This window comes from Cygnus olor, chromosome 7 (assembly GCF_009769625.2).
Source record: "Cygnus olor isolate bCygOlo1 chromosome 7, bCygOlo1.pri.v2, whole genome shotgun sequence".
Classification (NCBI taxonomy): Eukaryota; Metazoa; Chordata; class Aves; order Anseriformes; family Anatidae; genus Cygnus; species Cygnus olor.
The window spans coordinates 64,904-516,471 of record NC_049175.1 but is presented as its reverse complement, the minus strand read 5'-3'; the positions used below and the strand labels follow the sequence as shown (position 1 = coordinate 516,471).

The window sequence follows — 451,568 nt, the reverse complement described above, 5'->3', positions numbered from 1 at the left end:
GAGAAAAACACTTTAATTAATCACAGGCTCAAACTGAAACCCTAGCACAGAATATCCCCAAACTGCACTTGCAGTTTTCACAGATTAATGACACTCCTTGACAGGAGCCTTGCCTACCTTGCCTCAAGTTCAAGTACCCTTAAAATGGGAACAAGAAGCAGAAAGGAGTTCAAAAATCCATATCTGAATTATGCTAGGGCATGAGAGGGAAGGTAGTAAACAAAAAAGGAACTACTTAAGAAAGACCCTCTTTCTTGTTATTTTACCATAATCACATCATCTAATTAGGGCACACAGAATACATATCCCAAATAAGAGTAAAGAAAGCATATAAAGACACGCACTTTTTCATCTAACTCTAGTCCTGCCTGCTAGGCATGTCACATCATCAGATGACAGCTCCAACTCAGGTTGTTCACTGGCTATAAAGACACTGAAGTCCAAAGGCAAGTAATGTTCTGCTAACTCACATTCCTGGAAAGGGCTTCCAAGGGAAAACTTTCACAGGCAAGAAAGATGGTTGAAGGTGACTATGTCCTCCATGTTCCCCTACAGTGGGAAGGAGGCTCTCACAGAGGCTGGTGTACCTACCTGAGTCATACAGAAAAAAGGCATATCTGTAGCAAGACATGGACCAAGCACAATTTTATCCACTGTGTAAGAGCAAAATATCACACCCTTCGTTCTTGATGAGCCAAATAGCTAGAAGTCCAGCTGTAGTGGCACATTTACCAAGTCAATAAAGCCAAGATGTTACCCCCTAAAGACTCAGAAATTATGCAGGGCTCAAAAGATTAAGTTCTAGATATGCTACTGTCCTAGATACAGCTTTATTTTTAAGGACAAGACCACATACAGGTAAGGGGAAAAGACACTAAATGGACACTAACTTCTTCAGGGAAGGGAAGCGGAAAAACATTTCCTACGGTCACATGAGAAAAATAAATCTGGCAAGGAAGAGAAAGTCATCGTAAACAAAGGACAAAGGAAGACATACAATCTAAAGACCTCATTCCGCCTACCTTCAAGGAATGGATCATGAATTAGACTTCAGCAAACGAGACAATAACCCATTGCAAGGTCACCTGTCACAGAATTTCATCCATCTTCACGTAAGTGGGGATAAATACCCGTCGCTATTAATGCTGACTAAATTCAGCATTTGTTGCCAAGCCTGAGAAGTAGCAGTAGCCAATCCCCCCAAAAAATAAAACAGCATCTCAGCTACATAAAAGACATTTCTACACTGGAAGAACTCTAGAGTAGGCAGCTGCCTGGCAGATAGTCTAAACTGCACTGAGCATGTGTTGCTGGTGAGGGTTTGGACCCTAGAGACCATGTACTCAGAGTGAAAAAAACACAATGGTTAACTGAAAGTCAAAGGGAAGTTGAGGTGGCTGTGACCTCTGCTCTTTCACAGGTTTTCTGCTGAAGCGTCTTCAGAATTTCTGAGCCTACATTTCCCCACACCTGGAATAGTAACCAAACTAACAAGATTGCACTGGGAATTAATTTTTCTAACTTAATGGTAAATTAACACATCTGGGGCCACCAATGCTCACTTAATCTCATATAAGGGAAAGACTACTTCAAAAGCCTACCCACCACATGGCAGGAAAAAAAAAAAATCATCTCCTTTCTCACTGTCTTCCTGTCCTTGCTCAGATACATTTCCATAGGCTACAGCTCAGGAACAACAAAAGATAAATAGATCCAGAGACCCAGGGTGGAGCGTGTTCAGACAGATGTGAATAAATGAGAAGGCAGCATCTCCACACAGCTCTTCTTTCTCACAGCTGCATCTGAGTACTCTCTTTTTTCAGAGAAAAGACTGGAAACTTCTGAAACTACTGACCTGTAGCTCATACCACTAAGCTGCTTGTTTGGTCGATGTCAGTCTGAGGTGAGATTCCCTGGCTCTTCCTGCATGGGCTCTGCAGCTGCTGGAAGACAACTCTGACAGGGTCTGTCAAATGGAAGCAGTGCAATCTCTGTATAAGAACTAGAGCAGGTAAAACAATCAAAGAGAAAGTTTTGAGCACAGTGGAAGAAAATGGGTATTGCTATTTCTTTTCTCTTATACACTTATGGGGACTACACAAAAAAGCAAGCATGTACACTTCCCTATAAATTCCATTCTAATCTCACTGTAAGCAGTTCCACTGTTTCCTCAAACCAAAGATACTGGTGACAATGTTCTCATGCTCCTGATGTATTTTAATTGCAAGAGTGTGAAAACTTGCCCATTCAGGGTCTAAGTGTAAGTGGAAAGGAAAAGGTTAGACTTTAGTAGAAAACTCATTTTTTCCTCCAAGCTACTTTCCCAGTTCTGAACATACAAGAACCAGAGAAAGTGCTCCAGGAACCTAGACTTTCCAGAGATGGGGCTGTCCTTTCAAAAGCTTGGACTTTTGCTCAATAACAGGCAGCTCACAACCAACACAGAATTAGTTTAAAAAACACAAAATTTAACACATTCTTACAAGCATCAGCATTTATAATTAGCATGTAACTAGACAGCAGAACACCCTATGGAGGTATACAAAGGGCTCTAAGGAGATATTTAAATAGTTACTGTTGTACAATCAAAAGCACAACTTTGATTACACTTGCTGGCCTGTGTAGTACAGGAAGAAAACCAAAGGAGCCTGTTCATCTGCTTTGCCCTATTTAGTTAGTTAGTTAACTTGTTTCTTAAGAGCATCATTGAAAAGATCACACAGGCATAAATTTTTATCTTGCAGAAACTAAAAGCTCCCTATTGCCATTGCTTAAATCCAAGTAAGAAGCAAAATATATTACTATTGAGACATTAAGATTCTTAACATCCATCAATTCTCTGATTACCAATTTAAAAAACCCTGAAATTTCTGTGCTTGTATGCTTACAGACGGCAGTAGCCTTTTAAATTTCCTTGGCACAAAAATAAAAGCTTTCTAAAATTAATTTTCTGCAACACTGTCCCTATTGGATCTCTGAGATAGTCCACCAAGTACCTCTTAAAACTCATGGGAGCACACCACTAGTCCTTAACAATTACATCAAGTGCGAGCAACTACTGTTTTGCATAAGGTTTTGGAAATACAGAGCTGCCCATCACCACACGGTATTGCTGCAGTCCACACTGGAAGAGGAACCCAGAGGCTGGCAGAAGCGTAGACGCTGCACCAGGACGCCCCAGGCCACCAGCTTCGCTCACGCCCCTCACCCACCCACTCAGCACATACCTCAGCCTCTGCAGAGATACGTCATTCTCAGAGCAGTACCAGGCAAGAAACTTTTGGCTCTGGCCACCTGCCTCGTGCTGGCTGCTATTTCTCAAGGCAAGACAGCTATCTATCAGCTCACAGGAGCTCCTACTGACACACAGCTGGCCAGTTCCATCACTGTCAACATCACAGCAGAGAGAAGAGAGAGTCAGTCTAAGAAAACGAGTGTTTAATCAGGAAACGAGAAGAGACAAGGGATAAGAAACTGATTACAGGAGAGTAATACCCCAGCCAAAAGAAACACGATTGTACAACTCTGAACAACCAGGATCAAAACATCCTAAGTCCCAGTGAGGGACACTCTTGAAAAAGAGCCTGAGCACTTCTGGCAGTCTCCAGGCAGCTCAGGGCAGTCTTAGACTTGGACTGCCCAAGCTCCAGCCTCTGCCATCAGCAGCTGCTGCAGAAAGCTGCAGAGGTGGCTCTGGCCCTGCTACTCCAGTCTCAGCTTCTCTCAGCAGGAGGTGCTGAAAGGAATGGAGGGAGCACTGGCTGTGCACAGCAGTCCCAGCCTCTCCCAACAGGAGATGGTGTGTGGAGTAAGAGAAGCCCATACAAAAAAAAAAGTTTACATATTTATAAATGCCAAAATAAATATTTAAGACAAGACTTCCCCACCCCTCAAACACGTGCGTAATCACACTGCAAACTGCTCGCAGGACAGCCTCCAGGGCTCAGGGAAAAAAGCAGTGACTACACCACAGGGCAGCCAGCTCGACTTCCTTCTCATTACCTGACGCCTCTGAAGCCTGCAGCCCACTGGGAAGGTGGAGGAAGAGCGAGCAAAGCAGAGCGCCAACACGCAACAGTGCTGGAGAGGAATGTCATGGTATAAATACATCAAATCAGTGGTTTCCAACAAGTTAAAACTAAAATAAAAAAGACACCAGAAGGAAGGATTGTGTAAATGAAACTACAACTATGCGGGGCAAAGGGTTGTGTGTCCGTGGAGCTCCGCCTGCTGTCATGGTGAGAAGGTGGTCATTTCCAGAGACACCCTTTGCCACAGTTCCTTTGTCTGCTTGCTGCGCTTTAGGTTCTGGAGAATATCATTAAACTGCATCATGCCCACGGGAGTCAGGCAGAAGGCGCTTCTGGCGCTGCGGATGGCATTCACAAAGTCATCGTAGTCAGCTGGAATTAGATGGATCAGCCGGTGATGGATGTACTGGATGGGAACAGGGAAAAAGCCTTAAGGTATTTGCTCACCACCCGCAAGCTGGTGACATTCTTAGCAGGACTCAAGAGCTCCAAAGGTGATACGTCACGCGATCATGTTACCCCATGAGAGGTCCCAAGACCCATAGGCTCTGACAGAGAGGAGAGTTAGCTCAAAAGACAGTAGTGTTGTATCTTACATCCTAACGTGGCCAAGGCAACTGCCCCCCTCAGAGTACCAAAATGTATTACACAGCATCAGCAGGCATTCTCTTCTTCGTGAGCACCATTTGGTGGCATAGTACAGAGCAAAAGGGTCAGCTTCTCCATTGCCCACCAGCATCCAGCCCTCACACCATTCATTCTGCAGGTTAAACATGGGGACCCGGCACAGTCACTAGACATCATCTACACTGAGGGGTATGGCAAGAGTAAGGTTTGCACTAAGTTGCTACAAAATACCTCTAGGGCTAGCACTCTGTTGTCATCTGCTACTTCCATCAGTTTATTAACTAAGGCCCCAAAATTGCCAGTCCAGCCTTTGAGAAATCTGTTTCCCTAATGGAGCTCAGAAAAACAGCTCAAGTGAAGAAGCTGTCACTTCCCAGAAATACCATCCAGGTGATAGGACAGCTAACCAAACCTGGACAGTATGTCTACAGAACCATCCTTACGGTCACTTACTCAGAGAAGTAGGTGTATGTAGGGCGTCCTGTTTACACTGTTTTAAGGAACAGACAGCTGGCTCACGGAAACACATTTATCCTGGTACAAACCTTGTAAAACCTTTGTAAAACCTGAGATATCATCTGTACTGGTAGGTGACCAAGCCACTTCCCCTATTAATGCCAGCACTGGCACACCAGCCAGCCATGCCAGGGCTTTGTGATGTGGTGAAGACAGACTACAAAAGAGGAAAGAATAAAAAGGCTAGAAAGAGTTGGATAGGTGGCTTGAAAACAAAGCAAGGAAAAAGTTAAGAGACCTGTGTAGCACTTGGAGTGAGAAAGAAAGAGGACAGGGAACATAAAACCACTCCATCCAGTGTGGTGAGCACAGGAGACAAGAGGCCTTAGAAGAATCAGCACAGTGTGGTCCTCTGTATGCAGCCTCCACACAGGCAAGCTGTGCCTGCTGCAGTCCCTGCTGAGGGCGAGGCATGCATCACGCAGCGCACCAGTTCAGCTACCCAAGCTACCCAAGGCCCCTTCCCCTCTCTGCACGTGCACACGCAGGCAGTTCCTGCAGGGCTGGCAGCGGCCAGGCAGGAAGACAGACCACAGATTACCTGCAAGTAGGCCTGCTGGCACCTCTGCACCAGCTGGTGGAAGGCTGGGGTGCGCAGGTGGTTGTGCACATGGGCAGGGTTGAGCCGCTGTAGAGCTTCCATGATGATCTCCTGCAGCACAAAAGGGCTCAGCACCCCTTTGGCTGCACCAACACAAAACTGATGCACGTAGTTTACACCTGCACAGGAAGGAGAGGTCAGAACAACAGTGTTAAGGGAAGAGACACTCAAAAAATCAGGCATTTCCCAGCAAGAACCTGGACTTGGAGCAACTTCTTCTCAGGGTAATGTATCCTCCAGCAGGCTTAGGGAAGAGAGTCTAGCAAACTCATGGGTATAAGAGATTATTCTGATATATCCATCAGGTCTGAGTAGAGTCCAAGTACCACTCAGTCACTGATATTCCCAGTTCACCTGTCTTTAAAAGAGATATGAAAGAAAACTGGTGTGGCAAGGTAACTACAGAGAAAAAAATACACCGCACCTCCTCCTAGCTCTTCCAGCCTGCCCATCTAGGAAGCACCTGCAGCACCAGCACCCATGTCTTGTGGATGCTGGAAGGAGATTCAAGCTTCCCCACTGCAGTCTGCAGTGGAGCTCCCCTGACAGCAGCAGAAGTCATGCCACTGGGCAGGCTGTTTGTAGAGTTGCTTTTAAGTTCTTACTGCTGATGAAAGAATTAAGAACATAAGATGAAAAAAAAAAAAAAGACCCAAGATCAAAGTGTAAGTAAAACAAATCCCCCCAAAAAAGGAAAAGAAAACCCAAATGTTTGGTGGGTTAAACATCTGCTCCTATAAAAGGTCTTCACAGAAGGCATAAATGCACACAAAGAAGAGAAGAATACCTATGAGATAGTGGAAAGGGAAAAGAAAAAGTTACTGTTACAGAATGGAAGTTCTGAGCCCTGTCCAACCCCATGCGTTTCCAGTGCCTCAAAATTCAATAGCATGCCTACAGAACCCAGAAAAGGGATGACTGCCTGGGTGAAAGAGCAGCAGGGATCAGAAATGGAATCAGATACCAGGCTCACCCAGTCTTTGAAGTTTCACTCTTAGGAGAGCTTTTTTTCCCCCCATAGTCCAAATCCCAAGAAGTGGATTTCTGCTGAAGTACTGCTCTGAGCCTTACCTAACTTTGCAGCTAACCCAAGGAGCCATTTTACATCCTCCGTGTAGGGTGGGCTGCGGGAGAAGTTGTTGGGATGGTCGTTGTGAGCTCTTCGGCCAAGCATCTCCAGAGCCAGCATCCCTGTGAGAGAGGGGCAGCCAGTCAAGCAGCACTTCTGCCCTGTAAGACTTAGTCTAGCACTTCACTCACTGCAACACCACCTCATTGGCCTGCCCTTCTCCAGCATCAAATTCCCTGGCTGCAAAAAGTCCACAGAGAAACAGAAGGCCCACCTTGGAGACTGTCACCAAAGGAAGCAGCTGGGTCTGCTCCAGGCTGGGGAATGTGCGCAGCCAGCACACCTCACTAGAGCTGCCAAGAGACACTCCACTAGGATCTACAGCAGGGTCCAGCCCCAAAGGCTACACTATAAAAGTTGTCCTGAGAGCAACAGATTTGTTCCAAGTTTTGCAACAGAGAGGCTACCCAAATCAAGCTACTTAGCTGCAAAGACAACAGGCCAACAGTGAACTGCGGTAGTGTCAATCTGCAAACTTTTCACTCATTCTGTTACAGTTCCTCACACAAACTCCCATTTAACGAGCTTTAAAATACTAGCAGGTGCTATGTAATGCAAAAGCCTGTCTTGATCTTCCAGATCCTCTTCCCCCATCCCCTTTTTCTGTTATTCGGGCTACTAAACGCCTTTCATGGCTTACTACTTACCGCTATGATGCTTCCCATGATATCTACACCCCTTTCTGATTGACAAGTACTTTCTTCTCTAGCTTTCAACAAAAACTCAGGCAATATCCAGACAGTTTTTCTTCCATTTTCTTGCTGTTTCACTTCTTTTGCTGTCCTGTGCTGGCTTTGCTTATCCTAGGAGGCTTCCTCCACCCTCCCCAAGTACCTGCTGGGTTGGACGGTGACCATATCTGAGTAGCTCCCTGCAGTCTACGCTCAATCACAAACCCCACGACTGACTGACATCCCTGTACCAGCGGCAGTGTAAGGCAGAGACTATTTCCTCATAACCAGTGTGGCTGGGAAAGGAACACTATTACATCCCCACACTCTGTGTCAGTCTTCAACAACCTAGTTGGAGAGGCACAGGTCACATCCCTCTGTGCCTCTGAAGACTCAACTGGTATTAAACTAGAGGTGTGCCTGCACCATCTGTGAGCAGCAGGAACTGAACTCCACTGTTTCTAACTGTCACAACTTCCACAATCCCATCCTCAGAACACTCTCCGGACTCCTTTACAATACACCAGCTGAAAGGCAAGACTCTTCCCTGTTCTAACCCACTGAGCTTTCTCTTCTACTCTCATAGCTCTCAGCAGCAACTTTTCAACCTTCATAGCAAAGGAGGAAGGATTGCTATGCCTCCATTTTTGGCCTCCACATATGACTGATTATAAACTGGCTTTCCCCAGGTAGCTAGGATGCCATCGCCCCCAACAGGTGCAGTAGCAAATTGCCAAACAACAGTGAAAACCTGCAGCCCTGCCCTGAATCCCTCTCAAGAGGGCCATAGAAACCCACTTGGCTGTCCTTACCAACTCGGTATGCGGAGTGGAGGTAGTGCAGACCCTGGGGGCTCACAGGCTGACTGTGCTGCTCATCCTCGGCAGGAAAACCCCCTGTAACAAGGGAGTTGGGCTGTGAGGACAGAGTTGTCAAGGAAGCCCCCTGAATCGCTGGGAACGTTGATCCTGCATGGACACTTCCTACTGAATAGAGCAAAACAGCAGCATTAGGACCCACCACCAAGCCTAAGAGAAGGTTTACTTGGGCCGTCATCTCCCTCAACTGACTGCCCCCTGCCAATGTACTGTTCTGTTCCCCTAAACAGAACAACAGAGCAACCAAAAACCACAGACTTACAACTGAAATACAATGGGCTAAGAATATCTCTATTTTATTTGCAAGCAGGGCCTAAAGGGAGTTGATTACAGACTTGCCCATCTCTTCTGCAGTATACCATGGACATGCATATCATCCATGTTTTACATGTAAATATAGGTATTGACTCCAAGGCCTTTGCTATTACTAAATGATGTTTGGTTCTGATTTCTTGTCTAAGGAAACACACGTGCACATCTACATCTGATGTGAAACTGCTGAGGAAAATCACTGAGCCAGAACAGTATTAAGTCTTTCAAAGAAAGTCCAACATTGCAAAGTTCTTCCACTCCTGTTTAAGTCAGCTATGACTCCATCCAGATACTATGTGGGAAGAACGTTACTGGAGGCTAGCTTCCAATCAAACCTCGTAAAGAACAGCTGTTGCATACACTGGCAGCAGATATCTACAGTAAAAACTGCAAGTAAACTTGAGACGGTTCTGTCACGTTCAGACACTACACTAATATGGGCAAATTCAAGGGAAATCACTGGAAAACCCATTACACATTGTACCACATAAGCTTGTATAGACAGCAGCTAACTCTGAGCCAGTAAGCTGTATTCTGACAAGGGACTCGAGTTAATCTCTCTCAAGAAAGGCATGGAGAAGGAAAAACAAGGTTTTCTTGAGCATTTCCGAGCAGAGATGCCATTAGGTAGGTGCACATTGCTACCTGTTTTTCACAGGTTCTCTGTGGTGCTACTACACCATGCTTGGGCAATGCTCCAAATTCTGATTTTTTTTCTTCCTCTGACACCTCCAACATTTTTTTTTAATGTTTACTAGTGAACAGCTGAATAACTGAGAACATTGTGCCTCCCAGGACAGATCTGTCCGACCTCCTCAGCCAAGCAGACACGTAGTGCCAAACAACCGACAAAGTGGGGCAAAATCCATGCTACATTTGACGGCTGGCCGAGGAGAAAAACTCACAAGAATGAGCAAAGCTGAACTGTTGCCAGAACCTGAGCGTCACCATGTGCCTATGTACTCCAGGAACAGCAAAACAGTATTTTAAGAACTGAAAACAAGTTTCTGAAAACCATAAACAATGGCAAGTGGGAAGGGTGGGGTTGTTTTATCCTTTTAAGTGCTCTAGGATTAGTTAACGGTTCTAGAAGATTCATAACTCTTACAGAAATGGTTTCTCATTGTTAAGAGTCACAGCATCAGCCTAGGACTAAGGCTGTCAGCAAAAGATGCTCTTCATATCTTGAGGCCTTCAGGACTCTTCTATTTCCTTTTGCGGTGTCGTTCAGCATTGAAATTAAAGATAGCACACTTTAAAATAACTGAAAAGGAATCCCCTTTCTCCTGATAATCTGGATATGAAGGAGGCTAGCACATCTCTTGTGTTTTCCCACATGCCAAGTTTCCAGAACCTAGTGAGTTGCAACACACTGATAGATAAGCAAATTCATAAACAGACAGACATTATAGCCTCTTCAGTTAGGAAATAACAGAGCCTGGGTCCAACCACAACTTACTAGTGCAGAACCCCGTGGCAGTGAGAACACGTTCACAACTCAGTCAACATCTGCTGTTCCAGTGCTGCTCACTACCTGATGGATCTCCACCACCACTCAAGCCCCAACACAACATGTGAGAGCAGTCATTCAGACTGCCATTGACATGACTGCCAAAACATCTGTCCTCTCTACAGAAGTTCCACATTTCAGGTACCAGCTGTCTCAAATTCCTCAGGGCATGAAAGACACCTATTAGTGCTACTGTCTGCTTCTTGCACTCTCTGTTCATCTGACCCAAAGGAATCACAAGTCTGCTCAAGGTCATCTATGCTCACCTTGTCCTGAGGAGAGGCTGCTGAGGGAAAAAAAAAAAAAGGAAGAAGGCTAAAGCTCTAGCAAGTTAGAGGTCAGAAAGGCCAGGACATCTCCAAACAGAGAGGACAAAATCTCAATACTGGAAATGTATCTACACAGAAATTAAAGTTCCACTAGCTGAATCAGGCCCCATAATGAACCCCAGTGCCCCTGAGCATGCGCATCTTTAGGCTGGGGTGGATTTGTTCAGAACTTCTCAGAGCAAGAACTCTGGTCCCAACCAACCGATGTTGGTGAGGAGCAGGACTTGGCTGGGGTACAGCTGTGAGGCTGTACCTCCCATGCTACACCCACCAGCCCAGGGCTGTAACACTTACTCGCTACATTGGAAGACAGTGACAGTCCCGTCTCGCTGTGATAGGGATGCACCGCAATCTGCGTCATGGATGGGACTGGCACACCAGGGAATGACACTGCTGTAGCTGCCAATGATGGCGTTGTTACCGAGTAAGGGTACTGAGCTCCTATGAACGCTGGATGGACACCCTAAGAAAGAAGACAAGCAACAGTCATGTCTACTTTATTTGACCATTTAGAAGTTCAAAACATGATGTCCCCACACAAAACCCAGAGCATGGGACATCCAATCTTACAAGAAGGAGGAAGCTCAGTAAGCAGCACAGTAACTAACTTGCACCACATGACTATTACATCTGCTTGCTCTTCCTCCATTTATATTTAATCACTTTGCACAGAAACATTCCAAGAACTTTCAAAAACAGGCAGAAGTTAAAATAACTTTTGTTAATTTTCCCTCTGTAGTCTCTATTTAGTGTCAAGATGACAAACTTTCTGTCAAGTGCCTTGCATATTCTGAGAAACTATAGGGCAATTAAAATTAAAAACTAGTGATATATTATCTTTTGTATTCTCTTGAGACATTACACGCACCCACAGAAGGCTCCTTATCAGCTCAAAAGCTGAGCTGGGAAGTCTAACTAGGTATCACAAATCAGCAAGTAAGTGAGCACAGAAGCCATATCTCAAGACACAGCAGGTCCTGCCCCACACTCTCCCCAGCCACAGATACTTCTTCTGGCAGCAGTCACACAAAATTATTGTAAATAAACAAGCTACAGACAAAACTCACCTGCGGGTATGCTGAGCCAGGCACTGGGAAGACAGCTGGACGTGGCATGTGCTGGATAGTGTGTCCGATATACTGGGGATTACAGGGAATGTGAGTCTGAAGGGTGGTGTAAGGGTGGAGGCCCTGCGTGTGTGTGTGCGCCATCGCTGGCCCTGCCATTGTGTGCTGCTGGTACATGGTTGATCCCACAGAGATCACTGGCATGACCGTTGCTGCTGCAGTCACCGCAGCTGCTACTGTTACAGTGGTTGGCTCAGTGGTCACCCGGTTGTCTGCCAACCCTCGTGTTGCTTCGGAGGCAGCCCGTGCACCGCTGGCGCTGCAGCCCGTGGCACCTTCTCTCTGGGCCGGAGTCCCACCAACAGTCTGTTCATAAAGCCAGTACCACTGGTGAGCTACTTCAAAGAGGACTTCTGGATACACACCGCCTCCCTTTGCTGCCTCTTCTACTGCCATACAGGCCTTTTCCAGCATCAGATTGTCCTGAGGGTGGTGAGAAAAAAGAAAAACTAGAGGTGAAGTGAAGAATGCAAAACCAGAAACAGAAGGCAAAACTACAACCAGAGAGAAGTACAAGGCACTCTAAAATGACTGATGCTAAGGGGAGCAGCTAGATCACAACTATGCAGCAAAATAACCTCAGCTATTTATTAAGACAAACCTACAGAATTAAGACTAGGGCTATCCAGTAGCAGAGAGGAGCCAAGCCCCCAAGTAACGGTACGTCCCTGATGCTGGCAGTCAGCTTGTGCTAGTCAGCCCTGACGCAATGTTCACCTGTTCTTTGCACTGCACCAGAGCCCTCTGGATCTCATTTGGGTTCAGGGCGTGGGCGTGGGGCAGGCAGCTGAGCGCCAGTTCAGCAGCTGCCCGCACCATGTTGGAGTCTCTGGCCCGCGAGGCTCTGTCTGCCAACGATGCCACCTCCGGGGGCGTCAGATGTCCATCCCAACACTCCACCAAGATGTTCAAGGCTGCGCTACCAATCTCCATAGCCTGCCCTAAGAGTAAAAGAGAAGACTCTCACACTACTGACCATGCCCAACAGAGTTCCTGTCAGCTCTCCCTCAAAAGGAGATACACTCATTACTTCCTTCAGTAGCAGCAACAGAGCCCAGTTGCTCTTCTTACACTTCAAGTCAAATGTAGGTTCATCCTCCCAAAACACAGGGCAGGGAAGAGCCCTTGATAAGCCAGCAGTGAGTGAGGGTGCCATTATCAAAGTTAAGCTAAAGATGCATTTCACACAGTGAGAGGAACTTGCTACAGTTGATTTTAGTACCCAAAAACCACAGCCTGGACTGTTGCTCTATTTCTGTCATGTCAGGAAAACATGAATTTTCAAAGATGTGTTTTTCAGGCTCTGGAAACCATGTGGGTAGAAAGCAGGCAGTAGGTCTGGGTACAAACAAGGAGGAGGAAAGTGAAACACTGAACACAGCCAAAGAGCACATTCAAACTTGACAAATGTCTATCTCTTTGGCAGACCACCAAAGGATAGGTTAAAACCAGTCTGTGTACCTCCTTTTCCCAAAACCTTCTGAGAAAGGTCTGTGGCTCAGAGGACTGAAGCAAAACACTGTGTAAATCACCAGTGCTCAGCCTGTGCTGCCAGTTGTGCCAGCAGCTTACTTGACTACCATAGCACATCACCATCATCACATTTGGGAATAAGCTCACCCCCCGCCCCTTCCTGCCCAAAAGCAAGCTTCCCGATGAAGTTCTGCTGTAACCTGTGATCCAGGAGACATGGGAGGAGTAAGTTCGAGAAAGCCAGTTGGGGGACACAAAGTTGTGCAGCCCTAGTGCATACAGCCCGATCTCAAAGGCGCAGAGGTGAAGGTTGCGGTGTGGTCCCTGGTGCCCACCACTGGAGGAAGGGTGGGTGAAGATGGAGGTACTACTGTTTCCACCAGCTTTGATGAGGACGGTCTTGGCCAATTCAAAGTAGAAGTGAGCAGCTGCCTCTGACGGCTGGTTTGGAACATGAGGAGCATGGCTCTCCAGCCGCCTCCCTTTATACCTAGGGGAAACACACAGAGGAAACTTTCAGATAGCAACAATATTCCAAGTTCACTAACTTGGGTGCAGAGTTCCTATTTCAGGGTCCAGAGGAGACAAAGCAAACTCTCCCAACAAGTACTTCCTGACGCACACATGCCAGTTCCCTGACATCAGGCCTAGAGGTTGACTCTGTGCAGTGACACTATTCATTACCTGCCAACTTCCACAGTCTTTGCACGGGCTCCCCCGTTGGCTCTCCTACTGCCACTGGAAGAGGAAGATCCCAGCGAATCACTCGAAGAACTGCTGATGCTGTCACTGTCCTGTCCTCTGCCCCACGATGTTGTTGCCCACCCCCCGCGTAGTGGTCGCCGACTGAGCGTTGGAGAACTGTCAGAGGTGGTTTCAGGAGCACTGCTGTCAATGCTAGCCATGCCTACAACACCAGAACAAACACAGTACAGTCAGCAGGTAAACTTCTAGCCATGTCACCTACACTCCTAACTAAGATCAGTCATGTCAGCGAGCATTTAACTTTGCAAACTAAAAGAGATTAAGTCAGCCAGTTTGGCCACAGATAGCACTGACGTTTTACAGTTCTTGGACTAAAAAGCAGAACAATCCAAGAACAATGTGTTTGTCTTTATTTCCTCCTTCGCATCGTCCCAGCCCCTCACTCCATCTGCCAAGCTTTATGGCAGAGTATAACAAGAAACAAATATACATACAAAGTTAGGTTCTATAGGTACCCTTCTGGTAGAGGCTGCACAATTTATACAAAGATTTTTCATATCCTCAAGCCTCTAACTTAAACCCTTCTGAAGAGGGGTGTGAGAGGCAGCAGCTCCTCTGAATTTGTTTCTGTACCCAGGAGCACAGTGCTGTGCTCCCAGAGCCCAACAAACATTCCATTCCAGATAACTAATCCATCACCCAGAACACAGCTGCTGTGAGAAAAGTATGCACATGGCAAACTGCAATTCAGAAGAAGGTGGGGAGGAAATCTATTGGATCAAAACCTGTTTTGCCGTGCCAAACACCTCAGAGACAATCAACTGTTCCTGTAGTACAGGAAAGGCTGACAAGTGGAATGAAGGAGCAAGGGAACAACTGAAACCCCAGAGCAATGCCTAAGCACAGCCCTAGATGCTGTACAAACTAGTCAGTTCCTACCTGTGTGTTTCTTCTTCTGTCTAACAGGTGAACCCCAGCATCTCCCATTGTATCCACCTCGGTTTCCAAGGGCCAGACGACTGGGCACCTTTCCCTCTTGCTTCAGGACAGTGGGCTCACCAGCTGGCTCACAGGGGGACCTCTGAGAGCTCTCTGCATAAACAGGATGGTGACACAGTAAACATTCTGGTTTATTTCTGCATCTCTAAAACCAGATGTGGTCACTTCAGAAGTATAAATATTAAAAGATGCAAAGTGTTTATAAAATGAGTGGTATTTATGAGTACGATTATCTCAGTTTTCTTTCTGTATTAAGCATTTCATCAGATACCAGGCCAAGAACACTTAAGCTTAACTCAAGATTTGGAAAATTTGCTGCAACTGTGGGCGAAGTTTTACAAGAAAAATGCTCCAGCAACCCTAACCTTATTGCATTTATCCTCAGTTATGACTGATCTTTTTGGGAACAGTTAAGAGAGCATCCGCTTTCCAACAGATGTAATGCTTGCCACCGAAGAGCAAGCACAGCTTGAAGAAAATCACACCCCGTTTATCTCTAATGACCTTCAGCAATCTTAGTTATTTATCTTGCATGAAGGCACCTGACTCAGTATGTGACTTTTTGAACACTGCACCTCTGATACAAACCTAAAAGATGGAAACACAGTAGTTTCATGGTAACTGGCTAACACAGCTGTGTCAAGATAGGAAAGCCTGAAAATTAGCTTGAATTCCTACACAACAATGATGTGTACAGAAATGGATTCAGCCAAACAACAGAGGAATGACAGTCTAGACCAAGCAGCCAGATGGTAATATAAAGTCACTCTGACTACTTCTCAATACAGACAAGAACATAGCATAGCCCTTATAAATCACATCTTACCCTGTGCACTCTTCTCCACAAAGTTCTCAGGACTGCTCTGGACTGCTGGGCTTACACCAGGTTGCTGAGTGACAGAAGTCCCTGGAAGCTGCTGGATAGCTGCAGTGGACTGGGCTGCGTGTTTGGAAGGAGATTTTTGATTTGCTACTGTAGGCTTGCTGGAGGAGTAGAAGGAACTCAGAGTCTGTGGCTTGTGAGTCTGGCTCTCTCTGTCCAGGAGTTTGTCTAAAATCTTTAACAGCAAGGAAAAAACAAAGAAGAGCTTTCCAGACAGGTAAGAGAACAGGCATCACACTACGAAACAGTGGGAAAGTACTAAACCAACTTCCTGGTGGACAACAAATTCCATTTGGTTGGATAAAAATGTTTATTCTCTTGAAAGCAGGCATCATCTTCTTGCACTGAAGATTAGCTATGCACAGTTGACGGCCATGTGGCCTGCACTGCTGAGAAAGCAATGCTTCATTTGTACTCAGTATTATCTCCCTTTTCACTTCAAAAAGTCATTTACTTGGAAAGCATCCAGAACTCACAATACAGAAGTAATTCTGGCACATCAAGGACAGAACAGAGGACTCTATATTTAGTGCCAGTTATTATATGTTCTCGTTTAAGTCACTAAAATTCTGTGCTCATCATCCAAAAAATCCTGTCATACCATTACTGAGAAACTGGCAAAGCCTTTTGAGATTTTCAGACACTAGAGAAATTGTCTTTTACTAATCTACAGTAACACTTTCTTATCCTTATTTATTATAGAATTGAGGAACAAGGCATGACCACGTATTTTAGGTTTGTCCATTTCTACTGTTCACTTTCTACATGAAATGAACACCATGAGTGTGACAGAGCACTTATTTTTAATATTTAATATCACAGACTCCCTGTTATTCCCTATAGCAGAGAAGACTAGCAAAAGAGCTTCTCCTTTAGAAGACAGAAAGACACTAATCATATTCTTGCTATACTCTGAGTATAAAACAAAAAAAAAAACCTTCCTGAAGCTTCAGCAGTTTTGATATTTTTTTTCCTTTGGGGCACGGGGCGGGGAAGAGGGGCAGAACTGTACTCTCTCTTGTATGGAAAATTAAGGCACAGGTGGATTGAACTTGTAAATAGAAGAGGTGAGAAATTAACATAAACAAAGGTTTTGCTAGATGCACTGTTCAGCAAGCCAACATTCCTGCAGCAAAACAGAATCAATCCCCATACAACACACAGAGTGCACATGGAAAACCCCTGGGACAAAGGACTTGTTTAGCAGGTAAGCAAAAGCATTAGATACAGTCAGAAAGCATCCCTCAGCTGGAGCTTAAGAAACCTTTGGTAAGAGTGCCTCTTCCAGGCCAGTGCATACTGTGCATTCAGATTTTGCATCAGTGAGACAAGAGAAACACAACATAGCTTGTAAATCATCAGTACATGACATAGTGACTTAGGCTCACTGGAAAAACACTGAGATCCATCAAAACCCAAACATGGTTTGCTCTGCACCTCCCTCTCCCCTTTTAAAGGGAGGCTCACCTTCTTCAGCTTAGACTGATCATCCTTGTAAGTAATCATCAGGGCTAGTGCCAGATCACCCTTCTCCCTTCGGGTGCCTTCACACAACAGAGGATGTTCTGCTTCACTGACAGTTGTCTTCATGCCTACAGGCCAGAAAAGAGAGGGATGAAAAGACAAGTGAGCCCATGGGACTACACTACATCCTTAGCGCTATATATACACCTCAGACTATTTTATTAATCTCACTGTCAGGCAAAAGAAGAATTTTACCTATTATACTGTTAACTTCAAAAACAGGTCATGAATAAACAGGAGCTGCTGTCTGTCCCCAGAACACTAAGCTTGCTACAACCATCAGAGCAACCTGATCATAATACGCCATGAAAAAAGAGCCCAGGCAAGTCCGCTTCATCTTGAAACAAACTTTTCCAGTTTCTGCAGATGCTACAAGCCAGCATTCCTACACCATACAGAACTCATCTTTGCCCTCCCAAAGACGAGGCAACAGAGGGACAGGCCTTGTTTAATCCATTCTATTTCTTCTTTTGCAGGCAGCTTTAAAACAGGCATATACTATTATCAACATAATGCATATAACCACCACTTTGTTGCTGAAGCTGCTAAATGAGAGGCAGGAATCCAGTACATGATAATACTCGAGAGTACTTCTGCTAGTCTTTCACCATCTTTGTCTAATCTCTTCTGAAATGACTGCCTTTTGTTCTCTGAAACTACCCATCTCCATCAAAGCCTAGGCAATACCTCTTCCACAACAAAAGAGTAAGAAGAAAGCTAAACTACACTTACTACATTAACATTCAAGTTCCTGTCCCATATCACCCTTCCATTTTTTACAGCTTTGCAAAGACACCTCAGATCCGATGTACAGAATTTTTCTGCATCTTGCTCTGATAAACTGTGCAAGCCCTTTAATTTTTGTACCAAACTGGAATCGGCTATCATCTCTCACCATCCAAAATGAGGCAGGATGCAGAACATGGATGAGGAAAAACTTATATTGTAAAAGATTCTTACCAAGAGCAGCCACAGCTGCTTCAAAACCAAGCTCTTCATCTCCAGGCATTTCATTATTCCAATTACGACTTGGGGGTCTACAACCTGTAGGAGAAACCACTGAAAGAAGACAAGAGAATTAATGCTCAGCTTTCAGAACTAGGGCCTCAGGGCAAAAGTTGTTTCTGAGCTCTCTGAATTTGCAGAGCTTCCGGTGGTCCTATTCCTAATCCTTTTATCAGTTCCAGGATCACATCACTGCCTTGTTCCCCCACCCCCCCACACACACACACACTTTCTCTCTCTAAACTCAGAAGCCTCCAAACCAGCTAGGTATATGCCAAGTAAGTCATCTAATCCCACATTGTTGGGTTCTTTTTTTCTAAATACTAGATTTATGTTATCTTCCTCTGAATATAACCAGCATAAGAGCAGAAAAGTTAATCATTTTAACTATTTTACAAAAGCACACAAACAGTGCTGTAATATGGTAAGGTTCAAATGTAGGCAGAAGAAGAGAGAATTCTATCTCCAGAACAACATGGAAGGAAGAACAAGCAACGGTGTGGGAAGAATCAAGATTAGGTTGTCTTATCCTGACGACAGGTTCTCTTTGAAACCCTCTCAAGACCAGGAATCTCAGAAAGTTCCCTTTGCACATTCAAACCAATGCAGACAGTACCTGGAGCGCACAGGACATCAAATATGAAGCTAGCCAACATAAGAGGCAGGACTGGACGATAATCACATAATGTTCCTTCTCGAAGTTCTTCAGCTCTTCCTCGAATAGTATTCATCTCATTAGTGACCAAGGGAATCTTCTTCAAGAGGGCTACAATCTCAGACTCCTGATAAGCCAGCTTCACCTGGTTAGTATCCACAGAGAAAGAGAAGAAGGTGCCATCAGCACCATTTTTCCCTATGCATATGTTGAAGTAAAGCAACGTTTTTTATTGGATTATTAAATTACAGTAGCTCTTAGCTCCCAGGCCACCTTTACCATTCCCTCCACAGTGAACACAGACATTCAAGTTTAATGCAAGTCTTGCCTCAGATTTATGCTTTTACTCATATTACCAGTTTTACCAGCAGTTTTACCATATTACCAGCAGTTTTTACTCATATTACCATTCTTGAGCTGCATACAGAAAAACGCATCAGCTTTCATAGGAACATCAGGAGAAGTGTTTGACTGGCTAAGTCCCTGGAAAAGATGGCTCACAATCGTAGGAAAAAGCATGATAAGTAATACGCCCATTAGAGACGAGGGACTGATTAGCAGCTGAATGGCATGGGGTGACATCCATGTGTGTTAGCACACCAGGATGAAGACCTACCACATTTCACTACTGTGTCACTCCTGCATTCTCTCCATTTTTAACGTGTGAAAGTGATTGTTTTCCCTGGAACAGCTTAGGTAGCTAGTGACTGCCAATCTCACACTTAATCTTCTAATCAGACTGTAAGAAGTACAGATAATCAGTGGAACAAGTGGACTTGGTGGATTACTAGCAATAATACTCATCTCCAGGGACTGCTCAATCCTGCAGTGAAAGCAAGGTGGCTGCAAATCACACAGACAAGGTCTTAATTGGACACTTCTCTTTTCTAAACAGGAAGCCTAGCAGTAATCAGACAGTGTCCAAAACAATATGCCTGTGCTGTGCATGTGCTCACAGGCCAACAAATGAAATATCAGGTAAAGCAACAATTTTCAAACATGAAACAATTGCTCCAGTTCACCCTAAGGAATACACTTCAAACCACTTCACCAACACAAATACATACAATTCAGTTTACAAATGGCTTTTCCTTCCCTAGATTAGCTAAGCAAACTGGAAACATATTTGAGATAAGAACTAAACTGCTCCAGTTGTAATAAAATATTCATAAAAGATATTGCCCTCATTTATTGTTCTCACGTCTGTAGCTTCATTGAAATCATAGGCCATTTGGCACTGAGGTCTGATCTTCCTTTCAATGGAGATAAACCCAGATGAAATGATACTTCTAATCAAGTTTCTGGCAGATCAATGTGTGCTTGGGATTTGTGAACACCCCCTTTTGTCCCAGTGTAATCAGTCTTAAGGAAACATATAAAAGAAAAGCATAACCAAGCTTCAAGAGTTTAAATGGGAACCATATAAACATAAGCATTTAAGCAGCACGATATTTCTTATGGATACTGCCTTTTCAAAATGTTTTGTACCTCCAGAGCCTTGGTAGAAGCAGGTGGTCTCTGCAGCTCCAGAGCAAACATTCCTATTCGAAAGGCCAGGTTGTGGTACTCCAGCCGCTCACTCAACACAGTCAGCAGGAAAGCAGCTTTGGACAAGGTGTTGGTTGCCATCCACGTCTGCTTGCTGGTTGATACTTTGTTCTTTTTGCCCTGTTTGAGGAGGAATTTGTAATCAAAATCAGGCACATGAACGACACCCAGAGAAGTTCAACCCAAAACCAGCATCAATGAAGGGCCCGGAATCACAGTAAATGCAAAATGCCTGGGAATGCTGTTGTATCCATCCTACACCTTCCTTCTACATTACCCTCCACCCTTGAAACTAGACAACTCTCTACCTTAGTTGGTGGCTGTTCCACTTTGAGATCTGGAGGGTTGGCTAACAGGTCCCTGGCAAGCTCTACAGTTAAGCGACATGCTTCATTGCTGTATCCATGTGCATACAGGGCCTCTGCACAGGCAAACAGGATCTGCGAGAAAGAACAGATGGTAATATTCAAATCACATTCCCCCAGGCTGGAGCCAGCCTACTCAAACCACTTGTCTCAAAGCCTTTGCAAACATAATTCACAATTAACCTCAGCAGCAGGTGCTCTCAGAGAACTCCTTCCTCAGTCTTCACCTCTATCCCTTTAAGTGCTCCCCTAAAAAGCATTATCTCACATGATTAGGTCCCACCTTCCCTCCAAGTACTACGAGATCAGAGAATAACTCAAAGGAAACTAAAACTCAAATTGACTGACAATAACTATTTCCATGCATCTCCATTTTGGCTGCTTGCTTATATGGGTGTAAGCCCTAAACTTATTTTGAGGTTATTACAGGAATGTGACACCATCTATTTACATCTTCTCTGGCCTTCCAGAGAACTCCTGCTTACATAGCTGGATTTATTTTTTTCCTGCTGGGCATGCCTCAATCTTACTTATTATGAATTTCAGCTCAGTTTTCACAGAATCACAGAATGGCTGAGATTGGAAAGGTTCCCTGGAGGTCATCTGCTCCAAGCCCCCTGCTCAAGCAGGGGACACCTAGACCAGGTTGCCCAGAACCAGGTCCAGGCAGGTTTTGAAGATCTCCAAGGAGGGAGACTCCACCACCTCTCCAGACAACCTGCACCACCACTCAGTCACCCACACACTAAAGTGCTTCCTGATGTTTAGATGGAACCTCCTGTGTTCCAGTTCATGCCCACTGCCTCCTGTCCTAGCACTGGGCACCACTGAAAAGAGCCTGGCTCCATCTTCTTTGCACCTGCCTTCAGGTATTTACGGACATGGATGAGATCCCTCCTGAGCCTCCTCTTCTGCAGGCTGAACAGTCCCAGCTCTCTCAGCCTCTCCTCAGAGGAAAGGTGCTGCAGTCCGTTCATCTTGGTGGCCCTCCACTACACTCTTTCCAGCATGTCCAGGTCTCTCTAATACTGGAGGGGTCCCCAAGCCAGACACAGGTGTGGGCTCACCAACGCTGAATAGAGGGGAAGGATCACCTCTCTTGACCTGCTGGCAATACTTTGCTTAACACAGCCAAGAATATTGTTAGTCTTCTTAGTGACAAGGGCACATTGCTGACTTGTGTTCAACTTCATGTCCCCCAAGACTCCTCAATCATATTCTATAAAGCTGCTTTCCAGCTGGGTAGCCCCCAGCACGTACTAGTGCCCCGGGTTGTTCCTCCCCAGCTGCAGGACTTTGCAGTTCTCCTTGCTAAATTTTGTGAGATTCTTGTCAGCCCACCTCTCCAGTCGTTCAAGGTCCCTCTGGATGGCAGCACGATCCTCTGGTTTACCCAGCATTCCCCTGGTTTCACGTCATCTGTGAATTTACTAGGGATGCACACTGCCCCATCATCCAGATCATCAATGAAGATGTTGAACAGGACTGGACCCAATACTGGCCTGTGGAGTATTATTCTACCATTTCCAAAAGGCTAGAGGAATAAGCAAGCACTGTTTTGCATACATTTCTAAGTTCTGGAGTGCGAGACAGACCAGCTAAAACTGAACACATTTGGAGTGAGCACAGCAAAAGGGAATCAAAGTTGTGAGAAGCAGAGAAGTGTGATACTAATACATTAAGACTGTAGATACCTTATGATATAATGGGTTATGATGACTTTATAGTTAAGCACCTGCCATAACAACATACTAGGTTAAGTGTGACAGTTGGGAGGATGTCAAGAACATGATGTAATCAATACATAAAAAAAAAAAGCAAAACAACATTTTGAACTAGACTCAGCTCACCTCCATCCGGTTTTCCTGCTCCAGAGGCTTTATACCAGCAAATATATCCTGCTCCTCTTCATTCCCCCCTTCAGCTTTGTCATCATCTTCCTTGGCTACCTCTTGTGCATTCAGATAGTACACCTGGTAATCGTCTTCCTCTTCTCCATCGTCCCCTCCCCCTGCTGCACCATTCTCTCCTACTTCTTCTGGCTTCAGGCTCACACCGCCGCTGTTCTCGTCTGCAGAAGGCAGATCATCATCACCACTACCCATTTCCCCCACAGGATCCTTGGATGATTTCTTGGCCGTGGAACTGCTCCTGACACTTGGCTCAGGTCCCTCGGAGAAGTACACCCCACCATCCTCCTCAAAGGTATCTCTGTAGCTCCTGCTCAGTGGGCTTTCTGTAAAACTAAACGTGTTGCTGGCTTCTGCCCCCAGGGCCAAGCTGCTGTCATCCAGGCTCATCTCTGCTAAGTCTGGCTCTAGGGAGCTGTCTTCACTGCTCATGCGCCGTTTCCCACTATGTTTACTGGTCAAGCCTTTGCTCACTGGCAATTTGGCTTTGCCCACTGCAGTCTTATACACAGCTTTATCACCTTCTGCTGAAAGTCGTCTCAGAACTCTCTGTGGCATTTCAGACACAACTTTCCGCTTTCCAGTGAGTTCCTTCGGGCGAACCGCTGGCTCCTGGGGAGAGGGACGCAGCCTGTCCCCAGGCTGCAGACATGATCCCCCAGGCTCCTGTCCATGGGCTCTACCAGCCTCGCAAGCAGTTTCTGCACACTGCAACCGGCAGCTCCTCTGCTGGATGGCCTTTACCCAACAGAAAGAGTTCTTCTTGTCAGAGCTGCTATAGGTGATCCCAGGAATGGGATAAGCTTCCTCCCAGTTGAAGTAACAGGCTTCCACAGCTGGCTTGAAACCCTGGAATAGCTTCTCCAGTGATTTCTTGTGCTGACCCCTCTTAACGTTATCTATGACTTTCAGCTGCCACTGTCTGAGCTGTGAGCAAAGGTCCCTGCGCCTAAGAGAAGAAGTAAGAGGACAGGTTAGAAAGCAGACACAAAATGCACCACCAACAAACTACCTCTTAACCCACAAAACACCTCCTCCTTTTGATCAGAAAACTCTTCTGCTGAATTAACTATAAACAACATTAATAAGAAGACAGGCTAGAAAAAGGAAACAGGTCTACTAACAACGAAGTCCTGAATAGGCCCATGACATAGAAACAAAATGCAGATAGTGCCATCATGAAAATATGATACAAACTGGGAGGTTTAAAATGAAATGCCATCTGCCCTCTTTATCTGCCTCAGATAAAGCATTAGCCATGTGAGCCTCAGCAGTCTCAGACCAGCAAGTGCCATGAGGAACTGCTGTAGGAATCATTCACTGAACTCAGCACTGGTGTGGCCTCACCTCAAGTACAGCATACAGTTTTGAGCACCACAATATAAAAAGGACATAAAACTATTAGAGAGCATCCAAAGGAGGGCTACAAATATGGTGAAGGGTCGAAAGGGCAAGACATACGAGGAGCAGCTGAGGTCCCTTGGTTTGTTCAGCCCTGAGCAGAGCAGGCTGAGGGGAGGCCTCATGGCGGCCTGCAGCTCCCTCACGAGGCAGGCGCTGAGCTCTGCTCTCTGGGGACAGCGACAGGACCCGAGGGAACGGCATGGAGCTGGGACAAGGGAGGGTCAGGCTGGGTGTTAGGGAAAGGTTCTGCACCGAGAGGGTGGTTGGGCACTGGGACAGGCTCCCCAGGGCAGTGGTCATGGCACCGAGCCTGACAGAGTTCAAGCAGCGTTTGGACATTGCTCTCAGACACGTGGTTTGGTTTTGGGGTAGTGCTGTGTGGAGCCAGGAGTTGCACTTCATGATCCTTGTGGCTCCCTTCCAACTCAGGATATTCTATGGTTCTGTGATAAAACAGTTTGCAGCAGCTGTGAAATGGCACTGTGAACAACTCCAGTCAAGACTTTCAGTACAACCTATATAGCCTGCCCAGAGAAGTATTATGTCAGATAAGATCACGTAATCTACCTCCTAGGCATGTATCTTTCTTCCCCGATATGCCTATCTAGAGCTCAGCAATTTAATTTAGGCTGTAGCAGGCTGTCCTCTGGAGACTAAACTATTGCAAACCATAGGCACAAAACAAGCAAAACAAATATATAATTGATGTTTAAGCAACTGAGGAAGAAGCAAGCTAGAAGGCTTAAATTCACTTAAATTACACAGCAGGTAGTCCCATGTTCCACATTATCACACGAAGAACAAAGCATTTCTGCATTTCACAGCTCTGAATCTCCCATACGGCCTAAGCATGCAAACAAGATAGTCTGAATGGATAACAATGTTTAGACAAACTAATTCAAGAAGTTTCTAGAAAGTCTTTTAGCTCTGCACCAAGTGTCTCGATCAACTGCCATCTTGTTTCTGCCACAAATCTAAGAGATTTGAGGTACAAATCCAACACTTCAATCCCCTCGGATTACCTATCAAAAGCTAAAGAAAACCAAACAAAATCAAAATGGGGTGACCCAAATAAGGTGAAAAGGGTATTAGAACAAAATAAGCTCAACAGAATAGACTGCTTCTATTTATCTAAAAAAATTAATTCGCAAGAGAGCAAGCCAGTGGGACTTAACTGAGGAGAGGGTTTTCAGAAGGAAAAAGAAGGAGGGGGAATTACTCAGGAAAGGTAACTTAAGGGTGAGTGCCCACAATGAATTTGGACTTAGGTAGCAAGTCTGCTTATGGTTCACTGGAAAGAATAGCAAGGATGGACAGAAGAAGGTTCTTCTGGTGACTATTCAAATCCCAAGAGAATAGGAAATCAAGCAGAAGTATTTCAATTATACATGAACTCAAGTAGATCTGAGCAAATTTGAACTGCACCAGATAACTGGAATGTGAATATATGTAGCACTATTACATACTTTATTAAAAGCCAAAACCTTTTATGTTTTTTTCTATATGATTTGATTGATGTTTGTGTTTATTTTAAACCTCATTCCCAGTTTCCTACAGTTTTTGACTTGTCTTCATCTGCTGTATTTACCTACTTCATACCATAAACTTTACAAGACAGAAACTGCACACATTTAGTGTCCCTGGTGTACCTTACAAGGATATGGCACTGTAGTAACGTTACGCAACAATTCACTGAAAGCAAATGCTGTTCATGTGTAATTGTATTTAAAATACCATCCTGTTTTCATCTGTTCTGAAAAACTTTTTCTGACTATATATTTCACATTAGACGTTTTCAATATATTTAGCACCTTACACTTCATAGACTGCATGTACTAAAAATATCACAATGCTGACCACAGTATTTCAATGTGAGCCATTAATATCTCAACTGCTATTCAAGTTGTGCTCCATAAAGATGGCAGTGATTTACCAAGGCACACTCTGGTTCAGAAACCTGCATAAGCTTCTCGGTATTTCCTCAGACAATTGAAAACACTGACAGAAAAATAATATACCAGTGACACTGTTTGCCAATACGTTGTACAGAATAAGCTCTATAAGTACACACAAAGCAAGAAATGGTTCATCTTGAAATAGACAACAGTAAATGATTGCACTAAACAGAAATACATTAAATTGCCAAACAGTTAAATTCAAAAAGCATTAAAATTTATTAGAAGCCTGTATTACCACTCAAATAAATGTTCTCAACTGGGACACTGAAATGCAGACATACACTCACGTGTAAAGCAAAACTCCCAGAAAACAAATTATTCACACTACATGATGTTGCTAAAGGTAAGCAGCAAAAGCAATTAAAGTTAAAGGCAATTACAATGCTCTTCAGCCTTACATAGCACACGCTCCAAACGGACTGAGTAATGGTTGAACAGTCAATGAGGTAATGATATAAACACAGGTCATCTACAGGAAAACACTCCTGAGTGTGTTTGCACATGACAAAAATAAACGAGAGGTTTCTGTCCATTGGTTAAAGAGTTCTAGCTCCCATTAGATTATCTGACTTTGGTACTCACCTCTGTGGACTAATAGTTGGGTCTAGGACAGCTAGCCTCCAAAGAACCACCATCTCATCACACATACTCGCACAGGCATGAGCAGCTACTTCTGACTGGCCATTGCTGCGCCCGGTGTGGCCGCTAGCACTGCTGTGTGATGCAGATGTTCTCACACTGTACCACCAGCCTGTTATCTGCAGAAGAAAACATTCAGTGGAGCTGTGTTGTGGTTAACATCCCACTCCTTGCTCTCACTTAACTACAATACCCACAAGGAAACAGAAGCTGAAGTTAGTACCATGTTTTGATTTGACTTCAAAATAGCTGAGAGCATTAAAGCTGTATTGGTTTGTGAGAACTACGGGCCTCAATTTTTTTTCTGTTTGGAAGGCACATGCCCACAGAACAAAACAAAACACTCGCAGGAGGTTCTCTTGCTAGAGGCCTTCACATCTAGAGGGAAAAAGTGAACAAATGTGATAAATGAAGCATTTCCTTTCTCCTGCTCGAAGTTGAAGTATGTGATAAGGTAATAAGGAAATGTGCACTGCATTTTATCTTAGAGTGAGATCAGTGTCCTAAACTGCCAAGGAAAACATTTTTCCTAATATTAATTAAAAAATTCTCAAAAAATCACTACTTAGACCCATCAAAATATATTTTCTACAACAATAACCAAAGAACCTGAGGTTCTATCACCCAACACATTTCTTTAGGCTTTATAAAAATGACAGCTCATATGTGATGTACTTGTTTAGGAAAAAAATCATTACAATAAATCACCTTGACTGGCCGGAAATCAAAACAAATTTGCTGAACAAAACAGTTCAGACTCCATATATTCATGTTAAAAGGGTTGACGTATTTCGGGGATACAATGTTGCTGGGACAACACTGAATCAGCACAAGAGCAAGCTACAACATAAGTTTAGCGTGGAGCAACATATGCCCATAATGAACATAGGCTGTTAACAAAAAAGTTATTTAGAGATGGATTGTACAGACATGTGGGATCAGTCACTGACTCAGCCTGGTTCCCCAGAATTTTTTCCTCCATAGCAAAGAGGCTCAGATACCTGTTCATAGTTGAGACACTGGTCAGTCAGAATCTCCAGCAAAGGAGCAGCATTGCTGTCCCGTCTCTTAAACATCTCCCGCACGATAGAAAGCAGGTTCCAGATTCCCTCGGGCTCTCTTCCTCGCAGGGGACGCAGGAGACAGGCCCACTCAGCAGCAGCTGGTGGCTCCGTGGAAGAGAGATACATCGAATTCACATCACTGTGGATAAAACAGAAGTGCAGGGATGAGAAAAAAGTGAAATCAAGCAAAGCCACACAAAATCCTGAGTATATGCTATATCCAAAAGTATATTTGCATCTTAAATGGGACAGCCATGCATAACTTAGAAGAGAGGACACATAATGAGACTGAGAAAACCACACAAGTAAGGTACTGTGCAAATACAATGTGCTCTACTGAAGTAACATTGGACAAGCAATGCAAAAATACAATCCAGGAAAGTTACCTTGAAACTAAGCATCATTCATGCCATGGAATCGCGTAACGGTACATACTATACAGTGAATAAGCTTACAGATTACATGAACATTACATTTTCCCTTCAGTAGGAAACAATTTACCTGAAAACAACAGGCGAGGGTCCACAGAATTTATGAAGGGTTTTCTTTATGTTGTCACTCAGAGTAGATTCATCTAAGTACCAAGTGCTTTGATCTGATGCAGAGGGTCCAGCAGTGGGATCTTGACACAAGAACACATACACAGGTTTTGCAGATTTTGAAGAGATTTTCCTCTGGTGCCCAACCACAGAGATTACGGGGAGCATGCAAGCAGTGTTACCCAGTTTATTTCACCCCTTGCAGAACTCACTATTCAGAAATATCTCAAAATGTTATCATTACATTACCTGAACAACTGGCAACACTTAAACAGGAGACATGACTCCCATTTAAGAAAAGCAGAGCTAGCCAATTCAATGAACTTATTTTATCCCCCTCTGTTTGTCACTGCTAAAGTTACGCCTGAAATACTGTATCCAGTTTTGAATCTTCCAGTCCAGGAATGATACTGAGAAACCAGACAGGATATAGCAGAGGGATACAAAAACAGTGAGGGGAATGGAACACTGATCTATGAGGAATGGCTTGGGAGTGTTTTGACTAAGAAAAAAAGGGTGAAGGATTATCATTGACAGCCTACAACTACTTGGAGTCACAAACACACACAAACTCTTATTAGCAGTGCATGACAATAAAAATGGGGTACTTATACTGGATATCAGGAAAAAAATCTTGACTATAAGGGTAATGCAGTACTAAAACAGCAATACTCTATAACTTCCCTGGTAACCAAGACTTGGCTAAATTAGCCCAAGACACAGCTAACCCATTTGAGGGTTGCCAATAATCTTGTTTCAAGTAGCAGGTTGGAGAGGTTCACTCCAACCAGCATTAAACAGAAAAATCTTCTGTTAGAAAAGGTGCATTGCCTGATGCTCCCTTCCCCTGAATATACCCCAAGGAGTCCATCATACTAACAATTTCTGGTAGCTGCACCACATGCATGCTTGTACTTACCCCTTTTACTTTGACCTCCACCTGCAATCCCAGATACTTTGTAACCTATCATTTCAAAAACTCAAAGCAATGGAAATATATCTGCTTCCTGTCTTTGACATAGATTACTGAAATAACATATATCAAGGTTACCTGGGGCTCCACACACTGTGTTGATGGCAGTGGACTGAGAAGATAACAGCTCATCGAGCAAGCGCTGAGCAGTTGGAAGAATCTGCAAACATGAAGGAAACTTTAAATATACACAATATACATAGTGTTTCTTACCCCAATATATGCAGCCAAATATTTGCCTGGATTTTCCTAACTGAAGGATTCACACATCAGAGGTATCAAATACACAGTCATGTTTTCAGAAAGCACGGTAGAGGGTGCTAAAGATAATCCAACAGCAAACTAGCTGTTAGAATTCCTTCTCTCCTTTCTCAAAGCAAACCTGTTTGCAAGACTTCCTTTCTATGCTCACACCCTAAGAAGTAAACAAAAGCATTGTAGGTTATTAGTTCCTTTCTCATTTCTTGAGGAGGAGACAACAGACTGTGCTACTGCAGCCAGTTTTGGGAGATATGGAAGTGACTGTAGTCACGGTCACCATTTTCCTGCACTTTGAATGTTCTGTATTTCTTGTTCCAAAATTCATTTCACTAAAAATAATTATTCCACTATTTCCACTATTAGGAACAGAGGAACAAACTGTAAGTTACATCTATACATAACTTTTCAGACAGACTTTAGCTCATTTACCATGCCTTTAGCACAGAGACTATATATATTTTAACTCTGGCTCAGCAGTAAACTAATAAAATCTCAGCACTAAATTAATGCTGTCATAGATTCCGGCCAGTTCATAGCATAAGCAGAGAAAGGTCACACCTGACAGCAAAATCTTGAGTAGACATACACATAATTTGGCCTTTTTGAAAGAAAAATGCATAGCAGAAAACTGTTCTTCCCTCACTTTCAGTCTAAGTCTGGGCTGAGAGACCTTAGATCCGTTTAGTCCTTATCATGCACACTAACAACAGGTTGGGCATATAAAATAGTTAGGATTTAAATGACTTGCAGTAGAACATCTGATAATCCCCCACCTCTCTCTGCACAACAACTGTGGTTAAAGATCACACTTATTGTAAAGCCAGGAATATTCAGTACACCTTTATATTTGCAAATAACATGGACTCATCCAAACAGACAGAAGAAAACATTTCAGAAGGACATTTTACATTTCTACAAAATAGAATATAGGCCTTCCAATACCCAAAGGGGGCCTACAGGAAAGTTGGGGTGGTACTCTTTGTCAGGGAGTGTAGTGATAGGACAAGGAGTAATGGCTTTAAACTAAATGAGGGTAGATTTAGTTTAGATATAAGGAAGAAATCCTTTACTCAGAGGGTGGTGAGGCACTGGAACAGGTTGCCCAGAGAAGTTGTAGATGCCCCATCCCTGGAGGTGTTCAAGGTCGGTTTGGATGGGGCCCTTGCCAACCTGACCTAGTGGGTGGCATCCCTGCCTAAGATAGAAGGATTGGAAATAGATGATCTTTAAGGTCCCTTTCAACTCAAGCCATTCTACGATGGCTATGATGATCCTATGGTCATCTGGAAAGATAGAAATAATTAAATTGTCCAGATGTTCCTGGATGCACAGCTGGTACACATGAAAGGAGAAATAAACCTTGCAAAAAGGAGCAGACAGAATATATGAAAGCATTATATCACACAAGTAATTCACATGATACTCAGGAATCTAGTAGTACCACTACTGACCTTTTAAAACCCTCCTTTTCAAACAGACTAGTGACATATGACTTTCAGATCTTAAGGAGGGAAGAAAAGCTTTGTCTTTTATGTAACAAAGCAAGAAGCGCACACTGTTGGTGTTTAAATTTCAGCAACAAAAAACAGTTTGTTTGGGTTTTTTAATCATTTTCACATTATATGATCTCTCTATTTCCTCTCATAAGAAGATTACTATTCCTGTAGGAAAGTTAGGGGATGTTTTAGCAGTAGAATATCTTAGTGTCCCAGGCACACCATCATAATATAAATTTTAGGCACACACTGACAGTATTGTAAGTCTTAGACCTAATTAATAACACACACTACTGAAATGTGACAGATACTCATGTAGGCCAGTGTTTCTCATTTGGTTGAGCCATCATAAAAAGTTGCCAAATACTTATATTCTTCATCTTAAAGCAAACATTTTGCAGTTACTTGGGTATTTTTATGCAATTTGAGCTAGCATTTTAGGCAGATTATGGAAGTGACCTGACCTTGAATGGCATAGATATTTAAGGAATAATAAAGCAGATTTTATCTTTGACTAATAAAACGTCATGTCTATTACTTTGCATAACCCAAATGATTCTTTTGAATCAACAAGAGGCTGCATTGGGCAAAGTCAAAAGGTCACCAGTTGGGTACATTAGAAAGTACCTACCTAGGGTATGTATATACAGTGCATCCCCTATGTAGTCTTCTCCATTTATCCAACCACAAAACACAACAAGGAATAACCTGTTTTATTCTGACCAAAGTTTTTCACAACTTTGCTTTATTTTACTGGGTTTGAACTTTGCTTCCACAAGCTAAGTGCATATTTATGCTAATACGAATAGATATCGCTCTTCGTTCTTCTTTTAACACACTTTTAATCTTTTACTTGACAACAGACAATTGTCAAATAATAGAATGGCAAGCTTGAAAAGGGCAAGAACTAAAAGCTTTTCCAGCAACTCACAATCAAATAGCATAACTGGTGATCTTGCAACACAAGACATCACATAAATTCACCCAAAATAATGATAACTGAATTTAACAAAAAAAAACAGTCCTATTGATCGTCCCCATTTACCTGTTGTGGAAGTTCACTGATTAGGTACTGAGCAAATTTTTGCAATTGGTCTCTTTGTAGCCGAGACAAGGACTCAGAAACAGGTGCTCGTAAGCATACCGCAGATGCCTGAAGAAAGAAAAGGAGATATAAACTGTCATTACCAGGTCAGACATAATGAACCTGTGCCCAGTGAGTGGATAAAGTGTCATGAACAGTGGCTATGTTGATGCATATCATGCTTGGTCTTGATGGACAATTTTTTTCCCCCTGTAATTATGTGAAGTGTTGCAGAAAAGATGCAAATAAGCTGTCTAGGTTTTATGAAAACTGTTTTTAAGAGCTTCTTGTCAAGGAAACTGCTTTAACAGCTGTGCTTAAGATCTGTTGTTGCTAGCAATTGCACAAATACCGGCAGGGATTTCACAAACAAACCTCTAAAATAGGACATTATTCTTTAAGCTTCTGGCAAAGCAACCAGTTCCTCAGGGGACTGTTTCACAGAATCACAACTGCCTCATTTATCTCATTTGAGATTTTGACTTCAATCTTAAAATCACTTCTTCTCCATGTCTTAAAACAATAGATCATAAAATGAATACTACTTTCTTAACCTTTTTCAATATACAGAATAAAAAGTACCCAAATGAAACCCACATAACATTTAAGCTGGAAGCAGGAGAGAGCACTTTGATAATAAAGATGCTTCTGATATTGATTTGTCTACCCAGAGCAATATCCCTTGGCTTGTATCTCACTAGTGTCAGCAGTCAGTATACACAAACATGAAAATGATTTCACTGTCACTTTCAGGTGGAAGAAAGGACAGGGGGGAAAGGGTGATTTCTGTCTTACAGAAGATCCAAACTTTCTGAATGTAGATAGTGTAATTTAGAATTTGTTTCCTATCCTCACTTTTAATATCCACTTTTTACAATGAAAGTCTTTCAAAGCAGAACTTATTTTTTGCTAATTCTCCTGCTCTAAGTACAAAAAGTATATTGATATTTGAATGAGACTACATCCGAGTATTAATTTAATCCTATTATGATTGGCCAGTGTGAAATGTAAACAAGCTTCAGGAGGTTATCAGCACTCATTTAAGAATCTGGAATTAATCATAAATAACCATGTTAGCTATAAAAGGTTCCGTGACAGCAGAGAATCTTCTGTTTCCTTCAATCATCCAAGCTTAATCCTTCCTTAAGATATATTTCTCATTGCTTCCTAAAGACTGAAGAAATAAATCTGCATGCAAGTCTGAACCCTCAACTTGTATGTCTCATGTTGATTCCACCTGTTTTCACCTGGAGTCCCTGGGACAAGAAGTACCTACTTTTCACTCTATACAAGGCCGTGCAGAATGCTAGTAGTCAAGCAAAATTATAAACGTACTGTTTGAAATCTACAAGTAAAAATGACACTTATCTGTCTCACTATGTGTTTAAGTGAACTGGTGAACATAAAGGCCAACTGTGATCAAAATGACTTTTCTTCTGCACTCTCAATGATCAAACAACCTCAAGAAAGAGCTTTCAAATCCCACATTTACCAAGACTTTTAATAAAAAATTAAGTATTGGTGACCTTTCACTCCTGCAGAACTGAAGAAAGAATGAGTAATTGTTGCATTTAAATGAGAAACAGGAAGGGTCCAAAAAGGACTCTGCATCTACTCTTAGCAATTTGCACATTATCAAAGGACGTTCTGCAGTTTAGAGCCCCAGTCAATTCACACTGCAGACTGCAACTGTGAGTGCACATTTGCACAATCTGTAACCAAAAGGAGTGCCAAAAACAATTTCCCTAAAGAGGGTGCATGCTGCATAAAATGGTAATGACAAGAGACTCATAGAAGAGGATGCCTAGGGGAGAGCAGAAGTGTATTTAAAGGCCTACATTGTGTATCCGGAAGAGGCAGAGCGCCACGACATGAGCACACCACTTGGCCCCAGCTCCGCAGGTACAGCTGCATGACGTGATCCTGCATCGGTCAAACATAACTGCCACGTTGTATGCACCTTTGGGCGGCACCATCTGTGGGGGTATCACAGTGGCGCTCAGATGGAAACCTGTTAAAATTCAGAAGTCCAAAGTTACTATGCTGGTGCCTGGAAGACAGATTCATATAGCATGGAAATTTAGGTATGTGGCATTTAAACAGCAAAACTCCATGTCTAGCAATGATACCTACAAGTTAGAATCTCTAGCACTTCTTTCTTACCAATCAGCTGTGGCAGAGTATTAGCAAAGAGGCACAACACATTGTAAAAGGTTTAAAATTACCAGATTTTAATATATTAAATTTATATTTTACAAAGAAAAGCAGGACTGGATAAAGCCAGCACTGAAAAGTGGGACTTTTTGATCACGGGGTCAAAGTCAGACTATACATATTTTAGGCATGATTTCTACATTAACGAACTCTAGCAACAGTGCAAAAGAACAGGTTAAGTGACTTCTTCAGAATTAGTTCCCACTCTATTAATTTTCACAATTCTGCAGTGAACTAAAGAAGGCAGCACTTATATCTGAACACTTACTATCAAGTTGTGGCTTCACGGGCTACCAATTTCTCACAAATTATATACCTATTTGAAATTTTGCAAAATCCCACTTTTATAAACCCTGTACTCAGAAAACAAACACACACTCGCTTAGACTAAAATCACTGAAAAAGGAAATTCTCAAAAATAACACTTAAAAGAATCCAGCCTCATTTGTTTGTGATCAAACACACAAATTATGAATCTCCTCTCAGGCAGGATAACAAAACACTTTTAACAAGACTTGGCTTCACATAACCTCATGTACAGTGCCTACCAGTTGTACTCAAAATGAGGCTTCCTCTGCAGACAATGATTATTCAAAGGCACACATATTACAACCAGGAAAAGGCCATCAGGAGCATGAATATTCTGTTTGTCTTTAAGGTTCCAATCACCAGTTAATCATCATTTATAGCAACAAATTTCAGGCTCAGAACCTTTTTGCTAGTCTTAAATTCAGTTTTAATGCAGCATGGAAAGCACAAAGGGTATCAAAGCCGCAACCAAAATTCAGTTCAACAATCTACTTTAAGTGAAAAAATATGGCTTGTGACAGATGATTGAAACAGTTTCTCCATCATCAGCACAGGCAAGTACATTATAAACCCACACTACTAAACTTCTATTATGATATTGTGAGATTATTATAACGATGGTGTTCAAGAGTGCATGTGACCTACTGAATCTCATTTAAAACAATGTGCAGTATTTCCTCCTCAAAATACAATCCCCATGCCAATACAAACTTGTTCTTACCTTACTTAACATTTCTATTTCTCCTGTTCACCAGAATTAAAATCCTCTTCCTGATGTGGGTGATTATTTTGATTAGTACACATAATGCCATCCAAATTCTTCAGCCATTTTAGCAATTGGAACAAAATCAAAACAAAAGAAGGCATTCACCACAAAATTACTGCACTGCTTATTACTAGCTACAGTTCTATTTTATATTCCACACTTGGATAATAGAACCCAAACAGTTCAGCTAGTCCTTCTGGTATACTAGAAGCATCTCAGACTAATGCCAAAATGCCCTAATTTTCACAAAAGCAAATTAGGCACTTCACAAATTGTAATTGAAGCAATTCTATTTCACCGAGAAAAAGAAGTATTCTAAAGGTGTTAGAGGAGAGTGGGTCACAGTTATGCGCTCTTCTCAAGCTCCTACCGTGACTTTTTTTATTTGTATATGAAGACAGTTAACTGATTAAAGGCAAAGAGGGAAGAACTAGTATAACGAGAGACAAAGAAAACTTAAGGGCTTCAGCATGACATATCACAAGCTTCAACTCAAACTGTAGCTTAATGAACACATCCGCTACTGGCACTGCCAATTCAAGCAAATCCGTCTGATTCCTCTGCACTGCCATCTTGCTGTACTGAACAACTGCTTGTGGGATGGTACAGGAAACTAATACCACAATTCAGTTCACTGCACAGCTTATAAAAGTCTGAACCTGCAGAGACTGAAACAGTGACAGTACAGGGAGACCATTCTGGACTCCCTAGCCCAAAACTCCTGTTTAAAGAAATGGCCATCAAACTGTACTTGTTTACAGTCAAACTGCAACTATTTGCAGATTGCAGCTGTTACTTGCCTGCTTAAACGTGAAGACAAGAATCACACTCACTGCACCATGAGCTTACTGACCCAGTTACCCCACGGAGGTCACAAGACCAAGGAGTGTTCTTCCCTCCCATTCACCCCCTGCACTCACTACCTGGTACCAGCTTATCTACTCCATGCATAGCCATACATTTTTTAAAACTGTCTAAATGTACCAGTAGCACTCATTCTACAACTGCATGTAGCCCACCAAAAAAAAATGAGATGTATTTATTTCTATTCTTGGCTAGCTCCGCTCCAGGAGACCTCACAAACGGGCTGCAGGCCAGAGGAATTGCTTTGTCACAAGTCTCGCTACCATTTTTCTTAAATTCTCTGCACAGAGCAAGATTAGCGCTTCTGTGAAAGCATTTAGGCTTCTGCACATAAAGTGCATCTTAGACTTCTTACAAGCACGAGATTTACTACTTATAGAATCATTTGGGTTGGAAAAGACCTCTGAGATCATCAAGTCCAACAGTTAACCTATGATAGACCAAATTTGTCAAGCAGCCAGTACCAACACTTCAGAGGATATTTGGCTAGGATGCACTACACAACATGCCGGGAGCAATCTACTGCACTCATGAAGCAGGTCTTATCACAGTGAAGAAGAGGTAGCAGCATACTATCGTCCGTGATACTCAATTAAGACACATGGTTTGATCAAACAGAAATGCTAAAAAAAAAAACCAACTGCTGCCCAGACTAGGTCCCATGAAACACAGATGCCTTGTTTTTGCTCCCCAGCTCCCTGGGCCGGAGCTGCAGCCTGTGGAGAGGAGCCCACGCATGAGCAGGGGATCTGGTAGGAGTTGTTGAATTGACAGCTCTATGGGAGCTGGGAAGACTCTTTCTGGAGCAATCTGTTCCCAAAAGATGGACCCCATGGTATGGACCCATATTAGAGCAGCTCTTGAAGAGCTGCAGCCTGTGGGAAGCCCACACAGGATCAGTTTGGAAAGGATGACATCCCATGGGAGGGACCCCATGCTGGAGCAGGGGCAGAGAGTGACCATGAAGGAGCAGCAGATGAAGTGTTATAGACTGACTGCAGCCCCATTCATCTGCACGGCTTGGGATAGGAGATAGAAGAGGGTAGATATGGGGGGGAAGGTGTTTTTAGCTTGCTTTTAGTTATTGCCTATTAAGAATTATCTCCTTACATGTAGTCTGTTTTGCCTGTGACAGTAACTGGTGAGCAATCTCCCTGTCTTTATCGCAGTCCTTGAGCCCTCTCCTATCATATTTTCTCCCTCTCTTCCTTTGAGGAAGGGGAGCAAGAGAGCAGTTGTGGTGAAGGTTAGCTGCCCATCAGAGTGAAACCACCACAGACAGAAGAGCACAAAGCACATTTCAACCTTTGTCCTACTGATCATAATGTCACAATACACTGCTGACTCCCCCCAAAATCAAATCCCCTCTCAAAAGGTTGCTTCATTTCTTACATTTATTTTCATGTGTGTCAGTATATGGAACTCAAAACTGCAACCACACACTGTAAAATCATTTAGAGTAAACAAGTGAACTGACATCCACCCCACATGCACTGCCCCTCTTCTGAGCTGCTATTCAGAGAAAAAAATTCTTCCTTAGACAAAGTTCCCCTCCCAAGGAGGAAACAATGCTACTATTTAAACAAAGTTACTTCCTTCCCTTCCACACACAATCCTTTGTTAAGAAGTTCAGTTGCTGTATGCGTGGTCAAGAAGTTCCTCCCCTGTGTCGTTCACCACCTCCTCTTTTTCTTACTACTTTCCTCCTCCCGCAAGCATAGGTTTTAAACTAACATTCCCAGACTTTGTTCATTTAAGTTTTTCTATACCTCCTTTCAATTTTAATTTATTACTGAAACAGGTTTTAACCACAGTCTTAGCAATGTGTATTAAATATTTTGCTCTTTTCCACTATTAAAGTCCCAGGAATTACTGAATTTCTGCCAGTTTCATTGTAACTCATTTTGTCTCTCTTAAACATTTGTCTTCCTGAACTTCAGCCTTAAAGGCCTCTAGCAGCATCTCAGTCTTGACATCGGAGGTCTATGTAGGCAAAATTCAAGTTTATTCTGTTTAGCTCAGTTTTGTTGATGATCCAAAATTACTATCTGGTCTCACCGACAACTTCAATATACCTTATGTATGAGGAAGTACTTCGCTTCCATTCCCAAGATGCCTACTATCATTATTAGAGTAGGCAACAGCCTAGACAAAATCCTTTCAGAAGCTTTACTCCATATTCAGAAAACTGTTTATAAATCTCTTGCAATTTGCATGTACCAATGACTGCCTCCTTCTCCCCCAACTTTTATAGCATGAGTCCCTTTTATACCTTTTAAGGGTTCTTTACCAAATTTATTCATTCCATTGATCACCAAGATTTAGGTATTACTGGTACCAGAGATCGAATAGGCCCATAGAAGTCTCCATCTCTTATCACAGGAAAATACAGGGACTTCCATCCTTAACATTATGCATCTTTTTATATTATCATTTTTCTTAATATAACCAATTCCTACATGATAATTAATAACCTAATTTTGAAGCTTATACTTGCAGAAAAACAACACATCTGCATTGAGTTGGCATGACCCACCTTGATACACTAATGTCCTTATTTCACATAAGCCCTTCCTGTCTTACAGCTGACACTACAAAAACTAACTCAACATTATTCCTCACTTCAAAGGATTTCATGAAAAATCCAGAGTCCAGTTACTTGTTTAAGATAAAATTAGTTTTCATAACTGTAAAATGTAAAATGAGCAAGGTAAGTGAGAAGGGATAAAACCCATTATCCAGCAACAGGGTTTTCCTTCTGCCTTAGTGCTACAAGAGTAGCTGTATTATAAATACAATTCTTTTGCTATAAGAATAATATTTAAGACTTGCAAACTTCACCTCTGCCATACATACATGTTAGGCAAGGCATTAATTGGATCAGACTACCAGAAAGCCAAGATCTCTTTGTTAATGAGAAATTTAAGCATTATAGAGACAAAAGCATTCTATAAAGTTTTTCCCAAAATGCTGAGACAGATTAAGGATCTAATTTTTAAGGCATTTCTGTCTTTTCGCTCAATTTTACAGTTGAGTTGATTGATGCTGAAATAAACATACTATTTAGCTCAAGACATTACAAAAATACATGTAGCACAGGGTCTAGGATACCAAAAAAGCTAGTTTTGAGACATGGTCATATCACTGCAGATATGGTTTGGGGAATCTTAAATATATTGAGACATGGAGCTGCAGAGTTCTCACCTATCTGGAGAGGGTCTTTGACTGCCCTCACCCGGAAAAGCTGTTCCCCTCGCTGGAACTCATCTGCACTGCCATTTGCCAAACATGAGTACAATCTGTAAGAGATAAACATAACATACAAAGATCAACTGTTTTTGAGAAGCTTCACATTACTATCCTTTTGCATTTCTAACCTAGCTTTAGACAAATACTTACTATCTTCATCTTTAAGATGAAATCTAGCTCTTTTCTGCCATTTCTCCATTACACTTCAACCATAAAAATCATTAGTCTCTTCCTAAGTGGGTTTGCATACAGCGACTGACATTTCTAGTAATTTCAGCCTAAAGACTCTGGAATACAGATACATTCACAACCTAAAATCACTTCAAGGTCCAATGTTAGCAAGCAAAAGTAAAAAAGTAAAATTCCTACTTCTAGATGAGTTACCCACATGATCATGTGAGAGTTTCACACCTGTGCTCATCAGAATAACAAGCATGTACAACCAACACCTGGCTTGCTCTAGTCTGTCACAAGTGATCTTTATAACTCTTTATGTATCAGCACTTCTGACACCACCTCCCCCACCTGATACCAGAATGTTAGGCGAAAGAATCTAAGAATTATCAGGATGATTCTTTCTAAAAGACTATAATACCATACTTCCCCACAGAATTATGGACATTATGCACGTTTACACAGGTACGCATCCTATAGTAAAAAAAAAAAAAAAAAAAAAAACACAAACAAACAAAAAATAAACTTCGGGCAAAATACATTGCTAAAAGATCTAAAAGATCTAATAACAGAGTTTTTGACTACATGCTCAACCAATTTATGTGGAAACATAAGAAATATGGTCATCTCCCTGGCTATATTCACTCTAACCACTGACGTACTCAGCAAATTCCTATTCTCCTACTTACACCAATAAAAAGCTTGCACAGCATATTGAGATAGCCCTCCCCAACCATTTCTGAGCTCAGTTAAGTTCTAATTCAAGAAACAGATTCAAACTGGACAGAACACTACATAAGACTTAGGAAAGGACAAAACTTTACAAACAGGTTTTTGTCAAGCAAACTGAAGTGTGCATTTAAACTGCTGTCGTTTACACACAGAACATGCACATGCATATTTTCTTCCTGGGAGACAGGCAGAGCAGCTCACCCCACAGTAAAAATCCGTATCATGGCATATCCCACATTAACCCATCCACATTTTACAAAATGCATATACCAACAGCAGGAGCCGTGATTATACAGGACATTAAATGGACAGTAATTCTCCTCTAGTGAACAGAATTTTTCCATAAGACAATGAAGCAGAAACAGTATGCATTACCTAATATCTTCCTCATTTTCAGGGAAACTCCAGAAGGCGATCCGAAGCTGCAGTTGCTCAGGCACTGGTGGATAAACTTTCTCCACGACCTCGAATGGAATGTGAAATGCAACCTGTTTTGCAGACAGTTCCACCAATGGGATCACCAGCCCATCTGGCAAGACAAGAAACAAAATGCAATTAACCATTGAGGGAACTAAACTCAACAGAGGCTAAAGAGATCAGAGCAGGCAGCTCTTCCACTTCCTCTCTTATCTCACCAAATACCGATTTTGATAATACAGTAAAATGCAGCACAGAAGTTTTCTGAAGAACTGCCTGCCAACTCTGTGTTTGTTTTCAGCCCCTAGAAGGCATAGGTAGGAACCCATTCCTGAATATCCAGTCCTTCATCAGGAGAGCTGCACTAGCCTATACAGTGGATGTTTGTAACTCAAACTTTCTCTCTTGACAAAGCTAAAACCATTTAGTAAGACTTGTGGTAAGCAAATACTTCATATATTTTACAATATGGCAGCCAACATCCTGTGAACACCACGTGATTACACAGAGAAGAACTAGTACAATGTATATGCACAAGAGAGCAATGGAAAGATTGTCCGGGAACCTTAGTATTGACTTTTTGGTTACCTTCAGGATTTTGCAATTTGCAAGGCTTTCATTTAAAAAAAAAAAAATTGTTTTCTTCCCCTCTCCTCTACCTTTCATCTATCTGTCTTTATATTTCAAGTTCTTTACAAAAGCAACTGGGAATTCATGTTTGTACACTGCTGACTACAGTGAACTTCTGAGGATCTTAACTAAGGGCATAAGAGCCTTCTATAAATAAAATTCATCATGCTCTTTCTACCAAATTACTTTTCACATTTTTAAGCACAGATAAAGATTTCTTATCATGAGGCTAAGGGAACACTATGTTTCTGCTTTGCTCTGAGCTACATTACACTCTATAATGAAACACTAGGCTTATGTTCATAGGATCATAGAGTATCCTGAGTTGGAAGGGAGCCACAAGGATCATGAAGTGCAACTCCTGGCTCCACACAGCACCACCCAAAAATCAAACCATGTGTTTGAGAGTAATGTCCAAATGCTGCTTGAACTCTGTCAGGCTCGGTGCCATGACCACTGCCCTGGGGAGCCTGTCCCAGTGCCTGACCACCCTCTCGGTGCAGAACCTTTCCCTAACACCCAGCCTGACCCTCCCCTGTCCCAGCTCCATGCCGTTCCCTCGGGTCCTGTCGCTGTCCCCAGAGAGCAGAACTCAGTGCCTTCCCCTCCACTCCCCTCATGAGGGAGCTGCAGGCCACCATGAGGCCTCCCCTCAGCCTGCTCTGCTCAGGGCTGAACAAACCAAGGGCCCTCAGCTGCTCCTCATACGTCTTGCCCTCTAGGTACTATATGGGTAACCTTATCTTAAAGGAAATTAAGAAACGTGAAGGAAATTTAGTTCATTAAACAGGACTTTTCCCCTCATGAACACATGTTGGCTGTGACCAATGACTGCATTGTCTTTCAGGCATTTTTTAGTAACTTCCAGAATAACTTTCTCCATAACTTTACCAGGCACAGAAGTGATACTGACAGGCCTGTAATTATCGGGGTCTTCTTTCATGCCCTTCTTGTAAACTGGAACAATGTTTGCCAGCTTCCAGTTGACTGGGACCTCTCCAGATTCCCAAAACACGACATCAGCCAGCTCTCTGAGTAAACTGGGATGAGTCCCATCGGGCTCCATAGACTTACGTGCATCCACCTAGAGCAGCAAATTCCCCACAAGTTTAGTGTTGCCTGGGAGTTTACTGTTCCCATAGTCACGGTCCTCCAGCTCAGGGCTCTGCCTCGTATCACCAAAGATTTTACACTCAACTACTGCATGGTCACTATGGACAAGATGGCTGCCAATTGCCACTTCACCCACCAGACCCTCTCTGTTAACAAGCAACAGATCTAGGAGGGCCCCTTTCCTAGTCAGCTCCCTTAGTACCTGTACCAAGAAGCTATCACCAAGGTGTTTTAAGAATCTCCTGGACCTGTTTTTATCATCTGTGTGATATTCCCAGTTCACATCTGGCCAGCTGAAGTCATCCATAAGAACAAGGGTGGTAAATCTAGAGGTATCTCATCTTTTAGTTCCTTTATGATTAATTTATTGGCATCATCAGCCTGGCTGGGCGGCCTATAGAAGACTCCCACAACAACATCCACTTTATTTGCTTGTCCCTTAATCCTTTCCCACAGGCTTTCAACCGTGCCATTGCCAGCTGCAAGCCCCTCCATTACACACAGCGCCAGCCCTGCCTCGCCTGCCCTGCCTGTCCCTTCTGAAAAGTCTGTAACCACGCATCGTAACAAACCAGTCACAGGACTCTTCCCACTAAGTTTTCCTTATGCCAATAACATCATAGCTCTGAGACTGAGACAAGGATTATATCTCCTCTTGTTTGTTCCTCGTGCTGCTTGAATTGGTGTTACTGGTTATTGAACTACCTGCAAGGACCTCACTGCTTTACTGCGATCACCTCCTGTCCTACAGCAGCCTTGGTTCCCTGGCTTCCCAACCCTGTTGCCAAAAGCCTAATTGAGTTTCAGGTATTCAGTGTTACGTCTCTTCACCTCCCTAACCAGCTTCTTACCCACCCCTAGAAGCCAGCATGTAAACCAATCTGTCCCTCAGCTTCCCCTCTCCACTCGCCTCCAAGCAACATATCCAGGGGGAGCTGCAGCCCTGATGTCGGCAATGCTTTCTCGCCCACTGCCCAGAGACGCCCTCCAGCCAGAGCAGCTGTGAACCAGAGAGGAAGGGAGAAGGCTTTGCAAATGCATACACACAGCAAAACAGTCAGCATCTCCCCCAGTACTGAACAGACCTGTCAAATAGTAGGATTACATAAATATGGAAAGAACATACAGTTTTCAAAAATCCACTTTTATGATTTTCTGATTGCAGTGAAATTAGATTCATTAGACAGCATTCCCTTCTCACAGATAGAGTCAGTCTTTTACCTTCACAGCATTGTTTCTCCATTGCCAGTGATTTTTATTCTACATTATAGATGGAGCCTCTGTTTTACCGTGCTATAATCCCATCCACAAATGTGAGAGCAGCAGATTGTAAAATGAACAGTGATGGTAAAGTGGATTATTCCTTTCTTTGCAGCAAGGAGGTAAACAAGATCTGGTGGAAAAGTCATCTCATTTCCACTTTTGACAGCCAACGCAGGTCAGTAAAATAATTACTATTTTTAATTAGTACAACACAATCACCTTAAATATCATTGCTGTTACTGCAGTAGTAGTAGATACAACAGAAGGTGCAAACTGAGGCACATTAATACTTGAAATAACTCCGAGCAATGAAAGGAGAGGTAGTTTTTGTGGGTTTAACCACACTTTTTGTATAGAGGCACTTTATCCAAGTCTTTCATTACACAGTACTAAAAAATAGATAACGCCTACATGACCTCTGTCCACAAAGGTATAACAATTGCAAAAAAAAAGACTTCAGTATCAGGCGAAATGCCTGTGCATTTTTTCAAAGAGTTGTATGACTACAAGTGGATGGTGTTCCTTTTTACAGCTATCTGCTCTAGATTGTGAAGGTCAGATTAGAAATGCTAAAGTCATACTGGGTTGACAGAAAAACAGCAAAGCAAAAGCATTCTGCTTATTATTCTATCAGTATGCCTTACTCTTAAAAATACTTTTCTTTATAGTTGCAATGGACTAGGACCTGCATACAATCAGTTACTAGGTCTCAGTAGTGCTAGCAGAGGAACAGTAGTACTAGGAGCACTAGTACAATCACTGCAATTACCCTCCACTCGCTTCATTACACAGCATGACTGTTCTCTTTCAATCTAAACTAGCTCAAGAAAAATACTTTGACAACCATTACTGAAATTACCTCTCCTGAAAAAACATCTGTATTCCAAGTGAGAAAGAGAGATTGCTACTACACATAAGAAACACATGCTTTCTGATGAATCAGACAACTTTGTAGCCCCTGATCTAACAATTTTCAGGACCTTTCTGTCAATAAGGCAGTAGTACCCAACCTCATCACGAGAACCCCACAGTGATTTCTTGCTGTTGCAGGCTATGTCCATTCCCTGCCCACAGGGTACCTCACCCCAAAAAGGGAAGTCAAGAGTGAATAACCATCATTAGAGCAATTTATGTACTACATGGTGTACTTCCAACCCTCATCTTTTCTCAAGTGCTTTTCAGACACCAGCAGGGAGTAGGCTGGATAAATAGTCCTGACACCAGCAGGACCCTGCTTCCAGCTGCCACTTTTCCCCACAGATCCCTGCCTCCCTCTCACAATCACATGATATATTAGCAAAAGGCTCCTTTGGAGGAAATAACTTCCCAGGAACCACTCTAGTCAGTGTCCCCTGTTCTTCTGCATCGTCTACCAAGATTTCATACTATGAGAAGAAATTGCAGTTTTATTGACAAGGATGAGTCACTTCAGCAGCGTTGTGTCAGCTCACAAACTTACATGGCTGCAAAACCCCTTGCCATTGTAGTCTTAAATTGATCATGGATGACAATGACTTTGGGACAAAAAAAATCCACCATAACTGTATGGAAGTCGGCCCTATTTGAGGAGTCTGTTGAATTTACTCTGTAAGAAAGATACTGGGGGTGGTACCAGACATCCCGGCACAGGTAGCACATGACTTTCAGAGCTTTTCTCTTCCTTGTCAAACACTTGTGCTATATTAAGTGAAAAGGACAAGTGGGAAAAGAAGACGGAGTGTAGGAAATACAATGACTTAAGAGTTGTGTGTGAAAATACAGAATATTGAAGCATTTTGGAACAAATCGTAATGCTGGAATATAACCATTTATAAACATAGCAGAGAATGGATTTGAAATAAAATATTTTAGAGTGCTATGATGGGTAGACTCAGTCACAAACAGTAAGACCAAAACAGATGAGACAATGTAGACTATACCAGATGCCAAACACACTTAAGTATTAATCTTTTAGAAACGTAATCAGGAAGAAAAATTCAGATGCCGTCATCAAAATCAACAGTGGGAAAAAAAAAAAGAAAAAAGAACTAAAATCTAAGCAAGCCCCTTTTCTTCTAAGGATGGCCTTGCATATGACCAAAGAATTAAACATTGTGCTTTGGGAGGTGAAGATCATGATTTTCACAGAAGAGTCAATGGACCAGACAACAAGAGACCTCCTCATCTGCTCCAGTGCGAGTCAGCCCGTGACTTTAACAGATTTACACAGAGAACTAAGATAACTGGTTGACTTTGCATTGACCTCAGCTTTGTCAGCTGTACTGTGTTAGTAGTAATCTGCAGAAGACAGCAGTCAATTAACCGTCATAACTATTGCTTCATTGTGCTTTCAGACATTCAGAGCACACAATTTAGACCTCTTCAGAAACAGGTGAAAGCAGTAACACCTGTTGGGGAAAAATAATCTAAAAAGCAATAGTCTTATATGTAAGACCATGAATCTGTCTAAAACGGTTAATTTTCTATAAGGAAAAGAGCCATGGAAAACAAAGGGTAGGAGATAACTGAAAAGTAGAAAATAAATTTTCAATGATACTTTAAGGATGGCCGAATTCACAGTAGCTAAGCTGGCACATAAGGTCAATACTAAAATTACAAAGTTAAACTGCCCTAAGTTTCAAGGGGGGAGTCCCTAAGGTGAGAGAGACACTTATCTAGCACATGATTAGGCCTCCTGTGAAGTCAGCTGGACAGCCCCAGCTAAGTGCTTAAATTAGACTCTGACTTTCTTTTGAGTCCTAAACAAAATGTTTTCCAAAAGTTTATCTCTAGATACACAAATCTACTACTGGTGAATTCACACCTGCTTGTATCAAAAGGTATTATCAATAAGACAGACAAAAGGTACTCTCAAGTACTACATAAGTACATTTTGGGCAAGAACAAAAAATTAAAGTCTGCTAGCAAAGAAAAGGAGAAAGCATGCACTCAGAATACAATGATAAAGACATCAAAGAAGATTGCAAACAACGTAAAAAATGATACAGTAATGAAATCAAAGATGTAACAGAACGTTGACAAACTTGAACAACAGATCTGAGGGAGAAGACTATTTTAAACTGTGAAGCACAACAGCAAGAATCTCTGCTTCCTCTTGGGAAGCAAACATGATCACCCAAGCAGAACAAAAGAAACTCTTCAAGTCTTGGAAACATAGGCAACCCTCATCAATTCTGACCTACACATTAAACGACTAGCAAAACCCAAAGCCCAGGTCTAGAAGAGAACTTGAGAAATCATCTAATCTGTACATCCTATCTGAGAGGCAGAACCAAACACATCTAAACCATTTCTGAATAAATTACGTCCCACCCATCTATTGTCACGTGAAACACACAGCTTAGGAGAACCATCCCACCCTTTTTGCTACTGTTTCATGTGAATTACAGGTTTGATTTTTATCACAGTTTTATAATAGCTATAATTATTCCTGCAGGGTAAATAACAGCAACAACAAAACAAAACCAACAACAAAACACACAACAAACCAAACCAAACCAAACCCAGCCCCAAAACAGCTAATGCAAGCTATTCACACACATGCATTTTCACCAGTGGAAGCAAATTCTGTGCCAGCAGGACTTACTGACATAGGTGTGCTACATTGCTTAACCTTTCCTAGTATAGGGTAGGCCGTAGGAATTGCAGCCAACACTTCTTCATAAAAACAGATCATGTTCCAACTAAGCTATGTTTTCTTCAGTACAATAATAGAGTTTGCATGACAGACAAAGAGAGAGAGAATAAACTGCTTGAATAATCAGCAAAATAGGGCCAAAGAGAATACAAAAGAGTTATCAAATGGAACTGAAACAAATCCAACTTGGCCAAGCACTGAATGTTATCTAATTACATTATTTCCATTGGGTTACTTCCAGTTGACACATGACCCTAAAAATAAACTATACATACAAGTTAATAAATACAAACACAAGTGAACAAATCTCACAGTATGACATAAGACAGTGCAAACACAAGACTCATTGTCTTTTTACATATACCTTAAAGAAAATGGGGTGGCATTTCTTAGCAGAACAAGTAAACTACATCGTAAGACATCTTAGGCTGCATTATCTTTTGACAGATCAGTCTACAGCTTTGATTTTATAGCTATCCCTAGCCCACATCTCACATTTCCTCTCACCTCTACCATTGGCCTCAGTCCAAAATGTAACAGAGTGGAACAAAGTAATCCAACTATAGATAGAACAAGGAGATGGGGAAAATGTAGTGAGGCACTTCTGTTATCAAAAGTGAAAATGAGAAGAACAGAAAAACTATCAGGAAAAAAGCAGAGTGCAATATTGACCAGTGAAGGAGGTGTGTGCAGGGCTGTCACAAAACTTGTTTTACAAATCTCATTTAAAAAAATGGTAAACATTACATTCCTTTTTACAGGATTTGCTATGTAGAAAGAGAAATCTGCCACTGTGGAATGCCACTTAGGCATTTAACTAAAATAAATCAAGCAGATATACCTATCAATAAAGTGCCCCTTGACTTAAGGCAGTTTCATATTCTCTCTTATACCCCTTGAAACCAAAAAAAGTGCTGAGAACTCTCAAATACAGGCCAGCAGAACAAGCCTTGCATTTAACTATAACATACCTAAATCAAACCTCTTCAAAAATGTTTATTTTCTTACTGTTTTCTGTACATTTCTTTCCAAAATTCTGCTGTTGGTTTTACTTTAATCTCCCTTTTTTCCTTTCTAAAAATTTATTCTCAGTGTTGATATCTTTAAGAAGTACATGTGAAATCAATATATTCCTTTCTGTCTCCAACTTTGCAACAAATATCAGAAAACTCTGCCTGTCTTGAACTCTGTAATACTCTAAGGTGAATGCTTTGCACAGTTTCCCAAGGTGAACACTGCAGAATGAAACATGACCATTGAAATTAAAAATTTACTCTTCATTTTGAATAAAGATTAGACCCAAGGTATTTAGGCCACTACTTATACTTCTTTCCCTATTATTCTTCCATGTTGCTGCATAATCAATATCCTACAAAAAGCAGGATATATGTTTTTTTAAAAATAATCAAAATTCACCTCTGAACTGAGGATAAAACACACGGTACACTGCAAATGCCTGAAAATAGGATATATTCTCTTCCTTCAAAAGCATGTCTCATCCAAAGCTCCTTCCACAAGGCCCCGTTACTTTAGTTCTCTTTCCAAAGAAGACGCATTCAGTTATGAGCAGAACAATCTCAATGAGTCACAAACACACCACCACCACTCAGTTTTCTGTCACATTAGCATTGTGCCCAGGCAGATCCCAGCCCTGTAAAGTCATCAGAAAGGGAAGATCTTCGGAAGTCTTGAACTAATGTACTTGCAGCCCACGGAAGCAGTAAGGGTACATTTCTGTCAGCTTGCTGGTTGGTGGCTTTCAAGCACAGACTTGTGACACAGGAAGCCAATACCTGTCCTGTACAATTTCCCAAACTTCAGGTCACACTATTAAAAAATACAGCACATCCATAATACAGTAGTACAGCATACATACAAATGGTGGAATATTAAGAGCATCCTGGAATAGTCTTGGGATAATGATCTTTGGAGTAAATTACCTAAGCACAGTTAAATGGGAGCTTCATGACGCAGTCACAAACGTAGCAGCTATGTTTTCAAAGACATAAAGGAAGAGTTCTCCATCAGAGTTGCAGAGGTATTGCAGCCACTACTCTTCGCCAGCAAGACTTTGTGAAATATCAAATACTCTACCACAACCACCAAGCTCCAAAAAAGAAACTAAGTACTTACAACACGATGCAGACAAAATAACTAACAGTTTTAAACATACAGAAGAGAGAGAGATAACAAACAAGCACTTTAAACAATAGCATTATTCACCTTTAAAAACCTATGCCAAAAGGTGCCAAAGCTGGGGGAGAGAGGATTTAAGATAAAAGAGTTTAAACTAAATTGAACCGCTTGAGAAAATTCCATTGTAAAGGCTCACAGGCAAACTGCTGGAGCAGCTATAAAGCTATAATATGTAGTAAAAGAAATATTAGCTAGACCTGTGCTTAGAATAGACTATCTAATAAAGCACATTGGATTAAAAAGAAAAATCTCACTCAAGATGCCCTCCTTCAGGCTTGTATGGTGATTCTTACAATTAGGAAGTCATTTCCCCCAAAAAATCACCACGCTCTGCATTATAATGACCTTTTGGAACCAGACAGCTGGTCTCTGGGCAGTTCATAGTGGACACGCACACACACACATCACAGATTGCTCCAGCACAATTGGAGCAAATTGGTGTTCTCATGGCAGCTCAGCAGACATGCCCAAGACTGAACAAGCACAAAGAGTGTAACTTCTTGCCCCAAATACCAGAGAAGAAACACAAACTGGCAAGCCAAGGGGTGATGAAGCTGTGCTATATAGTCAACCCACAGATGGAGCAATTCAGACCCCAAGACTGAACCAAGACCCTGCAATGTCAGACCTGGACAATTGAATGGACACAAGAAGCTCCCACACACACACCTCCCCACCCTAATCCAGGTCTTGCTTGACTACCTATGGCATGACGCAACCTGAGAGCTGAAGATTCAGCGTAATACTCAAATACAGAGTCCCTGCTGCCTTCAACTGGCATTCCTCTGTTTCAGATTAACAATCCCATGCCACCTTACGCCAAGGGGAAAAGGCAATGTCGTTCCTTGTCAAAGCCAAGCAAACCACAGTATTGCTAAAAAGTAGGGGGTTCTTTTATTTTACAGATTAAGAAACAAATGTGAAGATGCATGTTCCTGGCTCCTAAACCAGTCAAACAGTGTCAATCTTCAGAAAATAAGCACCTCCATTACACTGGAACAGCTTCTCTATCAAGTCAAAATAAGGTTTCAGCAATTTGTTTCTCAGATACTACTTCAAACCAATTCTTCTGCAAAACACCTCAGCGTTAACAATACGGCTGCAGTAACAGAGAGCAGCAGACTCTGGAAGAAACTCTTCAGTGGAACTCATCTATGCAAGTTGTTCAGATGCTGAGACAGAACAATAAGGTTAGATGAAAAAAAAAGGTATTAAGTGAGAAAGTATGCTACAAACGCTGCTGCTGATTGTTAATCAAGCTTGCTCAGAAAAGATGACTGAAAGGAACAGTCTCATCTTAGTGCTCTTTTTGTTTTGTTTCCTTTGAAAATGTTTTTGTTCTTGTTAAAATGTCCACATACTCAGAACAGGCTAGCAAGCGCAGCTAAAGTTTTAAAACCTTAACGGGATCAGTGTTCACAAGACTTTCTTATACCTCTTATTTCCCCCAGCTAGAGTTATACAGCTCTGTCTGGTTTTCATAACCATTTTTCAGCAGTGAAATTACACTGAGAATAATGTGGTAGGGTAGCAAATGCAGAGATATATAACACCATGTTGAAAGCAAAAAGGAGAATTTGGGTGAGCCTACATCAGACTGAAGCCACAGAATGACATTTTAATGTACAAAATATTCGAGAAGTGGAACGAGTAACAGAATTTTTTCATTAGGGTATACTACATAACCATCAAGAGATTCATAGCTTTTAAAAATACAAATAAATCCCAGATGGGCAGATTGTGGTCAACAACTGGAAACCTCACATTTAACTGACAAACTGCAGCAACTATTACTATACTAATTCCATTGCAACCACAATAAAATTTTAAGAATAGCTATTTATTATTTTATCCAATGCAGAGGCTAATTTTATCACAAGAGAGTGTCCAATTCATCCTTAAAGTCTCTGTTATCTGCAACAAAAGCCATAGCACAAAGTCAAATCACAGCTCAATTTGGTTTCTGAAAATTGCTTAACACTGTCACAAAAAGCTCATATAGGTAGCAAATATGCTACAAATATAAAAAATACTTGGTTGCTCAAACTACCTTTTTGTTCCTGTATTCACACCTCATTTCAAAATCAAGTAAGTATATAATTTGGCTAAATGTATAGACATATCCTGACACCATGACTTCTGTCTCCATGATTAGGAAGCAAGAAAGTATTTTTTCTTTAATGCAGGTCTTAAAATACACCCAAACACCAAAAATTAATACTTTTGTTTGTTTGTTTTGCACATTAAGTCCTAATAGGTTTGCAAAATACAATACTCAATTACACTCTGGATTTGTGGTGGATAAGCATTTTGTTTTGTTTTCAAGTGTCAGTAAGTTTACACCTGTTAAGTCCTGCAGGTCTCCTTCTGGTCATCTGTATTATTTAAAAAAAGAAAAAATCTGAGAAACTTATTTCACAGTCATTTTCTATACTCACTCTGCATGCATACAGAGCTAAAAAAAATAAATAAATAAAACAGCTGACTTAACTTTGCTGTTAGAGAAATAACATCACCACTGCCCTAATATCAAGCATAGAGACTGCAACCCAGAACAATTTTTGTTAAAGAAGCCAAGCACCTAACAGAGTAGGGATTCTACATGCTCAATTCCTACTCATATTTGGAATCCTACATATTCAACTCCTACTCGTATCTAACTCCTACGGGTGGCTGTTTCAGTATTAGAGTGAGTTAAAAAGTATTTTATCTTGAGGTTATTGTTTTTAAAGTTACATCTTTGAAATCATAGTGTTGAAGTATTAGGCCAACTTCTCATAATCCTTCCACAAGATTTCACAAAGCACAAAAAAAGCTGGTGAGTCTTTATAATCCTATCCCACACCTGATAAGAGAACTAAACCTTAGAAGATGCATGATGTTTGTGTAAGGCCCAAGAGTCTGAACCTACTTCATTTCTAAATCAGTTAAGAGTATACCAAAAATCCCAAAGCCATGTCTCAGCTTCCTCTATAGGAAGGAATATATTCCTCTATATTTCTCCCTGTTCTACACAACCATCAGCCACCATCCACTGCTATATAAAATGGTTGTGACTTACCTTCAGAGAAGCATTCTTCTGAGATGCTCTAGTTAGCAGTACCCCTGCTTTTAATGCTAAAACAATGCTGAAAAGAACAAGCAACCACAGATGAATGCAGCAACTACTTAGAATTGAACAGAACAAAATAGTTCAGTTGGAAGGGACATAAAAAGGTCATCGAGTCCAACTGCCTGACCACTTCAAGGCTAACCAGAAGTTAAAGCATTTTATTGAGGGCATTATCTACATGCCTTTGGAACATTGACAGGCACAGGGCATCAGCCACCTCATTAGAAAGCCTGGGCCAGTGTTTAACCATCCTCAAATTTCTGTTGAATTTCTAGAGATTAGTGTGAAAATGGCTTTTTCTTCCCGCACTCTTTTCAAATTAGCCTTCTCCCTTGAGAATCAGAACCCTTACCTCTGTGTCACACAGATGAGAGGAGAACTGGAGAGACACGGACAGCAGGTTTAACATCCTCTGCCAGATCAGCTACTCAAATCATGTTATCAGACATTCCAAGCACAAGTTTGTTTGAAACTTCCACGAAATGATTCAGAAACATTATTTCATCCCACAAAATATAGTGTCTACTATAATCCTACTGCAACAACAACCAGAGCAGTGACTGTTACTTTTATCACAACTTAATCGATAAGAAGAAATTACAATTTAATCCAATTCATGCAGATACTGGCATGTATCACAGAATCGTCTAGGTTGGAAGAGACCTCCAAGATCACCCAGTCCAACCTCTGACCTAACACTAACAAGTCCTACACTAAACCGTATCACTAAGGTCTACATCTAAACGTCTTTTAAAGACCTCCAGGGATGGTGACTCAACCACTTCCCTGGGCAGCCTATTCCAATGCCTAACAACCCTTTCAGTAAAGAAGTTCTTCCTAATATCCAACCTAAACCTCCCCTGGTGCAACTTTAGCCCATTCCCCCTTGTCCTGTCACCAGGCACATGGGAGAATAGACCAACCCCTACCTCGCTACAACTTCCTTTAAGGTACCTATAGAGAGTGATAAGGTCGCCCCTGAGCCTCCTCTTCTCCAGGCTGAACAATCCCAGCTCCCTCAGCCGCTCCTCCTAAGACTTGTTCTCCAGACCCCTCACCAGCTTCGTCGCCCTTCTCTGGTCTCTCTCGAGCACCTCGACGTCCTTCTTGTAGCAAGGGGCCCAAAACTGAACACAGTACTCGAGGTGCGGCCTCACCAGAGCCGAGTACAGGGGGACAATCACCTCCCTAGACCTGCTGGCCACACTGCTTCTTATACAAGCCAGGATGCTGTTGGCCTTCTTGGCCACCTGAGCACACTGCTGGCTCATATTCAGCTGCCTACCAACCAGTACTCCCAGGTCCTTCTCGGCCAGGCAGCTTTCTAACCACTCATCTCCCAGCCTGTAGCGCTGCTTGGGGTTGTTACACCCCAGGTGCAGGACCCGGCACTTGGCCTTGTTGAACTTCATACAGTTGACCTCAGCCCATCGGTCCAGCCTATCCAGATCCTCCTGCAGAGCCTTCCTACCCTCGAGCGGATCGACACACGCACCTAACTTGGTGTCATCTGCAAACTTACTGAGGGTGCACTCAATCCCCTCGTCCAGATCATCGATAAAGATATTGAAGAGGACTGGCCCCAGTACTGAGCCCTGGGGGACTCCACCAGTGACCGGCCTCTAACTGGATTTGACTCCATTCACCACAACTCTTTGGGCCCAGCCATCCAGCCAGTTTCTAACCCAACGAAGCGTACGCCAGTCCAAGCCACGAGCAGCCAGTTTCTTGAGGAGAATGTTGTGGGAAACGGTGTCAAAAGCCTTACTGAAGTCAAGGTAGATCACATCCACAGCCTTTCCGACATCCACTAAGCATGTCACTTGGTCATAGAAGGAGATCAAGTTCGTCAAGCAGGACCTGCCCTTCATAAACCCATGCTGACTGGGCCTGATCGCCTGGTTGCCCTGCAAGTGCCGCGTGATGACACTCAAGATAATCTGCTCCATGAACTTCCCTGGCACTGAGGTCAAACTAACAGGCCTATAGTTCCCCGGGTCTACCCTCCGGCCCTTCTTGTAGATGGGCGTCACATTTGCTAGCCGCCAGTCGACTGGGACCTCTCCTGATAGCCAGGACTGCTGATAAATGATGGAAAGCGGCTTGGCCAGCTCCTCCGCCAGTTCTCTCAGTACCCTCGGGTGGATCCCATCCGGCCCCATCGACTTGCGTACATCCAAGTGCTGTAGCAGGTCGCCAACCATTTCCTTGTGGATAGTGAGGGCCACATCCTTCTCCCCATCCCCTTCCACCAGCTCAGGGTACCGGGTATCCAGAGAACAACTGGTCTTGCCGCTAAAGACTGAGGCAAAGAAGGCATTAAGCACCTCAGCTTTTTCCTCATCCCTTGTAACTAAGTTTCCCCCCGCATCCAGTAAAGGATGGAGATTCTCCTTAATCCTCCTTTTGGTGTTGATGTATTTGTAAAAACATTTTTTGTTATCTTTAACAGCAGTAGCCAGATTGAGCTCCAGATGAGCTTTGGCCCTTCTAATTTTGTCCCTGCACAGCCTCGCAACAGCCTTATAGTCCTCGTGAGTGGCCCACCCTCTTTTCCAAAGATTATAAACCCTCTTTTTTCTCCTAAGCTCGAGCCACAACTCTCTGTTCAGCCAGGCCGGTCTTCTTCCACGCCGGCTCGTCTTTGGGCACGTGGGAACACACCGCTCCTGAGCCATTAAGATTTCCTTCTTGAGGAGCGCCCAGCCTTCCTGGACTCCCTCCCAAGGGACTCTGCCAACCAGTGTCCTGAACAGCTCAAAGTCAGCCCTCCGGAAGTCCAAGACAGCGGTTTTACTGGTCCCCTTCCTGGCTTCGCCAAGAATAGAGAATTCTACCATTTTGTGGTCACTCCGCCCAAGACAGCTCCCGACCACCACATCTCCCACCAGTCCGTCACTGTTTGTGAACAGAAGATCTAGCGGGGCACCTCCCCTGGTAGGCTCTCTAACCAGCTGCATCAGGAAGCTATCTTCCACGCTCTCCAGAAACCTCCTAGACTGCTTTCTCTGGGCTGTGTTGTGCTTCCAGGATATGTCTGGGAAGTTGAAGTCCCCCATGAGAACAAGCGCTGACGATTTTGCAACTTCTGCCAGCTGCCTGTAGAACTCCTCATCTGTCTCCTCATCCTGGTTCGGCGGTCTATAACAGACCCCCACCAGTATGCTTGCCTTGTTGGCCTTCCCTCTGATCCTAACCCACAGAGACTCAACCTTATCATTCCCAGCCTCAAGTTCCTCAACATCAAAACACTCTCTAATATAGAGAGCCACAGCACCACCCTTTCTGTGCTGCCTGTCCCTTCTGAAGGGCCTATAGCCAGGCATTGCAGCACTCCAGTCATGAGAGTGGTCCCACCACGTTTCCGTGATGGCAACCAAGTCATAGCCTGCCTGCTGCACGATGGCTTCCAGTTCCTCTTGTTTGTTACCCATGCTGCGTGCATTAGTGTAGATGCACTTCAGCTGGGCAATTGCCTTCTCCCCCAGCCTTGCCATTGTTCCCCCTGGCACAGCTCCAACAGGCCTTATTTCAGCCCCGTCCCCCTTCTTACCTAGTTTAAAGCCCTCTCAATAAGCCCTGCCAGCTCCTGGGCTAGGATCCGTTTTCCCCTTAGAGATAGGGACCCGTCTGCGGCCATCAGGCCGGATGCCGAGTAAAGCGCCCCATGGTCAAAAAAAAACAACATTTCTGTGTTGGCACCAGCCTCTGAGCCACGTGTTAATCAGGTGGGCTTTCCGTGTCCAGGGAAGATCTGGGGCAGTCTTAGGACTGCTGAACAGACCTAAACCAGAAGAAAAAGGCTGATGCTTTCTGCTACAGGACTTTTTAGAAAATGATGCAAGAAGCAGCTCCTCACAAGAAGAAGCTACAATGTGCATGAAGATGGAGGCAAGCTTCTCAATACACTGTTTTGGAGCAGCTGTTCACTTCTACCCCTCCCAACTTCATCTGTAGTTTCCTATGTCAGGAAGAATACTTTCAGAGACAAAATATCTGAAGGAATCCTCTCTTCAGGGCACTATGACATGTTAATAAGAAAAATAATCACTTCTGTTCTGTTACTCCTTTTTTCACCACTGGTGACCATGACTAAAGAGTTTCAGTATGTCCAAGTAACCTTTAATTGCTGAGTAGATAACCCTCAAAGGTCCTCTTGCACTTTCTAGGCTGAAGAAGAGCCACACATATGAAAACTTTTTCTGCACTCCAAAGGTCAGCTGGCTGAAGAAGAGAGATTTACTTTCCTTCCTTACTAACTTGTCCTCATGTCCTTAAAGCATCATAGTTAACATACTCTTCACATATTGGAAACCAGATCTCTAGAAAGAATACTTGATTCAATCATCAGAACCACTGGACAAGGCAAAGGTGTAAAGCTACACATTATATTTAATAACCAAAAAGATGTTTGATAGAGAAAGGGGGGGAGATAAAGGTGAAACCAAAATCCATGACTTCTAAACTCCAGGACAAAAAAACCTGAACTTTCCTCCATCACTAAACTCGAACTCCTAAGATTCTAGTCACTTAAGTTCTGCCTCACAGTTCACATAAAATTTTGTTGCAAAAACATACAAAGTACCTAGTGAAAGCATCTGCTCTCAGCATGTTAGAATCTCTCCAAACGCAAGTCAAAACCAGATCAGAACGGAAAGCTGTATTTTCCATTTAACTCTATTACTTCACCTGTGCAATGACTGTGAAAATCTTGTGCACAGAGCTGCACTGATGAAATTGGAGTATCTGATGTTATGCTGATGCCTTATGTGAGATGAGATCTGTTTGTCTCTCCATAAGCTCTGAATCTCAAGAACAAAATATCAGCAAGCTCTTCTCTCAACTCTCACCTACTCTAACATGACTGAGGTCCAAAAACTGTAATACCAGCATTAGGCAGGCAATGCAGCATTCACAACTTGACAACCTCCTCTGGAAATGCAGACAAGAAAGTTCTTAATCCAATCACCCTTCGCCCTTCTGTTTCCCTCCCTGAAAAAAAAAAATAGAACTCATTTCAAAAAAAGAGCAGCCTGAGCAAGCAACTGACAGCTGTTAGAAAACCTAAAATGAACAGCAGATTTTTGTAAAGAAAGACAGACAGTGCTACAAAACACTGTATTCATGCCAGTGCTGGCCAAGGTTTCACAACAAATTGGGCAGCTCGTATTCAGAATAACTCCACAGCTGATGAAGCAGATCAGCTGCAGGCTACGTCATTTTCCCGGCGCTGTTACCCCTCGCACTCCATGCAGAAGCACACTGCATAACCTGCATTGTGCATTCAGAGCACAGAGATCAAACAGCCTCTGTTTCCTGAAAGGAAGGCTCAGTGCCACCACTTATTTCCACTTCTACCCCGCACAAAGTATTTTATAATCTCAGATTTCAGAATTAACCAGTGTGGCCGACAACAAACAAGCAAGTTACAAAGACCACCAGGGACCAGATATTATTCTGAACACAGACAGTGGAAGACAAACACAAATCAAAAACCCAGACTGCATCCCAGCTGAGCATCTGTATCAAGAAGTATTGATATGTTTTCTAATGCTGAAAGGATGTCACACAAAACACCATGCAACACACAGTATTTAATGTGTTGCTCTCTACCATTAGTATCTATCCTTAAGTATTACATGCAAAATTAATCTCTAACCAGCTTTTTCCTATGCCTAAATATCGCTTGGCCTCCAAACAAATGCACTGGCAAACACTGAAGTGCTGCATTACTGAGCATTATCAGAATGAGATCAGGCCAATTTTATTAGGCTTATGGGAAAGTTATTGGCTGAAAAGAACAGATCAAGGATGAGGCATTCTCATTTCTAGGGTGAAAAAAATTAATTAAACATCTGTCAGAACCTAAAAGAAGATACCACCTTTTAGTATCACCAATGCAAAACCATTACAGGTTTAAAAAACTGTTTCCACAGATAGGAGTCAAAAGAAGTTTGATACCTAAATGTTTCAGAAAAACTCTCACCTGACTCCTATTTTTACTTCCTTTGGTTTTGTTAAAACCTCCCCCAAATCTAACCTTGGGTCTACAGCTTTATGGGAGGTTACAAAGCCCACTCAATGCTATCCCTCAACTCTAGGGTCTCCCACTGCAGTTGAGAGGTGCAGCACAGCAGCCTGTGACTGGTGCGAAGTGCTGCCGCAGGACACAAGCTCCCAAAGACAGCAGTCCCCAGCCTTCCTCAAGCTCTCCATCCCTCAGCAATTACATTTCCTCTCACTAGAAGTAAGGCATCTGTCTGATCATTCCTTGGTATCCTGCAGTTGGAAAAAGTTCCCCCTCTAACAAGAAATGACTTCTCTTCCACTTCCCTCCCTCCCCTCCCCTGGAGAGGGAACAAAAGGGCAGAGAAGCCGCCTCGACACAAAGCTGAGTCTCGAGGAATACAGGAGCAAGCCAGCTGCTACACAATGTTCACAGAGGAGGAACTAATTACAAGTACATCTATCATTTTCAGTGCACAAAAATAATGACAAATGCAACACAAGAAAGCTGTGAGGCACTGATTAAATACAATCCACTGCATGAATTTGCTTAGTCAGATGGGCAATACCTTCCAAGATATTTCCAACATCACAAGACTGAAGCAAAGTCAACCATCTTCTGAAAATATCTGCAGAAGTCTTGAAGCATTTGCTGCTCATAACCAGTAAGGGAACACTAACTCCCTGTCCTTGAGAAGGTTAAGCAGCTTAGCTGACCCCGTACACGACTGCTTTAAAAGCAATCCATTAGTCAATGAAAACTTCCAAAAGCATTCAGGGTCAAATACAACTAACTTATCTGTGTCAGATCACCTTCCCTTCAAACCATGCACGAAAGTTATATGCAAGTGTAAGTTGCAAATATTTTCACACCTGGCCCATCCAGCTAGCTCCAGCAAATGCATTTACAGCTGCTTTTCCCTTTTTCTCCCGTCTCAGCATCAACTGACCTAAATATGAGGTAGCAAATGTAATTACACATAATATGCAGAAGAAACTGTAAACAGCTCAAGAGAATTATTAAATGATGCCCTACAGACTTCACCAAGGTATTAGATTCTCATAACAAGTAGTCATTTCATTTTTAGAGCTATTAATTACATCTTAACTTAGCAGCAGGACTACAATGAAGCTTAAATGTCAAATACTTAACAATAATTTTTACAACAGCCATCAGCGCTTCCTAAAAGCACCGAAGTTAGGCATTCAAGCCATCATCAAGCTCTTGATTTAGCCTCTAACACAGATTAACAAGGATTCGTGTTTGTACATTCTCCAGAGGATGGGCCAGATGCAAATTTATCAAGTAAGAATTCTAGTACAGGGATATTACAAAGGAAAAATAAATAAATAAAGGTTAAGTCTCAAGAATAACATTTTGTTAATACATGAAGTCAGACAAATTTGAACATATATCAAGACCTGTAAAAGCTGAAGCCCTTCAAACACAAGAAACAGGACATGGACAGATTCCGTAAGGTCACACAACATTCAATGTTCAGAGCTTCAGCAAATTTTTTTGTATGTCAAAGAGGAATCTGTCACATACATTGACAAGATGCCAGTAATAACGGTTCGGCTACACGTAGGCATGTTTTAATGAACCTATCTACAAAAGAGTCCAGATGGTAACTTGGCTACATTCATTTTAAGGCCACCTCACTTTTTCCATTCTTGAATTCTGGCTGGGGAGACATGCTCAAAGCTGGATCTTTAACAATCTTTAGCCTAATGAACAAAAAAGCGGCAATTAACTTTTTGCACCAGTTTATATGGAAAAAAAAAAAGGGGGGTGGGAACAAAAAACTATACTAATTAGATTTTAAAACATCAGTGTTTTCATTTTCAGAGCTCCACCAGTGCATTACTCCTGTTTACCAGTACTTCTGGGTGGCAAAGAATGATCATCACCTACTTCCATTTTTCTCCTCTCTAAATGAAGAGGAAGCCAGAATTGGTGGCGCAGGTGCTCACCAGCCCACCTCAGTAAATGTCTTAACTCGTGAGGTCTAAATATGGCTGGATGCCCTCCTGTAAATATTCTCATTGCTTGCAGACAAATTCTGTGTAATACTTCTTTTAGCACACGATTTACATTTTTGTAAAAAATGTGGACTTTTCTCCTGTTTTTTGGGAGGGTGTCTCTGACCTCCTCTTTCATTTTGTTGAATCTATTCTCCCTTCTCCTGCATGACATCATCCAACTTCTCTCCCATGGACAAACAGGATTTCTTCTGAAGACAGATTTTTTCATCCTCCCTCTATCTTATCCTTTCCTTTTCTTGTACATGCCAATCTCATACAAAAAAAGGAGCTTGAAAGCTCTACTATTTGTCTCACAGCCACAAACTAAACCTAGTGGACCAAAGAAAGGCATAAAAGTCATCGAGGCATCAGGAAATAACACTCGGGTCTACTGCCTGCAGCAGCCAAATGAGGATGTTATGAATTTCTTTAAAGACACTATTCCTGCAACCTTTTCAGGTTTCCCTCTTCTGTGAAAAGAGAATGTCTTAATTTCCAATTTTTTTCAGTGCTGCCGATTTAACAACAGAGTTTTATTTAAATACAGAAAAATCAGCACAAAGATTTGCTCGCTGAATATAATGCATCTTAAACATGTTTGACCTAGTTTATACTGTTCAATACTTACATTTTCTCCTTTTTTATGTTTTGTTGGAGCAACCTAGAAACACTAATAATTCATAGCAATACTATTTCATTAAAAACATATTTTTCACAGCATTATTTTTCTCAAAATATGCAATTCCAGAAGACTTTATGTAACAAGTATAGCCTGAGACAGTTCCTTTGTTTCATTCTTTTAGAAGACATTATGTTTCCAGATGTATGTAAGCAAATATAAATGAATTAAACATACTAAAAATGACAGACTTTCCATAAGCCATGCCCTTAACTTTTAAAGCACCGTCAAAAAATGTGTTCAAAGATTCCAGTTTCAGTGTTTTCTGATAAAAATGTTGGAAAACTAGTGAGGCACAATCCATAGCCTTGCCAGAATGTTACTGCCATTCCACAGATGAAGAAACCAAAAAGGACGCATCAAAAAACACACAAATTCAAAGGAGTATGAGAATCTTCTGGTTGGTAACCCTATGCTTCTGGCCCCAGACTACAGGATCAGAAGAGGAAACTTAGAAAAGTGTGATATGGTATTTTAAAATTAGAACTAACATTTTAAATATTTTGTATATTATGCATCACTGTTCTTTAATCTTAAAAAAAAAATCCTAATGTTTTAAACAGTTGATATATATGTGCTTTCAATTTTACTTTTGAAGTGTTTAGAAAGGGGTCGCAAAAGAGAAGGAGGGAGGAAAGAGCTTAATACAAATAAAGTGCGTTAAAATAAAGTTGAAAATTAACATTTAGCCATGACACCGTTTTAAATTACCTTTACAACTGCTTTTTAGTCTTACAATTGGATAGGTGACAGAAAAAAGCTGTTGGTAAAGAAAAAAATCTTAAAGAGATGTCTACACTTTAAGAGCTAAAGAATAAATTTGTTTTGACTCTCTGACTTTTTACTTAACGATATGAAAAAAAACATATCAAAACTAATTATAGATATTTTAATCAGACAAACATTTACTCCAAAACTTCAATAAAGTATGTAAAACATCTTTTGAAGCTGTACATTCCTTTCTTCCCCTGGAACAAAGTACTGTATAATAACTAGGACACCAGACAATTAAAAGGAGATGGTTTCTGTTCCCAGTTTTATAACTGGTGTACAAGATATTGGTCAATCACTGACGTCCATTTCTATTCCCTCAAAGGTATACTGCAGGGAGGAAGAGGGGTTTTTTATCTGTTTGTTTAAAAGACCACCCTATGATCCTTGCCATTTACTTTTATTTATTTATTTCTGGTTCATATTTCTTAACATTCAACCGTGTTATCTTTTTCTCAACATACTGGAATAAGTTGTATCACTCAGCAACCACTGAGTATCAATAACTTGCTACGGACAAGAAACCACTCTCCCACTCACTAAACCAAGTTACAGTAATATGTACACATTTCCCTTCAATTCTGTGCAAGTTTAAAACATGTAAGGGCACCTTTGTTACACTTGGGAGCTTGTAGAGTAACTTAACTCTTTTAAAAAACTGGGCATCAAAACCAAGCAAAGGTTCATAAAGTATGCTGTACAAAAAGCAGCTTTCTCAGTTACTCTGAAAATGAATATCCATTTAAGTACTTAAACCATTCCTAATCTTCTACCAAACTTTCATAGCTGTAATTACTGAATTTATATTTGCTTAAAAATGAACTTTACCATAGTTACTACACAAGTTCACTTCTTTTCTCACTTCTTCTTTTCTCACCAAAGACACAAGAAATTTATACTGCACAAAAGGTGCTATTTTTCCATACACAGGTTATGTTATGACTTTACTGCTGTTCCTCAAACAGAACTGCAATTCCAGACTTGTAAACCTGCATATTAAACTGCATTTAACCGGTGCCTCTTCAAACACAAAGATCATGCCACTATATTAAGCAACACCACTACAGAGTAAGAGGTGTATGAAGCTGACGATAGCCGAATGCAATTTATGAAGCTACCAGGCCACTTCTGCATAGTGAACAAGCCTGCCTGGCTTCTGAAAGCTCCCATCACTTTCTGAACTCAGCAACTTGCAGAAAGATCTCCAATGGTCAAGTGAAGAGTCGCAAAGATTCACCCCCATTGTAGGATGTTAACTCTTCAAAAGCAGACACAGAAAATGCAGGTTTTGAAATTGAGTGATCTGCCTACAAATGAAGATGCATCTTGTGAGTAGCCAAGCTCTAATTTTAAATCTCCCAAGGTTTACACTAGGGCAGAAATTACATCTTCTCCTGTACTTTTTAAGAATTATCAGGGGAAAAAGAAAAATCTGGTCTCTTTTGCTCCTGACATAATCAGCAACACTGCAGAAGCAGCACCAACATTTTCAGTTTCATTCCCCATGGCTTCTCTAATGGGTGACCCCAGACACGCAGGGGGGGCACGGCTCAAAGCACAAGGCTCTCTGCAGTGGCTGTAAGGCACACATAATTAGTCTCCCACTTGTTCTTCCTGCTTGCAGCACCAGATCATACAAATATTCAAACACATTAATTTAATGGAGAAAACAACTTTTGCTGTCAGCATTCAAAGAAGTGACTTATGCAAGAAACACATGTATAAGCATTAAAAGAAAATGCTGTTTTAACTGTGTTATCCTGAGTAAAATAATCAATGAAAGACATTTGCATTTCATTGTCAAATGAATTTGTCCAGATAACCACATACTTCAAGCATGAAGTGTAGCTTGAGGTGCTTTTGTCTTCACTTTGTTTTTTACCTCAGGAAAGAGTTAGTTAACTACATGAAAAAAAAAAAAAAAAAAAAAAACTTTAGCAATAACGGACAGGTCAAAGAAAAATAAAATGGTGGGAAGGATGGTGGATATAAAGACATGGATAAGAAACAAAGGAAGAGAGCTTGATCCAGAGCCTAGAATCAAAGCTGAATCCTTGTCATTGCTTCCCTGGAGGTGAGCATGTCACAGAGAAGAACCACTATAGCTTCAGTCTACCTGAAATTCAAAGAGAGGACCTGTGATCTCTGGTCATTCAGCAACACAAGGTGAAAGGAGAGAGAAAACAAACACAAAAAGAAAAATCCCTGGGAATCAGGAAGGCCTCCCCGTACAACGATGAGACATTAAAATATGGAAAGAACGTGCAAGATTTCTCATGAGGAGAAGCTTGTTTAAAGGAAGAGGTCAGAAGACAGCCACAGAGTGACACCAGTTAAATTTGGCCATTTAAAATTGCAGTAGTAAAGGTACATCTTTTCCTGATAGCTTCTTTACGTGGTTTCCCCAATTCCATCCCTGAAGAGAAGGGTACACACTTGCAGTTATCTCAAAAAGGCTCAGGAAAATGCAAAAGAAGTGGCAAATGTGTGAGAGTCATTCAGCTTGTCATCCTCCCAAAAGACAGAGGTATCACTGCTTTATGAAACAAATTTTTGTTTAGTAGAAACTTCTAGACAGCTTCTGAAATCTGCATCCCTGCTCTGAAGCGGTGCATTTAATTACGCCAATCAGTCTTGATAAATGGCAGTCTCCAGAGTTTCTTCAGTACCTTCAGCTCTAATGAACTGACATCACTTTTGCACCTTGCACAACCTCTGCACAACCCTCAACTTGTACTTTTGCTGCTGCTATACAGTTAGTCAACACTACCAATCACTATGCATAATGGGATAGAGTACAAAAACAGGAGAAATCCACTTACTAGAGTGAGAAAATATAGAGAAACCTATTTTCTACTAGGAGCTAAGCCTTCACTTTCATGTTACCTTTCCTCTTTGGACAGCTAATCTCCACTCATTTCATAAGCATTTGCAATATCTTCTCACTAACATTCAGATTTTTAATTCCTATGAAGAAACTCATTGGGCAGCTATACAATACTCTTGTTTAACGGTTATTGTTTTTTTTAATGTTATCAGCGAACTTGGACATATTATAATAGATATTTGAGCTAAAACAGATTTGTCACATTATATTACATTAAAAAACACACACAAATAAGATGCATTACATCTGTATCTCCCAGAAGTACAAGCTGATTACATAAGCTCCTTCTCAATACCAGAGGCACAAATAAAGTAGAAAAAAATCAATTGCAGCCATAATACTCAGTAACAGTCAGCAACAAAACTGCAGCAAACCATGGAGTGTTCATTTCCAGATTCCTCAGGCTCTGAGTGGATACTTTGGATGACACCAACACTCTTCTCAACAAAGAACAAGAGTCTGAAGAGCACAGTATAAATTTGAAAGGGAGTATGGGTTTTTCTTGTTTTGTTGTTGGGTTTAGTCTTTTGGTTTGTTTTTGATTTTGAATTGCTCTTTGAGCAAGGGTTAATTTTAACTTAAGTTGTTACTGGCAATCCTGAGAAAGAAGTGTTGCTCTCTAAGCTATTTATTCTTTGTCCTTATAAATGAATGAAAATCAGTCACTGCCATTTTTCCAGTGTAGACACTGTTCCAGCTTTGATCAGGTTGTCTCTCTAAACTGATCACATCCATACCTCAGGCTCTGCCTATTCTCTGCCAACCTTTCCCTCACTATGGCTTGTATTTTTGAGGCACTGTGCCCGGTACTTAACATTGTGGGCATTCCTAACAGTTTGGAAGTACACAAATTTTCTGGGGCTGGATAACAAGAATATTTTGTAAGAGATTACTGCCTGCATCAGTTCTTAGTTTAGTTTAAGGGGTTTTTGCCATATGGTAGGCAGCGGTTAAAGGAAAGAAAAAAAGATCAAGCTTTAGCACTATAATCACTATTGATTACAGTTTCAATGCAACTCATTATTACACTTCCAATATAAGCAGTGTGAATGAATAAATGCAAACTGAGCAGAAAGTATTGTGAACACATTATTTAGCAATCCTACAGTATTTACAGCAACTTCTTAAGTGGTAAACACTGATGCTTCAGAAACTGTAAAAGACTATGGGTGGGAAAAAGCTTAGACACTTTCAAGAAGAAACAAAGGCGTGGTGGGTTTGGAGCATACTTCAACACGCACTCTAAGACCTCTGTTGCAAAAAATACTCATATATTGTCATCATAACTGATGACAAAACCTTTGCAGGTATACCAGGCTGATTTCAATTGCCAATAAAAAAAAATGCAGCTATTTTTAAAAGTGAGAAGGGAAATCAGACAACCATACTGCCTCTCAGAATGGTTTCCAGGGAACAAAAGACTATCTAGAAAGTTGGGGAAATGGCAAAATCATTGGTAGAAAGGTGATAAATTGGTGAAATGTAGCTTGATATAGAAGAAAGTGAGTTAGAGCCATAAACCAACTTGGGGAAGCAGGTGGTTCTTAAAACACTGCAAAGACATTGTTCTTCAAAACGTCTGTTCACATAAACTTCAGCAATTAATTCAGCCTGCCTGTTACATTCTTCAGGTAGTACAACTGCAAGCTTCTCATCAATGATGTGTATAGTCAAATATATTACTAGGATTATCTCACTCAAAATGAAAAAAGACGGGTGAAAACAAGTAATCAAGGAAGCCTAGTGTGAGAAGAAGCCGTTTCTAAAACAGAGGTACAAAATTATTTAGTAAGTTCTAAACGACTCTTGGTTTTCCCAGAACTGACATGTTTTGCTGAAATTTTGTCTGGAATTTCAGTGCAGGCGAATCCATGGAAATTGTGAGGAGTCTCAAAATCCAAGGACATTAAGTGGACACAATGCATTCATCCTTTACATTATCAATCCTACATTTAAAAAGAAAACTCCTCTATAGAAAGTAACATATGAGGAATTTATCATAAACCAGTAAAAATCAAGTTGAAGGAAAACAATCAGCTACAGTCCTGTTTTTCTGATGCAACTACTCAAGATACTTGATTTTACAAAGAATTCAGTTCCAAGGATCATATTAGAAAAAATTAGACATTTTTCATTATTTTCATTATAAGACCTTTCATTATTTTTTCTAGCACCTTGACAGAGTGACTAACAAATAAGTAAATAGCTCAGTAGTGAACGCTGTCTCTATTTGCAACAAGACTTATTGTTAAATTTGCAGTAAGCATAACCATAATACAGAAAACTCCCAAGCACAAAGTAAAATGTTGCAAAAAGTAAAAAAGCTGCAAGTGGTGGGGATGGTGGTTTGTTAGTTTGTTTAAGAAGAAGAATCCTCAGCCAGCAGCACTTCCCTCAGTCTCAAGGGGATTCTCTTTGAACTAATTAAAGAAGAATTGGACTCTCACAAGGACAAACTCGAAACAATTGAAAAAGCTAGAAATCATTTCTATTACATAACTTGTCTGACTGATTACAAATCAAAACACAGGCTGAGTTCCAAACTGGAGGAAAATGCTAACAGATTATAGTTCCTCTTATTTTCCTGTAGATTTTAAAATCGAAGCTCTCTGTGTCTAACCTCATTTCATGTTTGCACAGGCAGCTACATCACAGGCCACTGCAAAATGGTAAACTGTGGAATTAAAAAACACACAAGCTGTACTTAGAATTATCACATTTTAGAAGACTCACTACAACTGACAACCCTAGGATCCAGCAAGTTCTTAACAGAAATTATTATTCTGACTGCAAAAAAAAAAAAAAAAAAAACAACTCAAAAAGAGGTGTTAAAAATAGTTAGATTTGTACAGGCTTTCTGGAATCCACGCAGATCCCAGATGATGAAAGATTCCAAGTCAGACCAGACTCACTGGCAACATGCTGTGTATAGTAAAGTACCTGCAAGTGTTCCATGTTAGTAATACCATACGTGAACCCATAGAGTGGATAAATAATTATTAAGTTAGCAATCCATGTTCACACACCTCTCAAAATAACCCTGACCAGAGCCTGGGTCCGCCAGCAAATGCCTCAATAGCAGGCAACAGCATCCCTTCAGAATGTCTCTCTTGTTAAAGCAAAACTTTAGCACAAAGGAATTAAGTCTCCCTACAGATAAAACCTAAAAAGTATGAATCAAATACAAAAACTGCAACCTTTGCCTACACAGGTCTGCAAAACCTGGAACAGCAACATCTCCATATGGTGTAAATAATGACAATTATCACAAATATGATGTTAGCTGCTTAGTTTCCCATGTCAGGAAAGAGACCAAAGATTGCAATTATCTGCAATCTATTGAAGCAATTTTTCATTTTAATGCAACAACTGGATGACAGTAGAGAGAGCAATTGCTGCTTGCTTTTAATTCGGTCAAGAGAGCTAAAGGAACTAGGCCAGGACCCAGAAAAACACAAAATCATACACTGAACCACTGGAGAGCAGACAACTAAAGCACCACCACCTTTCCAAGTATCATTCTGACCTGCTGATCTCATACAAACCAGTTTCATACACCACTGTTGAACTACAGATTTTCCACAGCAGCATGTTGTCAAAACTTCAGCTCTTTTCAAACAAGTTAATATACACAACAAGACTTAAAGCAACGTGAAGTTTACTGTGCCCATCCCTTACTTCTGCATCTCAGGATTTACACCCTTAAGAAAACAAACACAATTCCGACACTGCTCACCCTCTTTACACCGTCAGGATGTTCCATATGAAAACCAGTGCATCCCACCAGCAGGAGCAGGATACAGAGTGCTATCCACCTTGGGTGTGTATTCAGCATTTCTCTCTCTCTCTCTCTTTTTTTTTTTTTTTAAAGTTTCCGTCCCACCCTGAACTCTACTGACTTGTTGACAGATGCAGACTGTTTCATATCTAGGAGTAGGGACAGTTCTAATCTTTATTAAAAATTTAGAACTTCATCTACTCTGGAAAGCCTATGGTTAATGCAAAGTGTACTTTCTGGTCCTAATCCAGTGACAAGTGAACGTTTGTCCATAGCATAGCACTGCCAGATTTCAGCACAATTCATTATAAATTGCACTCTCTGTACATGGAAGGCCAACATTCAGAAGAGAATGAAGCTTTGCAGTTCAGATAGGGAGATATTAACAAGGCAGCTGATGGTCACGAAGGTCAGCAGTAACAGGAAAAGTACTGACGCTGGACTGAAAAAAAGAAAGAAGATAAAAGGAAGAGCAGAAAAGGCTTGTGTAACTTCTGTTAACTGTATGTCTGGCTCTTCTGAGTGTAAACGCCACCTGAATTCTAGGGTCATGATGCATCACGATAAAAGACAAATTACATTTCAATTAAAAAAAAAATCAAAGATTTAGTAGCTATACCATAAAGATTTTTTTTTAATTTCTAATGCTGTCTATTTTTGTCTGCTATTAAAAAGACAAGACTTATCAAAGGAAAAGAAATAAAACAACCGTTTTGAAGCAGACACACTGCAGTTTTCTCATTCTTTTGTCACAGACGTAAGGCCCTCTTGCTTTACTACTACAAAAGAAAGTTTGTTATTTTAATAGAAAAGAGAAAATTAAAGAAAAGAATGAGAAAAATAGATAGCTCTATACAGAGATGCCTGTACATGAGTAGTTTTACAGCAATTATAAAGACCTCTGTGAAACCTTTGAGTAATGCAATCAGTGCAGCTGGGAACCGACCTATGTATAATTATTTCCAAATAAGTTTGTGGTTTTTTTACAGAAGGTTGTTTTTGGATTTCCAAGAGCAAGCCAGAAAATCAACTCAGAAAACCAGAACTACAATAATACAGAGAACAGGCAGATGAAAAGTCACACAAAAGACTACTTTTTCTTAAGAACCCCAGTAAATTCTCAGTTTCAGTCTTTGTTCAAAAGTTATCCTCACAACTAGCCTGCATTTGACTTCTCTTTGCACTGTTGGTACTTCTGCAGATCTCCTAACCCAGCAACGCCCCCTCACCCCACAACTCCCACACGTCCAGAGAACAGCCCGAGGGAACCGTGTGATCTAACCTTTCATTTTGACAGTGGGAGAATTGGGTCCAGCTGATTGCTTCCTCCATCCTCTCCAGTTCTGGCAAAGGCTCTCTGCCTCAGAGATGAAGGAACAAAGAGAGTCCTCTTCAAAGTGATCAGAGTCTTCAAAGGAAAACCTCTCCCCGTCCTCCCACTCGGCAAACATGAGTTCCATCACATCCGACAAGCAACGTGGGGGGAAAAAAAAGAAACAGAACTGCTCGCTTTAACAGGTGGAGGGACTTGAGGACTCGTGTAATGCTTAAAATCTCGATTCCGTTCAGGTCCCCATACTACGGTACCAGGAGAAACAGAGCAAGTGTTGTCTTGAAGTGTGAGAAGCAGGAAACCATCGCAAACTAACGGGCGCTTGTAAAAAATCCCAGGAGACAAGTTTCGCTTTGTTTAAAAAAAGTTTAAAAAAAAACAACGTGTATGTCCGCAACGTGTATCGGAGCCTGGAGATGGGGTTGGGGTGTGCAGAGGTGCTTCCAGCGCGTGTGACACGCGGAGCCCGGCCACTTCCAGGGCCGGGCGCCCCCGAGCCGGCCGGGCGGGGCGCGGAGCCGCTGTCCCTGAGCTCGTGCTTTGCTCACTCTCAGTACACCAAAACCCACCCGGCGGCCCGGGTCCGGGGGAGCGACGCCTGCGGGGCGGGGGCCAACTTCCCCCCGGCTGCCCGGCGCCGTAAAAACTCCCCCGGGGCGGAGGCAGCGCGGCCTCCCGGCGGCTCGGCACCGCCACCGTCACCGTCGGCCAGCGGACAGCGGCTCCAGCCTCATGGGGGCGCGGGCGGCGGGCGGGGAGAGCCCGGCGATAGGCGATGGGCGCCGGAGACGGCCGCCGCCGCCGCGGCTGGAGCCCGCGCTCCTAGGGGCCCATGGTCGCCGGGGCCCCGTGCGCGGATGCCCCCTCCCGTGCCCGGCCCAGCGGCGGTTCGCGGTCCTGGCGCGGTAACGGCAGCGGCGGCGAGTAGGTGCCCGGTGCGGGCACCAAGATGGCTCCGCGCTTCCCAGCTTCACCTGCGACACCCCCCCACCAGCTGAGCCCCGCTTCCGCCGCCGCGCTTCCGGCTTCCGCCGCCAGGCAGCCGCGCGGGGCACGACGGGGTGGGGGTGCATGACTCGCTGAGGGGCTGCCCCGGGCGAAGCGCCCGTGAGGGGATCCCCACGGTGAAGGGGAGTCTCCTTCTTTTTCCTGTTTTCCCCCTTTTTAAGATAACCATTGGCAGTGGGGGAGCACAGCTTGTGCTAAAACACACCTCTTGTCCCCAGCATATACCACAAATATTTCACCCGAGATAGAAATAACTGCTACGCTCACCTAAACAGGGATCAAGGAAACATTAAGCTGCCCAACACCATTTTCACTTGGTGTTCTGTTTTGTTTTTGTTTTAAATGCATCTTTTAAGAAAGAAAACTGAGATTAAAAAATAAAAAAATAAAACATGAGGGGAATACTGCTCGTACAGGAATAAGTAGAAGGAGCTGTATTCAAAAGTAAGAGTCCAACAGCACCGGCCTCTTGTCTCAGGCCAAAAAATCTCCTTTCTCTCCACGAGAGCCTGGAGGGAAGGAGGCAGGTGCCTGGGGAGTTGGAGGAGTCTGTACAACTCTGAAATTAAAAATAAGAAAGTACCTCCCATCCCAGTTACATGAGGAGTTACGTTAGGTTTACACAATATACCTACTCTGAAAACAGAAGGCTTTATTTTGAGCTTTTTCTAGAATTCTGTTTTATTTTGGAGACCTATTTAATTGTTTCATTGTGAGAGTAGGCTGGTGTAAAACCTAATGGCAAATTTTCTCTATAAGTTGAGTAAGCATCAGCTGAGCAACCACAGGCTGGACCTGCATCTTCCTTCCTGTATTTGTACAGAGGAAAAAAAAACTCATAGGAAAAAGAAGAGCTAAAGAAAACAGAATGAAGTATTAGGAAACTATTCCTAGAGCTGAGAGAAACTGAAGTGCTCTGTCTGAGAACACTTAGCATGTTACTCATCTTAATTCACCATAGTCCTCAATCAAAAAAAAAAAAAAAAGAAAAAAAGAAGAGATAATTGATGAAACCTCATAGTGGGTCTCAAGCGATATCCCTTGGACCTTAAGGGAAACTATAATGCTTACCAGTATAGTGTTTAAGATCTCAAACACAGAAATGTGCATTAATAAAATGTCCATCAACTGTAAAAAGTATGTTTACCTGTATAAATGTCAGATCCTTCAGTGCTTCCTACCAGTAAGGAAAAAGGGAGCAGTCCACAGCTTCTTAATCCTCAAATCTTTCTCCTAGACTTCATCTAACTTAATATGTTGCTTGTCCAAAGTGGCTGTTCTAAAAATACTTGTACAATTTCTTTAAGGGATCTTCTTGAGGAGATATCTGAGGTAACAGATACATGATAAATGTAGTCTCTGCATGTCTTTTTACATAAATCATTTTTTTGCTAAATAAACTCTCACAACACTAGTAGGCTTCCCGTGCTTTTTTCTCAGATATTTTTTTGCCAACAGGCTGCCTGTATACATTTTTATTTCACAGGAAGAGCTCATTGATAGTCATGCATACATGCATATGGCATATCTGAAGGGTGGTACTATCCCTAATAGTCTGTTATACAAGAATGTATGTATTAAAACCTCTTAAAATCAATTCAGGACCTATGAAATTCACACTCTTCCTTTTGGGAGCGGAAGGGGCGTGGAGCCTAGAACCTGTTTTTCAGCTAGCCAGAAATGCTATTAATTAACAATAGTTGCTGTAATTACCGTGTGAGCTAATGACAGTCAGTCAGGTAGTTAGGTAACTACTGTCCCTTTTTACGGTGTGCAGGGGCAAGCAGAAAATGATATTCTTTAGAACCTGGTGATTTAGAGCTTCAAGCAGAGTAAAATTCTGTACCCCTAGTTCTACAAAGTCAAAACGTTTAGACCTTGGCTCCATAAAGATAACAATGACAGGATACTTAACATCCTCAAAAACACAACAGCAGGGTGTCAAATGCTGACTCTACTGATAAAAAGTTGTCTGAAGGAGTATCTTCATCAGTGTGACCCTAGCTTGTACTCTGTTCTTCTCCACACTTGGTACCTCACCGTCCTGCCCAGGGGTTCCTTTCCATTTTCAATGATATGAGGTTTAGGAACCTGAATATCACTTCTCTCTCTCCCCGCCTCCTGCCCTCCCCCCCCGCCCCTTGAAAGAGTAGATTCAGAGGTACTCTCTCACTCAAGAATTTACCAGAGTTGGGGGTTTGTTAATCTCCTACCAAATGACTTCAATTAAGACTAGCTATCTCAAAATGCAATACAATAACTAGCCATTAAAAAAAAAAAAAAAAAAAAAAAAAAAAAAAATAATCAACCCAAATCTGGCCTAAAGTCATAGCCAGGCTTGAAACAACAGTAGGTCACAGTGCAGAGTGCAGCTCTGAAGATTTTCTTCAACTTTCTGATGAAGGACAATTTTCCTCAGATATAGCCCACAACAATATTACTAGATAGAGGTACCAGAGCTGTTTGGTTTGGGGAGGAAGGAATTCCCATGCATGGTCCAATATGAGAATTTGAGGAAAGATGTAGTTTGACACAAAATCCATGCTCAGATGTTCATGTAGACACCTTAGGGACCTGAACCAATGCAGAGTACTGGTTCTAAGCTGGGCTCACAAGAGGACTGTCAGTAATGAATTATTCTGTTTCATGGCATGAGGAGGATTATCACTTCTTAAACTAAGATGCAGGAATAATTCCTAAATTCAACAGCATGTGGGTTTCCCCAAGTCCAAGGACAATTTGCATCCTCCATTGGGAAGAAAGAAGACAAGAATACAATGACAGAAGACTATGGAGGAGCAGGATCATACTTCCAATGTCAAGTATCTGAATCAGATGCTACAAGAAGATGCCTAGCTTCTAGAAAGTATGCATACCACTACTCCAAGCATAAAAGCCTTGCTTAGTGGGTCCCTTCATTGATTTGGAAATTTGGAATAGTTCTGTTTTGTCTTGGTTTGTTTCTAGGTGTTCTGCCAAGCACCAGGCTCTTTGCCAAGGAGCAGCTCTCAGGCTCTTCACTCCCACCACTTCTGTCCAAGTGTGTACTTCTACTGCATGCCATGCTCCCAGGCTGGTGTCACGGCCATGGCTCCCCAGCCTGTCCACCTCGGCAGGGTATGCCCACCATGCTCTCTCTTCAGCCTTAGTATGGCATCCAGTGCTGCCCTGCCCCAGGTATTTCACATACTTTCTGCTGAACTTCCTGTGGCTGGTGCAGCTGACAACTCTTAAACAGATGAACAGACACATGCACAGAAAGGACAAATTGAATTTCTACAGTGGTCACAAAATTTCATATAACAAAGCAATGCCCTTTTACCACAGAGTTGCTGCCTGTTCCTCAGTGCTGAATACAGACAGAAAACAAAGAGGTAAAAATGGCTTTTCCTGTTTTCACCATGTTACTGGCTGGTCAGTGCCTGGATGTAAATAGCATCCTGACAGTTTTGGTGTTTCTCCCAAGACTTGTCCCCATGTTGCAGCTAACATTGGTAGCAGATTCTTCTTCCAAGGGACCTACTATACACATCCCCACAATGCAACAAAGTCAACGTCCTGTAGAGCACTTGGCAGATGGGCAGAGGCAGGACACCATGCAAGCCAGGTACCAGGCAATATGCTGTACCACATAACAGCAAGTTCTGTCTCATATGCTCTTGCTAATCTGACAGAAAAGTAGTCTTGCACTGATACACAGATGGATAAAATTTGTACTGCCAAATGAGCTGTTAGTGCACAGCACCAGCAGTAATTAGAGACACACCTTACTGATAATGGAAGTTCTGATGGTTTACATCAATAGCAGTCTGGGTCATGAGCTTTGATACATTGCAGAGAATCTCTGCCCTATGAGAAATCAGAAATACCTGAAGGTATCACAATATTTTATGAAATGTTGCATGAAAGAAGGGTTTGACCTGCAGGAACAGTGCTTTGCTGGTGAGGAAAAATGATTCAGAAGATGGTGGGAGTCAAATAGAATCTAAAAATACAGCTGAAATTTTGAACCATGTTTTGACAGTTAAAAGGAGATGAAAGTAGAGCAAACTAAGAAACTAAAGATTTTGTCCACAGAATGAAGAGAGAACTAGGGGTGAGATTCTGCACCCTGCCATGACCTGTTGTAGGACTTGAAATAGCATTAAGAGGCAGGTAGATACTTATGGCATAAGCCTAGTGCTGCTCACTGATATCTTCTGTCAACATTATATGCAACACAACACTATTAGCTCTTAGCTGAATCCAGTAGAAAACACAAGTTGCAACAAGAAAAGACAGGACAGAAGAAATGGTAGAGAGCTTTACTAATGTGACGTGCTTCATATTATAAGGGGGCTTCAGCACATTATATTTACCTATATTAAACTGGAGCAATCCTCATTCACATTCCTTCTCCTTCCAGCTTTCATGTATCACAAGTTGCAGAAATTTCCAAATAAATCTTGCTTCCACTTTCTCAAACATCACAGGCTGAAAGCATGAAAGAGGTGATGAAAGTAGTGAGGCAAGCAAAGCAGGCAAACAAATTTGCACTTCTACCTTAAAATGCACATCAGGAGACTGAAAAAAAAAAATGTCTTCTGGCCTGTGCAGACCAGATTTGGGTGTGTTCTTTCTCTGGCCAACATGAGGGAATGCAGGGGTGATTGCTAGCTTCTCCTTGTCCTCAGGGCTATGGCTTGGAAAGGCACAGTTCATAAACACTCATTCATCTTTTTCCAGTCAATGTATTGCATGAGACAGGCATGCATTTTCCCTTGTGGATCTCCCAAAAGACAGAAGCCATAGTGACTGCTGAGGAGGCTGTGAAAAATAGTATCTGATGATTTCATCAGTGCTCTGCTAGGAGGACAGAAATTCAATAAGAAATTCTGCAGAGATGACAAAATTGCAACTAGGATGTTTTTTTCTTTACAGGGATGTACTTTTTTTTTTTTTATCTTTCTCTTTCATTTCAGAGGAGTGAAATTACTGTTCAAAATTCTTTTGCATCTATTACATGGAATTTTCAGAATGCAGCATCTCATATTAGAAAGACAAGCAGTCACACATACCCTGAAACAGAATTGCAGCACATACATTTCTTTCTTGTCTTAAGGTCTCACCAGGGACTGAAAATCAAAGAGAGTCTGTGTTGCACCCCAGAAGTGTCTGCTTTTCACTGATGAGTCATGTGGTACTCTGTCAGTCACATCCAGCATGTTTTTATTTCTCAACGCACAGAAAGTAAAACACATCCTTGGTATGGCTGGAATCTAACAGACTCAATAACAAATAAAGCACTCTTGAGATTTTATCGCTGCTAATGCAATGAGACCCAGCTGTTCAGCTACATTCTGAATCTGCAAGATTTCATTGTCTTTCCACATGCAGTCATGCAATCAGAAATTACAAGTAAAGGCAAATTTTTAAAGCACACGTATGGCTTTGTTTCCAGGTAAAACACTGGTTGTGCAGAATTGTGGTTCTTGTGCTCTGGCATCATGACATTATGGAAAACTGCAGACGATTTTTGTATCTTAAGTTCCTGTTCCTTGGAAAGTGATGGTGATAGGACAGCAGTCTGTTTTGAAAAATCGCTTCTCCTAGAAGACCACTGCTTCATGATATATCAACCACTGTTAATAATAAATATCAAATATCTCCAGAGAAATCACAACCAACCACCATTGTTATTTATTTCAAAGCACTGGGACTGGAGAACAGACAGAGCAAATATTGTTATAACACAAAATAAGGGACAGCACATAGCCCATTCTCATTTGATCTGCGTTTAACTACACAAGTGCCTGTGCAAGAAGGACAGAGCTTTCTCAGACACTGAATACAACGAAGCTGAAAGCAAAACTACCCTGAGGAATCAGAAGCTCTGGAAAACAAGTTTCCTCCATTTGGATTGAGCAGTTTCCAATCTTTAGTTAATCCTATTCACAGAAGAGTTTGATCTGATAGTGTCAGAGGTTCTCTTTTTGAAATTCTATATAATGGGAACATATGCCTAATATTAAAGCCTTATTAAAAATGAATTCACTATTTGTGAGATGAGTTACTGTTACATACATGGAAAATGGAGTCATTAGGGGATACTTTGCAACAGCTGTTAAAATTATTGTTATAATGCAGACTACAATTGTGGCCGAGGTCTCATGTATGAACTATTATGCTTCAGAAAGCATAAGATGCTGTTTATAGATAATGATGTCTGTAGGGATTACTGAGCATATTTAGTCTGGCCTCTTGTATTTCAAAGGTTAGAAGTATATATTCCTCTTTGCCTTACAGTAAACTATAGGAGCATTTGTTTTCTTTTTCACACTTTGTTCATTCTTCTGCCACTGCCAAAACTGTCTGGCAGGATCTAATATGCAATGTAAATTCACAGATAAATTAAAGAAGTAGCATCAAGCTAAAAGGAACTGCAAAGAGATGTTCCACATTTCTCAAAGAAAAACAACTGTTAAACTGCTAGTTTGGTTTTTGTTTGAGACCACATTTGGATGTTTCCTCAACTAAAGTGAAAAAAATGTGAAAGCAATAATATCTCTGTCTTTTGTGCTTAACACATTTGATACCCCGTTTATAGAAACTTAGGAATTGATAATTCAGTTTGTCTAGAGAAAGTATTACCCTAGCTAGTAGCATTACATACTTGAAAGCTTCCTAAGTACTCTGAAAAGCAGGCATTAAGTCCCTAGCTTATTTTGGTTTCAGTCTGCTGAGAAATAATCAAAGTTCCTAAACGTGATATTCCTTCTCTATCAATCTACAGTGTTAGAAATGAAAAATGATAGTCAAAGGAAGAGCTGCTATATTAGATGATTCTCAACATGCCTTTGCAGCAGAAGTCACGTTTCTACATTTGTTGTTGAGGGTACGGGCAGTTGACTAGTAAGTAAAGAATTACTGTTAGGGAGACAAAGGATGTCCATTTATTCATGTCAAGCCCAATATTCACTATTCTGCTATATGTGTAAGCAAATCTTGGCTAGAAGAAATGATCCAGCAAACTTAGAGTAATCTTGCTCTACTTTATTTATGTGCTTCTTACATACTCAGGAGAGGAAGCTTTCCACATGCTATGAAACCTGCTACTTCAGATAAAAGTGGCCATAGCAAAATTTGCACTGTGGGTGTCTCTCAGCACTTCAGTCTTTCAAAATATAAAGATTAGACACCTTAACACTTAAATATTAGAATAACAGATGATTCTGAAGTGCAAGAACAGCACTATACAACATTAAATGGATAGTAGTCTGTCCATTTCTGCACAGATATTCCTCAGGAAAATAATCTAACCTCAGAGTTAGTGATGTGACTTTTTTTTAATTTAAAAAATGTAATTAATGTTATACCCCATCAGAAGTTTAAGCCACGTCAATTCAGTGTAAGGTTTTCTCTTACTAAAAATGTTGTCTCTACAACCACACACCAGTACTCCATTTAAGAAAACATACTTTGAGTTTTGTATTCACAAGCACGGGTGAGGGTCAGTGCTTTCTACGCTATATGTTTAACTAGCCTCTTTTATGCAACATGTTTGGGGGAGACATTAATACAAATACTATGCAGTACACAATGACTGAAAATTACCTGGGCTTCTGTACACTGGACCTCAGTCACTGTTCTGTTTCTGTAAAAAGTGAGGGAGAAAACATGTTCTTTTTCTTAGACCTACTTGACAAAGCAGGATCTACTATAGGGTGCTCTGTAAATACAAATTGGTTGACCTTTAAAATCATGTGGATTCTTATAAGTAGAGTGCTTTTCTTTCTTTTTTACCTGCAAATGTCATAGACCAGATTCATTCAGGAAGCAAGCTCTTTGAACTAGATTTCTCCTCCTTTAAGGGACTTAGGGAGCCTAGATTACATCAGCTACTTCTATTTTCAGCTTTCTTCTCCAGGTAGCTGACCAGTCTGTAGAAGGTGCCGAAGGCTGTTTTGTGAGCTGACTCAGACTCTACTATCTTTTTTAGGCAGATCTTCCTTTCCAGCCATGTACCTGCAAAATGTTGTGACAAATTCCTGTAAAATTCTGTCCAATACTTTAATGCATTTCCCAAAGTAATTTCACATCTTCTTGGGGTAATAAAAGTAGATTTGTATAATTCTATTATCGCAATTGTCCTCTCAATTGGTGTTAAATCTAGCAACCTATATTTATTGAGGATAAATAGTAGGAATTTAATGAATAGAAGCATGTGCTTTGTTTATTTCACCAGGTATCTTGTGTGAGTAGACACTCCTGTTTCAACTGAGCAGGATGCCCCCAACTGAAACAGCACATTCTGCACCCCTCCACCAATTGTCGGCAACAAAATTGCATCAATTTAAACAAATTGGTAAACCCCTGTAACTGCAAAGACAAACCCTGTATGACAATAAAGATTTCTCAAGTTTTAATCAACCTAGCTGTGGTTTAAATATTTGGAGAGTTGAAAGGGGTTCTGTTGAGACCTCAGTATTTGTGCTGAATCACAGGACCCCCCCCTTTCCTTAGTATTGCTGGAGATAATGAAACGGTCAGCCTAAAGTAAGAGAGCTTTCCTAAAGTAAGAGAGCTTTCCTCTGGTGCACTTGGTTACTGGTTCTATAAAAAATAATCAAACGCCAAGCGTGCAGACATCTGAATAGTACCCTTGACCTCTCTTAAACAGGTCTCTATCCCATGATTGGAGGTTGTAATCCTACTTGATCTCCAGCAAGCCTGTGCATGCAAGGGGGAGTGGAAAAATAGCAAGGAAGAAATAATCTTTAGAAGTACATTTTCTTCTTTGCAGCCAGCTCAATTTTATACAGGGTAGATTAATTAAACCACAAAGAAGAAAGTGTTTATTTTTGTTGTTGTTCAAAGGGCTTTTTGTTCTACTTTTGAGTAGGAAATATCACAGAAATGTAAACTTTTTAAATGGTTTCTGCTGAGCTGTCCAGCTACATTTGCATAAAATCTCTCATTTCCAAAAATCTCTCCCAAACTCTCTGCCATGACAGTGAGGGGCCTCACCACCCAGGCTAGCATACCACGCAAATGGGACAACAAGTCACTGCTTGACCCCTTCTCATGGAAACACCTGACAGCTACCCACTGCTGGCCTGGGAGCCACAGGGCTGGCATGGGCTTGGGTTGTCAACATGTTAGCTAGGACTTCACAGCAGAATTAATTTGTTGCAATTTTAATTCCTGCCAGTTTGTTTCTCCTGTGGGGCACCAAGTTTGTGTGAGCCCAGCATTGAGCTACACCTGTTTCCAGCTCAGCCCTTTGAGCCAAAGCTGCCATGATGACTGTGTGAAGGCCAGCACAGGTATAAACAGACAGAAGAAACAAGGCTTTTTGTTTGGCTGACATCAGAGCAGCACAGCTTCTCTTCTGGTAAAGCTGATTCACAGCAGCTGCCTCTTCCTTTCAGAAGACAGGGTAGTTTTGAAAATCTGTAAATACAAAGATGCCTTTTAGTTTTTGGCAGAATGTGATGGATTTGAAAAGTGGGGAGGGGAAGATCAGGTGGTGGCATCAGGGTTTCACCACATTGTTTGAATTTGTCTGTCCTATTCCTGTCCCCATCAGCACCTCTTAAATCCAAGGTTTTTCTAAACTTAAGTGATTCTAGATGGACCATCCACTACTTAAAGACCCATGTTGCCAGCTCTGCTTCCTCTTTTCGCTTTCACACAAACACAATCCTACTGCAAATCCAATTCTGTTACCAATGCTAGGTATCCCCCTGTGGAAATGCCAGGTTTGTTAAAGAGTGGCACAGCATCCAGCCCAGCAGTCCAAGGTTGCCTGAGCAGCATGCCATCTTCCTCCATTAGAAAGAGGAATTTGTGTTCAAGATTTTTTTTTTTTTATATTATTATTATTTTAATGTCAGTGGTAAAACCTGAATTCTTGTCTTCCTCCCTTAATAACTCTGGTAGCTATGGTAGCTATCCTAGTTCGAAAACTGCATGGACTAAAGCCCTGTTTTCTCCTGATTTCTTACACCAGTTTTGAAATCCGAAGTACCTTATAGCTGACAATCTGAAATGAGTATCCTCCTCCCAAGCCTTTGTACAACCTGAAGGCAGAAGTCAAGTTCTTTAATACAAAATATGAGACCTGACAGACTTGTAACCTTAGCTTTGGTTTTGACATTGTTTCTTTCCCAAACAGTGACTATGTGCTTTGGAACTTACTTGGTGAAACAGTGCTTACTGATGTTTGAAAGGCCATCTAAAATGCACACGACTCTGCTTCACCACTGGTACGCGTCGGCTATTCTCACAAAGCCTCAGCCATGAGCTCTCAGCTTCTCACAGGGAAAAGAGTAAATACAAGTAGGTGTACAAAAACCCTAAGTAAAAAATGAAGAAAGGGAGGTGTTAACCACAAACAGCTCTCACTTCAGTGAGTGCATGCTGGTTCCCAACAGCAAGCTAGAGACGGTATGCACAAAAAATTATGTGCTATAATACTTAGAGTCTTCACCAAGCCCCAATCTAATCATAATGACTTGGGAAAGTCACTGCAGTAGTCGGTGAGTTACTTTTCAAAGCAGGCGTTTTACACAACAATACAGATTTCAGCTTTGGAGGGTGGCAGGGGGAGAACAGTGTACTTGCATCAGTGTTTCATTCAAATTGCATTTTGCTTCCACTTTTCCAAAGTTTGGCTTTGATCCTTCAATTGGTGATATACAAATCCTACCCTGGAAGGTGACAAAATCATTTCTGAACAAGTTTGTTCAAAACTAGTATGTAAAGATAACAATAGCAATGAATTATGAAGCTGATACATAAAACCCTGTGTTGAGTTTTAAGTGCAATTAGTTGATTTGCAGATACCCTTCACCTGTTCCAAAAGGCCATAAAACATGGCATTCAAAGAGCTGTTGCATTTCATTTTTATGGTAGCTAATATGATACTGACTTTATAACATTCTTTCACACATTAAAACTGTTCCAAAAATAACATTAACACAAATATTTAATTAGCATAAATCAGTGCTGGGAAAAAGAGAAAAAAAACACCAAAAAAAACGCAAACTAAAACATGCCCTTGGAACAGGTTCCTTTATTAAAAATAAGACAGAGCCCCACACAGTCACTGTATAATCCATTTATTAACATATCTTGTGAGCCACTAGTGTTGATCCAAGGGAGATGACAGTTTTGGCAACAGTCTGATTTTAGAGGTACTCAGCCCCCAGTTAGTAGAAAGGGGTTTTAATAGGACTGAGTGGGCTGAGTGTTCCTCCTTGATGTAGGGAATTAAACATTTTCTTGAACAATTAAAAACAAAGCCCAAGACATTGGTCCAGGTCAAAATGCCTCATTCCACAGGGAGCTGTCCCCAGCTGGTAACCATCAGGGGCTCTTCTGTTCTTGTGTCCACATCCTCTAGGTGCAAGAAACTCCCAGCAAATCTATCAATATGGTGTCACTTAAATACAGTTCATCTGCCAAAAGCTTTCCTCTGATGGTTGAATATACACATAAAAAGTTGTCTTCAAGTGGTTTATAGATCATCACAGCTTCAGGATACTGGTTTCAGAAAGGAAGGCAGATAGACAAAATCAAGCCTAGTTCTCCTACCTCTGAAAATGCAAATATCCATGTTCCTGTATCCTAGCCAATCACTCCACTAATACCTTTGAGGAATTGATCTGCTACTCTTTGCTATAAAGGTACAAGGATTACAACAGTAATTGACATCCTGTCCAGGTTCATAAACAGCTGGCTGATTAATTACAGCATAGAACAACTCCTAGAAATCCTCTGAACAGCATTCAACTGCAGGAATAGGTTAAAACTTTACCCCAGCTTCAGCCGGCCAAAGCCTGGGTTGGTGTCAAGACAGGGCAGAGGAGGGTACCCAGGCAGGCACTACAGGTCAGAACAACACCAGCACTGGGTCAGCCTTTGCAGAGCACCAGGGTATTCTCTTAGGAAGAGGGATAACTGGAGCATTAATAGCTGCACCTTAGACACTTAACGTAGACACCACCTAGTCAACTGTGTCTTTCTCACACAGCCAGCGTGTACCACACTGCTATAGGAACTTATCTCACAAAGCGTTCCCATGGCACAGTGCAGTTGCCAGCAAGAGTAACTGAGCTGTCAGCTCCTAGAAGTGCTGTAAGGGCATCAGCCTCATTCCACTGACTAATGCTGCTAAGACAGACTGTCTCAGTCCTATAGGTATGTCAGCCAGGGCAACACTCCACACAAATCATCAGGTATTCTCTGCCCAGAGCTGCATTATACTTCACAGACATACCTACAGCAATTGCTCTGAGCTTAGAGGTGCTGCTGCACATGCCAGAGACAGGGTAAATTGACCTTGGCTGGTTTTCTCCCCATTGTAGCTGCCACCAAAATTACACCAGCAAGGTTAAAGCTATCTCCAGTATACATACGTAATATACATACAGTGCTGAAATCACTTACAGCATTGCCTACTATAGAAAATAGTACTGAAAACAATCAGTAGATTATTTTCTCAAACTGCATTCAGTTTAGGCTCAGAGCTTAAACACCAGCAGAAAGAGAAGGCATGGAGAGAGAGTTAGCATCTTATCAGACAGCTAGACAGTTTGAGTTGCAGAGAGACAGAGAAGCCACAGTTCTAGGAACGGAACTATCTGTAAAGGATGACAATATAAAGCAAGGCCCCTTATTTCCTCTTACAGCTGAGAACACAAGGATAGATGGGATTCAATGAAAACAAAAGGCAACTCATTCTGGAACTATAAAAAGAAACAATGTACTACAGAGTATAAAATGATATTGGTTATCATTGCCAGAAAATATTGAGGCTTAGTTGGATTAAATAAGAGATTAAACTTTTATATGGACGATGAAGTTTGGTTAGGTTAAACAATTTTTTAAAAGTTAGGGAGATGAACTCTGACATTAAGGAAAATTAAAAAAAAATAGTGCATAGTGTTTGTGCAATACCTAGAAGTCTGAGTACTTGTACTTTTATTTTAATCATGATAGCAATGCAAGTAATTAACTTAAATGGGCCAGGAACAAAATTTCCCAAAAGAGAAGGCTGTTAAAACTTGCTCAATACAAATGCACATGCACTGTCCTTTGAAACGTCTGCTGCTGGGCAACATTAGGTACAAAATACAAGCTAGAGTGGCTGAGTGCTGCTCATCCAATCAGACAATTCCAGTAAGCCCAGTGGCAAAGCATGTGAGTTTGGCTTGGACCACAAAGAGCAATAGTGGTGTTCTGAAACAGGTTGGGACAACGGAGGAGAGTATTTGCAGGCTTGCATACAGTACAAGTAAGGTGCAAAATTAGATGAAGATAATTCCTTCCCTCCTCCTGGCTCCTGGAGGACTCACAGAACATTAACTACAATGATTCTCACAGCTTCCACAGTGACAAAATCCAAGAGAAATATTTTGAGCTGGAACATGGGAATCTCAGAATACACTGCCAGGCCTGTGTCTCATACATGTTACACGGTCATTTTTAATAACTCCTGAAGGGCAACCAGTAGGCTTAAGGAAATAACCTTACAGTTTCAATCCTTTCTATATTTCTATGCCTCTTTGGATTATAGGTATGAGCTGAAAGATCAAACCAGGTTAAACTAGAGGTGTGACAGCACTCAAGGCACCTGCAGCATTCCAGTTTGGGAGGCTGAAGGTTAAAGCCAAATCCCTCTCTATTCCCAAACAGGTACTGCTTCTGCCAGAATGGAACTTGGGATTTAACCCCCTGCAAGACAAGAGGTCTGTAACATAATTGTCCTCGGTTCTCCTGTTATTTTAATTCCTGGGTGATAAGGAACAGTCATCAGTTTGTTTCATAGGGACTCTCTGCCAGTAGGTGTAGGACAACCTAGCCAGCACGGAGCCAAGCACGGCACTACTGAAGGACCAAACCCGGCTCTTCAAACAGGGTTATCAGCACAAGCTGACTGCAGACATTCAGCCCCGCAAGAAGAGGCACTAACAGATCAGATCAGTCTCAAATGCCAATTTGCAGAGGTTCTTACACTGCATGTTTTAGAGATTCCTACAATTCTTTTTTAAAATAAAGTTTCCAAGCAGGATATTTAAACAGCTCATTGCAGCAGTTGTAACCCAACTGTCTCGTAATCTACTGGAGAGAGTAAATGCAACTGTTTGGTTTAACATTCACACACAAAAAACAGACACCTCGCCAGGTCAGCACCTTTAGACTAAGCTGCTTTATAGGTGACAAATTAAAACTTTAGGCAATCACTGCTAGTTGAATCCAAGACAATTTCTAGGGCGCTGTCACCACTTGTCCTGTGAGATGACATGGTTAATCCGCAGGCCGTACTCTGTCTTCCGTTCTCGCCTTGCTAATCCCTAGGTATTGAACATTTCGGTGCCTTGAGTACACACCTCCCGGACAGCAGACCAGTGTCTGACCCAGTCAGTGCCTACACCACAGTGCATGAGTGAACCCAAAACATGCACATTTGGCACAAGTTCCACATGTCCCATACCATTTTATTACTCCATGTTTGGATCATCAGTTATGCAGCAAAGCTGCTCCTGAACAGACCTTTCTTCATTCTGGCTTGGCCACACAGCTAGAACACGCTGTTGTGCACTGCACAATTGTTAACACACTTAGCCCCTCTATTTGTATATTTTTCTACACACTCAAAAAAATTAGCTTTCAAAAGTAAGGAAGGCCTAAGAGTAGGAAACTGTTCACTTGTTTGATAAGAGGGAAGGAAGAAATTGAAGTATTCAACAACCCCTGCTTTCTCTCAGTATTTTTTCTGTTCAGGCTGAAAGGTCTGAGCCTAAACTATAGCCTGATGGCACTGCTGTCATACTCTTAAGCCAGTTTACTTCCACTGAGAGGAATGAAAAGAGAAATAGTGCAGAGAGAAGAGAGGAAGCACAGTCCAAAGGTTGCAAGAATAGTACACACTTCAGAAAAGCAGGAAGCTGCTTTGCAGCACACTTCCTGTTTTACACCTCAAGCAAATTACTCAGTCCTTGTGTTTATTTTGTATCTATACCCCAGAGTATTTCCATGTTTCATGGGAGAACTGCGAACATGGAGATGTTAAAGACTAAGACCACAAATAAAGGGCAGTTAATAACTATGATAAATAAGGTACCAAGAGAAAGTCCCTGCCATGCTGTTAAATTGTCTCAACACCTGTTTGAGATTAACATTACATTTGGATTTAAAGAAAAATAACATGTCTATTCAGCCTTTTGGAGTCACATTTTTAAATTACTCACAGTAATCATGAGGGCAAGAAAGCTGTTGTCTCTTAAAAATGAAGATTTACTCTCACACAAACAACTGATTCCAGGAGATGCTACTTCATGGAAAACAAACAAACAAACACCAAAGAATCACTATATGGAGAAAGCAGCAACAAAACCACAGCGTCTGACAACCAGAAATGTGTGGCACAGGATTACAGCTTGAGGGATAAGCACCTCTTAGGAGGAACAGACACTAAAGGGATCATGTTGCAGAGGATCTACTACTCAGAAGTGAAAAGGTTCCCCCTAGAGATCTAACAAGGAAGGAAAAAGAACACAACTGTTAGCCTGTTGATCAGCTCAGTCAAATCTTCTGATTCCTGCAACTGATGAGAGACACATTAGGAAAAAATATCTGAAGATTTCCACTATGCCAGAGCCTGTTGCCATCTCCGAGCATCTCACCTCTCCTTTCAGTGTTTTTCAAACGTCAAACATACAAAAATTGGGTAATAGATTTACAGAGACAGGCATCTCCAATTCTACCTTTTCTGTGTGCCAGGGCAAAGAAATAACTGTGACTGCCTTACAGGACTTGGATGGTCAGAGCAACACAGACTTATTTGTCCTACCAGTGTACACCTGCTTTCACTGCTCAGATATTTGGGACTAAAACGAAACTAAAGAAAGAATCAGCCATAACTGGTTTTCTCCCAGTTCTATATTAAAGTCTTTTCCCAGTGTCCAAATGACAACATAAACCTCCACCAGTCACAGGCCGGAAGCCACAGCCTTCAGCTGCTGCAGGGCAAAAGGACAGTACGTTGAAGTTCCTAGGGCTCGGACATTTTCATTTTAGCTTGGTCACTTTCTTGATCCAGGGTACATATTTGCTGACCTTTGTGTACACACCAGGGGAATCCTTTCGACCACAGCCATAACCCCAGGAAGTGATTCCCAAAATGATCCAACGTCCATTTGACCTCTGACACATGAGTGGGCCTCCACTGTCACCCTGGCAGCTGTCCACCCGTTTATCTTCAGAGAGGTTCCCAGCACAAATCATACGGTTAGTGAACTTCTGTCCATAGCGGGCCTCACAATCTTCCCGGGGTAGAAGAGGCACCACCCCCTGCAGTAGTGTTCTCGAATAGGACTTCCCTGGAACAGAACAGATCAGCCAAACCAATTCACACATAGACAACAGACGCAACCTAGAGCAACAGTTCTCAGCACAAAACCAGATATTTGTACATTTCATCTCAGGAACGTGGCACAGAAATAGGCCAAACTCAGCATCTCTAAACCATCAGAACTTCAGAAAATAGTACTGCAAAGCCAGACCACAAAAAAAGAAATGTAAGATCAAAGAAATAGGAAAGAGGTTAGAGAAAGAGGTTAGATCAAAGGATGAGTCTTACTCCTGGTTTTGCCAACAAGTAACTTGAACCTTGTGCAATCTATTTCACCTCTCTGAGCCTCCATTTCCTTCGCTATAAAACAAGGACAGTGTTTTCACAAGGGAATAAATGCAGTAACATTTGTGATGCACTCAATCCTCAGAGAAGTTTTGGAACATGTTTCAGAGGCATCCAAATATTATTCAAAGGGAGCTTACTTCATCTTTGGCCAGACTCGTCTCTATTTGCTCAGATCTCTTTATTACCACAGACTTGGTCAGAACATAAGGATCATGTGCAATATTATAGTATAAACTTTCTATGCCCAAGATTTACAGTAATTTACAGACTTACTGTAGGTTCACAGGGCAGTAGGTAACTCATTTGGAAAGCTGGTTTTGGTGTGTGGGAGGGATTCTAGCCATTAAATCCCACTACAGCTTAAGGGAGTCACATGGCTAAGTTGCTCCTTGATCCTTCCCAGACACCCCAAAATGACTCCAAAGGCAAATGTATGCTCTCAGTTGAGTAACTGAGTAACACTTGAGTAACAGCTAGAGAAACAGCTGGAAAGGAGGGGTAAGGCCAAAATCAACATACAAGCCCCTGGGGCTATTTGTTTTTTGGCAGCAAGTCCTTCTAAACATATGGATTTTCTCCAGTCACAGCAGCCCTAGAAAGGCCTCCTTTCCTAAATCCATGTTTTGCATCTATGAACCCCAAATGTGGAAGGACTGGTCAGCCAGTCACAAAGCTTCATTTAGTGTTTAAAGCTGTCTCCAAACTAGTGGATCCATGTAGGGACACCACCGAGCCCAGCATTTTAAAACATCACATTGAGAGAGTTAAGGATTTAGTAATTAATACATTTTAGAATATTTCCTGCTACCTTTTACCTAGGAAGCGTCATAGCAATGCAAGATGGCAGGCACAGGCTGTCTCAAACCTAGTGCAGAAACCAATGTCAGAGCCCAACTGTCCCTGGAGCAACATCTGGGGAGATTCATCAGTGACCTGACTTCCAAGAAAGGTCAGCTACTTCACAGGAAGAACACTGTCTCAGGTCTCTCCCCCTGCACAAGCTCTTTATAAACAACATAGTCTGAGAAAGACACTTTCCATTGCTAAGCTCCCACTACCACAGCAGGAGGTCATGGAAACACGAGGGCCTCCCTGAACAGTAGATAGGCTTTGTGCACCAGCTCTGCACAGGTTGTTGCCTAAGGGTTTTGCTGTGGGTAAAAATGCACATAGAAGGGGAGAAGCAAGAGTACTATGACCAGGTGGCAGCATTCCTCTCTCCCACATCCTCAGAAGGATGCTATGGCTACTAAAACTTCCATCATGGGCAGACCCAAAACAGCTTCAAAAATCAGAAAACAGTGATCAGTGCCACAAAAATCACCTTATTTCCTGCTCCTTGACACCACGTGCTTGGCACAGACAATAGGAGCATTAAGAACATGGCCTTGAGTTGGGCAGACATAAATTAATAGTGCATATAGACTCCTCAGTCCAGAATCCCCCATCCATCTTGCTCCTCAAAGTCCTGTCACTTACCTGTGTCTCCCCAACCAGAGATGATGCAAGCTTGCCTGTTGATGTCAGACTTCTCTTTCCTATCAGGAAGGCAGACAGGCAGAACGTGGTAATTGAAGTAGAGACAGTGACCTTCTCTGCCCCGCATTCGGACCAGGGCAATGTCATTATCATTGCTGCCAGCCCAGTAGTTTCTGTGGAGGACAATCCTCTCCACAGGCAGCTCCCTCTCAAACTCATCCTTCACACCTGTGTGGTAATCGCCTACCCGCAGCAGGTAGCGTCGTACATCAACACCAAACCTAGAGAAAAAGACAGGTAAGACCTTGACATTCCTACTCACAGAAACAGACTGATGCAAGCCTCAGTTGCTTTGAGACTGAACCACCTCCTCACAAACTCATAAAATAGTGCCAGGTTCAGAACTGTGGGATCTCTTTAGCAGATGTGATAATGCCAGCTGTTGCAATCACTGTCTAAGACGCACGAGACTTTTTTCCATAAAAAGGGCTACAGCAGTTGCAATAGGCCTATGATCTCATCTTTTCACAGTTCCTTAAACCACAGGAAGAATGACAAAATGCTGGTTCCCTTTAAGTGTAAAACCTCAAAGTTAAGAAGGCAGGTGTAAGCAGTGAGGGATAAAGCAAGCCTATCATGAGTCATCACTGTAAGAGCTCCAAGATCACACACAACATAACCTGAAGGTTTTGGTTTAGAAACTTTTCTCATGTAGTTCCACTGCACTGGGAGAATCACCTTTTATGAGGTTATCTTGTTTGTCTTTAACAATCCCTTAGGGCTCCCAGCTCTCAGACACACCTTTTGAAGCAGTGGGCTGCAGTCACTACCCAGCAGCTGCTGATCAGTGTTGCTCCACACAGCAGTCGGGTATCTCTATGAAAACCCTTCAGCCGTAGTGAGACCTGCCATGGCCAACCACCTCTGGAGAAGAGACAGAAGAATAACAAACATCACATACACAGGAGCTGTTTCCTTTTCCCATTTGCTCTGCCCTATCTGGGCTCAGCTGGCATGCATTCTCCTCTAGATGGGCACATTGGTACAAATGAAGTTCAAAAATCACAAGGGAAAATGTTTTAATAAATTCACCATCTGCCAGGCTATTTCCAGAGTCCTTAGGAAAGCTGGAACCAGTTCCGGCTTTTTCAGCAATTACCTGAGAGCCTTGTTTCCACCTATGATCCTTTTCTTGCGACGGTGAAGCAGGCGCATGCCACACACACCAGACTCTGGACCTGTACAGCAAAGTTAGGACAGCTGGGTAGATACCTTCAGCTTAAATATCAACTGCTGTCAAAGAGCCAAGATATCATTCCCCTTCCCTGAGGGCATTAATCTTCCTGGTAGCTGACTGCATTGTGTTGTGCAAAGGAATTTACAGAAGATTTGTTCCCAAGGCTTTCCTCAGTTTTAGTGGAGGTGCTTACCTCCAGTATTTGTAGTCTTATGCCAGGAATAGGACATCTACAGCTATTTCCTCGGTGCTCTAAAACCCAAAACTTGCTCATAGTTACTGCTCTAAGAAGGGTGTAATGACATGGCTCAAGGGAAGTTCTGAAGGGTCAAAGACCTGACACAAGTAGAGCTCCTGAGACTAGGCTGGAGCACCCTGTGCTCCTAAGAAGAGACAATGAAAACAAAACAAAACAAACAAAAACAAACAAAAAACAACAACTAGGAGGTGCAGGAGACTACATGCTTGTTTTGTAGCTAAAGCTTCAGCAAAAAAAAGAGAAGAAACACAGTGCAAAAGCATGCAGAGATCCTACAGCTCAAGCTCCAGACTTCTCCGTAGAAAAAATGGGCATATCACCTGTTCTCCTGATATCTTGGACCTTCTCTTCAACATAGTCACAGATCACACCAGCATCTCCACTGTGCCAGCAGCTGTGAATCCCAGTGTCAGGCCTGACACACTGCCCCAGGGTGTGCTCCACACCACTACATTCTACGTTGTTCAGATGGATGGGCCCTTGGCCTTCACCAAAATAAGCCATTGCCCTGGCTTTTGCTGTACCACTGCAATGAGAGAGAGGGTGGCTAACCTGCAATAAGCAGGAGGCAAGTGAAACTCAGTACGTTTTAAGAGAGATGATATTTATCGATCACTCCACACACAGACAGTAGGCTAGTACCTGCTGAAGGCAGCATGAGAAAAGGATTCTAATTCCTCAAGCATACACAGGTCTGCCAGAACTATGAAATGAAGCTCCCAGCAACAGGCCCAGAAAGACACCATTCCCCCCAAGAGCTATTTCTATTTGTAAGATGTATCAATCAGATCTCTTACCTGAAACCAAGTTGCCTGCAAACTACTGCAGCATCTCTGTCTGTCCAGCCATCATCACAGACGCTGCCCCACTGCCCATTCACAAATACTTCAACCCGTCCCTCCTTGGTGCTTTCTCCATCCACTAGCCGCACAGGAGGCCCTGCAGGAGAAAACACACGGGTTGCTGCAACCAAAAGTACCAAAGGGCATGAGGTGTCCAGAACTTGGGTTCTATAGGAAAAACTGAACCCTAGAGATCAATAAGCTTAAAAAAAAGGGTGGAGATCATATATGAAAACTATATCCCTCATTTCACCTTCTTGCTAAATCAGTAGACTGCATGCATATTAATTTATTTAATACACACTGTAATTCATATTCTGAAAGCTGAGTAAAGACAAGAACAAAAACAGAAGGAAAAGTATTAAGTGCTTAGGCAAGAATGGACAAGCTTAAACATGCCTTGGAAATAAATCCGTTAAGTGTTAAAACTACTGCATTATTCTAGGCAAGAAAAGAGTTCTATGTCCAGGAAAAACAATAACAAAAAATTAGATGCTGTATATTTCAATTAAAAACAGCTGACAAATTGCAAAGTCTCCTGCAGTAGAGAAGGCAGAGTCTATCAGCCCTCATATAAACAAAAAGTATGATGCTAACTTAAGATACATTTACAATTTGAATTAAGAGGGTGCCATCCAAAGAGGAGAGTGCCAATAACCACACAACAGCCCCTAACATCTGAAGTCCTCTTGTCTTGACAAGGTGTGATGCTAGTGTAACTACATCAGTTGCCTGATGTGTCTAGTTAAAGGGGGTTCCCATGTTTCCATAGACATGGGGCTGAGGCATTTCATCAGTGAGCAATGGCACAGTAAGGCAGCCACCATCCCTCAGATTCTCAGGTTTGTTTTAGAGACTGCCAACATAATTCTCTCCAGTTTCCATTTCTCTACAGGTCTGGCTGTACATCTGGTAGCAGAGCCACAGCTCTGTGGTTCTGCCCCCAAACAGCCAGGGCTCATTCCTCTGAATTCTTCCCAGAAAGCAGTCTTCTCATTCAGACAGCACAGGGAAAACTCCCATATCTGCCATAGTTTCCAAAGGAACAAACCAGCACGAGATACTTTCTCACTGCCCAGAGCAAGATGCAAGACAAGTTACCCAGGCTGCCATCAGTGACGGTGTTGCTCTCAGGGGAACAGCGGACCCCCACATCCTCCGCGTGCGAGCAGTCGTGCTGCCCCCAGTTGCTATGGGGACAGTCCAGGAGGGAGAGCTCTGTCCCCACACAAGCCACATCATCCAGCAAGATTAAGCCTTGGCCAGCAGTGTAATCTCCTTCAGAGGCCAGGGTAGCAGAACCACTAGAGGAAAGAAACAGAACACAACATCAGATTCATTAAAACTAGCTAATCCCACAGAGGGGCCCAAATTCAGACCCAAAGGGAAACCGGGCAACTCCCCTGCAGACGTCAGATCTGGTATTGGTGCCCTCCCTACCTAAGCTACTCAGTGACACACCGGATATCAGCCAAGTAGCTTGCACATCTCACCAGCTTCAGCTTTCAGGAAGGCCCAATCAGACCATTAAGAAAACCCTTAATACTACACTTTTTTGTCCTGATGGTCTTCATTCAAGCACTGAAGCAGTTGGTATAGTTTAGCTACAGAGCAAATGGGTAATAAAGTTTAGTTGACAGAGTAAACAGGCTGGTAGTGCTGAGCTGATATATCTGGAAATTTAAGGAGCCATAAAACATTATCAAGCCTGTTATCTGTTTTCAAAACAGGTCAAAGCAAGAGGTAACAATGATATCTTTTTCTTGGAAAAGTATGTGGACACCTAATAATTTTTCCTGAGTAAAAATTGCATAATGATAATAACCCTTCCAACAAAGACAGAATTCAAGGAAGTAATGTCTAGCCAAACCTGTTAAAGAGACATGGAATCTAATCCTTGAAATTAGGAAGCACAGATACTACAAACACTCATTCCTACCTGAAGCCCAGCTGCCTGCAGACCACCTGGGCACCAAGGTCTGTCCAGCCATCATCACATACTGTGCCCCAGTCTCCATTGTAATAAACTTCTACCCTGCCTTCGCTGGAGCTGCGACTACCAGCCAGTCTGACAGTGCCCTCTGCAAGACGTGGGAGAACGAAAGACCAGAACTCAGTAAGGGAGAAAAATAGGCTGAACCCCACTTGTGAAAACCCTCTACAGCCCACAAGAGGAAGAAACCAAAGGCACAGACAGTTGTGGGTACTCAAAAAACAAACATCCCTCAGCCTTTCCATGCCACCTGTGGAAAGCAATGAGACCACCACCTAGGCTGGCTCTGATTCATTTCCACCTGTGTAATATGGCAGTAAGGCTGCATCTGGATGGCATAGAGCTGTAGGTATGTACCTGTGAAAGGGTCACAGGAGACCCCAGCATCTTCAATGTGGTCACAATTTTGTTGTCCCCAGTCACTTTTCTTGCACTGGTCAAGTGAGAGTTCATTGCCTGAGCACTCCACTTCATCCAGCAGGATTGGGCCAGATCCTTGCCCATAGTGAGCCCATGACAAGGCTTTTGGGTTCCCACTGCAAATGATATATACACATGCTCAGTAAGGAAGGTCACAGTCTTGTTCACTTGTATTCTGCCTTGCACAAGGACTCTCCTACACTAGACTGACATCCTTCCATAGGTAATGTGTATTCCTGGCACAGTGGTGTTGTCAATTGTTAACCAAAATGCCTTAATAGGAAGTCCTGTAACAAGACCTCCTCTCCCAATACATAAAAAACATGTCCGTACCAAGAATGGTTCAGGTACTTGAGAAATTCTGAGGACAACAACGCCTCGATCTCAATGACAGGCAAAACTCTCAAAGTTGGAAGGATTTCAAATTTGACTTATCTATTTTTAAGCAATCCTGTGCCAATTTGTTTTTCAAGATTGCTCAGTATACAACAGCTCCCATGTTAAATGCTGGATGGCACAAAGAATGATGTGCTCTCTTGCTTTCCCTGACCGAAGAGGATAGGGGCAGTCACTGAAACTGAAGGTATTTAAATTTAAACAAATGACTGCCATTCACCTATGGAAATCACTATGACAAGTTATCAATGAGGCCAAGAAGATATGCATTAGAACATGTATGTAAAACTAATGAACAGGGATCAACACAAACAAGCCTTGGATAGGGATACACCATCTCTTTTTTATACAGCATAAACCCATAAAACTGACTGATTTTATACTGAATTAAGTACAAAATCCCTTTATAGGATGATCAGGGTTCTGTCCCTTTCCATAGAAAGGACTGGTATTATAGTGAAAGGAGATGCTCTCACATTCTTTATTCAAACTACTTCTGTTACCGCTCCATGATGAACAGCAGGGAAATTACCTGAGTCCCAGCTGCCTACAAACCACTTCAGCATCCCGGTCATCCCACTGGTCATCACAGATGGTACCCCACTTGCCATCATGGTAAACCTCCACTCGCCCTTCAAAGCTCTCCTTTCCTCCAACTAAACGCAACGGGACACCTACACCTGTGTTGCAAAAAAGAAAGAGATCAAAGCAGAGCAAGACAGAGACAAAGCACATCCAGCAGTTGAGGGTGTAGAACTATTCACAAGCCAGAGGATCTGTTAGGATGCTCTCATCCCACCCTACCACATCCTCCCCTCCAACCCCCCCCAGAAGCATCCATGACTGCATGCCACAGCATGGGGTGCAACTGGTCCACAGATGGCTCTTTTACTGGCTCCTACAGTGACAAGGACTTTACTATCTGCGAAAAACCCATCTTTAATAAAAGGGGATGTGCTCATAAGCAACTGCCATCTTGCAATAATTTTAGAAGTACGCCCACTCTGAGTATTTGGGATTGGGAAAAGATAGATCATTTTTCACTGGAAGGAAATAATCTGCACAGCAGGTGAAAGTAGGACATGCTCCAATGATTTCCTCTTTTCAGCTTCCTGACCTCAGATTTAGCATCTGATCAGTAACACTGGATTTCAGGTAACATACACACAAGAAATAGGTAACGAACCACCCCTGGAGATTTACCTTCTGGAGGGACGCACATTACCATGGCGCTTCCCTGGTTACAAGTTCCTGACACAGCTTCCTGATAGCTACACTGCAGCAGGGCTTTCTCATCCCCATGGCAGTTTGCTGACTGCAGGTGCAGGGGAATAGGCCACAGTCCAGGATGACTCTTCTTTCCAGCTGTGCCAATCTCACTGGAATGGAAAATGCAACAGAATGATGAAACACTGTTATATTGCTTAACTCACACTTGTTTTCCAGCCCAGTTGTGGCATTTCACATGAGCCCAGTTGACTGGGAGTACATAATGGAGTGTCCATTTTCAGTCCAGTGGAAAAATTCAAACAAGCACAAAGCAATTCCCCCTCTCCCTCCCCATGTAATCCATTCTGTTTTCCCACTTACAGCTGTGGAGTTGAACTAGTCAGAAATGGTACCCTCATTTGAGGGTGAAGGAATGAACCAACCCATCAACAGATTGTAATATGTCAGCACATCTAAGTATCTGAATAACCTTTTTCTTTCTCTGTTAATCTCATCTCCTTGCTGTTTGTAAGTTTGAATAAGTCCAAATAAGAGATTCCCTTAGAAGGTTCATAGTCTCAAAATCTCTAATAGATCAGTACAGTAATTCCAGCTGTTAATACTGAAAAGGGAATATAGTCACTCATCACAGACTTGAACACCAAGTTTTAGACACTGTTGTTTTGAAAAGTTCTTGCAAATGCTGATTGGGGTTGGACATAATCATGGGGGGAAAAAAAGGAAAAAAAAATCCGGTAAAGGACCCTGGTAAGTGGGCAATCAGCCCACAAAACAAATTCTTCTCTCCCAGCCAAGGTATTATGCCAGAGGAACAGTAACCAGAGAGGCTGTTCTCTCAGAGACCATATGAGCATGTAACACTTGCAACCACAACAAGGTTCTCACCTGAGACCTAGTTGCCTGCAGACAACACTGGCATCCCAGTCAGTCCAGTGGTCAGCACAGATGGTGCCCCAGAGTCCACCAAAGTAGAGCTCCACACTACTATCTTCAGCCAAGCGCACAGCACCTTCCAAAAAAAAAAAAAGAAGTCTTGGACTTGGGTGTAGCTGAGCTGGACCTGACTTCTCTCATCCCTGTTTTGGAGTGCTGTTACTGAAATGACCTGTATGAAGGCATGCAGAATGTGGCACCTCGACACAGGCACACAGCACACCTATACCTGTATCCTTCACTTTAACGAAGCCATCTTTGAAAGCACTTACACTGGTGAGGGAAGAGACTTTGCTATTTCATTTATTATCTGTTCTGCAAAATGCAGCTAAAAGGAGCATCAAAAAACAGGAGGACAAACAGAAGCGTTGCTCGTGAGTTGGTATATTGAGAGAGCTCAGCTCCTTTGCATGCCTCAAGATAAGCAGCTATCCTTGTATTGGCACTGCCAGGACTTCTATAGTAAGTCTAGGACCCACGTTGCTGCAGAAGATTACAAATCTATCCACAGAATATTTGTCCTTGTTTTATTTGAACTACTGCAATTATATGAGGAGAGCTCAGATATGGCTACTTAAGGAGTTGGAGAAGGTTGTTTTCCACATAACTTAAACTGCTTTCAAAATGGCATGTTAACAATAAGAAAAAGAAGTCTCTTTATATGAGAATTAAAACATTTATACAAGGCATTATAGCAGCTTAAATCAAATCCATACTATACAGACGTTCTTCTCTCACACAGATTAGTTTTTAGTCCTAATTCTTTTGACAATTTGGGACACTTAGTGTACTGTGCTTCTTTCATAGGGTATTATTGTATCTGCTACTTGCAAGTCTGTGCAGCACCTGTTTCTGGCCTGAACCCCTTGAGACAGTGTAGCCCACGCTCTGGCAGAGATACTAAGCAGCTCTTACCTTGGTTACAGTCGCAGTTAGCCCAGCCTATGGTCCCTGATGCAAGCCGGTAGAAGCACCAGGGTGTAGTTCCCCCTTCTGGGTTCCTGCAGTGGTTGTGGTCCCCTAAGCCACGGTCTGGGTACTGCTGCACATAATCAGGGAAATCTGCCCAGTTCAGGCACTCTGCCCCGGCCTCAGTGACCGCCAGCGAGCCGTTGTAATACCCAAGAGGTCCGATGCCACACACGCTAGACACTGGGCACAGAAAGGAAGCTGTTAGCATAACCTAAGGCACCTCACATGGAGGCACAAACAATACTGGACATATCGGCTGATTTTCTGAACCGCTTTTGTGTTTACAGTCTTGATTGCTACTTGCTTGTTTGATTTTAGTTACATCAGTCTTTAAGGCAGATGCTACAAGAATGTTTATACATACTATCTAAAAACCAAGTTGATCTGTAAAAAACAAAACGCATAGACCTTTAAAACATGTTAACTCTGGGCCCAAACGTGGACTATTTGAACTAGTTCCCATTAATGATTATTTCAATAGAGGCATTCCCTTTCTCTGGGCCAGCAGATGAGCCTGGCAGACTCTTCTCCTCTACCTGTTTTGGTACCTGAATATGATACTCTTAAGTTTGATCCTAGGCTCTTCAAAAGATTAACTGCCTGTCTAAACTGATTGTGACTGAGAAGAGTTTAAAATTACCCGTCATTTCTATAAAACAGGAAGGTGGGAAATAGTACCATACTTCACTGTATGTATGTTCCTTATACATATTAGCATATAACCTGGCTTGTCTGAACTTATAGGAAAGGAAAGGGAACCACTTTCATGGGGGAGTGTAGATGCCAATATTCCAGGCCAGTGCCTACACATGCAAAGAAACCCCAACAAATAATTAAATATGGGGGGAGGGGGGGGGTTGGGAGACAGAGAGAAAAAGAGAAAATTCACCTTTCATGACCCTGAAATAAGAAATAGGGAAACCAGAATAAGATTATGCGTGAAGGTGTGCTTTTTAAGTGTGCATAAAACGGGAAAAGACAATTCAGAAGTGGGTAACAGCTGTAGTTCTATTCACTGAATAAACAAAAAATATTTCAGAAAATCCTTCTGCTGTAAAGACATGTAAGGTAAACAGCAGGGGTAAGTGACAGCTAAAGGTTAGCTACAAGGTACAAAAGTGAGAGTTACAGTAAGCTGTCTGGAAAACACACTGTGCTCCTTGGATTGACTGGGACCCTAAAAGGGGGGCATATGACAAGACAGTACTTACTAGGAGGAGCAAGCGTGCAGAAAAGACTGAACAGAAAAACAGATGAAAGGAAAAGAACACAGTAAAGGAAGAGAATTGCAAGAGTATTAGACATGAAGAAGAGAAAGTAGTCTGAGCATATTGGTGAAAGAGATAAACAGACACTGAGGCACAAAGGAGAAAAGAAATGGTGGAAAGAAAGCAAAGAAGCCAGACAGCAGTGGTTCATCGTACCTGTAGTCTCAGATCACCACTGCAGAAAAAGAGTCTGCTTGATGACTGAATTAATAACTTCGTGTTCTTACCTGCACTCTGCAAATGGTTTTGGCTGGGCTGGGATCCCAGAAGAGCCTGGGAAAAGAAACAGAGCAAAAGCAGAGAGATGATTATCCGATGAAATAAACATGGGCATGTTCTGAAAGCATCTCGGCCTTTTGCTGCTTTAGGCAAACACACCTTGGTAACCAGCCTCTTCCCTGTTCTCCCTATTGCTCTTCTTCAAATCCAATCACAGCTCTGCCCACTGACAAAAAAAATGAATAATTACTGACCTGCAGAGATTTACCCTTGATCTAAGCACTACATTACAGGGCTCTGCTTGTTCTTTCCAGGGTTTCAGCCCCAATGCTCTGAGCAAACAGAAATGTAAGTCAGAGTGAGATGTCTACCGAAAGAAAAGCTGGAAGAAAATCATTGTTACCAGTAAGAAAAAATGAACAGCCACTCATTCTCTGTCCATGTAAAGGGTAAGCCTTCTATGATCACACGAGTAAACAGATATATCTACCTGATGGGATGACGCTCCCAGGGATCCCTGTTAAAATAGCAATAAACATCCACATATGAAGCAGGAAGCATGTAAAGAAGAAAATCCAACATGGCTTTTTGAGTATTTTGTTTTTACTACATCAAAGTACGATATGTCCTATGATATTATTATCCAAGTGTAATAATATAGCTAAAAACAAAGAATATGGAACAAAGAATTCGAGCATCCTGTCCAGTGCCAAAACTGCATTTCCTCTTGTAGGCAGTGTTTTGGGTGATTATAACTTGACTGCTGGTTGAGAGATAGGGATCTCCACTTCAACACCATTACATGGTATGCAGGCAGGTGCAAGACCTTCACAGACCCAGAGTGAAAAGAAGAAACTGTACGTGCTTCTGCTAGCTCCATGTAGTTTAACTCTTTTCTAAATACAGCTGCTTATGAACAAAGGCTTCTACTTCACAGAGCAGAGGTGCGCATATAAAGAAAACTAGCTATTGCAAATAGTTCTGTTTTTCTTCAAAATGCAGTAATTTTGCTTCTCTCAGCTTCACCTCTCCTTGGAAAAAGGTAAGAGTAAACTTTGGGAATTAAACCAAATCCACCTCTGGAGTAAGCCAGGAGAATCCCCATAGATGCCACACACCTCCTCATGGCTGATTTCATTTACAGATTGAGCTTATGAATAACGGTCCAACAGGTGTTGAGAACCACAGCCAAGCTTCACCATCATCCTCCAGAACTCAGAACGTGATACAGCATATTGAAAATGAATTCCTTACATGGTTCAGGAACTGTGCGTCAGACCTCAGGTGCATATGCGCAAGGGGATGCACAGATAAAACAGTAATTAACTGTCAAAACCCTATTCAGCCAAAAATCCATTTGTCTTCACATATCCAGCTGTTCTGAACTCACATAATGTTCTGTAAAACAGCAATGCTGAAGGACTCATCTGAGGATCTCAAAGCTCTCTGTAAAGAGAGGAAAGTGAGCTAAACTATGCTTTTCTGACTGTCCAAAATCGCACACAAGACAGGTGATCAAGGCATAATCCAGGTACCCTGACTTCTGGTTTCTAGTGTGCACTTGTACACACATATAAGCCTGCAAGAGATAGAGGGATTAATAACTGGCTGTATGAACGACCAAACACGCTCTTCCTGGAGACTGACCATAAATAAAAGAACCGCATTCTAAGTAATATGCTTCCCTTTTAATGAAAAACTAGTTGCCAGTTTCTGTAGCAGTTTCCAAAATCCTTCAATAGTCATCATCACCAAATTTTAGTGCAAACAACCTGTGCTGCAGTCACTGCCCCAGGTCTGTGTGGCTATAGATCATCAGTCCACAACAGCAATAGGGATAATCAGTCCATCAGTGAAGAACAGAAACAAAGGATCCCTCCTGCCAGGGTCACTGCAGTGCTTGAGTAACGTGGGAAACCTGAGCCAAAGCATCTGCAAGCCCTTGTGCATCTGCTTCGCTGCTTTGTTTCCTTTCCTGAGTTTCATATGCAGAATGAAATAAATCCCTCCCCAAGCCCCCAACCCTTCCCAGAGACCACAGCTGCCTAGATACTTGAGAAAACATATTCAATGAGAACATGATCCACTTACAGTGATGATATTAAAAAAAAAAAAAAAAAGCAATGTGACTTTTTACAAGCAGATAGAACAATAATTTCTTACCTCCCTGCTTCTGAGACAGGATAACAGACTCAAGAGCTCTACCAAGAGTGTGAGTACTTTGGGGATCTTCATCCTTCCTGTACAAAGTGAACAGAAGCTTTTTCAAGCTTCACAGTCTCATTTTGCTGCTGGGCTCAGCTGCTGCCTCCTCTTCTTGCTCTCCAGCTCAGTTTCCCCAGGTGCAGGGCACTAGCTGCTACACATTGGAGGTAGTGGGATGCCTCTTTCATTTCTGCATGGGGAAAGCACCCCTTTCCCTTCCACCCGAAGGGAAGGAATCAAAGTTCCCAAGAGCATCTTAAAATTTCACTTTCCTCTTCCTCTCCCCATCTCTTCTGCTTGACTCTTCTCCTCAGAAAGGGAAAAAGAAGGGAGAGAAATAAGGGAGGAGAACATGCCCCAGAATTTCTCTATCACCTTTAAAAACAGCAGGAGGCAAGCGCAGACGGGTAGGGCACAGCCCTCAGCTTGCTCCCACACCTCAGCTATCCCCTCCCTTTCCCTTGCTGTCCCAGCCTCTCATTTTGCTGTGGGTATGCATTTCTCCAGAGTGCCAGCCTCCGCCTCTCCACCACTGTCTGCCCAGCAGCCCGGCCAGCCGCTCTCTCTTCTCTTGAAATTCCTTCTTTCCACAGCTGACTCTTCCTTCCCTCCCGTAAGCACAAAGGCTGTAGCGGCAGCAGGGATCTGGGGCTTCCTACTGCAACAGCTCCAGCAGCGAAACTGAAAAAGGAAATGGCTTGTACAAGCACATTTGCCAGAGATTATACTTGTTGGAAGGAATCTGGACTTTATCCCCCCTCTGCTGCCTCCTTGATTAGCTGCTTGCAGCTTCCTGAGGTCAGACTTTCCTCAGGCTTGAACACAGATAAACGGGTCCCAGAAAATTATTTTAAGAATCTTCCAGATTTCCCCAGGAAAAAAAAAAAAAAAAAAAAAGAAAGTGGCACAGCCCTCTCTAGGACGCTTTCCCACTTTTCAGCTCTGCATCTTGTCATTAAGGATATTGCCTCCAGAGATCTTTTCCATCAAGTGTCTTCTTGACCTTGGACTGTAACGTGATTTTTCATTTGATTGGCTAGGGCGATTTCTAGAGGACTGATCATTATTTTATTGCTATGAATAATCTTATTTTTTCCAGTGTTTTCAGCTTACTGCTCCTTCATATAAATTAGGGCTAGAGGCTATAACAAAAGTTTTAAACATTATTAAATCTAAGAAGGCTATTGCTCATTTTGAAGCTGTTCAATTTTGGATTTTTTTTAACATGTTCCCCATGCTGCTCCTCAGCTCAGTCTAATGGACATTTCCTACTTTTGTATTTGGATTATGGAGGGATTAACTCTTAGTGTTCTGCAGCATAAATCATGAAGGTCACCTTAAGAAATGAGCTCACTTCTGGCCAAACCTGCTGAGAAGCATTTCCAAAGACACCTTCAGCATAAAAACAAGAAACAGGCTGATACAAATCCATTGGCTTGATGAAAAGGCTCTTTTTTTCTTTTCCCACTTATTGCCCATTACTCTCTTCACATGACAGTTTTGTGTTGCCTCATCTTTAGTTACTCATCAAATGCAATGAAGTTGCACTACAGCTGGATCTTTTACAGGAGGACTGAGTGAGTGGTAGGAGGGAGCAGTTTCTTGAGTGGCTTTGTACCACAGTGCATTCTGGACACAGTGGATTTGGCCAATAATTACACTCAGTTAATTAGAAGAAAATCTCCTATATCCTATGATCCTCGTAGCTCAGGAGGCAGATGATCAGGTCAACAGAAGATGGAAATAGCTTAGATGCTATAGCATTCTGTAACTCTCAGGCAGCATTGGTAAAAAGGAGCAAAATGAAAAGCAAAGATGAGAATGTGTTGGAATTTTAGAACCACTTACTCCAGTGAAAACACGAGGAAAGGACGTACTACAAACAATAACAGAAAATCCACCAACACTTAAAGAACTCTGCTCCTTAGCCAGGAGTTGAGAGGTTGTTGATGCCACTTCAAAACTCCCAAGATGATGGTCACCTATCTAACCCTTTAGAACCAGAAAGGAACAGATGCATTCAATCTCTATCTGACATGTACTAATTGAGTTTAGAACCTACAGCAAAAGACTGTACTGGATTTCTCTCACAGTAGCTTGCTTCCCTCTTAAGTAAAGGCTTTTCTAGGTATTTTAAAGTGATTTACTCAAAAGGAAAACACAGACCAGTGCACCAAAAGCAAGAGAAGTCCAAGTTTGTTATTCAGCTTCCTGATGAACAACAAACCATGTCAAGATATACTGGTCTTTGCAGTAGTCTCCTCTATGGCGGGTCCTCTTTTGAAACTATTTCCTTCTTGCAAAGACCTCCCCCTGGTTTTCTTGCACATGTAACGACATTTCCTTGAGATGGATTTCAGATACAAAAAGAGCTTCTCATGGCTATGCATCTCTTCTTCCTTCCCTTATTTGCTTATACTCTGCTACGAGTCAAACAGTATCAAAAGATTTGCCTACACAGAAGGGTTTTGCTATTTAAGTGACCACAATTTTACATCTAGTTACACTGGCATCAGTTCTTCTCTGGACTCTCTCAGCTTAAACAACTTGCAAGAAACCACAAACTAAATTAGCCTTGTCTGTGTCTAAGACTGACCAAGCAGGAAATCATGCCAATATAACTATGGTACTTTAAACATGTTTTACTTCATCTCTAGATACATTACTTAGTTAGAACTTTCCTGTGCGTGCAAGTTTGAAGTAGCTGTGATTACCTAAGTCCACTATTTAACATAAATCACCTTCTCACCCTGATTAAAAATAATAAAAAAAAAAACCACACCTGCCTTCTAAAACAAATGTACACCTCAGGAATTAAACCTATTACTCCTGAACTGGCAGGACTACTATTCATAAAACCCAGCTGAACACCAAGTTTTCCCATTAAAGGTATATATTCATCTCTCTAAGTTAAGAAGCAAGAAAGTAATTTTGCTTGCCACAATAGGAATAAGAACAGGTTCAAGTCAGTGACAAGACTGACTTGGTGCCAGGAACTGGGCCTTAGTGTTTTTGCTAGTCTCATAGCTGCATGTCAACAGAGAAGGTAGGGCAAATACAGTTAAAGATTACAAACTGATGCAAGTGCATATCCTTCAACAGAGGTGGTTCTTTGCTTTCTCAAGTGACCATTTTAGTGCAAACATCATTTATACAGAGGTGCTATAGGTCATTCTCTTGTGCATCTACTGAATACTTTTTGGTAGCCAGTAGAAATCATTAATCCTTAGCAGCTTTGTTTGCAGACTACTAATTACAAAAGCACAGTAAGCCTGCTTCTAATTGATAACTAAGGTGCAAGTGGAGAAAGAAAAGTATTTAAAAAATGTAAAAGTACAAATCTTATTCTGACCCTCTAAGGACATCAGGCATGCAGATGCTGAAGGCTATCTGCTCAACAGAAAAACTAATCAATAGCAAATTTCCAACAGGAGTACTAGGGAGCAAAGGATATTTTAAAAAGTTGGAATAATCACAGCTATTTTGCAAATCTAAACAAACAAAACAAAACAAAACGTCAATAAATCTCCCTCTGGTTCTGGGCCTAGATGCCGGTCAGGCTAAAAAGAAATTGGCCAGCAGGGCTAGGGAAGTGATTGTCCTCCTGTACTCAGCTCTGGTGAGGCCACACCTCGAGTACTGTGTTCAGTTTTGGGTCCCTCGTTACGAGAAGGACATCAAGGTGCTCAAACGACTCCAGAGAAGGGCAACGAAGCTGGTGAGGGGTCTGGAGAACAAGTCTTATGAGGAGTGGCTGATGGAGCTGGGATTGTTCAGTCTGGAAAAGAGGCTCAGGAGCGACCTTATCGCACTCTACAGTTAACATTAAAGGAGGCTGTAGCGAGGTAGGGGTTGGTCTATTCTCCCATGTGCCTGGTGACAGGACAAGAGGGAATGGGCTAAAGTTGCACCAGGGGAGGTTTAGGTTGGATATTAGGAAGAAATTCTTTACTGAAAGGGTTGTTAGTTAGCCATTGGAATAGGCTGCCCAGGGAAGTGGTTGAGTCACCATCCCTGGAGGTCTTTAAAAGACGTTTAGATGTAGAGCTTAGTGATAATGGTTTAGTGGAGGGCTTGTTAGTGTTAGGTCAGAGGTTGGACTTGGTGATCTTGGAGGTCTCTTCCAACCTAGATGATTCTGTGAAATAGACAATGGTATTAAATCATCTTTTTTAACTTCTTTGAATGTTAGTCCAAAATGACAAATCATTTGGATGAAATGTAACTCTTCCCTTTACATCTATGTGTTTGTCAAAAAATTCTGAGAATTTCCTACCCTCAAGCAGAGACTGAGTTCTGAAGTTCAGGAAAATCAAGAAAAAAAATAATCAGTGTTTCCTCCCTAAGAGATCTTCAGTGAAACCCTAAGAAACATAGAAACAAGAAGCATAGTTAACAGCAATCATACACAGAGCTGGTAAAATATTCAGGCTATAAGGAACAAGAATAATATTAAGGAATTCCAGCAGATTTGCTTCAATCCTGTAAATCCTACTTAGGAGGGTAGGACAGCTAGTCAGCTTTTGCATAATTCTTTCCCCACCATGCAATCACGTACAGGTCTCTGCAGCAATTTTCTTAACCAGTGAGCTCAGCACCAGGAGCAACAGAACCCAGTTTTCTGTTATGCCCCAGCAACAGTACAAGCCCTGAACTCAGAGCAGATGCTGTCACGTACTGCAGTTACACATATTAACTATTAATGGAACAATCCTAAATGTAAGCATGTCATGAAACATGCTTATACACACGATATAAGCTTTACATGAGATATGGGGAAACTGCAGCAACTCAAATGACAATCAGTAACATAAGTCTTTTTGATTACTGCATAGGTTTTCTCAGCCAAAAGAGCTGCTAGAGTACTTTTTAAAGAAACTGTAAAACCTGGTTGCATCTGAAAAGCATTCCCTTTCCTCCCTTCTTCCTCCAAATATACACATTCCTTTACTGACTGGAAAACAGCATGGTAATTTTAAGCTTACAGTAAGTATATAAAGAGTCAGGGAAAACAAGAACTGAACTTGGGAAGCTCACTGTGAAGCAGTAAAAAACAAGAATAGCTGTCTCAATTAGTGAGAACTGAGCAAAATTTCAGAATACAACAAAAAAGTATTACTTTCTCTGTTACAGCCTCTTATATAATGATGTGGTTCTTAACAGACACTAGAATTTGGTACATTTAGCATAGCTGCTAGCTTAAGAGGTGCAAAACTATACTTTATATTGTATTTTAATATAAAGAAAAAACATAATAGAAGTGAATTTAGAATTAATCTGTTCCTCATTACCACCTTAGCTTGTCTCCTGCAGAAAAAAAAAGAATTAGCAGGTAGCTCTCCTTCTCAGAGAGCATCTTACAGACTGAAAATGCAATGTCATATAACAGAAGCGTTTTCCCAAACTAAGATGTGAATGTAATGTTCTTAGTGACCCCGAGTCCTCTGAAGGCCCCATCTATGCCGTAATAGCAACAGCACAGTAAATTACCCTCTGGGATAACCCACTAATGAACATTTAAGTAATACTTACTGACAACTGCTTCAAAAACTTGAAAGCATACGCTTGAGCAAGATTTATGTGATGAGGAGGTGTAGACCTGGGGCTCTACAGAAGCCAGCTCCAAACAAACTACACGTTCATACAGTCTGCATGTACCATCCCCCATCTTGATCATTACTTTTTCTTTACGCTCCAAAGACTTAATAACATAAATGGTTATATTGCTAGTTCTCTGAGGAACTGTTGTTTTTTTTTTTAAATACCAATTAGGTACTGGTCCTTGAACTAGGACCTGATCGCAGTTTTCCGTCACCCTAATGAAAAATAACAAAATTAAGTTAATTATACAATTTCAGTACCAGAACATGCTCGAACTTTCTTTCCACCTTTTAGCCATGCTGCCCCCCAAATAAGCAATGGAACATTTTGCTGTAGACCCACACCAACCAACAGTCTTTTATTATTTTATTACAGTACAGACAACATAATCAACGTACATGACACTGTACCTGCAAATCATAGGGTCTAAGTCACAAGCTTCTATATTAAAGTTATATTTCATCCTTACCAATGTATTGTGTATTAGCAAGGCATTTTGGTGAAGATTTCTTTCTCATTCTGCAGCCTTCTTGTACATCAGCAGGAATTCAAAAAATTTCAAGAACCAAATTGTGTATAAATACAAGTATGAATATGAATCACGGTGTTACTATCCATTTTAAGTTGGCCAAATCTCTGGGCCTGAACACTTACTGATAGCAGCTCCTAAGTTAGGCAAAAAATGTATATACAAAGAGAGATCACCCCTTAACTGAGAAAATATGTTTACACACATTCCTAGAAGATTTTATTTCACAGTGAGCACCTGCCTCCACACTGCTGTTGGTTGGACAACTCACTGCACAAATCCTTAAGACTGCAAGACCCAAGAACTTCATTCCAACGAACTCAGCCAATGGTCAAGAAGGCTGTTCTTCCAGCCTGGAAACAAAGATGCTGTTGAGATCGACACAGCACTTGGCATCAAACACTCACAGAACTGTATTTTTCACTTATTTTCTGAAGACCCCAACTTTAATTGCTTGTCTGCAGTCCCTTTAACAAAGCACGTTATACATAACGTGTAATATTAGGAAACCTCCTCAGGAGCTTGTTCACTTTGCTTGAAGTTAAGTTTCTCTGGGGCGACAGTGTCTCCTCATCCTCTTTCTCCCTGCGCTCCTTCTGAAACAGGAAAAGAAAGCTCAGAATATTATCTGTTTATTTGCCACCTTAACCCTCACCCTCAAACACTACTAATAATTGTATGGGAATGTTTATTTCAGAAGAACACTATTTCTTTAAGGAAAACTCAGAATAGCACTTGGCTAAATAATCACAAGGCTTTTAAAAACTAGTCTTCTTTAAATTGTGAAATTAATGAATAACTGACACTTCGTGAAGATATCTTTCCATATTCTTAATTAACAATATTATAAGCTTATAATAGCAATACAAATGTTTTACCTTTTACTTTCCGTTTTTCAATTTGTTTTTATTGTAATCTACCAAATAATTGGAGGACAATTTTTCATTTATGATGTCAAACCGCAGCAATAAAAAGATGCTTATTAAATTGTGATACTATTACTAAAAACATAAAAACTTGAAATCAGTTTAAGGACAAGTTTTGTACCTGTATCAACCTTTAGACTTTGCTTCAACAGTGCTGAAATTTTAGAGGTTAAAAACTGGAACATATTAAGAGAAATTAAGAGAGTTGGCCAACAGCATCTTAACTCCAAGAATTTGACAACACAAAAAGGACTGGTTGTGACTACTGTTTTATCCCTAGTTATACCATACAAAACATCTGGTGCCCTCCTATGCTCCTTTAAGGAAATTCCAAATTCAAAAAGGAAGGGCTGTGTACCTGACGTACATCATCCTGCATCTCTCCTACAGTTCAGACAGCTTTAGCTCAAATCGAATTGTTCATGGAACACTTATTGGCACACAAATATGACTGAGGGCTTCTCTTCCTTTCCTACCACTAGCCTTAAAGAAGACAAAATTGGCTTTAATTACTTCTGCCCTTGCCACACAGTCATAAAACATCTGGATCTCCTTGGCGCAAGCTATATCATTGAAGTCATTCTGCTTCCAGCAGGCCATCATTACTGACATCTCTGTAATGCACGTTGCCTCTAGAAGGGAAAAACAGAACAATGAAAGCTTAGGTAGCCAGGATTTCATTCTAACATCCTCCACAGTACATAAATCTCCAAAGAGGAGTTTAAAATGAGGTAGAGGAAGATGAGAAAAAACAACAGTGAAGTAAACAGCAGTATCTCATCATTGCTTCAATTAGAGAAGAAGCTCCTAGCACAAGGATTAGCACAATCAGAGCCACCTGGTTGTTACATTTTGATACAGCATGTATGTTAACAATTCAAAGAGCTTTATATGCAGGACTTGCACATGGAATATTGTAAAATACAGACTGGGGGTTGGAGTATGGGAAATTACTCTTTTAAAAACTCCTCGTGCACTAATTCCATGGCACAAACCGGACCCCCTTGCCTGTTGGAATGCTTCTGGTCTTTTGTCCGACTTCCCAAGGAGCTGCTGAACAGCTACCACAGATGTTTTGTTTTGCGTTTTTTCTCTGTATTTCCTGAACGTTCAGAAAACGCTGTTACACCACAGCTTTTCAGCTGCAACATTTAGAAACTTTACAGAAACGTCCCTCAGAGCACAAGGCGCTCCCGAGCAGGAATTAGAGCACGCCCTGACACCACGACGACCCTTTCCGGGGTGAAGCAGCAGGGCCAGCTACCAGGGACGAGGCTCGGGAACACCGCGTTTACCGGCCCGCCGGGAACTCACCCCCTGCCGTCTCCCTGCGGTTCGCCACCTTGTCGGCCAGCACCAGCGACCGGGTGGGGCGGACGATCGGGGGCCGCTTCTTCTGCCGCCACTGCCCGGTAAGCCAGCGGCCCACCCAGGCCGGGTACGCGGGCGCCGCCATCTTATGTGCGAGCGGCCGCCCACGTGAGGCGGCGCGCAGGCGGGCGGGCGGCGCAAGCCGGGCCCCTCACGGTGCCCTGAGGCAGGGCGAGTGAAGCCGCTTGTGGTGTGACCTCGCTTTTCTGCCCTCAGTCTGCTTCCCAAAGTCCGTATAAAATTCATTACCTCTTCGCAGCTTCTGTGCTACACGCTAACAGCTCCCCCAGTTCACACCTCTAAACCTTTTCTATGCAAACCCACTGGTCGAAGGGGCATGCACACTTTAACCCGAGTGGACGAAATCGCCATCGTTTCAAATAATCCAAACGCACCTTAAGGAAGTCTTTTGCAATTGCGTGGAAACTTTCATAGTGCCTGAAATTCAGCATCACCTCACACTCTCAGCCCCACATTTCTCTCCCCTACCTCTTAAAAGCTGCAGCGCCCCTGCCTTATCTACTGGTGCCCCTACTGTGACTCCCAAGAGCATACTGACACCGCTCCTTCCGAAATGGCATCGCTGTTCTCACAGCCCCGTACTCGGTAACGGAGAGAATCCAGATATTCCCAAAAGTTTCTTAGTGTTGCATTTAAATCCCTGAAGTTGCCAATGCCACTGGCTGGTTCTAGAACCCTGTGCCCGCAGCTGAAAAGACAGACACTGTAACAGGGAGCACGGCCACATTTCAAGAGCTAGGGTACCGAGGTCTGCACAGCATGAGGGGCGAGGCAGAAATAGAGAGGTGAGGAGCAGACACTGCGGACCTAAAATACTCAGTTCTCATCATACAGTAGTCACTGAACTGCACCATTTTACCACTGTATCACAGCCCTTCTATGTTGTAGAACGTCAGAGGAAACAGTTTTCTTCCACAGGAATGATTGTATCATTTTGGGTTTCTCTGACCATATACAGAATGTCAAACCAAAGAAACTTGGGAGGTGGGTTTTGTTTTTTTTTTTTCCGTAGGATATTGGTTTGGATAAAAGGAAAACATTCAACCTCCTAGCTATTGATATAAAATTTAAAGCATTCCCCTTGCCTCTGCCTAGACAAGGAAGTTAAGACATTGGACTTTTGTTACTTTGAGTTAAATACAACCAGACCTATACCAGAATATTTTCAGCACCATTACTAAAATTTGCTGCATCTGCAGACTTAATATATTCTGGTATGTGTGACTATAATTATTTTTTGTTTTATTTTTAAAATAGTATTTTCTTAGAGTCCAATTTTTAAAATATGAGAACACATTTCCAAGTAAACAAAAGTGATTTTGTTTTGTCCTCTTCAGAACCAAAGTGGCATTTCTTCAGATCCAAATTCAAACATTCTGACTGGAAGTTCTGGAGCATTTTGGTAAAGGATATTTATATTTCTCTGCTTCCACTTTTTTTTCCTGATGGGATGGGAAATTAGCTATATTTCTAGCTTGGCTACCAGTGGAGAAGAAAAACAAGCTGACACCTTCAAAATAGAGAGCTTGCATCCTGAAACTCTAAATGTTATAAGTCTTTCAGCTCAACATAGAGATGTCACTTCAGTGTTCAACATTCCCATTCTTGTGAGGTTGAGCTGTTCATATTTTGCCTCTTCTATTTACACCCCCTGATAAACACTTTTCTCTGCTGCATTTGACTGCTGTAATTACTAGCAAGGCTTGCACAAGAACAAAAGGGAAGCAGCAAATGTTAGGACATAAGAGAAGTTGAGCTGCATTCACTGTAAATCAACCTCCCTTTTTCCAAATTACATTAGCTAATGGTGGCAGCACCTTCAGGTACATTCACCTTCAAAAGCTGATCTCTCTTTTAAACAATTTCAAGAAAAATGGGGGGGGGGAAGCTGGGAAAGAGAAAGGCAAGCTACACAAGGAGAATTTTAATAGCTTCCTGTCAGTTACTCTGCATTATAAACCTTTTTTCTTCTTTTTTGGCATTCAGCCTGGGATTGGAGCATCAGCCTAAGAAATTCCCAAGATGCCAAAAAATGTATGCAATTGTCTGCACACCCCACGCGTCTGAAGTGTGGCATAAACGTTGGTTTCAAAGGGAGAATGTGGAACCACAAAAGAGATTTGATACCCAATAGCCAGGTCTCCCTATAGCCTGTATTCTTCACAACTGTTATCACAGAGTCACAAATGGATGAGGCTGAAGTCCTGACTTTTCAGGAAAAGTCAGAAAAGCAGTTCCCTCAACAAACTGAACAGTGAACCCCACAGAAGTTTCACTGTGCGTCCTGAGCATACACCTATGAAGAACATGTGAAATTCTAACTTCGTTTGCAGCTTCTTTACTTGAACGAGTATCATTAAAAGATGAATCCTAGGCTGTGATCCAGCTGAATTCAGTATCAAAAACAAAATGAACCAGAGACGAAACTATTAGCACTAGATTTGAAAAGAAAACCTACAACACAACTAGAATAAGGGGCAGGTATGATGCTGCAATAAATGCATGCTAACAATGCTGTCCTAAAATATATTCCAGATTGCTGTCTTAAATACTTCTTTAAGAGATGAAAAATTACACCACAGATTCCTTCTTCTTCTTGAGTAACTATCCAAAACCTCCAGGGCTTTTCCAAAAAACAATTAGGGTCTAAGAAATCCTGTTTATTGGGAAAAATGAAGAGAGTTCATAACCACGTCTTTCTGAACCGTTTGGATCCATCTTTCTTCAGGTAAATTCCAACGTATTCACCCAAGTTTACCTTTCCCATACAACCTCATAAAACCCTTAACTATCACTATTTATTCTCAGTTGTCTCACCCTGACCTCTCTCCTTAACCTCAATGTGAGCTGCCCTAGGGCATCTCAATTTAATTGGAGGTGCCTTGACTTTTAACTAGCCCCCCCACTAAGAGGTGCCCCACTTTAACTAGCAGTAAGATTAACCAGTTTGCTAGGATTCCAGTCAGTTCAGACTTACTCCTGTCTGCTGAGCTATTGTGTTTGGATGGTACTAGCACTTAATGCATTCATTAGCACAATGACAGAGGCAATTTCTTTCCTCATGTCACTCTCCCCACACTCCAATGCTAGCCTACCTTATCCTGAGCTATCTCAATCAGATCAGCCTCCCTGAACTATTTTGCTCACCTGATTAGATCTGAGCTGCTATCCCTAATCCCTGACTCCCAGACCTGTTTTATTCCAGTCTGTGCTACTATAAGTTACCTGATGTCTCCTTATTTGCTCAGAGATGTCTTTAAGTGTCATGGTCTGCTTTGATCCATTCCAAGATCCCCCAAGCCATCTCTAGTTGAGCCACTTCAGTATTAGATTGGTCTTTTCTGCAGGAAAGAACGTATATAACAATAGAAATTAAGATGCCAGTCATGTCAGGGTTCTGGAACAACTGCAGTTCCATTCCTCTCCACCCTTCCTAATCCTTTTGCAGGGCCATGTATCTCTCACTGCCAGCTCTGAGACACTGAATCAAAAGAGAAGTGCACTTTGTTAAAGCTTGACATAGGCTTTGGCTCAGCTGGTCATATCACTAAAAGGATTTTGTCTCTGATTAATTCCAACTTGTCAGTAGAGGTCTCTGAGCAGAATGAAGGAAGTGGCCACCCTGTATGTTTCTGATATACATGTTTCAGACATTTCTGAAATACAACTTCTCAGAAGGTGCCTGGAGACCCATCAACAACCTTAATTAAATCCAACCAAATTGAAGACAGCTAATCATTAAGAGAGTGGCACTCTTGGGACAATGGGTGAAGAATGGGTATGCAAGGACGGTATGAGGGACAGATGGCTGCTTGTCTAACACAGCAAAGCCTGTTTAAACAGTTATGTCCCCAATGGCAGTGTTCCAATGCAGTTTGTACTGTTCCTAGCCCTTGAGGAGTTATTTGTTCTTCCACCATCTACTGTTTCACAAGCCAGTTAAAACTACCCTCTGTCAAGGTACGACAGGAGAATTTTTGCTCTGATTCTCCAAGCAGCTACACTTTGGAGACCATTTCCAGGAAAAACATTTCATTCCTTTTTCTCCCCAAACATATACTTCCATTGTTGCTTGGCTCTTAAATTGTTTCATTCTACTTACCATCAAAAATGACCCATAGATCGGTTCAGTTTGAAAATTACTACAGTGACAGAAATAAGTTTTTTTTTGTTTCTGAAATGGATTGCTGAATTTTTAACCTTCAGTTGGACATTTATTTCTCCTCCCTCAAATCTCAAGATGCCATAAACTTATCGTATTTTTTCAAGTCAATTTTGAGACACAGCATCAACAGAATCTACTACTGTTTCATGTAAGCAGTTATGAGAAGACAGCTATTTTTAGAACATTAATGCTAGCGAATCAAGCTGTCTTGACGGTTTTGAAATCCTCCCTCTAGTCACATAGTAAACATGCAAAATGCATGATAAGCAGTGAAGTGACTCACCCTGGTTGGTAGAGGCTTGCCAATGGGTTTACAAGGGTAATCTCTTTGTCACCTTAGTATTTGATACCTTTGCTAAAATTCCTGATTAGTCTCAGTTGTGTTTTCATAAATATGGGCACCTGCACAGTAAGAACAGGATTAACATAGGGGGTTGTATACACCACTCAGTCTGAATATCATATAATCCTCCTAGTAGTCACAATATGAGTGATAACATGTAGCCACTATCAAGCTGGTTTGGATTTAAAGCAGTGAAACGAGAAATCCACAAATAGCAGTCAAGAACTTGCACAATACCTTTCTCCAAAATATTAATAGTTGCTGCAGTGACCTTCCTCCTTTACCGAATCCAGGTATTTGCATTAGTAGAAAGACGATTAGGATCATAAACTGAATTCACTTCAGCTAATGCCGGCAGTAGTCTTTGAATGTTACAGAGCAATCCTTTCAAATGAATGATTATGTAAATCAATCTCAAATTCTTTATTCCTGATAGAATTCAGTCTTAAAGACATGCATTCTCAGAAAGAATGCTTTGACAAGATAGAAAGAAGAAAAAAAAACAGAAGAAATTATATCAAAATTAGAATCTAAGGTTATAAAACAGTTGCAAATACTGCACTTATAAGGGAGTATTTGTAAGGTAGCGTATATTCTTATTACAGTACTGGTGTAAGCTACAAGCAAAGTGAACAGTAACAAAATGCATATGCCCTTCAAGGCCATGAAACCCAGCTTCTCCTTCTGCTTCCTCCAAAAAAAAAGGAGAGAGATGAAAGCAGAGTCCTGGTGGGAAGAACTACCATTATTCAACATTTTGTAGTCCTTGATGTCCAGAGAAGCAGAGGTTGTGAAGGTCAGTCAGCACCCCGGAAAAGAACTGCAACCACAACTCTTTAGCCAGCTGGGAAGATTAGCGCTTCTCCTGCCACAGAAGGGTTTCCCTGGCAGGTACAGAAGTTATTCATACTACAAACTGGAAGAAGCATTTTAACCTTAATACTTGTCCACCACTTAAAACAAGTAAAATGCATTTAGTATACTAGCATACACAAAAAAACACTTTATAAATCACAAACATTAATTGTGACATATAGGCGAAGATACAGGTAGTACGATCTATTATATTATTTCAGTAAAAACTCTGCAGGTACAAGAGAAACACAGTTTGGGTGAATGTCACTGCTGTAGATTGGTACCTGATATTCATTACCTTCTGGGAAGTTCACCAGTTGTGAGACTGCAAAAACAGTTAAATCTATGAAGATGGTGATTAAGAACTCAGAAGAGAAAGCTGTTGAAGTTGGCTTATGACTGACTAACAAGTTATAAGTGGCATTTTGAAAGCTTTAGACAAAATATAAATAAACATTTGTGACAAAGTTAGTTTCATATCTGTGCTACTTTTATAACAGCGTTAGGAAGGAATGTTGCAATTAGAAATACTCATGTTTGGCAACAGTCACAAAGCTCAAAGCAACAGCCTTCTGTAGTATATACATACAGTGGAAAAAAGACTGTAGAACAAAGAAACAAGCTTGTTGGACTGGGGGATACAATATACTGAATACAGATAATAAACAGTGGTGAAGGAATACTGGTGGTGAAGGTTTTGAACTAATTCATGAATAAGAGTCTCAAAGAGCCTCTGATTTTTATCCAGGTTGCTAGCTACTCTTAAGTTTGTACACCGTATCTTCAATTCTATTGTTAGTTGATAATAATATGCTCATTTTGCTGTGAAGAAAGGTGAAGTGAGGGTATAGGACCTCGTTAATCAAGAACTAAACAAGTGCTATGATACACAGATGGTTGCTATTGATACCTACTCCTGTTAGTCCTGCAAGGACAACACATTAAATTCATTATGTCTAATTCTGGTAACAGCAGAAAAAAAAAATTTAAGAACAAACTGGACTTGGTTGTTCATCCCCCCCTTCCAGAAAATCTGCTTAAATTATTGGATAAAATAGCAAAAAGCAGAATGTGCTAGTACCTGGATTTGTTATTTTTATGTTTATTACAAAAAGCAAGATCAGAATTTCTCCTCCTGCCTATCTCAACAAAACTTGGATAAAAAAGGGTTTTGAGATATAGCTAATTAAAAAGACAGTCAAAGGGACCTGAATGATTTTCTGTACAGATATGTGAAACAAAGAGAATCTGAAGTAACTCAAGACAAATTCAAACAATTTATTTAGATCTCATTAAGCTGTTCAGTAGAAATTCCTGTTCAGAACTAAAGCAGCCTTAACTTGTTCTATCTTAATTTACTTCTCAAGCCCTGTGACCACTTTAATCCTGAATACACCTATCTATAATCTTAATCTGATTTGAGTAATCTACTTTAAAAATTAATTCAGATATATTCACTTAAGTATTCCTATACCCTGAATACCTGAAAAAAGGAATATAAACTGGTGAAGGCATTTTGGCTGAAGAGACATTTCTTACTATTATAGAAGGGAGATTTTAAAAAAAAGCAAATTTCTCCTTATTCTATACAAAAAAGTCAGGTGCACATTTTATACAAAAGTCATGCATTTTCCACATCCACATGAATGCAGCAATAGTTGTAGGTCTGCTCTGTCCCAGTGCCCACATTTTAACAATGCAACATTGTGGTATCACCTGAGAAGCACACACTGGGATGTATGTCATTACCTATGCTAGTATTGTATCTATACCTAGAATATTATGAATTTGAGAAAAAAAATGAGATTAAGTGATCCATACACAGATAAGCAGCAGATAATGACTTAATTAGGGACAGAATGTGGATGCAGCCTGGTTCTCTACTTTTACTAATAGGCTTCAGGCTTGCCCTAGCAATGCATGAACTACCTTACAAAATCAAATAACACCATGGATTCTACACTTTCGTTACCAAAATTCTAACATAGGCATGGATAAACTCTGGCTATTTAGTCAGTAGTTACTTCTGAGGAGGAAGGAGAAATGGGAAAAAAATACTATTGTATCATTAGAAACATCACTGCAGTGTGACCTGCGATTTGAAACCCCTCACACTAAGGCAACTAGTCTCACTTCAATGCAAAATCAATTTTTTTCAGAAAGGTACCAGCATGCCAGGGAACAGGGGATTTTATTTATTTTTGTAAGAGATACAGGCTATGCAGCAAAGAAGATTTACGTGTCATCACTTACTTTTAGGAATTCCAGTCACAGGCCAGGATCATAATGTTTTAAGATTAAGTATAGATGCAAAAACAATCTCACTGCTCTTGATTCTGATCATCCACCTCAGCACAGGAAGACTGCATGGTTTGTATCCAGACTGTAGAGACTACTGGAAAGGCACTATCATTAAAATGTTTTTGTCTTTGCAGAAAGCTGCAGATACCGAAAAAGAACGAATCAAAGGCCCCCAAATTGCTGGCATTAAGGAGAGAACAAGAAGTCAAGACTATAGCTGGGATGTCAGATTTTATGGAAACTTAAAAGAATCAAAGCATACTAATTCTACTGTGGTTCTGCACAATACCTTTCAAATACTTGGTTGAAAGTTGTGAGTTAAATAATTTAGTCTCTCATCCCATTTGTGTCACCTGGAAAGTTGGCAAAATAGGAAAATTAGCAAAATTATCAGAGAGAAAGTGACCTGCCTGTAGGTATCCAGTTACCCTGAAAAAGTAGGAACATTTGAGGCACATCTACTTGGAGAGAAAAGACTATTGCTGCAATTTCATGAGGCACAGCTGCTCTCCAAGGACATCAGTCTTTCATAATTCCTTCAATAGAAAAGGTATTTGTTAGTAGCAGGTAATAGTACACCTTTACTGAGGAGAGTAAGTGGTGAAATATTTATTAAAAAAATATGAGTATTTTGGATATAAAAAAGTCCCTGAAATAAGTTAGGGTATTTGAGCAGAGTCTGAAAACGTTCCTCCGTAGTCACAGAAGCCACAAACTATACCAAACACAAATGAGAGTAAATTCTTCTTTTGCCTCTTATGTTGACACCTGTACATCAAGAGCACCTTCACACCACCAAGCTGAAATTCAAATAAAAGCAGTTGCTAACATCTCCAGAGATGAAATCCAATGACTACAGCGAACTACTCACTTCATGCACCAGAAAAATAGTGTCTGCAGGAGGCTTTTCTCCTACTTCAAGGCAAACATTTGGAGCGAAGTAAGAATTCTCAGTCTCAAATTTCAATGTAATTTTCAGATCAAGCTCTTACAAAGGTGGGTCAGTGTTGCCTGGTCCTCTTGAGAAAAATCTCATGCATATAATCCCAAAATCTTCCCTGATGCGACTCATTGCGATGAATCATAGCAGTGAGGGCCTCACCCTGATCCAGGCTTTGCCAATAATCCTGCAGCCACATCTCTTTCCAACTGAAACAAAAAAAAGAGACATCACCATAAACCATTAAAAAAACAAATGGGTCTGCAGATGTAATAGCAGTAAAACTTTTTTTTTTTCCTCTTTCACCTAGGAGGAAAATAGGTCCAGGGAAGCTCATGACAAAGTATGTTGTTTCTGTGCCATTTCACTCCAACTCATTTAAAGGAGCTTGCCAAGAGAATTCACTATGGAATACAAAGTTAATATTAGCTTCAGAGTATTTTAGAAATATCAGCATGTGACTGTAGAGTTAGCCAAAGAAACTAAATTATTAATTATTGAGAATAAAACTTTCTATTAAAATAAAAACTTAAAGAGTCCTCATATGATTTTAAGAGTAGCTTTCCATGGTCAGTACGCATATTGCAGCAGTTAGACTAGGAATCAATCCTTTCAGACAAACCATTTAACAACTACAGAATTACAGCTAGTCACTACAAGTTCAGGTAATGCATGACAGAGAGAAAAATCTCCATGTCCCTCAGCTGACTCTGTTCTTTATCTCCAGACCACGTGGCCAAGTACATGCTTTCTTTATCAATACACATATTTTTAAACTTTTCATAGCACAGACAATGTCACAATTCCCGTCCCATTCATGATCTGGTGGACTACTACTCTCATTTGTATTACATCAAGGTATAACAATAATTTAGCTAATAATTAATAACCTTCCTTCTCATGATTAACTGATTATCTTTTCTCCATTACAGCTGCTATCCAGCCCTATCAAACCATCACACATTCCAGCAAGAAGGATCAAAGGTCATGTTCTTTTTAATCTGCCCATGTGAGTTGCCCAATACTTGCTAATTTATCTACAGAACTTTTTCTTCTCCCCCCAGTCACAGAAAAAAGTACAGTGCCTTCCACATTCACTCTAGACACCATATATTAAAGCAAGCATGACTGCACTGCCCAGAAGCAGATCTCACCCTTTATCCCAGGAATAGCAAACGAAATGCACAACGCACATCATAGGTACTTTCTTTGTGAAGCAGCACACAACATGTATGCCATGGGAATTAGTTTTTGGGAGTCAACAGTGTCATCTACAGTGGGACATTTCTGCAGAGTACACCAACAAAAACCTCAAAATAAAGCTTTTAACATCGATTACAATGTGAAGGATCACAGACTGAGGCTTACTTCTGCATACAAAAATGTCTGCCTACAGGTTCTTTTGTAAAATGAATCACTTGGACATACCATGAGATCACACTACTTAACAACTAAATTCATTAACCTTTGTTCAAGGATTGCCAATATGAGTTACATGTTTTTTTACAGCATTGAATAAAAGCACACATTAGGAGAGTGAGTATAGTAGCATAAGTCCTAGACACAAGGATAAGAGGCAGCAGGTAACAGAAAATGTTCTGCAGATGAATTCTATGGCAACAACACGGAAAGAAATTCCCATATCCAAGTGAACACTTGGTCAAAAACATTAAATGAACACTTGACATTTTTCTTTTTACACTGCTGTTATTGTTTTTTTAAGAAACAAATTTTACTCTGATTCTGTAGCGTGGAAAAAAAAAAAGTATACCAGGATGAACAGGACTGCACAAATATTCTTAAATTATCAACTACGTCCACTGAAATACTATGACCATGAGCTAAGGATCTATCTTTAATAGTGGTTGTTTTTTAAATTCTATTGCAAGGGACACCTTACACTGGCAAAGGTGATACCCTTCTAAGCTGTTTTTCTCTCATCCTAAATAAACTGTGACATCAGCATAAAATAGAACTAGCAAAACTATGATGGTTTCAAAATATTTCAAAGGCACACTGGCTTCTCTTTTCTTGAGAGGAGAAAAAAGAAGAACGTGCTACTGCAGATTAAAACTGCTTAGGTAACTAGAAAGGTGCTGTGACTTAGCGTTCTTATATTTACCTTTGCAAATTCTCCACCTTTGGAAAATTAATCCATAACACTGAAACAAACAAAACATTTCTCTTCACAAAGGTGACGAGAAACCATTATCCAGTCCAAGAATAATTGCAGATTCCAGTTCCTATTAAACAGATGTTCCAATCACAAGGAGCACCAGAACTCACTGTTTTTTTTTGTACAAAGCAGCCAAGAATTCAACAGATTATAGTTACCAATCTGTATCCTACCACATACAAATGGTTATTCCACAACTTTTTTTACATTTCTTTTGGTGTGAAGCCCAGAAGTCCAAACACAAATGAGGCTGAAAGCATAGGGATCTAGGGAGCACATCTCCACACTCAGAGCTAAGGACAGCAAGGTGAAGATCATAATTTGCTCTGCCTACATACACTCAAGAGAGAGATTCTGTTAATTCAGAATATTTGTCAACACTAGAAACGTATTACATCTGTAAATAAGAGTTAAAGCACATGCAGATGTGCAGGGTAACCATATTGTAATTAGGTACTAGTTCTAAAAATATATAGACTTTAATTGCCTCTGTTATTTTCTGTTCCAGAAGCCTCCAGAACCCAAAGTCACACTGTATGATTATAGTCAGACTTTATATATTGCAAATATTGTCACTTATACCCCCATGAGGCCTGCAACATTTTTCCACAAGAACGTCTGGTAAAGTAACAAAATAAACAACTGACTGGCTAAGTAGACATTTGTTTGAATTTATCAAGCTGTTGCTTGATAATATTATTGTCAAACTCTGACAAAAAGTGAACATGTTTAGCTAATGTTTTGGTGGCAATTTTGTATTTCGGTCATGCCATTTAAAATTTTTAGTGATCATGTTCCATTTTGGAGATTAAAATGGTGAAATCTCAGATGGTTATCAGACAGAAACCACCATACTTTGCTGGAGATCCTCTTAATCGTACCTCCGAAGGTACATAAACATTTACTTTTTTTGGAGACACCTTATGTCTACAAACAGTGGGAAAATAACATACTATGTTTCAGCGAGACACGGAAACCTCCATGGCATGCAGCTGTAGCTTCAGTTATGGACCAACTGTACAGAACTCCTTGCTGATAACACCTACACAGAACGATGGAGTATCTTAATTTGTAAGTCACATAGACACCCAAGCTATGTCTTCTAAGGTATTTCTCTACTGCCATCTGCTGCTCAAGTAAAAGAAAAGTTATGAAAAAGTAGAGAATACTCCCTTTTATAGGGCAGGACACTGTATAGAACATTATAAGAGAAAAGCATATTTTGCTATCAAGACTGAGAAAAAGCATTACTATATAAAAGCTCCAATAAATAAATCAGCCAACAGAAAACAACAGATTACAAAGGCATTCATCATATAATCATAGAATTTTCAGGCCCTTTTTACTTACAAGTATAACTTATCAATTACTCAATATGATAATTATTTCTATTGTGAAAAATGCTTTTTATTGAAAGACATCACATGTTTTGTGAAGTAGGAATTTCCTAAAAAAAAAAAAAAAAATACCACCTGAATTACCTCAGGCTTATTTTCCTTTTTTTCATTTCAGCTGGCCATTTTTGAAAGCATCCAAACATATGAAGAAGCAGTTCCCTGCCCTTTCTTTCAATTACAAAATTCTTCAGAATTTTGTGGATGGATAACCTAACAAAAACTTTTTTAGAGCTTCATATCCGCGTAGAATTCATTTCTAGGTTACAGAAATTATGGAGTCTACACTTCCATCATCTCTCTAACATTTTAACGCTCTTAAGTGGCTCAATACCTTAGTCTAGGAAATTATTAACAAAGTTCTCAACTGATATAAGCTATGATAGAATATATTAACAACTTCTTTCAGGACAGCGCATCAGATTTTTCCAGTATTTTCAAAAAGTCATTAATACTACAGTGGCACTAACATCAGAACATTAAAGTCTTTGGTGACAGATCAGTAGCTATTGAACATACTGCAAGAAAGCTACAGCTGAGGGTTTAGCTTTATGATGGCTCAGAGAAAGTGACTTGCATACGTTTGCATAATAGTCTAAAAAGACAGAAATCATTGCAGTTAAAGTGGAGAAAAATGACAAACCTGGGGGATCTAGACGTGTTATGCTAGTAATATGAACTATGAAAATCAAGTGCACTGTACTGGAAAACACTCAACCTCCAAACAAATGAAAAAAGAAAAAGAAAAGGAAAGGCAAAGGCAGACAAAGGATAACCAAATTGCCCAAGGTCACAGAGCATTTGAACATATTATTAAGGGTCTCTCACGTTCATTATTAAGCCACTAACCAACATTACTGTTCAAGCCTCTTTTTAAACTTCAGTGTCACACAACATTAGAAGAACAACCATACCACCCACAAGGCATAATATGAATTGTAACTGGAGATGTATTAAGAGATCCTTCAAGTGCCAAGCATCATTGAAAATTACAGCTGCTATTATTTACAGCTTTTTTCTTCAAAAAGCTTAGTACTGGTACATTACCTGTCTCCTCCAGAGAGGTCTTCAACACTTCCAAACCCAGGAGTTGGCATAGGGCATCCCATGTGCTGGAAATGGGCTACATGAGGTCTAGGAGCTGGAACTTTCCCACGATACTTTTTGTGTTCCTGTTCCTCTTTAATCCGGGCGTTCTCCCTGTCACAGATGAAACACTCGAAGCCGTTCAGGTAGTTGGGCAAGGTCATGTCATTCACACCCCACTCCCGCCTCTCCAACGTCTCTAACAAGAACTGGTTTTTGATTCCCCCAGGGTTTTTATACTCTAGATACTTCATGTATTCCTCTCCATTCTCATCCAGGAAATGAAGATACTTAGCCAGCTCTTGAGGGCTTTCAAAGTCATCTATAAGAATGATGGAGAGGTTGTTTGGCATCCAGTCCCGTACAGCCGGGGAGCCTCGATATACTGGGACAGCTCCCAAATGCATTGGACGCCACAGCTTTTCTGTCATGTAGTCATTACATATGGCATTCTCCAAGGCCAGGTGAAACTTGTACCTGGCAATAAAAGCCATGAATTCGGAATCTTCTGTAGTGGCTGTAGAAGTGTCTTTCAGTCGCTCACTGGGAAGCTCACGGTTATGCAGGCACTTCCCATAAGAGTCAACCTAAAATAACAAGTCATCTTTACAAAGGGATTTTTTGCCTAGAGATTGTAGTCCTTATAAAATTCCTAATTTTGATCAGTTCCTAGCTACTTAGTTTAGCCACACTTTCACTCCAACTTCTTTCCATTTTGAGTACTCTAGAGTCACAGTTGTCCTTTAACAGCTGTAGAAGAAAATGAATGCTGAGCTCCAAAAGTAGCACAAACTACACCACAGATAAGGCAGGGGGAAATGCAGAGAAAAGAGATTTTAGAGAAAAACTGTACTTAGAGGATAGATCAAAAACTGAGTGATAAGAAAAGACATCCAGCTTGCTCCATATTAAATTTAAAAGTCATCTTTCTACTTAGCAGAGAGCCAGGACTTTTCCAAACAGTGAATTCACACAGCTCCCTCAAATCCCAGAAAGCTGGCAAAAATATTTTCAATTTGTTAGACTGAAAAAATTTGATGCAGGGAGCTAGAAGAATAGTGTCTAAAAATGAAATACAGGATGCTTGATCTGGAGTCTGCTTTATACTTTGACAATACAGTTACGTTTTAAAAATGTTTTTGTCTTTTCTTAATTTCTGAGCCAACAATGGTAAAAAATGAATCACTACCATTGGAAACAGCAGAAATAGCTAGGAAAAGGACGTTTCAGGTAAGGAGTAAAACCAGATGCTTTTTCCTTTACCTATTATCCTTCAGAATTTTTAAGAAAAAAGCATTAGATTGTTTTTCTACTCAAAAGAAACTGCATTATTTCAGTTCATGAAGCTATTTCATTATTTCAATACATGAAGGTACTCTCCATCAGCTGTGCCACAGCAGTACAAATCACCATAGAAATAACATGGTTCTACCAATGCAGATAAGAAGCAGACTCTCAAAACACAGCAAACTTTTCATTACGTGCCGATATTGTTAAATGGGAGCAAGGCTTGTAAACAGACAGCCTTCCTTTACGCTAACTTCAAGCTCCTGGGCTCTCAGGAACTTCTAACAAGACCGATCTTATTCAGGCTTAGTACAACTTGCGACTGATGCCAAGTCTGGCCAACTCCATGACTAACAACTACCATCAGGCCTACCTACTGCCATGCGGTGCAGTCTAGACCATGCTTTTGGAAGGAACACAACTAGTTTTTCTGTCCAGCTTGCAGTCGGCATGCTTTCCGTTACGAGTTGCATCTCGGCTAGAAACGAGGACAAACAACCCCCCTTAAAACTAGAACCTGAAGGCGGAGGAGGGCAGCCAGGCGCCACAGCCTCCCCACACACGGCACCCACCTGGATGTACTTCATGAGCTCCCGCACGTAGCGGTCCCTGTCCGAGGGCACGTCGCAGTGGGACTGCATGTACAGCACCGGCCCGTAGCCCCGCCGCCGCCACATGTCCTTCTCGGCCAGGGCCACCGGTGGGCCATGCAGGTAGCCGACGCTGGGCAGCCACTGCAGCGTGAGCGGGTAGTCGGACTCCCTGCGGAAGGTGGCCGTGTAGTTGAAGAGCTGGATACCGGGCGAGTGCGAGAGGAGGTAGTTGTTCATGGGGGACTCCTCGTGGAAGAGGGCCCACGTCTGGTGGGGCAGGCGGGGCAGCGGCGCCTCGTAGGCCCTGAAGTCGGTGCCGTAGAAGATGAGCGCCTTGGTGCGGCGGTGCCGCGCCACCCGGCGGCTGCGGGTGGCCAAGCAGGAGCCCCGCGGGCAGTCGATGCGCTCCGTCTCCCCGGGGAAGTGCGGGAAGAGGCTGCCGCTCCACCACAGCACGATGGGCAGCGCCTTGTTGCCCCGCGTGTCGTTGTTGCCCGGGCCGCGGTACGACGCCGCGGCCACGAAGGCCGGGCCCGGGGTGCCGGCGGCCTGCGGCCACCCCTCGGCCCCGCACGGCCTCTCAGCGCCCGCCTCCCCCTCCGCCGCTAGCACCCACGGGCCCCGGGGGCCGCCCCACGCCAGCGCCAGCGCCAGCCAGAGGCAGGCGGACCCTCGCCGCGCCCCGCAGCCCCCCATCACCGCCTGCCTGGGCACGGCCGGGCCGCCCCTCCGCCAGGAAACGGACGCCGCGGCCCCGCCCGGGGCCGGCCTTCCGCCGGGAGCGGCGCGGGGAGCAGCCGCCAGGGGCGCGAGGGGCCCGGCGGGGCCCTGAGGGGAAATCCCGGCCCCCGCCGCCCGGCCCTGCAAGGGGCGAGCTCTGCTCTTCAGAAGGGGATAGGGGCAGCGAAACGTAACGCGAACCTGCTGAACCCAAAGCTGCTCTCGCTGCTGAGGCTGTCTTACTTCAAGCTGATGTAAATCCTCCCTGTCTCTAACGCACCTGCACTCCGCAGCGGGCCGCTATTTCACCGAGGGATAGCAAAAACAAATCCAGCTGCAGGTACAGGGCTCCGGCACCAAGCAGACATGCAGACACTGCGAGAAAGTACAGCGAGTTTTATCTCCAGCTAGCAAACAAAACATCTGGTAACAGAACGGGTGGTTTTGAGTAGCTACACCTCAGTTTAAAGTTCACTTAAGCTGCTCTTCCGTACCAACCTGGAATAACTTTTGATATTAAAATATTATTTAAGTGGTAAATTGATATTTGCAAAGTTGACTTAGGACTACATTATAAAAATCTAACAGAAGAATGCTAGATTTGCTAGTAATAGAAGTGATATAGGCTTCAAATTCATTCCCCATAAGAGATAGGTGCAAGTATTGTGGGATCAGGTTATGATGTAGGCAATAAAGGACACCTGTTAGTACAGACCCAAGCAAAGAAGCACTCCCTTTAAGGAACAGGCTAAAACACCTGGAATATTCATGTTTTCACTGGGGAAGTTTGGTCTTAACACTGCTCAGTCTTGATTCAGAAGCATGATAGTCAGTGCAGAAAGACTACCCTGCGTGCCACCCCCATCAGCGCCATCACTCGCTCAATCCCAGCAGAACAGGGGCTCAATCCCAGTAGACATTGGCTCAGCAAGGCAATCTCCATACACATTGTACTACCACAAAGATTCCTGCAAGCACAATTTACTCCAAAATTAATGTACAAGATGCACAAGGCCCATCATTATTGCAATGTTATCTCTCCAGTAGTGGATTCTGAACATAATGCACATTCTGTAGAAGAGACTAATCTGAGAAATATTCCATAGCAAACCAAATAATTGGATGTTCATAGCAATGACTGTCTTGTGCTTTCATACACGCTGTTTTAAGGTTATCAATAAAGCGTACAGTATCAATGCTCTAGGCTACAGTCCAGCTGCACTGCCAGTTCAGTCTGAACTTCATTTTTGCAATTAGACAAAAAAAGAAAAAAAATCAAACCCCAAGAAACAGGAGAAAAAAGAAAAACAGCTTCCCTGTTATCTTGACTCTGAAGTAGGAAATCTGTTTCTCTGAAAAATGAAGACTGCAGAAGTCTTCAAGCTGGCATTGTCACAAGGTAACACTAATACTTTTCCAATTAGACAAAAAAACAGAAAAAGGAAGTCTTTGCAAAATGAAAGTTCAGAAGGGGCAGAAAGTTAAAACTCTTCATCTAAGCAAAGCAACACTGAGATTAAACAGCACACCTTTTATCTGTTGGCTCTTGTTGAATTTCTTACCGCCCTTCACTGTGAATAAGAAAAAAAAGACTGAACCTGGTCAGCAAAAGATTGGATTGTAAAGGACCACTTAGCTAGACTTCAGCCCTTCCCATTTCCTCCCTCCCGCAAAATACAGGGTTTGGAAAAATAAGCAGTGTTTATTTACTAACAATGACATAAAATACATCTTAATATATTTTTATTTCTTTACAAATTAAATGATGCATTGGAAAAAATAAGTGAAGAAAACAAAAGGTTCATTTATGATCTCATTTCCACCCCCACACCCCCCAATATTAATACTAGAAATTAGTATTTGTGGAAGTCTGTGGTTGTTGAGCCTTATATTCCTGGGAAGTTGTTCCCCCCCACCCCTGGTTAAAAATCCTCTAGATTTTGTGCTGGAGGCAATACATGGAGTAAAAAGTCAGCCACACTCATACAAAAATGAGGAAGGTTCTGTCATTGTGAAAGTTTCTCCATTACAATTTTCATACTCCCCTTTCTCTGTAGTGATGGGAGGGAAGACAAACTAGCAGCATTAGAAGAAAAATGGATTTATATACATGCTACAGTATATGGAACTAAAACCACAGTCAAGTATTTTTCTGATCTAAACAAGGGCTCTCCCTTGAGATGTCAAGCCCAGGTCGTATCTCCTTTAATCCACCCACACTTTTAGTACTATTGGTGGCTCAAACTCCTGGGTATTTTAGGAACACTCGTTAAGTGTTCAAGCTAAAATATACAAGCCCCCTTTCAAAAGCGAATAATCAAAGCCCTTAGGATTCTGAATTTGATTTACACTTGCTCCCTTTTTATAGGAGTCTACTCATTCACCCTTGCAGAATGGAGTGATAGAGTGGCCAAAATGGATGGACTAATCTGAGGTATTTCAGTTTAACAAACAGGCTTATAAAAAGGTTTTGTGCAAGCTGATCGCTAGGCTGAATAGGGGAGGGCATAAACATCCAGTGATGAAACTCTTCACTACGGCCCCAATCCTGTCCAGTAACTGAAATCAGGTACTTGCAATACTTAATACAGTGCAGTCTAAAGCTGTTTTTGTATCCCCTTCCTTGTAATACAGGGTCCAAAGCATGCTCAAATTTGCATCAGTAAAACTCATATTCCTGCTTGTTTGCTACGATTCAGAATAGTGTGGTTGAAAATGGCCACTTCCTTTTCATCCAGTTCCCACACATCACCTTGTTTAGAAGTATTTTCTGCTTAAGCTTAAGAGGCTTTTGTTCCCATCACCATCTGGATAGACAAGTAAGCTCTGCAGAAGAAGAGAGGCCATGGAACATGCATCAAGTAGGACATCACGGAGCTGTGCAATGAGAAGGAAAGGAGTCACCACTCACACCAACAGGAAGCTCTGACTCTACCCCTATGCTGTTCAGAAGCTAGTTATTGTTGTTCACTGAACTATTAATTCCTCCAGTACAGATCTGCTCAGAAACTTATAGTACAGGTAAGATTGTGGAAAGAAATTTGCCCTCCTGCCTCCTGGCTTACCACTTATTTCTTTTTTCAAGGATTTCTGGTTCAGACAGCCACGATACATTTGTGCTCTGCAATGTCACGTTTCCCTCTAAAAAGAGAAAGAGGCAAAATGTTTGACTGCTTTATCTACCATGACCTGACGTGCCTCTTGTCCTCCCAACCTGGGCACCCTCTTCACACTTAGAGCATGCACACGCGCCCATACAAACACACAGCAACTACCAGAAATTTTGAAGAGTTATCACTTTTTCACCCAATGTTGAATCATGTACAGTGAACTGAAAAAAAACTACATTCATTACAACAGGATTAGCGAGCATGGGGGGGGGGGTGAACTCCTGCCAAGCACAGGAAACAATTTAGATACAAGTAAAAGACCTGGTATCAAAGGCCTTTTTGTTTGTTTGTTTGTTTTTTAGCCCTCACCAGGAAAAAAAAAATTCTCCCTCATATGGGACTGGGAGAGGTTGAACGGATTTCTGCTTACGCAATGTGTATTAAAAACTATGGAATTGTACAGATTTCTACGTTGTCCTTTTTAAGGGCACTGGGCCTTCTGATCACGTCATTAGTGGAGGCTGAAATGTCACTGCTGAGTTCCAGCACCACTCCCTCCTCTAGCTCAGTAGCTGCCGAATCTCCTTGTGCATGTGACACAGGAAGTCCACATATGAAGCTCCCCCAGTCAGGCTCTTATCCTCCACCAAAAACTGTTTGAAGAGCATTTCCAGCTTATCTTCTTGCTTCACAATTATTAACTACAAACAAAAGCAATAGTGGATAGTTAGCAGAATTAATGTTCCAGAGGAAAGAAAAAGAGAAAAAAGGCTAAAAAACCAACGAAGATAGCTAGAACCACTGCATATATTGTTTATGTGCTTTCACTTCTATAATTAAGTTGGATTAAGGCTCAGTCATATTTAGAAGGAAAATAACACATGGTATGTGGTTTGTGCAGTAGCATATTAAGTCTGAAATAATTCTAGTTTTAGAACTATGTTAAACACAGAACTCCAAAACTAATATCTGAAGTTTTTTTAAATGCTTGAAAACTTATGTTTGACACACAGTTTTAAGAGTAAGCTCAGCGTTAGGCTTTACATGAATAAGGCTGGTATCACCTGCTCTAGTAAGAGTAAAAGAAGGGGACTTAGAGCTATGAACGAGGGACAACATTTTTACCTTCATGTAGCGGGATCTTTGCACTTGAAGCATGTCAATAATAGATCGTACTTTCTTTGAAAAGGGATTTTCCAAGACAGGCAGGGTATTCTGAAATTGAAGACATTCAATTCCCATTAGACAAAGAAGTAGAGTGCAACTTAAAAAAATCTCAGCAGTTCATCATATTATATAACGTTACAAATATATTTACCACCACTAGCTTAAAATTTCTTTGACCTCAGCTAATCAAAAGAAAATAAAACATAACATGAGAAATGAAGGTCAATTCTTAGTCCCATTTATGTATCACCTGTTCTCCTTACTGTCAGTGGAAATGTGGCTTGTCAAATAAAGCCAGCCAAAACAATGTCAACATGCCCAGATGAGGGATGTCTCCACTAGTTTCACATATCTGTGCTTCTCGTTGTTAGTAATAAGAACCTATCTTTAAATTTTTCCCAACTTTCCTTCCCGTTGTTTTAACTATTGAGTGATTATCATAGACAGCATCTCCCGCACTGCCACCCAGCTCACCAAAGCGCTGCTAATCTGACTGAAGGATGACACTCCGAAGAGGTTCTGGATTAGGCCTTGCTGCACGTTCACTCCCACCCACACAAAGATGTTCAGCCCATTCTCAAGCAGGTATATGTCACCCTTGGAGAGACGTTCCTCTGAGTTGCGGATTGCTGCTGGTAAGGAGTCACTGTCAACATCTGCTTTGGTCTGTTTTAGAGTGAAGTAAAAAAAAAATCAAGGTAAAAAAAATAAGACCATATTAAGTTCTGAAAATTTCTGCCACTAAGACCCCAGTGGTTTACCGATTGCTAGGACTCGTAATACTGCAATAGCTCAGACTGAAGTATTGATTGTCTTAGCTTAGCTTTCTAACTGAACATGACACAGAAGCAGATGAGAAACTCTTGGTTAGCAAAAGAGAACAGAAGATTGCTGTGAAAGTATTCTGTAGTTCCAATATTGCTTCCTGGAGCAGTAATTGGTATTTACTGTTATTCCAGCAACTATGTTACCGAAAAGTGAGAATAGTAGGTAGATTTTCCCTGCAACAATTAAAATTACTACATAAAATTAGAAGATGGCTTAGGATTTTTGAAAGACTACCAAAGAATCAAAAGGTTCTTGTCACATGCTCACACCTCAGAGAAGATCTCAGCAAATTCACAAGAGGCAGTAATGTACCTATCACTGAAAAGAATTAAATGAAGTATCCCAACAGATGGCAGATCCCAAATACTTCTCAAATTACTTTTCATTGATAAAATACAAATGCCAGTCCTTAAGGTAAGTCAAGACAACAGCAAGTCTCCAGTGTTAAGAACCTGAATTACTCACCAGGGGCAAAAGCCTGGGGTAAAAGAAAACGTTTGTTTCTGCCACATCCATGGATGTGACTAACTGGCGAATATAGGCACGGTCATCTGTCGTGACCTCTGGACCAGGCTGAAGGACATCACTCTTCAACACACAATTCAAGTACACAGGAAGCAGCTTCATGCATTCAGGGAGGATCAGCTACAAGTCACAAGCAGACAAAAGTTGGCCAGCTCTGTTGCTGAATAAGTTTATGCTCGACAAAACAAGGCTTACGTGAGCCAACAGTGTAGTTCATAGGTGAGAAGTGAAAACTGACAGTCTAGTTATAATGTGGACCTGCAACAATAGTGCAAAACTTTTCTCTGGAAGAAGCTCACAGCCCCTTTTAATACCTGAGCCCCTGATTCAAATTTAAAGCATTAGTGCTTACCTGGCCAGCAGAAGATGGACTAGCACAGTTCTTTCGATAGCAAGCTAGAATCTGGGCACACTGGTTAATCAGTGCATCTCGGACAGTCTTTACTGGGCTGTTCAGAACTCCACGATATGCTGCACGGAAAGAAAGGACAGAAATGGACAGCTATCAAGAGATTGCTCATGAACAGTACAAAAACACTACTTCCACAAAATACTATAAAAAAAACAACAACTTAGATTTAGTGAAAGAGATGAATTCCTACTGAAAGTCTAAAGAAGCTCAATTACCCCCCTCTTATTACATATACTTCTACTCTCCATCTCTCATATGCTTTAAAACACACTTAGAATCATAGGTACAAATAAGGTTAAGTAGAGTACAATACATACAAGTATTATATTTAACCCATATTCATAAACGGAGGCCACCGTTTCCTATTCCTGGAGGAAAAATTGGGAAGTCAAAAGAACTACTTAAACCAGTCCAAAAATAAATATGAGTTCAGACAGCTTTCAATACAAACCTCTTAAAAAAATATAGATAAGATTTTGTAGGATGGATAAGCCTACATCCTCTATCTATACCTCTTGCCCTAAACAACAATACTATAGGAAAGAGCACAAAGCTGCGATAAGTGACTGAAACATCAGGATTGCCACCTGACACTTGATGCAAAAAGACTAAATAGGTGTCACTGAATGACAACAGGCATTTTAACACAGTTAGAGGTTATGATTCTTGTTGCCATATTTAGCCTTACCGTATTTAGCCAAGTAATTGATGAGTGTGTCCGTCTCACAGTTTCGATAGAGGTCAGCAAGCTGCGTGCAGCAGTTTAGCGAGAGGTTGTGAATGCGGAGTCGTCGCTGTCCAGCACAACTTGTATATAGCAGAGCACACTGCAAAAGACAAAAATGCCAAGATATAGGAAAGTGAGGTCCTGCTACAGTAAGAAATGCAGGGTTTGAATATACCTCATTAAAAATCAGGATTCAGATGTCCGGACAAGAAAATTATGTAGAGGACTTGCACAGTAAGTTAAAAGAATATGCTAAGAATGAGTCAATGAAAGGTAACAGGCAGCAAATGTTAGCAGTCTGTATCACAGAAAGTTGTCTTTGAAAACAGATTGTGGATCGAAGCTTTCTAGGTCACCCTGAGACCATGTATTCTGAAAGGTTAGGGATATAGTAAATGACATAAAGAATGCACAGTTCCTTGAGTGTCTAATAATTCAGCTTTAGAGCGATAATCATCCTGTTCTGCAACTGGCACACCCCTGCAGTTTGTCTTTGGTTCTTGTTTTGATACATTTTTGTAGACAGTTTTCAATTGTTAACTGCCTTCCTTTTTCTATGAAAGCCTTCACCCTTCCCTGCCTCACCTGAAGGAGTGCACCACTGTCTTCACTCAGTTTGTCATCATGCTTGAATTCCACTGTGATGGTTTTATCACAGTCCAAACCTGCCATCTCTACGTCAGTTGTGTTGCTCATATAGAAAGCTCCAAAAAAGTCAGTTGCTCGAATGCCTACAAAACAAGGATACATGATAAATGAGCTGCACTTTTCAATAGAATAACAAGACAGCCTTTAGCACCCTGAAAATCCTGTCACTAGGGACACTAATTATCTTGACAGATTTCAACAGGAATTTTTGTTCACTCTTGACAAAGTGCTTAAAAGTTCAAAGCTGTAAGAGAGCTTTTTGCATAGCCTAATCTCAAAAGTTTTAAATTAGGGAAAAAATCTGTTACATCCCATGTGATATACTTAAAATAGTGAATTTATTAAGACTCATTCATGCTAACACCCACCTGTGCTTGTGCGTACTCTCATCACAGCATCAAATCCCACTTCTTTCTGGACATCTCTTCTCAAGTCATTCAGGAACCTATCCTGGTCTGTCTCCAGCTAAAACACAATCAATAATTCATGTTTCACTATAAATCAGAGCTGCTCCATAAATCACAATTAAAAAAAAAAAGACACCACCTGCAGTTTTAATCTAAAAATCAGCTCAGTGCCATATTAATATAATGTCATGCTAAAAGTTAACAGCATAGCTTGTTGTTCTTGTTCACAGAGATTGTGTAAAGACAAAGCTAACAAAATCATTTTGGTGAAAAACTTGAAGTAGCATTTTTATCTCCCAAGAAGTACTTGTTTGCTATGATTTACACAACAAAAAAAGAACTGGCAACTAAAGAGTAACTTTTACTCAAATCAAATACCAGCCTGACTCAATGGAGCTCTTACCTGGAAATATGCATACTTATAAATGGAGCCTCCTGTCTGGTAAGTTACTATGCCTAGCGTTGCCACATCCAAATACTGGTTTGGAAATAGGAACAGATCCACACAGCAGCCCTGGGCCACACAGTCCTTAGCCAAGTTGTTGTAGAAGCTTGTCTGAGGTTGAAACAAAGTCTAAGAAAGGAAGTCAGAGATGAGATCAAAAATTTGTGCTAAGAGAAGGAAAGCGAGAGGCAGATTATAATCACAGGAAAAAAACACATATAACACTTCAAGTCTCTATTCTGCGAAATTCAGATTATACGACATTTCTTCCTGACCCTGCCTTTGAAAATGACCGTAATGCCATAAAAATTACTACACATCTTGCATTAATCCTAAATTCTGCATGTTTACTTTAACACATCATCTATAGTACTTTATCCTGTGTAAGAATATAGATCTACTTCCTCTTCTTATACCAGAGCTATTCTTATGATGTCAACTCTACACAGCTGTGCCTGAGAACAGCCAATGAAGTGTAATGTTAAAAGATATTAGCTGTGATGGTTACACTGCATGCTACCCTTCTCATTCTTTCAATGGTACTTCAGAGCTATTTTATCCCATAAGGAGCATAATGTAGAAATGAATCATAAGCATCGTTATTACCTTCTCCTTATCTGTGTTGATCAGTTTCTTATCGTCCCTGTTCTTTAACTTCCCTGGGGCCTCTGCAATGGGCAGAGAGGTATGGAAAATGAAGAGCTTGCCAGCACACTCAGCTGCCTACAGAAAAGAGGGGTGAAATTGCTCAAGTTAGAAACATTTAATAAAAACCTTCAGGACAAAATGTGATTCAAGAACACACATCCACGCATCTTTATTACTTCATTTCTTTATGTCAAGAAGGTACTACACAGGCTCAGTAATCACTCGGCTACATTAGTGGTACCCATCACAGGGAGCACAGCTTGATGATCTGTTACAGAAAAGGAAGTTTCAGTTCTACTGGACCTGTGCTAACTCCATGACAGGGAGAGAAGGTCTGGCTTTAAGGAGACAAAAAGCAGTAAATTCTCTAAAAGCAGGACTCAGCTACAACAAGTTTTGCACAAATGAGTTAGATTGCTTTCTCTGATTTACAGCTACTGAATTTGTGGGAATAAGGCAAGTCACAGAAATGGAAAAGGATGTCAATCTGACTTTCAAAAGATCATTAATTTTAAATCAATAGTCTACATAAACTCCAGCCAATGTCTAGTAGGTTATTTTCTCTGATACATACAGTAAGCAATCAATTCGTAGTTTGAATTGCTTCTTGACTGAAGTAGTTACCAAACCTGAGTTTAAGGGAGACTTCTAAGGACTTATATGACAGACAAATTAAGTTATAAGAACAGATTTGGGTGGAATCATACAGGAAATCCATTTGATCAATACATACAAGTCTGAGTTAGGTCACACATGCAATTACCTGAAGTACTGGAATGGAAGAACTTTTGGAAAATTTTACTGGTATGTAATAAAATTTTACACATTGGTATGGACAACTTCAACAGATTGCATTCTCTCCTTTTATTTAAATTTATACCAGAGCTTCCAGCACAGGATTAGAAAGACACCGTGTTACAGAACTCCTTCTAAATGACATATGAAGGAGTTCAGCACCTGGTTTTAACACTGGAAGGTCTTTTCTGTAGGTTCTGGAAACTGTTCAAAGCAAAAATGCTGCCAGGTCACCAAGATTAAGCCTCATTTCTTGTACTCTGAGCAAAAATGCTTTAAAAAAATTACGTAGAGAAGAGAGAGCTGGCTACAAAGAACTGGAGGTACCTGCACTTTAACAGGCCAAGTACTCCCTATATGTAGCACATCTACCACAAGGAGACTTACTAAAAGCTTTAGAACTCTTAGTAGAGAATAATGGAACATGAACTTCAGAGTACTCAGCAGACTGAAAGTTTGCTATGACATTGCATTTACCAACCTTCAGCGCTTCCAGTCCTGCTTGAATCACAGGTCCAAAAACAGTTTCTGTTTCTCTGGTGTCTGCAAACATTTCTGGAATCTGGTCCAGCAAACTAGCAAAGAAAAAGGAGGAATTCAGGAAGATTCTATAGAAGTGGTAAAGCCACAGTTTTAGTTTAATTAGTTGTTGACCTATGAGACTGAGGTGGTTTAAACAGAAGTCCCTAACATGTCTATGTTTTCAGAAGATACATTTTTTTGTTTGTGTTTTTTTTTTTTTTTAAACACAGTATTTGCCATCCCATTGCTTATGTGTGAGAAAACTCATACTTCAATAGCTGTTCGTGCTCTTTTAATATATTCCCATGCATATTACTAGGTAAACTCTTATGAAAGACTAGCAACACTTCGCCTCTGTTTGCCAAACATCCTATGTGCTATTCAAAGATTAATAGACTTAATTCACAGATTTGTACTTGCTCTTGTTAATGCACTACAGAACAGGCAGGTAATTTTCGTTCACAACATGAACTGTGTCTAGTTCCCAAAACCTACTTACCTACACACCATAGTTCAATTGCAATTCAAGTATAGTGTTAGATAGCTTGCCAAAATTTTGTTAATTTCTTTCTTTCCTTCTAGATTTTACCTTCTCTATCCTGCTCATTCAATTTTTTCCATTGAACCAAAATCAGACACCATTGTTGTTTTAGTTTATAATTTACCTGGGCATCTGTCTTAAAGATAATGATTCAGTATTCCTACAACTTTCACTCTCCACCATTTTATTTTTTTTTTCCTCCCCTAGAAAGACACTTCTGCACTAAATCCCATTACATATAGCCTCTGCCAAGCTGGTCTGGAAGCCAAATAAACCCTTACACCCCATGAATTTTCCCATCCTCCTTTGTCAGTTTCATCTCAAAGAGTATAGGAAAACACTAAGAAGTCACTGTAGTGACTTCTAGGCGCATAACACAACAAATAAGCAGTGAACACGACACTTTTAAATGAAACACTTGAGTCTACCAAACAAAATGTTTACTCTACACAACATAATTCAGTTTCTGTTACCTGATAATAACTGTCCTGGACTCGTTCACATTCACCAGGAAACCATCAAGGAGTGGCACAAACATGTCTGCCACATCTGAGACAACCATCATTTGTGGCTGCGCCAATGAGCTCTTCACGTTATAGAAGTGTAATACCTTGTTGTAAGTGACAAAGCCTACTCGAATGGCTGATTCTTCCACGTTTCCTTCTCTGTAAGAGACATACTTCTAAGTAGATGGCAAAATCATTACACAGAATCCAACACAATAAGGGGTAAAGGAGAAAACAAAAGGAAGGAAAAACCTTTCAGCTAGAAAGGTACTCAGATGTCCTGCTTGATCTCTTTGCAAACAAAAGCTTGACAGGATTTTTTTTTTTTTTAAACCCCTGGCTTTTTTAAAAAGGAGAAAGTGAGTTTCCCCCGTTTCAACTGGCTACAATAGTACACGTACATACCTGGGCAGGTAATCTAGGAGTGACTTCAATTCTTCACATATTAGCCTCACTAAGCCACTCTTCACAGCATTGTAAGACACATCAATCATGAAAATGAAAGCAGGTGGACTAGGAAATTTGTTATTCTGTGGAAGAGGGCGAAGAAGTCACATTAAGGCCATGTAACGCAAACCACAACAGCTCTATAACATGGACAAACAAATGCTGGTCAAAACTCTAACAGTATTCATGTACTTTTCACTCATGAGAAGTGATTGTTTCTTCAGATTACTTTCACATTCCTGCCCATCTAACAGAAATTTAAGTGCACTGCGCTTGAAGTAGAGCACTGCTATGTACCCTGACAAATTTTGGTATCGCTCAACAAACAGCAGATGACTTTTTTTTTTTTCAGAAAATGTTTGGTTTTTATTTAAAAGCAAAACATAGTAATTAACACATACTACTGTACCTTGCAGTAGTCAACTGTTGCCAGAAACTCATAGGACCCCAATGATAACTCAGGTCTATCATAGAAGTCTACTCGCTTTCCAGTGTGATCCAAATGCTGGAAGTAGTGAGATGGCACTGGGGAAGGAAAAAACATGAAGTTCAGTGACAAACCATAATAAGCACTGTCACAGATGGTTCAAATAGAACTCCTGGAAAAATAGCTAGCTAGACCTCTGTGCTACCATGCACGTATTACAAGAAATATTGATGCAATTGAAAGTATCATTAAATCCAAGAAATACAAATGAACTGCTTCCAATTTGTCTTATGCACCAGGTGACATTACAGTCACTATTGTATTTTTCTTGAATCTTTTACATTCTGATTTTTTATTTCATATCAGAAAGGTCGCTGCAACATGCACGTTGAGTTTTCTGAGTGATTTAGTCCAAAGGAAAAAAAAATTGTTGCTACTTGTAAAAGTAGTAACAAATGACTTGCAATAGAATTTGCTACAAGCTACAGGCTTCACTATTACTGAGACAGTTCAGACATACCAAAAAACTGAGCCCCTCCTTTTATTATGAGTTATTCAAAACAATCAAAGTTTCAACAGTTCTGAAGAACACTGTGATACCATTAACACTGTATATGTAAGCAGATATCACTCTCTACTCTCTAAGTACATATCCAGTACAAGCTAATTACTTGATTTCCTTTTCACAGAAAACAGGAATTGCTCTGAAGCATTAGGTACAACTACATTAGATTTTCACAACATCTCGTATTATCCCTCCCTTTTATACACCTGCTCAGTTGTTGCAGGTACAGCCATTCATACAGCTGCTGAGTGAATGTTTACGGAACGCATGCAGACCGAAAAAAAAAAATCAAGGAGTTTTTGGTTTTTTTAGAACTGACCACTTTTAGCCCTGGTCAGCTTCCTATTTTGGTTTGCCATGGACCTATACAAACAGTTGTATAGCATAACTGAGGTGATAAGATCAAACAGTCCATTAAAAGCCATCAGTGCTACCAAATGAAACACTCAAAAACAAGTTCCTTGTACCCCGCATTTCCACAGTACATACAAACCAGATCTACAGACATCATGTTATAAGCAGCATACAATGACTTCTGCTTAAGAGGGAGCATGTTTTGTATTGATTTAGAAGAGCAGTGAAGATAAACTGGCATATATTGAATACTCCTATTCAACTGTAGCAGATCTACCTACAATCTCATCTCTAAGCAGTGTCCAAACAGGCTTTGTGAGGAAGAAAAAAATCCTAACTCATGCTACTAACTAGATATTCATCTCAATAACAAATAATTTCTCAGAACACTATACATCATGCAACAAGTACCTCACATTAAAACATTTGGTATGATAAAACTACAAAACATAAGCACCTGCTTAATTTGAACATAATTTAATAACTGAGCAGTGAACACGTTTTAATCATTTTTTTCCAACAGTAAACACATTACAGCATAGTATACATTAGATATGACCGTAACATGATTAAGATTCATTTCTTCACATCTTTTTTTTTGAAGATCCCTACAGTAGTGCCTATAGGCTAGTTTTCAGAAGAAGCCTTACCCTCAGTGACACAGCTGCAGAAACAGCACTGGAACCTCCTTCCACCCTCAATAAACTGCATAAAAGGGCACATGTAGGCCTTGCACCTATTACATCGGACAGGACCAGATTCTCCATGATCTACTAAATAAGGAAGGGTCTGTGGAAACAAAAAAAAAAAGAAAAAGGTCACGTGATGATGAGAAATAAGTGACCACATATACTGCAAAGCTTAAAACTATTTCCTTGTAAATTGTATAGAATTTAGCATTTTTGGCAGCTGTGGGAGAGAGTGCAGGGGAAGCCTGAACAAGTATTTTACAAGTATTTTTCAGCTCAAGCTCTTAACACAGTAGTTCCTTTCTGGGCTGCAGTCATTAATGGGCTATCCCACTTACACACAAAGAAGTACTTGGGCATGGTGCTGCACCACCTTATATAGTAGCCTGCTTGACGAGCATGAGCTCTAGCAGGAAAGCCATGCTGCACAGCACAGATGGATCCCAAGTGAACACTGAAGACCGAAGCCATGCTAACAATGGCTGTGATAACATCATGGGAGCGAACACACAAAATTTCCACCTCACTCCAGGTTGATTTTTTTTTAAAAGCAATTCTTTACCTCCCATGTTTTTCCCTTGTAAAAAAAACATTTTTTTTTGACAAAATAGAAGCCAGTCACTACATTCCACAAATTCAAGAATTTAAAGCATCCAGATTATCTTAAAAATTTTAAATGGTTAAAACTTATTTTTGAAGTTCTCCATGAAATACAACATATCCTTATGTTCTGCTTGTCTTCACACCACTGTGTAATTTTAAAGGACTTGTTATCATGTAGTGATACCATTTTTCAACTATTACTGGCAATATAGTCTATTTGCAGCCAAACCAGAGTAAGATGCTTGGCAACTTCTTCAGCTTTTTAACCTCAGAATGAGCAAAAGCACTTTAAAATGATTAAGACAGAGCTTTTGCAAGCTACATTCACAGTTCAAGACACCTTTCAGTAACTAAGAATCTATAGCTCAAGATGTTTAATTACTTTTAAACTATGACATTTAAGGTGTTCAATTTTAATTCTTCCAGGCACCGTAAACCTCTGATCATTTTTAAGAAAGAATGTATTCCTTGAGCGTAAGTTGAACAAATGCCCTTGACGCTTCTTTCTTCTTCATGCTGCAGATGTATCAGATTTCTCATTCACCCCCACTAGTCATTTATTGACAATACAATGGCTTTGCTGCCTGTGTGTCTCAGTTCCTACCCACCAGGCTGACCTCCTCCGAGGAAACAAAATTTCAAGTTTTCTGATTGCTAGGCAATATTAGTATTAAGTTTCCACACAATAAGCCTCTCCCCCCCCAGCCCCCCGCCAAAATAAGCAGTACTGTACATAACTTGCTAATTACCACTTACTACCAGAAGGCACACAGATACTTCTTACTAAAACTCCCAAGTTTTCCTTTCTGAACTGTGTATTAACATAGGGCAAAGGCCCTGTATCTTGCAACCAGATGCTGAATTTTCATAGGTTCTAGATTTATCCACATGTTGCATTTTCACCATTCCTATTTATCCTCTTACTACTGATATGTTAAACGTTAGCTCTATTTACAGTCCTATTGCTCTCAACAGCTGAGCCTACATCTATCAGAAGGGCTCCTCCACAGGGAGTTTGCCCTTGCCATAAAGATCTTCCTAATACTGGAAGCTCACCAATCTCCAGGACAATTTTCCCATCCTAGACATGTTTTTTCTGGATATCCTAAGTGTCTGTTCAAAGCATAAACACACTATGAGAGCTAATAGCTAGTTTGTGAAACTTGTCTGAAAACGCGCCCCCAGGTTTCTCAAGAAAGATCACATTTGCCTATTGCTCTCCTTTTAAACTCCAGCCAAATACAGAAATTAATTTCAGAACTCAGTTTTATCACAAACTAATTTTCAGAATCCAAATCATAGTTTAGGAACATTAGTCAAATGAAACAAAAACCACCCTTAAACACCAGAAAACATTCCTTTCTTCATGAGAAAGTTCAGTTTAACAAGGCAGAGAACACTGCAAACATATTAAAATTTCACAAGCGTATTTGTCTTTATGTCACTGCTCTAAGTAAACTAATGCTACACAGTAACCAGAGTATTTGCCATACTTTTAATACAGTTTCCAGCTCTCATATTCTCAAAGCTTTTATCTTCTCAGCAACCAGATAGAGTAGGTTAAAAGGCTGGCTAGCTAGCCACATATGACACCTAGAAGGAAACAAGAGGTGCACAGAGCAAGTGCAGAAACTCAAGTGCAGTTCAGCAGAGCCTGGAACTCAGTCTCACGCTGTCAGTTATCCCACACAGTGCTGTGCACGGAGACAACATTAGGCAGCTTAACCAGCACTGCTTGATACATTCTCATCCCATTCCACAACTTGATGTCCTAGAAAACAATATCAGTGATTTGTTACCATTTCAATACTGCAGACCAAGAGAGAAATTGAGATCAACTCTAAGTGCACACATTTATTAGCATCCTAGTATTTTGGTCATTTGGTCAGAATGATGCTTGACAGTTACTGCAAAAAAGAAAGCTGAGATTCTCATAGCAATCAAAATATTAAACGTTTTGAACACAATGTTCTTTTGCCTTACAGATCTCTACCACACACTTGTGAGAGAACCAACATTTACCTAGGCTTTGTTACTTAAACATGCCTACTGTTGAAAGTCAAACAAGGTTATCTGTAAAATACGAACATCTAATAGCATTCTCCTGATGAGTTCAGATTGCATACAGTGCGTGTGTGACTTCACATACAGTTCTCACCTCATCTGGGGGTAGGGTAGCCAGTGGTTTTATGACAGCAGCTAGAGGAACTTGGGACTGTTTGGCCATATCTGATGTGCAGGGAATATTGTACGATGTACATCTTATATAGCGGGGGCTTGCGTTACCTGGAGAACAAAGGAAAAAATGCCAACAAATTTCAGTAAAGTTTATATTAAGAACAGAAATCAAGATAGCTTCAGTTTTGCTGAAGAGTCACAGAATAAGAATGTATCTAAAAAAAAAGACATAAAACTTAATTCCCAACCAAAAGCCTCTTTACAACTAACTATGCATAATAAAAGCCCTTAACTCAAAACAAGTTAATTTGACTCCATATCAACTTCACCTCTAAAGTATTCCCATTCCACTCTTTTTGCAGACTAAATCATACTATGGGCAAAGATCTCAACTCAGACATTTCTGATGTTTGATTTTGTAAGTCTGGCTGAAGAGCAAAGCACTTGATTACAGAACTGGATTCTGAAGTTTTAAGGAAGCTTAAAATCTCCAAATAAATTCATGGGAAATAAAAAGATTAAATTCTTTCTCTATAAAATCCATAAACCAAATGGCATCCCGATCATACTTAAAGACAGTGTTTCCAGTCCAATTCAAATGATATTACTAGTAAATTTCAGTTCTGACCTGAACGATTAAAGACAATTCTGCCACTTTTTTAGGCTTGCGTTCATTGTTTTAATTCATTGTTAAAAATATTTTACCTTGATCCTTGACCAAGAAATTGGTAGTAACGAGCGGTGGGACCTGTCCTCTTACTCCAGTGACAAATGGTTCTGATCCACGGTTACTTCTGTCATCTTCAATCACTTGAATCTATGATCGAATAAAACATCACATTAATCTTTGGAGGCTTGGTTTCAAAGTACTATAAAATATAAAACTTGCATCTGTAAGACAGTGAAAAGGGAACCTGAGGCAAACACCACTAGCTCTAAAAATAAAAGGTCTACGGCAAGCAGGTTTTGTCAAGCAGTCACCTCTCAGCTGGATTTCAATTATTACTGAATGACTAACAATAAAATACAAATGGTATTTTCCCCAAGTATTGAGTAGTAGCATACTTTGTGTTTTAAGGCCTAATCTGAACTCATAAAAAACAAACTTAGGTCAAGAAAGGATTTTTTTGCTAGTGTTTCCATTTACTAGTCCTAGCCAAATTAAAATCAGAAGCTTCTTTAAGCCTCAGGGTGAAGTTCTATACATGACCTGACTTTTCCTTTCTGTTGTGCTCCCACTGCTTTCATAGCATGCATTTATTTTCATCCACTACAGCTCTGACCTAAGGACATGCTTGCCAGCTCAACTGTAAATCTTTATTGCACTGTAGTGCTCAAGAATTTATGATTTGAATTCTGGGGATGAGGAAAGTGAAGTTTCACTAGAGCTGAAAATGATTCAAGCTTAAACTTCACAAAAGCGGAAAACAGCCAAAAATTGTAAATTTCTTACAATTTCAATTTCTTCATTAATGCAAATGTACTTAAGAAAACAGAAACGCATCAGTTTTACTTGACTAAAATATCCATAAGAACAGAAGATTGTTCTTACACGTTTTTAACTACCTTTACCATTCCAGTGCTTGAATCTAAGCATTAAAGCCAGCAGCTGTTTTGCCACCAAACACACATACCTTTGTTTAGAGTCAAATCGCAAAATGCGGAATTTTGCACAGCAAAACTTCTACCCTCTCACTATGGCTTCCAAGGAGCCAGCAAAAACACCACCCATAGCATCAGACAGTGACTTCTAGGATAAATCTAGTTCTATCTCAAAAGCCTACAGACTGATTGACATTTGTGACTTCACTGCTTGTAGCTGTTGTATGACCAAATTTGGTTAAACAACGAAGAATTGATACAAGGGTCATTGCTTTTTTTTTTCCTTCCAATGCAAAAGGTAGCTGCTTTTTCTTTAGGTAGAGTTCTCTAGACATAACCATTCTATTTTCAAAATCAAAATGTAATGGTTATGTATGAGCACAGACAATGAAAGAATGTTTATGGCTCCCCGGACCTCATATTAGTCAACTAAGAGATTTACAGGAATTAACATACAAACAAAAATAGTTTCTCCTCAGTTTTAGAGTTTCGAAGCACTAGCCCAGTACCGGTATCAACAAGAACTGTAATCAAATTCTGCTTAGAACTGGTAGAAGACATGGCTACAAAGGCTCATGCTGTATGTATGTTAACATGGGATGTGCTATACGGACAATTATACCGATGGCTTACACTGAAAATGCCAGTTGGAACCTGACGGAGATATTTTAAGGATCAGAAAAGTAAAGGGGAGACATTCTTCATGATCTGTTTCTGCAACGATCTGCTTTCTATTGCCTCACCAGTCATCACAGAAGAGAAGATTTTGAACAACCTCTTGTGGTGTTATGCTACTCATTTTGATAAGGCAAACAGAAGACAGCAAGGAAAGGATAAAGGATTAATGATGGAGGGTTAGTGAGGTGAAGGTCAGCTATCAGGCATGCACAGATAGATGGTCACCAACACACAGACAACAATTGACATAGATACAGCACTTACTGGACTAGGAATTGCATCTGGGTCTATTCTGTGCCTGGGTTTCTGCTGGGGTGGCAGCTCATTAAGTTGCTTTATTATTTTTTGTTTTTTAAATAAAGAGTGCCACAAAAAAAAAGAACAGAAAAAAAGAAGAGAAGAGAATAATAAAACAAAGAGTAACAGTGTTACTTCTCTCTACCCAAACTTGTAGCACTGGAATTAGGTATTTGGACATTGGTTCATGCAACAAGAAATACCAGCTTCTGCAGCATACACTGAACCTAAAAATCAGTCTTGAGGTTGTATCGGGCCTGGGCACCGAACACATTACTAACAGACGTAGTGGCTCACGTGCTCATTTCGGTTAGAAATTGGGGATTTACGTTTTAAGAACATGCTGAAATGAAGATAACTGATACAAGCCATTTGAGATTTCATTTAGTGGGAGAGAAGAGAAGCAGACAAGCAATTACAAGTTTTTATATTCCACGTAAAAAAATTTGCAGTCCCAGGCCTTGCATAAACCTGGAGTCTAAACAGCTCACCATTTCTGAATAGCAATAATTTTGAATAGCAACAGTCAAGACCTCAGCTGTAACTCAAAACTAATTTTTTTTTTTTTATAGTTTTTAAGTAAACTCATTTTAAGCACTGTCCTGGAAATGCTTCCTGTTATCAAATGATTGTAGCCTTCTGAGACAACAGAACAATATCAGGAGCAGTGGAAGGAACAGCACAGCAGACTAGGGGCAACAATGCTCCCAGGCTTAGTATTACTCATCATTGTCAACCATCACACATCATTGCTCCTCTTTTCTGAGACTCCATTCTAAAAGATAATTCTAATTTGAGAAGTTGCCCATATTTGACTGAAGTAGTGTCCTGACTTAATGACCCAAAGAAAGCTAACCAGCTCTTTGACAAAGTAGAGGAAAAAGGAAAAGAAAAGCACTACAACCATCTCCTATGAACCATGCTTTAAACCTGGAACATACAGTTCATAGCTTGCCACCTCAAAACCAGCAATTAGTTCACCTTGGAAAGTAGTTGAGCAGGAATTCAGAAATGGTCAAGCAAGTATAATCAAAGCCCTCCAGGACCTCCAAAACGTAAACCATAACATGGTACAGAAGACCACCTGAGAAATTAGAGCAGTGATTTACATATGCAATGCCTTTCTTTAGTCTTCTGGGCTTATTCACAAGAAATGACTGAAGCTTGGATATACTAGGGAAAAGCAAGCAGGAAAATATACTGCTGTTCTTTGAAAGAAGAAACCTGCTTTCAGCTCTGGACTTTGTCAGTTCTGTTTAACATAAAGACACTATGGGAGAGTTCACACTAAAGAACAAAGTAGGCTTACAGGGCTAGGAATGGAATCTGGATCCAAGCGCTTTGGTGGAGGTGGTGGTCCAGGCTGACTTCCATAATTTGGTGTTCCTGGATAAGCTCCTCCATAGTTTGGTTGGGGGCCCCTCACCTGTTCAAAGGAACCTTACAAGAAAGAAACAATGGAATCAAACATTAGCTAACATGAGGCAATTCCTCATCAAGCACCTCCCATTTTTCCTTTCTTCAAAAAAAAAAACCAAGAAGTTGCAACAGGAAACTACACGCTTTTCAGTCAATTAGGTTTAAACACATTTATCAATGTTTCAACTCAGTACATCTCTAACAATGATCCAACAAACAGACACAGTCTTCCTTAAAACCAGATTTAAAGAAACATTGTGTTTTAAGACTAATGTAACTAGTTTTAAAATATATGATTAAACCATGCATTAAGATGATGTACTATGAATATTCAGGTTGAGCTGCAGAACTGCCTAATAGAAAGCGCACACAGAACAGCCAAATAGCCAGCAGATGACCCATAATGCCTCAAACTCAAGTTATGCAAGGATTTCTCTCAGGCAGTTTTGTACTGCCTGAAAACACAGTAATAAGTTAGCACATGACAACTTCTTTTGTTTTGTAACTCATGGAAGTAATTTCACATCACATTACACAATTCCAGTCAATTACGGAATAACATTGTGATTCACCCCACGAGTGTTTTTACAGTTCATAGCAATTTGGACAGATGTTTAAACAAGTAATTTACCTGGCTACTTTTGCAAGGCTGCATGTGGGGGACAGGATTTTCAATCCTGACACTTGCACATGATTACTTTATCCTAGCTATCTGCAAACGTTATTGATTAAAAATCAGCCAAAACTGTTTTATAATCCAGAAAGTTCAAGTGATATTACTTCTGAGCACACATGAAATGTGAAGGGTTTTACAAGGAGAAAAATCCAGCTTTGTGAATTAAAGAAGAAAAAGTTGCAACTCCTTTTCAATGTATAACACTCCTCTAATACACAGTCTATATTCATACCCAGTGTGCATATTGTTAAAAACTATAATAATGATTTTCAGGATTTCAAATCTCTACTTTTGAAAGACAAGGTTGCAGACATCAAATTTAAGTTTGTATTACAATTTGACCACAATTTTTTGTACTATTATAGCACTAAGCATTGAACGCTTTTGGCCAAGTAAGCTAGGCTTCTTTTAATTACATTAACCTGATTAAAACCTGCATGACAAATAGCTTAGAATGATAAATCCTACTCTTTGTCTTAGATTTGTCCTTCACACCAGGGAAACAAGAGGGAAGCTCTGAAGTGATGCCAGAAGCTTGCAAGTTACAAACCTGAAAGCTGTTTCTCAGTTTGCAGCACGCAGAGAATACACCTAGCTTACAATTCCTACGCTAGGAATACTCACCGTTCTGCTGCATTTGGTAACCTGGCTGAGGAGGATGAGTGGGAGGAGGTGGTCCACGGAGGCCACTCATGGGAGGCCCTGGGTGAGGCCCTGACAAAGTTGATGGAGGCGGTGGTGGTGAGGATACATGATGAGGCTGTGATGTTGGCGGTCCAGCAGCTGTCTGCACAGGCAGCGGCGGGCCTGGCATGGTAGGTGGCCTTGGGGCACCTGTGGTAGGAGGATAAGAGGAAGGTCCAATCCCTGTAGAAGACGGAGGTGGAGCAAAACCAGGGACTTGAGTAGGTAGGCGCTGAGTTGATACTGGTTGACCAGAAAAGGGAGGCTGTGCCAAAGGAAGACCCTGAGACACACTGGGAGGAGGGGGTCCTTGGCTCGCAGTGTAAGGTGTGTAGAGACCAGATCCTGTTGCACTAAAGCTCCCTGAGACTGGGGGAACCGATGTTGGGGGACCTTTTAAGAAGAAAAGAGGACGTTACCATCATTTTTTTCTATCCTCAAAACATTTAATTCCAAATAGATCACAGAAGACTCAAAACCCCTTCACTCTAGAGCATCTGAACTGGTGTGTGTGTATATATATATATATATATACACACACATATACACACACACATACACACACACTTTTTTTATATATATATATACACACACATACACATATATATATTTATATATATATATAAATATAAATATATGTGTATGTATATATATATATATATATATAAATAAAATTTTCTCATCTTCAGATGGACATTCCAGTACTAACAGAGACAAACCTTAAGTGATCATACTCTTAAATTCAAACAGCTAAGGGATACGAAACTTGACAGTTCCTTCAGTGCCTTCTTTTCCCCCCCGCCCTGTCCCCTGCCTCAAAGCCTAAGCTGCTTATTTTCTACAACCAGAATACATTTCAGGATTCAGGGACAGGAAACCTTACCATAGCCCAGTCCAGCTGGGGGAGGAGCAGAGGTTGAAGTACTGCCAATTGTCATCCCTGCCATGTGATTGCTGAGTTGCTGTACACTGGCTGGAGGTGGACCATATTGCTGGAACATAGATGTCTGGCTGACAGGCACGGGTGCTGAGCCTGGCAGAAACGGCTGAGAAGCAGGCGGCCTGAGAGGGGAGATGAGAATCTTCACTGGGTCCTCCATTATGCAAGCAGTTACAATTCCCCATGCCTTTATAAATTGTTCTACCATATAAACACCAGCTAGGTGTCAATAATATACATGAACTAAAAACTAAGCACTGTAGCTACGTTTCTGAAAAATAATTACATATCCTGCACAGGTCCAAACCCCTTTCATCATAAAAATCTGCTGCTTCTTAAAAACACAAATTTTATGTTCAAAATGTTTTTTGTTAATTCCATTTTAGTTATCATAATAAATCAAATACTGCAAGGGAGTCTACAGGGTAAGAAACAATACTGCCTGCACAGGTATCTAAGAAGGCTCCGTTGTTCAAAGGATTTGGACTCTCCAGCTTATCCAGAAAGCAGCAAAAACCAACCACCTTCCCCCCAACTAGTAATCAGGAGGTAGGACTGCTGCCCCTTTCACCCCACAGGTAATGGCAATATTTAAGATGCCAAGAACTTAAGATGGAGACAACTCAGGGATCCACAACAGGAAAAAAAAACAACAAAAAACAGAACCAATACTAAGGAATTACTCAGTAGTAACAGGTAGCAACATGCTCCAGAAAGGCTAGTTTACATTGCCAGGGAACCAAATACAGCTACTGTGTGGATGCAATTGTTTCCAAACAAGACAGATCATGGGAATCAGGAAATTCCTTATGGGAAAATGACTACCACAAAAAAAAGGTCTTTGGAGGAGAAGTGGTTTTGATCAACCAGTCACTGACCCATACCCTTCCATAACCTTTTTATCTAAAGATATTCCTATTTTCTAACAAATACCCTTCCTTACGGTAAAATGTTGATTCAAAACAATAAGGAAAAAAAAGTCAATGCCCACCACAGCAAAAACAATGCATTTAGTTTGTTTTATATCCTAAAAGGTCTAGACATAGCCTAGGTCTACCAAGTTAGGCCTTTGTTACAACCTTCTTTTCTTGTGTATACCTCTGCATTGGTGCTGTTGAAGCTGGAATCCCATTCTGCACATCTCCTTGTCCAAATGGACTGTACCCGAGGTGACCAGAAGAAAGAGATGTTCCAGAGGTTGCAGGGGCTCTTACCGAACCTGCAGACATAAAAAAAATCACAAATTATTCACAGAAACAAGGGCTTCAAACAGCTACCATGAAAAATCAAAGGAGGAAAAGGAGTTTAGTGATGGCCAAATTGATGTATCAACACTACTCCAGCAGCAAATCATTTATACAACCATATTAGTAGCAAAACTGAAAATAAGTATTTTTAGCCATTGTCACCAGTCACACCCCCACACACATCAAGTACAAAATATGCACCATGGAGACTTCTTTTAAAAAGGACTTCATCTTTTGACGAAGAACCAACAGTGTTCCTGTCAGAAAGGTATTAGGTTCCTCCCCCTCCAAGTCCAATTATTTTTTATCCAGAGTATGAAGAGTATTTAAGTGGTACCTAATGGTCATTACAGGTCAGTTTTCTCTACTTAAGGGGTAAGTGTGTCATGCAAATAGGTTCAGTTTTGAAAAACTGAGTTCTACCAGCTGCTTTTATACACAACATAGCAGAGGCCACCACAGAGGGCCAGTCCCAACCTCTTAAGGTTGCAGGGTAACAGGAATACTTTCTCATTTTTCAAAGTGAACTGGTTCAGTCACAGACCAAACCTATTTGCTTCAAAATTAAGTCTTGTCACTTTCCAGACCACACAATGCTGGATACAATGCCAACAGATCAACAGCAGCATTTACTTCCAAAAAAAAGAGAATATAAACTTCTATTTTAATAATATTACATTAAAAAATGCTGTTAAATAGAACAGACATGTGACCACGCCTGCTAACCACAATGGAACATATTTCATATATGGGGTACAGTTCAACACAGATGACTCAAACACCTTAAACTGCGAGAAGACCAGAGCAGCACATAGACAATGCTGTGTCTTGCGACAGCGTGACAAGTTCAGAAGGGATTCTGAAGCCTTCCTGTGAGGAACCATTACGAAATAGAAAACATATAAGAGAAGCCACTTCTCAATTCTATCGCATAATTTACTCACCAAAGCATGAGGTTTCAACTCACATTTTTATCTTACCTGTTACATGTACATTTTAGGAAGCTTGTGGGAGTAAATTCAAGGAGTTAGCTAGACCTTTTATGAATGACCAGTAGCTTTTGATTTTTTTTCCCCTTTGGTTTTAAGTTTTACTAAACCTCGTCCTGCTCTTCATTTTGAGATTCAGAACTCAATTTCCAGATAAATTTATTATTTTTATATACCTTTATCTCATTAAACATTTTCTTTATAGCACCTCTGTCTTACTGCTCCTCTGGCCAAGCATCTCCTGATCCCTAACCATTTTTACGTTGTCACTTTCTGTGGTATTTCTATTTCTGAATGTCTTTTGTAACATTTTTCATGTTAATTTGATATACTTTCATTTGTTTGGGAATATTTCATTTCACGGTACATCTAAACTGTTTGGCATTGTCATCTTTTGTCTTTGAAAGCATACGCTTTTTTTCCCATTTTTTTTTTTTTTACATTGATTACATATTTTTTCAGCTTTAACATGCATACAATTTGACAAATGCATGTTTAATTCAGAAAAAGCTTCAAAAGTCTTCTTTTCTAGTCCTTGTCACAAACATACTTCTCTAACCATTAGCACAGACTGCTCAAATAACCACTGGAAAAAAATCACTTAAAGGAGTATGAATATCTAGTGGTTTATCATCTTAAGGTTCACTGCTCTTGAGAAATCTTGAAGTTCCTCTTCAATACCTTTGAGATACTGTCCTTACTCATCACAGACCTCAAAACAGAGGCAGATGACAGCAAAATGGGAAATGCCTGTGATTTTACTCAAAGCCCTGAGATTATATGGACTTGGCCTAGTTCTGCCTCCCTATTCTTCTAAACAAATAGACACTGCTGGAATAGCTCTTTCAAAATACCACTAGTTAGAAAGAAGGAAAAATAATATGATTTCTTGCAATGTTTCTTATTCTTGTATTTTCATTGCTACCTCTGCAAAAACATTACGTTCTTCAACCCACAGCTTTTGAATCATAATTATTCCTAGCTTCTATGCTATATCTAAAAAACTAAACACTTTTTTTTCCCTTAAATTAAAACCCAAGCTATAAAGATCCCACGACTTTTAAGACCAAATTCCCCGTAGCTGTGGAGATTCTTCATTTCTGCATTACAATGTTTTTATTTCAGACCTCTCATTTTAGTTCTTTCCCAAGCAGGACACTACATTCTTTTAAACTAAGGCTTCTTGACAAAACCTGCAAGGACCAGTTCAGGTTTTGAAATCAACCTCTAAAAACCGACTTGTGACTGCTTTCTATCTGTGAATCTGCAGGCATAAGGGATTTCTACTAGAATTATTTCTTCATATCCTATTCATGTTTCTGGAGTGCTGCCTACAAATAGAGTTGGAGGTGTCCCATCCACCTCTGCCTGTATAATCAGGTACCCACACCTTTGAGATAAACACCCATGTTGAAAGGAACCTCGGCACAGAAGATGGTTAAGAGAACCACCCCTTCCCCACAGTAGGAGTGGCACACCACAAACGCTCCCACAGAAAGGACACCATTTACCTATGAAATTAGGTGCAAGAGAAGTGTCAGAGCTGAGAGAAACAGGAGAGCCCTTCGAAGGGAACCCCAAGGAAGGAAAATAACCTGAAAAGACAGAATACACCAGTAAATCAAGCCAGAGAGAAAGCACCAAGAGACAGTGTTTTCAATGCTGAGGACAGTCTGTTGTGCAGAAATTATCGGGTACATAAAATCCGTATCACATTTACTATTTATCCCATACTCTATACTGCTCACTGTTCTACCACATACACTACCAACACAGTTTATATATTAACGTGAACACAAGTGTAAAAAGTGTCATAAACTGAGTCTATGCATGGTAATCCAGCAGCAACCTAATTGTCACTAGTAATCAGACAACCGTATTTGCACTGTCAACTGTACAGTCTCATCAAAAGCACAACTGATAGACTGAATGAAAAATTTGTGCAAAGTTGTCCTGGTTCTTTCAACTTTCTCATAGCAGGAAGCTGCTGTTCTCAGCTAGCAGTGCAGTACTCCGCTTCTGCTCCTGAGCAACGCTAGCATCACTGGCACAACATTTCCATGTTTCCATCAGTTAGAGCTAGGGTTTGTCATGTAACTCAGACATGAAGACTCCCTGACTGAGGATGGCACCTGCTGCCAACACTTCTCCATTCAGTCCCTCCAAGCACTTCTTAAGGTGTTTTTTCTCAAATACCTCCTTAAGACAAATACTTTGAGATCACAAAGTAGCATTAGCAGTTCTTCTACCCCTCAGTGTTCTCTAAATTCCTGTCACCCTAGCGCTTCTGAAATGAATTCTCTCCCCTCTACATTATGTAGTTACAACCAATCTTGCTGCAAAGACCTACAATGAACATAACATGATAAAGATGGGAGTAGAAACTGTCACTATCACCTGTCTGCTCTTTTTGTTAATGCATTGTTTGTTTGCCTCTTGTTTCTAGCTGGATCTCATATTCAGCAGCTAACAAAAGGTCAACTTCTGGTTATTGTGTTAGTGCTCTGAATTTTACATTCCTTCCTTCTAAACACAGCAATCCTGAATTTACAAGAGCAGGTACGAAATGTGCAACCTTACAACTGAGATTTGAGAGTCCAGCTTCTCCCCATTCCTTCCATGGGGCAGGAAACACTACTTGGTCAATATCTACACCGAGTGGCCAAACAGAGTGCTCAAAGCTCTGCCTGTGTCTTTCCAGGAAGCAGGATTTCTTTCTTCTGCCCAGCTCTGATTTTCATCACTTTTATAGGAATTTAAACCCTCTTTGAAACTAGTTCAAAACCCATGGATTAAGAGTGCTGTTGGAAGAGATTCACTGGGAGAAGGGGAGGAATAGAATTAAAGAAAGAAGAGGAAGATGGAGCAAAACTGAATAACCCCAGTCCTTAAGCATACCATATTTTTAGCTCCAACAAAAAAAAAAATCCAGGGTAACCACTTAGCTCCCCTTGAAGTCTCCTTCTTAGTACGCAAATTTTAGTCTCCCGCTTGAGTTAGTTTCACTTCAGCAGTAGGCACTTTGGTTGTTCTGTCCTTCTCATTGACTGACACAGAGACCATTAGCACACACCTCCTTTCCTTAGAAAATCAGTGCAAAAATTGAGTATTTTCTCTTCTACATTTCTGATGTTAAAGTCACTGTTCATCTCTCAGTACAATTTAGGTACTCAAACCCAAAAAATCTAAACAAGTGACATGATCCTGCAGAACTAAGAAAGTTCTGGAACACATTAGCATGCCCACGTGTCTAGAAGCTTTCTATTGGTTTTAAAGATACTAGAGAAACTAGCTCCAAACATGCTTTATATCTAGAGATGTACATCTTAATCCTTCAGGATAGAGCACTAATCCTTCTACACAGTAATGTAACGAGGACTCTATTATAAATACGTAACAGTCATCAACCACTGCCCCTCAACATGACCTCTTCAGGAATACTGTTCTATTCAAGAGCTTCAGTACCATGGGGCAAGGGCATACAGAAAAAACCTAGGCCATGTTTCTCAACACATTAATTTTATGAGTTATTAGGCAAAGAGCAAGCCCTACTGAAACAGACAAGTGACAGATCAATAACCTGAGCATATACAGAAAGAACATGACTTTTAACATCATGCAAGCTACATACAGAAGATAATTGCTACCATAAAAGCAAACAATAGGAAGTATAAAGAAAAAAATCCACACGCAACAATTCACAGGTTATCATTCATTAAGTTTTGACTGAGAAGTACCTTGTGGAGGAACTGGCTGTTGGTATCCTGGTATCGGACCATTATAAGCTCCATATTGCGAGTGAGGAACCCCTGGCAATGGCTGTCCTCCGTAGGCAGGCTGCTGGTATCCCTGATATCCAGGCTGAGGTTGCCCGTAAGGAGGCCCTGTGTGAGTTTGCTGGTTTACACTCATTGTATTCACATCCCCAAACTAATCTCACCTGCAAAAAGGGGGGGAAAAACGGCTTTTAGCAGACATAAAACCAAACTGGCCAACTTCTCTACTGTTTTCACAGAAATGAGAGATCCTGAGACACTAGCAATGTTAAAATGTTAACAGTAATTTACTCTTGCACAGCACTTTTTCAAGTAAGATAAATGCTTTACAAGAGCTAGAGAACAATATTTTCAGAAATTTTCCAATCAACTTACTCACTGTTCTGTACTGGTTAGACTTCTGATCAGCTTCTTAGAAAAAAAAGATTTTGTCACTACATATCAGATATCAAGCTTCCTGAGACACCTTACAAACTACTTCTGCCTCTAAAATCACCAGACCAATGAAAACCCATTTCACGACTTAGACGAAAGATTCCTTAACGTAAGACTTCACTAACACTCCACGAGTTCATCTTTCAGCTCTACGCTACCCTCCTAGATCATGCTTTCTAGCTATAAGACAGTATCCACACAGGCTGCTTCTTGAAGTGTTTGAAAGTATCTTGAACAGGGACAACATAGAATTTTGAGAGTTTTCAAACAGCAAATGATTTAAAGTCCTTGTATACATAATTTTCAGAAACCTAGCATATTCCACAAGCAGCATGCTCATCTAGGAAAGATACTCGAAATAGAAAAGCAGCACAGGCTAAGATGTCACTAAGGAAGTTAGACAAAAGTGTAAGACTGGAAATAGAGCGTCAGAAACAGAAGAAAAGTTTCTTAGCAAAGCTATGCAAGAGATCTTAATAGATGTATTCCCAAGCCCTCTAGCTTTATAAAGAGAAAAATAGAAATGACATTAGGAGACCCCAAACCAAGTAGGCAGTTCCTACAGCCATGGTACCAAGCAGACAGATAAACCACAGATCCCTTCAGTTGGAAAGGGCCACACAAATGACTTCACTGGCAGGAGATTCCCTTGCAGTCTCAAGGACATTTTTGCATCCCCTGTTCTGCTTTGGATGCTCCATGTGTCACTGTTACCCCCTTCAGCTAACACTGTATCTGCAGTAACAGCGTAAACATACCTGTGTTGGGAGAGCAATTTGATTTATTAAAAAAGACTTCAGTTTATATAAAAATGCAAGCTTAAGTGAGTAACTATATTTACCCCCAACCCCACGACGAACTTACACATTAAAGATAAATAGTAAATCTTAACACAGAGGAGACAAATACATCTGCAACAGCCATCAGCCAATTGAGGTAAATCCCAGTGAGGAGTCTACAGCTTAACTCAACTGGATAACAGATATCCGAGCTGTTTTGCCTATTCCTTGATTACAGGATGCCAACTAATGCTAAGGTTGACTTTTTACATTATCAAAAATATGATGCCAAAGAATAATTTCAACAACTGGCACAACAATTGTACGCAAAGGGTACTAAAATAACTACAGACCTGTAAGAACCATCCATGTACAAATGAATTCTTTCAGGTGCACATATATTATATGAAAGGAAAACACATCTTACACCACACATCTACTTCTTTACAGAAGACAGCTAACGTAATACCATACATTCAACATTTAACCTCCTAGAGCTAGTAAACACAATAAGTCTTAATGCTAAGCATGCCAATGCTTACTCTGAAAATCAGATATTTATTTCCTTTCATATGAAGTTTTATATCTCTATTTTTCAAGCTGCACAGAGGCAGTGAGAAGGCTTTTGTTTAGAAAAACTTTTCTTTAATATTTAAGGGTAATTTACTGTTGAGAGTAACATATAACGCCATTTACAACAGCTTACAGCGAATTTTGATCAGCTTGCAGAGTTTCTAAACATGATTACAGCAAGCAAGACAGTCACTGCTAAAGATTCAGGTTTCCCACTCCACCTTTGACTTAGTTCTGCAGAACAGTCTAACCTGAGCAGCCACGGGGCCAGGAAATCTGGACTTTGGGACCAGCACCCTTCCCCAGCACCCCGAAGGTTAACCTCTTCCTCCCCAAACAGGCAACTAGTACCACATTGCAATCACACACCTACCCACATCCTTTTTCTGTCCAGTGCAACCAGACAAGCAGCACAGCTCCTCCTCCAAAGCTGGGGGTTAAAGAAAGGGAGAACTCCTCTACCTGAGTGGCTCAGAACATACGGGCAGCACTTGGAGTTGAGGAAGGAGGGAGGGCTGCTTTCTCTTCTTCCTGCCCCTCACTATCACTTTTTGGATTGCCTGTGAGGAATTTGGCTTCCAGTCACTGTTCCTACAAACAGGTCCTTCTTCCAGGAAAAGCTGCAGGATAAGCAGCAGCCTCCTGCAAGACACCTCCTGAGCTATAATCATTAAGACACTCTTTACACATCACACCTACAAAACTCTGCAGGACTCAGTGTGAATATTCCTGAACGTATCTCAGGTTTGCCCAAGCAATTACAACAGTGCTAGAAAAGATCAATCTTTCATTCTATTTCTCTCCAAAGCACAACGGGGCAAAACCTCAAGGGTGTCCCTAGCAAACAACTTCTGACTTAATGGTCTGAGTGTATATTCAGTAGGTGACCCCACCCGATGACCTTTTACTATTCTCCTGTTAGCTTTTCTCCCCTTCCCTCCTGTGAACATCAGCATTTCCCACTTGGGTTGAAAGTATTCTCTGCTTCCTGCTCTCTTCTCAGTAATACTGAAACCAACAGGCAAGCTCATTTAATACAAATTTTCCAGAGAAAAATGTTTTGAGATAGACTCTATGTAAAATAGAACTAGGTAATTATCTCCTTTGTGTGGTTCCAAAGCGCCCCAACTGAGAGAAAGGCAGATACACCTCAAACCTTTAGCTGGCCACGTGACAGCCAGCACAGGCCAACCTCCACCACAACACAAACTGACACTTGCTCTGTAGCAGCAGAGGGTCAAAGAGGGAGCTGAAAGGAAGAGGAAGACTCGAGAATTAGCTTGGTGTTGAAACTGCGGACAAGGCTGCTTCATTTATCTTGGCTGCTCAACCTGCTCTAAATGTAAGGCTTGTGGCATGCTTGCTCATAACCGACGTGGAATATCATGAAGGGCAGGGCCAGGAGTATCCACTTCTGAGAAGGCGGAAAAGAGTTGTCACTGAATGAATCCATTTTCCCTCTCCCCCAGTACAAGTCATTTTTATCAAACAGCTTTCATTTTGCCTGCATCCAAAAAAAAGTGTACATAAATTAGAAGCTGGTCACTCGAAGAGAAGTGGGAAAAGGGAAGATTTTATGCTCTATTTCTTATGACATGAAGAAAGACGACAAAGAATGAAATACGTACACCATACAGTAAGAAATAGAGAAAGAAAGCTGTTCCACTTGACAGAAGTACCGAGGACGTTCATTTGTACATGGTAACACATTACTGTAACTAAGCCAAACGTAATATTTTAAGATGCTATCGAACATCATATTACTACTCGCAAGTTACAATACACAGAGCTCCAATAACCAGGACTGATGCTAGTGGTAAATACTATGACAACAAGTCGATGTTACTACAAATAACTCAATTTTCTTGCAGAATATACAGCCATCACTGTCATTTTCTTTTATTCCTCTGTACAAAGGCAGTTGACCATGGATGTTTTGGTCAAAATAGTGTCAGTGCACACAGTTAAAATTTATACTGGGATACTGTTCAATAAGACTGACAACCAAAGCTGGTAAGCAACAAACTGATGGTAGAAAAATACACAGTAATACTGGGAACAGATCTTTAACTTTTGTAATGGTTTCTGGATTCCTTAGTTTCCAAACAAAGACTACAGTTCAGTTTTTATGGCCTATTTAAAAAAAAACAACTGGTGATTCATATGAGTGTTTCAATCAGCAAGCCTCCCCAGTCTTTGCAAACTGCAAGCTCATAATTTTTTTTTGGTTTGCATTCACTTAGTTCCCTTTTGAAACTGAGAAGCTTGATCTCATCAGTTCTTGATTGCTTCCTAAACCAAGTGTGTACAGCAAAATTATTTTTCTTCAGAAAGATGCTAGCCCTTTTTTCACTGGTCCCAGAGAAATAAAAGCCTTGTTGGTTTCAACTTCTGGAGAGACTTGATCCTTGTTCAAAAAAAATAATAAAAAAAGAGGATAGCACAGCCTGTTATATTTTCCTGGAACTGAAGGAAATATGCCAACTTGATTTCTGACCACAGATAACAAAACCCCTTCCAAAAGATGGGACAGAAGGGAACAATTAGCATCTCCACAGATCAATTCAGATTATCTACAGGGCTTCTAAAGCATCTAGGCTGTAACTTTCTGGAGAAGTAGCAAAGTTACACCATTCTCAGATCACTCTCCTGAAAAAGACATCCTTGCTTTTTTTCTTCAGTTACAACTTTATGATGTCCTCTACAAGCACTCACTGAATACCTGACTTTCTTCAGATCCAAGAAGCTCCTGTCTTGTTTTTCGACAGAGAAGTCTGGAAAAAAAGCTCATATCCTGGAAACCAAAGACTGGCAATTGATCTGGAAGTGCTTGGGCCGTTACAGCAGCATGCATCCCATACATTTGTCCAAATCAACCCAAGTGACACTACGGGAATTGAATCTCTGAGCCAAAAACATCTGTTTTGACAGCTCACAAGAGGTGTAAGACATCCACTTTTAAAAATGAAACTTCACAACGTAATTACACCAGTGAAAGTCCAGAAGCCTCAGTATTTTCACCAAAGACTTTCAGGAAAACAAAAGATAGATTAGCTGCTAGAACTTCTTGACATAACAGGTCCTGGTGCAGAATTTCAGAGGCCAGTCCTTCCTGGACTGTTTTGAAAAGGTCTTTCAATCTATCATTCACTTCTCAGGTATGATCACTCCATGTTCTTCTAAATAAGAGCCACTTCAAACCCTATTTTGTTAGGTTGTTTCATCATCTTTGGCAAGGTCCAAGACAAAATTTAAGTTACAAGATTGCAGAAGTGGTTGAATATGGAATTTAAAAGTCTTAGTCTTTACCTGACTTTAAGCCTACCACTATTTCCAATCCCTATCATCATCACTAGAATTTTAAGTCAAAAAAAAAAAAGGATAAAACTGAGAGAAGTTGAATGGTAGGACTGATTTACATCTCTACCTCTGGAATAAAGCTCTAAAAAAAAAATAAATCACAAACACTCAGTCATGGGCATTGCTCCTAAAAAGCAGTCCTGTAGGGGCAAAAGTCATTCGAAATAACACATCAAAAAAATGACAGCGAAAGATTTACCTCCTTCCTTAGCTTTAACTCCATGTACACGTTACAATGTGTGAAGTCATCTGACTACACTTTGGTGAACTCTGCACAAGTATAATTGATTAGGAAAAGTTGAAAGTCATTTAAAGTTTATAGACAAAGCCAGAAGGAAGAACAAACAAACAGGTAAGTAACTAGTAAGGCCAAAGGGGTATTATAATGGTACACAACCTTTCTGCACATACATTGTAACACTGCCCATTTTTCACCCAAAGCATCTATACTCTGACTTCCTCTACGCAAATATGCGTTACACAATTCCTATCACTCACAGGAAACCAGGAAATCTCACAATTAGCTTTTCCTGGTGCATGACTGCCCGGTTCATAGTTTAACGATCTCTGTGCTAACCATGAACCTCACTGAACATGTAAAAAACAAGCTTTATCTTCACAACTCATTGCTAATGAAGATCAAACCTAAATAACAAGAAACATCCACCTTGTCTGTTCTGTGAGACCTTATTGTTGATTATTTTCAGTCACTCTTTGTACTTTGCCCTTCCTTAACCAACTACCAATTCTTTCTTGGATTTTTGACCCTTCTGATAATAAATGTTACAGGAAGAAAATGTAGTCCTACAGTAAGTAGCTGGAGAAAACATTCAAAAAGGTACAAGCATTAAACAACTCATTAAATAAATAGTCCTTTAGACATCTGCTCTCTGTCAGAATTCAGCTTTTTGCCATGAAATTAGAACCTGTAGTGACTGTCCCAGCAAATTAAAAAGCAATATTGCCTTCATCACTTTCCACTTCACACTATCTATAGCAATAAAGGATTCTTCTGAATGGTACAGCTTTAAGCAGAAAGAAACAGTTCCAGATGTGAGAACCTCTCCCACACAAAATAGGAGATGCTTATACTTCTGCTGACAGTGTACAGCAAGTCTCCTCTAAGGGAGAATTTTAGGCTAAGTGTATTTCTAACAATCCCATAACCAGATTACCTATTCTATGACAGGGAAAAAAACCATCAACACCAAAGATCTGCAGATCCACTCTGAACAACTCCACATTATAAAGGCTAAAGCCTACGACAGCACCTGCAACAAGCCACCTCGCTCTAGGGATGTGACTTGGCACATAAACGAAGACTGGCATTGTGTGTTGTATGTCAGATGGCAGCTTCTCCCCCTCTAACATTTTCCCTGAACCTTTAGTACCGTTTACTCAGGAGCCTTTTAACAGAAAGAAACTAGAAATGTTTTCTATGAAACTATTGCATTAACAGCTGAAAATTAATGCTGTGCACCAAACTGAAAATCTCTATTCTTTACGTTATCATAAGAAATGTTAACAACTCTAGCGGACACTTGTGATGTTGGTGTAAACAGTTCACCTGTGTTCCTGCCACAACTTTTGCCTGCTGCAGCATGGGGAAGTTTAGACAGGGCTCTAGGCACAGCGTAACAGCTGCCAATGAAGCCCTGCGGATGTTGAGTGAAATCGCCACGCGCACACAGTGGACGCTGAGCTATGGCCCAAGACCAGGTAGAACTGAAACCGACCTGCATCCCACTGCAGAGGGCAGCGCTCACAAAACCCAAAGCGGGCTGCAGCGACACAACACCAGCGAACTTGAAGGCGCACGGAGGCGGCCAGCAAGAGCCTACCTCACGCCGCCTCCGTTCCGAGGCCCCGCCGGGCTGCCGGCCGGGCCGCCTCCCTCCCCTTCCCCTCGCCTCCCCGAGGCCGCGCGCTGCCCGCCGCCGAGCTCCGGTCCCGCAGCGCAGGGGGGCCCCGCAGGGCTGCCCAGCCCCCGGGAAGGAGCCCAGGGGCCACCACGGGAGCACGGCGCGGCGGGGCCGGGCGGGGCCGGGCGCGGAGGCAGAGCGGGCCCCGCGCAGCGCCCGGCAGGCCCCGGCCCCGCGGCGCGGAAGGGAGCTGCGGCCGCACCTCGGGGCGCGGCGGCGGGCGCGGCGGCCGGCCCCACAGCCTCCCCCCGCCCGCCCCCCACTCACCGCCAGTGCCGGTGCCGCTGCCGGGCCCGCTTCCGGCCGCCGAGCCCGCCGCCCGTCGCCTGCCACGTCCGCACTCCCCGCCAACCCTCAGCTACCGCCTCGCCCCGCCCGCTAGGGCCCGGATGCCGCGCACGCGCACTGACGCCGGCGGCGCTCGAGCGCTCGCCCCGCCCGCGGTCACGGCGCTGACGTCACGGCGGGGGGCCAGGCCCGGAGGGCGCCCCGTGATAGCGGTGGGCGTCGGGGGCCTCAGGGGGAGCCCAGTCCCGGAGCCGCTCCCCTGGCTACGGGGCAGTGAAGGGGACCTCAGCGGGGAGCCTGCCGCCTGCCCCGCTTTGGTCTCAGGGTCAGGTGCTGTCACCTGAACCTGCACAAAGGTGTCCCCGAGGCGTGTCCCTGCCCCAAACCGTCCTGTCAACGAGTGCTGCGCGGCTCTGGGATTTGTATTTGGGGTGGAACGGGGAAATAAAAGTGCTGACTGAACAACCCCCAGTGTGAGCCCGAGCTGTGCAGGGCCAGGGGTGAGCTATTTTCAGCCCCGCTCCGGTGAAGGATCCGAGGGGCATGGGGGGAGATTGACGGGACACGTGTGCGGGACGGCGCTGGCCCCTTCCCAGGAGCAGAATCAAATGTCTAATCATAGGCTGGGCAGCAGCTGGGAGCGCAGAAGAGTGGGGAAGGCTGGGCTTGATGGTCTCTACTCTCCTCTGGTGTGCGTGAAGTTGAAGGAAGAAGTGAGGAGAGGGCCTTTGGGGGACTGGGGAGTCGTGACGTGAATGGTGAAGATGGGAAGGGGAAATACTGCCTGTTAAAAACCGGAGTCTGTTTTGGCGTTGGGAAGACAAAATATCCGAAGCGCAGAAGTCATGGGAGCTGAGGAAGAAATGCTCATCACACTGTCTGGAGGTGCCCCCTGGGGCTTCCGGCTGCAAGGGGGCTCTGAGCAGAAAAAACCCCTTCAGGTGTCCAAGGTAGGACCTCAAGATGTGAACTGAGAGGGCAGGGTTGTTCTGCTCAAGTCAGGTGTCTCTACTGAGGCAGGCATCTTTCACTGCCAGTAAGGACCACAGGAACTCCTTACTGTGACAGCAGGTCTGAAAAGGAAAACTTGGGTGGAATGGTCAGGCAGGGTGCGGGGTGGGATACGGGTCCTGAAACGGATGCTACTGAGGCAGAAATAGACAAGTGTCTGGTGAAGATCTGCTTGCTTTCTCAGTGCAAGTTGGATAGCTCACACAGTTTACATATAACCTGTGCAATACCCCGCAGTTGTCTGCAGAGGTAGAACAGCAGTGAAAATCCAAGAAAAAGGGCTCACATTCACATATGGAGGCTTCGGTGTTTGTGTAAGGCATCCAACGAAATTAAAAGCAACCGAAGTCAAAGCAGCAGAAGCCGTATTTGTAATTCAATTAAACTGTCTCTAACACTTCATTATTTTCCAGCTTTCAAAATAGATGCGCTTTTCTTAGGGTCTCTTACATTGGCAAAGCTTTCTCAATACTGTCTGAAGTATTTTTGATGCTCTAAGCAGCAAATACGGGTTCAATTTCAAGGACTGAAGAAAAACAGTTGTTTGGAAGAGAGGTGAAATAATAAAAAGGAACAAATATGAGCTTTGTGTTACACTAATTTTGATCAACAGCTGTCCCTGTTTTCTTTACATAAAGACAACTGAGTAGGTTAAAAATTAAGAAAAAAAGGGCCTCTGTTTATTAAGCTTGTAACAGCTGCATTAGCTTTGACACAATGATATCTTGGGATGTCTCGCTGGAAGGCACCCAGTAGCAGGTGTGAAAAAATGCTTTGCCCAACCTTTTCTGTTTCCTTAAATAGATTGTGGGTCTGACAGAGAATTTTAAAATGAAGTGTTCTGTGCCCCTAGGTTAGGGAGTGTTTATCTGTAACTTCTATCAAGTTGTTTGGAACTCTGTAGCTTGGCCCTGAAGTAGACATTTCTTACATAAAGAAACATTATCTGTAGGAAAACTAACATTCAGAAAGCTTCAGGTGCTGAAGAGAAGGAATATCCTTGAAACAGGTATCTGGAATCGGTGGTTATTAGCAAAATGGGATTTTCATTGGCCACATAAATTTTGCAGAATTGTTTTGACTCGTTGTTTTCCTTCAATAGACAAGAAACTGGAATTGAAGAGGAAGGAGGTACTGAGTGTCTTTATAAAGAGTACTTGGGAAAGAACAGCAGCAAGAACTAGCCAGTGCCCAGACCAAGTTGCACTTTAAGGTGACTGGAATATTGCTCCAGGATTAGTAGCACTTACAGAAAGATATTAACTAAAACTAGCTTTCATCCCAAACTTGGTGTTGTACCTTAAGTCTAACAATGCAAATATATATATATTTTCAATGTGAGGAAAAAAAATATGGAAAATATAATTGATACAAATCCATTTGAGCATAAATCATTCTTCATGCAGGACTGCTTTTACAATTATTGTTTGGGGCTATTATTATCCAGAATTTATTGGCATCCCGGTGACCATAAACACTAACTGTCATAGAGGCAACACTGTTTAATCAGTCTCCAAAGAAAGGCTTTATGGATCCTTACTGGGAACCTAGTAAGGTCCTATCTGAATGTAGAATGCTTAGAAGAGAATAAACCCCCAGAATTCAGGGAGTAACCTGACTCCTCTGTTACCAGGCAGAGAGCAGAAGTTTGAATCTCAGGTTTTGGCTCTTTGAGTTGAAAGATCAACTCCTCATTCTTCTGCAGTTAGGATTCTGCTATTGACACACCTGTAGAATGAAGTCTGGACCAAAATGTTGACTGCAAAGCATCTGCCAAACCTCTAACAGCATCTGGATCTTCTGGGAGCCAAAGATGGGAATGGTCCCAACACTAAGGAATCCTGACCAGGGATTGTGGCCGTATGATATCACACAGAGAAAGAGGGCAGTATTGTGTTTGTTAGAGCTGTATTGGTTTGTTAGAGCTCCACTGGTTTATTAGAGCTGGGACCCTTGAGTTGTGGATGTGCAGTTTACTTTGTTCAGCCTCCACTCCATGATATCAGAGCCACTGCACAGCACTGGGACATGTGGTCAGAGGGAGGTGTCACTGAGACTGAGCCTGCCTCGTGGAGGTAAGGTCAAATAACAGAGTGTTTGTTAGCATGGTGAAGAACATGTTGTGCATGCATGGAAAGACAGGTTAGATAAATGAGAAGGGTCTATTAGTAAGCTAGTTGCTGTCAAAGAAAGGACTCTTGGGGAAAAAGAGAAGTTCTAAGCCAAGAAAATTTTGTCTTATCAGAACAGAAATTGTTACTAGTGCTTTGGTTCTTAGAGCAAAATCTATTTGGACAGAATGGGGAAGGACAGAACAGGAACATGGATGAATCTGTAGAAAATACGGAAGAAGATACAGACACGAATATCCTGGAGGTACCAGAAAATACTTGAGTGGATACAGTTGGGTTTCCCTGGGGATTCCAGTGCTGTCGTTTAAGGCAATTTCAACTTCTAGACTAGAAAAATCATAGGAGTAGCACTAAGGAAAGATGCTTGCCCTTGGATGTTGAATCAAATTGTTTCTCTATACCATTCTGGCTGAAGAAGAGCTAAGCAGATAAAAAACTTATTTGGGCTGAATGAGTGGAAATTAATCAGATATAACAAATAAGTTATATATAAATGGTTTACACTGTAGTTATGTAGAAATGCTGGAATTGCTATACCAGACGAGGTTAATGGTCAGTCCACCTCCTGCTTCCTGTCTCCTTTGTGTTTCTTGCAACACAGGTGTGTCAGAGGAAATTGTAAACTTCAACAATGCATCTAATTTTCTAGTAATGCAATGCCGAGGGAAATTTTCACCCCAGCTGATTATGAGCATACCCTATGAAGTACATGAGAATTGACAGTCCTGGTGTTTTACCCTATACATAAACAGATAATTACTTGTGAACAACTAGTTTTACCTGTCTGATTAAATCTCAACTGTTTCCCAATGAAGATCCAATAACATCATGCAGTCAGACATTCCAAAGACTAAATATTGCACAAAGTAGGATTTCCCGTTTTGAGTCACTCTTTGTTGTATTACAAATCCATGGAAAATTCATTGTCTTAAATGATCATTTTACACAGTCACAGTTCCTCTTGCCTTTCTTCTTTCTAATGTTTACATCATCATCTTTTTATTGTTTTTCTATATGGAAGATTATTCTCAATCTGATTGATATCAATCAAATGATCAATCACTTTAATTCCTGTTCTTGATATCTGTTATTTCTGAAAACTCTTTAGGCCTGTTGTATCCCTTCCCTTCCCTTCTCCCTCCCAGTGGGTATTGACGAAAAAGCTCAAGTTTAAATAACATAAGCAAGATTGAAATGCTAATATTAATTTCTACTGATTACATGGTTCCAGATCTGTAACTGCATATGTCTATTCTTTTTGTCTTAAACTTTCCTATGAAAGCACACACTGAATATTTTGTTCCACCCTAACAATCATTTGCAGTGTCTGTGTGCTAAAAAATGTCTGATGTGTATATGAAGGATTGGTGGTACCATAACAATTCAGTCTCGTAAAAACAGATATGGTAGGAGTGGAGGGTGAGGCAAAAGAAGAAGCAAAAGAGAATTTATTAGTGTCTGGGGAACCCTCAGTGGAAAAGAGTAGATGATTTTTAAATTAGGGTTATATTAAAATATCAACTTGGTAATGAGTAAGCTGAAAAAACAACAGACATTAATATGCTCAGCAGGCAGATACACAGCAGGATAAAGGATCAACAGAGGACATGAATAATTCTGCAGAAATTAGGAAGGATTGAAATATGGGGAACTAGAGAAACAAATATAGGGAAAATATAAGATTAAAGAACCCAAAAAGGAAAACAAAACCTCTATCTGTTCTTAGTTACAGCAATGTCCTTATAACTGAAATCAGTTGAACTACTGTGCTTTCACATTTAGCTTATTATCATTTGTAATGAATCTTTTAACTCTTACCCAGTGAAGCAGATAGAGGATAATGAGAATTCACACTACCCCTTACCAAACCAAAGGTGACTTTGTATAGCTCAGTGGCTGTGTGGTAGCAACGCAACAACACAGCAACACGACACAACAGATCTTTGGCCAGAAACAGCAGGAAAGAGAAAATAAGCTCAGAAGTAAGAAACAAAAAGTGTCCACAGATGGCAAGATTTTTATTTTAGAAAGGCTGAAGCAAAAGCACATTTTCCTGACATGTACAGCATACCTTGCAAGGGGAAGCTATAATGATGAGAAGGTTCACCCACTCCGAAAAGAGCATACAGTAATGGAGAATAATACCATCAGATCCTGGAGGATTTCTTTGCACTAACGGTATGTGCATCAAATGCACTTGAAACTAAATAAAATGTGAAATAGCTAGTCTGAGAAAAGTCGTAAGATAGGACATAAGCATTAAATCCATCATCAGCCAAAGCAGAAACATAACATGGAGCTATATTAGGGAAATCATTTTTAGGATCAACAGGGCAGCTTTAAGATGGTACAAGTACATGTACTGCCTTTAGGGAGTCTTCTACAAAACAAGATTTATTCCATTAGAGGGAAACCCAGTTAGTTACTATAAAAAGCACAGAAGACACTTGTACCTCCAGCTTAGTCTGGTCCACAAGTACTACTGAAGAAATTAGTGGAAACAAGAAGCTTTCCAAGAGGTACTGATGGTAGAGGAGAGAGATCTGGGCATATTAGTGCATCACAAGAGGATAATGAGCCAGCAAAATGATGCATTTCTGAAAAAAAGGCAAACAAATGAGCGTCAGCTGAGCTACATTTAACCAAAACAGGAAGGCATTGATGTTGCTGTCTGATGTACAAGTGAGAATTCACTGGAATTACCACACCTATGGTGCCAGCCACTTTGAAAAAAAATTGATTTCAGGTAGAGCAGCCATAGAAAAGGACAGGAGAGAAGGCTTCTTTCATCTAGCACAAAGGTTGAGAGATATGATTGCTGTCTACAAATAGATGTTGGGCAAACACCAGCAGCACTGTTCAAATATAGGACAGCATTGTCAACGATCAAGTGTGCACAGAAAGACCAGAGGTAACTAACCAGGGAGATTTGGCAACAACTTTCCAATCCAGGCAAACAACTGAAAACCTCTTAAAATCAGGTTATGAGCTGGAGTAAACAGCCTGGCATGTGAAACAACAGAGGATTGGCCCTTTTAACTCAGGAGGCTCCTTTCAGTTCCCACTTTTGCACAAATGCTCTGCAGCAATGGAGTGAATCGTTAGGGGAAGCAGTGACCACAGGACTGGATAGCTATTAAAAGCAACAACTGTTTTGTTGTTTAAGAGCAGTTCACGACAACCTCCCTTTTACCTCTTTCTTACCTATCTCTACTTTCTTGTGTGTTTCTCTGCTGCAAATCCTCTGTTTCTACTGTCTCCTCTGCCAGATAACAGAGAGCCCTGCTGCCGTATGCCATGCCACTGGTCCCTGTGACCCATGGCCTGGCTGCTCTGTCCTGTTCGCCTTTGCTCATGTGACATTATTCCTGCTGAAGGCTGCCAGCTCCAACCCAAATAGGGCTGATGGCTTGCAGGTTTGCAAGCACTCTCTCTGCCTCTCCTCTGTACAGTGAAAGGTGGACAGGCAGGTCTGTACCTGTTCCTGCAGACATTTAACGTCACATCTAAGGTGTGACTGGCAGCCTTCTCTATAGCAGTCACTAACGCTGGCTTTGGAGGGCTGCGTATGTCTGGCAGCGCTGTGGAAGGAGTTACTCAGGCAGTTTTGGGAGTGCTCCTGGGCATGTTTTATGGCCTGTCAGTGCCTAGACAGGTGCCACCACTGGCTGCCAGTGAAGGAGAGCTGGCTGCGGTGCCGGTGGGACTTTCAGAGGAGCCCGGCAGTCACCATGTACTGTGAGGGCACAGGGGCTCCAGGGCTGCGCTGTGGCCGAGGAGCTGCAAGTTCAGCGCAGCGCTGGGACGGCAGTGAGCGAGGTGCAGAGCTTGGAAGGAGAGCTCTGCTCTTCCCAGCAGAGATGAGGGGATAGCACCTCCAAGATAATCATAGGAAGGTGGCCAAAAGAGAAAACCGTGTTATTGCAGCTGCAAATCACCATTGCTGATTTGTATCAGCCAAGGATCTGGTTCACAATTCCTTCTATCACCAGGGGCTTGGAGCTACCTGCAAGGGAAGTAGCTTTATACAGGCGCTCCCTGTCAAGCACGGAGAGCAGGCTGTGTGGATGGAAGGGATCACTGGTTATGCCATTCCCTGCAAACTGTCTTTACTGTGGAGTACAGGGTTGTGGTTTAGACCAAAAAGAGCTTTTATTCAGTGAAATGACACAGGAAATGCTAAGTGGCAGTATCTACTTATTTCAAAACAAGACTAGAAGGACTTCACAAATTCATCAACTTCACCCTAATGTAGGGTACTAGATGTATCTTCTTCCCTCCAGAACACTGAAAGATTGCTCTCCAGTCTGATTGGGAAGTCTGTGATAGTTAGAAAACAATTAGGAAGTTGATTTCTAGTCTACACTTGCTCTCAGCTAATCTTTAACCCTTGGTATAGTACTCCTCTCTCACTCCTCAAGCCATTTCACTCGGTTAAATCTTTTCTTTCCCCTGCCTACCTTCGTGTTCCAAGGGACATGATGAAGTCACGCCTATGAAAAAATTGGATGTTGTCTTCTGGTCCTCCACACATTACTGTCCTGAATCATTTCTCCTCTGCTGTGTGACCACAGCTGTGCTGCCTCATGCTTTTTGCTTTCACGGCTCATCTAAGACTTCTGCTTGAAGGACACTGTGAGAAAAGCTTCCAGTCTTCTCCTTGCAGAGGTGAAGAGACTGGACAGTTATGTCTTTGCATCCTATTTATGCTTTAGCAGGCAGGAAGCATGTCTGTCAGGTGACTATCAGCAGCTGTGGGGAAACCACACCAGCTACATCTGTACGTGGTGCGTTAAATGTGCCTGGGACCACTCTGGCATGGAGGCCATGGAGCCATACAGCATGGAGCAATGCCCAGCAGTTAAAACTCTTCTGTTCTCCTGAGCAGGGTGGCCACATGCAATCTGCTCATGGGCAATGTTCTAGCTCCCAAACTGTGCCTGGGAATTGTTCAGGAGAGCACTAGCTGGCCGGAGCCAAAGGTGGGACAAGGACCATTTCAATGGTTTGACACTAACAAGCATTTTGCTGGCATTATTCAACCTGCTACAGGTACGATTCTGTGCCAAAGTCTCTCTGAATCCTTCAGGTGAAAGGGCTGTTTGTCTAATCCCTTCCTGTCCTGGCTGGTCCTGTCCTGGCCACAGAGCTGCAGAAGTGTGGTGCTCATCCGTCTCAGACAATTTCAGAGAGGCTCTATTAAGGTTAATGAGTGCTGTCTTTTGGTGCGGTAGCCCACACTTGCAAATATGATGAATGTTGTGTACAATAACTTCTTACAGACATGGTTTTTGACTTGGATTGTATCCTAATTCTATCAAAATAATAGTAGGTATGTCATCTTCTAGTTGGCCCTGCCTAAGTGTAATGCTTTGGAGGCATATTATACTTGAGACTGCATCTGTTCAATAATAGATAGTAACTAAAAAGAGTCCTCTGTTCTGAATAAGGGTTTTGTTCAAAATTTTTTTATCCTCACTGCACAGCACCAGCACATAGTGCTAAGGTTGAGAGCATCTTGTTCTGGAGGACTGAAGCCATGTCTCTGGATGACTCTGCCCTGTGCTCAAGGCCCTCTCACTCCTGTCCTGGCTCAGTGCCTGACACTGTAAAATGTTGGTAGCTGGATTTGCTTGTGAGCTCTAATTCCCTTAGATCTAAAATCTTTTATCTCATGAGGAAGAAGGCTGAACATCTAGAAAGAGATCTACATGAAATAGGTGAGCATGTTTCTTCTGAACACTCCCATCTCTTGTCCCAGCAGCTAGATGTGGGCACCAGGACTCCTGCTTTTTGATATACCTATCTGTTCTTTCTGAATCCTTGCTTCATATGAAAAACCCTTGATATCCTGCTGGTTCACTCTGTTGAAACCAAAATGCTTACCAAATACTTTTAGTATCTATTGCAGTACATGTGGCATTATTCTTTGTCAGTGGTATAACACTTCACTCACTTTTCAGCCACTCTCCTATCAAGTAACAAAAGGCCATGGAGATAAAGCCTCTTTTTGTCTACCTGCAGTCAACTTTGGCTAGGCACTTGTTCCCAACAGCAAGCTCCATGCTAAACTTTGCTTAGGCAAAGAAGGTAGATTGTTTGGGGTTGTTTTCTGTTTTTCTCCCTTGTAATATCAGCACAAAATACATTTTTAAGGTGCTTGGTTTCAACAGACAGGCAAAACTAACAGCCCCTGCTTGCCTGTGTTTGTTTTACATCGGTTGTACCCACTGGTACAAATCAGAATTAGGCCCAGTGCACTGAAGATGTCTTCTCTGTCCAACACTGGGATAGCTATATCCCTCTCACCAGTGCACTCTAGGTGGTAACAGACTAGAGGAATCTTGTACACACTTAGTGGATTGTCTAGCACCAGCATCTTCTGCCACCACCAGGTTTCATCTCCAAATCCGTTGCCCAAAAACCACCCAATCTGTCCTTGTGTTCAAGATACATTCTTTTACCACCCTCTCTTGATATGTTCATTTATTATTCCAGAAAATGTCTGTTCTCTTCCTTAAACAGGGAGTTACAATACCCTCTGCTTAAGCTTCACTGTGGATGACCTTTGAAGTAGGTCTGCAGGGACACAGGACCTGCTTTAGCAAGATGCAAGTCATCCAGTGCCACCTCTTAACCTGCAACAAGGTGTTTGGGCAGTTATTGGAAGTTATTGGCACAAAATAAAGTGTAATTGTAATGGATAGTGTAGTTATAATAGGTTAGAGTAAATATTCTCCTCTAATAAAAATACAGCATTACCACAAAGATATGATGCTATGTGTATCCTTAACAGGCAAGGCATAGAAATAGTATCTTACTGGATCTTTATGTTCACATGGGCAGCTGAGACAAAGAAAATCTAAGAGTCAGAGCAAATGATTATTGAAAAACTTCTTGATTTCTAGGCTCCTGTCATTTACAGTTCACAGTGTGAGTGTTTTCTCCAAGGTCACACAAAAACTCATCCAGGCCTCCTGGATGCCAGTCTAGTGCTTTAACCACAGGGGTGTATTTTTCCTTGCTCAAATAAAGATTCGGCCCTGGCCCCGTAGGAAAACCAAACTGTTCCAGTAACCAAAATAATGTCAATACAGATGTGCTGAAAGAAGAGGTGGAGGGTGTTTGCTTCTTCTCTTGCAGCTATCAGCTGCTGTGTTTGTGGTTCAGCTGAGCAGGAAGTTCTGGGAGGAGCAGACCCTGATGTTGGTTGGCTCTTCAGATCTTGCCTGAGTTCATTCCCCTTTGGTAATGCTTTATATTGCTTCATACTACAACAAGGCAGCTCTTACCCCTCCTTGGGGACCCTGTGACACGACTACATTTCACTGAAGACTGGAAATAAAATATAAATGCTGCCGAATTGCCATGGGGTGCAACTACTCCACTGTAGCTGCGGTGGGAAAGGAGGACAGCTGTACGATGTGAGATGCAATCAGAGAGGGGAAGGAGAAAGACCACTTGTAGTCAACATACAACTCTTACTTGGCCTGAGCTTGCTCAGTTGCTGCTGGGCAGATTTTAGGATAATGTAATTTGTCTTCCTGCTGTACAGATTGAGCTCTGCTGATGAGAGAGGTGTTAAGTGCCTTGGGGAGGCAAGGGTGAAGATGGCATGTACCTGTTAGAGCTGATTCCTGAAAGGCTCTGCAAACCACTTCTGATTACCCACAGCATCTTTCTTTTTTTATGAGGAAGGGGTTGTGGCCAGCAGGGAGGGTGGTTGCAGAGTTTCAAGACAGGTTCCATGGGCTGTACTCAGGCAAGATGGGAAGCCACTGAGTTACTATCAGGATTGCTCTATTCTTAGCATCCCAGCGTGTGTTCACCCCCCACATACCACTACCTAAATATAGACCATACTGAAGGACAGATGCTGCCGAGTTGTATCTGACCCCCTCCTCCCATGCATTCCCGAAAGCTAGGCTGAATTCGCCCAAAACATGTCCAGTGAGCAGCATGTCCTTTTGTCTCTTCAAGGCTGTGCTGAGAAAATTCTGCTAGAGCCTCACCCCAGTCCTAGCCTTCTCAGCCTCTCCTAGCACTGGCCTTCCCTTCAACACCTTTTCTTCTTACTTTCTTTGTCATTTGTTGCTTTCACTCTTCCTTTTTTGACCTCAGCTGCTTCTGTCCCTTCCCTCCCATCTGATTCAATATGATCAATTAGAGAAACAGGGCGATGTCATAAAGGAAAACAGGCATAAAGGAAAACAGGCATATATACGTGCACGTACGTAGGTGCTGTAGAAAACCAAACCTCTCTGACAAGAGCTCTTTTGTCACAACAGAAGTCTTGGTGTGAGTGCAGTGAGAGGGACAATCTTCTGTGTCAGTGTATTTCATTACTTTATCGTTCCAGTATTCCATACTGATTTGTATTTTGAGGAGCATGGATCAGTAAGGCCCTGATACTGGGATTCCCTAAACCCAGCTGAAAAGTAAGCAGGACGTTTCTCCCAAGTGAGCCAAAGTGTGCAATGGGGAGGGGGTGGTGTCTACTGAGGCAAGGAGTGGAAAGTATACCAGATAGGTAGTTAGAAGAGAATTTGTGGGGTTTTCCCCTCCAAAAGGAGAGGCCAATCCTTGCAGATTGGGTAGTGTAATCCCCTGGAGCTACCCCTGGCTTTCTCAGAGTCCCTCACTGCTGCCTCTAACTTGCACAAGAAAGTGCTCGAGGGATCTGCTTCAGAAAGCAGAGAGGATTTCTCTTTGAAATCCCACTTGTCCCATCCCTACAGAAGGATTCCTTTTCCATCCTTTCCCCATCCTCTTCCAAAGAGCTGCTGGGTGACACCGTCCTCCCTGTCTGCAGCCTGTGCAGAGCTCCATTAGTGCCGCTTCCTGAGGCTGCTGGGCGCCCAGGAGAGGGCATCTTTCCGACATGGGCAGCAAATGGCCGAGCTGGAGGGCAGCCTGACCTTCAGGGTGGGCAGTGAGCCTGGCCTGGCACGCCGAGGGCTCAGTGCTGCCCCCCCTGCGAGTGAGAGGTGAGACGTGCAGGCTCCCGGTTGTCATTAAAGGGCTCCACAGCACTGTGCTGGCACTCGTGAAGTAATGAAGCAGGACTGCAGCCTGCGGACGTGGTTGTGCATTAAGTCCTGTCCTTTCTGCGGGGTGTGCTGTCTCCCTGCAGATTCATTCCCCTTCTGCCTTTAACCCCTTTGCTCTCCTCTCTGGCAAATGCAGTGGGGTGGGAGTTGTCATTAAAATGAAGCTGTGAGCAGGATGTTTCCCTCTGCCCCAGGGAAGCAGATTTGCAAAGTTCTGGGGAAGGATTTATAAACCTGTGGGGGACTGACAGCCAGGAACACTTACATGCTATTTTCAGACTCTATAGGTCTCTTCCTGGGCTGGACACTGTGCATGTTTTCCCAAGGAGGAATGGAGACGGGGAGACCTCTCCTCCTGGATTACAGAGCTAGCTCGCAGCTCCCACAGCAGCACTGGAGTAACTAGAGCAGCTTTTGCCTGCGGACCTCCTGCCACCCTGGGAAAGTCCGAGCACAGACCAAGCCAGAGCCGATGGGCCGGCATGTGTGCTAACCATAAAATACATGCACTGCCTACCCACCTTGCTCAGCCCACACGGGGCAGCTGACATCCCATCAGCCTGCTCTGATCTAAGCGTGCTGAAGCAGCAGCAGGCTGTGCGTGAGTGCAGCTTGACCTGGGAGTGCCAAGTGCTCGCTGGCAGGTTCCTGCGGTGCTGAGGGACCAGAGGCTGGTGAGATGCTGGTGAGGCCGAACGCCTCTGGGCTGGGTGGTCAGCAGCCCACGACCAGCTGGTTTCAGTGAGCATGGAGGAGTATGATGGGATGTGAAGAATGCTCTCAGCACCTGCTGACAGTTTTAACCCTCACTTCCCACACTCCAAAATTGGGAGAGGTACTCAGCAAGTGTGTTCCCATCCAGTGCTGGGCACAATGCACTTGGCATGGAGCAGCAGTTGGCCTTCTGAGGAATACCAGGGGGACATCTTCCTTCTCCCCTCCCTGCAGCCCCCTAACCCTCTGCATTAGCTGCAGTCTCAGTAGGCAGCACTGGAAAACGAGTCTGCTATTTCTTCTCAGTTAACAGCTGCACCTTGAGGGAGTATCAGGACGCAATATTTGTACTGTAACAGCAGAAAAGTAGCTCTTCAGCAGTGGTTCATTACAGACCCACATGTTTTCATTCCTGGCTTTTATTAACAAGGAGGAAGATAAAGGCCTAAAATGACAGAGGCTGATGGATATGGCAGCTGGGATGAGAGAGTCCCTATTTTAAGCACAGAGGCAAAATTTGGGGTCAAGCTGGAGAGGCTACAGGGTGATAAAGTGCCAGTGAACACACAGAAAACTCAGAGTGTATCCCCCCTCTTTCCATCTTCATCCCCAGTACCTTCCAGTTCTGCTGACAGGCTGACCCGCAAGGACTGCTGCTCTTGCCCCTCAGAGGATTATGGCTGAGTCTGGTTGCTCAAGCAGCAAACCCTAAGATATGGGAGAAGGTGCCGTGCTGCACATTACCTCTCTTCAGGGATCGCTGCACCCTCTGTTAAACAGCTCTGCACTGATTTGTCTCTCACTTAACTGCAAGATCTGAATAAAATTTCTAGAAGAATTTACAAATTTAGTGCATTTAGGCACGATTTGCTCTCATGAAGTGTTTTTGTCTGGCAATTCCTCTACGTGCAAAATGAGTGCATTATGGGTGCCAAGCTGTCCTACAAGAAAACTGTCCCATTGCTTACCTACATGGGAGAGCTCTGTGTTTTCAGGCCGAGTGGGCACTTGGTTTGCTTGCTTGCTCTAACAGAAATGCTAGACTGTGTTGTGGGTTTCAGTGAGAAGTTTAACTGAGATACAGAAGATAACTCGGATAACTGAGAACAGAAGGAAGAGGAAACATTTGGTGTGGCCACCACATAAGATGGCCACGAGAGGCCAGGTTAGGGACTAGTCTGGAACTAGAGCCCCAGACTCCCTTCTCAGACAAAGCAACGCATATCTCGCACAGCTCCTGTTAAGGCTAAAGATTTACTCCACGTTTACGCTTGTGTAACAGGACACCATACGGCATGATGCAGATGTCCAGAAATACATTGGCCAAAGCTGTTCGAGCAGGAATACTTGACAGCAGGAAGTGCCAGAGAGCCCCCAACTCTTCCCGATGTCAGCTTCCTCGAGGGCTGACATCTGCATCCCATCTGCAGGGGCTCAGTGTGTGTCAGGGATCACACCACAGAATCACAGGAGTGGGTACAGCTGGAAATGCTGACACGCAGCCACATACAGGGAGAGCTGGGAATAAGGAACTACCACAAATGCAAATGCCAAAAGGCACAGGGGACTGGTCCATCACAGTGGCAGCACAGTAGTCTTAGGCCTTATTTTATTCTTTCAGGGACGGAGCAATAAAAGGGTCAGCAGGAGACAAGCAACTGCACTAAAGAGCTGCTGTTCTGACTTTCATCCCTATCCTCTCTGTTCTGTTTTTTTCAGATCCGAAAGAGAAGCAAAGCATGCCGTGGAGGCCTGTGGGAAAATGATGTGCTAGTATCTATCAATGGAAAGTCGTGTGCTGGCCTCTCCCATGCTACTGCCATGCAGATCATTGACTCCTCCAACGGCATGCTCAACATCCGGGTGAAAAGGTAACCTGTTCCCCAGCACCATGCTGAGACAGTGCAGGCAGCATAGCAGCTTCACCCAGCACAGCAGCTATCTACACCTGGCAGGAAGAAGGCAGGCAGGGAGCCTTTGGTTTCTCTATTCTGTGAGCCATCCTAGAAGGAGTTCTGCATGGCTAACATGTGGTCATCCATTCTCTGTGCTGCTCTCCAGAGTGCCTAGCACTGGGCTTGAACTCACCCCAGATTTCCATGTCCCAGCCCCTTAGGCTGGAGGGTAATACTTGCAGTGTGAGGACTGTGCTGCTAAGAGTGAGCAATTTAGGCTACAACCAAACAGTTGACATAGGACAATTCAAGTCAGGAATTAACAGAGACCCAGTTCATTCTGTAGAAATGGATTTGATGATGCATTGGATAACTGAGCCAGGACAAAGAGTGACACAAAAATTACCTCAGTGTTTGCTACGGCAGACCACTATAGTCCAACAGGGACTTCTACAAAGCTCAGAGGTATGTAGGTGAGTCCGTTTCTCCAGGAAGAACAATCTCCGGTGAGAGCTCCAGTCTCCAGAATACTAGAAATCAGGCTCAAATTTAAGCACACAAATGGTCCCAATAACTTCACTGTTTCTACCTGTGCTAAAGCCAGCCCAGTGCCTCAGTGTACGTTAGATAAGGCACAAGCTGTAAATGAATCAGGTAAAGACAACGGCAGCAAAGCTGTGTGAGGTCCCAGCTAGTCCACACCACTGCCAACTCAGAAACTGCCCTCAGGAAATAAGGCCCTGTTGAAGGTGTTTGAGAAATGGGATTTTCTGCAGCCCTGAGAAGGCAGAGGGGAGGGACAGCCACCCTGGTTGCTGGCATCTGTAGATTGGGGGTGGAGGTGGGCAGTGCTCAGAGAAGGAAGAAAAGCAAGAACATGTAGGCTCCTTCCCTTGGCTTTGGGGAAGGCTACAGTGCCTTCTGATGTGCTCCCCCTGTACTGCTGTGATTAAGTGGGATGAGTGAGCCCTGAACAAGGTGGCCGGAATAGCGCCTGGCTCCTTGCCAAGGCCTTATCTCACCCCACTGGAGCCCATCTGCAGCCAACAGGTGCCCAGGCAAATTCCTCTGGACCAAAATTAGCACTCTTTGAATTAGCAATGTGACAACAGCAGGCTTCTCGCAGGGCTCACAGATCAGCCCTCTGAGAGCCAACATCAGATGGCTTGGGAATAACGTAACTAATCAATGAAGTTGGCTTCCTTTTGGGGTACTGGAGAATCATGAAATAGTGCCTTCTCATCACATCTCTATTCCCAATCTATATCTATATTCCCAAGGAAAACACCAATTAGCTCTTTTCAGAGAGGAGAGGTGGCTGGATGACTGCAGTATGCAGGGCTGTATGTATTTCTGTTGAAAAAGAAAGTATCTCTGTTGGTGTGGAATGCGTGTGAAGAGAAAAAGGAAGATTGTGACCTGAATGTACAGTGCAGAACCACAGAAATTGGCTTATAAGCAGCAATGATTTTCAGCTATCTGATCAAGTGTTTAAAGATGAGGAAGGACTTCTTTGTTTTGCTTAGGGAGGTTTGTGTTTGCTCCCCAGTAAGAGTTCATAATACAAATATTATTAGAAAAAATAAATAGAGAAATTGTCCCACCCTTAGCTTACAACAAGTCTTACATTTGACATGTATATATATTTTTCACAGTTCAGAAGCTGGATAAAAAAGAACTGGGATTCAAGTCATGAACTCCACAGCTTTACAGAGGCCATACTCTACCTGACTTCCCAGTATGCATGCTCAAAAGGCAAATATGTGAGGCTCCTTTATAAATCCAACAAGCCCTGGTGACTCTGGCAAGGGAAGGAGGATTTTCCCCACCCCATCTGTGTGGTCCAGAATCAAACTGCCTTTGAACTCTGGGCTTGCTCCTGAGGAGAGGGAGGACAGAGCTGGCTTGTTTCCCATCAGCAGAGCCAGTTCTCCCTCTGGCAGTCAGCAGTCGGACTGACTGTCCCAGTCTGTCCTGTTCCTACCCCAGTCATCCTTCCAGCTGACTCACAGGTTGGAATTGCCATGTCTAAGCCAAAGGCAAATGCCAGCATGGATTGGGCTGGCATGTCTGCAATGCAGTCGTCAAAATCCAGACACTGGCAGCTAGCTTGTGAAGCAGCCTGCAGCGAGCTGGCCACAGATCTTCTCACCTACCTCCACAGAGTGCTTGGGTCCTTTTCTTCTAAGTATTTGCTATTTACTCCCGTCTAGAAGGCTGTGCAAGCAAACAGCACCGACTTCTTCCTTCAGAGAACTAAACTGCTGGAGCAGTTTGGGGGATGCCCTGGTGTGCAGAGCTGGCACAGGTCTGAGATGCAGTTCCAGCTGCAGGAGCAGCTGGAGAGCAGCGTGACAGCCAGGGCACCACCTCGCAGCCCTGCCCGGCAGGCTGAGTGGGCACGGCCAGCTGTGCTGAGGAATGCTTGCTGGGCAGGAATTTACCTCCCAAAGAGAAATGCCTGGGAGCTGATTAAGCAAGCTGAGTAGATTTTTATGCTTTCAGGACATTCTGATTTTCGAGTGTTTAAAACCTGGTTTTCAAAGAGGTCATGAAGCAGAAAATCAGGATGAGAGCAAGTAGCTGATGTCAGAGATGTGCCTGCCCTGTAGGTATCTATCTGTGCCACATGAAAGACACCTGAAACACCAGCTCAGCCCTCAGCCCTCCCTCTCCAGTGTGCTCACTCCTCACAGGGGGGTTCCTTGCAGCTCCCCCCACCTCGCTCACTGCTTTTCCTTCTCCTGCAGAATAGTTGGTGGGGACCAGACTGGCCCGTGGCTGCAGCGCTCCCCTTCCCCGGGGCAGCGAGTGCTCTCCCCGCCGTCCCCACTCAGCCCCCCAGCGCAGCTGCTGAGCTCCAGGCCGGCAGGAGCCCCGGCCACCATGCAGCCTCCGCCTCCGCAGCCCCGGAAGGCACAGAGGCACCTGGAGAGCCTCACCTCCCCGCCTGACAGCGAGGCCTACTACGGTGAGACTGACAGCGATGCCGACAACATGGCCCAGGAGAAGCACCGCCGGGCCCGCAAGAAGAGCCCGCGCTCCCCACCTGGCAGCACCAACAGCAAGGTGGACGTGACCCAGGACGAGGTGTCCCTATCCGAACAGAGTGGCTATGAGAGCACGCCAGAGGCCACTGCGCAGGGGGGAGCCGAGGTGGCCAGCTCCAGTGGGGTGGCCAAGAGGGAGATTGCCTGCCCGCCCAGCAGCCGCACGGACACGCCGTTCTCGGAGAGCGAAGGAGCGCTGTGGCCACCCTCAGCAGAGGGGCGGGAGCCTTCCCCGGAGGCGATGCTCCTACCCCACGCCACCAAGGCTATCCGAGCGGAGCGCCACCTCATCCCCATGGTGGGGCCCGTGGAGCACCCAGTTGATGAAGACCTGACCACCACATACGCAGAGAAAGCCAAGCAGGCCAGTAAGTCCTCTGCACCCTGCCACTGCCCCACGTCCTTTTCCTGCGCTTGAGCTCCTTTCCAAAGCCGCACACCTGCAAAGTGGCTTAGCTCCTCTAGCTTGGGAAGAAGCAAGAGTCGAGTCAGCCCTGCAGAGACAGGGGTCTCTTATTGCAGCTTTGGCACTGGGGTCTACATCACCCAAGTTGTCCCAAGCAATAGATGAGAGAAAGGGCCGGGGGTGTAGGAGTCACTTCTAGGAGCTGCAGCCACACAACTGTGCAGCAGCAGTAGCTGGTGAGCCCTGGTAGAGCTGATGTCTTTTTAGAGGGGAACCAGCAAGGGCAGGTGGGAGCTGGTCGATCAGTTAATTCCAACAGGTCCCTGTAGGAACTCGAGACCTTTCCAGGTGGAATAAAGCACTGAAAAGTGTCATGTAGTACTTGGGTCATAGACCTGAAGTGACCTTAACAGTGGATATCTTTCCTAGTTTCTGCTACACATTGTATTTCAAACCCAGACACGAAGGCAGGGTAAGATGTTATTCGACTTCACAGTTGTGATCTACCCAACAATATTAAATAAAAAGTAATCAATAGCTTTTTTCATATGAGTATCTCAGTGCACAGTATGAGTGGCTAACTGACTTCTCTGAGCCTAGAAATTAAGCAGGTTTCAAACAGCTGACTTAACTGAGGGACAGACTGGGAAACTTAGAAAAGTTATCAGAATGATTCAGATAAACCACCCAGATTCTCACTTCTAATTCTCTGCTCCAAGTGCAAGGCATCTTTTCCCCAGACCAGCTAATATTGCAAGGCAGTTGTTAAGCCACTCCCCTCTCTTTTTCTTGGTCCTTTAGAGGTAACTTTCAAATCCAGGCTGCATCCTTCAGGCAGGGCACTGGCTTCCTGCTCTGCCCTGTACTGAGGGCACGGACTCAGTTGGGTGCCTTGCGTCAGGCCCTGCTAGGCAATGCAACCAACCTGGTGCCTTGCAGGATTTCTTTCTAGTCTTTAGCACTCACTTTCCTTAGAAGAGCAAAGAAAGCAGCAATTTCAGCCTCTCTGAGGATGAAGCTATTTTTTCCCCCTTTGAATAATGTACAAGCATGAGGTGAATGGTGAGAAAGGCATGTTCAGCTGCTCCCTGCCACCTGATAGTCCCAGCAGTGGATAAGCAATTGCTTTACATCAAGGCCTATTTCCATGGATAGCGTCAGTCCAGAAGGCTCCCAGAAAAGCCACGTATTTAATGCAGAGCATTTCTGATGGCAAAATAATACCCCATGGCAGAAGGTGATGCAACTCTATTGTCAGCTAGAGGTAGGGTTCCTAGAAGCATTACACACTGAGATAATATTTTATTCTCCTATTACCACTCCACCCCTCACCCCCCTTCTGGATTAGGTTTGGCCATGGGTGTCCTTAAGTAAGAGCTGCTCTGCCATGGATGGCAATTCACATGGCCAGCTTGGCCTTTTCTTGGATTAGGAATCTTGGCAGGAATTACAAAGGCAAAACTCTATGTTCTGATTGTGCTGGAGCAGCGTACCCATTAAAAAAAAATGTGATCAGCAGCCAGCAACTCTAGGAAGGATGAAAGCAAGGAGGGAAGAAGGATGGGAGGTGCTCATTACGTGGGGAGCAGAGCTAAGGAGCACCTACACCTGCAATAAACCCAGGAGGGTGCATGACCGCAGAGCTGCACTGGCTCCTGGGGGGAGGCTGCCTGCAGAGACACTGGAGGTACCCGGCACTGCACGTATTGCCAGAAACAATTGGCCTTGCAAGGGTGTTTGGACACACAGTGGTTTAGCTCCTACAGTTGCCCCAGGCTCCCATGGAACCAGAGGAGTTTAAAGCTCTGTTTCTCTGACCCCCTTAGCAGTACCCAAAGCACAACAGCCTTCTCAGGACAGGGGTACTCCTGGGTTTTGCTAAGCAGGAATGCAAAGTCAAGGTCACGGTTCAGAAGTGAAACAAGTTTTTAAAAACTGAGTCAAGTATGGTAGGTGACTTGGACAATCGGTCATAGGAGCCTAGGACCTGATGTAGACACAGTAGACAGGTGAGAACCATTATGGCACCTAATCAGATATCTGCCTTTTGGAGCACCACCTCTCTAAATATAATCCCAGTGCACCTGTGCAGCACACCCTCCTTGCCTTGCCCTGACCTCCTCTTTGTCATGGCTCCCACCACTGCACCATAATGTGAATAACTCCTTCCTTTTGTTTGTTTGTTTGTTGGGAGCGTTAACAGGTTCCTCAACCCTCTTCTTTCTATAATGTACTCCTGCAGCTTTCTCTGCCTGCTATGATGTTTTCTCCAATTCCAGTGTTGGGGGTATTTCTCTTGTACTTTGTAGTCACTCTTTTTAACTTTTCATTGTCATTCTTAAGCTACAGAAACATTTTCCCTTTCCTACCTGTCCCTGCACCTCAGGCAAACAGAATTGCAGGTAAATTTCTGATCTGGGCTGATTGCCTACCATCCTCAAGAACATTAATCAAACTACAAAATGCCCCCCATATTCCCCTCTTCTTTTTCATGCCTTCACTATAAAGGACGATCAGTCTTTTATAGTCCGATTGTTACTGATTCCTTTTCTGTTAATTTGTGTCTGACTGACAATTCTCCAGCGCACATCTTTTTCATCAAATCCACCAACTTTTGACAGCTACAGTTACTTTCCCTGCTTTTGCTAAGAGGATATAAATCACGTGGCCATTGCCGGAGGTGACACTGCTGTCTGACACCTGCTTTGGCAGCAGTGCCACAGGAACACATGGAGCTCACTTACTCACACGAGCCCGGGGGTTGAACCTGGGAGCAGAACACAGTGTGGTGGTGAGTACAGACAGCAAAAGAGGATTTGGCAGTGGATGGGATGGAACAAAAGAAGCTCAGGGAGGAGGGGACAGCAGCTGATGGTGCCACCTTAGGATGCCCTGTGTGTAGGCAGCTGCTGTGCTATGGCTCTCCTACCCTGGAAAGGGTGCAAGGGCTTAGAGCTCCTTCAGGCAACAGCCGGTGCAGTGAGGTGTGGGCCTGCCTCTTTCCAGAGTTCCTGCCGTCTCACAGTTTGCACGTTTTTGTTGACTCATTTTTTTCCATCATGTGCAATAAGCCCCTACATCATCCCAGCTTCCCACAGGATGCACGACTCAAACATGCCTGCTCAAAACCCACTTGGAGCATTGCTGATGCAGACTAGTGGGGCAGCGTGGAGAGCCACACACCAAAGCGCGGGGAATCTGAATGAGTTCCTGAAAGTCAGCAAAAAGCAGGGGGTTGTGGCAGGGAGATTCACACTACAGATGTTACAAGCAATTGCTAGTGAGGACCCTTGGTTCCCCACAGCTCCTGCAGTGTCCCCCTCTGCACAAATGCTCACCCCACTCTCAGAGGCTTGGGATCCTTCTGTAGCCAGGACCTCCTCTCCTCATCCACCTGTGCTCCTTGAGGTGCACTGTATTTTCACCCCCATCCCCAATTGTCTGCAATAGGCTCAGGCTTTCTCCCAACTGGCAATACCAACTGCTGGCAGAAGACAGGCATACCACGACAGTGGTCTAGTCCTAACTTGCTATCACACTGTAGGAATTTGTGTCAGTGCAAGAAGTGCTTCAAAATATCTCAATTTAAACTTATCCACTGGACTATTTTTAGTTCCTAGGACTCAAGAGTCTTTCCATGTATGGCAAGGAAAGGGAGGGAAAAATGGGTGGGGAAATTTCCTCTTCTGCTTTATAAGGGCCTGGCTGTGGGTACACATTCATCAAAGTTACTACATTCCATATCAGAAAAGGAAATCCTTCTTGTTCAAAGCGGATGTACAACAGCATCACTTGCTGAGATAGGATGCTTATAAATAAGTGGGCTATTCATTGGAGGGCTACACAGATTACCTCTTCTAACAGTGCAGTCACATTTCTCCGCAGAGAGTGTGTGAGCAACAAGCCAGCTACCAGCCGATTACAATGCATACAGGCCACAGGAGTTGTGAAGAAGATAAAGTATCTGAATGGCAGTTTGAATTTACTGCACCATGTTTTCTACTTGGCTTTCACCTTTGACAACTGTGTCTAATAATTGTATCGTTGGTAGGCTAGCTTAATAGTTTTGCAATTCTCTGCAATCTAGAAGACCAAAAAGATTCCCATTCTACCTGCATAAAAGAAGAACAGAACAACATTCTGCTCAGATCAGGAGATTAAGATTAATCACCTGAACTATTGATCTGACAGGAGGTCTGTTGCTCGCAGTATGAAACAATGCTGAATAACCCTTGGTCTTTGCTACTCAGTAAGTAGCCAGCCACTAGGAAAACAAGGACAACAGCCTCCATGGTTGAATCACTGATGGAGAGTCTGACCTCACTTCAGCATGCGTTGAACTAGAAATTGCCTCCACTTGGGAAATCAGTTTACATACACCGGTGTATGCAATCTAGCTGAATGCCTTTCTGCCTTTGCTTATGAATCTACCACTTAGTATTAACATTCAGTTTTGAATTCTCTGCAGCTTGGAATGCTTTTATTAAAGAAAACAGCAGTGAGATAAACAGTGTGCATCTGGAGCCCTCTCCATCTAGTTTTAGGCTTGAGTATGTCATTTGAGCTTACACCTTTGGTTTATGTTTTCTACCAAAAGCACAGAGGTGATATTTTCAGGCTGATGTATTAGTTGCTTGAGCAGGGATTGTCTGACAATTTCTAGGTTCCAGGATTTTTAGAGCTGAGTTGAAAGAAATTGTAATGCAAACAGGCAACAAGAATTCCTCTTCCTGTCTAATTTTATTTCCATCATGTCTGAAAGTGATATGGGACTTGCTGAAAAGGTTGGGACAAGTAGGCAAAGCTACTCAGAGACAACACTGAAATGAGAAAAAATGATAGTGATGGGGGAGGGAGAGACATAAAAGGGCGAGGCGTAAAAGGACTTTGACAAGGGGTAATTAAGCCATAGGTCATTGCTCAAAAAGAGTGAGAGAAAATTATAGTTAGGAAGGAGAAAACTGTGAACCTGACAAATATAATTCGGCAGTTTCCCTTAAATCCATCACAGGAAGGGAGATCAGTTTGTTGTGAAATCCATACAGCTTCGCAGTCATCAGCGTATCTACCGCTCATGTTAACCAACGATCTGGCCCTCAGTGTAGAAGAAAGAAGAGCAGAAATGAGGGGGAGAAGGTTCAGCATATCTTGACACACTGAGTATACTGAAAAGGGCAAGGCTGAATCATATCCTCTGTGCAGGTGAAATGTAAGGTCTTAGCGAAGATTGTATTAGGACAACCCTCAGGTCTTTGTTAATATCCTGGGATAATGGGGAGGGACTCAGAAAAAGGGACCAAGAATTACACCCTTCTTACAGGCATGGGCTCTGGAGATGACAAAAAAAAAGAGAAAAAGTTTAGCAATTTAGCTTCAGTGAGATGAATGAAGTAGTTCTTTTGAGCACACTTTGTGAAAAACAAAATGATCAGTAAAAAAAACATGGACTAAAGTAAAAACAACAAAAAGACACCGATCAGTGACCTGTTCAACAAGGCAACATACTTTGTGGCTTAAAAAATAAGGTGGACACAGTGTATGTTGACTTCTGCAAGATATCTGATACGGTTCCACATGACTTTTCCAACTAGAGAAATATGGGAGAGAAGGGGCTACTGTAAGGTGACTACACAATTGGCTAAGTATAGAGCAGAAAACGTACCTATTAATGCCTCATGATGTCAGGGTAGCTAATTGACTAAGTTGGTAGTGGTGTTTCACTAGGCTTCTGAATCCAGTGGGACTACCTCTATATTTTCATCCATGGAGCTTTAAACACTAACGTATGTCAGTCAAATGTCCTCTCCACCTCAATGTTATATGACTGGCAAAAAGACAGATGATTAAAAATCCCAACCCTCCCCTCTTCTGCCAGTGGATCTTGTCCTCTGGCTGCACCCAGACAGACCAGGCAGCGTGTGCTGTGGGGCACCCCAGAGCCCCTAAACTGCTGTTGCTCAGAACTGGGACCTGGCTCGGACACCTTGCAGCTTTTTTCTGGTCTTTCTTCCGACAGAAACCCAGGTGTGTGGGGAACAGGGGGAGGGAGGTGGGGTGTCTGGACTGAGGAGCTCAGAAGCGTTCCCAGGTCCACCACCATTGTCTTTCTATCTGCTTTTTCAACTGCAAATTCTTCCTAGTGAATCTTTTTAAATATTGTTGCTTCTCTTGAGTGTGTTGTACCTAGCAAGCAGTAACAGCAAATGGCAGTAATACCATTTTTAATGGATGGCCTGAGGATTCAGTGAGATTGCAGTGTGTTAATCAGCAGATGACATAAAGCGTGGCAAGTACGTACAGTTGTCTTGTGGAAGGCTGGATTTTTAGAATGAGGTGGGAGCTTGACAGGTCGCAGAAAGGGACTAAAATCAATTAGACAACAAAATATATGACAAGTGCTACAGGACTAATCAAGTGCACAGACCCAGATGGTGAACATATGCTTGCCAGAGAGTGGATGCTGGAAACACTGAAGGACAAAGGGAAGATGAGTCAGTAATATCCTGCTGTCAGACATCAAGCAAATCTGTGAGCAGCAGAATGAACAGATCCTGGTGTCCTTTTAATTTATGTCTCATATTTGATATCTCATTCTCTCATGTCTACTAAATGCAAATCTGCCTGATGTTTCTCATATTCAAAATGGGAACTTAGAATCTTTTCTGTGTGTTCTTCAGTTTTTGGTGCCTAATGAAGACCACACTCAGGCTTTCTGCTTCCTATGGTGGGGTCTATCTCCTCTGTCCAGCCACCTATTTTCACGTAACTCATAGGAGGCTTCATATCTTTGTGACTTCAGACTGAAATTAACAAATGAGCTCATAAGCTTCTAGGGTGAATCACATAAATCAAAAAAAAAAGAGACAAAAACAACAACACAAAACCTGCAGTGTGACCACATAAACCCTTCTTAGGAAATCAGGCTAAAAATGCAAAAGACGGATTCACTAGTACTTTCAACTTGCTGTCCTGGCAAAAAGAAAGCTCTTCTTTGGCAGTGTTGTTGTAGAAGGCTATGTAGGGGCCTATCCAGGCTATCCAGGGCCCAAGTGTGAGAGGGAAGCCGGCCATGTGTGCTGCCTTTTGCTCTGAGGACACATTTCACTCCAGCTCAGGAAAAAAAGTCAAACTCTCAATCAACCAAGGGAGATTTTTGAGTGAACAAGCAGGATACCATGAGACTAACACAGAGACAAATTGCTGCCATGCATAGCAATGTCTCTGAACCTTCTTAGCCTAGCAGGGTTCTTCAGTAGCAGTATGGGAGTCAAAGAATGGCAAAGAATGGTCAAAAATCTACTAAGGTACTGAGCGCATTTTTTCTCACGGCTGTTGATTCCCCTGTAAAGAAGCTTGATTTCTGTCTTTCTAACACCAGCAGATTGTAGTGGGGCAGTGTCTCACTAGTAACTCTTAAAATCACTAGCCATTTAAGAAAATGCACTGGTTTAACAAGTACTTAACTGTACATTTAACTCTAGCTACATGCTTAAGCATTGCAGACTTCAGTACGACCACAGCATTTGTCTGTACCATGCTAAGCTGGAGGTGAAGCCAGTATTAATCTTTTATATTATGCACAGTTTATGTGATGGAAGTGTGCAAACATCCAAGAATGAGAAATAAGTTTACTGTCCCCAGAGTTACACCACTTCTTTTAAGTAAAAGAATATACAGTCCTCTGCCATATTCTGCAATTCAAACATTAGTTGTAGCTCGAAAGGCTGGCTTTCAACAGGGAAATACTTGGAAGGCCAGTATAACCTATTCAAATCTTATTTTGAAAGGACTCCAGATATGAAGAGCATGAGATGTCTATATCCTCTAATGACTTACTGAGATATTTGCAACATTAGCCATGGAAAAATGACCTTGCCCAACATAAATAGCTGGAAAAACAAAATTGAAGTTGATCCCATATGAAAAAATAGTAGACAAAGTAGTATTTCATCACACAGGAATAATTTTTTTATATCTGAAATTAGCAACACGCTTATTTTCTGTAGTATTGGCTTTTCTAGAATTTGGTCTTTAGTGATAAAATTTACCAGCTTTATTTCCTAGTGAACATGAACAGTATCTGACATTGTGTAAACCTGCTTATTCAATAGTTTTCTTGAGTATACAATGCTTTCTTGTAGTGGGTCCTAATCTTAAAAAGATCTACAGTTTTTGCACTTCTCTTTACTGTAATTAGTAATTTAATTTAATCCACTTCAGTGAAATTTAGTTAAATCAGTACATAGAAAAGTCTTTGAAGGCTTTGCCTAATAGATTTTTTTTTTGTATTATTGCAGCAGAATTTAATGGGGACAAAATTTGAGTGCTCTACAAATTAGCAAAAAGTTTTCTATAGAAATTGTCCACCACACCAGCAGAATGTATGAGTTTTATAACCCTTCTCTTAACTCTCTTATCCATTCCATTTGAATGTTCTTAACAGAGATTTTTTCAGCACTGCAGAGCTATATTTTCATTTCCAATTGCATATTGCATGTATCAGATTTGACAAGGCTTTTTCAAAGAGACTGTATCCCTGTATGTGTAAGTATTAATCAGAGAAGAAGCGACTGAGCCACTTTCATTGCTCTTGCTGTAAAAACCTCTGTATGAGGCCTCTCTTACAGCAACACTGCCTGTGGAAATTGGCTTTCTTGGCATTCAGCAATGGTTAATGGATTTTAGGAGGCATGATCAGACCTTCCTTCTTCTAGACTCACTAACACCTGAGATGGTGTGCTCAAGTCCTGGGCTAAGGTACTGCTAGGGCTGTACGTCTGCTGTATGGGAGAATCACAGGGCAGTGTCTCACAGCTACAGCTCTGGCATTCTCTCCTAGGCCCTATTGCTCGTGTACAGAAAGAGGCAGTAGGACAAGACCTAGCCAAAGCATGGGAGATGCTGAGCAGCTCACAGGGTTACAGCTGTGGAGATCTGTAGACTCCCAGCACCCTCTGTTCCCTTCCTCTGTCCACCACAGTCCTTATTATCATCAACTCATCTTTCATCACCCCTCAGTCTCCAGTGCTGGAGCACTGCATGGTGCTCCCAAAACAGCACTCTTTGGCCTCCAAACCCTCTGTCGCCCTCCCTGGGCACAGCCACACTCTTCATTATTGTAGGTAACAGCCTTTGCCATTTTAATTCAACTAAACCAATTCACTACCAGGCACTCAGGATTCTAATGCTCCTCTGTTAAATATTCCTCAGTCCTGACGCACAACAGGAATCAGTGACATGGACTGGTACTCCTCAGACACGAAGCACAATTGATATACATAGGAAAAGAAAACCTCTCCTCCAAACTCTTTTGTTCTTTATATTTGCCTGGAGCTGGGCGCTCTCTGAGGGTTTCAGAGAAGGCAAGCTGCTTTCCTCTTGGGTGGGTTTCTCTGCCTTGCCACATTGGACATAAGCACTGTGTTAGCCTTGTCTGTTTGCAGGACATTGAGGCACTGCTTAGAAACACAGCTTCTAACCTGAAGCTTGCACCACAGAAGCAGTAAGAGTAGAGATTTATTTTAAGAAAAAAGAAGAGTTTCTCCTCCCAGGGAGTGGAGGAAAGAAGGAGGCTGTTTAAGTGCCAGGTGACAATGTCCATCACACTGCTCAATGATGAAGCTAAGAAGACAAAAATAGACCAAGTGACCTCATGGCCTTAGGCAGCAATGCCTATGAGACAAAAGAGAGGCTTTAAAAGGCTTGTGAAGCTGATAGCAAAGGGCTTGGACACCTCAGAGTTTTGGTTCTGCTCCAGCAGGGAACTGCTTTGCTTCTCTCTCATTGCCTCTCTCTGTTTATGGGGAGTTGTGAATTAAATGGGCTTTGTGACATGCCCAGCTCTCCAGGTCTGGACTCTGCCTTCTCAAGCTTGGATCAGCCTTATGCAGGTACAGATGTCTCCTCTTTCCTTTTTCTTTCCTTTTTATTTCTTTCCTTTTTCTTTTCTTTTTTTTTTCATTTTTCTTTTTCCTTTTACTTCTTTTTCTTTTCTTTTCTTTACTTTTTCTTTTCTTTTTCTTTTTTCTTTTCTTTTCTTTTCTTTTCTTTTCTTTTCTTTTCTTTTCTTTTCTTTTCTTTTCTTTTCTTTTCTTTTCTTTTCTTTTCTTTCTTCTCTTCTCTTCTCTCTTCTCTTTTCTCTTCTTTTCTCTTCTTCTCTCTTCTCTTCTCTTCTCTCTCTCTTCTCCTCTTCCTTCTCTTCTCTTCTCTCTCTTCTCTTCTCTTCTCTTCTCTTCTCTTCTCTCTCTTCCTTTTCACTTTCCTCTCCTCTCTTTTCCTCTTCTGTTTCCACTCCTCCCTTTTCCCAATTCATTTCCCTATTCTGCTTTCACTCTTGTTCTTTTTCTTCAGCAAGTCATTTTGGGAAGATTTCTCTTTTCCTTTTTTTTCTTAAACCATTGTGGGAGACTGTAGTTTGAATACCATGATCATTTTTTCTGCTGGGAGAATGGGCGTAATTTGTTATGTGCTTTAGCCTTTATAAGAAGGGATGTAAGAAGAACAGAACAGGGAGGCAAGCTGCAGGTCCCAGAGGGCCTCAGTTTCCAGCTGCTTCAGAGCACAGAGTAGTTCAGAACAACTTGCTAAGGAAGCTGTACGTGGACATTAGTGCTGGGCCTGGCCCAAGAGTTGGTTGAGGCATAAACAAGACTGTCTACTGTTCTATTTTCTCTAACTATATTTGCTAGAGTTGGGCCCTTTCATGGTGCTCTGCTGCCAGAAAGGCTGCACAGACACTCCCTTTGGACGGTGTAGCTCCCTGGATGTTAGCTCCTGATGCCAGAAATCTTCCTCTGAGTCACTCACACAGAGTTGACATAGTCTGGACTTGATGTAGATTCTATAGTGATGCTCTTCCTCCTTGTAAATTTAGAAGCAAAATACGAGCCTGGTGAGGTGTAGTGACTGGATCCTTGTAGAAAGAAAGAAATCTGTCTTATTTCCTCCACTGTGAAAACCCCCAGACACATGCATGCAGACTTCTAAGTGGAGTGGACAGACCTTCAGGGACTGTAACTGGTTTCCATCATGGGCAAGCAGATCTTTGAGGGCAAATCCACAACTGTGCTGAAGAGCACTACATCGCCACAAAATCCTGGACACTACATTAGTCTTGGTTCAGCTAAAAGTCAGTATGTAAGGAAAGTTTTTCACACAGCCTTCACTCTCCAAGTGTAAATACAAATGGTGGGCCATTTTTTCAGGTCAGCACTGATTTTGCTTTTTCTTGTTTTCTGGGTGCAAAGGGGAAGAGTGGACTGAGCACCCAAGTAAGGTGATTTCAAACCAGAGAAGTCCCCTTGCTGAAATCACAAGGCAGCAGCATGTGCTCTGGAATTGCTGCAGACCTTGAGATGAGTCTTTCTTTGTTTTTACCTTAAGCTTTGTGGAAGAATGACTGCTCTGCAGAGCAACTCCTTATTTTTAGCATGGGTAAGAGAGGGAGGCCATTTCTGCTGTGGTTAAACTGGTGCAGTACAGAACAATGACATCTGCCACAACTGTGCAGCCTAGCCAGGTTTTGGGGGACATCTGCAGCCCCCAGGAAAACTAGTGTCCTTCCTAGCTAAGCTCCCTCTCCCCTGCTGTCCCCCAGTGCAAATAACTGCCACATTAGCTGGTCCCCATTGAATGAATGCTCTGTGATGAAACAAAGTGAGATCCCAAGAGGACTGAGCAGCTTCCATCCTTTCCTGACTTAACACCATCCGTCAGCACTGCCTGCAGCTCTCCTGTCCTGTCCTGTCCTATCCTGTCCTGCCCTCTCTTCCCCCCACCTTCAGCAGGGCCTAATTTTTTTCAGTGCAAGTTTAGTGCAAATTTCTCACTTGAACACCAATTCTAGGCAAGTCCATGCTTTCCATAGGGCAGCTGAGTTTGGTTTTCTGTTGAATCTTGATCACCCCGACTTCCCTGCATGCCAGGCAAAGAACTCAACGTTCCTCCCTGGGGCTTTACTGTCCATTGGACTGGCAGAACAGGTGGAAGATGATTATCCCACCCTTTCATGCCAGTGTCCCAACAGGTGTTGGCTTTTCCAGGCAAGCCTGTGTAAGTGGATTCCTTCTGGCCTGGCTGATCGGTCGTGGAGGTCTGGGATTCTTGCTCGGGAGCAAATGCTCTGTTTCCTTGCTGGGCATGGGGCACAGGCAAGGGACTGCAGCAAGGGTGAAAACATGCCTCCTGCTGCTGTGGGGCTGCTGCAGGGAGCAGCGAACAGCCCTACGCACAGTGTTGCTGCAAGGTACTCTGACTAGAGCTGGCACTGCAGGGCTCAGGCCCCAATTGTGCCTCTTGAGCTCTTTGTGACTCTAGTATCTTTGGAGTAAGGAGAGTTCACCTGTATGAACTTTTTTGATTGTGTTTGCAGGGAAAGAGAAAACTGAACATGGGTTTGTATCAGTAGGTCCTAAAGATGCTATCAGCAAAGGTTGGAAAGAAAAGGAAGGGCAGGGGGTGACAGTGTGTCTTCTTGTACAAGCACTCGAATACCTATAGCCATATCACTCTCCATCTCTGCCCATCCAGCCTCTTGTTGAGCTCTGAGCTTGCCTCTCTTTGTCTCTTGCAGAGCTCCACCGCCACGAGAGCATCCAAGAGAAGAATGTGAAAGAAGCCAAAACCAAGTGCAGAACCATTGCATCCCTGCTGACAGACGCACCGAACCCCCACTCCAAGGGGGTGCTGATGTTCAAGAAGCGTAGGCAGAGGGCCAAGAAGTACACATTGGTAAGCTTTGGGAGTGTCGACGAAGACCGCTCTTACGAGGAGGAAGACGGAGTTTTTCCAACCAGTGAATCTGAATTTGACGAGGAAGGTTTCTCTGATGCCCGAAGCTTAACAAATAACTCAGACTGGGACAACACTTACCTGGACATTGAAAAGTCCAAGTCAGACTCTGAGCAGAAAGAAGAGAAGCAAAAAGGTTTGAGTGAGGCCTCAGGTAAAGGAGCCCGCTTATTTGAGCAGCAGAGGGAACGTGCTGGAAAGTACACAGTAGAGAAAGTCCCTGCAGAGAAGAGCCCCCAGCTTGCCCCAGCTGTGCAGCCGCAGCCAGGCATGCTGAATGGAGAGATGCTTGTGCCACAGAAGACAAGCAGTGTGCCCCTCAGCATCCACCTGGAAGGTGTGCAAGTGCCCAGCAAGCAGCCAGCCACTCTGCCCGCTCCGCTCCTGGCTCCCTCCAGCCCCACTGTCTTCCAGCCACCCCCCGGCACCCCTGACCCCTTCTCTGCAAGCACGGCCAGTATGTTCAACAGATCTGCACGGCCTTTCACTCCTGGCTTTTCTGGCCAATGCCCAGCGACATCCTCTGTCATCTTCAGGCCGTCTGTACCCAAAAAAAACACTGAAATCCTGGGTGGGCAAAGCACGGCAGTTCCCCCTTTCTCACCTCAGGCTCCAGGATCACCTGCCAGTGCCCCAGTGCCAGCACACCACGGTCCAGTGAGCTCCTCCACATCTCTGTATATTCCTGCACCAGGAAGGCCAACGCCACTGCTAGAATCACAGCCAAGAGTGGGAGGAAGCGCTCCAGAGGCTAAGCCTTCCACCAACACTGCCCGGACATCCACTGCCTCTATATTTCTGTCAACTCCCTCAAAGCCAGGAGGGGAGGTGGCCTCTGCAGCATCCCAGCCACAAGCCCCTGGAACAGCCTCTTCGTCTTTGTATATCAGCCCAGCACCATCGCAGCACCCCAGCTCCCCACTGCCAGTGCAGCCTTCTCCTGCCACCTCACCAGCAACGCCACGGCCTCCTTCCGAGCCCTTAATCTCCAGGGAGCAGAGGATTGCTGTGCCGGCTCCCCGCACAGGCATCCTGCAGGAGGCTCGCCGGCGGGGCAACAAGAAGCCCATGTTCAGTAAGATTGAGGAGAAGAAGAAGAACTCACCCAACCCCGAGCTCCTGTCTCTGGTGCAGAACCTGGATGAGAAGCCAAAAGGTGACCACCCTGGGGCAGGCTTTGAGTCTGGGCCTGAAGAGGACTTCCTCAGCCTGGGTGCCGAGGCCTGCAACTTCATGCAGTCCTCTGGCCGCAAGTTCAAAACCCCACCTCCAGTGGCTCCGAAGCCTCAGCAGCAAGATGCTGGACTGGTAAATGGGGCCCACGACATGCCTCAGCTTAAAGGGAAGGGGGCAGAGCTCTTTGCCAAACGCCAGAGCCGCATGGACAAATTTGTGGTGGAGACAACGCCAAAGCCGGAGTCCAAGCCCAGGACCCCTTCTCCTTCCCCTTCTCTACCTTCATCCTGGAAATATTCACCCAACATCCGGGCTCCCCCTCCAATAGCTTACAACCCAATGCATTCCCCTTTCTATCCTCTGGCAGCCAGCAAGTCTCAGGCTAGCAAAGCAGAGAGCAAAGTGAAAAAGGCACCTGGCCAGAAATCAGGGCTCAAGGTCATCAATTTCATGTGCCATCAGCCCTATCAATTAAAGTCAGCCATGTTCTGTTTTGGAGATCCCCCAAGCCCTAGCACGCAGGAGTCTCCTGCTCAGCCAGCCCAGCAGGCCGGCTCATCCTTTACCGTGGCCAAGCAGGTCCCAGTGAAAACAGCCAAGACCCAGGAGGTTCGTCGCTTCTCCACCCCGGCTCCCACGCCAGCCTCAGGCAGCATGGCACCCACTGTGCTTGTGCCCCGCTCAGCCACCATGTTGGATGAACCAGTGTGGAGAACAGAAATGGCCTCTTCTGCCCCTGCTACCCCAGCGCCCTTCCAGGTGGAGCTCAGCCAGTCCCCTAAGCCATACCAGAGCTCCCCTGAGCTTGGTCAGGCAAGCCTGCGGCCCTCCCCAAACCCTGCCTCAGCCTCTCGGTTTCAGGTGGCCAGGCCCAAATTCTCAGCAGCTAGAACGGGGATGCAGGCCAACGTGTGGAGGCCGAGCTTTGGCCACCACTGAGGCAGGCACCACTACCATCCCATCCATGGCCCCACAGAGATAGTGCTCATTTTGTCTTTCATGTCAGCTCAGTACATTGGGGTGAGTGATGTAAAATGAAGAAAAGAGAAAAAAAATTACTCCCCTTCTGCACCACCCTCTCCCCCAACCTCCCCTTGGTCTCAGATGGGCAGCTTCATGGCAAGGCTTATGGCTGTGTCTACAGATGGAGGAAGAATGTGGAGAGAGGGCATGTGTGGTACACAGGGACTGGGAACTTGACTGCATCAGCAAAACCCATGTCTGGAGAGGGCAAATGGCGGGTGTTGTCTCAACGAGGACATGCAGTGGTTTCCTCCCAAGGTCTTTGGAGTCAACACTGAATGAGGGGCCTTGGTGGACAAGAGCCTTCCAGGAAGGAAGGGTTAGAGACAGGATTACAAAACAGAAGTCCTACCTTTCCCATTAGACTGCTTTTTTGAGAGCCTGTGAGTCTGTGTATAGGCACACCCATACACACACACAGCAGCAGTCAGCAGGGAGAGAAAGGAGAAGTGGGGCTCTGCCTTGGACACTTCTGCCAGATCTCCCTCCATTGCAAAGGAGGCAAGAGAGCAGAGTGGGGGGTTTGCACGTGCACATGTAGGCAGTGTGTCCTGTTCCTCTGGTTGCCAGGTGGGGATTGAAAGAAACAGTCATCCTAGCTGGTGAGAAACTCAGCCATCAGATCTGGGAGCAGCATGCCAGAGGGGTGTTGAATGGACTTGGTGGGGCTACCACAAGTCCCCCACAGAAGGAGCTATTAATTTTTGGAGATATACAAGGAGCAAAGCTAAGCTCAGGCAGTGGCTGGTTGGCTCCAAGCAGTCCCTACAGCATTAGTCTTACTGGAACAGGATACAGATGCTGTACGTATAAAGAAGGATTGTGTGGGAGAAGGTAAAGTTGGCTTTAAAAGGAGGCAGGATTGAATAAGCATTTCCATTTCAGCTTTTTGTTTAGTGGACAGAAGAGTGGCTAGATTGGAAATGGGTCTTGACGTAAAACTTCCTGAAAACACTCTGTTGAGCTGGAAGATGGAGCCCCTTAACAGACAGTCTCAGCAGGAGAGTGGAGTACAGGGAAACAGAGTCACAAATGGAATTTCATACTAAATGATTTAAGTATCCTCAGGACTGATTGATAAAAACTGAAGTGTTCTGAGATTCCCAGAGGAACTGCATTCTCACACACACATACAGAGCTCAGTTTGCTGGCAGTGCTGGGGAAATAGGACTGGTTATTCTTTGATTGCCTCAGGCTAACCTCAGACCTAATCCCTACACCAAAAGTATACAAGAAGAAAGCATTCCCTCTCCCAAGAAAGAATTCAGGTTATCAGTAGGGTCTGTGCATGTGTATGTGCCCATCACCTATGCTCTAGTCTGTACAACCCCCTGACATTTGTTTTTCTGCCCTTGCTCCCTCTTTTGTGGCAGCCTCACAAAGTGGGCTGGAGAACCCAGCTAGCAACTCTAGTCCTGGACAACCCTGAGAGGGAGGGAATGAGAGAAAAGGAAAAGCAATACACAACCCTGCAAGGTCCCTTTGAATCCTTCATGTCTGGCTGGCCTCGCTCTGCAGGCCTGTGTTTGCAGTGCACATCGCTGGGAGCCCTGGAATGTAGGATGAGCATGCTGGGGAGGAAGGAGGACAGCAGTTACAACTCTCTTGGAAGACTTTCAGCCATGGGAGAGGTTGGAGAAAAAAAACTTAGGACATGCCCCGAGTTAATAATAAAAGGGGAGGTGCTGCACCTGGTTGTATAACAGAGGAGCAGTCAACCTCAAGTGATGAGGTGACGGTCCATGTTCCTGGAAAGCCCTAAAGCGGAGGTCTTAGGAGAAGTCATCACTGCAGAGTTAACTCAGATCACCAGAATCCATTTCACTGTGAGGGGGAGCAGCCACGCTACAAAACCTGACTTGGATGATTGCTTTCTCACTCATCCTGTGCTGCACTGTATTGCCATTGTTGCTGCACATATTGCCATGTGCTCTAGCAAGATAAATGTCTGTAATTCTTCCCACAGAAAGAAGAAGGAGTCTTCCATTTTTCTAGGAAACCTGTGGGGAGGAACTAAAGGACTGGTAGTGCTGCAAAAGCTTTGTCTGTAATCTCCATGTGGAGTGCTGGCTGGATGTCACTGACAGACCAGCTTGCCCAGGCTGAAAGCATCACTGAACTCAGGTGTAGAGAGGAGTTATGTTGACCAGAGAAAGGGTGTTCAGGATAATTCTGCAGTGAATAAATAACCTCAGAAAGTTTGAATCTTACTCCAGTGTTCCTGTCCCTCATGGACCTAAAGATCAAGTGCATTCAGGACCTGAGTGTCTCAGGAACTTCCTTCTGCCACTGGGAAGAAAAAATAAATAAATAAATAAAAGAGAGAAGTCTGTTTTTAATATGTTCAGGAGATTGCATCTGGCCTGTATTTGGGTGGTGCTGCTCCAGATTTCTAGGAGACACTGATGCAAGTCAAACAATGATGGCCAAACACTGTGGAATGTTACATGGCAGGACCTGAGTGCAATAACTGGATTTGGCCCATAATTTCTGATAATGTAGTGGGAAGGAGATGAAAAAAAAAACATTAGGTCTGATAGGAGAACTAATACTAAACATCAGGGAGATCCTGCATTTCACCTCTACCATCCTTCGTTCAAAGCTAGGTTTGGAAGGAACGCTAGTTTGATGGTATCAGCCTCTCCCAGTCTTTTCTGGGTCCTGTGCTGAGGACAGAATGGGATCTGCAGAAGCAGAGGGTGCTGCAGATGAGGCCTACAGTGCTTGTGGAGTATCCCAAATAAGGCCTGTGGCTGCAAGTAGCATGAGATGAGAACTAATACTGAGATGCATCTGCTAAGCTATAGGAAAGAAACTTGCACAACTGCTGCCTTCAAGCAGCTCTACTAGTGTCTGCTCATGAAAATCATGTGGCTGCCTGTTAGAAAGGTCACAGCTGAGGTTACAAGGAATACTTTTGAACCATATAAGATTGTCTTGAGCCTCTCCAAATTCCTAATTCCTCAGCTGTTGAACAAGCACACATGTAAACAGTTGTTGGACAAGTTTTAGCTCCCACCTGCTAAGTTATGAGCTGCAGTGGTAGGCCAAACCCCAGTATCCCTTAGGTAAGAATTTGAAGACGTCTACATGGGCTCTGATTTAAAACTGCCTCCTCTCTAGCATGCTGCTGGTTATACATTGCAGCTATGGCAATTCTGGTGGGTTATCTTGGCTTCCCTTCCCTCTGAATATATGGCAACACTTGCCAGAGATAACCTCAAGTTCCTGCAGCAGCTGAGAGGAAGAATCTCAGAAGAGACTGGTGTGACGAGGAGTCACTGTTCACCAGACGCAGCACAGAATAACCCAAGATTGTTCCTCTGACAGAATTCACTCCCTTTCTGCTATACCATCCAGCATACTCTACCACACCCTCTTCTTAAAGGAGACTTGTCAGTGCTCTGAAGATGGGAGCCTCACAGCAGTGCTCTGTCTGGTGGAAGATGTGACCCCAGAAAGAGAACAGAGGTGGCGTCTCTGTTTATGGAAATACCTTTTTCCTTTTCTGTTTTGTCGTTTTTGCAGTTTACAGTCACTTTCTATTTGTTTGTGCAGAAGAATAAACTTGTGATATGCACTTTACACGTGGCATTTTGTCACCTTCTTTGCTTAGCACCAAGAAAGGACTGCTGTGTACATCACATGCAGTTAAGCACCACCACAAACTACTACTACTGCTAAGGCCAAGAGAATATGAGTCCAAAAAAAGATGGGATGTCTTGGTAATAAAAACACCTAAGCAAAACAATCAAAAATTAAGTGAGATGTAAACTTTGGTACAAAGGGTTATAAACCACTCACATACTGATAGGGCAAAGAAGAAATTTCTTTAGGGGCGGTGTCACAGCCTGGTGCTACAATCAGCTCTGCCTGTACCTGTTCACCCTCAGCATAACCGTTCATAGCCCTGCTCTGCTCTAGCCCAGTGATCTATGCCTACAACAGAACAAAATCCAGACAGGAGTTTACAGAGATGCCAGCTATAAACCTATCCCAACCACCTCTTCTTCTCTCAGTTATCGTGCAGATAGGACGTGTCAGTGTGAAATCTAGCCCAGCAACCTCCTCTTGTCCTAGGCTGTCCCTGCCATAACAGTCCCTGTCCTAGCAAAAGATGAGTCCAAATTTTAACAGTGAAGGGATGGGACAAAACACCTAGAGAAACCTAAAATTAATTTAGTCACCTTTTCCAGACTTAGCCTAAATCCTCATTTGTTAGCTCCTGAATCCTTGTTAGGGGATTCCGCTACTCTCCTCTGCTTATAAATCCGGTATTAACAGTTTGTCAGCTCCACTAAGTCCACATACAAACCCCCATTGTACTACTACTCAATGTATTCTTAACATAAACTGAGAAATCAGGAAACCCAATCAGTCAGAAAAACAAATATATCCCACTACATCCTCAGGCTGCAGCCCTAACTCAATTCATGTTAAAGTCTATTCAGTTTCTGGGTCTTGAGAGGTTCATTGTCCTCAGTTTAGGACAAGTGTTGGCAGGCGTTACTTTCCCAGATGTATGTCACTCACATATAGCAACTCCTGAGCATTGCAGGAGCTGCTGGGGTCAGCTGTAGGATTAGACTGCAGACTGGACACTTGTCCATGTATCATTTTGGGGATGTTTCTCAGATTAACTGCTAAGAAGCATCCCTTACACAGTGTCTGGGGGTGGGTCTTGGGACTATCCAGCCTATTTCTGATTGATTTTTGGACAGTAAAAAACACAAAGGGGCAGCAATGTCTGCTGATGCCAAACCTGGGCTTCAAGTCCAGCCAGAAGTGCAGTTCCCAAAGAGATAAGACTACAGATGCACAAGCTGCAGATTAGGACTGCATCTTGTTTTGCTTAATAAAGCTGACAAAGTAGGATTACGAGCTACTCCAGATGGTTTGACACATTGCAGGACAGTTTCTGTGTCCAGGGCTCTCATTAAATTCCATGTTAACCTCTACAACCTTCTCAAGTGAGAGTCACTTCTTCTCACAACAGACCGTGTCAGAACGATCAGACAAACACTTTCAAACGTGGGGGGGGAGCCAACCCTGAGACTACTGGCCCAAAGCAAAGCCAAAGGATTACTGAACAGTTATGTGGCAGGCTAGGGATGAACTTGGACTCCAGTGTGCTCCTCAGAGAATATTTTAAAACTAGAAAATAGTAAGGTGCCTGGGGGGGTACCTACCCCCAAACACTCCTACTAGATGGAAGGAGAAGTGTCCAGCAAAGTGCAAAGCTAGGCAGGTATGTGGCATATGTGAAGAATAAGGATATTCCCAGGCACTACATACCTATAGCTTCAATGGCCACTAGATGTTGCCACTGTTCTCTAAATTATCTGGAGTTTTGGCATTCACCTGATGTGGTGTTAAACCTGGAGGCTTTAAAATCTTAGGGAATCCTTCCCTCCTAATCAACCTCTTTTGGCATTCACATATGGTGTTTCTTAATGCCACATACCAGAGGAGAAGACCAGCCTCATGCCGGGAAGTTTTGGCAGTGGGAGGCTTGCTGCAACTTGGAGGGGATTCCTGGGTGGCAGCACGTGGGGCATGCAGGCAAACAGGCTGCCCGGCGAGTAACACACCATGGGTACCCAGCTATTCCAACACACAGATCTGTGATCAAATCCTACATATTTCTGTCCCAGACCTACGTCTCATCATGCACTAAGCCCATTTAATGGCAGGAGAGAGCCGGGTGTTAACTATTTCTCCTATTGTGTTGCTACAAGCTACTGACAAGTCTTCCAGCTGTCTGTGTAGAAGTGGAAGAGATTAGGCATATATGAAATATTTTAAAAGATCAATATACATATATATATGCATTTCAAAATGGAAAGCAACCTCCCCCACAAAAGCCAACCCAAGAGCTTTGCATGTTCTTTTCAGAACACATCAAGTTGTGTTGAAATCTGCTGCTTATGAATATTTTCAGCACATAACAGTCCTGGGCTCCAAGGAGAAAGGGGAGCAAGGTCAATATTTAACTCCATATCTTTGGAAAACTAAAATGGTGAAGACTCTTTGCCAGACTGACTCTGCTTGCCAGATTTTCACATGATAAAAACGTGCTCAGGAGACAGCCCTGCTGATGACTTTTGTCTTGGCTACTACTTATGTCCATCTAGCACTATGGAACAAGACAGGTCTCATCTGCTGCGCTTGAAATGATTTTACAGGTATCAATATTCTGAAGTTGCCCGTTTGAAATTAGGTGCATGGGAATTCAGCACAAAAATAAACAACTTTTGAAGATACAGGTCAGACAAAGCAAAGCTTTGTGCAGGCTGCTCTTAAAGCCACTTAAGCAAAGCATATATTTGGAAAGAAGGAGGTAGTCACAGTGAAATACAGACAGTCCCTTGTATGATTAAAATCTCCTCTCTGAAGTGCTGAAATGTCCTGAAGGCAGGACAGGTACTATTACCACTGACCTAAGTGGAAGCTCCACACTCAAGCAAGGACTGAATTTAGCCCCCATATCTCACCACAATCCAGGAAAAAAAAAAAAAAGGTAACTCATCAACCAAGTCTTGTAATGATTTATAAGTCTGAGCCTTGAGCATGAGTGGGTTATAAGATAAGAGTAAGAGTCCTACATTACTTCTTAGCTATGCTGTTTTCATCCTATTACTTCAGGCAGGGCTATCAGATTGGGACAACACTACCTATGGAAAAAGCCACTGAGCTGCTGAACCTGGCATCGTGGCAGGGCACAAGTGCAGTTTCTGCTAGGCCCACCAAAGACATTTCTAGACTAGTGAACTACGTATTTCTACCTCTCAGAGAAACTGTGCAGAGAGAGGAGAATGAGCAGCATTTAGTTCTCAGCCTGGCAACTGAAAATGGAGCCATACCATTTTATTTGAAGCTAGAGTAGGAGGTGAGAATCTCAGTTAAAGATGTGCCTTGGTGCTTAAGTGTCAGACACAAGACTGCCTTATCCAAATCACCCTGTAAATCCTGGTGCCATGCTAATAGAATAAACCATCTCTTACACTCCCTCTGGGATCAAGGCTCCAGCTCCGTGCGGTACACACCAACAGCACCATTAGGTCCTGCACCTCACCCTGCGTATGGATACATGCCTTCCCTTCACCCCACTTGTTTCTTACTCTTTGGGATGGGGATCCTCAGAGGAATCTGGTCTTCTGGAGGCATCTCACCCCAAATTGTCATCAGTGCCCAGTCCTTTCTGCTGGGCATGCCTGCCTGTATCCTGTCTGAGATCCACAGACACTGCACTAGGCACACCTTCCCTTCATCTCCTTCCTATTGCTTTTCCCTACTTTCTCTAGAGTTTTGTAAGAGGGTTTCCATTGATCTCCCACTAGTCTTGAGGCCCTCTTCTCCCTTCCATCCTGCACAGCTCTTCTGCCTGCATCAGGACCATCCCTCCACTGGGATGGGAGGAAGCAGAGGAGCAGCAGGTCGTGCTTTGTGGTAGGGAAGAATAAACACATATTTCCCTGCTACAACATCTTCTAGAGCTACACCATGCCTCAAAACCCAACAGATTTCCCTATGATATCCATCTAGCACAGATTGTTCACCTAAGGTGTAATTTGTGCTCATGAAGGTGCTGGAGATGACTGGAGAAATAATATAGCAGCTATAAAATGGTCTGAAAACAGCTGCTGGAAGCAAGTACAGAGGAGGCAGAGTTTAGCATCATTCTAGTGACTGCAGGAAGGCGCCATATAATAGTAGCTGCACTTCTCAGCTTCCTACCTCATAATATAGATCACATTAATTCTTAGTTGATTATCAAAATGGAGACAGAAACTTCTTAAATCTATGAGGCAACTGTATCTCATGCCTTTGAGAAAGGAGAGGCAAAGGGCTGCTGATTTTGAGCAATCATCAGCACATTGTGCCTGCTCACCCTGGGCAAGCCCGACACGGTGCCAAATCCAAGGGAAATATATGTGGTGACAAAATATTCCTCTTTGTACAACCTGCAGTGAGCAGAGAGAGACCTGCTCCTCTGTGGCCACCTGCACTGTGGTGGGTGTGAGGTACAGCAGTGGGACGGCTGGGACAGTAGTATTTGACCAGCTCCGGCCTTGTGCAGATGTAATGGCCTTCTCCAGGCATGCAGCTCTGTCTTGGTGTCTGCAGCAGGCAGAGGGTATTTACAGTTCGGTTGTGCTAACCCATTTTCACACTGGCACAGCTCCATGGGGCTACTCCCAGATCTCCAGCATAGGAGTGTAGGGGCACAAACTGGGTCCCCCAGCCCCATGGGTCATTCTGGTGTGTCTGCTGGATTCAGTGAAGGATGCAGCGCTCTTCTGGACAGTGGAAAGCTTATAGTAAGGTGTTACAGTGGATGTGACCAGGGGAGAACAAGTACTGTGCTACAGGCACAATGTGAGGTATACATAGTAGTTATATGGATACAAGTGAGGGGAAAACAGGAAACTTTAGGCTAGGAGATTGCCATATGTGCCCTGATTCCAAGCTGGGTATAAAGGCTGTTTATTGCCCATAGGTCTCTACTTCCTATTCACAGACAAAGGAGCTAAAGCAGAGGCATCGTTGGCACGCACAGAGCTACACAAAATGCAGGCAATCAACCCCATTTCTGCCATGAATCAGGAAATGAGTTTCCTTGCTGTCTGATTCTTCTGGGCTTGCCATACGCATTGCACAGCTACTTCCTAAGACTCTCTAAATAGCTTTCTAGACTTTGTGGTTTTGCCACTACTTCTTGGTTAATGCATACGATCACTTTACTTCTCTGCCTTCTGATGCATTACTTGAATGCCTGGCATTTTAGGAATTGTGTATGAAGCCTAGAGAAGGCCAAGCTGAATGATGGAGTGAGGAGGGGGCAGAAGAAACATGTAAATAAGAGCAAAACCCCAGAGAGTTTTTGAGGCATTGCTGAGAAACACGATATTGAGAAAGGATTACTAAAATGCAATAGGAGGAGGAAGAGGAATGGCATATTGATTTGAGTGAGGCACCTACAGGGTGCCTGGTCTTCCTGGGCACTGAGACAGTGACTGCAGGAGGCCCAAGGAGCAACCTTTTCCTTTCCCCTCTCCTCGGGGCTGGTGGCAGTGCTATCTGAGACTCTACGCTCTGGACTGTCAGCTATTAATAACCGCAGGATGCCTGTGCAAGCAGACTTCAGGAGTCAAATTCACAGCACTCTGCATCAGCACTTTGTGCTGGGCAGAGCTTGCCTGCACCCAGGCCCCCTGGGCAAGCGGGGCTGCCGGACAAGCCTCCCCAGCAGCACCCAAGGACGGGCTGGGAGGAAGCAGCCCCTTGCCGAGCTGTGGGGCAAGCGCATGAGCTGATCTGAGCGGGGCACTGCAAGCCTGAGGTGAGTTGACCTCGAAGCAAAATAGTTTAGGGCAGGGGCTGGAGGGGGTAAAAACTAGGTCACTTTGAAACAAAACCAAGAATGACTGCTGCAAAGACTCATGCAGGGAAAGACAGAGGAATTGCACTGAGGGATAAGGCTCAGGGGAGAAAAGGATAATTGTGGCCCTGGCTTTATGCATGGGACAGTGGGGAGGCTGGGGACTGAGGCTTCAGCAGCCTCCCCTGTGGTAGAGTAGCAGGAAGAGCCACAGTGTGGCTCTCAGCCCTGTCCATACGGAAGACTTGCCCTTTTCCTTACGTTAAACCAGTTCCATGGAGCAGGTTTTCCACTTCCCAGTCCCGATGGATTGGTGAAGGACAGCAGAATGGGACAGCCTTGCCGTCACTGCTCCTCGGTAACGGGTGTGCTGGAAGGGCACGGCTCCCTAACAGTGCCAGCCCTTCCTGTCTTGCCCCAAGGAGACCACATTTGGGGCACGCAGATGGTTTTCCCTCTGTTTTGCCAGTCTTGTGACCCATCAGACGCGCCATAACCTTCCAACCCCCCTGCCTCCTGGCAGCATTGCCCCTTTCCTGTCAAGCAGGGCCCGCTTCTTTTAAATAGCCAAGCAGATGTCTGTCTGCTCGAGGAGAATGTGCAGTGCATGCTTTATGACTGCACCTGCTTACACTTGCTTTGGGAATACACCAGGATGGGCTCGTCTGCGATGTGAACTACATAGGCAGCATCTCAGGAAAAAGAAAAGCTTGGAAATCAGAAAGTAAAAATAATCCAAGAGAATATCTGCCAGTGTGATTGAAGCTGGTTTGATGGGGCTGGGCTGCCTTAGCAGTTATCATCACCTCATCACATGAAAATCATGTTGCAAAAGGAGCAACAGTGGAATAAAACTGCAAAATACACAGAAGATAAAAATGTCTTGATCACATCAAGGGCAGTGCACAAACTCCCAGAGCTAGTTGTTTGCTTGCTAGTTTATATATATATATGTGCTCATAGTTACATAAATATAACTCATAGTTCAGTCTATTCAGTTCTGAAGTGTGAAGCAACTAAAGATGCAAAGAGGCACAAGGATGGAGATGATCAGTTACTGTATTCTATTGAGGAAGCCAATGGACCTTTGCTCTTTTTCATCTGCATTGCACTGTATTAGGTGAGGATCTGTCCCCCTATATGCTGCTGTTTGGGCACTGACAGTGCTAAAGTGAAGGCAAGACTTTGGCCCTACTCATGTTATGTGTGATAAACCCCAGAGGGACTGCGAAAAGCTGCCCGAAGTGAAATTGCTGAGATTTCTCCTAACTTTCCCTGACTTTGAAGCTCACATCTTTTATCCTATTTGGGTACAAAGATGGAAAACAGTGTACCGGAAGAAATCTCCCTCTTCCTCTCCCCCACTCTCCAAAATGATATGTGATAAGATCAGTATATGAGATACAGGTGCAAGTGACTTCAGACAACTTGGGTGAACAACTCTTCCTTCAACAAGCTTGCCTGTGCCTTCTTTCTTCAGCCCTTCTGTAACAAATTAGAATTACACAGGGTTTCTTTTTTTTTTTAGGACTTGCAGTATGGTGGGGTTCCGAATAAATATTCTAATTTCAATAGAACTATCTAAACATCTAAACCAAACTAATACGTTATTCAAAATGCTCCCAGATAACTCATGGACAGACTCAACATCTTAACACAAAAACATATACCACCACTGAATGATAACTGCATGCTATTAGAGTATGTTATGGTAGCAAATTTTCAAACTGACCTTTACTTACTCCAGCACAAGGTAACAGAGTACCACTGTGGCACGCACAGGTGCTGGGAGACTGCTATGTTGCAATTATAATGTGTATTTTGGATGGCAATGCTTCTTCTGTGACCAGTTGTCATATTTTGTGTCATAATACTATGTCTCCAAAGAACACCAGGATATTTTGCATAGGATGATACCATTTGCTACCTCTTCCACATGGAAGGGATAGAAAAGAACCTGTGTGTGAAACAAAGACCAGGTGTCTCTTAACTGTAGATGGCAACTAAAAGAGAGGCAAGAGATAACTTTCCAGTGTTTCATTCTCCATTTCCTTGTGTGTTTAGAGCAAAGCACAGAACACTTTGTGGGAATGCCCCTTGCAGGGACTCCTGCTCCTGTTAAAAGGAAAAAGTCCACTAAACTCATTGGGAAGCTGACACACGAAGGTAAGATATACAAAACTGCACACATGAGAATTGTTTGGATTTCAACCTAAATTTCAGCTTTCAAAATTTCACACCATATCTGACTGAACTCCTACAGCAAGATATGCATTGAACATACCAGGAGGTCGCAAATATTACTAAAGCTCAGCCTTCAGCCACATCGCATTCTGTAATGTTCTATTAAATGTGTTGTATATACTGTATCAGCGTGAATGGAAAGAGAATATGATCACTTCTGGGCATCAATATTGCAGTGCCTAGTTATATTCTACATTAATCTCTCTCTTGCAATCTTTGCCTCTATTTTCTTTTTCCTCTTTGTGAGAGAATTCCTTTGATTCCAACACTCATTAGTGGAAAAAGTCAAAATCTCTCAGTGGGGTTAACACAGCAGGAAGAATATGACTTGGGACACTTCTCTTTCTACAGAATACATGTGTATTGGGTAGGGTGACTTTTAATTAACAGTGATATTCTTCTCTACTTTTAACAGCATGGGAAATGTTTTCAGAGGTTTTGTAAAGTAGTAATTCAGCGCTGGCCCTTTCTTCAGCTCCCAAAAAGGACTACTGAAACTTCTTTATTAGGGTACATGTATTTATTTTTCTATTCATCCCTAATTCTGCATTCATGTAAATGAGCAAGTAAAAATCCAATTTTCCATTAAAGGGCATTTCCTTTTGCTCTAGGAAGTAGTGTCAGATACGATTGGCTTGCTAAAAAAAAAAAAAAAAAAAGATAATTTCTTCAAAGAATGTCTATTAAAATTAATGGCCTTATACCAATTTTATACCAGTTTAAGGAGGGAGATTTATTCTCTGTTGTAAATTACAAGTAAAGGCAGATAAGTGGTCTTATCCTTACTTAATACAGACACGCACACAATAAAAAAAGTAGAAAAGTTGCTTGTTTCAGGATGAAAAGCTTTAACCACATTTCTGCAAGATTTTTACATTGAAAATATTTGAATCCATTGCTCTGATAGAGAATTGGTGGTACCAAATTATATGGAAAGGGACTTATCCAGTAACCAGCCTATTGTCTTGAAGAGAAGTTCAACCACTTTACCTTCCAAAAGTTCACCTTAAAACAAACAAACATAATATAACATCATTAAATCTTGCCATGGTTACAGGATAATGTTTAAACCAAAGCATGCCAGAGTTGTCTTTGTTCATTGTGTGACAGCACTATCTGAAGAGCTGACTGCCACTCATTTCACTCCAGAGGAGGGGAGTATAGGACAGTAACTGGACAAGCCAGGGGCACATTTTGAGGCAATACTAATAAATTCTGCTGCACTGAAATGCTTCAGATGTGGGATACATGTGGAATGCATGCACCTTTATGTCTTGATTGCAATCCACAGTAAAAATAATAATAATAAAAAAGCATAGGTTATTTCCTAAAAACTTCATTTAGAAGAGAATTTGGCTACTTTGAAGTCCCTGATGCTGGGAAGCAATGGACAAGAGAGCTGGACTAAAGTACTTCCTAAAGTGTCCCATTTCATATGTTTTGTAGACATGCCACAAGAGGTATCCAAGCTGAACCTGGGGAAGAAGATCAGCATCCCCAGAGATGTGATGCTAGAAGAGCTTTCTCTCCTCACTAACAAAGGATCCAAGATGTTCAAATTACGACAGCTGAGGGTGGAGAAGTTCATTTATGAGAATAACCCTGATGCCTTCACCAACAATTCTGTGGTAGGTTGGAAATTAAAACTGCTCTATACACCCAGGGGAAATAGGAATAGAAAGTGCCTGAACTCTTCTCTGTCTGAATGTATGTGCAAGGGCAAGGGAGGGATCCACTGGCAAAGGAGTCCAGAAAAAAAGTTATATATATATATATATACGAACACACAAATTTTATTTCCTTTTGGCAGTAGCATTAATTTCCTTTGGCAAATACTTTGGTATCACGCAAAAGCATGAGAAAAGCCAGTACTGAGTGAAGAGGGAGGACTGTGTGTACAGCAGGTGTTCACAGCTGCACAGGGCAGGAGTAATTGTTGTTTTGCCCATTCCCTTATTTTTCTTTGCAAGATGGAAATGATCCAGTCAGGTCTGACTTCAGCACCAGTGGGTACAGTTTTATTTTTAGCCTAGGATACACTTCTATTCTTCCTACTGTGCAGAGTCCTCTGCTCATTTCAGCAAGAAGCTCTGCACCTGAAAATTCAGACAGAAAGCTCTAAGATGATACTGCAGTACACTTGCTAGAATCTATGGTTGTTTTTTTTCTAGAGTATCTCCCTATAAGATATGGCATCTTGTTTTCCCCTTTCCCATGAGATAGTTCTGTTAGTTAACCTTTGAACTTTCTTCAGTAAGGTCTTCTGAAGATACTTAAACTTTTACAAATGGAAACTTCCCTTTCATGTGATTGTCAGGAGTTCAGTAAAACAAATAGAAAATATTTCAGGTTCATACACATTGTGATGCAGCATCTCATCTTCTGATGCTCTTTAAACTTTATTTGGTGTCGTTTTATCCCTTTATGGCATCTGTTTTCCAGTCCAGGGAAACTCAAGCGAAATAATAAAAGTCAAGCTGAAGATAATGTTCTGTCAAATGAAAACACACTATTTTTTAGCTCTCTGATGTTTTAAAAAGCAGCAAGTAGACCTTTGTAGCTGACTTATAAAAATGACAATTTGGGAAGCAGGATGTGGAAAGATGCCTGAAATAAAAGAAATCATTAAAATTGTCACAGTAGGTCAGATTGCAGATCAGGGGTGACACACCAGAGATACAGCAAGCATATCTGGTGTTGTTGGACTTCATGCAGTTTCTTCATCTCTTTGTGCCTTAGGCAGTTTCTCTCTTCAATCAGCTCTCTCCTAGAAGGAATGTCAGAATGACTGGTGTGTTGAACTTTGAACTCTCTGAATGAAAACCTTAGAGAAATGCAAGCTGTTTTTATAAATACTCAGCAATCTCAGAGCTCCTAAAATGTATGAGGGCCAACTTCATATGTCAGAGTCTGAAGACTGCAGTGAGGATCACAGGAGGAATGAGAAAATAATAATGTAAGGGAATAAAAAGGCTGAAGTCCAAATTTCCAAAAAAGTGAGGGTGCCACTTAGGGGTGTCCAGTCAGAGAAATACGAAGTCAATGAGTTGTGACAAACGAGCTCACTGGATATGCAAACCTGAATATGAATAACTGGATATGCAAAAACAAAGAGGCACTGAAGTATTAACAGAGACACTGGGTCCCTCCAAGACTTAGATTACAAAGGCTGAAGATGACCACTTTCTCTGTTCACTGTTTTTCCTATTTCATTCTGTTTATTCACCCACACCTGACATTCACTCCATACCCTTTCTGTAGTGAACCTCTACATTTTTTCTGCAAGAAAACCCCTTCTCTCCTGCACTTTGAGCAATACTGTTAAGACATTTTGCTGTGGAGAAATGTATTTGGGGGTTAGACAATACCCTAGCAAGCCTAGGATTTTTTTCATGGCTTTGCTATATGACAGCAATGGCAAAGGCTCCAAAGAGGAGCTGGTACTCTGCTTTAGAATCCTCCATGACTCACCTTCAGGGCTCTCTTTTCTCCACGCTCATAGTACAGGTAATGAATCTCTGTCAGTCAGTGCAGGAAGACTTCAGTCTGCCGTACTGCCCTTACTCAGGGCCATTTTAGCAGGATTACAAACATGATTGTTACCATTTGCTGGTTGCCCTGTGCGCTCTGAGCAAGGGCTCTGCCAGGCTGCACCCACTGTTTCTGTGGATAACTGTTCTCATCATCACAGCTAGCATGAATTAGCACCTTTGCTGGCAGCCAGAGCAGCAAGAATAAAAGCTGAGAGATCTCAGCAAGGAAGCAATCCCCTCAGAGGGACTGGTTGCTAACAGGCAGCTAATGGCAGCAGATCTATGGCCTCACTGTTATCTTCCAAACCATCAGGACAATGCCTGACCTTAGTACCCAATCACTTTATCAAAAAGCCCTTTTGATTGCAATTTTTGATTAGTTCTCTGTTCCTTTCCTTCCTTGCTCATGGCTCTGCTCAAAGGATGATACAGAAAAGAAGGCTTAAACAAAAAGGAACTGTGAGAGGAAGCTAATGGCAGAGCAGAGAATTCCTACTGCTTCTTCCAGTCACTTCCTCCTCTCAGTTAATTTTTATGTGCTTTGCTACTTGTCCCAAAGAAGTCCTTGTGCCTTCAAGGCTGTGGGACAGTGAAGGGATTTAAAGCTGGTGGTTTGTTTCTTGTTTTTATACCATGGATTTGTTAACTGTCTGAAAAAGTTCTGAGGACAAAGCAGAGCAAGAAAGGGCTGGGATGGAGTACAGATTGTTTCTTCCCCCCAGGAAAAGTTTAACAGCAAGGTAATGTAATATAAAAACAGGACAAAGAGAAAGGTTATTAAAAATAAATCCAAACCATATAAGGGGTCCCAGAATAGCCTGTGCTATAGCCATAAACCTTCCACACATGGGAAAAGATCTCAGCAGTCATGTGTCATTGATCCACCCTCCTGCTTCCCTCCTCCACTTCCTTCTTCTCCTCCACCCAAACAACCACACCAGGCAACCAGGTCACTCTCCTTACTTCTAGCAGAGAAAACATATGCATTGCATGTGCATAAATGCCAGACAGACCCATGCAGAGGTGAGAACCTGCCACTCCCTCTCTTATCACTGCTGTGGACCAATGCATCCAGTTAAAGGCAGACTGTAGCTAAACTCCCAGTCAAAACAATTGAACGTTACCAACATGAGCACAACGAAATGCACTACCTACTGTGTAGCAATTTTCAATATTGTCCCTTTTCTCTTGCAAGTATGCAGTGCAAGGGGATGTTTTTAGGGAGGACTGAGTCTGACACTTACAGCACAGTGGTATCTTGTCAAACAGGGAGAGTTCTTGTGAAGTTCTACTTGTTTGGTACCATGCTGGATGATCTGGGCTCTGCCTGGCCCTGGCTAATAATTAAAAGAAGGACTTCTTCTCCCTACCCCATGTTGTGCTACTATGTTGAAGGAACTGTGATTCACTCCGTGCCTCTGAGGACATTATCAACCGCATTGTGGAGTTACAAGATGCAGTTTGTTACTGACTAAAGACCATTACAAAATCCTAGCTAGCTGTGGCTCCATTACTGTAGCATCTGACCGACCACAGCAGGAAGAAAATTACTACACCCATTTTTTAAAGGTCAAACTGAGACATGGGGTATATTAATGAATCACCCAGTATCACAGAGAGGGTCTCATCTTACCTCTGGGTCTCCTAAATCCCACTTTACTGTTCAGAAATTAGATCAGCAGTTCATAGGCCTTTATTCCACTTCATAACGCTAATTTATTTGTTGTCAAATACATCAACATCATGTGAAACTGCATTTCTTAGCCTTGCAGCTCCACTTGTTATTGCCATAATTCATCTCAAGATCCCACTTGTGCTTTGGGAACCTCTGTCTAAGACCTTCCTGCTATCAATTGGTAGAAACTGTTTGAAAACAAAACCACAGTTATTCTTTTTGGATGTTGCTGGTATGATGTTTATCCTCTAATGAGGATCCTTAAAAATAGTCTTTCTGATAGTCAAAATCTGTGGCCTGATTTGGGCTACATGCAGCAAACATCTTACAGAAAGACTTGATTTGTCTGTACTTTTTTTCTGTCTGCTTTACCTACCGTATCTTAAATTTAAAGCACTACGAAGGTAACATAATATGTGAGGAGGCAATTATCAGCAGTAGTACATCAAAAAAAAATCAACAACCACAAACAAAAAACCCACCTTGATACATTCTCAGAGTAGCCCACCAGTTAAACAGAGGCAGTTGCCGTATCTTGGCAATGCTTGTATGAAAACAAGCTGAGCAATATGTTGGTAGGTAATTTCTGCTGGACTTCAGGTCAGGAGGTCTCTTCAGATCAGTTAAGATACCCAATGTGACACAAAACATAGGAAGTAAAAAAGGATTAACGAATTGGATTCCTGTTCTTCTGGATAATGGCAGGAGCTACCCTGCATGTTTTTTGCTGCTGAACAAGAACCCAGAGGAGTAAGCAGAAGTGGCAGGTAGAAAATGGAAGTGCTGAGGTTACAACGCCAAAAGTTGTGCATCACAGCAGACAAAAGTACACAAACAACCTGCATCACAGATCTTACATGTTAAATAGCCAGACATGATACAGTATGTGAATGAAAGCATCCTCCATCCTTAGATGGAGGAACAGAAAAGTTATCATGGAGTTATTATACTCAGTTTAAGGTACAAGCATGAACCAATGACAGTTTGCCGCTGAATGTACTTATCAGAAAGCCAAACAAAATCACTGGAGGTAGGCTTATGGAGAAAATATTAGGAAAAGCACTGTTTCTAGAAGTCTGTTCTGCAGGGAATATTAAATCTCTTGAACAAACCTTACAGAATAAGTACACGCTGAGATATGAGAGACCTCCCATGTTGTGACTTAAGTGGAGTGAGCCAGTCGAGGTGTAACTTTTCTATCTAATAAAATGAGCCTTGCTGTGTTGGAGTTGAATTAGTGCAGAAGACCTAGAGGTCCCAACTACACCCCAAACTATGTAAGAATGAACATGAAGTCTGATGGCTTCTTGCTCAAGAAGTGACTGGTGTGGAAAAAGCAGAATGACAGAGAGGAGGAGCCATTGTTTCTCCACCTATTTGTTGGAGCACTGTGAGAAAACTTTGGAGTGAAATTCAGAAATTTAGAAACACGATTACTTTCATCAACAATGTGACAAGGATGATACAAAATATATAAACTAGATATAAATAATTTTCTGTAGCATTAGGTAAGAATTATCGTTATTTAGACGGGTAAATTCAGGCACAGAGATGAAAAATTCTTTGCCTAAGATTAAACAGCGAGTCAGAAGTAGAGCTGGAAATAGAAAGCAGCTCAACCAACTAAACTATGCCTCTTGGGGGAATGTGATTAAAAAATAGCTTAAGATACTTTAACAGTTGAGATTACTTTTTATGTTCACACTTTTTGAAAAAGTGAATCACAGGTTTAAGGTTGTGCAATGCCAAATTAAAGTCTGATGGGCACCTCATTACCTTATTTTTGATAAAAACAGCAGGCAGTCTTATGCAGTCATCCCTACTCTCATATTCAAGTGTCTGAATTTTAAACCACCCATCCCACCACTAAGGAACGTTTGAGTGGCTGCTACTGAGAGGACGCGGTCATGGTAACTTCAGAAGTGTTAGTAACCACATAGGCATCAAGCCTTTGGGAAGCTCTTTATCAGTGAGGCGGAAATAGAAACACATTTGGTGGCCTCAATCATTCTCTTTAGGGCACAGCGAGGAGCTGATGGGGAGCACACAGTGTCTCCTCCTGGGGACTGCCTGCAGTGACGTCAGGGCCTTGAGATACTTAGAGATCTCAGCTCTATTAGTTGGATCATCTTTCATCATCTGTTTTTCATGAGACACATGGAGCAGCCCTAGAGAATTCAGAATTCATCTGATCCAGGCACTCAGCCTGCAGGATCAGGCTCTTGCTAGTGATAACTTAAAAGACAAGAGCCCAAAATTTTTAGGCAAGCCAGTATTAGATGAACTTGCCACGACTGTTCTTTTCTTTGAGTGGGTTTTGAGATGTCCAGAGATGACTGATACTGTCCGCTTCCTCCAGAAACACACAGACAAGGCAGACCTTACCACAGAGGGACAGTGATCTGTCCCCTGGGCCAAGTGGAGAGGGTTATCAGCCTTCTCAGTTGACACTCCTGGGCTTCTCTTCTGGGACTTCCACCAACAGGCTCAGTCAACCCTAACTGAGAAGTCGCTTTTGTGATGTGAATATGCATATATGTAAACTTCCACAGCTTGTTACCAATGGCATGAGCCATGCATTCCACCCAAGTAAAATCTCTCTTCACTCCAAACACCCTGACCAGAGGCATGCTGCAAATACCAAAGACAAAGCTGCACTTACCCAGCTTTGACTGCATTAAGACTCCTGTTTGAGGCACAGCTCCTGAGCAATGCTGTCTTGGAGTGAGCTTGTTTGAAGCCAGCAAGGATCAAGATTTCAAAAAGATGAATTTGCTGTTGCCTCCTGTTATATAAAAAGAGGATTTCTATGTAAATTTGAGTTAAGATAATCCATTGTGATAGCCAAAAGTAAAGAAAACAAGACTTTTATTCTAGCAGGTGTGTAGACTTGGGGTGTTGCATGGAAAACACATGTTCCATGGGTCTTTCCTATCTGAATGGAGATGTCTCCTGAACAGAGATCCAGTAGGTCCATGAAGAATCATGAACTAGGCTGAAGACTCAGCAAAATGATTTCATTTGCATCTAAATAGTATTTAAGTGTGGCTTTGCTGAGGCACACTTTGTGTTTCAGAAAAACTTCACTCCTGCTTAGTGATAATATTGCAATTTAAAATAACACAAGATGACAATGATGCCCCTTCCTGGTCACATCAAATACTGCCATTGCACACAAGATCAAACCAGCCCATTTTTCTGTAGCTCATGTTATGCTTATGCTTTGTGATTTTTATTTATTTTTTTTCTGTGAGAGTGAATGTAAGTTAGCAGAAGAAAAAAGAAATAAGTATTTAATTCTGAGGAATGGCACATAGCATGGGTGAAACTTGAAGGAAAATAGATGCAAACCCTGCTTTGAAATTACTGAGCAAATCAGTAGAAGCATTAACCTTCCATATATATTAAGCTTTGAGAATAACCTCATGCTGACCCCTACACGACAACAACAACAAAATCCTTGTTTCAGTTTGCCTTTTTACAGTTACATAGCTCCCACGCATAACTGAACAGATTGCCCTGCTAGATCCTGTGTACAGCTTAAGCTTTGTGCTCACAATCCTCTCCCTTCTCAGTGCTTCTTGACATTCAGGGAAACATTATCTCCACTGTTCCTAAAAAGGGAATTCCTTAGGCTAGGAGAAGGACAGGCAGTCCCTAAAGGCCCTGGAGGCACCAGCTCTGCCACTTCAGCCTGCAGCTGGCTCCTTGCCTGGGTTGCAGCCTGGTGACCTGCTGTGAAACCCTGGACACTGTTGCTCGAGACACAAGGAGCAGAGGGTTAGATAATTCTGCCTAGAGCCTTGTGGGGTTTTCACTTCTCATCTATTTTTAGCCGACTGAACAGCTGGCCTTGGAAGCCTGTTTACAGCCTGGAAAGCTTGATTTTGCTGAACTGTACTAGGTGTAAGAGCCCGGAGAAAGCCTTAACCCTTTGGGAGCCCTGAGGTTGGCACTTCCCATAGACTGCCTGAGAGGAATTTACACAAGCAGAATTGCTGCATGAGGAAAGACAAATTCAGTCAGCTTCAGCTTTATTTCTGTTACATTTGTGTACCTATAGCCAATGCCCTAGTCCAACAGAAAAGACATAAACCAGGCTGCTATCTCTTTAGTGTAAATCTCAATGTGTAAATACCTCTCTCTATGCAGACCTTCATATGTATGGAAAACAGACCTATTGGCAGTTACCTGGCAGGCTTGTATGTTTTCACAGGTATCCTGTTGTTCTGGTGCCTTCTAACACTTAGCTCCCACAAGAAAACATTTTCTATTTCTTGTCCAGCTTGCTTTCCCACAGCTTGACCAATGTGCTTGGACCTTCAGCTGCTGTAGCAAATAATGCATTTCCTTCTCCTGTATTTCATACTGATCATTGCTGGGTACAGTACGCAGAACCCCCTCTTCTCACCCCGTTCATATAAAATGACTATGAGGTGCCCATGAAAAGGTGTCCTTCCTTCAGTTGCCTTTGCTGATGTTCTGAAAGTGCTCCTATACTGAATAACGGGAATAACTCACACAAAGTTATGCCACTGGTTTTGTAATCAGGACAAGGCTAGTCAGACCGCAGGGACTCAGAAGTACCCAAGCCTGTAAGTGTGAACAGACTATGCCCCGTAACAGGGACCTCTACTCTCTTTCTTCCTGCCCTAGGATCACTTTCAGAAGTTTATCCCACCGGGCGGGCATTATGGGGAAGATGCTGATGGCTATGCCCACGGGCGGATGGTAGGAGGAGTGACGGCAGGGCAGCATGGCTCTGGTAAGCAGCAGTATTCCGCCGTTCCTCCTAGGCCTGGAAGCAAAGGAGGTCCTGGGGATGGCGAAGGGGAGCATGCAGGGAAATCAGCTGGAAGTGGTGGAGAAGGAGGTGATGGTACTGAGAAAGGCAAGTATCTCTCTGAAATAGATAGCAAGAAATAGATAAAGCTATCAGGCCCTTGTGGCAGCCTTAATTTTAGGGACCAGTAAATGAATTTGAATAATATCTCAATTCTTCCAAATTAAATTGCATTGCGAAGTCTGAAAAGTTGAATTGCCTTTAGCTTGACAATTTTGATTGCATGCTTCTGTGTTGCTCATTCATAAGCAAGAAGCAGAAATACCTGCTTTGGCTGAACAAAAGAAATGATGGGAAGCTCCTGATTTGAAGTTGAGACAGCAGTACACATAATAGGGGGCTCTACATTCCCTTTGAAGGGTTTCATACTGACCAGTACTGGAGACAGTAGCCATAGCTCTTTAGCTCAGTAGTCTGACCTGACACATCAGTTGTGCATATATCAACCTTAATTTCAAATCAAAGTTTTAATTTTAATGAACAGCACTTTGTAGATAATAGTAAGAAAGAAACAGCAATATTTCTAAATGTTATCTGCTGATCATCACTAGTGAACTGAAGCAATATCTTTACAAGGCAGAGTATCTTTCACTGATTTTAGTCCTTGCGTAATTTTACCCTCCATTTAGTTTGGCCAGAAGCCCCTGCAATCAAATCTCTTGTATGAAAATCAGCAGGTGAAATTGTTATTTTAACAGTTCCTGTGGCATTTTAACAACAAAAAGCAAATTTGCTTGGGAACTGTGAACAGCTTCTGTAAGTGACTTTGAGTGACTTGTAAAATCCAAGGTTTTTCATTTACATTCTGGAAGAGTGTGCATTTTATATGAAAGTCTGCTTTGATATTTCTGGATATCCCCATGAAATATAAATCTGTGAAATGAAGTTAGCATTTTGCCTTGCATAAAAATTTCCCCTAAGGTAGTAGAAGAGATGATGTACCTAAGACATTTGTTCTTAGGGGAAGAGGTTTCTACCTGAGCAACCAGAGGGAACAATGAAAAACTAGCTTTCAAGTATATGCTTTAATGCAAGTTCCTGGATGAGTGGCTCTTAGACTGTGGTACTTCTACTTTTGTGGATAATGATGGATGTGGCCCACAACAGTCTCTTTTAAGAGAAATCTAACCATACATTCTAGGACTTGATCTAAGAGTTACAAAGGATCTAGAAAGACAAAGCTGGTCCCCCAGTTTCAGTAGTAGAGTATAGAAAGGTGTTATATTTGGAGTACCTGTCATCTAACTTGAGTGTTTTACTTTCCTCTGTTTACAGATGGAAAGTCAGGAGGCAAAAAAGTCGCTATATTTAAAACTTACATCTCCCCCTGGGAACGAGCAATGGGTATTAGCCCTGAGGATAAAAGTCAGTTGACCATTGACTTACTGTCCTACAGTCCCAAAGCTGATTTCCCCCATTACAAATCTTTTAACAGGTAAGTGTTCTGGGATATTGAATTCCATTTACTTTGCATGAAGAAAAACCACAATAGCCCTGGATATAGCTCTCCTGTCTTGTGCAATGTAAATAAGTATTAGTTTCATGTCATTTTGCTTATTACAATCTCCTGTGGGTGAAAAGCTTGGAGGTCTACAAAGAGAAGACACATTAAGAGCTAGAGCTTTGAATTCACCTTATGGACAGGAAACCTATGTAGCCGGATAAGACAACTTTAATCCTATTTCCCTTTCTTTCTCCCCACATTTGACCAGGGAGATTTGGCATGTCACTACTTACTACTGCAACCATTTAAATTTCAAGAGTTCATGAAAAATACTTAACATCAGAAGCCATCAGTACCTCCAGTACTTGACATAAGAATAAGGATCTTCCTGCTGCTTCTGATAAGACTGAAAACTTTGATAGATTTTCTAGTGCAGCATCAACTTTCTGTTAGCCTTTCTATTTTGCCACCTACTTACATAGCCTCAGGACATCAGTGCCCAGGACAAACTAAATCCCACTCAATTCTGCAATAACACAGCCTTTGCCTCCAACATGTATGGGATACCAACAGGTGTGAAAGGTGTATAGTTGTACAGAGATTGATGCAGCAGGGATTAAAGAAGTACACAGGAGCATTGAGGATTTGTTCGTTTTTTTTTTTGTTGTTGTTTGTTTGTTTTTAGTCTTTTTTAGCACATAGGCAATGGTTATGTATGTATTTGGGTAGGATTTGTTGGCCAGTTAACTGCAGCAGTTGTAAAATTTACATTCTCAATAAATTTATTTTCTAAGTCTCGTTGTTTACCTACGTTTTGTGCGCTAACTCCATTTGTTCTCCTATGCCAGGACCGCCATGCCTTACGGGGGTTATGAGAAAGCAGCCAAACGGATGACTTTCAAGGTGCCTCAGTTTGATATTTGCCCTCTGCTTCCGGAATCTATCATGTTATATAATCAAAATTTCAGAAACAGACCCTCCTTCAACAGAACCCCAATACCTTGGATGCCTTCAGGAGAGTCCTCTGAGTGTCATACTGAGGTCAATGTGCCGAGAAGTGGTGAAACAGAAGAGCTGTAAATCCCTGCCCCCAAAGTCTTTCTGTTTTTTCTTTTCAGCCCTTTCTATTTGCAAGTTGATAGTAAGGAGGTGAAAAGTGCAAATCTAGTCCTGTGAGTCCTTCGTTTCTTTTGCCCTTAACCCTGACAAGCTCCTGGTAGCTTCTAAACTTAATCTTTGCTGTGATGTTAATCTGTATCAGAAACAGTTTGAGGGAAAGGAGCTTTTTATTCACCAGGGCATAAAAGGGCAAAATTAGGAACAGTTTTTCTGTTTAGCAATGCTAAATGCTTCCTGTCTGCTTCATAATAAATTTGTTTTGTCATATATTAACAAGTAATAAAACATGAAGATGAAAAAAAAACTTTTTTCTCTTGAAAATACTGCTGTATCTATTTGGGGATTAGCAATAACAAAAGATTCAGTCTCACAACAAGTCTGCTATCATGGGAATAAGGATATGGGACTAACGGGCATGGTCATAAGATAGGCAGGTATATATCAAGGTGGCTTGGATAAAGACCTCAAAACTGATGAAGAGTGATTACTTTGTAAGGAAATGATAGGGGTAATCATAATATCATCAGAGATAAAGTAGCAAGTTGGTCTGTAAATGTAACAGAGATTAAAGTATTTCAGCGTCGCCTGAAATTCCCCAGTTCTCCAGAGTATAACGCAGGTGATAGCTCAAGCAGTTGCTTTTCATATAGATGGAACAAGAATGCAATGGGCTGGGAGGAAACAGAGGCACACCCAAGTGAGATGCCTAAAGTTCCAGAGCAAGCAGTAAGAAGTCTTAACTACACCAGAAATACTTTGACACCCACCACAATCAATACTTACTCAAATATGCAGCCTCAAAATCTATTCCATTTCTTCTAATAGTTGTATCAATGCCACACATACAGGAAGAAAGCCAGGCACTGTGGAAAACAAATGAAGAACATTGTTCTTCTTCACAAAATGCTTTGTTTCATGGATATTTGCACTCTGACACATAACATACAGACAACCATTTTACCACTGTACCCTGGCTCAACCTGCAGAGACTGGTTGGAATTTCCTGTCTGGATGTCTTCTTTGACTAAACAGCTGAACAGGACTAAACAGCTTATTTGCAAGGACAGTTTCTATTGAAGTAGTTTTAATTTAGGAGTTTTACCTCCTTGTTTAGAAATCCCTACAATTGGATATTTGATATTTATTGTTTGTATAGGTATGAGGTTGGCATTATTACACCCCTCTAAAAGGGCCAGTCTGCCAGGGATACCCTGAGATTTCTTAAAAATCATGCTAATGGCATTGAGCTGCAGAAGTCATGATTGAGTACTTCCCCAATCATTCTGCTGAAATAGTTAGAGAACATTTATTATATGTCCAATTTAATTATTAAGACATTCCCAGAACTCAGTGTTGTGATTAAATTTAAAAACATGAAGGTCGTATTTTGATCCTCTGAAGAAGACTTCAAGAAAAACAAAAATGTACTTTTACCACACAGTACTTGAAGTCTGAGTTGAAAACAAATCCTCAAACCTGTTTTGTTTCTTTGGATAAAATGGATCCAGGAATTAGCTGAAAATACATTTCCCACAATTATTTTCTTTCTGAATCAGACACTGGGGCCATCCAAGGATCATGGTCAGGAGCAAAAGCATAAAAGCATAGAATCTCCTGAGTTGGAAGGGACCCACAAGGATGGTTGTGTCCAACTCCTGCCTTTACACAGGACCACCCAAAACTCAAACCATGTGTCTGAGAGCGCTGTCCAAACACTTCTTGAACTCTGGCAGGTTTGGTGCTGTGATGACTGCCCTGTGGAGCCTGTTCCAGTGCCTAGTTAAGAACAAAAAAAAGAGAGGGCTGGACACAAGCTACACTGTGGGTCCAAAGTCCATCTAGAAGGCTAGCTAAGCTACAGCACAGGTCTCACGTCCACCCAAAAGATAAGAATACAGACCAGGACACCTACAACATAGCTCAGACAGACCAAAGACCCAGGCCTAAGCTTAAATGGGGTTTCTGGATCATAGGTAGGGTGGAGGTTGCAGGTCAGGCTGGTCAGGGCATTGTGGGCTGTTGGTGGATACAGAGCAATGATACCAAAATGTTTGGGAATTCCAATTTAATCACAACATGTGTGTTTAAGTTCCCCTTAAAAAAAATAAATAAAAGACTAAAACCAAATGACTAAATTAAAAATAAGTAAATAAATAAGAAAGACTAAATAAAATAGGTCCTCAAACATGCAGGAAAAGGTAATTGCGGAAATAGGACAGTGCTCTCTGGTGGTGTAGTTTCAAAGTTTCTGCATACAAGGGAGGCAGCATCATTCAGCAAGTAGGTCAAAGGACTGGGTGTATTCCCAGAGCACTCTCTGGTTCATAAGGTATTGTTGCACAAGAATCTTTGTCTGTGTGCCTCTTTATCTCAAAGCCTAAATGGGGATAGGAAGTGGCAATGTGCTTGGAATAAGTATTGTATCATTACAAATTATTACTAATATTGCTGTAGTTCATACTTGTAAGCTAAGAGGATCCTTCATTTTTGGTAAATCTGCTTAATGAGGCATATAGCTCTTCTTTTGCCAGCACACTTTCAATCTTAAACCCTGTAAAGCAGGTTTTATGTGCTTTTGCTTCTAGTACAAAATGGGAAATCCAACACTTCACTTTGTAAAACAATTCAGACAACTACTGTCTTGCTGTTTATATAGTTCAAAATATACGCTAGTTTAGTCATTGCTCAAACTAATGTTAAAAGTGAGAAAAATCAATAATCCAAATTCAGTCACAAAAATCATTGGTACCACTGTTAATTTCAGTGAGGCTTGCAACTAATGTAATCAGTGCAGAAATTTGTCCAAAATGATAAAATATTTAAGAGAATGTAAGTAACTGCTTCTGCTCTTTGTTTTCCTTGGGCTATGATGTAGACTCAGGGGAATCTCCTATGTCAGAGAATTATTTATATGGGGAATAAGAGGATTTTATAAGATTTAATTACAGTGGATTTCCGCAACATACTGGAAGCTGTAGAATGGAAGCTCAGTCATCTGATTTTAAGCAGGATCATAGTAGTCACAGACAAAAAAGACCTAATAAATTATTAAGCCCATCCTCTTGTACAGGCAGCATACAGTCCCCTCATGGACGATGTACTGAATTTATTTTATCTTAAACTTATATTCCATGGAACAGCAGCCAAAAATGCGTTTAATAGAAAGGGGCTGACCCATGAAAAAAAGATTGGATAGAATTTTGTGACATTCAGATCTTCCATTCAGAACAAAAAGTCCTGACATTTGTAGTTATTTACAGTGTCATTTTTAGGAATATTATCTTGAAGTTTCCAGGCTCTGAAATGTTTCTCTCATGTAACGCAACTTGTATGATCAAGAATTCAAGTCATACTGAAAACATGTAAAAAAAGTAGTGCATACTTTTAATGTTGAAGAAAGGTGTTCAACAGATCTCAATGTTACTATCCATAAATATGCACTGATGTGTTTTAAAATCTATCTGAAGTTATATCTGATGGCATAAATTGTAAGGCAGGTAGTGGCACAGTTGGCATGCTTTTCTGTGTTGTGCAGATCTTCCATTTGACTGTAATGTATTCCCTAATCAAAGGTTTTGCATCTCATAATAGACTGTCTCATGTGAGCCGCTTGCCATTAGTGGTAATGATGAAATTATTTATACAACTAACATCTGGGAATTACATTTGATGCTGTTATTGACAGAGCATTTAGAGGAGATGGCTTTGTCATTAGGCTTAGGGATTCTCAGATAAAATCTCAAACAGTTTCAGGCTGTTAGTAGAATATGGCTTTGTCTTGTTTGGCTTTTTAAAATCATCCTGTGAATACATAGTATGTATTCATTTTGCATTTATGTGAATACAAAATGTTACACATTCATTTTACACACATACAAAATGTATGTATGCATTTTATGCATTTGCACCTCTTCTACACCATGCGGGCATCAGACAGTGAGCCTGAAAACAATTGTTCTGCTATGGAGCGAAGAGGTTTACACGCGGCTGTCCCTGCACAGGGAGCACTGATCTGTGGTGCAAGGCTTGAACATTCATGGCACAAAGGCTTTTTTCTTCCTACATAGCTTGTCCCGCCAAAAGTATATGCTCTCTTCCACAGAAGACTGATTGCCACAGGTGTGATCATCTGGCAAACATCCCACTTCCAAAGGACTGTCCCTTGGCACACCAAGCTGGTGTGAGCACTTCTCTGGCAACTTACGGGGTACACAGTTGCTCATCAGCAGCTTGTACGCTAACTCCTCTTGGATGCATATTAGAAAAGTTTGCAAGCCAAACTGCTGGCTCAGAGCACATTAATACATTTAAATGCAATCTCCTCCAGGCCAAAATCCTCAAATTGTGACTTACAAACTAGCTTAGACAAGTTGTGCGGTCTGTCTTGGAGGTGTGCCTGACTAGGACCACAGATAAGCAGAATTTGCAGATGCATGCAGAAGCAAGATTGCACACATTTTGTGGAACCCTACAACTTTTTTGAACTGCTGAGTATATGGGATTCAAGACACTTAATTATATTCATGGCATCATATATCTACTAGTAGAAGTATCTTCAGCTAGCATAATAAATTAGTAGTGCCTTTGCACTGCACCTCTTACTCTCTATGTATTTAACATAGAGGGATTGTCATCTCTCTGATGATCATCTTCTGCTTACATTAGACCATAAATGATGCTCTGATGAGTCCAAGTACTTGCTCAGATATATATTGTGTTAATTAACATATGCAGCAAAGGGGAGAGAACCACATAAATCACCCTGAAGGAATGCTTCTAAAGGCAACCTAAACTCCAGTCAGACTAAAAAAAAATCTCAGACATAAACTCTCCCTTTAATTTTCAATTAAATGTTTTAGAAACATTACTTATTTTATATCAAAACTTAAAATGTGTATTTTCTAATTTTTAAAGAAAACATGCAGGCTCTTCTTTTTTTGTTCTGATTAACTATAAAAAAATGTGCAAAGAGTTTTAGTTTTAAAAATCTGTTTTTCATTTAAAGCAAATTCCATCTGGTCTAATTTCAGAGAGAATTGGCACAGATAAATTTGCAGACAATGACCACTCTCCTTTAAAAACAAGAAAAGGTTAGAGGTATAGCTCCAGCCAGAGTTATAACGAACATTTCCGAAAGTCCACAGTGAACAAATAAATGCATAAAATAATGAGAGATTAATTTATGGTCATAAACTCTTATTTTAGCATCAAGCCAAAAGAGTTTTTCTTCTTCGCTTTTCTAACAGGACTTACTGGGAATGCTTATTTTTTGGAAATCTGGACAGGGAAGACATGACATTATGAAAGGCTGATAAATGTCTGAACTCTTCCCTGGTGCAGATATGAGCCAAGGGAAGCACCGCTGTTTCACTCCAGGTCCCTACATTCCAAGCTGGGGAGAAGAAACAATACAAAGAGGGCACTGAGGAATGAAAAAGGCTACCCACTAAGCAATGCTTTGTTTGTACCGCAAAGCATTTTTTGCATAACATCCCTCTACACAAAAGGGTAAATAAGGACTCTCCAGACTTTCCCTTCTCACCGGGGGAAGGAAGTTCCTGCCTTGAGCAGCAATCTCATTATGCATCACTCACCACAGGGAAAATAAAGTGGCCCCTGGAAGGAGAATGAACAGAAAAATGAGAAACTGCCTGTTGGCCAGCCTAAGGACAATCTGTGGGCCATATCACACAGGACCTCCCCTGCTCATAGATGCTGTACAAATTCAATTACACTGAAGAGTGCTTTAGTCTAACTCCACGGTGCCTGGCTCAGATGAATAATTACTTCCATATTCTATTATAAAAACAGCCATATTTTAATGGGCTAGAAGCTAGCATGGATTCAGGGCTTCATTATATCTGCTCTCTCTAAATGTTTCTCTTAATTATCTTTGGTCCCCAAGAGAGGGTTGAGGCCTTCCTTATTTGCTCTCTCTACCAATATGCTTGGCTTGATTCCCAAAGCAAAAAACTGAAATGGGGTATGAAGTCACAACAAATAAACAAGTATCTTTCCAAATGCACAAATATTTTTTGTATTATTTCAGTAGTGCTAGAGATGTCATATTACCAACAGCAGACACCCGTACACACCGTTCTAGTACACTCTTAAGTGCAGAACAAAAAGGAGTTCCAGTCCTCCAGGCACACCTTATGCACCTGGTACACTATTGAAGGTATACCTGAATTACCTGAAGTTGGAAATTCTGACATACAGAAATACATCTTTTAAATATATCATAGAATCATAGAATCATAGAATATCCCAAGTTGGAAGGGACCCATAGGGATCATCAAGTCCAACTCCTGGCATATAACATTATGCATCAACTCACTTCTTATATGTAAAACGGGGCTCAACAACTCATTAGAAAGAACTTCTTCCAGAACTTACAGAATTGGCGGCATGGCTCTAAGGACTGTTACAGTATCTCTGAGACCTTGAGAGCACTGAAATACAAGAGCACAAAAGAAAGTGCATTAGCCCTTGTGTCTTTATGCTTCTTTTTGAGTAATTAATTACAGTTTATCCAGGTGGTTGTAATACTAGCATGAAGATACCAATTACTTGTGGAAACATGGACATTTCAGGGACTGTCCACTCAGTCATCTTCAGTCTCTCTTTACATGCATGATCCCAAATTGATAGGAAATGAATTTGCTCCAGTGGGCTTGGAATGTATTTCTTGGGTATCCCCAGAACTACTGCTGCCTGAGGGGTAGCATTTTACCGGTACGCTGTGGTGGTAACAAGAAAATCACATACTGCACAGTGCTGCTAATGCAATTTGGGGAATGTGAGCTTCATATTAATTTTATACATTGTCTAGTACTTAGAAAGTAAAACCACAAATTTATACAAGAATTTATTTAAATTCTCCCGGACCATGTGAAAATCTAATTTATGCTTGCATCACTTGAATGGATGCTGCTGATGCTATGGCTCTAACCTGTGAATAAATCCAGCTCTACTACGGACTACACCCAAAGTTTTAGTAGCAGTGAACGTGGTGGCCTGCTCCCTTTGGCCTCAAGCACGTCCCACAGCGCTCACACACCACGCTTTGCAATCCTTCGGAATTACACACGCTCTGAGAGCACACTTATTTTCCCTCCGGCGAGAAAAAGACGTTTGTATCCAGGCAGCTCTATACTTATATATAAGTGCTTATATATATATATATAAGCTTATAATATAATATATATTATATATATATATAATATAATATATATATAAGCTTATAATATATAGCTTATATATATATATATATATAGCTTATATATATAAGCTTATAATATAATATATATAATATAATATATATATAAGCTTATATATATATATAAGCACTACTAAAGGCCCAGCTGTGAGGTGGGACTGGCTAGGTCAGGCTGACCCTGGACATAACAATACACGACAGGAGGGGACCCACTGAGGGGAAACGCGGCCGCCGCCCCGTCCTGAGAGAAGGCGTCCGCTCCCCACCACCCTTCAGCGCTCTCGCGAGAGGAGGCGCCCGCCGACGGCGCGGCCTGGGGCCGTGGCAGGAAAATGGCGGTTCTCGCGAGAGCGCGGCCGCGGCGGCTGCCCGTAGCTATAGCAGCGGGAGGAGGGCGGCCGGCGGCGGGGATGTGGTGGTGTTAGGTGGGGACCGACTGTCCTGGGGTGCCGCTCGTCGCCCCTCAGTGGTTCTCGGAGGAGAGGTGCCGTACGTTCTCCTTTCGGAGATACGCGGGGTTTGCTGCCTCCTCCCCCCTCATCCCGTCCCCTCGGGGTACCGCGGAGCTGCGGGGAGCAGTCCCACAGCGGGGGGTGACGGGTCCCCTGGGAAATCGGCACCCCGAGAGCGCCCTAAAACAAAACGGGTCCTGACCGGCGGCTGTCTGCTCTTACGGCCTGAGCTCACGGGGAAGTTCTCGGCTGGAAGGCGCTGCTGAGCTCCGGTGCCGCGGTCACTGCAACGCAGCCCGAGGAAGGCAAAGTATGTATGATTTTTTTTCTTTTAAAACCAGAAGCTGCTCGCTTTTCCAGGATCTCATTTCATTTGAAACCCTCGGTTCAGTAGGAGGATTACGGGTAGGGATTCGTGGGGATTACCGCCCTAACTATAAGCCGTACCAGTGCACACCTCCTGTTCCGAGGCGTTGCAGGCACAGGGGCTTTTTGCTGGCTTTTCGGCAGAGTGCTGGTACTGAGCCTGTGCCAGCGGCTGCTTGCACATGTGGAAGGGATCCAGGGAGACTTTCGGGTTTTGGAACGAATTCTCTGTGTTACAATCCGTGGAGAAAGCATACATGCCAAATTCAGGGAAAAATAACTATGCAGTCTCACAAGCAGTTTGAAATAATGAAGTATGTAATGAGAACAAACCTCTCTAGGTTTGTGCTGTTCTTCAGGCTTTGAAAAGTAAATCCAAGACTGAAAGGTGTTGTATTGCAATTTACGTGAAGTTCAATAGCAGTTTTGGAAATCAATAGCAATGTAGATAAGCATGCTTATTTCTAGAGTGAAAGAAAATGTTGCTGTGCAGAGTACTAATCTGGTGAGTTAATATGTAACTGGAACATGATAGCTTTTAAAAATAATGACCAAAATGTATTATGGACTTTAAAAAAAATTAAAATAAAGAATGAGTCTTTAAAATCTATTCTTATTTAGAAAGTGGTAGAAATAATAATACTTTCAGTAGACAGGATACTCCTTAAATTCTGTTCCAGCACTTAATCAGGAGTATATCTAATCAAGCATTGTGCATATCATTCATACTGAATGAAACAGGAGAGTTTTTTTTTTTTCCTCAGCTCTGTGGTGCCAGTCAGGAGGCCTTTTGCCACAGTGTTCTTGGGGTGGGGTATGGGAAAAGGGTGCTCTTCATTTGTCCGGTACAGACAAACTTGCAGTTATCTTAGAGAATTTAGAAATTTTACTGCTGATGACTGTGAAAGCATTTCAGTTGATCTCTTTCAGTCAGTGCAGGTAGGATTATATTGGTTCTTCTCTCTGTTTTGGGTTAATAATCTATTTTAGTACTGTACTCACTAGTTCATTTAAACAAGGGTAATGGGAATTTAAATCCTTCTTTATCCAGTCCTGATGTTGTTATTAGGCATTAAGCCTTCTTATGTGAATTTTCATGGAGAGTACATAAAAGAGAAAGTATTCTTATTTTTCAGTTTTTGGAGCTTCATAAACAGCGTTACTTAAAGATAGGTTGTATCCACACCAATCAGAATTTAGTTTCCATTGTATCTGACAGCTAGATATGCATCAATATGAAGGACTGCTGTCCCAAATGAGGTGCAGTGCAACTATGCAAAGTGCAGCAGATGATACAAAATGCAAACTGAGGCAGGAGGATGAAAGAGTAATAAAAAGCCACAGCTTTTTTTTTGTGTGTGCATAACTTACTGTTCATAACGAATAGAAGTGTGTCCTGTAATTGACATGCTTATTAACACTTGCAAAACTTATTAGTTGTTTCATTTTTTCATGTAACATTCTGAAATGTAAATTACTTAAATGTTCTTTGGTTTCCTAACATATATTCTCCTCACATTTATTCAGTTTTTTGTTCACTGATATTCCACTTCTTGCCTTTGTCTAAATTTGGCATTTTAATTTCTTTCTTTTCATCAGTAAGAGCTGCAGTCACCCTTCCAGCATTACTGTGTATTTTCATCACTGAAGTTCGTTTCCTGGCACAGATACACAGTGCTTGATGGCAGAGAGGAGCAGCAAGAATCTTGCTACTGACTGTCAAGGAATTTTGATTTTTGTACAAAAATCTTTCTATTGTTCCTGTTAACTGCAAGTGAAACAATAGGCTTAGTCTTTAAGATCTGGTCTTTATCTGTAGGGAGCCCCCTTTCCAAGGCTTGCACCCTGTATGTGAGACTTCTATGAGAAATGTCTCTTGGCTGCAGCCTGGACAGTTTTTAAGTCATATTACACAATATGTAGGTCTCTTTGTGTGTCTTGACAAGCAAGTTGAGCAAGCAGTTTATTCCTGTTCCATCTCTTCTCTGTGTTATATCACTTGATGCGTGGGATTTCTTGTGCTGTGTCCTGATGAAGTTAAATTGTTAGGGGGATCTCACCAGGCCTTGTCTGTGGGACACGGGAGAAGTGCTTGTCTGAAATAGGGTCTCGCTTAGTTACATGATTTTGATTTTGTAGCAGTGGACCACATGCCATCTTGATGATTCCTGTGGGTCCCTTCCACCTCGGGATATTCAGCTTGCTGAACTTAGGTGCAGTCATTCAGTTGGGAAGTGAACTTCTCGTGGCTTTCTTAAAGTTAGTGTAAATGTTCTGTTTCTGAAGGTGTTGGAAAAAAAGAAGGAAAAACTTCAGTATGTTAGCAACAACTTAGTAGAAAACAAGAAAGCTGCCAGAAACAGAGGAGACTCTTTCATATGTTGATTTTTCAGCACTTTACAAGATTTGTGAGCTGCGTGTATTCTGTTGTGGTCTTTAATGTACAGGTAATGTTTTGTGTTCACAGAATGTAAAAAATCCAGTAGACTTTGTTGTCTGATACCCTAAATATTTGAAGTAAAGGCGATCATAAAGGTGCTACGTTAAAACTTCGTGTCTCTATTCACCTCTGTAGCAGTTATCATCCAGTAAACCTGCAGAGCGCTTGCTGTGACTGTTGTCAAACTATTAAGAGGCAAAGGAAGAAGGGTTTTGAGGCTGAAAGCTTGTTTGTTTTTCGTTTTGTTTTGTTTTTTCAAATTATGAAAGCATGTGGAAAGTTATGCACTGTTCTGGACTAATCCGTAAATTTACTAACAAAGCTGTGAAGAAATACCTTAAAAACTGAAGTCCCTGTTGTTCTTACAAACGTTGTTTAAATGTTTTGGCTACAAATGCATCATAACAAAGTGGATGTTAAAGTTGTGATGTTCCTTTCAGAGAGCACTCTGACCATTTTCTTTGTAATCTTTAGACTTAGGAAATACATCTTTGAATGAGATGTCCAAAGAAATCTTTATGCAACACTGTGAAATTTTAGTTTCAAAACCTCCATGTTGGTGTGTCTTCTTACTTGCATTCTTTAGTATTAAAAGCCCTGAACACTGTAGTAGTAAAGAGGCAGTTATATTTGGGTGTCTGAGAGGCAGGTCATCTTTATCCATATAATGATGTGCTGCGTTGTGGGCGGTGTAATTTTCACCGTTCCTCTGGCACTCCCTGGTCTGGAGATGGGGCCAGAGGAAAAAAGGTTACTTTTCTCTCTGTTCAAGTTTCAGTTACTTTGCTGGGGTGAAACTATTTGCAGGAATGCAAATTACAGTGGTGAATTTTGAATTTGGTGAGAGCTGCACTAAGCCTGACAAATCAATTTATAAAAGCCAGAGCTGTCGGATAGTAATAGCTTCCTTTGTTACCAACCAGTTAAGTTTTGAACCAGTGACCTAGAGGTGAAAAGCTCATCATTCTATTACCCGCCCTTTGATCTATCCATGTGTTCTCTTGTTTAAACTCCCTGTAGTCCTCTTAAACACAATGTGCAGTAAATATCGAGCATCCTTTGCACTTGTAAATGCTGGAACACTGTCCGTTCCAATTGTCTGCTGTGCATGTGAGGACACTGAAGTTAAATATAGCCACAATTTCTTACACTCTCTGGCTTTTCATGAGAAACCCTCGTACAAACCCAACCATATGGTAAAATCCAGCATTATCTTAAAACTATTAACAAGGAACCCATTGCTACCATTAACAGGAAAATGAATCCACAGTGCTAAGTAGCATCCTGGGAGTTATTAATAACCTCAGGCTGCTGCGAAGAAAATGAACGTAAATGAAATACATTAGCAGCTGAGTCATCACACCAACACTTCTGCATGCTGTATACAGGTTTGTATTTATCTGTGGAGGCTTTTTTCAGGATGTTTTATTGTTATTGTTGTATATCAACTTTTTTTATTCTCCATTGAGTATCTACAGTGTGCTCAATGCTGTAAAAGCATAATGGGGAAATGACTTCTATTCCATAGATCTCGTGAAATAAATTCTACAAAATGTTTGAAATATGCGGATAGGAGAACATAATTCATTTCTCCATTCATTCTGAGGTAAGATGTTTCTAGGCAACCTACTTAACAGGAGGAGGTCAATAAATTTAATACTCGTCCATGTTATTCTCAATTTTTAAAGCTATTAAAACAAGTTACTGTTTGTGGGTCAGTTTCAGTGAACTGCAGAAAGAATGATATTACATTCCTGTGTATTTCAATTGTCTCTTTATCTCCTTATCCCTTTTCCTCCAGTGTTTAACCCCATTGTCTTCCATAACAAGAAACGTTGTGGACATTATGTATTGATTGAACTGCTGAAAAACCAAATATGCAAGGGGTGAATTCTTCTACTTCCCCCTCACCAAAATTGCAAATTGGTTGTTTTTCCTTTACCTGATCATCAATTTTCATGTAATCTGTAGGAATGTAATTACTTTTGCTATCTCTTGTTTCTTATTTCAAAATGTTGGAAATTGGATAATGGATTAAAAAGGTGTTGGAAGAAAACTGATACTGGTCAGATGTTTCTGCAGGCGAGAAAAATGTAATTTGCTGCCTCATTTATTACTGAAATGAGGCTTATATGATCATGCTGTCTAACATTTCCTTTGTCCCATTTGTTTCCTCCCTCTTTTTTTGGTTAGAGCACCCCACTTAGAGCAACATCTTCCTCTTTTGCACAGCATTTCTGGTCCACAGGCTGTGATTAGTATCTGTTCTGCCGTTTTTGCCACTCCTTTGCATTTCACTGATTTTTCAAGGCTTCTGTCATTAAAAGCAAAATGTCGGATGTCCTTTTTTTTTTTTTTCAATCAGAAGAATAGGGTTTTTAAACCTTAGACTTAAAATTATGAATGGTTCCTTCTTCTGAACGTCTCTCCAAGCCTGAAATGATACCATTTTATGTTGTGAATGAAACTTCACTGAATTGTAGGTGGCTGTAAAAGTGTGACAGGACATGAACCACAGTGATCTTTTCTTTAATTATTGTGCAGTATGCCCTGGCTTGTTATATTCTGCCAGAATTCATTTGATGTGTGGATTTGGTCAAGCTTGCAGTCCTCAAATTTGAAGGCTGGAATTACTTTCCTGCTTTTGGAATTACTTTCTCCTGTCATCTCTAACAGTCTGAATTTTTGGAGCTATAAAGCTCAGCTGCTTTCCCAGCCTGCTTAAATCGGGACAGTGAATGTGGGTTTATTGTAGGCATCTATTTTTAAAAAGTAGTTAAGCTCACAAAATGGTATAAACACCTCTTAGCACAAAGACTGTTGTTTTTTTTTTTATGAGTGTGTACATTGCAAATAAGCAGTATGTAACTGCTGTTCCAAAGGTTAATTATACTAACGGCAGAAGCAGGTAGGATGATCTGTAATAAATAAAAAATGATCACGGATTAGTGTCTTGTCTAGAATTGTCTTTTATGGTACAGTTTGGCTCATTCACATTTATACAGAAGCACGCGTTGCATACTATGTGGGGGCAACAATTTGCAGATGAGATGTCTTTGGGAAGGAGGAAACTGGCTTTTATTTTTTTTTTTTCTGTGTGCATGAAACTTGATTTGGCGTTTTACACTCTTGAGCAGAGACCAGCTAGCTTGCTAATTCTAGCAGTTGGTAAAATGTAAACTGGTATTTGTAGTAGACAATGTAATTCTTGTATGTTATGCTTGTATGTGATTTATTACAATTTGACTTTTGAAAGTAATGAATGGGCTAAAAATATGAGTGATTCAGATGTGGGAGACTGAAGAGGAGGATTCTCCTGTAAGTATTTCCACAAAATGTTAAAATATATTCTGGTTATATATATTACGGTTAACCAATGGAGTGTCGCAAAGCATAGCATAGCAAAGTACTTTATAATCCTCCTGGTGGTATTCCCAGTGGAATGAATTCATAAATGGATCAATAAACAAGCTAATGCACATTGGTACACAAGCTTTGCTATGACATGGAAACAGGTTAATGTCCTTACTAGATCTGCATGTTATTCAAGAAAATAGGTCATGGAAGGGAAAGAAAATAGGAATAAAAGATGTTAATTGTATATTTTGCCTGTTCTCTAAAGCTTTTTGGTTATACTCTACCTGAGATGTGCAAATAAACACACAGCAAAGTTTCATAAAACTTGGAATTAATAAAGTATAATGCTCACTGTACTTTGTGTTCTCTATTATGAATATTATTATTGTTAGTAGCAAATCTATGCAGTCCTTATATCTTATATATAATAGATGATACCTGGAGAATTAATGTAAATATTTTTGAAGTATTTTTTTTCTAATAAAAAACTTAGGTCCTTTTGATTATGGATACTGTGTAGATTTGAAATACAGATTTAATTACTTTTTTTTTAAAAAGGGAAACAGTGAAGAATGTTGCAGTGTGAGCCTGACAGTGCTGCAGGATGAACAGTTTTCACTGAAATTGCTGTTTTTAAGGTCCTCCTAATTTGTTTAAATTCTCTAGACTAGACACTAATTTTTATGGAAAGGCTTTTTAAAGCGTTGTTTTAGATGCTTCTCTTAAAAATGCATCGGTTTAGGAAAGAATGGGCAGGTAGAGAATGTAACCTTCCTGTTAGCAGAAAGGTATTTATATCGTCTACTCCTTTCAGATTGGTAGGTTTCGGACTGTGGGTTTGATCTGGAAATAGTCATCTTTTGAGAAGAAATACATTTTGGTGTGTAAGTGCATTTTCTTAAAGCAAAGGACTTCCTTTCTGGGAGATATAGAAAGGTAGTTAAACTTGGTAATTTAGTTCTGCAATCAGTCCATTTACTGTTATTAATTTTTAGTTGTATTCAGCAATATCATTATCACATAAATCAACCTGTGCTACTTCTCCATTGCCTTTCTTTGCTTGCCTTTTGCTTGTAGTTAGTTCGCCTCTGCCTGTCTGTCAGGTGTCACAGAAGCAGGCTGAAAAGATACCTGGGCAATTTCACTGTATGCATTCCCCTTTCTGGTAGGAACTGGCGGTGTTCAGAGACAAAAGATGGTTGAATCCTGTCAGCTCTACCAAAACTGAGAGCTTTTCTATGCTAAGGGTAAAGAGTGACGTTTTCAAGTTGAAGTTGCTTTGTCTGACTGTGTAGCACTGGGAATGCTTCTACGTAGAAGCAGCAGTACTGGCAAGATCTTGTTCAGGAAAGGTATACGTGAGGTTTTGGGGGAGAAAAGGTGGAAAATATGACTCCTGCAGTGTCATGCCCAACTGAATTGCTTCACTCTGCTGTAAAAAATACAGCAGAATTTTCAGCATCAGGTAATTTCAAGCATCAGTTACACATTTATATCACCTTTTTCCTCTGATAAAGGAGTTTGCGTACTGTTTGTACAGGAGTTAATCCATTGATAATGACATATCAATCCTTTAACCTTTGAGATACTTTATCTCATGTACGCACAGTAAATCAAAAAGTACGTAAGATTGTTTGAACAGCAATCCAAGGCTTAAATACGATTTCTAGTTAAACGTAAAATCTTTAAACAGCCGTGGATGCTTTTGTCATTTGGATTTTCATAGTAGTAAACATGAAATATCAGTCTATATTGTTTTACCTCAGACTTAGCTATGTCTGGTTGGTTTGAAAATGGCTATGCTAGTTGTGGTGCTTTTTCCTCATGTCTCTACCCTTCCAGTTTATTTTGATGGTATCATTATAAAAGTATAACAATATTGCAGGTTGTTTGTGGGCTTCCCTTCCTCTTCTTATTCCTGCTTGTCTGGAATTAGTTTGAATAACAACATGAATGCTAAATGCCAGGGCCCATATTGTCATGCTAAGATGAGAATTAATGACTATATACATGTTGTGTGGAATTGCTAATGGTTGTGAATGACCTTAAGTATTTAATACACCCAAATTCCAACACTTACTTCAATATAACAATGGTAATGCAGTTCTTGCTGAGTTCTGAGAGTTTTCAAAGGCAATTCCTGGTTTTCTGCATATCACATTGTCACTACTGTGTGATCCCTGCCTCTAGAGCTGATATGGGAGTGCCAATAGGTCTCTATCCTAACTAGGACACAGCAGTGTCTTCATTTGTCCAGTCACAGTGATAACCTCATTTGGTTTGAGAAAATCACTCCTAATTAGGCAGTAGGAACTTGTATCAGGAAGCTTGTGAAATATTTTACAAATTTATGGGCATAAACTAAAGCATGAGACGTTCCAACTGGTTGTAAGACACTTTTTTTTTTTCTCTTTTAAGACAATCTTGCATTTTACTGAGAGGTGGTACAGTCTCCATCCTTAGAGGATTTCAGGAACCAACTGGGTACAGCCCTGAGGAGCTTGATCTGATCTAATGGTCTGAGCATGAGCTTACACTAGACACTTCCTCTGAAGTCCTTTGTAGCCTTAATTGTTCTGTGATTGTGATTTACTTGTTCATCACATTCTTCTTTAGCTTTCTTATTACCGAACAGCATGAGCTGGTCAGTTTGAGCGCTTGTTAAATTCTTTCCTGAAGAACAGAATCATGTGAGACTGAAGAATTAGAGGCACTGGCTCGGGAAGAACAGAAGTGCTGAGAAAGTGCTGTCCAACTGTCCTGAGTGGTGGCTGAGGCCACAGACAGGTTAACTCCTGCCTTGAAGAATATTTCTGCGAGGATTTAATGTAGATTAAGCTGTTTTGCACACAGGATTTAACCAAACTATGAAGTTTCATGCTGTAGTTTTTAATAAATTACAGAGGAACCTGAGTGAGCAAACCATTTCTGTACAAGAACTGGAGGTTTCTGACACTTAGAACAAAATACTATTCAGAATAAATTCCATCTGTTGGTAGGATGTACCACAACGTTGATATAGTGCACACAAAAATTAGAGTAAGAGACTTGGCACAACACTTCTCCTAATAAAACTGAGACACAACTTCAGACCTATCTTAGGAGTTCAGCACAGCTTTTAAGCAGGGAGTCACCAAAGTACTATAAATATGTGCCTGTTGCTGAGCTTGTTCCTTTCACTAACTTTTTTTGGTGTTACTGTTATAAACAAAGGCAAAAAGAGGCTAAAGATAATTTTTGTTTAATTGCAACGAGTTTATGGGGAGACTTAACTGTTCTGAACTGTTCAGAACTATGTTCTGAAAGCATAGCACTAGCAGTTGCTTTGCACACCTTTTCAGATGAAAGAATTTAGATTCGCATTTAGAAACTAACATAATTCGTGTCTTTATAGTGTAAGTATTATAGCTTTATGAAGAGGTTAATTCCAGCTGAAAGTTACAGAAGGGGTTTGGAAGGAAGAAATCTTACTTCTCCAGTAGTGATATTTTTCTTAATGAAACTTGTCCTAGACTCACCTGAGGTCAGTTTTGTTTTAAGTACCCATTTTATGTTTCAGTGTTACCTGTTAGTGCTGGAGGCAGATCAGATAGTTGGTTTTCACTTGGGCATTTTTAAGGACACCTCCAGGTTCGGGGCCTGTCTTAGCAGAGCTTTCGGTGCTGTGTGGCAGTATTCTGGGTGTGCACTGCCAAGCGCATTGCTCTGAGGTCGGAGCTGGTGAGGCTTCCTGCTGGGAATGCTTGGAACAGATCCTGTTGCTTGTTTTGGACTGCACCCAGTTGGTGACAATTATGAAGTCGTTCAAGGAATAGTTTGCCCCTCACTTCCCCTCCCGATGTCTGTATCTACAACTCCCCTCCCTGTTGTGGACAGTGGTCAGGTAGGCAATAAATGGAATTTTAGTGTAGAAATTGTTGTTAGAAAGTTCCTGACTCTGCCTTTTCCTATTACTTAGGTGTGTAGTCACGTGGTTTTAATATTTCTGCCAATATTCTTTTTTCTTAAAATAAATAAAAAAAAAAAAAATACAACAACCTAATGAATGTGGAGGAGAGTATCATCAAACTAAATGATGACAACCTGTAAAGAGAATTTGGAAAAACTCCTGGTCTTTTTCAGAAGGACGATAAACCCTCAGTCCATTTAATGAAAGACAGGATTTTACTTTGTCATAGGTTCCCTAGCTCAGGACTTGAAGGCTGTCTGTTACGCTGAGCAGATCTGTCTGTAATCTTTCATCTCACAAGCAGTTGTACTTTCTCGGAAGGAGCGCCATGTGCCACAAGCTCCTCCATGAGCAAGGAACCTGTTTGCAGCAGTAGCAGGAGATAGGTAGCACTTCCCATTGCCCTACAGAGGGATTTTCTGTCCACACGCTTCCTGAAAGCTGTTCTTTGTTTTTTCCAATCAGCTTCCAGAGATGATTTTATTATTGATCTAGTAAAAAAATAATAATATTAATGGAGCACTGCACATGTAAGTCTAGACAGAACTAATACTTCGTCACTTGAATTCTGGCTTTTGAAACATGGGCAGTTGTACATTTCTATAGCAGGATTTTCCTGAAGAAGCTAATGGTGAAATAGGTGCATGCATCAATTTTTTTCTCATGTCTTTGCTTTTCAGAATAAATTATACCTGCAAAATCTAATTACTTAGTAGTTCTTGAAGTGCTCAGCACTATTTGCATGCTATAATTATCCAAATCACTTTAGAGAGGGAAAACAATATTCTTTTGTCTCAACAGCATTTACTTATGTCTTGATTTCTGAATTTGAAGGGAGAGGGGGGAATTTGAGCATCTGTGTCTGTTTGCCTGTTATCTGCATTTTTCTTGGAAAAAACAATGTTAAATTCAGTGCCTTTCTCCAAGCTTACTTGGACTTAATGTCACAACTTGTTTATCTTCTTGCCCTGTTGGCAGATTGTTATCTTTGAAGTCATGGTTTTGTAAGTTGGAGAAAGAAAACTATACCAGTGCCAAAAACCTGTGACATTTTAGTAAAGAAACATGTCTTCCTGGAGGAAATACCAGTATCTTCATGTAGTTTCAAGGCAAAATGGTTTTGGAAATTCTTTTGTCATCAGGGATACTTTTCCTCTGTTGCTCTAGGATTTCATCAGTATATACTGGTACTGGAGAAATTATTTGGATTTTAGAGAAGGATGATGCAGAACAGCACTTGTTGTCTTAATGATGTCTGTTCTTCTGCTTGCACAGCTGGAGTAGTCTCTCTTGCAGCCAGAAGTTTCTCTGTAGAGAATTCCTGTGACATCAGTGGCTGTTGCAGCCTCAGACTACAACACAAGACTGGAGAAAAGGGCATTTTTATATCTGCAATCAGTCCTGTTTTCTTGTGCTTTGTGAGCTTCTGACTTGTGAATTGCCCACTGAATGAAGTAACAGGAAAATGTGTTTGCTGGTACCTTCTGATTTCTGGATGCAGCCAGGATGCCAGCATTGAAAGCTTTGTGTTCTGAGTGTTGTGGGTTTTATATGTCACTCAGCTGCATATGTAGCTGTTATGTTTTGGTCAGAAATATAACTCTGCCTAGTAGCAGACCAAATCAGGTAGAATTGCTAGGCAAAGTATTAGCATGCATCTTTGAAATGGCATAAATTTGCAAGATGTACTAATAAAAAGCAACAATACCTGTTACTTAAGTAATTGGGAGATAAATTTCCACACCTTGTGCGTTTGCACTTCATACAGGGTCTGCCTCTTTTATGAAGCACGATGACATAGCTTGCTTACTCAGCTCCTCCAGATTCTTTGAAGTGAGGTGAAGAAAAATGCAGGGAAAAACATAGAACAACTTGTGTGGTATTCTTATTCTGTATTCTTATTCTGGTAGTAATCAATAAGGGGTTTGGGATTCTCTTTCAGCTCACTTATTTTACATTTCTGAAGCTTTGAACTTTTACCATGCCATTTTTTTCCCACTGGCTGCCTTCCAGTATCACTTCATTTTCTGCTTTTATGGGGTTCTGTCCTCCTCGCCCTTGGTTTTATGACAGAGTTGTAGCTGATTGTTCTCTTAGTTTAGGTTTATGCCTGTTGCTACCAGGGTCCATATACTTGAACTTCATTTCATACTTCCTTTATTGTCTTTCTGCATTGGTAGGCTGCTAGTTGGCAACAGGAAGAATGGTTAATAAAGGCAGAAACTTTGCTTGGGGTCCCTGTCTGGTTGCCTCATTAAAAAATTTGTTCTTCACCTGAGTCAACTCTTTCTTATTCTTCGTCCCCAGAAATCAATTGACAATTAATTCGTTGTCTTAGCTTTTATGCCTTTTTGTTTGCTAGTTAGTTGTTTTTGTTTGTTTGTTTGGTGTTTTTTTGTTTTTGTTTTTGTTTTTTTTTCCAAGAAGGGCTTTTGGCTAGAGTTGCCTCATTCCTACTGGCCAAGCTGTATCAACTGTGACCTAAAGAAGTGCCTAGAGAAAGATTATAAAAACCAAGGCAAGTCTGGAACGTGTCTTCCATTGTGTTTTGTTGTTGTTTGACTTCTAATCTTTTCAATGGGCAGTAGTTTAGGGATATCCTGAACTGAAACCTGCATCTAGACAATAACTTGCAGTTGTTTCTGATGGGCCTGTGCTACATTAACAAGTCTAATCTTTTTGATCCAAATTGTGTTTTGACTTAGTCAACTTTCTGTGGTACAGAATTCCACAATTTGTGATGTATTGTAAAGCCGTTTCTCTATACTTGTTTTTAAACCTGTTACCTCATGACTTCTTTACTTTCCAGATTATTGTGAAATAATGCAGAATCGCTTGCAATTTCATAGGAAGGGAATCAGGAAAACAGGTCTAACTGTCTATTCTTTTCATTTTCTTTTGCTATGTATTTTTTGTCTCTACTTTAATATTTCTGGGCTGTGGTGGCAAGAATTACAAGAGAGCCAACCTTTAGAAGGATAATGGCTTTATGCACAAAACACTTGTTAATTTTCTGTGCTCCAGGAAGGTATCCGTAAGGTCTGTATACAGGACCGTGTGATCTACAGTCTTTGCATACAAATTTTCGCATGTTTATCAGAAGTGTTCGACTGCAGCCTTGTTCTGTGTGGGGGAGGCCAGCCCTTACTGGGAGTAAATTTGTGCCTAATGATCCTGCAGCGCTCTGTGGGTGGCACAGCTTTTTAGGTTGCTGGTGGAAGGTGGTTTTAGTGAGACAGTATGTTGTCTAAGTTCTTCTGTCTTTGCCCGGGTTCCAGATTAATTCTTGCTGTGCCCAGTTAAGCAGGGATAACGAACATCTGTGTCTGCAGAAGTAATAACATTGGCAAAAGTTGTTTACTCAGTAAAATATAAGCACATTTTTCAATAGAGCTATGGACATGATCTAATTTTCATAAATGTAATCAGTTTAAACTTTGCAGTTTCAAAGTATCCAGCTTTTAAGTTGCCAAACTGTTGACCCATCTAAGGGGAAGTAAATACAAATGAGAGCAGGTTGGCATCTTCGGTTCATTGGTAAGTGCAGGCTCTTGCATAAGACAGGAGTATGCACTTTTTTATTTTGCTTCGTAACGCCTTTAGGTTCAGCTTATCTGTTGAAAGAGCAAGTATGGGTGGGTTGATATTATGGAAAAGATGACAGCGCTTAAAATTTTAGAGGAATGAGAACTGGGCCACTACAGCATTAGTTTTCCACTGTGTCTTTATTACCACAGCTTCCATTCCAGCCTTCACCGTAAAATTGTACGTTGCTGTTATGCAGGCTGAAATTTGATGGAATGAGAATCGGCTACTTTATATGGCACAGCAACGTTGTTTGTTGGGATGGATGTCCAAAAACAAGGCTTTCCCTGGTGAGCAAGTGTCTGAGGATTTATTCATCATCTTTGCTATGTAAGTAGGCAGTGTTCCTTTTACTGTTTGAAATTTCAAAGTAATTGAGATGAGCTAATTTCTCAGCATATTTTTCACCTTTTGTTTTTTTTACTGTAATGCTGTTTTGAGTCTTTCAGTCCAGTGATTACAACAAATTTTCCCTTAGTACGGTGTTACAGGTAGGCAGAATGGATGGACACAGAGGCTTGTCGGAGGATGTTAGTGCTGAACCAGGAATAGAATTCAGGTGTTCTGGCTGTTCCAGTGCTGTCGCATCGCTGGTTCAGTGAGAACAGCAACCAGATCTTGCGCTGTCTGCCTTCTTACAGAAATAGTTCTAAAATCTGTTAATTTCTTCTTGTGGGGAAGAAAGAAGTTCTTGGAGGATGTGCGAAGTAACATAATGAAACTGCATTACAATGAGTTCTTATGAGTTAGCAGATAATTCTGCTAATGTTTCTTAAGAGCATATCTATACACAAGACAAAATTAGATTTAATTCAGAAGCTGACCTGTATATTTCAGTCTTTTCAAGATTAATTTCAAGACTAATTTTCATAGATTAATTAGCAGTGACTACTCCTTGTGATGTGTTCTGACTGCATAGACAGAATGAAACTGAGCTACAACCAAGTGTAATCAAGCATTGTGAATACAGCTGAATACAGATAGTAGTGCCCATTCCATTCCTGTTAGAGAATTGTTAAACTAAATGTGTATTTGGACTGAATTCCATTGTGGTTATGAATACAGCAGAGAAGCTAATCATGAAGTAGGTAGTGAACTAGATAGGAAAGAGCTCTTATGTTTTTCCAAGTTTAAAGATAATGTTAGGAGCCTCCATCAGTGTCTTTTTTAATATTGTTATTTTTAATGGATGGAAATAGGTGTGACATGAAGCAGCAGTGGAACTCAAATCTGCAAGGTATGCCACTTACCATGTTAATTTGCCTCAACACATTAAGTTCTTGAGTTCCTGGTTGAAATTATTATGTTATGGAAATAAGAGAAATTCATCTATTTCATTTAAAAGAAAATCTAAACCAGTTGTTATTTAGTGTCACTTTCAAAATGTACTGAATGACAGCCTAGTGCAAATTGGCCAGTACAGTGCTATCTAATAGTGATTAGTGTTCAGTGTTGCTAGCAGGATCCATAAAAAGAACTGTTTCATTTGTAACATTCCCACCGGTTTCCAATACATTCATCTTTTTTTTGTAGTGTGCCTCTAGCACAAAAGAAAAAAAAAAAACACCAAATACCTCTAAAATCCTATCAGCTAAAGCCTGAATACTTGTCCTTATAACCTTGTCCTTATAACTTAAAGCTTCATTTGTCAAAATATGGTTAGCTGTAAATCAGTGAACTGTTGCAATGTAAATTGTCTTTGGTTAGTATATTATCCAAAACTTCCCTTGAGCATCTATGCTCAGTTCACTAGTAGTTTATACTAACACGTTTTACTTCTCAGCATAATTGGACTAGAACTGCGTTAGTCAGTTCATACACTTCAGCTGATGGTCAGTGTCATGTTAAGTCATGATAAATCACTGTTTTAGCATCATTCTTCTGTGGTGGGCAAAACAGTATGTCTGGAATGTCTTTTTCCTCTTTAAAAGCATCAGTATTTGTACTATTAACTAGATTCAATGAGATAATTCTCAAAAGTTAAAGACTAAACTACTATCTTAGCCTACACAGGTAGTTTTTTCAGTCTTTTTCCTTTAATGTTAAACTTGTCAGATTTTTCTCTGCTTTTTATGAATTATTATTATAAAATTATACAGTGTGCCAGATGAACTTTGGACACACTTTAGGGGAACTAATTAATTTTGAGATGCTTTTGTTATCCTAACCATTTTTATTAATTTACAACTGTGTGAAGCTGTCGTACTTGTTTTGGTACATATGGCTAGATATGAGATTTTTTTTTCAGTAAGGGAAAGAACTAGAAGGTTATGAGTATGCTTAATGTACACAGAAGGTAAAAAACAGTTTTCTGTTTTGTGTAATCGTTGTATAATTCTTGTGAGAAGGAAATAAACAATTTGGGTGTATGATAAATATCCTACAGTACGCTGAGGAGAACGTAGGTATTAGTCTTCCGGCAAAAATCAGCAGAGCTGCACCAGAGCTGCTGCCATCTTTAAACTTTTTTTCTTCTTGCTCTGTTGCTATTTTAAAATAATGAAATCAAACATGTAAATCTTAAGTTGCCACATACCCATGTTCTATAATAAGACTCTATTATTATGTAGTTAGATTTTGGGCAATGACAGCAAGTAACATTTCTAAATGCAGTGGTGTAACAATGTAGGAATGTACTGAAGGCTCTCTGGTTTTGTGCACTGTGCTGTCAGAATAAATACATTGCTACAGCCAGAGTATCTGAAGTATCATCGGTGTCGGGTTGTAATCTGGTTTGTATTAGCAATCCTTGCTTTAGTATGTGTGTATGTGAAGAAAGTGTGCCCACACTGGCACATCCAACCCGGCTGTGGGTGCCTAGTTGGGTGTACAGGCATGTTATAATGGACACAAGCTATGCTGCAAATGGTCTGCTAATTGGTCTGCCCTGTAATTGGGCTGATGTGATTGCAGCTCTGGATTGCAGAGCTCTGGTTCTGTTAGTTTTACTGTCTTAATACAGACTTTCTCTGTATGGCCTTTGAACTAGCAATTGCTAGTGGTTTTGCATGGGTTAGAAGTACCTGCTGCTTGTTCAACCTTTGCGTGGGGCCCGCGCTGCCTGCAGACAGCTGTACAGCACTGGTGCTTTGTGAGCAATCCTTGCCACTCGGTGTTCCTAGCTGCCTATATATGCATGCCTCCAATGTGACTTTTATTATTATTTTTTTGATAGGCAGCATAGTCATGTAAGATGAATTTGAAGCATGTACTATGAAAATGTTCTCAAAACATTAGCTGAAGAGGAACAGAAGTGAACGGCAGTTAGCACACGGAGAAAATAAAAAGCACGGAGTACTTTTAAGATGGATGGCAAGTCTGAAGCTAGCCTTCTGCATACTTCCTAGTAGTTGGGTAGTTTATTAGGTTGTACCTGATGAAATTCATCCTTTGACATATTAAAAAACAAACAAAAAAAACCACACCACCCACCACCACCACCAAAACCATCTTCCCCCCTCAGTGCCCAGAGCTCCGTTAGTACCACTAGCTGTTATCTGAGATGCTGGAAGATTTGAAAATGAACAGGACAGGCAGGGAAGGAGGAGACAGGAGATCATAGATTATTCTGTCTTCAGTGTTTTGAACAAATCCTTGTACAGAATTCTTGCACACATTATCAGGCTTTGAGAGACAGCAAGAACACGAATCACAACCACCACAAATTTAGGAGGAGTAGATAGTTGTGCCAGTTTAGTTTTCTTCTGTAATGTGATGATAAGATCTGTGAATTGACGAGAAAAGAGCAAACATTAGTATTTTAATGTTTGTGAGGTCTCTGACATTGTTTCATGCAATAATCTTATAAAGAAGTGAAGAAACATGTCCTGAAAGAACGTATGGTAGGGTAGGTGCGAGACGTGGATGACTGTGCCCAGTGGGTGGTTATTAATGATCGTCTGTCGGAATGAAATGGCTGTATTGAATGCGGATCCAGCACGGTCTGCTGGATCTGTTCTCATTCTGGTTCACTTCAGTGTTTTTGTTAATGACCTTGGTGATAGGATGGAGAGCGATTGTGCTTAAAAAATTCTTTCATTAAAAATGCCCCCTGAACTTGGAGGGAGTACAGATGTATAGGATACAAGTTTCTGAGTCAAAAATTGTTTGGAGAAAGTTGAGAAAATCTTAGGAAATAGATAGAGGCAATTTGAAATTCTACAGAAATTGTGAAATATGCAAAAACAGAGCAAGGAATAAGTAAATAGAAGACAACTCTCCACAATTTCTACTTATATAAGAGGACAAATGTTATATGAGGAGGGCTAAAAATAAGTACAGCCTGTAAAACATAGGAAATAAGCTTTTTATCTCAGAGAAGACCTCAGTTGAAGTATTGCATCTAGTTTGGGCAAACCCTTCAAGAAAATTCAGTTCAGCTTAACAGAAGCTGAGTAGTCAAATGATTTGAGGTTTGGAAAATGGGGCCTGATAGGAAAGACAGAAATAATTAGAGTGAGGGAGAGAGAGGTGTGCAAGCCCCAGGAAGAGAACTGCAAAGTGTTATTGTGTGTGTGTGTGTGTATAACATTATTTTTAAACCGATGCACACTAGATATGGATGCTTCTTGACTATTTTTTCATATCAGTGATTTAAAAAAATATTTTGTAAGTGGAGATGACGTACCCTGAGTCAATATCCACCAGGGAAAGCTGTGGTGCAGCCAGCCTGCCTGCTGCCAGTCCTAACGCTTTGAAAGTCTCCCAAGTCAGTAGCCTTCATCTTGTTTGTGTTGGTACTCATTCCATAAGTACAAGATATACCATACAAGATTTTCAGCTCACTATTCCTACATTATGCCCTTGACAGGCATAGTTAATAGTTTTGGTTTTTTTTCTTCCTCATTTTCATAATGACTTCAGTTGTCAGTCCAGCACTCTGGGGACTCAATGTGTTATTATCATAAGAAAACAGGGAGTGTACTGTAGGTAATTGTTTTGTTTATGACATCTTTCCCAATATCCATTGTATATTTCTCCACGGAGAAATGAGCACAGCCTCAGTTACCTGAGGCTGTAACACGTGTTGTTAGCATCCTTCAAGTCTGTATTTGCATTATTATACCCTAGAACACACTTCTTTAATCATCACGGTTGGAAATTACCTTGCTTTGCAATTTTAGTCCCTATTTTCTCAGAGAGGAATAAGCGATTGCATGAGTCAAAGCCAACAGCCTGTGTGCAGTGTAGCAAGCCAAACCTGAATTCTGTGCCTGAGAATGGAATTTGTCAGCTTCAAGCAATCTTTAATGGAGGTTTTTGTTTAAGTAAGTATGAAGGAAATTCCATCATTTCAATGTTTCTTCTGTCTAATAACTTACTATGTGCTGCTTTCAGTTTACATTTTTGCCATTTTCATTTGTACTATTATTACTACATTGCCATTTTGAGATGTTTCTGTGTGGGAACGTGGAAGTTCAGACAGCTGGACAAGAGGTGATGAGCAGCCTTTAAATCACAGAATCGCAGAACCATCTAGGTTGGAAGAGACCTCCAAGATCACAGAGTCCAACCTCTGACCTAACACTAACAAGTCCTCCGCTCAACCATATCACTAAGGACTACATCTAAACATCTTTTAAAGACCTCCAGGGATGGTGACTCAACCACTTCCCTGGGCAGCCCATTCCAATGCCTAACAACAAGGGAGGTGTCTGACAGGGAAGCTTTAGGGGCCCAGCATCTTGCAACATCCTCTAATATTTTTCCTTATTCCCATATCTTGCTTTTCAAGCTGGATGTTTGTGTTCATGTTATCTACAAAGGAAGTTATAGGTAGTATTGATTATTTAAATATGTTCATCACTAGCTTTCAAATTTCCAGACATACGTGGGGAAAAACTCACAAGTTTGTACTTGTCCAGGTTCTGGTCGCATTGAAATGGTATGCTTTTGAACCATGAAAACCAGCTTACTTTTAAGTCTTACTTTAAAAGTCTAACTTTAAATTAAAAATTTAGAGCTGGTTGTATGAATCTAGCAAGTGATGTAGATACTTGGAGTATGTGTGATCATTACTGTGATGGAATGCAAGGTAACACTGTTTATTGCTAATGAACACTCGGTGATAAAAATTATCTTTGAAAAGTAAGCCAAAAAATGCTTAAGTCTCTGAGAATGCCAATAGTGTGTGCTGCTGGTACTGGAAGGATGAGACAGCTATGTAGGAGGAGGAATGTATAATAAGGATATACCATACTGCAGAAAATGCAAGATGTTGCAACCTCATTAACCAGCTCTAAGCAGCGCCGATGCTTCTGGGTGTGCAATGGAAAAACATGGCTAATGGAGGGGCTTGCAACAGCAGCGAAGGGTTGGTGGTGTGGCAAAGTTGTTCCCTATGTTTCTGCCTCCCAAGCACATAAACCTAAGGGTAGGTTTCCATGGTTAATGTGTATTTTGGTGGATCAGTGAGGATATTAGACTGACAGAAAGGCTAGTTGGTCAGAAAAAATGTAACACTTTTTTTTTCTAATTAAAAAAAAAAGGACTTAATGAGCAAATTCTTCTCCAGAACTCAGAATCCTTGCCAGTGTGAAAGAACAAATACAGTATTAATTGGATCCCAGCCTCTAGTTCATTAAGCTGTATTTTGGAGACAGGACAAAAAATAATTTAAGCGTTCGAGTAGTGTGGGACACACATGGGAAAACCCAAGCTTTTATGTTACCGTGAAGATCTAAATGAGAAACATAATAATTTCATGTTGCATCTCACCTATTGCTTTTGAAAGCAGGAAGAAATGTTTGTTTTAGTAATAAGTAGGTCAGAAAACTCAGGGCTTTCTTTTCTCTTAAAGAGCTGGAATGCGGGTGCCTTAAATCATTTAGTTTTTCATGGATTTGGACTTGTACCTCGCTTTGCTGCTTTAGAAAATCTCCTGAGCAAACACAGACCATCTGCCTTATTGTTTGTGGTACATCATGTTGCACTTTCTGTGTTTAACTTAAGGAAAAGAAGGTAATTATTAACTTATGATTGACCAACTAAAGTTCCTTGCATCTCTCTTTGTTTGGTACAGGCAGGATGCTGCCCACAATGGGGTGCTGGGTTAGGCTGTTGGAGGTCCTTTTCAAGTGCCTAGCATTTTCCTTTCTCTTTGTAGAATTACAGCATTAAGATATGTAATAGAAGCTTTATTTGTAAGGGTAAGTTAAAGTATGGTGTTATGAAGTCTCTGTTAGTACAATTATAATCCAAAACCACAATGTGGTGATGGCACAAAAAAATCTCCTGGTCGAGCAATGAACTTGACTTATGAATAAAATAGAGGAAGGTCAATGCTTAGCAGAGCAGTGGGCGCTGATACACTTCCAAAATGAGTTGTAACTCACCTTTGTTGTAAGATCATTGTTGTTTGGAAACACTATAGGTGATTGATGTGAAAAATGAAGGCTAATGAGCAAGTCCTGTGCAAATTGTTTAAATACTTGGAGTTTTCTAGTGCTGCCTGCTTCCTTGAGTACAGACCACCATGCTAACCTGTACTGCTCTGTTACTCCTCAGCAGCATTTCCATGCAAGGATTTTTATGTGCATAAGCATGGACTATGAAACAGATACACCCATTTTCACTGTAAAGTGGAGTTTGAACTGTCTCCTTGCAATAAAAGTAAATGGAACGTCTTATGTTAGAAACCTAGTAGCTAGCACTCTGAAATGGCATCTACTTTATTTAGGCTACTGAAAGGTGGGGGAAAAAATCCAACGTTATTTACATAAAATTAGAATAAGGTCTATCTAGAAGTGATTTTGTTGTGATCTTGCTGTGCAAAACAGAGCTGAACTGTAATTTTAATTATTAAGATTTTAATATTAACATTGCCAGTGGAAAGCTGTGTTGGATTAGAATATGTGTAATGTTGGTTTAATTTAATAGCTGGTTCTAGGGGAAAGCAACAGGAAGGCAACACAATAGTCTGGATAAGCAAGAGCACTGCAAACATGCTGAAGACAATAGCTGAGCTGTCAGCTGTGAAGAGCCGACTTCCAGGCTCCAGCTCGACCTGCACAGCCGACTGGGAGGGTGGGAGCTTGGTGATCAAAAGGACACCAGACAGGATGGGTAGCAATCAACTGAGGTGGTGGTGGTGGTTGTTTTTTTTTTATGTGACATTTTAAAGTGATTAAAATGTATTCTCATTGAGGGTGAAAAATACATTGATGTATTTAAATACGTTTTGGACTATATGATCTTCAGGGGTCCCTTCCAACCTTGGCCATTCTGTGTATATTCCACATTGAATGCTATCAATAATTAAGATAACTTGTTCTAAATATTCTTTAAAATAAAACCTCACTGGTTGTTTGCCACTAGTATTTTAGACAGTGAGATGCTGAATTGAAACTAGCACTATCAAATTACTAGCCTAGCTTTTGATAAGTGTTGTTTCTTGTAATTGCAGCATAGATAAAACAGTTTGTTCCATGCTGTTTCTCAGTTTAGAATGAAAGATGGAAAAGCAACTAAGGAAACTTTCTTTACTGTTTGAGTAATAGCTTAGAGAGCTGAGGATGATCTCCTAGTTCTAAAGGTGTTTAACATTCGGTGTTTACAAACACTATTTAATTCAGATGCTGTAACTACTTAAAAAAAATAATAGAGCATTATCATATGACTTCTGTCCATGTACAGTTTGAAATTAGTATGTATGTGAAATTCTAGTGTAGAAAGCGTCATATCACATTCACCATTTTCAGAAAGATAGTCCTGATCGTTTAGTATAGTGGGCTTAGCTTTAGTATAGTGACCTTTGTAAAGCAGGAACACAGATATTACAAATACTGTGAAATGAGGAAAAAAATAGGAAGAATCTGAGCAAGAAAAAATGTTTAGACCTCTAAATGCCTAAAAATGTCAGGGAAAAAATGAATAATATTTGAGGGGGGGAAGAGAGTTGAATGTAATTGAGATATTTTAATAGATGTATCTCTTTACCTTCCCTATTACCAAGGCAAGAAGCCAAGTTTCAATGTGAGGCTCTAATACAGTGTCTCAAAGTGTAACTCTGCGTGTACCCGCCTGTCTTCTGCTCTGCAAGCCTTCCAAAGGCCAGCACCGATCTTGATGAGTGCTGGTGTAATTGGTGGTGGAACCCAAGCATAGAAACAAATTAAGATGTGGGATGTCTGCAGAACCAAGTAATTGCTTGGAAATACCTGCAGAAGGCTAAGTAAAGCCTTTGTGAGATTAGTTGGACGGTGAGTGGCGCTTTGTTCTGTTACGATTTCACCTTTGATACCTAAGTGTAAGGGCTGGCACTGAGAGCATGGGTGCGAATGGCGAAAGGAAGGCTGGACAGCTGATGTTTTACAGGTGAGGGGCTGCAGCAGACAGGGAGGAACTGATCTGTGCAAAGTTGCCCTGGAAGCTGGAGGACGTGGTGATTAATCCTGCTAGCCAGTATAGACCAGTGAGTCTGTGCTAGTGGTAACGGGGAGAAAGAGAAGCGCCGCAGTGGCTGCAGTTAGGGCCCCCAGCATCCCCTCTGAGCTTGCGAGGCTGGTGTGTTTCGGTGGCGCGGTGCTTGCCGCGCGGTTGGGGTGCTGGCAGGAAGGTGGCGGAGCCCAACGGCGCCGGGACGCGATCGGCCGCGGCTCCCCGGGCTCGGCACGCAGCGCCCCGCTCCCCCCCGCCGCCCCTTTAAGGCGCGACCTGCCCACGCCGGTCAGGTGCGCGGCGGTGACGTCACGGGGCAGGAGGCGGGGCTTGGGCTGCTGCTCCCGCGCTCAGCGCGCCGCGGGAAACGGCGGCGGCTGCGCACGTGGGTGCGGGGCGGCCCGGCCCGGCCCGGCCCGGCCGCGGTGAGTGCGGGGCGACCGGGGCGGCACCGGGACGGGAAGCCCGGCTGGGGGCTGCTGGCGGCAGGGCGCGGGAGGTCCCCGTATAGCTGCGGGTCCGCTGCAGCCTGGGTGGGTTTTCTCTGCGGCGTTACAGCGCCGTGCTTGCTGCCGTATCGCCACGCGAAGGATATGCTCCTTAGAACCACGCTTTATTATTTGCAAACATTTATTTATTTTTTTTTTAGCATTTTGCCTTCTACCCGCACCTCTACCTGTTTCTCTGTAATGCGCCGCTTACATATATTTGTTTAAGCTGTTGCTGAGTTAGCAGGTGTACGCCAGGCACTGCCTTCACGGCTGCTGTTTCTCCGGGTGATGAATCGTGCTGTGTACCTGCTGTCCTTGGTAGAGCTGCTGTTTTAAATACAGCTCAAGGTACTTCGGTGAGTGAAGGAAAATGCAGGAGTTTGGAGCATGAGGAGGGCTGTGAGGTGTTTTACAGCTGCCTTCCCCCCGTTGCCGATGGGAAGCTGGTAGGCTGTCTCTAGAGGAGGGTGACCCCTGTGCCCTCCACCAGCTAGGTGGGAATGCACAAGCTCATGCAGAATTCCCACCAAGGAAATCTTCCCGTGCTCAGGAGCTGCATTTGCTAGTTAAAGGCAAAGAATTGACAATGGCCTTTTTTGTGGTGTTTGCTTTTTCAATAAGGGTAGCAGGGACATTGAAATCTTTATTTTTAAAGATTCATTTAATCTCCACGCTAATCAGACTTCCATATTTGCAGTTTTCATTTCTGACCTCATGTGTTCACTTTTCACTAGATATGTTTAAATTGTTGGAAAGGAATACTAGAAAAAAATCTGCTCAGGGAAATAATGAAGATAAGGTTGGCAGAAGGACCTCTCATTGTCTTGTGTAGCAGAAGGATGTGACAAAGTAAAGCAAGGCTTTCACAGGTTTGTCTCTTGGCTAGCTGAAGGTATCTCTGGTATTCTTATGCTAAAAATGTAGGCTAAGACTTCTCTTTAAATCTTAAATGGGAAAGGCACAGGTCAGGTCCTAATCTCTTACCACATCTAATTTATTCCAAAGCAGACTTAATGGCTAAATCTGCAGAGCAGGATTCTGGAGCAAGCCCTTATTAAAAAAAAAAAAAAATACTTCAATGTATGGCCATATCTAATTGTTGTGATACCTGCTATTTTTAGCTTTGGATATATACCTAGGAATTCATCTTTTCTGCAGGTTTCTTTCAGTAGCTGCCTTGCCAGTGTTTCAATCTAATCAGTATGCAACAGAAAATGTTTTTAGTGTCTATGTTTAGCTGCTGATGTTCATACTCTGCTTGGTATTGTGTATTGCTCTTTGCAGTGGGCATCCTGCATGGATAGATCAGCCTCATCCTGAGATCTACATTGTCCCAGTTGACTTGTATCAATAGTGGGCTTTTTAAGGGGCTAAGCGTGTTAATCTGTCATGGTTTAAGACCAATGGAGTCTTTTTATTTAGATACATTAATGCATACTTGTGATTTGTGTGCTCCTCACATATGGGGGAGAGGAACCTCTGAGTGTCACGTTGCTTTAGTGTTTAATTAATAATAATTTTTTTACTCTACCTATGTAGAGAATACCAGTGTTCTGTCAGAAGCAGATTTGCAGTCTGAAGAGGTGATGTAATTTAGGTTGCCAGGCAAAGGTGAACAAATAAGTCATGCAGGACATGGGAGGATTAGCCTACAGAGTGAAATCTGGTCAATTACTTTTCTACCTGAAAATCTCCTTAACTGTTAAGTATATTTTTTTTCACTACAGCACCTATTACTGTGATAGATGTGACTTTCCGTAGAAATTTTGCAAGTGGCACATTGTTTTTTCTGGAAGCCCTTAGCCATTTCCCACCCTCCTTGAAAATGTTACTTTAAAGCTTGTTGATATTTCAGCATCTTAAGCCAATTTCATTTCACTAGCTGTGAAACAAACAGTAAAACTCATATGTGTGGTTGTATATGCAATTGGAAAAATCACTGGATTTTAAGCATCTGCAGAAGCTTTTGTAGGTACATACAAATTTATGAGGTAATGGCTGTTCTAATGAAACACACAAAGTATTTCAAGATGGAAAGAAAGGGAACTTAAGAAATGCTGTTATTCCCCCTCTTTATAATAGCTGATTTTTTTTTATAGAGGAATTTTATGAGTTGCAAATTACAATTTGTTTTAAAATATTTATTCAGTGATTGGAGTGATTTCTGGAGTTGTATGTGTCATTGACTTTTGTTTTCAGCCCTTCAAATGTCGCGTTATGGATTTGAATGCTTTTGGGAGTTCTGTGCCATACATCCTGACTGTGTGTCAGTCTGCCAAGGTTCAATTATAGGACAAACACTAAAAATAAGACACAAAGGAAAATAATTAGGGCAGGAAATGTAAAACAATCTAAGATAAAATTTTATGAGTCTGATTGCCTTCTTTGCTGCCATGTCTTTGTGATCTTTTTTTGTTGTTAAATTAAGTGATACAAAAGTAAACTAATAAAGCCGAGGAACTAAAATATCAAAGGGAACAAACAAGGAGGGTTTGCTGGAGAGCTTACTTTCTTTTTTGGTGTCATACGGATGTAAGTAAGTTCCCAAAGTGAATCTTCCACCTCCAATCAGTCATCTCCTTTTTTTGTGTCAGAAAAGAGCCTGAAAAGCATCAGTTTGAGTTGATGGAAGTGCTGAAACAATCTTGCACAGTCGTCTTTCATAAGACATTTTTGCAAGCCTCAGTCAAGGACCACACCGTTGCAGAGATCCTGGTGTATCAAAGTCGGGTGCCTCAATTTCGGGTCACAAACATATCTAAGAACTTGATGCTGGGAAAAGCAGATACGGCTTTATTGCTCCATTTACACTGAACCAATGCCATGTGCGTGTTTTATGTGAGGAAAGGTATTTTCTGATTCCAGACCTGGTTAAACTGTAAATTAGTTCCTCTGTGTCTCAGGGTCTTATCTAAACCACGGGAAATTCCTTTTCCTATGAGGTAACAAGTTTTGTGCCATGTCTTTTAGGTTGTAAAACAGTGGTTCTTGTCTGCTCCACCTGTGCAGGTGACAGGAAGCTTGTCTGTGGCTTTGGCGTGGCAGAGAATCACACTCACTGAAATGATTTGCTTGTGTTTTGACAAAAAATAAAAGTAAATGGTTTGTTTGGTTAACAGGCATCTGTGAGCTAGTGTGTTGCTTGTTGTCAAGAAGACCTTTTACCATCCCTTCTTGACAGGATATTTATAAAATACTCTTTTGGCTCTGGTCCACATACTGAAGTGGAAATCACAAAACCCAGGGTGGATTAAATGTAGCACACTGCATTTTGCAGTCACTTAAGTGTGCAATGCAGCTGCTTTTTTTTTGGTTTGGATTTGTTTTTGAGTGTAGTAGCAAGAAGAATGTAGTTATTTGTAGTATTTGTGGGGGTTCATCGGTATCATAAAGAGTGGTATTTTGGTTCCTGCATGTGTTTCTTTAATCTTTGAACCGTGGCTGTTTCGTGGCCTCCCATACCTCCCAGCGCTGTAGTTTGAATTACTGTGGAGCACTGGGTAGGAGTTCCTAGACCTAAGGAGTCAAAGGATCTGCCAGCAGGGTCTGTTTGCTCACAATGAAGTGCTCAGGCTTTGCTGCTTTCTCCTGGTATTTCTTTTTTCTTGAGTCATCTGCCAAAAGGAAGACTGGTCTCAATGAGGAGCTCTCTGCCTTCAAAACATACATAAGAAAGATGAGAAGAGGAAAATACTAAGTATATACAGACTGTTTTTACGTTTAAAGTTGTAAATGGGCCAGATTCATTAATCAAACCATAAGGATCTGACAAGGAGTTGCAGTGATAGTGCTCTTGGTAGCCAAGGATTGGACTTGAGATATTAAGGAATCTTTCCGACTTCAGTGCTCCCAAGTAGATTTTTAAAGCTAGTTTAGGTTTTGCCTTAGACTGCAGACCACAGTTTCTCAAACAATTCAGCTGGTACTACCTCTTTGAGGCATCCTACACAGATACTTGTGGGGCAACATAGGGAGTGCTGAAGAACAGATGCGACTTAAAACAGCCGTGGCCTGTATTTCCACCCACTCAGTGCTTTCCCTGACCTGGTTGACTCTGGCCGCTGGAATGCTTGTGTTGCCACATGGGAATGGCTTGTGCAAGGATCAGAATGAATGCTTGGGAGGCTGAGGGAAAGTGGAGGGCATAAAAAGTACAGCCACACCTTCGCCAGTCTCTGTATAACATGGTAGTCTTGAAAACTTTGATTGTTGATAACTAGCAAGGCAATAGTATGTTTGATTATTCTTTAGAAATACTGAGAAACAGCAGAAAAGCTTTTTGCTCATCTTGCAATTTACAAGTGACTTTAATAGCTCTAGGTAACCTGTTCTTAATAAAAGAATTGCTAAAATGGCAAGGCAGAAAGCCATATGGGTTTTTATCAGTGGCTCCATTTGGCTTTAAGGCTATCTAACAGAGTAAACCATGCTTTTTTTTTCCCCCCTCAGACAGTATTGAAACAGTTGTCCTGCCATGTGGAGAAGGTCAGCTGAGTACAGCTTATGTGTTTGCCTAATATTTTTGAACACATTGCCCTGAAGTTTGTTCGATTGCTGTAGATTTTTCATTGGCTTTTTTCCCTCCTCTTGAAAAATGTACCGCTGATGTGGCAACACCAGCTTCCCTGCCTCAACCAGCCCTCCTCCCACCCCAAATAAATAAATAAAGAATTCTTGGTGGTTGCTGCTTTGTGTCCACTTCACCGAATTAACCTTCTTGACCTCAACATTTTTCAATGAAGGGGGCAATCAGATTTCTTAAAATTCCAGGGGATGTGTCCTGGAAGTCAACAAAATGTTGGCTTGCTTACAACAAGGAGGCTAGATAAGATTAACCAGGGGTTTCATTTACAGCAGTATTTTTGAACTGATTTTTCCTCAAGAGCGGCTTGTTGCTAACCTGATGCAGTTTTGCTGTGGCTGCTTTGGGAAGGGGCTGGGCTGAGTGCTCCCCTCCCTGCTTAGCTGGTGCCAGGCTTCTTGCCCTGCAGGTGGCTCACAGCACAGCTCCCTGATGGTGCTGTGCTGGGAAGCAGTGGGAGTGAGAGGCTGGGGAAGGTAAACAGGCTGACACTGCCTGGTGTTTCCTACATTGCATGAAACCACCACACCTGTTGTCCATGTCGCTGACTGCTGTGCAGGCATCTGAAGGCAGATTGAGGGGCACCTTTGTTATCTGGGTAAGGGAATTTGACTTCAGGCCATTGCTTCCCAGGTCTGCTTTCTGAATTCTGAGTGGGCTAGCTGATGGAGGGGAAAATAAAAAACCTATCATTCCTTTGGTAGTTATTTTTTTCCCAGATTTTCTCTATACTAGCTTGTTCTGTGGACTGCTTAGTCCGAGTGTAAGGGGAGCAGAAGGGTCACGTGATGGGAATGGATCCATCCTGGTAGCAGCTGTGGGGTTGGCACAGCTGTATCATGAAAACATGCTGTGAGTTACCTATGCAAGAAATTAGCACATCTCTGCAGTATCTTGACTTTGGTAGCAAAGATGATATGAGAAGCTGCACTAACTCTTCTTTCTCTGTCTCTGTTGGGTTAGTTAAAGCTGCTTACTGTAGGGCTGCTCTGTGTTGTGAATAACAGAGATCATAAAAGTAGACCCCTTCAACGTTTTATTTTCTAGTTATTTTTAACCCAGAGTGTTCTCATGAAGCAATTTGTAATGTGGTCCTACACAGGTTGCCGTCTGCAGAACAGCAATGCATGAGACCAGGAATGAGAGCTGTGAAAGGTGGTCAGGAACTTCTGGAACCAGCTCGTTGAAACCAGTCAGAAACTACATCTGCATGGTGGTGTAGAGTTCGCCCCTTATCGTTTGTTCCTGACAAAAGTCTCAATGTAGACAAACTTATACTAAATGTGCTGACATTTATAGCTCTACGAGTGGGAGTGCTACGGTGGAAAATTTTTCAGGGGTAAAGGGAATGGCTACCGTAGTCTTTGCTCGGTAGGAAGCTCCGTGATCTGCAATGGCAGAAGGGAGCTGAAATCCAGAGAGTTTGCAGACATTGGGAAGAGGACTGTTGTCAGTATTCAAAATGAAAGCACATGCAGCTCTGTCATCTATACCTCATTTCTAAAGACTTTTTTTTAACATATGCTTTTGTCATTTTCTTAGACAATATCTGTTTATCTTGCCAACTGTGAATGGATGCTGTAGGCACATACGCATTTAATAGATGAAATTGTCTGCAAATATGTTTGCTTCTCAGCTTATTGATCTTTAAAACAAACAGAAAAGCAAGGAATGGGGAGAGAGATTCCATGCTTGTTTCTGTTGCTTTATCTTCACTCGTTTTCCTGCCTTATTTCAGTCTGAGGCAACTATGTGATTGACTGCATAATAGCTAGCATTGCTATCAGGTCTTAATAGTCCTAGGGTCTGCACTTGACTAGAGCTGTTTGAGGGTTGCTGTACTGTCCTAATTTAGGTGAAATGACATTGGAAGAGTGGGAACACTTTTTTCCCCCCCCCCCCTGTTCTGTGCAGAAATACGATAATTGCTATGAGTTCTTTCTTCGTTTGGTGGCAGTGAGTCAGATGCTTAGATAGTGTGTTTGGCAGAGCTCTTTTGTAAGCTCAGAGAGCTCTTGCACTCCAGCGAGGGAAGTGTCCCTTGGCTTCTGGTGGGGCGTGGAACCCTGCTTGCTGCCTTAACTGTTTGGCCTTTGGCGGTAGGGAGTGAAGTCCTGGTTTCTGCCTGATGCAGAGGGATTTGTTTTAGCAGGAAAAGTCTTACCTGTTCCTTGCTGCTGTGTGATTTTTCAAGTTTGAGTTTTAGGTGTGACGGAAGCAGAAAGCAGGACCAGTTCTAGAAGTACTTCTCGTGCTTTCTTTAGTCACTGAAATATTGAAGAACCGGATATTGTTCAGATGGTAACTGCAAGTTTCTGTGTAAAATGGCATAAAAGTGGGTGTTTGAAAAGGTCCTCAGTTTGATCCTTACTTCTAGTTGTTACTCAAGTATGTCTGGTTGCCTGAAGCATTTTAGGAGGAGCTGAGAAGGGAGTTCTGAAATGATGGAAACTGAGGCTGAAGCAAACTTGTAAAGATTGGTACTGCAAATCCTTTGGTATTATAGATTTAGGTGCTCCTGCCATGCTTTTTCGCCCACACCACCTCAGCGAGGAAATGAGTGGAGTCACATGAGGCTCTCTGTGGTCCCTGCGTGTCTGAGGAGGAATAGGCAAATGCTTCCTTCTGTGGGATAAGGAGGAGGAAGGGAACATGGAGACCAGTGTTTTCTCTGCAAGGGTGCTTGCCAACTGAAGGTCATTGAGCCCTCGACATAATGCTGCTTAAATGGATGGACTTCAAACCCTTAGTAAGGAAACCTGCAGATCCAAGTAATGGTGCAAGACACCAGGGAGGCTCAGTTGTTCTTCCTGTGTGATAAAAATGAGGATTTCTGGCTGGAAAAGGTCTGTGTTGATATTATAATCTGTACTTTTAAGTGGTTTGGCTTCTTTGAAACAAGCTGTTTGAGGAACAAGTGCTATTGAGTTAACATGACGTATGCAACTGTAGAACATATTCAGTAATCATGCTGGGCTCAAAATATTGTACTAGGTTTTGTTCACAGTTGTGCCACTATTAGGACACTTCAAAAATGATTTGAGATTTGCGTGGGCAAATCTAAAATCTGGGGTTAAGGGGAGTATACAGAAGTATCACAAGATAAAACACTGCTTAGAGTATTGTGCTTTGCCACATATTTTTCCTTTCTTGCTCTTAATCCTGTTTTTGTTAGACCAAAACTGCATCGTTATGGAAAGACATGGTTAAAACTTGGCTGAGCCTCTTCTACCCTGCAAGACTGGATTGTTTTTAAGGTGAAATGACTGAATTGTATTCCAACTGCTTCCTTTGTACATTTTTTGTTTTTGTTAGGTAAATGGTCCCGGTGGGGATAGTATCTTCAATATCTTGTATGGTCCAAGGCGTTATTATATTTGAATCTGATTCTGTTTGTTAGCATTATATTGTGCTAGGACAGAAAGACAATGGGGTGCATTGTTTTTTTGTAACACAACCAAAGTTTTCTTTTAAGTTATTTTGGTCTTGGATATGCACTGTAACTCCTCTTATCTGTGCTGTGAATGTGACCATGTTAGAAGAAGAAATGGATGCTGAATGTGGATGGCATCAGTGTCCCAGGAGCTGCACTGTAAGAGTTTGAGAATAATCATGTAGTAATGCTGATTCAAAGCTTAAATAACTGAGTCTGTGGTAGGTTTCTGGGATAGAAAGCTGATAGGAAGCTGGACAAGCTTCCTTTTTTTTCTTGATTAACATCACTAGTTTTGAAACATATGAGATGGTTCCAGGAATTCTACTGCAATAATTGTTCTTTAAAAGACTGATTTTACGTTTGCATTGGAACCACGGTGCTCTAAACCGAGGGAACAAAACTGATGCAACCTTTGAGTCCTCTCATTTGTTCTGTTCAGTGGTTTCATGTCAATCCTGGTTATCAACCCTTCCTATGAGAAGTCATCCTTCGTGTTTAACTAAACAATTTGCAGGAACTTTGCCAGTTCACTTGTCACACTTGGTTGAGGTGAGCCCTGCTTTGCAGAGGGTGCTGTAAATAGAAGTAATCCATTACAGCCCAGTCTCCTCTGCCTTCTCCCAGCCACATCTCTTTTATGAAGGGGGTTGTAAAACTTTACTCCCTCTTTCATGGCCCTGTTTCCAAAGTGAATTGTTAGTAAGCAGGCTCTGGTCTTATCTCTGTTGGCAGAGCTGCCTGCCTGGTAGGTGGCAGCGGGGGGCAATGCTTTTCAAATGGGACTTTCCTGTGTTGACGGAGGCCCTTGGGTTTTTGTTTTGTTTTAACAGCTTCCTATTGTTTGAATCTGCAGGTTGTCCCCTCCCACACTCTTCTAGCTCTTTCCTCCTCCCTTAAATAATTTTTCCTTGTAAGTATTACTCAGAGCAGTTACTCTAACAGAATGTCCTCTGAGAGTTTTTTCAGCCTGCTCTGATCTCCAGTTTTTGTTGCAATACCAATGTGGAGTTTACACAATAGAAACTGACTTCTAAAGGTAGGTCTTACTAATTTTGAAATCTGTTGTTTAAATTCAGTGTCGCCACTGTTGTGACTACTTTTTCTGATTAAATCTAAGTTGTCACAGGAATGCTCATCTATATATGGTACTGAAAAGTAGAAAATGCTGCTTTTCAGTGTGGATTGTCTTATTTCTGAGATGCGAAGAAGTAGTGTTACTTCAGTTTGTCATTAATTTGCATTTGAATGTTCAGGCCCTACTTCCTAATGCTGTTTCGTATGTGTAAATTTTATATATCTTCTTATGTGTGCGTGTCTGAAATGCACTTTCTAAGCCATAAGCTGCCTTGGGTCCATCGTACCAGAGCTTCTGCTGACTAGTACTATCCATAATAAATGCGAAGATGAAGCCAGTCAAAATCTCTCTGCACCTCAATGTTTGTGACAACTGGAAGGGATATTGGCAATTTGTTTCCCATAGTTATTATATAGTATAACTATACGTAGTCAGAAGCTCTTAAGACTGCTTTTTTCATAATATGGATGCAGTTTTGTTTCCCACTACTTGTTAGCTTGAATTCTGTTTGAAAGAAAATTGGTAATAAAATGAGGTATTAAATATAGGTAGGGCTCTTAAAATTATTTTTAATGTGTTGATTTGTGAAAGTAAGGACTTACTTTGGCAGCTTTCCTGATTCCCTGCCTTTTATAGAAGTGCCTCGTTTCCAAAATAAACAGTAATTATTATGTGAATTTTGGAACTCTACCATGACTGTTCCATACTTCTCATTGCTGCAGCTTTTAGCATGAGATGCATCTTTGTTCAAATCTGTAGATTTGGAAAATACACAAACCATTTTCATAAATTTGGTGACAGTAAACAGGCTTTAATTCCACCAAATGATAAATCCAGTTCTAAAATCTGTCACTGGAGGTGGGGGGAACAGGGAAAAAAAGCTATATATCATTTCCACTGCTCATCATTCTTTATAATAAAAAAAAATTCTGCTTGTTCAAATGCATCCCAGACTTTTTTGAAGGAATACCTTTTGTATAATCCCTGCATGTTTTAGGCTGCCAGACATCGATTGTAGCTGCCGCGGTGGCTCTCAGTTGGGTGGGCTGAGCTGATGCGGAGCCAAGCATGGAAGCCTGCGCTCCTGCACACTGCATCTTCCCTTGTCCCCAGCTCCAACTTCTTGGCAAGTTAATTCACCTCATGAAACTCGTAGGAAATAAAACAAGCCCTTCTCCTCTTTTCCCATTCTCCTCAAAGTGCTAATTCTTTGAGCTGAATTTGTTCTTGCGATCCAGAGGGCAGGGATGTGGCCTGCCTGCCCACAAGCACTGGGATGGAGAGGGAAGTGCCCTCCCCGCTTTGGTGGCAGTGGGATTTCTGGTTCATTTGTCGATAGACAATGTCACCCCCAGAAATCGCCTGTCGTCCCACAGATAGCAAGAACGCTGTATCACAACCTCTGGCTAATTGTACAGGAAGACAAGCATGAACTTGCGTTTGATACAATGTCAGATTTCCATTGCGTGATGAGCTGGTGAATGTGGAATTAGCCTGAAAGGACAGAGGCCAGCCCATCTGACAATTTGCAAACTGAAGCACATCAGGGAGCTACTTGCATTCATCTGCATTATTAGAAAGTTCAGTGGGTATTTCTTCCTAGCATGTTGTACTTCATGAGAGTTACAGAAGCCTTAGGAACGTCGTCATCGCTAATTATGCTTTTTTGTTAAAACAAAACAACAAAACTCCCCAAAAATTCAGTTCAATAATTTTGTGCTTTAATGGAAAAGCATTCTGGACATAGTGTTTTATGTGTTTTGTGTTCATTTGTAATGTAGTTACACCTACAGGCTCAAGTCTCTGATTTAGGTGCCTTACAAAACAGAACAGGCTGATTCCAGCTTAGAGAGTTCCCACTCTAAGGCCAGAGAAACATGATAAACAGCTAGAGAAGTAAAGGAAACAGACTGTGGTGGCTGTCAGGATGAACAATGGCTTTGGCACACCTGCTGCCTAACTACTGAGCTTTTCTATGCTTTGCAGGAAAGGAATGATTTGGAGGATAACAGAATAGCTTTGTAGATGTTTTTGGTATGTTTCCATCTTCTCCGGGGGAGAGAAAACAGAAGCACTTGCTTTAAAGTCTAACAAATGGCTAGTGAAGGCTGGCATCATCAAATATGGGGGCAGAATTTAATCATGCACTTAAAAATTGAGAAGTCAAGATTATGCTAGATCCAAAGGCCCTTAGAAGTGAATGCAGGGAGTGGTGTACCAAATACTGGAATATAGTCAGAGCAATGCAATGGAGAAAACTGTACTCTTACGGCACTTCTGAATAGATATATACAGAAGCAAATTACTTTTATGTGAAAAAAAAAGAGTAGGTTTTCTTAGTAATTGGGAAGCAAAATGAAGAGAGCTGGAACAAATATATACGTGGGAAAGTTTTTCAGTATGGCAGTTTTCAACTCCACCAAGAGCTAAGTGATGTTATTCAGTTGCTGTTAACTCCTGGGAGTTGTCACAGATGTGAGCTCTGGGACGAGATGTGTCACAGCCATGGCATTTCACCCATTTTCCAGTTGCATCTTTTCAGGTTTGGATGTTTTGAATCACAATAACGATCTTTTAATTGAAGAATTAATACATGTATATTTCCACAAGTCTTCTTGAAGTTTATAATGTACTTGGTTCCATAAGAGGATGTATATTTCAATTCCTGTCCTAATCAGTGAGTACCTGCGTCACCATAGTATATTAGAATTGGGGAACTTGAGGGGACTGGGAAGAAATGAATGCTAAAAAGACAGAAGGATTTCTTTCTAGGCTAACGGACAGAATGTACCCAACATCACACGTTTTGAATCAAGCTCAGAGTAGTTTAGCTTCAAATGGAGTGCCTTTAGGCCTGATTGGCCAGAAGTGTAAGATTTTTCCAGGTCAGCCACTTGGTTGTGTGTGCGCGTGCATATGTATGTGTGATTTATTAATCACAGAGGAAGGATGCACAAGCTCTTAATCTGGATAGAATATTCGTATTTTTTCCTGTCTCCCTTACAGGTGTGCATAAGGAAGCGGGATATGTTGTAATGCTGGTTAAGCAATGCCTAATAAGAATAATGTTAAGTAACAGCGCATGTTAATGCTTTCTTCTAGTACTGAAGGGCAATTTAGTAGTTGTGATTTCTCAACACAGCATTTATTGTGGTGTAATGTGGTGACTGAAAATACCATCATGGCGTGCTAACTCCTTGATAAGGATAGCTTTTAGTGATGTTGCTTTTCCAGATGTCAGGTGATTGTTCTGTGAAGGCTGGTTATTCTGAGGGAGAGGACTTGTAACAGAACAGTATTTGTTTTTGCCTTTTCGCTGTCTCGCTGGTGTTCTGGATCTGCATTTGTTGTTGTATCGAGTTGCTAATCTTCCTCACACCCTGTTCTGGCAAGTGCGGGAGCTTCGTCCCCTCAGCAGCTTTTCCTGTTGGCAGCGTATTGTCTGGGGAATCATGGGGAAACAAAGTTGCATTGTGTGGGTTACAATGCTTGGAGACCCGGGCCTGGAGCGTATTGACGGGTCTTGTCTTAACAGGATTTGGCAAGAGTAGGTGTGGGCAACGTGAGGCTGAGCTGTTTGTGCAGTTGTGACTGGAAGGAGAAGGCTGCGCCCCATGCTGGCTGCAGGCCGTGGGGCTGCGGGGCTGCTGTGGGCCGCAGCGAGCCCCAGAGACCACCATTGGTAGCTGTAGCAGCACGTGGAGTCCTCCACAGGTTTGAGGGGCCTAAGCCTTCTGTGAAGAGCCCCCAAAAGGATTTTAAGATTGACAAGGCCAAATTTTATTTAAATAAGAACTAGAAATTTAGCTTTTTTAAAAGAGAAAATTCTGGGGAACTACAGGGTGTAGAACAGAGCTGTGCTTGTTGTATACAACTTCCTTGTTGCCCACTGGCTCTGTTTCCCAGTCTGTCAGTCACCGAGTAGCCCCATATGCCTGTAAGAAATGCTGTGCTATGTCTGAGGCCAGCTCAGGCATCTCTGTGCCGTGTGGTACCTGCAGCCCCTGGAACCCCCTCTCCTCTGAGCATCCTTGGTACCTCTCTCAGGGGGACAGGGCAGGATGGGGCTCTGCCCCTGCCCCAAAGGGTGCTGCATGGCACAGCCGTACTCTTCAAAGATCACAGGCACAGTTAGAAGCAAAAAAGTGAACACTTACATAAACGGTGTCATCCTGAGACCAGCCACATCCGTGCCCCTTGCTGTGTGTGGTGGAGCAGAAGAGCCCTTAGAGCTGCTGTCATGTCTTGCCTGAGCCCTTTCCCCAAAGCGTCTCATTCCCTGGGGTGCTCTGAAGGAATGAGATGCCGGTTTAGGCTGGGTACTTCACTCTACAGGGGAGAAAAAAGATAAACCTAGCACATAGAATAACATAGGAAGGCACAGAGCTTTAAACTTTATATTTCACCCATTCTGGGGTGCACGAAGTTGGAAACTGCAATCCTCTGTGCTTAACTTTACAGCAAGGATAGTGGTCACTGGAAAGTTAGGAGGTTTCAGCCAGGGGTGTTTCGTTTTCAGTTTGAAAGTGATTTCATCAGTTGGTGTGAGATCAGTCTGAGGATATAACAGAAGTAACTGTTTGCTTTTCACGAAAAAACCTGCAGCAGCGTTGAAATGCTCTAACCTCTGCTGAAAGAAGTTAAACTATAACTCTTAAGGTCAGCATCCTTTTGTTTATAGTCCAGGCTGCAATCTTGCCTGAAGTTCAGCAAGGCTGCAGTTCACTCTAGCTACTTCTTCAGTGTTGAATTCAGTGGCTTAAAAACTTGTTGCCTGGGTACTTTGCAGGCCTGTTGGGCCAGGCCTCCCTTCTTTGTATCGGGGGACATAATGTATCCTCAAGCTTGTTCTTTCTCAGTCTGTTTTAAAATAACAATGACAAAGTTATTTAAGGGTGTCTTTCCACACCTGTTGGTTGGTTAAAAGTATAACTTCTCAGGGTACCCACAGAATTCTGTTTAAATTTCATATTTAACAGTTGTCTTTTAATTGCAAATGCAGGAACTTTTTAAACTGCCTCTTCACTTTCTTCTACCAGTGAGCAATCCACAAATAATGTGCAGAGATTCCTTTTGTGGTATCTACCTCCTCTTGAGCCCTTTATGTTTTTCTGTAGAGAGCTTCTGGTGCCGCTCAGCAGTGTCATTTCGTTGCCAGGCAGAGCAAAAATAAATCAAAGCTGTTGACATCATTCTTCTTTTTCTTACCCCAACACCCAACTAGTCTGTTCAGCTTGTGTTATAGTGCATTTGCACAGCTTCTGCGATCCATTAGGACAGAGCCTGCTTGTATTTTACAAGAGTCTCTTTCATGCTTTGTGGATCTCTCCAGGCCACAGCAGGACACAGAATAATCCCTTTTGCATTTGGTAGTCACAGTATTTCTCTGGTAAAGATGAAATAATCTTTCCAAATGAAAACAATAACAACATCTTCATGAGTCTGTATTTGACGCAAGGTAATTCTCTCATGGTTTTTGTGTTTTAGAGAATGAACAGCTGCTTTTTTTTTTCCCCCAGCAGATCCCAAGATTTTAAGATGTTAAAATCTACAAGGAAAGAGTTGTATAAGTTTTTAAAATCAGCATGGAAGTAGTTGCATAAATAGTAGCATCTGGTAAGGATAATACAGATGTTCTTAAAATTATATTAGAAACTTGAATTCAGATTTTGCATTGAAGGAGGTCGGAGTTCTGTACAAGTTTGTTTTGAAATCTTACAGCTTTTCCTTGCTTCCAGTTCTAACATAAAATAAAGGAGTTGTATGTCAGAAATCTTGTTTGTAGGATATAATCTGTTTTGCACACACAAAACCTTCCATCAATGTGTGCTATTCATATTATGCAATATTTTAGTTCCTGAAATGTATTTCTGACTAATATACTATATATGAAAGTCGAAGAAAATATTTTGCCTGTTTGTTAGCCATGTCCTGCAAATTTCACAAAATGAAGCAGGTTAAACTGGATTTGAAGTTGTGTGTTTGGTTTTGTTTTGCTTTTTTTTTAACAACTGCTTAAGAAATAGATACTGGGACTTCTTGTCTTCCAAATATTTATTTTACTACATCTGTCAGAATGTCTTTTACCAGCATAAAAATGTTTGCTTACAAGAAGAAACTGCTGTAGGTATTATGGTCCAGATTGTCTTTCATTGGCAGAATGGTCATGTTTTAAATGTGTTATGATTGTGTTTATAGATTAGAAGATTTATACTAAGAATGCTTAGGTCTGTTTTTATTGACCAGTTTATTAACAATCTATTATTTAAATTAATAGAAAATCAGAATTTAGGCAAAATAAATTGTCTATTTGTAGGGCTTCTCAATGAGAGAAAAATTCCCAGTATTGGACATAGTAGTGCATCGTATTATACAGGGGCTCCTTTTCTGGGTTTGTGGGTATAATTGCGTGACTTTGTCTGCATTTAATATTCAGCTGTGAGTTCAGGGCTGTTGTGCATTCATTTGTCGTTTATCCTCTTCTTTAAAACACAGATTTGTACAAAGTGGGCGCTTGCTTTGAAACAGTAACGGGCAGGACTGCAGCTGAAGAGAGGCACCATATGTCCATGACTGTCCGCTCAGGGGGCAGTGAGCTGGGCAGCTGGGCCTGATCCTGGGGTGCAAAGGCCTTGGAGAGAGGCTGTGGCAACGTATTGCAAATGCTCTGTTTGCCAGGCGGAGACCAGAGTCCTATGTGCGAGTTCTGAATGTGAAGTTTGGAGGCCTGGTTATGTCTATTTGTTTCCTATTTACAAAAGGAAGAAGTCACCAGCTTGCAAAAAGTGTCTTTTCCTCTGTAAATCCACTAATCAGATGTGTTACTTTGCTAGTTTATAGAAAACAGTGAATCAGGTCTCTTACTTTGATAGAAAACAGTGAATCAGTCTGATTTCTACTCCCTCTCTTTGCCTGTTCCAGACTGCTGGTAAGGTACAGGACATTGTCATATGTTGCCCCCAACCTTTTTTTTGCTTTACTTTTCCCATATGTTAATTGCCACTGTTGGGAGACAGGATGTTTTGATTCAGTAAAAGCTTTTTCTTGTGATCCGTTCAAGTGTTGTTCCTATCCAGGTTCTGAAGGTTTCGGTGTTTTTTGCAGAAAAACACTTCCATATACAAGGCGAAATCAAGCAAAAATGAGTTTCTCTATTCTTGTTAGTTATGCTTATTTTTCTAAACTAACAAATAATGATTTTAAAACCAAGTTAAGATTAAGTGCTTATGCATGTGCATGCACACTCGTGATTCTGCTCAAGTGTTATTTATAGTTGTACAGCACAGATGACTGCTTTAAAAAATAGGAAAAAGCAGCATATTGTGGATGCTGGGTGCATTGTTTTATATCATTAGGTGGGACTACTAATCCATGTAATGCTCTGCAGTGCGGGAGCGCTCCTGCTTGTCAGTTTTAGCAAGGCAGGAAAAAAGATTTAAATGTTTAAGGTGTTTATGGCTTGTTGCAGTATTAAACTGCTGTTCTTTTTCTTCGCTCTGCCTATGCTTTGTCTTCATGAGTTCCTCTGAACTGCTTCAGTTTGGCACCTTGGTACGTTACTAGTCCGGCAAGAAAGTGAGTGTTAGAAGCCATCCTGATAAGTGGTGATGGTGGGATGATTCACTGCATTTTGTTTCATCTAATAGGTTGAGAATAAGTATTACTTTAATACTCCAAGCTATCCTGACCTTAAGAAAAAATAGGGAGTAATTTCCTAAATGCATTTACTGTAAAGTGTGCTGTCTGGCCCCCAGCTGTTGATCATGACAGAGGTGGGCATCGTGTCTGTCCACCCTCTGGAGATGTCTTCTGTAGGCAGTGGTGTCAGAAAGTCCATTGTGCCTCTGTACAGAGGAAGCTCTTTTCTTCCCTGGGTGTTTTTTTGCCCTTGAACGCTACCTGGGAAAGACAGTGCCTTGCGGTGTTTAACTTTGAGGTTCTTAATACATCACTGCAAAGACTAATTTCCACCCAAAGGATGTCCATCTGTCTGGTCAAATTCTGTTGCTGCTGTCTGCATGTTTGTGCCTTTGCTTATTACATTTTCTCTTTCCTTTGAAATTCAGCTACTGATGGTGCTGGAGTTTTTCTGTTTGCCTGTTTCCCTGGGAAGTACGTACCTTGCTTACCTGTGTTGGTTATTCTGTGTGAATGTGTATGTATTAAGGCATTCAGCTGTTTCAAGCATTACTGGAATAGAGGTATAATGAAACAAGTTAGTGAAGTAGAGGGATTCGTGGTGCTGTAATGTGAACAGAACATGATTTGGGATTGATAGCTAATGGCTTTTCCTTTAAGGAAGGAAAGGGATATGAAGATTGACAGGAGAATTCTTAGTTATAGCATGGTAGCTGTTCTAGAAGAGGCTGATTTTTTTTTTTTTTCCTGCAAATTTTTGTGGTGCTGCCTAGCAGGAAAAGTCTGCAAGGTCAGGAAAAGAGTGGCAGCAGGACTTTAAGATTTGAAGTTCTCAGTCATGAAGCCTTGTGTTACTGAATACCATTGTAGGCACTCTTTAGTCATTCTCGAGCTAGAATTTGCAAGTCAAAGCAGAAAATAATTGTTTTCCTGGGTCAGTAATATTATTGGAAGAAGAATGAGATTATTTGCTTGTGAATAAAGGTGCCACAAGAAAAAGCCTTGAAATCTTGCTGCTCAGGCATATGGCTGTAAAACGCAGAATTTTGCAAAGAAAATTATTGTACCTGGAGTTTGAATTAAATACTGAATTAGTCTTGAAGCTCCCCTTTGGAAAGCCTAGGTGAAGTTTTAGGAGGGAAATAACTGGCAGGAGGAGGCTGTCTGGGCATCCGCTAGAATAAAACCAGAACTTTCCCTTTCACCGTATGGTTGACAGCTGTCCTGTTCCTATTTGTCATCATTTCCTATGTTAGACAGGATTGAATGGTGATGTTTTACTGATTTTGAGCACTTGCATAACATTTGAAGCTGCTGCATTTTCCCTGCTTATCTTAACTCCACAGATTCCATATGGAGTGGGATGAGAAGCTGGTTTCACTCTCCCCTTCCTGTTATGAAACGTCCAGCACCAAGTCTAACATGGATAATACAGGGCTTTTTTTTTCTTTTGATTCAATCTTTGGAGAGTAAACTTCCATTTCATTTAGAAGGTGATATGAAACTTAGGGTAAGTACTTCAGAAATCCTCTTCCACGCAGTTGTATTCAGATGCCTGCTTCTATTACCATGTGCAGCAGTCTTAAAGAGCTGGGCAACTGCGGAGTGAGGATCTGAAGGGAATGCAAATTATTCTGGAGTCCTATTTTGAAATTCTTTGGGTTTACTTCTGGCTAGATGACTTTCTTACCTATGTCTGTTCCTTCCCACTTCAAGTGTCAGAGAAAAGCTGTTGAGATAACAGCTCCTTTGGGTTGCATAAGAGAAGGGGGGGGCAAGATGCTTCCAAAGGGGCTGGGGAGGAGGATACCAAGCTGGGATCCGCCTGCCTCCATTCTCATTGACTCTGCAGCAAACGCATGTGCTGAAAGTCCTGTGATGCATGAGATCACTGGTTATTAATATAGTGTTTTTGATATGAGTAAGGGTTTTATCTAGGGAGTGAAGTGTGTTTTGGCAATAAGCCCACACAAAGTAAATAACATGGCCTTTGCGTCTCTGGTTATGACCTCTCATCTCTTGTTGTTTGTCTTCCAACAGAAGCCCTTTATTGTTCAGTTATCCCACATTGCGTTCTTAAAAACTGCAGTCTCTAATGTGAGGTAGTCCTGAAACTTCTAGATCATCTTGTAGGTGAAGTTATATTTGATCAGAAAAGGCTGTAATGCTGATCTTTATAAATAAACTCACAGCTCTGAATACCTTTTTTATTACAATATGCCTTTTAATGGTTGTCATTGTCATTACTGGAAGGTTTTTAATAGCTTGTCCAATTGAGAGCCACTGATACTTTGGGTCCAGTTAACTGCTTTATGAAAGTCTGGGCCTGGCTACCCTATTTTTCTCTCTGTAGCTATATGGGATAGATACATACTTTTTCTCTATTTTGAACAGAAGTCTGCATGTTCCCAGGTTTGAACAGAAGACAGGTGTTTCTCAGCTGATGTACTGCTTCCAGGAAGGACTGCAGAAATGACCACCGAGCCTCTATAACCCCGCAGAAGCATCCCCAGACAGCTGGGGACAAGCAGAGGATGGCTCCTCTTGAGCTACAGCAGCGGGAGGTTTCTAGCCATCCACCATCACTGAGCCATCTGCAGTTCAAAGCCCATGGCATTCTGCCACTTTTTTTTTAAACTGAGAGAGAGATGCTCTTCAAAAAGATTTGGCTGACTGTTGGGCTTAAAATCAAATGGTTCGGATTAGATGACTGTTCACAGTATTTCGTTAGACTGTATTAAGACACAGTTCACTATAATTTTCTAAAATGCTGGCAAGCAGTGCTGCTCGCTGCAAAGAATAAACCACCTTCATGCAGTGTAAAGCTGTGCTTGACCTCAGCAGCTTGCAGAGTCTCACTTTTGGGTGTTTCTGCAGTACACGGTCTCTCCACACCCCTTGTTGGTCTCAGCTGTTAACAGGAACATGGAGTGGGTTTGTTTTTTCCTGTTATTTGCTGGTTTGGAAAGTCAGTACAAGAATATTCTTCATTTAAAAAGAGCGCTCAGTTTTCTCTCTCTGTAGAAATATTAAGCTGTATTGCAGTGCAGAAATGGCAACGGTTCTGCTTCAGGGAGTGGTAATCCCAAGAAGCTTGGGCCCTTTCAGTGTCCTGCCTACAGTTTCTTCTAGCGGTTCGTAGGCTGTACAAATACAAGTGGTAGTGCTTGAAATTACTTCAGTTTTCATCAAGGACACGTGCCAGCCTGGTTTGCTCGCTGTTCTGTTGAGACCCTTTCCCATTGGCTTCCATTATCTTGAGACAGGCTCTCAGAGAAATGTCCTTCGCTGTGTCTGCAGTGTTTGTCATGGCTCGTCATGCCCTCATGCTGTAACGGATCCAGCTTTGGATCTGGGGAAGTTTTGTTTTTTGTTTTTTGTTTTTTTTTCTCTTTACTTGGAGATCATTTTGATACCATTTACTAGCAAATTGTAGCCTAGCATTTGGATAATTGCTGTGTATCTGGTAAGTGAACCACTTCCCTGGTGTCTGAAAGAGCACTCATCTGAACTTCACAGAAACTCCCAATGTGTTTTCTCATGTCATTCCTGGGAGCCAGCTGATACTCAGAGCTTTGTAAAGGTATGACAATGCTTTGCAGACAAGGAATTGTGCAACAGCAGAATGAAGGATAAGAAAGAGCAGTATGATTATGTCCTGGGTGTCAGCTGTGCTGTCAGTTCCCAGTTCCACCCTGTAGGCAGAAGTAAAGGTAAAGCCTTTTAATTAAGTTATCTGTTTAAGCAGAAGACTAAAAAATGGGTGTAAGCTTGACAGCAAAAGCATTGCAGGCTTTTTTCCTCTTTCTCCCGGCACAGCAATCAAGACTGAGGAAAAAGCATACATAAAGCAGAAAGGTTTTTCTCTGTCCCATTTGTGCTATCAGAAAGTTCTTGGGGATGGAGATGAATGGAAATGATTGCACTTCTCAGTAGTTACAGTATGTCTTCTAGGTGCACAGAGAGATCTGCCCAGTATTTCCAACTAGTTGCAGAACTCAAAAAGACAAGAGGTTCTCCAGAGGACGTGATCTCCTCTTGGTACTGAGGCAGCTGGCTTCTGTCAAGGATATTTACTATAAGATCTCTGCACTGCTCACTCTTTACTTCATCCAGCCTTATGGCTATTAGGTAATGAGTACTTATTCTATCCCTCTTTTATCTCATCACCTTCGAGATTGAGCATAGACTGAGATACCAAGCTGGATATTTTGGGAGGTCTGAACTGTAAATGAAGGTCTTAACGTTGATGAGCGATTAAATATAATTTAATTCACGCAGAAATTAGCAAATGCTTTCATCGTTTCAGTTAAACAGAAAGTTGCCAAGCCTCTGGTTGTGAGAGCGCTCTCCCTCAAACCTTGGGATGGGGCTGGGGACAGGAGGCTGTTCCCCTGCATCCATGCTGAAAGGGGACCCTGCTGGGAGCCAGCTGGGTGAGAGCTTCCACCAAAATGCATCATCTTGGACAATTCTCTTCTTTGTTATGAAAACTATCAAAATAGGGGATTTCCGTGCCATTTCTCATCTGTTTATGATTTCATTGTTGTTTTTACTGTGTGAAAGGACAATTTACTCTCAACACCAGTAATCCGGTCTCTACTGCCTGAAAAGTTGGTAGGATCACAGGGGTGGGGAGCACGTTCTTTTCTGAAAACACCAATGTAGAAACATAAGTCACTGAAAATAAATTCTGAACCTCTGATCTTACGTAAGTGTGATAAATACTTAATTGGTGGCTTCAGCCATATCTAGAACTAAATGGAAGCATCTCCTTTCCTAATTTGGCTGTTTTAATTCAGCCTTGTGCCTGGAATGATTCATCGAGCAGTAGCCTAAAACGTATGGAGAGATATGAAGCTGAAATAAGAGGAACGTGGCAATTTTTTTGCCTTAAAACAAAGTAGAATAGTGGAACCTCACCAGAGAAGGAAGGATACAACTTGAGATGCTACATTTGTGTGATGTGCAAATAAATATAAAAACGAATCGGGACCTGAACTCTTCTTTGGCACATCTGTGAGAGCTCTGTGCCCTGTTGTCCCAAGGACAGACTGTCAGATTTCTTCAGGCCAGGGGTACGTGCTGAGCTGTGGCCAGCACTGCTCCAGGGGTGCACTGCTAGAGAGGTGACGCGAGTGCTGCTCCCATGCACTGCTCTTGTCTGTTGGGCCTGCTGCTGTCTGGGAGATACAGATTTGAGGGATCTATATAATCTTCATGAATGATATGTAATATTTATAAATGATTTACTCTTTATTATAACAATTTTGTTATGTCTGTGCAACTTTTCAGGGATCTAGTTAGATTTACTTAATCATGCTGGCTGGATTACTTTTGTGCTTTATTCCAGTGAATGGTGTTCTTCACATGATAAATAAAACTCAAGTGCATTAGAAGCTTTTTAGGCTGTCTGCCTCCATTTATTGTGTCTCTAAGATAACATTTTGAGTAATGAACCAAGAGCATCGTTTATGTTTTTGCATCTGGCACTCCTGTTTTGGTCATATTTCTGTACTAGTAAAATTTCCAGCAATGAGAATCATCTCTGAGAATCATCTGTCTTCTGTAGGAACAGTTTTCTCAGATCTGATAATGCTGTTCTCCTTTACTTCAAACTCACTTGCTTGGGGTTATGCCAGTATGCCACATGGAGCTATAGTACAGGAGCTATAGGTTTTGAGTAACTTTCATTTGTAATGTAAGAGCTATATGGAGCTGCACGTGTTGTGCCCTGATGTTAAAATGCTAGAGAAAGCTGGGAAACCTCAGTAGCAATTGAATTATAGGGGTTTTCCTTGTCCTATTAAAAAAAAACTTCTTTTTTTGTGTCCTTAGTGGGAGAACAGTCTGGCTCAAAAACTTCTTTAATCAGAAATAATATGTGAAAGTATTTTCTTCTCACTTAACTATTCAGTTCTCTGAAACATGTCATGTATATCATTGTGTTATTGTGATCTCATTTCAGAGAGTAAATTTGTTTTTCTTGAGTTTTGTGGTTGGGATCGTTTTCAAGCTCACACAGTATCAGGGAGAAGTAGCATGTTTAGAGAGCACCTGCGGACAAGCTTGTGTGGCAGTGCCCTTCCATTTCCTTACAAACCACTGGTGGTTTGTTTGTTTTCTTTTCTTTTTTTTTTTGGAATTGTCTATTGTGAGGTGAAAATACAAGAGGCTTAGCTTTTTTTCTGGTGGTGGCTGTGTCATTGGTGAAAGCAAAGCAGAATATTTTAATAGTGATGATTGCTCTTTTCCTTAAGTTCTTTTTTCCTGCTTTTTTTGTTATCCTTCTTGTGATTTCCATGATAGAACAGAGGCTAAGTGGATCCGTAAATAATACATATGAATATTGTCATACATATATTTCAGACTAATTAGGCTTCCATTTTGTAGCTCTTGTATAATGTTGGTAAGTTTACAGTGTTTGGTCAAGTGTGAAGCTGCCATTAATTTCCAGAGATGTGGTTCTGTCCTAACTGGGTGGTTACTGGATTGAATGTTTTCTGCTTATTCTCTTATCTCTGCAACAGCCATCTAGCTAAATGAGCAGACTGAACTTCTCCCTATAAAAGACCATGGAGAATGTAGGCTAAGAAGTCAGTTCTGCTAAGCCTGTACAAATGTAAGAAGTTTGGACGATTACTACCAGAGTCCTGCCAGCTTGCAATACTCCCCTTGTGATTACAGGCAAAACAAAAAGCTTCTAATTTGTTTCTGGTCCCAAGACAATAAAAATCAATAGAAAAATGTATTAATTTTGTAATAACTGGGCCATTTTGGCTTGAAGATTTATAGCCCAGCTTGAGAGCAGAATCGTGATTTGCAGTTCATGAATATTTACTCACTGCTGCTCACTCCTGTGCTGCTGGGGTGTGTTGTGGATTTTATTTTCCATCTTCCTGTAGGTGCTGTGGAAAGGGGATGGAAGAGTGCTTGGCTCAGGGACTTTCTGTGAGTTAGCACGGAGTCTGCGTACCTCAGCCCATTCCCGTGACATCCTGCTCCTGGCTCTTGCAGCTCAAGCTTAGTGCTGCACCTATTGCAAGTAGCAATGGTTTACAGAGGTTCTTAAATGGTTGCTTGAAAGTCAATTACCTCACACAGTGTGTTTGGCTTGTGATTCATTAAGGGATTGAGCGAAGAAAAGGGGGGTTGAGGATGAAATTGCTTTGAAATGAAACCTGTATATGTTCAGTGCTCAGGAATGTTGCACGACTGGCATGATAATGGACTGTGTCTGCAGGCTTGCAAGCACATCTGAAAATTTTGCATGGCATATTGGCGACTGGGAAGAATATTCATCTGTATGTAGATGTTTGCCTGCCTTACAGCAACACTGAGACTTCTATTAAGCAAATTCTACAAATATTAATGAAGTACAAACAAAATATTACTAGAAGGGAGTAGGTTAGGCTACTGTAAGACATCCGTGGATGTTAAGGAAATTCTGTGTTTTGACAGAAGATGGATGACTTATCATTGTGGTGAAGGTGAAAAATGTGCCTTCACAGATACCCAGGATATCTCTGTAAGGAGTTGTACTCTTAGTTAATTTTTGCTGATGCACAAATTTTGCATGTACTTATTTTGTGGTACGATTACTTCAGAACATGTGGAATAGAGCTGTCTTGTTCATGCTAGGTATATTCAATTGTTGTTCTGTTATCAATAATGGGGTAATCCTAAACCTCATTGGCAGTGTCCCATAAAAATGCTACACTATTGGCTGTAAAGTAAATAGAGGTGGGAAAGAGGTGGGATACTCTTGCAAGAAGTTTTTTTTTTTAAATTACCATAAATTCTTGCAGTTCATTTATAGGATTTTTTTAGAACAAATTCTTTTTTTATATTCCCTGCAAGACAAGGGCAAAAGTGAGCTTAGGGTAGGAAGAGCAATTTTTATTGAATGACGCTTATTTCTTCATAAGCATCAGTGTGTCTTGGAAGACATTGTGTATTCAGTGTACCTCGGTTAAGCAACTTATGTGTGTGTGTGTGCATATATATATATGCATATATATATATAAATATATATAAATAAAAATCACTGTCTATGGTTAATAAATCATGGAGAGTATTTTGTTCTGAACACAGCTCTGGTCTTCTGAGTCAGTGCGGAGACTTGTCTTCATCTCAGTGTTCTAACATTGGTGGAAAATTCCAATTCTAGCATGGACAGTATATTAACATCTATTCACAAAATCCTCCCACTACTATTTGAAATACTAAGATCTTAAAGATATGTAATATTTAAGGATTGCAAAGGATATGTATGAACACTAGCATGATGCTTGTGTGAATGTTTTCTCTCTTCTTAAATCTAACTTCCTTCTTAACTCTACTGACATAGTTCAGCCCTCTTGCTCTAACATACTTTACTCATAAATCTGCATTCTTTTCCTTGTTATTTTATTTTTTGGGTGGAGGAAGGCTTATATTTTTTTGCTTTGTCTCAGAAGATTCAGTGTATTGTGGGAGGTGAGGCAACACTGGTCTTGGCAGAACACCACAAAACCAAGAGAATAATTAAATGACGCAAGCCTTCGATTATTTTTCTCTCTCAAGCTTTCTGGCACGGCTGGGCATTCCGATTGCAAAAGGAGGATCAGGAGGAGGAACTTCTAAAGATCGCACTCAGAATTAGAGAACTGTATCAGGCTCCTCGCTACTCTAAAGCTCGTCGCTCTCAAGTTCTGGAGTTGCTGTGAGGATAATGTCTCTTTCATCACCCAAGACAGAAGTAACTGAATGGGGGCTGCAAAGACTTTATGGTTTTGGTTTCAGTGCTCTCTTACTAATTGGATTTTTCCCATCTTCTGTGGGAGGATTATAAAAGAATTAGAAAAAGTGCTTTTTGGGGGGAGGGTGGAGGGGGGTGGGAGGTAGCTGTTGTTTTTCTCCTCTTGATTCAGGGACCTCCTTAATCTGCCATTTGTTCCCTGAAGTTACTACCCACTTGGAAAAGAGACAAACAGCATAACAGATGAACTTGAAAGACGATGGAATCCTTCCCTCTGCAAACTTTGTACATGGCTTCTTGTAAAAGAGGGTTTAGTATACATAAGCATCAAATGAAGAATAGCATCCTGGGCTGGATTTAAAAGAAACAAACTGCTTCTGTGCTGAAGAAAAGATAAACTCCATTTAAACCATAAATTATAGAGTATTGGATGTTGTTCCAGTTCTGAAATTTTGGTGAAAGAAAGGGAAGATCTTATCAAGTAAAACACTGTACCAGCCAAAACCTACATGTTCTACAGCTAAAACTGGAAGATGTCTTGGAAAAGAAGTTACTTTTCTGTGGGTCGGGGGAATGTCCAGGGGATGTTTACTCCACGAAATACAACCTCAATAGCACCCAGTAAAGGTCTGAGCAATGAACCGGGACAGAACAGTTGCTTCCTGAATAGCGCACTACAGGTAAGATCACAGAATGCAAAGTGGTTTTGTCATCTCTTTCTGTCTATTGCAATATTTTCTGTGCTGTGCAATGCGTACAGCCAGGCTTGACTATGTAATTGTTTGTGAGTCTAGGTAGAAGAAAGCTAAGTTGGGAAATGCAGATTAGTTGTGTTACAGAACAGCTCTGGTAATTTTCAGTTTTTCTTGGTGAAATTAAGTGTTTGCACAATCACGTAGTACACAGAGTCATTTCTGTGCAGACTTGTAATATATCAACCAAAGGTGAGAATGTGTAGAAAATTTATTTTAAAATAGGAGAATATTGCATAGGTTTCAGTATGTCTACTCCTTAAAGTAATTTTTGATGATCCAAACAAGTTCAAGGGTTGATGATATTTGTACAGGATATTTTTATGCAGTCCAGTTTTCTTTTTAATTGCTAATTTGTAGTTTAGTTTAGATGTTTGAGTACTTACCTTTTGATTTAGAAAAAAATAATTTTCCTTTGTCAAAATGTGGTGGAGTGGCTGCTCTGCTTGCGTTGTCACTGTTTGCATATTTGGAATGTATGTTTGAGTTTCGGCCCTTCTAGCTGAAGGGTTTCAAACCCTTTCTCCACTTCAGGCTCCTTCCCTTCCTATGACTTGTTTGTGTAGTACAGACTGCGTCACTGTCTTTTTCCATGGGAAAAATTAGCTTCTCAGCTAGCTTCAGGCTTCAAGATACCCTGGTGATACAAATACAAATGGAAACTCTCGTGACCCTCAAACAGCTTAATATGCCAGGAAATACAGGACTGGGTACAAAGGAAAGTGCTCACAAGAAAAGTGGAGTTTCCAGTGATGTGCTGTATTGTTCTGTGAAGCTGTAAGGTGTAATCACTGGCTGCCTCCTAACATTGAGTTATTAAGTCTATGTCAGAACTAAGTGGAGCCTAATGGCAGCCACACAGCGTACATAAAATAGCGAAGTGTGTGACCTGGCCTGCAGTGTGCTACAGAAGCTGTTTCCTTCTGAAGCTCAAGAGAGATAGTACACCAGAAATATTTATAGTTAAAGCTGAATACAAATAAAACAGAAAAAAGATTATTATCATTTTGTAATAATATATACTTCTATTTTTCATCTTATTTTTTTAACGTTGTGCGAGTCTGAGAGACTCTTGAATGTTGTTGCTCCTTACTATTAAGTATTTCTATAAACATTCAAGATAAACTCCAGAGGCAATTACAGTGAAAAATTGGGCTCGTTCCTAAATGTATTATTTTTTCTTTTTGTGAAGTCTGTAGTAGCTCTTCAGGAATGTTGTATGTGATCAGATGCTTCAAAGGTTTACATTGCCTCCCAGGCCCTTAAGTATTGGGAGAGTGTGAGTATAAACATACCCCTCACAACTCAGAAAGTTTGGGAAAGTTGACAGATTAAATATTCACTAAATGGATTGATTTCATAATACAGTTGAAGGTAACATTTGGGCGCTATGGTTTAGTTAACAAATTGTTAAAGCTAGCAACGCTTTTCGAAAGCAGTACAATTTTTTTTTAGAACAGTACATTTTTCTAGTGCACTGTACTGGACCAATTAATCAGAATTAGCTGTTTGGTCCCTCTGCTCATGTTAACGAAGTGTTTAGTCAGTCACATGCCAGCCTCAACCTTCCCGTTCCATCTGGAGCCTGGCACAGAGGGTCAGGGCTTCTTTCAACACAAGCCTCTGCCCCTGCCAGGCTGTTGGTACTGAGGGCAGGGCTTGCAGGAGAGCCCAGTTGCTGTTAGCTGAAGTTGAAAGAGCTAGCAGCAACCACGAAGAGCTGACTGTGAAGCACCTCAGATCAGTAGTGTCGCTGCTGTGCATGTGGAAATTTAGATGGTTGCACAGGTTTGGTGGTAAAACAGTGATAAAGCTTGGTGCTATCACAGCAAACTTTGCCTTGCGCTGGTGCTAGAAGGGCGTACGAAGCCTGCTTGTTTTTATGTGCTGTGATCATTACCACAATAACTACCCACACTACTTAGGGTTAGAAATCCACCAGTCATCACAGGATGTAAATGCACTTAGTAACGATAATAGTGAGCACAGAGGATTTTAGTAATTTATTGTTTTGACATTCAAGATCTTGTGCAGATATGCACTGCTGGTGTGCTCCTTCTGACATGTGGCCTTTCTGCTCAGAACATTGAGGCTGATAGGGAGGAGGAGTGAAGTGCAAGGAGCTTACCTGCATGGCTGCTGGGGCTTCTGACACCTCTGCTGAGGTTCGCAGTGTGGCCATGCAACTGCTCAATGTGGCCCAAGCACCAGGGAGCAGTCAGGGCACCTGCAGTTGGAGCTGGCAATGCCACACAGGCAAAGCAGCGTGTCTTTAGTCTAAAAGCACGTGAAAAGAAATTGAGAAGTATGTCCTGCTCTAAATTAATTCCCAAGTGCTACAGTTGTTGAGAAAGAAAGGTGAAAATACCAGCTTGCAGATAGCTAAGAGGCACACTGTGTTAAAAGTGACATTCATTAACACTAATGTGCTTCAGAATTATTTAACGTGCATTTTTAGTCAAAGCTTTATGCAGCATATTCATAAAATCATTTGTGTTCCTCTTTGTGTTTCAGGTTCTCTGGCACCTGGACATTTTTCGCCGCAGTTTCCGACAAATCACGACGCACAAGTGTATGGGTGATTCTTGCATCTTCTGTGCTCTCAAGGTAAGGGTTGGAAATAAATTTCATTTATTAAAAAAAAAAGTGTAACATATCACCAATATTTAATTAACATGCATCTGGAAATCGGTGAGAGCAAAGGTAAATCTGATTAGTGGCTGGGTGCTGATACTCATAGTGCTGTTGTTAAAATATGTTCCACTACATTGTGAAAATACTGTAGGTGAAGTTACAGATAAAAAGGACTCTCATCAGTGAAGTGTGGATCATCATGAGCCTCTGTTTGAAATTATCACTTCAGGCAGTAAAACATCTATTTTCTTTGTGCTTTTTTCTAATTTGTCATTTGGTTTATATATATTTTATTGCATATGGTTAATATGCTCTTCAGAATTTATCTTTCCTTTAGAGCTGCTTTAAATGTCGGCATGGAAGGCCTTTCTGTTCAAAGCTGTTGATTATGTAAGACTAAAAGGTATTTTCTACTGTAAATATTGATGTCTGCATCAAAAGGCGCAACTCTTTGTGGTCTCTGTTTTAGAAAACTTCAATTCTGGTTTTAGATGCTGATACAGTAGCTGTCACATACGCTGCCTGGACAGTCAGATATAGATAATAGTTCTGATTCAAAGTACTGTTGTGTACTTCCTACATCTCCCTTCGTTTCTACCCATTAATTTTTAGTGCTTCTGTTGTTTTGGTTTGGTTTGTGTTCTCTTCCTTAAATTCTGTAAACCCAGTGCTGCCTCTTACCTGGTGAGAGAAACAGACATAATCAAAACAGGATGAAAAAACTACCTTTGATGTTCCTGAGCAGTGATTTCTCTCTCTGAAATTGGTACTGAAACATTTTCTTTGATCACAAACGGGTGGTAAAATTTAAGTAAATATTTAAATTCATTGTGGGAGAATTTATTGTGCTATGAATTCTGTGTGCAGAAATGAAAAAGAGACAGCATGTCTTACCATATGGCAAAATAGAGAGTGCAAGGTTTAAATTAAGATCATTTGAAGTTCACAGGTGATGTACTATAACAGCTGTCTTGTTCCTTATAAGTGACTGTGAAGGTGAGAGACAGACTTGAAATGAGTTAGCCAGGAAGGTTTTTGATTGTTCTGAAGGGATTTTCCATTGCAAAAGAACAGCAAAGAGGAGACTCTTAAGGCATGAAAGAGATAAGTAATTTCCTTTTGGAGGGGAATCTATATCAACGCATCTATTGAAATGAAGAGACAGGATGATATTTACAGTGGTATCTTCAGAAGAGGATGTTGTGGTAAGTAAGGAGCAGGATAGCACATCCAAAGTGAGAAATACAGCTATGCAGACAAAAGATAGGTATTGAGTATATACTCTTCCTTGTAGTGAAATGGCCAAGACAGACGTGATCTGGTTTGAGTTCATGAAGTGCAGTGGGATAAATGATTTGAAGCTCGTTTTTGGATCATTTCCTCAAGTATTGCCAGGTGATTGCTGGCATTCTTTGGTAGCTGAGGGCAGAAAGAAGAGGATTTGGGAAATGATCGTCTATGTAAGTTTTTGCTATTCTGGTGTTTAACCTAACAGCAGGATATGGTAAGGAGATAGCAAAAGTCCGACAGGTTCTGCCATTTGACTGAAAGTCAAGTGAACTCTGAGGTGGAGTTGCTTGGGCTAGTAGAGATAGTAGCTGAAGTCTTAATCGACGTGAGAGCACTGAAAAAGGAGGGGAAAAAAAAGCCATGTGAAAGAGGAGAGTATGAACATTTATTTATCTAGCTGGTACAGAAAGGTGAACTGTGAAACAAGATGCTTCTGGATTAGCAGTACCAGTACAAAAGGGCAAAGCACTTCCGTAAGACTGGAAGGTGGCAGAATCTCTGGAATATCTATTAAAAGCACACATTGGGTCAGAGAGTGTTGAGTTTTGTTGATGAAATTCTTACTGCACATTTCAGCAAGACAGCAAAAGTACGTCATTATAAACTTCTAAGTGACAGGTAGAGTGGTAGAATTCACAAATCGCATGCCAGCAGCCATATGCCTACTTTTAAATTATGCAGCCTTTGAAAAAAATGCTGCTCTCTCTTCTTGCTCACAAGCATCTTTGAGGACTTTGGTTTGTTTCCTTTCTGAAGTTCCTACCAATGCCATCTTCAGCCACAAGGTGTTACAACGCTAAGTTTTCAGCAAAGCCCTTGCATTGTGCTAAATCCTGAAGGTGTTTTGCACATTTTAAACAACTTAAATCTGGCTGCGTGTGGAACTGTAATAGCTCACAAAACTCAGTGTACAATGAAAAATTTTGAAGAAATGCATCAACAATCATCTGGACAAGTACTTCTGAATGTGGGCAGTAATGAGTACTTGACAAAGAAAAAAAATGAATGCCAACAGGCTTTAATCCAAACCAAAATTATAATGTTTTCTACCTGCTTTCTGTTCTTTATGGGAAATACCAGTGTTCTACCCAAGTCTATTCTATAACCCTCAGAATATTTACAGATACTTACTGTAAAACTATACAAGGGAAAAAAATGTGCAGAAATCTGCTTGTAAGAAGTCACAGAACTGTCTTACTCCTGGTTCCTGTATGTTTATTAGCATCTCACAGTTTTGTTTCTCTCTGAGTGATGTCAAGTTTCCACTGTAATTAAATTGTGTAAAATGTTGATACTTGTACATAAGTATTTGATAATTTTCCCTGATAATCAGTGTTACCAATCGAAATATTATAAAGGTGTGTAATAAAGAGTGTCACTTAACTCGATTTGAAATTGGGGATGTAGCCCTCCCTCCAGCAAGCAAAGAAAACAACTACAGAACAATGAAACCTCCACTAATACCAGAAATGTTGCTTGTCTCACAAGCATGCAACTGAAAACGTGGGGATACTAAGTAACAAAGGGATGTGCCAGGGATAGCCCCAGATGATTGCATTCATCTTCGTAAACTCCTTAAGCAAAGCAGTACATGAAAAACAAAAAATCCCAAAAGGCTGTTGAAAAGTACTTACTTGTCCTCTGCTGCCCTCTGGATAAGTGGTTCTCACTGTTCTCGTTTTCTCCTGAAAATGTCAACACTGCCTGGCACACGCAGTATGTGTAAACTTGTATGTGACAAATGGGATGATGTGTGTAATACGCGCCTATTACTGCAGGCATCACCAGGAGTGTTTTGTGTCCTGCTGCAGCAGGATCAGCCCTTCCCATCCTTGCTCATCTCTTCCCATGCCCCGCTGTTCTTGTCTGCTCTGGAAGCCTCTAACTGTTGTCCTGCCAGGGTAATGTCAGCTTAGCCTCCAGCTCTTTGACGCCCTGTTTCTCTTGAATCTTGCCTTAGGCTTTGCTAAGATGAGGGAGAAGATATGGCTGGATCCAGTGGGAAGCCAAGAATTTGGATCTCTATACCATGCGCGAATGTCCCATTAGGGTCTGGGGAGAGGTAACTAGCCTTGCATGCTGTCAGGTGGAACTGCCGGAGATGCTGGCCAGAGCGAGCAAGGATGGAGTAGGATGCATTTGCTTTTCTCCAAAGCATGCTGGCATGTTCTGATTCCAGCCTAGCTTGTGAAGGGGTCAGGACCTGGGGAAAATAGTCTACTTGCCACTCCTCCTCTCTGTTTGCCTTCACAGGATACCTTCTGTGTTGGTCAGAGGGGGTTCGTGCTCCTTCCGCGATTGGAATGATTGCTCTGAAGGAGACACTCTTCCCGTTGACTTCAGAGGAAGACAGTCTTCACCAGGCTAAATTTAGCCTTTGAATAACACTAAAGAAGTTATTTTTTTGTGCTTGCTTGGCTTGCTGCAGCTATTTCTAGGGATTTTGATGTCATGCACAGTATTTACTGTAAATGCTCAGCTAGCCCCATAAATATTATTTGTGATTTTAATTTACTTTATAAAATGAGGGATCACAGGACAGTGATATTTGTTATTGGATATCAAATCCCATTTTAGTTTTGTGCCACATTGAAGACATCTACTGCATAAATTCTTGAAGTAATTTTAAAACTTGCTAAGCTACCTGGCTGTTTGTGGCTACAAAGTGAGCCTTGAAATCATTCCAGACATTCGTTTGTTGGCCATTTTGAAGGAACATTGCATCTACAGCTGTAAAATACAAGGAAGAGCTGCAGAGACTGTACTGGAATCCCACACACTGTTCCTTGAGATGTCGTGGTATTATTCAAGGTTGTTTGTTTAGTACACTAGCTGTCCTTACCGCTGTGTGGTTTGCCTGCTGTAACACTAGAACAGCTTTTTAATTTATTATTAATGTTGAAATCTACTGTGTTCTGTTTTGTTTTCCTTTTTCTAGAACATTACTTTGCTGCGGTGTTTGTTCATTACAGCTGGAAGGGGGCAGGAAGGGGGAAATCCGTCCACTGTGCTGAGCATGCTACAGAGTTTGTTCTCCTTCCAGGGATTGTGCTGGGAGCTCTATAGTGCCAGGATATAGGACAGAGTGTTTTTTGTAGTTTGCAAGAAAGAATGCTCTATTGATTGATAAATTCCAACAGGGCTGTTCTTTTTGTAATTCTGTCATGCAACAAAAACAGGAAGAATATGAATTTTCTGCTTAGAAACGATTGTTTTCAGAGGTGAAAACTGAGAATAATAGGATATTAGAATGCTTAAAGAATTGGAATTGCAGTAATTCATGGGTCTGATTAGGCACCTATTTTGAAGGATTTGTTTTGAAAAGTTCATGACATGGTTGAGACAATAATAAGTTGGCTGCAAAAATCTTGTGCTCTTCTTTTGTGCTTTTTTAGTATATCTTGGGCTACAACACTATCAGAAATATAGGAAATACTTCCAGTAATGATTGCTTATTTTTATCTTAAGCAGTTTTTTTAAATCTTCATCAATTGTCACCTAGTTATTGTGAATACTCTGTGACTTGGGTGGCTTTTCCTGGCATCCTCTTAAACAAAACTTGATGAAAGTATATTTTTTATTTGATCTTATTAGTAACCAGGGGATGCATGACTTTGCAGTCCATACTGGGGGGTGGTATGTTAATATTTAGGGCATGGTGTGAGTAAAAATGTAGAATAGACATGGTGTGAGTAAAAATGTAGAATAGACATGGTGTGAGTAAAAATGTAGAATAAACTGTAAAAGAAAGGAATAAAAGGAGGTCTAGGTTGATGATAGACTTGGAGGTTTAGAAAGTGATCCAGAGACAAATAGGCTCAGAATTATTTGCGCTCTTGAAGGCAAATATAAGGAAACAATGAGGAAGAAGTCTGAGCTAGTGAAAATAAGGTAGGTGGAAGTTGATGTGGTTGGATGGGAGAAGAGTGGGTTTAGCAGCCAGAATTTCTATTGAAACAGGTTGCTGTACTGAGCAGGAGGAGAGTGATGCTCTACATGTGAGGTTAGGTATTGTAGACAAAAAAAAATTTAAAACAAAGAACTTTCAATTGAGTTAGAGCAAGAATAATATTGATATGTTGAGCAATGAGATAAGGATTGGCCATGTTAATATTTGTTAATATTTGTAACTTTTGCTAAAACATAGAAACTTACCATAGGCAATACTAAAGCATTTGGAGAGAATGTGTTTTTTTCTTTGAAACAAATGCATGCTGCTAGATCTGGAATGCTGTCCACATCCAGAAGTAACTTCTGCTCAATGCTGGAAGAGAATAATTGATTCTCAGAAGGCTGCCAAGGACAGGACTCAAATTTACAGTGCATGGACACTGATCTGATTCAGTAGCTGTTGCCTCTTGTCTTCAGTCATCAATTTATTTTTACACCAGGCTGCTTCTGCGTGCTGGATTAAAAAGTCACTTGTACATGTGCATCAAGTGGAGGTTTTGTTCCATTAGTCTGGTCAGATACATAGTGCAGATGTCAGTGTACCCCCAAACTGAATACTTTTTTTCATAGGGATACAGTGGATTGCAAGCACTGTTAGAGATGATTTGGTGCAGATCTCTTAGAATGGGGGGAGGTGGCAGGATTCACAGGTATTTCAGCTTCACAACTTTAAAAATAAGTCTGAAACTTCAATCCCATGGATTATCTTGAAGACTAATTACTGTCTTGTTTTCTAACCAAATGAAGCACAACTCGTTTTATGATCTCGCATGTGAATTTCAAGCAGTCATAAACAGAAAGGCAAGTTTTAATTTCAGCCTTTCCATAATATTGTGTTCCTTATCTCAAGCCATAAGTTGTTCTCCTTTGAAGCTTTAGAAAGTTGGCATTGATCCTCCCCATACTTCCCAAAGTGGAGGAGGTGATTCTGGGAGAACACTGACTTTGCAAGCCCTTGTTCAGACAGGTTCCAGCAGCCCGAAGCTGTAGTAAAAAGGACAAGAAGCTTCCAGTTAGAAACCAGAAAAAAAGCCTTTTGAATGGCAATAAATCAAGTGAGGCCCTAGAATAGATTGCCTGGAATGGTTAAGGAATTTCCAGATTTGGATGCATCTGACAGCAAGCTGGCCTAAGATCAGCTATGTGAAGAATATAGTTGATCTTGACTTAGTACTTGGGCATGGACCAGATGCAACTAGATGGGCTTCAGCAATTTATTTCTGTAAGGAACAGTTGTGCTTCCCAATTCTGCTGTCTGCGCTGTCCTTTCCAGACCTTTGCAGATCTGTAGGGAAGGAAATATGGAGAGACACAGGCATCTTTTTTTTTTCTTTTCTTTATAGAGATGTCAGGAACGCAATGTTACTAGAATGCAAACTTCTTGGCTGACAAATCCCTTTCTCATGCTCTTCTGTATTGGCTTGTCTCATGCCAAGAACAGATCATCAGTATAAAAATCAACGAACTGCTGTTAATTCAATATTACGAATTGTTCATGTTCTATTTAAGCCAGTATATCTTTCTCTTTCAGTTCTGATGACTTGATTTGTTTTAATGAAAACTAGTAAAAATAGGAAAAACTTATGAATAAGCTAAGGCTTTTAGTGGTGTTTCTTCATATTGTGGCTGCAAAGGATACTCTCAGCTGTATTGGAATGTAGCCATTGCAAGAGAACTTCAGTGCAGTGAATATGCTAGTGGGGTTTTCGCTATCAGGCAAAGAAGTTTTTGAAAGAGAATTAAGTTTGAATGTTATATATATGAAGCTATCATTAAGTTCCAGAAGCACTTAAAGAAGAGGTGTCATCCAAACTCCTGTAGGAGAACCAGCAGTGCTTTCCTGGTCTGCACCCAGACTGTATATGGAGCAAATATAAGTGGTTAACAGTGTAACTCGAGGGCAAGATCTGAAGTTAAGGAGAGAGATCCAACTTAATTAACTTAAAATGATGAAACATCAGGAAATGCCACACCTGTCCATCTAAGGCTGAGAGACAAGACTGACCTGTTCTGAAGAAAAGGGGAGCGAAGAGCCTATCTTGAGAAATGAAAAGAAAGGGAAACAACTCCCCTGTCTCCCTCTGTACCTCTCCAAGCAGAAAACAAACAAGAAAAAAAAACACAAACCCACCAAACCTTGTGCTCAAAGTGAGTTTGACTCCATTGCAGGTGCATTTAGGGCTTCCTACAAGCTGCTGTGCTGTGTTTCAAAGTGTTTTAAACTGCTGTGCAGTGGTAAAGTAAGATTTGATCTTTATTAGAATAAAATGCTCAATTACTCACTGTTTTAAAAAATATTTTAGTCCTCAAAATTTAAAGAAGACTATACCATTGTGTTCTATGTCATTACAAATCATGAAAGACGTTCTTCTATATCGTATTGTGAACTTCTGCTGCTTGGTTTTACATATTAAAATTCTTTACAGCATTCTTTGTTACTGAATTATTTCTGTTCTCTGGTGGTGGTAACAGATTTCACAATTTTCTACTATTGTATTTAGTGAAAGTCTTTGTTTTTATAATCTTTATTTTTAATCGTGAAGGCTGCAATTTTGCAGTGAAAAAAAAACACAAAGTAAAACTGCAGGATCTTGTGGAATAACTCTAAAACAGTTGCTTATAAGCATCAGGATCACATTCTCTTTACTGAATCTCTGTGTTAACTACAGGGTACGTTGCAGGTAAAAGTAGAGTATGCATTATTTTCTCAAAGATGATTTTAGTCTGCTTGCTTGTTGATTTCTGCTTTTCCCTTGTTAGAAGCCTGGGCTGATTCTCCCCCTGCCAAGTGTTCAGAGCTATTTCAGAGCTCTCATTGGAGCAAATGGTTACTGTCCATCAGCTCCCAGCAGTTAGGTTGCGTGCCAGCCGCTAGACAAGTGCATCAGTTTCCAGTTCTATGAAGTGAGACTGATGATAACCAGAATGAATGTGTTTCTAAAGCAGAGTCATGAATATTTTCAAGTGCTTTTAAATTGCTTAATGAAAAGTGTTCCAGTAGGATGGAACTATTTTTCACTGTTTTTGAGGTCCACTGAAATGAGAAAATTCCTTAAGGAAAGGTGAAACTTGCTCTTATCAGTGTGACAGAAATTGGAGTCAGGATTGTTACAGACAGAGACTTTGTCATTCTTCCCATTTTTGTATATGTATGTATATATGAAAGGTAGCTGAGGAAAGGAATTGTCTGTAACTCATGAAGTGTGAGACTTCATTGCCTCATAGCCTTCTCTTCATTACCATTTTCCATTTCATTTTCCACTAATAAATGCAGTATTAGAAGAGCAACAGTCTTCAGCACAATGGTCCCTCACCTATGAATAAGCACCATAAGCACTGCCAAAATAAAATTAAAAAAAATAAGAAGCAGTAAAGAGAGATGTGGGTTTTATCTTTGTCAGTGCTATAAATTCTGTGATTTCTACAGCCAGAGATGGAGCAGACACCGAGGTTGGTTTGTTTGGGCTGTGCAATGACTGACGTGTTCTGCACTTTTTCAGCTTCTTCAAAGCAGATGAGGTGGCAGAGCTTGGCAAACCTTCTCACAGTTTACTATTCACTTTCTGATAAGAAACAAATACAAATAGTTAGTTAAAGGAGAAAAAGGTTGAGGTTGTTTATTTCCAATGAATGTTAGTTCTCAGTATGTTGGGGAGAAGCTTTCAGTAATTTAGGGAAATCCCACAGGAATGAACATCGCTACAGATTCTTGTGATCGATTTGAGAGAAAAATAAATCCTCCAACTGGTTTGAGGCTAACTTTCTCATTTTTGTTTGATTTGTTTAGAAGGCAGAAAAGCCAAGTAGTGTATAATTGAAGATTATTTTTCTTTTTACTGGAGTAAGAGCAGTCTTTTTCTGCAGTCTTCAGGGAAGTACTGAGGGAAATTTTATAGGGAAATAGATGCAGAATTTTGATACTGACTCTGAAAATATTTGCTTGTCATATGAAATGAGGTAGAAGGAATAGTGTGTTGTAAGGGTAAGAATTGTCTGAAAATAAGGGCTAGAATTTTTTTACTTAAACTGAGGATCTTGCATACAGAATCTTTCTGTTCTTTTAGGAGGGTGAAACAAAAATGAAATAACTGTTCAGAAGATCTCTTGGAGATTACATGTGCACACAATAAAAGTGGGATTTTAGTCAGTTGGGAATATGTGCTGGACTTTGTGTATGACCTGCATTTCAGCTGCTAATCCATCTCTATTAAACCACTTGTCCTTGCAAGTGATTACCCAGATGAGCTGCGAGTTACAGGTATGAAAATGCAGGTGTATGGCAGCAAGAGAACAGCTGGCCACACACTGGAGCTGCTATTCAGGTCGTGCCTTTTCTCCTCCTGTGTGCTGACCCAGGCATCATCTGATTCTTACTCACTTGGGTAAGAATTTACTGGAAAGTAAATTCCTGCAGGATTACAAGCAACATATTGTGGGTGGGCTGAGAAGTTTGGAAAAAGTTGACTGAGAGGAAAATAGAAGTTATGTATAAGAAAGCCATTGGTGTGGAATGAAAGAATCAAGAGGAAGAAATAAGAATAAAAAGTGTGGATGTTTTGATGTCTGTTGTATTTGCTTTGGGAGAAGGTCCAAGGGTGATGAACATAGAGGAAAATTTGCCCCTAGGCTCCCAACCCATAGTTCTTTGCATATGTGCCCTTCGAAATGAAAGGAAGGGAAACACCACAAAGATAGATATGGTTTCCAAGGAGAAACTCCTAGTATTGTCTCTTGTAGTCCCTGTACAATACAAACATGTGTTGCTTAATCAAAGTGAGTTAAAGATTTCTTGTTTCTTTTCAAATAACTTATTGGTCATGTGTTTGAAAAATACAGTGACAACTATTTCTTGGTTTTCTTATTAGGGTATCTTCAACCAGTTTCAATGTAGCAGTGAGAAGGTACTGCCTTCTGATGCCCTGCGCACTGCTCTTGCGAAGACGTTTCAGGATGAGCAACGGTTCCAGCTGGGCATCATGGATGATGCTGCTGAATGTTTTGTGAGTACGGTTGAAAGATGGTCTGAAGGCGTTGATGCTAACCCGCACTACGCAGTCAGTCCACTCCCCATCCCAATTCCAACAGACCTAGTGTATGCGGCGTGGAAAAGACAGATCACCAAGCTTGAAGTGTTTCAGTGGGGAAACAAACTATGTTTTAAGAATTATCGCTAATGATTTTGTAATAGAAATAAGAGTGTTATAATCTTTATATTTAAACTTTTGCGTATGTACTGCTTGCTGTCTCAAGCATATATTTTTGATAAGAATGGTGTGTGGTTTTTTGTTGTTGTTTTCAGTCTCTTCAGTGCTTTGCAAAACTCTCATATGGGGAATGATGCGAAAACCTCACAAATAGTGTTCTTGCTCAAAGAAAACAATCCAGTTTTCTCATGTGTAAACGCTTAAGGGAGTGATCCAGGATGTTAGTTTTAAGGATCACCTCAAAAGGATGAAAGGATATTTTGTTTACTGGTTATCCTGAAATCATGTTTTCACAAACTCTAACTAATGGAAAGTGTTAAAAACAAACAAACAAAAAAAAAAAAACAGACAATGTAACACAATTGCTTGTCTGTTGCTTGGTTTGTAAACCTTCTGACAATATTTTTTTAAGCTGGTTATCTCACTGTTGTACTTAGGACTTTTATGCCAATCTTATGTCTTTCAGTTTACCCTCCTGCATTTTTTTAATACTGAAACTTTCTTCTCAACTCTTGTGTTCAGATTTTATTCTTACCCACGCTTCCTCTTTCTTCCTTTAGTCTCCTAAATTTCTGTAACTTAAGTAGGAGGTATTTTTGTCATGCTGACCTATTGACTGCCCTCCTTCTCTGAAATGGTGTTTGTGGGGTGCCCCAAGTGTGTTTGTATCCTCCCAGTTTGTTAACAAAGATTCTTAATCAAATTGATTCTTAACCAAATCAATTCTTAATCCATGTACAAGCATGCTAGATTTACTACTGCAACATTTAACTCCTCTCAGGCAAAGCACCATTCAGAGTGGTTCACCTTTCTATATATTACATCTTTCATTTCCTGTACCTACCCAATTTGACAGTAGCACTGGAGGAAATTATAGAAATGATAAATTCATATAGCTGTTGTAGGTCTTCTCCTCGCCCTCTAAATGGGCTTATGATAACCCAAGCTATCCTGTGTTTGTAGAATACCATGACAGAGAATGTTTATTTAGAAAAACAGTATAGTTTAATAGGCCTATTTAAAATGGAAATAGATCATACCAATGCAGCCTCGAAGCGAAATAAGGGAGGTGAGCCTATACAGGAGCCCCTGTCAACACAGCGATGTCAAATCTTTGTGTGTAGCCCAGCACATTAACAGAGGTCTGTACATAGTAGAACATGGGAACTTCAGATTCAGTTCCTTTCTTGAGAAATCTAAATAGTCCATCTATTTCTATAGGAAGAGTCCCCACAAGCATGTTAGGTTAACCATACTGGTACAAAGACACTTAAGAGTGGTAAGAGTTCCATTTTGAGGTTAAACTTCAAGGCAGAGAATTCCATAGATTTTCACTTGGTTAACGTTTTCAGCCCTAAAGGCAGAGATTTAATTTAAATGGCAGAGGAAGAGCTTATGTATTGAAGTTCAAAGGAAACAGTACTGGGTCAGAGCTATTTTGCCTACCAATTAATTTTGACGTGGTTATTGAAGGCCAATCAACCATCCAGGCAACTTATGCCAGTGGTGGAAACTGCTGCTGGAGGAGGTGGCAGCAGCCTGCTGTCACCAGCAGATAAATGTTGGCAACAACAGGAGGAGCGGAGGTCTTAAGACAAGAACTCTTGGGAGCTTTAAAACAGATGGAATTATCTAGAAAATGTTCAAAGCTTTTGTTTCGTGTAGAAATTAGTCTCTCTCTTCATTTATTAGTTGCCCTCCACTTTTACAGAATGTGGATTTACCGTATTTCAAACCCCTTGTGGAATATGGAAATTGGCTAGAGTTATTTGGTGTTGATGGGAAGTTAGTTGTAACCAACTGATTTTAAAACTGCAGAGCTGCTGTACCTGTTATATTTGGTCAAATCAATTGATTTTGAGAATTGGACAGAATAATCAATGACAGAATCCTCAGAGGTACCTGTAAATAAAATAAATGGTTAACTGATAGAGCATTTAAAATCAGATGTGGTAGCCGTTTTCTCTTATAGCAAAGAAATGCCAACTCCCTTGTTTTCTAAGCAGGTTTCAAAAATTTGCAGTAGTCTTCTGTCTCTGTAAATGGTACTTAAGCATGTCAGATGCAATGAATAATGTCCTTTGTGATTTATATTCTACTTTTGTCTACATTTGAAATGATTTAATGCTTTTTCACTTCCCTCTTGGACTAGGAAAACCTGCTAATGCGAATTCACTTCCACATTGCGGATGAGACAAAGGAAGATATTTGCACTGCACCACATTGTGTTTCCCATCAGAAGTTTGCAATGACCTTGTTTGAACAGGTGAGGTGATGATGCGTGTTGTATACAAATCATAAATTCTCAGTTTCACATTTTTCAATCCAAAGATATGGATTGCCATGGTTTAAAAAAAAATAAATACAAGTGGGAGCATTTCTGTGAAAATGCATGTTTAATCTTGTCAATATACTACATTTTCATTCTCTTTAGTGTGTTTGTACCAGCTGTGGTGCCACCTCCGACCCATTACCTTTCATCCAGATGGTACATTATATCTCCACAACCTCACTTTGGTGAGTTGAGATTTTTTTACATGGAAAATAGCTTCTTATTTATACTGGCATTGTGATTTGATCTTTACCTTCAACACTAAATGTCAGGAATGTGGTTTGTTCGAAGTTGGGGGATATTTTATAACCATGATAAAGAGCATGAGGGCTTAGTGGAGCAGAAGATATCAACTTAGGCATGGATCAGTGTCTTCTTGTTTATGATTCTGAATCTGACAACTCTAGTGCCAAGGACTCATGTATGTTTTAAAAGACCTAAGTATGTGAACAGGTGGGTTATGATAAGTGGGGGAAAAAAGCTGGAGAGGACCTTCAGATGCTTAGTCTATCTTCCCATTCAAACCAGGGATAATCTCAAAGCCAAATCAGGCTGTTCAGGGTTTTGTGCAACTGAGTTTTGGAAATGTTCAAGGACAAATTCCATGGTCTCTCCAGACTACCTGTGCCAGAATTTAACCATTCTGTGAAACTTTTTCACTACTTTTCCCTTATCAACAGAGACAGTCTTTTTATGATAGGAGATAATCAACTTGATCACATGTGGTTTGTCATTGGTAAATCCATGCTGACCGGTTTGACTCACCTTGTTTGTCTTATGCCTGGAGATGATTTCTGAGGGCATTTGGTCCATCTTTTCCCCAGGTAGTAGAGCAAGATTGACCAGCCTTATTTAGTTTCTCGACTCCTCTTTCTAATTAATGTTGAAGATGGATATAACACTTGCTTTTTACTAGTTGTTGGCCCTCGTGACCTTTCATTAAAGGAGCTTCTGCCCTAGCTCTGTTAGAGTTCTGTTGAATGAATGCTAGAGGAGATAAGTTGATTTTTCTCTTCCTTTAGTAAGCTGCTCTTCAGTTAAAATCTGCCTAAACCTGATAGAGGCAGGATTCTGTTGTTCGTTTCCATCTCTAAATTTTGATTGGGATGAAAAACTGTGTGTGTTGGCCACCTTGAGAGAGCGAGCCTGAAAAGCTTGTCTTAAACTGCTAGTTGCTCTTCTCATTCAGATCTCTGTTAAAGGCTACTGCTAGCAGTGTATTAGGAGTAATGTAAAGCTAGATATCTGTCCTGGTTTCAGTTAGGACAGAGTTAATTTTCCTCCTAGTAGCTGGCAGGGTGCTATGTTTTGGATTAGAATGAGAAGAGCGCTGATAACATGCTGATGTTTTAATTGTTGTAGAGCGGTGCTTACACCAAGCCAAGGACTTTTTAGCCTCTCTCTGTCCTGCTAGCGAGCAGGCTAGGGATGCAGCAGGAACTGGGAGGGGACAGACCCAGGACAGCTGACCCAAACTGGCCAAAGGGGTATTCCATACCATCTGACGTCATGCTGAACAATATATAGGGGTGGCTAGCCGGGGTGGAGGGGGGGGCCGGCTGCTCGGGGATAGGCTGGGCATCGGTCAACGGGTGGTGAGCAATTGCATTGTGCATCACTTATTTCGTACACATTATTACTATTGATACTATTATTATTATTATTATTGTTGTTATTCTTTTCCCTGTCTTAATAAACTGTCTTTATCTCAACTCACAGACTTCACTTTCCAGTTTCTCTCCCCCATCCCGGAGAGGGAGGGGGGAGGGTGAGCGAACAGCTGTGTGGTGTTTGACTGCCAGCCGGGCTAAACCACAACAGTTTCATTCTCCCTTGTGGTTGCTACTGGCCATTCCACTGTGCTGTGGTTCTTTAAGTTACAGGCAGAGACTGTGTATTAGAATATTATTTATTAGAATTGCATGAAAATAATGATGTAAATGTTATTCAGTGTTTTATTTATATATATATATATATATATATATATATATATATATATATATAAAAATCTCAATAACTCGAGTTGGATATTATTTTAAAAATACCAAGAAAAAATGCTATGCTTATCTACATCTTAAACTATGTTAAGTTTTAACGTCCTTTAACTGTTAGTCTTTTTATGTATTTAACTTTCTTTTAAATTGGATAGTGAAATCAATTGAATACTGTGCTATTTTGCTATAACTGTCTAGTTATCTCAGTAGGGATGTGCTTTACTGTGCTAACATCACTGTTATGGTAGCCAAAGGGAAGCATTTTGAAACAAATGCTTCATTTTGAAATTAAGTATTTCTCAAAATGGTAAAGCTTGTTTTTAAGGTGTAAGTTTTAAGCCAAATTAGAAACCTTTTCTATTTTTTTACTTGTTCTATTTCTTCCGTATTACTATAGCAGGTGACGTAATCCACAGTTAATAACGGTGGTTTTTGTACTACATTAAATATAAAAAGCGTTGTGTATTTTAAGGTTCTTAACTTCTTACATAATTTAAAGGCAACATTCTTGCTTAATGTGCTTTTTTTGTTTGTTTTTATATTTTTGTTAACCTTTTGTTTCCCGTCCTTTTTCTATACTGAAGCAATCAAGCTATTTGTATGCTGGAGAGACGAGAGAAACCCACTCCAGATATGTTCGGAGAGCTTCTGCAGAATGCCAGCACTATGGGAGACCTGAGAAACTGTCCGGTTAGTATGCTTAATTTTCTTATGAGGACAACAGACCGGACAGAAGAGAGTTAATAGATTACACTGACATACCTTTTAATTCATGAGCATTTTCAAGATTTAGTTCATTGTAGTGATTGGGCTTGATTTTGGTACCTCTCAGTTACTCAACGAAGGAAAGAAAAAACTGCTGATGCTGAGTGTTTTCTTGACTAGAGGTAAGTGCTAAGAATAGGCAAGGATATAGTGCCTGGATGGAGAATAAAGATAAATGTTTTTATTGAGCTAGAATCCACACAAAAAGGTGGTGAGAAGGAATAAATTGGAAATGTTTACATTGCCCACAGGGAATGTGCACACAATCTACTCCTGTTCAAGTCTGTGTGGCTGCTAGAGGTACCTATCATATGTTTCCATTCAATCTCACTGAAAATTGGTGAGGACTCCAACACTAACATGAAGCAGCAATTGTCTGCTTTTATTTTATGAAGAAAGTTCTGGCATCTTATCTAAAGAAACAGAAATGACAAAGAATTTGGAGGCTGTATCTTTATATAGGAGATGTCTCTATGTTGACAGTAGTTTAGATTATCTAGCTTTTTAGTAGTGTTCCCAAAATCCATCCAGGTACTCTGGTGTTATTTTTTTCTGTGAAAGTAGTGTGTACCATCTGTAATAAGAGCATGGGAAAGGAAGTACTTATTTCTTGTAGAGTCATCTCAGTAATACATGCTATGACACAAATATTACTACTCTTGCACCAGTTGTTGTAATTACATGTACAAGATCCATTGTTTTGCCTGGATAAGATTCCATTCAACTTCATCACTGCTATTCAGCTGGAATAAATTATACTGTTGACCACACTGTTGTTCTTGCATCGTATAGCCAAAATGTTGGTCAGAGGCGAAGAGAAAAGAACAGCCACTTCTCACTGCCAGAGGATATTCCAACAGCAAAGGCTTGTAGGCTACGCAGCGTATTTGTAAGAGCTATGTGAAAGGCAAGAATCATCACAGAAAACTTGAGGGTGTACTGTTTTGGAATTCTGGCTGACATACTGTTCAGAGTATGGAGAAACTGACCAGAAAGCGTAGGTTATAGTCATTATGAGTGATGATTGGAATTTAACTGACATATAACCTCTTAGAATATGCCTAATTGATAGTCATAGGTTACTGTTCTTAAAATGTTCCATTCTGCTATGCAGTAAAAGTCTGACAAAGTTTGGCTGACCTAAGTCCTTATATCAGTTGGGTTGAGAAAAATACAATTAGTTTCATGTAAGCATGAAGACATTCTTGTTTTTAAATCATAAGGGCTTGGTTTCTAAAACAGGAGTTTGATATCTTGTTCTACCTTTTAATTTAGGTATATTCAGATCTAGAGCATTAGGTAGTTATGCAAAAACAGTGATCATCAAACTTTTTTTTACATATTGATTAATAGGTAGGGCAGGAAACAGCTGCATAATTGCTGCTTTGTGTAATGCTACTGTTTGACATCTCATGAGCCTGAAGTGAAGCAATACCAGGCTCTACCAGGAATAGCTTGTGTGCCTATTCCCTGGGGGTGGTATAAGCATTTCCATTTTATGCCTGCCTGCCTCCCCCTTAGCCTTCTGTAGCTTGTAACTTTGAAACATTCACTTTTAGTCTCTATCTAAATGTTAAATTATTTTTTGGCTATTGGCAAGTCGTGGTTTACTTATGATTTAAAAAACAAAACACATAGATATTGTTTTATTGTTTAAGAGATTCAAAAGTCTAGCTATTTAATAACTAAAACAAGGAAAATTTACTGGAAGAACTTTCTTTGTCAAGGTGAGCTGCTTTGTATCTGAAATAATCAGCTGGGTAAAATTGCTTGTCGGCCCTTTCTGCCTCCTTTCTTTGTTTGGGAAATCTTACTGAGGCTTAGCTAAGTCTGGACTAATAAAGCTTCACTTGCATGACTTATTGGGATTACATATTAATCCTGTCTTACAAAAATTGCTTATGTTAACTAGTTGAAGCAAAGGTGATGACAATTTGAGAGTAAAAGAGATGGTTTGTTGTTTTTTTTTGTTGTTGGTTGGTTTTGGTGAGATAATCCACAGGAGTGCTTGTACTTTGTGTGTGTGAATATGTCATAATAAAATATGTCATAATAAAATGTGTGTGAATATAGTCATCTTAATATTAAAGCCTGATATATACATGTAAACATCAGTCTTCTACCCATAAAACAAATGAACAAAAAAAAAACCCACACAAAACAAACCAAAAAACCTCTAGCCTACTTTTTCATCATTGACTTGTCACTAAACTGGAGCTTTTTCCTTTTATTTTCTTCGTTTTTTTCTGGATGTTTTTTCTGGAATCTTTTTCTAGAGGTGCATATATGACCTGCTATGGGGGGAAAGTGAGTTCTAAGAGATTTTTTCATAGTTGTCCTCAAAAATAAAAAGATGATGCGATCTTTGCTAAAATTACTGTGATAATTTCTTAATTCAGTAGGTGAACTTTTTTCATGATGCTTTAAAGATGCTGACAGTTCCAACAGATAATGGATAGGAAGAATCACTGAAAAATGTTAGCTTTAAAAGCAGATTTGTTAGCTTTAAAAGCAAGCTTCTCTTTGAAGATTATAACTAATGTTATAAGAAATAATGAGAATAAAAAAATATTATTTATAATAAATAATTATTATAACATTATAATAAATAGAGAATGTTTATTTTCAATGTTTGTTTTGTTTTAAATCCTCAGAGTAATTGTGGGGAAAAGATACGTATTCGTCGTGTGCTGATGAACTCTCCACAGATCATCACCATTGGCTTGGTTTGGGACTCGGACCACTCTGATCTGGCTGAGGATGTTATTCACAGCCTGGGCACTTGCCTTAAGTTGGGAGATGTGAGTTTTTTGTAATTTGACAGTACCTAAAAGCATGCAACCTTTCTAATGATAGTCTGTAGTGCTGGGTTGAGAAAAATAAGTCACCACCTCTACCTTTTCAGCCTGTGAATAGAGGGCATACCCAAAGATCTGGTCTGATTCTGAATTCTTCACAAAAACTGTGAAAGTACTAGTGTAATCATGTGTTTTCAGCTATATGAAATGACTGTATAAGGTGCTTGAAAATAAGAGAAAATTACTTCAGAAAACAGTTTGTCTGAATTAAAAGGAATACGTAGAAGTGCAAGGGAATTTTAGATTGGGGTTTGTGCTGGTTTCTATTAAAATACATTTGTACACTTTCCAGTTCAAAGAACAGAAGTTTATTACTTCTGAAGATAAAATACAGTTTCTGGTTGTTGTTTAAATCCTCTTTTCATTTACACCTGTAGTTGTAACAAGTAGACGTTACTTATAACTGAGCAACTTAAAACTGAGCAGTCTCTGAGAAATGGTGGCCTGCATTGTGTGACTGACTGATAAGTTAAATTAACTTGTGTATGGGATACGGAGGTTTGTATATCAGAGGATGCATTTATTCTATATCAGTTTGTTTTAGAGCTGAGTAATTCATATACTCAGTCTTGGCTGTGCCATATTCTAGCACTGAGGTATTACATTAAAATACTGAAGAAGAAAAATAATCTAGTGCATAGTGAACTAAAATCAGATCAAGTTAATGGAAGTGTGGTTAAGAATGCATGGTACCTGCATAGTAAAGCAGTAACACACTAAAAAATGAATCCAGTGCATTTTTAAATAAAACATGGTCAATTAAATTCAGAAAATGTTGCGTGTGCCAAATTTTTCTGACCTACTGTTGTCTTCATTTCATCTTCTTAGCTTAAATTAAAATAAATGCCAGTTGTTTACTGTCAGAACTGCATTACTTCTACAAAGTGATGAGGAATGAGTAACAGTTTTTAAATAGTATTTCATATAATCAACAAGCATAACAGAGTATATGGAGAATTTTTTTCAGTGCAAAGTAGTTTTGCTTGTATTCATTTTTAGAGTAGAACCACACTTCAAATTCTGAGAAGGTGTTACATATTACTGTTGTAAATATCTTTAAAGCATGGCCACAGTCTCCAAGACGGACTTGATTCTTGGGCATTTGGTGAGTTAACAACAGCCTGTACCTGGTCTGCGTCTCTGGGTTTGCTTAAACATTTGTCAATTACCTTAGTCTTTGACCTGTTTTCTTAATCTCAGCTAAAACAACTGCTGCCTCTCTTGTAGTACTTTGAGGCCTTCAGACTCAAAGCAGTATATAAAATGCTGGGTATTTTATTGATTTCTGCTTTCATTTTTTTTTATTTCCCTTCTTGAAGCTCTTCTTCAGAGTAACTGATGACAGAGCAAAACACTCAGAGCTGTATTTGGTGGGAATGATTTGTTACTATGGAAAGCATTATTCTACCTTCTTCTTCCAAACGAAAATCCGCAAATGGATGTACTTTGATGATGCTCATGTCAAGGAGGTAAGAAAGTAACGCTCAACAAATTTCTAAGAGATTTTTTTTCTAACTACTTATATACAAATCCATACTGTTTTTCAAAGATTTTGAGAAATTGTGTTTTCCTACTCAAGTTCCGTAGCTCCGTACCTTTTTGTGAGCAAAGTAAAGCATTCACAGGAAAGCGTACCAGAAATCTCAGAAGTCCTATTCTTAGTTGTTGGCTGCCAATCTTGCTTTCACGTTGTTGTTTGAATCCCTATTGTTTGTTTGTGCACACAGCTGACGTGCTTCTCTTTTCCTTACTGATGAGTGGTGTTGCTATTTAGCCTGCTTTTGGAGTTGCTTGTTGAAGTATCTAGATGCCAGACTTCCCTGATGGTTGCTTCCAACAACCAATTTTCCACTTGTTTGTTCCTTTTTTTTAATTCTCACCAAGCATGATGAGTTCCTTGACATTACAGATACCAGTGCTGGAATCTTGGCACACTGTTCCTATATCCCATTAGTTTGTTTTGCTTTATTTCCCACTACTTTCCTTTTATTCCTTCTAGTCATGGAGGCACAAACACAAGAGAGGAAAACTCTCTGCTAATTTTGCCAAGCAGAATCTCAAAGGGAAAACTAATCTTTCCATTTGTTCAGTCACATTTGTCTGCAGCAAAACTGCCAAGGATAGGTACTGCAGTGCTTTAGTTGAATAATTGTGTATGGAGTAGATTTGTTAGAGCAGATATTTAGCGTATTAAGTGAAACCCATATTAGTATATGGGGAAGATTTTTGAGATGTATATGGCTATAATAATTGTTGCCTGGCCTATCAAAATGCTTGATTTTAGTTGAGTTGGTTCCTCTGTGTTCCAAATGTGTTCTTAGCTGGTGTCATAAACGGTGCCTTTTTTTCTTAGATAAGGTGAGTCTCAGAGGAATGGAAATGCCTATTTTTAAGAGACAGTTTTGAAGTGTTTTCCAACGTGTGACCAGTGGTTAGAGCTTTCTTGATGGTTCCTGTTCAATACTGGTTATGGAAGGAATTAACGAAAGTCAGAGGAAAAAAATTGAACTCTGAAATAAGGGGGGGGGGGTAGACATTGTTACAGAAGATGATGACAATCTTTTTCTTGTGTTATTTTGTTCTTGTTGTCAAATCAGATTGGTCCAAAATGGAAAGATGTTGTGACAAAATGCATTAAGGGTCATTATCAGCCTTTGCTGCTGCTGTATGCAGATCCAAGAGGAACTCCAGTGTCAACACAAGACTTGCCCCCCCAAGTGGATTTACAGCAATATAGCAGGACTTGCTATGATAGTGAAGACTCAGGTAAGCAATCTGGACTGCAAGCTTATGCCTTATGCTGTAGTGTTGTGTGATTTTTTTGTGTTGCTCTGTGTGTGTTTTTGTTAGGGGGGTCTTTGGTTGTCAGAGCTGATCTAGAGAACTTCCAGTATTTCACCTTTGAACTTCTCTTCCAGTCCAAGCCTCTGTTGATTGTTTGGGTAGTAAACTTTTCCAAAAAATGTTGGAGAAAGAAACTAAAGAAAAAAGCAGTGAAGGATCTGTTGTGGCGTGGAAGTAGAGAGGAACAATAAATAATGATTTCAAGGGCTGGTTTCATAAATTCGTCATCAGTTTTAACAGGAAGGGAATAATAGCTGAGTTGCACAAGCTCATAGAAATGAAAGGAAGCTGCAGAATTAAACTCAGGAGTGAAGTTAGGGGTAAAGTAATCTATGAAATGTGAACTGATTTGTGGGAGACTAAAGGGAAGGGGATTGGTGAAGGCATATGCCTGTAGGTGATGATTACTTGTTAATTCTTCGTGGTCTGTTTAGCATCAAAAAAAGATTACAGCTGCAGATATACAGTACTTTCTAGCAAAGAGGCCTTCAACATATCTCTGCTTCCTGAATCCTTTGTTTTATAGGTAGTGCATTGAATCAGAAATGTGTGTCCTGCTAAGGTGCTTCAGAGCTTAGAACTTGGTCTGTTCAGCATGTTGGTAGTGGTCTGATGGGCTATTGGTTTACTGAATATCTGGGATAATTTTGGATATTAGATGTGGCCTCTAGATACATTCTGAGAAAGATGGGCAATTGCAATCTAGACAGGATGAAGAATAGAAACTGGGTGTAGGTTTATTATAATGGTTTAGCAAATGAAGATTGTTTCTATTTTTGTACATTTGGAGAAAATATCCTGTATTAGAGTTGGGTTTATAGGTTGCCAAGAACAGCAAGACGAGACTAAAACCAGAAATGCAGCATTTTTCCAGAATACTAGCCTATTTATACAACTAATTCCAGGAATATATTATGTTTTTTGTGGACAATAGTTGACCAGGAAACATAAAGTTAGCTAATCCGTAGAGAACATCTGTTATCCCCTTAGTTGTGTGTTGACAATCTACTAGTAATGAAATAAATCTCCAACTCGTCTTAAAATAAATGCAAATAAAAACAGAAGGAAGAAAACCTTCACTTCTCACTTGACAAGATGCCTTAAAATTTAGAAACCTATCTTCCTGTTCTGAAGAAAACCAGGAAGTGGGGAGAGGGCCTTTGATGCTAGATGTTGTGAGCATCTCTACAAGTATCAGGTCAATATATGCTATATATAAACTGGCCTTGTGGTTCTGCTCTTTTTTTTTCCCCAGGAAATACATAGCTAACACTATTTCTCAGTGTCTCTTCAGTATCTAATATTATTGTGTTTTGAAATGACCTCAGGAAGCTGAACATAAAAATACATACATACAAAGAAATTTAAAAATGTGCTTTCTTTCAGATTAAACTCAGAAGGTTACAATGAGTAACCTGCTCTCTCATTTCAAAAACACTTGAGTTGCTCAGGCTTACTTATGTTGTCTGCAGTGTTCAACATTGATACAAAACTTTTGAAAGAATTTGTGAGATACTGTAGGTTGATGTGCCAGAAAAAATCATACTCTATCTATTTTCCGATCAAATATGAATGGATTGGTTTTTAGTCTTGTTGATATCCAGAGTTTTCTATCCTAATATAGCTTTTTGGAATGGCCTTTTTGTCTCTCACTGAGTGTAAATACTTGAGGACTACTCAGTGTTATCAGATATCCACAGCCCACAATTCAGAAATGAACTGAAACTGCTTATTCTTAAGCTGTTAATCACAATATCATACCTGAAGTGTTGTTGATAGGTTCAGATAAATGCATCTATTCACATCAAAATGTGATACCACAAATTATGGAGGAAAGATTGTCAAAAATGCTGGTACGAAATGTGGAGTGGAGTCCAAATGGTTCCTCTTAATGTTTTTGATTTTCTGTTGAATAGAGACTTCAGTTCATAAATTGTTCTTTACTACTCAGTTCCATAGCACTGATTCCTTTTTCCTATATTCACCTTTCTTTCTGAAACTGTCATTTCCTATAACAGCCCTATTCTGTATTTCCTTAGACTTTAAGATTTTTAACCAGTCAGGAGGTGGGGAGAATTTTCTGAGTGTAAAACCTTTTACATTGCCTGAAGTAGGACATCAGCTTACAGGACTTGGTCTCACCAAAAATATGAAGCAGCCTCAGGCTGTGTGCGAAATTAACCATAATTTTCTTCTTTATTTTTCTGCTTTTCTTTAGTTTGTCCACTGACAAACAAGTATGGAATGAACATTCCGTATATTCTGGAGTGTATACAAAACATATAAAATGGCCAACAGTCTCCCTACTGTTCAAATTTTTACTTCTGTATAATGAAAGTGTTGGGAGGAGGTTGTCCTTTTCTCTTGTTTTAATGAATTTAAGAAGTATTGTACTGAAATCGAATCATGGTGGTTCATCCATTTCAGTATCCCAGTCATGCAGTGGACCAGCACCAGCTTCTTTGAAAGAAACAGGTTACTTTGCTTTAGATATAATCTCAGTATGAAGTTTTAGATAGGCTTTTGCTTCATAATAGATAAAATATGTTGTTATTATGACTTTTGTTGTTATTGTTATCTTTATTAATATTTTGTTCTTGACTAGTTTTGTTAATTTTAGCGTGGTACTAATGTGTACTTTGGTATGCCAATTGACATAGTTTAATTTTGCATAATAAATAGATCTGATAAATTTGGAGTTACCAGAGAGAAAGAAATAGAGGTTTTAAGAAGGTATGACACCCCTTTATCTTCCCAAAGGATAGGACCTTTCCCGTAAGATGCGGTGTTCTTGGATTTGAATTTGCATATTTGGTACTCTGTTCTTCCACTTAACTTACATGTAGCTGCTTCCGTTCTATTCCTGTTTTTTTTTTTTAGCCTTTCGTGACTCTTATAAAGGTCTAAAGAGATTGAAAATTGACATTACTTTCTTTACTAGGGAGAGAACCTTCCATCTCAAGCGATACCAGGACAGATTCCTCTACGGACAGCTATCCTTATAAACAGGCACACCATGAGTCTGTGGTCAGTCACTTCTCTTCCGACTCACAGGGGACGGTCATCTACAATGTGGAGAATGATGCAGATTCACAAAGCAGCAGGGATACAGGTAGCAGATACCGTTATATCTGAGTAGTCATTGTCATTAAATATGATGAATGCAGTGGAGCCCCGTGAAAAATCTTTTTATGCAACCCGTAACAGAATAATGAGCAGTGTTTAGTATCCAGCATGGTTTTGGTTTGCAATGAACTGTAGTGTTGACAAAGATCTGCATAATTTTAACTGCTGTTGACCTTTGTAGACTAGCATCTAGCCAGGTAAAAATTTACAGACACTATTTCTGTTATCCATTATCCACCTGCTCTTTCTGTCATACAAAATCCTGGAACCTCGAGTCTGTTTTGCAGTACCATTGTACAGTCTGGTAAGTGTTGTGTGTGCAGTTAGTTCATTTCAGGAGTTGAAGCTGTCTGGGAAAGGCACTTCCATCACCAGAATCTCCCATACATGGGTACTAAAGACTTCCTGTGTAAGTGGATGATGTTAGTATTTACTGCACTAAGGAGGAGCATAAGATGTTCCTGTTCTCCTGCCTGTGTTGTGGAGACAAATTAACTAAGCATTTGCAATGGGAAGGGAGTCTGTCTTTATATTCCTTCAAGCAGCTGAACAGTCGGCCCAAAGACTTAGTTGAAAAGAGGTTAGCTGGAAGTCTGAAGGCTTAGATCTGTATTATTCATGCTTAGTGACCCCAGTCAGTCTGTTTCTGCATATAGTACTAACTTCAGTTCTGAAAAAGTAGTGCATGAGTCAAAGGCAGACTTCTCAAGCATCAGAAACATGACCTACTAAATTCATTTGAAGTTATTTTATTGTGCCTTAAAAAACTTTCTAAGATGACATAACTGCTGAATCAGCAACTGTTGGTTGCAGCAGTGTCAACAGCTAACACACCACTATGTCCTTTTAGTTGCAAAATAGTTGCTGTCTTGTGATAATGTATTCAACTTTAGTTCATTTGAAACCATCTATGTTACAAATATTTTTCACATATGAACCTGGAAGAAAATGGTTCAGGTACGTTTTCTTCACTGCTTTTACATTCTTCATCAAAAGTCTAAGCAATTGTAATCTATGGTTTTCGGTAACTTGAAGGTACTTTTAATGTTTTATGAAATACTTAGCACTGTAGGTTCTGGTATTAGTCCTCAGTAGAGTGTGAGAAAGAAGGGAAGGTTGGAGCAGAATTTGAGAGTGATCAGGAAACACAACTTATGTTGAACTGAAGAGTTCTGAGAAGCCAAAACTGAAAATGCTGGCAGGGTGTTACTTATATACAAAAAAGTCTACAAAAGTGGCAGGCAGTTGATTGAATTAGGTTCCTCCCTACAAAATTTGTCACATAAGTCTGCGTAAAAAAAAAAAAAAAGGAAGAGGATAGTGGGATAGCTGCCAACATATATGTTGAAATTCATCTGCTTATAACTTTTTGTTCTATAATTTTTTAGTAATATTCTCCTCTTTTTTCTTTTTTCTCCTACCGATTCTGTCCTATATTATCCTCCAGCTCTAGCCCATCTCTCACTACCTAATTTCAGTCATCCTCATCTTCCCTGATTCAACCGTAGCTATAGTCAGTCTGTCCCCTTAGCTAGTCACCTGTCTGGACATTTTCCCCTTTTATTTTTGCCTACCTAAAACCTTTCCAAAAAGCCAGTCTGCTGAATCATAAAACTGCTTAGTCGTCAAATGCTGATCTGTGGGGCTATTAAGAAGCCATCCACATTGACCTGTCAACAGTTGCTGCTATTGAATAATTCTGGGCAAGAGCAGGATTCTTCATGTAATGGCCATTTACCCCACTACTACAGCCCAGAATTTTATGAACCCTATCCCACATCGCCCTCCTGGGAAGGACCACCATTGGGTCATATGACCTCAGACAGCTGGGCTCTTCAGGATGAGGGCATGAAGAGTGGCTGCATGAGCACTCTCTTGCTCTTGCCAACCTGTGCTGCTGAGAAAAATGTGCGTATTCTGGCTGCCCTATTCATGCAACTGAGTTTTTCTTGGGAGGGAGTAGGAGATGTTCTGTCTTAACCTGTTTGATTTCATTCTTTTTGTTTAGCATATTCTGACCATCTTCCTCCTCCTCACCTTCCAAAAACCAGAGACCACTACCACCGAAAACCTTTCCTTTGTACGTTCCTTTGAATACCACTGTTTGCTTATAAAACCATCCCACCCATGGAGGATGAGGCATTTAGGAATGTAGTCAGCAATGGACACCTTTTTAGGTGTGTGATTGGGCACTTGGAAATCCTGGCTTTTTATTTTAATAAAAGAAATAAAAAAGTGTGAATTTTTAGCTCGTATATATGGTATTACAATTCCTCTATTCGTGCATTTCAGTGGATTTAGTCTTTGTTCCAGAGCATCCAGGTAGAAACAACGTAGTCTGTGTCCTGCAGACTTGGGATTCTTGGTTTTCTTCTCTATGGCTATGAAATGTTCAGTGAGAATATGACAAAATTTACAGTTTATGAAATGAGAAGAAATATTTATGTACAGCTAGCAACCTTCATTCTACAACGCTAAGTTGTGTTCTTTTGTCTGCGCAGACCCTAAGCTAACTCCAGCACCACTGAATATCTTTAAATAGTTTCTGTTACAGGACAGGAATACACTAACATGTTACTGTATGGTAGCCAGTCATTCCTATCAGGTTGCAAACTTCCGGGGAAAAATGTTTTGCTTCATAGTATACAATTTCTCTAGTGAAGTGTAAGCTTCTTTTACCTCCTAGTGGTTCCCCTCAAGATAAAAGATACTACTGTTCTTTCAGTCCCTAAAAGATGTATGACAGTACATGCTATTGGGGGAAATGATTTCTCCCAAAGTGCTGACTGACTCTTGCTCAATCACCTAAATGTCATACATCTTGTTTTCATTGCCAGTGTTTCTCTTCTATTCCCTTAGTTCTTTTATGTGTTCTTCTTTTTTTCTAAAGATTTAACTACAAAAATCACTCTCTAGTTTGCGAATGAATAGAAACATGAATCTTGTATAGCTTGCTTTTTGTCGTCTAGATTCCTTCCCACTCATATTACAGTATCTTCTTAGCAATTGTAGTTAAAGTGAATTATTTCTTCAACTGTTTAAAAGTGTGATTTCTACTTTTAAAATCCGCTTTGAATATTGTTGATTTTTGTGCTTATTTCTAGAGAAGGGGTAGGCTCAGAAATGCCAACTATGTAGTCTGGGGACTTCTAATCCACTGTTGAGTAGTAGGGGTTTTTCTCTGCTGTCGTCCTATAGAAGGTGAAATTTGGTGATATAAAGGCCAGAGAAGTCTTTGTAGCTTATTCATAAATTCCCTTCTTACCCTGCATCTCTGCTTGGGACTGCTCACGTGAGTAAAGCCATGCGTGTGTTTGTGCTTGCAAGCTTAGGACTGTGTGTGAGAACCATAATGTTAAAAGAAATGGCAGTACAGAAAACTTGTAATGAACTGTCATATACACTTAACTCACCTTTTATGTGAGGAAAAGGAAAACAAATGTGTGCAAGAGAAAATGCTAGGACTTGGACACATGAGCAAGGGAGTAAGGGAACATTCTTGTGTGTAAGCTGATTCGTGCTGATAATTTGTGTGTATGCTCTTAGTTTGTGGCAGATGTGAATTAGCTGGTGTAGCTGTTGAGAGCCAACTGAGGCTTCTTCATTGTGGCCTAAGCTAACTCAAATTACTTCTGTAAAGAGAGTGCAGTTAGTGCAGAGCAACTGGTGATGTGCATTAATTTATTACTACATGCTGACTTGTTCATGTGTTTGAGCCTTCATTCAACAGACTAATGTTAAGCAAGCTGTCCTCAATTTTTTTGTTGGTGACTGTTAAAACTGACCAAGTATTCAGACAGCAAGAAAGCGACACCCTAGGAGTATTAGAAGACAAGGCACGCTCAACTTTTTCCACTTGCTTTGGATGATCTGTCATTAACCAGGGTCCTTGGAGGGGCTGTATTGCTTGTGACCTTAAAATGAATGTACATCCCACCCACAGGACAAAACCAATAACTTCTGGAAACGAAAAGTTACCCAAACCTGCCAGTTAGCATTGGAGTGTCTGCAGCTCCTAAGGAGGAGAGCCCTACTGTTTTCAGCACAGAGAGCACTTGGTCCAAAGGCTTTTGTCATCTCAGATGTGTTCTTCTGTCCTTTCAGGGCACCTGACTGACAGTGAGTGTAATCAGAGGCATATTTCCAAAAAGGGCTCACTGGTAGACCGCAAAAGGAGTTCTAGCCGGTCTCGGCGAAAAGGAGATGAGGCTCAGTCATCAGGATACCACAGTGAAGGCAAGAAACATTATTTTATTTGAAATATCAATATCTTTCTGAATGCTTTTAAGATCCTCAGAGTGTATGTGTATTTCTTTCCTTGTTTCTTACATCTTAGCATTTTGTCTTGTCTTTGCTTTTGTGTTTGGGTTTTTGTTTTACTTTTCAAAGACTATATGAAATATGAAGATGCTGTGAGTAGGGCTGCTGGCTTAACCTGGACTTATTTTTGTGGCTTTTGCCCTCTCTTTTATAAACTGCAGGAGAAACCTTGAAGGAGAAACAAGCTCCCAGAGCTGCCCCCAAACCATCCAGCAGCACGAGCCGACTGAGGGAATTTAAAGAAACAGTGAGCAATATGATCCACAGCAGACCACAGCAAGTTTCTCAAATCAACCAAAATTCCTCTCATGGAGGGAGTAATACAGATCAGGCTGAAACACGGCCCTTAAAAAGCCTATCATCTGCACATTTTCGAGACTGGGAAGTGGAGAGTACCAGTAGTGAGTCTAAATCCAGTTCATGTAGCAGGTACCGGCCAACCTGGAAACCCAAAAGAGAATCTCTGAATATAGACAGCATCTTCAGTAAAGACAAAAGGAAACATTGTGGCTACACTCAGCTTAGTCCCTTCTCTGAAGAGGCAGGTAAGCAGTTGGAAAGAAAGATTTACTTACAAATATGTGGAATTTACAGTCGTCTTCTCTTCATTTTTAAGTTGAGAAGTGAAATTTTGAAGATGGCATATAGGTTGGTGGTGACTTGAGTCCTTGAAGGCTAATCTGTGTGTGTTTATGTTGCATGTGTGATGTTTGTTTTGTTTGTTTTCTGTGTGTAAAATTTCACTTTTTGGGAAGTTACAAGGGAAACTTTACTGTTTTTGCTACTTAAACAGACCCAGTGCTAAACTGCTAAACATCTGGAAGTTCATTGCTTGGAGTAGCTTTTTTATTGGTCACTTTCTCTGGCTCCTGCTATTTTAGCATGATGGCTCAGACTGTGGTGCAGCAAGTACCTCATGCATTAGCATGGAGTTTCTCTTGTGAGTATAAGAGCAGCTAATGATGATTTATCTGGGACTGTTTTGCACTACAGCAGGCTGTGTAATTTGTGCGTAAAGACTTTGTCCTAGGCTTTGATGTTTTTTTGAAGGTAATAGAATCTCTTGTGAAACAACTTCAGGTATCTTTTGTTCCCCCTGCTTCCCTTTCCATGGTCTGCAAATGAATGTAACAGTTATTTTCCTCCTTTATCAAGAAATGGATGCTCCTGAAACTGTAAAGGGTGTGGAGAGCAGGTGTTTACCCATTCCCGTCTTTTATACTGTTATGCTACTGGAGCTGCTACTCTCCTTTCTTAGGTGCTTAAAGGGGACAGTGTGTGGATGAGAAGGGAAAGATTTGTGTGACTGGCAGCAGGGTTGTGGTTAATGATGACACCTGCAGAAATTTTGGAGTCTTGAGAGGGATGGGGATAACTGGAAGGAACTAAAGGTTGAAAAGAATTGGGCAGCATGAAGGAACATACATTTATAGGGAAGATGAAGAGAGAAGAGAACACAGCTTCAGGAAAAGAAAACAAGGGGAGTAAATATGAGGCAAGTGGGAACATAAAGTAAGATCAGTAAGGAAGAATTTAAGTTTTCCAGTTCTCCTGTCTTACATGAATGACACAATATATGAGCCTCATCAAATTGTAACTGGCAAAATAAACTAAAAAGTGCAGCATCTGAAGTAAATACAACAGTACAGTAACAGCTATGAAGTGGAAATACTAAAGGCACAGTTGGATATACTGTAAAATGATTTTGCACAAATACAAATTGTTACAGGGAGGAAGGGATTTTTCTTTCCACATCTGATTGTTACTTGGGGGGAATATGGTAGCATTAAATTGGAGAGATTTGAAGATGAATTTGCTGAATAGGTTGCTGCTTAATGTTATCAGAGATGATGTAAAATTTTTTTCTGCTTCCTATTGCTAATTTTAGGTGATATTAAAGGCAGTGCTTCTGGTTTAAGCATAATTGAGAAGCGAAAATGTGTCTGATTTGCTGTTATGAAACTTGGATCTTCTACTGGGCTATATTCTTTTATCTCAACAGGTAAAGAGCTTATGGAGAATGAGGTGAAGGAACGTGCTGTTCAAGAAACAAGATCAAGCCAATCAAACGTCAGATACAAGCATGGTGTACTAGGCCGTGGCACCCAGCATATGGTGGATCAACATCCTCATCTAATACAGAGAATGGAGTCTGGGTACGAAAGCAGTGAGCGCAACAGCAACAGTCCAGTTAGTCTGGACATGCCCTTGTCTGAAAGCTCAAGCAACCACAGGTAGATTTTAACAAACTTCATTTTTAAAGTGAGGTCTTTGTTTCTTTTTTGTTGTTACATAATGATGTAGGACATGAAAAACAAAACAACAAAATCAGCACAAAAGAGCGGTCCTAGCTTATAGTGCAAATTTATTGAGGCAAGGGATTTCCCTTGTATCTGAGTGAGACTGATTCCTTTTCTTGTCGGTATATTGATAGCTTAGTGCGAGTAAGAAGGAAATAAATGGTGTTCAGTTGAATGAGAAGTGTTGATTAAAATGATGCATCTGAAATAGTCATACCTTTAGTCTATGATTTGAAAACTCAAATATCAAACTTTGCATGTGCTTTGAACAATATGATTGACCTTTTGATAAACCATTATTTGATTTTTTAAAATCTGTGTAGAAAATCAGAAATCAACAGTATTATGGCCCTGTCAGTTTGAGAAGTTCACTGAAATCTTGTAACATATTTGCAATATTTATATGCAAAAATAAATAGGCATCATAACGTGTTTCTCTCCTTGGCTTGGACAGCTGATGCAGTCACAAACCGAACATGTTTATAGCCAGAATAGGAGATTTTCAGCTGTTAAAACCAGTTGAGAACAGCTATCAGATCATGGTTTTAACATGCGTTGTGTGGTCTTTGGAGTAGGTTAGAATTATTGTCCCTTCCCCTTGTTTGCTTTCTCTTCCTCTGTTTCTCCAAAGACTTCCCTGTGGTAGGCTTTTTTTTTCCCTGTGAGGATATAAAAGTAAAATGCGAGTAAATATTTTTGTGATCGTAGAAAATGTACACACAATTTCTCCTTAAGATAGTAGTAACATTGTGTACTATAATTGTTCTCTTTTTGGAGGGACGTTCATATGAAATGGGCAGGTGGATTGGTTCCTGCTTGGCACAGTATTCCCAAGTCTCACAGTAGCAGCATCCTGGAAGTGGAGTCTAATTCTTCAACTGGGAGCTGGACAAACAGCCCACGCACCATTGGAAATGGTAGGATGTACTTCTCAGTAGTCATGGTTCCACAAGATAAATTGTATTGGAGTTGTTCTTTACTTTCTGGATGCTTTTCTTTACAGTGGTGTTCCGAGGAAGGGGAGATGAAACATTGAGCAATACAGCACAGTTTTACAAGATGTAACTTTGGTTTTCCAAAGGGGATTGTAAAAAAAAAAACTTTATTGGAATATTATTTTGATCATGTTGTTCTGGTATCTTTTTCAACAAAGATTGACTTAACTGATTAAGTAAACTTTTTCTCCTATTCTTTCCCATAATTCAGTATTCTGCTGTCAGTGCAAAATGTCTTCCTGACCATAACTGGTAATAACTTCCAGGATTGACTCCTGAAAAGAAGCTCATAATGGTATACAACATCGAAAATTGTCACAAATGAGAATGGGTATTTACAGGACGTTTGGGCTAAAGCTGAGCTTTTATGCAGATACACATTCTGATTATCCTTCTGAGCAAATACTTTATTCCAGAGAATGTCTGGGGAAGGGAGGAAGGGAGATACTTTCTGAACACACTTCATAGTTGAAGTGAGAGCGAAGACTGATTTCTTCTGTGTTGAGTAGAACATTGATAAGCTTTTTCTTCCTCTCATTTTTATCTGCTTCTGCACCTGGATGAAAACTATCTCAGTTGGAATCTGTTTTACTTTCTAAAGCTAATGATCTGGCTACATTGTCATAGCATTGGTTACAAATTACAGGCACAATAAAAAGTCTCGATTTCAGCAGCAATTTACGGTTCTCTTCTGATGATTTGCTCTGTTCCATTTGCTGTTTCTTGGGTCAGTGGATTAAAGGATGGACTGTGTTACAGGGGATCATGAAGCAATACTGCAACGATTCTACCAGGCTCACTGATGCAGAGAGAGCAATTGGAAACAAAATAGCTTGGGCGGGGTTTTAAAACTAAAATTTAACAAAGCAAATTTTATCTGAAATTCTGTAGCCTTTGTTTGGTCAGTATGCTATTGGCTAATGGCAATTGTATTTTTCATTAACATTACTTGTCTTTTAATGGATACTTTGAGAGATTTTTACTATCAAAAATATTTTCTTTGAAGGTGGGGAGATCTTTGGCCCTTTAAAGAGTGAACTGGATGAATTGCAAGAGGAGGTGGCAAGGAGAGCACATGAACAGGAACTACGCAGGAAAAGAGAAAAGGAAATGGAGGCAGCAATGGGCTTTAACCCCCGTCCCAGCAGGTTCATGGATCTAGATGAACTGCAGAATCAGGGTAACCTTTCGAATGCAGTATATTTTGCAAGAAATGTGGTGCTGAATTTTTTTGAACCTTTGAACTTAATTTTCTACTACATGTCTCTCCCCATTCACCCAGTTTTACAATTTTGTACCTTCAGTTAGTGAAAGACCATCAATTTCAAACCTGTTGAATACAGAAAAACAATTTGTTATTTTAAGCAAGTACTTTCTTGAATGTGAAAATAACAACAAGAAACTTCCTAATATATAGTGTTTGTATATATTTGGACCTTTACATTTTTATGTGGTTATATGTACTAGTGATACCTAGATTTAGCTATAAGGGTTCAGCCAGCATCCTGGAATGAGCACCTTTCAGATGCCTCAGATCCACCTGCAGCACAACTTGTTCATTTAGACCACTGTTTTGTTCTTATTTCTTTCTGGTAGCACCACTGACCTAAGCAATTCTGCCTGTTTCTGCCCTTATACTTTTCACTCTCCCTCCCTGCTCAGCTGTGCAGCCGCAGCACAGGGGTGGGAACAAGTACTGGGGCAAGCTTATCTGGTCTAGTGTTGAAAATCTGAGCAGGGTTTGGCATACATATCTTTCAGAAGGGACAAGAATTGAGAAAAAAAATAAAAATTAAAAAGCCAAATATTAACTCTTATTATATCTTTTCCAAGGCCCCTCATGTTTCTGGCTGGGGATGGCAATAGAAAAGGTTTAACTGGAATTTAATTGGAAGAATGGAACTGCAACAGAGGGAGCTTGGTGACAGGATTCACATGTAGCACCTTTGTTTTATTCCTAGTCTCCATCAGCCAGTAAGGGGAGTCAGAGATGGTGGGGTGACCCACTTAGTAGGCTTTGAATGAAACCAAGTAGAGCATGTAAGTGTGGGGCTCTTGGTGGCCATCAGAGGCAAGGAGTGTGGTAAAATGCCTAGGCTCTGCCCTCTCAAATGACTGGGGCAGTCCCACCAAGGCACTGTAGTCTCCTGTGTTGACAAGCCTCCTGGGACTCCTACGCTACTCTCTCCTACCTGGTGTAGGAGAGGAGAGCTAAGGTGCTGGTGTTGTACAGGACAGAAGTGAAGGATGGAGAGGGGCACCCCACAACAGTGCCAGCTGAGGGCACAATGCAGCCAGCATTCTGCAGCTCACAGCTGTGCCAGCTGCTCAGAGCCAGAATGTCACTGTATCAGTGCCAGCTGAAAAATAGGATCTTTATGAGAATGGCTGACTGTGAATGTTGTTACAGTTTGTGCTTTCAGTGAGCCGCTAGGTTATCCTTTGTGGTTCTGCTGTGACCTGCAAGTGTCCAGTTGACAAGTTCTGATCTAACATAATAGACAGATACCTTTTTATTAGTATTGTTGTTTATCTTCATAACACAAATGATAATGATGTAAAAATTGAAATGGGAACCTCTATTCTTGAGCACGAGGATGTTGTCTTCTCTGCTTTTCATGCCCAAAGGGAATAGCATGGTTTTCCAAGAAATGACCCATCTTTGATCTGTTGTTGCATTAATTGGTAGAAGCAAAAATACCTTGGGTTTTCATTGTTAGGAAGAAAGTGAACTAGAATAACGCTTAATCCAAAAAGACTTCAGTGCAATTTTTGAGTTAGTTATTGACCTTAAAGCTGGGGAGGTATTCATTTGTTCCTTTTAAGCCTTTCCCCACCCCAGTCAGAGATGTAATGGCTTAACATTAACAGACTGCTTGATTGCCTGGAATGCTTGCTTGTACACAGAGCTCCAGAACACTTGTGACTCATTTTCCCCTTAAGTAAAATGCTAAACTTATGCAAAGAAAGCTAACTTTAGAATACTGGTCTTGCTTATGAGCCTTAGTAGCCTTGATTTTGAAACTGAATGTGCTGCTTGATTAACTCACTGCTTTAACAGATCTTACTTCTCTCAGCAGTAATTGCTTTTCATGAGTTCTTTGGGATTTGTGTGTTTACATTTGTGCACAAGGGTGCTGGGGAGCAGGTTGGGCCATAGTGTGTGCTATACAAGTTGGTCAAAAAAGTTATTGATGTTCTGTGTCATAACGGAGACCTTCCAGAAAAGGAGCCCACCCCCAAATGAAACAGTCTATTTTTTTCTGTTTTCCCTGGCCTCATTTGAATGTGTACATTTTAGGATACAACTTGCATAATGTTTAATAGATGACACCAGCATGTCTGGGCATTTTCTCCTCTCAGAACTGGATGTTCTGATGCCAGGACATAGTGTTTCGTCTTTTCCTGTTGCGTCCAAGAATGATTTATTCTTATTCTCTGGTGCTATTTTCTAAATTGGTGTAAAAAGAATTACTGACTGTTTTCCGTATCTTTTTGGTTCCTTCCACATGTTTTTCTTCTAAAGCTACAAGACAATTAGATTTTCGTGTTTTGTATGTCTCTTTCAGCAGTTGAGTGTATGCACTCAACACATTCATGGAACTATTTTTTGCATTCATACACGCATTCAAGTCTGAGTGTTGTTCCATGGATATCTCAGTAGGTTCAGTTTGAACACATTTTGTATGGAAGTAATTAGATACCTGAAGAAGAGACAGATGATTTCTGGCAGGGAACTTACGATAATGCAGTACAAGAAAAGCCCTGACCTGCTGTGTTTCCCGATTTATTTATTTTTTCAATGAATTTAATTCTAAATTTAAGTTAACTCTAATTGATAGAAGCTCTGTAATGTGTCCATGCTGTCTTTTTTATACTAATTCAGACTGTTGAAAACAGCATGTTAGGCAAGTACAGCTCTCTGAAGTAAGCAAAATTTGAAGAAAAAATCTGGTTTACGAAGTTCTACTGTGTGTGCATCAAGTATATCAGGGTGCTCAAGTTATACTTCTGCTTAGGAAAGTTTAGGTGTTCCTGTAGATGGTTTGGGATATGCGTAGCCTCTGCAAGAGGTCTGCTACCAATGAGTCAGTGTGTGGAACAATTTGGTGGTCACAAATGGGGTGAGGGTAAACGAGGGTTCTGCACAGAATGAAACCAAAATGAAGGGTGCTGCCCGTTGCAGGGAGGAATGATGACTTTGAGAAGTCCATGCAGGAGGCAGACTCAATCTTTGAAGAGTCGCTGAATCAGGAGCAGAAGGGGGATTGTGCTGCAGCTTTGGCTCTCTGTAACGAAGCTATATGTAAGTAACTCTAACCACTTGAGCTATTGCGCTTTTGGCAGTGCTAATATCTTAGAAAACTGTGAAATATTTAATCATGTTAAATTGTCAGGTTGCAATACAGGGATCCAGATGGTCTTTAGAAAGTGCTGGGTGACAAAATCTTATTTTTTTCAAGCATTCTGTTTTTGGGGTTTTAGTCCTATTCTTCTTCATCTCTGTATTTTCGTGTTTGCATCTGTTTTTGTTGTTCTCTCCAGCGCTATGGCAATAACAGCACTGGGATATTGATGTGTCTTTTCTGGTGCTAAATGCTGCATTTCAGCAAGCACTTTGTAGGTAACTTTGTGCCACTTGGCCCTCGTTTAGCAATTTTTCCCAATCCTCAGGCCAAATTACAAAGGGTATTAAATTCCCCTGTTTCTCATGGAGGATGTAGCATAGGGAAGAAAACAGTAGCCTGCTTTTTACATCCTTTGGATTTAAAAAAAAACAAAAAAAAAACAAGCCTATGCTGTACCTAACACTCAGGAAGAAAAGCAATAGGACATAGAAGTGCTTAAATGCATTGTGACCTTTGAGAATGCGTGCTATGTGATTTCTTTTTTTTTGGTCTTTTTCTGTTATGACTGGCTGGCTGTCTCACCCCATGCTCTTCTCTGTCTGTATAGAATGGCTGCAGACAGGGTAGGCAGTTTCTGTGCATTTGTTGAAATTGAAATTGCCTCTTATGGGCTGCAGAATAAGGGGCAATATACAGCTATTGTGAAATCTCTTAGCTTCCATTCCAGCAAGGTATATGCTGACTTTCAGATCCCAGCTTGGTATTCCTGCACATAAAGGGAGTCCCAGGTATGGAGCATACAGAAGGAGGAAAGATGAATGAAGCAGCAATGTGGTAGGGTTGGAAAGAGCCTGTGTGAAGGGGATGAGAAGTTGGGCTAAAAACATGATTAATTTTTTCTTTCAACTTTATTTTGGTTTAGTTTCAATTAACTTGTTTGGACACCTGGCTAAGCTGAATGTGCATTAATGGAAACAGTAGCATCCTTGTTATCTCTTGTGTGGCAGTATTTGCATGGTCCATGTTTTATGTTCTTGCTGCATCTTTTATTCTTTTTTTTTTCAATTTTATTCCTTTTTTCTGTTTGTTTTTCTGCTATGTTTTCTTTTGCATTTTAGCTAAACTAAGACTTGCCATGCATGATGCCAGCTCTAGCACTCACAGCAGAGCCCTAGTCGATAAGAAGCTGCAAATCAGTATCCGAAAAGCCCGGAGCCTCCAGGATCGCATGCAGCACCAACAGCCATCGCAGCCGCTGCCGTCGCCAACCTGCCACCCACCACAGGGCGGCACCATGGCCCAGTCTACAAGGTAGTCCAAGTATATCACCTAGACCCAGATCTGAGCTGCGTCTGAGCAGTACAGTCTGAAAATAAGTAGCCAGCTATATATATTCCCCTGGATAGTGCAAATTCTACAGTGATGCTCCTCATTACTTTCTTCTTTAGGTTAAATCATATTTTAAGAGGGTCAGCTACCTTTTTTTCTCCCCCTCCCCAATCTTTTTAGAATAGTTCACTGTGCATGTGTTCAAAATGTGGGCTGTGACAGAGAATTGTAGCAGTCAGTGCCTTGTAGCATTAATGTTTTGTGTACAGAGAGAAAGAATACGTTAGATGATAACCTAGCCAGAGGGGGGTCTTAGGATATAACGTGCAACTCTACTATCAGGAGCACTTTGAGGACTCAGTCAGTAAAAGACTGTACTATCATAAAAGTCTTGCTATAGCTGCTTTTATATTAGGAACAACAACCAACATGTTTTAGTGCACTGTAGTCTGAAAAGCATCAAGTACACTGGTCTCTTCTTTCTAGTCCACTTCTCTAGCGGTGCTGTGGTACAGCTCTTGGATCTAGATCCTGATCCTGTCACCTTGACGTACTCTCCCTGATGCTCTGTCATTCTTCATTTTCCTTCTGTGCTTCCCAGTTTCCTGTAGCCTGATCTAGCAGGCTCTTCAACATCTCTTCATGATTTTTTTCTTCCATATGGATTCAACTCTAGCATAATTAACTCTGTGCTATAACTGATCCTTCTTACCCTCTTTAGCATGCAGTTTAACCCGTCTTTCTTCCCATGCCATTCCCTCCTAGCACTAGACCATCCCTGTCCAATTTCTAGGATGTTTCTTGAACTGTTACTTTCCTTTCCTTTCTCCTTTCTTATGTGCTGTATTATCTGAAACTTAGATGAAATCTCAGATGAGAATCCTTTTTCCTTTTTTTTAAAATGCCACATACAGCTATATACTAAAACTCAATTAATTTACACACCAGACAAGCTAGAGCTCATAATGTTCTTTTCCTGCACTAGCTGGATTGTACGTAATGAGGGCTGATCATTTTGTCAATCGGGGTCCCTTGTATTCTCCTTTATAGGAAAAGTGCAGAGCCCCAGTTATGCATTTTGGCAGATTTTAAGAAAATGAAAAAGCAGAACTTTTTAAACTAATTTTGTTCATGTTGTGCTTGCTCACTGCTGCTTTGTGAAAAGAACATTACTTTTACAAAAGTTGTATTGAACCAAATATTAATATTGCAGCCAGTGAAAAGAATCTACTCATAGCCAGAGTTTTGAACTCTTACTTTGATTTAAAAAAAAAAAAAAAGTTGTAGACAGTGCAAACCTTGCCATTAGTCATATACAAGGTCATTCTGCTACACACATCAACTAGGTCCTCATAATGTTAACTTCCATTCTGTACATCTCAAGGAGGAAACAAAGCAATGATGTTACAGTTCCCTCAAGTTCTCTGTTGGATCTGTTTGTAGCCTGTTGTCTCCTCACAGGGACGTGAACTTGGAACTGCTTTTTAGGTCTGCATATTAAAATGCTGAACTAAATGCAGAAAAATGCCAAGGACGTGTATGACTTAAGGATGTAACTGTCTTATATTGGAATATACGAATACAAATTATTATTTAGAAATATACATAGAATACAAATTTATTGCAAAATAATGGTTATATATTTAACATGAACTTTATTTAACTTGTTGGATAAATATCTCAAAGCTGAGAATACAGTGATAACATGAGTGAGATTTCAACCTGTTCCTTCCATTTATCAAGTTATTTTACGTGAAGTTACCTAGAGAGAGAGGATGTTATGGAAATACCAGTTCATATTCAGATCATGAACTTGTCCAAAGTATTTACCAAAAAAATCTAAGATGTTAACGTTGGAAACAATTTTTATTTTATGTCAGTGCTATTTTTACTATTCTTAAAATTGTTCCTTCTCACACACTGTCTGCTGGTTAAAGTACCTAGGGTGCTGTACAAGAATACTGTGAAAGTTTCTATAAAACATAACTGTAGTAAAGTAATATTCAAAATATGAAATGGATTCAGCAGTTCAATTATAGTAGGAAATCAGACTTAGAAGCGAAGGACTAGCATGTATGTATCTACTGAATTTTAATACAAAGTCTTCATCAGAATTCAGTTAGCAAAAAGAAAGTGTGTTTTGAGGAGTATGTAGCATAGGGTAAGTTCTGCACCCTAGGGATAAATGTAAGCAATGACTACTGCTAATCATTTACCCTTCTGTGTGTTTTAGTGAACAGACTGGCCCGCTCCAAGTACTGCTGAGCCAGGAGGTACCACTGGAACCCAACAAAGAAGTGGAATTTGGGTCCAGTTCTTTTTTCCACCCACCTGCTTCCTGCCATGAATTGCACTCATCATTATATCCAGAGTCTTCCTCCCTGTCCCCTACTGAAAGCAGTCCATCCAACAGGATCTCTCCAAACTTCCAGTCTGCTTCTGCTGATTTTCATGACCAAGTTCCCTCTTTTCCCTATAGGCAAGGGTTGGCAGAGAGCCCTGCAAGAACTGAGAATGATACCCACTATAGCGTGGAACTTATTGACGCTACAGCCGCAGGGCCAAAAGACTATAGGGAATGCTGCAGTAGCAGAAAGTTAGAAGAGGTTCATAGCATAACACCCATTCTCACACCTCAGTACAAATCCAAGGCTAACACAGTAAACTCTGGATCTTTGCCTACACTGTTGCACTGTCCACATCCACCACAAGCAGCATCTCCTGAAAAGGACAACCAGCGCAGTCCTTGTTCCAAACTTGCAAGCTCTCCAGTACGACCCAGAATTGATCATTTAGGGGGCTATCATGCAATGACCCCTGCAACTTCATCCCCTTCACAGCAATGCTCCCTGGATCCTTTGCAGAAAACAAATAAGTACTCCAGAGCATACAGCCATGAGATTTTATTACCCTCACAGGATGAACATGGCACAGCAGGAAGTTGCACATCTGAGGGTTTTAGTACAAAGGGACATGTTCGCTCCTTGGCAGAGCAGTTTCAGAGAATGCATGCAGTCTCCCAGAGAAAAGGTACTCATGAAAAAGGCTGGATTGCTGCAGTATGTCAGGATAAGAAGTCTCCAAAGTTAATACAAAAATCTTTCATCAATCCTTCACCCTCTGGTTACAGACAGCTAATCCATCAAAACCAAGAGAACAAAAACCAGTCTTCTGAAAAATTATATTCAACTATGGATATTAGGGATGGGGTAGTTTCTTTGGAGGGTTTTAGTGCCCAGCATGTTGCTTCTAAGAGTGTTTGTGCTCACAGTGAAGAGCTGTGTAGAAGAGGTGGACAGAATATAGCAGACCCTGCATCCTACCTGGAAAGGCACTGTCATGATGGAGGAATGAAACAGGTGGATGATGGAGCTACTAGTAGCATGGTTGCCTCTATGCCTGTGGACCATTGGGTGGATAATGTTACTAGGTATTACAGTTCTCAGAAGGATAATAAGAATACTGAATGGCTTCCTGTACCTGGGAGAAGTCCATCCCTTTCTGATCAGAGAGCAGTTGGAGATGACTTGAGCAGGATCCCAGTACATCTGCATCCACAGTGGAATCAAGACACAGAACAGGAGCTCTCAGAACTGGAATCCCTCTATCAGACTAGTCTGCAGGCATCTCAGGCCACTAGGCCTTTCTTGGGAAGACAGGACAGTGCTAGGTATCCATTTGACCAATCAGGTAAGAATACTGCAGTTGTTTTTCTTGGTTGACCTGCCTATGTATTTCATTATAGGTGAAGGTGTATTTTCCAGTCAGTTTAATTAAATGGGCATGAATTTGTGCAAAGATGCAGAAAGATTCAGATTGAGGATTCTGAAACCATTCTAACCATAGAGGTAGAGAAGCACTGTGATCGTACTGTCTGGGGAGGCTGCAGTAGCTGTTGAGCTTGGCAAACAGCAATATCTGTTAATATCTTGTTATCTGGAAATAATTGATCCTTTTTTCAAGTAGGGAGACAGCTGTTTAGGTCAGGCTACTCAATTTTGCTGTTTGAAAGTTCTGCATCACCTCTGCAACTCATTAAACTGTTCCTATGCCTGGAATGAATGTTCTCCAAACTTGTGAATTTTAACTGTAATTGTATTGTATTTGAGAGTTTAGTATGCACGTGGTTGAGGGGAATAACTTTTAAAAGTGTTACTAGGTCTGTGAGAGTTGAACTTTTTTTTTTGGCTAAGGAACATACACATTAAGTTCTGGAAAAGTACTTGTGAAAGTGGCACTGAGGGTACGTGGTCTGTGCTAAGATCCCTGAGAACTTGTAGATTAGTTGGTACCAAAAGTAAACTAAGAGATTCTGGTGCTGTTGGTGAGAACAGCTCTGACATTGTTGGAGATACCTGTTTGAGTGCGATGATAGCAGCCCACTTCCACTTAAGCTGTTCTAATCTCCTGCTGGGATAGGACAACATTGATTCTCTGCCTAGCACAAATGAAACAAACTTCTTTTTGATCCATGTCTTTGTATTAGAGCTACGAATTTTCTGATCAAATGCAAAGCAGTCCAAAAACTTGATGGATACCAAAGTATGTGCATGTGTGTATAAATAAAATACATAGCAATATATACACAAGATAGGTTTCCCCATGCCCTGCAACTGTGGGGGGTAGGAACCTCTGTTTTTCCTTGTAAATCAAGCCAGGCTGTGACCAGAGTGAATACCCTAGTAAGCTCTTGAACAGGTTTTTATACAACAGCTCAAATATTCCATGAAATTCTCATCTTATGCTTTCCTGGCAGACCTGATCCTAAATAAGCCATTTCCTTTTTTTTTTTTTTCCAGAATTAGGCAAGGTCTCCCCTCACAGATACTCTCTTGCATGGGCTTGGATCAGAAGGTCTTATGTGTTCCTTTTTAGCACACTCATTTGGGAACTTCTTTATGGAAACCTAGCAGGATAGAGCCCGCTTGCTTTAATGTTAACCGGAGCCCCAGAGTTCTGTCATGCCCTATTTCTTATGCTAACACTTTTCTTGCCTGTTTTCCCACCGCATCGTGAGGGATGAGATACAGATATCTTTTTAAAGTTTGTGTTTGAGATCTTTGCTTCTTATTTGCTGTGACTTTCAAATGCTTCTTCCTAAGCTCTGCAAACTCTGTTTAAAAACAAAATATCTATGTAATGAACTAGGTGAAAATCACCTGAGTAGATCTAGCACAGCTCGCTCTCTCTTAACTTGGATTACTTCTTCATTTGGAAATACAGTTTAAGCTTTCTGTACCTTATCAACTGTTTTTGTCAGACTTCTGCATCCAAATTCATGGTGAAAATGCCACTGAAGCTTTACTGGAGCTTTATAATAGAGAGTAAAAGCCCTAAGACCCAATCCTCCAAGTGTCTCCCCAATGCAGAAGGGGTGTTGTTACCAGCCACCTCAATTTTCTTCCTTCATAGATAGATTCCCTGTGACCATTTTTATTAGGCCATTGATCTACCTGCATATTTCTTGAGAAATTTTAGGATTATATGTGGGTGGCGGCACACTAAAATAAAGTAACTGTGGTGATCTTTGTTAAAAATAGCACTTTCAGCTGCTTAGCCAGAAGAATGAATGGCTGGCGAACTGTAGCATTGGGTGGCCACAAGTAGATGGACATGTGGGGATCTTAAAGGTGATGGGTCTTGTTTATCCCAAGTAACTTCAAGTGACTGGCTTGGTGGCTGATTTTCTGTCCATTGACAGAACCACAGAAAGGTTGAGGTGGGAAGAGATCTCTCTGGAGATCATTTAGTCCGACCCTCCTGCCAAGCAGGATCACCTAGAGCACATTGCGCAGGATGGCATCCAGGCAGGTTTTGAATATGTCCAGAGAAGGAGACTCCCCAGCCTCTTCGGGCAACCTGTTCCAGTACTCTGTCACCCTCACAGTAAAGAAGTGTTTTCTCATATTACCTGGAACTTCTTTAGCCCCCCTAAACCATCTTGCCTCTGTATCAGCCAAGTACTGGTGTGCAGCTAAATCGTTAAATCTTAACTCTGTTAAATAGTTCAATTCCCTGTTCCCTAGAAACCCTGTAAAGGGGCAAGTGAAACAGGAGTGAGTGTCTTGGACTCTCCCTTTGACACTGTTGGGAGTTAGCTTATGTATTGATCTTCCAGGAATTTGTGATTACTTCTCATTCTGTGTATTTAGCCTATCTTCTGCCAAGATAGACAGAAATGTGACATAATGTACAATTAAGCCCCGAGATTAACCATACCATTTTCTTTCCCAGTCTCTGCAAACCTGAATGTGAGGAAGCTGCATACTACAGCTGGCATGGGTCTCTCGAAAACCCCAACAGCAGAGGTCGAGCGCAATCTGTATGGATCCACTGTCTCTTCTGTCTCCAAGGTGATGACGTTTACTAAGATGTGCTTAGGGAAGGGAAGGAAGCACTTTGTGCGAGTGAAAAAAGTTACAGTTGGGAGAAGTGGAATATATTTTTAAAAAGAAAGGTAGTGGAATCATTGATACTAATATTAGAGAATTTTAAGTTCAGTCTAGCTCAGAATTAATTAGTGAAAACATGAGCAATTCATGCTATGTGGAGCTTGCATGCAATCATGTTATCCAAATTCTGACTCTGAGATCACATACCCCCTGAAAACTTGAACATTTTGGCTTTGTGTTCCAACTTAGGATAACTGCTTCTGGATATTACCACTTACAGGGGCACAGATTTTTTTTCCCAGTTTTGACTGTGTCATTGCATCTTTTTGAAAGACAAGGGTTTAATGTTATATTTGCTGCAGTTGGTAGATGGTCACCTCAGAGGGGAAGAAGATGCTTTTTTCTTTTTTCTGAGGAGAACCTGTTTAAATAACTGGCAGTTGCATATCAGTGTCTGTACATGAATGTGTATTCATACAAGTATTTTGTGGGGAAATCATACTTTCTATAATACTTCCATACTCATTAAATGGTCTTGCTTATATAGAACAAGTGAAAAGAAAAAGAAAATAATCATTTTCCTTGCTAACATAAGATCAGTAAGCTTCCAGCACTCATCAAATAATCCTGGTGTTTTTTAGTTATGAGAAGACTGTAGTACTTTATTGTATTTTGCTATAGAAAGAAATGGCTATAAGGGATAATATTTTTGATAATCAGATACAGAAAGACCCATTTGCTTTAAGTTCTCAAGACTTGAATGAAGGATTTCAAAAGAGGAAAGGTCATGGAATTTCATTAAAGTATAAGCAGTCTGTTAGATGTATATTGATCAATTCCCTGTAGTTATTATACAAAATTGATGTTAACAGAAAGCCTTTTCTGAACTGTGTGATATTGTCTGCAGGTCACGTATACCAGAGAACATAGCAGGGAACCAGAAGAGGAGGAAATGTACAGTGCAGAGAATTTTCGTCGCATTGCTCGCAGTCTCAGTGGGACAGTTGTCTCGAACAGAGAAGAGACCTTGGTCTCTTCTCACAGTTTTGTAAGTAGAATGATGTGTAGCTTTCCAAAGAGCCATTATCTGCATGTAGAGTTGCTGTTTTCTGTCCACATTTAGTAGCTAATGAACAAGATGGCAGGCAACTTGAACAATAAGCCAAGATGAGAGTTTGTCTTTGTGAATTTTGTTCTCCTTCTAGTAGAAGAATGAGCTTTTATTTAAATAACAAAGGCATTTTCTTCAGGAGTCATTGCAGAGTAATACCTGCTGTGGCTGGTAACCATGTGAGCTAATATTCCTTGCCCCGTATAAAAGGGCATCCAGTATAATCTTTTCATTTGACTTAATTATTTTTCAATAACACTTCTAATACAGCTTTGATCTTAAAAAAAAAAAAAAAAAAAAAAGATTGCACTAGCCATATGAAAGTTTTTGCTCTCCTGTGTGCATATTCAGCAAGTGGCATTTTTAGCAAGAAAAGGTAAGCGTAAAGGCTAGATGATTCTAGAATTGGTACGTAACATGCAGCCGGTTACATACAGGAAGTAACTAAGAATAGGTAGGGTTGTTTTTTTCTCCTCCTTTATCTCTGTTGAAGTAGTATAAACCAGTATAAAGTAGCATAACCAGCTATAATGTGAAGGTTTAGCTTGGATCTATTTTTTGTTAAATACACTTAAATTTTTATTGCAAACCAACTGCAAAATAAGTGTAGAAGTCTTAGTTGTGAAATCAGTTGTGTAGACTGGCTGATGTGATTGTAACTTTCTGCTGTGTACAGTAAGTTAAGAATATGTATGTAAACTTCTGAATGTTTGCTCCTCAGCATACTTTACTGAGGTCTTTAATGCATACCTGGAGGTGCTGGCAGAAGCAGTCAAAAACCTCTAGTTGTCCACCCCTCCCTCTGCTGAAGATTTTTGTCCCCACAACAGAAGCAACCAATAGGATGGCTGTCTGTCACCACTGTTCAGGTTAATCACTGGGCTCAAGTCAGTGATGGTTTGTTATCATGTTCAGTTATGCAATGATGGGGGAGAGGGTATGCATCCTATTTAGCCAGCACTGCTTTGGGGTGAGTAGCTTCTAACAGAGTGTACTGGTACAGTACTGGTAAATCCTTCAACTGCACCAGGTAAATCTCTTCAGTCTTCAATCAGAGCTCTCAGTAAAGCCTGCTAGAAAATAAGGATCAGAAATACCCCTATTTGATTTCATGGCTTGTGTAGTATGGCATTTCCAACTCTGACCTTCTGTTGATCTGTGGTTTCAATTTGTGAACCAAACCTTCATGATAAATTTGTGTGTTCTTTTTCTCCTTGGTATATTTCAATCTTGGTATATACCAAGTTTCTTTGATGTATTTCTCCAGGTATATTCAAGTCGAACAATCCTCTTAAATAGCTCACCACTGCAGTAAAAGCCTTACTGGATTGATGCAGTTTTTATTTGTATTTCTTTTTCACATACAAATGCATGTCATCTTTTTCCCAGTAATTCATCCCTTTCCTTGGATCAGCACCATTGTTGCTTGATTCAACCCAACTCTGTGTTTACTCATCATTTTGTTTTTTCTTCTCCTTTCTCATTTGATAAAAGGAAGCACCAAATATGAGGAAAATGCCAATGGAAACCAGCCACCATTCTTCCAGCTCCACTTCCCTTCCTTTCCCCCACGATCCTCCTGTGTTTCCCTTTGATCCCCAGCACACCCCAAACCAGGTGCAGCACCTACCCCATGATGTACTGATGCCCAGCATGGTGGGCAAGGCACGTAAACCGTCAGGTAATCACAGGACTTTTCATCCTCCTTCATGATGAGAAATGTTGCTGAAATATGACTATGCAGGTCTTGTCTTTCATAATGATATTTCACCATCAGCCTGAATTCCTCCAGAAATTTGGAAGGATGAAACACATTCTTTTTCTCCTTCTCTGCCCTTTGGCATTGTCCACTTAGCACAGAATCACTGAACATAACAAAAGTGAATTATCTTCATGGAAATGTTATAGTTACTTTTTAATATGAAATCATATTCATGTTTTTGTGAGGTATTTTCTTTAGCACTAAAATAGCAGTAAACCCCACCACTTTTCTGTCATGTATTAGAGTACTTCCACAAGCCGCTAGTTCCAGCAAATTACACATGTAGTTGTGCTAATAGAAATAACTAACTCCTGCATTTTTTTCCATATGAATTAATTTCCTTGTGAAAGTCATCAGAACCAATTTAATCTACCAGCATTGAAATACTTTGATGGGCTTCTCCTTGGTGACATGAGAGATGGCTATTAAAGAAATCTTTTGCCTTGTGAAGTGTCTGACGCTAACTGAAGTAAAATAAGCAGGAAATGCAGAAAGGAAAGTGAATACTTAGAAAGGGTGCAATTAGCTTTTATTCAGAATTCCATGTCAACCAGTAACTGGATGTATTAGTGGTTTAGCTTATCTTTTGCTGCTGCATGTTGGCCACAGCTGAAAGTTCTGTGAGGAAGCAACAATACACAAAATGTAACTGAGCAACCTTTGTGTGTTGTGTTTGTTTTTATTATCTTTCCCCAGGAGATCAGAAGAACATCATCCAGAAACTTTTGGTTGTGCCTGACAGGGGTGAAGCTTTCCAAGGTGAAGACTACCCAGGTGTGGCACTGAGCTATGGGAGTCTCCCTTGTGCACCCAGAGGCACCCTCTCCCAGGGGCAAAAGCCTCTTGTTAATTTGCCTTTAGGAGGTGGAGCATCAAATGTCTCTGGCCGTTGGCTGAACGTGAGCTACCCCGCCAGACAAACAGGCACGTTACCAGATAAACGAACGATGCTCTGGGGGAAACATGCTGGCCAGCCAGGCAAGAGTTTACAGGAAGGCTTCTTCCAGCAGCCTTCACAACATCAAATGCATGAGTCTTATGCCATCGGTTGCAGGCTGCCAGCCAGCACAGACTACAGCACTTTAAGAATGCCACATGAGCCTTTATGGGACCCCAGTGCCCCTCAAGGCTGTCCTGTGCCCCCTTCCTGTGTTAAGGCCCCAGGTCCGAGGAGAGTTGATATGCCCCCAGATGAAGACTGGCGACAAAACAGCTACATCCCTCAGCCGGGCAGAAGACAAATGCTGCCAGTGCACGTGAAAGATGGGACTTTTTCTTCTGCTTCGGAGATGCACAGAAATATGCTGGCTCGAGCAGCAACAGCTACTGGCACCATGCACAATAATGGCTGGTGAGGTCCTATCTACTCTGTGCACCCTGATAAGTCACTCTGAACAGTCTATAGCTGTTGCTATAGTGTGGATTATGTGGAGACAGCAAACTCTTTCAATCAGTATCTGCCAGTTTTGTCTTAAAATGTAGCTATACAATATGTGGAAACTAATTGCACTGTATTTCTGTTCTGACACTACTGAACTGCTGTCTGGATGGGGAATCTTAGGTATTATAGTCCTGGCCTCTCCTAGCAAAAAGTGCTGTAGGAATGGTAAATGTCAGGGGCACTGGTTTACGGGTAAGTTCAGAAGTATGTGCATGTTTTGAAGGAAGATGGCCATCAATGAGAAGACATTTTTAAGGACTTTTTCATGAAATGTAGCTTTGGTAAATTCTTTGTGTACAAAGCTAATCCTTTTGTTTTCCTCTCCTTCCTCACCTTGTTCCTTCATAGTGGATAAGAAACAAAAACTAACCAACCTTCCAGGTTCTAGTAAATCTATACTTGGTAGGTTGGCAGTTAGCAAACCAAACCCAATTTTCAGTGTGCTGAGATCTCAGGCAGAGATCACAGCTATAGTTGCTGCTGAGGGAGTGGTAGGGAAACATTGTTCATTGGTATACCAGATTTTTCCCCACTTCCTTAAGGCAAACTAACAATGCTTCAAACGGAAAAGACTGTTAATGCTTAATTACACCATTGTAAACACAGAATAAGTTTTAACTATTTTAGTGTCAAACATACTTGCTTTTGTAAGTATTTTTCAAATAAATCTATGAAAATAGTTCTATTCACCTGTCTATGAGCTTTCTTTGCTATTTGCCTTTACTGATCAGTTGGCCTGAAATTGCCGATTGATTTTCTTACACACTGAGTTGTTTATTATACTTCATTTACAAAATGTATGTAATCAGTGCTTAGCTAGATTAAAGGACGTCATGAAGATGTAATTTTGTTCTGAATTTTATGTTTCACGCTACTGTGCTTAACTTTCCACTCATAACAGGCAGTAATTAACTGTCCTTTGAAATGTGTTTTGAGACTTCTTGGGAGGAGTGTGGGGGTGATGACAGTATAGAATCTGTGCAAAATGAATGCACATAGGATTCTTAATCTTGTACAGAAGGGTCATTAGAAATTATTGGTGTAGTGAGAAATCTCATTGTAGTAAGAGTTGAAGTCATACTCTTGCAAATGCTTTCAGCTGTGGTGGTTACAAGTGATTAAAACTTGTACTGTTACATACTTACATAAAAACTGGGACTGCAGACTGTGTCCTATCCCAGTCAGCCAGTGCAAGGTCTAGACTGCCCTCTAGTGCATGGTTTTGCTCATCTGTTCTCAGTGATGTTCTAGGTGAGTCTTTTAATCTTTTCCAGTTAATTTCATGATTTGCACCTTGATACTTGATGGAATTTCATGTCCTTGCTGTTTAGTCTGAGGTTGAGTTTCATTCATTTTACTGAATGTCACTTCTCAGTTTCTCATTTCTAAATAATACCTGTGATGTCCGTTATGGTTACAATTTCATCTGAGTACATAGTGTTCAATTGTGTGTTACATTTGGGGTTATGTGGTGCATTTCTCTTTACATAACTGCTCCCCACTAGCTTGGGGGCAGGACACAAACTGTTCTTACATCCCATTATTCCTTAAAAAAAAAAAAAAAAAAAAAAACAACCAACTAATTTTGACTTTTTCACAAAACGTTTTAGCTAGTTTAATATCATGAAACTTTTGATACTGCTACTGTTCTTTTTACTAATTCTTTAAACAAATGGAGTATTATTTTACTGAAACAGCTGTTAGATTAAGGTTTGTTTCCAAGCAGATGGAACTGTTCGTCTCTTTGGCTCGACGTGGACACATGATAATGAACTGCAAAGTTTCTAGCTGTAGAAGGTACAAGTCTGCTTATAGGAAGTAACTCCAGTGCAGAGGTGGATGGTTGCATCGCACACAACTGACAGAAACGTTCCAATTGGAACTGCTGCTTGCTTGTTGTTAGAGTGATACAATTTGTGTAAAAGGAATCTAGACAGCAGTCCCTGTTTGTTTTTAGCTTTATTTATTAACCTTTCATAGTCAAAATTACAGTAGCCCCAGGATCCAAATGAGGACATAGGTAGGTATTTGACATTTTGCGTGTTAATACCTTTTTTTAAAAAAAAAAAAAAAAATCAGGTCACAAAGTGAGGCTTACGTAGCTTTGAACTCAATAATTACCTAAAACAGAAGTCCACTGAAACAAATCACAAAATCACATCTTAAAGAAGCAAAATGTAGAATGAAACATTCGCAAGTAAAGAAAATGTATATGCTTTTTTTATTATAATATTACAATCCTAGCTACTGGGAAGGAGGAAGTACACTTCCAGAAAGCTGTGCAGAATAATCCTGAGGTGAGGCAACTCATTTTAATCATACTACTACTGGTGTTATCTGTTTTTTCTTTAAAAGGGAATTGTTTATTTTTTTTACTGTCATCGTAGTTCTAGCTACCAGGTTTCAAAATTGATTTGTAAACCTCCTGTGTATATTAATTGCTTACTATGAAATTAATTGAACTAGAGGCCTGAAATGGACAAACTGGAACATAACCTCTGAAATATTTCCATATCGAGTGGTATGCTAATATATCAGAATAGAAACAAACTGAAGTAGATTCAGCAATACATTTAACCTGAGAGAAAACATGAACCTGAACAAATAACATCACTTCATCTGTAGCTCATGCCTGCAAGTCCTAGGGACACTAGTAAGTTAATTGCAATTTGACTAACTGGTAGCTTTTCACTTTCCTCAGTGATATTTATTGGCTATTTGAACCCTAGGAAATCAATTATATATTAGTTAAATAGCTCATTAAAAATCACTGTTGCCCATAAGAAGGGTGAGGAGGAAGCTTCCACTAGGAATTCAGCAGCTATTTTGGAACAGTCTCTTAAAGCTTGTAAACTTTGATGCAACATAACTGTGGTTTTCTTTCTAAAGTAACTGTCACTGGCTGCAGAGTAGGTTAGTGGATAGAATTTAAGTTAAATGAAAATAAAATCTTAAATATACATTTTAAAGTTAATTCCCATTCTCCAAAAAAAAAAAATATAATCCTGGTATTTGATTTCTCAATGTGTTGTAATTTATATTTAGACCTGGATTGTGGGGTGGGGAGGAAGAGCAAAACTAAACAAACAGTGATTTGGTGTTATAGCAGCAGCAAATGTGTGTAAATACAGTTTTTTCTGTATGTGGAAAAGGAGCTACCTAGCACAGTTCTTTCTCTTGAAGGCAGCAGAGTATGTGCACACTGTTTATGGAAATCACGCTCAGATCTGCTGAACATCTGATTTGTTCAAGTGGAGCATGTGCTAGAGGGATTTACCAGTCATTCAATTCAAGTGAAGCGTGCTTTAAAGAAGTGAGCTACAGAAGCGTGAGGTATGTGCCTGGTCCTTCCTAAACAAAGGCTGCAGCATCCACATTAAAACACATGGTCTTTGGGAAGAGGGAAGGAACAGTCCTACTGACGTTTTCTGTTTCTTAACATTGCTGACAGTGATGGTTGGGGAAAGAAGTATGAACTTTAGAGAGTGTTCCCAATAATTGGCAGTCATGCATGTTCTGTATTTCATGTCACTTCATGCATTTACATATTTTTCACAGTGGGAATGAACTCCACCTTTTTTCATGACTGAGTAACCCAAACTATGCACTGAAGTGAAGAATGAAAGGGAGTATCTATGTATCTTTTGGGGGAGGGGATCAGGGTGGAGGTGTGGGGAGAAGAGAAGGAGGGAAAAAAGAGGGGTTGGGTGGATTGGAGATGAAGGAGAAATAGATAGGTTAAAACAAAAAAAAAAAAGATGAGTTACAAGAACTTTTATGCATTACATCTCTCCACTGAGATATCTCTGTCTTTTTGGAGAACACTTAGACAATTCAGACAGACCCATTATTTTCGTTTAGTGGATGGATTCCTGGGCAGAGAGGGTCCTTAGCACTGGTCTGCTGAAGCTTTTGAGAAGGGAAGACTGATGTAGAGAGTAGGCGATATTCTTTATAGGACTTTTAATAACATTCATGCCACTGTAAATTAAACTATGCAGAAACATATTACATACCACTGCTATATGTATAAATAGTCACAGGGCAAACAGTGTAATAGTCAGGTTAGTGTTTATATCAGCTGGGGCAAAGACAAAATGTGCTTATGTTTTTACAAATCCCTCACTTGCAGTAGATGTGTTTTGGAATTGCCTACCACTGTGCTGTTTGCTGATTAGCACTATGGGTGGCAAAAAGCAAAAGTAATACTTTTAGCCTTCTGTGTTTGCTGCCACTAGCATTCTATCACTGTGTAGTTCAGAACCTTTTCAAGCCTAATTAGACATGTCTGTAATGCTGCTTCCATACCAGTTCTACAATTACTTTCACCAATGGAATTAGGTTTTTAAAGCTTAGGAAATGTTTTAGGAGAAGTACATTAGATGGATTTTTTTAAATTAAATCGTACTGCACTACCACTGAAATTATTTTCTATCTGCATCATTCTTCAATCAAGGAATTTTAATACTTTAAAACAAAGCCCCCTTCAAAATAAAGGGGAAAAAAAGGCTATTTGATGGAAAAATAGCAGCTAAGACCAGTTATGCAGTCACTTCAGAACACTGCAGAATATGTTCTGTAGTATATTTTTGGAAGCATATACAAATGGATGAGGTCAGCTGAAGAAATCTAAACTTCCTTAATGGCATAAACAATTTTTTTTAGTATTCACGCTTGGGTGAATGAACACTAAATAGACTGTTAATCTTCTTGTTCATAAGTATATTTGTAAATAACTTAAACTAGCTTTATTGCAGGATGGTTACCTTGATTTTAGGATGGCCCAGTCCCAGGTGATTCACCAATGAATCGTAGGCTTTATGGGTGTATATGTTGTTAATGAAAATAATTAAACATACCTGAGAAAAGTGAGTATAAATGAAGCTGCATTTTAATTATCAAATCCGAGAATCATTTCATATTGTTAAATTTTAGTTTAATTTTTTTTACTAGTCTGGCAAAGTGATTTTGTTGACGGTCTACAGTTTCATATCATTCCATTTTTTTACTCAAAATTCATACTAATTAATTGCTGTGTGATCCTCATTTGAGGGAATTCCAGACATAGAACTACTGCTGATTAACTATACAAGGTTGCATTAAGCAGATTAAAGCATATAAGAGCATGTACATGTTAACATGCAGTATGTGTGAAGTGTAAACAACATCTGAATGCAATTAACTTGCTTTGATTTATTAATCTGGACTTACTAACCTTGAATTACTTGCTGAAATGTTGCACATAAAGCTAGTTTAATGAATGCTTGTTTCTTCCTCTCTTGTCTGACAAGTTGGTAAATATTTGTAGAGCATAGCTTATATGCTATTCAAAAAATCTCTGGGTTCTGCTTGCAGTGAGGCTAGTTGTTTTATTATTTGAAAATTATTTGCTTTCAAAATCCTGTAATACCAACACAGCATACTAAACTTTTCAGTTTCTCATACAGGTTCAGACTGATTTTTTTTTTTAAATACAAAATATGTTAGTTAAATACAAATGAGTGTTATACCATTGAGTCAGCTACAAGTATTAGAAATCCGGTATGTATTCTTAAGTATATTTAAGAAGAAATAACCAATTGTTCATGACCCCATGTATTAATTGTTTCAAATTGGGTGATACAATCTGTAACTGAATTTTCGATTTGTTTTGGTAGTTCACACTTAGTTTCTCCAGATAGATGAAAAAGACTACGTTGATGTTAAAGAACCATTTCAGCTTGATCAACTGATTTTGTTGAACATCCATTAGAGACTTAAAAGAAGCGATGATGTAGTTGATATAGCAGTTAGGTGTTTAGGATACCTTAATTATCCGAACATGGAGAGGAGTGTCGTCTCAACTGATTTTTCATAATAAACTGCTGATTTGAACACAATGATATAATTCATATGAAGAGCCAAGACAGAACAGATCAGAAAATAAATGTAAAAAAAATCCTCCCATAGTTTGAGGGGAAAAAAGCCCACATATCTTCAGCGGCTTTATAAATTTATAGTTGTATATAAACTTCCCGGGACAAAATACATAGTAGAAAAGCTTTAATCATCATGTGGTATTATTCAGGGATATCCTTTTCTTCATTCATTTAACTGTTAGTCATACCCTCAAGTTTTCCCATTTATGAGGGTTATTTTTTGCACAATTTTATTTAAGGCACAAGTTTATTTAAGCTATCCAGTCCCAGTGGATCAATTAATTCCTATTAATGCATATTAATGTTTAATGGTATTTGGTTTCAGTAGCTTGTTTAAAAAGTTGCAGAGGTGTAAAATGAAGGCAGCTGTATGGGATTTGGGATTTCTCTTATATCTAAAGGACATCTTGTACATGGATCAACATGACTTATCGAAGTAGGAATTCACACTTTTACATTATAGTTACATATAGTAATACATTTTACATTATAGCTTACATATAGTAAAGCAAGGTGTTTTTTAATGATATTCTCCCATATGTAGGCCTGCTCACCTTTAATACTTTGTCAGTTAAGTCTCATGCTTGTGGAGGCTTTAAAAAAAAAAAAACAAAACTAGAGAGAACACAAAGGAGGGCAGCAAAAAGCAGAGTGAACTCAATTTATAGAGTGAGTAGAGGTGACTGGCTCATAGTCTATTAATATCATCAAGGTAGTAAGATAAATGAAGAGAGGGAATTGCTTAGTCTCAGATGGTAGGAGAAAGAGCAATAGCTTAAGGCTAAGGAAGGAAAAGTTTGAACTAGATAATAAGGGAGGGGGAAGGAATGCTTTAAGCAGAGCAGTTAAGCAATGTTTTGGGAAATCAAAGGAAGAGTTTGAGGTACTGTCACTCCAGAGGTGTGAGATTTAGAGTTGTGGCTGATACACTTTAGCAAGAAAAACGTCACCTAAAATTCTAGGGTCATGCTATGCAGGTGGTGCAGGCTGGATTGCCTTAACTTTTTTTTAACATTTGTGATAAGATATGACGTGAAAAATGACAGGGGCCTTGACTAGCTTTTAAAATGTAGTCTACTTCTGCAGCCAGTTCATAGAGGTAACCAGAGAATGAAGGAAACGTGTGTAGGGAGTGCAATAGGAAAGAACTGTAGTAAAGTTGCTTGTAATTTCTACTGTAAACTGATAACATATTCTTTGCTTTTTAAGTCAGTGCAGTTTCTCAGTATTAGATGAAAAACTGTGAAACCTTGTGGCTTTTTCTTTATGTGGATGCCAGACAGCTATATTGCTGGCCAAAAAGTTTTCCTTGTCCATGATGACATACCGTAACATCATGGAGAGGCCCAAAAAAAAACAAATACAGTTCCCAAACCAAGTCATTAACTTGTCTGACATTGGCAACTAGTGTATTGCAGTGATAATGATTTTATGATGCTGGAGAAAATGGCCTAAGACTATGCTTTCCATCTTTTAGAATGATGCTGTTTGTGTTATGGGTATTAAGGTTTGCCATAAAAACTGTCTTTGGACAGCAGGGAAATCTGATGGTGTCTTCAGAGAAAACTTCACATTGAATACTTGTACAGTACAGCAATGTATCAAAATGTATTTAAAATGTGGCTTGTTCTGAGTCAGTCTCACAGTTTATATGAACCACAATACCATTTCTGGCAATTCAGAAAGGACGGTTTCTAACAGTCACTAGTGAGAGTCAACGAAATGGAACAACCTCTTAAAAGTTTTTAAGTTTTCTCTTCATGTTATTCTCCTGCTTATAGCACATCTTTCTTTCTCAGACCTGGTTTATCTCTGCAAGATTTGCTCTATGCATCTTTCTCTTGGGATCTGGAATATATCTCTCTCTCTCCTGTGATTCAATTTCTTTCTTAGAGTTTTCAAAAAGTCTTCGTTGGGTAATTAGATGATTCTGGGACATTGCATTGTGCCAGTTTTAAAGATATATGGCTGTTACAGTCAGAGGGGACTGTTCTGATCATCTGACCTCTTGCATGAGATGGTTACAGAATTTCACAGTCATTTTTACGCCTAACTTGTGTCTGAAATTAAACACCATTTGTTGTCTGAGGTGACTACTTATTTTCTACTGTATCTTTTACTACTTAGGTATCAGAAAATTCTAGGTTTTAACATAACACCTTTTTGTTGAATGACTGTTTCCCATGGTGTAGAATAAGATGGATTGGCTTGATTTTTCCCTGTGCTTCTTGCTGATTTTTTTTCTCTGTAACAAAAGCAGTTGTTCAAGCAGTCCAATGCAGGCTAGAGAAAGATTTAGTATACCAGTTAGAATAGCAATTGGGCTTTTTTTTTTTAAGTAGGTATTAAAATGTGTGGAATGGAATGGCCACTTGGTGGCAAAGTGGAATGGGAAATAAAATGTAATTCTGTTTTTTTCGGAAATGCTTTTATTTGTCTGGCATTTATGGGAGATATGTGATAAACTGTTGAGTTTATAAAGGCACATTGACTTTTACTTGCAAAGCCCTGTTTCTATTTGTAATTGTTCCTAACTTCCTACAGTGATAACGCTATTTGTGGTTCTAGTACAAATCATGTGGTGCATTGAAGACAAGACATACTGAATCAAACAGCTTTGCTCTCACCATGAGGTTATGTTAGTTGAGCTAGGGCAATATTAATGCCCCTTCTAGAATCTCTAGCAGATTTAGAGATAACACAACATGAAAGCTTCAATGGTAAGCTAAAGGGCTTGGGAATGATTCTGTACTTCTATGTTTCTCACTTAATACAGGTTTTGGCATTGTCCTAACAAAAAAGACACTTCCTTTGTATTTCAATAAGGCAAGATGGAATATATTAAAAACAAAAAACTGACAAAAATAAAAACCCAAAGTAAATGTGCTAGCTAACTTCTCTGTTACTCAAAAATAGTCATTCAAATTATTATTTTTAATATTTTAAAGATATATGGTTTACAGGGAGACGTAATGCCATTCATCAAGCCAGCCTGATGTATTTGGGCAGTGGGGGGACAGCAAGCTTTCTTCTGGATGAGCCTTTTCCTCAGGTGCCAGGATATCACTAGAAGCATTTCGGTTTGCAGGGCACTCTGGAAGCTCCTCCTGCCACACCATCAGAATAAAATAAAACCGTGCTAAGCTTTTTCCTCAACCAGAATTCTGACTGTCAGCCCCTTTTACTTCATACCCCAAGGGATAAGAGGCATGTTGGCTGTAGCCTCATGAGAGAAAAGAGTAACTGAGAGAGGCATCTCTTTTTGCAGCTGTACTTCAGGTACAGAGGTAAATTCCTGGCAACACCCAGCAAGGTCTCAGGTTCCCTGTGTTTAGCATTATATGGACAACTGAATTTCTTTGAGAGTCTCTCTGTTTCACATTGTCAAACATTGAAACTGCATTTATTACTGAGCTTCTCTTGATTCTAAATTCACTGAACAACACTGAATTAATTCCCCCCCCCCTTGTTCCAGCAGATCTACTTTAAGCTAATTCTAAGTCAATTGGAGCAGTGTTTACCTACTGCCCTTCCTATCCTATGCTCTCGCTACATATTCTGATCTGATAGGTATGGATGGTGTTGAAGCAAATGAGTTTTTTTTTCCTATCTAAAAGCCATGCCCTTTAAATTTTTTGTACAATGACAGACATTTGCCGAACATGTGGTATGAAGTAGTAATATCCTACTACTGGAAAACACAGCGATAAATCTGGAATAGTGATCTAGGATTTCTTCTGTGATACTGTGTCCTAGCTCTCTTTGTGTGTGCATGGACACATTTTACTTATGGACATGGAATTAATAGAGTTCTGTTTCCAAAAGCTGTGTTTTGAAGTTTTACGTGTTCCATTAATAGATAAATAAGGATTATAATTCTGATTCCCTTAAATATATCTCTCTACAACGTTCATCAGAAGCAACTGATAAACCTTTCAAAATCTTGTCCATGTAATTTAAAAAAAAAAAAAGGGAGGGGGTGCAAGATCAAACCACTCTTTTATAAACTGTCAGTTTTCATGTATTTTTGGTAGTTTGCACAATTCAGTACATCTCCTATACCTTTTTTTGTATTAATAGCTTAAACTCAAAGCAGCAACTCTACAGATCTATGCTGCATTTCTGTAAATAAAGTTTTATGCTCAGATGTTTGCTAGCTCCGTTGGGGTTTATTGGTAGCTAATTTCAGCTGTCTATACAAGATAGCTAGATAATATAGCCCAATCCAAGGGTTTTATGTTCTGTTTTGTAGTTGTGATCTGATAGGTCTGTTCTACAGCCACTACCCTTCACTATACACTGAAATAGAAGTGAGATGATGAAATTAACAGCTGACATAAAGAAGAGCTAGAACTGCTTAAATTACTGCTTTAAAAAAAAAACACTATAGAATAGGGGTGAAAAATGATCATCTTAAATCTCTGTTCCCCCAGCCCTATACCTATATATATGGCCTATACCCCGCGTACTGCGGGCCCCTACCCAGGCACGCCGCGGGCCCAGGTGCGAGGTAGCAGCCACCTCACAAAATGGCTCCCCGCACCCGGCCCGGCGCTGAGGGGCGGCCCCGCGGAGCTCTCCATGGTGGCCGCGGGGCCGGGCCGCGCCTCCCGTCCCCGGCCCCTCAGCCTCGGCCTGGCCACCGCGCGGCCCGGCGGCGGGGGCGCTCCCGTGTCGTGGGCCGCAGCCGCCGCCCCTCCCCGCGGCGGAGGCGCCGCCCCAGCGGGTAGCGAGTCGCGCCGCGCCGCGGGGAGTTTCGCTACGCTCCCTGCCGGCCGCGCTGGCGGAGCGGGTAGTTTCGCCACGCTCCCGTAGTCCCCTCGTGGGGTGGCGGCGCGGTGCATGCCGGGCCCGAGGCGGGCTGACTGTGCCCTGGCTGCGCGAGGAGCTGGGAGCCGCGCCTGCCGCCATGTTCCGCCGGGCTGCCGCCGCCGCCGCCCGGGGCCTCTAGGCGCCCCGAGCCCCGCCGCGCCGCCCCACGCCCCTCTCCCCGCCGGCCCGGGGGCGGAGGAGGTGGACGAAGGCGCCGCCGCACCCAGCAGCAGCAGCTGACGCCGCCAGCGGAGCCCGGCAGCGCCCAGCGATGTCCGCCAAGGAGGGAAGCAAGGTGCTGCTGCTGCCGCCGCACACCACCAGCGAGCGCGCCGTCAAGGGTGAGCCACTCCCGGCACGGCACCGGCACCGGCGGAGCCGCGGGGGGGAACATGGCTGCGGGCGGCTGGGTGCCGGCCCTCGGCCGGGGATGGCGGCGACAGGAGTCGGGGTGAGGGCGGGAGGCTGGAGGGGGGCGGCCTCGGGAGGCTGTCGCTGTGCGGGGCTCGGAGCATGGGCAGGCGGCCCCCGGCTCGGCGGCGGAGCGGGGCCGGGGCCTGTGGTGTCCGCACAGCCCGCCTGAGCGGCCCTGGTACCGCTACGGGTGGGCTCCGTGGGCCGGGGGCTCACAGCTTCCCCCTCACACCCCCAGGGGCCTGGCTCTGGCACGCTCCGTTCCCCGCAGGGGTTTGGTTCTGCCCGCACGGCGGAGGTCCTTGCACTCGCTCCCAGTGACAGCGCTGAGGGGAAGGCAGTGGGAAGCCGTTGCCTCCTCTGCTATTGGTTGTCGGTCTCTCGCTTCCAGTCCTGAGGAAAAAACTCACCTTGATCTATTTCTTCCCGGCCTTCCTGGTATCAGGATCTCATGGGGAGGCTTTAAAAGCCTAACCTTATGCTTCTCAGAAGAAAAAGTAAAACGTCTCAAAGCAGATACATCTGTGTAAAACTAAGATGGTCTGGTGGCCAAGATGCCGTAGAACATGAAGATCTGTGCACCAGAGCACACTGTATATCATCTTAGCATTTTGAGGAGAATATTCCTTTGCAACTAAAGTGCTCTAAACGTTTCTTGTTAGATCTATATCCCCAGTGAAGAGGGTACCATTGGTTGCGCTTTAAAGAATTCCTAGTTTTTGTTCACTCAAATTGCGGATACATTCCCAGAGGTCTGATGTCACCCTCTATTTAACTGTGGCAGTGTGGGCATCAGTTTGAGGTAGCAGATCTTGGCAATCAGAAATTCGTGGTTGTATACAAAGCGGCCTGTTTTTAAGATTGAAATTCCAAAGAACACGCAATGTTAACAGATTTCAAAGGAGAGGAGATCTGTTCGTTTAACTTAATAGGGGTTCTTGAGAAATGAAGAGGATGTTTTTGTCTTCAGCAAGGCTTAATCAGGGCCTTGGAATCCCATAGTATGTTTTGGAAATCAGCGTGTTTTCCAGTAGGCTGGAAACCTTCACTCACAGTAAGTTGTTACTTATTTTGGATTGCTTAACTTGTTGATCTGTTTGAACAAATTGCAAGGGTAAAAGTAGAAAATGGTAGAATTAGCCTACTAGGAGCTTGTATTAATTTGTGCTGTTGATTTGAGACTGTTAGTTTCACATATGGTATGGTGTTTGGACTTGCTGAATTTTTGTACCTTTACAGCAATCCCTTGTAACAAATCTAAGTTCCTCAAACAATGCAGGAGAACTATTGCTAAGTGATCAGCTACTTCAGAGTGCACTGGAATACCTGCTGATTTCCAAAACCTTAATAGTTCAGCTTATTAAATGCTACCTATGCGTCTGGTTGTTAAAAATGGTAGTTAATACCTGCTTCATTCTGACAGGATTACAGCCTGGGGTTACAGCATTTCTTTGAACCTGGGTGTGTGGGATACAGAACTCTTGTAATCAGGCTTGATATTGTCATCTGACGTAATTACAGCCAGTTAAATGTTCACATAGCACCATTTTTCTGTTCTTTCTGTTGACCTGTCCTGTCTATACCTATCATGCTGAATCACTGGTTTCTGGAGAAAGCCTGGCCAGCTGTGCTAAGCTGTCTGTGTTCTTTGTAGGAAGGACAGGTTTTTCCACCACCCGCCATGAGATGCAGTGCAGTTTGAAATATTTTTTTAGACAGCAACCCCAGGGGTGCAAGATTGCAGGTTATGTCAGCGCTAAGCGGGAGTATCTCTGCAACAGAAATACATTTGTTGAAAGCATGTTAAAATGTGACATCTCTGTTCACAAATAGACGCGTTACCTCTCACATACCAAGATATGTTCGCCATGCTCCTACCTATGGTATGGTGAATAGATTACAGATGGGATGGTATTCTTTTAAAATCGGTGGGTCTTTTGCTTTTGTCAAGACAACGCTCATACCAGGGGATCTAAAAGTATTAATTTCTTCTAATGGTAATATGTGGACTGGGTGGGCTGGTGAAACTGTTAAAGATGAATTTAAATGGTTAAATAATGCCATTTTACTTCGTGAATGCTTATGAATCATTGTTGAAATTGGTGGGTTTTTTTTTTTCATAAGTATCAAGTTCTTTGTTGATAGCTACTAAAGAATTTGTTTACTGGAATAAGTTTTTGAGATTCTTTTTAAGGGAATAATTTTTCATCAAGAAAATAGAAATCACTATAGGACAAAAAATACACAAAGGTGTTCTGATTTTTTTTCACACTGCCAGTTCTGTTTTCTGACTCTCATTGCTGAGGCATTTCATGTATAATATCTTAGGTCCTTGAGAACAGCTGCAGAACTTGGAAGACAAATGTGGTAACGTTACCTGGTGTGTCTGCGTCATAGAGCATTGGTCAATGTTTCAACTTTCATGCTCTCCAGGTACTAGGTCTTTTGGGGAGGAAACATGAATTCAGGATTTAATGCTCGCTGGTGTTTGCATTGTTTTATCTCTTGCTTTTATTTTAGCTTTATTTTTCTTCCTCTGTATTAATGGGAAAGGGGAAAAAGTAACAAACCATCAAAGACAAGAGGCTGTGAGAAATTAAATCTTTAATGATTAATAATACGTGTTGGCAGAAATGGGCTAGAGATGCTCATCCAAGAAAAAAATGGTTGAATTATTGTATCATCAGTAACTAATCTTTTCTAATAAGGTAGGATAATAATTAGGATATGCCCTTCCCCATTATATTTTGACCTGTATATTTAGCTGTTCATCAGAGGTGCGTGTGTTTGGAAGAGCACCTGAAATGTTATCAGGTATAATGCTCAACATTGGGCATATAGATAATAATATGATATGATAATATAATAATAAACATAATAATTATATGATAATAAACATAATAATGGTTTTAAATATGCAGTGTATGCAGTCTAGCTGTGTTGGTCTGGCATGCCTTCCGCATACGAGTTCTATCATCACAGATCATTGGCTGCTTTTATTGAACGTATATAAAAAGCTCAAGCTGTCTGTTCATTTCTCAGTTAAAATATAATTCGTACTTGAAATTTTTCTTACCAACTGATGGGTAGCTATAGAATTGAAATGTGTAAAGTCAGTTTGTGGCGTTTGGTTCCCAAAAAATGTCTAGTGGCAAGGCTTTTGTTGCTGCCTTTAACAGAGATGAGGAAAGGTACGTCTTCTTGATTCACTGTTTTCTAAGGTGCCTTCTTCATCCTCGAAGAATGATACTTAGCATTTCACTGCCTTGTGGAAGATAGAACTTTCCTCTATTATGTTCTGTCAAAATCACAGAAAAAAACCTTTTTAAACTGCCACTGATATTTAACTGCTGTGTCTGGTTCTTTTTTTATGTTTTGTGGTGATCCTGGAAATGGCAGGGGTGAGCCTTCTCTGGCGTTCCTTTGCATGAAAAGCACCTGGGCTTGTCTGACCCACCTGTGAGCAGCTACGTGGCAACATGGTGCTTGTAACACTGCTCTTTGTCTGCTAGGAATGTCTTACCAGGATTTGGGATGCAATCCGTAGTACCTTGTTGCTGAGCTAGTGGAGGCTTTTTGCTAAATTTGAAGATGGTGTCTGTTCTGGAAATGGGAGACTTCAGTGTTCCTTTGTTTTGGATAAAAGTCATGATGCAGTGTGATAGGCAAACATTCGTAGTAACAAAATGATAACTTATTGAAGCAACTATTCAGCAAATCCCTAAGGAAAGTAACTCATGACTTAGCCCTGAGCAGGATCCTAAGTTAAGATACCAATAGCTACTTTTTAACAATGATATCCATGTAGGAGAAAAATAAATCACTCTAGTATTGAACTTCAAAATATGGAGTCTGATTTAAAGAAAAAGAACCAGTAAAAGGATAAAGGCTTACAGGCAGCATGAAGACTGTTTTAAAAATATAGTAAAGGCACTTAGAGTGCCTTTATGCTGCTGGTCAGCAGTGATTCTGAAATAATCCAGGAAAGCAGGAGAGTAAAGAGAACATTAAGAAGTCATGCTTTGAAAAGCCATCACAGTTCTGATTTGGGATAGGAAATGGAATGGAACTGAATTCTGACAAGTTAGTGTTTGATTGGCCTTATACTTTGTTTTACATTTCTTGAGATGGTAGTTAGAGTGAATGAATCTTAAACAACAACAACAAACCCAAACAAGCAAACAAATAAGAACAACATGCATGCCTTAGTTCCAGTAGGGCCAGCTGGCAATTGAGGCTTGGGACAGGAAGACTGGAGCAGAAATCTGGCAGCTACTTTTGTCTGCGTTTGTTATGTAAAGACCTAACAACTCTTTCAGACAAGTCAATTTTTTTTTTTTTTTTTTTGCTGAATGGGACTGAAGAATTCTTACTGAAATGTAAGTGGTTTCAGAACATATCAACAATATGAATGTTTTAAAAAAAAAACAAACAACCAAGACCAGAAGATATTTTTCTAGTGGCACTAATGGAGTTCTTTGGGGTTTTTGAGTGTAAAATTGCTCATCTATTTTCCATAGCCTGTGGCATAACTCATCTTTCGAGTCTGAGTAATGGAGCACAGAAGCATTTTTGAAAAGCTCCACATTGCGCTGAAGAGCTGTAGATCAGTAAGTTTAATTTAAGCAGACTCATAGCACTTGTGAAAGAGTAGACTAATTCAGTCCCTGGCAGAATATAGTATTAAAGAAGAGATGATACGGTTTTCATAGAAGGAAATCAAGAGAAATTGTTAGATATTTTTTTTGCAGTAGCCAGTAGTCTGATTGATCCAGGCAAAACTGTTCATTGGGTTCCCTCATCAGAGTCTTTAAAGTAAGCAAAAGAGGAAATGACCTCTTTTGGATCAGAATTAATTGGGAAAGATAATAGGTAATAAACTTCCATGCTTGAGGGAGATTAACATTTGTCTTCAGTGCTCTTTAAGAGTATTCCTAAATTGTTTAGAAAACAGAGCAAATAGCAAAATAACACTTACTTGGGCTAGTTAACTTCCAGAGGTGTTTCAGAAGGCTTTTGTTAGACAGAGTGACTAGGCAGCGAAGTTGTAAGAAGCACTGTTGTGATAAAGGCAAGGAGCAGAGACTACGAGGGAGAGAGTAGCCCTTGTTTTGATGAGTGGGGAACTCAGGAAATAAACAGTAGGGTCCATCTGGATAGTATTCGGAAAATACTAGCTTGGTGGCAGTTGAACAGGCTGATGGGAATTTAGAGTTTACTGGAAGATCGTAGAATCACAGAATGGTTTGGGTTGGAAGGGGCCTGAGAGCCCACCTAAGTCCAACCCCCTGCCATGGGCAGGGACACCTCCCACCAGACCAGGCTGGTGTCCCTGCCTATGGCAGGGGGGTTGGAATTAGATTAGATCAGTTTAGAGAAAGCACCATCATCCATTATATACATCTTGAGTTATATGTGCGTCTTCAACAGTAGTGCGTAATTTTTGGTCCCCCTTCCTGCTTTTCTGCTTTATCTAGAGGGTATGTTCAGCAGAACAGAGTGCCTTTTATGCAAGGTGGAACTAAAAATTACAAATCTGTGACTTGGAAAAGGGGTAGATGAGTAGGGGGTGGTGTTGGATATTGTTTACATTGTGAGTGGTATATAATGGAAAAGATTAGTAGGTAACAACTGCTATTTTTGTCTCCCTGTGAAAAGGAGAAAAGCAGTACATTTTTTTCTGAAGTGAGTATAAAGGAAAGGTGAAATACTTTTTCATGTAATGTGCAGTTAAAATTCTGAAATTCGTAGCAATTATATGCGTTGAATGCAAAAAGTATAAAAGCATCTATTGAGGGTCTGAGCAAAATACTGAAAAATAGTTCTATTTAGTGGTCAAAAATGTGATGAAACTTACCTCTAGAGGAAATCCTTAAACCACCCTGCTTGGAGAACGGAGTATGACGAGGGAAAGACCTATGAATCCATCAGTGCCAGAATCACATTTAAGCACTAAACAGTCTTTAGGCATAGCACGCTATGGTCATTTTTAAGGATGCTCCTCCCATTAATGATGTTCAGACAAATAATATTTTTACTGAGATAAGTTTTTAAGAGTATTAACCAAATTAATAGGAAAATTACACAGCATAGAAGGTATTATTAGGGCATATCAATTGTTTCATCTGAGATTTAAAATTTTATGGAACTTCTAAGACTGCAAGTACATGGTATGTAGAAATAAAATAAATAGTGCCTGCAGTGCTTTTGTAAGGTTTCAAGGTTTACAGGGTCATTTTTCTTTGCTTTAAGAATTCTTGACATTGTACCAAGAGACATGCCTTTAAGGAAACTTAAGCAAAGGGATAATTTTTGTGGCATTTAGGAATAATACCATAATTCGTGAGGAACTGACTTTGCTGAATCTATGCTTTGTTGTTTGGGATGAATAGGGAAACTTGTATCTTTTGACGACTATTGATTTGAGCTTTCTGGTTCAAGTAGTAGATGCTGCCCTGTGATTGTGCTTAACTATGTTTTCAAGGTTGCAGGTTCACAGACCATCTGGGATGTCTTCATGCTATTTCTTTTCAAATCTGGCCTGCAAAGTGCAAAAGGATAATTGGATCTATTCTGTCCTCAGAGGAGTCATGGGTGCTGCACTTTGTTCGCTATAGATGTTGGTATAGAGAGGTGAAAGCTCCAGGGACAGACTGGAAGATTATCTGGGAGTTAGGCTTTGTGCTTCTTCTGAATGCCAGTATGTAAATAGCCATGCCTTTATAAAAACCAACACATGCACCTCTGCCACCCTTCCCTTCCCAGCCCCTCACAAAAGTCCACAAAACACAACCAAACAACAAAAGGAAAAACAGGCAACAATGCTGTTGTGGTAATAAACCAGTTGGCAAAGTGAATGCTCCTGGCCCATCTTCACAGGACACCATAGTTGTGCTGTGATAGCATCCATCCATAGCATAGCATCCGTCTCCGCAGTCTGACGTTTCACATATACCTGCCACCAAGGCATCGAGTTGTGTCCTTGCGTTAATGTTGCAAAGGCTTACACAAATACTGTCTGTGTTAGTAACCTTGGTAATGGGAATTGTGGCTTGATCTGTGAAACTAAAAACACTCTAAGAAAAATGAAATCTGGGATGTTGGGCATGCTTTTACAGCCAAAGCTGGGATTATGGAACATGTCGTGGGGTCCTGATTATAGGACAAAAAAGGCTAGTTTTCTTTCAATTACAGAGAAAATAGTTCAGTTTTAAGGCCCTAGGAGCAGAAAATACTTTGGTTGTGGAAATGAAGTACCTTGTACGGTTGATCCCTGATGCTTTTTCCTACCATTTGTCTAGTGGCTTTGATCTCATCTTGTTTCATGAGCCTGTTCCAACAGAGTGCCTCTGATGCAAGCCAGATTTAACCACCATTATTAAAATGGGCATATATATCAGGGTGGTTTAAATTTACAGTATCTACACGTTAGATTTTATTAGCAGCTACTGTTGTACTGTAGCAGTTACTAGGCAATGTGAGATCTGCTTTGGGTCTCGAAGTAGCGTGTTTGTGTTAGGTGCCATACTGCACCTCTCCACAGGGATTAGTATGTTGGGTGAAGTGCCATGCTAATGTAGCTTTTCTGCTTTTGAACCTCTTTACAATGTACTGCAAGTATATCCATTCAGCTTGATGCTAACTTTTGAATGTATGTAGCATGCTTTTTTGTAAGGTATAAAGGTACCAGAGGTTTGCAGAAAGTCTGTCTGTGGAATTAGGTTTAGAGAATTGTTTTTTGCTTTTGATATCTCTGTTCTAAGTAGTACTGCAGTATAAAGCAAGATCAATTGTTTTCCTCTTTGCAAATGCACATGAATAGTAAAAAAATCACAACCTTTTTGCTAACAAAAAAAAGAAAAATTACCCACTTTTTTTCTCCAGGTTTAGTGTTTAAGATTTTGAATCGGTATACTTAAAATTACATCATCCATACATATTTTAAAAGTGAAATTGACTAATTTTGGCTAGTAAACAACAGTTTGTTTTAGAAAATCCAGAGTGTTGTTGTGAACCATGACATCACTGTTTTTACAAAGTTCTCTACTTTTACTAATAGGACATAGTCTGTTATTTTGTACCACAGTGTGTACTGCTTTAGGGATTCATCTCTAAATGCTTATCTATTGCTTAGCTTTGCGGGGAGTGGTAGAAGGGAATCCTTTAATGACCAGCAACATATTATTTCCTTCAGGTAATTCCTCTTAATTACCATTCTGTTACAGTCCCAAGAGCACAGGTTATGAACAAAGACTTTGAAACGTGGATTATATTTCTGTGTCTTGGAATAATACATCATGCTGCAATTCTTTTACCTTAGGCTATAACGTTCTATTACTACTTCATCAAAGGTTTAATTAAACCCATTAGTTTGCAGAAATTGTCTAAATGCTTCAAAAATTACCATACTTAACCTATTAAAATGTTATTTGTAATATTTTTTCAAAGGTGTGAGCTCTAATATGTTAACTATGTTAACTATTATTGAGACAAAAATTAAGTATGGATCTGAAAGAAACATTTTTTTATAGTAAGTCTTTCAGTTTCATTCCAGTTGGGTGATGCAGATTAAATCTTTATTCTAAAAAATACCCTTCTTGAGCAATAGGAAATATATATATACATATATATATATTTATATATATATATATATATATATTGCAGAAAAGGATTCTGTTAAACTCTGAGGAAATGGTTTTAAGACTTTGTTTTTTTCATGAGGCAAATAGAGCTTTATAGATGCCTAACTACTTCTGATAGTAACACGATTTGGGGGCATTAAGGATAATCCCTGGATATGCAGTTTTCATTTGAAATATAATTTCTGTTAATATATTAATTGAAATAATTTGACACAGTTCTTCCCAGACACTAGACAAAAACTTCTGTTTTCAGTGTCACAGAAAATGCAGCTTGCTAGCTGAACTCAACTACCAGTAGTTGTTAAAACAGAATTATTTTTTGTGAGGATCTGATTTGAAAAATATTACATGGACAGTAAAACTTTGTTAAGGGAAGAAAATTTCATCTGCCTTGTGCTTAGAGTCCTTCGAGTATTTCAGAACTGTCACAAGGATGACGTTTCAGTACCACCTTCCTGAATGCTGCGGCCATTGGTAGGCCACAAATCCGAGTGTTTGCACAGGGGGCAGTGAAGATCAGCTGGCCACAGGTGGTTCTCCATCACACCCTGCTTCTACCAAAAAAGTCACCCAAAAGCGAAAAGGGTTGTCTTTCATTGAAGTAGGTCATTATCCAGGAGTGATGCTGGAACTAATGAAGCACAGTTTCTGCAAAACTGAGTCTTGGAGTTGATTGACTTTGGTTCTGGGAAGATACGATCTCTAATGCTTTTGTGACAATTAGCGCAGGAGAAGCCTACCCCAGGAGTTGTCTGATATCTCATAAAAGGGTGAGCTCAACTTTGCATTGTTGAAGGCATTTGTGGTCCCACCTCCTCAAAGGACCTGCCTGTTTTTATAAGCTTACATGAACTTGACACCTGCCAACAGACGCCACGGCCCCGTTTTAGTAACTGGCTTTCTCACCTACCGGCTCGCGTTGTGCATGCTCGTTGGCGTACGTTCACAGTGCGTACGTTCGGGTACTCGCACCAGCTACGTTCAGGATGGACCTAGATTGAAAAGCACAGGTTCTCCGTCAGTCTTAGCACCGGTGCTTCTTGTGACCTTTGTCAAGCTCAGCTCTCCAGGCTCTGCTCCACACTTTCTCCATCTGAACTTTGGAAAGCATCGCTTCCTAGTTCTGGATGGTGCTGTACAGTAATGGGCTCGTGCCAGTACCCCAGCACTGATGCCGAAATCCAGTCATGAAAACCATATCTGGCAAAACAAGAAAAGAAACAGACCCACTTCATTAGATAATACTTGATCTGCAGTTTATGTGGAGCGGGTTTGTTCCTTGTGGCACAAATAGTGTGTTATAGTGTGTTTAGAAAAAGGTGGGGGATTGTCTAAAAATAAATTATGTACAGGTTAATATAAATTTCCAAATACAGCAAAAATAACGTTAAGAGAATATGAAGATTGGAAAGTCAAGCTCAAAAAACAGTGAATGCTAGCATAGAGGTGGTGAAATGATGCTTCTAAAAGTGAATTACATTCCTGTCTTTCTGGAATGAGAGATTTCTCTTTCCAGAGATGGATTTCTGTTTGTAAATACTTGTTGTACATGGAACAGAAGTGGTTGTCTTTTGATTTCTTAAATACACTAAGCTTGTTAGCATTTGGGCTACATGGAATTTTAACACTTCCAAATGAAACCTGACAGATTACTAGAGAAGGCTGGAAGGAAAGGCATGCCGTTTACTTTTCTTAGTAAAATGTTTTATGTCCAAAAACAAAGTGCCAAACTTGTTCTATACTGTTTAATTTCAAGGCAAGTTTTTCAGCTTCTTCTGCTCATGAACCTTTATAAGAGGAAAAATAGACAATTCTGCAGTGTATTTTCTAATATAATTTAGTTTCAGTGAGTATATGTATGTGATTTATGCATCAGTTGTTTTATTGATGGATTTTTATTACAACACAAGGGTAGCAATATGTTACTAGTGATCTAGAAGTCAATTTAAATGAAGTCAGTGAATGTCTTAGTATTTAAGCATTGATTCTGGGGTGTGAAGTTTTACTTTGGAGAGTAAGAAAATAAATGAATCATCTAACTGAAAGTGTGTTCATACTAGTAGTTGTTCTTTAAGTAGATAAGTTTCCCTCCATTTTTTAAAAAAATTGAAATAATATTTACAGAGAAATTGAACAGTGTTGCTCCTTCTTTTTTTCATTATTTTGGTAGTGGTATACATATATATATATATGTGTGTGTGTGTGTGTGTGTGTGTATATATATATATATATACACACACATTTTTTCAGATGAGGTTTACTTCCTGTAACCCTGCACGAGCAGGATGATATTTGGGTGCGCTTCTTAATGGGAATTTCAATGTGAACCAGAACCCAAAGACTTGTGATACTTCCAGACATCTCCAACATTGTGTCTAGTGTATGGTCAGCCTTGACTCAGTTTAATTTTTTAGAGACAGTGTAACAGGAAAGTAAGGAAAACAAGCTCAAAGAAGGATTTTCTATCCGTAATGGTTACGCTGTAGGCTCCCCAAATTACAGATTTTTCTGATAGTATGAACTTGTTCTGCTGCTTAATCAGTGGTTTGACAGACCTTCAGGCTGTCAGAGTCCATCTTGCAGCCTTTTTGCCATTTGGGGGCCAAGGGAATTGTTTCACCTTCACCTTCTCCATTAATGCTGTCATAGACCCCTGTTATAGCCCCCCCCCTTAGTTTTCATGATTGTAGGCTGAAGAATTGTAGCTTACCTTAGTTATTCATGTAGCAGGAACCATTCTAACTTATTTTCTTTGTTCTTTGAATACCTTTTAAATTATTCTTTCCCCTTTATAAGATGGGTGAACCAGAAATACCTACTGGGCTTATCAGTGGCATAGTTGTATCTTCTGTTTTCTATTCCTTTGCTAACAATTTTGTTGTTGTTGTTTTTTTTGTTTGTTTGTTTTGACTTGTCAGTATGGAGTATTTTCATAGAACAATAGGAAGGACCTTGCTTCTGAATAGTAAGCTTATAATCTGTATTTTTTTTGTGTAAAGCTAGAATTGATTTCCTTCATTAATTCTCATTCATTGATATTTAATGTCTTTTTTCTTCAAGCCATTCAGTAGCATGAATTTCTTCTGTAGGTCATCCTAATCTGCCCTATGCTTCATTGTCCAGACTATTTGTTGTCATCTGAAACCTGCACTCCTCCATTAGTTACCTTTTTTTTTCAGTGTACTTTACAAATATGTTAAATAGCACAAATCCTAGTGGGGCTACATAGTGAACTTCCTTTCCATGTGCTGGCTGTTACCTCCCTTTGATTACAGTCCTTTAAACAGTATTGTATCCTTTTGTTGCTAGCTTTGCAGTTTTTCTTATTTGTTAATTTGATTATTAAAGAGTCTTTGATGATGGACATATTTTAAAATGACTTTTGCAAGTCTGAGTGGATATTAAATGGATCTCCTGCATCCCCAATACTTGTTGAGACCTTCAGAGAATGCCAGTGTATTTGAGAGAGACCATGTCTCTTCGAAAGGCAGTTTTGACTCTTCCAAATGTTGTATATACTACTGTGCCTTCTAGCACAGCGTATTTTATAGCTTCTATGAACTTGCATGTTATAGAGGTTAATTCTTTTAATACATACACAGATAATACTATTCCATCCAGCTTTTAATGATGTCATTGAGTCGATTGATTGAAAGACAAATTTGCTACTTTGCATAGCAGCTGTTCCATGATAGATCCAGTTCTGTTCCCTCTAGCTGGAGTGTATATTTAGAATTGCATTGATATGACTAGTGTTTCTTCTTTTTAAATTTTAGCTGTCCCTTTTCCACCAACGCATCGCCTGACATCTGAAGAAGTTTTTGACACAGATGGAAAACCCAGGGTTGACATTTTGAAGAACCACTTGATAAAGGAAGGTCGAGTTGATGAAGAAATTGCACTTAGAATCATCAATGAGGGTGCTGCAATATTACGGAGGGAAAAAACTATGATAGAAGTTGAAGCTCCAATCACAGGTAATATTTCTAGATGATTTCACTCATAATTAAATTTGAAAAACGGTCAGATTTTTTCACCAGTAAAGTTTCTCTTAAAAATTGTTAGAATAAAATTTCTCTATAATCTTTTTGAATAATCTTCCACAATTGCATTTGCCTAGCAGTACTCAAATGGTCTGAAAAATTATTTCACTGCGCATTGTTGTGCAAAATGAAAGCGTTAAACCTGTTAGGAAAAAATAGTGTAATCAGTATTATAATGACCAAAGAGAAAGTAGTTACATGCTGGTAGATTAGGGATTTCTAATTCCTGTAATGGTGTAAATGGGAATAAAGATATCTCTCTGGAATAGAAAAGTGAGTTCAGAATTATTATGAAATCTAAATACTTGAAGAGAAGCTAATTGCTGTTGTTTGAAGCAAATACTGTGACCTGGATTTCTGAGTAAAAAACACACCTTATAGTTCCTCTCTAGGTGAGAGTGACGATTGTATGTAAAACAGTTCTTGTGAGGGTAGTAGTTCTGGGAAGTGTTGTAAGATTATTTTGGCATCTTCAACACAACAGGACTAGACCCATTGAGATACAAAACTGCCTTTCAAGGTTTGGGGGAGTATTTTCCTAGTTGGACTAGTTCTGTTTCTGTTTGACCCGGATAATTATAGAATCACAGAAAGATGATATTACTACTTTTATTTATAAATAATCCAGACTTGTAGAAAATATATTATATAAATGTCATTTAAAATAATGCATGTAGATTTGATTTTTGTGTTCAAATTGGATGGTCTTTAGTTTGAATATGTTATATCTTTGAAATGGACCTTTGTAAAATAAGTGTTTCAAAAGCTTATTTTAGGGTATCAGCTTGCGTTAATTTGATAGCATCAGGTAAACAAAAATGTTTAAATAATAAGTCATTATTACTGACATTTTAAAGAAAATTAAACTGTTGAAAAGGTAGAAATAACTAAATGAATGAACTGAGTTTCTTGATGCTCCAGATCATGCTCAAAAGTACAGTATTTTCAGTATGTTTAGAATTTTTATATTTCAGTTCATTCAGTTACTTACCCTGAGTTACTGATGTATTGGAAGCTGAAAAAGGGGGAAAGTTTTTGCAGTGTTAGAGTAGAAACCTTAAGAAAAGTGACACACAAGAGGATGTATTGTATTTGGTCTGATGTTTTATAGGTCACTGTGACAATTGGTTTGCTCCAGGGGAATAACAATCTTTCAAGTGTGCCATATCTGATATTTCTTTGCAAAATTAGAAGGATGTTTTTCCCCCCAAAATTTACTAATAAACACTGAGAAGTTAAAAGAGGCTGTTGGTAATCTGATCAGTGACATTTTGCATCAACAGAAAGCATAGGCTCTTGAATGTCTGTTAATTGTTATCAGCAATACCTTCATGCAGAAACAAGAAAGCAGCTCCTGACTTCCATTGCACTGGAAACTTCTGTGGGAATGAGGAGTTAGGAGCACTTCTCTTCAATGTGATTATTTTTCTAATTGTGAGATGACCTGGCTTTGCTGCATGCTCTTTGAAGTCTTCCCATCTGCTATCTTTGGCACTTCTGCCTTAGGTTGCTGACCACTGATCTTGTCCTGTCTCATATTTTAAAAACACAAGACAAGTCCACTGTTGAAATAGTGAACATGGTTATTTGAAGGAGAAAAGTAACTGAGCAAAGAGAAGATATGATATTAAAAGGTATGTTAGTCTGACTCAGAAACAAAGCCATACTCTCCCTGCTTTTTTCAGTCCCACGTGGACACAGCAAATTGTTGCAAAGCAGAGTCGTAATACCTTTTTCAAATTCATACCAAGGCAAATTCCTGAAGATAGATAAGAGGCTGGGGAGGACAGTAAAGGGCTGCTGACTGACAGCTTTCAAGGCTCTGATGCTCAGTGCGTTAACTGCTTTTGAAGAATATTCTGCAGTCTGCCAGATGCAAATCTGGTTATTATGTGTGTGGTCACAGGTAGTGAGAACAGTATCTTAATGAAAAGCAGACGGTGAAGCTTCAAATCTTTGGTTATTCCTGCTTTCTATATGTTTTTTCTCTTTATTAGAAGTACTTTGTGGCTGTTAACTATAACTTAGTAACTTTTCTGTTAGATTTTTTTTTTAATTAATTTGAACAAAATTTTTGCTTGCAGTGTGTGGTGATATTCATGGCCAGTTCTTTGATCTAATGAAGCTGTTTGAAGTGGGAGGATCACCTGCTAACACAAGATACCTCTTCCTCGGTGACTATGTAGACAGAGGTTATTTTAGTATAGAGGTAACTGAATATATTAATCTGTTTTTTCCTAAATTTTTCTATAAGCACACTTTCATGGAGATTTTCAAATGAAATTTTAGGTCTGGTTTAACATGCGAATGTGTTCTTCCTTGCTGTGCTTTCTCCTAATACCAAGGCCTGCTTACAGGAGGATATTGACCAGCAGTTTGGACTGTCCTTTTGGAGTCATCAGACTTACTCATTTTTCCTCCTATTTCTTTAGCTAGTTTTTTTGTTTGTTTGTTTTGTGTTTTGTTTTTTTAAAGTTGAATTCTATAGCATTATTATACATAATTTTGTTTCTCTGGTAATATGCGGTAAGTTTGGAGAACAGGTGAGTCATGACTGGGAGGTCTTTCTCTTCTTTTATTAAAAATGTTTATCTGTGCAAAGAAGACTCCTTTCACTTATATAATCAAATGTTATTTAATAACTATTAATGTTTTTCTTTACTAAAATTCTGAGGGCCATTACAGATATTCCCTAAGGACGACGTGTATCTGCCATTAATTTTTCAGGTATTTTGAATTCAAATAATTTCTTAATCTTCAGCATTTTTATTAAATATGTTATTTTCTGGAGATATTCACGTGTTCATATCAATTAGTTTCATAGCTATGATTTTTAGACTTTTCTGGAGCTAGAATGGAAGTTTCCTCAGCTTGGGATCTCATCAAAGGTACCAGATCTATTAGAGTGGCTTACCATTTGAAATAATATTTTGCAAGGCATGGTGTATGAGACTTTATATTAAAATCATTCTGTTCTAATAATGTGTGTGTGTATACTGTGAAGGACATGCACAGTGCGCTTTGGGATTCTTAGGGATAGTAGACAACCAGAAGATAGAGCAAGAATGATAGCCTCAGAATGTCATTTGTAAGGAAAAATTACAGCAGACATTCCCTATTTATTCATTTGATCCTCATGGCCTGTTCTTGATGATTGCAAAGAATATAATTGTCCTTGAAAAGGACATTTGCATAGCAACAATGAACTATAGCAACAATGCAACAACTTTTCAGTCATTATAGTTAGGAAAAACTTCTAAGCAATGGATGTGCTTGAATATTTCAATAAGAATAGTCTCACTTTTTTTTTTCCTTCACATGTTCATAATTTAATTTTTAATATAATATTTGGGATGCTAAATACAGTTACGGAATACATAAAGATACGCTAAATATACTATTGAAAACCCCTCCAAGGTTCTTAAAATGCTTGTCTCTCTTCATTGGGGTAATCTGTGTCTCTTGCCCAAAGTGACTATTGGAACATCGGTAAAGTACATGGCAGATTATCTGAATGAAGTTGAAATGCTGTAAGTACACAGAGGTTGGCATGTGCTTTGTGAGCCTGTTGAGAAATTAAAAAATAGTATGCTAAAATGCCCTTTGCCTCCAACTTTTTGCTTAAAAAAAAATAAAAAAATCCTAGGTAACTTTTTGCTTGTTCATCTTTAACATTTATGAAATGTGAGTTAACCTCCAGGTTAAGTCTGGGAGTGTTCACATATGGTCACTTCAAAATCTCTTTTAGTCCTTGGAAATATATTATACTTTTGGTAAAATATTTGACTTTTCACAGAACAGAGAGGGTGAAATCTTAAAATGTACAAAAACTGAAATTTGATTTTTTCACTAATAAATTCTTTAATCAGGCTGTTCTGAAACGACTTTAATTGCATTGATATTTTAGTAGTAAATAATTCCCAGTTAAACAAAAAAACTTCTAGTGGGAAAGATCACTTCATGTTTCCATGGTTCTATAAGACAAATTGCTGGGATCGAGATGAAGGTCTTCACATAAGTATGCAAGCTCTTTTTTTTCTGCACTGAAAGTAATGGAAGATAAAGAACTCTGACATTAGTCTGTATGTAGTAATAAAAGAGAAATATGCTGGTACAGGAACAGTTCAAAAATGTTCTTTGTTTACTTAGTAGGTATCATGCTTGAGAATATGGTAAATTTCAGCAATTTAATTAAATGTAGTATTTGTTTATTGAAAGGAAGGAACTGCTTTTACACTCTTGTATTACAAGTCTTTAAGGTTGCCAATATTTATAATTTTTTCATACAAACTGACTCAAAACAGTTCACAATTGTGGAATTTGCCAAATCAATTTGCATATTCATCTGATGATAAGCAGTCATTTTATCACAAACTGATTATGCTTGCTGCTGGGAAATGGTTTTAAAGAGTCTTGGAATTTGCAATATATCAAGATATTTTGCAGTTACAAACGCATTGGGGAAAAAATGGGTATGGTTAGCAAAATAATTAATTTGTATATTTTTACTAAGATAAAAAATCAGTAATAGTTAATCTAAACTTCTCAATAGAAGTCGTTGTCGTATTTCTCTATATGTATGTATTGTTTTTAAAGTGTTCCTTTGTTTTCTTTCTTCCTTCACGAACTCATTGTACTATGCAAAAAAAGTTTGAAGAATGATACCTTCAGGGTTCTTGTATTGGTTAACAATATGATAGTAATAACTTGTAGGTGACTTTGACATGGTCCAGAACTACTGGGATTTTAATTTTTCTGTGCTCAGTTAAAAATACAAGAATCAAGTTTGAAGATAAGAAATACATTTTGAGTGTTTAGGAATGACTGTGGAAACAAGCTCTAAACTTCAAAAATTGTGCATGTTTCACAACTGTTTGCTACTAATGTTGCAATGATAACAATATATGGAAACTTACTATACTACTTTGAATTTGCTGCTTGATCAGTGAATGAACAAGCAGCTTTCCAAGTTCTGGGAGGTGGGGGAGATCAACTCTGTCCATTCCTAGCTAAAAACACCCTAGCATGATGTATTGTTGTCTTGTGCATTGGTTCTTAGGAAGGGTGATAATTTGTACAACTCGGGTCCAAAACCGGTGTGTTGACTCAGGGGAGTAGTGTTGTATTTCAGAATGGCACATTAAGCTGTACTTACATTTGAAGCTGTTAACATTCTTACTCAAAGTTTCTGAGTAATAATAATTTTTAAAGTGTAATTTACTGTGTATCTTTGTTTTTCAACAGTGTGTGCTGTACTTATGGGTCCTGAAAATTCTCTATCCAAGCACATTATTTCTTTTGAGAGGCAATCATGAATGCAGACACCTAACGGAGTATTTTACCTTTAAGCAAGAATGTAAGTACTGTCTAAGAATGTAAGATTAGCTTACCTGAAAGCTACTGATCTCTGGTCTCTCATTTTGCTTGAGAGATGTTTGTTAGTTTAATCAAATTTTTGCAAACCACTGACTTATGTAGAATTGCTTGCAGTTAAGTAAGGCATTGGAGTGCAAGTATGAGAAGGCTTGTATTTGTAAAGATACATTATGGAGTAAATTTTGATGCAACCTGTTATTAAAATCCTGGAGAGAAGTAGGTTATTTTTTATCTTGGCTATAACCAGGAGCACGAAGTAAGTTGCTGTCCAGTATTGTGGAGCTAGCAAGAAAAATAACCCTGCTGCTGAATATTTTTTCCATTTGAGAATTGATTTTAGCTGTTCTTCTAAAATAACTCTTTTGGTGATGCAAGCTGCTCCTCCTTTTTGAGGTTTGTTTAAGTATCAATCCATTGATAAATAGGTCATTTGGCCTGGTAAAACTCTTTTCAGAGAAGGTAGAAGTGATATAATAAGATGTATAAGCAGTTCTTAGCTTTTCACTGTAAATGACAAGTCACAAACTTCTCAATAGTATTTTATATTAAAGTATGCTATGTAATTGTATAATCTAAAATAATTTTTTTTAAACAAAAATAGTTTCTCCATACTTGCAGTAACAGAAGAGGAAATAAAAAAAAAAAAAGTTTTTGTTCTGGAAGAGAATGTCTAAGAAATGTGCTTGCTATTGTGGTGTTTAGGAACATGCATTTAAACTTAAAAAATATTTGTTTGTTTTAGTATATTTTAAGTACTCATTTTATGAGGTTGGCTCTTATATTTATCATCTACTAGATTACTTTTTCCATGGAACATGGAAATGAACATGGAATTCTTAACATTTTACATTTTCTTTCCTGCAGGTAAAATAAAGTACTCAGAAAGAGTCTATGATGCTTGTATGGAAGCTTTTGATTGTCTCCCCCTTGCTGCTCTTCTAAATCAACAGTTTCTTTGTGTTCATGGTGGACTTTCACCAGAAATTAATACGCTAGATGACATTAGGAGAGTGAGTATTTTGTGTACTTGAAAATAAGTGGAAATACAGATATTTATGATGATATACAATTCATGTATGTGAAATTGTCAACGCATTGCTTTCTTTTCTTGTCTGTTTTGAAAATGTAAATCAGGATCGGAAATTGAGACCAAGAGTTTTTTAAGTATGATCCTGCTTAGCCTATCTGGCACATTTTTCATTAGTTGATCTCAATAGGGACAGCTTGGACTGTTACAAAACACACAAAAAAAAAAACCTCAAAAATTCCAGAGTCTCTTGAGATCTGTAGTGCATGTAAAGAGCTTTATATCCAATCTAAATAGTGTTTTTATTTCTTTCTAGATGAGAACTAGACTTCTGATGACTTTCAGAACTAAACTCATAGAAGTTGTAGTCTTGAAATTGTTTGGTATATCAAACATCATATTTCATTTGTTTCTTTGAAAACAGTTTTGTTTTGCTTTTACTCTTTTGAACAAAAGGATTTTTCTCTTTTTATGAAAGTATGAAATTGCAATATTTACTAGAAAGTCAGATTGCTATTTAAAATGGTAAATTTGGCAGGCAATTAATTAACGGTTGTCGAATATTTTACATTGTGGTAAATGTGCTGATTATATCTCATAAATAATAATAATATATCACAAATAATAAGAATGAAAACAGGTTTTAAAAAAATGAACAATGGAAACACTGAATAGTTTAATAGTTTTTAATTTAAAGCGAAGAAAGTTAGTGATGAAATAAGGTACCCATTTCTAATAAATTGGTTTCAGCTTGCATGGAGTATTAATGTCAAGTGAAGATTGTATTGGATGAGAATTTTCAAGTTCAATTGCTTTCGTTTTTGTATACTCCTTTTTGACTTACTGTAGTTAACTCAGCTGGCATCTTGAATAAAGGACACAGCTTTTCTTCCAGGAGAGAGTACAGATTTTTTTAAATTTTGGAAAGCTGGCATACAGCCTGACAGGAGTGATGTTTTATTATATCGGATCTTATTTTCAAAATTTGGATTATTCAACAGTGGATAAAAAAAGATAACCAGTTGTTTGAGGACTGGAAATAAAACTGCTTGAGCAGAATCCCCGCCTTCCCTAGGTCATTCCTGCTAATATCTTTGGAGGTCAGGTACTAGAGATGAGGGATGGGAGAAAAGAGTGCCTCAACTTATGTTGGATCAGCTGCATGAGTGAGTTTTGTTTTCTTCCACAATTCCTGGTGTGCCTTTAGTCATGACATATTTTCTAGTTTCCTAAATTCTAGGAGGAACTGTTGGATACCGGACAGGTTCTACTGAAAACAGAACTTCTGAAGAGACCAAGAAAACAACAAAAAAACTCTTTTGTCAGGCTTTTTGGACAGGCAGGTCTTATAAAACTTAAGATGTGCACCTCTTCTGTAAAGACCCAGCTGCTCTGAAATCTTTATCAGTTGTACTGATATGCCCCAAATATGCCATTGCTACTTGGTCAGAAAATGTGATAATATCTGTAATGGCTCTGTAGTCATTCCTGTACTGCTTCACTAAACAAAGAAAAATAAGAAAATTGTACCTTCTTCATTAAAGATGCAAAAGGAAGAAGACAGTAGTTTATTGTTTTATGTGTAATAGTAAAGTTTGCTTTAGAACATCTGTGGGTATTCTGGTTTTAGATATTTAGAGCATGACCTGTAGTTAAGAAGTCTTGGTATAATAATACTTTCCCATAAGATGACTTTTTCCCCTCATATTGGAATTTCTTCTATAATTTAATGAAGGAAATTGTTTTTAGTATATATGCAATATCTGAAAAATACAGAGAAAAAAAGGGCTATTGTGTTGCATTGTGTTCACAGAAGTTGGTTTTAGAAGCATATAAAAGCAGAACCTTTTGAAGTGCGTGTCCAGGCTACAGTACACGACATTCTATCACTTTCAATGGTTTGTTCTGTTGTAGATGTGAATTCACAGTTCTTTTGCTTCATGAAATGAATTTTGGTACAAGAGACGGAGGCTATAAATAAAATAAAGGGTTGAAATTCTGAAAGTATTCCCTAACGGGAAATCTAATGGCTGCATTTGGCATAGAATTGATTAAGTTTTATGGCCTCAGTAAGATTAATAGTTTTATGTTTATGATGAACTTAAATGAAACTACTATTAAAAATAATCATAAGCCTTTTCATGTGCTACTTATAGAAGATTTTACATAAAAAATGAGTTACAAAGTTCCTTTTGGCAAGTTGTGGAAGTTAAAATAGCTGTATTATTTTCAGAATAGGGGGAAGTATTTACAGAGTTCTTCTAAAGGGAAGCACGTAAGTTTGGAATCAGGTTTCAGTTTGCTGAATGAGTGTAACAAGCAAACTGTCCTGCAGCTGATAAACTATTTTTGTAGACTTGAATAGGACATGAAATACGATTTTTGAAACTAAAGCAGCAAGCGTAACTTTATGCTTCTGTTATTTTCTTTGGAATTATTTAATTATCTGTGGCTGATCTTAATCGTTTTGGCAAGGTATCTGGGAGTCTTGCCTGCTGTTACTCCTCTTTTACTTAAGAGTGTACAAATAACAATGCTGCTATAGCATTAGAGAGGTTTCTTACCAAGTCAGAATTTTCAAAAGCTGAAAGACAAAACAGTCTGAGTGTTAGAGAAACTTGTAATTTTGGATAAGCGTTTTTCTGTTTTTCCTATTTTTTGTTCGTTCCGTGAGAGGTGTGAATGTATCCTTTGTATTTTGCTCCATGCATTCTCAGATCAAGACCATTCCTGTTAGGATTAGTGACAGCTAAAGTGTAGTTGATAGCAGATTAAAATATGAACAGTTGGTTCTAAGAAAACTTTGGAATTATAGGTGAGGGTGGAAAAAAAAAAGAAGTTTATATGCATATGGAACAAGGTATGTGGAGGCCTATTTCAAAAAAGATCCAAATGTCAGAGAAAAGGGAAAAGTATATACCTAATTTAGTTTTGTAGTATATAAATATTGATGGCTCCTTTTATTTTTTCTGTCTTCATTTATTGTATTTTGTGTTTTCTTAGAAGTTTCTCTACTACTTGTGCTCCATTTTCTTTTTTTACTTCTCCCTTTCCTCAGAATTACAGGCTGTCCAGTTGTATCTAATTTTAAATTCAACAGTTTTTTTTGTACTGACTTGGACCATTTCAGAGGCTGGAATGTCAACGTATTTCACTTAGAAATCTTACACAGCCAAGCAGAATGATGTGTGAAGAAAATGGTAGAAAAAGAGGAAGAATATTTACAAGCTCAGTGGTGTAAATGGGAAGATGTACTGAAGCAATTTGCATTTTCGAGGCAATATTAACATGTACAGAGATCTGTATGCATTGTGCAGAGAGAAGTGAGAAGGCGAAGCGAGTACATTGTGCCATTCTGAGGAGGCCTTAGCACTTCTCACATTACAGATGAAAAGAAACATGGTCAGAGCTTTCTGGAAAGTAGCACAAATGAAACAAAGTCTGAAAAAACACTTTATAGAGCCACATCCAGTAGGATTGTGATTTATTTTTTTTTAGTCTCAAGTCTTGCAACTAACCAAGTTTCAAAGTGTCAAGTAAACTTAATTAAAAGGTAATTCGGTAGCGTTGGCCTGTACTTTTACAGGCTCTAGGTTACATTAAGATGAGTTACAAGCTTGTGTGTTTGTGTGTGTGTGTGTATATACATATATATGAAAATCTGCGTTGTATATTGCTTCTGATGAAAATCATGTTTATAAATGTAAGACAATGTTATTAGAACTGTTCCTGGGGCTTTTTTTGTTGTTTTTTAAAGAATCATCTGGTAACTCTTGGAAAAAGCAGTAGTCATGGGTTGGCAGCAGTTTCAGGAGCTGCATTAGAACTTGGCATACAATGATATTGTAAATTTATTTAAATTAAATAGGTGATGTGAAATGCTCGTTTTGTATCTAGGAAAACACCATACACTTGTAATACAAGTGTGATGTGTGAAATGACTTCTGTAAACAACCAAGAGAATTGTATACTATTGTAAGCCTTCTGGTTTATTAGCAGAAGTCCTTAATAAGGACAGCTCTCCTCTGCAAACACGTGTAGACTTCATCATCTGGCATAAGAAGGGAAATCAGCTTTAAGCAGCATAGGAGTCAACTCAAAAAAAAAATAATCTGTATAGATGCATTTTTTTTTCTAGATGAAGTCTTATGTCAGTATTGACATTCAGAAAGGTGATAAAACTACATGAATGAAATTATTATTTTTGCTGGCATACTCTTATTTCCAGTAGAGGACAGCTGTCATAGTAGATATGACAGTGAAGCCTAACCAGCAAGATTGCTGCAAGTGCTTCTTATTTCCAAGAAACTGCAGGTTTGTGAAACTTGCAGTAATCTGATTTTTATCCTCTGAAGTTCATTTACACAAACGTTATGATTGTGTTGGTAGAGTGTCTCTTTCAGAGGCATTACCGTCAATTTAGAGATTCTCTTTAGTTGATTTCATTTACACTGCCAAGACTACTGCTGAAACAGAATTCCATGAATCTTGACTCTAAGACTAATGATTGATATGAAAATGTCCAGATAAGGTTATCGGGTCTCTTAAAGAAGAGAGGCAAAGAGATTTTATTTTATTTTTTCCCTCTGATTGACAACAGATGGTCATTCTTTTGTTTAGTTCTTGTTGTGGCAGTAAGGCTTGATCAGTAAAGTGCCTTGAAATTTATGGGTGCAGTCCTAGGAATCTCTTTATAATCCCTTACTTCTTTTCTGTGGTATTCTGAAATTTTCTTTTCTTTAGTAATGTCTGTCTGCCACTCTTTACTGGCCTTCACATGATTTTTAGGGCTTTTAATATGTGATAGTTATCAGGAAAATTAGGTTAATTAAAACCTGTCTGTATCTTCAAGTATATGAAACTTCTCTGAAGGTCTTCTGCTTCAAAATTAAAGTATTTTAAATTTTCTATTCCTTAATATATCTCCAAGGTTTTGCTATTCCTTAATTTGAGCATTCATGTGGAGGTATGGTGCACTTCAGTATAGTAGCCTTGACTTCATAGTCCTAGTAAATTAATTTAGACTTAATTATTTTACAGTGTGCATTAAAAAATGCTACCCATTTCTGTTTTAACACCAGATACAGAGATTGTTATTCTTGAATAAAATTGTGTCATTCTCAGTTAACTTAATCTTGCTTAGAAATACGTTAAGCTAATTTATATTGAGATTCTGCTTTGCTGTAGTCACAACATATGCAGAAATAGTTAATCATTAACAAGTGTTTTGAATTGACTTGTTCTTTGTTAACTTTATTGCTGTCCACGCTTAGAGAAACCTTAACCTGATTATTCTGATTCGATATATGCAATCTGGGTTGAATAGAAGTGACATTTCCTTAAATTTTGAAATGTCTTGGGAAATATGCCAGTTTTTAGATTGTGTAGTGAAGGAGACGCTGATTTGATGTGTATGTAAGTATATTTATTTTTTACAAGCTGACCTCCTTACTTCAAGAAATGTCTACATTATTGTTTCAAATGCTAAGAAAAAGTAGCTTGGGAGAGGTGCGTTGCTTGCAGCAGTGAAAACTTTTTATTTATAATGTCTTCCTCTATCCATTCGGCCAAAGCCGTAAGGAAAATCCTTGAAGAAAAACTCAAGAAAATTTCTTAGAAATGCTTTCTAGACTTTCAGCCTTCTATGTTGCAGGAAACATCACGAAGCACAGAATTGAATCTTCCTTATTTGAATGCTTCTGTTAGCTTCTAGACACAAATTTATTGCTGGAGGTTTAGAAACTTGATGGTTTAATCTACAGAAATTCAGGTACTTGCAGAAGTTGATGGACTGATCTCTTCAATCTGGAAGGAGTATTCCATGCCGGGTTTATCATCCAGTGTGGGAAATGTAAAACCACTGGACTTTTAATATTGAATAAATTCCAACAACAACTTCAGTTAATACCTGCCTTGCCATTATCTGGCAGGAATTTGTAAAGATCTGGACCTTTCCACTTATGTTACAGGTGGCAGCCTCGGGAGCTCTGATTTTCCAGGGCATGAGAGAGCTTGGCACTACTGCTGGTTCCATATTTGAATGGATTCCTATGGACCGTTAGACTCAAATTCACCAGGTGCTCACCAAACCTCCCTTCGAACCTGTCATGAAGAGTTAAGTGTTCTCTAGTACCATCAAAGTCATCTTCTTTGGTATGGGAGGTAAAGTGAGATAAATGCACTGTCCATCAAAGAACCGTTCCTACATTTCTTGGATAAAATCATCTTGTGAACAAACTCCAGCTACATAAAGATCAAATAAGCTTTACATTGAAACTGGGAAATCTCATTTCTGGGACGTCAGAGATTGATTGAATGGTACTTAAACAGGGTATTTTCCTTTTACGTTAACAAATGTGCTGTCCTCCTTACCTCTGGCTCTTTTCACTGTGGTTACTAGCAATGTTACAGGCTGCTAGAGCAAGCGTTTCCAAGTGGAAATCTGTAAAGAAGCAGCTAGAGGGAAGAAAAGCAAACAAACTAAGTCTCTCCCAAAATGCTTATGGCCCATTACACCAGGGCTATATTTGAGAAATAAAGCCTGTATGAAAGAAGTCTAAGATGGCTATGCTAGTCATCTCTTCATTGCATTGTTGAACGATCCACGATGGAGATGGCTGTTTCAGGGGTTTGGTTTGGGTTTGATTTTTTTGGATATATTTACTTTATTCTAGTCTATGCTAATTATTCATGCTTTTCTTTTACCATTCTTGTTTTCTGTACTGTTTCTCTTTGCTAATTCCTCATAGTGTCTCCAGATTGGTAGATATGGCATGTGCATGAAAAAGGACCATCTAGTTTCTTGTCCGTAACTTGACTTTATATTACACATATCCATCAGTCTGGAATTTCTCTCTTTTCTCCTTACAACTAATAAATCTTACTGCTCTTAACAGGTTTGTTTTTTTTGGCATGCCTCTGCCTTATTTCTTGACGAGGAGAGGAAAAAATATACAGAACCTTTCTCTTTGATATGGTTGGGTTTTATTCTGTAAATGCTTGGTATTGATGGATATGTAGTCTAACAAATGTGTAAAACTTACAGATTTAATATTTAAAGAATTTTTATGCTCTTGCTTTTTCTCAAACAGTTAGATAGATTCAAAGAGCCTCCAGCATTTGGACCAATGTGTGACTTACTGTGGTCAGATCCTTCAGAAGATTTTGGAAATGAAAGTTCACCAGAGCACTTCAGTCACAATACAGTCAGAGGATGCTCATACTTTTATAGGTGAGAGTATGCTAGGATCTATTTAATATGTTTGTGCTAAGTCTTCCTGCATATTTTATAGAGGGTTTCTTTTACTCACAGTTGTTTTCATTTCACAGCTATCCAGCAGTTTGTGAATTTTTGCAAAATAATAATTTGTTGTCAATCATTAGAGCACATGAAGCACAAGATGCAGGGTAAGTACATTCCTTCAACAAATTATTCACAGTGTAAAATATAAAAAGAATCGCTTATTGCTGTAAGATGTAAAATAATCTGTTTGGTTTTACAGTTATAGAATGTACAGGAAAAGTCAAACTACAGGGTTCCCATCATTAATAACAATTTTTTCAGCACCTAATTACCTTGATGTCTACAATAATAAAGGTAAGAACTTGTAATTAATATCTGTATGCAATGCTGTAATAAAAATGTGTTGTTAAAATAAAAATGTCTTACTACATAAGTCATCTAATGTCAACATTTTTCTGCCAGTTAAGAAATTAAAGGACCAAAAAATCCTGAATGAAAGTTGTGTTGTGAAGTAACACACATGACATAAATTACAGTCTCATGTAAGAGTACCTTGGAGCTGAAATGTGGGCAGAAGTTTCTGTTGTAAAAATTGTTGTTATTTAATACTTACGAACGCATCACCTGGTGTTTTCCAGTCAGGCAAGGCTTTGCAGTGCTGTGAGTTTTCACTCCTCTGGTTGTCTTTAGTTTGTGAACTAAAGTAAGGAAGGGAGGAGGCATTGGTAAGTAGCCTATGCATGAGGTAGTTCGTGTTGTGTATCATGGCATCTGAGAGTCTTTAATTATGGACAGAAGAAATTACATGTGGATGAAATCCAGGAAAGTCAATTGTGGTAGGTACCTTGGTGAGGAAAGAGACAGAAATGGACAAAACGCCCATGCTTATAAATAGGTAGTCATTAGGAAGAAAATGAGACATGGAAGATATGTGTTCTCTGATCTTACAGGACAACAATGGCTGTGTTTGGGAGATCAGGGAAGGGCAAATATTGATCTAAATACTGATCACCTTTGGAAATGTTATTATGGAGGTGTCAAACAATTAATTTTTGTCCATACTCTGTTAGGGATGCAGTATAAAGTTGCACAGGAGACATGCTTAGTAGTGCAGAGAAAGACATAAAAGTCAGAATTACAGAGAGCTTAACTGTGAATGGATATTATTGATATTATTTACTATTCAATACATTGAATTTTCTCCCACCCACCTCTGAAGAACCCTCACTCACCCAACCCATACCATTATGTAGGGTGATTAACTGCATAGAGGGAAAGATGAGCTGCTGTTACTTGCACTTGAAAGTAAAGGAGAAATAACAATAGCTTCAACTGTCTTTTTATGTTTTTCCATCATCTCTGTGGATATCACTTTTTAAGAATCTTTTTTCCCCTCAGCTATTCCCATTGTAGTGCAAGCTTAAGTATGGAAAAGTGCAATCAAGGCTTATTTAGCCTTGGAATGCTTTTTTTTTTTTCTGTTTTGTTTCTCTGCACTTTCTCCCTGATTTTTTCTAGATTTCCCTGGCTTTATTCCATTCTGTAAGTCTGCATTCTGAGACTTCATGTTGCAATGTGGGAAGACGCATGCCAAGAGTAAAACCTGAAACTGAACATGCTGCTGTTCTGAGTTAGGATTTTGTTTAAAATCCTTTTCAGGACTTTTTGAAATCGTTGTTCATTGTAGACTTTTAATGGGATAGTATAGAACTAAACTGATAAGTAACAGTACTTTAAACTGCAATAATTGCAGTAAAATAAAATCCAAAATTCTCCACTAAAAATCTATCACTTAAATACTGTGAAAGAAAGACAATGGAGTATCTCTGTTTTTATTTCGTCTGTAGTATAAAAGTGTCTTTACATTAGTGATACTTGCAAGTTTTAAACAGTCATTCCAAAATGTCTGCATTTTATTTTAGCTGCTGTATTAAAATATGAAAACAATGTGATGAATATTCGTCAGTTCAATTGTTCTCCTCATCCTTACTGGCTACCAAATTTTATGGATGTTTTTACATGGTCCTTGCCATTTGTTGGAGAAAAAGGTATGCAAGAGTTACAGACCAAATAATTTCTTTTCTGTATCTCCCAGTTTGTTGTTGTGAAGGGTTTTTTTGTTTCCTTTTGTTTTTGTTTGACTTGGTGGTTTGTTTGTTTTAATATTTACCAAATAAAGATTAATTTCATAGTTTTTGTGAAGTTGGTTATGTGCGTTTGTCTTTATCAGGTAGACTTCTTGGATGCTTGATTAGAAAGAAAATTTGGTAAAGTTGTTAAGCTGACCCTGATGAGGGTTTTTTTTTGGCACGTGAAGATAGTATGTCCAGGAAAAGATAGACTGAAGTAAAACATGTCCTGCAGTTTTGGCTGTTTTCTTCAGTTGTTTTGGTCAAGATAACCTGTATCTAACAAAGGAAAAGTGTTAATACAAATTATAATTTCCATTGAGTGTATATATACCTGCATTGTTAGGAAGTACCTTTGAACTTCATTTGAAGTCAATATGTAAGGTGTTCATATTTTACAAAAGGCTAGGTTATATATAATTATTAATCTTGTATAGTTACAGGTGTAAACTATGTCGAGATGTTCCTGTAAAATTTTTATTTTATTAGGTAGCTATAACAGATTGACCTTCATTAAAATAACTCTTTTCAGTTATAATTTTTCTTAAAAGATAATTTAGCACAGGTCCACTTTTTTCCGCCCTAGAGTTAATAACTCTAAATCTAGGACACTAGAGCTCCAAGTAGTCTTCAGTTAAAAAGCAATGAGGTTAGAGGCTATTTGGGTCTATTTAAAATGTCTCCATGACAGGAACTGCTCTTTTCATAAAGAAGATATGGAAAGCTCTGTGTATTTCTTTGTGAAATACTCTAGAGATAATCTGTTTACAGTCGTACAGACACAGGATTCTAGGTTTGTTCATGTTGTGTTCATGTTGTCTTCAGTGAGCAGATACAAGCAAATAATTTAAACATTTTTTTGTAATGGTTAGTCCATTCAACATTTTTTTTGTGATTTTTAAACTAAGGGACCTGAAGTTTGAAAGGAGATTTTGTTTCTTTCTCTTACCTGATGATGCAGTAAATAACCCTTTGCCGTTAAAAATTTTAACGGTGTTTATTTTACTTCTGTATAATACTGGTAAGGAGACACCAAGTACTATTAAATAAGTACCTCATTGCCCCACTGTATGCTTAAGACTGCTGGAATAATGGATCTTGTAATTTGTCATGACCTGTGGATATGTGCATGCTTCAACTTTCAATGAAAGATACGGTGCCAATATTGTTTGGTCTACATTGAACAGATCAAAATCAGAATTATTTGTTGTACTTCTTCAGTAAAGTAGAGAGTAGCTCCCAAGAATGGAGAAGAGTAGCATAGCAGATGATACTGGGATTGTATGAAATAGTCACAAATAAATGCAGACAGGAAATTACAAGGTTTCTAAACACCTGATTGAACTTCTGGAATAAGTTTCTAAGCCCTTTAGGAGAAAGAAGAAACTTGACTTTCTTAAGAAAAAGTCTGATGCATGTGTGAAAGATTGAGTGATAGAATAAGGAGATTCCTGGAGGTAGAAAATGTAAGATTTTTGAAACAAGTTTCTGTATCTTCTATGCCAGTGTTTAAGAGGAGTTTGAAAAGACATGGAGTTTGCACCATATTTATGCCATAATATTTTTTTGCTTCACTGCTTCTGCTAAATGCCTGCAGGTGCCAGGAATGGAATAGTTTTCAACTTTTTTACCTAAATTTGAGCTGTCCAAATATTTTCCTATTTATGCAAAATTTACTTCAAATAAAGACTTACCCTGATGTAAAAATACTAATGTACAAGAAGAGAATTCTTTTAGATAAGAACTCCTTGTAAGATAGGAGAGAAAGGTGTGCAGTGTTCTTTTATAGTTGGTGTAATTTCTGGCTTTTTTTTTTTGTGAATTTTTAAAATTCTGTGACAGTGCACATTAAGAAAACCACATTTTAGAGACTAGATTACTGAGCAGAGTTTATGAGGTGGGAAGTTCATTCACTACAGTTGCTGGTGATGAGTTACATCATATGTGCTTTGGAAATATTTAAAATTCTTCAAGCAGTTAATTATTTTTTTTCCATATACAGTTACAGAAATGTTGGTGAATGTTTTGAGCATTTGTTCTGATGATGAACTGATGACAGAGGGAGAAGATCAATTTGACGGTAGGGATTAATTTTAGATATATTTTTTTAATGGAAATAACGTGTGAAACAGTAATTAACATAGTGGTACAATTTATTACCTGAAATTTGAAGAAAATTGCTGTCAAATTTTTCCTTAGGTGATGAGAATTCTGGGGGAGGGAAGGGAATTGTTTTTTCATGTTTGTCATCAAGAAGCAGTGATTGTATCCTTTACAAAAATTCATATGTACCTTGTATTGAAAGCTGAATCTTTGTGAAGAATTCTTAGAATTTGTTGGCACTTTATTTGAAAACAACTAGACTTTAGTATTTGAAACATACTAAACTTACTTTACAGAACTACATCGTCTGATGTATACAATTAGTAAACATCTAAATAGGACATTAATTATCTAGAATAAATTTGTTATAATCTCTTAATTTTCTTAATGATTGCTCTTCAGTGAAGAATTGATAGAGGCAAAAACCAGATACAGTATTTCTTGTGGCAAAGTACTAGAGACTTGAAGTATGAAATGTGTTTAAATCTTGGTGTTTGAGCTTCAAGCATAAAAGTTAGAACTTTGTGTGCATTGTATAACAAGTATTCATGTAATAAATGATAACATCTTGTAAACTATGGTACAGTGGATTGTTAAGATGTTTGTAATGTGATTAAGATGGTGATCAAGAGGCATGTAGCGTTGAGACAGCGCATCATACTTTTTTTTTTTCTGCAGTATTGCTTAACATCAGACCTGAAAGTTTTTCAGACTTGCTTCATTCTGTCCAATAACAGAATTAATTTGTTGGATGGTTTGATGGCGGGGTAGGAAGAAGAAAAGTTTCAGCAGCCTTGGAGAAACACTAAAGATCAGTTATAAAAGATATTTGAAACGTGGTCCAATTCTTACTGTTTGGCAGTTACTGTGTTAAAATTTAGTAGCAGAATTGTGGCGTTCTAAAGTAGCTGTGTGTTTTAGATTGGAATGCATTGGTTATAAGCCACTTGAACTTTGCTGTTATTTACATAAAAAATCAGAAATAGTCTCAAATGTGATCCTGCAAACAGTGAATTTGTTTCTCATGCAAGTAATCATACTGAATTGAACATAAAACAGTTATACCAAACATTTGCAGTATTTAGGGTATGGTGGTGTTCTGGGATGCTAGGATTTAGGTTGTCCAGCATATGTGTGCTCATCAGTTGATTGCATATGCCCTCTCTTTAGTACAATAGATGCAGTTTCCTAATTTGAATTATTTTAATTTTTTGTCTCTAACAATTTCTTTGCTTGGTGTGTATGTCTTAATGCCACCTAGGTACTGTCTACGCTTTATCTTTCTATGTGAATGATTTTTTTTAACTGTTGACTTTTCAAGCTTTCACTTGTTTATCATCAAATTTTAAAATATACTCTACGATTCCACTTCTTGTTCAAAGAAAGCATTTTTAAGTGTTGCAATTTTCCATTTTCTTTTTTTTTCACATTTCTTCACCATTCCTTCTTTATTACCACTGCCAAGTTAAATATCTTTATTTTATTTGTCTCACTCACCTTTTTCTCCATCGTTCACGTCCTTTTTTTCTGGACTCTCCATCTGAAGAGCGACTCATGTATGGCAATAAAAAAGGTACAGACCAGACAGAGTAGGAATGTTTTGAAATATGACTTCATAGAACCTGCTAGTACAAGTATTAATGCAGAAAATATCTTTGTGTTGGAAGACATACAGCACTTTATTACTCGTTTTAAAGGGATGTTTATACAGGTTTGTGAATTTTGTTATCAGAAGTCATATTCCAAGACATCTGTCTTTCTGTGCATGAATTTTTTCCTCCTTTCTTCCATTCCTTCTTTTTTTTTTGTAGAATTTCATTCTCTTTCCTATTTCTAAATCTTTATCTTTGGCCCTGCATGTGTAGGGAGCATTCAGTTGTCTGTCTTGATTTTTAATAATTTTATTGTAAGCATTTTTTAAGATTGTGCATGGAATATATGTTTATAGTGTTCCAAAACCTGGCTTGTCTAGTACTTTAGTTTCCTTCACCTGAGATGTTAAAAAGATACTTTGTATGTTCAATTTTGAAAATGGTTTGATGCAAAATTTCAGAAGTTGTCTACTAATTCCAATTCATAGCCTATCACCTGCTTTTCTGAAATTCCAGGGTAGATATTTCTGTGCAGGAAAATTCTTCTGACCATTACTTACCTAATAGTCAGTTTGCTTTCTGCGTATATTTGTCACTTTAAGAGAGTATTTCTAATATTTGGGAATACATTCAGTTATAGGGATACTTGGAAAGTTTATATGAATTCTTTGAAGCATAATAGTATGAGCATTTCGGAAATTGTTTCTTGTGCAGGCATTAGGAATGGGCAATGGGAGAGTTCTTTGTCATATCCCCTCTAATTTAGGGTGTAATCAAGACTTTCTTCTCCAGGCAGATGCTACTTGACTGTTCTCTGAACTAACCAGGATTCAGTGGCTAGATGTTGTGCAGTGCTGCCTCCTGGAGTAATACATTCTGTGTAATACCATAAACCAGTATTTCTCTTTTTATGGCATAGTGACCTACCAGAGTGGAAATATGGGCCCTAGCAGTGCCTGTAATCTTCTGCCCCTGAATGTTATGGCTCTGCAGCAGTGTAGCCTTCAAGAAACTGGTGTAGATGGGAAGAAAACTGAGTGACTTGCATAGAAGGTGTATGGTCCCTTATCTAGCTCTAGCTTTTACAAAAACTCTGAAAAAGCTTTCTCATTACAGATCTTCAAGCTGTTATTTAATAGTGTTCAGAGAGAGAAATTGAAAACATCTAGAATATTAAAAAGTAACTTTTAAGCTGAATTATTTTCAGTAAATGTTGATTTTTTTATTCAGTCTATCCCCTTGTTTTTTTCAATGGCCTCCTTTTTTTCTTTTTTCTTTTTTTTGTTTGATGTCTGCAGTTCATTAAAGTTGTTCCTTTGTCTAAAAAAACTTAACTCAGCAGTTTGTTTTTTTTTTCTTTTTGTATATTTCATTTAAATGGATTAAGATATTTGTTCTACCCCAGAATTCTTTCATCATGTTCATACAAAGGTTGTCTCTTCCTGCCTTTTTTTCTTTGTCTCTACTACACGTTTTCCTTTTTGTGTGGGTTTTTGTAGCAGTTGTTGTTTACCCCAGTGTGCCCTTATCTTTTGTATTTCATTTGGTTTGGTGTTCAGGATTTGAAGTCCACCCACCCTTCTTTAACAGAAGGCCTTTTGCGTTCTTGCAGCGGTGGTCTGACAAGGTTTACTGTTGTGCTGTTTTGTTATCTCCTCATCTGCCTATACTTTTTTGGGGGACCTGGGCTGTCCGCAAAAGGAAAGCAGGATGACTTTGACTATTATACATTGAACAAAACAAAAACCAGTGTTGAAGAAAGGCACTTATGTTTTTATAATATCAGTGCAGGCAAAGGTAGCTTTCGTTCCAAACCCAAAGCCTCCTTTCAGAATTTTGTCTTCACTTTTATCTGTCACAAATGGTATTTCTGTGCTCTGTGGAATATGCAGTATTTACTCTGTATCTTTGGTATTTGTAATTTCTGCAAGTGATGCAAACCTAAGATATATAGAACGTAGAATTAGTCGGTAAAGGAGGTAACACTGCAATTCTTTGGCATTTTATTTTTGGTTTTTAGTTTGTGCAGGTGTATGTTTTGGGAAGTTGACTTAAAAACAAGAAAATCAACAACTGTTTTCTCATGGACAGCTGTGTAAGAATTAGCAACTAGTTTTTTTTTGTGGCTTCTGTATTGAGCTACGTAGCTACATCCTAATGAACACAGATGCCAGTGAATAATTTGATGCATAAAATTAGGCAGATGAATTATCATAGTTACTCTGTTGTAATGACAGTAATTTAGATGCTTGCTAGCTTTAGCAAATCATTGTGAACATCCTAAAAGTTTTTGTGTGTGTTTTGTGGACACGGAGGGTGATGATGGTTTTGGTGGTATTCTGAAGCCAGAATTTTATAATGTGGTGTTTTGTAAGTGTTTGGGTACTGGCCTCCTGTGAAGAATACTGAATTTAAACAGTTGTATTGAATTTGATATGCTGTGAAATGGTGGCTTTGTAAATATCAATGAGCTTGAGACTCTCTCTTATTCCATTGAAAGTAGGTACAGCTGCTGCACGGAAAGAAATAATCAGAAACAAAATTCGTGCAATTGGCAAGATGGCAAGAGTCTTCTCTGTTCTCAGGTACTTGGGTGGTTTATGCTTTCCTAAAACCCCTCTTAATATGTATATTAGGAAAACATACCTCTATTCCAGGGTAATAGATACCAAATGTTTTTCAGAGAGGTCATTGTGTATCAGAATCTTATTTTGCATATAGACGCACCCCATTGATGTTGGTATTTTTGGTTAAAAATATTTTTAAGTTATTTTTGAGACATGCCCAGGCATTAACTACAAGTGTTGGAAAGGCAATAGCAAAATAGAGATACTGAAATCAAAGGTGTGAAGGAGAAGGTCTGGGCTGGCTGGGAAAATTTCTGTCATAACTGAAAGTTCAGGACTTTGTGTTGGTGGTTGTTGTTGTTGGGGGGGTGGGTTAGTTGCTGGTTTGGGACTCACTTATTTGTTTGCTTCCAGCTTTTAAAAAATACCGTTTTCTCCTGCTGGTCTAGACATAGAGATTTCGCAATCACATTTACCCAAAATAGTAGTAGTATGTTACAGTACATGTATCGTGTGTGTGTTTGTGTGTGTATAGCTTTCCACAGACTATAATTGTTCAAATAGGGATATTTTTTTTGAAGTTGGTATCTCCTGAAGCTCAGACACGTTCAGTGAAATTGTGGGTTGTTTTATGGCACTGAGTTATGCACAGTACCTCATGAGGCATTCAAAATTAATGAGCCTGCACACGAATAATTGCTTATAAGTTATTTCAGAAGTAATCAGTGTTTATAACTCCTAGACAGGAAAGAATAGTATAGCATAGAAATATTTGTTGATGATTAAATTGAATTTGTTGTTGATTAAATTTGAATTTGCATTAGCCATGGCATGGATAAAGGACAGCAAAAATAGGCTCTCCCTTTCCCCATTTCTTATTTTGCTTTAATACAGGTATTCATGAGCAGGTACTTAAGTTTTTGTTACTGTTGTTTTTTCTTACACCAGGGAGGAGAGTGAAAGTGTGCTGACACTCAAGGGTTTGACTCCCACTGGAATGTTACCTAGTGGAGTGTTGGCTGGAGGACGACAGACCCTGCAAAGTGGTAATGATGTTATGCAACTTGCTGTGCCTCAGATGGACTGGGGCACATCTCACTCTTTTGCTAACACTACACATAATGCATGCAGGGAATTTCTTATGCTTTTCAGTTCTTGTCTTAGCGGCTGAAATAAGCATAGTGTTATGTGTTAATCAGGCAATGTGAAATGGATACTTAACCAGGGTATAAAACTAAAAGCAATTGAGTTCAGCCGTGTCAGGCCACATTTTTCAGACTTCGAGCTTCCATAGTTTACAATTTTTCAGGTGATGCAGATGTCTCAGGTGGAGTGACCTTATAAATCTGATATTAAGGTATTTGGTTGTTACAGATACAAGAATTACAATGTAATTTTGCATCCTTACTTGTCTGCTTTCCATTAAAATGATTTTATCATAGATGTATTAGTATTTTCATTGACGATGTCAAATTCTCACTGATAATAATCTTAACAAATAACTACAGGCTGCAGAGTTCCATATTACACTCCATTGATAGATTGATATGTGCTACGTTTTGTACCCTGGTAATTAATGCCAAAGTTTGTTCTCTATGTTGTTTGTCAAATGTTCTATGTATAATTGACCTCCCTGAATTGTCCTTGTAACATGCTGTTTCCTTCCTCTGCAGATGTAGCTGCTTTCTTAGATCTGTCTGTCTCTCTCTAGGTATAGATGTATGTCTGTATAAGTGTTAAAATTAAACCACTATCCCAGACACTTGTCTGTCTCTTGATGTAGAAGCAATGTTGTAGCACCTTGTTTTTGAGGTTTGCTGCATTTGCTGCTGCACATTGTCTGTGCATTTTGAACAATAATGTACTTGAAAAGTATTCAGTAATTGTTATAAAATCAGTTGAGAATAAAGGGATTGAATTTAAAACTTGTAAATAAATCAAAATAAAAGGGTGTTATTAAGTGTGCATATATTTTTTGCATGAAAATAAAAAGAACTCTATACAAAATATACCTGTAATCTGGCTCATTGAATATTTTGTAAAAGGTTTTTCTTCTTTTTTCTTTTAGTTTGTTGAATCATTGGATCATATTTTTCACAAGGCCCATAAACAATTAGCTAGGCTTAGGAAGAACACTGTGAGATTGTACCAAATGTATTACAAAATGAAGTCCAGGTTTCTGTTCACAGCAATGGATAACTAAAATATATCCATCTGAAACTGGACTTCCTATCAGCAGCACTCAACATAAATTATTCAATGACAAAAGATATATCAAAAGATATTTTTATTTGCCAATCTTAGGTTTTAATAGAACGTATAAAAATGTCATATTTGACCAATTAATTTTATAGCAGTTGAAAGACTGTGATATATTGATGAACTGAATACCATTTTTTATACAATCTCTTTTCCAAGAGTTGCTGCTTTTCTCATTTTGGGATTTAGGATATTTATGTGTATACTTTTAAATTTTCTATGTAGCGGTTTTTTGTTTTTTAAACCCTTTCACTACATTTTCTATTAAACTATCAAAGCTGTTCTCTTATAGCTTTGAAACATGAATGTCACATTTTAAGTCATTTCTCAGTGGACATATAATGTCTGCAAGTAAATTTATATGTCCAGTGTGTGTATGTAATTGTTTTGTGAATGTCTATAACAAGAAGTGATGTATGTTTCCTAATCCATCCAACTTTTTCAAAAGCATATGTCCTAGTTTTAATTTTCATTGTTTAATAAGATACTTTATATGCTTAAAAGAGTTCGTACTCCTCTCATTCATTTAAGAGATTTTTAACCATGTTGCATTGCAAATATTAGAGAGGATCAAACTGACTAGAAAATTTTTTAACATAAAACTTTGTACCGTTATTGAAAATGTGGGTTGTTTGGAAAGTATGCAAAATGCATTTTGGATTTTTGTGGTTTTTTTTTTTATTTTTATTTTTTAATTTTTTTACTAGAATTTTTGATGGCAATATTCCTTGAAGCATTACATTAATATACCTCATTTGTTTAATCATGTTGATTGTTCAAAATAACTCATGCTGACTGTGAGTTCTCCTTAAATTGCAGTAACTTCTTTTTACCGATAAGAATTTTACTGTCTCATTTTTCAAAAAGAAGTTTTCAAATTTACTATGCTCAACTGCAAAACTAAAAGTAAACCAAAAATAAAATAAAACTTCACTAACTGATACTTTACTAAGCCTTCACAATATCAGTGAATTCATATTCTTGGCAAAATATGGTCACTGATAGCGTAGTAGGATTTTTGTATTAGAAATTTTTAATTACTTCTTGAAGGATATTGCAGTGTGTTGATCAATATACTATCAATAACTTAAATCCCTAGATTTGGGAAAATAAATAATATTCATTGTCGTACTCTTTTTGCTTATCCTATTTTATTCATGAAAAAATTCACGAAGATCTATGTGGGCTGTTTCCCAGTAAATCTCTAAGAAGCTGAGAGAAAGTTATAAGAAATTGGAGTGTATGTCTACATTCCTCTAGAGATCTGGGCGGAAATTTTTTTATCAGGCCAAAATATATGCAAACATTGCATATGTATTGCATTAATGGTGTCTTAGTTGCTTTGAATTGGATTACATTCAGATCCAGCTTCATCTTTTGGGGTAGTAAAATCTGAATTGCAATGGTAATTTATTTTGAAGCATCAGTAAATAAGCACAATAAATTCTTAATGTCAGTAACGCATTTTGTGCTAGATCTTAGCATATACCAATACTGTTTCAAGAATTTGTTCAACCATGCCTGCTGTCTTTGGTAAGATAGAGGCCATTCTCATAGAAGGAGTGAAGCTTGTTGGCATTGATGTGATGCAGAGTGGGGCACCAAAAATGTTAATCAATCTAATACAACTGCTTTATGGCGGATGGTTGAACAGATTCGTACTGCAAAAGAGAGGATTCTGAGGGTAAAATAGAAATTTTAACTGCAGTGAAAGCATTAAACAAAGACAAACAAAGATAATTTTGAAAATTAATGTAAAACTACATCCTATAGAAGGAGTCGATATCTGATTTTTTTTTTCTAGAAACACATGGATATATTTTTTGAAAAAGAATCAAAAATTATTTCTAGATAGCTTTATTTTACTAGGATAAAAATACACTTTGAGAAATTATAGCCTTTGATATGTCTCTATAAACTCTGGATTTATGGTTTTGATTAATTACATTACTTACATTATAGAATCTCAAATGTTAAAGACCATACTTAAGTATCATTGCCTAGTGAACTATGAACTGAAATAGTCAACCTCTGTTTAAAACAACAAAACTACCCTAAAAAGCCTTATTCAGCACATAAAAAGCCACAAGCCTAAATTTAAAATCTTAATACTTCCACAGAAATCAGTTTAATTAGACAAATACTTCTTGATCAGAGTCATTGCTAACCTTACTATTAGTCAGAGTGACGAGAATTTTTTTTTTTTGATTTTGTATTGTAAGTTGACAACAATTTTGTATCAGATCTGTCTCCTAAGTAAAACAGGGCGAGAGTTGGAGTTGAGAATGGAAATGCTTAAAATTTGCTGGGAAGGTGAGAATTTTCAGAATGAAGAGTTCAGGTTTATAAAATATATGATGCAGTATTTTTTCTAGATTTATCAGGATCTATCAAGGATATAGTTTTAATTTAGAGGTACCTGCAAAAGAGAATCCAACAAAATTATATTCCAAATTGAGTCTTTACAGTGTGTTTTTTAAGCGATTGTATTTTCCAGTCAGTTTGTTCTTTTATGTCAAGGTGAAAGTTCTCTTTTCTTAAGTGCATTGTATATTCCAAGATATATTTTGGAGATAAGGTAGTGATAAAAGTAGAATGAATTTGGAGTAAATTTTAAAATCTGTATTTATTATGAAGCTACATAATTTACAGAGATAAATCAGTATTCATGATCTTTTCAGGAAAAGATTGAAAACAAAGACTTCACGGGTAACGGGAAATGGTGGAAAGAGGTGGTTTTTTTGACGTAGTTTTATATTTACATGGCAAATTGGTTATAGTATGAAAGTATGTATTTGGTAACTTTCTAAAATAATTCTTTTATTTTTTACAAAATGAGAAAGCTTTTTCACTAATATAAACATAAATAGTGATCTGTTCAAGTGGCTTTTTGATATAATTCTGGGATTCCCCTTGCCTCTTTAGATTTGCACGAGATTTTTTTATTATTACTTTTTTTGGCAGCTGGGAATGTGCAGTATGTAAAAATTAAAATGCTGCATTACCCTTACGTATTCCACATAATCTTATTATGAATTCAAGTTTTTTATTTTATTTTTTAGAACATCTCATTGGAAATGATAATTTGCTGTAATAGGTTAAGGCAGAGTGTAGGCAGTTGATGATACATCTGCTGTGTCTGGTTTATGCTCAGTAGGAAACGAGAAGTACTAAGCTTTTAATTCACCTTAAAGAATTCTATTCTTCAGCACATACGAAGCACAAGCCTAAATTTAAAATTTTCTTCTTATTAAAATTTTCTTAATTTAGCTAGTTTGCTTAACACTCGCTTGAATACTCCTTAATGATATCCTTTGTTATTAATCTGTATCAAGCACCACGAAAGTAGGTTTACAACTATGTATACAATTTTTTTTGTTAAAGTATATTACTTTATGATATTAAGAGGCATGGTAAATAGTAGGGGAGGTAAAAAGTTGTTACCATTATTGAAATTTAGCTACTATTTAGATTTTAGTTACAAGTGGTTTATTTGTCTGGTCTAATAGAAGATGATTTTGATGTCCTGATAGCCTTATGTTATAGCTTTGACTTTAGATCTAAAACAATAAACAATGGAAAAATCTTACACCTACGACATTACAGCATTTGTCGTGGTTACTTAGTTCAAAAAAATAGTAAGCTAGGTTTTTATTCTTATCCACATAAAGTCATCCACCAAGACTATGTTAAATCGAGAGCTCTTCCTGCTCTAGACTCCGTTGTGGATTCAACTAAAAAATTTATGAGGCTTTGTAAATATGACTTGCTAAATTTGTCTTTTATGGTTTAAATTTCACAGTTCAGTTCTCAGAGATACCCATTTAAGCATAAAATACGGTGAGAAATTGAACAACTAGTTTAACCTCAGGGAGCTAGCCATAACAAGAAAAACATGTTATTAGAACACTGACAGTGTTGTATTTATTGCATATTTCCTGGTAATTTAATGAAGCTCAGTAATACATTTTAATCTTCAGAAAGAGTAATCTCATAGATTTTCTTTTTAACCATACTATAACTTTAACATTAGTTGAAATTTTATGTTGCTGCTTTAAAATATATACATATCTTTTAGAAATGTACATTTAAAACCATAAATGAAGTTCCAGTAATTAGTGTTTCTCTTGATATATTTTTAGTTGATAAATTGTAATAGTTAAAATGTAGGAGAAATTTCACTTTAAGCTTAAAAACAACCCCCAAAACCTTAATTATAATTTTAAATAATTGTAATCTAATCTGGCGTAGCATATTATATTAAATTGATCATTGCCTTTTCTGCTATGCGATATTACACTCTTCATCTTTCTCATTCATTTTGCATGCATCTGCTCACTTCTGTACAGCCACTGTAGAGGCAATTGAGGCTGAAAAAGGTATGATCAGAGTCTTTGCCATTGGCAGAGATCTGTGGTGTCTGGGAGGGAATTCAAAAGTACTCTGTGTGGGTGTGTTTTACTTTCAACTTGCACAAGCAGAGATGAATCAACTGTATTGATTCATCCCTTTGACATGTAACATTCATTTCTGGCCTCAGGATGATGATTATCTTTAATATTTTAGGGATATTCTTGGGGTTTGGGGTCTTTTGTTTGTTTGTTTTTACAAAATATGCAATAGGTTTTTGTATAATAGCATGTTGTGATACGTGGTGTTGTCTTGAAATCGTTAAAATGATAGTGTTTAGTGTGGTTTTTTTCTGCATTCAACTGCAAGGGTTTGTTGGGGGGGGTGGGTTACCTGTGGAAGGAGGGTTTATGCATGCCTTTTCTCATAAAAACAATTTTTAATGGCTTTGAACGTAATTTTTTAAAAACTTCCTCTGTTCTGGTAGTGCAAGACATACAACCGTAATTTTTTTTTCCTATGGGTTTTGCACATAATTTGATGACCAAATTTATTTCCAGTATATAGGCTAACATACCGGTATGAGGCGTATTAAATTCCATGGATTATCAGTGCTTCTGTGCTAAATAAGCTGTTGTATGTACGTCCTTTTTAGCAGCGTTGAGTAAAATGCCTTCAGATTATTTGGTATTCAAGTACTCAAATTCAGATTGTTGAAGTTTTTTCATAGACCCTTTAATTTCCTCTTGCTCTATGTTCAATGAAGTGAATGACAAACAGCATAGCAATTGGGACAGCTACCTTTGTGTGTATTCTGATTTGGATGCAAAGCACCATTTAATAACTGCATTGTTTGTTTTTTAATTAAGGAAGTCAGATGTCCAAAAATATAAACGAGGGCCATATTCTGTTCTCTCACACACGTGCAAGAGGTTCCGTTGTTGTGAGTGGAAAGCTGTACTTAAATCTCCAAAGAATTATTTCATCCCAAAGGCTTCGGTCTTACTATGTGGTCAACCATTTTCAGGTCTAAATTCAACTACAGACCTCATTCATTAAAATAATCAGTAGAAAAATAATACCTATTTTCTATACGTATTTTAAATACATACGTATTTAAACGATTCCATTGTTTGAACACAGTGCTAACCCAGTGATTGTGGTTGTGTCCATTTCCATCATCCACATGATTAGCACAGAGTGTGATCCATATCCCGCAGTTTTGCCTGCATGAAAACTGCAGGATCAGGCCATCAGCGTGTATGCAGGACATAAATCTCCTGTTACTTTTGTAGCCCTTTGCTGCTTTGCCTCCACCGCACTTGCTGTGCTGCTTAGATCTTACTGACATTCCATTGAAGACAACAGGGATGTTAAAAGATAAGCCTGATGAACTTGACAGCAGAAGCAATTGGTGCTTAGAGCTGGCCACACCAGGGACATGCAGAAGCAATCAAGTGGGCTTAAGCGCCTTGATTCCTACTTGCAGAATATTTGCCATACTGTGTTCTTTTTGTTATAAACCGAGATCATGATAGCCATATCAGGAGAGCAGATTAGAGAAGCTTTTACGTAGTACAGATACAGAGACACACATTTCTTTGGTTGATTTCTTACCTGTTTTTAAACATCATTTATTAGAAAAAGTGTATGCTTTCAACTTATTTTTCCATTACTGACATATCAAATTTGCATTTTGTTAAGCAATACGAGGATTCTCTCCGCAACATAAAATCTGCAGTTTTGAAGAAGCAAAAGGTTTGGATAGGATCAATGAGAGAATGCCACCAAGAAAAGATGCTCTTCAACAAGATGGTATTAATACTATAAACGCAACAAATGCCAATGGAAACAATGGAACTGGCAACAACAATGCACAGTGACCACGTCAACTTCTGGTTTACTCACTTATGTCTTGCCTGAGAATTCCTAGATTACTGCTTTTTGATGTGACAACAGATGAAATAGCCAGGGGGATCAGCTGAAGTGACCACTTAGTAAGAGGTGGAAAACCAACTAACTTGATCCTGCTGAAGAAAAACCATCGTGCTTTTGAGACAACAGCCCCTCTCCTCACATGGTGACACAACCTCCTGGGAGCATGCTTCGTGGATTTACACACAGTCCATCGCCGGCTGCTGCATCTTCAGAAGAGATCTGAGGAGAGAATCGGGCTGTTATCGCTAAAGCACATCTAGACTAGCATCTTACGCTTATTGTTGTCAACACTTTAAGTTTACAAATGGGATTTTCTTTCAGTAGAGGTAGCTCGTTTGTTTGTTTTTTTTAAATCAGACTTTCAAATACAACCCTAAGAGCTAACTATTTATTAATGGACATCAGTTTCATGAAATGTCTTTAAAACAACAGATTAGAAAGGTCTTAAAATATCTGAGGCTGCAAAAACTGTATTTTAAATGGAAAAAAATGCCAAAAAAAAATCTCAGTTGGTCATTCTGTAAAATGCTGACCTCAGGTTTACTCCTTAGATGTTGCTAATTCTATATTTTATTCACTGTGTTTTTTAGTTACAGCTTATCAGAAGATTTCTATGTAGGAATGTTTATTACTTGAACACAGATTTTAAGAAATATTTAATTTAGAAACATTTTTGCCCAGCTTTTTCAAGACTCTTCCCCATCTTGAATTTTAAAAAAATATATATACTAATTTTAAAAGTAAGAAAAATATGGAAGTGTTAATTTTAAGGTACTTTTAATTGAACTTTGTACATTGTTTAAGGAAATTTTGATTCATATCAAGTCTGTAAAGCTTGGCATTGTATTTTGTGTATGCATGTTTTCATTTTGCAAATATTTAATATATAGACCTATGATGTACATCTATAGGTTACGTAGATGTTATGGGTACTTTTACTTTATTGTGAGTATTACAGTTGCATAAATAGCTAGTAATCACTGGGCTGAATAGCTGCAAGCTTTTTATTATTTTTTAAGCTGCAAAGGAAACTGAAACCATTGGGCATACTTTTTGTTCTAGGCAAAGCAGCACGTAAGCAATTGCTCTGTTCAACTGCTAAGGCATTAGTGAAAGTGTAAACTTGAGACTGCATGTATTTTGATATCTACAGGACTGCTTGGTTAAAATAAAAATTGAAGCCCTGTGCTAATTTGTTCACAAATAATGGACTGTACTGATTGCCACTGTACTTTGTTACCTATTTTGACATTTGCTACGTGTCCTTCTCATCCCCTGGAACACAACTTGAAACTTATGTCACTAGAGTTCATCTCCCTTTTTTTTTTTTGTTTGCCATGAAGTACGATCTGTACGTACCCCTGTCAAAGTTGGAAATTTTATGCATGTTCTGAACTATTCAAGTATTTTATAAACAGTAGCACACAATAAATTTTGTGTATGGGCTGCGGCTCTTATCATTGTGTATTGGTTTTATTTGGCATACTTAGGTCTAATCTGACTCTGAAAATTGTTTTGAAATGAAATACTGTTCAACATTTAAGCTATTGAAAATACAGCCTAAGAGGTGAGATTTAGCTTGCAAAGAACTAGTTTACCGTAAATGCTGTTTAATTAAGATATTACTCCTGCTTTTTTCTCCTTTTTTTTTTTTTTTTGAGTTCTTTCTCATATATTAAGCACCTGAACATTTTCTGTGTGCTAGACTGGACATCCATTGTTAGTTTGTACAGAGTTGTAAGAGCAGTGTTAGTTTTTTATAGAGGGGCTGTGAAGCACAGCCACATCTTGTTTGTTGCTTCGACTAAGTGTGTTCAAGACACTAGTGAAGTGTGTTGGGACTGCTTTGGGAGGGGCTGTTTGTTTTGACAGTCAGCAAAGTTATCTGATCTTCTCTTGGTATATTGTCTTTGAAGTATGTAGGGCAAACTGCTGAGCAGGATGAGAATGAAGAAAAAAATGACACGTGGGATTTTAATGATTTTTTGATTTTACTTTATTGCAGATGTGTTCTGATTGGAAACTATTCTCAAAGTTTGTGTGCAGAAGATCAAGTCAAAAAATGGTAAGTTTTTTTTATGAAACAACCTCCATACTAGTGAGCTGTACAGTCTATGTGTGATGTTGTGATAGAGCAGACCAAACGCATGCTACTGAAGTACAACTGAGATTTTACATGGCAAACAATATGATGGTACCTTCCTCCTTGTAAGCACTAATGAAAACGTCTCAGTCTCACAAGACAGTATATCCATGATTTGATACTCAGATCTTAGTTCCCATTACGATTCTGACTAGCTGGAATTGTGTGCACAGAGAAAATACAAATTCAGTCCTTGTGTGGAAGGAGCTCGCGGTAATTGGAGAGAACAGCTTCTTGTCCAGCAGTCAGTGCTCTGATTCCCCAACAGTAATCAGTTGTATGGGTAGTTTTTACCAGGTATGAAGGCAGAGGTACAGTAAAGGAAACTTTCTGGGCAATTTTTATCAGTCTCTTCTCTCGTGCTGTGTACTTTCGTGTTGCCCTTTAAGCAAGCCCTCAGGTGACAGGATTGTGTCTGTGGGCCTTCTCTGTTTAGGAAGTAAGTACTCATTTTTTGCTGCTGTGTTTCTGAAAGGTGGAGCCTGCAGCTGTCTCTAATTCTTTTATTGTTGACGAGAAAAAAAAATGTATCCTCCCTTCCAGAAAACTGTAAGTAGTTTTGCTTTGTTTTCTGCTTTCAGTGTTTTAAGTGGGGGGAGGCTCTGTGTGTCATTAGTCTATTCTTGGGTTAGGAGGGGAGAATGCTAGGAAAATAAATTTGTGAACCGAAGGATGCAAGTAGCAAAGCATGGATGGTTCCTGGCTCATGCCAGAGCAGTCACTGCTTTCTTCTGCTCCACTGCATGGGGCTCAGTGGGCAACCCCAGACGGCTGAGAGTCCTGGCTACATCCTGCCCTGAGCTGCTGGTTCTCAACAGCACCTGTAGTGCTGCGACCTGCAATGAGGATTCAGAGATGGCTGGGGATTGGGGGGAGGTGTTCCAGCTGCTCTGAGAAATCTAAATGCATTTTAGTGAAACTGAAAAGCGGGCCTGAAAATACAGAATGTGTTTGAGTGTGGTGTTCTGGGGTCATGCCAAAACAGGACTTCGTGCTGTCGGGAAGCTTGCTGCCACCTGGTGAGCCAAACAGGGAAGATCAGCCTAATTTACATACTCTCCTTACATTTAGTTAAATGGTGAATATAATAACCTCACCATCTGAAATTACTTAGTGTTAAATAATAGTTTTCCTTTCAAAGCTAATTAAATTCCAAATTGTGAAATTGAAAAACTTAATTGTGAAGAAGATTGGCCTTTTTAGCAAAAAGACAAGTGATTGGGATCGGGGATACTTTTTTCTTTGAGGTAGAATCCTGGTTTGAGTCTGAACAGTTTTTAAGAGACATAGTCTCATAAATGGCTTTCTTTTTTCTAATGTTTAATCTTGAAACACCATTATATTAGTTATATGTAAAAATCAGGCTCTTTCAGAGGCAGGATAGATAGTATTCGTCATAGTATTGTTCATTCTTTTCTTGCCATCGCTTCATTCAATTTTTATTACCCATTTAATAATTCTTAATTAGTAGCATGTAAGAAAAATAACTTTTTGCCATAAAACACGTGAATGGCATTAGGACATAGAAGTCTCTTCATCTGTTCGTTTTCTTGTAGTAACAGGATGTATGACCCAGATTTAATCAACATTCTGCTTTGCATGACAAATAAATTCGTGGGGATATTTGAGTTGCATGAAAAGATGCAGGTGCATTAAATATGCTTTAATTATTAAATGCAAAGTTTCTTCACATGTAAGGAAGTTTGCTCAAGAGCAAAGAAACAAGAACCAAAGCTCGTGAGAGTCTTGGTCATGCTTGGAAGCCTATTGACAGATATATACATATATATATATATATATATATATATATATATATATATATATATCTCAAGTGTGTGTGTGTGTATATATGTATATATACACATATCTCACAGTGGATGCTTGCCCCAATGATGACCAAAGTAATACACAGTGGAATGTCCTTTAGTCTCCCCAAATCAACTTCTGTCGTTCACATTTGGATTATTTAGCTTCAATCTGACTCAGAAATTTTAAATTGGACTGTGTTTCTAAGTGTAATATCAGGAAACATTTGAAGTCAGATTTAGATTGCAGAGTATTTTATATAAGTGAAATACTTGAGTTTTTTTTATAGTAGACTTGGTATCTGCTATTGTTTTGCAAAAACCGTTATGTACTTGGTGTGCATGAGTGAAAGGTTTCCCCTATTAGAATCAACTCTACTCTACTTGCGCTAGCTAATTCTGTTTGAGGGCTAACAAAAATAGAGCTTTGCTGTTGTGGGAGGTTCCTATTTTTTTTTTTTTAACTTGATAAAGCATTGCTTAGAAATGCTAGCTGCTGGACTTCACAGCTGCCTGGGGACAGATTCACTGTGGCTTTCTAAAAAAACAAATGTACTCTCAAAGCTGTTTGTTTTTTAATCCTATGAAACCGTCCACATAGTCACTTGTATCATCTCTGTTGCTGTCACTTCCAGTTTGAATTTACACATGTTCTGTAGTGTTAGTATTTGCTTACAGCAAATTACTGAACAATGAAAAACAGTATAATCCACTCCTTTACAAGATGATTCTTCAAAATTAGATTAGATTTTATTTTTTTCTGCCTTAATCACAATCATAACTAACTGCTAAACATAATTAACTTAAGAACTTAAATAGGGGAGTACAGTCAACTTCTGCCTAGGTGCTTAAACTGTTAGTGTAGTGTGACTTAAACTGAACACTTGTTTTTTAGCACTACCATGGAAGGACTTTAAAGAGGGCTTTTGTTAAAGAACCTGGCTGGGTTTTTGTAAAATGCTTTACATCATCGCCTCGGGCTTTTTTGTAATCCACAGATAGTTCAGCAGTTAAATTTAGATTTTTCAAGGAAGTCTAATTATGCAGGAGTTTGGCAGAGGACAGGTGGAGGTGGTTTTGTCTGGGTCAAAAGAACTAAGACTTAGGGCTAATACATAAGATATATCTTTTATTATACAATAAAGAATATTATGTGCTGTAAATTAAGGCAAGGGTAAGTGCAGAAAGCTTACTAAATCACCAAGAAGGCATATTTGATTATATAAAGTTTAAAATTATTTTTTTTACGCACAAGGGGTCAGTGTCTGCATAAAGCATGTTACATGTCCTCCAGTTTGTTTTTAAAAAAGAAAACCAATGAACAGATAATCCTCTTCTATTGACCAACAATTGCCAGTAGCAAACGCCTGTAATCACCACTTGTATCGCTTGATATCATTGAAGCCAAAGTCTTCTGATACATTTGTGTGAACACCTGTTTAATTTGCACGAGATCAATCTGCAGAGAAAAAAAAGCACAAACCTTAAACATAGTGCATGATCTGAACTCTTAGACAGTTACCCCCATCTCCCTCACAGACTATAGAATACCAGCCAAGGGTGTAATGTACAACTGATTAACTCTGTACATTATATAAGCCATCAGTTCCCTCTACAGACAGATAAGCAGCTCCCAAAGCAGTCTTAACAGTTGCTCCTTGCTTTCACAGAATCGCAGAAAGGTTTGGGTTGGAAGGGACCTTAAAAACCATCTAATTCCAACCCCGCCCTGCCATGGGCAGGGACACCTCCCACTAGACCAGGTTGCCCAAAGCCCCATCCAGCCTGGCCTTGAACACTTCTGCAGCTCTCTGGGCAATCTGAGAACCTTGCCTAACTTTGCTAGAACTGTAGTATCCTTACTTCATGCAGTTGAACCTTTGGATTTGAGATGCTTTTCTGCTACAGAGACAGGCAATCACATTTAGGAAGGTAGACATGTAGTATTACTACTTAGCTAGAGATAATTAAATTACTATATGAAACATGGCTTTAAAACAAATTGCTTTGTTCATCCACATCTGAACCAGATAAAAGCTTCATTACAGTATGTGATTTCTACAGCTGTGAAGGAGGGACTACATAGAAGGCTGGTTAGAGTAGATAGCTTTTCACTACATGTGAGGTCTACAGAGGAGACAGTTTCTTACCTCGCTGCGAGTGACTATAATCCTGATGAGAGTAGAATCATCCGTGCCAGCTCCTTTCATAGAATAATAAAGTCTTTCTGCAAAAAAGGCTGGGCGATTTAAAGCACATTGCACTGCAATAAAGTATATTTTTAGGATTAGTTCCAGTATAGTATACTGTATGGTGATACCTAGCATGATGAAGTCAAGATTTATGCTTTAGACAGCTAGAGGTAGATATCGATAAAGATTCAATACTGTAGATTACAGGAACTGTTTTATAAAGCTGAGTTTATTTTGTATCTAAACAAATCAGTTAATCCTTCACAAGAAAAGTTATGGTTATTACCAGTTAACTTGCCTGGAAGTGCTTTTGAAAGCTGGCTGAAACCTTAATTACCAAATCTATAAACAGATCTTTTCTTTGGATAGCTGGTACTAGGATATGAGGTATTCAAGTTGTGGTCCATTGCTAGAGTCTCACTAACAAAAGTACAAAGGTAAAAAGTTCTCATTCTCAAGTAGTTGTGGAATTGATCTTGTTTCAGTTAGTTTCTTCTTTCTCAAAGACAAGCCTCTATTTTACATGATTTCAGAGGTGAATTTTTCCTGTAGAACTCTTTAGTAGAATATTATCTGGGAAGATTTTGTTCAATACAATAGGTTTTAATGGTTATGGCTGCAGAAATGCAGTCAATTTGGTAAGCATTGGTGGGATTGGTGTGTGGAGTACTTGTTTCATTAGTAGTAAATCATACTGGTTCTCACTAACAGCGAATCATGATAAATTTGTAGTGCTTTAGGGTACAATAAGCAGGGAATAGTGAATTCAAAACAGCTCCTCTATTTTGGTGACATTTTCTTTAGAAAATGCTGAACTTTTTGGAGTAGGTGATGGTGGAGAAGAGAACTGGAAAGGGAACTGTGCCTAAAGGAGGTTCTTGTTGGTTCTGTGATCATGTGCACCACAGCTCTGTTACACTGGTACTCACATAAATTTGCAGAGTGCTGACACACAACCACCAGTTCTAAACATTGACCCCTGTTTCTGTGTAGTTACATGCCTTTCCAGAAAAGTGACAAGTAGTTTCTATGTAACCTTTCCTCATTTGCAACTGACTTTTTCAAGCTAGATGCTTATTTTCTCCAATATAAGTGCATAGTGAGTAATTTGAATAATTGAAGTTACTTTTGTATTAGTGGAGTCTCAGACTGTGTATTCATTTGCCATATGGACAGTGCTGAATTGGGTTCTTCTTCAATTACATTTAGAAGGTTTTATTGCCAAGGGATAAGAAGAGGGAAGAACACATCACTTACAAATAGCCTTCAAGCCACGTTCCACGTTTCCAGAAAATTCTCGATCGATGCTGCTTAACAAATCACGATTAGCAACCTACAAATAAATGAGATTAACATGTGGATAGTGAAATGCAACAACAAGTGGAACCTTAATTCAAAAAATGCTGCGCACACTCATTTGAAATCAGTGAAGAACTCCTACCCTGGAGTATGCCTCAACTGTTGCTTTTAATTGGGGAAAACTTCTGCTTGCCAGAACCATATTAAAGCATGATTCATCAGTCCCAAGTCTTCCTTCTCCTGCTTGGTAAAGACGCTGAGCATCTTCTTGAGCTTTTTGATAATCCACATTTTGATTCTCATCCCGATTCCCCTAAAAGCAAAGATAGCGGATATCAAACATAGTTACACAGAGAAGGCTATGTGTTTTAATTGCTTGAAGTGTAGACCCCGCACACGTATCTCCAAAGCTTGAAGCAGGAAGAGTAATACCAGTTTGAAATACATTACATTGTTTTAAAGTTACTTTTTGGTTTAATAATTCTTGTAAGGAGAAAATAGAAAAGTGGCCCAAAACTCTTATCTGTAGGGTTTGGCTTAAGCTGTAGATATACTGTATATATACTGGCACATAATTTTGCCTATATATACTATCTCATAGTTCTAGTCTTTTTCAGGAGCTATAATCAATTCTGTTTTACTTAATAATGTAAGTTTTCTCTTGATTTGTTTCTAGGCTTCAAGTTACAAAGAATCTTCTCAAATGAACTAATGAATTATCTTACTGAATATGCACACCTGAAATATCTCAGGCTTTCTATTATATTTAGAATTTGCTAATTTCAAGTATGAATGTCTCTAAAAAGCACTTAGTATAGTTGTTATATGTCAGGTAGGGCTTGTGTGACATTTTATGTGCTTTGGTATTTGTTTTTTTGCTGCACAATGCATGGATGAATACTGCTAAATATACTGTCTGAGTAGGCTAAATACATGCTCTTAAATACTGTTGTGTCTGTAGCAGTTAATATTTAAATTATGTGGTTGTCAGTTACTGTAAAGTACTGGATTTATTGAAATAAAAATTAGCATGAGCTTCTCTAGCTTTGCTTTCTTGTGGATTTTGACTTTGTAATCCTAATACCTAGTGAATAGCTGAACTGTCTTAAAGGTAGAAGCAAACAAGATAGTCATAGAAATTCTAACAGCAAATAGGCAAATTTATCACAAAAATGTGGGAAGTTACATTTACTATGTATTTCTTCCTAAACTGCAAGTTACTGTTCTTCAACACAAAAAAGAGCCCTATTACAGAATCACAGAATCGTCTAGGTTGGAAGAGACCTCCAAGATCATCTAGTCCAACCTCTGTCCTAACACTAACAAGACCTCCACTATACCATATCACTAAGGACTACATCTAAACATCTTTTAAAGACCTCCAGGGACGGTGACTCAACCACTTCCCTGGGCAGCCTATTCCAATGGCTAACAACCCTTTCAGTAAAGAAGTTCTTCCTAATATCCAACCTAAACCTCCCCTGGTGCAACTTTAGCCCATTCCCCCTTGTCCTGTCACCAGGCACATGGGAGAATAGACCATCCCCCACCTCTCTACAGCCTCCTTTAAGGTACCTATAGAGAGTGATAAGGTCTCCCCTGAGCCTCCTCTTCTCCGGGCTAAACAACCCCAGCTCCCTCAGCCGCTCCTCCTAAGACTTGCTCTCCAGACCCCACACCAGCCTCGTTGCCCTTCTCTGGACTCTCTCGAGCACCTCCATGTCCTTCTTGTAGCGAGGGGCCCAAAACTGAACACAGTACTCGAGGTGCGGCCTCACCAGAGCCGAGTACAGGGGGACAATCACCTCCCTAGACCTGCTGGCCACACTGCTTCTTATACAAGCCAGGATGCTGTTGGCCTTCTTGGCCACCTGAGCACACTGCTGGCTCATATTCAGCTGCCTATCAACCAGTACTCCCAGGTCCTTCTTGGCCAGGCAGCTTTCCAACCACTCATCTCCCAGCCTGTAGCGCTGCTTGGGGTTGTTGCGCCCCAGGTGCAGGACCCGGCACTTGGCCTTGTTGAACTTCATACAGTTGACCTCAGCCCATCGCTCCAGCCTATCCAGATCCTCCTGCAGAGCCTTCCTACCCTCGAGTGGATCGACACACGCACCTAACTTGGTGTCATCTGCAAACTTACTGAGGGTGCACTCGATCCCCTCGTCCAGGTCATCGATAAAGATATTAAAGAGGACCGGCCCCAGCACTGAGCCCTGGGGGACTCCACTAGTAACCGGCCTCTAACTGGATTTGACTCCATTCACCACAACTCTTTGGGCCTGGCTATCCAGCCAGTTTTTAACCCAACAAAGCGTACGCCAGTCCAAGCCACGAGCAGCCAGTTTCTTGAGGAGAATGTTGTGGGAAACGGTGTCAAAAGCCTTACTGAAGTCAAGGTAGACCACATCCACAGCCTTCCCCTCATCCACCAAGCGCGTCACTTGGTCATAGAAGGAGATCAAGTTCGTCAAGCAGGACCTACCTTTCATAAACCCATGCTGACTGGGCCTGATCGCCTGGTTGCCCTTCAAGTGCTGCGTGACGACATTCAAGATAATCTGCTCCATGAGCTTCCCTGGCACTGAGGTCAAACTAACAGGCCTATAGTTCCCCGGGTCTACCCTCTGGCCCTTCTTGTAGATGGGCATCACATTTGCTAGCCGCCAGTCGACTGGGACCTCTCCTGATAGCCAGGACTGCCAATAAATGATGGAAAGCGGCTTGGCCTATTAATGATCTGAAATAAGCAGCCTTCAATGTTCACCTGAGTGCAGTAGCAGCACATACCTAATTCTAGTTATTTGAAGGGAGGGCTGTGATGTGACATGGGAGGTAAGTTTTGATTTACAATGCCTCTAGGCTTCTTTGGGGAGATGCTTGCTGATATTTTACCTACCATAAAAATCCTATCAATATTACCCAAATACTGATCTAAATTTTGTTTATGCAAAAAAATTAAAAGTGTCTGGCTTTAACAGCAGTGTGGAACACTGCTTGTACTTTACAGTTTGATTGCATCTGCTCAGTAAAAAAACAAATGTGAGTTCTCTGATGTGAATAGCGTGTTCAAGTAGGTCACTCAGCTCATCATATAGATAGGAAGTAACTCTTCCTTGAGGAGGGGCTGAAGTGCCTTGTCTTATCATTAGAGAATATATTAGTAGTCTAGGGCTAAGTTCTAACAAAACCTAGCTCTAGCTAAGCATGCACAGGCAATTCATTTACGGAGCAATTATAAACACATGCATCAAAGTGTGTATACCCATATCTTAACAAAATAAGAAAAAAAATCAAGCTCACTTGGCACATAGATATAAGTAATCGTTCAAAGTGTCCGGAAGTGTCTGCTCTGATGTCTTGTTCGATATCCCTTCCAAATTCTGACCTATAGCAGTTCACTATGTCTCGTATTTCCTGGTTTGTCCTTGTGCAAAGGATCTCAATCAGCACTCTCTCCTGAGTGCCCGCTCCCTGTAAGCAGAGGAAAAGAAGGTGTAACTGCAAAACACCACCTACTTTATTTTGTTCAACTGTGGGGGAAAAAAAGCAGTCATCTGTTACTTTAAAACTCAATACAATCCACATTGTAAGAACAGTATTCTTGCACTGTGAAAGCACCAAGTTTACTGTATGCTTACTTAAAAAGGAATGAAGAGTTCAAAAACATTAAATTCTGTACTAGCTTAAGAAATACCCCCAGAACTGTACATCCACAATTGTGACATCACCCAAAGATAACAAGAAAAAGGTTTAGGAAGAAAATGAAGAAATTCTTTGGCAACCTTATTGTGCGAACATACTGGAGGAAGGCAGAGCCTTATCTCTTGCTTTAAGGGCTATCATATGCATGTAAAGCCTGTCTTGATCAGTGTATAAGTGTGTTCCCCATTCCAAATGTAGCTGCTTCCTCAACATGGAGTACCATCAGGAACTTTCCATAGATGCTTCCCTCTCCTCAGGATAGAAATTACCTGTGAGTTCTGTGTACAGTCAGATCTTAATAGCATGGTCCATCTCTACTCAAGCAAGGATTAGATAGGGGTAGATCTATCTGAGACTTCTAAGCAGTATTGTAATCTAAATTTAAAAAAAAAGGTTGAGTGGTTTTTGCTTCCACTAAAGCCAGATCTTCATTTGTGCTCCATATTCTTTGGAGCTCTGCATTCATACACGGATTAAGTGACATGTTTCCAGTAATCAGGCACCTGCTAACTGCTGCAATTCAAACAAACAATTCAGGTAAGCTGGACATACCAGTTCACCTGAATGAAAAGTTTAATCCAACTATCTCACCTAACCTCCAGTGCAGTCTTAGCACCTGAACAAATGCAAGCATCACCTAACCTTAAGAAAATACTCTTTCATTTTCATCCTATTGAAAAACCTGGGATAGTCCAAAAATATCTTTTTGTACCAGTGGCTTGTTCCCAGCAAGGAGAGGTACGTAAACTTCAATTTGAACAGTGGTTAGTTTAAAAGCACCATGGCTCTTATTACATTCTAGCAAAAAGTATGACCAAGAGGGTGGCATAGAGCAAAATTCCATCCTGCAGCATTTCATCCCCTGCTGTACATCTGCTGCAAATTGGCCGATCCTGCAGAAATTGGTCAGTACTGGGGCATAAAGCAGAAAATAATTTTAATCCCCAGTCCCTAAATTTGCTTTCCACCACAGGATTTTTCAGCAATGCAGGGATCAGGTATTCTGTTCCCTTAGATGAGCATTTTTAAGATGGTTTGAAACTATTTTGTTCAGAGGAGAACCATACCTTCATTGCATGATGTAAACTCCAGGCATCATAGTATATGCTAGGCATGAAGAGTGCTAGAATCAATTCTTCCACATTTCCGCTTAACTCAGACTTCAGATCTTTAATTAAATCCTGTCCAATTATAAATACAAAAATTGAGTAATTATATAGTATGGGGGCTAGAAAATACTTTGTGACACTGTTCAAGTGGCACAAACTTATCCCAAGCCATCCACTTAAAGCAGCTGATGATCTTTTTATGCTTCTGTTTGCTACAGTACATTGTTATCCCTATTCTGAGAATCCCTACCGTTCCTTACAAAGCACAGACATCTCTCCTTTCTTTTAAAACACTGTCAAAATACATAGCAATACATATCCGTAACTCGATAGTGACTGGAGAGCTTGCTGAGGAAGGAGGCCTGAATTCAGGTCAGGCCTTCTTGCACCAAATATTCCAATCCTACAACAGTCTACAACTCCTACCTCTTGTAGAAGTATCTTATCCAAAGATACAAGTTCAGCCTGGTGGGGGAAGAAGCCAATTCTTTCAAAACAGTGCTACTGAGCAGATAAGAATGTAAGATTTCACTGCAGCAGAAAGCACAGAAATGAGATCACTTGAAAGCAATTGTTTGCAGCACTGTCTTGTCTTGGAAAGGAACCTTCCCTTATGGATCATAAAGAAGGAAATGGGAGTTAGGTACTGGCCTGCACCTTTAAAACTGAGCACAGTTAGTGTAATAATGGCATGGCACTGAGTTACTCTAGCGAGCTAAGCCCTTGATGTTGAATCACCACCAATTCTCAACCAATTTCTCAGTTTGTTTCTTATGAGTGGGAAAAAAAAGATTTTTTTGAGCTTGTTTGTGCACGTAAAAAAAATGTATTTTCAGACTAATACATAAACAGTTTATGCTTGATTATTTTCTTATCTAATAATCATAGCAAACTCAGAGAATCTTCTTGTTTGGTCAGGGTCCTAGTCAGACTCCTCTGTGCCCTCACTTCTAGCAGATATCAGAACAACACTGGTAAATAGCAGCTGTTCACCTGGTGTGCAACAAAAAAAAGTTAACCAAAAGAGTTGCATTTAAAAAGTGCCCCAGACCACTTCCTAGGACTAAAATGCAATCAGGCAGTTATAGCAGCGGTTGAAAGTTTGTGGGTTTTTTTTGTTTACTGATTCAAAGAGCTAGTGAACATACCTTGCCATACATAGTCTTGAAGGCTGCCTTGATTTTTTGCCTTTGATCATTGGAGCGGTTAGCTACAACATTGATGATAGCCTGCTCATCAGTTCCTTGAACAGAGAAAGGCAATGTAAGAGCTTAATCATAGAATGGAATCATAGAATCCATGTGGTAATCCTTCCGACACCGTGCATTTTATAATCTCCAATTTGGGCATAGTTACCTAATACATGTATGAATATCAATAAGGTCAATTCACCAAATTTCCCATATATCTTACTCTATTAAATTGCCCAAGTCATCTTGGAAGTATGACTTTTGAGAAGATGAAGTAGAAAAAAAATACATACGATTAAGTAAAAACTGAAGAAAAGGACCAAATAGTCTCAGTAAGTAAGTGAGTAAGTAGCTGAACAGAAATTTAAGTAGCTGTTGCTTACTTACCAAACCCCTTCATAGCTTTGCGCAGAATTTCTGCATCCCTGTTAGCATCAAAGTTTGGAGCAGCTTGAATTGTGCCCTGGGTATACTGAACCATTGCTGCAGGCTGAAAATAAGAGCCATGTTTAACTAGCTGTACTGCACAATATAAATTAAAATTAAAATCACAACTTTGGAGTCATTGCTTCAGGAGAAATCACAGAACGGTTCATTCCATTAGTTCACCATTTTTTCTAACCCAGAAGCAGGATGGCATTTAATTGTGTTCAACAGCTTTGGCCCACCAATGCTTTTACACAGTGGTATGGATCAAGAGCTACATGATGAGTATACACAGATACAGCGTTATGGTTTTGTTTGGGTTGTATTCTGAGCATAGCTGGGAGATCTTGATGCAGAACACTCTGTATATTAACTTCATCTGCAAAGACATCTTTTATGGCAAAGGACAGTTTGTTACTTTTAAACCATTTGAGAATACAGGAGCAATTTATACCCTTTCATATCAAACTCATTAAGAAAAGCTGTATTAAAATACTTGCATGCAAATACGTTTAAATTTATTTTTTTTTCAAATACAGAGGTGTAAATCTGAATCCTATCAAAAGCAATGGCAATGAATTACTTTTCTGTGTGGCCAAGATTGGTACTATTTTTTTTTCTTTTTTGCCTTTAGCACAGTGTCCCTCTAAAATAACATCATGGAGGACCCAAATGCTGCAGTGAGTGACCCAGTGATTTTCAGGATTGAATTACTTGAGTTTCCCCTTGCTCAAAATTGCCTCTCATAGCAGTTCTTCCTTGCATTGTGGACAAGAACAATTATTGAACAATTGTTACTGAACAATGTGTAATACTAATACCCAAATACATTTTCAGCCATCATATATCCTTTCCTCTATGACACATCCCCAGCTCATATTCAGTGCTCCTCCCTACCCTCTGCCACACAATGAATTGTAAAAACATTGCTTTACCCCAGGAACAGCAAGATGAAAAAAAAAAATACAGAAACCGCTTTAAGGTTGATTATAGAAGAGGATACAACACATACCAGACCAGGCATTGGTGATGGTGCTTGTCCACCGGTATAGTCTATTGAAAATGAATTAAAGAACAAGATAAAAGGAATTAATTATGTTTCTTATTATGTACATGCTATCTAATCTGAAAATAAAACCATTTATAGACCTGGTAAGTTACAGGTCTACCACTGCACAAAACCTGTTTTTTGCTAAGGAACAGTACTTTTAATGATCAGTAACTGAAGTTCTTGCCCTTGGGAACAATGGGAAGAAGTAATCACAGAAGCATTCTGGTATATACACTAGCAAGGGAATTCTAAAAATACTAAATTTACTGGTCGCGTGGGAGCTGGAAGGATTTCTCCTTATTACATATTGCTGTTCTTGACAAAAGCCAACATAGGCCATGCCAATGAAGAATGCATGTCCTGCGCTCTCTTTCAAAGTTGTATTACTCTGTTAAAATGTCTAACACATTAACAATAAATACTGAGAATTCATTGGTGCAAAAAGAACTGAAGGAATCTCATTTCGTGATCAAAAGCACTGTGAATACCAATGTTACAATTACATTTATTATACTAGAAGTTTATTTTTATCCATAGTACATATGTACAGTTATTTTTTTTAACAGCAGCTTAGTTATTAGAATCAGTGAAACACTCATTAAAAGAAAGGTTTTGCTGCTCTGAATTTCTTACAACCACAACTGACATGTTCTAGGATAAAAGTGTTCTTAATGGTAACTGACTACTCAAAGCATGAAAAAAACTGCACTGTTTTTAAACAATGGTGTGTATTCTGCTTTTCACTTCCCCTGCAGTGCCCAGGATCACCATGAACACTGAGCTGCTCGGATTCAGAAAAACACATCCATTTCTTTGAGATTAACAGAGCAGCTAGATACTTGTTGAATGTTGCCTCTGGATTTCACAGTTCTGGTCAAATACTTGCAGTTCGAAGAATGACAAGCACCTAAACGACCACATCATGATCATTAATCAGTGGCAGCCGTCCCTTTTGGATATAATGTATACAGATGGTTCTCATCTGCTCTTTACTGGTCTTGTCAAGAAAGGTGGTAGGATGCATACAGCATACAAAACTCAATAGCTAAAAGTAGCAAAGATAAGGGCCTATTTTGTTGCTACCTGTCTTGGGCTCTCCTGGTTTAACTTTGGATGCTTGAAGTATCTTAACATATGGCAGGGAAACACCCACGTACCTGGAATTTGCGCTGGTCCACCTCCACCATAGCTTTGGACAGGAGGCTGGGGATAGCCACCAAAGGCAGGGCCAGCGGGAAGCACACCAAATCCAGGGCCTGTGGGGGCTAGGAGAAGATGGCAGATTTTAGCACACATTTTGTAAATGATTTCTGGCACAACACGAGCCAGGTTATTGAGCAGAGCTATGCAAGAGATTAATTTTCTTTTCTCTGTGTCTGTGCAGTGGCCTAAAACCCAAAGGTATCAAGACCCTGCTATCGGCATGCAAGTATTTATGCTGGATAGCAATCTCTCTGGCTGTCTAAACGCTGCTGCCTAAATTGATCACTGAACAAAGCTGCTTTTCATCACTACCTCTACCAAGCACAAAGAACAGTTACAACGGAAATAACTCCCAAGTGGTAGTGTAACAAAGGACCTTACCTCCAGGGTAAGATGTCATTCCTCCAGCCTGGGGAGCTCCAGGGTAGCTCCCTGGGGCAGGATATCCTGCTGCCCCTGGATACCCAGCATTCGGTGGTCCTGCAGGGTAGGTCCCTCCTCCTGCTGGGGGGTATCCTGCAGGGTAGGTGTACTGACCAGCTGGCGGATAGACAGACTCCTGCCCTGTTGGCTGAAACGCAAAACCCAAAGATCTCTTTATGCCTGTTATCAGGATGATAGAGTAAAAAGCTCTCAAAATGTCCATGTATATAATGCTGTGATAAGATTTAGCTCTTAGGAACAGCAGCAGCATTCCCTAAGCCTGGGTGTGGGCCTTCTGGATGGGTTCTCTTGCTCTTAAAAAACAGGTATTTAAAATCAGCTTTATAACACGTACCATATGGACTTAATACTTACTGGAAACAATCCTTACTCACTAACAATAGAAGGGTGAGCAACACATTACATACAGTACACACCCATTCTTGAGTACAGAAAACACATAAAAAGCAAAATAGTAAAGTCTACGTCAAATGTTTTCCTCAGGTTTAGTTGCTCCAATATTTCTTAGCCCCAGATTACTGTGCCCATAGTACAGTGAGATCCTCTTCTATAGCAGTAGTCTAACCTTTCTCAGCCAGACTCAACAAAAAGATTTTAATGGGATTTAAATGCACAAATCCAAAGTTAGGATCCCCCAAAGCCCTGCTGGGATGACCATTACAGAAGAAAATCTTTCATATTGATTTTTTGCACAGGTTATTACTTCGGGCATCATCAGTAAGACTAGAAAACCTAGAATGACTCATCTAGCATTTAAAGGGTCTTTTAAATTCATCCACTAAAGTTGGCTACATTTTAGATGCTATCTAAAAAAACAAAACAAACAAAAAAAAGGTACAATGTAGTTAAAAGTGGCAAGCAGGATAAATTACAGCTTTAGAGCTTTTCAGTATTTTAGTGGGATACAGTGAGCTCCATCCTTAAGTCTAGTTCAGTACAACATAAAACATAAACCATATAAAATTCCCACAATCACATTATCAGCACTGTACTAACAAAAGCATACAGCTGCATCTAGCTTTGAAAAATGATGCAGGCATCGAAAAATGATGCAGGCATCAAAAAATGATGCAGGTGTATCAAAAACACTGCAGTATCAGCCACACCTGATAAATTCCATCCTCCTGTGTTTTGTTGGAATGTATAGTCTGTTCAGTCATGAGCTGAAGGTGGAACAAAGTACTGTGGCTGAAGGACTGGGGGGTCAAAGTCAAGCTACTGTGTCCTGTATCCTCAGAAAAATATTTACTTGGTGTTGTATGAAAGCTGCATACTTGAGCTTGGATTGCTCAGCAGCTTTACTCTTCCTGAACGTAACAGTCACTTAAATTTGTTCAGCATCTCTGTAAATACTGGGATACGGGTACACACATTATTTGGTAGAGGCTGGTTCAGACAATACCTCTGATCCTGTACCTAAAGACCCTTCTATTTATATAAGAACTACTGATACTTAAAAAAAAATTATTTGCTGAGACAGTTAGCTATAGAGAGAGATAAAAAACAACCCATAAGACCAAGGCAACAGACCAAAACGGAACCAACCAACTAACCAAAAACCCTTCTGGAACAACAGGCAATATTAAAAAAATAGGTCATAAACTTCCTTCTTGGAATTCATATCACAGAATCACAGAATCGTCTAGGTTGGAAGAGACCTCCAAGATCATCTAGTCCAACCTCTGTCCTAAAACTAACAAGACCTCCACTAAACCATATCACTAAGGACTACATCTAAACATCTTTTAAAGACCTCCAGGGACGGTGACTCAACCACTTCCCTGGGCAGTCCATTCCAATGCCTAACAACCCTTTCAGTAAAGAAGTTCTTCCTAATATCCAACCTAAACCTCCCCTGGTGCAACTTTAGCCCATTCCCCCTTGTCCTGTCACCAGGCACATGGGAGAATAGACCATCCCCCACCTCTCTACAGCCTCCTTTAAGGTACCTATAGAGAGCGATGAGGTCTCCCCTGAGCCTCCTCTTCTCCAGGCTAAACAACCCCAGCTCCCTCAGCCGCTCCTCCTAAGACTTGCTCTCCAGACCCCACACCAGCCTCGTTGCCCTTCTCTGGTCTCTCTCGAGCACCTCCATGTCCTTCTTGTAGCGAGGGGCCCAAAACTGAACACAGTACTCGAGGTGCGGCCTCACCAGAGCCGAGTACAGGGGGACAATCACCTCCCTAGACCTGCTGGCCACACTGCTTCTTATACAGGCCAGGATGCTGTTGGCCTTCTTGGCCACCTGAGCACACTGCTGGCTCATATTCAGCTGCCTATCAACCAGTATTCCCAGGTCCTTCTTGGCCAGGCAGCTTTCCAACCACTCATCTCCCAGCCTGTAGCGCTGCTTGGGGTTGTTGCGCCCCAGGTGCAGGACCCGGCACTTGGCCTTGTTGAACTTCATACAGTTGACCTCAGCCCATCGGTCCAGCCTATCCAGATCCTCCTGCAGAGCCTTCCTTCCCTCAAGCAGATCGACACACGCACCTAACTTGGTGTCATCTGCAAACTTACTGAGGGTGCACTCGATCCCCTCGTCCAGGTCATCGATAAAGATATTAAAGAGGACCGGCCCCAGCACTGAGCCCTGGGGGACTCCACTAGTAACCGGCCTCTAACTGGATTTGACTCCATTCGCCACAACTCTTTGGGCCCGGCCATCCAGCCAGTTTTTAACCCAACAAAGCGTACGCCAGTCCAAGCCATGAGCAGCCAGTTTCTTGAGGAGAATGTTGTGGGAAACGGTGTCAAAAGCCTTACTGAAGTCAAGGTAGACCACATCCACAGCCTTCCCCTCATCCACCAAGCGCGTCACTTGGTCATAGAAGGAGATCAAGTTCGTCAAGCAGGACCTACCTTTCATAAACCCATGCTGACTGGGCCTGATCGCCTGGTTGCCCTTCAAGTGCTGCGTGACGACATTCAAGATAATCTGCTCCATGAGCTTCCCTGGCACTGAGGTCAAACTAACAGGCCTATAGTTCCCCGGGTCTACCCTCTGGCCCTTCTTGTAGATGGGCATCACATTTGCTAGCCGCCAGTCGACAGGGACCTCTCCTGATAGCCAGGACTGCCAATAAATGATGGAAAGCGGCTTGGCCAGCTCCTCCGCCAGTTCGCTCAGTACCCTCGGGTGGATCCCATCCGGCCCCATCGACTTGCGTACATCCAAGTGCTGTAGCAGGTCACCAACCATTTCCTCGTGGATAGTGAGGGCCACATCCTGCTCCCCATCCCCTTCCACCAGCTCAGGCTACCGGGTATCCAGAGAACAACTGGTCTTGCTGCTAAAGACTGAGGCAAAGAAGGCATTGAGTACCTCAGCCTTTTCCTCATCTTTTGTAACTAAGTTTCCCCCCGCATCCAGTAAAGGATGGAGATTCTCCTTAGTCCTCCTTTTTGTGTTGATGTATTTGTAAAAACTTTTTTTATCTTTAACAGCAGTAGCCAGATTGAGCTCCAGATGAGCTTTGGCCCTTCTAATTTTGTCCCTGCACAGCCTCGCAACATCCTTATAGTCCTCTTGAGTAGCCCGCCCTCTTTTCCAAAGATTATAAACCCTCCTTTTTCTCCTAAGCTCAAGCCACAACTCTCTGTTCAGCCAGGCCGGTCTAGTTCCGTGCCGGCTCATCTTTGGGCACGTGGGGACAGACCGCTCCTGAGCCATTAAGATTTCCTTCTTGAAGAGTGCCCAGCCTTCCTGGACTCCTCTGCCCTTCAGAACCTCCTCCCAAGGGACTCTGCCAACCAGTGTCCTGAACAGCTCAAAGTCAGCCCTCCGGAAGTCCAAGACAGCGGTTTTACTGGTCCCCTTCCTGGCTTCGCCAAGAATAGAGAACTGAACCATTTCGTGGTCACTCTGCCCAAGACAGCTCCCGACCACCACATCTCCCACCAGTCCGTCACTGTTTGTGAACAGAAGGTCTAGCGGGGCACCTCCTCTGGTAGGCTCTCTAACCAGCTGCATCAGGAAGCTATCTTCCACGCTTTCCAGAAACCTCTTAGACTGCTTTCTCTGGGCTGTGTTGTGCTTCCAGGATATGTCTGGGAAGTTGAAGTCCCCCATGAGAACAAGCACTGACGATTTTGCAACTTTTGCCAGCTGCCTGTAGAACTCCTCATCTATCTCCTCATCCTGGTTCGGTGGTCTATAACAGACCCCCACCAGGATGCTTGCCTTGTTGGCCTTCCCTCTGATCCTAACCCAAAGAGACTCAACCTTATCATTCCCAGCCTCAAGTTCCTCAACATCAAAACACTCTCTAATATAGAGAGCCACACCACCACCCCTTCTGTGCTGCCTGTCCCTTCTGAAGAGCCTATAGCCAGGCATTGCAGCACTCCAGTCATGAGAGTGGTCCCACCACGTTTCCGTGATGGCAACCAAGTCATAGCCTTCCTGCTGCACGATGGCTTCCAGCTCCTCTTGTTTGTTACCCATGCTGCGTGCATTAGTGTAGATGCACTTCAGTCGGGCCATTGCCTTCTCCCCCGGCCTTGCCATTGTTCCCCCTGGTACAGCTCCAACAAGACTTATTTCAGCCCCGTCCCCCTTCTTTCCTAGTTTAAAGCCCTCTCAACGAGCCCTGCCAGCTCCTGGGCTAGGATCCATTTTCCCCTTGGAGATAGGGACCCGTCTGCGGTCACCAGGCCAGGTGCCGAGTAAAGCGCCCCATGGTCAAAAAAACCAAAATTTCTGGGTTATATAAATATGAGACAACTGTAGAGTCTCACTCAGGATGGATATGTGGATGACAACTAAGACCATAATCTATAGCAAATACTTTATATGGACTAACAGCTGCTATTTACACACACACAGAGCATGGTAAGAAGGGGTACTGACCAGCCATACTTACAGGATAGCCAGGGAAACCAGGGTAGCCAGAAGGGGGATAGCCTGGGTATGACATTCTGGAAAAAAAATATATTTTGTCAGGCACTGTAGATGAGTTTGTAGTAGCTATTTGCTAGCTAATTACCTGTGACATCACTTGAAGAACATGTTTAGTGCATTCGGTATTGCTAAGAGTACTTGTCAGCTACTAAACCACAAAACCTTTCCTTTTTCCATACACATGACAGTAGCAAGCAGGATTCAGAAGAGAACCATCATCAACTTTGCAATTAACTGCTACCCTTAATTAGGGTCAGATAGATACTGATGCATGGTAAGAGACCTGACTCCAAAATAATTCTGAAATAGAGCTTTCAGACCTTGAAGTGCCAGCAGAAGGGGGCTGAGCCTTTGCCAGAATAGAGACAGAAGGGTATAGCTAAAGTAGGTCTCAATTCTCTTAACGCATCAAGCATTTGTCTCCTGTCAACTTGCACTCCTCCATTCACAGGAATAGTTCTTGTGAGGAGAGTAGTCCTTATCTATCCCAGAGAAAAGGATCATTTGATAGAAACGTGGTCAACTGTTACCTCCTTTTAGCTATTCTTATGTATGCACTGCTAAATACAGAGCAATGATTTAAAAGATCAAATAAAGTGATTAAACCAAAAATAACACACAAAAAATTTATGCTAGCTGTTACAGGTATGACAGCAGGACAGTTTCATTATGCACATGTTAAATACAAGCTCAAGCATGGGAGGACCATGGTGGTTGAGCAATCACAACTCAATTACTTTGACCTTTAAGTCTCTTTCAAAATTCCACATTTGTCTGACTCCTGTAAAGCATAGTGACTCAGACTTTCTGGTGGTGATGACATGGGACATCCTTTAAAATTAAACTGCACCAGGCGCTGGTTAGTGCACCATGAAAAAGGTTTGCAAAGATCTAAATTTTAATCTAAAATGAGTATTTAAGGATAAGAAAGAAAACTCTATAAATGGAGGTTTATAATGTAAATGTTTTAGAATCATTAAGGTTGGAAAAGAGGTTTAAAAAACAGCTATTAGCATAATACAAATTTACAGATAAACCATGACAAAAAATGGGAGGAAAAGGTCAGACAGATGAAGTTGCAAAGGTGCCTGTTTTTGAGCATGCAATCTTTTAGTCTTTCATTGACTATTCTGCCAACAAATGCCTCCGTGAGACATTCCTGTCTTGCATAAAGGTCGCTGAAGAGGGAAAGAGGCAGGGAACCTGCTGGAGGGGGAGATCCCAGCACGAAACCCACCTTCAGAGCAGCTCCTCAGTGACCCGTGCATATCGTCACGTGTGTAAGAACTGCTTGGGCTGGGAAGGGAGGGGATCTGTTTTGGTTTTTTAAATTGTTTAAAAATAAAGTAAGCTGCTATTTTAGAATTTATGAACAGAAAGATTGAATTTAGCCTCTCTACAAATACTTTATGCTGATGGAATTATTGTTGTTTCTCACTTTAAAATACTATTGCCCTCGTGCTCAAACAAAACACTGAAATGAGGAAGCATCCAGGGATGAGTTCAGCTTCCAACATACTCCCCAATTACCCCCACACATCATTTGTAATCCCTCAGCATTACTTCATCTGTGTAGCAGATTTCTGTTTCCTGGTAATAGCTATTTATTTTAGTCCCATTTTTAATAGAGGGACTTGGGAAGTAGAAGCAGAACAGGACAGAGATCATCGACCATGTCCCCAACCAGCTGGACAGGGAGTTTCGAGGTCATTAGCCACACTACTAAACATCTAATGGCAGGGGAAAAAATCCTGTTAATGCTAATGAGTCAGATTCCCTGATCAGGGACTGGGAGTTACTCCCTGCATGTTTATATGGTAGTATCTTAGCTGCATAAATCAAAGGAAATCGGATATATAAATACGAATGTAATACAGTTAATGACTATTCATGTTTCTAGGTATTTGTTGGCCAAAACAAATGGTTATGAAAGCAGTATTCTTACTGCATTGTACCATTAATTGCACAAGAACTTACTGCCTGAAATATCTCAGATTTAATGTGGAAAACATTAAAACTTAGAGCAGGTTAGTTCAAATAAGAGCCAAAACAAACTCGTAGAAAAGCACAACTATGCAGTCTCCTACTGATGAAGTAGGATTATCTTTTAGAGGGTCTTTTTAAGTAAATAAAGGGGGGAAGAACGGCATGAGGTGTACTTGTGAATCTATGCTTTGATCATAAACACTACTAATTGCTATTTGTTTCCCTAAGAGGAAACTCCTTAAACCAATACCCGTACAGTACTTATTACTGACAGCTATTTGAGTTGACTTTTAATTCTGGCTTTCAACAACACATTTCTTCTGGTATTTCTGTTACTTAAACACCATCTGTAACTCTATTCAGGAACAAGACTAGCAACACTTCCTCTGGATTTCAGTTACACTCTTTTTGCTTAGAGGAAAATACTGTCAGCAAAACTGAATATTAAAAATCAAAAACCAAAAAACTTCTGTTTTTTAGCTTCATATAATTCAATTAAAGTTACACTGTTAGCAAGACAGTAACATAAAGCCTGTAAAACTTGAAGGTGTGCACGATATCATTTCCCCTGTATTATATTCTGTGTTTTTCATAATGCAAAATCAACAGCTGGTGACTGCAGGTCAGCTGTTTTGACAGCTGTAAAAAGTTTAATTTGTATGTAAATGGGACCCAATAATCTTTTATCCATATTAAAACATACCAGGTTTTAGACTTATTGATACTTATTTCAGAATTAATTCAATTTTTCAGCTGTGACTTTGATTTGCTATCAAACATATTCTGGCAAAAACTTTTTAAGATATCATTTTCCAACATCTCATTTTCAATCCAGCATGGTATTTTTGATTAGCAAATTAACCACCTGTGTACACCTATAACAAACAGCACAATGTAAAACTGCTTAACACTTTCCCTACTTTCACTGTTTCTGTTCCTTTCTAGGATTTGGATAATTTGTGATACAAATTCTTTTGGGAATGGCAGCATTTCATTTAATCATCCCCTTCTACCAAGACCCCATCCCTATTTCTTATTTTGTGTTTGTAACTCAGAAGAACAACTAAGTTTTTGTCAGTTTCCTTGATCATTCTGGATAAAATCTTAAGTGCTAAGTGGGGGTTTGAGACTCGCCTCAGACCTCAGGTACTAGAGTCTCCGAAGAACTTACTGAGACCAGCCAGCAGTACTTACTGAAACAGCTTTCTGCATATACACATCCTAGAGGAGATAAATGAATTCCCTTACACAACACCAAGTACTTAATAACAAACTTTGCCAGCTGCTTCCCTAGCTCACAGCCTTCCTCACAGCACCTAAGCGCCCCGGGGCAGAGCAGGGGCCGTTATGACTTGCACAGCCAGACCGCCTCAGGCCTTTTGGGGCTCTCTGTAAGCTGCAGGCCCAGCCGACCCCAGGCGTCCCATTTTTTTGTGCTTTTTGGTTCGTTTGGCGGGGCGGGGGCTCTGGCTGTGCAACACCGGGCGGGCGGAGGAGGTCCCGGGGTTGGGATAAGAAGGGTGGGGACAGGAGGGAAGGGGACAGGGCCGGGCCGGGCAGGGCAGGGGGCTCCAGTCAGCCCCGAACCCGCCCCCGACGCCTTTAAAGGACCCACTGGGGGCCGCCCTACCCTGCCCCGCCCCGCCCTGTCCGCGGGGCCAGAAGCCGCAGCCCGCTCGGGGGAGGGCGGTCACGGAGCTCTGGGGGTTCTCACCGGGGGGGGCTGCAGCTCCCTAAGCGTGGCGAGGCATGGCTGCAGGTTTCAGTCGCTCTGGTTACTCCTCCTGAGAGCGGGACCCCGTCCCCGTTCCGCGAGATGGACCGGCTCCTTGCCCTGCCGAGCCCCGGAGGCTGGGGTCTCCCTGGGCTCCAGCCCGGCCGTGCCCCGGGGCCGGGGGACTGATCCCGAGCCCTCCTGGGGCCGGGCCGGGCTGCTGAGGGCGGAGGACGCGCGAGTCTCGGCAGCTACCCATGTCCCACCCCCCCAACTCCCCCCCCCCCGCCTCACCTGAGAGAAGCCGCGGAGCCGCCAGCCTGTGCCCTGCAGCCGCCCCGCAAAATGGAGGCTGTGGGGCCAGGCGGTGACCGCTCCGCCCCCGCCACTGGGCCCGCCCCGCTGCCCGCGGGCAGGGCCGCCGCGCCCCAGCCCGGGCAAGCGAATCCCGGCGGTGCCGACCCTGCGAACCCAGGACCCCTATTCCCGTCCGTGCAGGCGTGCCCCGTGTTACCAAAGGCCGCGGTATGTGCCGTCCTCCCTCGGAGCGGCGGAGAGGTAAGCGGCGGGCACCTGTGCCACAGGGGCGCAGAGAGCCTTGCGGGGGGGCTGCGTGAGGGAGGCGTTGCCGTCACACCTGAGCCCTTAGTCACCCGCCTCGATGAGCCAGGGGGATGTCCTCAGAGCGGCTTCCCCTTGGCACTGGTGCCATGAAATTCCACCCTAGCGCATGTGGCTTTGAAATAAGTCTGTTTGCTAATAATACATGAGGGTTTAGATCAAATCTCTGGTCCGGTAGCTGGCAGTCAGTCAGCCAAGTCACCTAGACCACCAGAACAACACAACGGCAAAGTATATCAAAGACTTCATCAGGCCTGGAAGAGTTACTCTTTTCCATATAGTTACTCAAGATCGAGATCTAGGTCCCAAGGCGGTAGTCCTACCCATAAAGGTAGGACTGTCCTGACTATTACACTCCTTTCTCAGAAAGAAATCTTTATTATTATCACCTGTATGCAACTAACTGCTGTGGGAAGTGCAGTCAGTGTTTTGTGACTATTTTAAGTCTATTGTAATGCTTATTCATATTATATTTAGAACAAATCCTACATACACATATTCCTGCCTTTACCCTGTGGCTAATTGTTTGTAAAACATTCTGACCAGCAAAGTACAGTTTATGAAGGATCCACCCATGATATTATGCAGTGGTTACTTGTGATTATTCAAAGTAACTTCTCCCTACTCTTTATGATTAGCATATCTTAGCAGTTTAGAGACCATTAAAATGCAATCTTATCCTGTAACCTTGTGTGGCACTGGAATGCTAGATGCCAAGTAAAGCCACTGTTCTCTTTGTCTGTAAAATAGCGTTAAGTGCAGGCAGCAGAAAATAGGTGGGTAATAATTTACCATGCCTGCCCACTTCAAGTGAAAAGCACCTAAAAACATATAAAGAATCTAATATAAATGATCTATCTTCAGCAATATTGGGCTTTTATTTCCCTTGTTTGTCCAGAACATATCATGAACAGCTTTAAGAATTTAATCCTTACAGCATTTTTCAACTGACGCTTCCAGCAGATGTGTAGTATACTTTACCTCTGTTAAGCTCATTTCTTTCAGAATAGGTATATATTAAAATCCCTGTTTCCATAGGAACCAAATACACTTATAAAACACGATTCTTTCTCTCTTCTATTTAGTGGACTGTTTGGATTTGAACTATTCAAGAAAGGAACCATCTGTTTTTACAAACAAGTGGGAAAAGAGCGAGAGAAAACAAAATAGCATACATTTGAAGAATCCCAATCTATGTTCAACGTGTTGCGTGTGTATTTGTTAACAGGAATTTATGGAATGACTTTTAAAGCATTGGAATGGGACCATTGTGGTCATCTAACTTCACTCTGTATATTCAAGGAATTCCATTGTCTTGTTACCACAGTTGGAGCTGTACATTTAGGAACGCTTCTTAAAACCCATAGAGTCAAGACAACCTCCCAGTTCTAGAAAAATCAAGTTCAGTAAAATAGGGGGACAAACTCTTGCTCATCTCTTTTGTAATATCCTTGTATCTTCTGCAAAGACATGATACTGGACAGAATTCTGGTCCAGAAGTACTTGTCTCAACTATATACTTGTACTGCGTGCTATCAGTACATACAAAACAAAACTTTTTTTTTCCGCCCTCACAAGTAATTTATTGTCTGTAACATAGGACACTAAATGCATTGCTGCTTCTCTGTGGTATGTATCCTGATTGGAATATCCCTTCATGCTTAATACAAAGCATTGCTTTTGATCTTATATTTGAGTCAGGACACTTAAAGGGGGAAAAAAAGTTTCCTATAGTTTGCAGTAAGCAACAAGATCTGGTCAGCTTTGAACCATGGGTCAAAGTATAACAAACCAACAGGATACTGCAGTGATCCAAGTCTAAGTTAAGTACTAAAAATATTTTCCCTCTTACACTACCTTGTGACTGCAGTAATTAAAATGCAGATAGTTGAAGTTAGTTGTTGAGTTAACCTCCTGTGTGAACAGGGAGCAGGGCAAGTACAGTTCACTCCAGAAAATGTTTGGTTTGCTGAAATGAGAGTCACTACCCAGTGAGTCATGTTAGGACTCCACCCACTGTAGTCCAAACATCAGCGTTTCATGCAAACATTACAACTGCCGTCAGGGTCTCCTGTTCTGCTGGGTGGAACCACACTAAAAATAGACACTTCATCCTTACTCAGAGCATGCAAGGAGAACAGCAGGTTGTTCTGCTAGATTACTTGAAATAGCAGCATGTCCAACAATTTTCACCACTGATGTTTTACTCCTTATGATTAAAACCACTCATTTCAGATTAGTTACTAATAAGTAGATGGCATACATCCACAGGCTCACAAAATTTTGCAACAGACTGAAGTATTTTGCCAAGAAACTTAAATGACTCAGCTGACGATGCAAAGTTAGTGACCTTCATCCCAGTATACCGAAATAATCAGCAAATGAAATTGTGATTCTGGCAGCAAGGATATTTTTTTAAATACCAAATTGCAGATTACAAGTTTTGTTACTCTCAACAACATAGAATGCTTACTCTTATCTCCGCTTTCCAAGGCTTACAACCAAACACAAAGATGTTCATGTTAAAGATGAATCACTGGACGTACTGGATCAGGCTGACACAACGTTTATTCTGATTGAGGAATTCAGTATAAGTCGCTTGGACTTGACAAGAAGAACCCATAATTAAACTAGAGAAGACAGAAATTAGCATGACCAAGGAGGAAGAATTTGAAAGTAAGCACAAAGGCCATATTGAAAAAGGAATTTGTTGAATTCTGCTAAGTTGGTCTGGGATCAATTCCAAGTTTTCTCTTAAAATGAGCACAGAAATTCTCAAAAGTTAGGAACAAGCTAATGGTACCTGCTGATGAAACTGAAGTGTCACCAATATTGAGAATAATCCAAACCAGAATAAGTATGGGGATCATTATAACATCTAGATTTGCTAATTAAGAACTGCTGTAATGCCAGGTCATGCATTTAAATTAATAATTTCCATGGTAATTTGGAGGTCAACTGCAAGTGACAGCAGTGAAAGGATTAGGGTGGTGCTCAGCCATTGAAGATGACAGACACCAAGAGGAAAACAAGGAATTTCTAACAGGGAAGTACTAATATATTCTTACATCCATTGATCTATACACTGATACAGGTATGGTCTTTACCAAAAAGAAAGACTGAAATTAAGTTTAAAATGAGCAGCTAAGTGAACAAAGCATAAATAGGGCAGGAGAAGAGAGGAGATGCAGCTTAATATGTTTAGTGTAGCAAAATGAAGACTGCTGCATGATGACTATCTATAACAGATGATGTATAAATACCAGGAAGAACATGAAGTGAAATTTAATAAGGACAAAGGGTATTTAGGTGTATTTAAAACAGATTTTAAGATATGGTTGGTCAAAACAGGAAAGAACCGAATTCATGATTCAGGAAACTCCCTCTAAAGTAAAGCTAGTGGATACAGGGAACCAGAGAACATGGCAACAATGAAGTAGTGGCTGTTAAACATACCACAACTAGCAACACAAACTTCTTTCTCTGTTCGGAGAAATGCATCGTATTAACCTTTTTCTTCCATCACATGAATTTACGATGTCAGACTGTAATTGCTTTTTAGTTTAGCCAGCACAAAGCAGTTTGCAAGGACTTACTTTAGATCTTAGTCTAATCCTACAGTCATCATTACTATAACTGTTCTGCGCATCATCAATCCTAAGTACTTTACAGATGTCATAGGAAACCTGACTGTTGCATACTGCCTATCCACAAACTTCTCATGAAGAATCATCCAATTATCATCTGCAAGCCTTGCAGCACAACAGAGCACACAAGGAAGCTAATTACCATCATGCATCTGCAATTCCCATTGTGGTATACAACTTTTGTTTCTACTGCTGAAACTGTAATCATTTAAGAAGTATTGTGGTTTTAATAAGGCATTTCTATTAGAATTCATCCAGCAAGTATTGATTTTGGTAAGCAACACAGAGTACCTTCATGTGCTTGTGGATTTTACATTCACTTGCTCAAAAACGCAAACAAGCACAGGCTTATACTAAGAAGATGTCAGAAAAAAAGTATAATGTCTGTATGCTAATTAAACTGCAAGTTATCAGAGGTTACCATGCTCACTGAAAAGACAACAAATAATTAACAATAAAAATAAAAAAAAATAAAAAATATTAACAATAGCTTTGTCAAAGCTATTTGGAGCAATGCATCCTAAACAGAAAAGGAAAAAATCCCCCTAATAGATCCAAGAACTCAGTGATTTACAAATAATAGCAAATTAGAGCTTGAAATCCTTGATGTTGCTTGACTCCCAAGCTTTTTCCACCAGATTACTTGTGCAATTTCAGGTTTTCAGATATGAAATTCCCTACAGTGGAGCAACAGAAGACCTTTAGGATTTCCTGCCTAGATTTTCGAACTTCAGAGAAGGCAATGCCTCTTTCTTCAGCTTCCTAAGTAATAATGACACAGCACAGGATTTACAATCAAGCAAAATGATGCATTACAATGTGCTTGCAATGTCATCCTTCACAAGAGTGGCCACTGAAATTTGAAAATTCCGCAGTCAAAGCAAGGTTCACAATACACCACTCACCCAGTAACAGAATGGATGGAATCAAATGTAGCATTTTTAAGATGGCAACTGCTTTTCTGCCCCAATTCTATGTATTTGTCGCTGTGATGTCTAGCATACAACTGAACATACAGATTGTGGGCTCTTCTGACACCCCTGCTTTGCAGTGCATCATTCCACACAGGAAGACACAGCCTCAATCCCTTGTAATGCATCATCATTCATCTTCAGGTACACGTAAGGACTGTGGCAAATTCCACAATACCTTTTCTATAGTAATGATCACAAATTGATCTTTCTTCTTAGAAGTTTGCATTTTGTCCACAGCTGTTGACTAAACAGAATAGCCATTCAACGTGAAAACTTTCAACTCTGAATCTTTCTTCTTACATGTTAATTTTCCTAACAGAGAATGACAAGAGTTTACTACAAAGGGGAGAGATCAGAGAAATAATATGCTTTTTTTCCTCTGCTTATTGCAGTAGTTACGAAAGACCTATCCAGCTTTGCTGCTCATTCTTTTCCTCCATCTATTTCAAGGCTTATTTTAAAAAGAACACTGTGACCTGAAAAATGCGTATAAGTGGCCAAAGATTGAATATTAAGTTTAAAGAAGAGAACGGGAAAAAAACATTAGTGAGACTAGTAAAAATGAGGCAAGTTTTAACACATTTAATGCTCACTTTGAAAAGAGGTGAAATCTTTGCTATGCTTTCAGTTTTCAGGCGCCTTGCCCTTGCAATTAGATCTTAGAATTTAGCACTGAACCACTCAGGGAATTCCCCAGATAGGAACAACTAGAACAGGATTTATAGATTTTTTAATGGGTTTCTCACTCTTCGATTAATGTGGCAAATTTTGCACAAAGGTATTTGAGGTGAACACTGGCTTTGCAGGCTTCTCCATGATGTTTCTAATTAATTTCTCAAAACAGATGTGTGCAAATGCATCAGAAATAGTCATTAGTACATAAGCATGAACAGGTATGTTGTAGAAGAGGGGTACTTCTACTGTATTAGGTGAATCCACTGCAATACAGTTGAACAGACTACCAAAGGTAATGTATTAGCTGAAATTGTAAAAAGTTACAATTCAGAATGGCTTTCCTTCTGCTAAAATTAATTCCAGGTGAAATAGGTTCAGGGGAAAAATAGGAAGTTTCTGACCCAGCACTACAGGATCAGGGAACAGGGAATTCCTATTTGATGACATCCAATTTTTAATCTCAGAAATTCACTGAAGTATATTGCTGGGCTTTTCTTTTGCAAACAAGGAAACTCCAGTAGCAATGGTTTGTAGGGTTTTCTAGCCCTATGAACTTAGTTGCTAGTTTAATTCTCTGAACCCCTACTTTATGAGGGTGTAATTCCGTTATACTTTATTTCCTTTTCCGAAGGATCAAATATGCATAGAAATAATAGAACAATGTAAACTGAATTTGGTGTCTCATACCCCACCAATGAAGGCCATATACATAGCACTATTTATAAGCCAGTGACCATTCTGTAGTCCCTCTGGAAAAGTATATTATGTGCAGTGCAAGACACCTCCCTGGGTGCTTTATTAGTTAGGGGGAAAACACAAGAAAGCTGCAGAATTTGAGATGACTTGCATCCACTCTAGTTTGCATTTCTGATACCATGTTATCCCCTCCTTCCTCCGAAAGGGGATTCATTATACGAAAAAAGAGAGCTTTTTTTCTGGACAGAAGGTATTCTTGCCAAAAAAATTGAACTTTTATTTCAAATTCTTACAATAAAGCTGTATTTTGTAATACAAGTAAATAAACCCAGAAGACAAGAGATTCACTTACTCCATTTTAAGATAGTGGGTTCATCCAATCTGCATGAGTTCCCATTCATTACCTGCACTGTGTTAGGGATTTTTCAGGGAAGTAGAAATTAAGATGTAAACCAAGTCATCTAGGTAAGTTATGGTCCAAAGCAATTTGTATCACCACAGAAGTGGTAATCTGCTCATTCTTGATGCTTTTTGAAGAAGGGTCGAGTGGCAGAAGTTTCTTTATAAACTCAGAAGTTTTTCATTAAGAGCAATCTGTGACTGTGTGAGGTTTGCCAAGTAGGTTACCATCAGCAGGTCCTGAGAGGAAGGGAAAGAAAATCTTTGTTAATATTTCTGATCATTGCTTATAGCCTATTATGGAGATGTGAATTTTTAACAGCTGTAAAGCAGTGTAAAATCAGCTACTGGAACTATAGCTATCTTGAATGTCCTGCCCTGAGGAATGCTTCCCTCACAGAAAGGAGGTTTTGGTATTCCTGGAACATGAGACACTACTTGTGAAAGTTTAACTCTGAGTTAACCAGGCGAGTCAAAGGGTATAAGCAAAATTAAAAATTATTTCTGGTCTTGCAGACTATGGGTGAACAACAGATTCAGAAACTTAGCTTTCTAAAAATCTGTGACAGAAATGAGGTAGCGCACTAAAACCTTGCTCATGCTTTAAGTGTCATGTAATGAGACAAGAACTTCAGCTCAGGCAAAGAAAGGTGGCAAATCAACAATTATCCTTGAAATCTATAATGCATTAAGCTTGGTAATTCATATTTTCCAGCCACTCTAAAAAAACAATCAGAGCTGCCTTTCAGATTACTTGCATAATTCATAAGTGCTTTTAAATTAATTCTCTCATTTTCAGTTGTCTTTAAATTATGATGAGCTCCTTTATCCACCTTCAGCTTTTAAAACATCAAATTAGAGATGAGAAAGGGCTGTATTTTCTATGAACATGTTGGTATGAAAGAGTAGTTTTGATCATAGACAAATTTGTGTCTGTAGGACAGATTTTCAAAATTACTGGCAATACACTGAAAAAATAAGACAACGAACTTACATTAATGTTGCTGTTCAACATTGTCTCAAAGTCTTCTGGTGAAATCTTTGGCACCTGGTTAATAAGATCCATCAGGAAACGCCCAACGGTGTTGTCAGCAGCCACTTTGCCGGACTATGAATAAGAAACATACTTAGCATGAGTAAAACTCTGTGAGTTTATGATCCAGAAAGAAAACATCAAAAAGGAAAGAACATGTGTAATCTTATATCAAACTTATCTGCTGTCTCATTAATAGTTAGCCTTACCAATACATCCTCTGCATACTGCAGCACCATAGTCAGGGTATCCTGAATCCTGGCTGAGGCTGACCCCACCTGTTGTAAGTCACTGGACAAGCCAATCACTCGATTAGGGCTAAAACAAGTCTTCATGATAAGATCCACTGAAAGCAAAAGAATGATCAGAAAACTGAACGCCATAGAGGACAACTTAAATCCTTAACCTGTTGCAAAATTTCAGATGTCTCAGCAAGACAGTTTAATTCCCTGTAGAATGACAGTTTTATCAGAATTAAAAAAAAAAATTGATAAGTGTCACAACAATGGTTAGAACCAAAATATGAAGAAAACATTCACCTCCTATCCGCTCTGTATCATAATAAACATACTTCACTGTTAGAGGTGTGAACATCACGCCCATAGTTTTACCAGGGACTCCCATCGGGGCACTAGGGGAAAAGAAAAAGTTTTCAGTATTGACATATGAAAGAAAGGAAATAATACATTTCCATCTCAGTGATCTCTATTAGCACTGATGTCTGAGCAAGTGTCGGTTACTCATTCTCACTAAAATCAGCAATATGAAGACCCAGAATGAGTGAGGACAGAAAATCAATACAGGCATATTATTAACTGCTCATTTTCATCTAAGAATATTCCTAGCTGGTCTAGCATTTGTCGATATGACAACATGAAGTGTTAAGTACTGTCTTAGCCACAGTTTCTTCTGGCTTGTAGAGCGCTTATTTTTCCTATCCTGGAATACTCCATGCTCTTTGAGAAATCACTTAAGAGACAAACAAAAATAGGACAAAAATTCAAGAACAAAACCATCTATTATTATTGAGAATATCTGAAGTTCATTTATGCTTTCAGTATGAAAGATGTCATGGAACAGCTTCCTTTTTGAAGATGCACAGGCAGGAAGCAGAATGATTTCTGCTACAAGGAAGGCTGGGGTTTTATTTTGGAAGGAGGAGAGTTCTTCAGCAAGTATGGAGAAGAACAGTGAGGTGGAATAGTTTAATTTCTTAGAATCTAATCTCTATTATCAGTTGATAATTGACAATGGAAGGGGATGAGGGGAATAAAGACTCATCAATAAGATGCTCTTTCAATCATGTTCTGAGTGCACTAGAACTTTGACTGCTGAGCAGTAAGGCTCAGTGAGTAAAGGCTAGCATTCAGAGAGTATTATGGAAGTTAATTACGTTAACATTAATGCTAGCTATATGAATTCTGTGAAGAGCCATGAATATGTTCAGAACACTGTTAATACACAGTTCTCCACCCACAACGAGGAATCACCTTATGAAAGTTTAAGTCTTTCAACGTATATACAGTGGTCAAGACATTTCAGTGGGAAGAAAGCTATGATCTCTGGCTCAGTTATGGTTCAACTACTGCACAATATTGTCCAAAATAGGACACTGCAGCCCACTACATTTCCCGTTATCCTCATATGGTCTTTCTTGGTAATTCAGACAGCCCCTTCCCAGAGTACCTGACATAGGCTTTAATGCTCATGCGTGAATTCTGAAGACTTGTGTCCACAGTCAGGTGGATTGGATTGTGCGCTTCCCGGCTGTAATACTCGTGGATCAGGACAGAATGTTCTGTGATGTCGTGACCTGTTGCATACCTTCAAAAAAGCAAATATTGAAGAACCATTCTTCTAACATTTAGGTGCCCAGCATTTGGTATTTAACAGCTTTGTATCCTAAAAGCCTAATTTCCAAACACTGAGCTGCAGAGTATAGTAAATACAAATGTTTTAACTAAGGAATTTGTAACTTTATGGCCAGCTGTCCTAGAATTGTAGGATTCAGGCTGAGCACACACATGCCCAAAATATGCAAAGGGCCGTTGTAGTACCATCCACAAAGAGTCCAGTTGCCATCAGACACTAAGAGTCAGTTATTGGTCACTATGCTCTGGACCAAATCTTTATTTCCTTGCAAACAGAAGCATGCCAAGCAAATTTGGACCACCCAAGTAGATCTTAAACAAATCACACATCTCTGTTCAGGAGGCAAGACTTGTTAATCTAGCTCCTTCAGCTGCTCTGCAATTAGCTTCCCACATACACAAGAAAACTCCTGTCATTAGAAGTGCACTTTGCCATGCCACTGAGGATTGTTGCTGAGGAAGGTAGGAATTCTGTGCTTGCAGGGTTTTGCTCCACAGGAACAGGGTTAAACTATTTTGTAGCATCAGAGAAGACATGAAAAGACTAACGAAGCTATCCACAGACACACACAGGTTCTGTTCCTATTACACTCTACTGATCTTGCTTGGCATCACCAAGTACTTCCACCTTTTCTCTGAGAGCATCCGCGTGCTCAAGGTAACATCACTCACTCCTCATGAGGCCTTTGAAGCTAAACTTGAAGCTACTCTTTTATGTTCTCCCTCCCTTCATTCTAACCAGTCATCTCCCATGGTACAGGTTGCATTACAAGTGGCTAGGCTCTAGCAGATCCACACAAGCATTCTCTCGCTCACTTTTGTGATGCTTTTTCTAGACCTAAGCAAAACCAAACCCTCCAAGACCCCAGTTGCGTGTCCTCCTATTCTAAGTTACAGCACTTTTACAGCTGGCTGTCTAATGAGAGCTGCAAGACCTTACTGTCACGAGCATAGGTGCTTCTGCTTCTCAGCCTATGACGAGAGGAACGATGTAATTTGTGTAGTATTGGGGACCCACACAACTCTCACAGAACTTACCAGCCCAGGATGATCTCGCTGGGCGAGACCTTCTTGTGCAGCTCGTACATGTTTTTGGCGAACTCCATATCAACCGCCACCTGCGAAGCGGGATACAACCGAGTCAGCCGGCTGCGGGAATGCGGAGGGCACAGGGGCAGCACCGCCCGGCGCCGCCGCCCCGCCGTACCTCATCCTCGGACTCGTTGTGCGGCACGGAGAAGCAGTTAGTGACCTCCACCGAGTGCTTGTCCACGGTCCCTGCGGGGAGAGCAGCGCGCTTAACGGGGGCTGAGGGGATCCGCGGCCGCCCACCCGCCCTCCCCCGCTCCCTCTCCCGGCCCTCACCCAGCAGCGTGCCAATGACCCGCGCCGCGCCCTCGTTGCGCCGCTCAAAGCTGTCCACGATGGAGGCGAGCACCACCGGGTGCAGCCGCACCACGCGGCCGCCGGGGAAGGGGCCCGAGAGCGCCGCGGAGAGCGGCGGGGCGGGCTGCGGTGCCGGTGCAGGCGGGGCGGTGGCGGCGGCGGGGGGCGGAGGGGGCGCGGCCGCTGCCGCTGTAGGGGGTGCCGCCGGCGGGCTGGGAGCCGGGGGTGCGGCGGAAGGCGCCGCAGCCACAGGGGGAGCCGGAGCCGCCATTTTGCGAAAGAGAGAGAGGGTAGGAGGGGCAGCGGCGATAATGATTGGCTGAGCGGGATGCCTGTCACGAAGCGCAGTGGTTCTATTGGGGAAAGGGGTGCGCTAAGGACCGCCTGGCAGCCGTCAGCCAATCCGCGGGGAGGGGTGACGGATGGTGCTGCGACTGGGGCAGAGCACGGTGCTGCGGCTGGAGCTTAACCTTGGTCCCGCCCTCTCGGCGCCAGAAGCTTCCTTGATTGGGCCCTCGCGCGCACCTCCTCCGTGTCCCTCAGCTCTCTCATTGGGCGGCGGCGCTCTTAACTCCTGTCCGTCAGGCTAAGCAGCCCGGAGGGCGCTGCACGAGTGTGCAGTGGCCGCTGGAGGGTAGGGGGTGCCGCCTTCACACCGCCACTTCACCTTCCCCGTCCTTACCCTAAAGCTGCGCTTGGCGCGTGTGCGTCTGCTCGGCCTAGTTCAAAGCGTTCCCCCCACAGCTTCCAACGTCGCTTTGGCAAACTTTGAAAACAGCAGGTGCCTGCAACGTTTGCTTTTCGCCTCTAGCAGTTCTTTTACTCGAGGGTGTTGGTGCTCCTGCACACGTACGGGAGCACAGAAGGAGCCAGTGGTCTCGCCCCTAAATAAAATGCTCAGTTGGGTGAAGCTGTGCCAGCCAAAAACTGCATCAGTTCTCTGGTACTGGTCCATCAGGTGGGGGTTTGAATAACCGAGAATGTTTCCAGGGAGCTGTTTTCCAGGTGCTGCGGACAGAAGGATGCAGTGGTGGTTACCGCACCTCTACTCTTCAGCCCTGGGCTCCTGAGGTGCTGCTCCCTGTGGCTGGGTTACCTTTTCAAGTCCTATCCACATCACAAACAACTTGAGCACGACTGGGTCTTCTCAATTTCAGCTTACTTCATTAGCTGAGGGACGAATGCCATCAAATGATAAGCAGCTTCAACCTGATCACTGAAGCATATTGAGAGCAGCTGAATAAAAAGAAAATACTTTCTACCCATGTGCTAGCAATTTGTGGAACACCTGTCAAAGCCACAAAGGAGACTAAATGCTTGGAAACACGAACAGTTTTTATCTTTTCCTAAAAGTGCATTCCCTAGTGTGTGCACCTGTAAAAACTGGATCTCCTGTTAGGCTTTTGCTGTGCACCCTTCATTTTCTATAGGTATGTCCAGGTCAAATTGCATAAGGCTTTAAAACGTTTCTGCTCCAGGAGCTTTGGTGCGTCATTGAGAAGTTTAATGTGTGAGGCGTGCTTGTTAGAAAGCAGCTGTTTGATCTCATTTTGTTTGCATGAAACTAAGCCTCAGTGCTTAATTTTGCATAGTCAGCGGAGAGTTCATGTGAAGTAAGCAAGCTCTTTAACATCCGCACATTATATCTTCACATTGCCACCTTTAAAATTGGGCAACTTAATACATACCTGCAGCTGTGCTTTGAAACTGGCAACTGTGACACTCTTCTTTTAATATGTTGGCATCAACCTGCTGGATAGCGTGCCAGAGAGTGTGTAGTGAGCAAGGATGGGTAGCCTTTATCTCAAAAGTCAAAGGTCTGTGGTCATGCAGAGCCTGCTTTGTACAAAGTTTGTATAAATCTATCTATCTAAGGATAAGAAAATCAATCATGTGAGAGTGCTTGGGGCAAAGGTGTCCAAGCTACAAAACCATTTTTCTTTGCTGAGTGACTGGTGAAAAATAGAGACCTTCATAATTAATATTGTTCTGCAAATGATCAGTTTACAGTTTGGGGGCAGTGATGCATATTTGTGGTGCCGGTTGTTGAAAACCATGTGTCCATCTCTGTGAGGCAATTAAGATGTTTGTATACCACCCCATTACTATGAAATCTGTCTGTCTGGAGGAGAACAGAAGACACATTGTCACATGAAAGCGGATCAGTGTGATAACACAGGGCCTTCTGATTTTCCATTTTTTCTTGCTTGGTTTCCCTGCATCTGATTTTGACAATTAATATAATTAACCTTCTATCTAGCTTTTGAATGATTTCTCTTCACAGTCCTTATGTGACTGAGACATGATTATTGCATATGCTGTCACGTCAGCTGCATTTTCACAGATGATATGTAATTTCTATATCAGTGGCTATCTTGCTTGTATTACTGGAAGCAGCAGCATCTCTTGCACCAAAGAAAAAAAAATCTTATATTGTGTTACAGGTAAAATAAAATATTTATAATTTATTTGATTTCTCATTTCAGGGCATAGTTTTATCTGGTTAGCTTCGTAGGATTAGATATGATGCTTTTATTCCATTATTAAAAGAATATTTTTCTGTTGTGTCTAAGAAGGAGTGTCTGTTAGGAGAGCCTTTCTGTTATTTCTGCCAAGAGAAAAGTCTGTCGCTGAGCTTGACATACATTTCATGTAATCATTCTTATTCTGGAAAAAAAATAATATCAAATCTCATTTTCTGAATCACTTTGGGGTCAAAGGAGGGAGGTCAGTTTTCCTGCTTGGGATTTCAAGTCTGTGTCTCCATCCTTTGCTGTGCTCACAGAGCTCTCCCTTCACCTTCACTCACAGTCAAGTGGACCCTCTTTTGTTGTCTCTCAGTTATCTGTGTTTTTCAGGACCCAAATGTTCTACCATCTGTCCAGGCTTCCTTCTGTATAGGAAGTAGTGATGAGCAGCGGCCCCTGTGTTTGTTTGTTTGTTTGTTTAATTAAAAAAAGGTAGTAGTTTTCTTGTTTAGTCTTAATGGAGCGTCTTACTCACCTGCTTCGTGTGCATTTGGGATTGCTAGTAGATGAAAGGTGGTTGTTGGCAGCAGCCTAATTCCCAGTGTAATGGGTCAGCTGATTCATTTTTGTGTTAGCAAGAGGAATTCAAGCCCTTCCCCACATTTGCATAATGTTTTATAGGGCTGCCTTAATTATCAGAGAAGAGAACAGGGGACTACTGAGGTAATGCTAGAGTGAAAACCCAAATACTACCAAAAAATAGTGAGGTGTACTGTTAGTTGCATACCACACTGGTATAAGAATATTCGTTGTGTAAAGTTAGAGTGATAATGAACGCTATCACCAGGTGTTCAAAAATAGCACACTGGAGACTGCTGTGTGCTTGTTAGTCACTATGCAGAAATACAGAAATCCAAGCTAAAACAGAAGTAACTTCACAGAATAACTGGCAGTGAAGAGTAACTGAGAGAAATGTACACAAGCTGGCATATGTAGGATGTAACAGATACTTTTGTAGTTAGAGTTTTAAAGCCGTTGAAGGTGGAAAAATAAAGACACATATTGAACAAAGGATGTAGGTGGAAATTAAAAAACAAAGCAAACAAACAAACAAAAAAAAACAGAAACCCAAGCATTAGCAAACCCCCAGTGGCATGACATAATTGGCTCAGGCAAATGTTGACATTTTTAAATTGTAGAAGTGTGTCTCCAAACCATTTATGTAGCTGTTCATTATTCTTGTATGTACTAGATCCTTTGCTTCTGATGACCAATGCAGGAGCTAACAAAAAAAAAAATAACATGAAGGTTGGAAAAGAACTCCAAGATCATCTGGTTCAACCGTCCCCCTACCACCAATGTCACCCACTACACCATGTCCCTAAGTGCCATGTCCAACCTTTCCTTAAACACCCCCAGGGACAGTGACTCCACCACCTCCCTGGGCAACCTGTTCCAATGCCAAACCATTCTTTATAAGAAGAAATTTCTCCTAATTTCCAACATGAAGAGGCTGCACAGTAACCCCCTCAGATATCAGTGAGAATATATCAGAAATAACTTGGAGCAGGCTTTTCCTGAAAATAGAGTGGGTTTTGGAGTTTTGTTTGTTTGTTTTGTGTTCTTGTTTTTTGTTTATTTATTTATTTTTACACCAGGAAGGATAGCCTGTTACCCAGGAGAAAAGAAGTGGCACATTGTAGCACATTAAATTCTGACATGCAGGGTAAATGCTCTGTGTCTGGAGGAACAACCCAGAAATGAAAGGAGAAGGAAGTGGGGGGAAGACCAGAAATATACTGAGAAAAATAAAAGAATTAACTGAATAAAAATGTAAAAAAGTGGAGAAAATTAGAATGAAAATGTTTTTGTTAGTGAAAAACTGGAGAATTAATAAAAAAGGTTGCAATTAAATAAGAAATGACAAAATTTAATGTTTATAAAGGAGAGACAGATGGATATATGGACAAGAGAAATCTTTATTTACCTAAAGTGTGAGGTAATAGAAAATTCCAAGAAAATGGAGTACCTTCTGATAAGTGAGCAAGAAAAGTTGATACTAAATCCCAGTAAATGATTATAAACTTCTCATTTTCTACACAGAGGAGGACATTTCAGAATAACTGCCAAAGATAAATTTTGAAAAATTAATTTATTTCTTTGTTATATTTACATCTCTTTTGTATCAGAAAAAACATACCATAGACTGCTTTGCTGAATGGAGGAGAAATTGTTAAATGCAAAAAATAAAAAATTCTGAGCTGTTTCAAGGCACTGAAATGGGATGTAGGATATTACTCCCTTGTCCAGAGAACATGAGCTAAGTTTGCAGGTTTAGGGGGTTCTGCATCCTTGTTTTTTTTCTGGAGTTACAGTATACCTAGGACTTAAATACAGAATAGGGAAAAGATTAAAGAGTAATTTTGCACAATCAAATGTATTCCTTGAATAATTTAGAGAACAGTTCTCAAACTTTGTCATCAAATATATCATATCTTGAATAACTGTGCTGTATTTTGTACTGTATCTCTAATGTGTGTTTATCACTACACTTATCCTTAGCTGTGTTAGCTGCTATTGCAAATGCTCTGAAATACCCTTAAATGGAGGGTCCTTGCTGTTTTCATGTCCTGGCCAAGATCGTATAATTCGCTGAGCATTAAATCAAGGTGCCTAAAAGGGCAGTCCTGTATCTCCTCTTACCGGCGCTCTGTTCTGGCTGCAGGGTGTCCAAACACCTGCGGCAGGCTCTAAGGCTGCTCAGACGGTACTGGAGAAGCCAACAAGGCACGATCCCTGCGCAGCCATTGCCCTGTAAGTGAAATGCCCTACCAGTGTGTTGGGGAAAATCGGAACTATTCAGTAGTGACATCTTCAGCTTGCACGGACATGTTGCAAACGTTTGCAGAAAGAAAGATGTTGCTAGAGCAGACTCCAGCTTTTCGGAGCAGTTACATGTGAGGCACTTTTCTTATTTTAGGCACTGTACAGACCACCATGAGTGCTTCAGATCCACTGAAGGAAAGGCACCAGGAGCAGGCCTTGCCATGCACGCTGCTGCGCAGGCTTTGCTTTTGAGAATGCAGGAGAAGTGCCAGGAGGGAAGCGCGGAGATGCAACAAGGATTGCCCATCTTTGTACGTGTGCAGGGGGCAGGGAAGAGGAGCTCGGATTTGGGGAAGGTGAGGCTCCGTGATGCACCCCTGCACCCTGCTGGCAGCTGGCTGTGCCCATCATTGCTATCAGGTGCTGTTTTGTCATCCGCAGACACCCAAACCACTGCCTTTGTAATCACTTAACTCTGATTAATTAGTGACTTAACTCGGCCTGGTTTGAAGCAAGTTGCCTGAGTAGAAGTCTGTGAAGGACACTTTTGCCACTGATATTTATTGTAGACATTTCTGTGGCATGCCAGTTTCTTACTTCAGTTTATAAAATTAAGGTAGGATCAATGAGGTAGAATTAACTGAGGTGAAATAACGCTTCTGTGGCATTTCACAGAAACACATGGCACATGGAACCGTATGTATGGATGACAGTGGTGCAAGCCTGAGACGTGCTGTACAATCCCCAATTTAACTGAAATATATGGTAATGAAAGGTATTTGGGGCCGTCGGTGAAAACACAGACTCTCCAGCTGCTTCAGGACATTCCAGCATCTGGATGATCTATGACTGTGATTAGTTTCTGCTTTGACTGAAATCATGCTCAGAGTCAGGTTTCAGGTCAGAGGCATGCTATCTACTGCTCGGGCTTAAAACTAAGAAGGAATGTGCTTGCACTGACCTCACAAGGCAGTTACACACACTGCTTTGCAAGATCAAACTCGTGTCATGATGTGACATTACATTCCTCCTGCCTACCCCATGCAGTGAGAAGCAAAGAAAACCTAGATGTTACTCCTGGCTTTTCTTTTTTTCCTGTGTATCGCGGGGCAGAAGTGTGGCAGTGCTACCGTCCTCGCAGTGTAATCGCCCTGCGTGAGGCAGGCAGCCTTTAACACAGTGCCCCTTCGTCTGCTAACTTGGTGCTACTGTGCTTGGCTTGAAAGTGTAGTGAGTAGGCACAGAGTAGTGCTGTGTCCTTGCGTACCTACTGACAGCCAAATAGAGTGAAATGTAATGTTGTTGGTAATAGAAGATGAAATAATACAATATTGCTTAATATGTGTTACATTTGCGACGTACTGTTCCGGGGCTGCGCTTGGAAGATACAAAATATATGTGCAAGGATAGCATGGGAGAATGCACGGATTCATGATGAGGAGTAAGGAGGACTAAAAGAATGCTCAATTTGCAAGACATCTAGATAACTGGGGCCTCTTGGACCCTGGGAACTGGATCAAACCAACTTTGCGGTTTGGACTGAGATCAAGGGCTCAGAGAGCATGTGCAAGAAAAAAAGGTTAAAAAGTTCAGCTCTGATGAAGACATCTTACTTCATCCCGACGACCACCCGGATGACCACCAGAGAGTAATACGCAAGTGCAGAAGGACTGATAAGATAATTAGCATACGAAGCGGGGCTAGGCGGAGCTAGGAAATGAATATGCACAGATGTGTTGTGAAACGTAATGCATATGTAATATTTTAGGAGATAAAAGAGAACTGAGTGAACAAATCGGACGAAGTTAGATTTGGGCAGGCATGCCCCTAACTTCCGGCGCCTAATAAAGCACCTTCATATAATCACTTTGTGGATTATGTGTTTTCATGAACGCTAACAATGTCACCAGTTGCAGATACGCATGAAAGTCCTTGTGCAGGCAGATTTCAAATATTAAACATTTTTCACACTTGTAACAGTTAATACATCAGCGTGCCATTTGTGGGAAAATATAATCTCTTCCCTCCAGTCCCTTGGTTTTACAAAATAATTTTACAGCTCAGCTTTGCTTCTCTTATGAGCAAGCATGTCCTTTCCATGGTGTCTTTTACAGCTTGGGTCAAAGACACCACTTTCCGTTCGCTGGAGCCCAGAAGAAATCACACGTGACCCCAGAGGCACTGAGCTGGGCCCTTGGGACTGGTGCTGTGAGCTGCGTCACTCAGCACAGCTTCTGCTTTGGTGTCTTGAGGTGGAACCTGCATACGAAGTGAAATAACTAGACTGGAAAATCCAAATTGCATTTGGTGGGGTAGGGAAGCCTGCCTGGAGTTGAAATGGCAAAAATCTTGCTATTCTGTGAACTCCAAGGATGTTGTTTGTGAACTCTGATGTGATTTTTTACACCACTAGAGTCTGACAGTGTTGTCTGGGTACAGATGTGTTCCTTTTTTTTTTTTTTCCTAGCATAAAGCAGATGCATCATGATAAATATGGGGGTAATGAGGGAGAAGGTGAGAAGATAATCATTTGCATACAGAAATGGGAGCTGAAAAGGAACAGAGACAGTAAAATCCAGGGGACAGTTACTATATAGGAGCTTGGGAGACGAGAGAGCCCATTGCATTTCTGTTACTAGCATCTTGGGTAACAGCAAGTCGTCCATATAGCTGAAGCACTGGCAAAAGCATGGTTTAGGCAGTATCTTAGCTCTTCCGATGTAGCATTTGATAACAATTAGATAGTGTTATTCTGCTCCTATCTCTGCCACTGACTTTGGGGAAGTCATTTAACATTTATATCTCAGTTTTCCACTTCTGTCATATTGACTGATGATATTCGACTGGCTAAGTTTGCATATAGGACATCCACAGACAGTCTTCTGAGGAAAGACAGGAAAGCCCTTGCTCTTTGAGGAAACAACTTCGAGAGGAAGCTGGAGAGTGCATTTCCTGACCTAGAGACTGAACTTTGGAAAGGGAGGAAGCGTTCAACTAGCCTGAGGGGAGGAGGGAAGTAGCTGTCTCTGTGCTGTTTTCTAATAATAAACATAAGTAATTCTTTAGATGAGGTGAGTTCATGCTGCTGAGACCTCAGATACAGCAGCAAAATATGATTGCATTTTATATCAATCCTGTCCATCAGGAAGGCTGGGGCTGTTCTACAGTATTTGCAAGGGCTGCTTTTGCTAAATGCTGGCCTAGCCAATCTGTCTGGATCTGAAATGCCCCAAGCACTGGCATATAAATTCTCCTTCTATAATCTGTTTGCTAATCTGTCTTTCTGCATCAGAAAGCAAGATTCAGCACTGGCTGAGTGAACCGCACAGGGCTGGCTGGACTGATCTGCACAAAGAGCTAATTCCAATCTGCCTGATACTCCAGCAGAATCACAAGCCTCTACCTCTCTGTTCAACCTGAGTTCCTATGGCAGGTAGAGGAGTACATGAACACGAGTAATTAGGCTTTTCCAGTGAGATATCCAGGCCCCTTCTGAAAAGTCAGACTTTGTTTGCAGATACCACCTCACAGATGATTTTGTACACCCAGTGTAATTTGACCTGAAAAGTTCAGCATTTACAGGGTGGATTTTAGATGTCCTGGGGATTTTCTATTCTAATTCTCTCAAATATTTGCCATTTAATACTCTGGATTACATCCCTCTGCATATCTTTTTTGCATTGGAATAAATAACAAGAGCTGATCCATCACTGAAATACCAGCCCAGTCATTTGTTTCCATAGCTGCCAGCAAGGCTGCCCTCTGCCAATGGCAGAATTTATGAGAGACATCCCTTGCCATGCCCAGTCATCCCTTAGCGAGCTCTGTCTAGAAATCTTTACTTTTCATTCTCTGCTCTCTCAAGTCTGGTGTGGATTCTGTCTCTCTCAGAAAATACCGTAAAACTTCTCTCCCAGATCCTTTTGTTGGTAGAACTTTTCCATACCAAATCTAAATATATTTCCCCACTTTAAAATGTGTTGCCAGGATCATACGTTTCATCTGTATATGCCTTGGGATATTCTGTGGAGCCTTTTAACAGAATGGTCAGGCTTAGTAAATACATGTTATCTTAAAGACCGTGAAAATCACAGCCTTTTGCATTTACAATTGGTTGTCCCTTTTTAGCAAATCTGAGAAATAAATCCCTTCTTCATTTCTGAAAAAAAAAAATATTTGAATGGTAGGAGAGGCCTACCCAGAAAAAGGCATTGTTTTGACTTCTTCATAAGATGTCTCCCAAAGGCTCTGAAAGGTAGGAGCATGTAGGTTTTGCAGCCTTGAAAAGTACTTTTTAGTATTTATTTGTCTTATATCTCCCTTGACATTTTAAAACTTAGGTAGCCAAAAAGTTACTGGGTGATACTTTTCTGATTACTTTAGGCCAAGGGACATACCACGGAGTATTTCCAGAGTTTATCTGTTGTCTTAGATGACTGCCCATGTCTGGAGCCTGGACTCCAGGTGTTCACTCTGTAGCCAGTGGTAAAATAAGTGCCTCCAGCAGGTGATTTGGGCACCTTAGTTGCCCTCTGAAGGCAGTTGTCTTCCTGAGTGCTGGTTGTATTGAGAGTCTGCAGAGCCTAGATGTCTAATGCAAGCATCCAATTGACCTGCTTAATACAAACCTTCTGAACACAGCCCTAACCTGTGAAAAGTGGATTCCAGCATGACACAAAGAACTGGGGTGGTGTAAACTTGTGATAGTGTGATAGTGCTAGCCTGCAGGGGGGCAGCTGTATTCTGAATATTTGGGAAGGAGTGGGAGGCTGTGCTAATAGCTTGCTTCTCTGTTCTTGCTTCTGCACTCTGATCACCATATTTCAGTTCATTTATGCATTCTTTCTCATTCTGAGCATGCCTGCAACTATGGCTTCAAATATCTGTTGTCTGTACAGCATAAAAAAAAAAAAAAAAGTATTATCTCTATAAATTATCTACTTTCGTAGGAAGGGTTTTGTTTGTTTCTATGTTGTTGGTTTCCTTTATGTTTATATTTTTAACAGTTGAATATGTGATTAGAAAAAGAAGAACTAAAGACTGGTTTTGGAAGTAGCACAGCATCTCTCCAGCAAATGAAAGTCTAGAACACTGGACAAGGAAACAGAAGCTCTCAGAGAAGTAGAGGTTAGACATACATTATGCCCAGTGGAACTGAGTCAGATTTTTCCTCAGTCCCTGCACTCAGTCCCTGTCAGCCAATACAGTCCTGTATTGGCTGACATCACCTTCAGAGATAGCTAGCATGTAGGAAACTCTACGCTTAGGGACGTGGATGAAAATACCAGTCATTCGAATACAGCCTGGAGTCTGTCTGCATCAGAAGAAGATACAGATCATACCACCACCTTGCTTTGCAGTAGAATTATGGAGATAATTTTTTTTAGTTTGTTTTAGAAGCTCAGATATTCTGTCCTGGGAGATGTATGAGTACTCTAGATAAATAAAGGGAGTGAAAAAAGCTTCTCTGCAGCATTTCTTCTTTAAAGCACTTCGGAGACTGGCAGTCTGCAACCTTTCAGCAGTGTTTAAATTCAGTCTCTTGAAAAGAAAAGCATCTCACTCTCTGTGGTAGTTTGCTGATTGAAACCAGCCCCCAGAGGGTTTCTTAAACAGCTGACCATTAAACACAGTAAAGAACAAAGATCAATTGAAAACACATTTAGATTCAGCTTCCTGGCCTGCTTTTAATTTATTTGAATTGAGGACTGGGAATTATTGCCATGGCTATTTTGGCCCTTTATTTGTTTCATAGTTTTTCATATAAACAATCAACTTCAGGGATACCCAACCGCTTTCTGGATTTATTTATTTTTTTAATATATATATATTTAATCTCTTCCAAATATTCCCAAAGTTATCAAATGATTATATTTTTACTGCAGAAAACATGTTAAATAGAAACATGTTAATGGAAACAGAACTATGCTTATGAGCCTACAGGGACTTCGCAAGAAATTTGTTTTGCAAACAGAATTTGGGTTGTGGGACCTTAAATGTTCAATAGCTTCTTGAGTCTGGGATCTGGATGATCATTTGCTCACCTGGAGCTCCACAGGCACAAAAGGATATATGGCTCCAAAGGGTTTGCAGTACAGATGGAAATAAGGAATAGTCAGTGGTTTGCCTGAGTGCACTTGTGCCTTTAGGGGGCAGGCAGGGAATCCTTAATGTAGCTTGTAGCAGCCTCTGGGCATGAAAACCCCTGAAGCATGTGTAGTTCTGTCCATGGCTGTTCTGAGACCTGAACTCCTTTTGTTTAAGGTGCCATGCTACAGTATTGCCACCAGACCTGTGAGGCCAAACACATGGCTTTGTTGCGAGTCTTGCAATATTTGCTGCGTTTTGTTTCTGGGGCTTTTTTCTTTTATCTTATATTTATTTTTTTTATTTTTTATTTTCTATTTTCAAAAGGCTACAGGGATGCTAAAGTAAGTGATAATATTAGCTTTTAGATTTTTTATGTTCTTAGTGCTCAATATTGCAAAGAAAATTATGCACATTGTATCAAATAACTATTGCTTTGTCAATACGCAAAAACTTTCACATACTTCTTCAGATTTTAAAACCCCTTTCACAATTTTGGGGAGTTTTAGTTAGGATATTTGAATGTTGAATGCTGATGGCAATATAGCATCACTATCAAGAAGAAAAAAAAAACACACCAACATACATATGCAGTTAGACCAATGCATGGCAAATCCAGTGGAAGTGCAAGAAGCCCTAAGGCCATGTCAGCAGAGCAGATCCTTTGGATAAATACACTCTTCTGAGCGGCGCCACTTAATTTCTGTACTCAGGTACAGAAAATGGGGAAGGTTTGGGGCCAGAGGGGAAGGGGCTGGAGGGGAAGGGGCTTTTCCTTAGGGTTGGGGCCAGAGGGGAAGGGGCTTTTCCTCAGGATAGGGGCCGGAGGGGAAGGGACTTTTCCTCAGGTTTGGGGCCGGAGGGGAAGGGACTATTCCTCAGACTTGCGGCCGGAGTGAAAGGGGCTTTTCCTCAGGGTTTGGGCTTTTTCTCAGGGTTGGGGTGGAGGGGGAGGGGCTTTTCCTCAGAGTTGGGGCCGGAGTGCAAGGGGCTTTTCCTCAGGGTTGGGGCCGGAGTGAAAGGGGCTTTTCCTCAGGGTTGGGGCTGGACTAGAAGCAGCTTTTCCTCTGGGTTGTGGCTTTTCCGGAAGGGAAAGGGCTTTTCTTCAGTGTTGGGTCTTTTCCTCAGGGTTGGGGCCGGAAAGGAAGGGGCTTTTCCTCAGGGTTGTGGTTTCTCCTTAGGGTTGGAGCCGGAGTGGAAGGGGCTTTTCCTCAGGGCTGGGGCCGGAGGCGAAGGAGCTCTTCCTCAGGGTTGGGGCTGGAGGGAAAGGCGTGCGACAATGGGGCGGGGGTGTGTTTCTGTGGGTAGGAGTGGTCAAGAAGGGGGCATGTGTGTGTGTGTTTTTGGTGGTAGGAGTGCAGAAGAAGGGGGTGGTGTTTCTGGGGGAAGGGTTGCGCAACAAGGGGGTGGAGTATGTTTATTGGGGTAGGGGTGTGCAATAAGGTGGGGAGGGTGTGTGTTTCTGGGGGTAGAGGTGTGCAAAAGGGGGTGGTGTTTCTGGGGTTAGGGTGCACAACAAAGGGGGTGTGTTTCTGGGGATAGGGGTGTGCAACAATGGTGTGTGTGTGTGTTTCTAGAGGTAGGGGTGCGGAACAAGGGTGGGGTGTGTGTGTTTCTGGGGCTGGCGGTGTGCAACAAGGGGGATGTTTCTGGGGGTAGGGGTGGATAACAAGGGGGGGTTGTGTTTTTCTGGGGGTAGAGGTGCGCAACAAGGGGGGGTGTTTCTGGGGGTAGGGTTGCGAAACAAGGTGGGGGTGTGTGTTTCTGGGGGTAGGGGTGCGCAATAAGTGGTGTGTGTTTCTGCGGGTAGGTGTGCACAACAACGGGGGGTTGTGTTTCTGGGGGTAGGGGAGCAAGAAGGGGGGTGTTTCTGGGGGTAGGGGTGTGCAACAAATGGGGGGCGTTTCTGGGAGTAGAGATGTGCAACAAGGGGGGGGTGTTTCTGGGGGTAGGGGTGCGCAACAAGGTGGGGAGGTGTGTTTCTGAGGGTAGGGCTGCACAACGAGGCGGGTGGGTGTGTTTTGGGGCTAGGGCTGCGCAACGGGGGGGTGGTGTTTCTGGGGGTAGGGGTACACAACAAGGGGCGAGGTTTCTAGGGCTAGGGCTGTAAGGGTTTTTAGGGTTAGGTCTGTAAGGGTTCTGTAAGTAAGAGAAAAACTCTTCAGCTCTCTAAAAAGGAGTTGAAAGAGGGGGCTGCAAGGGTTTGTAGGGGTTAAAAGAAAGGGGGGGCTGCAAGGGTTTGTAGGGTTAGGGCTGTAAGGGTTGTCTAAGTAAGGGAAAGAAACTCTTCAGCTCTCTAGAAAGCTCAATAAGTTCTTTTGCTGCAGAAAGAGGAAAATGCATATACTCCCAGTGAGTCAACAACAGCTTTTACTGTGAGCCATGATTTGTCCACTGACAGAAAACTACTCCTCACAGTAGACCTTGTTGGGAACACACATGTCTAAAAGGTGTGGGGAAAAGTGGGGGCCACGTAGGCCACAACAGAATTAGACTTAATCATCTCACCTTTCTACCTGCACAAGCCAGGACAGGCATCGCAATCTCACACCTGCACTTGGTTTAGAATTTTGGCTAGAATTTGGCATAAGGCACTCATGCCTTTTACAAGCACCCAGGATTGAGAATGTATTTCAGCTGTGGTGAGCAGCACTGCTGCTGTGTGAGCAAACTTAAACTGCTTACTGCCTAGAGAAAATGATTTCAAGGTCTTACTTTTGAGACCCCACCTGGAGCAGTGTGTTCAGCTCTGGGGCTCCCAGCAAAAGAAGGACATGGGCCTATTAGAACGAGTCCAGAGAATGCCCAAAAAGATGACCAAGGGGCTGGAGCCCCTCTCCTACAAGGACAGGATTTAGGGAGCTGAGGTTGTTCAGCCCTGGGAAGAGAAGACTGTGGGGAGACCTTATAGCAGCCTCTCAGTACCTAACAGGGGCCTACAGGAAAGGTGGGGAGGAACTCCCCAAGGGGAATAGTGACAGGACAAGGGGGAATAGCTTTAAACCAGAAGAGAGCAAGTTTAGATTATACATCAGGAAGAAGTTCTTTACTCAGAGGGCACTGCAGCACTTGGAACAGGTTTCCCAGAAGGTGTGGATGCCCCATCCCTCAAAGGGCCAGGCTGGATGAGGCTTTGAGGATCCTGGTCTGGTGGGAGGTGTTCCTGTCCCTGGCAGGGGGGCTGGAATTACACCATCTTTGAGGTCCCTTCCAACTCAAACCATTCTGTGAATCTGCAACAGTGGTAGCTCAGCATAACACAGCTAAAAAGTTTTTTAACTCAGTATTTTAACCAGTATTTTGAACTCTACATTGCCGCTGCTACAGTGCTGTCCAGAGTCAGGTTTGATAAAGCCTCAGAACAGAATGTAAATATATCCTTCAGAATGTAACTTTAGTACAAGTCCGAGACTTTTTTTCTGGATTAAAAGCAGTACAGAGGCACAAAAGAGCATTGTAAATTACAAGTGTTCCAGTCAAAATAGCCATCTATGGTCCTCAGTGACATCTCCTGATGGTGCGCACACCAAGATGCATACTTAGAGAAGTCATCTACATTCAGATTTCACCATTTCAACGTATTACTACTGTGCATTTTCATTTTCTTGACCACCTTAAAAACATACAACGTGCTTAGCAGATGATGCCAGGAGAAAAAGAAAAACCACTCAACTTCTCAGAACATCTGAATCCCCCACCTCACCCCAGTCGTACCAGTACACTCATTTGCTTGTCACCAGTAACATGATCTTCCTGCATCAACCCTAAGCCCAAGAAGGAAAACATTTGCATGAACTTCTCCAGTATAAAAAGTGATTATAAAATAGAATAAGTTATTCCATCTCTAAACTTTATTTCCCATGGGAAACAGATTAAAGTGGTGGATAGGATGTGACCTTCAATTTATTAATGATTTAGCACAGTCAACTGTGATTACTTGTACAGAGACAAGAGCATTTGAATTCATACCAGGAACCCTGCTCACAGACTGCTTCCGCTTTCCTCTGCAATACGCATATCCTTACTTTAAACTAGACTGTAATTCATTCAACGATATCAAACTTGGTATGTCAAAAACTCATTCACCTGAGCAGCTCTGTTTTAGAGCACTTGCATGTTTAAATGGCTGCAGCATCGTATGGCTCAAAAGCTTTTTACTTGTGTATTGATGTTTCCAGTTCTGTTGAACTTGTATTCTACATAATTGGCTTGCAGAGTATTACCAGAAAAGAAAGTAAACTGTCAGACATGCAAATGTATGTGAAGGACAGAGTAGAGCATTTTGACTAATCACAGTGAAGAAAAGTTATAACCATTTTCAAAAGCAGCTAGAAGCAACTGACATTATTATTATTATTTTTAATTCAAATATTTTTTTTAATTCAAGACTCACGTTCAGTCATTTGGGAAAATCATCTTAGTGTAACTGCCATACCAACACCATTTAGCATGCTCTTTTCCCTTTCTTCCCAACCACCCTCTCTGTGCCCCACCCAGGCATCGCTCTATTGCCAAGACACTTAAAGTATGCTACAGCCTCAACTATGATAGTTATAAGTCCCATTCCTATTTTTCAGAGGTTGCCTGTCCAGATTCCATTAAAACAAGATAGTAGCTGCTGCACCACCTGAAATGCATGGAGATTAATATAACTGCTAACAAACCTTTTCCTTCTGGCTTCTTTCAAGACTATCACAACTGTTTCCACTCCTTTCAGCAAGTAGATTGCCACAAAACAAACAAACAAACAAAAAAAAAAACCAGGAACCTATTGATCTGGAAGACATCCACTCCTCTGGATACATCCATATTCTAAGCACAAAATGCCACCATCTAGTTTTCTTAAGTGTACTCCAGCAGCATAAGACAACAATTCAGCACTTCATTCCTTCTTAAGGCTTAACAAACAAACAACCCAAAGACACCAATGTACCTTAAGCTGGACCAGTCCCCTCTTACAAAAAAAATAAAATAAAAAAATCTCAGGGAGCTTGCTTCTATATATAGCAGGCTGATGAGCACCACCCAAAATGCTGTATCCAATAGTTGTGTCATGGTGATGGAAGCTCACCTGCTTGACTGACTGCTGAAACGAAAGGGAAGGCTGGTAACAGAGGCTGTAATTAGAGAGAAGAAAGTATTAGAATCAGCTGGAAGCTCTGATAAGTGGTAGCTCCCCACCTGAGCTTATGCTCCTAAAGCACTTGTTACTTGTTTTGTTCTAAATCTTTTTTTTTTTTCACTGGTCTGACGAGTTATTTTCAGATCAAAAACAGCCACTGGTGCTGCATTGTAGAAAACCAGATGCAGTTATCTACAGGTGGGGTGTGATTTTGATTGTATTGTAATTTTGAACACGCAACAAAACTAAAATTAAAACAACAACAACAAAAAAAAAAAACAAAACACGTGGGGAGAGCAGCTGTGGCATGGTGCTGAGTCCCTAGGAAAGCCATCATCTGGCAGAAGAAAGCCTAGGGGGACTTCTCAGAGGTAAGCAGCTTTCCCTTTGTTTCCCCGTCCTCTCAGGAGCCCTCCTTATGCTCTTTGCGCACTCGAGGCCCACAACACTCATTTTTGAGTGCGCGGGTGGTCGGGACGCCACGCGGTCGGCGGCTTCTGCGGAAAAGGCCCTTGTGCCGGGCGGGGGCGGCGCCGGACCGGGCCGGACCGGGCGTGCTGCCGGGTCTGCACTGCGCGGGGCTTCTGGGGGCTGGGGGAGAGGGGGGCGGAGCGGCGGGAGGCGGCGGGGAGGAGGGGAGAAAGGGCGGCGGGGGGGGGCGGTTGTGTGCGCTTGGCCGACTTCGCTCTGGGTTGGATGGACTGCTCCGTCCCGAGGCATGCTGGGAGCTGTAGTTCTGTGGTGCCGGGCGGCCACGTGGGCTCCGGGGGGCGCGGCGGGTCTTTCCCCGAGCCGGGGCCGGGCTGTGCGCGCCGGGAGGCGCAGGTTGGCGCTGGCTGCGAGCGCGGTTGCCGGCGGTGAGGCGAGCGAGGGCCTTCGGGGGTGCCTCCCCGGAGCGTCGGGCCGGGAGGGGTGGGGGCTGCGGCGGCCGGGCGCGGGTCCTTGCTGCGCTTGATCGTTGGACGGCGCCTCGGAGGTTTTCCTCTCCCTGTGTTCTGACAACCGGTTCTCTCCTTTTTCTGCGGTTCACCAGGGCAGAAGCAGCTCCCCGCCGCTAGGACCCCTGTGGGTTTTGTTGCCGAGCGAAGGTGGCACACTGGGTAAACCGAGGAATCTATTATAGAGGGATGCAGCTCTCTCGTTACCACTTCTGCTGACTCCTGAAGCGATCCTCTGCCCTGGTCCGATATCCCTGCCCGTCTGTGGCAAAAGAGTTTGTCCCTCAGATTGCAGAAGCAGCATTGTGGAATTTAGGTTTTGGTAGGTATTGAGATTGTACCTCTGAAATCTCATCTATCTCAAGATACTACCTATCCTTGCAAACCTTGCTTCTCTGAAATCCAAGTCGTTGTCCTTATCCCAGTAATACCGAAGGGAGAAATGCTCCATTGAGAAATTATCAGAAAGACAGAATCTGTTTTGGCAAGCCTCCCTCCCTTGGAATCCGTGGATTCCTTAACCTGGCCCTGGCATGAGTATTTGAAGCAAATGCTATCCAAGAAAGAAAAACTATTTTATCTCTCATTTATCATTCTGTAATAGTTTCAGCTGACTTTGGTGACAGCATAATAGTGAAAGTGAGTTCACTCTCTACCAAATAAAACCATAAATTACATCTTTTGACTGTCTTGAAAGAATGGTACTAATAATAAATAGGTGGGAAAACCAGAACTGTTGCATTTCTGGAATTTTAGGTGGCCTGAGAAACACACAGCATGCACTAGGGTAGCAGCACAAAAGTATCTTAAAAACGGGCTTCTGCAAACAGAAAGACCTTTGGGTCACTGACATTTGGTCAGAGTGGGCTGACTGAGCCATCGTTCTGCCTTCGTAATATTTCATAGCAGTTTTGCGATATTGCATGTCTTCAGCTTAAGGAAGACTTTTCTTCCAGGGATTTTCCCTACTGCTTTTACTTCAAACATTACCAGGAAACAAAGTTGGAAGTTCTCACATGTCCCCTCAAGGCTAGGAGCTGGTTACCCAGCAAGATGCTTGCTCGAGGCACGGGCTCACCAGCTGATTAAATAACTGTCCTGGGGCAGGAGCGTGTGGGACAAAATACTGCAGACAGCACAATCCACGCGTTTATATTGCCTAAATAAACATATTGCCTAGTTTGTCATAGAGCATCGCTGAAGTACTGTTTTATTTGTATTTGTGAAGACAGCAGAATGAAAGATAGCAGCTCGGTGACTCCCACCGAGATGGTCATTAGGATAAAACAGTGAAGTTTCTAGCATATATTAAAAAGCCTGGAAGAATTAGCATAGCTTGCAGGAAAGCGTGCTGGAAAGAGATGATATTTGAGAGCAAGCGTGAAAATGTTCTTTTTACCAAGAATGATGAGAACTGATGCGTCTGCCCTGTGTTTGGATAGGTGAGTGAGTGAAGAGGAGCTGAGCATAGAGTTTGCAGGGGAATTGGGAAATGAATGAGATAATTTAACCTCTTTTCCATGCAAGCGTGTTTTTTTTTTTTTTTTTTTATCCCATACTTTTGTTATTATCCAGAATTTTTAATATAACTCTCTATTTTAACTGGTTTGGTTTTATGGGTAGCAGCTAACTATAGAAAGAACTAAGATCCTGAAGTATCCTTGGAGCCGCTAACTCTACCTCTTTATCTGTTCCCTAAGAAGATGTCCCGGATTTAAGGATGATGTGTATTAAATGAAGTATGAGAAGAAACAGCTTCTTCCGACGCTTGCGCTCCTTTTCTTCAGCTCGTGCAGAAGGCTGACAGCCTGTCTCACTCTCATCAGTGCTATCCCACCAGCTCCTTTAGGAGCTCAGCACCACGTTAGGCCTGTTCCGATCTCCCCGATCTCCTCATTTCTGTGCTGCAACACCACCATCCACAAGAAGTCAGGTAGGATCTGAAGACCTTTGACATTGCTAAAGAATCAAACCTCAGCTGTCAGTTTTAGCCCTTTGTATTCCAGATGTTTGTTTTGCTGGATGATGGTTTCATTTTTGATTTTGTAATATGTTCTTTGTAGAGGTTATTTTAAGCAGACAAGAAGGTAGCCTCCTTCCTTCAGTGGAATTGTGCGGGTTTTAGCTGAGCTTTGCACATCTGAGCAATTGCCCAGTGGTTGTTCTAGTCTTGACGCGTTTCTAAAACCTTTGTCTGCCTCGCCCCTCCTCTTTGTGTATTAAGATGCATGTTTGTGCAAAAATTATGTACGCTGTGCATAAGATGCCCAGCGGTTATGGGGCATTCTCAGCGTTTCACAGATAAGGCTCCATGTTTACTTAATCACTTAAGTGTAGTCCTGGCTTTAAGCGTAGGTGTTGCTAATGATGGTTACTGAAGTGGTTATAAAGTTCAAAATGTTTGTGTATATCTATATCTATATAAATATATAGATATATATACATACATATGTATATGTATGTATGTATGTATATATATATATATATATATATATATATATATATATAATGAAACTGAGTCTGTGGAGTAAAAGACTTATCTGCTTGTTGCATATATTCATCTATCAGCAGACTTGTGCAGGCTGATCCAAACTGGGTGCTGTGCCTTTTTTGTTGCCTGGAATATGCAATCTGTGCACCTCAGGTGTACCTGGTCTATTAACTATCTCTTATATTGTGCCACCTCGTTAATATCAGTGGATGTACCCAGCACCACCTTGGGGCTACACATAATGTGGAAATTTCTAGTATGTTAATGTCACTCTGTTAACAAAGCTGACGTACTAGCTGCTTGGTGTTTCTATTTTTTTTTGTTTTTCTTTTCAGTAGTCTCCCCAAAAGTTTTTGTGGACATGTTGTGTATCTTTTCTGTTCTTCCAGGATTTGTTTGTCAGGAAAGATGACCATGAAATCCAAGGGCTGTGGACAACCATCTACCAGATGGTTGTTGCAGATGCCTTTGGTCACGTTATTTGTCCTTTTAGCTTGCCCTTTCCTTTATCTTGAGTTGAATTTTTTTGCAGCGCTATGTTTGCAGTGGTAACATTGCTGCCGAAGTGTTTTTGATTAAAAACGATCTTAACTGTAATAGTGAATTCACCGAGTGTGGCTTTGTATAATGACTCCCACGATCATAACATTTTTTTTCCTTTGTCACAGAGAGGAGAAAAGCTCTTTCCAGCGAGATGGAGAAGGAATTAATTATACCTCTGCCTCATCCTGTGAGACCAGAAGACATGGAGTAACTGTAAGCTGCGATTCTCAGGAGACACTAAGAGTCTCGGGTTCCTTCTCTGCCTGCCTCCCAAGGCCTCAGGGATGAGAAATCTTAGGCTTTATGTTTTTCCCTATGAAATACTGTCGTGTTAAGGGGCATAGCTGACTAACTGTTACGGGTCTGGTCGGATTCAGGTTACTGAACTATCACGGTCACGGATTCACCAATAACGTAGCACATCCTTGGTCTAGTTGCATTCAATGAGAACTATCACGGCTAGGAACAATGCAATGAAGGGCAGTTTATTACAGCAACCAGGGACACAGGTTCTTTGGATTGCCGGAGATAAATTCACTGTCTGCAAAAGCAAGCGAGCACGCATGAAATACACAGGTACTCGTCCTGGCTATTAATGTGTTAAAAGGCACAAAGGCTCTAGAGATTTCTAAGTTTCCATGGAGACACCTGCTACAACCAAGTGTTCAAATCTTACCCCACGACATCCCAATGCAAGGGGAAGAGAGGCTCAGCCCGTCGACTGATCCCAGAAGTCAGAAAGGTATCCTTCATGATGGTATCTTCCCTAACATCCCCTTTCACTTAAGCCAATTTACATTGTCCGCTGATCTGTTCTCTTTAGTGACCAGTGATAGGACCCGCAGGAATGGTGTCAAGCTGCGGCAGGAGAGGTTCAGGCTGGACATCAGGAAGAGGTTTTTCACTGAGAGGGTTGTCGCGCACTGGAACAGTCTCCCCAGGAAAGTAGTCACTGCACCAAGCCTGTCGGAGTTTAAGAAGCGTTTGGACTGTGCACTTAGTCACATGGTCTGAATTTTTGGGGTGACCTGTGTGGTGCCAGGAGTTGGACTTGGTGATCCATGTGGGTCCCTTCCAACTCGGGATATTCTATGATTCTATGATTATTTTCTGTCCTTGTAGGTGGAGCTTGAGTGACTCTAGTCAGGCACATCTTGGTTATGATTGGTAAAAAGTTATCTCGCTTTTGTTTAAAGGAGAAATTCAGAGCGCGTGCTCAGTGAGGGGTGGTCGCACCTTGGAGGCACAGAGCTTTTGGGATGGAGGTGTGTTTTGATATTATAATGATGACATAATGAGCAAAAGTTCAGTAGAGTACAGAGTTTTTTCAAAAACATGACAGGTCGTTGGCTCAGGGTAGCAAACGTGCAGCTTATCGGTCTCAGTGTGCACAAGAGCATCGGGTCCGCATCTCGTCACAGAGCCTATCTGTGGTGTCTCCACTCCGCTCTACGCTCTGTACTGTTCCTTGGAGTCAGCACACCAAGTTCCCCTAGTGCGATAGCATGTAAAGTTGGAGGCCTAGGGAACGCTTAGGTAGCGCAGCTACCCTCCACCCTGAAAGCTTCTTCAATGCTGTACATTTTCTTTAAAATGTGAATATTAGTTTAATTTGCCTAGTTACTTCAGGCAATTATTCCACAAGTACCAAAAGTGATACTGAGAAGCCTAATTCCAGCATCTCTGTTGGTAATAATAGCTTCATACTTCTGTGCTTATCCTCGTGGCTTTTCCTTTTGCATACTGGAAAGGCAGAGACTGTTCAACAGAGTCATCTCTGATCCAAAACTCTGATTTCATCCCAAACCAACACTCTCTGATGTCAGTAAGAGTAAAATTGCTATTACTCTTGGTCATCCTGGCTGTCGCAGTTGTGCCTCTGTTGGGCTCTCTGTCCAACCCTGTCGATCACCCCTGTCCTGCTCCTTGCCCCCTGGGTGGTTTTTCTGGCCCTCTGCCCCGCTGTCTGTCCGTCCACCCAGTTCCTCTCTTGCTGCTTGTGTCCCGCTTGTGCCGTTTTCCTTTGTTTTTTTTCCTCCTTCTGTGCATCACAGCCCATTTTCGCAGGAGGCAACTGTTCTCCATGGGATGGACGCTGAGAGGGACGGACAGACCTGCTCGATGCCTGAGCCCCGCAGCCCCCCAGGGGAAGGGGAGAACGTCCGGGCAGGGAGTTCCACCACAGTCTCCCTGCCAGGAGTCCTGCGCAAGAGTTTTAATGAAGTTCGCTTTCTGGCTTGTGCTGCCCGCTGTGTTTGTGGCCACTGTAAGTGGCCGTGTTGCTGGGTGCAGGTTCCTGGGTGTGGAGGGGGCAGGGGCTGGGGGGGTTGGCCCCGTGTTCATTGTCCGTGGGGGAGCTGATGGATACAGACAAGCGATCTGGGTGTGGGGGCCACCCTGCTGGGGAGGCTGTAGGCTGGGGGGGAGTAAGGGCAGCAATGGTGGGGGGAGGCCTGTGCTGTCTTTGCTCCCTGGGCCAGGTGTGCTGGGGCTGGTCTGCTCGGAGGGAGTGATTGGCAAGCGTGACCTGGGTTGCGGCTGCTGCGGAGGAGCAGGTGAGGGAGGGACTGGGGTCCCTGGTGAGGGGGAGGGAAGGGTGTTGGGGAGGCTGGGTCCTGCGGGATCGGCGGCTGGGGTAGGGAAAGCTGCGGGGGGTAGGCGGCAGGTCAGAAAGCACAGATCCGGCCCTGGGGCAGTGGCTGGGAGCATCTTGCCCCAGAGCATGCCGGGAGTTGTGGTCTTTGGGCTCCGGGCTTCCGGTCGGCCATGTTGGTTTCCAGAGCACGCTGGGAACTGTAGTTTCACGTTGCCGTTCGGCACAGGGCCATTTAGGATGGGCAGTTACTTCCTCCGCGCCAGTGGAGCGGGGTGCCTTTTCTTGCCGTTTTCGTGTGGTGTTCCACGCGGCTCCCACCGCTTCCCTTAACGAGCAGACGGCCTGGGAAGCTGTGCCTGCCGTTATGCTTCTGCCCATGCACGGAGCAGGCTGGCGCGGCAGCGCCTGGTGCCACCTGGTGGCCGAACAGCGAGCGGTGCTGTAGGCGAAGAGGCGCTGCAGCGACGCGTCGCTCTCTGCTCCCACCTGCTGGCGAAAGGGGGGTACTGCAGGCGGAGGAGACGCGCATGCGCTGTAGCAGTTGCCAAGCTTCGTGCCCCGCAGCATGCCGGGAGTTGTGGTCTTTGGGCTCCGAGCTTCCTGTCGGCCACTTTGGCTTCTGCGGTATGCTGGGAAATGTCGTTCCACGTTGCTGCTCGGCTTCCAAGCCGGGAGCAACACGGAGACAGGTAGGAAGGGCAGTTGTTTCCTCCGCACCAGTGGACCGGGGTGCCTCTTTTTGCCGCTTCCGTGTGGTTTTCCGTGCGGATCCCACTGCTTCTGTTAACGAGAAAACGTTTTGAGAAGCCGTGCCTGCTTCCACGCGTGCGTGGAGTCAGCTGGCGAAAAAGCAGTACCTCCGGCGGGGGGCCGGCGTGCATGCGCAGTAGTGGTGTGTCGCCCTATGCCGCCACCTGCTGCTGGAAACGTGATACTGCAGGCGGAGCGGCTGGGTCAGGGAAAGCCCTGGGCGGGGGGTGGGGAGGGGCGTCGGGCTGCAGGTCAGGAAGCCGGGGGCTGGCTCCGGGGCATCCGCAGCGTCAGGTGACCTGAGGGTCTTGCCCCACAGCATGCTGGGAGTCGTGGTCTTTGGGTTTTGAGCTTCCTGTCGGCCATGTTGGTTTCCATGGCATGCCGGGAAACGTAGTTTTTCACATTCCTGTTCAGCTTCCTAGCTAGGAAGGGCACGTTGCTCAGGGCACTTATTTCCTCCCCGAGATGACGTGGGGTGCGTTTTTCTGCCGTTTTCATTTGTGGTTTTCCACGCGGTTCGCACTGTTTCCATTACTGAGAAAACGGTTTGGGAAGCTGTGTCTGCCGTTCTCAGGATGAGGGCGGTAGCGCCCTCTGCCACCACCTGCTGGCGAAAAAAATCAGTAACGCAGGCGGAGCCATGTAGGACTTCTCAGAGGTAAGAAGCCTTCAATGTATGGGGACCCCTAAACTTGTGCGCCAAGCCCGCAAGACAAATGTCCGTGGCACGAAGATCAAGGACGACTTCTCAGAGGTAAGCAGCTTTCCCTTTGTTTCCCCGTCCTCTCAGGCGCCCTCTTTACGATGCTTGTACACACTTCAGGCTCACAACACTCATTTTCTCCTCTATTTAGTATTCCTAGTCCCCGCCTAACCCCCCTCCCCCACTTTCCAAGGACCTATGTTCTCTTCTCAGGTCCCTCCTGAGATCCTACAGGTCTTTTAAATCTGCTTAGTGTCCTTTCCAGCTTGTACTGTGCCACTATTTTTTCCCTGCTCCTTTTGAGAATGTCTGTACCCTTCTCAGATCTCGATTGGGTTGGCTTTTTTGGACCCATCTGCATAGTCTTTTGTTTTTTAGATAGTCTACTAAGGTATGTTACTTCTCCTGTGAGTTATTTTACTACATTGAATTGCTTTTCTGTGGTTTGTAATCTGTTACACTCCTAGATTATTTCTACCTATGTAAAGAAAGGTTTCAGCTAATTACAGTCAAAAACAGTTTTAGTTACCTACTTGCTCATATTGTCATTTCAATAATCAGAACTGAAGCAAAAGCACAGGAATTGTTGCTTTTAGTAACACTCCACACACCATTGAGCTAAGCCAAATAAAAAATGCAGCTGCTGCTCCTCCTGCTCTCTTTATCCCTTCCTGTGCTTTGCCCCTCCTCTTTCCCAGGTGATTCGGACAGGGTGCCGGGTGGGGCCTAATGGTATATGAGCAGCAGGTGTCCTATATGAGAGCTCATTCTGCCTGAGCTGCTCTTTGGGGGTAAGTGCTTTGTTCTTCCTTCAGTCAGTTGCAGGGTTTTTTTTTTTTTGGGTGGGTCAGAGTCAATGGGTTGATGTGTTTCCAAGTTGAAACAGATAAGTACATCTATTTAAGGTAATGTCTATTAGGCTCATTTAAAGTAAATTAATCTATATTAGTAGTAGGTGCCTGTATTGCATGCGGCTCTTCTTCAGGTGAGTAATTCTTATAGCAATTCTTATAGTATAAGTAATTCTTTTCCCGTGTTTTGTTCATGGTGTTTGTAGCATGCCTTTTTATGTGTGTGTTTGGCCTGGAGCTGTCCTGCCTGGCAATTAGCGATGGTAGCTAACGTGGTGGTCCATCAGTGCAATAATACATATAATGCATAATACAATACAGACCTGACTCTTTTGGGTCTCTCTCTTCTGGTCTGTCTCTGGGTGAATACTCAAGCTCTGGGCAGCTGGCACAGAGTCTTTTTTTCTTTTTTCCAGCAGTAGGTAAACCTTAGGAGGAACCAGTCAAAGGAAACAGCACTTTCTGGAACTGTCAAGTTCTTGTTCGGCAACTCGGTGACTGGTTTGACCTACTTTTCAGATGTAGAGGCAAGCGGACTGTTGTCTTGAAATGATAAAATTAAAAACATGAAGTTTGTCAAACGTGGCAGTGCCTGTTTACAGTCTGTTTATTGCTTTTGCCAGTGGTAGATAACACTTACAAGGAATCGGTCAAAGGAAAGACTGCCTTCTGGAACTGTGAAGCTCTGCATTGGCAACTCAGTGACTGGCTTGACCTACTGTCCAGCTCCAGAGGGAGGCAGACCCATGTTTTGAAATAAAAAAAAATAAAAAAAATTATGGCGCCGCTCTATGGCACCCAGAGGACCGCTGCTCTGTGGTGCCCAGAGGGCCACCACTCTGCGTGGCAGTTAAAAGAATCTGATTTAGAGATGGAGAGCAGCAGAGGTAAAGCAGCTGGGAAGAGATAGGTATTTTAGTAGGTAGGCTGTGGTTATGAGGTGCCTCAGGACGTGCTTTTCGTCTTGTTTCTGCTGTTCCCTTGTGCAGTCTTGGAGAGGTGAATTCCCCATGTCCTGGAGTGGTGCAAAAAAGTGAGAGTTGGTCGCTCGGTCAGTTTCCTTCACCAAAGGTGAGGCAAGTCTTTCAAGAGAAAGCCCGGTTGCCTGTGCTGCGCTCTGCATGGTGTTGACCTAAGCCAGACCAAAAACAGGGTTGCTGTTCCTCCTGCTCTTACTTCCTCTCATGTATGGCTCCTCCCCTTTCCCAGGTGATTGGGTTTGGGTGCTGGGCGGGGCCAAATGGTATATGAGCCCCAGGCATGCCATGAGAGAGCTCATTCTGCCTGGGCTGGTCTTTGGGGGTGGGTGCTTTGTTTTTCCTTCTGTCAGTTGCAGGGTTCTTTAGGCAGGTTGGAGTCTCTGGATTTTGAGACTTTAAGTGTTTGGAATTCACTTAATAGAGGGATATTTCGCAGTGGTTGCTGGCTCACTTGTTTTTGGGATGGTGAGGTACGCTTCTGTTTTTGGGTTATATTTTAATCTCTAGATGTATCAAACCACTTGTGTAACTCTCCAGGGGACTGAAAAGAGCTTGAGTACACACTGCAAGAGACTTGACCACATAGGCGCAGTATTACCAAGAGGCTGAGCAGGGTAATATCAGAGTTACCTTTTTCACCTGTAAAGGATAAGTCTGTGATTACTGCGGTGCCCTGCCAGGCAGGGTTTTGCGGTGCACCACCCAAGCAAAGCATTTCAGATAGAGCTGGTGAGCAGCTGAGGTAAAGGAGCTGGAAAGAGAGAGAGGTGTTGCATCAGGTGTGCTGTGGCTGTGTGGTGCCTCAGGGTGTGCTTTTTTGTTGTCTCTGCAGGTGCCTAGTGAAGTCTTGGACAGGCAAATCCCCATGTCATAGAGTGGTGAGGGAAGGTGAGAGTGTTGTCAGCCTGGTCGTCCCTTAACCAAAGTGAAGGGAAGACGTTCCAGTGTTTCTTTCTCAGGGTCTGAGGTGAGGCTGTTTGGGATAGATTCTTACTATCTTTTATCTCTTTTGCAAGCCTCATCTCTAGGTGGGCTTTAGCCTTCCTCGTCGTGTCCCTGCAGGCCCTGACAACGCTTCTATACTCCTCCCAAGAGGACAGGCCTTTTTTCCACATTTCATAGACCTTCCTCTTCCTTTTGATCTTATCGATGGGCTCCTTGCTCATCCACGCAGGTTTCCTGCCCCCCTTCCCCAATTTCCTACTCTTAGGGATGCACCAATCCTGAGCTTGGAAGAAGTGCTGTTTAAATGTAGCCCAGCTCTCACAAGCACCCTTGCCTTCTAGCAACCTAGCCCATGAGATACTCCCAAGCAGGTCCTGGAAGAGGTTGAAGTTGGCTCTCCGAAAGTCCAAGGTAGCAATCCTGCTACTAGCCTTACTTCTTCCACCAAGTTCCATCTTGAACTCCACCATCTCATGGTTGCTGCATCCCAAGCTGCCCCCAACCTTCACATCCCTAACAAGCCCATCCGTGTTGGTAAGGACAAGGTCCAGAAGCACCCCCCGCCTCATCAGCTCCTCCACCACCTGTGTCAGAAAGTGGTCTTCAATGCATTGCAGGAACCGTTTGGACTGCGTGTGCCTGGCTGAGTTGCTTATCCAACAGAGAACAGATAGAAGCATCTGCCACATGGGGTAGGTAAGCGGCTGATGTACAGGAGCAGATGAAAGTAACTGTCCTAAAGCTGCTGTTGCTTTTGCTGCTGCGGTTGCTTTCTCTTCTGTTTATCAGGTGCCACAGGCAAGGAGGGCTGTGATAGTCTTTAGAATAGGAGCAAAGCAGGTCACTTGAATGCTGTGTGGTTCCTGAGAAAGGTATTATAGAGAAGAAAAGTTGTCTGGCGTGGCAGTTCCTGGTGGCAGACTTTTTCTGCAGGTGAAGAGGTGCCTGAAGCCCCATCCCATGTAGCCCGAGCACTCCTTGCTGAAGATGAAGCCTGCTTGCCACCAGTTCCCAAAGCTGGCTTGAGGCTGAAATGCTGTGTCTGTGTTTGGGTTGGAGTTGCGCCTTGGTGAGTGTGGGGATGGGTTTTAAGTAGGTGCAGCAGAGGGCCAGGATCCAGTGTCCTGTAGCGTATTTTGCTTGGTCGTATGGTCCTCTCAGTATTCAAAACTGAAGCAAAAGCCTGGGGATTGTTGCTTCTAGAAACACCCCAGTTCTCTTGTCTGCACTCTGCATGGTGTTGAGCTACAAACCAGATGGAAAAAAAAAAAACAAAACACAGCTGGTGCTTGTCCTGCTGTCTGTCTACTTTGTTGGTTTCTGCCCCTCCCCTGTCGCAAGAGATTGGGTTTGGGTGGTGGGTGGGGCCAAATGGTATATGAGCCCCAGGCAAGCCATGAGGGAGCTCATTGTGCCTGGGCTGCTCTTAGGGGTAAGTGCTTTGTTTTTCCTTCTGTCAGTTGCAGGGTTCTTTAGGTGGGTTGGAGTCTATGGACTGATGCGTTTCCAAGTAGAGACTGGTACACACATCCTTTGGAGGTAAGGACTAGTAGGATCTGTTAGAGGAAAGCAATGTATATAAGAGTAGGTGCCTTTATTGCATGCAGCTCTTCTTCAGGTGATGAAATTGTTAGAGCATGTTTAGGGCTAGGATGGTAATGGTAGCTTGTGTGTTGTAGGTCCCTGAGGATTTTCACAGATTGATGGGGCTTATTGTGAGTCTTGGCCTGTATGTCAACTATTATCCAAGTTCCAAGTGTGGTGGTGAAGTGATGGAGCAGGGTTTAGGAGAAGTGGATCCTGGAAGCTCCCTGTGCAAGCATGTATCTGCAAAGAGCAGCAGTAGGCAGGTAAGGTGTAGTGTTTTTCAGGGTGAGGGACACTTTGTTATATTTCTGGAGCTTTTGGCTGCGGTTTGGCTGGCTGTAGAGTCTTTAGACCTTGCAGCCTTGTAGATGTGAAGTGCTTGGAATTCACGTACTAGAGGTATGTTTAGGAGGGGTTGCCGGCTAACTTGTGTTTGGGAAATGGTGGGGTACGGTTCCTGTTTTTGGGGTTCTCTTTTAATCTGTAGATAGATCAAGGCATTTGCGTAACTGTCCAGAGGATTCAAAGAGAGTCTCAGTATGCATGGCAAGGGCCTTGACTGCATAAGGGCAGTATAAGGAAGAGGCTGAGCAGGGTCACCTTTCTCAGCTGTAAAGGATAAGTCTGTGATTACCCCTGCTGGGGCTGCTGTGCATTCATGGCCTTTGTGGACCTGAGGGTGTGTTTATTTCTGGCTCTGGTCTCTGTGCTTGAGACCTCTGCAAGGAGCTGTACTGTTTGCGTGTCCATCATGGGCATGACTTTCTCTTCTTGTTTCTTGTAGGCCAGGTCATGGGCATGGACTAAGCTGGCAACTTGAAAGAGGCACGAGGGTGAGTGGATGGCAGTGTGGGCCCTGAGTTGGTGGGTGGATTGTGTTAGTCTGTTTGGCCTGTCGGGCAGGCTTTGCAAGCACTTGGGACAGCATTGTGCATCTCCTGCCACGTTCCTGAGGGGCGTCAGCGGGTCCAGTTCCTGAAATGCTGACCCATCAGCATAGGCTTTTGGTTTTCAGATAGCCTACTCAAGTGTGTGATTTTTGCTGTGAGTGATGTTATTTCATGAATTGATTTTTCTGTTTTGGTGTGTAATCTGTGATGCTCCTAGATTTTTCTTCCTATGTGAAAGAAAGGTTTAATGCCAGCTGAAAAAGATGAGTTACTTGCTTGGTCATATTGTCCTCTCAATATTCAAAGCTGAAGCAAAAGCCTGGGGATTGTTGCTTCTAGAAACACCCCAGTTCTCCTGTCTGCCCTCTGCATGGTGTTGAGCTGAAAACCAGATGAAAAAAAAAAAAAACAAAACACAGCTGGTGCTTGTCCTGCTGTCTGTCTACTTTGTTGTTTTTTGCCCCTCCCCTTTCCCAGGTGATTGGGTTTGGGTGGTGGGCGGGGCCAAATGGTATATGAGCCCCAGGCAAGGCATGAGGGAGCTCATTGTGCCTGGGCTGCTCTTAGGGGTAAGTGCTTTGTTTTTCCTTCTGTCAGTTGCAGGGTTCTTTAGGTGGGTCAGAGTCTCTGGATTTCTAGATTGTGAGTGCTTGGAATTCACTTGATAGAGGGATATTTAGCAGAGGTTGTTGGCTCGCTCATTTTTGGGATGGTGGGGTACACTTCTGTTTTGGATTTATATTTTAATCTCTAGATGCATCAAAGCACTTGTGTAACTCTCCAGAGGACTAAAAAGAGCTTGATTACACACTGCAAGAGGCTTGACCACAGGTGCAGTATTACCAAGAGACTGAGCAGGGTCATATCATTTTTCATCTGTAAAGGGTAGGTCTGTGATTACCCCTGCTGGGGCTGCTGTGTGTGCATGGCTTTTTGGCGTTTGTGGAGCTCAGTTGTTTTTTTTGTGTGTATGTTCCTACTTTTTTTTGAAGGGCAACTAGTGTGTGTGCTGAGTGTGGTTGGCAAGGGGAGGTGGGGAGCTGTTCAGGACTGGTAGGTTTGGTTTCTAGGAGCGTGCGGCATCCTTCCTGAAGTGCGATGTGACTGATTGTTGGGCGGGAATGTTCCAGCTCGTGTGTCTTAATGTAGCTTGTGTAGTGTGTTTTGTGTGGCCTGGGCAGAGTTTGGTGCGGAGCTGTGAGTGAAGAATCTGTTAGAGCTGGTGAGCAGCTGAAGTAAAGGAGCTGGTAAGAGAGGTATTGCAGCAGGTACGCTGTGGTTGTGAGGTGCCTCAGTATGGGTGACCTGTTTGGTGAAAAACTGGAGCTGATTGATACGGCGGTGCACTAAGGGTTGAGAAGAAGGTTACTCAGAGGCATAGAGTGGTAACCAGGCTAGAATAAGAGAAAGTGGGAACCAATAAGGAGGAGTTGTTAGGCTTGGACGGGCCTATAGCAGGCTATGTGTGATCAAAAGGAATGCATCAATCAGAAGTCTGTAACTGTTTGCCAGCCATGTGCGGTGTGTGTAGGGGCTCAGAAAAACTATATAAGATCTGGCATCGGGACAATAAAGGGTCTCCATTTCTCGACTATCTTGGAGTCTGTGTCGTCGTTCCCTTCACCTCAGGGTGTGCTTTTCTCTTGTCTCTGCGGGTGCCTAGTGCAGTCTTGGACAGGGAAATCCCCATGTCACGGAGCAGTGAGGGAAGGTGAGAGTGTTGTCAGCGAGGTCATCCCTTATCGGAAGCAAAGGGAAAGACGTTCGGGTGCTTCCCTCTGAGGGTCTGAGGTGAGGCTGTTTGGGCCAGAGGAGTGGTGTGGCAGGTGGTTGCTTGCAAGCACAGTGGTCATTTTGTCCTTTTGTGTTGCCAGGTGGCATGGGTGATGCTGTCTACTCCTTTTGAGCTTGGATCTAATTTCCAGGTACAGAGGCAAGTGGACTGCTGTTTTAAAAGGATAAAATGAAATATGGAGTCACTTCTGTTGTTGAGGGATGGGTGCTAATGCTGGCAGCTGATGTTTATCTTCTGTGTTTTTCTTTGTTCAGGCGGAAACGCAGTGTGTGATACAGAATGTCATGACCCGAGCTGCCTCTGGAGTGACTCTGGTGGGCGATGAAGAGATGCAGCAGTTGCTTGTTGCTTTTGGGGTGCGGTTGTCACTGCAGTTACTTTACTACATCAAATAGAGTAAAATTCCAGTTTGCCTTTTTGAGGTGCTGTAAGTGGCTAAAGAGAACAGATGGAAGCATCTGCTCTGTGGGGTAGGTAAGCTGCTGAGGTAAAGGAGGGGATGAGAGTAACTGACCTACGGGTGCTGTGGCTTTTGCTGCTGTGGTTGCTTTCTCTTCTGTTTATCAGGTGCCACAGGCAAGGTGGACTGTGATAGTCTTTAGAATAGGAGCAAAGCAGGTCACTTGAATGCTGCCTGGTTCCTGAGAAAGGGGTTGTAGAGGAGAGAAGCTTTCAATATTCGAAGCTGAAGCAAAAGCCTGGGGATTGTTGCTTCTAGAAACACCCCAGTTCTCTTGTCTGCCCTCTGCATGGTGTTGAGCTGAAAACCAGATGAAAAAAAAAAAAACAAAACACAGCTGGTGCTTGTCCTGCTGTCTGTCTACTTTGTTGTTTTTTGCCCCTCCCCTTTCCCAGGTGATTGGGTTTGGGTGGTGGGCGGGGCCAAATGGTATATGAGCCCCAGGCAAGGCATGAGGGAGCTCATTGTGCCTGGGCTGCTCTTAGGGCTAAGTGCTTTGGTTTTGCTTTAATGTGATTTGTCTTATCGCATCCCTTGTACTCTCCCTTACGACTGTCTGCTGATTATAGTAAATATAATTAATCTAATCCACATTGTTATTGATTGTTACCCACCAGAACAGTGACTCAAACCCTGCAGGAATTTGATTCCTCGCTTTATTTTCATTGGGAG

The 451,568-nt window shown here is 41.1% G+C and overlaps 11 protein-coding genes and 2 long non-coding RNA genes across 46 annotated transcripts; 5 read left to right on the top strand and 8 right to left on the bottom strand.

Moving 5' to 3' along the window:
* Positions 1-3,421: 3,421 nt before the first annotated feature.
* Positions 3,422-71,374, bottom strand: ZSWIM8 (zinc finger SWIM-type containing 8). Of its 3 annotated transcripts, none has more exons than XM_040564460.1 (26): positions 70,321-71,374; positions 40,900-41,053; positions 39,574-39,668; positions 34,055-34,227; positions 32,178-32,285; positions 29,454-29,535; positions 28,365-28,485; positions 27,801-28,002; positions 26,743-26,918; positions 22,739-23,747; positions 20,832-20,963; positions 20,464-20,643; positions 18,937-19,120; positions 18,276-18,374; positions 17,259-17,383; positions 15,735-15,966; positions 14,849-15,001; positions 13,889-14,111; positions 13,405-13,694; positions 12,449-12,672; positions 11,672-12,154; positions 10,899-11,067; positions 8,388-8,561; positions 6,847-6,966; positions 5,716-5,894; positions 3,422-4,437 (listed from the first exon to the last, which is right to left on the bottom strand). In XM_040564460.1, the coding sequence occupies exons 1-26, from the start codon at positions 70,496-70,498 to the stop codon at positions 4,234-4,236; spliced, it is 5,469 nt and encodes a 1,822-aa protein (XP_040420394.1). In that variant the 5' UTR covers positions 70,499-71,374; the 3' UTR covers positions 3,422-4,233. The 3 variants fall into 3 exon arrangements, with proteins under 3 accessions (XP_040420394.1, XP_040420395.1, XP_040420396.1); XM_040564461.1 differs by having other exon boundaries at positions 8,388-8,471; XM_040564462.1 differs by lacking the exon at positions 8,388-8,561.
* Positions 71,375-81,377: 10,003 nt separating this feature from the next.
* Positions 81,378-105,157, bottom strand: LOC121073471 (neurotrypsin-like). Its single transcript, XM_040564373.1, has 15 exons — positions 101,478-105,157; positions 99,323-99,368; positions 97,771-98,007; positions 96,808-96,931; positions 95,896-96,071; positions 95,225-95,372; positions 94,234-94,412; positions 93,823-93,964; positions 92,985-93,187; positions 91,839-91,980; positions 91,362-91,567; positions 90,705-90,783; positions 90,347-90,469; positions 89,546-89,826; positions 81,378-87,746 (listed from the first exon to the last, which is right to left on the bottom strand). The coding sequence occupies exons 1-15, from the start codon at positions 101,547-101,549 to the stop codon at positions 87,436-87,438; spliced, it is 2,469 nt and encodes an 822-aa protein (XP_040420307.1). The 5' UTR covers positions 101,550-105,157; the 3' UTR covers positions 81,378-87,435.
* A 2,294-nt stretch (positions 105,158-107,451) lies between these two features.
* CHCHD1 (coiled-coil-helix-coiled-coil-helix domain containing 1) lies at positions 107,452-110,076 on the bottom strand. The gene is made up of 3 exons (XM_040564376.1): positions 109,890-110,076; positions 109,089-109,207; positions 107,452-108,245 (listed from the first exon to the last, which is right to left on the bottom strand). Exons 1-3 carry the CDS (start codon positions 110,029-110,031, stop codon positions 108,132-108,134), a joined length of 375 nt encoding a protein of 124 aa, XP_040420310.1. The 5' UTR covers positions 110,032-110,076; the 3' UTR covers positions 107,452-108,131.
* Positions 110,077-115,048: 4,972 nt separating this feature from the next.
* FUT11 (fucosyltransferase 11) lies at positions 115,049-125,803 on the bottom strand. Its single transcript, XM_040564375.1, has 3 exons — positions 125,087-125,803; positions 123,189-123,814; positions 115,049-118,780 (listed from the first exon to the last, which is right to left on the bottom strand). The coding sequence occupies exons 1-3, from the start codon at positions 125,801-125,803 to the stop codon at positions 118,633-118,635; spliced, it is 1,491 nt and encodes a 496-aa protein (XP_040420309.1). The 3' UTR covers positions 115,049-118,632.
* Positions 125,804-127,553: 1,750 nt separating this feature from the next.
* SEC24C (SEC24 homolog C, COPII coat complex component) lies at positions 127,554-214,795 on the bottom strand. Of its 13 annotated transcripts, none has more exons than XM_040564357.1 (24): positions 214,779-214,795; positions 154,641-154,843; positions 149,766-149,886; positions 148,611-148,789; positions 147,668-148,120; positions 146,258-146,388; positions 144,916-144,984; positions 143,077-143,188; positions 142,352-142,479; positions 139,552-139,690; positions 137,965-138,080; positions 137,514-137,638; positions 137,076-137,267; positions 136,021-136,114; positions 134,703-134,819; positions 134,055-134,225; positions 133,613-133,709; positions 133,182-133,327; positions 132,558-132,696; positions 131,810-131,928; positions 131,398-131,577; positions 130,579-130,770; positions 130,063-130,152; positions 127,554-129,638 (listed from the first exon to the last, which is right to left on the bottom strand). In XM_040564357.1, exons 2-24 carry the CDS (start codon positions 154,813-154,815, stop codon positions 129,498-129,500), a joined length of 3,426 nt encoding a protein of 1,141 aa, XP_040420291.1. In that variant the 5' UTR covers positions 154,816-154,843; positions 214,779-214,795; the 3' UTR covers positions 127,554-129,497. The 13 variants fall into 13 exon arrangements, with proteins under 13 accessions (XP_040420291.1, XP_040420290.1, XP_040420289.1 ...); XM_040564356.1 differs by lacking the exon at positions 214,779-214,795 and adding an exon at positions 162,023-162,155 and having other exon boundaries at positions 154,641-154,844; XM_040564355.1 differs by lacking the exon at positions 214,779-214,795 and adding an exon at positions 162,016-162,139.
* Positions 162,225-196,942, top strand: SYNPO2L (synaptopodin 2 like). The gene is made up of 4 exons (XM_040564370.1): positions 162,225-162,986; positions 176,663-176,814; positions 179,589-180,256; positions 192,866-196,942. Exons 1-4 carry the CDS (start codon positions 162,882-162,884, stop codon positions 195,196-195,198), a joined length of 3,258 nt encoding a protein of 1,085 aa, XP_040420304.1. The 5' UTR covers positions 162,225-162,881; the 3' UTR covers positions 195,199-196,942.
* Positions 204,419-219,800, top strand: MYOZ1 (myozenin 1). 2 transcript variants are annotated; one of them, XM_040564371.1, is made up of 6 exons: positions 204,423-204,625; positions 206,729-206,830; positions 208,355-208,536; positions 216,773-216,881; positions 218,235-218,394; positions 219,252-219,800. In XM_040564371.1, the coding sequence occupies exons 2-6, from the start codon at positions 206,755-206,757 to the stop codon at positions 219,481-219,483; spliced, it is 759 nt and encodes a 252-aa protein (XP_040420305.1). In that variant the 5' UTR covers positions 204,423-204,625; positions 206,729-206,754; the 3' UTR covers positions 219,484-219,800. The 2 variants fall into 2 exon arrangements, with proteins under 2 accessions (XP_040420306.1, XP_040420305.1); XM_040564372.1 differs by lacking the exon at positions 206,729-206,830 and having other exon boundaries at positions 204,419-204,625.
* A 7,229-nt stretch (positions 219,801-227,029) lies between these two features.
* Positions 227,030-328,658, top strand: USP54 (ubiquitin specific peptidase 54). Of its 10 annotated transcripts, XM_040563395.1 has the most exons (24): positions 227,168-227,503; positions 276,056-276,194; positions 276,403-276,910; positions 279,497-279,589; positions 289,723-289,857; positions 292,214-292,327; positions 292,496-292,578; positions 294,972-295,077; positions 297,807-297,953; positions 299,330-299,479; positions 300,608-300,776; positions 303,796-303,966; positions 308,085-308,216; positions 308,462-308,845; positions 310,303-310,534; positions 311,375-311,517; positions 312,602-312,775; positions 315,782-315,901; positions 317,063-317,255; positions 319,507-320,963; positions 323,508-323,626; positions 324,573-324,713; positions 326,271-326,457; positions 327,235-328,658. In XM_040563395.1, exons 3-24 carry the CDS (start codon positions 276,764-276,766, stop codon positions 327,891-327,893), a joined length of 5,256 nt encoding a protein of 1,751 aa, XP_040419329.1. In that variant the 5' UTR covers positions 227,168-227,503; positions 276,056-276,194; positions 276,403-276,763; the 3' UTR covers positions 327,894-328,658. The 10 variants fall into 10 exon arrangements, with proteins under 10 accessions (XP_040419330.1, XP_040419333.1, XP_040419334.1 ...); XM_040563396.1 differs by having other exon boundaries at positions 227,030-227,503; positions 276,056-276,910; positions 311,378-311,517; XM_040563400.1 differs by lacking the exon at positions 315,782-315,901 and adding an exon at positions 241,090-241,220 and having other exon boundaries at positions 227,105-227,503; positions 276,056-276,910; positions 311,378-311,517.
* Positions 328,659-338,633: 9,975 nt separating this feature from the next.
* On the top strand, positions 338,634-390,876 carry PPP3CB (protein phosphatase 3 catalytic subunit beta). 7 transcript variants are annotated; one of them, XR_005821729.1, is made up of 15 exons: positions 338,635-339,050; positions 351,542-351,742; positions 353,893-354,017; positions 357,053-357,164; positions 358,049-358,194; positions 365,303-365,442; positions 365,541-365,618; positions 365,714-365,808; positions 367,377-367,502; positions 369,586-369,663; positions 373,779-373,863; positions 374,794-374,891; positions 384,398-384,457; positions 385,011-385,084; positions 390,508-390,876. XR_005821729.1 is itself a non-coding variant. In XM_040564345.1 (14 exons), the coding sequence occupies exons 1-14, from the start codon at positions 338,981-338,983 to the stop codon at positions 382,335-382,337; spliced, it is 1,560 nt and encodes a 519-aa protein (XP_040420279.1). In that variant the 5' UTR covers positions 338,634-338,980; the 3' UTR covers positions 382,338-383,849. The 7 variants fall into 7 exon arrangements, 6 of the variants coding, with proteins under 6 accessions (XP_040420279.1, XP_040420278.1, XP_040420282.1 ...); XM_040564345.1 differs by lacking the exons at positions 384,398-384,457; positions 385,011-385,084; positions 390,508-390,876 and adding exons at positions 380,454-380,483; positions 382,159-383,849 and having other exon boundaries at positions 338,634-339,050; positions 373,782-373,863; XM_040564344.1 differs by lacking the exons at positions 384,398-384,457; positions 385,011-385,084; positions 390,508-390,876 and adding exons at positions 380,454-380,483; positions 382,159-383,849.
* On the bottom strand, positions 387,450-407,958 carry ANXA7 (annexin A7). Of its 2 annotated transcripts, XM_040564350.1 has the most exons (14): positions 407,854-407,941; positions 407,017-407,066; positions 403,822-403,876; positions 398,897-399,086; positions 398,470-398,577; positions 397,274-397,314; positions 396,223-396,325; positions 395,794-395,888; positions 394,604-394,717; positions 393,135-393,305; positions 389,974-390,144; positions 389,790-389,865; positions 388,491-388,603; positions 387,450-387,799 (listed from the first exon to the last, which is right to left on the bottom strand). In XM_040564350.1, exons 2-14 carry the CDS (start codon positions 407,055-407,057, stop codon positions 387,677-387,679), a joined length of 1,401 nt encoding a protein of 466 aa, XP_040420284.1. In that variant the 5' UTR covers positions 407,058-407,066; positions 407,854-407,941; the 3' UTR covers positions 387,450-387,676. The 2 variants fall into 2 exon arrangements, with proteins under 2 accessions (XP_040420284.1, XP_040420285.1); XM_040564351.1 differs by lacking the exon at positions 407,017-407,066 and having other exon boundaries at positions 407,854-407,958.
* LOC121073464 lies at positions 404,881-426,018 on the top strand. Of its 3 annotated transcripts, none has more exons than XR_005821733.1 (3): positions 404,881-407,604; positions 408,058-408,117; positions 409,266-414,391. It is a non-coding gene; the product is annotated as an uncharacterized LOC121073464 (long non-coding RNA). The 3 variants fall into 3 exon arrangements; XR_005821732.1 differs by lacking the exon at positions 404,881-407,604 and adding an exon at positions 424,310-426,018 and having other exon boundaries at positions 407,980-408,117; positions 409,266-410,856; XR_005821731.1 differs by lacking the exon at positions 404,881-407,604 and having other exon boundaries at positions 407,980-408,117.
* EIF3F (eukaryotic translation initiation factor 3 subunit F) lies at positions 414,426-419,159 on the bottom strand. Its single transcript, XM_040564353.1, has 8 exons — positions 418,841-419,159; positions 418,683-418,753; positions 418,514-418,593; positions 417,291-417,428; positions 416,144-416,235; positions 415,814-415,950; positions 415,566-415,679; positions 414,426-414,811 (listed from the first exon to the last, which is right to left on the bottom strand). The coding sequence occupies exons 1-8, from the start codon at positions 419,130-419,132 to the stop codon at positions 414,734-414,736; spliced, it is 1,002 nt and encodes a 333-aa protein (XP_040420287.1). The 5' UTR covers positions 419,133-419,159; the 3' UTR covers positions 414,426-414,733.
* Positions 426,019-448,829: 22,811 nt separating the features above from the next.
* LOC121073463 lies at positions 448,830-450,387 on the bottom strand. Its single transcript, XR_005821730.1, has 2 exons — positions 450,266-450,387; positions 448,830-449,931 (listed from the first exon to the last, which is right to left on the bottom strand). It is a non-coding gene; the product is annotated as an uncharacterized LOC121073463 (long non-coding RNA).
* Positions 450,388-451,568: the final 1,181 nt, after the last annotated feature.

Coding starts and splice junctions, on each gene's coding strand:
- LOC121073471 (XM_040564373.1), bottom strand. CDS start 101,549: ATGAAGATCCCCAAAGTACTCACACTCTTGGTAGAGCTCTTGAGTCTG. Junction 98,008..99,322: donor AAACCATTTGCAGAGTGCAG/GTAAGAACACGA, acceptor TTCTGTGCCCAG/TGTCTAGCGTGTGTGGCATC. Junction 94,413..95,224: donor TGTAGGCAGCTGGGACTCAG/GTAATTTCCCTG, acceptor TATCATTTGCAG/TGGGAACCCAAAAGCCTTGT.
- ANXA7 (XM_040564350.1), bottom strand. CDS start 407,057: ATGCAGAAAGCTGTTTCAGTAAGTACTGCTGGCTGGTCTCA. Junction 394,718..395,793: donor TCAAGACTATGTATGGCAAG/GTATGTTCACTA, acceptor ATAATTGGACAG/GATTTAATTAAAGATCTGAA. Junction 393,306..394,603: donor GTTTACATCATGCAATGAAG/GTATGGTTCTCC, acceptor CTCTGCTTACAG/GGAGCGGGCACTCAGGAGAG.
- PPP3CB (XM_040564344.1), top strand. CDS start 338,981: ATGTCCGCCAAGGAGGGAAGCAAGGTGCTGCTGCTGCCGCCGCACACC. Junction 357,165..358,048: donor TTTTACCTTTAAGCAAGAAT/GTAAGTACTGTC, acceptor TCTTTCCTGCAG/GTAAAATAAAGTACTCAGAA. Junction 374,892..380,453: donor ACGACAGACCCTGCAAAGTG/GTAATGATGTTA, acceptor ACTTCTGTACAG/CCACTGTAGAGGCAATTGAG.
- USP54 (XM_040563395.1), top strand. CDS start 276,764: ATGTCTTGGAAAAGAAGTTACTTTTCTGTGGGTCGGGGGAATGTCCAG. Junction 311,518..312,601: donor CCCACGCACCATTGGAAATG/GTAGGATGTACT, acceptor TTTTCTTTGAAG/GTGGGGAGATCTTTGGCCCT. Junction 312,776..315,781: donor AGATGAACTGCAGAATCAGG/GTAACCTTTCGA, acceptor TGCCCGTTGCAG/GGAGGAATGATGACTTTGAG.
- CHCHD1 (XM_040564376.1), bottom strand. CDS start 110,031: ATGGCGGCGCCCGCGTACCCGGCCTGGGTGGGCCGCTGGCTTACCGGG. Junction 109,208..109,889: donor CCGCAGGGAGACGGCAGGGG/GTGAGTTCCCGG, acceptor TTTCCCTTCTAG/AGGCAACGTGCATTACAGAG. Junction 108,246..109,088: donor ACTGTGTGGCAAGGGCAGAA/GTAATTAAAGCC, acceptor TTCCTGTTTCAG/AAGGAGCGCAGGGAGAAAGA.
- MYOZ1 (XM_040564371.1), top strand. CDS start 206,755: ATGCCCCTTGCAGGGACTCCTGCTCCTGTTAAAAGGAAAAAGTCCACT. Junction 206,831..208,354: donor TGGGAAGCTGACACACGAAG/GTAAGATATACA, acceptor TATGTTTTGTAG/ACATGCCACAAGAGGTATCC. Junction 218,395..219,251: donor CATTACAAATCTTTTAACAG/GTAAGTGTTCTG, acceptor CTCCTATGCCAG/GACCGCCATGCCTTACGGGG.
- EIF3F (XM_040564353.1), bottom strand. CDS start 419,132: ATGGCGGCTCCGGCTCCCCCTGTGGCTGCGGCGCCTTCCGCCGCACCC. Junction 418,594..418,682: donor ACAACGAGTCCGAGGATGAG/GTACGGCGGGGC, acceptor CCCGCTTCGCAG/GTGGCGGTTGATATGGAGTT. Junction 415,951..416,143: donor TGATACAGAGCGGATAGGAG/GTGAATGTTTTC, acceptor TTTTGCTTTCAG/TGGATCTTATCATGAAGACT.
- SYNPO2L (XM_040564370.1), top strand. CDS start 162,882: ATGGGAGCTGAGGAAGAAATGCTCATCACACTGTCTGGAGGTGCCCCC. Junction 162,987..176,662: donor AACCCCTTCAGGTGTCCAAG/GTAGGACCTCAA, acceptor TGTTTTTTTCAG/ATCCGAAAGAGAAGCAAAGC. Junction 180,257..192,865: donor AGAGAAAGCCAAGCAGGCCA/GTAAGTCCTCTG, acceptor TGTCTCTTGCAG/AGCTCCACCGCCACGAGAGC.
- FUT11 (XM_040564375.1), bottom strand. CDS start 125,803: ATGGGGGGCTGCGGGGCGCGGCGAGGGTCCGCCTGCCTCTGGCTGGCG. Junction 123,815..125,086: donor AGCTCATGAAGTACATCCAG/GTGGGTGCCGTG, acceptor TTGTTATTTTAG/GTTGACTCTTATGGGAAGTG. Junction 118,781..123,188: donor GACCTCTCTGGAGGAGACAG/GTAATGTACCAG, acceptor TTTTTGTTTCAG/TTGGAAAGAGATGTGGCTGC.
- ZSWIM8 (XM_040564460.1), bottom strand. CDS start 70,498: ATGGAACTCATGTTTGCCGAGTGGGAGGACGGGGAGAGGTTTTCCTTT. Junction 15,002..15,734: donor TGTGGAGAAGAGTGCACAGG/GTAAGATGTGAT, acceptor CTGTTTATGCAG/AGAGCTCTCAGAGGTCCCCC. Junction 13,695..13,888: donor AAGACTGTGGAAGTTGGCAG/GTAATGAATAGT, acceptor TGTTTCCCCTAG/GTATAAAGGGAGGCGGCTGG.
- SEC24C (XM_040564357.1), bottom strand. CDS start 154,815: ATGAGTGTAAACCAGCAAACTCACACAGGGCCTCCTTACGGGCAACCT. Junction 134,226..134,702: donor TCAACACAGATAAGGAGAAG/GTAATAACGATG, acceptor TTCCTTTCTTAG/ACTTTGTTTCAACCTCAGAC. Junction 130,771..131,397: donor ACCCCAGGCTTTTGCCCCTG/GTGAGTAATTCA, acceptor ACTCTAAAACAG/ACCAAAGCAGATGTTGACAG.